Genomic DNA, 487,587 nt, shown 5'->3' with positions numbered 1-487,587 from the left:
ATCGATTTGCAGAATCAACAGTCAAGCACCAAAGACGGCGACTGCTTGCAAGAAACGACATAGGACGTAGTTTGTGGAATGCACAGAAGCTGTCCTTTATCAGATACCTTTCTCATGCAGTAAGCAGTATGTCGAAATAGGCCACTGCAGGAATGATAGGTTAAGAGAGCATTTTAAAAGAAGTGAATGTTGGCTGAGCTAGCATTTTAACATAGTAAATACCATCGCAAGTAGCGGAACTAGACAGGACAACAGTGTTCGTCTGTTCCTTTCTGTTGTCCTGTCTAGTTGCACTACATACGATGGCGTTTATTACAGACCATTGTAATCTTGTAAACAAATGCAACGATGGACGGCTGGCGTTACAGTGTAGAGAATGTGAGTGAGAACCTTTCTTTCAGAACACAAAGGTTTTATCAGTTAATATAGTTGAACTAACGAGGTTGATAACAGAAGCTGCAAAAATTGTAAAACTGGGTACAAATTTTGTTAGCACTCCGCGACTGTCCTCGATTAAAGCATTGACTTTCTTGAGCATGGAGTAGTTCACGAGGTGATTAGTGTGCCGTATATTTTGCTAAAATAAAACTGAAGAAGACATATCTCTCTGCATGGCACCTTGGTGAAGCTTGAGCACACCACCCCATTGTTTATAAGTGCCTCATGTGCAATAAACCATTTTGTTGAAAGTTAGTGCACACATTGTCCCTCCCTTTTCGGCCTTGTGTTGCTTATGGGCGTTTACCAAGTTTTTACCAAGTGAGTTGAGGCCACTGATCAGTACAGACAGGAAATAAGATACGGTGGAAATTTCAACCACAAATACACACAAGCAAAGTACAAAACATAGTGAACAGTAGAAAACTTGTAACAGCCAAACGAAAGTACAATTGAACAGTTGATATTGCCCACACAATGCACTTAAAGTTAGGTATGTTTCAGAATCCCGGGTAAGAAAAATCAACGAGTTCCTCCACAACGGTGTGTATCACAATGGTGTCGTGGTTTCGGCAATACTCAGAATTTTATTTTCATCCTGCACCAAATGGCACAATGAAGTCAGTCAAGCATTTGTGTGCAACAACTTACCCTATGTCTTTCAGAAATTATGACAAATCGGAACTTTTTAGAACCATATTTTGACGCTATCTGCAACGCCGGAATGATTATATATACCACCTACACAATGCATTATAAGTGGCACACGCAGTGCCTTTAACAACTTTCACGCATCCGAGGGCGAACTTGTGAAGCATTTGTGCATTTTCAAAACTTTAAGTACCGATGATAAGTGTGGTCTGCGTTGGCATGTGGTACCTGTCGGTGGAGGTACACGCACTTTCACTGTCACACGCTTCGCAACACGGATCGTTATTCATTGTAGTACTTGCGCGAAAACAAACGGGGACGAAGAAAGGAGACACACGGTGTCTTCGTCCCCGTTTGTTTTCGCGCAAGTACTACAATGAATTCGTTCCAACTAGGCCGGCTAGCAGTTTTGCTACGGATCGTTAGCATGCATGACATTATCTTTGAACAGTTGAGTTATATGCACTGAAAGGTGGCTTAATTTCGCTCCCATTATGTTGTTCCGAGGTGATCTAGCGTAAATGCGGCTCAACCATAGCATCAAAGTCAGCGATGTTTTTGCGAACGCGATGGGGCGCCAATGGTTTTCTTTTATCCTTCCATGGAAAACCCTCTCGCGCGGCGAGCAAAACATACACTTACTTCTGTTGAGTTTCTAGAAGGCCACAGTGATGTCCTCGAACTTCCACAGGAAACAAGGGCCGGGCAACGAGAAGACAATGTGTCGCTGTAGTAGCCGGATTCCGCAAACGCGAAACTATAGCGAAACTGGCGAAACCAAATGCGTGAATAGGAAGCGTACCCCCTAGCGGTGTTTGCAACAAACAGCAAAAATGAGAAAACAAACGAATAAAAAAACACTATGAATTTAGTAAAAACGTAAAAGGAATGCCTGACTACTATTACGTGTAAAAATGAAATAGGTAGCGTCTTGATTCACGCGTAAGTAACAGATTTCTCGAAGTAGTTTCAGTTACGGATCTCTAAGGCAATGCTTCTGATCACTGTTTGGAATGCTTTTATTACTGCAACCGACAGATTCTATTTTCGAAGGCAATTATGTATCATTTCCGGCACGTTTTCTACATGTCACATTTAAAACGACATCTCGATCTCAAGTGAGAACTTTTTGCTATGGCGAAATAATTTTTCTCGTGTTCTTGTCGGGATAAATCTCAAAGGCTATGCTTTTGCAATGCAAACGCGAAACCGGACGAGGTGAATGTACTTGCAAAGAAAGTTGTCGATGCACGTGGCCGCAGCGTTACCTTTTTTTTTGTATCAAGGTACTACAATTTATGTCAACAAACAACGATCCATCTTCGGCGATCGAATGATCGCGGGCAATGAAATAGAGATCAAGTGCGTCTATTTTGCGTCCTAAAAGCAATTTTATTTCGCCACTTCGTACGGCGTTAAACCAATCAAAATTTAACATCAAGGATATGCAGCGACCGAAACTGTTTAATTTGCGCTAACATCCCTACATGCTCTAGAAAAAAACATTTCGTAAACTTTTAGAAAAAGCTTCTTGTACAAAACGTTTTCTCAACGTTTCCTACAAAACTTCTATTGGAAAATGTCTAGTCAACATCGCACGGTATACCAAGACATGTATATACCTTCCTAGTGGTTTCAAGAAGTTTCTTCGACGTTTTGTGTTTCGTGGGTTATGACTCTGTTACATGGATAACACGCATATTTACGGTTGTCTCAGAGTATGCTACATAAAAGTGTACTTTTTTTGCACTGTTACAATATGAAACTGGCAACAAATTGAGTGCGAATGACGTTCTCTCTCTATATATATCCGACGGAGTGAAGGAGGCTTGCCAATCCCTCCTCCCCCCCCCCCCCCCCCCCACACACACACACACGTGAACAAGTTGCTTCGCCAGTGAATAGCTATGTTGCAACTCGTTATCAGGAGCTAGAGAAAACAATAGTTGTTGAAATGAAATTTAAACCCTTTTATTTGCAATGCTGCTTATTCGAATGTGAATTTCGGCTAACTTAGCATGTTTTGAAAAATGTGGTAATGTTTTGCTGCATGTGTGCACTAAGGACTGCCGTGGTCATGAATTGAATCACTGTGCTCATATACCTTCTCCGGCACCACACTCTGCTGGGCAGTGAAGGACTTCACTTTTCCAAGTACATCAGCGCTTCTTTTGGGTGAAATTATTGTCGCTTCCCCTACAAGGGTTATTTCTACCTTCTCCTCTTCTTTTTCCTGAGGTAGACTAAGTGGCGCATGTCTCAACGTGAGTCACAGGTGACATAGTCCTGAAAACGCAAAGCGCTGCCTGTACCCAGTCTTTCAGACAATTTCTGATCAATATGACGTGGGAGGCATTGGATGATGTCACAAAATATGTTCATAGAACTGAAATGCGCTCTGCACTAATTTAGTTAAATTGAAACGCGTTAGCATTGGGTTGAATGGCGTTTCAGCGGGGGATTCAAAAAAGGTTCGTACAGAAGAGCTTGGGTGTGGGCTAGTTGGAACATACTGCAGAAAAATATTTTAGCGCTGCAAAGTTGCGGACAAGAAGAAACATTGACAACACAGACGCGCTTCGTCTGTGTTGTCAATGTTTCTTCTTGTCCTCAACTTTGCAGCGCTAAAATATTTTTCTGCGGAAGGTTCGTACAACTGAATAGTTCGTTTAACTGACGTTCGTTCAAGTGGTATTTTGCTGCATAGTTTTAATGAAGGGAAGGGAAAATGAGAGGGACCCATGAGCTGAAAGCACGGACCGACATCTGGCGTGCTCTCGCGCCAAACGTGTGGGCACTCTGAGGCAAGCGCTCCAGCTGATCCCCTACCGCGGGTTGGCGCTCGTGTCGCGAGCGCGTGCGCGGCATAGCACTCAACGCGCGCCGGTATTCGACATGCTGAACTCGAGCGGGGCGTGCGCCAGCTGCGCGCTGGAGTTCCCACGCTCCATCCGGACATCAGCGACGCTGGCTATCGCTCTGCTGCTTGTGTTGGGCACTGTGGGCAACGTGCTCGTTCCAGTGGTGGTGTGCAAGAGCAAAGACCTTCGGAACTCGACCAACCTGTTTTTGGTCAACCTGAGCGTGTCCGACCTCCTCGTGCTTCTAGTGTGCATGCCTACCGCCTTGGTCGAGCTACACTCGCCGCCGGAGGTCTGGCTGCTTGGAGATGGAATGTGTGAGTGCACCATTGTTTGTTGACTGCTGCAGCCCGTGAGTTGCGTTACCGATTTGTGAAGCTAGGAGATTGCCAATACTTGTTCTCTCGCGCGCGGACCCCTTTTGCCTTAGCTTGCATTACGGCGAGCTTGCAAACTTCTCTCTGCGCAGGAATATTTCCAGGAATCCAGGGAGCATCTTCTGATGCCTGATACGGAAATATTTAGAACAGCTACATGACTACCATATTTCGTTTACATTAACTAGTACCGTAATAACTTAAAAGACAAACGATTTATTGCTACCACTAAAGCTCAAGCTCAAGCTTAGCTGCAAATTTCATCTCTCGTTGCAGAAACTGTAAAACAATTTGAAAATACATCTGAGACATTGTTATGAAGAAGATACGCAAATTGTAAAGTGACAAAACGCGAGAGCACAGCGTGGTGCATTAAAAAATTTCGAGAAAACTGAGACATCACATAGTATACAGGGTAGAATTTCTGATAAAAATCCGCAACCGAGGCATGTCACCATTGTGCATGTTCAAATTTGAGTCCCTGAAGCAGGCGTTGTTTTTGCATCGGTAAAACACAGCTTAACACAGCACCGTGCTGTGTTAGGACGAAGGGAAGCCGTACTCCCTAACTTCCTTGACACAATGGGAACAAGGACGCGTGCCACTTTGAAAGCCATTGTTTAGACAGACTGGGTGCGCATAACGGAATGCGTTGGGACGACCCGCGCCTTCGATATGGCTGTAATTCAACCATCTGGGGCCACCATTTGTCTGTGCTTTGGAAAATTGACGATGGCAGGAAAGATGTTGTGAAAGCGTGAATGGATGGGTGGTAATTAGGAGCGTCCCTTTTGAAACAGGGCAGTGGCTTGCGGGCCACTTAACACTGCTGTCACTGTATTCGGTTAGATGCGAAAAATAGACTAACCCTGACCTGGCAAACCGGGTGACGGCATCAGTGATGGTTATTATTGCATTCTTTTTGTGACAATGGCGGCTAGTTGTGCAACTTCATCTCGCCACAGGCCGTCAGTCGGGTTTTAGTAAGCCATGGTTAAGAATATTAAACGCAGAATAAAAAAGCAGGGACGTGAACAAGCGCGCATCCATGTGTCCTTTGTTTTTTACCACGGAACTGTTTAAGGCAGCCGTAGTTTGTGCGGCCCATCAGGTATGTGCCACAGAAATTGGGTAAATCCCACTACTCACCACTGGTCCACTAAAAAGGAAGAAGGCAACAGTTAGTCCAACACTAGGGAACGGGAAATGAAACGGCCGCTGCGAGAAGACCCCGAAGCGATGGAAGGCCTACGTCAACGACGACCTGCCCGTAGATCTGAGAGGTGCGAACGGTTGGTTTCAGCGCGAGAGTGTCTCTCGTTGGACATCCATGTCTTGTCTGTGAGTGTCTGTGGTTTAACTCGAACCCACCTGCGCTGAGAATCAATGTAGAAACGACCTAGCATTACCTAGCTAAAGCCTAGCAACGACCTACAAGCAACCTAGACACAACCCTCAACACCTAGCTAAGGCCTAGAAACAACCTAGGAGAAACCAGATTAGTCTTCAAAATCGTCCAGTTTCGCTGTGTCAAGCCTTGAGCGGCTTGGTGCAAGCTTAGCCAATTTTTTTCGTCCTTTTGTTGATTCCGCACCAAAAAAAATCGGCAGATCCCGCGTACCGTGGGAATCAATGTTATGCGAAGCATGCGGAGGAAAGGTGACTGTGGCTTAATTTTTTTACATTGAGCGAAACGCTACGAAATGACACTAAAGATATGTGGAAATGATATACGCACACATATATGTTGAATAGTCGCACATGTGCTCTATAACCAGTTGTTTACAGTTGCGCAACGATGCCAAGAGCAACACAGGTCTTAACAACACCAGGCGTGGTAAGGTGATATGTAGTGCTTATACTTGTCCGTTATGATGGAGACCGAACGCACGTTTCAGGCACGTTTCATGAAACCGTGTACATGTGTGGAATGGGTTCGTGAGAGTTCTCAGGTAGATGGCGCCGAGCGGAATGTCCGTGTTATTGTAATTGCTGTGCCAACGCAGACCTTGCCGATTCCGCTGCTTGTCTGTGTGCGTTCTGTGTCTGCCGGCCGGCGAAGTGGGATGCGGCCTACGTTGAAGTTGCGCATCGCCGCGTTCTTATATGTGCCCACGACGTCACACCTTCAGCGAAGCCGCTTGCTGTGGATGACACAGTGGGCTCATCGCTCCAGGTTTTAGAAAGTGCTAACACGCCAGTTTCTGTGAGCAGAGCGTCTTTTTCGAGGTCGTGTATAGACTACGTGCGCGTGCACGGACTACGTTGAGTGCGGCGAGCGTTAGCCTGATTGTTGTAGTTGTGACATCGAATGAAGGTGGTAGCCCAGTCCAAGACAATGTCTAGAGACCTGTTTGCTAGCCGCGTCATGTCGTCGACAGACTGGTTCGATAGAGCCGGCGACATATCAGAACCTGAAGTCACCTTTTGCATTGATGATGTATAGGGCGTCGAGGCTGGTAGCCCTGGAAGGTGCTACGCTGACCAACTTCAGTGGTTGGCGCTTATCGTATCCATAGACCACCTGGGCGTATAGTTATGGCATTTGCTTGCATAAGGGGGAACTATGTCCTCTTACACGAGATATTTTTCTGGCGTATATCGTGCTTGTGGTAGTTCGCATTACCACGGTCACACATTTCAATTCTGTTGAGGGGTGTGCGGTTGTGATGTGCTTCACCCTGACTGGGACGACAATGCCTACCGTGGACGTTGGAAATTCAAGCCGCAGTCACACGAGCTTGCTGTGTTCGTCACGCTCGATGTACCACAAAGTGCTCATGTTTCCATTAACGAGGCCGCCGCTTACGTCGATGCTGGACGTTATCGTGCACGGCTTGCCGATGCTCAGGCAAATTGAGGTCTGCAGGCCACAAATGTCGCCTGCTTTCATCTTCGCCACCATGGTCAGGGCAACCCTGTGTACCTGCGCGTTCTTATAGCCAGTTATGTTGTCTCATGCGGGCAGTGGCGTACCAACTCGTTTGCGAGTGGGGGGGCTGGCATTGCTCACTATGACCGCCGCCGTCTATCTATCTATCTATCTATCTATCTATCTATCTATCTATCTATCTATCTATCTATCTATCTATCTATCTATCTATCTATCTATCTATCTATCTATCTATCTATCTATCTATCTATCTATCTATCTATCTATCTATCTATCTATCTATCTATCTATCTATCTATCTATTTGATTTGAGGCGCTTTTTTATATTTATAGAGCTGATCAAATGACTTGCTTTTCAAAACTCTTTGTTTTAAATGAAGGTTGTGCAGGCTGGGCCGCCCTATACCGCGACAACACAGCAGTCTTTAATAACATTTTGGAAATATTACAGTGATGTTTAAAAAGTACACCCAAATTTAACCTGATCATCTGAGTATACCATCAGCAAACTTGCCAGTCTTAGTTTGGCGTTGTAGATACGATGAGTATGAAGAACCTGCTATTACTCTAGTACCTTAAATTCTTAATAAACAAAACCTGTGGCTGTCAAAGCAAGGTGATTCGCAGAAGTCTTCAGGATAAGCCGAGTGCCAATTTCTTTACTGTTAGAGCCCTCTAATATAAAGTCTTTCTAAAGGAGAAGCTCAAGTTCAGTCGATTAATACTTAAGGAAATCACATTGAGCTGGTTGTGTACAGTTATAAGATTATAAATGACTACTAATGTATATACTAGGTGTCGTTCCTTGCCCTCCTATTTTTCCCAATTTGGGTGGGGGTTGGACGGAAAAGCGGTGAAGTGGCCCTTTACTCCTCCCCTCCGGATCCTCCAAGTTAATAGCCTAGGTAAACAGCGTAAGCTCAACTTTTCTTACGAGAATGGATAACTGGGCTAGTTTGTGGGAACTCATGTTAAGGCAGGTAGCGCAAAGAGACACGGACACAAGCGAAGAATAAGTGCACAGGACAAGCGCCAAGTCAGGTGGCGCTTGTCCTGTGCACTTATTCTTCGCTTGTGTCCGTGTCTCTTTGCGCTACCTGCCTTAACATGAGTTCTCAACTTTTCCTTGAAAAAATGTGCGCGATTATAACGTTAAGCTACCGCGCATTGTTTCCTTTCTTTCGGTCGTTAGCTGTTAATGATTGGTAGTAATTTTCTGGGTCATGCTCACAGCACCTGCTCGTAAAACGACGCAACAAATGACGTGTAAGTGATCCACCACGTAATTACCACGTACGCACGACTGCGTAAAAAATAATTATCATGGACTATTTTCACTACGGCGTATTGTTTGTCATTGGTTCTTGGCTATTCGTCAAAAATGTTCAATGTGCCATAAAATCGCCTCCTTGTTACACGGCGTCACAAGTCTGCGAAAACTCGCGGCGTTAAAATGAAGTGTGCCCAATAAGCAGCACATTACTATGCTGAACAATAACTCATTTATTTCGGAATAGCCAGACAGTGTGTCTTTTAGAACGCAATATAAGAAGGCTGCCCGCCAATCACATTGGCAGCGGCTGCTTATAGCAGCGGGGGAGATGGATTCATATGTGTATAATAGATACTTTCAGTTGTAGTATAACGATGTTGACCTGTTTTTGCGCGTGTACAACTCTCCGTGAACTCATCGCTGCTGATAAAGAGGTAGAGAGAGAAATTATCATTATTAGGAACAGGCACAATCCTTTCCAGGTAGGCAGCCGTCTTAGTCCAGAAAGCCGTGGACGCTGATCATCTCCCTGATGAGGTAGATCAAGTAACGGGGAAACTTGAAAGCTGGTCTTCTCAATGTGCTCGAGTCCACTACCTTGTTACAAGCCGCCACGATCGCTGCAGGCTACCATATGATAAGCCAAGTGAAGCAGGCTAATCGGAGACTTAAGTGGGAATCTATTTTAGCTGTCCTGGCAAGGCACAGCTAAAATACTGGACACTTCGGCACACTGATCAAGTCAGCGCAGCTTGAATATGGAGCAGTGGCGATGCTATTGGTTTTCAAAGAAACTGAATTTCCTGAAAAAGGAGAGCGTTCGATCGGGCTATAAAACGTTTACTGGTTCCGCTCATATTTGCGTCGCGGATTACTTAAATTTCAGGCCAGGCAGAACAAAATAGAATCATCACAGATTGCTGTAATGTTATAGAGCCCCTGCTGAGCGATAGCCTCCTCTGCAAGGCTTGAGCACAAGACGCACAAGCGTGGAATAGGCAGCCCGCACCGCAGGTATACTCTATAGTGCGTGGTCATGACACACGGAGGACAGTCGTCACAGCAGAACCGTAGGACAAATTTTATTACAAAATTACGTTATTGCTGCGTTCAAGTAAAACCTTGCCTGACTTGTTAGTTTCCCAGTCTGCAGCCGACAATAACCACCGTCGAAAGCGGGGGGGGCTCCGCCCCCGCAACATTTCTCAGTGGGAGGGCTAGCGCCCCCCTTGTCCCCCACCCCGCCCCCGGTAGATACGCCTATGCATGCGGGATGACAGCACATTGTCCGCAGCGTCGAGGCAACGTGCGTTATAGCGGTCGACGTCCGCATTGATGTAGTATAGCCGTATGCCGTCAGGGCACTTAGCAGCGGCTTCTTCGCGAGTCACAAAGCGGCCCTCAATCCATCTGACGTCATAACTGGTCAGCATGAGGCCATCGCTCAGCCTCATAAGAAATGAAGAGAACACTGCGTCATTCTGGCGGACCATATGGACGAGTGGAGGGAAGTCGAGCGTTTTCCAGAGGAGTTCTGTTTTCAGCTCCCTCACTAGTTTTTCGATTCGATGTGTATGTTCGCGCTTACTGCGTTGATTGAGACTGTGACTCAGCTGTGGCACATACCCGCACACCATGGTATGTGCCACACGTGACTGAGGGAAAGGGTTTCATGTCGACACCAACATTACGTCTGCATAGGCTGTTTTTCCAAACCAATTTATAGACCTGGCGTGGCTCTGTGGTAGAATACCTGATTGCTACGCAGAATGCTTGGGTTCGATTTCTGCTGGGATCCTAATTTCTATTCTTTCCTTTCGTAGGGTCAATGCTGCCACTGTCGGTTTTTCTTAGCGCCCTGGCATTTAAATTGCGAATGTCTGTTCTCGCCGTTCCTGGGTACATATAAAATCTCAATCACTTGTGGCGCATACCGGTATACCACGACCCGTGGCATACGGGTATGTGCCAGACGTGCCTGGAGGAAAGGGTTTGACGACGTACGCCACAGGATTTGCACGTTATTGATGTCACGACCCGACAGTCATATTCGTCAAATCCTCTTATCCTTCCATGCCAATTTTGGTCTACACTGAGTTAAGGAGGCGATCACGAGAGCACCCACACGTAGGCGGCTAGATAGATAGAGAGGTGGATACGCAGATAGAAACGTTCCAAGTGCCAAAGGTTCGATAAGAAATGGTTCGTATTTAATATTACCATGCGTTACCAAACTTGCCATGGTGGTGAAGTGGTTATGGTGCTCGACTGCTGACCAAAAGATCGCGGGATCAAATCCCGGCCGCGGCGGCCGCATTTAGATGGAGGCGAAATGCTTGAGGCCTGTGTACTTATATTTAGGCGCACGCTACAGAACGACAGATTTTTTTATTATCATTTACGTATACTGCCATCTCGCATAGCAAGATATTGCAGGAGTGAGTACATACCTACACTAAAAATACAATATGAAAAGAGTATATACATTGAAAAAAAGTAACTATATCAGGAAACTATACACAGCTCATGAGTGAACGTAGTTTGGCAATAGCTCAACAAATTCATCATTGCACAACTCCAAACCATTCGGAATGTCAATACTATGAGGAAAAAAGGATAACCTAGAGCAATCAATGGATGATTTCAAAGGAACTATGTTAATGTGGTGACTTGCTTTAGTGAGTCGAGAAGAAGAGTTTGTAAAAGCAATAGGTGCATCGATAAACGTTCCCCTATGAGCAATTTTGTGCAGCAGGACAAGACGGTCACATGTACGTCTGTGGGCCAAATGTTTTAGCTATAATTTGTTAGCATGTAATGTCGCTGAAAAATGGCGATCATAACGATTCCATCTAATGGTTTTTTTCTGAAGAGACGTTGGCATGATGTGGTTAGCATACGACGGATGCGGACTCAAGTAGAGGCTTTATGAGCGATCTTTATACCACTAGTTTACATTTCTGAGTTGCGTCTCGGAGGTTTCTCTTACGATAATCCAGCTTTCTTAGCGCCATATTGGTTATATACTTAACGTGACAGATCAGGGGAGAGAGTAACACCAATATATTTGAACGTGTCAACACTGGCGAGCTGGTGATCCTGACTAAAACATGTAAATTTTAATGGTTGCTTTTTATTTGAGGAAGTCATTGAGGATGTTTTCTTCAAGTTCAGTGACATGTGCCACATTTCACTTCATTCAAAAAAGCGGTTAAAAACTTCATTTAACTCTAACTGATCTTGAGCCACAGGATAATAAGAATATCTGGGGTTTAACGTCCCAAAACCACGATATGATTATGAGTAGAGACCGGATTTTAGGCAAATGCCTATTTTGTTCCTTACGGTCCTATCGCGCCATTTTGATATATGAGCACGAACTAGAGGCTAAGGAGGGCTTTTTTAATGTTTTCATAGTGCCTATAAATGCCTATTTTTGGCGTTCGTGCTTATATGCCGATAAGGGCCTATAAATGCCTATTTTCAAGAACTGGCGCCTATATGAACACTATTTACCTCAAGTTTCGCCTCCCGGCGCACATTGAGCCCTTTATTCATGTTACCGCAAACAATGACGGTTCGGAACTTTATGGGGTTCAACCTAGTCCTCTGTTTCATCCAACTCCCGGAAACAAGCGCTAGCAGCAGTGAAATGGGACGCAGCGGCGAGCATACACCGCTGCGCTGACATGGCACGAAGGGTTGGCGAATGCGAAATTGCGGAAAGCCATCACGGGAGAGTGAAGAACAAAAGAAGAAAAAAAAATGTGCGGTGTACGCGGCTGTTGTTTAGTTTGTAATTTACTTTTTAACCCTTTCCCTACCGAAGACGAGCTGAGCTTGTTCAGAAAGTTTGTACCGCTCCAACCAAAGATGAGCTGGGCTCGTCCACATTCAAAGAAGCGTATGCGGGCAGCAAAATTAAGCTATCCCGATTCATATTGCTGAGTTCTGTTCGTCTTCAACAGATGGCGCAGTTAAAAATTAAAAAAAAAAAACGCGCTCAAAGCATGCCTTTTGGTCGAAAAAGGACTGGATTCTGATAACTGGAATTGGAAAACGGCGTCCTCCTCTGGGCTGCGCGTGCCGGCAGCGGCTTTAAAAAAAATGGAAATAAGAGCTTGTTCGCCAAGGTTTTGTGGAATGAATAACTTCAGTTTTCCTGCGAGTGACGCAGCGACTGCACAGAGCAGCATATTTTTTTCTAAATGATCGGATTAGGACGAACACCGCGTCCGAACGTATCGGCAGTAGACGCCGATAGGTGTAAGCAAACCCACACCGACGCGCCCAAAGCTTTCTTTCAAGGGTCCCTTGTTCCTGCGCATTTTTTAAAAATTTCAGAGACATTTTATGCACCCAAGACGGGAGAGGTTAGGGCACTTTTCGTGGTGTAGGGCAGTGAAGCCAATCCTCTGCATATTAAAAAAAAATATTTTTTGCTTGTATCTTGCGAACAAAGCGCCTTTAAATAGTTTTTCACTTGTTTCAAGACACATAGAATCAAATCGGCGAACAAAAAAGTCCATATTTTTGTATCGTTTTTGGCCAAAAATTCAGTGGCGAAAGGGTTAAAGTGTTCACCGCCAGGGGAGAAACTGGTTCTACGCTATTCGACCTGGCCAATAGAAAGAATCCCCTCCTTCTGCTATTTTAGCGATCTGGATGTCTGCTCCTGCTCTACCCTTCTCAGCCATGCCGAAAAAAAAAGCACAGAGGTGTGTGTTGATTCGTCCGTGGACACTTGACCCACCATGCTACAGAATAAGCGGAGAGACCGTGTTCTGCAAAGCGGGCGTGACAAAGGACCTTAAACAGTAACATTTCTAAATATATGTCGCGCACGTCTTCCTTTGAAATTATTTGCATTTATGTAAGAATTTATTGTGCCTATATTTACGCTGTTGGAGGCCTAAAACGTCGTTTTGTCTGCCTATTTTTGGCGTCTAAAACGCGCTTCTTTAATGCCTAAAAATCTGGCCTTTGATTATGAGAGACGCCGTAGTAGAGGGCTCCGGAAATTTCGACCACCTGAAGTTCTTTAACGTGCACCTAAATCTAAGTACACGGGCCTCAAACATTTTCACCTCCATCGAAAGTGCAGCCGCCGCGGCCGATTAGCCACAGGAGAATAAAGGACGCAGTCATCGGCATACACTCTAAGAAAAAAAAAGCGTATGCGTGACTCTTTTCGGAGAGTTCTGACTTGCCACGTATACGACTCTCTCTAAAAAGTCAAGGTGACTCTCTTGGTGGGTCAGTGTCGGCGCGCTCTAGGAGAGTTCCCTGACCCTCTAGGAAGAGTAGCAGGACTCTTATCCGAAGGATCACGTTACCACTTATAGGAAGTCAGACGACTCTTGCCAGTAACACTCCTAGGGGGTCAAGTGACCCACACCGAAGCGTCAAGCGACTCCACAACTATTTTAAGCTGCTCATTTGACCCTTGCTCTGCTTTTGCGCGACTACTGTTGAAAATAGTGAAGTATTCATTTTAAAGGGCCCCTCACCAGGTTTGACAATTTTGAGCTAACGAGCGCAATGCATGCACTAGGCGTTCACGATCACGTCTGCCAAAATTTGCAACGCTACGCGCCGCGGAAATGGGTCAAATTTAAAGGTGAACGCTGCTTGCCCTTCCTCTCGCGGGCGCGCGCTTTAGAGAATGAGGGGATGACGTACATGAGAAAATGGCCCTACGTAGGTGGTAGTGCTGTGACGTCGCTCCTCTACGTGGACGACTGTGCTCTGACGTCGCCAGCAGTAGCACGTGACACTGTGATAATTATTTGACAGGACATGTGTAGTTTGTGTAATTTGCTGCTTGAATAGATTAATAAAACTTGAGAGAATTAATGAGACACACAAAGGGAATATGTGCGTTCTTTTAATCTTTTTCGTGAATTGTAGCGAGATGCGGGGCTAATGTGTCTCCCTTTCCCATGCGTTCGTGTCCCCGCGGTTAGCGCATCGAGCAGACGCCAGCCCTGGAAACGAAAGTAATGTTCTGGCGCGTTCGAGCACTCATTATGCTCATTTATTCTACCGCGTCCAAGTAAACGTTAATGCGGCACTGGCCCATGATATCGCCACTCTCGTGCCCGTACAAGTGTCTCAACTTTCATGCCCGTCCCGCAGAAACAGGCAGTACACCACAGAGAACGCCGACAAAACGCCCACGGCCGCTACATAAAAAAAAAAAGGTAGCGGCCGTGCAACGCCGCTCGCGTGCTCGGGCTGACTCGGGCACGTCATGCGCACGTGACCATGCATGCGCATGACGTGTTCATGCGTATGTGTCAAGTGAAGAGGGCAGGGAAGGGACTTGGCTTGCTAAGGCTACACGGGGCGAGTGGCAAGGGTTTGAAACTCGCCTCCTCGCATCATGGTTTCGCGCCGCTACAAATTATTGTTTTTCTCAGCTCGTAATGAACTGATTTGAAAAATTCTTGCGGCATAGTGCTCTTTATTCGGCCCGCAACAACTTCCAGCGTCTAACTAAAATTTGCTATGTGGCCTGGTGAGGGGCCCTTTAAGCAAGTCCAATAATACTTGCCGTTCTGCCCACCGACTGCAAAAGAAGAATAGTTCAATTTTAGCATTATTTTAATAAAACTCGTCAAAACAACACACCTTTCGGAGGAAAATAATATAGAAAGCGCGAAAAGATGGTCTGTGATTTCCAATTAAGAAGTTTAGGTATGCCTCATTTACATGCTTGTATGAGTATAGCCAACTAAAATGTGTGACTGATGTGCATAGTGTCATATGTTACAAAAGAAACTGCAGAAATCGGCATCATGTTTCAATCTTTATTACTTATGATTAAGAATAAATCAAAAAGTGGTGACGGCTGGAGGCATCAGACTTGTGACTTGCTAGGCTGTCGCTCCTGTTCAGCGTGAGCACCATAAAAACGGTATCTGAAAAGCAGAAGGTGATATTATGATGAGAAAATGAAATTGCAGTAAAAGTTTGCAAAATTTACACAATAAGTAGTACACACGGACATAATGAAGGCTCACAACAAAACAACAAATGCAAACAGGCATGGTAAGGAACCAAGTGTTTTGCAGTTATCGTGCAAAACACAACTTGCAAATAGTAGCTTTTGTAACACGTCACTTGGCGACAAACTTGCAGCACAAGATCATGTGAGCCTCTTTTAAACAACAAAGGAAATTGGTTTAAGCTCCTTTGCGTGGGTGCCACTCCCCTCTTTTCCTACGTCGTCTTGTCCAATCAAAGGAAATGTAGGACCGACTGCTTCGTTCGGTTGACAGGGCGAACGCTGCTGTTGATTTTTCCATCACGAGCGGTGAGGCGTCAGACCAAGCGACACCTTCGTTTCCCCGAGTGTGACTGTCAACTGGAGTGAAGAGGCGGGAGAAGTGATCCGGGATTCTGGCATTAACCACAACATACACACTGCTTATTTGTATTTAAAACCAACCTTTGTTCAACAAACCGTTACTGTACACACATCTGACACGAGTGTTTCGTTCGAAATAATTTATTTCCCAATGAAAACAAATTTTCTCGTAAAATGCAGCGGGAACATTGTTTCGCAAGAGGACTGGCTATGCACGAATGAAGGCACTTTTTTTTCTGAGAAATCGCTTGAAAATTTGGTTTGAGAATAAGCACGGCTTTGCGCCAGCATATTCCAACACCCAAGCACATCCTCCGGCAGTCAGGGGCACGCCGTGAGCGGTTACTGACCGCATGTTTTACAAACGTAACCCATCCTTAAATATTCAGCAAACACATTCGAGTACGAGCGCCCGAAGGACACCCAGCGCGCGCGGACGCCGTCTACGTCGAGATCAGACATGTCATATGCTAGATTTAGCGCACATAACTCCCACAATCACGTACACTCACTTGATTCTGTTATTGCGTCATCGCAGATGTTGGCAAACCACGAAAACAGCAAACAGAAACGAAGGAAAAAAGTGCACGGTGGCGGCCGCAACAACGCGCGCCGTCGAAACTCTCTAGCTTTTTCGCTTACCGGCGAGGCGTGTCCAACTTAAGTGACTAACGCGTACGTGCTGGAAGCATCCTAGTATATCTGCACCTGAAACTACCGTCATTAAGCCAATAAAAACCATAATATATTGCGTCTAAGCGTTCTGTAGACGGGCTTTTTTTTCACGTTCCCACGCGCGGAAGCACGCCGCACACTCAAGGTTGATGGAAATGTTATGAAGTATACTAAAGCGCATCTCCAAACGTCATCTCGCACCTTTAGCAGTGCAGACACAATGTGCGATCAGCAAAAAATGACCCTTGACAATTGTTTGCATCGCTCATTTTATGGGAGCTTGTACAGCAACGCGCATAACGGTGTCAACCCGTTAACTGACAGCTTTAGTTGGGCATCCGCAACAGCCCCGCGGACGCAGGCTGCTGTTGGAAATAACTTCCGCAGAGATGCTGCAGACGCCCAGCTAAAGCTGTGTAATTAGTACATACGAAAGCAGTACACTCACCGTTAACGGGTGCACGTTGTCCGTGTCCGCAGTTCCATAATCCGCCCTCCAAGCGTGACTTCGAGCACGGAGCCTGGAGTAAACGCCACCGAAGATGCGCATTTTTGTTCGAACACAAAACTGCACGACAGGCAACTGACGCAACCGACGCAACGCATTCCAGGAGAGCGAGCAGACTGAGAGAGGAGGCCGAGGCGCGGCGCCAGCCCGGCTGGCTCCGTCGGCGACCGAGGCGAGCCACCGCGCCAGAACGGCGCCGAACGGCAAACGCGTGATACGTATGGCGTATACGACGGCGCCTTCATCACGGAAGCTAATCGAAACCCGCTTCAGGAGAGTCCCGTGACTCCAGCCGAAATGCTAACTCTCTTTCTCTTCATTTACCTTCGAAAAGGGGTCAAATGGACACCCGAAGAGAGTCACGCGGCCGTGACCCTGTTTTGACTCTTTTTTTTCTTAGAGTGTAGAGTCGTATTTTAACAGAGGTCTCAGCAGTTACGTCAAGGACGTCATTTATGTCGATGACGAAGAGTAATGGACCCATTAGAGATCCCTCTGGTACACCAGTTCTAACACTGACCTGAGATGAGTGAACATGGTTAAATGTAACGAATTCGGTTCTTGAGCTTAGGCAGTCCTGTATCCAGTCTGTGAGTTTAGGGTCTGAATTATTTACCTGAGTTTAATGAGAAGTTTATTATGACATCCTGTGTCAAAAGCTTTACCGTGGAAATGGCATCAAGTTGTCTTCTAACATTAAGTGTGGATGCAATACCATGGGAGGACTCTAGTCGTGGCGTTACCGTTGAAAAGCCGGAACGGAAGCCCCGTTGATTATGCGAGAGAATATTATGTTCTGTGGAGAGAGGTTTAGCGCAAAGCTTACCCTATGAGGCGACCGGGATGGGACGCGACGTTCTCCACTGCCGCAGCGAACAAAGACGCTACGGCCGGGTTCGTCGACACTCCAGCACGGCGCAGAAAAGGCACTCGAGGCAGGATGTCAACAAACAACACGGGTTTATTAACCCAAGATGCAGCACAGTACGACAGTCACGGGCTTGCAGGCCGTAAGGGGAACTCCGCAAGACCGATCGAGTACGCTTGTCAGCGGCGCTACGACTATCACACAAAGGGCAGCAGTCGAGCACACGAACGAGAAGCCGCCTGCTAGAGCAGCGCGTCAACCTCTCGTGCCAGCCTGATAGCATCTGCCGCGGGCAAGCCCGCGAGCCCGCGCCAGACAGAAGCGAGCTTAAGGGGGAAGGGGGTTGTCACTGGCAGCCAATGAGGGCAGGTGTTGGCAGTGACGTAAGCTAGCGTGGTCACGTGGTGGCGCGAGTATGCACCGGGCATGTCCGAACACGTGGCTCTTGCGGGGCAGACCAACGCGCAGCTCGCACCAAGCAAAAAGGCCTGGCGCCGCCGCCGTTGTCGCCACACCGGCCACACTGCCAATTAACGGCGGTGCCCGGCGCTCGAGCCGCGCGGGGCCAACACACGCGCCAGTTGGGGAACGAGGCGCCAACGGGGAGGGCGCGGTCGATTCCCACAGTTTAGAAAAGTACTCGATGATATATTTATGAATGATGTGTTCCAGTAATTTACAAGATGTTGATATTAACAAAAAAGGCCTATAGTTACACATTAGCTATGTATGGGGACAACCCCGGCAGATTTACAGAGTAACAGAGCAGCAGATGATTCAAGAGACCTTGAAAAAATGACGGATAAATACTGAGAAGTCCATTCCGAATAAAGCCTCAAAAACATATTGGGTATGTTATCTGGCCCTATGCTTTTCGTTGTGTCAATTTTGAGCATAAGGTTACATACGCCAGCAGGAGTGATTAGCATGCTAGGAAAAGGTGGTGGCGAAGAGTTAGTGCAAAATGTGGGGGGCGCTCATCATCGCACCGATTTAAATTAGTGGTTAAGTGCTTCAATAATGCTAAGATTACCCGAGCATGGTTTATCAGAAATAAGAAATGAGGACTTGGTGGACTGATGGCTTTTCAGAACTTTGATGGCTTGTCTTTTATGAACGACGACAAAGTATTATGAAATGCGAAGCATTTCTTAGCGAATCTTTGGCACTTTCAGCGTTTCTATCTACGTATTTATCTACCTAGCCGCCTAAGCTAGGGTGCTCTCGTGATCGCCTCCTTAACTTGGTGTAAACCAAAATTGACGTGGGAGTGTAAGAGGATTTGACGAATATGACTGTCGGGTCATGACATGAATAACATGAAAATGTCGTGTACGTCGTCAAACCCTTTCCTCTATAGACACGTGTGGGTCATACCCGTTTACCACGGGCCGCGGTGTACGAGTATGCGCCACAGGTGATTGACAGTTATACCTAACCAGGAACGGCAAGAACAAACATTGGCAATTTATATGCGAGAGCGTTAAGAAAAAAACGTGGCTGATCCCTCTGTCATGGGAATCGGTATAACACGAAAGTGAAACGTGTCTTCACAGACGTAGTTGAGCGTTTGTTGGGCATTCTTTCGCCCCAAGCGCGAAGGAATGAATGCTACAGCATCACGTTGTAATGTTACGCGAAGAACGGCAAGCCGCTCGAAACTTGCAATGCGCTGCTCAAGCCGAAAGGACGCGCGGAACGAACATACACAGGATGAGCGCGAACAATCGTTGTTGTAACTTATTTCTGTGTGAGCAGCACGCTCCTTTCGCAAAAGCGGCCGCTGCAGTGAGCGAGGTGACGTTCGTGCTCTCAACGGAAACTTGCAGGCAGAGCGCAAGACGTACAAACCACCGAGATCACGTGATCTCATCACGAGATAACGAGGGCGCCCGCACGCGCGACCACGCCCTGTGACTTTTAAACGCGGTGACGGTGAACGGGGTGACTTTTAAAGCGCGCTCTACGAGCCCTTCGCGGCATCTCGCTAGTGATAACGAAAACACGCTGTACCGCCGATCTCTGAGTATCGCCACCGGCAAATGGTGTAGATAAATAGCTCGCCGTTAGCGTAGCAGGGAACATGCCGTCTGTGGCGGAGTCGTTTCGCACTGCGAGCTGGCGATCGAGAGGAACTATTTCTATAGTTTTTTCTTTGCCATATGTTAGTCTTTATATTTTGCAACGTCATATATATGACGGAAATGCGTCAGTGGAGCCGTGGTGGAGCCCGGCATAAAACACTTTCGTGTTAAAACCGACATCGGCAGCGTTGACCCAGCGAATGGAAATAATAAAAATTGGGATCCTAGCAGGAATCGAACCCAAGCATTCTGCGTGGTAATCAGGTATTCTTCCACAGAGCCACGCCAGGTATATAAACCGGTTTGGAAAAACAGCCTATGCAGGCGTAATGTCGGTGCAACGTCAGTTGTGGTTGTGGTGCTAGCTATCTAATTTTACAAGAAAGCAATAAACACTACATATGTACTGCTACGATACAGGCGTCATATCAGATTAACGGCTGTGATTCCAGTGCTGGCTCCGCTTTTATAGCAGTCTAATAAACATTACATTTGTATGCCTACGATTCAGCAAGCTATATCGAAGCATTGCTCGACCCCGGAGGAATACATTAACGAAAGTTACGTATAATATTCACATGATTGCACCATAAAGAGCACTAGGTTGCGATAATACTCACGTATGTATATACTCTAACGCGAGGGCTAACGTTACGTCGCACCATAAGTTACCCTTGAAACGCCAGTGTTGTAGACGTGCCTGGTAAGCCCACGATGTGCACACAGGTACTACACTTACAAAAACACGCCAATCCACCTCGTAACGCTTGGCCCAAAGCCACAAAATACAGCATAGAAGTGCTCACTGACTGCTTTGTATGAAACAGATTCTCACAACGCGTGGAATCTGCCGGTTTTTACAATAGAAACTTTTCGCACTTGACATACCAGTTTTTAAACTACTTTTGAGTGTAGTTAACGAGGAAGATTTCATTGGATTGGCAGCATTGGGTTGTTTTCGGAGACGCGTGATACCTAGAGCAGTCAATTGGTTTCAAGTGTACAATCTCACGGGTGTACCAATGATGCTTGGAATTGCACTTTATTCACCTAGTTGGGCTATAATCAGTAATACATTGATTAACAACTGTATAAAAAGGGTTCACTAACTCATCAACGGGGTAATGGCGGGGACTGCTTAAAAACTCATCAAAGAAGGATGCAAGCATCTCGATTGTGGAGTTGTTATCAGCATGCTCAAAGTTCAAAACAGTCCGATGTAAAGGAAGATTAGGTACAGTCACTAATTAAAATCAACTATGACATCCTTGTGGTCCGATATGCCTTCGACAATATCACAATGGTAACCATATGGTCTAAGGTGCTCATTAACAACAACAAGATGTACAGTTGCATTTTCGTGGGTTACAGAAGAGATAATTTGCGTCAGATCAGAAGAGACAGCTATCTCAATGAAGTAATCGCAAGTGGTCTTGTGATGGCCATTGCTGATATCGTCTGCCAGTCTATGGCAGGGGTATTGAAGTTACCAGTGATTAACATTTTGCAACAGTTTAGTTTTTGCTCAGTTATATAATCCATAAGATCAGAGAAGACGCCAGAACCCGTATGAGGGGGATGGTAAACAGCTGCAATAGGCAAAGTGAGAAGACAGGTCCTAATTTTACACCATCCAGATTCACAGTTGGCGACATCAGGAAGTACAGTAAATTCAATATCTTGTTTCACAAAGAGCGCGACTCCGCAACCACGGGGGCCACATCTATCTTTCCTCAGGACGCTGTAACCTGGTGGTAAAGTCTCAGAATCTAAGATATGCTCATTAAGCCAAGTTTCCGTTACGCATATTACAGAAGATGATAGCACGCAACGAGGTCACGAGTCTTGAATTTTGTTAAGCATACAACAAATTTTCTAGCGAAAAATTTGTATCAGGACGGAGTCAAGTCCCATGAGGCTGAGATATTTGCCCGCTTCACTTAGCACATATATATATAGCGTACGTTGTCTATCAGCAGTGAATCATATTGCAGACGACACGTAGTGGCCTTTTTCCTTTCATTAGCTGAAAGTTTCTAAAGGGCGCTGTGTACCCTTGGAACAGTTACATATTGCCATGAGACTTTAGACGTACTAGGGTCCTTTAATAAACCAACGAGTAGCTGGCTCCTGAAAAGCGCGGGGGCTGGCACTCGAGCGGAGAAGAAGAAGCGCGTGGTCTCCTTTCTTTCTAGGGCGAGAGCCGCTCTTGCCCTCGACCCATTACATGCAGCTGGCATTTTCCCCCCTTCCGAAGAAAAAGAAGACATAGCATCGCCTCGATGCTACAATAGAGGCGCGTGGAAAGAAAAGTAAAGGAAATAGAAAACCCAGATGAAGTGAAAGAGCAAAATAAAGAACGTGAGTTCACAAATATAAATGAAAAACGTAAACAAAGACAAGTGAACGATAAAAAAAAACAGCTACGAACGCGCAATGTGCGGTTTCCAGCGCACAACATGAACTACATCTGGGCTCGGTTGTGTTCTGGTCCATGCCTGCGATGTTGTGTCAGGGACCACTTCGTAGTTCACGTTACTCCCGCGGCGTAACACTTTGTACAGAGCAAAATACCGGCTCAGTAACTTTTCACTGAGGCCACGACAGCGAACTGGCGTCCACACCCAAACTTGGTCTCCGGGGTTGTTGGACACTTTGCTGCGGCGGATGTTGTAGCGTCGGGCGTCTGCCTGCTGCTGCTGCAGGCCGATGTGCAGTCTCGCGAGCTGCCGAGCTTCCTCGGCAAGCTACGCGAATTCCCCGGCGTCAGTTACCAACTCGTCCGCGTCTTGACCCGGCAGCATTGAGTCAAGCATCGTCTGGGCTTCACGGCCGTAGAGAAGCCGAAATGGCGTGAATCGCGCGGTCTCTTGCACGGCGGTGTTATACGCAAAGGTCACGTATGGCAAGTTCCGGTCCCATGTTTTGTGCTGGACGTCGATGTACAGTGCGATCATGTCTGCGAGCATCTTCAGTCGTTCGGTAAGTCCGTTGGCCTGCGGATGGTGCGCGGTCGTCTTTCGGTGTCTGGTGTTGCTTAGTTCAAAAACCTCCTCCGTAAGCTGCGCGGTCAATGCTGTCCCTCTGTCTGTTATTACACTGCACGGAGCACCGTGACGCAACACGATGTGGCGCATGAAGAATTGCGCTACCTCGGAAGCCGTGGCTCGTGGGATCGCGTGCGTTTCAGCGTAGCATGTTAAGTAGTCAGTCGTAACGATCACCCATTTGTTGCCGTCAGCAGACAGGGGAAATGGTCCGAGAATGTCCATGCCGTCTTGATCGAAAGGCGTGCAAGGTGCCTCAATTGGTTGAAGTAAGACAGCCGACTTAACAGATGATTTCTTTCGGCGATGGCATTCACGACAGCCTTTAACGTACTGTTTGACGCTCGCCGAAAGTCCAGGCAAATAGTACCTCTCGCTTACTCTGGCAAGTGTTCTTGAGAAGCCTAGGTGGCCAGATGTGGGTTCGTCATGGCAAGCGAAGCAAACGTCGTCGCGCATGTCTCTGGGAACCACTAGGAGGTAAGTACGGTCGTTCGAACGGGCGTTCTTCTTATACAGCACGCCGTCTCGCAGACAGAACGACGTCAACGAGCGGGACAGATGGCGTGGTATGGCTGTGCCGCGGCCCGCTAAATGATCGAGGATCGGTCGAATCTCCGCGTCACCTCCCTGCCGGCTGCTCAATTCCGACGAGCTGATGGTGCCCAGGAAACCGTCATCGTCCTCTGCTCCCTGACTGACCCCTACCGGAAGACATATACTTTCAAAGCTCCAAATTCGCATCCCCGCCAATCATGATTCCCTGAAATCCCTACCCAAGGAAATTCGCGAAACATTCTGTATTCGACCGCTCCCCCTTAACATGCACCCCGACCGAAACCGCGAGCGACGGAAAGCCAGAGCAGCAACTCTCCATAAAGCGTACGGTGAAGAACGGGATGCTATCTGGGTGGACGCTGCATGCGATCAGCACGGAGCCACAGCGGTGGCCTACACACCGAACACCCCTCCATTAATAAAAGAATTACCTCGTGGAACAAAACCAGAAGAAGCGGAAGAGATCGCTATTGCGCTAGCGCTGGACAGTTCCAATGCTACCTACATCCTCAGCGATTCAAAAACTGCATTGCTGAATTATGTTAGGGGCAGAGTTCACCCTAACACATTCCACATGCTGACCCAGAACCCCCCTTCCTCCCGCAGCGCTGAGCTCATCTGGGTGCCCGCGCATTCGGGAAACCCTGGCAATGAGGCCGCCGATTCTTTAGCCCGAGGGTCGAGAAACCGGGCGCAGGTGGATCTCATGGAGGGTTTCTCGAAGGAGCATGCGTGTACCTTTGCTGAGCTCACTGCGAATGCTCGTGCTGAAAGGCAAATATACCCCCCCCCCCCCACTCTTCGCTTACTACTAGGGAACAGCACCTACGGCGGCGTCTGCAAACGCGGACTTTACCTACCCCCCCCCCCCCCCTTCTCTCCCACTACCGACCCATCCCACCTTCCTGCCCTCTGTGCAATGCACCGAGGCCAAACCTAACCCACATTCTCCTGGCCTGTCCGTCTTCTCCTCCCGGCGGGTCGGTGCCACTCAAAGCCTGGGAGGACTGGGAGACCTCGCTACGCTCCATGGGCCCGGCAAGGCAGAAGATCGCCGCCCGCCGGGCTGCCAACGTCATGGACTTATTAGACATGAACGTTTGAGTGTGGTGGGGTCGCGCGGAGACCCAGAGGGCCTCGGAAGTCCTGAATTCTCTTGCAATAAAGTTTTTTCGACTCGACTCGACTGACTGACGACATGAATGGGTGCGCGCGACAGTGTGTCAGCGTCTTCATGCTTACGACCAGACTTACAAACGACGAGCGTAGCGATGTGGGCTTGTTGGTGCATAATGTAAAGGCAGTTTCTTAGCGCTGGTGTAGACGAGGACACAGAGGAAGAGACACTCATCTGTCTCTTCCGCCCATGGGCCGCTCTTCAACGCTGGGGTAACTCGAAAACCATTTATTAAGCAAGCTTTAAAACTGTTATGACAACAAATGAAAATACATAAACGCAAACTTCCCCGAACACTTCCGTGCCGGTGCCGTTAACCTTGGCCCTGGCGGACCGCACGCCGCGCACACACGCACACCTGACCACAGTTCACCGGCAACTCCCCCTTGGTCGCTCGCCGTGCCTGGTTATGAAGCCTGTCTTCGTCCGCGCGCATGCGCAGTGGCCCTCGCTGCTGTGCCTTGTCACTGCCCGTGCGGACGAGGGTGAGGGTTCTTATCCGCGATCCCGACACATTCCCCCTCTCCAAAGAAGGCGTCGCCTCACCGCCTCCCTTGACGACGTCCTCGATGTTGGCGGTGTCCCACGCAGCAGCTCCGGTCTCGGTCTTAGGCTGTGGCTCGAGCAGGGCACCACTGGTCTCGTACTTCGTGCGCTCGACGAAGAGCATTTGTACGCTCACTTCGGTGCGGTACCAGCGCTGAATGTAGTTGTCCGCTTCCTCGGCGGTGCTCACTGTTTGGAAGCCCAAACTGGGTGCGTTGTCGATAGTGCCGTACTTGGCGGACACCGGCTTACCGCGCTTGCTAAACAGCGCCTTCACGTCGACTGCTTCCTTGGCTTTGGCCATCCCACTGCCCCACAGGTTGCGCACGGGCTCCTCGTCCGCTGCTGCGTTGAGCCTCGCATTAGTAGCCGTGCCGGCAGCCCTCGTCGCTGGCGCCGCGGTCCTCTTGCTCGTGTCATTGCCGGCTTCAGCGGCATCCTTCTTTACCTCCACAACAGCTGCAGCCATTTTTGTGGCCATTGTGTCAACGCCGGCATCTTCATCTGGTTCCGACGTATCTGTACCCTCGTTCTTCGTCGAGGCGGCCTGGTCGTCTTCCGCGTCACCGCCCTCCTTGATGATGTTCTCTGGCTCGTAATTCAGCACCATTTCTTGACCGACCGGAGGCGCCGTGTCTTGACCAGAGCCTTGGTCTGATCTGCCGTCCGGGCTCGAGTCGGCAGCTGTGGCAGGTGTCGACGTCGACACACTCGTGGCGACGGCTCGGTCCTGCTCCATCGTCGCGGCCACGCCCGTGTTCAAGCAGGCGTTGTCGTCGGCCTGCGTCACCAAAGCCGCCTCACCCTCGTTGGTGGCGTCTGTGTCGTCCTCGCCTGCATCCATTGCCGGGCCCTGGTCCACTCGTAGCTCCCCAACTGGAGCCTTCGCGTTGGTATTACCGTCGTCGCCAGTCTCGTCCTCTTGCGCCGGTGTACAGTCTCGGCCAACCGGGGCCGTCAGCCATCCGAAGTTCATCGTTGGGACGACCACGCCCTTCGCCGCGCAATAGGCTGCGGATTCGGCGTGTCCCCGCGCCGCGCAGTACACTGCGGAGGCTACGTCGAGGCGCTCCATAGTCTCCAGCAGGTTTTGCAGTGCGGCCTCCATTCTTGCTGCTGGCAGTAGACAGGGCCAAATTCACGCTGGGCGCCAGTTGTGGGGCTCGCCGTCTACTCCAATGAAATGGGCCGCTCTTCAACGCTGGGGTAACTCGAAAACCATTTATTAAGCAAGCTTTAAAACTGTTATGACAACAAATGAAAATACATAAACGCAAACTTCCCCGAACACTTCCGTGCCGGTGCCGTTAACCTTGGCCCCGGCGGACCGCACGCCGCGCACACACGCACACCTGACCACAGATCACCGGCAACTCCCCCTTGGTCGCTCGCCGTGCCTGGTTATGAAGCCTGTCTTCATCCGCGCGCACGCGCAGTGGCCCTCGCTGCTGTGCCTTGTCACTGCCGGTGCGGACGAGGGTGAGGGTTCTTATCCGCGATCCCTAATGTGTCTAGTGTCTATTCCTATGTGTCCTCGTCTACACCAGCGCTAAGAAACTGCCTTTCCATTATAAACGACGGTGACGTCAAATTCCTGTAGCCGGAAGCTCCACTGTGCTAGTCGTCATGAATGGTAGCGCATGTTTGTCAACAAACAGAGGGCATGGTGGCCCGTAACTGCTTTGAAGGGGCGAACATAAAGGTAGGGGCGAAACTTGGTGATCGCCCAAAGGACTGCGAGGCGCTCTTTCTCGGTAGTCGAATAATTCGCCTCGGCACAGAATAGTGAACGGTGGAGTAGGCTATGACTGTTTCCGCGCCATCCTGACACTTAACGAGCACTGCGCCAAGAACAATGTTACTGGCGTCAGTATGCACCTCTGTATCAGCATCGTCGTCGAAATGAGCGAGAACGGGTGCTGATTGCATGCGCTGCCGCAGTTCAGCAAAAGCCGCCTGTTGCTCATTTTCCCAGATAAATGGCGTGTCGTCCCTTGTGAGGCGTGTCAGGCGTTCCGCTATCTGCGAAAATTTGGGAATAAACTTGCGGTAGTAGGCGCACAAACCAAGGAAGCGCCGGACGGCTTTCTTATCGACAGGAGCTAGTAATGCGGCCACAGTAGCAAGCTTGTGTGGATCGGGCCGGACACCTTTGGCTCTTACTACATGCCAAGGAACTTGAGCTCCTCATAACCGACGTGGCACTTCTCTGGCTTCAGTGTGAGGTCTCCCGATCGGATAACTTCTAGCACACTCCGCAGGCGGTGAAGATGTTGATCGAACGTTGCACAAAAGACCACCACATCGTCAAGGTACACTAGACAAGTCTGCCACTTCAGTCCTGTCATCCGCTGGAAAGTTGCCGGCGCTGAACACAAGCCAAAAGGTAGCACTCGAATTTGGGAGAGGCCGTCTGGAGTCACGAAGCCTGTTTTCTCGCGGTCTCGTTCATCTACCTCGATTTGCCAGTAACCCCTGTTCAGATCTAGAGAAGAGAAATAGTGGGCACGGCGAAGTCTGTCTAACGAGTCATCAATACGCTCAAGTGGGCACACGTCCTTTTTAGTGACGTTGTTAAGCTTCCGGTAGTCAACGCAGAAGCGTAGCGTCCTGTCTTTCTTTTTCACAAGGACGACTGGAGATGACCGCGGGCTGTTGGATGGTTCGATGATGCCATCGTCGAGCATCTCGCAGACATGCGTACGTATTGCTTCGCGTTCTTTTGCCGACACGCGGTAAGGGTGCTGGTTAAATGGGCGTTCATCCTCGTACGCGATGATCCTGTGCCGAGTGATGGATGTCTGTCGCACCATTGAGGAACTTGCGAAGCAGGACCTGAATTTTAGCAAGAGCGTGCGCAGAGGAGTTTGGTTATCGGACGACAGTGCAGGATTGATGTCGATGTTAACCAGTGACGTGTCTGCGGTGTCCAGTGCTTCTGACGTGAAACAGTTAGCGCTTGATACTTCGTTGGCAAACGCTATCGAAGTGCAGCGGAAAAGGTGTCGATGCTCGTTGCTAAAGTGGGTAACCAGCAATTGCGATCGGCCACCACGAAGCTGTATGACACATCGAGCTGCGCAAATGCCTTGTTTCAACAGGTGTTTGTTTCGGCCACCGTTTCACCATCGCCCAAACCACAGAATGTGACGTCGACCAGGACACGTGCTCGCGGAGGAAGCGCTACGCCGTCTGCAGAAACACGAAGTACGTCGACACACTGTTCGTCGTCTTGTACGTCGATTGCTCGCTCGGCTGAGAAAGTGACACGCCGCTCTTGCAGATCAATAATAGCGCCATACTCCTGCAGAAAGTAAACTCGAATAATGTCGCGGGAGCATTCGCGTAGAACAAGGCAGCTTGCTACGATTGTATGTCCTTGAATGTGAACCCTAGTAGCGCAGGCGCCCAGTGGAGTAACGACGTGGCCACCAGCTGTCCGAATCTGGGAGTTTGCCACGGCGTGATTACTTTCTTCAGCTGCGTTGCCAGTTTCCTGCTCAATACAGAATAGTCTGCGCCGGTGTCCAACAATGCATTAACCGCGTGACCATATATCGTCACTCGTATGTCGAGTGAAAACTGGTCGTCCCGTGCAGCAGCAGGTGATGTCGGATCGGTATCATTGCATCTTTGTGTCAATCGGAGGTCTTCAGCACTTCAACCGTCAGCGACTCCACCCCCAGAGGTCGCTTCAGTTAGTATTGCCGGCGGGGACTGGGTGACCGTGCTTTAGAATGCCGCTGCGGGGTGATGCGCCTCGGCGACGGGGAGCGCCACTGTCGCCCGGGAGGTGGTGGGGCACGCTGTTGAGAGAGGTAGCCTTCAATGTCGCGGGGTCACTGACCGAACCGGGTGGCGGCGAGTACGTAGAGAAGCCGCGAAGACCAAGGCGGTGGTGTGGGCACTGGCGGCACAAGTGATCAGCTTCACCATAGTGAAAGCAGAGAGGCCGGCGATCGGGTGCGCGCCAAATATCCGAATTCCGAGGAGGCGTGCGCCGTCGTCGATGTAGTCGACTGGCTGCTCCGAACGGCGGGCGACTGGAGCGGCATGGACAGGGACCGGCGACGTGTACCTATCTTCGTAGTACGGTATGGGCTGCGCCGACTGAAGTGACACGGTAGGAGGAGCACGAACGAACAGCGGCGGAGAGGCAGCAGGGCGCTTTAAGACTTCAGCGTAGGTCGTTTCACGGAGCTATTCAGTAGGAGCGGGCGCAGCGCTATCAGGAGGCAATGTATCCCGGAGGGCATGGTGCAGCTCGTCCATAATAACAGCTGCAGTAGTGCTGAGCGTAGGATGAGGCGTTACGACGGCCTTTTGCAACTCTTCACGAAGTATAGATCGGATGAGTTCTCGTAGGCAGTCATTGATGGTTCCAATGGCAGCGAAAATGTCAGCAGCGGACATCCTGCTGACATGCCCGTCGTACAGGTTCGATCGCTGCTGCAGCATTTTTTCCATGGTCACAGCCTCGGACAAGTACTCCGCAACCAATTTTGGAGAGCTCCGCACGAGGCCGGTAAAGAGCTGCTCCTTGACCCCGGGCATCCGATGACGCAACTTCTTGTCCTCCGCCATTCTTAAGAAGGTATGAAGAGGTGCGTCATGTCTTCGACGTATCTGGTCACAGTTTCGTTTGGCAACTGGACGCGGGCCTGAACCGCTCGCTCTTGGCGATCAGCACTGCTGAAGTTCTCCAGCAGCCTACGAAAGAATTCGCGCCACGACGTCAGTTGCTCCTTACGGTTCTGGTACCACGTACGCGCCCCGTCCTCTGGGTAGAAATAGACACGTCCCACTTTTGCCGCGTTGTCCCATTGGTTCAAGGCTGCTACGCGCTCGAATTCGACCATGCAATCTTCGACGTCTTCGAGCGCCGTGCCATGGAACGTCGTCGGGACCCGTGGGCTCTCAAATGTGTACCGGCTCGACATTGCGCTGTTCGTGCCGGTTGGAGTGGTTTGCACAGAAGACCTCGTCATACTTGTCTAAGAGGTGGTAACCGTATCGGTGACTTCCGGAGGCAATCCCCTGATTCGGCGGCTGGCCCGATGCACGGGAGTGTTGACAAGCACTGGGCTTGTAGGACGGCTCCCTGGAGGGGTCTGCAACATCCGTGAGGTATACCCAGCTCCTCTATCAATTTTTCACGAGACTTCAGAGGTACTGGGGTCCTTTAATAAACGAAGGAGTAGCTGGCTCCTGAAAAGCGCGACCGTCGGGGCTGGCACTCGAGCGGAGAAGAAGAAGCGCGTGGCCTCATTTTTTTAGGGCGAGAGCAACTCCTGCTCTCGACCCATACATGCAGGTGGCAATATATTTGTGCTCCTTTTAGATTTCAAATGAAATCGTATTTCGGTCCTACCTGAATGAGAGTCAGACAAGCTTGAACCAAGTGCACATTGTGCCACCGCAAGACCCACTGAAGAGGATAGCATTCGTTGACGGCTTTATAGCAGGCCGAAAGTGAGCAGTTGGTGACGCTGAAGTAGTACACCATGCGCAGATGGGCCACCAAGAGCCGAAGCCGTGCAGGTCGGATGCCTCAGTCCATCGATGATAAGAAGCTTGCATCAAATCGTCCGATCTGGCGGCACCGGGCGATTGCCCGAAGGATGTGGAAACTGGATGATACGCAGAATGAGCGAATTTTGAAGACATCTGGATTCGGTATAAGCGGCAATCTGAAAGACAGTGCAGACAAGCTTGAATCAATTGCACATCGTGCCGCCGCGAGACGCAGTGAAGAGCACAACACTTGTTGACGGCTTTAGAGCAGGCCCAAAGTGAGCAGCTGGTAACTCTGAGGAAGTACACCATGCGCAGATGGGCTACCAAGAGTCCAAGGCGCGCAGCTCGGTTGCCCCAGTCCATCGATGATAAGAAGCTTGTATCAGACCGTCCGATCTAGCGGCACTGGGCAACTGCTCGAAGGATGTGGAAACAGGATTATGCGCAGGAGCGGATTTTTGAAGACATCTGGATTCGGTATAAACGGCAAACAAAGATAGCGGACACCAGCTTCAACCAAGTGAACATCGTGCCGCCGCTAGACCCACTGAAGAGCACAGCATTCGTTGACGGTTTTATAGGAGGCCGAAAGTGAGCAGTTGGTGATGCTGAGGCAGTACGTCATGCTTGCGCGCTCCGTCAGTCGAACGCTCAAAATACACAGGCGACGCTTTCATTGCGCGCCACTTCATTCGGCATTCGCGCTTGCAAAACACGACCATAAAAGAACGTTTGAATGAAGAGCCTACAAAGACTACTTCACTTTCACAGGTTTGATGGAGTAAATCTTAAGCGATTGGCAAGCAGTGGACGCTGCTCCGTCTGAGGAGCCATACTAGAAGTTTGCCGCGATTGTACCCGGTTAAACAAACCTTGCGGAGCTGATCCCGTAGCGCAAAATTTGACACAGGACAAGAGAGGGGGACGAAGACGAGCGCTTGTCCTGTGTCAAATTTTGCGCTACGTGATCAGTTATGCATTACCAACATGCCCAACTTCATACTCTTGCGGAGCTCGGTTTTTCTTGCTTTCTGAAAGAACGAGACAGTTGGTTTAACTTTATGGCTTGCCTTGGTTTGGGCAAGGATCTTCGACTACACGCCGGGAGCCAATGTGTTGCACAGCAAGATGACGCTCGGCGCCGTCGCCGCGAACGCGCAGTGTACGTGGATGCAGCCAGCGCCTCTGGCGGCATGAAAGACTGGCCTTACGCCACTGTTAGTTTCCGAAACGCGCCGCACTACTTTTGCGCTGAAGCTCTTTCGCCTGCATTGATATTGGCTGAGCATGAAGGTAAGCTTCGCTCAACCAGGTGTTTTCTCTCTTTGTAGCTGGAATAGGGCTATCGCTCTAAGAATGGATTGGAGCCCTTGGCGCGTCTCGAAGGCCGATTCAATGCAGGGAGATACAGAAACTTCCTAGAAACCTCCCCCGCCTTAGACGGGCCCTTCTTATGTGGCTTATTTCTCTACCAGCAAGACAACAGCCCCGTTCACATGACAGTGTCGGTGACTCGTTTTCTGGGTAAGCGAGGCATCATGGTTACTGCATCATGGTGGGAGAATACCCACCGCAAGGGGCCAATATGAATAAGAACTTTTAGCTTGTACGTATACTTTTTAACGTTACCGTGTTACCAGATACCGGACTGTGTTTGCCGTGTCACTGGAACGCATTTTTTAAAATGTTTGCATACTGGAACGCATGCAAACATTTACGTATTTACGTAAACGTATACCTTTACGTTTGCGCAAACCACTAAATGATGATGGCAACTGCACTCAAGCTATATGTAATGTAGATAATGTTTAATTACCGCTGCGGCAGAATCATATCAGATATTTTTAACGTGTGCAGCATCCCGGCTTACTCAAAAGGGTGTAGGAATACCGGGTTACCGGACGATGGTGTGAACATCTTGTGACGCTTCGTCACCTTCGTGCAACCACAGTCATGGACAGGTTAATTTTCGCCTAGTGTTTGAGAGAAAAATGATTAAAAAGGCAACTCATTTGTAATTATGCCTCTGCAAGGCATTTACACTGAAGTAGAATGCACGATGCTTCTCCAATAACATTTTTAAATTCGACAAAAGCCACTAAAACGTCGAAAAAGGAAGAAAACAGAGAGGCAGGAACAGAGACAGTGAACACAGCGGTGGCACTGACAACTGACGTTTATTTCGAAAAGACGCCTTCTCCAAAATCCGTACCGCGCATGCACAAAAGCACCCCACTGAATCACATCTCCAATCTTACCTACGCAAATCAGTTCTGTTCAGGAAATCGCACTCTTTCCTGGTCAAAAACACAGAAGCTGCGCTTACACGCTTATCTGGACCAAGCTTCCAAATATGATACGCCTCAATGATTTCCCTTTCACACTGCGTCTTAGCGTTACCTAAAAAAGAAATAGTTTCAAACCGTGGTGTGCACCCGCACAGCCTACAATGTAGCGGAAGGTTTTCACCCGTGCCAGAGGGTAGAAGATTTGCATGCTCCCGCATACGAAAGTTTATACATCGACCAGATTGTCCAATGTATAGCCTATGGCAACTCAAAGGAATGCTAGAAACCACACATGTGGCACATGCGCAGTATTTTTTTACATGTTTGATGTCGCATGCTCTGCTTTGCGTGCCGAGCTGCGCAACTCTCCTACTCTCCGCAACTCTCCGCGGTGCTTTTGCGCATGCGCTGTACGGATTTTGGAGAAGGTGTCTTTTCGAAATAAACGTCACTTGTTAGTGCCACCCCTGTGTTCACAGTCTCTGCTCTTGCCTCTGTTTTCTTCCTTTTTCGACGTTTTAGTGACTTTTGTCGAATTTAGGCATGTACCAACTTGGCCAACAAGCAACAGTTTTGTTCTCAAATAACAATTTTGTGCTTGCCTGGTTCATCTTGGCCCCGCTAGATGGCGCCACCTATCCAGCCTGTCAGGGGCTTTAGGCCTGTCACGTTTACGGCTTCGGTATTCTAAACTAGCAGGAACAGTTGGGCGATTTGGTGCAACTTCATGTCCGGTATTCTAGGTCGCTCTAGCTTCGGTAATCCGACTGAAACAAAGTAATCGCAACTTGCGCAAGAACTTGGGCTTATTTTGACTCGGTGGCTGGAGTCTCCGTAAAGTGGATATCGCGAGAGTCTCCGTAAAGTGGATATCGCGAGTGGCCACGAACGAAGGTGGAATTGCGATATAGGGCCGTAAACGTAAAGCCTATCTGGAGAATAGTTTACGTTCCGTGAAAGCAAGTCTACGTTCCGTAAAGGCCCGCGCATGCGCAGATTCCTTTTGGTATCGGGTAACACGGAAACGTAAAGAAGTATACGTACAAGTTAATAGAGCATTTTAGTTTGGCGTTTTTACGCTCCGCTCACAGGCTAAGCGGAGCGGGGGCGCGAGTGCGCATGCGTCCTCCGCTTAGCCGTAAGCGGGCTAGCGGAGCGAGGCCCACGCTCTGCTTATAGGGAGCCTAAGCGGAGCGCGGACCGCCGCTGCCGTTCCCGCTAGCGGGGGGCGTCGATGTGCGCGCCCGCCCTGACGCGTGCGTCCACTTCCCGCATATTCTGAGATGGCTGCCTCCAGTGCTCAACGTGCTTCCCAACGTGCTTCCCACGTGCACGGTCGCTTCACGCTCGTCTGCGCAGCGGAAGCCGCGAAAGCGCTTGAGATTAGACGAACATTTGTGCTTACTTCGAGTCGCCGAATTAAGGAAAGTGACGCGAACTAGACGAGACGGCACAGATGACGAAAACATCGCTGCCGTGTTGGCGTCCAAACGGATTGCAGTGGATCTGGAATGCTACAGCGCTGACTGTACGTGACTATCTTAAAGTCGACGCTTTATTTTTTTCCCTGAAATGGGCCGGTAACGCATGCGCACGTGTGAATACTGCGGAGCAAGTGAGTAATACATATTTGTGTTACTCTGTAAAAGTGACAAAAATGTTTTTCATTTTTAACGAGGCTGAATCGGGCCAGAGGGCGTTGCAACTGCGAAAGATCCGCTCGGTCGCGAAGAACGGATAACTAAAACCAAAAAGTTGACCACCGCTCCGCTACAGCTCAGCGGGCCAACTCGGAGCGGAGCGGACCGTAAAAACATCAAACTAAAATGCTCTAATATCCCGTTCGGGCGCAATTATTATGATGGACTCTCTAAAACCGTGTCAAATTCACGAAACATAATTCCAAGACACTCGACATCGCATCCCAAGAAAGAAAATGAGGCAATACGTTCTTTTGCGCAACTTTCAGTAGTTATTGTTAATTAGTGTGTAATTAAGTATCTAATTATTCTGCAATCGGTAAGCTTCAATGCTTGCATTAAAAGAATCAAATATTCGCTTAAAATGCATACCCAGTTTGATTTTTGGTCGTATTCGTTTCGAGCAAAGAAAAATAATGCTCTTGACGTTGGTCCTGGAAGGCAGCACGTCGAACGACCGTCGAGCATGGTAGTGTCTCCAGCAAAGTGATACTCTGCAGCAATACACAGCACAATCAAGTTCAATAAGCGCTAGTTCTCCAATCAGGAAAGCTGTGTAAAAGTGCACATTACGTTTTAAGCCATTTGGAGAAATACGAGGTGCGCTATGCGCCTCCGTAGTTGATGAGTACAATTGTACGTACCGCCACTGAAACGGGTACCACGCAAAATGTCCGGAGTGCCCTAAAGCGGTCACTCTCTCGTCGAGCGCTTCACAAAGTCGATGAACGACTGTGAAGGCCAAGTGGAATCGTCTGGCGCATACCGACCTCGCTGTCCGCCTGCCTGTAGTGTCTGTAATCTGCATCTAGAGTCTGACGGAATCCTGTCTGGTCGGGGACGAAGATAGCGAAATAAAACGAAAACGCCCACCAAGGCCCAAAAATTCCGAAAAGACGTTTCGGCTCCCGCACGGGAGCCGAAATGGCATAGTATGCATTTCTTAAGTGAAACTTAAGAAGAGGATACTACGCCGTTTGCTGTCATTGTGAAGAAAGCTCCAATGCGGCATCCGAAATTTACTTTAAATGCCTTTTACCTTGGTCAGCGTTTTTCCTTTATTTCAATCTGTATCTAGCCGAACGTGAATGTTCTGTTGGCAACTGAGATAGTTTATAAACATGGAATCTTAACAAACAAGCTCGTAGCATCGGCGTCTCGTTGATCTAATCAATCAGACCCATTGCTCATTTGCGGAAACACTGAGATGGTTTCAGAAGTTTTATTTTAACCCGTGTGAACGCCAGTACGACACTCAGTTCGTCGTATCATCCCTCAGCAGCAAGCGGCAACCGTCCATCGCAACCATAGCACATATGCTCCCGCCATTTCCGAGTTTCGACCTCCACACTACTGACGCCAACAATATTGGACATGAATGGACTAAGTGGATAGAAAGGTTCGAGAGCTTTCTTCTCGAATGCGATATTACGGCGGATTGACGCAAGAAAGCGCCTATCCTGCATTACATCGGTGAAAGAGTCTACGACATGTTTCGTTCGCTTCCCGACAGCACTATGCTAGGTGCAACGATGACAAGCACGACCCAGACCACGTGGACGCCGGAGTACGATGCCGCGCGAGCGAAACTGAGTGCATATTTTTGCTCTGCGAGGGAACTCGATATTTACGATCTACGAGTTCCGTCAAGCTCAGCAAAACGCCGATGAGTCACTGCACGCCCTCTACGCCCGTCTCCGGCAACTTTCTCGCCCCTGTAACTTGGACAACGTCGACGCTGAGGTGCGAAAGCAAATAATCCTCACCACAACATTTTCTCGTCTCCGAAAGTATGCCATGCTTCACTGCCTCACTTTGCCAGACTTGCTTAAACGAGGAAGATTGCTCGAGCATGTTGAACGGGACGTGTCCGAAATGGAAAAGCACACCGATAGAAACAGAGTGGTGCTCGCAGTACGCAAGGATGGACAGCAGAGCCATCACCAAAGAGACGGACGAAAGATGCCACGAAAAGCCTATGAACCTCAACGATCTCGTGTCTCATCAGCAGATTGTCGCAGCAGCGGCGGTAGTGGCCTCATCAATGCGGACGATCAAGTTATCCTGCATGGCGCAAGACATCCAAAGCATGTGAGAAGCTTGGTCACTTTGCGAGAATCTGCCGCTTAACGAGGAGAATGGTACAAGCATTGGACTATGATAATAGTCCAAACAGGAACTCACAGGCAGTGTACAGTAAGAAGATTTCAAGCACTAAAGAACACTCTGCCTCCTTTGAGTCGGGTTCAAGCAGCGTCAAGTATCCTTTTGTTGCCATCATCATCATCATCATCATCATCATCAGCCTGTCTACGCCCACTGTAGGGCAAAGGCCTCTCCCATGTTCCGCCAATCAACCCGGTCCTGTGCTTTCTGTTGCCACGTTATACCTGCAAACTTCTTAATCTCATCTACCCACCTAATTTTCTGTCTTCCCCTCACGCGTTTGCCCTCTCTTGGAATCCAGTCAGTTACCCTTAATGACCACCGGTTATCCTGCCGACGTGCTACGTGGCCGGCCCATATCCATTTCTTCTTCTTAATTTCAACTATGATATCCTTAACCCCCGTTTGTTCCCTGACCCACTCTGCTCTCTTCCTGTCTCTTAAGGTTACACCTATCATTTTCCTTTCCATCGCTCGCTGCGTCGTCCTCAATTTTAGTTGAACCCTCTTTGTAAGTCTCCAGGTTTCTGCTCCGTAGGTAAGTACCGGTAAGATGCAGCTGTTATATACCTTCCTCTTGAGAGATAGTGGTAGACTACCATTCATGATTTGATAATGCTTGCCGAATGAGCCCCATCCCATCCTTATTCTTCTAGTTATTTCACTCTCATGGTTCGGCTCCGCGGTTACTAGCTGTCCTAAGTAGACGTACTCCTTTACAACTTCCAGCGTCTCGCCACCTATCGCGAAGCGCTGTTCTCTGCCAAGATTGTTCCACATTACTTTAGTTTTATGCATATTAATTTTCAGACCTACTCTTCTACTTTCTGTATCCAGTTCAGTAATCATGAGCTGTAATTCGTCTCCCGCGTTACTCATCAATGCAATGTCATCAGCGAAGCGCAGGTTACTGAGATACTCTCCATTAACTCTTATCCCTAGTTCTTCCCAATCTAGGGCCCTGAAAACCTCCTGTAAACACGCGGTGAATAGCATTGGAGAGATCGTGTCTCCCTGTCGTACGCCCTTCTTTATTGGGATTCTGTCGCTTTCTTTATGAAGGACTATAGTGGCTGTGGATGCGCTGTAGATTTCTTCCATTATGTTTATATAGGCTTCGTCGATGCCCTGATTCCGCAGTGATTGCATGACTGCTGATGTCTCCACCGAATCAAATGCCTTCTCGTAATCTATGAAGGCTATGTATAGGGGTTGGTTGTATTCCGCGCATTTCTCTATCACCTGATTGATAGTATGAATATGGTCTATTGTTGAGAAGCCTGTACGAAATCCTGCCTGGTCCCTTGGTTGATTAAACTCTAATGTCGTATTAATTCTGTTAGCAATTACTTTTGTGAATAGCTTGTAGACAACGGACAGTAAGCTGATGGGCCTGTAATTTTTCAGGTCCTTGACGTCCCCTTTCTTATGGATCAAGATGATGTTGGCATTCTTCCAAGATTCTGGTATCCTCCCTGTCGAGAGACACTTCGTATACAGGGTGGCCAGTTTCTCTAACATAATCTCTCCACCGTCTTTCAACAGGTCTGATGTTACCTGATCCTCACCAGCGGCTTTGCCTCTTTGCATTCCCTTTAGGGCTTTCTTTACTTCTCCTGTTAATACTGGTGGGATGTCAGTTTGTTGCCATAACTTCCCTTTAAGCAGGCTCGTCTTCGAAAGCTGTCATTACTGTCACTTTCATAATCAATACAGGTGCAACCGCGTCCACTGATGGCGAAAACGTCTTTAAGAGCTACCGCCTAAATGTGAATCTCCAGACAACATCCGTCAGAGTGTTTCCGTACAAAGCAACATCTCCCCTTGAACTTCTTGGCAAAATTGCTGGCACGATGAGATGCAAAGGCAACTGCACTGAAGAAAATATTTTTGTCATTACTGGAAGCTCTGCAATACTCTTCAGCTTCACAGCAGCATGCAACTTGGGGCTTGTCTAGATAACATATTAAAGGGGTACTGACACCTTTTTTCGAAGGCGATTTTACTCTCCCATACAAATCTCCTGTATGCAGAGGCGGCTCTGAGCAAGTGTGAAGCTCAGCAGGTGCTGATAAGATATTTTAATTTGATATTAAAGTCAATTTTTCCATGGCGCACCTACTAACATCGACACTAGCTTGACGTCAGGCTACAGTACAAATTCTGGTGACTTCACGCAGCAGTCTGGCTAGTTGTGATGACGTTAGCTACCAAAACTTCCATGATGGCCGCTTGTGCGTCATCAAAACTTCCAAAATGGCCGCTTGTGCGTCACCAACGGAGCCACCGTGTGGAGCGGCCGAGGAACCGTCACTATATATTGTGCGAGCACGTGACGCGAAGCTCATACCGTGTTGTGACGTCAGGGTACAGTAGGAACCGAAACTAGCTTTTAAAAACGTACTGTAATTACTTTTTCTGGACGCACTCGCGCGTAGCACTACCTTTTCTAGGCTCTTGAGGGCTTGACCTTTCGTTTGACGCAAAAAAAGCAACTGAAAACATTCGTGTCAGTAGCCCTTTAAGTTCATGAGCGCCTTGATGACAAGTCAATCGTGGAAGCATTCCCCAAATTGCTTAGTGGAGTTCGAAACGTAAAGAACCAACACATCCACCTTTTCGTGTACGAAACGGTCCCACCTGTTACACAGCCACACAGGCGTATTCGTTTGGCCTACGTGACGCCACAGAAAAGTAACTTGAACGCCTCCCGTCAGAAGATACATTTTAACTCAGCCAGCGGACGTCCACCGTAAGTGTACGATGTGCTAATTGTATCTAAACCACATAAGCCTGATGAAATCAGAGTCTGTATTGACATGCGTGTCGTGAACACTGCTATTAAGCGTGAACGACATTTGTGCCCGACAGTGGATGACATCGTTGTTGGCTTAAATGGAGCAGCAATATTCTCAAATCTTGACTTGAGTAATGGATATCATCAGCTAGAACTTGACACTCCATCAGGGTAGCGCACAACATTCTCAACACATGTTGACTTGTTTCGCTACAAACGCCTAAACTTTGGCATCAGCAGTACAGCTGAAAATTTCCAAAGCACCATTAGTCAAGTACACAATGACATCCCTAATGCCCTGAATGTTAGTGATCATATTCTTGTCAAACAAAATAGGAGCACGACACTTGCCTGGTTTTGCAGGGATTCCACGAAACCGAATTGACATTTAACGAAAATAAGTGTCACTTTCCTCAGCGTGAACTAAAACTTCTTTGGACTTATTTTTTGAGCTGATAGCTTTCGTCCTGACCCCCCCAAAATAGCAGCCTTCCTAGAAATTAAAAATTGGGGGACCCTTAAGCTTCGCCTTTAAGAGTTGAACGCGATAGCGAAATCCGGCCCCTAGTGCGCACTTCAACCACTAAGTGCATACTTATTAATGGGTACTGTTACACACACACGCACACAGACACGCGTGCGCGCGATGTATCTAAGTAATCGTACAGGTTTTCGATCTAAAGCACTTCCCTGTACAAGAGTCGAGACATATTTCTCACAATGCCTCACAGATGGCAGCACATTATCTAGCGTTTGCTGTTTGCTTGATCAACGCCTCGCTTAGAAAGCAGGCGTTGGCTTGATATGTTTTCCGCTAGATGGACATAGTTGTCAATTTTAAGAGCTGTTTGAAAGTTCGTGAGTGTTTGTAGCGGCGATGGCTGCACTATCCCGGCCTTTTTCGTCGCGCAAAAAACGTAGTTTGATGGCCTCGCCAATGCGCCTACAAATCGCCGAATGGGCTCATTTTCTTCGTGACACCTGCCGAACAAAATGCGTTAAGGAGACTCCTTCATCTACATGGCATTTATGTAGTGTTGTTTTCCGAATCAGCTGCAAGTAACATCGTGGCGGTAATAAAGAAAAAAAAGTGACATCGTGGCTTTGTGGTAGGACATCTGCTTGCCACGCAAACGGCCCGGGTTCGATCCGCAATAGTACCGAAGATTTTTATTGATTTGAATCTTTCTTGATTTTTAGTTCACGGACGATTTTTCGCTCACAAGCGTCGGTAGCGATGCCGACACCGACACCGTAATTTCTGCGACACGAGCTCTCTAACGCTGTCGCGTTAAAACACCGGAGTCGCCACAAGTGAAGAGTCTGCTAGGAAGGATCCACTATTCAGGCAGACTTCTTGCGGACCTCACACAGCCTCTACATGAACTGACATTGAAGATTGTTGCACGGGAGTAGACAACAGACTGCTCTGGAAAGACTAAAGCAAGGGTAGAGACCTCCACCCTCACGTACTATGACCCATCTAAGAATTGGTGGCAGATGCATGTTCACATGGACTGGGTGTTATCTTTGCGCAGCGGGACGGTGAACACATTGTAGTTATAGCTTAGCAAGTAGAGCGCTCACCTGCGCTGAAAGCCGCTATTCCCAAATAGGGCGCGAGATGCTCGCGGCCGTATGGGCAATGGAACACTTCCGCCTTTGTGGGGTGAACGTTCTTTGTAGTGAGCATATTGGGAAACCCAAGATCATCACCGTCTGCCCGCATTGAGCGCCGCGCTCTACGCACCCGACAGTAGAAGATTGAGGTACAGCACACTGCAGGACATAAGAAAGTATAATATGGAGAGAATTGAGCGTGCTCTAAAGAACGGAAGAAGCCTCAAAGCTATGAAGACAAAACTGTGCATAGGCAAAAATCAGATGTATGCATTATGGGACATGGAAGGCAATGTCACAAACAATATGGATAGAATACTGGAGGTAGCGGAAGAGTTCTACAGAGATCTGTACAGCAGCCGAGGCATTCAGGATGATAAAGTAAGAAGGAGTAATAGCGCAGAGGAATCTGACATCCCACCAGTATTGACAGGAGAAGTAAAGAAAGCCCTAAAGGGAATGCAAAGAGGCAAAGCAGCTGGTGAGGATCAGGTAACATCAGACCTGTTGAAAGACGGTGGAGAGATTATGTTAGAGAAACTGGCCACCCTGTATACGAAGTGCCTCTCGACGGGGAGGATGCCAGAATCTTGGAAGAATGCCAACATCATCTTGATCCATAAGAAAGGGGACGTCAAGGACCTGAAAAATTACAGGCCCATAAGCTTACTGTCCGTTGTCTACAAGCTATTTACAAAGGTAATTGCTAACAGAATTAATACGACATTAGAGTTCAATCAACCAAGGGACCAGGCAGGATTTCGTACAGGATTCTCAACAATAGACCATATTCATACTATCAATCAGGTGATAGAGAAATGCGCGGAATACAAGCAACCCCTATACATAGCCCTCATAGGTTACGAGAAGGCATTTGATTCGGTGGAGACATCAGCAGTCATGCAGGCACTGCGGAATCAAGGCATCGACGAAGCCTATATAAACATAATGGAAGAAATCTACAGCGGATCCACAGCCACTATAGTCCTCCATAAAGAAAGCGACAGAATCCCAATAAAGAAGGGTGTACGGCAGGGAGACACGATCTCTCCAATGTTATTCACCGCGTGTTTACAGGAGGTTTTCAGGGCCCTAGATTGGGAAGAGTTAGGGATAAGAGTTAATGGAGAGTATCTCAGTAACCTACGATTCGCTGATGACATTGCATTGATGAGTAACGCGGGAGACGAATTACAGCTCATGATTACTGAACTGGATACGGAAAGTAGAAGAGTAGGTCTGAAAATTAATATGCATAAAACTAAAGTAATGTGGAACAATCTTGGCAGATAACAACGCTTTGCGATAGGTGGCGAGACACTGGAAGTTGTAAAGGAGTACGTCTACTTAGGACAGGTAGTAACCGCGGAGCCGAACCATGAGAGTGAAATAACTAGAAGAATAAGGATGGGTTGGGGCTCATTCGGCAAGCATTATCAAATCATGATTGGTAATCTACCACTATCCCTCAAGAGGAAGGTATATAACAGCTGCATCTTACCGGTACTTACCTACGGAGCAGAAACCTGGAGACTTACAAAGAGGGTTCAACTTAAACTGAGGACGACGCAGCGAGCGATGGAAAGGAAGATGATAGGTGTAACCTTAAGAGACAGGAAGAGAGCAGAGTGGGTCAGGGAACAAACGGGGGTTAAGGACATCATAGTTGAAATCAAGAAGAAATGGATATGGGCCGGGCACGTAGCACGTCGCCAGGAAAACCGGTGGTCATTAAGGGTAACTGACTGGATTCCAAGAGATGGCAAACGCGTGAGGGGGAGACAGAAAATTAGGTGGGTAGATGAGATTAAGAAGTTTGCAGGTATAACGTGGCAGCAGAAAGCACAGGACCGGGTTGATTGGCGGAACATGGGAGAGGCCTTTGCCCTGCAGTGGGCGTAGACAGGCTGATGATGATGATGTTGACACTGCAGGAAGTGCCAACCCTTCCGATTATCATTCCACGCATCCGGTTTCTGAGATTACAGTGCGTTCCCGCATTGACAAGGTACTCAATGAGTATTTCAACTTTATACAACGTCACAACATCCCAAAGTCCTAGATTCAAAAAGTAGCTGACGTAATTAAAGCAGGTCATCAGCTACAGTTACTGATCAATGCCATCCGGCTCCCCGAACCCAACAGCTGTTTCTTGGCTGAACTGAAGCCTTTTGCATCCACGAAGACAGAACTAACGACGATGCCTAAGGGTATTGTTCTTCGAGGAACACGCCTTGTTCTTTCCGCTACACTACAGAAGCAAGCAGTGCTGCTCGTCCACAAAGGGTCATCAATGGATTGCCAAAACAAAACAAATGTTGTAACAAAAGCTGTGGTTTCCTTGCATGGATAATATCATGCACACTGTGATTAAAGGCTGCCTACCATGTCAAGATGTCAAGTATATGTTCCCCAAACAAAGCAAGAATCACTTGCCATCACAAAACCACCCAATGGTCTCTGGGAAGGAGTGTCAATTGACTTTTGTGATCCCTTCCCAGATGAAAGATACGCTACGGTGGGGATAGATGAGTTCTCAAGACACCTAGTGGTACAAGTTGTACATTCTACAAGTGCGAGAAATGCGCTTCCTACCTTGAGAAAGGTGTTTGCCCATTTCGGAATCCCTGGATAGGTAAAGAGTGACAAGGGACTACCGTTTCAAGTCAGAGAGTTTGCTGCATTCTCAAAAGAGCTGGAATTTCGGCACCATCGGATCACACCTTTGTGGCCTCGAGCCAATGGTGAAGTTGAGCGATGCACGAGAACATTGAAAGAGCATGTTCACACAAGTCAGCTCGAAAACACAAACTGGAAAGTAGAGTTTGACACTTTCCCGATGTCGTACAGATCTTCAAAACACCCCACAACAGAAAGATCGCCGTATGAACTGCTGTTCAGAAGACCAATGAGAAATCTCCTGCCTTGCTACACTGATGCTGCTTCAGAAACTGAAGACTTTGCAAAGTTGAAGCCAACTGTGCTTGAGGAAAAGGCATACAAGCAACATGCTGATGCATGAATGCACGCACAAGCACATGATTTCAGTGTCGGCCAAAGATTATTTTGTAAGCAAGGCAGACATGAAAAGTTCACTCCGTACTATGATCCACACCCCCATACAATTATCAGTATTCATGGGTCACAAATCAAGGCATTGAGAGGAAGCAAAGTAATTACGTGCAACTCGAGTTTTTTTCAAAGATGCTTCTGTCATTAAACACGCACCCGCCAAAGTATCATTTGACTGTGATGATATTGTATATCCTCCACCTACCTCAGTGCCAAGCCCTCTACCAGCTGCACGGCCCTAGAGTCTTCCAACACAGCGCTACTCAAAGAGAAACAGAAAGCCTGCTGGTCATATTCCTTATTTCGCGACCTGACCTTGTGACTGTTCAGTGCTACAAGACAATCATGACTATTCATCAGTGAGCTCCTTTGTGTTTATCATTCTTCTTAATAACGTTGTGTGCGCATTCATTTAACCTTTCCTCAAGGAGGGTAATGTAGTGTCTATAACCTGTTTCTAGCCGAACGTGAATGTTCTGGTGGCAACTGAGATAGTTAATAAATACGGAAACGTAACAATCTCGTATCATTGGCGTCTCGCCAATCTAATCAATCAGACCCATCGCTGGTCTGCGAAAACACTAAGCTGCCTTCTCCGGGCGGCGGCCGTCATGCTGCTCGAGGTAACAAAGAAGTGCTAGTATAACAGGAGGCCAAAGCAAAGATGACATATTCAGCGTGAGCAAAACCACAAGCTAGAGAAGCCTGTTTGTTTGTCGGTGAATTTTCATGCTACCCTTGGTTACAGGTCAAGAAAAAAAAATTCGCCGTGAAACGACCCTCTTACAGCCAATGATGTCGATGCGTCAACGTGACGTCGCCGCCGACCGCTGCCTGTAGGCGTAAGCCTACAGGCAGCGCTTAGAGACAAGCTTTTCTGAGTGCGTCCGCGCCAAAAAGTAGTTCCTGAGGACGCCTTCATTATGAACGAAGCTGAAATCTTAGCTGAAGTTTAGCAATGTGCTTGATTGGCCTCGTTGGTGAGCAGTAGATGAAGAATACGACAACGCTTAAGAAGGGACGAGATGAAGACAGCGACACGGCGCTCAACTAACAACCAAGGTTTGTTGCAAAACAACTGCAAAATTTAGGAAGCGGTTATCAGCGCAGAACAACTAAACATAACTGGAAAATTACGAACATATGATAAAGGCCACAGAACAAAGATAATCAGCTCGAACACATTATCAAGAAACTGTCACACTAGTACCCCCTAGATATCTAATTTCCCTGCAGTGAAGGGAAACTGAGGGCACGCTTACACGAGAAACACCATGCTGTTGAATGTGGAAGAATGCGATATCTCGCGTGCGCAGTGCTCGTTATAGCGTCCAAAGACCACGCACTTATTGAGAATCGGCTGACATCCACAGTTTTTACAATGGTCAGCCAAATGGCTGGGAACAGAGCCCTTTAGAGAGCAAGCGTACTCCATTTATGCCTGGGCATGTTTGGCCGATGTAACAGTGCCCACAAGCAAATGATATCTTGTACACAATCGCTGATACACAGTGAACATAGCGCTTAGCGTGTTTCTTAACGCATGCTTGTTTTTTAGGTCCTCCGTTGTTGAGCACAGCCCAGAAATCTCACACCTGTTTTGCCAGCCACCACCTTTAACCTGTGCGACACCTCATGCACGTAGGGGATGACAGCCGTGTGAGGCGTGATAGGTTAGCTGTTACTTGGTCTCTTATTGCACACCCTTATTGGCGTTAAGAGAGTCTCGGTGATAGAAGTTAGCAGGGGCTTAGGAAAGCCTGCGTGTTAAAGACGGTGCACTTGGTGCATAAAACTGCTTTCCACCTGGTGATGGCATGCGCGAATTAAAGCTGCCTTTAGGCAGAAATGAGCGACGCTTCGCTTGACTAAGAAAGCGCGCACGTGAAAGGAAGACTTTCTTGTAGCGTTAGCTACGCTGGTCTAGCCGAGCCAGTTTCGCGTGGCTCCTCAAGAGCCGTGCTGCGCATGCGCGAGGATAAATGATGTCACACAGCTGGCGCGTCGGAGCCGGCACCTCCCGCGCACTCCGCCGCTGCCGCGCGCGACTCGCTGCCGCCGGTCTGCGCTTTCCAGAGGAGTGACGTCGTAGCCGAGGTAGACGTACTGGCGCCGGCGCGCGCGCAGCTATTCGCCTTCGCTGTGCAGTCGCCGTCTGAGACTGCGCTGTAGCCGATTGATAGCGCCTCTGACTGGTGTTTGCCAGTGTGGTTTAGCCATGTAGAAGGAGAGCGCAAATGCTGCTCAACGACGCAGAAGAGCGGAGAAGCTTAACTCACCGGATCCCGAAGTAGTTGTGTGACAGAATAAATATACATGTGCCACATAATATGTATACCATGTCTATACCATATGTATACCATGTGGTGCAGCAGTAAGCATGATAATCAAGCTAATGTTAGAGAATCTGGAAAGCTAAGAACAATCAGCTGAGCCTTTGCTAACGCTACGTTATCCTGGCATAGCCGAGCTAAGCCACTGCAACATTTTTTTTACCCAGGATCGTACCACCAACACATATGGTCAGACTTAAAATGTATTTCGAGGTCAAGGAATCGTACCTTGTTGTCAGAAGTAAACTCAGATGTTTGTTCCCGATGATTCATTTCACGCCGAAATGCGTCAAATACCTCACCAGTGGATCGTCGAGGGTTAGTATGATCAATGCGGTAAAGAACTAAATAGTCGTCCACGTAGAGGAACACCTTAACTGTGCTTGTCTGGGGAAGGTTAGCCGTGATACTTCTGTTATACCGCGAGAGTAAAAGGTGACTTAGTACCGGAGCTAAGCAAGAGACAATGCAGACTCTTTCATGCTGGGTGGAGAGGGTGTCCTTGTGAAGTACGAAAGTCGAGTGTAGGTGAAAGCGTAGCAGCTCCAAAAACCTGCCAACATGAATTCTACATGCATTCTGAAATTTCGTGCACCGAAAACGCTCAATGCACTGGCAATCTTCATCGCACACAAGATCATGACGTAATGACGTAAAGAATAAAACAAGTTCTTTACATCAACAGAGAAGGCGCTTACTCGTTTAGGGCACTCAGTCCGGAGGTAATCACTGACGATGACTGGGCTCTTGATTCAGCAGGGGTCATCGATGGGCAGGACTGCTAGAGACATCGGAAGATAGGATGCCACAGGGCGCTGCCACGTACCGCGCTCAGAGACGATGGCTCTAAAGGGGTTGTCTTCTTTGTGTGTCCCCTCACAGAAAAGAACACTTTCTCGCTTTCAGTCTTCGCCAAAGGAGTTAGTCCTACTTCGCCGCACAGTATTGCTGCTTGGGAGAGGCCTTTGCCCTGCAGTGGGCGTAGACGGGCTGATGATGATGATGATAGTGATGATCGCTGCTTGCGTCCTCAGTCTTGCTCCATTGACGGCGCGGTTTTCCTTGAAGTTCTTTGGAAGGCTTCTGAAGCCTTGCTGTCGTAGACGTACTTTGGCATCAGCACAAACCCTCCTTCCTTATCAGACTGGAGAAGCTTCACATTGTACACTCTAAGGCAAAATTACCCCGAACGAGGAGTAACGGAGCCCAATAGGCTCGCTGATGAACGGTTAGACCGTCGTAGGAGCAAGCGGAGAGGCATGCGTGCCGTGTGCAAACCAGTTAGTCTCCAAAGGGATGAACGGCGCGGGAGATGCAGGCCGTGTGCATGGATACGTTTCGTGTGCAAACCGTTGTCAAGGGTAAACCGTCGTCCTCCTCGCTCGGGTCAGTCTTCGAACTTGTGTTCGAGCTGGCGTGTTGCCGGTTGCGTCGCGCTCGGAGTTCGCCGATCTAGGAACTACGGCTCGCTGCCTTTGATACACACGTATGCGTGGATGAGTGTGTCGTGCTGCTTTTACGTTTCGCCACACCCACGAAGTCTGGAGCTGCTCTCGACACGTCGCGATGCCGCGCTGTATATCTCCGGCGTAGTCACGGCACTGCGTCGCCACCGGCTAAGAATGGCGGCCGAGAAGACAGTTGGCCTATCGGATCCATGACTTCAATCTGAATCGGGGCCCAAGTCGGCGCTGGATTCTTTCACAAGTAAGTGATCGCTCTTTATTCTGCCGTACCTATCGCGTGCGCGAAACTGATCGCGATTATCGGTAACGGACTCGATCGTGTTGTATATCGCGCGCACGAAATGTACCGCGAGGGCCGGCTTGGGCGTGATCTGGCCTGTGCTTTGTGACCGCCTGGATATTGGCCGCCGTTGTCGTCGCCTGTCCGGATGTTCGATTCGCCGTGGTGATAAGCTGCGAGCTCGCGATGTTAGCATTATTAGGAGGCCTCGTCGCTGTTTTGCGACTCGTCCTAAACGCTGTGCGGTAGCAACGAGCTCGATTGTATGCCGCGCGCTTGAAATGCACCGGCATGGGTTGGCGGGTGCTTCAGCTAGCCGACTTTAGCTGCGATTCGGATTATTGGTCGCCATGACCTTCGGCTTCCTCGACGCTCGCTCGCAAGCACTTCGCCGCCGTTCGTGGCGTCGACCGCACTTTCGCTCGCTTGGTGCGCGCTCGAGGAATTTGGTGGAAATTGGACGCCGTTATCGTCGGCTTCCCTTCGCTCGCTCGCAAGCAGCCTGGCACCGTTCGGGGCGTCGGCTTCGCGTTCGCGCGCTGGTCTGCTCGAGTTTCGCTGGCTGCTGCGGCGGCTGACGGGCTGACGCCGCTCGCAAAAAACTCGCCGGCTCGTTGGGGCGCGGTGGTTGGCGGCGCCTCGGCGTGATGGCTGCGGCTGCCGCACTTGAAGTGTTTGTTGCGCTGTGTGGCTTGAAATGCGTCTTTGATGATGTATGACATCACGGTGAAATTATTTACATACCATATTTTAGACGTGTGTTTTTATTTAAGCATTCGACACTATCAACCACCACATTCTTGTTATGCAGCTTGAAGCAATAGGCGTAACTGGTCCTGCACTATTATTATTTAAAAAACTACCTACTCAATAGAAGCCAAGTTGTCAGCCTGTTAGGTCATAAATTTATACCTAAAGTAACAAATATAGGAGCACCTCAAGGTTCTATTCTCGGCCCACTTCTTTTCATTATTTACATAAATGATTTGCCATCTTGCCTTACCAGTTCAGAATGCTTACTGTATGCAGACGACACAACAATTGTTAACACTGATAAATGCCTCCAATCTCTGACACAGAAGCTAAATGATGACCTTTCAGGCTTGGCTGCTTGGTGTATCCATAATAAATTACAAATAAATCCCACTAAAACGAAATTCGTTGTTTTCCACTCTCACCAACGTGAACATAATTATATCCCGCCAATATTTCTAAATCAATTCGCAATTGAAGCAGACGATGAGGCGACCTTCTTGGGAATTAAACTGGACCGTCATTTGAAATTTCATTCACATGTTGCATACCTGCGAAAAGAAAATGGCTTACGGCATATACGTGTTATAATTAAATCCCGCAATATATTTTCCAAAATCACATTACTTTCATTGTACTACGCTTTTATTCATTCTCATATTAATTACTGTATCACATCTTGGGGTAATACCTACAGCAGTCATCTCGTCTCCCTTCAAACTATGCAAAATCACTCTATTAGAATACTTACCCACAGCCATTATCGCAGTGATGCTAAAGCACTCCTGCATGCCAACAACATCCTAAAAATCGAGAACACTTTCAAATATAATCTAGGAATACTAGTTTTCAAGCAAATGAAAAATCAGCTTCCTTTGTTTATAATCCCTCCATCAGGTCTAGAGAATACCAATTTGACAAGGTTTGCACAAAATCGCAATTTTATCTTACCTATAGTTAATACTAACTATGGCAAACAAACAGCCCACTTCACTGGAATCTATCTCTGGAATACTATACCTTCAGGAATAAAAACCTCGGAATGAATCGGCATATTCAAAAAAGATATGAAAACTTTCCTCTCATCCATTCCTTAATCTGGATAGTTTTGGTCACTTGTATTGCTCCCGCTCCCTTTCATGCCTTCTCACAACCTAATGTTAACGCAGCATCGCATCATCATCCTACATCGCTGATATCAGATGTGTCTGTTTAGCTTTCTTTTTCGTACTTTATTTTTTACTATCTTTCACCATGGTAATTATCTGAAAACTGTTTAGGAGAGTTGAATTACCTCTATTTTTTATGTTGTCTAATTTCAATTTTTGTTGCTGCTTTCTGCTAATGATTTTCTTAAGTAGAACTCCTTTTTTCTTTTTTACCTGCGATGTATTTTATTACCTGTTTTCTGTACCACTGTTTGCTGCATCAATTAATTTTTTCTGTATTCACTACTGTAGGAGGTGCCGATTCAGTCTCTGACTATGGGACCTCCTTCTGTACACACAAATTTTGTAATTGATTCGATGACTAAATAAAACGATTTCTGATTCTGATTTCACCTTGCACGTATTTGCCATGTACGTGCGTCTTCATCCCTTCTGTGACGTGTCGCAGAATATTTGCAATATTTTTGTGTTTCGCAGGGGTGAAATTATTTGCGTGCCATGTTTTAGACGTGTTTTAGTTCACCTTGCAGGTATTTGCACAGTGCGTGCGTCTTCACCCTCGCTGTCACGTGACTAAATATTTGCAATATTTTTGTGCTTTGCAGGATGCAGCCGTTGCCCACAACGAGCACAATGCTGTGTGCCCTGGCGCGTACAACGCCTGCCATCTATCGCTTCCGTTGGAGCAGCTTCACAGAAAGGACTGTACGAGATATGACAACGCGGCTGAACCTGTATTGGACTTATTGTAGTGAATTCAATGAAAGGAAGCAGAAACTACATATGTATGGAAAAAATAAAACGTTTCATTGTCTTACTGTTGTCTTTCGTTGTCGCATTGAATGCGAAAGCAGTGACACACGCATGACTAAATATTCTTTTGCGTGTTGTTTCCGCGGCATTTGTTGCTCACCGCGGAAAGAAACACGCGAGAAAAGTATTAAGTCTTGCGGAGAGTAACTGTAGAAAATCATCCCCGGGATAAAAAGTTCATCCGAATGGAGCGTTTGAGTGGACCGACCGTTGGTCCGGCGACGTGCAACTGCGAGGACTAACGGTTGCCCGGTAAGGTGTAAATGTGGGGACCAAATGTTAGTCCATTGAGGTGATCTGTGAGGACTAACAGTTGCCCGGTAAGGTGTAAATGTGAGGACTAAATGTTAGTCCATTGTGGGGACTAACTGTTAGACCCGGTGCCGTTAGTCCTTAAAGGGATTAATGGTTGTGGCAGCCCCATTAGTCCCCAAAAGGACGAACCACACACCCTTTTAACACCCTTTTGCCTTAGAGTGTAGGCAGGCGACGACAGCTTTTGACCGCTGTCGGGCCGTCTTAATGTCTGGTGGAAGACACTCGACTCCTTGCTGGACGAGTCGACCAACTTCGTCATTCTGCTTGCTTAAAATCCGAGCTCTTAACGTAGACAAGCACGTAAAGAAATAACACACGGACAAGCGCCTGTCCGTGTGTCATTTCTTTTCGTCCTTGTCTACGTTAAGCGCTCGCATTTCAAGCAAGCAGAATGAATCACCAACTAGCCCAGGGTGCTATTCTGGACTTCCGCCATTTTCTGTCAAATTTGACGTAGGCGTGACGTGTACACAATGATGACGCAAACGCATGAAATGCTTGCGAAACGTGACGTGAAGGGGACATAAGATGCAAAGAAACGTGCAATTAAATAGTATTTTGTATCTGAAATTGTTAATGTAACATCAAAAAAATAAAATAAAAGTGAAGCGTTTAGTTTTAAAGTTGTGAAGCAGACGATAACGTCTGCAATTTAGCGCCATATTTGGAGATGAGCGACAAAGCATAGTAACTTTTTTAGCCAATAAGCGAACCAGCCAAGCCAGCGTCGACATTGCCGACATTGTTATTTCGCTGGTTGTTTTGTGTAGGTGTTCTGTGGTTATGTGGTTATGTCGGCAGATCGCGAACAGTGGGCCGCGATGTTGCATTTTTTTACCGATCGCCCCTGTATGGGGAGGGTGGTTTGCAACTTACTACCGGAGGTACGATGGGAGCCGTGACAGACGATGACAGAGCGCCTTTACCGCCTGGGCCCCAGCAGCAGGCCGCCGCCGGAGTGGCGGCAGCTCGAGCTCGAGGCGCGGAATGACGGTGCAGTCAGGTAAGCTTGCGTTTCACTCGGGTGGTGTTGAAGTTTCAGCTATGCACATGCTTATTGCAGGAGAACAGGCGGATGGCCGTTCGATTTGGCTACGCACGTTCGGTGGACGACGCCCGCATCGTTACAAGTATGCGCGTCGACCCCGTCTTGGGCTGCGGTGGCCCTTCGTTCCCAGGGCCCGCGGCGTCCAGAAGCGCTATAAGGAGCTGCACAGCATTGCAAGTATTAATAATGCCCCTTCTGTTCCTTCTGTCTTTTTTGTTGCGGTGGCTGTTCCGTGTCTAGTTTATCTTAAGTAATGTGCCAACTAGCCCAACAGGCAGCTGAGTTATTTATAACGTCTCCGATGCGCGAAGTATCTTCCTGAACTGTCGTGATCATTAAGATGGTGCTATATGTTTTGCTGAGGATGCGTAAGGACTACTGTAAGTAAAAGTTACAATCATGTAAATATACATAAGCAGAAGCAATAAGAGTTAAGTTTCAGGACCTCACGTTACGCGCGATCAGTTGAATCTGAAAGATAAAGTCTAGGCGAATCTCAATCCACAGAAGTGATGCACCTCCGAAGGTGTTAACTGTGGAAGGCACTTCCACGTTGCTTACAACATACGGATAAGAAGTGCGTAATGGCCACAGTAAAGAAGAGGAATTGTAGTATTTCATGCAGTTGATGTTACATTGGACTGGCAACACTAAGAAGTGCACAAACTGCATTCAAAGAGATGTCTTTTATGCAGATGTGCTGGTTTCAAAACTGGCTGGTACAATATTAGAGGCATTCTTTGTTGTTGTTGGCAGCAGTGAATGATAAGACAATGATGTAAGCAATGAGACAACTTGACTGCTTTTTATTATTGCAAGGATGATGAATTGACTCACAATGATGAATTAACAGAAGATCAATTGACTCACAATACATTATGAAATATCATGTATTACTCTTGCATGTAAACTTTTATAGTCCACCAGAGAAACCAGGACAGAAAGTAGCTACACAGTGCTGTGCCCACGTTGCCCCTTTCGGTACTGGTTCGTTTTGTGCGTATAAGCGTTTACATAGATTACCAACCACAGCAAGCTTGTGCTCTTGCATGTACGAGTGGCTACTACATGAATAGAGCTTTTGTACACACCTGCCAGACTCGTACAGTCATCACATGGGTTCGCATTGTGAATAAAGTGCCGAAAACAATGCTCTGGAATGGCATTAAATGTTGCATGCACTGCTGCAAAATAACACAGGCTGTTTACAGAGTCACTATGGTCTCAACAAACTAGTCCTCCTACGATATGCGGCAGAAACTGAGCATGCTTTTGCCTAACTGCTTGGTACAATTAGCATGCTCTCAATGAACGAACACAATGAAGCTTTTGTCAGAATACAATTCCTGCAAGAACACAAGTACAGGGGATAGGTATAGGATCGAATACAATGCAAGTGGCTACTTTGTCATGAGAAACAGCAAGAGCTTCTTGTGTTTCACGTTTCTGTGCACATCTCGCAGGAATGTAAACCCCATTACATCGAGTCGTGCCCAGCTGTGAACCACTACAGAGCGTGATCCTGCCTTTGCCTACCCGCCTGGTTCATGTCTACTGCAGCCGTATCGTCGCTATTGTTGTTGTAAAGGTCCGCATATTCTCATTCGAGTTCTTCAGCGCAAGGGATGTCGTCTCGCTCAGGCAGCTGCTGCCAACACCGAGGTTGTGAAGCACGACACAAACTGCGATGATCTTCGACGTGAAGAGTGGGCCATAGTACAGTGTTCTGTACCTCTGCAAGCACCGAAAGTGGGCCTTGAGGGTTCCAGTGCACAGTTATACGACGCACCGCAGTGAAGAGTGGGTGCGGTGGAATCGGGCAGCAGAGGATTCTGCAGGATGTGCTCCAGGGATGGGGTTAAGCAGCCAAGGTTGAAGCGAGTATGCACTATCACCTGTGGAAGACAGTGTTTGAATTAGCATAATATGAGTGTATAGGGGGTATGCACCTGACGTCATCCGCAAGGAGCGCTAGCGTCGTTCCAGGATGCCGCCATTTTGGCGGTCTCGGTGGTTCGATGCGCTCACGGTGGCACTGTGGAACTATCTGTTTTTTTCACTTTTCTTGGTGCACCTGTGGACTGCAATGGATTTAAGCGCATACGCACGTGGGTTAGATAAACCTGCGCGATTTCGCTACCTGGAGAAAGGTCGTCTGTGCGGCGGCGTAGACCCACTCGAAGACGCTGAACTTCAACCCGATGTTGCCCTGCTGCCGCGTGTCGACTTCACCGACATAAAGGACTACCTTGTTCACGAGACAAGTTTTGTGTCGCGTGAGCAACTGAAAGCTTATAAATCCATGCACGGTGACAACTATCTCATCAGCGGATGGGTGCAGCAGCCGGGTGTCAAGGTTCTCCAAGACAGCACGATAGTTGTAGTTGGAAAGGTAAACAGACTTCCCTCGTCCACTTGTAATCGCGTTTATTGTGCCGTGCGAGCGCTCTGCCGATACTGTAAACCCAGTAACGGGATGTAATGGCAGGGAAGAGATCACAGCAATTGTTGCAGTGCTGTTTTCAAATGGTTTTTGCTTCTCAACAACCGCTGCGTGCGGTGCTAATGTGTAGTCGATTTATCGCAGCTTTTTAGTGCAGGCGTCGAAGTTCTGCCGTGCAGCACAGTCGCTGTTGTCAGAAAAGGAAGCCGGCTTCCCCGTTTATTTCTAATCACGTTTGTTCTATCGTGCTAGCGCCGTGTGAAACCCGTAAACACGGTAACGGGACGTCAGGGCAGGAAGGGATTACAGCACTTGCCAGTGGCTGTTTCTAAATGGTTTTCGCATTTCAACAACCGCTGATTGCCTTGCTCGTGTGTAGCTGAGTTATCGCAAGCGTTAAGCGACAGTTCTAGCTAGGGCGACGCGCAGCTTCCAGAAGGATTAAGTATGATCTAACTCCATTCCGCGTTAAACGCGATCGCCAGAATTTAAGAATCCGCGTTGCGTCGATCACTTACGTCGTGCAAATCAGCGTTGACGTTGCTTTATTCAGACATTTCTTAGTGTTCCAACTTTGCAGCTACGATAGCTTTCTAATTTATTTCAAATGTTTAGGTCACATCACTGAGGTTGTCTGTTTGTACTCCCAGGTTCATCATTCACAGTCATTTAATGAAAAGCTCCTTGCTTCTCATCAAAGAAGACGGTGAGGCACAAGCTGCTCTGGTATGAAAAAGAAACCAACCGAGGCAGCATTCTGATCCACGGGCTTCTTTTTTGCGTGGTTGTTACAAACAAACACGGCGCAGTTCACCATTGTCGCAGCTGGCTGACGTGCAACCACGGCACGTACCGTCTCTCCGCACACGCAAATAAATTCGTTCAAAGATTTTCACGTAATAAATACGCACCGCGCACGAGACACTGCTGTGCGTGGGCTAAGCAGAACGCAGCCCGATACTGCCGGTACTGCTACCTGCTACTGCTACTGCGCTCACAAACGGCCGGACCGCCAAAATGGCGTCGCTGCCCGGCGATGCTATCGCCACCTCGCGGATCAAGGTACAGTGCATACCCCCTATACATGAATATGTACTATTCCTTTCTCACTTCTTTTAACTTATTCGAAGACATCGTGTCACTGATATGCACTGCTTTCCTTTTTTTTTACAGCTAGACATATTCACAGAATTGCTTGTCTGGTTAGGTTACATAATTACGGCTTTTGAAATGCTCCAACGAAAAAATGGCTTTATCAACTCAATTCCTTCGTCAGGAGGAATGACAACGAAGCTACTGAACTGCAGCCCTTAACTTCTTTTATAGAGAAGAAGGGGCGAGTGACAGAAGGCGCATCTTCTTTGGTGGTAAGGGTGTTGTGCTTTCTTTTGATTGCATGGGACTGATGTGCGGCTGCAGACGGTCAGCGCACTCAAGGCTTGGTTTCCCTTAGATTTTTTTTGTGCTTAGGCCGTCAATGAAACGTGACAGCAGGTTTCTTTTGCAACCGTTTGAGTTGTTTTTTAGCGCTTTTTATGAACCATGACTGAAATACCTTTGAGTTGTCAGTTGACTTATTTTATTGCTATATAGCTCATGGCTGTGCTTGCTTATTTGTATTTTTTATACAAGTTGTCCTTTCTACACCTAATTGTATTTATGAATGCACAACATCTATGGCAGTTGTATTTGATGTATTCTTTTTTTTAACATAGTCTCAGAGTGTAGCATTTTCTGTATCATCGCATGCTTACTATTTATTATTTCACCACTTTATAATAACGGATCATACAATCTCTTCATGAAAGTTTATTTCATGCTTGACCTTTCATTGCACTAGTAGTCTTTCCCATGACCATAGAAAGACAAGTTGCAATTATACACTGAGAGCAAGTCGGATTATTGTGTGCCGCCTCGGGTCTCAGTATGACTTGTTTTCTCAAATGTGTGCATGAGAGAATTTTCATTCAAGGGAACACGAGTGCCACTAAAGTAGATAGTGTTCAACCAAGGTAGCTGCCAGTAATAACATACGGGGCAGAAATTTGGACAAAGAGACTTGAGTAGTTAAGAACCATGCAGCGTGTAATAAATTTACCATGAATAATGTTTTTGCTACACTAAGACACCACACAAGCATTCTCACTCTTGCATATCAAGCAGCTATTCACCAACCTGGCCACGGCGTCCACTGCCCAGTCCTGGCTCACGGTGGATGTCTTCCACATAAAGGCGTCATGCACGGGCCCCGAGTGCGAGGGCAGTCATCGGCAGGGTTGGTCACATACCTGCAGAGTGTTTGCATTGGAAGGAAGTCGGCAACAGCAATAAAACCAGCTACATGCAGAACAACTGTAACTGTGTGGTCCAACGCACTTATTTCTCTCGAGTTGCTTTCGGAGCGCAGCTTCGACAGCTGTATCCTTCATTTCATATGTGACAGTTACTGCATGTCTGCATATCACTGTTTATGAAATTAGAGCGCAATCAGCACGTTTGATTTCCTTTCATGCATTATTTTTCTTAAAAGCTACCACGATCAAATATGAAGCTCGATAAACTTTTTATGGTGTCACGTCACCCCTGCCAAAACTAAATAGTGACGGAAACTCCGTTTACCGCGACTACTGCGTTCTTTTCTATCACTGCAGTTGGAGCCACGGCAAATGTCGTTAAAATACTGGAGAGTGGCGAAAAGCTGTCTTTCACGTTCCTCATTTGCATTCTACTAACAGCATGCGCGAGATTGAATAAGATGAAATTTGTTCCCACCACCATGACGCTGAGGGCGTAAAAGTTCTTGCGGCAAAAGTAAGCAGCCTTGTTGCCATCGTCCTTTTCATACGGCCCACTTATGCACACGAACGTGTCGTCGACCACCTCAACGCAGCCTTCAAATCTTGAATCTATGTGGACAAAGCCTTCCTTTTGGCAGGGAGGGCGATCCACTCATTGCCGAGGCGCTCGACGATCGCTTCCATGACAGCATGAATCGTGAGACCCACACTGGACTAGCTCGTCGCCACGTCCTCGTTGTTCGAGATCGCGTCGTGGTAACTGCCGGTGGCGAACAAGCGAAGGGCGCAAAGCACTTGTAGCTCAACAAAAACAACAACAACGGTCGGGGCTGTTCTCGTGTCCGTACTCCGCCTCTCCAGGTCCTGGCGAAGCTCCCCGCACAGCCATCGCACAGTGTCCTTCGTCAGCCGGCACCACAGCTGAAATAATTGATCGGTCATCACAAAAGCATCGCGGTGCTCGCGATGCTTCCTGCAGCTCCAGCCACTACACAACAAAGGGCAGCGCCATTTTTCTTCGCTTATCTAGCGTTCTCTTGTGGCGAGAACCGCAAATTCGAACAAGCCAAATTAAACAATAACCTTTTATTTTAACAAGCACGCTTCATGTAACACACTTTATAATATTACTAACCGAAAACGTGCTTGTAAAGTAACTCACGGAATGACATCTACACATACGTATGTGAGGCTGCAGATCGAACAAGCAACTCAATTTACAACAATATGGCGGCCAATTTTGGGCACTTCATCGTTCTCACATTTTAAGCTGCGAATTTCGCAGGATGCAACGTCACGCAACGTCAATTTGACGCTACAAAAAGTGAGATCCTGTGACGCAATGGGCGCCATCAGTGCAATGTCCAATCGTGTTGCAAACATGGCGGCTCTTCGTCAAGCGAGCAGTAGTTTCGATAAACCGCAAGTTCACCGTAGGCACAGCTCAGTACCATATTTCGGTTTCGTTGTTTCACCCAAACCTTTATTTCTACATGACAGAGTACGGCGAAGCGTTGCTTCGGAAAAAATTTACTATTTTTTGGCACGTTACGTCATCGCGGATTCCTGTGTCGTAACGCCATTGCAGCGCCACAATGCGAACGACTTCGCGTGACCAATCAAATCATCAACATGGCGGAATTTGACAACATGGCGGAATTTGACAATTTCCAGAATAGCACCCCCAGTCAGCTATTTCGACAACTTCGTCATCTTTCGCTCGGCCGACGGTGCTTTTTGCGAAGCTAATCAGCTCAACCTTGTGCAGGCCTGGATGCTCGCAGAATTTTGGCCCTTTTGTAGCCCCTTTCTCGTCCCGGCCGGAACAGCGACGTCTCCAAGGATGACGACCTCTTGCCCGGTTGGCGTTTGTTGGCAGCCCTTTTTCGGCAGCCAACAACCCAGCTGAGTTCTTATGGCTGGCGCCATAAGAACTGAGCTGATTGATGGGATAGGCGAAGATCCTGATGAAGAAGCTACTCCCCGGATCCTTTTGGTGCTTGCCCCATGCTTGCTACGAGAAGGCATTTTGCGTAGAAGCGGACCTGTCTCCAAGCATCGGAGGGAAGGATGCAGCACAGTCTGCTTACACGTCCTACAGACGAAGCAATCTCTGCAGTAAAAGGATCGATATCTAGGGGGTACTAGTGTGACAGCTTCTTGATAATGCGCTTGGTTGGTTGTGTGGCTTTTATCTCATGTATGTCCTTTTCTGCTTAAGTTTGAATGTTCTTTGCAGATACCACCTTCCTATATATTGGTTGTTCAGCGCCGTGTCTCTGAATTCATCTCGTCCCGTCTTAAGCGCTGTTTTATTCTTCACCTATTTAGCTCAAATTCTTTATTTACCCTTTAGAATGCAACAGATGAAACAAAACGATTGACGTAAGCATTTGGGCGAGTTGGTAATTCATCATGAAGAAAAATTTTAACAGGGCGAAAAACAAACGAATTGACAAACGGAAGGCGACACGGACTAGCGCTGACCTCCAACTGGTTTTTAATTCAGAAAAGACACATATTAGTAGTGCAAAAAGTGCAAAAATTGCAAAACTGCGCAAAAGAACATGAGACAAGCACCGGCGGCGCGTAAACGCTAACAGGTGACAAAGTTAGAAAGTTAAAAACACTATCTTTCCGCTGCATAAACACTTTTTCCACTACATGTATGCATAGCTCGCCGTACTCACTCATGAGTACACTCACTCACACTCATTTGAAAGGCATGAGCACACTCTAAAAAAAAAAAAAAAGGAGCGAGAATGGAGCAACGGGCTGCGTTCCTCCTTTGGAGCAGTGACTTTCACCTTTGAGGACGCTTTACTCGTCGCGCCCTCTTGCTGCAAGCCCCGACGGAAAAGCTTTTATCCTCAACCACATTGTCTTGCGCGCGCGCGCATGCACACGCCGAGTTACGTCGTGATTCCGTGCTGCAGAGAGCGGCCGCCCTGTCGCGCTCACTCGGCAGCCTCAGACTATCCAGCAATACCCGACTTCGGCCAGTCGCGTGCAATTACTTGTACCTAGGATCGATGTGAGCAGTACATGAGTGACGTTCATTGTTTTTGTTCTATGTGTTGAGTACGTCTGTTGCGCTTGTTTTTTTTCTGATTTTTTTTTATCGCTCGGCGTGTGCGCGATGCGCCGCATACTTTCGTGTGATTCGTGTTGTTGGTATACGTTTGCGCAGGATTTGCTTGTCATAAATACAGTAAGTGCCGCTTCACAAAACAGTCTTGTTTTAATGAACACCTTAGACTGTACGCCAGTAATTTGATTTTTTTTTCGCCGTTAACATACTTCGCAAGCGCACGCGTTTTTAGTTTTGCACAGCACTTATAGCACTTAGCAATACAACAAGCAATATAAAGAAACATAAAAGTTAATTTTACAACATTTTAGTAAACGTGGTGCCATTGGACAGTGCATGCGTGAAAGTGCGATAATTATATATTGTCACGTGGTCGTGACGTGGACGAAGGCAGAAGTCAGCAGGATAAGAACGAGTCTTTTATTTGGCGAACATGTGCCAAGAAACGAGATAGTCACTTTACGAGCGATGCCCAATGAGCACGGATTGCGGCGAATAAAGCGGCGTCCGTCGATCAACTGACTAGCGGTCAAGCGCGTCGGCTTTTATACAGGTGCTATCGAACTTTCCAGCGATATCGCTGGTGGCGGCGTTATCTCTCGACAAAGCTGGAACATTCGCGTGCGGCGCGCAATCTTAACGGAACGTTCTAAAACAATCGCGAAACTTATACATCGCGGCGCGGCCTGCGCCGCGCGTTGCCCACAGTCTTTGTAGGTGAAGCTTCAACTCATGAAAAATAAGACGCGCGGCAATGCCCCCCTCTGAAAAAGCATCGTCCCGATGCTTAAAAACAGAACACGAATACATGCAATACTAAAGAAAACTAATAAAGCGAGCAAACATTAGAGTCCTCAGCTGCGTTAACGAACATAGTACGGTTTAAGGCGAACCACATGGACGACCTCGTGTCGAGCTCGGCGCGTCTGAGAGTTCGTGATGCCATCGGGGACAACCTCGTAGTCAAGTGTGCCAAGACGTCGAAGTACCCTGTACGGTCCAAAGTATCGTGGAAGAAGCTCCTCGCTGAGTCCGCGTCATCGTATTGGCGTGCAGACCCAGACACGGTCGCCGAGCTGGTACTCCACGAAGCGTCGTCGAAGATTGTAGCGACGGATGTCGGTGTGCTGCTGGGTCTTGATGCGCAGGCGGGCGAGCTGTAGAGTTTCTTCGACACGTTGTAAGTAAGCGGCGGCGTCGAGATTTTCTTCGTCGGTGACGTTGGGTAGCATGGCGTCGAGCATCGTCGCCGGGCTCCTTCCGTAGACCAACTTGTACGGCGTCATCTGCTTCGTTTCTTGGACGGCCGTGTTGTAAGCGAAGGTCACGTACGGAAGGACGGCGTCCCACGTCTTGTGCTCAACGTCGACGTACATGGCCAGCATGTAGGCGATGGTCTTATTTAACGCTCGGTGAGGCCATTGGTGTGCGGGTAGTAGGCGGTGGTGCGGCGGTGGCTCGTCTCACTGTACTTGAAGATCGCCTGAGTTAGGTCCGCAGTAAAGGTGGTACCTCTGCCTGTGATGAGGACCTCTGGGGCGCCATGACGCAAAGCGATGTTCTCCGCGAAGAACTTGGCTACCTCGGCGGCACTGCCTTTGGGCAAGGCCGTTATCTCGGCGTAGCGGGTGAGGGAGTCAGTTGCTACGACGATCCACTTGTTGCTGGAAGTCGACGTCGGGAACGGCCCCAGTAGGTCCATCCCGATTCGCTGGAAGGGCCGGTGAGGTGGTTCGATTGGCTGCAGAGGTCCCGCTAGCCTAGTCGGCGGTGTCTTCCGTCGCTGGCAATCTCGGCAAGTCTTAACGTAGTGGGCGACGTGGGCAGCAGGGCGTGTCCAGTTGTATTTTTCCTGTATTCTGGCGAGCGTGCAGGAAACACCGAGGGGTTCAGCCGTCGGGTTGTCGTGTAGGGTCTGGAGGACGTCTGGTCGCAGTGATGAGGGCACGACAAGAAGGTAGTCGGTTCGAAGTGGCGAGAAGTTCTTCTTCAGGAGAACCCCGTTCCGTAAGAAAAAGGACGGCTGTTCTCGCCTGAATACCTTCGGAACAATGGCGGTTTCGCACTCGAGGTACTCCATAAGGCCCCCAGTTCCGCGTCGGCTCGTTGCCTTACGGAGAAGTCGTCGGCACTTATAGTTCCGAGAAGCAGTCATCGTCGTCGTCTCGCGGCGGCGCGTCGAGGGGGGCACGAGACGGCCAGTCGGCGTCAGAGTGTTTTCGTCCGGACGTGTACACGACGGTAATGTCGAATACTTGAAGTCTTAGGCTCCACCGCGCGAGGCGACCTGAAGGGTGCTCAAGTTAGCTAGCCAACATAAGGCGTGATAATCACTGACAAATTTGAAGGGCCTTCCATGGAGGTAGTGGCGAAACTTTGACGTAGCCCAGATGATGGCAAGGCATTCTTTTTCTGTTGTGGAATAGTTGGCTTCTGCCTTGAATAGTGACCGGCTAGCGTAATTGATAACCCTTTCAAGCCCGTCAGCCTTTTGCACAAGGACGGCACCGAGTCCTACGCCGTTTGCGTCGGTGTGTATTTCCGTATCGGCGCAATCGTCGAAATGCGCAAGTATGGGCGGCGTCTGCAGGCGTCGTTTAAGTTGCTGAAATGCTTTCACTTGCGCCGTTTCCCACCTGAATTCCACGTTAGTATCCGTGAGAAGCGTCAGTGGTTCGGCGATCCGTGAAGGTTTTGACGAAACGTCTGTTAGGCGCATAAGCCGAGAAATTGGCGCACGGCCTTCTTGTCGGTGGGTGGCGCGAAGTCGGCGATGGCAGCTGTTTTCCGCTGGTCTGGGCGTACTCCACACTCGCTGATCACATGAACCAGAAACAAGAGCTCGTCGTACGCGAATCGGCATTTTTCTGGATTCAGGGTCAGTCCAGAGGTCTTGATTGCTTGAAGTACTGCCTCAAGCCGCCGGAAATGCTCGTCGAAGGTCGAGGAAAACACGATGACGTCGTCCAAATACACAAGGCACGTCTGCTACTTCAATTCGGCCAGCACTGTGTCCATGACGCGCTGGAACGTCGCAGGTGCCGAGCAAAGGCCGAAAGGCATGACCTTGAACTCAAAGAGGCCGTCGGGTGTTATGAAAGCGGTCTTTTCTCGGTCTCTTTCGTCTACTTCGATATGCCAATAGCCGGTCTTGAGGTCTATCGACGAAAAGTACGTCGCGTTGTGAAGTCGATCCAGGGTGTCGTCTATCCGTGGGAGGGGGTACACGTCCTTCTTCGTGATTTTGTTCAGGCGCCGATAATCAACGCAGAAGCGCAGTGTCCCGTCCTCCTTCTTCACTAACACCACGGCTGACGCCCACGGACTTTTGGACGGCTGGATGATGTCGCGTAGCATCTCGTCGACTTGTTTCTTTATCGCGTCGCGCTCTCGAGTCGAAAGTCTGTAGGGGCTTTGACGGAGGGGCCACGCACTTTCTTCCGTTATAATTCGGTGGTTCGCCACCGGACATTGTCGAATTCGTGATGACGACGAGAACGAGTCCTTGTATCGTTGGAGCAGGGATTTGATCTGTTCTTGCTTGCGCTGGGGAAGACTTGGGTTGACGTGCAAAGCAGGTTCCAGCTCTGGCATTTTCGCAGAAGCTTCGGTTAAATCTGTGAGGGTGAATGCATTGCTGGCTTCCACAATTTCTTTAATGAAGGCGACTGTCATACCCTTGTTCACGTGCTTGTATTCGTAGCCAAAATTCGTGAGCATAATCTTTGTTGTTGCTCCACGAAGTTCGGCTATTCCTCTTGCGACGCAAACGTCTTGATCGACCAGCAGGTGCTGGTTACTGTCGATGACGCCTTCCAAGTCGGTGGCTCTTTCGGTGCAGACGGAAATATGACGCTGGAGAGAGGTGGCATGGTGACCTGCTTGTCCAGCACACTTAAGGCGTGGTTTCTTGGCGTCGTGGGGGGTGGCAGAGCTTCTTCAGAGAATAGCGTTATGGACTCAGAGCTCAGGTCTATTACGGCACCATGTTCACTTACGAAGTCCATCCCAAGTATCACGTCCCAGGAACAATGCTGCAGGATAAGAAAGCTCGCAGGATAAGTTCGGTCAGTGATGGTGACTTTTCCCCAGCCGGCGTTATCAAATGACCTCCAGCGGTGCGGATTTCAGGCCCTTCCCAAGCAGTCTTAACTTTATCAACTTCGCGGCGAATGACCCACTGACGACGGAATAGTCGGCCCCAGTGTCGACGAGAGCGGTAACGTTGTGTCCGTCGAATAGTACGTCGAGGTCGCTAGTCCTTCGTCTTGCGTTGCGGTTACGTCGCGGCGTCGGGTCAAGGCTACGTCGGTTTGTACCGCTGCTTCCGCGTTGCGTCGTCAGGTCTTCTTCCGGTCGCAAAGTTTCGTCTTCAGGACGTCGTTCGGCGTGCGGCAGGGGCTCGGGACTTCGTCGCGGCGTCGTCGTCGACGGCGAAGGATCTTGAGCATTTGGCCATCCAGCAACCGCACCTCCATCGGTTGCTGCCCTTAGTTTTCCCGGTTGGGGTTAGGCGACTGGCCCCGGCAGGGGCTGTTGTGCTGCTGGCGGCGCGGCGAGCTGTAGCGGCGGGGCGACGGTGATCGGGAAGGCTGCCGCGGCGTCCACTCAGCTCTTGTGAGGTAGTCGGCGATGTCGCGTGGTCTCTCATCCTGCTGTGGGCACGGCGCGTCGACGGCGAAACCACGTAGCCCCATCTGTCGGTACTGGCAGCGGCGGTACGTGTGGCTGGCTTCCCCGCAGTGGTAGCAGAGGGGGCGGTTGTCTGGGGCGCGCCAAACGTTGGTTTTTCTCGGCGCGTAGTGCTGGCGAGCAGGCTGATGGTAGGGCGTTGGTGGTGGTGGCGGCGGCGTTTGGCGGCGGAACTGTGGCGGGATGTCGGGCGACGGTACTGCGGTGGTCCAGCGTCTCGACGAGGGCGGGCAGAAGGAGCGGTACGGCGGGCTGCAGCTGCGTAGCTCATGGCTTGAGACTGCGGTGGGGCTGGTTCAGGGATTCCCAGCGAGTGCTGAATTTCTTCTCTGACGATGTCTTCAATCGAGGTCACGTAAGGCTGTGGTGAGGGTAACAGCTTGCGCAGTTCCTCCCGCACGATCGCTCGTATAATTTCGCGCAGATCGTCGGAGCCGAGGGAATGAGCAGCTGGACAGTCATGAATCGATAGCCGATTGTACTGGCGGTTTGGCATTTCAAGCGTTTTTTTCGATGGTGGTCGCTTCTGCCACGAATTCCTGGATGGCCTTGGGTGGGTTTCTCGACCAGAGAATAGCTCCTGCTTGACTCCCCTCATGAGGAGGCGAACTTTCTTCTCTTCGGACATGTTAGGGTCAGCGTGGTGGAACAGTCGGCTCATCTCTCCCGCGCACAGCACCACGTTCTCGTTTGGAAGCTGCACACGGGTTTCCAGCAGAGCTTCGGCACTCTCCTTGCGGACGACGCTCGTGAATGTGGCAAGGAATCTTGTGTGAAAAATGTCCCACGTCGTGAGGCTTCGCTCTTGGTTCTCGAACCAAGTTCGGGCAGAGTCCTCCAAGGCGAAGTAGACGTTTCGTAACTTGTCTTCATCGGTCCATTCGTTAGAAACGGCGACGCGGTCGTATTTCTCCAGCCAACTTTCCGGGTCTTCAGCCGATGATCCGTGAAAGGTCGGTGGTTCCTTTGGGCGCTTTAGCAGCATGGGCGCAGGCGGCATGGTTGCTGTCATTGTCGCTGTTGTGGTGGTCATGGAAGGGGGTCTTCCTGGTCTTGTCGGGTAAAGGCTCGTATTCTGTAGGTAGTCCTTGTTTCCTGCGGCTTTCTCGCTGCTTGGGGTAGGCGTCGATGTCTTTGTTGCGGCCCGGACTGGGCTTACGGCCTGATGGGGGCGACCGGAACATGAGCGAAGCAGCACCTCCACCAGATGTCACGTGGTCGTGACGTGGACGAAGGCAGAAGTCAGCAGGATAAGAACGAGTCTTTTATAGGGCGAACTTGTGCCAAAGAAACGAAATAGTAACTTTACAAGCGATGCACAATGAGCACGGACTGCGGCGAACAAAGCGGCGTCCATCGATCAACTGACAAGCGGTCAAGCGCGTCGGCTTTTATACAGGCGCTATCGAACTTTCCAGCGATATCGCTGGTGGCGGCGTTATCTCTCGACAAAGCTGGAACATTCGCGTGCGGCGCGCAATCTTAATGAAATGTTCTAAAACAATCGCGAAGCTTCTTAAACACCGCGGCAAGCTCACTTTACAGAAAGTATGGGACTGCCTTCTCAAAACCTTCACGAGGGTCGGATTTCCTGCCTAGCTGATCACAGACAACGCGACGTACTTCACCAGCAAGGTGTTCACGGATTCCTGTGACGCCCTGGGAATTCTTCACAAGCGCACGTCTGTGTATCACCCGCAAGCCAACATCACGGAAAGGGTAAACCGAAATCTTAAATGTATGCTTGGCGCGCATATGGAGCGTCACAAAGACTGGGATCTGAAACTGGCAGAAATAGCGTTCGCAACTAGGACGACAGTGAATCGCTCAACAGGTTTCACTCCTGCTCAACTTAACCTTGGCAAAGAATTGAGCTTTGCGCAGGACAGTGCTTTCACATGTGCAACCACTTGTCCGGGACCTTATTCAAAGTTTGCTGTGACGACTGTCCTCCGTGTGTCATGACCACGCACTGTAGGCTACCTGCGGTGCAGGCTGCCTGTTCCACGCTTGTGCGTCTTGCGCTCAAGGATTGCAGAGGAGGCTATCGCTCAGCAGAGGCTCAATAACATTACAGCAATCTGTCACATGATTTTACTTTATCCGGCCTCGCCTGAAATTTATGTAATCCGCAACGCAAATATGGGCGGGAACCCGTACACGTTTTATAGCCCGTCAAACGCTCTCCTTTTTCAGGAAATTCAGTTTCCTTGAAAACGAATAGCATCGCCACTGCTCCATATTCAAGCTGCTGTGAACTGATGAGTGTGCAGAAGTGTCCAGTATTTTAGTTGCGCCTAGCCAGGACCGCTAAAATATATTCCCACTTCAGTCTCCGATTAGCCTGCTCCACTTAGCTTATCATATGGTAGCCTCCAGCGATCGTGGTGGCTTGCCACAAGGCAGTGGACACGAGTACATTGAGAAGCCCAGCTTTCAAGTTTGCCCCCTTACTTGATCTATCTCACCAGAGAGATGATAAGCGTCCACGGTTTCCTCGACTAAGAAGGCTGCCTACCTGCATATGATTGTGTCTGTTCCTAATAATGTTGATTTCTCTCTCTACCTCTTTGTCAGCAACGATGAGTCCACAGAGAGTTGTACACTCGCAAAAACAGTTCAGCGTCGTTATACTACAACTGAAAGTATCATCATACACATATGAATCCATCTCTCCCGTTGCTATAAGCAGCCGCTGCCAATGTGATTGGCGGGCAGCCTTCTTAATTACGTTCAGAAAGAGACACTGTCTGGCTATTCCGAAAACAAAAGTCACCAACTTGATCTGGGGGCCTTCGGCTCCCCAGATTCGAGTTCCTCAGGACTCCAATAAAGTTCTTGTCATGTCATGTCATATTGTTCAGCGCAGTAATGTGCTTGTTATTGTGCACACTTCATTTTAACGCCTCGAGTTTTCGCAGACTTGCGACGGGACGTCGCGTAACAATTGGAGGCGATTTTATGGCACATTGAAAATTTTTGACGAATAGCGAAGAACCAATGACAAACAATACGTTGTATTAAGAATATCTCATTATTATTATTATTATTTTACGCAGTCATGCATACGTGGTAATTACGCGGTGGATCACGTACGCGTCATTTGTTGCGTCGCTTTACGAGGAGGTGCTGTGAGCATGATCCAGAAAATTTCGACCAATCATACCTACACGGAACTACCTATACCTTACGTATATTTTTACCTATAACTACCTATATGGAAGGAAACAATGCGGGGTAGTTTAACGTTTTTAATCGCCCAGATTTTTTCAAGGAATGTAACTTAATAACCAATTATATCGGGCAAGTTAGTATGGATCCATCTTGGTAGGCAGCGCGCAACTCTTACAAGACACGAAAGACGAGCGAGGACACGAAAGACACAAGCGCTTAACTTCAACTAAGCGTGTGTTGCAAAACGTCAGAATATATAGCGTGAGGGGGGGGGGGAGCGTGTCTTTCGTGTCCTCGCTCGTCTTTCGTATCTTGTAAGAGTTGTGCGCTTCCTACCAAGATCTTTTCAAGGAAGATTTGAGCTTACAGTTTACGCAGGCTATTTACTTCGAGGAATCGGAGGGGAGGAGTAAAGGGCCACTTCACAGCTTTTCCGTCCACCCCCCACCCAAGCTGGGAAAAGTAGGAGGGCAAGGAACGACACCTAGTACATAAATTCATAGTCATTTATAATCTTATAACTATACACAACCAGCTCAACGTGGTTTCCTTAAGTAATAATCGACTGAACTGGGTCTTCTTCTTAAGAAAGACTTTATAGTACAGGGCTCTACCAGTAAAGAAATTGGCACTCGGCTTATCCTGAAGACTTCTGCGAAGTACCTTGCTTTGTCAGCCACATGTTTTGTTTAATAAGTGAGAACCTAAGGTACCAGAGTCATAGTAGGTTCTTCATACTCATCGTATCTACAACGCCAAACTAAGACTGGGAAGTTTGCTGATGGGATAGATGATCAAGTTAAATTTGGGGGTACTTTTTTAAACTTCACGGTAACATTTCCAAAATATTATTAAACACTGCCCTGTTGTCGCGGTATAGGGCGGCCCAGCCTGCACAATCTGTTTGTGCAGATTCTTCCTTGATTTAATACAAACAGTTTTGAAAAGCAAGTCATCTATGTCTCAATGTACATAGAGACATAGTCATCTATGTATATAAGGCGGTTTTATGGCACATTGAAAATTTTTGACGAATAGCGAAGAACCAATGACAAAGATATATATATATATATATATATATATATATATATATATATATATATATATATATATATATATATATATATATTGTAAGGAAGCAAGAGCGGCGCGCAGGCACTGGCGCGAGCAAGGCTAGCAGGCAGAAGAACGAGGGGCAGAATAGAACAGCCGGCCTGCAGCAAGGGTGCTGGCTCTGTCTTTGCTATATATATATATATATATATATATATATATATATATATATATATATATATATATATATATATATATATATATATATATATATATATATATAGGTCTTCCTGGATTCGGTAGAATTATAGATGCTCAAGTGAAGTGGACGAACGAACGAAAAACGATGCTTTATTGCCAACGTTGCGGCCGGGGACCGGCCTTCGTCAGGGCACACATGCATATGACTGTAATGCGTACGTCTTAAATAAGGACATGGTAGGGGGCGCCCCCATTGTGCATATTCACTGCTAACAAATTTTTACACAGAGGCATTCACTGTTAACAGACAGATATTCAGACATGCGCAGTATTTTGTATGGTGATAGCATAAATAGCGGAGTAGCAGTACATATTGAAAATGTGACAAAGCAAACCCAAACATAAAATAGCGATAGTATGTAGGGTGGTTGAAATATCACCACACTTGTGACACAATGAAAAAATAAAAAATAAAAATAAAATCTATACAATGTTGATAAGTCACATTTGTTTGCAACGAAATGTACAAGGTCGATTCAAATAGGTCGCGAAGCTTCGGGCGAAAAACGGTTCGGTACCTATTGCCAACGACACCAGCAAGGGGAGTTCTGGGTGCTGCGATTGAAGCGCGACAATAATTGGAGGGAACAAACACTAATAGCGAAAAACCAAATTTTATTCAAACGTAAAGCAATCTTTACGATTTATAAATTATATTTACTTCCCGAACAATATTATGTAGGGGCAATGTGCCAAGAATGTACGACAGTGTTTAATTCTCACGAAAAACCTTTTTCTTAGCGCCCCCTGAAGAGAGGCGCACGTCATTGTCATTCAGTGCAGCCCTTGCGGTACATGGAAAGGCGCGCTCGTAAGTTCGTCAGCGGAGACACGCCCCCTCAGGTGTTCTGGTGTTTCGCACTTGCATGCGTTCTGTGAATTATTGTGGTGAGAATTTGATTTTGGTGTGCGCGAAGTTCTGAGGTGCGTTTCATCGTCGGTGAACGTGTTGGCTACGGTGTTCAACGGACAACGGCACGAGGCGGCTAACATTTCACGCCGAGCGCTTTCCTCGGTACTCGCGGAAACGATGTGGTGTTCCAAGGATGCAATAGTATCACGCGTACGCCTGGCGAGCCCTCGCTTCTAGATAAGACACCGGGGCAACGGTTCGGAGTGGTGTGCTTGCTGGATTTTCATGGATCAGTATTCCTGCTGCCCGGTTTCCTTCGTGAACACGCAGTGCCTACTATATTTCCTGTTATCGCTGAGCAGATCGCTATGTTATTTGTCGCGCTGCAATCACTACATTTCGCATGCCTTGATACGTTACACGTAAGGTTAATTTATAGGAACAAAAGGCAAAACATAGTGCACGTAGTGTACGCACTTTTTGTACTTGTTATGACATTTATTGCTCATTGTGTATAGGGTGTGGCAAAATTGCGTTATTGTGACCATTGAATAAAACTGAAGTATCATTATTTTGGCGTGACCAGTCGTCATTTCTTCTCGTTAGAACTGAAGGACACATGCAATGCGCTCTTTAAGTCTCCTGCGCATGTGCGAAGCAAATAAGCAACGCTGCAAACATGAGAGGTACGCTGTTGCCTACTTTATGGCACGCCGTGGAAGATGACACAAACGCAGAATAAAAGCTCAGAGAATAAAGTTTCCTGGTAAAACCAAGGCGAATTGCACGACGGTACACTTAACACCGCTGTTTAGTGAAGGGTCGATATTAGTTTAGCTAGCGTTGGGCGTTGGCTTCAAGCGTATTCGCCAAGGGCTTGCGGCTCGCCGTAGCGCGAGTCCTTAGCGATCAGGGGCCTAAGAAAATAATTTTGAGGTCAAATTTCGCGCTAGTGCCAACAAAATGACGTCACTTTTTTTACCGGATATTGCGTCACCTCCGCTTTATTTTTTGTTCCACCGGTAGTGTTCCCTCCTCACACAGATGGCGCTAAGCCTCATGAGCAGCTGATGAGCCGCCATTTTCTGAACGTATGGGCTTCTATGGAAGCTTCGCTACCATTTACATTTACCTTGAAATGTACTCGAGCAAAATACCAGCGTCGACGTCACAATATGATAGCGAGTTTACATGCGCATTCTGGTCACCTGAATGATTGGGCTGATGTCACCGAAGATTCGATCACGGAAGCAAACAACCGTGCACGCGCACTACGATGATTAATTTATCTCTTTTACTGGCAAAAATGTTAACCTGCCCGGATTCTCGTTGATCCCAGATACTATGGCATTAAACTTATGAATCAAAAAAGATTCGCGAACCTCCCTTTCGTAGTGCGATTTAAACCCGGATTCGAGTATTGTGGCGGTTAGGTTGTCAAAAGAGTGCCCTGGCGTAGCGACGTGCTTGGACAGGGGAAGGCTTGGCAGGCCCAAGACATGCGACTTATGATTATTAAAGCGCAATCGGAAAGGGGTCTCCGTTTGGCCAATGTATTGAATGTTACACGTTGAGCATTCTAGCAAGTAAATTACATTGCTCGTGTCGCAGTCGAAATTGCCTTTTATTCTTAAAGTAAAGTTTGATGCAGCGCTCTTAACTATTTGCGATGTCGTCATTTGGGGGCACACCTTGGAACGTGTCTTGTTACACGGATGACATCCCACATGGACAGGCGTTGTTACTTTAGATGATCGTCGAGGTTTCTCGATCGTCGATAGACTGCTCGTGGAGGCTCCGGAAAGACGTCTTTGAGACGATTACTCTGCATTAGTATGTTATAGTGCTTTTTAAGAATGACGTTAACATTTGGAATCGACGCGGAATGTGTCAAAACTACATTGGTGTGTTTTCGTTGCACAGTTTGTTCACCCGGTTTTAGAAGCGCCCTGCGGTCCATCGCATCGGCGCGCATGATCGCGTCATTCACTATCTGAGGCGGATATTTTTGTTCAGTTAGGACATCGCGAAGCCTATCGCAGTTTTTAGCAAAGTCCGCATTTTCAGAGCACAGCCTCTTGAAGCGAAGTGCTTGACTGTAGGGTACACTAGTCTCACAATGTTTAACATGGCTGCTTTTAAAATGAAGATATCGGTGAACGTCGGTTGGTTTCCTGTATACCTTCGTAGCTATTCTCTCTCTCTCTCTCTCTATATATATATATATATATATATGTGGCGTATATATATATATAGTGGCGTACCAACTCGCGAACGAGTTGGTACGCCACTGGAGGTTGGGGACTTGGTGTTGAAGCGGACACACCCGCTCATGGACGCCTCGAAAGGTTTTGCGGCTTCCTTGTCTAACAGGTGGGACGGGCCGCATAGAATCACGCAGAAATCCAGGCTCTCGTACATGTTGAAAGATTGCTTAACTAACCAAGCGTGTGGCCCTATTCATGTCTCAGATCTGAAACCATTTTATGCGCGACAAGACGCAATAGCTGGGTATCGAGATATGCCATGCCAGAGCTCGGCCACCCAGTCAACGACACCACAAAGCAAGTGGTACAACCTGCATCCTCGGTGACGGACAAGAGGGGTTTGGGAAAATGACTCATTCACTGCACCTTTAGTTGTATTTTTTTCCACCGTTTTCCACGAATTTTATAGGGAGGAGGAAGCATTCGTAGCTCTTCCCAAAGAACTCCGATGTTCCGTTCGCCTTGTTCTGCGTTGAATGCACATACTTTTGTTGGTGGCCAGAAGAAAATGTTCCTAGTTTTTTTTGTTGTCCTCTCTACGCTTTAGGGTCCCTGCAGCCGGACCTTCCGGAACATCCTCCGGTCCCCACCACGTCATTTTGAGGGGGGGGGGGGTCGTGTGGGAACCACGCCCACCGGTTATAGCCAGATAACGCCACGTGCTGCGCAGAGGCGGTGCGCGTGGCCCAGCTGCGCGGCTTAAAAGGGGCAGCCTGCGCGCTGCCCAGGGGAGAGGTACCTTGGCTGCCAAGAGGGACGGATACTGCCATCCACGCTGGCCGATTGCTGCTGCCGATATCATGGTCGCCGCCTCGCCGTCTCGTGTCCCGGGACTGACCCCGCCGTATGCAGCGTAGAGTTAAATAAATTATTGTTGTTTGTTGTGAGCTGAAGCCTCCGTCGTCCTTGCTTTAACTACGGACGGGACGCAGCAAGCACAGTACCCACAAGAGCTAGCAGTTGAACGAATGCATGGCTTATCGCCATACTTATGCTCAACGCATAAATAAAATGGCCAGTTTGGCGTTAACATCTGTTCACAAACTACTCAACAAAGTCGATGCGACGAAGGCGACAGAATCTGACCTGCTGCACACTAACTATAAAAAATAAAGAAATCAGAAAGGGAAATTTTTTCTGTGGCCGCTGTCGAAAGATGGCGCTACTTCAAAATGTCATCGGAATGGTATGAACGGTTGTTGATATGGTCGTTTTAGCATGAACTTAATCAACTCTGTAATTACATCGTTCATTATTATGTGGCTTTAGATTAACTGGTGCGCTTAACTAAGCCGTAGCTACAATTTAATAATGTCTGCGTATATTCTGATGCAGCCATGAAATGGCAAAGAGTTCAAGAAAAATGACCCCGTCGCTTGTGCCAGCATGGTCCGCCGTAATTCAGTGACTATATAAGGGCTTGAGCTTCATAGAGGGCTATGCATAAATGCGTCTGTACGTACGCATCTGTAGTGAATTATATGTTATAGGCTTCCCAAGCATCACTTAGTGGCGCTGCTGCTCTTGACAGGCAGCGCCATCTCTGGCAGAAAAATAGAAACTGGGAACATGAAACAGCCTTCTCCGTTCTCGACGCCGCGCCGCCGCTCGCTTCCGCGCACGTGCAGAGCTCTCTCGGTACATTCGCGTCGCCTCACAATCTACCGCCTGCAGCGCGGCTTCAACAAGATCTCCGAGCTGGACAGGGACTTCCGAAAAGCTAACTTGATAATAGGAGAAACGCTCGTCAATCACGTTTAAGGTGAAGAGCAGACGATCGACGACAACGACGCCCGACTCACCGCGAAATGCATTTTGAAAGATACCTCGATGAATGACTCATGCTGCTACGTTGAAGACACGTAATGGTCCATATGAACTGCGAAGTGAAGCCGTGCACCAGTGGCGTACCAATTCGTTCGCGAGTGGGGGGGGGGGGGGGGGGTCTGGCGTTGCTCACTCTGTTAATATATATATATATATATATATATATATATATCTATATATATATATATGATTTGCGGTGATTTTTTATATTCATTGAGCTGATCAGATGACTTGCTTTTCAAAACTGGTTGTTTTAAATGAAGGAAGCGTCCGCCCAATACCGCGACAACACAGCAGTTTTTATTCACATTTTGGAAATATTACCGTGAAGTTTAAAAAGTACAACCAAATTTAACCTGGCCATCTGAGCATTAAATCAGCAAACTTCCCAGTCTTAGTTTGGCGTTGTAGATACGATGAGTATGAAGAACCTGCTATGACTCTCTCTTATTCTCTCTTATTAATTCTCTCTTATTAATCAAAAATGTGGCTGACAAAGCATGGTACTTCGCAGAAGTCTTCAGGATAAGCCGAGTGCCAATTTCTTTACTGTTAGAGCCCTCTAATATAAAGTCTTTCTTAAGAAGACCAAGTTCAGTCGATTAATACTTAAGCATACCACATCAGCTGGTTGTGTATAGTTATAAGATTATAAATGACTACAAATTTATATACTAGGTGTCGTTCCTTGCCTTCGTACTTTTCCCAGCTTGGGTGGGGGGCGGACGGAAAAGCGGTGAAGCGGCCCTTTACTCCTCCCCTCCGGTTCCTCCAACTAAATAGCCTACGTAAACTGTGTAAGCTCAAATTTTCCTTGAACAAATGTGGGCCATTATAACGTTAAACTACCACGCATTGTTTCCTTCCGTATAGGTCGTGAGCTGTTAGTGATTGGTCGGAATTTTCTGGGTCATGTTCACAGCACCTGCTCATCAAACGACGCAACAAATGACGCGTAAGTGATCCACTGCGTACAAAAATAATAATACTGAACTATTTTCAATATGGCATATTGTTTCTCACTAGTTCTTCGCTATTCGTCCAAAATGTTCAATGTGCCATAAGATCGGCTCCTTGTTACGCGACGTCACAAGTCTGAGAAAACTCGCGGCGTTAAAATGAAGTGTGCACAATAAGCAGCACATTACTGTACTGAAAAATAACTCATTTTTTTTCGGAATAGCCAGACAGTGTCTCTTTCTGAACGTAATTTAAGAACGCTTCCCGCCAATCACATTGGCAGCGGTTGCTTATAGCAGCGAGCTAGATGGATTTATATGTGCATAATAGATACTTTCAGTTGTAGTATAACAATGTTGAGCTGTTTTTGCTAGTGTACAGCTGTCTGTGAGCTCATGGTTGCTGACAAAGAGGTTGAGAAAGAAATAAACATTAGGAACAGACACAATCCTTTGCAGGGAGGCAGCCTTCCTAGTCCAGAAAACCGTGGACGCTGATTATCCCCCTGGTGAGGTACATCAAGTAACGGGGCAAACTTGAAAACTGGTCTTCTCAATGCGTTCGAGTCCACTGCCTTGTGACAAGCCACCACGATCACTGCAGGCTACCATATTGCCGCGCGTCTTATTTTCATGAGTTGAAGCTTCACCCACAAAGACTGTGGGCAACGCGCTGTGCAGGCCGCGCCGCGATGTTTAAGAATCTTCGCGTTTGTTTTAGAACGTTCCATTAAGATTGCGCGCCGCACGCGAATGTTCCAGCTTTGTCGAGAGATAACGCCACCACCAGCGATATCGCTGGAAAGTTCGATAGCGCCTGTATAAAGCCGACGCGCTTGACCGCTAGTCAGTTGATCGACGGTCGACGCTCTGTTCGCCGCTATCAGTGCATACCGTGTGTGTTGCTGTAAATTAACTTTCCGTTTCTCGGGCACAATTTCGGCCAAATAAAGTGTTTCATCTGGGACACCTCGCCTGCGGTCTTCGTCGACGTCACAACCACGTGACATCTGGTGGAGTAGCTGCTTCTTTCATCTACCGGACGCCCCCGCCAAGCCGTGAACCCAGCCCAAGTCGCGAGGAAGACATCGACGGCAACCCTGAGCAGCGAGCAAGCCGAAGACAACAATGTCTACGGCCAGAGTACGGGCCTTTACCTGAAAAGACCCGGCGAACCAAGACCCCGACCTCGACCGCAGCGACGATGACAGCCTCTGTGCCGTCTGCACCTATCCTGTTCCGGCAACCCAAGGAGTCGCCGAACTTCCGCGGTTCAGCACTTTAAGACCCGGAAAGCTGGCTCGAAGCGTACGACCGAGTCGCCGTTTTCAATGCGCGGACCAGCGAAGACAAGCTTCGAGATGTGTACTTCGCCTTGCAAGACGCCGCTCGCACCTGGTTCGAGAAGCAAGAGCGAACCCTGAAAACGTGGTACACATTTTGTACCAGGTTCCTCGCTACATTCACGAGCGTCATCCGCAAGGAGAGGGCCGAAGCATTGCTTGAAACCCGTTCACAGCTACCAACCGAAAATATAGTACGCTTCACAGAAGAGATGACCAGACTCTTCCGCCACGCCGACCCCGAAGTGCCGGAAGACAAGAAAGTTCGCTTCCTCATGCGAGGAGTAAAGCAGGAGCTGTTCGCGGGTCTGATGCGGAACCCACCGAGTATTGTCCAGGAATTCATCTCCGAAGCGACGACGATTGAAAGGACGCTGGAGATGCGCACCCGACAATTCAATCGCCGCTCGACGCCAGCGTATGCAGACGTTCAACCACTCTGCTCCGACGACCTGCGTGAAACGATTCGAGCGGTCGTGCGGGAGGAACTGCGCGAGGTTTTACCCCTGCCACAGCCTTAAGTGGACTCAGTCAAGGAAATTTTTCGCGAAAAAGTTCAGCAAGCGTTAGGAATTGCCGAACCACCGCAGCCTCATCCGGAGGTCATGACCTACGCTGCTGCAGTCCGCGGTCCCGTGCCCGCTCCGCGACAACGTCGAGACAGCGCATCGCCACAGTTCGGCCGCCAGACGCCGCCGCCGCCACCACCACCGACGCCCGACCATCCACCTATCGCCCAGCGCTATGCCCCGCGCAACGCGCCATGGAAGACCGATGTTTGGCGAGCCCCTGACAACCGCCCGCTCTGCTACCACTGCGGGGAGGCCGGCCACACGTACCGCCGCTGGCACTACCGACAGATGGGGCTACGCGGATTCGCCGTCAACGCGCCGTGCCCACAGCCAGGCCAACGGCCTCGCGACATCGACGACTACCTCACCGGAACGCAGTGGCAAGAACAACGACCGTCCAGCTCGCCGTCGCCCGGCCACTACATGTCACCGCACCGCCGGCAGTACACTGGCCCACACCGGGGCCGGCCGCCTAACCCGTATCCGGGAAACTAAGGGCAGCAACCGATGGAGGTGCGGTTGCTGTACGACGATATGCCGAAGATCCTCCGCGGCCGCCGACGACGACAACGCGACGAGACATGCAGAACACGACGCGAGGCAGACGAAGCCCTGCCGACGAAACCTCGCGGACGAAGAAGGCCTGACGGCGCAACGGGAAAGCAATAGAACAAACCGACGTAGCCGTGACCCAACGCCACGACCTAACTGCAAAGCCAGACGACGAACTAGCGACCTCGACGTTCTCATCGACGGCCACAACGTCACCGCCCTCGTCGACACTGGGGCCGACTATTCCGCTGTCAGTGGGCCATTCGCCACCAAGCCGAAGATAGTAAAGACCACTTGGAGTGGACCCGAAATCCGGACAGCTGGAGGGCACCTGATAACGCCGATTGGTGTCTGCACGGCGAGAGTCACCATCAATAACCGGACTTATCCTGCGAGATTTGTAATCCTACAAAACTGCTCCAGGGACGTGATACTTGGAATGGACTTCCTAAGTGACCAAGGCGCCGTCATCGACATGAGGTCTGAGTCGATAACACCAACCTCAGACAAAGCGCTCCCACCCCACGTGACGCCAGGGAACCTTGCTTTGAATGTGATAGAACAGAAGGTGACCGTTCCACCGCGCTCCAGCGTCATTATTTCCGTCGGCACTGAAAAACCTGCGAAACTTGAAAGCGTCATCGAGGGCGACCAGCACCTACTCCTGAACCGTCAAATTTGTGTCGCAAGAGGTATAGCCGAGCTGCCTGACGGCAAAGCAAAGGTAGTGCTGACAAACTTCAACCACGAATATAAGCACCTCAACATTGGCACGACGGTCGCCTACATCGACGAATGTGTGGCCGCCAGCAATGCTTTCGCCCTTTTCAATGCTGCCGAGCCTGCTTCGACGAATCGAGGTCCCGAACCAGATTTCGACGTCAACCCGAGCCTTCCGAAGGTCAAGCAAGACCAGCTCAAAACTCTGCTCCTGCAATAAAAGACTGCTTTTCATCGTCGTCCAGGCTTCGGCAGACACCGGTCGCAAGACATCGCATCATTAGAGAAGAAAGTACCAGGCCACTTCGTAGAGCCCGTACAGAGTTTCGACGCGAGAACGTGAGGCCATAAAGAAACAAGTCGACGAAATGCTACGCGACGACATCATCCAGCCTTCAAAGAGTCCGTGGGCGTCACCCGTGGTGTTAGTGAAGAAGAAGGACGGGACACTGCGCTTCTGCGTTGATTATCGGCGCCTGAACAAAGTCACGAAGAAGGACGTGTACGCCCTCCCACGGATAGACGACGCCCTGGATCGACTTCACAACGCGACGTACTTTCCGTCGATGGACCTCAAGACCAGCTATTGGCAGATCGAAGTAGACGAAAGAGACCGAGAAAAGACCGCTTTTATAACACCCGACGGCCTCTTTGAGTTCAAGGTCATGCCTTTCGGTCTTTGCTCGGCATCTGCGACGTTCCAACGCGTCACGGACACCGTGCTGCCGGATTGAAGTGGCAGGCGTGCCTTGTGTATTTGGACGACGTCGTCGTGCTTTCCTCGACCTTTGACGAGCATCTCCGGCGGCTTGAGGCAGTACAAGCAATCAAGACCTCTGGACTGACCCTGAAGCCAGAAAAGTGCCGATTCGCGTACGACAAGCTCTTGTTTCCGGGTCATGTGATCAGCAAGTCTGGAGTGCGCCCAGACCCACGGAAAACAGCTGCGATCGCCGACTTCGCGCCACCCACCGACAAGAAGGCCGTGCGCCGATTTCTCGGCTTATGCGCCTATTACAGACGCTTCGTCAAAATCTTTTCACGGATCCCCGAACCACTGACGATTCTCACGAAGGCTGTCGTGGAATTCAGGTGGGAAACGGCGCAAGTGCAAGCATTTCAGCAACTTAAACGACGCCTGCAGACGCCGCCCATACTTGCGCATTTCGACGATTGCGCCGATACGGAAATACACACCGACGCAAGCAGCGTAGGACTCGGCGCCGTCCTTGTGCAAAAGACTGACGGTCTTGAAAGGGTTATCAGTTATGCTAGCCGGTCACTATCCAAGGCAGAAGCCAACTATTACACAATAGAAAAGGAATGCCTTGCCATAATCTGGGCTACGTCAAAGTTTCGCCCCTACCTCTATGGTAGGCCCTTCAAAGTTGTCAATGAGCATCACGCCTTATGTTGGCTAGCTAACTTGAAGGACCCTTCAGGTCATCTCGCACTATGGAGTGTGAGGCTTCAAGAATTCAACATTACCGTCGTGTACAAGTCCGGACGAAAACACTCTGACGCCGACTGCCTGTCTCGTGCCCCAGTCGACGCGCCGCCGCAAGACGACGACGATGACTGCTTCCTCGGAACTATAAGTGCCGACGATTTCGCCGAAAGGCAACGAGCCGACGCGGAAATGGGAGGCCTTATGGAGTACCTCGAGTGCAAGACCGCCATTGTTCCGAAGGTATTCAAGCGAGGACTGCCATCGTTTTTCTTACGGAACGGCGTTCTCCTGAAGAAGAACTTCTCGCCACTTCGAACCGACTACCTTCTTGTCGTGCCCTCATCATTGCGACCAGAAGTCCTCCAGGCCCTACACGACGACCCGACGGCTGGACACCTCGTGTTTCCCGCACGATCGCCAGAATACAGGAAAAATACTACTGGCCACGTCTTGTTGCCGACGTCGCCCACTACGTTAAGACTTGCCGAGATTGCCAGCGACAGAAGACACCGCCGACTAGGCCAGCGGTACTTCTGCAGCCAATCGAACCACCTCACCGGCCTTTCCAGCAAATCGGGATGGACGTACTGGGGCCGTTCCCGATGTCGACTTCCGGCAACAAGTGCATCGTCGTAGCAACAAACTACCTCATCCGCTACGCAGAGACAAAGGCCTTGCCCAAAGGCAGTGCCACCGAGGTAGCCAAGTTCTTCGTGGAGAACATTGTCTTGCGTCATGGCTTCCCAGATGTCTTCATCACAGACAGAGGTACCGCCTTTACTGAGGACCTAACTCAGGCGATCTTCAAATACAGCGATACGAGCCACCGCCGCACCACGGCCTACCACCCGCAGACCGATGACCTCACCGAGCGTCTAAGTAAGACCATCGCCGACATGCTGGCCATGTACGTCGACTTTTAGCACAAGACGTGGACGCCGTCCTTCCGTACGTGACCGTCGCTTACAACACGGCCGTCCAAGGACCGACGCAGATGACTCCGTACAAGTTGGTCTACGGATAGTTTTCTTTAGTATTGCATGTATTCATGTTCTGTTTTTAAGCATCGGGACGATGCTTTTTTTTTCATAGGGGGGCATTGCGGCGCATCTTATTTTTCATGAGTTGGAGCTTCACCCACAAAGACTGTGGGCAACGCGCTGCGCAGGCCGCGCCGCGATGCATAAGAAGCTTCGCGATTGTTTTAGAACGTTCCGTTAAGATTGCGCGCCGCACGCGAATGTTCCAGCTTTGTCGAGAGATAACGCCGCCACCAGCGATATCGTTGGAAAGTTCGATAGCACCTGTATAAAAGCCGACGCGCTTGACCGCTAGTCAGTTGATCGACGGTCGACGCTCTGTTCGCCGCTCTCAGTGCATATCGTGCGTATTGCTGTAAATTAACTTTCCGTTTCGCGGCCACAAGTTCGGCCAAATAAAGAGTTTCATCTTGGACACCTCGCCTGCGGTCTTCGTCGACGTCACGACCACGTGACAATGTGATAAGCCAAGTGAGGCAGACTAATCGGAGAATAAAGTGGGAATCTATTTTAGCTGTCCTGGCTAGGCACAATTAAAATACTGGAAATTTCTGCACACTCATCAGCTTAGAGCAGCGTGAATATGGAGCAGTGGCGATGCTATTCGTTTTCAAAGAAACTGAATTTCCTGAAAAAATAAAGCGTTTGATCGGGCTATAAAGCGTCTACTGGTTCCCGGCCATATTTGCGTAGCGGAGTACCTAAATTTCAGGCCAGGCAGAACAAAATAAAATCTTGACAGATTGCTGTAATATTACAGAGCCCCTGCTGAGCGATAGGCTCCTCTGCCATGCTCGAGCGCAAGACGCACAAGCGTGGAATAGGCAGCCCGCACCGCAGGTAGCCTACAGTGCGTGCTCATGACAGACACAGGACAGTCGTCACAGCAGAATCGTAGGAAAATTTTATTACAAAATTACGTTATTGCTGCATTCAAGTAAAACTTCACCTGACGTGTTAGTTTCCCAGTCTGCAGCCGACAATAAGCAGTGTCGAAACTGAGGGTGCTCCGCCGCCCACAACGTTTCTCAGTGGGGAAGCTAGCCCCCCCCCCTGGTAGATACGCCTATGCCGTGCACGCTATCGATGTTGTGCGTTGTGGAGTATGAAGGATATGATTATTGTATTGATATGGCATGCTTGCAGTAGCAGCCGTGTACTTTCGTGAACAAACGTTTGCGGCGTGCGAAAAAAAGAAATTATACGGCCGTGGCGCTAGAAAAGCATGAGAAAGTTACAGTCAAGTCATCCGTGCGGCTGGAGCATTATCCGCCGATTTAGACGCGAGGCAGCTAGCTGAGCTTCAACCACTGCGAGGAAAGTTGAGCTGCGCGCCTCATTTTTAAGGCTCTCGCGTCATGCTTGCACTCTCTTTTTATGAGAATATCGACTTTGCAGGCGTATAAAACCTGCTGCACGAACACGTCCGTTGCGGCGTGATAGAGCAGCCTTCCCGAAGCCTAAACTGCCGGCGCCGAACTTTTGATAATGTGCCGAGTTCAGTTGAATTCATCCAACCGCGCAATGCTAACCGCGGTATAACGCCAGTGTGAACGTTCGACAAAGACGGGTAGGTCTCACGTACACGGGGAATCAAAACACAAAGTTGTTGCAGCTACAACCGTAACTGGACTTTCATAATGCGAAAAGACAGCGAGTAATCATTACTGTAGTCGTTGCGTGCATGCGCCGCGTTACGTACTGATACAGGTAGTCGAAACGAACGAAAGCGGTGAACTGAGACAGCCAAAACAGAAGGCGAGATAGTGCTATCAACAAGGACATACTTGATTCTCCTTACTGCGGTGATCCACGCTTGCCGCCTTTATTTCTCGTGCGACATGCCCGCGAACCGCTTCAGTTTCACATGTGAATCGCGTGCCTTGGTGTTGTCTGCACTGTTGTGGCAGCCCACGACACAGCAATAATTCGGACCTCGCTTCCGCGGGGTCGCTTCCGCCAACGCGGTAATGCAGCTCTGCACAGCAAGCCTCTCGGTTCAGCGTACCAAGCTGCCGGCACGGCTCCCCAGTTGCCTGCACCTACTGAGGAACGCGCGCGACGCGCGCGCGAGCGTGTTCCCGCTGCCGACAAACAGGCTGAGTCGGCCGCGCATGCCCCAAATTGCACCAGAGCTTCTCTCCAGAGCCGCAGCGCGGCGCTGTCGTCGCGCCGCAAACTTGAGCTTGGGTTCCCTATAGGTTGTATGCATATGAATGAATTGTGTATTTGTGTACTGAATTCAGTGCGTGTCTGTACTATGTGTCTACCTAGTGAACGTGTGTGTATTAATAAAACCTGTACGAACCTTGCGGTGTCCTTGAGTAATCTATGAATGGACCCAACTGGCCGTAAATGCCATAATGTAGTATCAACGTACGCCACATCAGTCAGAAGCACCTTTTTTTAATATCGTTTAATCCCTCTAGATAGCGCCAGCTACCACCTAATTCACGGCTGTGGCGCTCTCACAGCTCTACCTACTTATATCAGAGAACACCCGAGAAAATTACATTTCGAGAAAATATTGGACACAGCTCGATGCGTTGAAAGCATGTTTAGTCTGCGATAACCTTGCAGTGCACAAAAAACGAAGTTCAGAGCGCAGGCAAGGAACTGTCCTCCGAGCTTCAGCTGCCACTCTCAGAGGCTATGCTTTTTAATATCACGATCCTGTGGTATTAATCAGGGTGTCGGAACCGAATGTTTTTCGTTTCGGTTTTAGTTTCGTTCCATCGCAAAAAGTTCCGTTCCGTTTCTGTTCCGAAACGAAAAAAAAAAACGTTCCGTAACGGTTCGTAACGTTTTTTTTTCTTTTGTATGAAAAAAAAGTATGAAAAAGGTAAGGCAATCGTAAAAAAACATTGGATTCGTGATGTAGTCACTTGCCCTCCTCTTAAGAAAGTGGGACAAGGGTAAAACACGTTCTTCAGAGGAGCGGAAGTAACTGTACCACGTATTCCTACCAACTAGCCCACACCAGTATTCATTTCAAAGTCATAGTATTTATTTCCTCACAAGACAAGTACGAATTTTTTCAGTTGGCTTAATGCTTTGTGTCAAGGGATTGAGCACGATCTCAGAAACAGCACGTCATTGAGTGTACTGTCTGATGTGCGAGACCGCTGTTCTGCTAAAACGATTGCCAGGCCTGCGTGAAACACGCAGCACAGTCACAGCAAAAGCTAGAAGAGCGGACTTTGTAGAGCCCGTTGTTATCTCTTGGGGCAACTAATACAAGTAAACATGCAAGGTGCCCACTACGCCATAAATTGTCGCAATTTTTCTCAAGTAGCGAAGTTCCCACTATGCCATTTTTCGACATTCTTCGGAGAATCGCGGTATCCGCTACACATCTGTAAGGCATTATCTGCACTTTGTGCTGTGGCTGATACTGAAGAATTATGGCTGAGCACTTTGCAGTGGGTGGGAAGGAGTGTTGCGGAATGGGCGCCTCCATTCCATTCCAATTCCATTCCGGGGAATTAGAATTTGCCGCCATTCCATCCCTTTCAATTCCTCGGAATGAAAAAAACTTAGCCCATTCGCACTCTGGGAATGGCCTGGCAGTTCGATTCAATTCCTGTAATTCCTCTATGTAGGAAAGGCATCTTGATAGTTTTATCGAGTTAAGAATGAACGCCCCATAAAGCTGAAGTCATCAGATGCATTAAGAACTGCAAACGTACGCAAAACACTTTACCAAGGTCGAGGGATAGTAGCTTGGTGACATATCTCGTGCAGTACAACCACCCTACTAGTTGCCATAGGGGCAGTTCTCCCGCTACCTATAGTATTTGCGCGGTCAACATGTTTGAACGAATGGTGGTGTTTAAGCTTAAATCTGTTAATGCTAACATGACGAAATAGCGTATTTTTATGCTGACAAAAGCGCCTTTGCATCGAATACGGAACACTGGGCCGCACTGCCCGTCAGCACACACGCTTGTCAAGCGCGCCTCGCAAGCACGGATGGGGTGATGAGAACTTTCTGTGTTCGCCTGTGCGCAGGTATGCAATGTCTTCCTTGTCGCAAAGGTTATTTACGTGTGTCAGGTACTAAACGGCTCGTGAGATAAAGATCAGGCTGTGCATAGAGTATTCGCCACTTTCGTGTGGGGATATCAATGAGAACCAACGCGCAGAGGTAATTTGTTTCTCCCTTTGGTATCTGCTGGGATAATGCATTTGTTTATACACTAACTTACGCCTCTGTAGTAGGCGCGTTGCTTATAAATGTACCGTGCTTGTAATCAGCCAAGCCATTTTAAGAATACTGCTCTAGTGTTAATTTGCGAGGCTCTGACTTACTAACGTACGAAGTTTGAAAAACAGCACGTAGACAAAAACGTCCTTTATTTTTGGAAAAAGACGTAATTCCATTCCAATTCCATTCTTCCGAGCGTTGACCCCATTCCATTCCGGGGTCGCGAAAATGTGGAATGATTCCGGAGTCATTCTAATTCAAGAGTGGCAACTCCGCAACACTGGTGGGAAGCATTAAACCACACACTCTTTGTGCTATTAGCATTGTGTGATGACTGGTTTTTATTTTACTCTTCTGCAATGCTATATTACATATGTTAACGCGATTCGTTGCCCGACATGACGCCTGTATAGAGTATTTTTGCGATGGAGGTTGTGGTAGCCTCGATGCTCACCGGAGCCGAAGACTACCGCGGGTTCAGGCTTAGCGAGCCACAGGGCCGCGTCTACCGCCGCCTGCTTACGTTTAGCGCACCGCTCCGCACGCGCTCAGCTAGCAAAGGCGTTAAGCGCCGCGCAGCATAAACACAGTGTTCGAGCTAACATACACACACAAACACTTTATTTGCCTTCTGCGGCACCCCAACACCCACACAGTACACGTCCGCTCCCGGGCACGGGGAAGCAAAGGGCTTCCCACGCGGACGATACACCAACTGGGGTTCCGCGAAGCACGTCGCAGCTCGCAATGGCGAACTTTGACACGCCGCTCGGGAAAAAGGTCCCTCGCGGCTATGCTGCGCACTCTCGCGATGACCACTGGGCCTGGTCGTGAGGGTTAGGGCAATCTCCGTACGTGTGGGCCTCCGGCAAGTGCGACTCGGCGTGGTACGACCGCGCGCGAGCACTAGGCACCGCTCTTTGGCTTCACGTACGAACCGGAGCTAATACTGAGGTAAACACGCCTGCAAGGATGCCGAGGCACCCAGGCAGGCTACAGTCCAGCGATTCCCAAAGGGGACGTTGGACCGGAAGGAAAATACGTGCTTACCCAGCGGCGTCCGAGGAGAGAGAGAGTTCGTCCCGGCCTGCCCGCGCGTCAGTCGCCGAATTTCGCGGCTCTCCGACCGCGCGCAGCGCCACCACGAGTGTCGGCGCGTAGCGCAAAATGGCGCCACTTGCCGTCGCGAGAGAACGGGAGAGGGAAAGGATTCGAAATGCCCGCGCAGTGGCTTCGGGCGCGCCTCGGATCCCCACACCCTCCTCTCCTTAAATCACCCTATACCGGTCTGCAAAGGCAGCCGGTCGTCGCCCATGCATGCAAAGGCGTTATGCAATGAGCAACAGCTAACCTCAGCCCAGGCCCACAACTGCTGCTAATTACTCTACAAATAAAAAATGAAAAAAAAAGAAATAATAACACAATACACTTGAAATACACTATACTATACAATATGATGCTACGGAAGGGGGTAAAAGAAATTAAGGCGAGTGTTCGTGATGCTCACACGGGAGAGCGTCCACGGCGCGGAGGGGAGGCGGAGCGTAATGTTGGTGGCCAGAGTGCGAGGCAAGAGGCCTGTTTGCTGTCCGCATGCCCGGAACGGGCTCACCTTCGGCTCGTCGATCTAGTCGACGACAGACCCGCGAGTCCGACGAACGCCGCTGCGGTGGTGGTTCGGAGGTCCCGAATTCCAGGCTGGATGACCAAAGACCTCGCTGGGACAGCCGGTCCTTCTGCTGTAATCCTGCCGCCAAACCAAATTGGCTGCAAGGCGTCCTCGCGTCGGCAGAGAGCCGGGCACAGCTGCCATGTCAGCTAGCCTCGCGCAGCAGCCGTGAGGCAAACGGCAGCAAGGCTTCTCGGCGACGGCCGAGACAAGGACACAGCCGGGCGGTCCGCCTGACGTCAGTAAGTTCCCGAACACCTCCAGGGTCCACGGCGATAGGGTGAAGGTGGTTTCATATGGTGTCGTCACCACGCCGCACACTTCCAGGGCACGCACAGATCCACCACGCACGTACACACACACACACACACGCACACACAGCTCCGAAGACGGGCTTCTCCCAACGCGCCACACGATGGAAGGCGCGTAGCGTCCTTCGCACCTCTCCCCCCCGCATAAGCACCAGTATGCACGACCCCTTCCGCAGGCGAAAGAAAAAAAAAACACAGCGAAAAGCAAACAAAACAAAATGACACTCCATACGCGGAAAATACGAGAAAAAAAAACACGTCAAGTAAACATCAACACTCCCACAAACAAAAATAGCAGCAAACTGGGCGAGGGCCGACTTCTTTGCGAGCACTGGCTGTAAAGAAGCTAGCCTACTGAGGTTAGACATTAAGGTGAGGGCCTTCGGTTGCGGAAATAAGTCCGCCGTCCGGCGCGAAATCACTAAGGTGACCGCTTCCTCAGATTATACCGGTGCGTGGTCCGAATGCGGTCCGCCGTCCCGGGTGTGCTCCGTCGCTTGCGCGCAGTGCCACTGGGCGTTGGCGCGAGCTCGTCAGACCTCGACGCAAAGGCTTTCAGGTCTGCGATGTGGGCACGGCTGAGTTTTCCCGAAAGGGGATCTTTCAGCAAGTACGCGAGCGGAGTCCAAGCTTTCTCCACTCGGTACGGACCAAGCCACTTAGGAGCGAGCGAGGCTGAGAACCCCTTGCTCGCGTCGCTAAGAGCGTGGTTGCGCTTCAGGACAAGATCACCTACCTTAAATGAAAGATGGCGATGTTTCCGGTCATACTGGGCCTTCTGCGCCGCCCTGGCCGATGCCAAACTCTGCCTTGCTCTACTGAGAGCTCGACAAAGCCTGTCCCGAAGCTTTGATGCGTAAGCAGAACAGTCTGCTGGTGCTTCCTCGTCTCCGAGCTGGCATTGCATGACACCGGTCACCGGATTTGCCAACTCCCTTCCGAAGTTGAGGAAAGCAGGAGAGAAACCAGTAGAGCGACTCTCGGAGGTTCGGATTGCGAACGCGAGCTCACTCAAATGGTCTGCCCAGTCTTTTTGACTTTCGGCAAAGGCCGCCAACATCGGTTTGAGCGTACGATTGGTTCGCTCCATCAAATTGGACTGGGGATGGTAGGGCGAAGTGGTGCAGTGATTAATTCCTAGGGAACGGCACGTATCACCAAACACCCGAGCGGTGAAATACGACGCGTTGTCAGTAATCAGTCTTTCCGGAAAGCCGAACCGACAAAACACTTCCTGCAGCCTCTCAAGCACCGCTCGCGCTGTCACCCTCCGAAGCGGAAACAATTCCACCCACTTCGAAAAATGATCCACGACTACCATCAGATGTATGAACCCCTGCTTGCTTCTGGGGAACGGCCCCATTAGATCGCAGGTGGCTACTTGCCACGGACGCTCACTGACAATCGGTTTCATCAGGCCGGGCGGCTTGCCACCCCTTGATTTCACCGCTTGACAGACATGGCAGGAACGGCAATAGCGGAAAATGTCACGCTTCATGCCAAGCCAGGTCACAGTCTTGCTCAGTTTTGCAAAAACTTTGGAGCCACTCAGGTGACCGGCCATGGGTTCGTCGTGAGAGGATCGCAACAGTGCGGCTCTCAGACTTTTGGGCATAACCACCTTAAACGGGTCCACGGACTCCTCATCGGTGGCTATGTATTTCAGCAGGAGCCCGTCATGGTCCAGCAAGTATGCATCCGCGGGGGACCTAGCGACACACGCCGGTTCCCGTCCCCCTGCGCCCGCCGCACTACCAGCAGCGTCACGGCGCTCCGTCTCCCTGAGACCGTCGCTCAACTCGCGACAAAACGGATCATCTTGCTGGGCCTTCAGTAGCTCTTGCCTGCTGAAAGCGATTCCCATTCTCCCAAAGGAGAGCCTGGTATCGTTCCCACTCAGGACTGCAGCCATCGCTGCCGCTTGCGTCGGCGTCATGGGTTCGCTTCGGAGTTGCTCACCCTCTCGCCCGCTTCGCGGCGCGCTGCTTGCCTGGCTCGCGGAAAGGGTTCGCTCGTCGGCGCACTCACCCTTCTCTCCGCTCGGCGGCTCGGCCACCGTTTCGCCCCCGACGCTTGCTTGCGCAAAGGCACCGCTAGCGGTTGTCGCACCAGAATCCAGGCTCCCGGTAGACACTGGGGCACGAGATAGCGCGTCAGCTACCACGTTAGTGCTCCCCTTCCGATACTGCACTGAAAAGTCATAATGCTGTATTAGGAGAGCCCAGCGCGCCAGCCTGCCCGCAGGCTCACGGAGCCGCATCAGCCAGCTTAGCGCGCTGTGATCTGTTTGCACCACGAACTTCGTCCCATCCAGGTAGACGTCAAACTTACGCAGTGCAAACACGATGGCGAGACACTCTTTCTCAGTCACGGAATAATTCTTCTCCGCGGGTATCAGCGAGCGGCTGGCAAAGGCCAGCGGCTGCAACACGCCATCGTATTCCTGTAGGAGAACTGCTCCCAATCCCAGATCACTCGCGTCAGTCTGGACAACAAACGGTCTGGTCAGGTCGGGGAGCTTGAGCTGCGCTGTCTCCGCAATGGCGCTAGACAGATGGCAAAACGCCTCTTGCTGCTCAGGTCCCCATCGCCACACCGCAGACTTACCCAAGAGCTTGGTCAAGGGCGCCTGCACTCGGGCACAGGACGGAATGAACGACCGGTAAAAGTTGGCCATTCCAAGAAAGCGGCGCAGGCCGCGTACGTCCTTGGGCGCGGGGAAATCGAGGATTGCTCGAAGTTTCTCCCGGTCTGGCTCAATGGAGCCTTCGCCCAGCGTAAACCCAAGTAACTGAACTCGAGTCTGCGCTAATTGGGCTTTCGCGGGATTTAACGTCATCCCGGCAGCCCTCACCCTCTCGAGCACATCGGCAACATGGGCCAAGTGCTCTTCGAAGGTTCGTGAATAAATCACGATGTCGTCGAGGTAGCATATGCAGTATGACCACTTTGCTTCCCCGAGGACGCGGTCCATGAGTCTCTGAAAAGTCGCAGGAGCATTGCAAAGACCAAAGGGCATACGAGTAAACTCAAACAACCCTCTGTGGGAGGTGAACGCGGTCTTGCACCGGTCACGCTCATCCATCCGGACCTGTAGGTAACCTTTGGAGGCATCTAACGTGGTGAAGTACCGCGCAGTGCCGAGGTTTCCTACGATGGAGCTAATCGTGGGGAGCGGATAGGCATCCTTACGAGTCACTCCGTTCAGACGGCGGTAGTCTACGCACAGGCGATGACTGCCGTCTTTCTTAGGCACCAACACAATTGGAGACGCCCAGGCGCTGGACGAACGGCGAACAATGCCAGCTGAAAGCATATCGTCCAGCAAGCCGTCGATAACCTGCCTCTTGGCCAGGCTGACGGGCCTCGGGTTACACTTCAAAGGAAGCGCGTCGCCAGTTTCGATCGCGTGGCTCACCAACTCAGTACAGCCCGGCTGATCGGTGAAGAGCTCGTCGTACTCGCGTAACAGTGCCGACAAACGAGCCTTCTGTGTATCATCCAAATGAGTCGCACAGGCGGTCAAAGGATGCGGAGCCTCTGCGTGTCGTGCCGCTCGATCCCGATGGGGATTTTGAGCCGACGAGCGCATAGCGCAGGGGCCTGCCCCCGAACTTTGCACGCGACACGGTTCCGACGCCTCTACTGCACAGGCAGTTGCATACGCCGGCGGGCTGATGAACGGCTTGAGCTGGGAAAAAGGTCCGTCGCGATAGCCGCCATTCGCAATGTCCACAACGATACCGGTTTTTAGGAGAAAGTCCCGACCGAGAATCACAGGAACACTGAGCCCTGGAAGATGAACGAAACGCGTGCGTCTCCTTCGATCTCCCCATGTGACAGTCAACCTTGCGGCGCCAGCCGACTGGGCCACGCCTTTCGCGAGGGTGAATGTCGTTCGGCTGTCCCGCAAGCGCACCGAGTGCTTCCGCAAGTGGGACAAAACCTGTTCGCCAAACAACGAAGCGCTCGCGCCCGTGTCTAGCAACGCCGAAAATTCGCGGCCGGCAATAATGACCGAAATAAACGGCGCGTGCGCAACAGCAAGACTGCTTGCCCGGTACGCGGAGGGGAGAAGCAAGGGTTCGGCCGCTCGTGCCTTCACGAACGACCCGCGCCCCCGTTTCCCTGCCTCACAGGAGGCCTAGATACGGGACACTCCCTCGCTATGTGCCCTCGCTCGCGGCAGCGGAAGCAGCGCATTCCGTCTCGGGAAAGGGAAGATGCGCCGTCGCGGCCCCTCTCCCGAGGAGGAGCAGCCTCTAGCGGCAGGGGTCGGTTCGCCTGTTGATCAAAGGATCTGTTATGACGAGTGTCACCCTCATCGATGCGCTGGGTCGGATAGCGTCCCTGCTCGCGCGCGTCGAGTTGCGGTGCAGCACAGGCTGCTGCGCGCCTCGCGTACGCGTAGGGATCTAGAGCGCGATCGCTCAGCTCCCAACTGTGCCCGCTTCTAGCGGGAGCCGCAAAGGCAGCTCCGGCGGGCTGTTGCCGTTGGGGAGAGGGAACGGCCCCTCCCCACGCGCAGCGCGGTTCAAGGGCCACGCTGGCTGGCGGTGGCGGGCGATAGGCGCGCGCGGCGAGAATGTCGCCTTGAATGCGCTTCGCCTCGGTGGCCAATTCCTCTAAATCTCGGAAGCGGCTGCCGCGCAGGTACGCCGAAAAGGTCGGATGCGCCTGCCTGATCACCCGTTCGACGCGTTCCTCGTTCGAAGCTCTGGGCTCAGCGATAGAGAAAAGGTCTTCCATCGCGCGTACGTACTCCTGAAGCGACTCATCAGGAGCTTGTGTGCGGAGCTCAAGCTCGCGCCGCATCCTACTCTCGTAGTCAGCGGGTAAGAATTCGCGCAGGAAGGCCGCGCGGAACTCATCGAGGGTTGCTGCTCGGTGGCCTGAAAGCCGATACCACCTCGCCGCCGTGTCAGTCAGTGCCGCTGGGACGACGCGTCCGAGCACCTCCTGATCGTCCAGACCCGTGGCTCTCTGGTAACGTGTGAGGGAGTCCAGGTAATCTCTTGCACTTTGCAGATCACCGTACCCGCTGTAGGTCGGAACGGCCAACATGACAGTGGGATGAGTGCGTTTCGGAACAGCCGAAAGCGTTTGGACTGCCCCTGTGAGCGCCTGTATCATTTGGGCGGCATTTTGCAGCAGCGTCTGTGCACCCGCTTCAAAGGAAGCTGTCGGTGTGTTAACGGCGCGTTCGAGCGTTGGGGAACTGTCTCCGAGCTCGATAAGCGGCGCGGTTTCAAAAGGGATACCGGCCGTAGCACCGTTCTCGGGGAGCGCCTGGTGCGCATGCTGCTCGAAGGGGGCACTGGCCCTGTTCTCGAGCAAAGCGGTATCTGCTAAAAACGACGGCGGACAAAACTCACGCCTAGCAGACATAACGCGGGTAACACGGCGAGCCTGATTCGCAAAGGCGTGCTGACTCGGCTAAGTCTAATCAAAGGCTTAATGAGCCTTTGATACCGCGTTGGGCGCCAGTGTGGTAGCCTCGATGCTCACCGGAGCCGAAGACTACCGCGGGTTCAGGCTTAGCGAGCCACAGGGCCGCGTCTACCGTCGCCTGCTTACGTTTAGCGCACCGCTCCGCACGCGCTCAGCTAGCAAAGGCGTTGAGCGCCGCGCAGCATAAACACAGTGTTCGAGCTAACATACGCACACAAACACTTTATTTGCCTTCTGCGGCACCCCAACACCCACACAGTACACGTCCGCTCCCGGGCACGGGGAAGCAAAGGGCTTCCCACGCGGACGATACACCAACTGGGGTTCCGCGAAGCACGTCGCAGCTCGCAATGGCGAACTTTGACACGCCGCTCGGGAAAAAGGTCCCTCGCGGCTATGCTGCGCACTCTCGCGATGACCACTGGGCCTGGTCGCGAGGGTTAAGGCAATCTCCGTACGTGTGGGCCTCCGACAAGTGCGACTCGGCGTGGTACGACCGCGCGCAAGCACTAGGCACCGCTCTTTGGCTTCACGTACGAACCGGAGCTAACACTGAGGTAAACACGCCTGCAAGGATGCCGAGGCACCCAGGCAGGCTACAGTCCAGCGATTCCCAAAGGGGACGTTGGACCGGAAGGAAAATACGTGCTTACCCAGCGGCGTCCGAGGACAGAGAGCGTTCGTCCCGGCCTGCCCGCGCGTCAGTCGCCGAATTTCGCGGCTCTCCGACCGCGCGCAGCGCCACCACGAGTGTCGGCGCGTAGCGCAAAATGGCGCCACTTGCCGTCGCGGGAGAACGGGAGAGGGAAAGGATTCGAAATGCCCGCGCAGTGGCTTCGGGCGCGCCTCGGATCCCCACAAGGTATAAGCAGCAGCGTGACAGTGTGGTGGAAGACGCGACTGCCACGCAGAGGGCGTGGATCCTAGAAATTTGTTTCTCATTTAATTTTTTCTTATATCACCCGATGGCGGTCACGTACACCGGCGGCGGCGGACAACTATGGCGCCAAAATCGGCTGTTGTGATCTAATAACAGCTTTCGCTGTAACAAACTTCAGCGCCGACAATGCCCTCTCCACTTTGGCCTGCTTGACAGATGCGCAAAAGTCCACTTGCGTTAATATAAACATCTCTGGTTGCCACTGTTTTCGTTTTTCGCACAATTTCAACATATATTTGCTCTGGAATTCCTGTCTGAGGTACGCGCTAATACTATACCCTGAGATATGCTTACACTGCATGAGCTCAGTTGTTCCGGATTGCAAAATTTTCTCGTGAACCGAAAAACGATTGAAAAAATTTCGGTTTCACTCCGGAACGAAATCATAAATAAAGTTTCGGTTACGTTTTTGTTTCGGTCAAAAATATCGTGTTTTTCCTTTTTCGTTTTCGGTTTTCGTTCCGTTCCGACACTCTGGTATTAATAGCAATACAAAGGAGGCCTGAAGTTTGTGGGAATCGAGCGCGCCCTCCCCTTTGGCGCCTCGTTCCCCAGCTAGCGCGTGTGTTGGCCCCGCGCGGCTCGAGCGCCGGGGACCGCCGTTAATCGGCAGCGCCAGGCCTCTTTGTCTGGTGCGAGCCATGCGTCGGCTTCCCGGCGGGCGGGCACGCGTCCGGGCATGCCTCGACATGCTCACATGCTCACGCCACCAAGCTAGCTTACGTCACTGCGCAACGCCTGTCCTCATTGGCCGCCAGTGACAACCCCCTTCCCCCTTGAGCTCACTTCTGTCTGGCGCGGGCTTGCCCGCGTCAGATGCAGTGAGATGCTCTCAGGCCTTGACGAGAGGTTGACGCGCTGCTCTAGCAGGCGGCTTCTCGTTCGTGTGCTCGACTGCTGCCCTTTGTGTGATAGTCGTGGCGCCGTAGGCAAGCGTACTTGCTCGGTCTTGCGGAGTTCCCTATACGGCCTGCAAGCCCGTGACTGGCGTACTGTGCTGCATCTTGGGTTAATAAACACGTGTTGTTTGTTGACCTCCTGCCTCGAGTGCATTTTCTGCGCCGTGCCGGAGAATCGACGAACCCGGCCGTAGCGTCTTTGTTCGCTGCGGCAGTGGAGAACGTCGCGTCCCTTGCCGGTCGCCTCGTAGGGTAAGCGTCTCGCAAACCTATCTCCACATAACTAGCGCCCAACTTGGTTTCGGCATGGCAGCGGAGCAGTCCCTCTCGAGGCGCTCGTTCCTGCTCGATCCCGTGGCGACGGACTTGATCTCGTTCGATGCGGACGACGCCGGCAGCACGAGGTAAGCTCGCCTTAGCGGCCCTCGGCTTTCGGCCACCGGGAGAGATCCCGTCTTGGGGCCTCCTTTGGTGATGACCGCTCGAATGTGGACTACAGTCCTAGCCTACCAGTTTCGGGTTTTCTCAGCTGGTCGAGATACACGTGGAGCACGTGCTTTCGGGCCCCTCCAATGCGTCGTCTCCGCTCGCTGGCCTTCCTTTGTTAGCAGCGCAGCTGTGACCAAACCGCCGCACCGGAGCGTCCCTACTTAGGCCACATGGTGCTGGCATTCACACGCTCGCTGCCCCATCGTTGTCACGAGCGTGAAGGGTTGACGGCGTCGTCCGCGAGCCAGCTCGCATAGGCGACACCGTCGCCGCGTTTTCCGACGATCATTTTCCTCATGCGCGCTTGGGCGACGCTTTCGGCAAATGCGAGCCATCGTGCTCCGTTGTCGATTTGTTTGCCCGTCGCGTGAGGCATCATGCATCTGTCGGTGCGGAAACCCTACTATTCGCTGTGCCGTTTATTGACCCCTTGGGCCTGGCGTGCATGGCGGAGAACAGGCGCACGACCCTACAACGGCGGCGCCTGCCTTGGAGCAACTAGCGCTGCACAGAACTGCGGCGCGGCTCCGGGTAAAGCATTGCCTTCCATCTCGCGAGGAGCACAGTTGTTTCGTGCGGTGCTTCGCGGTTGGTTGTGCGTTGGGAGAAGCGCGCGCGCCGACAGCGCTTTGTGCATCTCCCTGGTCTTTCGCTGCCCGTGATTCTCGGTCGCGTCTTTCTCGCGCGCACGGGTGTCGTGAATGACTTCCCAAGCGGTGGCTACGGGGTCGTCCCTTTCGGCGCCCTACAACCACTTGCAACCCTCGTAGTGGCTACCGCTGCCTTTTAAGTTCGGGACGCCACTCGAGATTTCGCTCGCCGGAAGCTTGTCTGCTATGTCAATGGAGTGCCATTGGTGGAGGAAACGGACCCCATGGTGCTCGTCTGGCTTAAGCGCTTGCGCGAGCCCTCGGGCCGCCTCGCGCGCTGGGCGTTGACTTTGCAGCGGTACAACTTCGTTGTGCGCTACCGGAAAGGGAGTTTAAACGTCGCGGCTCACGCCTTGTCGCGTGCCCCCGTTTCGGTGTGACACTTGTGTCCGCCTCTCCCGAGAGCAATCGCACCGAGTAGACTCCGGGGCCTCTGGCTCCAATGGGTCGAAAAGAGCGAACCCCGACGGCGAATTGACTTTTGAGTCGATCGCCTCGGGTGAGCACGTCACTTCAGCCGGTATTCTGTTAAGCAGAGAAGAGACACCAAAGGCACAGCAGTGCGATCCGTTTTGGGCTCCAAGAGCCGTGCTCCCAAGGAGCGGGCGCGTGTTGACAGTCTGGTATTGCTGTCGGCGCCGTGTGCCGTTTACGCAGTCTGGTATTGCTGCGGGCACGTTGGATTCGCATCTGTTTGTCGCCGGCGGAGTTCTCCTGCGCTCCTCATCCTACCGAAAGAAGCTCCCAAGGAGTATTTCAAGGTGGGGGTACCCCGCAGTCTCGGGAAAGCCACCCTCGGCTATTTCCAGGACTCGCGGTTGGCCGGACATGCGAGTGGCCGTAAGACTTTCTAAAAGTAGTGCCGCTCTGCTACCTGGCCAGGCATAAACGTGACGCTCTTCACTCCTCGTGTGACAATGCGTGCAGTCTCGTGCGGGCAAGCCGCCCGCGCTCATGCAGCCGCCCTCAAACCCTTTCGTTGCCCGCATCAGCGACTTGGGAGGGGGGGAGGCGGTCACACAGCCGCAGGAAAACCGTAAGGCTGGCCCCAAGTCACGCCACCGGTAGAACCTGTGGAAACGCACTTAAGCAACCTTTCTCCCACTAATAGGTAGCTGGACTTTCTTCCATACCATGACAGTGAATGGAGAATAAGCGCTAAGGTGCGGCGGCACACGTATGGTCGTGGTAGAAGGCCCTCTTGGCCGAAAATACCCTCTGACGTGTTGTCCAAGCCATAACCTGGCAAGCGCCCCATTTTGTTGGGCAGCACTGTCAGGCAGGCACCCCTTTTTGGCAAGCCGGCTATGCCGGGGACATTTCTGTCCGCTCCTGCGTCGCCCGGTCGTCTCCCTGCGCTTGGCTCTACCTTGCCGCCAGCCTCTTCCTGACCAGCTGGCCTGCTGTTCCCTGGTCCTTCCTGCTGTGGTCTCGTTCCTGCCTTCTGGCCTGCAGCCACCACCACCCTGCCTAACCCACCTGGCAGCTTCAGCAGCCGCTCCCGGCGGCTGGTCCGTCCACTCAAGCTGTGGCCCAGGCCCAAGCGTGGTCGCTCCGGCTTCCGTTCCTGGCTGCCTGCTGTTCCGGCCTACCGTTCCTGTGAGGCCCCCGTCCCAGCGACTTTCGGCGGTTGGCTGCCGCACGCAACTGGCAGCCACGCCTCGTACGTTCCCGGCTGCCAACTTCTCCAGTCCGGTGAGCTTCAAGCGGGCTGGCTGCCCGCCCTTGTGCAGTCTTGCCCCCGTTCCTCCTGGGCTGTGGACCTTCTTCCCGGCGCTGGGCTCTCCCCGGTGGTGGAACTTCTGGTGGAACTTTTGGTGGAACGTTTGGTGCGACCATGGCCGACTTTTGGACTTGTACCTTTGGGAAGACGACACGCCCCTGTTGGGCTTTGCCCCGTTGGCCAGCCCCCTTGCGGCTGAGCTGACCTTGCCACTTGGCCTCGGACAGCCTCTTTCACAGGCTGGCCTCGGTCTTTAGGAGGGGGGAATGTGGGAATCGAGCGCGCCCTCCCCTTTGGCGCCTCGTTCCCCAGCTAGCGCGTGTGTTGGCCCCGCGCGGCTCGAGCGCCGGGGACCGCCGTTAATCGGCAGCGCCAGGCCTCTTTGTCTGGTGCGAGCCATGTGTCGGCTTCCCGGCGGGCGGGCACGCGTCCGGGCATGCCTCGACATGCTCACATGCTCACGCCACCAAGCTAGCTTACGTCACTGCGCAACGCCTGTCCTCATTGGCCGCCAGTGACAACCCCCTTCCCCCTTGAGCTCGCTTCTGTCTGGCGCGGGCTTGCCCGCGTCAGATGCAGTGAGATGCTCTCAGGCCTTGACGAGAGGTTGACGCGCTGCTCTAGCAGGCGGCTTCTCGTTCGTGTGCTCGACTGCTGCCCTTTTTGTGATAGTCGGGGTGCCGTAGGCAAGCGTACTTGCTCGGTCTTGCGGAGTTCCCTATACGGCCTGCAAGCCCGTGACTGTCGTACTGTGCTGCATCTTGGGTTAATAAACACGTGTTGTTTGTTGACCTCCTGCCTCGAGTGCCTTTTCTGCGCCGTGCCGGAGAATCGACGAACCCGGCCGTAGCGTCTTTGTTCGCTGCGGCAGTGGAGAACGTCGCGTCCCTTGCCGGTCGCCTCGTAGGGTAAGCGTCTCGCAAACCTATCTGCACAAGTTTTCCTCGCTGAGCAGAACAATGGCCTCAATATACGCGTGATTTAATTCAGTAGGTGACGCGCAGGTGCAAGTTTCAACGCCACTTTTTCGGCAGCAAGACATAAAACCGACGTCAAATGACGTCACGGCCGCCATGTTTGAAACAATTTTTTTAGTTTACATGTTAGCCGCATTAGCCGTTTTTAACGGTATTGGCGCTGTCGTCGCGGTTGTCGCTTTTGGCGGGCTGCTTATGTTTATGTCTTTGTTGTGGTTGCCGTGTATTCTGTCCACGCTCCATGCTGCGTTATGAACACAGTGTTCATAGCCAAGTTACACTGACTGTACGGTCCTAGAATAGTACTGGCTGCATGTACCTCGAGGAACTGTGTACGTATGTTTACCGTGTGTCTGACGGCGGTTTTCGTTTTGTTTGTGTCAGTGACGCGGCGGGTAAACTTGAGCTGTTACCTTGGCGCATTGTTTTGACATGCCTTTTCATTGTGCATTTAGGGACTAGACATTCTGATGACATTCGTTTCTCTTGCCTCATCCACTCTCTGGATATAACAGAGAGAGCGGGACACGCAGAAAGTATTGGACTCATTCCAGCGCTTGAAGTCTTGAAACGTGGTTCGCAGGAGTGGGTTTCGCGTGTTCTTTAGGTTTTCTTGATTGTACTCCTGTCTGCAACGTCCTTGTGCAACGAAGTGCAGGGCCTGTGCCTTCGCTTTGCCTCACAGCATGCGCATATATAGGCTCCGTTCTCTACTCGATATATTCGACATATTGGCCGCCCGCTATAGTTTATGCTAGTCTTGATGTCTTATTACGCGTTGGGTCATCTCTAGATAATGGGCTGTAGTGTGTTTGCCCGTTTAAGTTATGAGTTTAAGGCGTCTGATTAGCTTGCTTGTGTACGACGCCGTCGGAACTTCACTGTAACGGTGGTAGTCCTGTAGTTTTGAATTCGATTGCTCACACGTTTATGAAACTTAAGTGATTGCTCGAAAGATGTGTGTCGATTCCGGCGGTGGCGGTCGCATTTCGATGGAGGCGAAATGCTGCAAGCTCGTGTACTGTGCGATGTCAGTAACCCAAGGTAGTCGACATTTCCGGAGCCCTCCACTATGACGTGCCTCGTGGTTTTGGCACGTAAATCCTCAGAAATTTTTCATTAAAGGAGCACTGACACAAAAGTTTGAAGGCGAGAAAACCCGTGGGATGGATTTGTGTAGACAAATACGCATCACCTACAAAATATTGATACCATACAGCCGCCGCAGCGTGGCTGCATGAAAGACGAGGAAGACGACGTCGCTTCTCTGGTTGTTGCTGGACTGACGCCATCTTGTCCACCCTGCGCTGCTTTAACGATTTAATAAATAGTTACTAAGCTACCCGTAACATTATTGTTGGAGGTGGACGATTCCCGTACCTCCATGGAGACGCGCAGCGGTCGCAACACCGGTGAGCCCTCACCGACTTCGCCTGCCGGAGCTTCATCACCGCCGACCCCTTCCGCCCCAGCTACAACCTACGTCACGTTCTCGCGCACCCCCCCCCGAGATCCCGGCACTTTCTCCGGAGATGGTTCTACCGACGTTGACGCCTGGCTGCACCGGTACGAGCGCGTCAGTGCTATGCACCGCTGGGATCGCACACTCACGCTCGCTAACGTTCTTTTTTACCTCGACGGCACTCCGCGGACATGGTTTGAAACCCACGAAGACGAAATAACGAGCTGGGATCTCTTCAAAGAGAAGATCCGCGACCTTTTCGGCGATTCCTCTGGTCGTCAGCTCGCTGCAAAGAAGGCTCTCGCCACATGCCCCTAGACATCTACGAAATCGTACGTTTCCAACATTCTTGACGTCTTGCCTCTTTGTAGGAAGGCCGACCAGCGCATGTCGGAGGACGAGAAAGTTAACCACGTCCTAAAAGGTATTGCCGACGACGCCTTCAATCTGCTGGTTTTTAACAACGTCGTGAGCATCGACACGATCCTTAAAGAATGCCGCCGTCTCGAACAGGCTAAAGCCCGCCGCGTACCTCAAAGCATCACACGCGCCTTCCGAACACAGCGCCTACTTCGTCTTGTGATGACGTCTTCCGCCAGACCCCTCCATGTGACAACCTCACCCGCATCATTCGTCGAGAAGTCGAGGCAGCGCAACCGGTAGTCACTCCATTCCCAACGGCTGAGCCTTCACCGACCACGCTTTCCTTGATCCAGGCTGTCGTCCGTCAAGAATTATCGAACGTCGGTCTACATCCTGTTCCACCTGTATACTCTGCTGAGCCTTTTTATCGTCGGCCGTCCGCTCCTCGACTTGCTTCCAACTATTCTCGACAACGAAACCTGTCCGAATGGCGTACCTTTGACGACAAGCATATATGTTTTAACTGCCGACGCGTCGGTCATATCGCTCGCCATTGCCGCAACCACTGGGCTCCACCGGCACACTATGGGTCTCCAAACCAGTCCAGTTCTGTCACCCAGTCGTCCTCAACACTTGCATCTTCTACGCCGACCACATTCTCTGCTCCTGCCGCACCTCTGATCAGACCTCGCTACGATCGCTCACCATCCCCTGCTCGCCGTCAATCTCGCTCGCCCCAACAATCTCGCCGTGCTGCCTCTCCGACCTATTCGCAGCGCCTCCGACCGGAAAACTAGGCAGTGCAGCTTCTGGAGGTGGAGCTCCATCGACGACCTCAGCAAGAAATCCTCGTTTGACGTTAACGACCAACCGGAATCTTTTAGACGTTACTGTGGACGATGTTCCTGTAAGCGCGTTAATAAATTCTGGGGCGCATGTGTCCATTATGAGTGCAGCTCTTCGCCGCCGACTTAAGAAGGTTGTCACGCACGCCCTAAACCGAGCCGTACGAGTCGCCGACGGGGGAACTGCAGCTATCCTTGGCATGTGCTCTGCCCGAGTTACTATTGAAGATAGAAGCGCTGTCGTTCTTTTTGCCGTTATCGAACATTGCCCTCATGAACTCATTCTCGGTATGGATTTCCTAGCCACTCACTCTGCCCTCATAGACTGTTCAGCCGGCTCTCTTCACCTTGATTTGCCTCTCCTTTCCGATCCGACCGACCCACCTCAAAGTCGTCTCAGCTGCATGGATTTCATACGCCTCCCACCTAATTCCGTTATACACGTCGACTTATCCTCCACGCCACCTGTACCTGACGGCGATTACATGGTTGCACCGATTCCTGCCGTGATGCTTACGCGTGGCGTCGCTGTTCCGCACACGATTCTGACAATTACTGGAAACCGCACCTGCCTTCCTCTTGTCAATTTCGCGCTGACTGCACAAGTTCTTCCACAGGGTACCTCCCTCGCCCAAACTACCGCTCTTCAGGACCACCATGTCGAGCCCTTCAGAGTGGACGATTGCTGCAGCTCAGCCCAAGGTTCAACTTCATCACCATCCTCGGGCGTCGACACTGAACGGATGGTTTCATCGGACCTCACGTCTGATCAAGCTGCAGCTCTTTGTCACGTTCTGGAGCGCTATCGCGATATTTTTTATTTTGCCAGTACATCCTTAAGCCAAACGACCGTCGTTACGCATCGCATCAATACTGGCGATGCGAATCCGATTCACAGGCGTCCATATCGTGTTTCCGCGTCGGAGCGTTCAGCAATACAACAGGAAGTCGAGAAGATGCTCGCGAAAGACATTATCGAACCCTCGTGCAGCCCCTGGGCTTCTCCCGTCGTCCTTGTCAAAAAGAAGGATGGAACATGGCGCTTTTGTGTAGATTATCGGCACCTCAACAAGATTACCAAAAAAGATGTTTACCCTTTGCCCCGCATCGACGACGCCCTAGACTGCCTGTATGGTGCTACTTATTTTTCAACTATCTACCTTCGGTCTGGCTACTGGCAGATAGCCGTCGATGACATGGACCGCGAGAAGACCGCATTTGTCACTACTGATGGTCTTTATCAGCTCAAGGTGATGCCCTTCGGTCTCTGTAATGCACCGGCCACCTTCGAAAGAATGATGGACTCATTGCTCCAAGGGTTCAAATGGTCCACCTGCTTGTGTTATCTGGACGACGTTATTGTTTTATCGCCCACATTCGACTCACATCTCAGTCGTTTAGAGGCAATTCTTGACGTTTTCTGTAGAGGCGGACTTCAACTGAACTCCTCCAAGTGCCACTTTGCTCGTCGTCAAATCACCGTGCTTGGCCATCTCGCCGATGCCACAGGCGTGCGCCCAGATCCAGAGAAAATTCGCGCCGTTATAAACTTTCCTGTTCCGAAGTCCCCAAAGGATGTTCGCAGCTTTGTGGGGCTGTGCTCCTATTTCCGGCGCTTTGTTAAGGACTTTGCGACCATTGCACGCCCCCTCACAGACCTCTAGAAGAAAGACGCCCCGTTTTACTGGGGCCCTGATCAAGCCTCATCTTTTTCCCAACTTACGACCCTGCTTACCACGCCACCAGTCTTGGCCCACTTCGACCCATCAGCTTCAACCGAGGTCCGCACTGACGCCAGTGGGCATGGCATAGGAGCAATGTTATTGCAACACCAACGTGGACACGACCGTGTTATAGCCTGTGCAAGCCGACTGCTTTCTCCCGCCGAGCGCAACTATTCAATCTCGGAGCGCGAGTGCCTCGCTCTTGTGTGGGCAGTCGCCAAGTTTCGTCCATACTTATACGGGCGCCCATTCCGTGTCGTCACCGACCATCACGCGCTCTGCTGGCTAGCCTCACTCAAGGATCCCACAGGACGACTTGCTCGCTGGGCTCTACGCCTGCAAGAATACACGTTCTCTGTAACGTATAAAACAGGGCGATTGCATCAGGATGCGGATTGTTTATCCCGCTACCCTGTGGAGGAAGCGACCGATACTGACACCATCGCAGACGCTTTTTCTGTGTCGCAGCTGCTCAATATTGGCGAAGAGCAACGCAAGGATTCTTCTTTACAAGCCATTATTGACCAACATGAGTCAACGCCTCGCGACGCGCCTCTACGAATGAATCTCGTCAAAGACGGGATCCTACACCGCCGCAACCTCGATCCACTCGGCTCCGACTTACTCCTCGTCATACCAGCCCACCTGCGTTCGTCTGTCCTTCACCAACTTCATGACGCTCCCTTGGCGGGCCACTTGGGCGTTTCTCGCACATACGACCGTGTACGTCGTCGTTTTTTTTTGGCCTGGACTTGCCCGTTCTGTTCGACGCTATGTCGCCGCTTGTGAGCCCTGCCAGCGCCGCAAAAGGCCGTCTGCCCTTCCAGCTGGATGCCTTTAGCCGATCGAGGTTCCCGCTGAACCTTTTTTTCGAGTTGGTCTCGACCTGCTTGGTCCTTTCCCACTCTCTAGCTCCGGAAATAAATGGATTGCTGTCGCCACAGACTACGCCACGCGGTACGCTATCACACGAGCGCTTCCGACGAGTTGCGCTACCGACGTTGCGGACTTTCTGTTGTACGACATAATTTTAGTGCACGGAGCCCCTCGCCAACTTCTCACTGACCGTGGCCGCACCTTTCTCTCAGCTGTAGTTGACGAAATCCTGCGGTCTTGCAATACCAAGCACAAGTTTACGACTTCGTACCATCCACAGACGAACGGCCTCACGGAGCGCCTCAACAGGACCATAACCGACATGCTCGCGGAATACGTTGCGGCTGATCTCCGGGACTGGGACATTCATTTGCCATATGTGACGTTCGCCTACAATTACTCGCGTCACGACACTGCCGGCTATTCACCATTCTATCTCCTATACGGACGAGAACCCGCACTACCATTGGACACCTTGCTGCCCTCCGCCACCAAATATGCCGCCGAAGCCATCGCCCGCGCCGACCACGCGCGCCAACTCGCCCGTAATCGCCTCGAGGCTTCGCAGGAGCACCAAAGACAGCTCTATGATTGTCGCCATAGAGACGTGTACTTTTCTCCGCGTTCTCTTGTGCTCCTCTGATCTCCCACTCGGCGTGTGGGGCTTTCTGAGAAACTCCTGTCACGGTACACTGGACCATACCGTGTCGTTCGCCAAATCACTGACGTTACGTATGAGATCGTCCCAGCCGATTCAAGAACGTCATCATCAGCTACGAGCGACGTCGTTCACGTGTCTAGGCTCAAGCCTTATTACCCTCCCTCGACCACATCTGTGTAGATTAAGCACCGAGACGGTGCTTCTACCGCCGGGGGGTTATGATACCATACAGCCGCCGCAGCGTGGCTGCATGAAAGACGAGGAAGACGACGTCGCTTCTTTGGTTGTTGCTGGACTGACGCCATCTTGTCCACCCATCGCTGCTTTAACGATTTAATAAATAGTTACTAAGCTACCCGTAACAATATCAACGGATAATATAGCCTAGAACATATTTAAAATCACGTTTAAAGTGCGTGTCGCGCCACTCCACGCGAAACGTGCCTTTGGTGTTCTTGTAAACAACCAAACGCCACCTGCCTCACGAGTTTTTGTTGGCTGCCAGGTTTGTTGCGGGCGCCCTTTCCCACTTTCTCCTAGCAGACCTTTTCAACGGAAAGAAAGGCGAGACTTTCACGGGAGTACGAAAGCTGTTGTCCTCGCCTCGGAAGTGCATCTTGGGGGGGGGTGGTCACGCATATTTACAAAGCCTCAGAGGGCATTGTAGCAGCACCCAGAAAGCCTTCGTCGAAGAGTTGGCCACCCGGTGCTCATGTGCACGCGGTTTTGCGTGCTCACGTAGCCAGCTATGTTTACATAGCCACCACTCTGGGTCCTGCCTCCATCGGCGCTCTCTGAAACCGAAAGTGCAACTGGGCGCATAAAAAAGTCTCCAAATAATTAACGGTCGCGCGCTCGAGCAAACAAGCTTTCCAGCCGTGATAAGTGGGTCGTTAAGTACTTATCGCAACAGAAAAAAACAAGATGTAAAATTTTGGTGTCAGTGCTCCTTTAAGTAATTGTTTATTGTGACGAAAAAGGCGAGGCGAGGTCGTTCACTTCGGAAGAGAGCCATATACGAGAAGGTAGCGTTTTGGGTTTGTTCGCAGGGCCTGCGCAGCAGCCTGAGGCATCATGTTCCAGAACACGTCATTGTGACTTTTGGAAGGTGGTTTCTACCTTGGACGCTTATGACAAAAGAGGACCTACTGAGGAATGCCACTCAGTTCTAATATGAAAGCGGGTATAATTTTTATACTCCATTTCACAGGGCTTAGAAGTCGTGAGCAACAAACAGTTGCAATATCGAACTTGCTCAGCGTCTGAAAGAGCATTGTAACTTTGTTATATGAGTACTACCATATCCTGGATGCCCTCTGCCATCTTTTTGAAAGGGAAATGTGCAAGTGCATGGCAGGGGGCCTCATCTGACTCATGTATGGAAGAACTAAATTGGAAGATGTCGTGCTTGCAAAAACACCATGTGAAATGTTGTTTCTTGTTACAAATTTCACCTGTAGCATGCTTTACACAAGGACAACATTATTCAGTTTAGCATAGACATACTGTATCGCAGTTTCTTAAATGGTTAAAGCAGTGATTGTGACGGGCAGCATGAATGCTATATCAGATTACACTCTGCGCACATACAAATTAACAAAGAAGGGAATATGCCAGATTGTCCGCAGGCAGGACACGTTTGCCATAGCTTATCATTACCACCATAGTATTATTTTCTGGAAAGCGTATTTTGGGATATGCACATCTGTCTGCTTCCAGTTTGCCTAATTTCGATTTTCGCAGTTTATCATTTTCTCATTTGGCGCACTTTGCATGAAAACTTTGATTAGTTCTTGTATGGTTAGATACAATGTGACAGTAATTCAGACCTTCTCCTTTTACATTTTGGAATGCTACTGTTGGACATGCTTGAAGTTTATAGTGCACAAGAAACATGCCTACAACAGTTCTTTCAAACCTTCCGACCCAACTATAAGCAAAACATGATTTACAACACATGTGTGCAGCATGGAGAAAAGTTTTGTCATATTGCAAGCTATACTATGAGATAGAGAAGGATATTGTGTAGAGGTAATACCTAAATCATCTATCAGTTCTGCCTCAATAATTTCATAGGTCAGATTGCTGATGCTTTTGTTAAGAATGATAAAGGCTAAGTAAACAGGAATATGTGAGACAATGCAGCACAAAGCTCACTTGCACAACGAAACACCAGCCAGTTAGTTGACTGTGCAGAGTCAGCTGTCTATAACATGCATTGGACACTATGCTAGTGTATGCAGAAGGTCTCCAACTGATTGCTTCCAATAACTCTAGAATGCCACGGCAGTAGCTGCATTAAGGGTTGGTTGATGCACGCTGTAATAAGTAAAAGCAATGAAAGCATTGCGGAACCGAATTAGCTTTATCGAGTCTACAATTTTTAGCAAGTACAGCAGTTGACTGACCTACAAAATTATTGATGTGGGATTTATCTATTTGGGTGATACCTGTGTGTAAATACAGTCTCTGTCTCCCAACAAGCTTTCGTACCTATGATTTCACATAAATTCCAGATCACGTAAGCTGCGCATGCGTGATCTAGAATTTCTATTGGATGTATTTTGTGTGCACTCTTAAATATAAGCTTCTTAACTGCCACCAGCGTGTTTCATGTTTTCTGCTTGTCCTTGTCTTGTGTGCTTTGTGGTTCAGTGACTGTGTATGTGCTTTACTAACGAGAGCTAACTTGCATAATGCAGGCATAGGACGTCGCTTATTTCAGAAATATGTAATCTGCTATCATTAAACTGTGCAGGGTGAAGGTGGGCAGTGCTCCATGAAATCTTGCTCATCTGTGAGCGCCAGCACCTGCAGTGACTGAGTTGCATCGATCATAGAGGGAATTGCCACAAGTAGCATCGTCGAATTGAGCGCAGACTGCCATATGCACTGACTATGCACGCCGAATTTTGTTGTGGGCATCTTGTCTACTGACATCTCGCAAAAGCTCTGTAGCATCCTTGGATGCCTTAAACAGCAGCAAGTGAGCATCATAGCGGAGTAAAATCCAGCGTGTGAACATAAAGAAGCACATCCATGCACTGCACACCATCAGACCTTGGTCTTATGGAAACTAGCAAGCATTCGCAAAGAGCTGCACCTGCAGGGAGTGACTGTCATTGCAACGTGAACTGATACCTTAACGTCAGCTGGTGTTTTTGCAAGACATTTGTGATTTGTCGCTGCAGAAAGGATGCCATATTAATTCAAGTGACCACAACATAACCAGTTCATTTCTGTCAGTGCTTCCCTCATTCTACTTCAAGACCTTTGAGAATTGATGGTTATGACCTTGAGGTTTGGGTAAACGCCCACCTCACTGGGCCAAGTCAGTGTTTTTCTCCTTTTGCACATTTCTCGTGTCGTATTTTTACTTGTGCATTGTGAATTGTTCCCTATTTTACTTAATATGTCCCACCGATCTGTTAGTACAGTGAATGTTCTTACTGGCCGTGGCAGTCGCGCTTTTGATGGAGGTGAAAATGCTGGAGGCCACTGTACTGTGTGACGTCGATGCACCTCTGATGTTTGAAATTTCCGGAGCCCTTCATTACGGAATGCCTTATAATCATCGGGATTTTGGCACGTAACGCCCCAGAAATTAATATAGTATGAATGTTCTTACTGGTCTCTCTGGGTTCAGTGAACTTTTGGAGCAGCTGCCAACCTTGTAGCGAAGGCTACGTCACATGCAGAGGACCAGGAGGAGAGGTTCACGTCGCCGCGAAGAAGCTGGGTTAACGGTGACATGATGGATGCAAAATTGCGAACAAAGCGCCGGAAATAGGAGCATAGACCTACAAAACTTCGAAGTTCCTTCATGGTCGTGGGCTTAGGGAATTCCGCGACTGCACGAAGTTTTGCAGGGTCAGGTAATACGCCCTGTTTGGACACGATGTGGCCTAAGATGACGAGCTCCCGGGCAGCGAAGCGGCATTTCTTGAGGTTAAGCTGAAGGCCAGCGTTGGTCAGACAAGTCAAAACGTGCCTGAGGCGACGGAGGTGTGTAGGGAAATCATGGGAGAAAACCACGACATCGTCGAGGTAACACAGGCACATAGACCACTTTAGACCACGTAGTGTATTATCCATAAGTCGTTCAAACGTAGCAGGCGCGTTACAAAGTCCAAAGGGCATGACGTTAAACTCGTATAGGCCATCAGGTGTAATAAACGCAGTCTTCTGGCGATCGGCTGCCGCCATAGGAACTTGCCAATAGCCAGACCGCAAGTCCAGTGACGAGAAGAATTCTGCTCCGTGAAGGGTGTCAATGGCGTCGTCAATGCGCGGCAAAGGATAGACGTCCTTGCGGGTTATTTTATTCAAACGACGGTAGTCCACGCAAAACCGGATAGATCCATCTTTCTTACGCACCAGTACGACAGGAGACGCCCAGGGACTGTGCGATGGTCGAATAACGTCTCTACGAAGCATGTCTTCGACTTGGTTGTTAATGACGCGGCGCTCTTCAGCGGAGACGCGGTATGGTCTTTGACGGAGCGGCTGGTGTAAACCGGTGTCGACGTAATGTTGTACTTGCGACGTGCGGCCCAGTTGAGGTTGCGACACATCGAAAGAATTCCGGAACTCGTGCAGAAGAGCAAGTAGGTCAGCGTGTTCGGCAGGGGTGAGGGTATCGGCGATGGCACTGGAAGATATATCACTGGATGACTCCCCGAGTGCCGACAGGGCATTTGGTGGGTCGCAGCAGTCATCCGGGACGTCAACCAAAGACGAAGAGTCGAGATCTTCCACGCGGCCGAGACATTCGCCTGCAAGCAGCGTGACAGGTGCAGAGAGCGGATTCAAGACGAATATATTGCTGCTGCCGGCGGCGATGTCAATCGTTGCGAAAGGTAGCGGCAGAGCTCTACGACTCGTGAAGACATCGGACGGCGTGAAAAAGACTGTAGCGTCGGTGTGGGCGTTGCAGGAAACAGTGACCAGTGCGAAAGTGCCAGGCGGAATGTCGGTATCCTCACGAACGAGCAGCTTGGGCGGCTGATGAAGAGCGTCAAGTAATGGGGCGTCACACAATGGGGAAAACTCAACTTCGGCGCGTGCGCAGTCGATGACGGCATTATGGCGGGATAGGAAGTCCCACCCGAGGATGACGTCATGCGAACAGGCAGAAAGGACAATGAACTCAATGATGTACAGATTGCCTTCAATGACCACTCTTGCAGTGCAGGCTGCGAGAGGCGTCACTTGCTGCGCGCTTGCGGTGTGGAGCGACAGTCCCGAAAGCGGCGTCGTTACCTTTCGTAATACACGGCAGAGATCAGCGGCTATGACAGAAACGGCGGCGCCGGTGTCCACAAGGGCAAAAGTACGAACACCTTCAACAGTTATGGCGACCACGTTATTTGGGGAGGAGTGAGGGCTTGGACAGTTCGGAGATGGCGCAGTTCTTGCCTCTTGAACTGCGGCGTTTAGTTTTCCTGGTCGGAGGGTCCGGGCCGGCGACGCATGGGGGACGGCGATCGCCGCCGAGGAGATGGTGAGCGCTGCGGCTGGAAGTCAGGGCGGTGAGTAGGGGCATCGCGCGGTGATGGGCCAGGAACGTATTGGAGGAAGGGCTGGCTTCCGGCTTGCGACGAGCGGGCACGGTCGCCGAAAGTTTGGGGGCGACGGCGGCAATAGCGGGCGACGTGTCCAGGAGTGTAGCAGGCGTAGCAAATCGGTCGATTATCAGGCGTCCTCCATGGATTGGCGATTGTCGGTGCTGCCCAAGTGGAAGGATAGACAGGCGGTTGCGTGGGCTGCGAGTGCGTAGTGTAAGGTGGTTGCGGGAGCCCTACGCAGAACGTCAGCATACGTGAGGGGCGCGGCTACAGGCTGCACGGCTTGCGCATAGGCGACAGGAGCGGCCACAGGCTCCGATGCACGCGCGTAGTGAACAGGGCTGGATGGAGGCGGCTCGCGGCGCGCAAGGGGAACAGCGTGGGCAACCTCCTCCGAAATAACAGTGCGGAGCGGGGTGGGCAGACGGGTGGTAGGCTCGTGAGTAAAAGGCATTAAGGAAAGTTGGCGGGCAACTTCCTCGCGGACGAAGTCTCGAACCTGCTGAAGCAACGTCGAATGGTCAGGCATGGTGTCGAGACTGCACAGCGACTCGCCACCCCGTGGAGGCTGCCGAGTCAGAGCGCGCTGCTTCTTCAACTCGTCGTAGCTCTGACACAAGCTGACGACTTCTGAAACTGTGCCCGGATTCCTAGCCAAGAGCATTTGGAATGCGCCATCGTCAATGCCCTTCAGGATTTGTTTGATCCTGTCAGCTTCGGGCATGGTGTCGTTGACACGTCGACAAAGGTCGACGACGTCCTCAATATAGCTTGTGAAGCTTTCTCCAGTCTGCTGTGAGCGGACGCGCAAGCGTTGCTCTGCGCGCTGCTTGCGGACAGCTGGTCGACCGAATACTTCAGAGCAGGACGTCTTGAAGACGGTCCATGTGGGGATGTTCTGTTTGTGGTTGTTGTACCACAATTCGGCGACGCCAGTCAGATAAAATATGACGTAGCCTAGCTTGTCGGGGTCATCCCACTTATTATGCGCGCTCACCAGTTCGTAGTGGTCAAGCCAGTCTTCCACGTCGGTCTCATCTGCACCACTGAAGACCTTTGGGTCCCGGAGCCGAGGAAGCCCGGTGCAGGTGACGGACAGGGACGAAGGCGCCGGTGGGTTTGCGTGGTCAGTCATGATCGGCGGTAGCGTCCGGCTACGCAGCTCCAGGGTGTAGCGACGGGGATGAACAGCACCCTCCACCAAATGTGAAGAGGTTTATTGGTCGTTGAAAGACGTAATGGTCGTCAGCGGCAAGCAAGCGAGAAGAAGCGTCCAGAGGCACAGCGGCGATCCGAAACACGAGCCGAGCGAGCCGAGCGTTGGCGATGCTGCTGGATGGAGGCGCATCTTCTTCTTCACAGATCATAGAAATAATTTTAGTCGCGCTCTGTAGCTTCTTAGTCAACCCATCAAATATAAAGTATTTCTTTTAAGCGGTACGGATCATTTATAAAAATTCTGTGACAGTTGCACTCGTGTCGGTATTGCACATGAACTCCACGTCTAGATGGATGGAAATACTTTTCAGAAGCTAAAATTATATTCATGTGACTAATTAACAAAAATTCAATAATTAACTTGTTTAATTATTCCGTTCAGGGCAGTCTTTTATATTAGAAACTTGTAGTGCGTCTCAATTTATGGCATACGTTTTTTTAGAAATCGCGAAAGTTGCACGTAGTTAGATTTTAATCATCGAATTTTAAGGGTGAAATCGAAACATTGCGCCCGGCGCACAGGAAACGTTCTGTTGCATAAAACCGGAACTACACGTGACATGGAAGTGACAAAATTTTACTCAAGGCGTGCTGGATTAGAATGTGGTCAGGAAAATCGGCACACATTCTGAGATACTCTAGTGGGCAGCTTATTTTTGGGTGGGATGTGTGATGTTAATCTGCTTCTCTTTAAACTATAAACAGGCGCAAAAATTATTTGGCTCGTCTGTGAGAAGTGCCACAGTGGCTGCCCGAATTTTATGTTTCACAGACAAAGAAAAGGTTGATATTACGTTTTTCTGGCACACAGCTCAAAATAAACAAATAAGCACCAACTGCTGCTTGCAAAGGTGAGGTGATCCGCTGGCGCAAATGTAATGATTTGCCGCTTTTTATGAAAAGATACGGCCAAGATATGCCTTCATTAAAATTTCGTCACTTCCTTGTCAGTGGTAGTTTCGGTCTGATGCAAAAAAAAATGTTGCATTTCCTGCATGCTGGATGCGATGAGTTTCAGTATTACCCTTACAATTTGATTGTGAGCATTGGAAATTATGTGCAACTTTCGTGATTTCTAAAAAAAGGGTATGCCATATATTGTCATACATCAAAACTTTCTAATATTAACAACTACCCTCAAGTCAATTGTTAATTAGTCACAGAAATGTCATTTTAGCTGTGGCAAAGTATTTCAGCCTTGACGTAGAGTTAGTGTGCAAAAACAATGGGAGCCTTATTGTCATAGGATTTTTATTAACAAATCTATATTGCCTAAAAACACGGTGTCTTTTGCAATATAGGCTCTTGCTGTATTGTTTGTGTGCTACCTAGTCATTTCTATTTACAATATCTGCGACTGCTTCGTGAGCCGTAGCATGCATTTTCACTCATTTGTTTAAGATTTTTAAATGTGCTACTTATTTTAACGTTGCTACCCAATACAACAGCTTTCACATGACGTTTCTGTAGGAGTACTTCACGAGACGTTCGTGCCATATTCTAGGTAATTCGTCATCGTTCTTCATTTATGTGCATTTTCTCAAGCTTCGTTTTCCTTCACTATTGTGGCAGTGTATATATCTCGCCAAGCCATGTTTTAGTGCTGCATTTTAATGCTAATGCCTTACAGTCCTCCCTTCTGTTTCATAACAGTTTTAAATGCGAAGCATTTCTTAGCGAACTTCTGCGACTTTGAGCGTATCTATCTATCTATCTATCTATCTATCTATCTATCTATCTATCTATCTATCTATCTATCTATCTATCTATCTATCTATCTATCTATCTATCTATCTATCTATCTATCTATCTATCTATCTATCTATCTAGCCGCCTACGACTTTGTGCTCTCCTGGCCGCATCGTTAATCGGATGTATACCAAAATTGGTATGGGATAACATGATCGTATTACGAACATAAATGACAGGTCATAACATGAAAATCATGACATGTAGTCATGAACAGCACGAATTACATTCCACGGCCTTGGGGCTCTCGCGGTCGTTCCGTTAATTTAATAAATACCAAAATTGGTATGGCGTGACAAGAGTTCATGACGAACATAATGACAGGTCCTAACGTGCAAATAATGACACGCATGTCATGTGCAGCATGATTTACATGACATGGTCTCGGGCCGCTCGCGGCCAATTAAATGAATGGATATATACGAAAACTGGTACGACGAGACATTTCTGTATGACGAACATTACTGACACGTGGTAACATGAAAATTATGACATGCATGTCATGTACGATATGATTTACATGCCACGCTCATGGCGCACTCGCGGCCGTTTCGCTAGATTGATATACACCAAAATTGGTATTGCGCGATGTGACTGTATGAACATGAATAACAAGTGGTAACATGAGAACCATGACATGCATGTCATGTATGTCATGATTTACATGCCACGCTCATGGTGAATTCGCGGCCGTTTCGCTTGCTTGATATACATCGAAATTGGTATTGCGCGCCCCGACTGTACGACGAACGTCACTGAGAGGTGGTAACATGAAAATCATGGCATGCAAGTCATGTACGACATGACTTGCTCATGGTGCACTCGCGGCCGTTTCGCTAGATTGATATACACCAAAATTGGCATTGCGCGCTGTTACTGCATGAAGAACATAACTGTTGGTAACATGAAAACCGTGACATGCATGTCATGTATGTCATGCTTTACATGCCATGCTCACGGTGCATTCGCGGCCGTATCGCTAGCTTGATATACACCGAAATTGGTATTGCGCGACGCGACTGTATGACGAACGTAAATGAGAGGTGGTAACATGAAAATCATGACATGCAAGTCATGTACGACATGAACTGCTCATGGTGCGCTCTCGGCCGTTTCGCTAGATTGATATGCACCAAAATTGGTATTGCGCGATGTAACTGTATGAACATGAATAACAGTTGGTAACATGAAAACCATGACAGGCATGTCGTGTATGTCATGCTTTACATTCCACGCTCATGGTGCATTCGCGGCAGTTTCGCTAGCATGATATATACCAAAATTGGTATTGCGCGACGCGACTGCATGACGAACGTAAACGAAAGGTGGTAACATGAAAATAATGGCATGCAAGTCATGTACGACATGATTTGCTCATGGTGCATTCGTGGCCGTTTCGCTGGCTTGATATACACCAAAATTGGTATTGCGCGACGCGACTGTATGACAATGCCAGGTGGCATCTTGAAAATCATGATATGCGTATCATTTACGGCATGATTTACATGCCACACTCATTGTCCGATCGCGGATGTTTCGCTAGACTGATATACACCAAACTTTCTATTGCGAAATGCGACTGTATGACGAATATAAGTGACAGGTGGTAATATGAAAACCATGATATGCATGTCATATATGGCCTGATTTACATGCAATACTCATGGTGCACTCACGGCCATTTCGCTCGTTTGATATACACCAAAATTGGTATTGCGCGATGTGACAGTATGACGAACATAAATGACAGCTCCTAACATGCGAATCATGTTATGCATGTCATGTATGGTATGATTTACATGACACTGTCATGGTGCGCCTCCGGCCGTTTTGTTAACTGGATATATATTACAACTATTATGGCATAACACGAGTGCGTGATGAACATGAATGACAGGTCATGCATTGTACATACCAGAATATACGTCTCATTAGCATGGCATATACCAGATTGTGGGTCCATACGTGCATGGCAAACATGCGACATATGGTGAACTAGATGGCATGGCATGAATGATTTCATTTGGCTCAAAGTGAAACAAGGCGATGTATGCAGCTCTTTGCTGGCTGCTTTGCATTACATCGATTCCCACAGTGCGTGGGATCTGCCGGATTTTTTTTTATCAACAATGTCAATATTGGTGGCAAGCTGTCGTGCTGCTGTGCTATGCAACTTTCTTGCTGCAGAAGGTTTCACTCAACATTTTTTGTAATTTCATTTTGTTATATAATTTGTTCACCATGTAGAGTCGAACTCAATATGACTTGCAACACTGGTGTGCGTGGCCTTCCAAGCTCGAAGATTGCGCAGAGCTTCAACTTTTCCTCATTTGCACAACTGAATGATATATTCTTATTTGTGATCATCTCCATGTGATAGAACGCGTTTACTTGTGCTAACAAGGGCTAGAGGAAGCCATAAGTGATCTCCAAGCTCGTGAGGCCACGTGCTCCCGTGTTGCAAGTAATACTGAGAGCGACTGTACATGATTGTTTATGTACTGACTCGCTGAAGCTAAATATGTATACTTGTATACCAGATGCTACTCTTTCTATGTATTTGTTGGGCCACGTCAGTACAGAGAGACACTTTTGTTCAGTGTTGTACTCGTGTTCAGTATTCACTTGTGCATCTTCTTCTTTAGCATCAAGTTTTCTCAACATGGCTGTTATTACAAGTATTTTGTGAATCAAGATAGCCTTGTTCTGAAGAACCACTAAGAACCAGTTTTGTTTTGTAAATTTTCGTTACAATTACGACTATTGTAAATCAGTGGTCACCCTCATTGAAAACAAGCCAACTTATGTTAGCAAATGTGTGCGTGTATATCATGTAATGTTGTCTATTTGTAGGGTAAATGTTGTTTGCAGGCAGCTATCAGCCACCATTTGCTGAAAAGCATTAAATGCTACTGTCTACTACCTTTTACATGTGATAGCGCTTATGAAGAATAAACTGAGTACGAATACCTCCTACGGTTTTTGTACCTGTAACTTTACACAAATACTGCAGATTAGTAAATGATGCGCCCACTGAGTTCTGAGAGCTTACATTAGCAGCTCATGCAAGTATATATAGATTGCATTATTTGCAAATGTGAGCTTTGAGAACTCTGGGCACATCATTTACTAATTGAAATTCCAGGGTAAGGCCATGTACAGTAGCTAGCGCATCTCCACAGTACGTCACATATTCATGGGGGCGACGTAAATCTGACCTTACTGCCAAGTACAGGATGTTGATAGCATGTTACAAATGTCCAGGTGCGACATGTGGTCAACGTTTTTTCAACGTGATTCGGGCGGCCGATTGTTGGTTGTGGCAACGTTGATTCTTAGTAATATTGATAAAAAAGATCGTCTGATGGATATGTCTAAGGTTCCGCCAAGAACATCTTTTGGATGTTGATGTGATATATGTGGTTTACTGGGAGGTGCCAAGTGGATCCCTGAAGCTCTCCGTGAACCCGCCTCCGGACCCGCCCGGACCGCCGCGGCACGTGATTTCTCGCGCACGGTTATGGGCAAGTTCGTTGACGTTGGAAACTGTTGGATGAACCCGTGAGCCCACATGGGCCAGGAACCAGGTAATTGTGTGAAAGCCTCCTACACCCCTCGAAGATAAAATAGCGGCAGCCTCTCTTGAGACCACACCCGACGCGAAGGCCCGGAGGGCAGCCCTAGAGTCGGTGAATATCTCAGGACGCCAAGGGTCCCTCATCGCTAGAGCTATCGCTACCTGCTCTGCTATGGAGGCAGACACCTTCCTAACGGAAGCTGAGTTGCATCGTGGTTTCAGCACATAATTCTCCAAAAACAATGAATATAATAAATTTCTATGAATTCAACACTACTTTAACTGGTGGAGCGGACCTATAATAAATTCGCCCTGGATGAAAAATTATCCTAACATCTAGTTTCTCCCTGCAGAGGCAATCGGCTAAGTTGTGTCCAAAGAGACGAGTAATGGCTCGGAGTAGGACAAAATTTGTTTCAGCTTGCAGCTGATCGCAGACAAATGGGCTGGGAAAATTCCAACCTTTCTTGGTAAAAAACCCACTTGACAGCACGGCAAGTGCCCAGAAATCAATAGGTATGGTCTAATCATTCTGTCCGTTCCCACATTTTAAGTAACCACATGCTTAATTCACAGCACAGATACATTACAAACACTTCATGGTCACAACAATACTGTTGCAAATATCAGTACATTGCTTATAAACACATGGACAACAAATTGTACAACCAAGTCATGAGCTCCTTGGATTGCTGATCCTTTTTGCTTAGAACAATTATAACACAGCAGCATATGAGCACACAAACAAGTCTTGAACTGCTAAGTCAACTTTTGCAGCAGACTTCCAAGTCTTTGCCTTGCTTAATTCTCTGTTGTTTAATTCCAAATACCTGAGAATTCTAATATGTACAAACATTTGCAGAAACAATTTGGGACAGTGAGCACTGCAAAATGGGCCATTAGTTACCTCCATCGCAATACAAAGCAGTTCCTGTGACATCCCTCTCAAGTGTGCTACAGCACCTATTTGAACAGATAATGCTTTTTCCAGTTTTCTGACAAAATTGAAAGCTGCTTCTGTGGGCACTGTTAAATTACCTAGAGTCTTGTCCTGCGCCTCCACTGCTTCGAACATCATGGAGATTTGGTTTGGTGAAGACAAATCTTGGCTTATGTATTTCAAGAGATCCTTGCTCTGTGAGCATGGTGCTTTTTTCAGAAATGCTTGTACTAGGTATCTGACACGTAACAAACTATGTTTGATTCAAGTTCAAGTTCTTCAGTGCCTTCAGTGTCTGAAAGATTCGAGCTGAAGGTATCCGCCACAATAGGACTTTCTTGATCGAGTATTAGTTTCTTTAGCTCAGAAGAACAGCCTTATCTGCTTTGCAGTTGCTGCCATCTGAAAACTTGAAGAGCTTGCCGACAATGATATGCCTGAGACCGGCAGTGAACTGAAATGTGTTTGGAGTCTCGTTACAGCCGTGCTGCTGCCGAATGATCCCAAACAAGTTCTCCAAGGCATCCTGATTCAGACGACGAGTGGGCAAAAATTTGAAGTTATAGGATTCCTGCAGATCTGCCCACAACATACAAACCGCTTTAATCATCACCTGCCAGCCCTGAATGGTTCTTGGTTGTCTAGGTGCTTTGAATTTCTAAGATTTAATCCATGCAATGCAAGAATTCAAAAATTCAATGTGCCCTGTAGAAGTATTAATTGCATACCTCATTTTTCAGAACTGTTCAATGAATCAAACAACTGATATATTTTCTTAACAAACTCAGCCGTGCTTGTGGCTTCTGGTGGTAGAACATTAAATGCTATGAATGTTTTTATTGCTAGAGACACTGTTGCTGAGCACCTGATAGGCCCACTTTCATGTTACCAAATACACTTTCATATATGTGCCCTCAGTGAGTTTGGGTAGGTATTTTAGTTTCAGGTGATGTGTTGATTCACACAAAGTCTTAATATGCCCTCAGGAAGCAACCTTATCACCAACAGAAATATTATGCTTCCTCAGATTATTCCTCATATATTTCAACAGGTAGGGGACGTCAAATATGGAGGAAATCTTCTATTTATCAGTAATAAAGAAAGGCCTGTCAGCGCTCACACCCAGTGTCCTTGCAATAACGCAATTGCTGCTACCGTGGCCAGAAACCAATGCTTTGACGAAGAGGTCACATGCCTTTAGCTCAATAATTAGCTTTTTCAGTAGCATTAAAAGAGGCCCTGCGCGAACTGTCCCCTCTCCTGTCAAAAAGGCTACTGGCTATATCCATTTCCTCGCTATCCCATAGACCAACAAAAGTGCTGCAGTGTTCGCTGTGCCATTTGTTCTTTCTCTGGTATTATCAACATATCCATGTATGATGTCTTCCCGAGGCTCATACTGCAGATTTATTTTTAATGAAATTTTGTCAAAAATCAGGCAGAAAGCTCTGTCTTGAATTTCCCATTTTTTTTGCCTTTTCTTTGAATAACTCGAGTATCCAAGCAGAACTCCTGTTTTTATATTTACGGCCGGCAGCCACGTCCTTCAGGATTTTACTGTGGGGAGGCTTATGGCGAATTCCGCTGGGAGACCCGGAGCGGCCGCCGAAATCCTGGAGCGAGCACTCGGATTGTACCAAGCCAAATCTGCCAGTGGAACACGTGAATGCTCCGCGTGAGGTCGCTCCGGAAGTTGTTTATGCATACGTCACGTAAATTGGCTCCATGAACTATTTCTGCTTCCGCTCTGTGCATTTCCATGGGTCGCCGCAGCAAAGCGCGCATTTCGACCCCGCAGTGGCGTAATGCAGGCGTGCCATTTTCTTGTGTTGCGCTGACAAATATGGACGAGCGCATGGAAATCTCTTCTTCGATGTAGGCGATAATCTTCGGGCGTGCGCACAGTGAGTCAGGGAACATTTCTGTAAACATCATTTCGTAGAGCACGTACGGTTTGTCGTAATCGATGCTGCTACTACTGTCATAACTCGTGCTCTCGCTATCGTTCAGAGCAAGAAGCAAACCAGAAGCTCGCCCAGGAGAGTCAAACAACGCCATTTTAGGAATGTAAACAAGTGCACAGGGTGATCAGACCCCGCTTTAAACACGCTGAAGACAACCGAGTTGCCCGACTGTACTGCAAATGACGTCACCGCGTTGCCGGAGTTCCGGCGAAATCCATCTCTGCAAGACGGAGCAACTCGGAACGCTCGGTCGCGGAGTGGGTTGCTCCGAATCTGCCAGTGGAAAACGCGAACTTGCTCCGAATTGACCAGCGGAACGCAGATTCTCGAACGCGGAGCAAAAAAACTTGCTCTGGCTCGGCCAGTGGAATTCGCCATTAGTACTAGGGGTGTGCTAATACTCGAGGTTCGATTTCGAATCGAATACTACCTAATCGGATAATTCGATTCGACTTTCGGATATCTAGTCTTCCAACTGTCGAATAATTCGACAGGACGAATATCTAAAACGCGATAAAGGCCAATGGTGCAACGTGGTGAAGGTGGGGTGGCTAAAACTAACGCTAACGTCGTTACAATAGGCCTTTCGTTAAAACTTTCACCGATTTCCTGGTTCGAAAATGAGCGCATGTTTACTTTAGAGGAGATTATGCTATTTCAGCGCGTAAAAAAATGAAAGACAAGAAAAGTGGCAAGTCCTTCTCAACTTCGCTTCCGGACTTCTTGCATAGTTCGGTCGCATATGCCACAAGGGCGGTAAAACATCCCGGCTTTGGCTCGCGAAACCCTTGATGATTGGTTTCAGATGCGAAAATTTGTTCATGCTGCGCAGTCGCCACTGCCGCACTGACCACTCGTTCAGAAACTCCGTTCTATCAGAAACTCCCATCGTTTCGGCGCGCAATCAAAACGCTGCTGTGAACGGGCGCCAGAAGATTTTCAGGCCCAGAGCACCCATAGCGATGGAGCACAATACGTGACCATTGTCAGATGAACCGTATTGCATGGCCATAGTAAAAAAAAAGCTATCTACCATACTACCCTCTGTTACCCGCTAGGAGGTAAAAATGACGCTGCTGACTAGAATGGCGGCTCTTCCATCTACATAGTTGCACGCCCATAAAAGCTGGAAAAAGAAAAAAAAAAGACTCCCGAACAAGCGCGCAGGCTGTCACCACGCCATAGCTTACTTGATTTTTTTTGTCTTGCCGTAACTGGCGGTGCATGCTTCGGTAATATTCGATATTTGATTCGATATTCGATATTTCGGCCACTATTCGGCACTATTCGATTCAATTTGAGATGAAATTTCACTATTCGCACACACCTACTTAGTACCTTTGACAGATATTTATATGCCTCCGGGCTTGTAAAGTAAAGACTGAGGGAAAGCTGTCTAAGTTGCATAGGACATCGTCTCCCATGTTCTTTCAGTGGTTGCAGTGCATTTGCACTCTTAGAATTTCCAAAAGACGTCCTTCTTTAGGTACCTGCCTGCTTGAAGAAGAAGCTGCGCATGAGATTCAATTGGTCTCTTGGGCTTTTAAGTCGTGCAACAATTCGATCGAGGTGCGAGTTCTCGTCGCAGTAGCGCTGTAGCCTGTTCATAGAACGTGGAGTGAGCACCTTCCCGGTCCTGATCCTGGCTCTAGGGGTTCCTGGAAAATCAAAAAGCCTCATAACTAATGTTAAGTCTAATCAGAGGCTTTAAAACTTACACTTTGGTTAAATGGTTTGCTAAGTTTGGTACACTAGAAACACATACATTTGTATTTTAATGAAACGTATTACCCGGAATTTCGTGTGCACCCTTACAAAAATTTGGAAGCTATGCACAAATTGAAATACCAGGTCAGGCTAGTGTAAAATGCTAATTTGGTGTTTTTTGCATGTTATGACAAGAAAACAAACACAGGCAAAATGGTATTTTTTGTCACACAGCCACGTATATTACTGGCCGAAAGTAGGCACACCACCCCGTGGCAGATAGTAAAACGTTAAAGCAAAAGTGCATTTATTTAATGAAAACATCCATTTAATGTAATGAACTGTATCAATAACCAGTTGCAGTGCCAATATTTATGGGCTGGGGATGTGTGTGGGAATATTTCCTTTTTGTTTTATAGAACGAAGGCACACTTACTGGAATTACTATGTAATCTTGCATTAATCTTGCTTTAATTAGAGGAAGGAAACCTACTCTGTGTAGTTGGTGCTGTTGGCAATGGCTCCTGTGCCCCCTGGGATGCTTGCTCATGTGTTAGTGAAAAGATATTGACGGGCACTGGAAAAGAATGCTGTATATCACTGTAAAAATTTAAGCAGGAGCAATGTCATCGTGCTTTATTTTGGAAGGCTCCCAATTACTGGTCTCACGCCTTGATGCCGACAGCTCTGGAGAGAAGTCGGGGAAATCTTGGTATTCTGAAAGTACACATCATTACATTAATTCTATATTCACTTTAAAAAAACACATCAGATGAAATACACACTTACAATCAAGCAAACAGTGAAAACTTACCATCTATGGAAGCAGCGAAACGAAGCTTCGGCACTTGTAACATGAGAAATATTATTCGCGAAACCACTGCCGTTACAGGGTGGAAAGTACAAAATACTCCTCAGGCAAAATTCGTTACAAAATTTAGATATTATAGTAATCGTGACACCAAGAAAAAAAGTAAGAATTTCTGAACAATCTCGACGGTCCCAACACACACACCCCTACACTCTTGCGAGATGGGTCGCAGATCTCAATATCGGGGAGGTATGAGACCCCTAGAGACCCCATTAACTTTAAGCTCCGTTGACTTTAAGCACTGCTGATATTAATCTAAATGTTTAACACAATGTAGTCATTCATAAAGAACCCCAAAGTACTTAAACGTTCTCTTTCCCCTAATGCGATTACCGCGACGTTCAATTATCACCGCTGTTCGCGCCCGTCGCGGATATAAAATCTTTTTTAAAAACTTGTGCTCGCTTATTAGAACGGTAAGGAACTGCGCGATTGACGGAACACAAGAAGAAATAGTACACAGGACAAGCGCAGGACGGCTTCGCTTGGTCCTGTGTACTGCTTCTTCTTGTGTTCCGTCAATCGCGCAGTTCCTTACCGTTCTAATGTCATACGAACTAGCCCCCACGCACTTTACTCGCTTATTAGAAGAAACGCTGCACGCATAGCCATATTGCAAATCACGCGCTATATACAATCCTTTTAAGTATACAGTACACCGAAATCACAAACCAGACGTGTCGCGTGTGCAAGTTGCACGGCAATGCAAGTTGACACAGAACCATATGTGGTTTATGTATTCGTCATTATAGCAATATATTAGTTGATGTAAAAACTATATAAAAAAACGATGACGGACCATTGAACAAAAGCATAACTGACGCGCCGGTTTACCTGTTTGCGGTGCGGAATCAACAGATCGACTCCATGAAAGCGTCAAACATACCCCTCGATCGCTGCGGCATTCCTAAATTCGCCGGTAAACTGAGTGAGCTACTATTGCTGTAAAGATTAAACATCTGCGAAATGAAACGAAAGATGCTTCCGCATTTACGTTGCCGCCGAACAATTTGAACGCCAATGGCCACAGAAAATGTCGATACAAATTGTATTTTGGTCCAGTTAGTCATCCCTGAAGTCTTAAAACGTTGACACTTCAATTAAAAAGCAGCTATACCAAATTGAGTCTAAATATAATTAACTGTCTAGCTGTCCAAAGCAAAAGGACATGTTTGAATAATGCATTGGATTGCGCAAACAATTTCTTAAGGTGGGAAATTTGGATGGTTTAGCGCCCCTTGCAAGGAAAATGCAAACTAAGATAGCCGACCACTAAAGAGGAGTCAGTAGCTCCACTCTGCGTGCATATCGATGGAACTCGCCACGGTCGATTTTTCGCCCTCTGCGGCGATCGCTAAAACTTGAAACTTTCCGGGGCCTGCTTATATGTTGTTGAACATCTATCTATCGAAACTATGCTCTGCTGCGGCCGGGATTGTGTTGCTGCAACAGAATAGAACACGGCAAGGGCCTGATTTTTCGGTCCGGGCCCGCTTTATGAAGCCCGAGCCCAGCCCGGGCCCGTGGTTCCAAGCCCGGGCCAGGCACGGGCGTTCATTAGTAAACTTATCAGGGCGCGCGTGTTCATGACCGGGCCCGGCCCGGGTCCGCTAGAGGATATTAGTTGTTGATGATGATTATTAACGATGCCTTGGGCTTTGTTAAAGGGACAAGTTATGTCCCTTTAATTCCGTCACTGCCCAAGCAAAAAATTTATATAACGCTTTGAAGGTGGTTTAAAGCTTACACACGCCTTACATCAGCAATTCGACCAGAAGGATGCCACATATAATTCGGTCTACACCTCTATAGGCGCAAAGAAGGGCGAGCATCAAATATCTTTGTTTACTTACAAAATCTACCGTGTATGTCAACCTCAAATAAAATACCGAAATCTTTATTCCTCCCACGGGAACGACCGTGATCTTGCTTCAATAAGGTACGCATTTGGGCTGGTTGGTTCATGATTAACTGTAGAAACAGCGCTAAAAGACGGGCGATCGAGGAAAGGGGGGGGGGGTGTTTGTTTGTGTCCTTTCCTCGATCGTCCCGTCTTTTAGCGCTGTTTCTACAGTTGATCTTGCTTGTTCGCGTGTGCTCGAAGGCCCGATTTTGGCCTTTTAATGAGCGGGCCCGAGTACGGCCCGGCCCGCAGCCTCAAGCCCGGGCCCGGTCCAGGTCCGTGGCTTCAAGCTCGGGTTCGGCCCAGGTCCGCACTTTGAAACCCGAGCCCAACCCGGGCCCGCCGGAAAACGCTTCGGACGGCCCGGGCCCGTGCAGTGCTGTATTACAGAATGAACATTTCGGACGCACATGTCGGGGCCTATTGACCCGTAAACGCCGTGGATAACGTCACTACGCCGGGTGATGCTTCAAGAAATAAAGACAGCAAGCCTAACGTAGTCTCCGGGTGAGAGCTCCTTTGCAGTATCCGTCTCTTTTTAAGTGAACGCCGTCTCGCTGGCCGAGCGAGGCGTACGAGTTCCGTCGTTCCTTTTCGCGAGGTTTCATCACCACAGGTTTGTCTGCTTGATTTATTGTCATATCGTTTGATATTAGTTCAGCGGGACCGTTTTGTGTGATTACCAGTACAGTAACTCTTTATCAGTCGAGAATCAATGCACTCGCTAGGTCTAATTGTATTGCTCGCTCCACTAGCCTGGTGTAAGCCATCTTGAGTTTGACGGGGAGGAACGGTTTCTCCATTGCAAAAGGGAGGAGAAATCCACCATTTGAAGACGAACATTGGGGACATCGCCGTTTCTCCCTTAAAGAAGAGAGGGTCAGTGCATTTTTTTAAGAGTGTAGGCGTGAGTATGAATGTGAATGAGCAGCTTGGAGTGTGCGCATATAGCACTACGAATGTGAGGGAGTAGATTGGTGTGCGGAGAACGTATGAGTATGAAAGTGAGCACGTTAGGGTGTGAGTACACGGGAGTATAAACGTAAGTGCGCACCTAAGGGAGTGAGTACACATGAGTATGAACGTGAGTGAGTAGCTTAAGTTGCGAGTCAGGGTCCATATGCAGGAATTTTTTTTCGGGGGGGGGGGGGCACTTACTGAAAGGCTTGACTATTTGAGAAAAACGCCTATTTTCATTATTTATATTCGATAAAACACCATGTGTCATCAAAATTCGGGGGGGGGGCACGCCCCCACCACCCCCCCCCTGGCTACGGGCCTGGTGCGAGTATATATGAGTATGAACCTGAGTGAGTGCGTAAGGGTGTTAGTACACGTGAATATGAACGTGAGTGAGTAGCTTGGAGTGTAAGTACACGTGAGTATGAAAGTGATTGAGTGCGAAGCCTGACAAAGTGACCTGCAACTTTACTGCTGACGGTGAATCTCTGGCTTTCCTGAACCGCTTGCTTCTGGTTTTGCGCATTGCCGGCTGTCCTATTTTCCTTTCTTGGTAGGTGCACTTTATCGTTCACTGCGGTGCGTTACAAAGCACGAACGCCGGTGGTACAGGAAAGAGAACAGCGGCCGTGCATTTGCAGCTGCGGACGCGAAATGATCCGCCCGCTTGCGGCACCCCGAGTGCAGCGTCGAAGAAACGGTGGGCGATCTTTTTGGTGTCAGCGTGCGCCTGGTGATGAACGTCAAGAAGGAGGCAAAGAAAAACGATGAAAATGTTTCAACGCCCTCCCGAAAGCGCCCGCAGAGCAACACCGCTGTGGAGCGCAGAAGTAAGGAGCGCGGTGTTTAGCAATATATTTAAGGTTCGACAAAACAAGAAACACTTGTTGTGCTGCACTCGGGGGGCACGTTTAAGTCACCTCCATACACATTTGTTAATTAGTGAAACTGAAACATGCGACCCCGGTGTTTGTTACGCGGTTAATCTCGACGGTTCATAATGTCTTTCTCAATTATTGGTTACGCCTCTCCAGAAATCTTAACTGGTGTTTGCCGCCAAGGTGTTCCCTTCTTCATTTTGAGTGGTCGAGTGGTGCTTGCCTAATTTCTGTGGCGCATATGTTTGTGTCCGCGGACGAGTTGTTCACTTTCAGTGGGCCAATGGTGAGTTGCCCCATTTCTGTGGCGCATATGTTTGTGTCCGCGGACGAGTTGTTCACTTTCAGTGGGCTAATGGTGAGTTGCCCAATTTCTGTGGCGCATATGTTTGTGTCCGCGGACGAGTTGTTCACTTTCAGTGGGCCAATGGTGAGTTGCCCCATTTCTGTGGCGCATATGTTTGTGTCCGCGGACGAGTTGTTCACTTTCAGTGGGCTAATGGTGAGTTGCCCAATTTCTGTGGCGCATATGTTTGTGTCCGCGGACGAGTTGTTCACTTTCAGTGGGCCAATGGTGAGTTGCCCAATTTCTGTGGCGCATATGTTTGTGTCCGCGGACGAGTTGTTCACTTTCAGTGGGCCAATGGTGAGTTGCCCAATTTCTGTGGCGCATATGTTTGTGTCCGCGGACGAGTTGTTCACTTTCAGTGGGCCAATGGTGAGTTGCCCAATTTCTGTGGCGCATCCGCGCTAGGAGCGTTTGCGTACACAGGATGGAGGAGTTTAGCTTTCGCCTAGCCATCTTAGCTGTAACAACCACGCGGAATCTCATTTGGGAGATCTCGACGTGACGCGTAAGCGTATAATGTTAATGTCGGTCGCGGCCTTCTCCGAAACGCAGCTTTCAGGCGGCATCGGCATGGCGTCTTTCTTTTTTGCGGCATTCGTCAGCGTCTGGAACGGTGAAGGCGTGCTTCGTGCATACTGACGCATGCGGTGATCATCTCAAAGAGGCGGTGGGCATCAGCACGTTATAAGTGGGCGAGCAACTGTAGCCCAAGGATAACAGCATCGGTAGGCCCTGTTACTCCGCCCCGCAGTGGCGTCTGTGGAAACAGGCGTTTGGTGTGTAGCGACACCACGGACCCGAGCTAACGGGGGGCTTCGACCCCTCCCACGCCTAGCCGTGCGTGGCTGTGCCGTGTCCGGGGAAAAGGGGATCCTGGGGGTTGAGCCGACGCCGGGTGTTTGGACCTTTAAGGCCCACCGGAAGAGGCAACACACCCCTTTGGCCCCGGCTTCACGTAGACGGCACCCCTGGGCTGACCCACCCAGGGGAAATCGGCGGTCGCCTTTTCCTATCCCCCTCTCCAATCTTTCACTTTCCTTCTTCTTCCTCGCTGTCCTGTCTTCTAATCTCTTCGTTTACTTCACCATTTTCGTAGGCGGCTCGGGTTAACCATGTATATGTGTCCTCTCTTGGACATAATATATTAGGTTATAGCGGCATTGTACGGCTGGCGCCTGCAGCCTTATATGTTAAGTGCTGCAGCGTCCCCTAGTTGGACTCCATGGTGGGTGGCCGCCACTGCTGCCGAAATACAAATACTTACTATGGAAACACCTGCATTTCCACGTCTACTCGATCGTTACCCTCAAAAGAGGGTACGCCCCGACGAACTAACCTCCTTTTGCCGACCTCGAACAACCTATCCGAAATTCCACGTCATACACAGTGAAAATTCAGAGAAGCAGCCAGATCCATTTCCCCGTTTGTCGTAGCAAAGTCATTGACTGAAGTCTTTGGACCGGGCTATAAGGTGACCAAAATGGCCAGTGGAGACCTTCTGCTGGAGCTGCCCGAAAGACAACAATATGAAAAACTTGGCAGCCTTGTCACATTCGGCAACACTCCAATATCTGTCTCCCAACATCGATCAATGAACAGCTCACGTGGAGTCGTGTCAGAAACAGACCTCCTTGAATTGTCCGAAGAAGAACTGTTAGAAGGATGGAAAGATCAAAACGTGACCAGTGTAAAACGTATCACCATCAGACGTGATAACAAAGAAATTCCCACCAAACATCTAGTACTAACTTTTGCATCAAGCACTCTACCACAAGCCATTGAAACTGGGTACATCAAACTAGCCGTCCGTCCGTACATACCAAATCCAAGGCGATGTTTCAAATGCCAGCGATTCGGCCACGGTTCGCAGAACTGCCGTGGTCAGCAAACATGCGCAAGATGTGGAGGACAAGGCCACCCCTCTGACAACTGCACGAGCACACTTCACTGCGTCAATTGTGACGGCGACCATGCAGCCTACTCGCGGTCCTGTCCGAACTGGAAAAAAGAAAAGGACATTATCACTCTCAAAGTCAAAGAAAACATCTCATTTAAGGAAGCCCGTAAAACGTGCTCGCCTTTTCACACTACACCCTACGCTGATGCGGCGCGCCGGGGGGCAACGTCGCACCGGCCTCCGCCACTCCTTCGGCCTGCGCAGGGCGCGCCGTTGGCTGTGGCGCCTGCCCCCAAGGCGGCAGTAGCTCCGACTACTCCGCCAACTCGCGAACAGGGACCGGCGACCTCAGGGTCGTCGGATCCCAAGGCCTCGTCCCACCAGGCGAGGCCCGCAACCCGAACTGCCAGCTCGCGCGTGCGGGCATCCAGTGCCTCGCAAGAGGCAATGAAGACGACGTCGGCACCCCTGGTGCCGAAAGACCGGCGTAGCTCCCTGGAGCGCGCCAAGAAAATAAAAAAACCGATAACGGGGCCGAACGACGGCCCTGCTACTTAAGTTCTAAACTTCCCGCCTAAACATGAGCCACTTCATTTTCGTACACACAGCACTATCTTACTTCCAATATGGAAACACAATCATACAATGGAACGTCAGAGGACTCCTTAGAAATCTCGACGATATCCAAGAACTATTACACAAACATACACCAAAGTGCTGTGTGTACAAGAAACACATTTAAAATCAAAACACACCAACTTTCTACGCAGTCACATTATTTTCAGAAAGGACCGGGATGACGCCGTGGCATCATCCGGTGGTGTAGCTGTTATAGTTAATCAGGGAGTAGCGTGCACACATTTACCACTCCAAACATCCCTGGAGGCAGTGGCTGTTCGAGCGGTCCTGTTGAACAAACTCGTCACCATTTGCTCTCTCTACATACCTCCACACTACCACCTTCAAAAACATGAATTTCAGTCTTTGATAAATGAACTTCCGGAACCTTATCTGGTACTTGGCGACTTTAATGCACATAGTGGCTTATGGGGTGACTCTCGCTGCGACGCGCGAGGTCGTCTCATTGAACAGTTCCTTTTCTCTTCCGGAGCGTGTCTCTTCAATCAAAAAGAACCAACATATTATAGCCTCGCCAACAATACCTATTCGTCCATAGATCTCAGCATTACATCCCCATCGCTTCTACCCTTACTCAACTGGAAAGTTATTAATAATCCTTACGGAAGTGACCACTTCCCGATAGTTCTGAGTGCACCAATAACTAATGAATGTCTTCCACAGGTTCCCAAATGGAACCTGACAAAGCCGATTGGGAACAGTTTTGTTAAAATGACTTCCTTGAGCTGGACCGACATGAGTGCTTTAAGTATAGATGAAGCTGTAGAATACTTTACTGCTTTTTTGATTGATGCTGCAATTAAGTATATCCCACAAACCATCTGGACTGCCCGCAAAAGACGTGTGCCGTGGTGGAACACTGAGTGCAGAAATGCGCGCAAAAAACAAAATAAAGCATGGAGGCTGCTTCGGGACTCTCCCACAGCCGAGAATCTAGACAGTTTCAAGAACATAAAGTCCCAAGGCAGGAGGAACGCGCCGACAGGCAAGAAGGGAAAGTTGGCAGAAGTTTTTATCGGGCTTTAATTCATATACACAGGAGGCCAAAGTCTGGAACATGGTTAGCAGGGTAGCAGGCCGACAAGCACATTCACTTCCTCTAGTAAACACACAGGCGACAGCTTGGAAGATCAGGCGAACGTCCTAGGTGCACACTTCGAACAGGTGTCGAGCTCGTCACACTACCCGGAAGCTTTTCAACGACACAAAACAAAAATCGAAAAACAGAAACTAGAGCGCAAATCCACAAAACACGAGGAAGCATACAATGAACCCTTCGGCTTAGCTGAGCTACAGGCATCGCTGAATTCATGCAATAAATCCGCCCCAGGTTCCGACCGTGTTTGTATATGAAATGTTGAAAAACCTGCCTTCTGAAACCCAAAAAGCCCTCCTTTCCCTGTACAATGCTGTTTGGTTTTCCGGCGAGATCCCCTCGGCCTGGAAAGAAGCCATCATAATACCGATTCTGAAGCAGGGTAAGGACCCTCCTCAGTTTCCAGTTACAGGCCAATAGCCCTAACAAGTTGTCTGTGCAAGGTTTTTGAAAAAATGATAAATCGGCGACTCCGACATTTCCTCGAAGCCAGCAACTCACTTGACCCATACCAGTGCGGTTTTCGAGAGGGTAGATCTACCTATGACCATCTTGTACGTATCGAGGCCCAAATTTGCGACGCATTTGTCCACAAGCAATTCTTCCTTTCGTGTTCCTCGATATGGAAAAGGCTTACGACACCACATGGCGCTTTGGAATATTAAGAGACCTATCCCACTTAGGTGTACGAGGTAGGATGCTGACTATAATTGAAAGCTACCTGTCCAATCGAACATTCCGTGTTAGAGTAGGCAACGTCTTGTCCCGAACATTTGTCCAAGAAACAGGAGTGCCGCAAGGTGGCGTACTGAGTTGCACACTTTTATTATCAAAATGAACTCCTTGCGTCTGTGCATCCCACGTAACATGTTTTATTGCACATATGTCGATGACGTGCAAATCGGATTTAAATCTTGCAATCTTACAATGTGCGAGCGGCAGGTTCAACTTGGTTTGAACAAGGTAACTAAATGGGGCAGACGAGAACGGGTTCAGCCTCAACCCGCAAAAAAAGCACTTGCGTCTTATTCTCAAGAAAGAGAGGCCTCCATCCTGACCCGGACATTGACCTGCACGGCGAGCGGCTACCTGTCAAAACGGAGCATAAATTCCTTGGTGTAATTTTAGACGCAAAACTTACCTTCATACACACATAAAGTATATAAAGAACAAGTGCATAAAAACCATGAACATCTAAAGGTATTGTCACGCACTACGTGGGGTAGTGACAAGAAGTGCCTGTTGAATCTCTATAAAAGCCTCATACGCACGCGTCTAGATTATGGGGCGATAATTTACAGTCTGCGACACCAAGCGCGTTGAAGATGCTCGACCCGGTCCACCACTCGGGCATTCGTCTTTCTACGGGTGCTTTTCGCACCAGCCCCGTGGAAAGCCTCTACGTCGAATCAAACGAGTGGTCGCTGCCACCTGCAGCGATCTTACATGTTTCTTGTTATATTATCTCAAAGTGAACGCAGACAAAGAACACCCGTCACACTCCACAATAAATGACTTGTCCAGCTCTGTCCTCTTTTACAACCGTCCTTCGGTGAGACTGCCCTACTCACTGCTCGTGAGGAGCCTAGCTGCGGAAACGTGTGTGCCGCTTCTTCAACACTCTTTGATGGCTCCTGCCGCTCATCTCCCGCCGTGGCAGTGGCAGCTCATAGAATGTGATGTATCCTTCGTGGAAGTTACGAAACACGCCCCTATAGCACATATCCGTACATACTTCCTCGAACTACAGCACAAATACAGTTGCCCAGAATTCTTTACCGATTGCCTCAAAGTCCAATACCTCTGTCTCTTACGCAGCTGTTGGTCCATCTTTTTCTGATGCCGGCGTTCTGCACCCGAATATGAGCATCTTCACAGCAGAAGCATATGCCATACTGGCGGCCGTCAAACACATAAAACAAGTAAAACTTCAAAGCGCAGTAATATTCACCGATTCCCTAAGCGTGGTAACAGCCCTGAAAACTCCGAAAAAACATAAAAACCCTGTCCTCGTCTCCCTATACTCACTCCGATGCACAGTCTGCGCACTCAAACAGCGCGTCGTAGTGTGCTGGGTACCAGGGCACCGCGAGATCCAAGGCAACGTGTTGGCGGACCAGCTGGCAGCCTCCGCCCATGAAAATGCTGCCGCCAATACACTCATTTCCGTTCCTCCACTTGACTTAAAACCTTTCATTAAAAGCAAGCTCAGGGCTTATTGGCAGAACACATGGGACACACACACACAAAACAAACTACATGTTATCAAGCCACATCTGGGTAATTGGCCGCCAGTGTCGAAATCACGCCACAGAGAAGTAATACTTACAAGGCTAAGAACAGGACACACACACAGTACACACTCACACCTTCTGTCCGGTGGTGAACCACCCATGTGCGAAAAATGTGGTGAACCACTCACCGTACTTCACATTTTAATTCAATGTACAGAATTAGACACACTACGAAGAAAACATTTTACATTACCCTACCGACAACAATTACCATTACACCCAGCTATGTTCATCGGTAGGGAACCTGTTTTTAAACATGACTCATTATTCGCGTTTTTAAAAGATATACATAGTTTTCACGTCATCTATCCAGGCACCCGTAGCACAACCTCTGAATAGAGGTAGTGCCTGCGGCAGCTACACTAGAAAAGCACCTACCTCGCGGCCCTTGGACACAAGGGCCGTCGACGAGGTATTCGTGCTGATGCCATCTGTACATAGTTTTATTGTCACGACCTCTTGACATTGATCCTGACTGCACACACTTCACGCCACTGTCATGATTTTAATACCTCTATCTTTTACCCGCCTTTAGCGCGAGGAATTTTAAGGCCCCTATACAGCCATTCAACACAATCATTGTTCACATCCTTTACAAATCGTAACTCAAGAATCAATGTCACTACATTCATCACTGTTCATGGCGCTCTTTGGCCAAGCATGGCCCTTGCGCCATTAAACTCCACATATCATCATCATCATCTGTTACTCCGGCTGGTTCAAGTGTTTAGCTGTGAGCTATCCAGGAGCAGCATGCAGCATCGCCACAAGAGGTCCTGGGGGGTGCGCAATGAAAATTGGTTTTCGACTCATCACCTTTCTTGAATATATACGTTTTTGTTCTCAGCGTTTCGTATCCGTGATGTAATCAGAAAGAAAGAAGGGTACTCCCGATTAAGGTATCATTAGACGCCGCTTGTACCTGACAAATGTCGTGCAAGTGGGTATTGTATAGCAGGTGGCGATAAGGTGTTTTTTTTACCATAAACGCAGGCCGCCTGATCCCGTTCCTGGAGCTCGTGGTGGCGCACGTGTCTATCCTGACCATACTGGCCATCAGCTTCGAGCGCTACTACGCCATCTGCCAGCCACTCAAAGCTGGCTACACGTGCACGAAGACACGCGCGCTCGGCATCATCACCGCCTTATGGCTTCTGTCTACGTTGGTCACCAGTCCGATGCTGTTGGTGTCCCAGTACGGCTGGGTGGAGTACTATGACGGAAGTACGGTGCCTTCGTGCGGCACCTCGTTCGGGCGACCTTGGCGGCGTCTGTACATTGTGGCCACAATGGCACTGCTCTTTGCATTACCCTTCTTCGTGCTTGTTATCGTGTACGCGAGCATAGCGTGCCAGCTTGTGCGGCAACGCGCCATCGGTAGCACTCCGGTTCCCGAAGAGGCGCACCTGCAGGCTCGCCGCCAGCTGGTATTCATGCTGGTCGCCGTCGTGGTCAGCTTCTTCGTCTGCTTGCTACCCTACCGGATGCTCATCCTCTGGATCATCGTCTCTCCCGCACCAGTCGAAGCGCAGGTAAAAAGCTTTTGTCGCTTCGCAATAAGGGGCGCTGCAACGCTACATGAAAAGGCGAGTCAAATGTGAGCCAAATAATATTGCATGCAGCAAGGAATTTCATCTACAAAACCAAGAAAATGTTTGCTTTACCCTCGCCAAACTGCGCTCCCAGCGGGACGGACACGGTAGTGACGTGGCCAGGGAATGGAATACCGTTAACAATCACCATCAGTATTGTCATACGAACCCTTACCAACCTAACGCCCTTTCCCAAGAGGTTCACACTAAAAAAAAAGAAGCCTATTCTTCGTCGAGCGAAGACCCAATGGGTGGCGCAGGCGCGGATGGCTACGGACGCGCATGCCTGGTTGCGTCTTAATGTCAGAAAGAGAGTATTCTTTGGCATTGTTGGTAGTAAATAATTGAATGATTCTTCTGGCCATATTGATGTAAACTAAACGGAGATGCATGTTAAACTGCGTAAGAGTGCATAGCGACGTGCAGTAACTCCTACTTGTACAAATGGACAACGAATCTATCTATCTATCTATCTATCTATCTATCTATCTATCTATCTATCTATCTATCTATCTATCTATCTATCTATCTATCTATCTATCTATCTATCTATCTATCTATCTATCTATCTATCTATCTATCTATCTATCTATCTACGTCCTGGCATTCTCGTGGTCGTCTGCTTAACTTGGCATATACAAAAATTGGCATAGGAGGACGTGAATGTATGAGGAACACGATTCGCAGGTCATGAAATGACTAACACGACTTCCGTGTCTCGTACGTTATGAAACACTTTCCACCAATGACATGTGGCACATACCCGCATACCGCTGCCCATGGCATGCGGGTATGCGCCACAGGTGTTTCACAGCTATTATCAACCCATCTTTTGGAAATCTTCACGCAATAGCGTGAAGGAACCTGTGTCGCAGAAAATGCGATGCCTGTGTCGGTGGCGTTCTCGAGAGGTGGAAAAACCCAACAGAAGCAAAGCATAAACATCACTAAAAAGTGATTTTTTTTAGCGCAAAACGACGCCACAAGACAGAAGACAGGACAAAGTGCTACTCTCAAGTTGATAGTGGCGCTTTGTTCTGTCGTCTGTCTGTTTTGCGCTAGAAAATCACTATGGATTTGCACAAACTAGCCCGCCAACGCATTGTGTTGGACATGAAAAATCACGGCTCGAGCCGGGTTAAAACCAAGACATTCTTCATGGTGGTCAAGTATTCTGCGACCGAGCCACGCCAGAGCTTAAAACTGCTTCGGAAAAATGCCTTATACATTCGTCATGCTGAGACAACGCCAATTTTTCCGGGTTGGGCGTCCGCTTTTACAACAATGTAATGAATATTCCATATGTATGCCTATGACTTCGAAAGCTATAGTCCATTGTTGCTGGAATTTGACGACGACCGCTACTTATGATATGCACGCAATCACGCAGTAGCTTGCAGCTCGTTGCGATAAAACTGCTCTAACGTGAGTGCCTACGTTACGTCGGACCGTGCACACTAAACATTTTTACACCCTCAAGGGTGTAAAAAGGGTGCTAATGACATTAACACCCTTTTTTCCATTGCACAACACCCTTTTTTCTTTGTATACACCCTAAGAGAAGGGTGTGCACGGAAAAAGGGTGTTAATGTCTTTCATAAGGGTGTTAATGGAAGAAGTGAAGGGTGCACATTGAACACTAAGCTGCATCCATGCATGCATATTAAAATCGCGCGCATTGCGCAATGCGTCTGTTGTTGTACTGCCTTTTCTAAGGTTACGATGTCAGTGACATTACGGAAACAAGGAAATGGTCGAGCCATTGGCACAATGTTCATTCTCGTGGTATTTTTTTTCACATACGGTCCCTACGTGGGAGCGGCCCGCTGCGTGTTGAGACACGCCCTGCAGGACCTCAATAAAGTTTCCATACCATACCATAGACAAATTAAGTATCATTGCTTCACAAAATACTACACGACTCGAGAAAATGTACAAGAAAATCAGCAAACACTTTTTTGCACAGGCTAGAGGTGTGCCCTACCGTTTCAATTTTCCACTATACATATCAACCGCATGAACATTTATACTGACATACATAAATATGCATACATTACACGCTGATGCATAAAGTTTCGAGACCCACTTTTTTACGCGCGTGCAGTGGAAAATGTATCTGTGATATGAATTTTTCATCCACAAACATTAGAGTAAGCCGAGGCCTCACTGAGGTTCATTAAACAAGATGGGACACAATGACACTTGCCTTGTGGTACTAATTAGCCAGCTAATGTAAACATTACGGAAGCTAACACTTCGACACCCGAATTCGTACCACTCATCCATATAAGGGAAACCTGCAGGGAAATCTTTATCGGTTCCATATAACCATGGCAAAAACTGACCGCACAATTTCTCCACGTTAATGATTTCCGCACAGCAGCACTTGGAAAAGGTAAGCAAAGGCTCGGAAGGAAATCAATGTCACGTTAAGGGGACACACATGAGTAACAATAATATTAGCACCTCGCTACCGAACGAGGGAGATGAGAACATAGGCGTGCTCAGATTTCTCCATCAGGGGGGGGGGGGGGGGCAAGTCTCACTGCAGCACCCCCCCCCCTTGCACTTTGTCGAGTCCGAAAGGAACAGAACAAGCTCAACCATAGATGAACGATGGATGCAAAAATGAAAATGAAGCGAGGGCGTGCTTCTCCCGACGGCCACCGGGGGTAAAGGTAGCAGGTAAATTGTGCTTCGTATTCACCATCGAAGGTCCTCGGTTGACATTATTGTCGAAGAGCATGCGCAGCCATAACCCTGCGCATTAAAGATGACGTGAGAGGCTCGACAGAATAAATGTATGGGGCAGAATTGACGCCACCATACAGATTACTGAAGAAAGCGGCCGCCCCCCCCCCCCACCCCTCACCTTTGCATGAGAGAGTTCCTTGGACACCACGAACTCCATGCATGTATACATATCGCCTCACATGCTGCGCCGATTTAGCGCAGCGCGTGCATGACCGCGCATGCTCGTAAAACTTACGGCATGACAATAAGTGCAAGTCATATGCTGTAAACCCAATGATGGTTGAATGCACGGCACGGTGCATGCACTGCCAACTCCCATCCCACTGCTCAAGGGTGAGAAAACACGAAGACTACGGCAACTGCAGGAGGGAGCGAGAACGATGCACGCTATGACATCATACTTGAAGTGTAAGGTACACACACAGAGCGCCACTTTCAACAATGTTTACTTCGAAAACAGCACAGTTTATATGCCCATCACGCGCTGTCACAAGCGTGTGCGTACTGTCCGTCGTCGTTAGCGCGCCTTACACTTCAAATATGCTAAACCAACACGCCCACTCTGCCATTCTTACAAACTATGCCATCGCCTCCCAGATAGCGCACCTTCCATCTCGGAAGCCAAGGCGGTGCGCCTTCTCCTTTGCTCCTAGCGCTCCTGGCGATGAAAACAGTCGGCAGTCATGTGATAGCGCGTAGAATCACGTGGGGTGCCCTTAGCCTGGAAGCCAGGGGAAGCCGCGCCGTGCTTCGTTCTCGCTTGGCTGTGGGTGTGCGTCGTCGTGCGGTATAGTTTGGTTTTTGTTCGCGTACAGCGATGTGTTAACTTATATGTTGTGCAGCTGTGATTGATATTCGCGTGGTGTGATCTAAGATGTCGCCCCTACGTTGTGCGTTAGCCATGCGACTTCTCAGGGAAAGTGGCTGTACGCTGTCGAAAATGGATATGTCGAGATTCAGCCGTGCCATTGTGACGCCATTGTTGGCGGTGTGGGATCTTATCATCACAAACGTTCCAGGCGAGTACCTGTTTTCTCTTTTATGTTGTTGCGGTTATCGTTTGTGTCTTGCGTGAGATGTCATTGTATGTACGGAGCGGTTCACTGCTAAATGAAACAGGGAAGCTTGGCGGCCACTGCCGCCTGCGACGAATTTCGCGCAGGCGCAGCACCCGTTCTGAACTCTTTCGTCCTTTCGTTGTTTGCTGTCGCGCCGGCCGCGCTTCCAATCCGCGCCGTGTTCTCTGCCTTCGTGAAGCGAATTGTTTCAGCGTCGAAAGTGCGCCGTCCGTGGTGTCGGGCAGCTGCTGTTATGCGCTTCATGTTACATTTGGCTGTGGACCGCTGCGCACAGCCATTTTGTCACTATACCTAAAAGCGCGTGCGTAATACTCGGATGCAAGTGAATGTCTGCCTGAGCTCGTAGAATGCGGCGGGACACCTACCTAGGTTACATAATTCAGCAGGGTCGAGAGTTGGGCTACTTGGGGACTCATAACGCCCGTAAAACTTAAGTAAACGAAACATTCGCTGCCGCTGCTTGTTCGTGTTTTCTCTGCATTGTGCTGTTTCGGGTGTCGCTTCCCCCCCCCCCCCCCCACACGTGCGTGTGGGGGGGGGGGGGGAGATCTTTGACACGTGCAGTTTCACGTTTTCCAACCGGTTGATCCTCCCCTTTCGGCCTCTATCGCCCGCGGCGCAACTTATTTTGACGGCCCATGTACTCAGCGTTATGGACGGTTTGCAGTCAAAGCAAACGAATTCGTGGAACGAACAATCACGTGCAAAACTGGAATAGAAATCACGTTTGTGTTTAGCACGCATCTCCTAAGGTTGCAATTTACAAACAATCGTTGTAATGCCAACCGCAAGCAATTTTTGTTCTTGTCTAACCCCATTTGAGGTCAGAACTGCCATGTCGGCCTTCAGATAGGTAGTGAAAAGAGGAAGGGGGGGGGGGCACATAATACTGCCCCGCGGGCTTCAGTTTGCCGACCCTCTGTTGTAGAATATTCTTCGTACCAGCTCCTCTCCTATCAGAGCGCAGGTGCCGCGTTTACGTAAGATGTCACTAACACGTAATCGTTCTAAGCCTGCTAAAATTAAAACGTAATTGCGACGAATCGCCCCTGTCGTAGTGGCTGGCCATATGCCTACCGGTTGGCGCATGCCGCGATCACGATTTGTCGCGGAAAGATTAACCGCGTCCCTCAACTCGCGATAGGGCCGACGCCACGCAAAAGGTCTTTCGTCCTTTGGGAAAGCGAAAGGCCTTGCGAGGGCCAGCTGTTTTAGTTTCCGCGACGGACGCGCACTTCGCGGTTCATCACAAGGAACGAAGGTGGCAGCAAATGGCGGCCAGGCGCGTTTGGCTCGTCACCTATTTAAGCCGCGCAGCACGCATACAACAGTGCTGTGGCAGATGGCTTCACTTTCTTATGGTTATAGGGCTGTGCCGTGCTGGCAAGTTCCTAGATGGCCGTAACCGCGTTTTTCGTGCTTTCCGGTGTTTATCTGTAACGACGTTGCCGCATGCATTCGCGCTGAAGTCAGACTTATTGATATACCTTTCGCTTTCCCAAAGGACGAAAGACTTATTGCGTGGCGTCGGTCATATCATGAGTTGAGGGACGCGGTTAATATTTCCGCGAGAAATCGTGATCGCGGCATGCGCCAACCGGTAGGCATATGGCCAGCCACTACGACAGGGGCGATTCTTCGCAATTACGTTTAAACCATAGCAGGCTTAGAACGATTACGTGTTAGTGATATCTTACTTGAAAGACATGAATGCGTAGCACTCAAGTCTTCATTTCTTCGAATTTGTCCGAATATTCCAAAAAGCGTGATCTCACATTTTTTAGCCCAATATGCTAATAATTATTATATTATCGAAATACTCGATTCGTATTCGAAATTCTGAATACATGCACACACCTATGTACTACCGATGAAGTACACAACTATAATTGTTATTAAAGGAAAGTAGTTGTTCGAGGGCTAGTTTCTTTGTTAGACAGAGCTTATTATTGTCTGTTGGTTTCATTTGTTGCGTATATGACACTTATTAGAGCACAATATTTCGTCTAGGTGGATCACAGAGCTAGTAGGTGCTCCATATATTAACAATATATAATAGCATTAATAGCATCATTACACTTTGTTAGCTCTTACTTATTTTGCTACCTTTCTTGTATTTTCAGTGTCAAATAGTGTAAATTGTCTTTGCATACCATAATGCCACTCCTATTATTTTGTGCACATTCTATCCTTGTTTGGCGCTATTTCTGCTCATGATTTTATTTTCTTATGTATTCTATAACAAGAGGTCCCATTGCAGTGTTCGCACTAAGGGACCTCTTTCTGTATACTTCTCCCCATATGTAACCCCCCATTCAAGTACGTTCAATAAACTGAAACTGAAACAATTTTTGCGAGCTCGTAAACAGAAGCAGCTGTAGAAAAGGTTCACCACTGTGTGCGCCTTCTTTTTTTAATTCACAGGGAGACCACTAGCGCCCATAGCGTCAGCTTTGTTCCCTTTTCCGTTTGTTCCCTGCGCAACTAATTATGCATGCCATAACACTGGCACTAAATTTTCGGCAGTGTGCAGGACATTGATGAACAATACACTCAAGCGAACGGGTATGGGGAAGTAGGTGTGTATTCACGTTGTATTAGTGCTCGAACACACAAGGACACAATAAATAGCGGGAACGTGTTTACGATTGTGTTTGCGCTGTAGTACAAGGTGCATATGCAGTACACACTCGCAACGCATTTTATTTTTCAATGCAGGGTGACATTCTTGCAATCCCTTGTGCACCATCTACTGACAGCGGTATTTCAGAGGTGCCATATGTTGCATCAACTAGACCGTGGTGTTCCATTGGTTCCAAGTGCACCTACTTGCAGTTTTGCGGATTTCCCCTACCTCGAGGTCAAACATGAACATTTTCTGTTAAGGACAATGAAACGGCTTGCTGTATGAAAGCGCCCGTTTCAGTTCTGTTATTTTTAGTACAACGGGTGATTTTCGGCATCTGTTTGCTTGAATTATATTTTTAGTGTTGGTATAATGCAAAGGTCTGTTGTTAGTTTTCGAGCACGGTAAGAATGTTTTAGATTTTTTGACTATTCAAGACATCTTAATAAGGAATTCATTATTTTAATTTAACAAATCATTTTCAAGTATCAGGCACCCTCATTGGCAGGTTCGATCACGTTATGTTTGTTGTCAAAGTGCACATAACGCGCAAATTTTGTTGTACGTAAAAAAAGTTTGATCATTACCCATGCCTGTTCTTCCCCAATTTTTCATACCTTTCTGTATCACAGCATACAATAAATATTTTAGATTGTTTTGAAAATCAAGTGTTATGTTTTGAGACCAGTTTGACTAGATGTGGAAGCCATATTAAGCATTGCTTTGTACATATGCTCGTACATGATGTTGTATATACATATTTATATGTGTGTACTACTACTGATCTCATTTCATGATTCTTAATATGCAGCATAAGTGGGTGATGACCGAATTTGAAGCTTCAGATGAACACACGAGGCTTACGCATGGATCACTGCAGATTTCACTAATTCGGGGTGTCTTTCAAATCAAGCCCACCTTATGCGAACACGACCTTTGCCAAACCAATATGAAGACGCGTTTGTGCAAATTCGGTAGTACACCCCGAATTATTGACATCCGCAGGAACACATGCATGACGCCCTTTGTGACCACCTAAAGATTCTGTTTCGGCCATTACACATGACGCGAAATGAATGGTGTATATTCTTCCAACACCCATACAAAAGGGTGTTAATACGAGCTAACACCCTAACACCCCATAAAATTTTTGCTGAACACCCTTTCTTTAGGGTGTTAAATAAACACCCTAATTGAAGGGTGTAGTCAATAACACCCTAAGGGTGTCCGTCTGGCGACAAACCGATTTACACCCTTAAGGGTGCAAAAATGTTTAGTGTGTGCGCTACAGCTTACACGCCTGTGTAGTAGACGTGCCTAGCAAGCCCACGATATGGTTACAGCTCATATCAACCGACGTCTTCAGTAGCCGCCGATACTTGACCACTTCGAGGAACACGCACAAAGCGAAAAACACATTGGCGTATCGCGGCGGTGCAGTGTTAGTAAAAACAATGGACGGTCGAAAAAGGGTGATCGCTAACGCTAGTCGGTCGCTGTCAGTGGGCGAAGGAAATTATTCGACGACAGAAAAAAGTGTCTTGCCATCATTGGGGATACATCAATTTCACCCTACCTACACGGCAGCTCCTTCAGGGTCGTGAGCGAACACCACGCTGGGTAGCAAACCTATAACACCCTTCAGGTAGTCTAGCATGATAGAGCCTCATACTGCAGGCAGTTGATATCACAATCGTTTACAAGTCCGGACGAAAGCACTCTGTTGTCGACTGCTTGTCGCGCACACCTGTTGACCGCCGCCGCATGACGATCTGGACGAAGACAACTTCGGGCCCATAAATGCCGACGACTTCGCCGAACAGCGATATGAACCGGAATTGAAACTGTTGGCACATTACTTGTTGTCGGCATATGTCGGCACCGTAAGAGAATACTCATTGACGCCAATTTTTTAGCCTTCTCATTCCTGTTCATACTCACGCCGACTCACACTCATAGGCACTCACTCACGTTCATATTCACGCCTACTAAAGCTTATAGGCACTCACTCACTTTCGTACTCACGCCCACTCACACTCGGAGACATTCACGTTCATACTCAAGATTATTCACACTCATAGGCACTCACTCACGTCCATACTCACGCCTACTAAAACTTATAGGCACCCACTTTCGTACTCATGCCCACTCACACTCTTAGACACTCATGCACGTTCATACACTCGCCTTCTCACACTCATAGGCACTCACTCACGTTCATACTCACGCCTACTAAAACTTAAAGGAGCTCATTCACTTTCGTACTCACGCCCACTCACACTAATAGACACTCATTCACGTTCATACTCACGCCTACTCACACTCTTCGGCACTCACTCACGTTCCTACTCACGTGTACTCACACTCATACACAATCACTCACGTTCATAGTCACGCCTACACACACTCATAGGCACTCAATCACGTTCATACTGTCGCCTACTCACACTCATAGACACTCGCGTTCATATTGTCGCCTACTCACACTCATAGAAACTTACTCGCGCTCATACTCACGCTTACTCACACTCATAGACACTCACTCACGTTCATACTCACGGGTACTTACACTCATAGGCACTCACTCACGTTCATACTCACTGGTACTCACACTCATAGGCACTCAGTCACTTTCGTACTCACGCCTACTCACACTCATAGCCACTCACGTTCATACTCACGCCTACTAACACTCATAGGCACTCACTCACGTTCATTCTCACGCCTACTCACACTCATAGGCACTCGTTCACGTTCATACTCAGGCCTACTCACACTCATACACTGTAATGAGAACGTGTGGCTCTAAAGGTATCAATGGTTGAGAGCGCGGACGGTCGCACCAATCGACGAGGCGGCTTGCAGGTTTAGAACGAATGACACTTCATAAAAACATTGAGGAGATACAAGAACACAAGAACAAGCAAAGCACACAAAGCAACAAAAAGAATGAACTAACAAAGGTTAATTATGAGTGAAGCGTCTTAGCGACAGTCAGTCGACACAGGCTCACCCGTCGGGGAGCCGAACGCGCAGGGCTATGCGAGGAGACGAGCGTCACGGGAATCCTTGAAGAGGTCAGCGATGGTTCGTGAAGGCTGACGAGGAACGTGGCGTCTTGACCAAGCGAAGCGTCGGAGATCGTCAGCGGCCGCGTGAAGAGCGTAGCTTCAACTCGTGGACCGCGTCCCAGAGCGTCGACACTCGGGCCTGGTCACCCGACTACATCGAACGCCCATCACCGTATGCCTTCTCTTTCCGTCCTCTTTTTCTTGACCTCCCAAGGTAGTAGCAATGGCGCATACTTCCGCGAGGACCGGCGCTGTCGTCGTCGTCTTTCTTTTTTATCACCTCACACAGAGCATTGGGGATCTTCTACGCGCACACCACACAAGCCCCCATTGAAGTCTTTTGTTCATCCAGGAAAATGAACAGAAGGCGATACAAGCGCGCGTCACATTAGGGCACAATACACTCCACACAATAACCCAATCATTTCACCACATAACTTCAACCCCCACGTCTAAATACGGCTCACATAGTCTGCCTCGACATATTCGCTACCCTTTATATATTGAACAGTAAACATGAATTCTTCCTAAAAAGACAGGGCGTGCAAACAAGGACAAAAGAAAGAAGTCAGGACACCACAAACGCCGACCAAGCAAATAGCAATTAAAGAAGCCAAAGAGGCAAGATTGTTCAGATAAGTAGGAGAACACGGAAAAGGGCTCAGAGTACTAGAAATGAAGCTTAGAATGACAGAATTCTTGCAGCGATTAGCTCCACCTGAGTACTCTGGAATTCACATATTTAACTTTCTGCAAGTACTCAAGTGGCTGGTGATCCGTCTGCACTATAAAATGTTTCCCGTAGAGGTGTATAAGAAACCTTTGTATTTCCCACACCAAAGCTAAGCATTCTCTTTCAGTAGTGGAATAACGCGCCTCTCGCGGGAGAAGATGCGTGCTGGCATATGCTACGGGGCGCAAAGTACCGTGATACTCTTGCATCAAACTGCCCCTATACTTATATCAGATGCATCAGACCTGAATACGAATGTCTTGGGAAAATCTGGCGCTCTCATTATTGGACTCGCGGCGAGAGCACGACGGAAACCTTCAAACGCTGCATCTCTCTCGTGTGTCCATTCAACTTTCTTGCTTTCTGGTGGCTCGGACCGACGGCTCAGCTACCTGCGCATACATTGGAATAAAGTCTCTGTAGTAGCCGGCTAGTCCTAGAAATGACCTTATCTCCTTCTTTGTCTCTGGACGCCTCGCAGAAAGTAGTTTGTCCACTGTTGTTTGCAGCGGACGTATGTGTCCTTCACCAACACAGTGTGCAAGAAAAACGACACCATGGAGACCAATCTCGCATTTTGGCGCCTTTACCGTAAAACCAGCTTGCTTGATTCTTTCTAAAAGCTGTCCGAGAGTTGCTACATGTTCATCCCACGTATCGGTTGCGACAAGTATATCGTCTATATAGTGCTGCACCCCGTTTAAGTCACGTGGCAGTATCCTCATCAGGCGTGTAAATACCGCCGATGCCGTTTGGATGCAAAACGGCATAAACTTGAACTGATAGAGTCCAGACTGTGTAGCAAAAGCAGTTTTCGCCTTGGATTCCAGAGATAAGGGTACCTGCGAGTATCCTTTTGACATATCCAACTTGAAAAAGAATTTCTGGTTTCCAGCCTCGGCGAAAACGACATCGGTCCGTAGAATGGGCTCAGCGTCGGATTCAAGTATGCTGTTGATCTTGCGAAAATCAATGCAGACCCTGAGCGAGTTGTATGGCTTTTTAACAACCACTAATGATGGACTGTATAGCGAGGTCGAGCTTTCAAATATTCCCAGCTTCAGCATCTCTTACACTTCCTTTTCGACATCTTTAAGTGCAAACGACACCAAACGAAAATAGAGGGAAGGCTAGAAATTCTGGGCGAAGCCCCACTCAGGCTTGCTAACCTTGAGAAGTTTGCCAATGAAACCGAAACCTCAATAGCAACTGTTAGTCAAAAAGTTGATGAGTTAGTCACTAAATCGTGCACCGACAGGGATGCCCTCCTCAAGCGACTTGATGATCTCGAAAACCGCTCTCGGCGGAATAATCTTATTATCAGAGGGATAAAAGAAGACATGAATGAAACTGAAGATGTTTTACGTGAGAAGGTTAACGTCGACGTTTTTGATAAGTTGCTAAATCTTAAAATTAACTCAGTTGAACGAATTCATCGCTTGGGAGCAAAACAGGGGGGTAAAGATAGGCCCGTTATCCTGAGAGTTTCAGATTTCAGAGATAAGACTAGCATCTTACGAAACTGCTTTAAGCTGCGGGGTAAGGAGGTCAGCATTAACGAAGATTTTTCAAAGCGAGTTGTTGAGATCCGCAGAAGGCTGTGGGAGTCTAGTGCTGAGGAGCGAAAAACGGGGGCCAAGGTTAAGCTTGTCTTTGACAAAATGAAAATAAATGATGTGGTGTACGGTTGGAACGGGGATACTAATATGAGGTACATATCTAAGACACCTCCCGAAGCACCTGACAGGCGTCGTGATGGCGACTGACGGCATCAGAGTAGTCTTAACCAGTTAAAGATAATAAATATAAATGTAAGAAGTATTATGAATAAATTGGCGGATCTTGAGGCTTTGGTACTAGAACACGATCCCGACTTTATAGTAATGACCGAAACATGGCTGAAAAAAGATATACTGGATGCCGAAGTTACTCCTCCCGGATACAAAATCGTAAGAAGAGACCGTGAAACAAGAGGAGGAGGTGTGGCCGTTTTAATTAAAGATAATATATTAGTTAGTGTTCTTCCGCATGCTATTGATGCCGAAGCTCTGTGGATTAAAACCACGCTCAGTAATCGCACAGTATACATTGGCGCTATGTATAGACCTCCGAACGCCCCAGTGAATGCACTTGATAACTTAAGAAGCTTTATGGACTCCCACCTGAAGCATGATGATAATATTATCCTAATAGGAGATTTTAACCTCCCTGGAATTAATTGGTCGACGCTCACTTCAGAGGGAAGCGAAGTCATTAAAGGTGATCAGCTGCTAGAGCTCGCTTTCTGCTACGATCTGACTCAGGTCGTCTCATCTTGTACGCGTGTGGGTCCAACCGCTTCCTCAGTGCTTGATTTGATGTTCTTATCTGGATCACTGCTCCCGTTTCTTGGCATGTGTGAAATTGAGGACGGTCTTTGTGATCATAAAATGGTTTTAATGTCTTTAGATCTGTATGTCGATGCCATGCACAAGGATGAAAAACTTATGATGCCAAATTTTAGGGCTGCAAATGACTTAGCTATACTAGAACACCTGGAGCAGTCATATTATTCATTTCTGGAAATGTACCGAACATCTCGCTCAACAGAAGAACTGTGGCAGTTTTTTCATTCTACGATAATGTTTTGCGTCCAACAATTCATTCCCAGGCGTCGTAAAACTGTAAGAAAACGAAACCCTTGGATTACGCGCGATATAATACACGCTAAAAGACAGCTTAAACGCAAGCGAAAGGCATGCACTGTGAATCCAAGCATTGAAAGAAAGAATAATGTCCAGGTTCTAAGTAAAAACCTCCGGCGGAGTGTGAAGACTTCTAAAAATAAGTTTTATAACTCAACGTTGAAACAATTTCTCAAAGAATCCCCAGACAAATTTTGGAGGTATGTGAATCCTTCGACCAGACCGAGTAGTATGTCTATTCATAAAGGTAGCAAGGATCAGGCAGAGACGTTTAATTCCTTCTTCTCGTCAGTTTTTACAATCGATGATGGTATTGTACCCAACATCAGCGACTCTTTAAATATGGTTCCTATCCAGGATATAAGCATCACTGAAGAGGGCGTTCTAAACCTGTTGCTTCATATAAATGCTAAAAAAAGCCCTGGCCCTGACAATATCCCCAATGAATTTCTTTATAGATATGCCGAATGGTCATCGAAGTTTTTAACATTAATTTTTCAATCATCCCTTACTAGTGGCTCTTTTCCCAGTGCTTGGAAACTTGCAAAAATCGTGCCCATACACAAAGGCGGTTCCACATCTCACGTTAGCAATTACCGACCTATATCGCTTACAAGCACCTGTTCAAAAATATTAGAGCACATTGTATCGAAGCACTTGCTAACCTATCTCGATGAACATAATCTAATTGTTTCCTGTCAACATGGCTTTAGGAAAGGGTTATCCACCGTTACTCAGCTTATTGAGCTTGTACACGACCTTTCGAACACAATTAATACCCGCGGTCAAACTGACATAATATTCTTAGACTTCGCAAAGGCTTTCGATAAGGTGTCGCACAATAAGCTCTTACTTAAAATTGATTATACCTTTAAAAATTCTGCCCTTACCCGATGGTTCAGTTCCTATCTTGCACGCAGAGAACAATTTGTCCAATTAGGGCATCACCAATCTAGTTTATCTCCTGTGGTATCTGGGGTGCCCCAGGGTAGTGTCTTGGGGCCCCTCTTGTTCCTGGTGTTTATAAACGATCTGCCACAAAATATTACTGCCCAAATAAGAATGTTTGCTGACGATTGCATACTATACAAAAATGTAAAATCACCGAGCGACCAGGCTGAACTTAATCTTAACTTAGAGAGAATTAAAAATTGGTGCGATAAGTGGCAAATGCAGCTTAACCCAACAAAAACTGTTTTTATGTCCATTTCTAGAAAAAAGAACATTCTTAGGTATCCGTACAGTATTAACGGTCACGAACTTGCTCAGGCTCATCAATACAGATACCTAGGTCTCATATTTACACCCGATTTGCGTTGGAATCTTCATGTTGAGGAACTTTGTTCCAAAGCTAACAAGGTGCTATGGGGCCTGAGACGCAACCTCCACTGTGCCTCTCCCGAAATTAAAACTTTAGCCTATAAAACCTTGCTAAGACCCATAATCGAATATGCTAAAGTAGTTTGGGATCCCTGTACCCAAACTAACTATTTGAAACTCGACAAAGTACAGCGTCTTAGTTCTAGGTTTATATTTAATAAATACCGCCGTTTCCATTCACCTACCGAATTATGTAAACTTGCAGAGCTCTCACCTCTACAAAAACGAACCGAATATGAAAGGCTGAAATTCATCTTCTTAATAATTCATAATCACGTTAAAATAAGCTACGACAGGTACTTTGAAATAAAAACGCAAGAAACATCAAGACACAGACACAGTATGTACATACCGCCCCCCAAAGTTCATAATGACTGTTTCAGGTACAGCTTCTTTCCTAGGGCGATTCAGCAGTGGAATTCGTTGCCAGATTCGGTTGTGAAAATTAAATCACTTACTGACTTTTTAGAAGAAATAAAACCTATAGTGTACTTTGATGCCATGCGTTAAGATTGTGATTACATGTATGAATTACGTGCTTTGTAACTAGGTTATGATATTCATTATGTGTTTCATATTATTTATTATGTGTTTTGTTATGTATTATATTTTGCGCAAAATTGATATGTGTTTCGGCAGTGATGCTCTCTTTCCTTATTTTTCACTGACGAACTTCTCTGTTTAAATCTACCTGCCTAGCAATTATGATAGATTTGTTGTATGTATATGTGCTGCGAAATGATATGTGTTCCAGTAGTGAAGGTTCCATTTCTTATGTTTCTCTTATGCACATTTCTGTTTAATATGATCCCATTCCACTCCTGTAATAGCCCGCTAAAAGGGCTGACAGTATCAATAAATGAAATGAAATGAAATGAAACGGAAGAGGGTACTGGGACACTTGGATTGGTGCCGTAGAAGTTAACTTCAGATGACACTCAACAAGGTTTCTTTTCCCGGGAATGTTGGAAAAAATATCGCTATATTTTTCAATGAGGGCTTTGATATCCTGCCGTTGAGACGATGAAAGGGACTTGGCGAGCTTAATTTCGTCCACGGCATTAGACGGCTGGACATTCAAGCCGGGTATCTCAAGCTCACAGTCATCTTCAACTGTGTTGAAAGTGCAGTTAACGTCACTTTTCCTCTCTGTGGTGCGTTCGTAATACATCTTCAGCATGTTTATATGAAACACCTTGACCTTATTGCCTAGGTCTAGTAAAAAACCTACTTCGTTCTTTTTCCAAACCACGAAAAAAGGCCCTTTCCACTCAAGAAGCAGCTTGTTCTGTGTCGTTGGCAAGAGGAGAAGCGCTTTATCTCCCACTTTCAGGTCCTGCTTCTTCGCCCTCTTGTCATATTAACCGCGCTGGTACTCCTTAGAAGTGACCAACTTCTCTTGAGGCAACCGTACAGTCTCTTCAAGTCTGTCCCGCAGGTCAATGACGTACTGATACATTGTTTTCACGTCACCACGTAAAAGTCTTCGCTAGTCCATAGCTCCTTCAGTATTGATAGCGGACCCCGTACGTATAGCCCTATATAAGCTGAAATAGTGGAAAGCCCAAGCTTGCCTGGGGTACTTCCCCGTATGCGAAAAGAAGGGGGGCTAAGTATCACTCCTAAGATTTTGATTTCTCGTGGCAGAGCTTGCGAAGCATTTGTTTCAGAGTGCCGTTGAAGCGTTCCACCAGTCCATTGCACATAGGAAGACAAGCAGTTGTCATCATATTGGCTGAGAGAAGCTTGGTGACTTGATGCATGAAATCCGATGTGAAGTAGAAGCCCTTGTCTGTTGGAACTTCCTTTGGAATCCCAATCCGAGAAAATATTTCGAGAAGACCTTCTGCGACTGTGCGGGCATCGACTTTTGGTATCGCCATAGCATCGAAGTCAACTACCACCAAAGTATATCGGTCTCGCTTAGTTGATGGAGGCGTAAGAGGGGCCCTATTATGTCGATGCCGACTCTTTCGAATGGGGTGTCGATTACTGGCATTTGGCCTAGCTTTGCTTTGCCAAATTTTCCTTTCGGCGTTGTTCTTTGGCAAGTGTCACAGGATCGCACGAAACGTTTCACATCCGCATGCATCCCCGGCCAGAAAGCTTCTCGTTGATCTGTAGTACGCTTCACTCCTTGATGTCCAGCCATGGGACTATCATGGGCGCCACTGAGGACATGATCTCGCATAGGTTGTGGAAGAACTACCTGGTTCAACGTTTTACTTGTAGGAAGCTCACATCGTTTGTGCAGGACTCCCCGCTTTACCAGGAATGTCTCTTGACAGCTGCTCCTGGTCACTCGAGACTTTTGAACTCGCTCGAAGCACACCCGAAGGGTCGGATCGTCGTTTTGAGCCACGCGCAAGTTTTCCTTAGTGACAGACAACTTTGCAACGGGGGCCTTCGCATGGGGATTAGACTCCTTCTCGTTCAACGCAACGACTCTAACAGGGTTCTCTTCTTTTGATACTCTCCAGGTTGCAGTTAACTCTCCTTCACTCTTGCTACTCCATTCATGGTGCTACTGCATTCACGCTTACGCACAAGGTGCCTTGCCTCTGGATGACGCAAGCCTCAGCCAAGGCCGCTAAATAAAAAAGAGGTGCAGTCTGCCGAACACTCTTTTGCGCCGGTGACAGCGCTATTTCTTGCTCCCGCCGCCGCAGCGCTGCACAACGGTAAAGAAAACCCGCTCGCACAGGCGGCCAGCCGGCTGCGTGCATTCGTTTTAGTGGTCATTACGGTCGCCTCACGTTGACCTGTGATTGCATTTCGGTTATTTATGTGCAAGACACGCCAGATGACGTATCAGTATGGTTTCCTTTGCGGTTATTGCTACTATACGCGAGAAGGGCATGCTCCTATGAAGACACACCTATAAGCGTGCTATACAGCGCCGCTGCCAAAAGATACCCAATGGACCACACTTATCCATTGGATGTCCGATTTAGAGCCGAACATCCACGTCCGGGAAATAACATCCGTCGTACAAACGGAGGACGTACATTTTCGGATGTAAAGAGACGTCCGCACTCTAAAATACGGTGGAAGTCCAGTGGATGTTTGATTGCGGATTTACCAGCAGCGAGCGTCCCGCGGATGTCCTCCCACGGACAATAATTGGTTTACGCTTTTGTCGGCGCTATAAGCACGTACGTGGAGCTAAATGCTATGATCACGATGATTTCAGTAATATGTAAAACATCAGCAAAAGTCGTTTGCCACTGCCACTGTAAGTCATACAGTGGCAGTGGCAAACGCAGTATGACTTGCAGTATGACTTACAGTGACTGCCACTGTAAGTCATACTGCAAAACCACCTGCTGGCGTAGTGCTCAAGAAAAGATAAAATCTTCTAACCACCTATTTTTAATTGTTTTTCGAAAACCGGAACAAAACGGCTAAAGAAAACCTCTACTCGCTGAACCGGTGTTTTGGTCAGTCTTGTCGCCGTACGTTATTGTGGCGTTTCGGTTTCGCGTTGCCCGTTCACCTCCAATCGTCATGGCCATCAACAGTGAGAACCGACGGAACAATCGTCGAGTCGACGGAACAGCAGCTGGGCTTTCTCGCGCGCCTTTCGAGACGCTACAAGTGTCGCACCACATCAACTGTGCGCATTGGGAACACGGTGAGCGAATTTTTATTCTGTGCATGTGGTTAGAGGGCCATTTTTTGCGCGGGGAGTGCTGACGCCGTTAACAAAACTGCGGTTAGGCCTACCGTCACAACTCGCGTACTGCAAGTCAAAGTTTTGTTCTGGCTTCCTACGCACGTCGCGACCACCTGATGGGCGTGCTTGCGAGAAGACAAGCAAGGAGACTAAGAAATTGATTAAAGTTTTTGCGAATTGTTGTAAACACAACTGTCTTTGTTCCGAGGATTCCTTGTTAAGCGTACCGAAGCATCATGGTCAAGCGGTCAGGACAGCTCAGAAAGCTTAAATCTCATACGTGAGCTCTGAATAAGAGGACTGCCGCGAATACCTAGCACCCGTAGACAACGATGACGGAGAACATTGTACAGATGTCGCTTGAGAACTGCTCACGTTAGTGCGTACAGTAGTGACAGTGATGAAGAGCGCGAAAGCGAACTCCCATAGTAAGTGCAAACGCATGCAGTCGCCGAGGTGTTCCTTCCATAGACATGGGTGTCACTTCCACGCAACAGCATTGTCATAAACCAGTAGAACAAAGGTAGTTGTATAAAATGAGTAAGGAAGAATAGGCATACCAGCGTGGTGTATTAACAAGGTAGTAACAAGGCACAGATAACGAACAACAATAGGATAAGTAGAGGCAAAGAGCGCTGATTTGCTGGTGCCTATCCCGACCTTTTAATGCCTATGCGCTGTTAATACCTTCGTAATGGATCCTTACCAACTCGCCCAATCTTCATGCGTGGATCCGATTTTACTGCACAAGTGTCCTTCGACTATTAAAATTAGCTGTCTAGATCACGACTCGTCCCTTGAGGTGGTCATTCAAATAGGCTATATTGTCCGATGTCTTGATGATTATCCACAAAGTAAGCGTGCACTGTTTTGTTTTCCCGTACCTCACACGTTTATAATCACTGTGCACCTTTATGTTTCTGCAGAACAAGTGGAGGCCATTGTCATTACCATTGGGTTGCAAATGATTGGAGCCATGATCAAGGGACTGTAGGTGCATCTGAGAAAAGTTCCTGCTTCGTTGTGTATGCCTGCGCGACTGAAGCTTGTGCAAATTTGGGAACCTTCTGTGGACTGTGCAACAACAAGGCATGTTCTGTAGACTGAAGGCAGCTACCTTATGGTATTTTTTTTTAATTTTTGGAGATATTTTCCCATTCCTATTGATAGCTTGCATGTGGTTTCATGGATTCTGGTTCTTAACATGCTGTATTCCAACACGATCGCTTTGATGACATCTAGGTAGCATAATTAGGTCACGGTTAACCGGTTTCGATGTGATCACAATGCCGCTGGATTGTTCTGGGCTCTGTGCATGCATAAGAAAGAACCTGATGCGGTGTACTGATAACATTAACGTGACATGGCAATTACAGTGAGGTCACTGCAAGCCATGCGTTGCTTCTTTTTATTGTGCCTCTGTACAAAATATGTGCGTGAAAACCACAGCATTAAGTACGAGATATTTTTGGCCTAAATTTCTGTTTGTCCTATATGTGTATCTATTTGTTGACCCCCTGTTAGCATGAAGATGCCAGTGCATGGTTCATACACAGTGTAGAGTGCAAGCAGTTTTGTAACTTTTATTTGTCATCTGCATTGCATCACGTAGCACTATCTTGACGTCACTGCGAAGCCGCACTTTTGTGAGACCAGTATTCAGCCCTCTTGTAAAATACCCTGCAAGAGCCTGTTAATATACATAATTTTACGTCACGAAGGATTCTGTTATCTTCTACATAATATATGTTGCTGTTATTGCATAGCCATACTTTTGTGAGACCACAGTGTTATGCGTATAATTTAGTGCGAGATACCTTCACCACGTCTTATTTTTTTCGTGTTTGTGTTTTAGTCACATATACCGGGTGTGCCAGCTATCTTTAGCCGAGGGTTAAAAAATACAATATTAGAGGCAGGTGAGTGAAATCAGTTGCAAATTGCTGACAGCCACCTTGTGCACCAGACAGTTTTCTGTTACGTAATTGATTAATTTATTAATTAGGATTATTTAATTAAGTTGCTAATATTGGCTTTTGGCAAGAAATGCAACTTGCAAAGTTCGAGAGCGTCTTCAGAAACCCCCATTGCATAATTTGCGATGAAGAAAGTCTCACGTGTACAATTTTTTCCAAGCTGCAAAAAGAACCACGTAGTTAAGCCACAGCTGAGAGCAGCATCGCGTGGTTCTTTTTGCAGCTTGGAAAAAATCGTATATGTAAGACTTTCTTTATCGCAAATAATGCAATGGGGGTTTCTGAAGACACTCTCGAACTTTGCAAGTCGCATTTCTTGCCTAGTCAATATTTAGCTATTTAATTCATTAATCCTAATTAACAAATTAATCAATTACGGAACAGAAAATTGTCTGTGGTGCGCAAGGCGGCTGTCGACAATTCGCAACTGAGTTCACTCGCCTGCCTCTAATATTGCATTTTTCAACCCTTGGCTAAAGATAGCTGGGACACCCGGTATATTTGCTGCACCAAGAACATTTTCCTGCTACAGGAAAGGTGTGCCTTAGCGAAGTATCCCAATCAGTTTTCTACATAGTGTATACATTGCTGTATGTTGCATGCCGTTGTTCTACTTTATATAGATTAACTTTTCTGTGCAGTCCTTGCTCTGGATATGCCTACAGATAATGTGTCATTGCTATCAGTCTATATTCATGACATCCAATGAAAGAGCCCATCTGTTTTTTGCATAATATGGATTACTGTTTATTGTTGGAAACATGCCATTTCATGTCTGTACAAAATGCGTGTGTATTCCTTGTGCCTGATATTTGTTCACTTCTATTCTGTTCCTTTAGGTTGCAGTATTGTAGTTCAGGTGTAAGCATAGTCAATTTATTCTAGTAATTTCATTTTCTTTCAGAAAAACATGTTAACATCACCGCTTTAGGTGGACAAGTAAAACAAGTTAAGGGCAGATTGCTTAGTAAAGGAACAGTACACTTTATCTTGTGTTAAGTGACTTCAAGGTGCATTTATTATTTCTCTTCTGTGCCACTTTACTGATGCTGAAATTAACATGTACACTTTATCTTGTTATTTTCAATTCTTGTGGGTCCTTATCGGCTTTTAGTTAATGTGTTCATATGCTAGGGTCTGCTGTGCCAGGTGTTTTTATGCATACAAGTGATGTGTTTGCAGCATGCTTTTTAATAAAAATTCTGTTGATCTGCTTTATGTGCAAGTCTATGCCTCAATCAGGTCGTCACAAAAAGCTGCACAAGTCTTATTAAAAGGCTTATATGCATTATTTCTGATGACTGTGTACCAATGCAGTCAACATTAAAGATGTTGAACTTGCTGGGGATGCTATGAGTGTTGTTGAATGGGCTGCTGCTGTGGATCTTGTGCCCTGTGCTAATATGTTGTCACTCATCGAACTGTTACCAGTGAGACTGTCCTATATTTGCCTTGGGGTACTTATTAGTGAACGCAACAGCACAGTAAAGCAAGTGAAGAATGGTGCATATAATTGGTGCTCTGATTCTTGAATAGAGCACAACCTCTAAAGCATGGAAAAAGTTGAAGTATGACAAGCGATACACCAACAAAACACAACTTATACTTCTCCATTTTCAATGCTTCAGAAGCTGTACTCCTAACAACCTATGCACCATGCTTTACTTTCTTTATGTGCCCTCAAAGCAACTAATATGTGCCCTCAAAGCAACTAAAAGACCTTCTTACTGGTAAAGTTTCCATGGGTGACAACATATTACCTCAAGAAACAACATCCTCAGCAAGAGCCTATTCAACATATTTAATTTAGGTTACATTGGTGTGCACTCATCATAAATGTATGAGAACTGCTTCCATGTGCACCAAATTAGCCAAAATATGCATGATAAAGGCACTGTGTATTAACTAGAATAGTCATAACTGTTAATTTAGATATTAGGCTTGTTAATGTGGAACTGAATGACGCATGTAAGTGTTTTATTAACCCGTATGTGCCCAGTGTCCTACATATAGGACGCTTCTTTGATGCACTCCCCAGTACATCGCTATTTCTTTAGCTGATGAGTAGCGCCACCTACAGCACATCAAGGAGGCCTCAATGAGGCCTGCTTGATGTGCGGTAGGCGGCGCTAGTCATCAGCTAAAGAAATAGCGATGTTAGAGTGCATCAAAGAAGCGTCCTATATGTAGGACACTGGGCACATGCGGGTTAATTAAGGCTTCCAAAATTCCGGATTTATCACGGATGTCCGCATTTAAAATACGACAGGTGTCCCGCGGACGTTCCTGTCCAAATTATTGAGTCCGGCGGACGTCTGAATATCCGTGAGAGACGTGTCCAGGACGTCCAGTTTAACGCCTTTTTGTTTGCGCGGGACGGTCCGTCAGATATCCGCTGTACGTCATTGGGATGTGTACGGATGTCCACTGGACTCACGAACATCCGGCACTGAACATCCATCGGATGTACTGGGGATTGTTTGTGGTCCATTGGGTAGATGGATGAATGCAAAACTTTATTGAACAATCGCTCTTTTTTTCTTCTACTGGGAACAAAAGTGGTCCACTGCTGTTCGTTGATGTCCTCAGTCGTTTGAATGCTCTAGCGTTTGTTATCTGCGTGGACGACTTCCTCATTGCGGGGGATTTTTTATAGATGCGTGATTACTTTCGGCTCTTCATAATAAACTAGCGTGACATGGAATATCTCCGACGTATATACTTGCTAAATCTGGTGTATATCTGCTTCGCATTGCACTAATAACTGCCATTTTTAAATGACACCTGATTCAAATATGAGTTGTTACCATTGAACTACATTACTGAAACACAGTAAATGCAAACGTCTTGCCTATATATTGTACCAAAATGGCAAGTTGGGCGAGTTGGCGCATACTCACGTCCTGAAGAAACAGCGCAGATGAAAAACGAAAAGAAGAAATGGCGGAAAGACACAAAGCGCTGCACACCGAACAGGAGGTTCATTGGGTTTTATCTTTCGCGTTTTAACGCGGTCATCCACGGCAGGGCTGTGTACGCGGCCGTCCATTCCAGAGAATCCTTCCGCGTTCGGCGTCATTCCACTCACCACGCTTTCTGTTTCAGCAACTTCTGCACGCAAGAGATTGACAACTTCGTTTCTTGAGCTTTGGCACTCGTCTACAGGGGCGTAGCCACGTTAGGGCACACCGGGCCCGTGCCACCCCCCCCCCCGAAATTTTTTTTGCCATAGCACACAGAGCAGAAAATGACACTCGACCACATCTGCCTGCTCGTCCCCACTACAGATCAAGGAGGTGCCCCCCCCCCCCCCCACGAAAAAAATTTCTGCCTACGCCCCTGCTCGTCTAGTTAATATTGTTTGATGTTCGATATGGAAGGAGTAGGCAAAACACGAACAAGTGGCCTACCTTTCAATGAGGACGCGGCTAGCAGCTGGAAAAGATGACATTATGGATGGCACGGCTGTCGGTCGCAGCACCTTGCGCTCTACCTTGAAGTCGTACTGCTTGAAGTGAACGAAGTGAATGTGCGACTTCTTCGCAGTTACCGATCCCCACCACGGCGACAGGTCTTGGGCATCGCAGTTATGGTGAAATGTCCAATCACATGAAGCACTCACTGATAGAGCCAACGCAACAAAAAACCTGCACATTTTCTACCTCGTAAGCAAGCGTACGGCTGCTCATTTCCAGCACGAGCGTTTGCTTGCGCTCACCCGAGCCAACGCCCCGAGCGTTCGCTTACTAGCGGCCGCTGTTTACCGATGTGCAGCGCCCCCGCGGTAGCGTCTCAAAACTCTGCATGTCACGCGTTCCCCCATTGAAAACGCACCCATTCGGCAGGCCGCACCTTTTTGTTTTATTTAACGGCCGTGCCTCAGCTATCTCGCGAGTTAATTGTACCCTGTCACGGAATAAAAAATTGGCCGCGTATCTGCGTGCTTCGCTGCAAATGTCGTCTAAAGACGATAGAAGAGGCGCTGCGTGAGATATGGACGCCATCTGGCAATACGTCGGGAAACATGAGTGCTGTGTTGCCGGCTGGTAGTGCCGACGCAGCAGCAGGCGAAGACCGGTGCTGACCAACACGACCGGCGGCGACGCCAGCCAGCCCGAACACGCGGTTTGGCGCGAAGCGCTGAAGCTGAAGAAACGTCCGCACTCAACGAGTACTCTCCACACACTCTTTTATTTACACGTCGCCTGGGTAAAACTGGAATGCCAGAGCGGCGCCCCTTGGCATTCGTGCAGTGCAATACAGAACCGAAACCGAAACACAACAATGAGCTCGTGCAGAGGGCACGGAGGAAGGCAAGTTTCAGCGCAGTCGCATTTTCAGCGCAGCTTAAGAAACTAGGGTCTTTAGAATTACGTATGTATGCATTTTCTATTACAGGAACACAGCACCTAATACTTGCCTAGTGATGGTGCGCCTCAGATATGCGTAATGTTTGTTTTTTGATCGACAATGTACAGAAGTATGAAACTAGTGAGCCGTTCAAAATGGCTGGCCCTTGGGCAAGTGGTTCAACTTTGGCCGAGTGGCTGAATCGAGTGACGTGCCGACAAACAGAAAGACAACAGAAAGACAGACCAAAATTTCTCCGTTTAAGTATGCCAAGAAGGACTATCGTCTTTAAAAAACTTACACCATCTCCCGCTAGAGGAGACCATGAGGCGATGCGAAGCCGGAGCACTTGCACGATCGCGTTCCGTTGGCGTTCGTTGGGCATGCTACCGACCTCGGGCATGCTACCGACCTCGCGTCGTGGAACGCGAAGAGGAACACTACGCGCGTCGTTCTTCCCTCTAGCCTGGCTATTAATTCTCACAGGGCGAGCGGGGAACGCGGTCGACAGGCGCGCGACAGAGAAGCAGCGTAGGAGAGGAGAGAGAGGGGGAGGGGACACGCATGCGCTGGCGCTCATCGCGGCGCTGCGCAGGAGAGAATTTCGGCATGTCGAGCCCGCATTTTAGAGGAGTCAACCGAAGCAAGCGCTGGACAACGCGCGCAGCACTCTACCGGCTTGAAGGAGAGGAGACTAGAAGAGGAGAGTAGCGCATGCGCCGCGAGAGCAGAAGCGAGAACGCGGGAGAAGCGCAAGCAGCTGCTTGGAGAGAAGTGGAGAGAGTAACGCGCAGCTGTTGGCGAGAGGGAAGGAGGAGAGTTGCGCATGCGTAGTGTGAGTGCGGACAAGCAGGCCGCGGGACATACCCCCGAGCAAGAGATGCTTCGCATCTAAAACGGAGGTTAGTTCAAACTCGCGAATTTGGCCTTAGATTGCCGTCAGTGTGGTTGCGATCCGCAGTTTGAACTAACCTCCGTTTTATTCCATCACAGGGTACAATTAACTCGCGAGATAGCTGAGGCTTGGGTAAGCCAGCCGTCTGTACACCTACACGATAAGGATTTATCATTCCTTAGCGTAGCTTCATAAGACCGCGTAAATACCTGACGTCGCAAGTGGAATAGAAAAGAGTGGATGGAGATGTGCATTTCATTGTTTTTCTAAGTGATTGGAGTACTGTGTCTTGTTATTTTCTTGTTTTCCGTTTTTCGTTTTTTAGTGTCTTTGCTTTCCGACGCATGTGGTATTCTGCGCAGCAGTACGAAATGGTTTCTTGATAGTCTATAAAGAATTTTCATGTCATGAGCCTGATGCTTGAGATCGTTGTGATTAGTGATGTCTATATTCTTGCGTGTTCCGAAATAAACGTGGTTTGAAGTTAGCGCTCGCTTGTGCTGTCTACGCCTCCACCTTTTGTGTGCGTGTTTTATGCGCTACCCAGTCGAAGTTTGTAAATGCTGCATTTAACGGCAGCATTATTGCTTTCGCTTACTTGGTTTTTCATTGGTGTTAAGGTGCTGTAGCGCTAAACAAGACACGTGTCGCTCGCCTTGCTTCGCACTGCACCACGTTTACAAAATACCACTTCACATAATGGTCATGGCTTTTGTACTGCAGGTTATCTTCGTGATATAAAGCGCAGCGCGTGCAGAAGTTCGGCGCGCAGAGCCGCCGTACAGGCTTCTGCTTTCGCATTAGGCACACGCCATGCATAAACATGCGCCGCCGGTATGTCAGGGACAATTTTCTACCCCCCTCTCCCCCCGAAAGTGCATTGCGCTTGCGCACTGCTGGACCACTCTAGTATTGAATGATTGGGTTTGCTAGGCCATCATAGTGAAAATCCAGCGCACAGTCACGACGTAGACGAGGAAGAAGCACACCACCACAGTGCTGATCGGTATTGTGCCACATTGTGGTTTCTGTGCTCCACACCAGCGGCCCCGTTAATCCTTGGATTATGCCGCTTTTGAGACATGGCGATTTGACGCTGCAATATGGACGTCTGCGTTACGCCAAAAAATGTGTATCCGCTACACTGAATGGGTGCACTTCGTATAAAATTATTCGTATTAAGGGGAAAGTTATAGGCCTAATCAAACGGGAAAAGTTACCTGTAATGCCATATGACGCTCCCTCCTAGTCCTTTTCCTTCGTCCATGTACAAGCCCAATCAGTAAAATAAGACACACAGGTGAGATCATGAGACATATTGGAACTTTAGCGCACACACACGAGGACACACAAGAAAGAACACACGGACCAGCGCAGTTCTTTCTTGTGTGTCCTCGTGTGTGTGCGCTAAAGTTCCAATATGCAGCAAAACCAACTAGCCCGCCTTTCCGTATTATTAGAGATCATGAGAAATACACCATCTCAACATTATGCACAAGCATGAAAACGTGCACAAGCAGAAAAATGTGCGTATCTTCGGTTGCGCGCGCGCGGAGGCCCGGAGTCTCCGTGCTGGAAGTGACGCTTGGAGGGGGCCATATTCATGGGGCTGCAGACACTGGCAACGTGCGCCTGTTCATAGACAGTTTTAGTTGAGCGTCTGCAACAGCTCTGCGGATGCAGCCTGCCACTGCGGATGGTTGGCAGCCTGCGTCCGCCGAGCTGTTGCAGACGCCCATTTATAATAATCTCTGTGGTTTAACGTACCAAAACCACGATATGATTATGAGAGATGCCGTAGTGGAGGGCTCCGCAAATTTCGACCGCCTGGGGTTCTTTAACGTGCACGTAAGTCTCAGTACACGACCCTCAAACATTTTCGCCTCCATCGAAAATGCAGCCGCCGCGGCCGGGATTCCATCACGCGACGTTCGGGTCAGCAGTCGAGCGCCATAACCCCTAGACCACCGTGGCGGGGCCAGATGCCCAACTAAAACTCTCAGTCAACGAGTTGAGACCGTTATGCGCGTCTTTGTGCAGGCTCCGTTGTATCAGCCATGCAATAAATGATCAAGGGCGATTGTTTACTGCCTGCAGATCGTGTCTGCAGTGCTGAAGGCACTGTCGCTTTGAGATGCGGTTTGGTGTAAGCCCTAATAACATTTGCAGCGATATTTAAGGTGCAGCGTGCGTCCATTCGCGGAATCGTGGAAAAAAAAAATCGGCAGATCCCACGCAGTGTCGGAATCGATGTAATAAGAAGCAGCCAGCAAAGAGCTGTATACATCGTCTTGTTTGTCATTGAGGCTAATGCACTCATTCATGTCGTGACATCTAGTTCGCTATATACCGCGAGATTGTCACACATGCATGCGTGTAAAATCTGGTATATGCTATGCTAATGAAACATATACTCTGCTACATATATAGGATGCGTGACCTGCTATTTATGTTCGTCGCGCACTCCTGTCATGCCATACCAATTTAAGTATATATCCAGTTAACAAAATGGCCGCGAGTGCACCATGAGCGTGGCGTCAAAATCATACCCTACATGACATGCATTTCATGATTTTCGTGTTACCACCTGTTACTTATGTTCGTCACACAGTCACGTCGCTCAATACCGATTTCGGTGCATATCGAGCCAGCGAAACGGTCGCCAGTGCACCATGAGCATGGCACGTAAGTCATGCTCTACATGACATGCGTGTCATGATTTTCATGTTAACTCCTGTTATTTGTGTTCGTCACACAGTCACGTCACGCGATACCAATTTTGGTGTATGTGTCAAGCTAGCGAAAGGGCCGCCAGCGCACCATGAGCGTGGCACGCAAGTCATGCTGTACATGACATGCTTGTCATGATTTGCACGTTAGGACCTGTCACTTACGCTCGTCATACACCCTTGTCACGTCATACCAATTTTGGTATATATTTTCAAACTAACGAAACGGCCGCAAGAGCACCAAAACAGTGGCACGTAAATCATGTCGTTTATGACATGGATATCATGAATTTCATGTTTTGACCTGTCATTTAGGTTCGTCATAAGGTCATGTTACGCCTTACCAATTTTGGCGTACATCCTATCAACAAAACGGCCAGGACAGCACAAAGTCGTAGGCGGCTAGATAGAAAGATAGATACGCTCAAAGTCGCAGAATTTCGCTAAGAAATGCTTCGCATTTAAAAGTCATTGCACGTGGAGAATACATCGGTGTACTAAATAAATATAGTGGCTTTCCTTTATTACAGACGACAGTTTGAGGCGCACATTCAGTACGGCCCTTCCAGCACGTATGCGGCATTCGGTTAAATTGGACACGCCTCGTCAGGAAGGTCAAGAGCTCTAGATAACGCAATAGACAGTCATAGTTTACCGAGCTTAGCGGCACAGCGGAATCGAAATGCGCAAGCGCAGTACGCTAAACATCGTGTAGCGTTTACCGTAGGTACGCTATTTTTCAGATTTAGCGTTACCGTGCTTGCATGGTTAACGTATTGTGCGCAAATCATGGCGGCGATTTCAAACGCCCGTTTTGAGCTGAATTTAGCGTTAATGTGGACGCATCCACTTCTTTTGTAGCAAACGACTGTGCAAAATGGCTTCGCTTGCCTTGGGGTAGATTTGAAGACCGAGTATTACGGATAACTCAGTATAGTTTTTTAGATCGCTTCCCATTTCGAACGTGCATGGTCTAACAAGAAGACTGATGTAAAAAAATCTACAACAAGGAGTGGTTCATATTTATTTACTTTTATTGTTACTGAAAAAGTAGTAATATTGCTGCGTGCGGGGATACAGGCGAGCATTCCCAGTTTTTTTTCTCTTTTAACTTTTTTTTAACGCAGCTTGGGCACGTAAACGCTATCCCGCTATATTAAAACACACTGTCTGCAATGAACGTTTGCGACACGGTAACGCCACCGCCGTGCACGCTTTTACCATCGTTTCTGGTTTCCGGGGTTTGCCTGCATCTGCGGTGACGTTTTGCGCTATGATAGAACAGAATGAGCGTACGTGGCTCTATGGGTGCTATGATTCTACATCATATGATATATCTGGTCTACACGCACGCGTTCGGTGTGGTTCGTGCGCTCGCATGTGTTTATCTGACTCTTTATGTACGGATTACATTTGTAAAACACGCGGTAAATAACCGCTCACGACGTGCCTATGACTGCCGATGGGTGCGCTTGGGTGGCCGATATGCCGTGCAAAGCCTGGGAACAATTGGGAGCAATTTGTCATTTTTCACAAGTGCTTTCACTCCTGCATAGCCTGTCACTATGGAAAACGAGGTTGCCGGCTTCTTTTTCCTTAAAATTTGTTTTCGTTGAGAAATTGTTGAAAGCATAACACTCCCGCCATACGTGTACATAGTTACGGTGCGTTGCATAAAGAGCGATTTAAAAATCAAAGCACGCACTTTTTATATTCACACCCATCGGGGCTCTGGCGAAGACTGCCTAGTTTGCTGGGTGCTCAAAACACAACCTGTATACTAGCTAGCGTTGCAATTTTCTTTAGACTGTGCAACACTTCGTGTGTGTAGGGGATGGACTGAAGCGCTGGACTGTCATTATTGCTAGGTCATGCATAGTATCGGGCAATTGTTAGTTTTGTAAAGAAACTTATTTAGTTAATAATTGATGGGAAGCTTTAAAACTTCATTTGGTGAAATTTTAGGCGTGGTCGGCTTTTGAAATTGTAGTGTCTAGTCAAGCATTCGGTGTTGCATCAGAAGAAAGCACTACACCTGGTTTTCCCGTAGTTAGTTCCTGAAATAAACTCAGTTCAGATAGTAAGTTGCGCTTATTGGTTTCTGTGTGCACGAGGAGGGGTCATAGTTAACTTTGGACTTAGTAAGTGACACAGGCCGTTTCGCGAATTTAGATCTGTTTGTAATACTGCTGTATTGGATTCAGCCTAAACTTTCTTATGCGGAACATGTGATGATACAGAAAGACATGTAGAACGAGCACTACTATCAGTCACTTTTGAAGCAATTTGTAAGGCCACGTAGCGATGAAAGAACATGAGTGGGCAACCAAGGGAAAATATCTTGTTCGAAACAAGCAAACAGGACAACTTTTCAAATTCCTTTAGAAAATTTTGTTGAATATACAGTCATTTTCAAATCTTTTACATCCGATGTGCAAAACTGTTAGCCCTGCTACCGGTGTCACGCAGTTACTTAATGATCGCGATCAGGCCTGATCTGGATCCAATTTCTTTATCAATGTGGCTGTTTTACTCTAACTGCAAAAGGGAGCCAATCACTACTGAGAAATTTGACCCCAAATCGCAAGCCCGCACAGGGCACCGTATGACATGCTGGATCACTGAGAAGCTTCTGCAATGATACTTCGGACACTATAATATACTCCAACACTGAGGTGCACTGAACTATGAGGTTTAGCCCAATGGCACGATGCAATCATGGCGGCGCTGCACATGGCCTGAAGTCCTCCATGTATTGCGGCTTAAACCTTACTTTGTGTGCTCATGGACTATGAGGCGTCATTTCTAACTTGCTTCCAAAATTTATTTGATTGCATGCATTAACACTTTCGTGTTCTGTTTGCAGCATTGGGACGATGCTTTTACAAAGGGGATACTAACTCGTGTACTTGCTTTTCGTTTTAGATGTGACCGGGTTTCACTTACTAAAACTGTTGAACATGTTTTCACTCTTCCAAAGCCACACCTTCGTGTATCGGAACATTCTTGAACGGTTTCCATCACTGTAACAATTTCCCTACCAAAGACGAGCTGGGCTCGTCGACACGGTTTGTACCGCTCCCATCGAAAACGAGCTGGGCTTGTCCACGCTGAAAGAAGCGTCTGGGGCGCTGCAGTTAAGCTACTCTGAATAATTTTGCCGAGTTCTCTGTGGCTTGAACAGATAGTGCAGTGAAAAAATTTAAAAATGCGCTCAAAGCATGCATTTCATCGAGAAAGGACTGGATTCTGGCAACCGGAATTAGAAAATGGCGCCCTCTTTCGTGCGGAAGCGGCGCGCGGGCTGGCAACAACTCTGTTCAGAAAAAAAAGCAAACAGATGTTGGCCGAGGTTTCGTGAAATGAAGAATTTCAATTCTCCTGTGAGTGTGGCGGCGACTACACAGAACAGCAATAGCAAGCTCATATCCCAACTTGTATCTCGCGAGCAAGTCGAGATGCACCGTTTAGCACTTCTGCGATGTGCTGCAGCGGTGCTAAACACAAAAGTGTTCTTTGTGGTGCGTGTGTGCTCTGAAATGTGCCGTGCATGTACGCTGCCAGTGGAGTTGTCTTATGTATCAGCCATCTCAATACAGAAGCTGCATCAAACTTGAATTTGGTGTTTCGCTCGCGTATGGTTTGTTTCTCGTTCTTTCTGCACTTTTGAACATTCTGCTTTCATACAGCGCTGCATTAGATATGCCCGAGAATGCTGGAGTCATGAATGGCAACTTCAGGTAGCCATAATTTCTATTATGTGGAAATAATGCGAACAGAAAATTTCAGATGAGACAAGTCGTGATGCGAGCCTAGAGCACTGCACGGGCCGGATTTTACGGCCCGGGCCCGGCCCGGGCCCGCTTTATGAAGCCCGAGCCCAGCCCGGGTCCGTGGTTCCAAACGCGGGCTCGGCCCGGGCCCGGGCGTACATGACCTAAAGTCACTGTAACGGGAAAAGTACCGCGTTCCTTTTCTCTTCGCCGCCGCACCCTTTCGGCGGCTTCGCCACATAAATGGTCCAGCTCGCTCGCCTCGCTAGTGTCTCCCGGCCGCAGACGCACGGCGCTTTGGAGGGCGATTGTTTTTATAGGTTCAGGAAAGCGTACAGGAACCTTACGACATCCCGTATCGTTTTGAGACTTCATCGAAAGCCTATCGAGGCATCGAAGAATGCCCAGGTCAGGCCCTCTTTGCCATTCCCAGCGGGAAAAAGGATGCCAAACGCTGTGTGGCTGCACAGAATTAGGCGGGAAAAATATGTTCCCACGACTGATACCCGCATTGTGAGGTAAGCGCTTCATTGAGAATTCGCGAATGTTTCGGGGAATGTTGGCGCCTACCCTGCACTAGTGCAGCTTGTTTCGCCTGGTTGTCGCAGGAGGTTCATGCACAATAACATTTTATTATGTTTGGCGTAAAATTGACGCCTTTGGGCTAACATATAATGATCAGCGCGCCATGAAAACTGACTGCTACAGATTGGTTCTGCCTGACGTGACTGTATGACGAACACAAATAACAGATGGTAGCATGAACAAAATGGCTGATGCTGTCGCGGCCGGTTCGCTTGCTTGATATGCCCCGAAATCGGTATTGCGTGACGTGACTGTATGACGAACATAAATACTGGGCGGTAACATGAAAATATTGGTACGCATGTCATGTAAGGCATGATTTACATGCCATGCTCATGATGCACTCATGGCCGGTTCGCTTGTTTGATATGCACCAAAATCGGTATTGCATGACGTGACTGTATGACCAACATATATACCGTGCGGTAACATGAAAATAATGGTACGCATGTCATGTAAAGCATGATTTACATGCCATGGTCATGATGCTCTCGCGGCCGGTTTGCTTGCTTGATATGCACCAAAATCGGTATTGCGTGACGTGACTGTAATGCGAACGTTAATAACAGGTGGTAACATGAAAATAATGGCACGCATGTCATGTATGGCATGATTTACATGCCATGCCCATGATGCTCTCGCGGCCGGTTCGCTTGTTTGTTATGCACCAAAATCGGTATTGCGTGACGCGACTGTATGACCAACATAAATACCGTCATGATTTTCACGTTACCACTTGTCATTCGTGTTCGCCATACAGTCACCTCACGCTATACCAATTTGGGTGCATTTCAAGCTAGCGAGCCACCCGCCATCGCGGCATGAGCGTGGCAAGTAAGTCACGCCGTACATGACATGGAAGTCATGATTTTCATGTTACCACCTATCACTAACGTTAGTCATACAGAAATAGCTCGTCATAAAAATTTTGGTATATATGCATTTCATTAAACGACCGCGAGCGCTCCGAAACCATGTCATGTAATTCATGTTTTACATGGCATGTCTGTCATGATTTGCACGTGATAACCAGTCAGTTATGTTCGTCATACACTTTTGTCACGCCATACTAATTTTGTTGTGTGTCAAGCTATCGAAGCGGGCGCGAGCGCACCATGAGCGTGGCATGTAAATCATGCCGTACATGGCATACATGTAATTATTTTCATCTTATCACCTTAATTTAAATTTGTCATACAGTCATGTTATGTCATACCAAATTTGGTGTACTTCCCATTAACGAAGCGGCCAGGACAGCACAAAGTCGGGGGCAGATAGATAGATAGATAGATAGATAGATAGATAGATAGATAGATAGATAGATAGATAGATAGATAGATAGATAGATAGATACGTACATAGTAACAGAAATTCGCTAAGAAATGCTTCGCATTTAATAAATGCAGACAGCCGAGCGCGTAAATGCCGCGCAGTTCGCATTTCTTTATCGCGTTAGTACGCGTGCGTGCGCATGCAGGCAAGTGAAAATTGCCGCTATTTCTTTCCTAATCAGTCAGAGAACAACGGTATGCTTCATTCGGGGCTGCAAAAGCGCACGCAATGCGTAAAACATGCGTTACTCCACGTGAAATCAACACCGCACCGCGACAGCTTCGGCGGCGCTGGAGCAAATATGGCGGCGCGCACGACGGTCGCGGTACTTTTCCCGTTCCAGTGACTTTACGGCAAAAGGCCCACGCGGGAGCCGGCGCTTTGGACACTCCCCCTATTCAAGGTCACTCTAACGGGACCACGAATCAGCCAGGGGTATCGCCGCCCTCGCGCGCTGCTGCGCCCTAGAGATCCTCCTCCTCAAATACTTCTTGGCAGTGTCTGCAGCGACCGGGTGGACGCAGACAGTAGGTGGGGTAAAACGTTACGTGCACCCATATAGCCGCTTAAAACCGGCTTGGCTTGGCTTGAAGTGTATGAATAGGCGGCGGCAGAGTAGCGTTCAGGCCGCTGTTTATTTCTGCGTGGTGGGTGTTCGCAGAGAAGGCACTACTGTGTTGGTTTTGAGCGTGAACCCGTGAACTGTGTGCATTAGCGTCGCGAGAACCACCTCTGGCCGTGGTGTTACCGTGGGGACGCGGTCGCGTTGTGTAGAGTGTAGTAGAAAGTGATTCATGTGCAAGTCGTTGCCGCTTTTGTTTCTGCGATGTCCCCGTGTTCAGTGGACCGCCGCCAAATCTATAAGCAACGATAACGAGCTGTACGAGCATGAGATAAAGGCCATGTGTTACATGAATTGGGAATGTCTGTTTGACGCACAGCTTGTACTGTGGCGTACATATATGTGTGGTAAGTGCGTGCTTTGCGGATCGATCGCTTACAGTTGGAAAGTCAATTGGGCGAAGTGTACTTGAACCATCACTTTTATTTAAGTTCCGTCTTGCGTAACTGTGCGAGACAGATACGGAATGCACAATTAGTTGGAAGTGACGGGATATACAATGCGTTCACCTGACATATTGTCCGTGTAGCTTATGCTGTCACCGATGATGACGAAGAAATGTTTTCTAAGCAGCGTGTGTTTAAATAGGTGCATACAAATGAGTACGCGCGTGTGTGTGTGCAAAATGGAAATGCAGCACTGTCATTAGGACCGTCCCCTGCTTCAATTGTGGCGATGCGGCGGACAGCACTGCCACCAACTTCAGCCTTCGGAATGAGGATATAACAATTTACCCTGTAAAAAAACATTTTGTGGCGAGCGATTGGCAAGGCAGTAAGCTTCTGGTTCTGATCCAGTGGTACTTCATATTTTGCACCTTCACTAGCCCTTGTTGCCTTCATTACCGCAATGGCAAACCCAAATCATGACCTTTGAGGGATAATAGGACGAATCTGTCCCACTTCTTCAGTAAAAGCTTGCTCCGCGGCTGCGTGTCGCCATTAGGGATTTTGTGCTGCCGTGGGTCAGAAGCATTTAGAAAACCAGGAAAAAATATTTCACATGTTTACAACACGTGGTATCGGTGGTGCGTAGAATTTAAATTCGTTTTGTTTTGTAGAAATTTTTTTTTAAATTTTCGTTCCATTGCATGCAAGATAACTGAAGTTTAGATTTATGGAATGTTTCTCCTTTTCTGAATTTTGAGAGAACATGTTACAGCACCGAACTATGGATTTTTTATGAAAATTGGAGCAGTAAATTGGTCAATAATAATGTCGAAGCGTACTTTAACGAAAAATGAAGCAGTTCTTTGCTAATCCTAACTACATAACAGGTACGCATAAATGTGTTTTCAAGATTGAGGGGCACTATTACATCATGAGACAACACCTTATAACGGAGAAGACCCTGAAATTCTTTTTTGTCCTTTTTGACCCCTTCGGTACCAGTGGGAATGAAAGTAAAAACTGTGGCTAAGACGTTCCTGATATTGAGGGCCAAAGAACAGAATGTTGAGATCGATGCTCTAGACAGTGAGGAAGCGACAGAGAACACCGAGTTTACAATATCTAGGAGAACAGCTAATACCTCATACTTAGTTGAATGGATTTCATGAATGCATTTACAGGTATCAGTGCATTCAGTGGCACCCCAATTATGTGGTTTGCCTTGATTCGCAGCTGCAATTTGATATATGGGCAGAAATTAAAAAAAACTGAGGTACTTGTCCTTATCTACAACAACAGAAGAGACAGGAAGGAGCTAAAATGGTGAGTGTATGTGAAGAGCTAGGTCAGACAGAGCCGCTGGCACAGCACGACTGGCGCTGGTGCACATTGTGTACCACCACAAGAAATGAGTTGCGCCAGAATTTTTCTTTTTGCGCAGTTTCTGAAGTGCCCCTATGTACTACTTGCTTCAAGTCGGTGTCGGTGCCGTTGGTTGGGAGCGAAAAATCATCATCTTCTCCGTGACCGAAAAATCGCGAAAGCTGCAAATAAAATAAATAATCAAAAACTTCGGCCCGAGTGAGAATCTAACTCAGGCCGTCTGCGTGGGAAGCAGGTGTTCTACCACAAAGCCACGGTGTTGCTTTTTTCTTTCTTTTACGGTATTTGAGCATCGAAACAGTTACGTAAAAATACACTGCATAAATGTCATGTAGTGGGAGGGGTCTCTTAGCGCATCTAATATTGCGTGGCAGAAGCGTAGAATTGTGTCAGGCGTCAAAAAATGTGAATTGCGCAACAAGTCAATGTTTTAAAAGCTTGCCCATTACAAAGCGTTCAGACAGAGTTGGTGTTCAAAGCCAACCACCCATTATAAAAGGCACACACATTACTGCGCGTATTCCGCTAAGACCATGTGTGGGTGCATCACAACTTCGGAAAAGTTTCACGCGCATAGTTGCTCCTGGTTTAAAGCATTCGACCCATTTACATAGGCCGCACACCTTAGTGCACACAGCCTGTTACATCATGGGTCAATGGGACACATACGTCCCACTTTTTTCTCGTAAACTAATGGTTATATTTTGATGAAAAGGGCTTCATACCATTTCTAAGCACGTTATTTAGATATTCCGCAGGCATATTTTTTGTTATCATGTGAAAAATATAGATGAAACCTCAAAAGGTTAAGAAGCATCAATCTGCATTTGTTTGTTGTACACTAGGCGTTGTGTATCGCATCCTGCTTTCCTGTGACAAACAATATATCAGACAGATGGGCCGTTTCTTTAATGATAGATTAAGGGAACATTGTAACGGCAAAAAAAATTGGCAGGGTGGATGGCTAGCCATTCATTGCAAATTCTGCAGCTGAGCACAGCTCTTCAACGCATGTACAGTAATCAAGAGAACATGTGACAAGCTTATGAGAGAGATTTTTGAGGCTGAGGCTATCTCATCCCTGGGTTCCTTGTGTATCAGCATTCCATCACTTCTCCTAAGTGATAAAGAGCTGTCGTTTCTAAGAATTTAATTTTTTTTTTTGCACATGTCATGATGCGACACTTTTCCTCGGGCGATATATGTAAGTGAGTGAGGAAATAAACATTATGTTGAAATTTAGCGCATGTGTTTTGTCCTCTTCTTGTGTACCTGTTCATTCAGCGTTATTTTTTCTTGCGAGTGATTCAGGACACATGCATGGCTTTACATTCACTAACACCTACTTTATTTTAGCAATGTTCACAACAGTTATCTACATTAATTATGGCAGGTGGTTTAAATCGTCTGCATTAGTTATTTCACAAATGACAACACCACTATTAGCAAATGAGTGAACGTTCGGTGATAGCAAGGAAGGGAAGTTGTTAGTACAAATGATGAACAAACTGCGCTCAGCTCAGTACTGAACCTTGCAGTATACCCGAACTGATGCTTGAAAGTGGTGAGTAATGGCCATTTGTGGTTACAAAGTGAGTGCAATAGGAAGCATCCAATCCACATGACGATGTTAGTGCCAAGGTCCAGATGACTTAGTTTTAAAGTAAATGTTTATGACGGGCCTTATGAAATGCGTTAGCAAATTCTAAACAATTCAATGTGTGAATGATAATTGCATTGAGAGTATGATGTAATTTATGAGTAAAGATTATAAAAATTAAGCTGAGTTTCACTTTGAAGCGCATTTTTAAACCCATACTATGCATAGTGTAGTGTGCAGTATTGGCCAATGTAGACGTATTCATTGACTGCTGAAAAATCTTTGTCAGAGTATTACAACAGTATAATGGTATTTTGTTCATAAATTTCAGAACCACGATATTAGCGTTGTGTTTCAGCAAATAAATTAGTTTTGTGACAACAGCCACATCAACAATCACTGGAGTCGTGACTACATAACCATTCGGACAAGTAGGATATAGGTAATCATGGCAGGAGACAGAAATTTTTCACAAATGTGTCATGATGAGAGGTGCAGTGTATTCTTCATTAGGTACATGGATACCAGTGGTTTTTCCAGAATTATATATTCATCACTCAGGGCTTGATCATAGTCCAAAGTTTTTCAACATAAGACATTAAGGAAACTTACATCTGGAGCTCTTTAATTACATTACGTATGTGCTGAATGCACGCTTATAAGCTGTTGACAAGTGTTTTGTGGAGTGATACAGGCATTTTTTATAGTTAGCCACTTCAGATCAGCAATGTACCTAGGAGCATCAGAATTTGAGACAATGAAGCAAGAGTGAACGTACTTTTTCATTAGTTCTTCGAACCTCTGTGGCAAACATCAGTGCCGTATCATGGGGTGGCACTGCAAACCCTTGCACCCCTGAATTTTTTTTACCACATTGTCCAGCCACAACTTCAGATCAAGGAGACCCCACCCCTGAAAAAACTTCTGCCTGTGCCCCTGCCAAGCATGTCTCAATTCTGCTGGAGCAAAAATTTGAAAAATCAGGGTAGAAAAATGCAGTTAGTTTGGCTATATATGGCTGTAAGGTTGACATTTTTATAAATATGGGCAGTTTTTTAAGTTTGTCTACTCTGGAGGTTGAAATAATTGAGAAGCAGCCCAAGGCTCTGGCCTTGGGCTGCTCCTCTTTCACATATATATTAAAGACTTCCTCTTAACGTGTCGTCCAATATATGCCTTCTTGCAGATGATCGTGTTTTACACAAACCAATTACGAAATTGAAGACTGCTCTACTCTCCAGCAACACCTCCTTTTAATCCAGGCATGGTGCAGCAAATCGGGCAGGTCCTTCAGTGTGAATAAGTGCTCAAACGTACCTGTCTTTTCATCGCCATCGTAGTTATGTAGTGCCTTCCTACTTAATTAGGAACTACATTTTAGCTCAGTGGAAGGCATCTAAATATCTAGGAGTACATGTATTTAGTGAGTTGTCCTGGCAAAATCTTATTAATGAGTTCACAAATTCCTGCAAATGTTTACATGGCAATCTATGCCGAAACTTGTCTTCAGCATTCCCCGCAGTCAGATGAACTGCATATAAACCTTAATTCAACCTTAAAGGGGTCATAAAGCACCCCTTGGGCTTGTTGAAAAAGCACATCCTTCGGAAAGCTGACACGGCTATGAACTGCTCTGCCAAATATTACAGTCGTGGGCGCCGCGTAAAGGCCACAAGCGGAGCGCGAAGTTGCCGTTTCCCCAGGCACCCTCTTTTCAAACAGAGGCCGGTTCTCACTCTCGTCGGTGGGCGGGGCGTCTGTCCGTTTACGTCGCAAGAGATATAGCATGCTTATTGGCCGATAGCCGACGTAAATCGAGAGCGGCGTTCGGATCAGATGCGCTTCTTGCCGCGGGGTGCCGCCACTTGCCGGCGCCGCACTCCTCAGTACACGGTAGCCGCACTCGCGCAAGCAAATCACAGTGGGAGAGCTATCGCGTTTCATGACGCGCGCTGACGTAACTTCTTTCCCCCATGCCATCCCTCCCTGTCTAGCTTCCAGTGCGCTCGTCGGCACGAGAAAAGAGAGAAAGCGCTGGAGCGTGCGCCAAACCCCCGTAACTCCGCTGATTCTTGACGGATTTGAGAAATTTTTGCGGCAATCGATTCGGGAGGCAGTACACTCCGATACTGAGTTCATTAGATTATTACTTGGAAAAGTGGTTCATGACCCCTTTAAGTAGAGTATGCTTTTGCTATGTATGACAACCATAAATTAACATAAATCATTCTCTAGAATCAGTCCCAAACAAATGTGCCAGATTCAATCTTCTCGACTGTGCTCCTACAATTGAAGCGCTTCTGTTCGAAAACCTAGGTTGAGCCTTTTCTCACAGGCCTCTCACTGCAAAAGTGCTCGACAAATTTTGTCTTCAGATTTCTTATTCTCTGCACCAGGAATCTAGCTCATCATTTCAGCACATCGTTTCTCTCACCACATGAATCAAACTGCTGCGTATCTGCCATGTGCCCATTCTTCTACTTATCAATGCTTATTAGTTATTTTTACATAGTGCCCGACAATGTCATGCCCTCTCTGACAGTGCCCTAATCGCCAATATATTGTTTCTCATTTCTACGCTATTTTTGAAAATCATCTGTAAAGTTGCAAAATCTTACCGGCCAATTTTTCTGTCTGCCCAACTCTCATGCAATGTCCCATGTCAGAACCTTTGCGATATCATGACTAAATAGGTGAATAAATGAATGAAAATGCAGATATGCAGTCTCACTTATTATAGGTAGGTATATATAATTTCCAACCGTTTGTCGCGGTACGATGTCAGCATGGTCAAGGCTGGGTGTATACATGCAACATTAGACGACACACGTGCCGTTTGTGTTACTGTGTGCGTGATAATGAAAAAACTCAGTACTAGTCTTTTTACCTTATGACTGAAAAAAGAAAGCAAAGATGGAGTATCATTCCAGGTTATTTTTGGAAGACTAAAATCACCCAGATATATGCGTTATGAAAGAAATCACATGTGAACAAGGTTTAATAATATCATACAGCTAATTGAAGAATATAGGTGTTTTGGAGGGTGAGCAGTAAAACATGATATATGATAAAATTTGTTATGATTAAGACATACAGATGGCTAGGCAGCCTCCAGATCCTTATTGCTTGAATAGGTAATAAAAAAATCACAGCATATCCTCGGAGTGAATGATGATGAGTGGGCGAAGCTGCGGAGGTTCATCGGTAAACCGTGAATCTTCCGTGAATTCTGCCCAGTACATCATCACCGACGTGAGATCGGGCGCGTTTATACTAAAGGTTCGATGAGTTATGACGACTTGCAGCTCACTTTAATTTTACATGTACGCTGTGAATTTTCATTGTTTAGAAAACCATTGCTTTAGAAAACATCTGGCGTCTTCCGTTAAGCAGCTGGCGTCTTTTCGTTTTGCTTTAGAAACATCTGGCGTTCTTTCGTTTTGCTTTTAGAAAACATCTGGCGTCTTTCGTTGGTTTATTTCATCGATCAACGGCGTTTTGAACAAAATTTTTTATTGTTTAATCACGCACAGGAGAAATCTCACCAGGCACTACCTTGGAGGTAAACAATGGCTGCTAATGGGAATGAGAGACAGAAGAAGTCGGCTTTTAGCTAACACTTACACTTCTACTTCTACTAACGTTTCCTACTGGAACATGCGAATGGCTGCTAATGGGGAATGAGAGACAGAAGAATTCGGCTTTTAGTTAACGCGCACGCTGCGAATTTTTTATTGTTCAACAACGCACAGGAAAAATCTCCCACCGGACCACCTTGGAGGTCAAGATCTGGTACTAGCGTTACGACTGGTTACGCACTACTACGACTACGAGGGACGAACGGGTGCCGCCTTAAAGGGGTACTACACAAAATTTCGCGGCCGAGATAGCCTGCTGGATCGATTCCCGTGTACGTGCGTGTACCATCTGCAAAAATATCGACAGCAAATAAAGCTTGGAAGGTATTTTATATGAATTTTGAAGTTCGAGAGCGCGATCCAGCATTATAGGCCGCACCTAGTGCGTTGACACCCTCGGAGGTGACCCGAGGTGACCCCCCTACTTCCCCTACGTAACCGTGCAGCCGGTACAAGTTGTGCTGACGTCGTAGCCGCCATTTCTGTTTTGACGCGCTTCCCGACGAATCGTTCCTCGCCAGCGGGTCAAACCTGAAGTGATTCGCCACGTCGAAAATTCCTTCCATCCCCGCTGCAAGAAAATCGTCGCCATCAGACGACAATGAGCCCGACGACGACAGACCGCGCGGAAATGCGTCACTGTTCTGTGTGCTCACGTGACCGAGCGTTTCACTCGCTAGGTGGTGATAGTTGCACCCGGTGGCTTGTCGTTTTCGGAGCTCTGTCAAACCGAAACTGAGGCTGTGTCGGTAATGAGGAGCTTGTAATTAATTATCTGTCGCGCGCTGCAGCAAACGATGTGCCGTGTTTTGACTAACAGGCCCCCAGGGCAAAAAAAAACCCAGGGCGAAAATTTTTGTGTCAGGACTCCTTTAAGGAGCTTCGCCCCTAAAATGTAGTGTCATTTGAAATTCAGTAGCGCTGATAGTTGGGCTAGTTGCTATCTTCGTGCATTCTTCGTCAGTGTTTCGTGTCCTTTGATTGTGCCATTTCATAATCATTTGAAATTGGTAAAACGGCACTACCTAGCAAGAAAGATAAAACTGCACAGCAACATTGTATACTTGTTGTAGTGACATGTGCAGGTAAGCACATTACGCATGATTATTTTCAGAAAACATGTGTCAATGGCAGACAATAAGAAATGGTATTGTTACAGACACACTTAATCCTGACATTGGAGAATGTAAAACTAAAACTCGAAGAAATGAAGAAAATGAACCAATTCCCCTCTTGCTTCCTGTGCCGAAGGATATGGTGGAATGGAGCATGCACACTGTTAAGAACTGTTAAAGAAACAGCAGTTGGGAACAAGGCAGATGGTCTGCTCAGGTTGATGTTACTCTGCCAGCCAATCACAGCAAAGAAAATTTATATCAAGCAACCTTTTTAAAATGGTCTCGATGGTCATTTCAACATCAGTTAAAGGATTAGGCTTTGTCATGTTCCACTCTAACATACAAATGAAACACATTTATATGTATTGTAGTGGTGAAGGAGCAAGGCATTTACCAGTGGGACACTCTCTTAAGCAAAGCGCGAGCAATGTTTGCGAGCTGTTGACACGTACCGGGCCTCTTGGACTGTTTTTTCCGCTGTGCCAGCTTTCTGTCTGCTACAGACGTTGTCAAATAAACCCCCTTTCAAAGTGGTGCTTAAATCTGGAACTTCAAAGCCAGAAGCTGCCCCCCACCATCACTATTGATGAGACCATCGAACAAGGCACCGCCCAGCCAAGCACGTCCCAATCTCCACTGGTCACCATGCGCCAACGCAATCCCCCTTCTTCAGCGGCACCGATGATCAAGATGTAGAAGATTGGCTGGTGTTGTTTGAAAAGGTGAGCGCCGCCAACAAGACGACCTCCCGAAACTGGAGTACGTCTAATTTTATCTGAAAGACGTCGCCAGCCTGTGGTTCCACAACCACAATTCCGAATTATCCACGTGGGCTGCTTTCAAACCTACGTTTGCAGCAGTTTTTGGTCGTCCTGTAGTACGCAAGCTTCGCGCCGAACAGTGCTCGCACTTCGCACCAAGCGAGTGTCCCACTAGTGAATGCCTTGCGCATCTATTTCTTGTACTTCAGGCATTCCAGGATAAGGCGCATGCCCGTAAGGAAGATGCGAACATATCTGAGCCTTAATCCTGCTGAAAAAACTCCAACTGGCTCTAGGTGGTTCCAGCTGGAACCAGTTGAACAGTGTTAAGGAACAATTCCACGCTAGATCAGCTGGAACCAGTTACCTCTTGTCCTAGCTGAAATCAGTTACCAGCTTGTTCCTGCCAGACCTTGTTGGCTTCTGGTCCCAATTAACTCGTACCAGTGCCAACAAATAGAGAAGTAACAATGACGCAGCCCGCACAGTCTAATATTTTCACAGGCATACATATGAATGAGTCCGTTTGAGGACACATACAATGCTGTTGTGGAGGCATGCAGTCTGCGTATATGCCAGCAGAACTGAAAATTTTGTCTTGCAACCAAACCTAAGCAAGTATTGTTTATGACAGTGTTCTAATTTTTAACCATATGGCAAAGAACCTCTGGTGAAAGAAGTATATGGACAGACTACAAGCCTTAAATTTTATTTCTTCTTGTCATGTAACTTAGCTTGTGTTACAATCGGCGTGTGCTCTCGGACACCTCCTGCATGAACTAATTCCTTTCCTGTAGTTGAGCCGTATCAATTCCGCATTTAATACTGCTGGGTGAGATTAGACTTGGATGCAGCTGCTTGTGCACAAACAAAAAGGTTTCAGCTAGATAAGCTAGCACGATTGAAAGTTGGGCAAGTTGGTTCGGATTCATGTTTGAAAACAGACCTTCAGCAGGCGTGTTGAAGGTCTGTCTTGAAATGACAAGACATGCAGTGTGAAACACACCAAGTCTTTCGTGCCTTGTGCAGTAGGCGCGATGGTCTACATTGAGTGTTGGCTGGGTCTCTGAAACGTTCCGCCGTATTTTAAGAAAATTAGGTACGGATTGCTTTCGATTCGAAGGCTTTGTGGTCTGGCTGGCAACTGTGTGTAACGAATGCGTGAATAAAACGTTGTTGCTCCGTTCCCGCCGTCCGGAACTAATTACTGCGTTCCTGATGCAATAATAATAGGAAAGACGGGATCACGGGGATCACCGCTGAGTAAGGTACGCCAAGAACCTACGAGGATCGTGGCAGCGGCACATGTCACCCGCTGTCAAAAATGGCGGCACGCGCATTCACCTCGCCTCCACCGCAGTTCGACGGTTCCACGCTGCTGCGGAAACTTGGACAAACTACACGGAAAGGCTGGAAGCGTACTTCGACACCAGCGGCATATCAGATGAGTCTCGGAAACGCTCCATTCTCATCACATGTCTGACTCCCGAGTTGTACGGCTGCTTGAGGAGCCTGCTGGCGCCAAAGAAACCGCGCGACGAGCCGTACGACGCCATTATCGCCCTGCTCACCCAGCACTTGAGTCCGGCGCCTTCGGAAATCTATGAAACGTTTCGATTTCAAACTAGGGTGCAGAATGCAGGCGAAAAAGTGTCGGAGTACTTAGCGGAGTTGCAGAAGATCGCGGACAACTGTGGATTCGGTTCGGCTCTAGAGCGCAACCTCAGGGACATATTTGTGATCGGCCTGCACGAAAAGATCGTCCAACGTCTACTTCTTGCGAAGCCCAAGTCGCTGACATTGCAAGAGGCCCCGGATGTGGCTACATCAGCGGAACTCGCAATCCTGAATGCGCACCGACTGCCTAGTGCAAACGCGTCGGTACCTGGCCCAGCAGAAGTCAACGCCATGCACGTGAAGAAGGGTCGCTCAGAACAAACCTGGGAAGTCCGAAAACCACGACCAGGTATTCGCTGCGGCGCCTGCTCACACGAACCTCCAAACTGTCCACACAAATACTCGACATGTTTCAAGTGCCAAAAACGAGTAGACTTGGCAGCGAGCTGTTTGGGAGGCAAGAAACTGGGAAAACCTAATTTCAGGCGAACGCGGTGACTGTATACGACGAAGTGAAGTGACTGAACAAGTCATCGACATATTCACAATCACTAGCACAGCGACAACCAGTGTAGTGAAGCCAGTTTACAGAACACTCAGCTGGGGCGGCGAACTCCTCAGTATGCAAATTGACACTGGGTGTCCTGTTAGCATAATTTCGGAGGACACATACCGCACTCATGCGAACCAGTGGCCCAAGTTGGAAAAAACTGGAAGAGAACTTCGCTGCTACCTGGGACAGCTGCCTGTCTGTGGAGTACTGAACATGACAGTTGAGCACCAAGGTCGACAAATGGCAGCAGAACTGTTCGATGCGAAATGTTCGGGACCAGCACTTTGTGGCCGTGATGTGATTCTGGGACTGGGTCTCATGCACGACATTCAGGTGGGAGCAGTCCTAGGCTCGACCGAAGATACCTCTGCAACTACAATGAAGCTCAAGGCGGACTTCAAAGATTTGTTCCAGCCAGGTACAGGTCTGATGAGAGGGCCACCAGTCAACATTGCCCTTAAGAAGGATGCTAACCCCAGATTCCTGAAAGCTCACTCACTCCCATATGCACTCCGCAATAAGGTTGCGGCAGAACTGGAACGCATGTGCCAACAAGGGATTTTGACCTCCATCAGCCACAGCAAGTGGGCAACACCTATTGTCCCAGTTGTGAAGCCAGACGGAACTCTGAGAATCTGTGGAGACTTCAAGGTCTCAGTCAACCCTGCATGTGACATTGACCAATATCCTGTTCCCAAGGTTGAAGACATCTTTGCATCACTGAAAGGAGGCTACTGGTTCTCCAAATTGGATCTTCGTGAAGCATACTGTCACATACCGTTGAGTGAGGAGGCGAAGAAAGTTGCAGTGTTGAATAGCCACAAAGGCCTATTTGCATACAACAGGCTTCCATACGGCATCGCCTCAGCTCTGGCAATCTTTCAAAGAAGGATGGAAGCTCTCCTGCAAGGCATCCCAGGCACTCGGGTCTTTTTGGACGATGTGCTTATTTCAGAGCCTGAAGATAGCTATGGAAGGACGGTGAGAAAAGTACTACAGGTCTTCCGTGAAAATGGAATTCAACTGCGGGAGGACAAGTGCGTCTTTGGTGCAAGGGAGGCGACCTACCTTGGACATCGTATTGACCGGGAGGGCTTGCATCGATCAGAAAGAAAAATAGAAGCCATCATGCAAGCTCCTGCACCTCAGAATGTCCAGGAACTTGGGTCGTTCCTAGGGTTGATCACCTACTACCGCAGTTTCCTTCCAAACATGTCAACTCTTCTGGCACCACTGTACCAACTTCTTCAGCAAAATGCAACGTGGAGGTTGACAGCGTTGGAAAAAGAGGCCTTTAGCAATGAAAAGAGTGCCTGAAAAACTCAGACCTGCTAGTCCATTTTGACCCCACAAAAGAACTGGTACTCGAATGTGATGCGTCCCCACAAAGCATCGGTGCAGTGCTATCACAGGTCATCAATGGCACCGAAAGACCTATTGCATTTCGGTCTCGCCCACAAACTAAGCCCGAGAAAAACTACTCTCATTTGCAGAAGGAGGCACTGGCACTCATCTTTTGTGTTGTTAAGTTTCGTGACTACTTGCCGTGTCGGGAGTTCACCCTGAAAACTGACCACGAGCCCTTGGTAGGTTTGTGCAAGGAAAACCGCCCAATTCCAAGCACTGCTGCTGCACGCATTCAATGATGGGCAGTGACTCTGGGTGCGTACAAATACGTCATTCGGTATAAGCCCGGCTCCCGGAACCAGAATGCTGATTCCCTCAGTCGCCTTCCGTTGCCAGCAAGCAAATTGGAATAGGAAATGCAGGACCCTGAACAGCAAGTGTGTGCACAAAAAAAAAGCGTGCAGGCGAGAAGCGACGTCTCTCCGACCTGTACAGAGAATGTCGTCCGCCACTAGTGCCGGCTTCCCAGGGGAGAGCAATCCCGTACTATTAGCGCCCCCACCAAAAAAGCGGCAGCAACTGTCAGCTTTTTTTTCACAGCTGCGCCCATACAAGTCCCCACGACGTGACAGGCCGCACTCCGTGAGTGCGTTCCATGAAGCGGCCGTGGTCAGGCGATGGCACCAATGCCACCGGCAGAGAAGCCCGTTGCATGGCCAGCGACCACCAAGCCATGGACTCAATGTCCGTGGTGCGAAGCAACACCGACATTGGAACACATTACACATCAGTGCACACAACGTCCGGAGGCTGCCATCTCGCCTCTGTTGAACAACCATTCCCTGAATTGGTCATGGGAGGCGCGGCTCACGGAACTGGAAATGGGAAGCCAACTGGCGACCGTTGACCAGGCCCGGCGAGCCGCTGTAGCCAGTGGGGTCCTGGAAGAGGGGCACCAACCACCCTAACCATTCCAAGCCCTGATTTGAATAAATAAATGTTTCTTCTCTCTCGAGGGCCAATGACTTAACAAAAGACTCCGGAAAACGGTGGCAGAACTCGATAAACAAATCGAGGAACACTGTCGCGTCCTCAACCAACAACAGTGGGTGGAGCTTTGTAACTCCCTCGACGGGAAACTCCACCACTCCCGCTCGTTGAAAATTGTCAAACATCTCCTGGACAACACCAATACCCGTTCACAACAACAGGACAAGCTCACCAAACTCCTATTCACAGAAACCAAGGCACACGGCCAGGACCACGTAACAAGAACCTTATGCCAAAAGTACATCCCTTCTGGTACCGCAAGGACTCACGGTCCGTATGCGGGGTCCTCGAACGCGACCCTCAATGAGGACTTCAGCGTTGCCGAGATACACGCTGCTCTGCACAAGCTGAACAGCCGTTCGGCCCCGGTTTGGACGGTGTCACCAACAAAACCCTAAGAAACCTAGACGACCCTTTGGTGGAACAGCTGACTGCGTACATCAATGACTGCTGGCACCAAGGATCCATTCCCTAATCATGGAAAACGGCCAAGGTAATCCTCATTCCAAAACCCGGCAAGCCGTCCAGCCTGGCCAATCTCCGTCCCATTTCGTTAACAGCGGGAGTAGGCAAAGTTATGGAGCACGCCCTCCTTAACCGTATAAACTCTTACCTTGAAGATACTACCGCCTACCACCACTCGATCATCGGCTTCAGGGCGCACCTCTCAACCCACGATGCCGTTCTTCTACTCAAACACCAAATCTTCGATGGCAAATCCCGACGCACGAAGGCGATCTTGGGACTCGACCTCGAGTGCGCCTTCGATAACGTCGCGCACTCCACCATCCTCGAACATATATCACTACTCAGCCTTGGCGAGCGCACCTATAACTAGGTTCGAAACTTTCTATCCAACAGAAGGGCGTTCCTCTCGGCAGGGGTCATTCAGTTGGAAGAACTCGCTCTTGGTGCCGCGGGCACCCCGCAAGGTTCCGTCATCTCCCCAATGTTGTTTAATCTAGTCATGGTCGGTTTAGCACAGGAACTCCAGAAGATCGACGGTATTGAACACACCACTTATGCCGACGACATTACGATTTGGGCCGCGAAGGGCAGCGACGGCGAAATCGAAACCGCTCTGCAAAACGCGATCGATACCGTCGAAACTTATCTCCGAGGCACGGGACTCCGATGCTCGCCCAGCAAATCGGAGCTTCTCTTATATCGCCCAACGCTCCACGGACGCCCACCGCTACGCTTTACGCACAAACGCTGCTACGAAGAAATCCAGCTTCACACAGGGAACGGTGGCACCATACCCGTGGTTTCCACCATCCGGGTCCTTGGCATCACCATCGAAGCCAACGGTGCGAACTCAACGGCTATCTCCAAGATCCTCCGACAGACGGCCAACACGTCGCGGCTGTTAAAGCGGGTGACAAACCGAAGGCAGGGCATGAAGGAAGAAAGCCTCATCCGCCTCGTTCACTCGTTCGTTACATCACGTACGTCGCCGCCTTCCATACCTGGTAAAAAGCAGAAAAAACTAAGCTGGACATCATCATTCGCGGAGCCTACAAGCTTGCCCTCGGAGTACCAAACAACACCAGCACAGAACTTCTTTTCCAATTAGGACTCCATAACACCCTCGACGAATTAATCGAAGCGCAGCGTCAGGCTCATCTGGAGCGCCTCACCCTCACAGAAACGGGTCGGCACATGACTAAACTCGGCATCACCTACCACCGCCAGCACGGAGACAAACACCCAATCCCAGGACGTATCCGGGCTTGGCTACATGCCGACCCCATCCCCAAAAACATGCACCCTGAATACAACAAGGAACGGCGGAAGGCACGGGCCGCCTCCCTCATCAAAGCTTACGGCGACACCACAGGCGTCACCTTTGTCGATGCAGCTGAATATCAAGACGGGCACCGCTTCGCAGCGGCTACCACCCAAGGCGGCTCGCTCAGACACGCTGCCAGCATCGTAACCCAGAACGCTGAGACTGCTGAAGAGGTGGCCATCGCCCTGGCCGCCCTCGACCCAGACTGCGACACCATCGTGAGCGACTCCCGCACGGCAATCAACAACTATATAAAAGGCCGCATCTCACAGCAGGCATTACGCATCCTACACCACGCCCCTCACTCAGCAGATAACCAAATCACGCTCGTATGGATACCAGCTCATGCCGGCGACGTTCATCCGCACCTCACCAACCTTAACGAGGTCGCACACTCCGTAGCACGAGGCCTGGTCAACCGTGCCGGAGACAGCGCAGGTGTACCCGTGGAACGTGATCGCCTCACCAGCTACAACGACATCACCAAAGTATTTTACCTTGAAAGAAGAACCTTCCCCACCCCTCATCACAAGCTAAACAGAGCGCAGGCAACCACCCTCCGCCTGTTACAGACAAACACATACCCGTCACTACATAGATACCACAAGATATACCCAGACATTTATCCTAACCACACCTGTAAGGTACGCAAGACCCAGGTTGCCTAGCTCCCGCATATGCTGTGGGAGTGTAAACACCAGTACCCGTCCGTTAACACCGAGACCCTCTCGTCGAGATGGCATACCGCCCTGCGCAGCTCCCACTTTGACGACCAGTTTTGGGCGACCCAGCAGGCCCGCGAGGCGGCGGAGAGGCAAGACCTCGACGTCCCCACGTGGGAGGCCTAGGCCCAGCCAAACAAATTGCTGGTCTCAATAAAAGTTTATTCCCCTCCCCCTCTCGAGTACACATCGATTATGCTGGTCCAATTGAGGACAAAATGATCCTGGTTGTGGTGGATAGCTACTCTGGGTGGATTGAAGCTGTACCCACACAGACAGCAACATCAGCAGCAACCATTGAAATCTTGCGAGACATTTTTGCACGGTTTGGCTTGCCCACCTGCCTCGTGTCGGATAACGGCACATCATTCTGCAGTGCAGAATTCAGGGAATTCGTGATCCAAGTGGCATACGCCATTTCCGTACTGCACCGTTCCACCCGCAATCAAACGGGCTGGCCGAAAGGGCTCTAAGAGCAGTAAAGGATGGCCTAAAGAGGCAAACAGGTGGTACGTTAGTTGCACGACTGAACCGTTGGCCTCACACCCATAGGCGCACACCATCAGGTAACGGAGACAAAGCCCCTGCGGAAATGCTTCTCACCTTCAGACCAAGAGGACGCCTCGACCTGCTACTGCACAAGGCAGACTATCTCGTGCCGACTACGGACAAGAACACAAAAAGGAAATGGTCACCTGGAGAGGCAGTTCTTGCTTGAAATTTTGGCAAGGGACCAAGGTGGATCAGCGGCACCATCGAGATTCAAGGCAACCGAATGGCAAGCATCTTGATAGCTATGGGCACCATAACCCGGCACTTTGATCAGATGCGGAAAAGACACTCGGAAAAACCAAGGGAGTAAGAGATGTGGTGGGACACCGGCGACATGCAAGCTGGCTCAGCATCTTCACTGCAAGCCTTACCTCGGCGACCAGTTCGTGCGCGGCAACCTGCAACCCGTTTGGACTTGTGAGAACTGCGTGCTTGTGTGTGTGGTGTGAAGTGGTGATGTTCAAAACCAAGTGTGGGGGGGGGGGCTGTTGGCTGAACTATGTTTGTGGTCTGGCAACTGTGTGTAACGAATCTGTGAATAAAACGTTGTTGCTCTGTTCCCGCTGTCCGGGGCTAATTAAGAGCTCGATCCTTGATCGGCAGGTCTTTCACACATTTAGCCATACACTGCAAGGACTGCAACGAAAGCGGGTGCAGGCCTGTGTTTGAAATAACCACAGTGGTGTACAGGCATCTTGGGAAAACTCGGAGGGAAATTACTGAGGTCTTTCACATCAGCCGGGAGGGTTCGAGGTGCATAAACCATCCCTCTATCACTTTGCATGATACTGAGATAGGGTACTTACAAAGACACGTGCCAGCAGATGATGTGGTGCTTTAAGCAACTGTCTCTTATCGGTCGTCATGGCGAGGGTTACCGGGATTTCATTATAAGTGCGCATTCTAAAAAAATTACACCATCTCCCGCTAAGGGGACCATGAGGCGATGCGAAGCCGGAGCACTTGCACGATCGCGTTCCGTTGGCGTTCGTTGGGCATGTTACCGACCTCGTGTCGTGGAACGCGAAGAGGGACGCTACGCTCGTCGTGTCTTCCATCTAGCCTGGCCGTTAATTCTCACAGGGCGAGCGGGGAACGCGGTTGACAGGCGGGCGAGAGGGGGGCAGCGTAGGAGAGGAGAGAGAAGGGGAGGGAACGCGCATGCGCTCGAGCTCATCGCGGCGTCGTGCAGGAGAGAATTTCGGCATGTCTAGCCCGCGTTTCAGAGGAAGAGTGGAAAGGGGGACGGGAGAGGGGAAGTGGAGAGGGGGAAGGGAAGAGGGAAAGTGGAGAGGGAACGTAGAGAGGGGAAGGGGAGAGGGTGAGTGGAGAGGGGAATGGTGAGGGGGAATGGAGAGGTGGTATGTGGAGAGGGTATGCGCATGCGCAGTGAGAGTGGTCACGCCGCACACCACCACCACCACCACCACCGGATTGAGCTCGACCTTAAGATACTTCGCATCTAATAAAATTCACTTGTTCGTAGCATGTCGTCCTGTGTTTATACCTTTCTTTGCGCCTGTCTGCGTTTTTCAAGCATTGATCAGCTAGTATGTACGTTCGGGCTCCAGGCCACTTGGTTTAATTCTTAAAATGTTGGTGCACGAAAGAACAATAACACAGGAGAAAGGAACACGGCACAAATTATCTGCTCAGAGTTCATTTAAACAACAAACATATATATGTGGCTTGATGAACACGTGTTAAAAATCGTGACAGGACAAGGATTGTTTCAGTGATGCGCTTCCAGGTAGTCTAACTCTGCGGCAAGTTACGTGACCAAGGGTTTCGTGACACACGAATCACCCGCTTGAATCTGTTCTAAAATGAGCTACCAACTCGCCCAGCAGTCCATCCTTTTCGTTTAATTCATTTCCAGACCGACTGGTTCTAGGTCGTTACCGGTTGAAGATTAAATGTTTCATTTCAAGACCAGCTGGTTACAGCTGGCATTATTTCTTGGACAGCTTGTTCCACTATAAGGACAAATGGTTTCAGCTGATTCCATTTACAGACCAACTGGTTTCAGCTGGTTCCATTTTCAGGTTGGAGTGTTTCGTGCTGGAAAGCAACACGAACCAACGGGTAACCTGTTGGCTTCCCCTTGGTCTCAGATAGTTCCCGCTAAAACCACCATGGAATATTACCACCTGAAAAGAAGAGAAATTATGAAGCAAAGGTCGATAGACAAAGAAAGGAACAATGGGAAAAGATAAAAGAGGGAAAGGAACAAAGAACTAAAAAGGCATGCAATGAAAAAGAGAGGGGAAAGAGGAAAAATATAGAAAAAGAAAGAAAGAAGTACGCCCACGCCGAGCTTTGCTTGCCCCAATTTTGAAGGACTCTACATCTGTTTTTCTTGTGCGTACAATACTTTTTTTCACTGTGATGTTGATTTCGTGGCCAATTGGGCGTTGAAAAAAAGATAGCTCTCATAAGGTTAAAATGCGCATAGTTGCAATGAATTTGCAACGCAGTCTACATCCACACAGGTATGTTATATGTCGTGCTTACTGGATTGCTTGTACTGCTATCACTTTAAGTTTATTGACATGAAGATCCACACAGGTATGTTATATGTCGTGCTTAGTGGATTGCTTAAGTTTATTGACATGAAGGGGAAGTAAAAATATGTGTGTTTTCTGGCTTTTTAATGTGCAAGCCTTACAAGGCTCACGTGAAGGCTGTACTGAAGAAATGGTGCCAGAAAATGTGGTACAATATTAAAAAAATCGAAGACTGGCAAACGTATCATGTCCTGAAACAGCACTGCTACCACCAGAGCCGTGGCTGAGAACACAAGGTACCCAACCTAATGGTGAGAGTGTGGGTGAGACATGATGTGCCGCTCGCCCCTTGTGTCTCATTCACTTGTTATGTGCAAAAATTGGCACGGTAGGGTATGAATGACTGATTGAATGTGAACTTTTACAGCCTCTGCCAAATTACATTCGTGGGCTGTTGGATTCCTTTGGTTCCGTGTTAGACTAACAAACATCATGGCTTTCACATACATTTCTTGGCCAGAACACGTGAATGAACCTTTGTGTATCTGGAAAGACCCTGAATTATAGTGATAGAATCGAGCACCCTTTCACGATTTCAGTAGGATATGTATGCTTCAGTTGGGTTTGAAAATTGCAGCAACTGAAATACGGTGTCGCCTGGTGGTGAAGCCTTGATTTCTCCTGAGCTTTGAGGTACCTAAATTGCGGTATGTTGCCTGCTGCTGCTCAGATCATCATAACTCGGGTTTAAAATTACAGTCGGTATATAAAAATGCATCCCCACTTTATTATTTGCTTATTACGCAGTAAAAGGAGTTGATACTGAGAAGTGGGGGCTTCCTTCACGGCAATAGAGAACCTGCATTTAACTGTGGTGCATGCATGCGGCGCCTCTCAGGTGTTTCACACATGTGCTTTGTTGTGGCGGAATATGGCGCAGATACATTCAATGGCTGTTGGTCCCTGTTTGAAACATGTGTTGCGTATAAGACTCTATTGGCAACAATTTTGACACAGTGTTCTATCACTATTTCCATGTTGCTAGCACGATTTCGCTGCGACAAAAAAAGCAGACACCTTAAAAATTGGTGGTCAGTCCTTTTAGGGTATAGCTAAGGATTCCTATAAATTTTCAAAGCAGAAATACAGGATCTAGAAGAGATAATGAGAACTGTTCAAAAAGGGTAAATGATTATTGTATAGCTGGTAATGGTAAAGTCGTTTTCCCAAAGTAAGGTGGCTAGCTGAATGACATAAGCTCTCACGTTTTTGCTTTGATATTCCAGCAGGGATGAAATAAATCATTCTATTGTGCAAGTTTTCTGTTCATTTCGGTGCTCTTCACATTTCGAAGGATTAGTAAACTGCTAAAAAAATTCAGTTTTAGAAGTAATGGCTATTGAATCAAATACAATAGTGTGCAATTCGGTCTCTGAAATCGTTGAATATTTCAATATCTGCGCACCCCGAGAATACTTACAGTGTCGGAATTTCCCTGATGTGTACAATTCTCCATGTCCGCCTTACATGTTTCCTACAGGAAGCTTCTGTGCCATGAACATAAAATATTTGAACAGAGCCTTCATAGGATTAAGCTTTTTACTTGCACTACATGTGTTCTGTCTACCGTGAAATCCCGAACAAGTGCCCCCTCCTCCTACGGTGAAGGAAAATCTAACAAGATGTGGAAGGAGGGGGCTCTTGCTTGGTCATGGATAAATATTCAAGGTGGCAATGGAAGAGCCACTAAGAATAAAGAATGCACACCCGTGCTTCTAATGTAATGCTTTATTGAATGTGCATGCATTTCCTGTTTTTATTGATTCTCGTTGGGTGTATAAAAACAGTGATGAAACAGTGAAAATAGTCAGAGGGGAGAAGAGGGTGCATATTTAAAATCCCCCGAAAAAGGGAGGGGGCGCTTGCTCGGGATTTTACGGTAAAGCATTTGTATGGTTCAGATATATTCATGTTCCACAAGCATAGTTCCGTAGCCTGGTCATTAACCCTGTAATGCCCAGAGGCACTTATGCCTTACACAAAAATTATGAGAAAACACTCACCATTTTTACTCTTCTCCTAAAGTTCATTTAAAGATAAATGAGTGAAATTTTATTCGAGGCTAACTTAATTAGTTTTGATTAAAAATAATTAATCATTTTGGATAAATGTGTTACTCAGTGTACTAGCTGCGTTATAACATCATAGATATGCAATAACTGTTCTTCCATGAATCTTTGAGAGCAAGGGCGGATTATCCAGGGTTCAAAAGGTTGAAATGAACCAGGCCTTCCGGGTCTAGGGGGCCCTTCGAGGGCTGGACAAAATGTCGGACTTCATGGCATGGGTCGAAAAAGTTTAAGCCTCCTTCTGATATCCCCTGACTGAAACAGAGATTCTATATTTCGATAATGACTGCTTCAAAAAGCTGTTCATTGCATAAGTTGCATAATCATGAAGTCAGCTAACAGTTCTTCAGTCTTAGGCAAAATCGTTCCACTAGCTCAAAGCCATGCGTTGCGTTATTAGAGATAGGGCAGAGGCGACTGTAGTAAATGAACCTTGTGAAAAATTCGGCAGATCCCACGCCTCGTGGGAATCGATGTCATGCAAAGCAGCCGGCGAGTAATTGTCTATGTTGCATTTTTTTGCTTGAGCCAAGCGTTACGAGGTTGATTGACATTAAGTGCAGTAGTTCTGTGCACAGCATGGGCTTACCAGGAACGTCCGCTACACTGGCATATACCGGTGACTACACTGGGTAACTTATGGTTTGACATAATCTCAAGGTCAACACTCATGTTAGAGCACAGACATCGGTATTATCAAAATGAAGTACGCTTTATGCGACAATGTGAATATCACACGTAACTTTCATTAGCGTATTACCACGGGGTCGAGCAATGCTTGAATGTAGCTTGCTGAATCATAGGAATACGAATGTAATGTTTACCCAGTGGCGTATCAACTCGTTCGCGAGTGGGGGCCGGGGCTGGCGTGGCTCACTCTGTCCGCCGTGTATATATGTATATATATGATTTGAGGTGATTTCTTATATTCATAGAGCTGATCAGATGACTTGCTTTTCAAAACTGTTTGTTTTAGATCAAGGAATTATGCACAAACAGATTGTGCAGGCTGGGCCGCCCTATACCGCGACAACACAGCAGTGTTTAATAACATTTTGGAAATATTACCGTGAAGCTTAAAAAGTACACCCAAATTTAACCTGATCATCTGAACATTGCACAACCAAACTTGCCAGCCTTAGTTTGGTGTTGTAGATATGATGAGTATGAAGAACCTGCTATACGACTCTAGTACCTTAAGTTCTCACTTATTAAACAAAACATGTGGCTGACAAAGCAAGGTACTTCGCAGAAGTCTTCAGGATGAGCCGAGTGCCAATTTCTTTACTGTTAGAGCCCTCTAATATAAAGTCTTTCTTAAGAAGAAGACCAAGTTCAGTCTATTCGCAATGTCCATAGACTGTCGCGCCACCGAGCGGAATTCAGGAGCGTCCTCTCGAGGAGGGTTAGTAGACGACAAAATGGCGGCACTATGCAGTCGCTCCCTTGTTCGGCTGTGCTAGCCTCAGTGTTAACGCGTTGGCAAGAAAGGAACACTACGACTTTGCATGTTCCCTGCATCAGTGAACAAACCGGGCCCTCCGTGACACGAGAAATCTGATTCGTTCTTGCGAGACGCGAAATTTTCGTGAAAATACGTGGGAACTTGCGCTTTCAATGCTAGCCCACAGTGTACACATACTATCAGCTTCGCGAGGCTTTCTATAGCCACGTAGGTAAGTTAAATGTTATCGTCTGGCATATTCAGTTGAAGCTCACCCTGTTTTATTTGCATATATAATTGGTCAGTGTTTCTTGTAGTGCATGAGTCCCATAACACTGTACGCGGGAGGGAGGTCGCGCGGGCTCGCAATGTGCTCATGTATAACTGAGCGATCTCAAGTTGGCGATACATTAAAATAGGGCCTCTATCCTTTGTCAGCAAAGCGCTGTTACGAATCGTGCGAGCGACGTTTCAATCATTCGAGGACGCGCTCGACGCCTTTCGTGCAGCGAACGCTTTCCATCCACGCCGTCCTTCGCCAGTGTGTTGGGTTTCATAGCCACCGCTGCGCCGCTTGTTTTTGTACGTTTGTTGATAGGTGGCAGCACACTGCAAGCGATTTGCTTGTTGACCGGTCTGAGAGCAAAACGTTCTCCGCGCCCAGACGTCTGTCTAATTGTAAACGTGGTGACGCGGAGTGGTCGAAATCGTTCGGCGGAGGAAATTCTTCAGATTTCTTTCAGCAGTGATGTTGAAAGAAACCATCTTGACGACGAGGATTTTTCACTGGACGTAGAAGACTGTGAAAGCACCGAGAGTGACAGCGACGATGAACCACCAGCTGCTAACTCACGAGGAGTGAGTTGCACTTCACGTCCCCTCGTGCGTTAATGTTCTTTCACGCTCGTAAGTCACTTTGATTGTATTTAATGTATAATATCCTTGAGCGAGATCAAAATAAAAGCATAGTTCCTCTTGTGCATTGCATGTATCACAAGTATATTGTGGATATTATGGAGCGACGCATGCCGCCAACACTCTCGAGCTCGACCAAAGAAGCGAAATGGTTAGAGCGATGGAACGTGCAGTCACGGCCACAATCCACGCCTCTCGGCGAACTTCTTCGACGTTGCGAAAAGCATACGTGTGTATTCTTTTCGATATTCATGTTTCGATCGTGCTGATCGAACCTGCAACATGCGAGTGAAGTACACACGGCTAGAATCTCAGCGTGGTTGTGACACAAGCGCTACTGAAGTAGGCCGCCAGCGAGTAGCGCCAGCAGCGATGGCGCTACTCGCTGGCGGCCTACTACTGCGGCAAATCCGTTAGGCAGGCTCGGTAAGTACTACCTCGGAGTGCATTTCAGCTCATACGTAAATTCTAGTTCATACAGGTTTATGTAGCACGCACAGGATTTCGCAAAGCATCGTTATGCACGGTAACGGAGCTGAAATATAACCTTTCACTTCGCAGCAAATAATTAGGTGGCGAATACTTAGCACTTTCCATGGTTTGGGAAAGTATTTTAGTCTCATATCCATTTCAGCGCAGCTCATGACTTCATCCGGTGAAAGTGACACGGTCCGTACGTCCGCACGTCCTATCTGTTCCTATGCTAACGAACGGGTTGACCCTCCTCCTGGCGCCATATTGAAAAGCACGGCGCGCCACCTATAGTTCGTGGGCATTGCGAATTAATACTAATGCAAACCACACTGAGCAGGTTGTGTATAGTTATAAGATTATAAATGACTACGAACTTATATACTAGGTGTCGTTCCTTGCCCTCCTACTTTTCCCAGCTTGGGTGGGGGGTGGACGGAAAAGCGGTGAAGTGGCCCTTTACTTACAGTGGTTTACTCCCCCCCTCCGGTTCCTCCCAAGTAAATAACCTTCGTAAACTGTGTAATCTCAAATTTTCCTTGAAAAAATGTGGGCGATTATAACGTTAAACTACCACGCATTTTTTCCTTCCATATAGGTTGTTATGATTGGTCGAAATTTTCTGGGTCATGCTCACAGCACCTGCTCTTAAAACTACATAACAAATGACGCATAAGTGACCCACAGCGTAATTACCACGTACGCATGACTGCGTAAAAAATAATAATAATGAACTATCTTCAATACGGCGCATTGTTTATCATTGGTTCTTCGGTAGTCAAAAAATTTCAATGTGCCATAAAATCGCCTCCTTGTTACGCGACGTCACAAGTCTGCGAAAACTCGCGGCGTTAAAATGAAGTGTTCACAATAAGCAGCACATTACTGTGCTGAACAATAACTCTTCGTCTCGCCGTCTCTTCTACTCTTCGTCTAATAACTCTTCGTCTAATATACACATATGAATCCATGGGTGAGATGGATTCATATGTGTATATTAGATACTTTCAGTTGTAGTAAGGTGTTGTGCTGTTTTTTCACGTGTACAACTCTCGGTGAACTCATCGTTGCTGACGAAGAGGCAGAGAGAGAAATAAACGTTATTAGGAAACAGACATAATCTTTTGCATGTAGGCAGCCTTCTTAGTCCAGAAAACCGTGGACGCTGGTGAGGTAGATCAAGTAACGGGGCAAACTTGAAAGCTGGGCTTCTCAATGTGCTCGAGTCCACTGCCTTGTTACAAGCCGCCACGATCGCTGCAGGCTACCATATGATAAGCCAAGTGAAGCAGGCTAATCAGAGACTAAAGTGGGAATCTATTTTAGCTGTCCTGGCTAGGCACAACTACAATACTGGACACTTCTGCACACTCATCAACTCACAGCTAGCATGAATATGGAGCAGTGGCGATGCTATTCGTTTTCAAAAAAAGAAACTGAATTTCCTGAAAAAGAAGAGCATTTGATTGGGCTATAATACGTTCACTTGTTCCCGCCCATATTTGCGTCGCGGATTACTTAAATTTCAGGCCAGGCAGAACAAAATAAAATCGTGACAGATTGCTGTAATGTTATTGAGCCCCTGCTGAGCGATAGCCTCCTCTGCAACGCTCGAGCGCAAGACGCACAAGCGTGGAATAGGCAGCCCGCACCGCAGGTAGCCTACAGTGCGTCATAGTCGTTACAGCAGTCATCACAGCAGAATCGTACGACAAATTTTATTACAAAATTACGTCATTGTTGCGTTCAAGTAAAAACTCTGCCTGACTTGTTAGTTTCCCAGCCTGCAGCCGACAATAACCACTGCCAACAGTGGGGGTCAGTGGGAGGGCTAGCGCCCCCTTTGCCCCCCCCCCCCGGTAGATATGCCTATGTGTTTACCTTAGACTGCTATATAAATGGAGCCAACATTGGAACCACGATTGACTTAACTCACCCACACCAATTGACGTTAGACAAGAAACAGCAAACATCCTACACCTAATACTAACAGTCCTGAGAACCGTTCATCCATCACTTGTCTCCCAGAAATTAGTGACCATAAAATCATACAGGCTCTATTCTCATTCAGTGCTGCTCCAAAGCACACATCTGCGAAAACAAGACGCCTTTACGACGGGGAACTAGGATGCAATAACTGAACACCTTAATACCTCTCCTTCTGTGTTTCACACTCGCACAATACATGAAAACTGGTCAGTATTCAAAAACAAATTAAGTGTGCTCTCTAACATGTTCATTCTGAGGTGCTTATTTATTTATTTATTTATTTAATACTGCCAACTTGTTTTACAAGCCATAGGCAGGAGTGGATTGTACAAAAGAAAATGTTGAGCAATCTGTGAGAACAATTCGAAACAAATCTGTGAAATGAGACTAAAAACAGTGTTGAACAATCTTTACAGTATGTGAAACAGAGGAAGCAATAGAATCCAGTAAAAAATCCAGAAACAATAGAATCTAGTAAATAGAATCCACCTTCATACTAATCACAATAAGCCATGGTTTTCCGTACATTTAAAACGGCTAGAAAATAAAAGAAACGACTGTTCCGTTCGGCCAAACACAGTGGCACCCAGACTGGTTGGGACCAGTGTTGCGGAATGGGTGCCTCCATTCCAATCCCATTCTGGTTAATTAATACTTACCACAATTCCATTCCTTTCAATTCCTAAGAATGAAAAAACTTAGCCCATTCCCACTCCGGGAATGGCCGGGCAGCTCAATTCCATTCCTGTAATTCCTCAACTTAGGAAAGCCATCTGGATAGTTTTATCTAGTTAAGAATTAACACCCCTTAAAACTTATGCCATCAGATGCATTAAGAACTGCAAAAGTACGCAAAACACGTTACCATGGTCGCGGGGTAGTAGCTTGGTGACATATCTCGTGCAGTACAACCACCCTACTAATTTCCATAGGGGCAGTTCTCCCGCTACCTATAGTATTTCCATGGTCAGCATGTTTGAACGAATAGTGATGTTTTAAGATTGTTTAAGCTTAAATGTGTTAATGCTAAAATGACGACATAGCGTATTTTTATGCTGACAAAAGTAGTGTTCAAGAAGACTAAGCAGCTTTGCCACACGTCTGGAGCGGTCGTGAATATGGAGAAACCTAAGATTTGGTTAATGGGGAGCAAAACCCTCTAGATCTGCTGGTATTAGTTGGAACAGTGCACCGCTCGGGCACCTTGTGCTTTTTCATCGAATACAGAATACTGGGCCGCACTGCTCGTCAGCACTCATGCTTGTCAAGAGCGCCTTGCAAGCATGGATGGGGTGAGGAGAACTCTCTGTGTTCGCCTCTGCGTAGGTATGCAATGCCTTCCTTGTCGCAAAGGTTATCTACGTGTGTCAGGCCTCTCCAAACTGCTCGTGAGATAAAAATCAGGCTGAGTTCTATTTTCTGAAAAAGACGTAATGCCATTCCCATTCCATTCAGTGCAAAAGGCGCTTAATTGCATTCCCATTCCATTCATCCAAGCGTTGTCCCCATTCCATTCTGGGGTCGCGAAAACGTGGAATAATTCCGGCGTCATTCCGATTCCGGAGGGGCAGCTCTGCAACACTGGCTGATTTCAGTTTATCTTATTGCTCTCACATTGAAGTTACTAATGTCAGTCCTTGCCATTGCCGGGTAGATATAAACTGTCAGACACCTGCGGCGCATATCCGCATACCGAGGCCTTTGGTGTTGCCACACGTGTCTGGAGGAAAGGGTTTGACAACGTACGCGACAGAATATTCATGTTATTCATGTCACGACCAGACAGTCATATTCCTCAAACTCTCTTACCCTCCCATACCGATTTTGGTCCACACCAAGCTAAAGAGGTGATCGCGAGAACGCGCAGACATAGGTAGCTAGATAGATACGTAGATAGAAACGCTCTTGGTGCCTGCAATTCTCAAATGCTTCACATATAAAAAGTATCATTCCTTTCTGGCTGGCACATTTCCCGATGGGCTTGAACAGTTCATTTCATTTGTGAGCAATGAATGCTATTCTTTTGAGGCAGACATGCTGAAACTTCTAATTCGTGAAAAGTCTGAAGGTGCATTCCCAGATGTTCATATTGCTCTTAAATTTTTTGTCCTTGTCACGAATTGTCCAGGCGAATTGGTCACCAATTGCAGAGGTCACGAATTGCACAGGCGAACGATCATTCAGCAGGCTGACTTTGGTCGCAAACAGGCTTCGCTCAACAATGACTGACAGCCACCTCAGCAATTTATCGCTGCTGAACGTGGGGACGGAGATACTTAGGAGGGTGAATGTAGAAGATCTCCTCAACAAACTGTTCCAGCAAAAGGCACAAGAACACTTGTAGAAACCCACATACTTTTCTTTCTTTTCTGAAAAGATTAACAAAAAGAGAAAACTTGGACGCCCAAGGGCGTCCACAGAACTTTTTCTAGGGGGGTGCATCACAGAGGGTGGGGGAGGAGGAGGGGGGCATACAGCATAGGTAGCTTTTGTTTCATTGCCGTGACATGACCGGCAAGATTAGTCCATAGCAGTATGTAACGTGCAAAGTTGGCTGGCAATCCTGAATGATGTTTCACGCGGAGATGCGGGACTGGAGCGTGCTAATCAAGCTGTGTAGCTTACTGCTACAACATACAAACTTATTATCCAAAATTCCAAGGGGGGGCAGCTGCCTCCCCTTGCACCCCCCTCCGGACGCGCCATTTCAAGGTTTAATTTTTACAAAACGCATAGCCTATTTTCTACACTGTGTTGAAGTAAAAAGAAATTTGTGAATATGTAAATTTTTATTTTACTGCACATGCAGAGAATGCACGTAAATTATGAATGTGTTTCTTTCTTTGATAAAATGGATATTGGTTGCAAAATTGTAAATGTATGACCTGTTTAAAACTGAACAATCTGTACATAAATGAAAGCATGTATGACTGTTAATTCAAGTGTGTTCTGAAAACATTTTTGTGAAAGCTCACTGTCAATCTAATTTTTGCAGGCGCCACCTTTTATAAATGATGTAGGTCCCCTCATGATGACAACATTTGAATAATAAACCTTTTAAATTATGGTTTTGCTCAATCAGCATGATACAACATATCACCGTTTGTATCAAAACGCTGACTTAGCAGTGCTTAAATCTGTGTTGCTGGATGAAATCACAAAATAGCCAGATGAATGGTAGCGTATTTACTGTAAGGATGTGCGAACACTCTCTTAGAAAGGCCCACCTATGTACTTTGACAGTGCTCACGCACAGGCAACCAAAGCGTGCGCTGTCAAATTGGTGAAGCAGATAGAGGAAGCCATTTTTCGTGGTTGCACTTCCTGATTTTTGAGGGAAGATGCCTTTTGAAACAAGGGTAAACAGCACTAAAACTTAAGATGAAGGGAAAAGACACATACGACACTTATAGTGCACTTCTAAGTGTCGTATGTGTTTCCTCCTTTCATGTTAACTTCTGGCACAGTTTACCCTTCTTTAAGTATGAATCAACAAGCCCAATAATTCTTAATGCTGTCCATGCACGAAGCCAGGATATTTTTTTCTTGTGGGGGAGGGGGGGGGCACTTGGTGGAGGCCATGCAGAACACTTCCTTAATTATCAGCAAAATATGGAGTACCACTGGAGTCTATCACAGGTATTTGCACCTATTTTAAGGGGCCATGCAACAATTCTGAATTATTTCTGCAATGAACCAGAAGCTTACCGCCTTGCCAATCGCTTGCCATAAAATGTTTTTTTTACAGGGTAAATTGTTATAGGCTCATTCCAAAGGCTCAAGTTCGTGGCGGTGCTGTCCGCCGCATCGCCACGAATGAAGCAGGGGACGGCGCGTGTATAATGAAGGCACACACACGAGTCCTAGTGACAGCGCTGCATTTCCATTTTGCACACACACGCGCGCGCGTACTAAGTATGCTTTACCACAATACTCTGCGCGCGCTTTGCTGTATGACACGGCTGTGTTGCGGCAAGGCTGAATTTTAAACGTTTAGCGTTCGGCAATTTAAAAAGTACCAGTACTCCCAGCAATAAATGTTCCAATTTACTGCAATTTACTTCCTTGTTCATTTGTATGCACCTATTATATTAAACACACGCTGCTCAGAAAACCGATTGTGATCATCGGTGACAGCATAAGCTACACGGACAATATAAGTCGGGTGAACGCATTGTATATCCCGTCGCTTCCAACTTGTGCATACCATATCTGTCTCGCACAGCTACGCAAGACGGAACTTAAATAAAAGTGATGGTTCAAGTACACTTCGCCCAATTGACTTTCCAACTGTAACCGATCGATCCGCAAACCACGCACTTACCACACATACACGTACGCCACAGTACAAGCTGTGCGTCAAACAGACATTCCCAAATGACGTAACACATGGCCTTTATCTTACGCTCGTACAGCTCGTTATTGCTTATAGATTTGGCGGCGGTCCACTGAACACGGGGACATCGCAGAAACAAAAGCGGCAACGACTTACACATGAATCACAACGCACACTCGCACACTATTCACGGGCATCACGGGTTCACGCTCAAAACAAACACCAGTAGTGCCTTCTCTGCGAACACTTACCACTCACCATGCAGAAATAAACGGCGGCCTGAACGCTACTCTGCCGCCACCTATTTAAACACTTCAAGCCAAGTCAAGCCGGTTTTAAGCGGCTATATGGGTGCACCTAACGCTTTACCCCACCTACTGTCTGCGTCATGGAGGAAGGAATACTAAGGAGAGGCCCTGACGTCACATTCGTGAAGCCACCACATCGCGAACACCCGCATCGCCTCCTAGCGAAGGAGGAGCGAAACATTTCGCGATTTCCGTTGCGGCGTTTGCAAGCGCATGCGCGCATCGCGAAACTTTGCAGCTTTTTTTGCTTGTTTGTTTTTCGCCATGCAAGCGGTGTAGTCGATTCACGCATGCTGCTCTCTCTGTGTGTTCTTTAGGAAAGCTACGCAATGCCCAGATCGCGTGCACTGCGGACAGTACCGGTTGTCACTTTTCATGTGTACGTATACGCTCGCTTCATTGCTGATCACTAGGGCATGGTGTTTGCGTGCGAAGCTCTCGGATGTGCGCTCTGTTGCGTGTTACTCGTTCTGTAAACTCAGAACTCGTGGCGTCTGACGCGCCGTACTTAACATGCGCTGAAGGCATCGTACGTTTTAGAGTCTGTGTCGTTCAACGAAAGGGCAATAAACTTTTGTTGTTATTATCGGACTACGTGCTTGTGTTGTGTGCGCACTGGAATTACAAACTTTACGTGCACGATCGCGTATACAATACAGCGGTGTCCTCTTTTCGACGTGAAGTTACGTCAACTATAGGTTGGCGTTGCGCCGAATAGCTACTGCGCTCACTGCATATACACGAGCAGAACCGCTAATCGGGCAATAGATCGAGAAATCGGGCTACGAGAAAGAAAAAGAAAGATCTAACGCCCAGCACAACGCGTAAGTCACTGCTAGGTGAGTTCGCATACGGTGATGGAGGGGCTGAATGTTTTTGATTGCGGCACGTGCCGGTACTTTCTGTACTGTTGAATAAAAACGCTCCACGAAGAATTTCAGCACGCAGCGCTCGGGCCTGGCACGCACGAACAGCTTGGTAAACGTCTGCTTGCAACGTTTTACTACGTGCGAACCGCACAATGCGCGCTAAGTTTACGCCGGGACTACAAATCTGCGCAGAAGCGAACCACCGCGGAGAGCACGCCGCGGGGCGTCTGCTGTTTTGTTTGCCCCATACCGGTTTGTTTGCCCCATAAATCTGACGTCACTTCCGCCACACTTTTCGCAATGCATTGGTATACGATAGGGCCTCTCCTTAGTTTTTCCTTCCTCCATGGTCTGCGTCCACCCGTTCGCAGCAACGGCGGCCATACTTCTTTCTCCGTGGAGCGAGGTGGACGCTTTTACGACGCTTGGGTCACGGTGTTAGAATAGTTTAGGTGGAGCGACGGCGCGTTGGAATGAGGAGAAATCGAAGACCTCTTTCCCTTTCTTGCCGAAAGGAGGCGCGCGCGAGACGGTGGCCGCCTGGATATACCCAGCGCAAACTTGGCGCTTCTAACATTCGATGTTTTAGCGATATCGCAAGGCCCTGTGAGGATTGTGGGGTATTGTAATATCGTACACATAAGTTAAATATAAAGACTTAGTAGTGTTTTATGCATGATGGCTCGCCATGCGGCGTGAAACTCAAACGTCTTCGGCCTCGGCAACACTGCGGCCTAGGCGATCGTGCCCTTATTTTAACGCGATAGCGTTAGAGAGCTCGTGTCGCAGAAATTCCGGTGTCGGTGTCGGCACCGTTGGTTGTGAGCGAAAAATCGTCCGTGAGCGAAAAATCGAGAAAGAAGCAATTAAAATAAAGAAAAAAATCTACGGTCCCATTGAGGATCGAACCTGGGCCGTTCGCGTGGCAAGCTGGTGTCCTACCGCAAAGCCACGATGTTACTTGCAGTTGCCTTAGAAAAAAACACTACATAAATGTCATGTAGTGAAGGAGTCTCCTTAACGCATTTTGTTCGGCAGGTGTCGCGACAAAAACGAACCCACTCGGCGATTTGTAGGCGCATTGGCGAGACCATCAAACTACGTCGAAAAAGGCCGGGATAGTGCAGCCATCGCCGCTAAAAACACACACGAACTTTCAAACAGCTCTAAAAATGGACAACTATGTCCATCTAGCGGAAAACATGTCAAGCCAACGTTGGCTTTCTAGAGAAGGCGTTGATCAAGCAAACAGCAAACGCTAGATAATGTACTGCCATCTGTGATGCATTGTGAGAAATATGTCTCGACTCTTTATGGCCTCCGAGATGGCGAGCGCGCGGCGTGTATCTTGGAGGCTATGCAATTCTTGTTTTAGATCGATTACCTCTACCATTTGCGCGCACGCGCACATGTGTGTCTGTGTGCGTGTGTGTGTAACAATACAGATTAATAAGTATGCACTTAGTGGTTGAAGTGCGCACTAGGGGCCGCATTTCGCTATCGCGTTCAACTCTTAAAGGCGAAGGTAAAGGTCCTCCAATTTTTGTCTACTAAAGTAAATCTGCAGTTTCGTGACGCGTGTTGAACTCGGCCTTCATTTGCCCTCGAAATATTAATTGATGTACTTGTGATCAGCATCATATAAAGAGCAGGTATCATGCGTAAGGGGCATTTCGCATATGAGATCAAGTGACCCTAGAGAATCTTTTACTACGAACCGCTTATTTGCAAATTCCGTAAACATTTGCGAGATGACGAATGATTTAATGTAATGACGTATAACTCTATTTAGGTCTTTCGGGGCGTGCACACGTGACGCGCCGCTCCCACGTCGAAAAATACAGGATTGAAAGAGAATGCAACAAAGTGGGCGACAGCTTGTGACCGATGGCTACGAAGCCGTTCTTTGATATATTCAAAATAAATAGACTGCAAGATATATACGTTATGGTGCGCCAAAAATTTTATCACAGCATGGGCACGATCTACGAATTTTACATATTTTTGCCTGAAAAAGCTGCTTTAGCTCCAGTATTGTATGGTGCGGCTAAACGATACTAAAGAATGTAGAATGATACGCCAAAAAATTTTTCAAGTACGTCCTGGTTGAATTTAGCTGTTAGCACATATTTAAAGCCACACTGTTCTAACAAATACCTTGAAAGCTGAATTGTAGAAAGTATTGTTACTCGCATACCTTCAGCAGTTGAGACAGGAAGTTGTGAGGATTTACTTTACCTAGATTCACATCTTTCTTCCAGTTGTTCAGCCATTGCAATGTTGATTCTAGGATGCTGAAATCTTTGCTTCCTTCCTTCCTTCCCTGGGGTGCTTGCGGTTGAAGGCATCGAACAGGTTATTCATCCTTACCATAAAATCAACTGCCCCCTTTACATTGCATAAGCCAAGCGTTCCCTTCTGCGAGTAAAATTCTAAACGGTTTGCCACACTGAGGCTAAACAGCTGCATTGCAAGGTTCACGCGCATTTTTTCGGTGTTGCTTGGGTTTACATGTGAGAAAGAAAGTTTGGGCTGGCGAACGTATCGACTGGCGTTTCGACTGGCGAATAACGTATGTGCACGAATGGGGCCTCGTTGTGTTAGTTTTAACGGGTCAGAGAGTGACGTCACGGAAAATGGTGTCACTCTCAATTCCTGTCATTCCCGAAAGAAGAAACTGGAAAGCAAATGGTTAGGACGCTTAAAAGGAAACGAGCACGACCATTTCACGTTTGTGCACCCAGAGCAGGGCACAAAGTTCTACTTCTGCTACTGCAACAAACAGCATGTCTGTGACGAATAACCAGAGACCCAATCAGAATGGCACATAGTGAGTTATGATGGATTGGTCGTTAAATGGACGTTAACGTAGCTATTACGACGCGCCAGCCAGCATGTGTAAACGTTGCAAAGGCGGCTGCTTGAATCCATCCGATATGGTGCATGCACGACGACAACCCTTGAGAGGAATTTCTAACCTACCACTGTCACATGTGTTGCTTTCTTCTGACAACCATCATTTACTGAAACGTCAAGCCCCGCCCCCCCCCCCCCACCCACTCTCGCCGCCGCTTTCTTTTGCAGGGAATACCTTTTCTTTTTGACTAACCCAGTTCGGGTCCGCCACGGTGGATGAGTGGCTAAGGTGCTCGGCTACTGACCCACTGATTATTACCCCAGTTCGTCACGGCGGCCTGACCCAGTTTGCCACGGTGGCCTTATTTGTGCACGAGCTAAAATATTTTTGAGATTTGTGTTCACCTGTAAACTCAATATCGCTGTTCGCAGAATATATTAATTTTCCTACCTGTTTCCATCTGTTGGCTACAGCCACTGAATTTTCTTGATGTTGTGCATTTACTTTCAAATCAGAGTGATATGTGTGGTCGCCCTGATAGAAAACCAACGGCCAGCAGTTGAAGAGTTGTCGCAAATGCAGCTTTGTAAGCGATGCGGCCTCTGTTGAAGCGGCTTACCTGAAGCCTCGATACACCCAGCGCAGCCTGTCGGAAAAAATTCGAAGCGTGTCTCCGTGTTCGGCGGGGAGGCTGCGCGGCGGAGGTGGAGCGTCGGTACACCTAACCTATTCTAACACCGTGGCTTGCGCTAAGATCGCTACCTCGCGGTGTGTTAAGGCATTGACAAAATTGAATTTCCATTGAAAACGCACCAAATGAGACGAACGTGTAACGCGTTGCAGGTGTTAATCGCGGAGGCCACAGTAATGGCGAATTACTTTACCTCACCGCTGCCAGAGGGCAACACCACCCCGCCGGCCGCGAGAGTAGTAGATATAAAAGGCGCGTTTGTAAAGCCTCTGGAGTCTGTGACCGTGGCGCGGTGGATAGCGTGCCCGGCATCTGTTGTTGCGGACCGAGCGTTCGTGAGTTCGATGGCCGTTGATGGAACCTTTTTCTTTGCCATCTGATTGTGTAATTTTTTTCGACGTCATTTCCGTGAGGGAAATACGTCACTGAAGTCTTGGTGGACCCCGGCATGAAACACTTTCGTGTTAAAAAAAGGAGGTGGGGCAGCTACGCACCAATGATGCGCAGACTGAGGAGCTGTTGGCGTTCCCCTCCTCCTTCTCAACCGCACTTCCCTTTCCCGCCTCTTGCTATACTATAGTATATATGGCTATGCTATGTCGGTATCGTGTAACTTTAGTTGTGAATATTAATCGGTATCGATTGGTTATCGGTCGGTATGGATTGGCCCGATCAAGTCCAATATGGCCAAGTAATGCTCGTCTGGTTTCGTCGAGGTCGTAATCGGCATCGTTAGTTATTGATCAGTAGTGATTGGTTATCGATTGGCTGTCGATCGGTATTAAACGTGTATCCAAGCTCAAACGAGCATAGCCAAGCGTGTCGCGATATTTTCTGTGAATTATTGCGTATTGATTGGCCTTCGAGCCGTATTGATTGGCTACCGATTGGCTATCGACCGGTATGAAACGTGTATCCAAGCTGAAACGAGCATAGTCACGCATGTCACGCTATTTTCTATGAAGTATTGAGTATTGATTGGCTTTCGAACAGTATTGATGGTCTATCGAATGGCCGTCGATAAGTACGAGGTCTGTTAGAAAAGTATCCGACCTTTGGCCGAATAAAAAAACTAGCATAACCTCCTGGAGCGTTGGAAACCTCATCACTGTCAAAGTAGTCTCCTTGGGACTGCACACACTTCTCCCAGCGGTGTTGCCATTGTTGAAAGCATTCCGAGAAGGCCTCTTTCGGAATGGAGTTTAACTAAGCCGTCGCTGCAGCCATAACGTCCTCTCTTGTCTGATATCGTGCTGCTTTCAATGGCCTCTTAATTTTGGGAAACAGCCAGAAGACGCAGGGGCCATATCAGGAGATCAAGGAGCCTGTTGAACTATAGAAGTCTGGTTTTTCGCCAAAAAAGTCTGAATCAAGTGCGAAGAACGTGCACGAGCACTGTCGTGAGGGACGCGCCAATTTTCTGTTGACCACAACTCCGGTCTCTTGCGCCGCATAGCATCACGTAGGCGACGGAGGACATCCCTGTAGTTCTATTTGGTGATTGTTTGACCCTGTGGTGCGTATGTGGTATATCATGAGTATACTCATGGTGTACCACACCACGGGAGTCAAAGAAAGCAGTCAGCATCACTTTAACATTGCTGCGCACGTGGCGGGCCTTTTTTGGTCTTGCTGACGTGGAATGCTTCTACTGTGACGACTGGGATTTGGTTTCCTGGTCGTGCCCGTACACCCAAGACTCGTCACCAGTGATTATGGTGTTCATGAAGTCGGGGTCACTGTTAGTGGAATCCAGCATGTCGTGTGAGACTTCAACACGAAGTTGCTTTCGCTCCACCGTGAGCAGCTTCGGCATGAATTTCGCCGAAACACTTTTTTAAGGTGGAAGTCTTTGGTCATAATGGAATGTGCAGAAAAAGTGCTGATGCCCACCTCTTCAGGAATTTCTCGGATAGTTGCACGACGGTCCCGCATCACCAGAGCATTCACTACGGAAATGATCTGGTCATTTCGGCATGTTGATGGCCGACACGAGCGTGGCTCGCTCTCTACCAATGTGCGGCCATTTTTAAACCGGTTGTACCACTCCTTAATCTGTGTGCTGCTCATAGCATCGTCAGCGAAAGCCGTCTGAATCTTCCGAATGCTTTCGACTTGGCGGTCGCCAAGTGTTTGGCAAAATTTGATTCAGTAGTGCTGGTTCAGTCGCTCCGTCATTTTCCTTGCAATGGAAAAACCGACGAGAGCACTGCGCACTACCTCACTCAAACGCTGCGTCCCAGCGACTGACGCTATCGGCAAGCGGGAAAAAATTCGCGCATGCTCACGAAGGTTCAAGGTGGGCTTGTGCAAGCGCGCTTTCTTCATATCCATCAGGTGTTTGAAAAAAAAAGGTTGGATACTTTTCTAACAGACCTCGTATTAAGCGTGTATCTAAGCTCAAGCGAGCATGGGTACGCATTTTGCGGCATCTCCTAAATCGTCGGCCAACAAAGCAGTTAAAGCAATTTTGTGCTTTTTAAGGACTACGGGCCTTTGTGAATGCTTGTGACTATTGTACAGTGCCACCGCCACATATGTGTCAGCGCATTTATTGATCATTTCCTTTCTTTTTTTCTCTCGCTCCCCCCCTCTCTCTGCCATAATTACACTCCCCTTCCCTTTCCCCCGGCGTAGGGTAGCCAACCGGACTGCTGTGTGGTGAACCTCCCTGCCTCCTCCCTTTTGTATTCCTTCCTTCCATAAATTATTGTCTATTGATTGGTTATCGATGAATATTGATTGGCTATCGATTAGATATCAATAGGTATTAAACGTCTAACGAAGCTCAAGCGAGCATAGCCATGCGTTTCCCGCGCTTTTGGCGTGGCGACACGGGTATCTATAGGTTGTCATGGCGACGAGGAGTGACGTCATCCCTCGGCGAGGTTTGTTTCAGTCTAGGGATCACACCTTAAACCCGGCTTTGTACGAATCTTGTTTGTACAAGTACTTTAGTGATGTTTCACATCAGCCCCTTAGAGGGGCCCTGTAATGTTTTTCGGCTGCCTTGTATAGACCTTTTCAAATATTTAAGCCAGGGGGGCGCCATATGGGAATGCGCGTCGTCTAACATGCAAGTTTGCCAAAGTCACCATCATGGGCTGTGCCTACTCGAACGGGCGCGTTATCCGTCCGATTATTCATTTGCTTAGACTGTTTTGTTTAACATCGTCGCTGTGACCATTCCGTCGTTGGCTGAACCGTACAGCGGCACGCATTGGCACTTGCGATGGAAGAAAGCACGAGCTCCGCGTCTATAGGCTCCCCAAGCATCGCTTAGTGGCGCTGCTGCTCTTGACAGGCAGCGCCATCTCTGGCATAAAAATACAAAGTGGGTGTCAGCAACGCGCGTTTTCCCTTCTCTTCAATGCGCTGCTGCTTGCTTCCGTGCACGTGCAGAGCTCTCGCGGTGCACTTGCGGCGTCTCACAATGTACCTCTTGTAGTGTGGCTTCAAAAGGATCTTCAAGCTTGACTGGCCCTTCCAAAAGGCGAACTTGATAAAAGGAGAAAGGCTCGTCCATCACGTTTACGGTGCAGAGCAGACGATCGACGACAACGACGCCCGACTCAAAGCGAAATGCATTTCCCAAGTCGCGATTACACAGTTAGGACGTATACATCGAGGAGTCTCATTCTTTCAGGTTAAAGGTGCGTAATTGTCCACGTGCACTGCGAAATGAAGCCGTGCACGCTATCGATGTTCTGCGGTGCGGACTACAAATCATATGATTGTTCTTTTGATATGGCATGCTTGCAGTAGCAGCCGTGCACTTTCGTGAACAAACGTTTTCGGCGTGCGAAAAAAAGAAATTATACGCCCATGGCACTGTTTCCTGAGAAGGTTACAGTCAAGTCCTCCGTGCCGCTGGAGAATCACCCGCCGACAAAGAGGCGAGGCAGCTAGCTGAGCTTTAATCACTGTGAAGCAAGAGGAACTGCTCGCCTCGTTTTTTCGGCTCTCGCATCATGCTTGCACTGTCTTTTTACGAGGGTATCGACTTGACAGGCGTATAAAACCTGCTGCGCGAACGCGGCTAGAGAATCGCACAAAGTCAGAAGGTGGTTACTTCAAGGTTGCAATTGCAAAGCAAGTATTGAGTGCCAGTTATATTTAGCGGCTTAAATATCACCCTGATGAAGTGACAAAAACAAAGCAAACCTGCAGAACGATGTGAAAGCTTGCTGAAAATGCACAGACGTCCGTTCCGGCGTGATAAAGCAGCCTTCCCGACGCGTGAATTGCAGGCGCCGAACTTCTGACAATGTGCCGAGTTCAATTGAATTCAACCAACTGTGGAACGCTTGGTATAACGCGAGTGTGAACGTTCAACAACGACGGGTGAACGTCTCACGAACACGGGGAATCAAAACACAATGTTGTTTCACCTACAACCGTAACTGGACTTTTGGAATGCGAGAAGACAACGAGTAATCATTACTGTAGTCGCTGCGTGCATGCGCCGAGTTACGTACTGATTCATGAAGTCGAAACGAATGAAAGCGATGAACTCAGACAGCCAAAATAAAAGGCGAGACAGCGCTGTCAGCTATCCATGCTTGCCGCCTTTATTTCTCGAGCGACATGCCCGAGAACCGATACAGTTTCACACGTGAATCGCGTGCCTTGGTGTCGTCTGCACTGTTGTGGCAGGCCACGACACTCCCCGCAGGGGCGACTGCGCAAGCAGGCGTTTGGTGTGTAGCGACACCACGGACCCGAGCTAACCGGGGGGTTTAGACCCCCTCCCACGCCTAGCCGTGCGTGGCTTTGCCGTGTCCGGGGAAAAGGGGATCCTGGAGGTTGAGCCGACGCCGGGTGATTGGACCTTTAAGGCCCCCCGGCAGAGGCAACACACCCCTTTGGCCCCAGCTTCACGTAGACGGCACCCCTGGGCTGACCCACCCAGGGGAAATCGGCAGTCGCCTTTTCCTGTCTCTCTCTCCCCCACGTCTTCGTCTGTCTCTCTCACTTTTAATCTTTCCTGTCCTCTCCCCTCTTCCATTTACTTCCGTTTTTTCTTGGCGGCGAGGGTTAACCTTGTGTATGTGCCCTCTCTTGGGCACATTATATTTGGTTATAGCAGCTGTGTACAGCTGGCGTTGGCATGCTTTATATTAATATAAGTGCTGTCGCGTCCCCATGTTGGGCTCCATGGTGGGCGGCTGACATGGCTGCCGAAATTATGCACAATCTATGGCCTCATTCTCCTTTCCACGATTGAATGATCGCCCTGTCACAAAGAGAGGGCGCACCGAAGACACTTAGAATGCCTTGCTGAAACCAAAAGAAATTTTTCCACGCTTCCACGTCATCCACTGCCAAACACTCGAAAAGAATGCTAGAACAATCTCTGCCTTTGTTGTGTCCAAATGTCTCACCGAAACTCTCGGCCACGGTTACCAGGCAACTAGAATGGCTAGCGGAGACCTTCTCCTTGAAATACAAAGTAAACTCCAATATGAAAAATTGTCCAAACTTGTTTAATTGGAAACCACACCTGTCTCAGTCACCCCGCATCGCTTTCTGAACAGCTCGCGAGGTGTGGTGTCAGACAAAGATTTGCTAGACCTGACAGAAAGTGAACTCCTCGAGGGCTGGAGCGACCAGCATGTGATCAATGTGCAGAGAATTAAAATCAGGCGTGACGATAAAGAAATCCAGACAAAACACCTCATTCTCACATTTGCCACAAGCACACTACCAGAACATGTCGAAACCGGATACTTGAAACTAAAGGTCAGACCCTACATCCCCAACCCGCGACGCTGCTTCAAGTGCCAGCGTTTCGGTCACGGCTCTCAGAGTTGCCGTGGCCGTCAAACCTGCGCCAAGTGCCGTTCACACGAACACCCTGCTGACAACTGCGTCGAATCTCCACACTGCGCAAACTGCGACGGTGGGCACCCCGCCTACTCTCGTGCATGTCCTTCGTGGAAAAAAGAAAAAGAAGTAATCACGCTCAAGATCACAGAAAACATCTCCTTTAGGGAGGCTCGAAAACGCCTTTCTTTTGCGCAGGGATCTTCATTCGCGGACGTGGCACGCAAGGGGGCAGTTCCACAAAGGTTCGTGGCGGCACTCGTACCACGCAAAGTGGACGGGCGGCAGCGCCATCCGCCCCCTCAGCGGAAGCAGCCCGTGCTGCTCCGCAACCAAAGGGCATGCAGGCCTCCGGATCTTCAGGCCCAGGGCCTTCTGCTCAGGCAGAAAGCCCCAAAACTCTGACACCTGTGCGCGTTAGCCGCGAGCGGGCATCCAGCGCCTCTGCCGAGGCGATGGACACAACGGCAAGTCCAACGGCGTCTCAAGCGCCGAAGGAACGGCGCAGCTCGTTGGAGCGCGCCAAAAAAGAAAAAGCCCGCATCACAGGGCCTGGAAAGGGCTCTGTGACATAAGGCAATAGTTCTTCCAGTACACACAGCACTAATTTACACTCAAAATGGATACACAAATTATACAGTGAAACGTGAGAGGTCTTCTAAGAAACCTCGACGATATCCAAGAGTTGCTACATGAACATTCACCAAAAGTGCTGTGTGTAGAAGAAACACACTTAAAATCCAAGAACACGAATTTTCTACGCCAATATGTCATATTCTGAAAGAACCGGGATGATGCTGTGGCGTCGTCTGGTGGCGTAGCTGTTATAGTTAATCAAGGAATTGCATGTACCCACTTACCACTCCAAACGTCCCTTGAGGCAGTAGCTGTCCGAGCCGTTCTCTTCAACAATCTGATCACAATCTGCTCACTTTATGTACCCCCGCACTACCAGCTCCAAAAACATGAATTCGAGTCCTTAATAGATCAACTTCCAGAACCATATCTGGTCCTTGGAGACCTAAATGCACACAACAGTCTATGGGGAGATTCTCGCTGTGATGCGCGAGGTCGTCTGATTGAACAGTTCCTTTTCTCTTCTGGCGCATGTCTCTTGAATAAAAAACAACCAACATATTATAGTCTTGCAAACAGAACCTTCTCGTCCATAGATATCAGCATAACATTTCCATCACTTCTGCCCCTAGTCAAATGGAAAGTTATCAATAATGCTTACGGAAGTCACCACTTTCCAATACTTCTGAACACACCAATTACAAATGAATGTCCCCCTCAGATTCCAAAATGGCAGGCTGAGGAAGCCGATTGGGAACAGTTTCGGAAAGTTGCACTGTTACGTTGGACGGACATCTCTGCCTTAAGCATAGACGCAGCTGTATAATACTTTACAGCATTTCTTATTGATGCTGCAACCAAATGTATTCCACAAACAAGTGGTCACTCTGGAAAACGACGAGTTCCATGGTGGAACAATGAGTGCATAAATGCGCGTAAGAATCAAAACAAAGCATGGAAGTTGCTTCGCGACTATCCGACAGCTGAGAATCTTACGAATTTACGGTTAGTAGGGTAGCAGGGCGGCAGGCATATTCACTCCCTCTTGTAAACACTCAATGCGACAGCTTGGAGGACCAGGCAAACTCCCTCGGCGCACACTTCGAACAGGTGTCGAGCTCGTCGCACTACACCGAAGCTTTCCAAAGATACAAAACGCGAATCGAAAAGCAGAAACTAGAGCGAAAATCCACAAAACACGAAGCATACAATGAACCTTTCTGTATAGCTGAGCTACAAGCATCGCTTAATTGCTGGAATAATTCTGCCCCAGGCTCCGACCGTGTTGTATATGTGCATAACCAAGTGCATAACCAGTGTTATTCTGTCTCATATTTTTCAACAGTCATTGTCATGCAGCACCCTGCCTCATGAATGGAAGTTGGGTAAGATTGTTCCAGTCCCCAAGAAAGGCCCCTCGAGCTACCGCCCGATCTCTCTAACCAGTGTTTGCTCGAAAATCATGGAACATGTCATCTATACTCATACCGTCAATTTTCTCAATTCTGTGAACTTTTTTAATCCAAGTCAACATGGGTTTCAAAAATTTTTTTCCTGCGAAACCCAACTTGCACTATTTCTCCACGATATTCATGTTAGCCTCGATCAAAACATACCGTAGACGCCCTTTTCATCGATTTCGAAAAAGCTTTCGACAAAGTACCACATAAACGCTTGCTATTAAAACTTTCGCGACTTAACCTACATCCCCCTGTTTACGATTGGATTAAGGACTTCCTTACTAACCGGCAGCAGTTTGTGCATGCAAATAATTCATCATCGACTTCATCTCCTGTCTTATCCGGAGTGCCACAAGGCACTGTATTGGGTCCACTCCTTTTCCTCATTTACATCAACGACCTGCCTAGTAATATTTCTTCAAAAATACGCCTGTTCGCCGACGACTGCGTCATTTATCGCCCGATCATTAGCGTCACCGATAACCTAGCGCTCCAAAACGACTTACTAAAATTAGACAAATGGTGCAGTGATTGGTTAATGCTGGCGAATACTAACAAAACGTCCTTGGTTTCATTTAACAGACCGCACGACTACCCGGCGTTCAAATATTCCCTTAACGGCAGCCTCATCTCCTCAGAACCTAATGCTAAGTACCTTGGTATTACTCTCTGTGACGACCTCACTTGTACCACTCATATAACCAATAATACTAATGCCGCTAACCGTGCTTTAGGCTATCTTAAGCGAAATCTAACACATGCATCTCGTCTGGTGAAACTACTAGCTTACAAAACACTAATCATCCGACCCAAATTAGAGTATGCTTGTTCCGTCTGTGATCCCCCTGAACGCTTTCTAACCGATCTAATAGAATCAATACAAAACCGCGCAGTTAGAGTTATTTATTCTGATTACTCTTACACTACTAGTGTAACTAACCTAAAGAAAAAAGCAGGCGTGCCTAGTCTTCAGATGCGCCGCAAAATTACAAGGCTTTCACTCTATCATAAGTTTTTTCATGTTTTGCGTAACTGTTCTCCCATCAATCCAGCTCATCGCATCTCTCAACGCATCAGCCATGATAAAGCCGTATGCCCTCACCGTGCCCGCACCGCCACGCATCTGCAATCATTTTTTGTCAAGACTGCCATCGACTGGAACAATCTTCCCGCAGACATCGTCCTTCACGTCAATCATGCCGATTCCAAGAACTCCGTTGAGTCACACTTTGTAAATATGAACTAACTTGTTTGTTTCTGCCACCCCTCATGTAAAACCCTGTGTACATGGTCCTTGAGTTATTTTCAATAAATAAATAAATAAATATGAAATGTTGAAACACCTGCCATCTGAAACCGAAAAAGCCCTCCTTTCGCTGTATAATGCGGTTTGGTTTTCCGGAGAGATCCCCTCGGCCTGGAAAGAAGCCATTATTATTCCTATTTTAAAACAGGGCAAGGACCCATCCTCAGCTTCAAATTACAGGCCTATAGCCCTAACAAGCTGTCTATGCAAGGTTTTTGAAGAGATGATAAACAGGCGACTCCTACACTTCCTTGAAACAAACTGCCTACTTGACCCATACCAATGCGGGTTTCGAGAAGGGAGATCCACGACTGACCACATGCTACGCATCGAGACACAAATTCGTGACGCTTTCGTCCATAAGCAATTCTTTCTGTCTGTGTTCCTCGATATGGAGAAGGCCTATGATACCACATGGCGCTTTGGCATACTTCGAGACATCTCACATCTAGGTGTACGGGGCAGGATGTTCACCATAATCGATAGTTACTTGTCCAATCGGACATTCCGTGTTCGAGTGGGTACTGTTTTGTCTGAAATATTTGTCCAAGAAACAGGAGTTCCGCAGGGTGGTGTATTGAGCTGTACACTTTTTATCATCAAAATGAATTCCTTGCACCAGTCCATCCCACGTAACATGTTTTATTGCACATATGTCGATGACGTACAAATCGGCTTTACATCTTGCAATCTCGCAATATGCGAGCGGCAGGTTCAACTTGGTTTGAACAAGGTAACTAAATGGGCAGACGAGAACGGGTTCAGCCTTAACCCGCAAAAAAGCACTTGCGTATTATTCTCAAGAAAGAGAGGCCTCCAACCCGATCCGGACATTCACCTCCACGGCCAGCGAATACCTGTGAAAACGGAGCAGAAATTCCTAGGTGTAATTCTAGACACGAAACTAACGTTCATATCACACATAAAGTATATAAAAAACAAGTGCATAAAAACAATGAATGTTCTGAAAGTGTTGTCACGCACTACTTGGTGTAGTGACACAAAGTGTCTGATGAATTTATACAGAAGCCTCATACGCACGCGCCTAGATTACGGGGCGATAACCTATCAGTCTGCGACACCAAGCGCCTTGAAGATGCTTGACCCTGTCCATCATCTAGGCATTCGACTTTCTACAGGTGCTTTTCGTACAAGCCCCGTGGAAAGCCTTTATGTCGAATCGAACGAGTGGTCGTTACACCTCCAGAGATCCTATCTCTCTTTTGTATATTTCCTCAAGGTGAACGCGAATGGAGAAAACCCCTTACACTCTACTATCAATGATCTGTCCAGTTCAATCCTGTTTGAAAACCGTCCTGCCATGAGAAAGCCCTACGCACTTCGTGTGAGGGGCCTAGCTGAAGAAATGGGTGTGCCACTTCTTGAACACCGTCTGCTGGCTCCCGCTGTATATCCCCCGCCGTGGCAGTGGAAACTCATAGATTGCGATGTATCCTTCGTGGAAGTTACTAAGCACGCGCCTGCTGCACATATCCGTACACACTTCCTCGAACTCCAGCACAAATACACTTTTCCAGAATTCTTTACCGATGCCTCTAAGTCTCACACTTCTGTGTCCTACGCCGCGGTTGGTCCATCCTTTTCGGATGCCGGCGTTCTGCAACCTAACACAAGCATTTTCACAGCAGAGGCATATGCAATATTGGTGGCCGTTAAACACATTAAACAATTAAAAATAGACAATGCAGTTATATATACAGATTCCCTTAGTGTTGTAAAAGCTTTAAAAAGTTTAAAAAAACATAGAAATCCTGTCCTTGTTTCTCTTTACTCACTCATATGCACTATCTGCACGTTCGGACAGCATGTTGTTGTATGCTGGGTGCCAGGGCATCGCGAGATCGAAGGGAACGTGCTGGCGGACCGGCTGGCGGCATCCGTTCACGGAAACGCTGCCGATACACCCATGACTGTCCCTGCACTGGGCCTGAAGCCCTTCCTAAAACTAAAGCTTAGGGCTCATTGGCAGCACTTATGGAATAAGGAAAAGCAAAATAAATTACATCTTATCAAACCGCACCTTGGTAATTGGCCTCCAATATCCAAGACACGTTGTACACAAGTAACACTCTGCAGCCTCCGAATAGGACACACACATAGTACACATACATACCTTTTGTCCGGAGGCGATCCACCGTTGTGTGACCACTGTGGCGACCCCCTCACTGTACTCCACATCTTACTGCAATGCAGGGAACTAGACGCTCTCAGGAAAAAGCATTTCTCATCAATATACCTTCAGTTCCCACTCCATCCTGTTATGTTCATTGGCAAAGAACCTCTCTTTAAGTATCAGTCCCTCTGTGAATATCTAAAGGATGTAAATTTCAATGTCATTTTTCCAGGCGCTCCGTAGCGCGGTCTCATCATTGAGGCTGCTGCTGTGGTAATTCTTTCAAAGCAAGCACCTGCCTCCCGGCCTTTGGGCTCAAAGGCCTTGAGGAGGCATTCGTGCTGTTTTCCCGCCCCTGACTTGTAAATACCATACTCACTCGTCATTCTTCCCACAGCCATAGATCACACCAGTTGTCATTGCCATAATTTTATACGCTATACACCCCTTTTACGCTTCTTTATAGCGCGTGATTTTAGGCCTCTATACAGCCATAATACACACCCTGTCATCGAAATCATTGGTCATTGCCAACACCACACAGAAGACATGGCGCTCTTTGGCCACCCATGGCCCTTGCGCCATAAAACCCCACTAATCAATCAATCAATCAATCAATCAATCAATCAATCAATCAATCAATCAATCAATCAATCAATCAATCAATCAATCAATCAATCAATCAATCAATCAATCAATCAATCAGGCCACGACACTGCAATACTTCGGACCTCGCTTGCGCTTCCGCGGGGTCGCTTCTGCCAACGTGGAAATGCAGCTTCGCACTGCAAGCCTCTCGGTTCAGCGTGCGAAGCTGTCGGCACGGCGCCCCAGTTCCCCGCACCGACTCGACAGCGGGAACACGCGCGCGCGCGCGTGTGTTCCCGCTGCCGACAAACAGGCTGAGCCGGCCGCGCATGCACCCAGTTGCACTACAGCTTCTCTCCAGAGCCGCAGCGCGGCACTGTCGTCGCGCCGCAAACTTGAGCTTGGGTTCCCTATGAACGACGGTGCGTCGTCGTCGGCACCAGCAGCAGCAAGCGTGCCAGGTCGATCAGGGCGTGGACTGTTAATAACCGATAAGCCGAGTGTTCTTGCAGCTGTCTTCCACTTTCCTTTAATGGCGTACTAAGAAATCAAGTCTACAGATTATCCATCAGTTTCACACCTCCACACATACTCGCTGGCGGCGCGCTATTTTGTCACGTGTAAACATAGCACAATCCTTCTTCTTCACAGGTACCTTGACCTACATTAACCCCGAGGATGTCTAAGACTAGGTGGAGGACCCGTGCGAGTGCTCAGAAATATGGCAACTGAACATTCAGAAGCAAAGCGGCTAGCCCGCCTAGTTGGAACGAATTCATTGTAGTACTTGCGCGAAAATAAACGGGGACGAAGAAAGGAGTACTTTTGCGCTTGTCCGTGTGTACTCCTTTCTTCGTCCCTGTGTGTTTTCGCGCAAGTGCTACAATGAACTAAACATTATCTATATGCGTGGAGTCTTCGCCAGGTGTGCAACTACGAGGCACTGGAGTCGCACAACTACGTGCAGTCGGGCTGGTTGGGTCAATTGCTGGCAGTGGTGTAGCCAGGGGTTGGAGGCACACCAGCCCTGTTCCACCTCCCCCCCCCCCCGAATTTTTTTTTGCCATGGCGTACAGAGCACAAAATGGCACTCAATCACATCTGCCTGCCCGACCCCCACTTCCGAACAAGGAGGTGCCCCCCCGAAAAATATTTCTGGCTACGCCCCTTGTTGCTGGCGCACGAAATGAACGAAGAAGTCGTGTTGGTGAAGGGGGATGTGATACCGTCGCAAGCCGTGTGCAGTAGGCCCCAAGGCCCCATCGCACGTTGGTTTCCGCAAGGCCCTACGGTGAAGTACGGTGCGCGAGCTGCACATGCGTATCCGGATAAGGCACAGTTTGTCGCCATGTCGGCGCTGTGTTATGGAAGCTTTGAAGTACAAATCCGCAACATTATCGTGAGTTACTGTGTGAGTCATCGGCGGCACGCGTACCTTTCTTTCGTATCCCGGATGCAGCATGGCTACATTACTCTCGTCGGTTTTCTTGCCGCCAATGAAATCCCGGGAAGAGAGGCGTGACGATGGCGACACCCGGAAGTTCTAATGATAATCAAAAACGGTAAGCGGACCAGCGCTGCGCTGGGCAGAGCTACCGTAGTACGTAGTTCTTCCGCTAGGCGAGTATCGTGCCACACTTGCAACCGGTGGATTCTCCCAGGCACTTTTCTGCGCGTACAATTTTTTTTTCTCGTGAAACCAGCTTCACGCGCTCGGCGTTTTTTGTAATGACCGCTTTGACTGAACTGTGTGCGGATGCGAATTTTGTTTAAGGGTGGTAAGAACAGCAAAGGTGACGAGTAAGAAACTCGGAGCGAAAGTCTGGGTTGCTTTGCACCTGTTCTTTCAAAGCACGGGCTGTTTTCATTCGACAATCTCCTTGTTCGTTTGAGCAAAATTGAGGCAGAAATTTCTCAACGGCCCTTCCCATCCTTAAGTCTCCTGTTAAAATTCGCTGAACCCAAGTCCAAGCTAGACCAGATTTTTCCAACTCTTGAATGGTCCGTCGTCAGTCGTCAAGCACAAATGCACATTTATTTGTATTTACGTCTTTTCGCGAAGTTGGTGGACGTCCAGAACGAGGTTTGTCATGAATCGACATTTTCCCTCCTTTTTTTTGTACATATATAGCCTATAAAGTGGACGGTGTGATGGCCGCCGCGGTAGCTCAGTTGGTAGAGCATTGGACGCGTTACTCGAAGGTCGCAGGTTTGGTCCCTGCCCGCGGCAAGTTATCTTTTCGTCCACTTTTCTTTCTTCACATTTACCTTACATTTACTACTAATAACATCCCCTATACTTTCCTTGGCATTATTGTCTGTTAGTGCTCATTATTATTGTGTATAACAAAAAAAACGAGCCCTTGAAATTAACACTTCTTTCCTTCATTCATAGCGAGGGTCTCGTTCTGGCAGACTTGATGCTTTCAGGTAGTATGCGAGGGATTATTGGTCAGCTGCCAGCTCGTAATAAGTTCACGTGCTACGTGACGCCAACAAGGCAGAAAAAATTCGGCAGATCCCACGTACCGTGGGAGTCGATGTTATGCGAAGCATGTGGCGGGAAGGTGACTGTGGCCTGATTTTTTTACTGAGCCACACGTCACAAGATGACGCTAAATATTTGTATAAATTTTATACCCACACATATACGTTGAAGAGCCGCATATGTGTTATATATACCAGTTGTTTACGGTTGTGTAACGCTGCCCACGGCAACGTAGGTATTACCAGCACCACAAGCGGTAAGTTGATATGTAGTGCTTATACTTGTCCCTTATGATGGAGAACGCACGTACGTTTCACGAACCCGTGTGCATGTGTGGAAGGGGCTCCTAACAGTTCTTGAACAAGGTCATCATCACCGTGATCAGTGAGCACCAGCAGCTGGTCATGACTTGTTATCGGATGCGGTCGCGATCGCAGTGGCGAGGAGTCCATGTGTAGTGAAATATGAGGTATAGTACAGCTGTTAGAAATCGTGGATGCCTCGGTCATTTCGTCGACAAATTGTCTGTCTATAGAGCCGGCGACATGTAAGAACCTGAAGCCACTCTTCGCGTTGGTGAGGTATAGGTCGTCGAGGCTGATAGGTCTGGATACTGCTACGTAGACCAACATCAGTGGATAGCACTTGTATTCGTAGACTAGCTGGGCGTATGTGGCCCACGTTGCCTAGTCTACAAAGCGGCTGTCAACCAATCTGGCATCATCGATCGGTCTGCATGAGGCCATCACCCAGCCTCGTAAGAAATGAAGAGGACACTGCGTCATTCTGGCGGACGAAGTGCACTTTACGGTACGGTGATGTGGATATCATATGTAACTTTCGTTAATGTATTCCTCCGGGGTCGAGCAATGCTTGAATATAGCTTGCTGAACCATAGGAATACAAATGTAATGTTTATTAGACTGATATAAAAGCGGAGCCCACACTGGAACCACAGACGTTAATTTGATATGACGCCTGTATCGTAGGACTACACATCGTAGGTGTATCATGTAATGCTCAACGCTTTCTTGTAAAATTAGATATCAAGCACCACAACCACAATTGACGTTGCACCGATATTACGCCTGCGTAGGCTGTTTTTCCGAACCAGTTTATAGATCTGGCGTGGCTCAGTGGTAGAATACCTGATTGCCACGCAGAATGCTTGGGTTCGATTCCTGCTGAGATCCTAATTTTAATTCTTTCCATTTGGCAAGTCAACGTTGCCGATGTTGGTTTTTCTTAACGCTCTCGCATTTAAGTTACCAATGTCTGTTCTCGCCGTTCCTGGGTAGATATAAACTGTCAATCACCTGTGGCGCATACTCGTACACCGCGGCCCGTGGCAAATGGGTATGTGCCACGCGTGTCTAGTGAAAAGGGTTTGACGACGTACGCGACAGGGTTTTCACATTATTCATGTCATGACCCGACAATCCTATTTGTCAAATGCTCTTACCCTTCCATGCCAATTTTGGTCTACACTGGGTTAAAGAGGCGGCCATGAGAGCACCCAGACGTAGGCGGCTAGATAGATAGATAGATACGTAGATAGAAACGCTCAAAGTGCCAAAGGTTCGCTAAGAAATGCTTCGCATTTAAAAGAGTGTTCCACACTCGCCGTCATGGCTACTGGCGGCGCTGACTGACGCTCCCACGTTTAAATGTACACATATACCCCATAAAGTGGACGGGGGGATGGCCGCCGCGGTAGCTCAGTTGGTAGAGCATCGGACACGTTATTCGAAGGTCGCAGGTTCTGTCCCTGCCCGCGGCAAGCTATCTTTTCGTCCACTTTTCTTTCTTCACAATTACCTTACATTTATTACTAAAAACATCCCCTATACTTTCCTTGGCATTATTGTCTGTTAGTTCTCATTAATATATATATATATATATATATATATATATATATATATATATATGTATATATATATATATATATATATATATATATATATTGTTAAGGTGTTTAATAGACAGCACTGAACGACAATGAGTAATGGCGAACTCCCTGGCACGAACTCCCTGCGCGAGCGGCGTTCTTTTTCAAGCAACCAAAGAGGACGACCCACTAGAAGGGCGCTGTAGAGGGTAACCCATTACCATGTCCCAAGGCTTCTCTACAATATATATATATATATATATATATATATATATATATATATATATAGAGAGAGAGAGAGAGAGAGAGAGAGAGAGAGATATTGTAGAGATGTAGATATATATATATATATATATATATATATATATATATATATATATATAGAGAGAGAGAGAGAGAGAGAGAGAGATAGAGATAAAAGTCCCACAGAAAAATAATTCAGAAAAATGCTTCCGAAGCGCTGAATCGAACCAGCAACCTCTCTCTCCGCAGCGCGTGGCGCTAATCACTACGCCACAAAGCGCATATCGTTCAGATAGCTAACGGCGACCGTTATATACACACCCTTTACCGCGGCAGGACTCGAAGACGGCAGGTGCTTATAAGCGTTTCTTCATTACGAGCGAGATGACGCGAGGAGCGCAACGGGCGCATTTAAAAGTCGTCGGCCAGCTCGCTCGCTTCTTCTAATATTTGCGCATGGAGAACCTTGCCATTCCGCTGTCTGCTCGCGTGGTAGTTGCTGCCGGGGGGCAGATGTTTTTGCAGCGTAGCAGCGCGTCCATCACGGGCCGCTTTTCTTGCTATCGCATTCATTGCTTCGTCCTTTCGGCGAAACTGTGACTTTTTTTTTCAATTCGTCAATTTGATTTTGAATTTGGATGCCATGCACGCACAACTGGGAGACCATTATAATTTGGTTTTCTCGCGGAGACGACGTGCATGGGTTGTTCTACTGATCGCGCTCGCTTGCTGTCGATATGGGCTTCGAGGGAGAAGCCGAAAGTTCTTGCTCTGATAGGAAATGATTTAAAATCACCCTTCTGCGGTTTTTTGGAGAGCTTCTTTCTGTTCATGTAACACGAGCCAAAATCATCGCATCGATGTGTTTTGACATTCGCACGGAATTTCTGCTCTCACGGGTAAAGCGAGTGCTAGTTTCTTTGACACGAACGCCAAAATACTATTCTGAAATATCTTTCTCCGGCGCTCCTGTAATTGGGGTAGATTAGTTACTGTTGGCGCCACTTGATCGTACTGACACTGCGCAAGCGTTTTGTTCAGTTTGGAGACCACCACGCAAGTCTACTTTCACGTCAAGATAACACATGGATGGACAATATATTATCCACGGAGACATTTCAAGATGCGACGCTGTAAGTACCTGCGTTGCACATGCGCGCAGAGGAATAAGACAAAAAATTCAGACGCAGGCGGACATGACGCATGCTAAACTATATCAGATGCAAATGTAAAGAATGTTATCATGTGGCAAAAAAAAAAACGTCTGCATGATGAAACGCTGCATAAAGCTCCTTTTAAATGAGCATGCCCCATTTACACGGCTTTCGAAAGAAACTAATATTTTAACGATCTTGTTATAACCATTTTTCAAAGTTTTCTACAGCACAGGGGCGCGAAAGTGGCCCGACATCACGCGCCTCCATTGATTTCTACGGCGCGCCCGCGGGAGCGCCGGCGAAAAATGGTGCCGTGCGCAGCGCGCGGCGGCGGCGGGTGAGGAGAATCAAGGAGGAAACGCGCGCGCGGAGGAGAGTGTCGTTACTTTCCTAGATCAAGGGGCTTTAGGTGTGCCGTGCCCGATGTTGTCTTTTTTTTTCTTCTTCTACATCACGATGTGGGTACAGAAAAGGGTCACCTTGTCGTGCGCGTCTCGAGGGCAGTTTTCAAATTGAAAGAACATTAGGAGCGTTGCTTCTGCAATTGTCGACAATGGAGAATCAGACGCTCTTAGATATTTCTTTTTCTTTTAAACTGCGGCGCGTGGAGTGACCCCCTGCGTCTCCTTCCACACGGTGGCGTCTGTTGTGAAGTGCGCCCGGTGTTCTTTGTTTTTTTCCCTTCCACATCACGAGTGGTTACAGAGAAGGACCACTTTGTCGTGCGCGTCTCAAGGGCAGTATTCGAATTGAAAGAAAATTAGGAGCGCTACGTCTGCAAGTGTCGACAATGTAGAATCAGACGCTCTTAAATATTTTTTTTTCTTTTAAACTGTGGCACGTGGAGTGACCCCCCTGTGTGTCCAGCCACACGGGGGCGTCTGATGCAAGGTGTGCCAGCGACTCTAGGTGTGCCCGGTGTTCTTTGTTTTTTTTTTCTTTCCACATCACCATGGGTACAGAAAATGGCCACTTTGTCGTGCGCGTCTCAAGGGCAGTTTTCAAATTCAAAGAAAATTAGGAGCTTTGCGTGATAGAAAAATTGGCCGCGTATCTGCGTGCTTCGCTGCAAATGTCGTCTAAAGACGATAGAAGAGGCGCTGCGTGAGATATGGACGCCATCTGGCAATACGTCGGGAAACACGAGTGCTGTGTTGCGGGCTGGTAGTCCCGGCGCAGCGGCAGGCGAAGACCGGCGGTGACCAACGCGACTGGTGCACGGGACGCCGGCCAGCCCGAACACGCTGTTTGGCGCGATGCGCCGGAGGAGAAGAAACGTCCGCATTGAACGAGTACTCCCCACAAACTCTCTTACTTACACGTCGCCTGGGTAAAACAGGAATGCCAGAGCGGCGCCCCCTGTCATTCGTACAATGCAATACTGAACCGAAACCGAAACACAACATGAGCTTGTGCAGAGGGCACGGAGGAAGACAAGTTTCAGCGCAGTCGCATTTTCAGCGCACCTTAAGAAACTAGGGTTGTAACACTGTAGGGCGAGTAGGGCCAGAAGGACCATCACGACGAAAACCTGCCTCCTCAGTCGTATTCGCCTGGAACGTTGGTGTGGCTTCGCGTTCCCTCCTCCGCTCCTGGCCTTTCCACAAAGCTACTGCCTAAGTACGAAGGCCCCTACCGCGTCCTACGTCAAGCATCCCCAGTCAACTATATGATTGAGCCTGTTCAATCATCTACGGACCACCGTCGTCGCGGCCGCGAGACTGTTCACGTCGATCGACTGAAGCCGCATTATGACCCACCAGTTGTACCTGTTCCTTAGGTCGCCAGGATGGCTCCTTTTCCGCGGGGGAGTGATTTGTAACATGGTAGGGCGCAGACAAGAACGCCTGCGAAAGAAGAAGACGAAGACGGTTGTTGTTGGCGCTCGCGCTTGCTCGGCTTGGACCGCTGATCGCTTCAGCTGTGGCAATCTTTTAATAAACGCGTTACTGTCTCAACGTTAAACGCATACCATCAAGGTCTTTAAAATTGCGTATCTATGTATTTTCTGTTAAAGGAACACACCGCCTAATACTTACCTAGTGACGTTGCGCCTCAGATATGCGTAATGTTTGCTTTTTGATCAACAATGTACACAAGTATGAACCTAGTCAGCCGTTCACGATGGCTGGCCCTTGGGCAAGTGGTTCAACTTTGGCCGAGTGGCTGAATCGAGGGACGTGCCGACAAACAGAAAGACAGACAGAAGGACAGACAGAAAGACAGACCAAAATTTCTGCGTTTAAGTTCCCCAAGAGAGACTATCGTCTTTAAAACACGCTCACGCTCTTCCGAGATTTGCTTACAACCAGCGGTACATGGTGTATATAAATAGCTCGCCGTTATTTCGCGGCGCATACATGACGTGTGGTTGAGTTGTCTAACACAGTGCGCTTGGGAGCGCGGGGTTGCTGGTTCGAATCCGCGGTCCGGTACTTCAGAATTTTTTTATTCTGCTTTATTTTTCTTTGTGTCTTTTTTATATATACACATACATATACATATGCAAGGCATGACGGCGACGGCAAAAATCAGCCGAGAGTGTCCATATAATTGCTGTCGCAATAAAATCACGCTATATCCACGAAGTGAATGATGATTGAGGACCTGGCTCGGAGAAGATCGGGAAAACCCGTGAATCTTCTGTAGAAGTCATCTACCATCATATGAAGACGTGACAAACGTTGTTATATATATATATATATATATATATATATATATATATATATATATATATATATATATATATATATATATATATATATATATATATATAATGTTTTATTAATTTACAACTTTGATGAACTTTATGCACAAATTAATTTACAATTATATACACATTAATGAAGTATATATACAAGAAATATCTAAGAGCGTCGGATTCTCCATTGTCGTCACTTGCAGACGCAACGCTCCTAATATTCTTTCAATTTGAAAACTTCCCTCGAGATGCGCACGACAAAGTGGCCATAAAAATAGCTGTCCGACGCTCGCCTGGTTGTCGACCACGTTCCCCGCTCGCCCTGTGAGAATTAACGGCCAGTCTAGAGGGAAGACACGACGCGCGTGGCGTTCCTTTTCGCGTTCCACGACGCTTTGAATGGGTGGATGCAGGTTACGGCGCGGGACTTCGCCCCAGCCTAAAGGGGTACTGACAGTATTTCGCGGCCGAGATAGCCCGCGGGATCGATTCCGGTGAACATGCGTATATCTGCAAATACCGACAGCGAATATAGCTTGGAAGTTATTTTAAATGAATTTTGAAGTTTGCGTGAGCGATCGACATCCTCGCGCTACTGACACCCTCAAAGGGGACGACCCTTAGGGACCCCTGCTTCCCTCACCTGACCGCGCTGCAACAAGTTATGATGACGTCATAGCCGCCATGTTTTTTTTTTTTTTGCCGCGTTTGCTCTGGTTTGCTCCAGCAGCCTACTTCTCGGCGGCTGCTCGCGAACCGTACGCTGCCACTGTACGTACGCGAAAATGCACGACACAGCGACGAGCGACGCGACGTAGATCGTTTTCGCGCAAGCGGTCGCTTGGATGGGCAAACCCCATTCGCGCCATGGCCACGGCTTCGGCGAGCGATCTCCACTGTTGCTGGCATGAGGGCGTTTACTCGAACCAAAAGTGGCCCGTCGTCTGCGGTATGCAATGTAAAATCATCATTGTTTTGCAGCATTTTTTTTCGATCCCATCACTGCTGCTACGTGCCGCCAAGCCGCGTCACAGACGGCGCGGGACTTGTAGTTCCCGTCCCTGAGTTCAAGTCCCGTCGTAACGCACGTTCGCGTTCAACAACGTCAACGTTGCATTCGTCGCCGTTGGCCAGATGAACGTTGTTGTTGATGCGCGTCGATAAGAAAGTGGCGGCGATCAGCAATACGCCACTGATGCATCTTGTTCCGGTGTGTTCCTATTGGCTGCTTGAGCACAGCACTTCCGGGCGACGAGCGACGGATTCCAAATCTGAAAAACCGAGCGATCGCGCGAAATCGACCATGCGACACGTTGCGCGAACGGCTCGTTTCGTCGCTCATAGCATCGCTCGTCGCTGTCGCGTGCATTTTCGCACATATGGGGTTTGGCCTTTCCACTATGTGGTGATAGTTGCACCCGGAGGCTAGTCGTTTTTGACACCTAAACTGGCACTGGTCGGTAATGAGGAGCCTGTAATTAATTTTCTGTCGCACGCTGCAGCAAACGATGTGCCGTGTTGCTAACAGGCCCCCAACAAAAAATTGCAGCAAAAAAACGCGAGGCCAAAATTTTCGTGTCAGCACCCCTTTAAGAACCTGGCGAGCCAGCTCCTAAAATCAGCCGAGAGTGTCCATATAATTGCTATCGCAATAATAAATGCGTTTCACACTTATAAAAAAAATATAGCTTGTCAAGATAACAACACACAATGAACACTTACAAAAGCTGTTGAGATTTCTATTCAAAACATCCAGTATAATGTTATTTCACTTATATAAAGATAAATAAATGTATATCACAATGATGTTAATAATGACTCGCCTGGCTCACTTTGCAAGTCCTGAGCAGTACAAAAAAGCTCACAACACACAATGAACTCTTGCAACAGCGGTTGAGATTTCTACAGTATAAGCTTGGTGAAGTTCACCAAACATATTCAAAACAATCAGCTTAATGTTATTCCTCTTATATAAAGATAAATAAATGTATAGGAGGTATGCACTTGACGTCATCTGCGAGGAGCGCTAGCGGCGGGGTCGCCATTTTGCAGGTCCGAGCACTCGCCGCACGCGCAAGACACTCGCAGCACGTGCTTGAGGGTTTTTTTTTTTAATGTAGTTCGGAAGGGAAACGTAGGAAGCCATCAGAAGAGCGCGAAGCATTGTGCTAGAGAGGCTGGAAAGCTATGGGAGCATAGATTTCGCCTTCGCCGCAGGTCTGCATGGCCGTGCCAGACCCGGTGGCGGTAGCGACATCGCGAGATGAAAGCATGACTGATGCCGAGTGACAAGTTTGGTCGGCTCAGTTAGCGCCCCTCTTCAGCATGCGCTGGACCTTATTTCTTTGTAACGCACGCGCTCATGCTGATTGAACTGATCGTTTGAGCGGTTACCTGCGTAGATGCGGTGCTGGCGTTCTGCGCAATTGAGAGGACATTTCGATGTCACCACTGTGCACACACCGTGTTATATGTATGTACATCTGTTTTTGTGCGGCTTCTAACACGACTATTACTGCGGTACAGTTTGAGCTTTCATTTGCAAGTCATGGAAAGATCACATAGTGGCGTAAAACCATTTTTCCCTCGCCTCATCCAAGCCGCATCAAAAGTGCGGCGGCTTCTGTATAGCCCCCGGCGATGCCTCGGTGGCGAGCGCCGCGGTGCAAAAGAGGAGCCGGTCACGCCCGTCTCTGAAATTACGCTCTCTCGTGCGATTGGGACGACCGGTGAGAAACCTGCCGGCACGCAATCTTGGAGGCCATGCTCCACGCGCCGCAGTTTTCAAGAAGAAAAAAATGATACATAAGTGTGTTGGGTTGTGCGCAGTCGACACTTGCAGCGCGCTGCTCAAACACAAAGAAGTAACAACTGTGACAGTTGTTAGTTCGCACTCGTCCTGTCTATACCAGTGCATTCTTTTCAAGCGTCCTTCTGTGTGTTGAAGTAGCGTGCTACATGTGTCGAGCTGTGACAGTTGTTCGCGCTCGTCTTGCCTGTGGACACGCCGACGACTTTCCGGTTTTCCGTCACCAGGCCGCATCACCGCAGCGTCTGCAGTACACCGCCCTGTCTGAGGCAGATCTGTGAGCACATACCTGGAAAAATAAACGCAGCAACCAAAGGAGGCGCGGTTGCTGTTCGTCGCAATACCGAAGAGCTTCTGCCGGCGACGACGCTGCGACGAAATCTTCAGAACACACCGCCGGCCCAACGGAGCCCTCTCGACAAAACCTCGTCGCTGAAAGAAAGGTTGACGGCGCGACGTAGCATCAGCGGAAGTGCCCGGCGCAGTCGTGCTCGGACGCCTCGACCTAACCGTAACGCTAGATGACGGACTACCGACCTCGACGTGCTTATCGACGGCGACACCTTCGTTGTTCCAGTTGACACCGGCACCAACCACGCCGTCAGCAGTGCACTTTTCACTGCTAAGAAGACCGCCAGGGAAGGCCTCGTAATCCGCACAGCTGGAGGCCACTCAATAACGTCGGCTGGATTTTGATAATAATAATTGTTGGGATTTTACGTCCCAAAACCATGAGATTTCTGCGTACCAGTGGCATCGCGGTCAACAAAACGAAGAAAAGGACGACAAAAGATAGACTGGCACGAGCTGTTCATACCGATAGCGCTGCTCGCATATCCAGTCGTAAATACATATATACAAATTCCTTCAAGTCCGTGTCTTCCGAGTCTGTGTCTTTCCCGTAACAATATGTTTATGGAGGACGCCGTAGTGGAGGGCTCCGGAAATTTCGACCACCTGGAGTTCTTTAACGTGCACCTAAATCTAAGTACACGGGCCTCAAGCATTTTCTCCTCTCACGAAAATGCGGCCGCCGCGGCCGGAATTCGATTCCGCGACCTTCGGGTCAGCAGTCGAGCACCATAACCACTAGACCACCTTGGCGCGTTAACGCCGGCTGGAATCGGCACAGCAAGAGTCACGGTTAATAACCAGGCTCATTCTACGAGCTTCGTAATCCTGGAGCAGTCCTCGAGGGATGTCATCCTTGGCATGGACATCTTAGAACTCCACGGCTCAGTGATCGACTTAAGAACCAAGTCGATAACGCTATCAAAGGACAAAGCGACTCCGTTGGATACAGACCTACGTGACCGTTCCTCGAGCCTGCTGGAGGATCAAGTGACGTTTCCGCCACGCTCCTGAACACCTGAACAAGGCCACGACGATAGCGCATCTAGAAGCAATTGTTGCCGTCAGCAATGCCTTCGCCTTCTCGGATGCTACCGAAGCCGCAACGGGAACTCGAAACTCTGAACCAACATTGGACATCAACCCAAGCCTCCCACTTGGAAATACGAGCAGATGATCCGAAGTTTTCTCCAACAGTGCAGGGACTGTTTTTCATCGCTGTGAAGGGTTCGGCAAACGCCACATGTGAAGCACCATATGTGAGCTACGTCAGAGTCCTTATCGAGTTTTGACGCGAGACCGAGAAGCTAGAAAACAAAAAGTCCACGAGATGCTGCCGGACGACATCATCGAACTATACAAGAGTCCGTGGGCGTCGCCTGTTGTAATAATGAAGAACAAGGGTGGATCGCTGCGGTTATGCGTCGATTATCGTCGTTTGAGCAAAGTCACGAAAAAGGACGTGTACCCCCTCCCTCGGAAAACCGCCTTCATCTTGCCAGACGGCCTGTTCGAATTCAGGGTCATGTTTCGACTCTGCTCGGTACCTGCGACCTTCCAACGTGTGATGGACACAGACTCACACAGTGCTGGCAGGCTTGAAGTGTCTATTTGGATGACGTCGTCGTCTTCGCATCAAGCTTTGACGAAAACCTCCGGTGCCTTTGAACAGTGCTTCAAGCAATCGATATTCCGGGCTTACACTGAAGCCGCAAAAGTGCCGCTTTGCATCCGAAGAACTGCTCTTCCTAGGACACGTCATCAGCAGGGTTGGTGTGCGCCCCAGCAGGTACGGCTTTTAAGGCTTTTACGGAGAACCTAACGCAAGCGATCATGAAATACAGCCAGACAAGTCACCGACAGGCAACTGCGTACCACCCGCAGACGAACGGCCTCACCGAGCGGCTAAAGAAAACCCCCGCCAAATGCTGGCAAGCTTCGACGACGCCGAACACAAGAAATGGGGCGCCATCCTTCCGTACATAAACGTCGCTTAAAAGTTCGGCAGTGCACGAAGCAAAGCACATGACGCCATTCAAGCTAGTTTACGGAAGAAGCCCCTCGTGGACGCTTGACGCTATGCATGCTGCCGACCGTCAGCTGCCGACCCGACAGCTCGCTCACCTACGCACGAACATTCAGCAGACGACCGACAGCCGCCACTACAATCTTCAACGACGCTTTGGAATACCAGCCCGGTGACCGTGTCTGGGTCTAGACAACCACACGCCGACGTGAACTCAGCGAAATATGTGGGAGATACTTTGGCCTATACAATGTGCCTCGACATCTCGGCGCTCTGGACTACAAGATCATGCCGAGCGGCATTACGAACTCTTAGTGGCGCCGCACATGACCTCAAGTCGTCCGTGTCGCGCGCCTTAAACCGTTTTATATGCGTTGGCGAACCATGATCACTCTACTTTTTGCTTTCTTTATTATTGTTCTTTCCTTGTGTGTGTATATTTTTTCCCCTTCCATGTTCTGTCCTAAGCATCCACATGGTGCTTTTTCAGAGGGGGCAATGCCACGCGCGCTTCGTTTTGTATATTTATATAACCGGTTCGTTCACGTAGAACGCCTTGCGTAAACCGTCCCCAAATGTCTCGGAACCTTCCAGATTATTCTAGAATCATGTGATAAGCTTGAGTGCGCAACACTAACAGTAGAGTTTATTCTGCAACAAACCCGGCCTCCAACGATAACGCTGGAGCCTTCGATGCCCCAGGTATAAAATGCCGACGCACATTTCTGCTGATGAGATTACTCGACGGCCGACGACTGTTCTCGCCGCTAACGGTGTACAACGTGCATGCTTGTACTTTGACTTCTCACTTGGCGGGCAAAAGTTCAGCCAAATAAAGAGTTACGTATTTCCCAGTCTTGCTGCAGTCTTCGTCACTGTCACAACACGTGACAGTATGATTCCTGGTGCTTTTAACGCCCACAGTAGCCTGTGGTGCCATTCTCTCTGCCATGCACGAGGTCGCCTAATTGAACACATTCTTTTTTCCTCCGGCGCATGTCTCTTTAACGCGAAAGAGCCCACATATACTAACCTTGCAAAAGAAATCATACTCCACTTTAGATCTTAGTATCTCATCGCGAACGCGTTTACCTAATTTTAAGTAGAACATTCTTCAAAGCCCACATGAGAGTGACCACTTCTCAGTAATCCTCAGTACACCAAGCCACAGTGAACTTCCTCTGCAGGTCCGTCGGTGGAAGGTTAAATCAGCCGATAGGAACGGTGCCGAACTCTTACTCACATGACGTGGGCTGAGTTGTCTGCTCTAACCATAGATGGTACCGTTAACTATTTGACGGCTCTTCTGATTGATGCCGCTTCTAAATATACTCCCTAAGCGAGCACCACAGGCTTGAAACGGCGTGTTTGCTGTTTGAATGATGAATGTAGGAAAGTGCGTAAAAAACAAAAGAATGCATTGAGGCTACTCTGTGATTCTCTGACAGCGGAAAATCTAAGGAATTTTAAGAATATAAAATCCCAAGGAAGGAGCACACGCCGGCAGGCTCGAAGAGAGCTGGCACAAGTCTTCGTCTGGTGTCAAGTCTTACATAGACGAGGGTAAAGTCTGCAACAGGGCGAATAAGGCACAAGGGCGGGAAACTGTCACAGATAATTCTTTTATTATTGGAGGGGTGTTCGGTGTGTAGGCCACCGCTGTGACTCTGTGCTGATCACATGCAGCATCCACCCAGATAGCATCCCGTACACTGATAGCGGCGAACAGAGCGTCGGCCATCGATAAAACTGATCATTGCTGGGACGCGCCGTCTTTTATACATTATGCATCGAACTTTCTAGCCTTATCACTGGTGGTTGAGCAAGCTCTGGAATAATCTGGACTATTCGCGTCATGTGCGCAATATTGACAAAATGATATACTACAATCTGGAATGTTCCTAGACAGTCTGGCGCGGCCCGCGAAAGACAGCGAACACACGTGCAACGGACCAGTTACACAAACATAGCAAAAGAAGCGCGCATGGCAACATATTCTCAGTTAAGGCAGTACAGTCATTAAACAAACGTGCACACTCGGCTGGTATCAATTAGAGCTCACAGTATAACTCCGATGGTGATAACACAACGGGAACTAAACAAACAGATCACCAGCTAAAAATGCAATCTCATGCATAACAACCTATTCAAGAACAGTTAAAGTCCTGAATATTCAACTACGTATGCAGTCCACAATTCTTGGACGTAACTTGAATGCTGCTCTTCCAGGAAACACTCACTCAAACTCCAGCGCTGATCGTAGTAGTTCCCTCTGTCGTCGGTCCCGAATGTTTCTCTTCCAGGAAACACTCGCGTAACTTGTCACTGCTCACACGGCGTCGTCATACGATTCTTCCAGATCCACGACCGACTGACCGCACAGCACCATAAACACGTCTTCTTTGGCTGACGGAGCTACACTCAGCATAACTTCACCATCTCCGGACCGACTGACTGACTGGGCTGGTCTCGTCGGCGCACGCTTTTATCTCCTATCCACTGGGTTCCAGAAGCGTTGGGAGTATTCTTCGGCGTGCAGCACAACCAACGCTAAGGAAGGGGCGAGATTCTTCAAGATGGTTCCACTCCCGGCGGCGTCGCTCGGCGTCGCATCGGGTTTTCTTTCGAGATATTTACGGACTTTGCCGGGCGTTTGATCGTAGAGTGTCGGTTGGGGTGAGGAGGTGTGCGGCGCGCCGGCGTCTTTTAATACATGTCCTTTTTTTTGTGTGGCGCGCTTGTTGAGCAAATGGCTGGCGCCGTGCTTTCCCACTGGCGTCTGAAAGCGGCCGCGCGGGCGCCTTATTGAAGGGACCGGCAGCTGATTTTTCTCGACCCATTTTTTTACGACGCGACAGAAAGCTCACCCTTCGCATTGTTTGTAGCTGTAGTAGCTAATCTCAAATGCACGTAGTTATTTTACAAGCAGTATTTTTCGATCAGACAGGCTCTAAACACGGACGTAGCTTTCCTTGAGCAACGCTGAGAATTGATAGCGATGCCGCCAACCCTTTTCGCGATTTGTGAAAGCTATCGTTCTGCTTTCGCAGGAATTCCTGTAACTATGCTTAACAACCTTTATTTAGAGCTTTTCAACCATCTCTGAAATTAACAAGCTGTTACATTGTTTTCATGTGGCATTATACACCTTCCCTGTATTTGTACCGCGTTGTGTGCGCATAATCCTAAAACGTTTGTGCGCATGCGTCCAAGGTTGCCTGCGCCTCTGTCAGGTGGCTTGTCCCGGCGTCGTTACTCTCTCGATGCACGAGCCAAGCCAAGTCATCGAAAACGTTACTACGCATATGCGCGGCTGCGCCGAGTAGCAGCGCGCGTCATTTCTGAGACGAAGTGTAGGTAGCGAAACTATGTCGCTCCAAAATCTTAGCGACCTGGAAACTGCGTGCACGGTTGCATGAGCACGCTGAAAAGTTGCTGAACACGCGCTGACGAGCATGGGATCATTACGTCACGCGAAGGCAGCGTCACTTTAATGCATACTACTAACGCAGACCTATATGTACATTATTAAGGAGTAATACTTTTTAATATAAAGAAACGAACAATATTTGAATACTAACAAAAAATCGTCGACCGCGTACAGCAATCAAAGGTCACGTGGCCGGGTTCATCGGATCATTTGTGTTTTTGCCGCCAGAGGTGCCACAACTCCTTTTTCGGGACTTTCAATTAAGAAATAAAAATACAAACCCATCTCTCACGAAAAAAACAGGGTTGGTTTGAGTCAATGCGACGGACAATCTTTACATCAGTGGAGTCAACTCATTTCATATTCTAGGCAGTTGTCTGTCCCTTTGACACGCTCTTTGTGACAGAAACACATTCACTTCCTTTGGCAAACACACCGGGCGGCACCTTGGAAGACCAAGGGAACTTTCTGGGAGCACACTTTTGAACTTGTGTCCAGCTCGTCGCACTACACTGAAAATTTCCAACTGTATAAAGCAATAATAGAAGGACAGAAACTGGAGCGGGAAGGTGCAAAATACGAGGCACACAATGAACCTTTCTGTTTAGCTGAGTTGCAGGCATGACTGAACAGCTGCAACAAATTTGTCCCTTGTTCCGATCGTGTAGTGCACGAAATGTTGGAACACCTACCTCCCGAAACACAAAAAGCCCTACTTTCGCTGTACACGCCATATGGCTTTCCAGCAAAAACTCGTTAAAGCCAATAGCCCTAACAAGTTGTCTCTGCAAAGTATTCTGAAAGATGATAAATACGAGGCTGCTGCATGTACTGGAAACAATAAGGTTATTTATTGGACGGCACTTGGAGCAGTGCAATGCCGACAGTCAGACGGAGAACGGACTCTTAGCACGAGCAGCGGTTTTTCAGAAAAGAGCCGAATTGGACGACCCACTGGACGGTAATGAAGAGGACGACCCACTACAGCGTTCCTAGGCTTCGCTACAATTACCCGGATACGAAAAGGGAGCCGCCCGGCGACCTAACAGCTTGTCATTTTGAGCGGGTCATGGTTGGTCTTGAGGCTCTCCACGTCGACAATGTCGAGCCCCCGACGGCGCATGTCCAAAGATGGTTCAACTGGTTTGATCAAGTGGTTTACCTGGAAATAGGAGCACACTCAGATGAATCCGGCTTGTATGGAAGGATTGTGTCCATTGTGTATGACTGGTGCCAGCGGTATAATAAGAAGGGTGAAAACCTGTAATGCTCTGAGGGGCGGTATTGTAGGCGCATGTGACGAAGCGCAGAATGACGTCCCAAATTGTGTGGTCGCTGGCGACACATTGAGAGCATGTCGCTGAGCATACGGTTTCGGGTGGTAAGCGGTAGTTTTGCGGTGACCAACGTGGAACTCTTTGAGAATTACTCCGGCGACTTCCGACAAGAAGACACAGCCTCGATCGCTGAGCAGCTCCTGGGGTGGACCGTGACGCAGTATGAATAGCTGGAACAGGAAGGAGGCAACATCGCGCGCGGTAGTCGCTGGAAGCGCGTGAGATGGTCAACCACGACGACGTGCCAGCGGTTACCAACCGATGTCCGAGGAGGTGTCCCGTACAAAGCAATGTCAACGCGCCCAAATGGCTGGATAAGGCAAGATAAAGTTTGCAGACCTGCTGGCGACACGTGCAGTGAAGATTTCGAGCACTGACAATCGAGGCAGGAGCGAACGAACTTCAGTACATCTCTCGCTAAAAGTACCATTGTCGAATGCGGTGATGAGTTTGGTATACTCAACAGTGTTCACGCACCATATAAGAGTGGAACGAGATGCATATTTCGGAACGCAGACTACGGGGTACGACTATTAACCACCCGTGGCCGTCGGCGTTGTAATTGCGTCGGCGAAGTAGGTCGCGCATGGCGAAATGACGGGCTTGACAACGCAACGCGCGAGTCACTGGTGTTGCCGTCGGATCAGTAAGTCTATCACCGAGGTGATCCATTGATTCTGCACTGTTCGGTAGCTATAGGCGATGCGCAACGCGCCGACGACGCCATCTGCCGCCATGGCTCGGAAGCGCTCGCGGGGCCCGGCGAGCAGTGTCCCGCGAGTGCACGGATGGATGTGTTTTTCATCGTGATTTAACGATTCTGGCGGGCCTCAGCGATGTCGAAAAATACCTGCTGCGTTGTCGGCTGCTCAAACACACACAAAAAATCGCTAAGAACGCACATCTACAGGTTTCCGGTGCTATTTCAAGAGCGAAAGCGACGGCGGCGGTGGATTGCGGCTGTACGACGTAGAAGCTAAGCAATCGCGCTTTGTTTTGCGGCAGTGTTACAACGATTCATCATCATCATCATCAGCCTGTCAACGATTACCGTGTTTTTATTTCTTCTTTTTTGTCGCTACGTTTTCAGCGAACGCTACTACGTTTACACTTGGTCGCCTCGCCTGCATTGTAGACACTACAATTCACATGAGGTTGTTATTACTGATAAGACGCGATATCTTAGCTCACTTGAAAAACGAATCGCGCGAAGCGCAATGCGAGAGAATGTAGGGCAGGTGACGGCTCCTTTAAAAAAGCGCCGTGGAATCACACGTGTGCTGTACGAAATCGGCTGCATTCTACCTATTGATGGCACTGGAATGCGATCATCGGTGCAGAATGTTCGCTGTGCGCTTCTGCACCGATGATGACAAGCTTATCGTTTATTTTTTCACAAGTTTATCGTGCTGGTTTCAAAGTTTTACCAACGCTGACCCTTCACGTGGCCAACCCTGTGAAATCTATACGCCGGTGCGACAGCGCTCCCTCAAAATCTACGATATCAGCACATGGCACGTAAACGAAGCTACTGTGTCGAGAAAAAACATTGGTTCACGCGTCAACGCATGCAGGCGTTAGTGATGGGGACGTTATAAAGAAAGCGGTGTACTTACGATGAGCTCCACTTCGTAGGAGAAGCTTGTTGTCGATTGTCTGTGACAAACACTTGTCGCGTATGGGGACATTGTCGTCCCACACAGCTGTGACATCGGACACATGTCCACTATTATAAAGTGCGGCTCCTTTGCTCACACTGTTGCAAAAGTAATTATCTGGGACGCGCACAACCGGCGAATCGCACGCGTGCAAATGAGGCGTCTGCTACGCGACCCGCGAGCGGTTCCAACGGCCGCCGCTACGCGGCTTTCAGTGGCGCCCTTATAGGCGCTGCGCATCGCGGATAGCGTGAAGGCCGATGAAAGGTGAGGCACCGGTCAGTTGGCTGTGTCATCGGGCAAGGGAGAGCGCGAGATGGCGTCAGCGTCACCATGCTGGCGTCCACTGCGGTACAGCACGCGGATGTCGTAGTCCTGCAGGCGAAGTGCCCAGTGACTGAGGCGGCCTGAGGGGTCCTTCCATGACGACAGCCAGGATAGTGCAGGATGGTCAGCAACGACATCAAATGGGCGACCATACATGAAAGGTCGCCCATTTGATGGACCTAAGGACCTAAATGATCACCAGGCATTCTTTTCCTGTGATGGTGTCATTGGTCTCGGCTTTAGTAAGCGTACAACTTGCATATTGCACGACATATTCAGGGTACCCTGGTACCTCTGTAGGGTCGTAGTGGCGTAGTATGGGAGGAGACGTCAATGCAGATTGGCACTTCTTTAGATTCAGTTGTTGGCAAGCGTTGCTCAAACTTGTCAAAACATGCCTGAGGCCTTGAAGATGCATGGAGAGGTCCGCAGCGAAAACGACGACGTCGTGGAGTTGAGTCGTCGGTTGTCCCCACGGAACCATACACTTAAAAAAAAAAGGTTGTAGTACTTACTAACTTCGCTTTACTAAGTACTTGTCATATATGTTACTACCGTGTCAGTAAGTGCGGTTAGTAACGGGGAGGTTAGTAACCGTTACTACCCTCGCCATTACAAACGCACTTAGTAGCGGTTACTACCCTTCTCGTTGCTAACTAGTAAAATAGGTAGTAACACTTACTACCAAAAAGTTAGTAACCGTGATCCTTTCGCCTCACGAGTCTCTTGTTTTTATAACGGTCAAATTCGCGAGCATCAACATTGCGATATATCATGAGGTAATTTTGCACAGTATGTCATGAATCAGAACAGCACACATACACAACACCAAGGCTACGCGACACGTATAATTCAAAAGTGTTTCCAGGAGTATATATAGCCCTACCTCTGGGGTACGCAGCTGGTGCCAGTGTGCAGCTAGGCTTTAGGATAAATAGTTTAAGTTTTGCGCCTATATTTATATAGCGTACAATTTTATTAGGTGCGCGATGTAACGTAGCGTAGAACTTTTAATCAAGCATATTAAGGAAATAATATGTTATTTGTCTATTTCGCGTAATATGGACTCAACATGGCCTAATATACAAGAACCAAAATGGGGTACTCAGCTTACTAATATCGCCTCAATGAACTTGAATGGATCCCCGTGCTAGTGAATAGGTTGTAAAAAGCTGGTAATAATAACTTCTAAGATTCGTTTAACAAGTTCGTTTAGCAGGTACATGGCAAAAAATTAGTAACAGTACGCAAGAGGTAGTAACCGTTGTAACTTTTAAAGGGACCCTGAAACGGTTTTGACGATTTTGTAGGAACACATTGAGCTGGTAGAGCAAGTGCTAAGGATCATTTACAGACCGATTTAAGCTCTGTGCGTAAACTGTGTAATTTACTACAAGGCTTTGAAGCTGCGAATCGCCACCGATCACAGCGGCTCAGCCAAACACGTTTTCAAACCGCCCACTTCCAGTGCGCGTCGTATTGGAAGCGCGACGTCACGCAGGCGGCTGATCTGATTGGATATGTCCAGTACACGTCACTGAACCTCCTGTGGGCAGCGGGCGTCGTCTGCCTGTGTTAGAACGTACTCCGTGTTGACGTGAGCTGAGCGACAGTGTTTATCTCGAGGTTTCTTTTCTTGGACATAATTAATTTTCCTAGCCGTGTTGTGTACCACATATCTAGCAATTTCTAGCAATTGGTGACTTGTAAAGCTGCGAAATCGTGCAATGTTCGTGAGGCATCTGGCGAGCGGAATCCCTTCAGCTCGTCGCTGCAATGAGCGTCGCGCTCTACGCGTTCAACGCCACGATCCACGTTCTTGTGGCTGTACCTTCACCCCTGAAGACACAACCACATTGCCCGAGTTTACGCTTATCAGTGATCGTTCTCGAATTATTTTTGTTTTTGCGCATGCTTTTGCAGATTGTTGCCGTACAGGAGAATAAAGTAAGATCTGCTTAGAGTTACTGTATATGCTACCTTACCTAAACGTAGCATATACAGTAACTCTAGATCTGCTGGTAGTGGGGCGGCACCTGTCGGAGCAGATATCAACCACTCCGCGAGCTTCGTCTTTGTTGGGCCTACGAGATTGCGCGCAACCCGTCGGCGCACAATATCTGAGGCCATGACTGGGCGAAGCTCAAACCGTCGAGTGCGCTCATGAGAGCGCTGCGATCGCCGGCGATGTCAGGGTGTCTGTGAGTTGAGGGTGCAAGGCAGTGGTGAGGAGGAGGGTATAGATATAAATTCCGTAGCGGCCTTGGTAGACAGTGCGTCGCTTAATTTCTGGTGCGAATGATCTGGGGATGCCCCTGCCTAAACGCTGACAAAACTTCAAAAAACCGTTTCAGGGTCCCTTTAAGTTTCTGCTATCGTAGGTAGTAAAAAGGTTGCAAAAAGTTAGTAATGGCCCAAGAAAGCTAGTAACAGCTGCTGTTACTAACTATTTGCTCGTGGTTACAAGCTTTTTCCTAACTTTTTTTAAGAGTGTACAGAACCGTCCTTCTTCGCACCATGAACGACAGGAGACGCCCAGCGGCTGTTTGACTGTCAATTAATGTCGCGTCGATGCATATTGTCGACTTTCTCATTAATTACACGACGTTGTGCGTGAGATACGAGATATGGGTGTTGTCACTGCGGCGCTTGGGAGCCAGTGTCGAGGCGATGTTTAAAAGTGGAAGTGCGGCTCAGAGAAATGTACGCGACATCGAAAGAAGACCGAAATTCTTCTGAGGGGCACACAAGCTTGGAGCGCTGGACCGGCGTAAGGTTATCCGCAATGGCGGAACCAAACACATGGGTGATGAATCAGACTTGGAAACAGCACTAATAGTACTGGAATTGGGACAGTGTGTCTCAGCGGTGGCGTCCATAACTTGTGCGTCTTCGAGAGCTTCCAGTCTGCCGAGACATTCCCCTCGCAGCAACTAACATTGTATGGGGATTTGTTGCTAACAAAAATAGCGCTGCTGCCGTGAGTGATTTGCACGGTCGCAAAAGGCGCCAGCGAGACTGTCCTAGTGCAAACGCGGTCAGATGGCGAAATGAGTGCAACGGTGTCGCAGAGACCATCGCAGTAGACTGACACAGCCGTGGACGAGATCGGAGGCGCTTTGGTATAGTCTTTGACAAGTGTCTTGTTCGCCAAGCCGATGGTCTGTCTGCCAGCGTCAAATCTGAGACCGGCGGGAGTTCTAATTCGGCTGGTGCGCAATGAATAACGGCGTTGTGGCGGGAAAGAAAATCCCATCCCGGAATCACGTCGTGAGGGCATGCAGAAATTGTGAAAAATTCGACGGTGTACAGAGCGCCCTGAATGACAACCCAGGGACAGCCTAGGAAGTGACGTCGTCACGTTTCGTAGTAAACGGCCAAGCTTTGCGTCCATCACGGATACGGCAGCTAGAGTGTCTACAAGGGCAGATGCGCGAACACCGTCCACAAACGCGTCTATTACGTTTGATGGGCTTCGCTGAGGGCTTTCACAGTTCGATGGCGTCGCAGCCCTTGCCTCGTGGATCGCGTCGACTAGTTTTCCTGGTGTCATGCGACCGGACATGCCCGCATCGGTGATATTGAGTGACGCCCTGGAAATGGTGAACGGCGGGTAGATGGAGCTGAGCGTAACGTCGGTGATATAGGCGGAGGTACGTCGTAATATGGGTGACTGGACTGGCTGGAGACGGGTGATGCGGCTAGAAGTGGCTGCACGCGATTGCAATAACGTGTGACGTGACCGGCGTAACCGCACGCAAAGCACATGGGCGGTTGTCAGAAGTGCGCCATCTCTTCGCTGGGACAGATCTTACCCATGTCGCAGGGCGCGATGGATGTGGTGGCTGCTAATATGACTGCATGGTGGGCTGCAGTCGGGGCCTAGGGATGACGTCGGCGTAGGTAGGCGGCACACCGCTTCGAAGGACTGATGTATGCGTTCGGCGTATCTATGTGGGGCACGTGCAGGAATTGCTTGAGGCGGCCTGGCTACAACTTGAGCGTAACTCAGTGGTGCCAGTGCCGGAGGGTGCGGGTGGTATTCAGCTATGACGTCCGCGAATTTCTGCTGAATCGCTTGGTGGATGGGAGGTAGAAGAGTGGGCTGTTGAAAGGGCTGCGGATAAGCAATAGCCAGCCGAGAGAACTGGTGTGCGATTTCCTCGAGCACGAATGTCTTCACTTCTGCGAACAACGCGGAGCGGTCAGAAATGGCCGACAAGCCAGCGAGATCTGCGTCGCGTGATCTAGGGCGATGGGTAAATGACCGCTCCCGGCGGAGCTCCTCGTAGCTTTGGCAGAGGGACGTCTTGTACATTGTAGCACAGCGTTATTACCTCTGCCACAGTACGAGGGTTTTTGTCGAGTGGCATATTGAAGGCATCGTCGTCGATGCATTTCATAACAGTTCAGAGCTTATCAGACTCCGACATGATCGCTTTGACTTTCTTGAAGAAGTAGAAGATGTCTTGTACATAATTTGTGAGATTCACCGGCCTGCTGAGCTCGTTCGCGTTAACGCTGTTCTGCTTGCAGCTTACGAACGGCAGGGCGGCCAAACACGTCGATAATGGCGGTCTTGAAATAGGACCACGTAGGAAAATCTGATTCGTGGTTGTTGTAGCACAGGCGTGCCACGTCCGCAAGGTAGAGGACAAGGTTGCTTATTTTTCCTGCCTCGTCTCATTTATTTGGGTACGCTCACGTGCTCGTAAATCTCGAGCCAGACCTCCACGTCGGTGCCATCCGCGCTTGTGTCAGGTATGTCGCGGTAACGAGGGACACCGGGACATGCGGTCGGTGCAAGAGAATGCGTTTGCTGGGCGGCGTCTTGGGGCATTGCAGATGGCAGTGTACGAAATTGAAGTTCCAAGGGCATCGATGTTGTTTTCAGGGCACATCACTCTCCACCAATTAGTAAAGACGTTTATTGCACGGCACTAGGAGCAGCGCCATGGCGATAGTGAAGCTGGAGCATGGACTCTCAGCACGAGTGGTGGTTTTTCAGGAAAGAGAGGACGGCCCACTAGAAGGCGTTCCAAGGCATTGCTACAAGACAGACAAACTGCTGGACTCATATCAGTCGAGAGATCGAGAGGTTCGATCCACAACTGACCACTGAATAAGCATTGAGGCACGAATTCTCGAAGAATTTGTCCATAGGAAGTTCTTTCTGTCGGTAATACTTGACACGGGAAAGGCCTGCGATACAACTTTGGAGGTTTCGAATACTGAGAGAGCTCTCACACTTAGTTGTGCGAGGTAGAATGTTGACTGTAATTGCAACTTACTAGTCCAATCGCTCATTCTGTGTCTTGGTGGGAATGTTTTATAACGACTACTTTTTCCAGAAAACTGTAGTACCACAGGGCGGTGTCCTGAGTTGTACACATATTCTTATTAAAATGAATTCCTTGTGTCCGTGCAAACCGCGTAACATGGTCGATTCCACGTATGTTGATGATGTAGAGATAGGTTTTAAGTCTTGTAATATTGCAATGTGTGAGCAGCAGGTTCAGCTTGATTTGAACAATGTGTCCAAATGAGCAGACGAGAATGGGTTCAGCCTCAATCCACAAAAAAGATCGTTGATCCCTCCGTCATAACAATCCGAATAACACAAAAGTAAAGCGTGCCCTTACAGAAATAACTGAATGTTTACAGAAGTAAGTAAATCGATATAAGAGAGTTTGCACAATGTATATTGATGTCTGGCAGCTATAGCGCCGTTTACCGTGTACTTAGCTTTAGGTGCACGTTAAACAACTCCAGGTGGTCAAAATTTCCGGAGCCCTCCACTATGGCGTCGCTCATAATCACATCGTGGTTTTGGGACGTTAAACCACAGATAATAATATTATTATTGCACCGTTTAACGTGCATGCACCCACTTTGATGATTGGTGGCACATCTCCATCCCGACTACTAACGTCCACGTTAAATGATTAAACAAACCCTTGTGGTAGCTCTAGTAGTTAACGGTGAAAGCGTAATCAGAGAACGAGGTGTGATAGCCAGAAGAGCGTCGCATATTGGACGCAGAACTTGCTCGCCATCCCACGGCATGTTAAAATGTGATTGAACACCACGGCCGGACTAGAGGGAAAGGCGAAGCGTGTTGTGCCGCCCCGGTAGCCCGGCCGCGATTTTTCGCGGGGCGAGCGCGTCAGCGGGGAACGCGGTTTTACAGCCAGGTGAGGTAGGCGCGCGTCGCAGAGCTATTTTTGGTTTGGATTCGCGTGATGCTATGAGCGAGGCAGACGCTTTTACGACGCTTGGTCTAAGATCGCCACCTCGCGGTGTGTTAAGGCATTGACAAAATTGAACTTCCATTGAAAACGCGTCGAATGGAACGGACGTGTAACGCGTTGCAGGTGCTAATCGCGGAGGCCACAGTAATGACGAATTACTTTACCAGAGGGCAACACCACCCCGCCGACCGGGAGAGTGGTAGATATAGACGAATTCCACCGGACATACGTCACGGAAATGCGGTGGCGCTGTCGTCGGGCGTTTAGTTTCGCGCGGTAGGCAAAAGCCGCCCTGCCTACCGCAGTTGCTGCTGTGTTTTCGCTGGTGCGTGCGCTGTTTTTCGTCGTGCAAAGAAGAAAAAAACGGCGTATCGACGAGCAGAATTATTTGCGCAGGAGGGCAGGAGAAGAATGGAATAAGTTTTTTTTTCATTAGCTCTTTACGAAGACCGTCGCTAGAAATTAGCGGCAGCTGTAAAACACGAGAAATTGTCTCCGACGCCGGCTCATCGGTTATGTTTTGGGGCGGCATACCCAGCAGAAAGGATTAGCCTGGTCAAGCAGTTGTCATTGTAATGTGCAGCACCGCATTTCTTGGCATGCGCCTTGTGTGGAGGCATAGCGAGCACGTTTACGTTGTGGGCAGCTGCTGCGCCAGTTGTCACGTGATCATAGATGGCGGTAGCGCGCTTCAAGCTGGGCCGGCTGGGCGGAGCCTACACACCGTGACGTCGCTAAAAAGGCCTTAAATATATCGACGGCGCCCTCGCGCGCTGCTGTGGCCTAGAGATTCTCCTCCTCAAATACTTCTTTCTCCGTGCAGCGAGGCGGACGCTTTTACGACGCTTGGACTAAGATCTCTACCTTGCGGTGTGTTAAGGCATTGACAAAATTGAACTTCTATTGAAAACGCGCCGAATGAGACGGACGTGTAACGCGTTGCAGGTGTTAATCGCGGAGGCCACAGTAATGACGAATTACTTTACCGCTGCCAGAGCGCAACACCGCCCCGCCGGCCGGGAGAGTAGTAGATATAAAAGGCGCGTTTGTAAAGCCTCTACTGTCTGTGACCGTGGCGCGGTGGATAGCGTGCCCGGCATCTGTTGTTGCGGACCGAGCGGTCGTGGGTTCGATGTCCGTTGACGGAGCTTTTTTTCGTTGCCATCTGATCGTGTATATTTTTTCGACGTCATTTCCGCGACGGAAATACGTCACTGAGGTCTTGGTGGACCCCGGCATTAAACGCTTTCGTGTTAAATCGCACATGCGGCTTACCAGGGGCGTAGCCAGGGGGGGGGGAGGTTTAAACCGGCCCCCTTCTTGAAGTAAGGACAAAATAAGTAACATTTAAGCTCGCATGTTGGGCTGTTGCTCAAACAAATCCCAGCACTCTTTCCGTAAAATGGCGCATCCAACTCAGATTGGTGGGCTCCGACTGTATTTCTTTCAACGACTTCAACTAAAAATACTCCTCCAAAAGACAATAAGGAATGCTCGAAATTTTAATGCTCTTGTACATTCACGTACAAGAGCATTAAAAGCTCTTGTACGTGAATTTGTACATGATGTTAAGCTTTGCTGGTTCCTCATTTGCTGTCTGAGAATATTGTGGTATTTTGTATTTTCGCTTTAGTTTGGCTTTACCATTCTACACTGCCCACAGGAGGAAATTAAATCCCAATCATTTAAAGGCTGCCGGTGCGCCAATCTTGCTCCTGCAGAATTTCTGCTATACAGCGGCAACCAAACTTATGGAGATTATTGCAACACGTGGCAAGCCGTGGCTTCGTAGTATGGAATTTAAATGTGCGGTGTTACGAACCACGATATGTCCATAAGATGCGCCGTAGTGAGGGACTGTGGACTATTTTGACAACCCGAGGCGTGTATACATTTCGCCCTCATCGAAATAGGATTTGATCCCGCGACCTCGTGTATCACAGCGGAACACCATATCCGATATGCCACAACCGTGGGCGACTGTTTCATCGTTGGCTGCACCGAGAAGAGCGCTGCGTCCTTACCAGCGCGAATTAGCTCGTTGTGAAAATATTCGCACTTTAGGTGCGCCAGCACTGTGGAACACCGTGCACCGCACCTGACCAAGAAAAGATTAGGCAGCCTCGCACTCGTGTCTTTATTTTTCTCTTTCTTTTTATCTTATCTCTTTTTTTTCGTTCTTTTTCGTCTGTTTATTTCTACTTCTTTATCTCTCTCCATTTCTCGCTTCCTCTTTCTCTCTCTATCTCTTTCTCGCTTTTTCTTTGCCTGTCTCGGTACTCGTTCTCGCGCCCATCAGAGCTATTGCAGTGCGACAAGGAAGGTGGGTTTGCCGTCCTGCCTGAACAGCTCTTCAAAGAAACGCGAAATTAGCTATAGAGAAGAATTTTAAACCGTTTCTCAGGTCACTCGCCAAGGCGAAATCAAGAGCAATAGCGCTCCTGTCGGACATGGAACTGGAAAGCCTCTCCAAAGCTGTGAAGTCTTGCAAGGGTGACGTTCTTGGCGTGTTCTTTTCGGCCAAAACCCACAAGGCCATGTGTACTCTGCGAGCCATTGTCACGGAAAAGGGATGTTGGCAGCATATCGTCAGCTCTTACCTGCACCGGCACCTAAACCTATTGGCACCGGTTGACCCGTTCAAACTGAAGTGTTCGGACATTTTAGTGCAAGAGTTGTCGTTAGGCATGCTTGGAGCTAATTACGGAATATCAGTCGATGTAGGGGGAATGTTTTATTCTATCCCGCACGATGAACTGTTTTTAGCTGTTCGGGAAAGCATTGACTCTTTCGGGGTCGTGACGTTTGAAACTAATGCTTTATAATCTAGAAAATTTCTTAGAGCTTCTACATTGGTACTTGTGCGCGACCATGGCGAAATTTGAAAATGTGACCTTTGTCCAAAAGAAGGGCATATGCAGTGGTTCCTGTGCGGCTCGGGTGCTCTGTGAAATATTTTTAGCAAAACTTGAACGGCAACTTCAAGCCGAGCTTGTGGCACAACCTGTAGTTAAAGTCTACAGATATGTTGACGACTTTCTAGTAATTTTGAACATAATGCATAACTTACCACCCACATCTGTTGCCAACGAAATTTTAGATTGTGTCAAACAATGCGCAAGTTCATTATCATTCTCTCATGAACAACCAGCCAATGATGCTTTGCAGTTTTTAGATGTTACCTTGGTTTTTAATCGAGTTGACCATGTTTTCTGGAAATTTTCGCCACGGTCTAAGAAACGTCTGTCACCATATGATTCATCACACAGTAAGCTCGTAAAAAGAGCAATTGCTATTTCCTGCCTTAGTTCATCTTTGAAGAAATCTTGTCTGCATAACATAGAGCATAGCTTCTGCAAGCAAGTGAATCACCTGCTCAGCTTGGGTTACCCGGACAATCTGCTAGTTGCGGTGGGTGGCACGTTGTTACAGAAGTTAAAGAGAAGTGCTGCCAACACCCAGGATAAAAGGAAAACAGAAAAAAATTGTTCTCATGCCGTATGTGCATTCTGGCTTGCACATTCTGAAGAAGATTGGTCGCAAGCACGAGGTTGACGTTGTGCTCACAGCCCCTTGCAAACTGGCCAAGCTGCGCTGCATGGTTAAAAATCATGGGAAGGGAAAGGTGAACAAGAAAGGCTGCACAAAAAGCATGTCATGCTATTCGTCCCCTATACCGGGGAGGTCGTGTACAGAATTCCGTTGAGCTTGTGGGGATCGAGCGCGCCCTCCCTTTTGGCACCTCGTTCCCCAGCTAGCGCGTGTGTTGGCCCCGCGCTGCTCGAGCGCCGGGAACCTCCGTTAATCGACAGTATGGCGGCCACGGCGGCAGCGCCAGGTCTGTTTGTCTGGTGCGAGCCAAGCGTCGGCTTCCCGGCGCGCGGGCATGCGTCCGCACATGTCTCGACATGCTCACGCCACCCCGCTAGCCTACGTCACTGCGCTGCGCCTGTCCTCATTGGCCACCAGTGACAACCCCCTTCCCTCTTGAGCTCGCTTCTGTCTGGCGCTGGCTTGCCCGCGTCAGATGCTCTCAGGCCAGCACGAGAGGTTGACGCGCTGCTCTAGCACCTAGGCGGCTTCTCGTTCGTGTGCTCGACTGCTGCCCTTTGTGTGATAGTCGTAGCGCCGCTGGCAAGCGTACTCGATCGGTCTTGCGGAGTTCCCCTTACGGCCTGCAAGCCCGTGACTGTCGTACTGTGCTGCATCTTGGGTTAATAAACCCGTGTTGTTTGTTGACATCCTGCCTCGAGTGCCTATTCTGCGCCGTGCTGGATTGTCGACGAACCAGGCCGTAGCGTCTTTGTTCGCTGCGGCAGTGGAGAACGTCGCGTCCCTTGCCTGTCGCCTCGTAGGGTAAGCTTTGTGCTAAACCTATCTCCACATAACTGGCGCCCAGCGTGGTTGTGGCATGGCATCAGAGCAGTCCACCTCGAGGCGCTCGTTCCTGCTTGATCCCGTGGCGACGGACTTGATCTCGTTCGATGCAGACGAAGCCGACAGCACGAGTTACGGTCGCCTCTGGCGGCCCTCTGCTTTTGGTCACCGGGAGAGACCCCACCATAAGGGGCCCCTTCTTTGCGGCCCCTTATGGTGATGCTAACCGCTCGAATGGGGACTACAGTCCTAGCCAAGCCAGTTGCGGGCTCTATCAGCTGTTCGAGACGCACGCGGAGCACGCGCTTACGAGGCGCTCCAATGCGTCGTCTCCTCTCGCTGGCCTTTCCTTGTGAGCAGCGCATTTGACGGCCAAAACCGCCGCACCCGAGCCTTCCTACCTAGTCCACTTAGGTGTCGGCATGCACGCTCTCACTGACCCATCTCGGTCAGGAGCGCAAAGGCTTGACAACGTTGTGCGCAAGCCAGCTGGCTTGGCCGACAACGTCGCCGCGTTTCCCGACGCTTGCATGCCTCAGACACACGTAGGCGGCACTTTCGACAGACGTGAGCCACCGTGCTCCGCGGTCGATCCGCTTGCCTATCGTGTGAGGCCTCATGCGTCCGTCGGAGCGGAAACAGCCCTACACTACGGCCGCGCCTGCGTCGGAGTAATCGCCGCTGCACGCAACTGCGGCAAAGCTCCTAAACGTCCTGTTGGAAGCGGCGCGCTCGCAGCCTTGTGCTTTAAAGGGAGACCTCGAGTCCCCTCAGCCAAGCGCACCGAGTAGCCCAAGGGTACCTCTGCCTGAGTACAGCGGTTATTCGGACCGCATGAGTGTCACAGAGTACCTCGAGGCGCTGCACCGCTATCAGCGGGCGATGGGGCTGAGCGACAGCGTTATGCTCGGTAGTGTATAGACCCTTTTCATAAATACGCCACCTGACGGTGGGCTTTTCGTCAGTTTCGCTTCGCAAAGGAGCGTGGGATAGCCCGCGCCATCGTGAGGGCATGGAAAGCGAGCCGTCAAATGCGTGAGTGCTATGATGTTTGTGTTGGCGGCTAGTTCTCCGTGTCATCCGCTGAAATCTCACCGTTTGCATGCTTGAACGAGCTCTTAGTACTCTCCGTTGGTCTTTCTGAGGTGCTTCCGATGCACAATGAGCAACATTTTGTACCCTTCAACGGGTTGGACGAGCAGTTTGGCTCGACTGCCGCGGTTGCGGGACCGTGACCACAGCCAACTCGCGTGCGCGCCCGGACCGGAAAAAAAAAGGCTCGCCGAAGCTACAAACTTCTCGCCGAAAGCTACAAACTTCTCACCGAAGGAAAGGAAGGACGTCACTGTCGCGGAACTATGCGATCGCCGCTACCGGTGAAAATCCTGTCCTACGCAAGCCACACCACGCAACTATTTTCCGGACGCCACGCGTTGGGTATATTTGTATGCAGTGGCGCAGCCAGGGAGGGGGGGGGGGCACACCGGGCCCGTGCCCCCCTCCGAAAGTTTTTTTTTTTTTTTGCCATAGCACACAGAGCACAAAATGACACTCTACCACATCTGCCTGCCCGGCCCTCACTTCAGATCAAGTTGCCCCCCCCCCCCCCCCGAAAAAAATTTCTGCCTACGGCCCTGCTTGTATGTACTAAATGAACGGTACGCAACTTCATTTTTTTATTTTTATGGCTGGCCTTACGAACCCTCGCAGTATTTCTGCACAAACAATCTATCGCAATGCACCGCATGCAGACACTCGGGAGAAGACTATTCATTCGTAAAAGCAAGGCTACACATGGCGCTGTGAAATAAGCACGTCCGTTTCTGTAGCGCGTTAGAAAACGGCGCCCTTCCGCACGTTCGTTTGACATCACGTACGGAGAGAGAGCACGTGCGTTTGTTGTTCAAGTTATATCGTGTACCTTATCGCTGTTCTCGTCGCGATATCCTCGATGGTGGCACATGGGAACGCAGCACTTCTGCAGCATTGCAGCACGCCGTCTCTACGAAAAACGTTGATGGCAGTTCACGATTCGGCGGTGCTGAGATGTCACGCACTGGCACATTGCCGAAGCCTGCGTCGTCTGCTGCGGTGCCCTCACAATGGCGGCAGACTGTAGTTTGCGTGCGCGGCGCTAGGGGCGCCCTTTTTCGAAAAGGGTCTATTGCCTGTATCGCTGACAGCCCAAGCAGCGCGGTGGTACCGACTTGTCGGCCACCAAGCTCGTTAGATGAAGGAGTTTAGGGCGCTCTTCCGTAGCGAATTCCTTCCTCCCGATTACGAGCGTCGCATGCGTCGCGAGCTAGAGCTCCGAACACAACATCCCGGCGAATCTCTTCTACAGTACGTCCGGGCTTTCCAGGAGCTCTACCTCCTTGCCGACCCTACGGCATCAGACGCTGAGAATGTAGAGCGAGCCATTCGCCAGGCTCATCCAACCTTCGCCGCGTACCTTCGGAGCACCCGTTATCGTAACCTAAACGTGCTGGCCTCCGATGCGAAGCGTATTCAGGGCGACATACTGGCGGCGAGAGCCTACCGCCCGCCGCCACCGCCGTCCGCTTCTCTCGAGCCTCGTTGTGCGTGGGCTGGTGGTGACTCATGACACCGTAATGTCCCTAATTGCGAGGCGGCCTCGGCCGCGAGAGAGCAACGAGACGCGCCCGACGTGTCGGACTGCGCTCTCGACCCGTACTCGTACGCCTGGGCGTGCCCCTTTGCACTGCAAGGCGAACGAGGACGGAACTACGGTACACTCTAACGGAACCCCCGTGCCCCAATGCACGAGGGGAGATCCGATCGCGGAGCACCCCCCCCACTCGCTGCGGCTAGCGAACGGAGGCCTCCTAGCTCTCAAGGGTCGCCAAAATCCCTCACTGATAAGGCAAAAGGCGTCGTCTGCTACCGTTGTCATGAGCGCGGCCACACCGCGCGATCATGCAACGCACCCCACCCATCGCAAGGGCCTGCTCGCCCGTCGGGAAACGGGGTGAGGCGTCGGTGAGCTCCCCCTCGCTGGCGGCTACAGCAGTACAAGAGCATGGGTGTGTAACCCAACCTCTGGCACCGATGGTGTGTCGCGCTGGACATGACTTTCCACTCACGCCGGCGCCGTTCATCGCCCTTACGATCGCTGGTCAAGAGTTTGCGGCGTTGCTCGATAGCGGGGCTTCGATCTTGCTGTTCGGCGAAGAGGCTATGGCTCATTTGAACGACCGCTCTGTCTGCATTTGAGCATTAGACACTGCCTTCCACCCCGCCAGCGGTACTGCCACCTCGTGCGGCGCTGCGCGGTTGGTTGTGCGCTGGGTGAATCGCGCGCGCCGACAGCGCTTCGTGCATCTCCCGGGTCTTTCCGTGCCCGTGATTCTTGGTCGCGACTTTCTCGCGCGCACGGGTATCGTGATAGACGTCGCGAGCGGAGGCTACAGGGACGGCCCTTTCGGCGCCCTACGGCCATTCGCTACACCTCCCGTGGTCTCGGCTGCCCGTAAGTCGCCGGACGCCACGAGAGAGCAGAGAGAAGGGGAGACAAAACGTGGCCCCTTCGGCCCGTGTCTCTCACTCCGACGCCAAGACTGGCCCTTTGGCCGGCGCGGCGGAAAACGGTCCGTGCCTACCGCTTTCTCTCGAGCATAGCGCTACCGTGGTGGACGATCGAGGTCTCGGCTACGCCGGTGACCACCACGGTAAGCAGCAGCTGGGATCGCTCGCTGCCGCCTTTGCCGGACAGCTTGTCGACACATGAGAAGGAACGCCTGTCGTCGCTGCTGACTCGTTTCAGTGACATGTTTACTGAACGCCCGGGTTGCACCTCTCTTGTGAGGCACCGAATCGACACAGGCGACACACAACCGTGGAAATGCAATCCTCGCCCTGTCAGTGTGGCCAAGAGGAAAGAAATTGACCAGGCATTGGATGAGTTGATTGAGACCGGAGTTGTCCAACGCTCAAACAGTCCCTGGGGTTCACTAGTGGTAATGGTCCCCAAAAGAGACGGCTCTTATCGGCTCTGTGTGGACTACCGCCGGCTGATGCTTATCCTATGCCTAACGTTGACTCGATCGTGGCTGCTCTAGGCGGTGCCTGCTACTTCAGCACCTTGGATGCTAGCCGCGGTTACTTGCAGGTTCAGATGGAGCCGGCTGACGCGGAGAAAACTGCGTTCACCCCTCACAGAGGTCTGTACGAGTTTACCCGCATGCCGTTTGGCTGTTCTGGAGCTGCAGCTACGTTCCAGAGACTAATTGACTGCATCCTCGGGGACGCTAAATGGCATTTCGCCATGGCGTACCTGGATGACGTCGTCATCTTCTCTCGAACGTTCGAAGAGCACCTCCGCCACTTGGAGGATGTCCTCGAGAGGTTGCGTGCCGCCGGGTTGACCTTGAACCCGAAGAAAGCTCAAATAGCTGAGACTCGAATTTCGCTATTGGGCTTTACCATCGAGAGTGGTCGCGTTCTGCCGTGCGAGGAGAAGGTACGAGCCATTGTGGAGTACCCGACGCCGGCGAACAGTCATGGCCTGAGGCGCTGTTTGGCCATGGTGAACTACTACCGACAGTACATCCCAACCTGCGCGGACCTCCAAGCGCCCTTGACCGCACTGTTGAAAAAGTCGGCACGATGGAGCTGGGGGCCGGAGCAAGAGTGAGCCTTGAGGGCGCTCTGCGAAGCTCTAGTGACCACAGCCGATCTGAAGCTGCCCGACCTCAACAGGGAGTTCGTTGTCCAAGCGCACGCGAGCGACCTGGGCCTCCGGGCGGTACTGCTTCAAGAGCACGACGGCGTCCTCCGGCCACTCGCCTTTGCGAGCCGGTAACTTAACGCCGCCGAGCGCAACTACAGCGTGACTGAATGGGAATGTCTCGCTATAGTCTTTGCTCTCCGGAAGTTCGACTGCTACGTCGACGGCGTGCCATTCGTGGTGAAGACGGACACTCACCTGTCTCAAGCGCTTGCGCGAGCCCTCGGGCCGCCTCGCGCGCTGGGTGTTGACCTTGCAGCGGTACAACTTTGTTTTGCGCTACCGGAAAGGAAGTTCGAACGTAGTGGCTGACGCCTTGTCGCGTGCCCCCGTTTCGGCGTCTGTCACTTGTGTCGACCACTCCCAAGAGCAGTCGCACCAAGTAGACTCAGGGGCCCCTGGCTCCAATGGGTCGAAAGTCGCGAACCCCGACGGCGCAGTGATTTTCGAGTCGACCGCCTCGGGTGAGGATGCATACCTGGTAGACCCTGTCACGTCCGCCGGTATCGTCTTCAGGAGAGAGGACCTACTCAAGGCACAGCAGAACGATCCGTTTTGTCAGCAAATTGTTGACGGGCTCAAAGAGCTGAGCTCCCAAGAGGAGCGTGGCGGTCAAGCCGCCGGGTGCAAACAGAAAGCTGGTATTGCTCATTTCAAAATATTAACAGCGCAAGAATAAAAGGAAGGGACGAGACAACAAAGGTAAAGAGCGCTGACTTCCAACTAGTCTTTAATTCGATAAGAAGTGCATATATACATAGCAAGGGAGAGGGCGCTAGACAAGAAAAGAAAGAAAGAAAGGATGTACAGGTGCTGCCATCATTGCCTCATCATCTCCAATACAGCGCGCATATCACCACGTGTGCCCTAAAACCCAGCCAGGTAATCAATTTCTTGATTTAGAAGCGCAATAGAGGGAGCACTAACCCACTTATCTCCTAGCTTATGTATGAAATCTGCTTCAATAACTTCGCGAGTTAGCTGATCCCTATGCCTCGCCATCACGCCATCACTTTGCTCTGATTGAAACCGGGTGTGCACCCGCAGTCACGGCAATGAATGCCGATGTGACCCTGGACCGTATTGAAGACGTTATTGTGGTGTTCGCGCAAGCGGTAACCTGGCAAGCGCCCCTTTGTTGGGCGGCACTGTCAGGCAGGCACCCCTTTTTGGCAAGCCGGCTATGCCGCGGGCACTACTGTCCCCTCCCGCGTCGCCCGGTCGTCCCCCTGCGCCTGGCTCAACCGTGCCGCCAACCTGCTGCTGAATATGTGGCCCGCTTTCCTTGGTCCTTCCTGCGGGGGCCTAGTTCCTGCCTTCTGGCCTGCAGCCACCACCACCCTGCCTTACCCAACCTGGCAGCCGCCCTCGGCGGCTAGTCCGCCCACTCAAGCTTTGGCCGAGGCCCGAGCGTGGTCGCTCTGGCTTCCGTTCCTGGCTGCCTGCTGTTCCTGTGTGGCCCCCGTCTCAGCGACTTCCGGCGGTTGGCTGCCGCTCGCATCTGGCAGCCACGCCTCGTGCGTTGCCGTCTGCCAACCTCTCCAGTCCGTGAACTTCAAGCGGGCTGGCTGCCCAACCTGGTGCAGCCTTCCCGGTTCCTCCTGGGCTGCGGACCTTCTCCCGGCAGTGGGCTCGCCGGTGGTGGAACTTTTGGTGGGACGTTTGGTGTGACCATGGCGGATTTATGGACTTGTACAGACGCCCATTTTTTTTTAACCTGAACGCGCGAGCGTCGACCGGCGAGTTGATAAGCGCCGCACAACGGAGCGCAGCGACAAAATGAACAAGAATACGCGCATGCGCGCTATGAGCAGTCCTGTGCAGCTGTCGTCCGCTAGGCTTTTACGGGAACCGGACACAACGCCCACTTCTTTTGAGCACCGCTATCGTAATTCTTTTTTTGCTTTTACGCGTATGAACGATGCCATCAAGTTACAAAGAAAAGGCCAAGTGGTCGTGCTTCAGGTGGATGGGATGTGATTACACCAGCTAATTATACTACGTGCGTATCAGAATTTTTACAGCGCAGCTGTTAAGCTTTTCGTTATGCCGTGCAGAGTCCACAAGAAACTCTCACCAGCGCCGGGCGCGCGCTCTGGCTCTTTTCCGCCTCTTCTTTTTGGTCTTAACCTTCGTGCTTAGTCAAGCAAATTAAGCCAAGCTGGGTTAAGATCAAACTAATTAAAGCATGTCATGCATAATCACGCTAATTAGCCAGGCTAATTAAGATCTTGTTAATTGGTACCCTGTTAATTACAACCTTATTACTTAGTCTTGTTAATTAAATTAGAATCACGCTAATTAAGACCTTTCTAATGAGAACCGCGTTAGTGGAGAACTTCTGAATTAAGATCATGGTAATTTATGCATTGCTAGTTATCACCATGTTAATTAAGGTCTTTCTAATAAGCTAGGTCGGCCGCAAGCTCCGCTGTCATTCCAGCCGCGCACCACTAGCGCAAGCTGCCGACATTTTTTTGTCCGTTATCGCCTCTTGTTTTCTTTTCTAAACGCCGCTGAAAAAAGATTATGAAGTGGCACGTGGTACCCCCTTCTTTTCTGTATTTGCAGAAAGATGTGAATCGCTAAGCGAAATATTCCGATCAGATGTCGTTGCTATTGCTCTTCGCTGTTATAACGCCTTTCATCCGCCTTCTCGGGAATGCGCTTCGCGTAGAATCAAAGATGCCGCCTCGGCTGCCAGAGGAAAATAGAGTAAAGCGGGCGTGGTGTCCGGTTATCGTAAAAGCCTAGCAGGCGACAGCTGCCCAGGATTGCTCATGGCGCGCATGCGCGTATTCTCGTTCATTTCGTCGCTGCGCTCCGTTGTGCGGCGCTTATCAACTCGCCGGTCGACGCTCGCGCGTTCACGTTAAAAAAATGGGCGTCTGTACCTTTGGGAAGACGACTCCATCCTTTTGGGCATTGCCATGTTGGCCAGCCGCCTTGCGGCTGAGCTGACCTTGCCACTTGGCCTCAGACGGCCTCTTTCACAGGCTGGCCTCGGTCTTTAGGAGGGGGGAATGTGGGAATCGATCGCGCACTCCCCTTTGGCACCTCGTTCCCCAGCTAGTGCGTGTGCTGGATTCGCGCTGCTCGAGCGCCGGGAACCGCCGTTAATCGGCTATATGGCGGCCACGACGGCAGCGCCAGGCCTCTTTGTCTGGTGCGAGCCATGTGTCGGTTTCCCGGCGCGCGGGCATGCGTCCGCACCCCGCTAGCCTAGGTCACTGCGCTGCGCCTGTCCTCATTGGCCACCAGTGACAACCCTCTTCCCCCTTGAGCTCGCTTCTGTCTGGCGCTGGCTTGCCCGGGTCAGATGTTCTCAGGCCAGCACGAGAGGTTGACGCGCTGCTCTAGCAGGCGGCTTCTCGTTCGTGTGCTCGACTGCTGCCCTTTGTGTGATAGTCGTAGCGCCGCTGGCAAGCGTACTCGATCGGTCGAACGGCCTGCAAGCCCGTGACTGTTCTACTGTGCTGCATCTTGGGTCAATAAACCCGTGTTGTTTGTTGAAATCTGTTGTTGTTAGTGGGGTTTTGTGGCGCAAGGGCCATGGGTGGCCAAAGAGCGCCATGTCTTCTGTGTGGTGTTGGCAATGACCAATGATTTCGATGACAGGGTGTATTATGGCTGTATAGAGGCCTAAAATCACGCGCTATAAAGGAGCGTAAAAGGAGTGTATAGGGTATAAAATTATGGCAGTGACAAGTGATGTGATCTATGGGCGTGGGATGAATGACGAGTGAGTATGGTATTTACAAGTGAGAGGCGGGAAAACAGCACGAATGCCTCCTCAAGGCCTTTGAGCCCAAAGGCCGGGAGGCAGGTGCTTCCTTTGAAAGAATTACCACAGCAGCAGCCTCAATGATGAGACCGCGCTACGGAGCGCCTGGAAAAATAACATTGAAATTTACATCCTTTAGATATTCACAGAGGGACTGATACTTAAAAAGAGGTTCTTTGCCAATGAACATATCGGGATGGAGTGGGAACTGAAGGTATATTGATGAGAAATGCTTTTTCCTGAGAGCGTCTAGTTCCCTGCATTGCAGTAGGATGTGGAGTACAGTGAGCGGGTGACCACAGTGGTCACACAACGGTGGGTCGCCTCCGGACAAAAGGTATGTATGTGTACTATGTGTGTGTCCTATTCGGAGTCTGCAGAGTGTTACTTGTGTACGACGTGTCTTTGATATCGGCGGCCAATTACCAAGGTATGGTTTTATAAGATGTAATTTATTTTGCTTTTCCTTATTCCATAAGTGCTGCCAATGAGCCCTAAGCTTTAGTTTTAGGAAGGGCTTCAGGTCCAGTGCATGGACAGTCATGGGGGTATCGGCAGCGTTTCCGTGAACAGATGCCGCGAGCCGGTCCGCCAACACGTTCCCTTCGATCTCGCGATGCCCTGGCACCCAGCATACAACAACATGCTGTCCGAACGTGCAGATAGTGCATATGAGTGAGTAAAGAGAAACAAGGACAGGATTTCTATGTTTTTTCAAACTTTTTAAAGCTTTTACAACACTTAGGGAATCTGTATATATAACTGCATTGTCTATTTTTAATTGTTTAATGTGTTAACGGCCACCAATATTGCATATGCCTCTGCTGTGAAAATGCTTGTGTTAGGATGCAGAACGCCGGCATCCGTAAACGATGGACCGATCGCGGCGTAGGACACAAAAGTGTGAGACTTAGAAGCATCGGTAAAGAATTCTGGAAAAGTGTATTTGTGCTGGAGTTCGAGGAAGTGTGTACGGATATGTGCAGCAGGCACGTGCTTAGTAACTTCTACGAAGGATACATCGCAATCTATTAGTTTCCACTGCCACGGCGGGGGATATGCGGCGGGAGCCAGCAGACGGTGTCCAAGAAGTGGCACACCCATTTCTTCAGCTAGGCCCCTCACACGAAGTGCGTAGGGCTTTCTCATGGCAGGACGGTTTTCAAACAGGATTGAACTGGACAGATCATTGATAGTAGAGTGTAAGGGGTTTTCTCCATTCGCGTTCACCTTGAGGAAATATACAAAAGAGAGGTAGGATCTCTGGAGGTGTAACGACCACTCGTTCGATTCGACATAAAGGCTTTCCACGGGGCTTGTACGAAAAGCACCTGTAGAAAGTCGAATGCCTAGATGATGGACAGGGTCAAGCATCTTCAAGGCGCTTGGTGTCGCAGACTGATAGGTTATCGCCCCGTAATCTAGGCGCGTGCGTATGAGGCTTCTGTATAAATTCATCAGACACTTTGTGTCACTACACCAAGTAGTGCGTGACAACACTTTCAGAACATTCATTGTTTTTATGCACTTGTTTTTTATATACTTTATGTGTGATATGAACGTTAGTTTCGTGTCTAGAATTACACCTAGGAATTTCTGCTCCGTTTTCACAGGTATTCGCTGGCCGTGGAGGTGAATGTCCGGATCGGGTTGGAGGCCTCTCTTTCTTGAGAATAATACGCAAGTGCTTTTTTGCGGGTTAAGGCTGAACCCGTTCTCGTCTGCCCATTTAGTTACCTTGTTCAAACCAAGTTGAACCTGCCGCTCGCATATTGCGAGATTGCAAGATGTAAAGCCGATTTGTACGTCATCGACATATGTGCAATAAAACATGTTACGTGGGATGGACTGGTGCAAGGAATTCATTTTGATAATAAAAAGTGTACAACTCAATACACCACCCTGCGGAACTCCTGTTTCTTGGACAAATATTCGAGACAAAACAGTGCCCACGCGAACACGGAATGTTCGATTTGACATGTAACTATCGATTATGGTGAACATCCTACCCCGTACACCTAAATGTGAGATGTCTCGAAGTATGCGAAAGCGCCATGTGGTATCATAGGCCTTCTGCATATCGAGGAACACAGACAGAAAGAATTGTTTATGGACGAAAGCGTCACGGATTTGTGCCTCGATACGTAGCAGGTGGTCCGTTGTTGATATACCTTCTCGAAACCCGCATTGGTATGGGTCAAGTAGACAGTTTATTTCAAGGAAGTGTAGGTGTCGCCTGTTTATCATCTTTTCGAAAACCTTGCATAGACAGCTTGTTAGGGCTATCGGCCTGTAATTGGAAACTGAGGATGGGTCCTTGCCCTGCTTTAAAATGGGAATAATAATGGCTTCTTTCCAGGCCGAGGGGATCTCGCCAGCAAACCAAACAGCATTATACAGCGAAAGGAGGGCTTTATCGGTTTCAGATGGCAGGTGTTTTAACATTTCATATACGACACGGTCGGAGCCTGGGGCGGAATTATTGCAGCAATTAAGCGATGCTTGTAGCTCAGCTATACAAAAAGGTTCATTGTATGCTTCGTGTTTTGTGGATTTTCGCTCTAGTCTCTGTTTTTCGATTCGTGTTTTGTATCGTTGGAAAGCTTCGGTATAGTGCGACGAGCTCGACACCTGTTCGAAGTGTGCGCCGAGGGAGTTTACCTGGTCCTCCAAGCTGTCGCATTGTGTGTTTACAAGAGGGAGTGAATATGCCTGCCGCCCTGCTACCCTACTAACCATGCTCCAGACTTTAGCTTCCTGCGTATATGAATTAATGCCCGATAAAAACTTCTGCCAACGTTCCCTTCTTGCCTGTCGGCGCGTTCTCCAACCTTCTGACTTTATGTTCTTAAAATTTGTAAGATTCTCAGCTGTCGGATAGTCGCGAAGCAACTTCCATTCTTTGTTTTGTTTCTTGCGCGCATTTCCGCACTCTTTGTTCCACCATGGAACTCGTCGTTTTCCAGAGTGACCACTTGTTTGTGGAATACATTTGGTTGCAGCATCAATCAGAAATGCTGTAAAGTATTCTACAGCTGCGTCTATGCTTAAGGCAGCCATGTCCGTCCAACTTAACAGTGTAACTTTCCGAAACTGTTCCCAATCTGCTTTCTCACTCAGCCATTTTGGAACCTGAGGGGGACATTCATTTGTAATTGGTATGTTCAGAAGTATTGGAAAGTGGTCACTTCCGTAAGGATTATTGATAACTTTCCATTTGACTAGGGGCAGAAGTGATGGAGATGCTATGCTGAGATCTATGGACGAGAATGTTCTGTTTGCGAGGCTATAGTATGTTGGTTGTTTTTTATTTAAGAGACATGCGCCAGAAGAGAAAAGGAACTGTTCGATCAGACGACCTCGCGCATCGCAGCGAGAGTCTCCCCACAGACTGTTGTGTGCATTCAAGTCTCCAAGGACCAGATATGGTTCTGGAAGTTGATCTATTAAGGACTCAAATTCATGTTTCTGGAGCTGGTAGTGCGGGGGTACATAAAGTGAGCAGATTGTGATCAGGTTGTTGAAGAGAACGGCTCGGACAGCTACTGCCTCAAGGGACGTTTGGAGTGGTAAGTGGGTACATGCAATTCCTTGATTAACTATAACAGCTACGCCACCAGACGACGCCACAGCATCATCCCGGTTCTTTCGGAATATGACATATTGGCGTAGAAAATTCGTGTTCTTGGATTTTAAGTGTGTTTCTTGTACACACAGCACTTTTGGTGAATGTTCATGTAGCAACTCTTGGATATCGTCGAGGTTTCTTAGAAGACCTCTCACGTTCCACTGTATAATTTGTGTATCCATTTTGAGTGTAAATTAGTGCTGTGTGTACTGGAAGAACTATTGCCTTATGTCACAGAGCCCTTTCCAGGCCCTGTGACGCGGGCTTTTTCTTTTTTGGCGCGCTCCAACGAGCTGCGCCGTTCCTTCGGCGCTTGAGACGCCGTTGGACTTGCCATTGTGTCCATCGCCTCGGCAGAGGCGCTGGATGCCCGCTCGCGGCTAACGCGCACGGGTGTCAGAGTTTTAGGGCTTTCTGCCTGAGCAGAAGGCCCTGGGCCTGCAGATCCGGAGGCCTGCATGCCCTTTGGTTGCGGAGCAGCAGAGGCTGCTTCCGCTGAGGGGGCGGATGGCGCTGCCGCCCGTCCACTTTGCGTGGTACGCGCGGTCGCCACGAACCTTTGCGGCACTGCCCCCTTGCGTGCCACGTCCGCGAATGAAGGTCCCTGCGCAAAAGAAAGGCGTTTTCGCGCCTCCCTAAAGGAGATGTTTTCTGTAACCTTGAGTGTGATTACTTCTTTTTCTTTTTTCCACGAAGGACATGCACGAGAGTAGGCGGGGTGCCCACCGTCGCAGTTTGCGCAGTGTGGAGATTCAACACAGTTGTCAGCAGGGTGTTCATGTGAACTGCACTTGGCGCAGGTTTGACGGCCACGGCAACTCTGAGAGCCGTGACCGAAACGCTGGCACTTGAAGCAGCGTCGCGGGTTGGGGATGTAGGGTCTGACCTTTAGTTTCAAGTATCCTGTTTCGACATGTTGTGGCAGTGTGCTTGTGGCAAATGTGAGAATGAGGTGTTTTGTCTGGATTTCTTTATCTTCACGCCTGATTTTAATTCTCTGCACATTGATCACATGCTGGTCGCTCCATCCCTCGAGGAGTTCATTTTCTGTCAGGTCGATCAAGTCTTGGTCTGACACCACACCTCGCGAGCTGTTCAGAAAGCGATGCGGGGTGACTGAGACAGGTGTGGTTCCCAACGAAACAAGTTTGGACAGTTTTTCATATTGCATTTTACTTTGTACTTCAAGGAGAAGGTCTCCGCTAGCCATTCTAGTTGCCTGGTAACCGTGGCCGAGAGTTTCGGTGAGGCATTTGGACACAACAACGGGAGAGATTGTTCTGGCATTCTTTTCGAGTGTTTGGCAGTGGATGACGTGGAAGCGTGGAAAAATTTCTTTTGGTTTAAGCAAGGCATTCAAGGTGTCTTCGGTGCGCCCTCTCTTTGTGACAGGGCGATCATTCAATCGTGGAAAGGAGAATGAGGCCATAGATTGTGTATAATTTCGGCAGCCATGTCAGCCGCCCACCATGGAGCCCAACATGGGGACGCAACAGCACTTATATTGATATAAGGCATGCCAACGCCAGCTGTACACAGCTACTATAACCAAATATAATGTGCCCAAGAGAGGGCACATACACAAGGTTAACCCTCGCCGCCAAGAAAAAACGGAAGTAAATGGAAGAGAGAAGAGGACAGAAAAGATGCAAAGTGAGAGAGAAAGACGAAGATGTGAGGGGAGAGAGAGACAGGAAAAGGCGACTGCCGATTTCCCCTGGGTGGGTCAGCCCAGGGGTGCCGTCTACGTGAAGCCGAGGCCAAAGGGATGTGTTGCCTCTGCCGGGGGGCCTTAAAGGTCCAATCACCCGGCGTCGGCTCAATCCCCAGGATCCCCTTTTCCCCGGACACGGCAAAGCCACGCACGGCTAGGCGTGGGAGGAGGTCGAAACCCCCCCGTTAGCTCGGGTCCGTGGTGTCGCTACACACCAAACGCCTGCTTGCGCAGACGCCCTTGCGGGGGTTTGTTGAAATCCTGCCTCGAGTGCCTTTTGTGCGCCGTGCTGAAGAGCCGACGAACCTGGCCGTAACGTCTTTGTTCGCTGCGGCAGGGGAGAACGTCGCGTCCCTTCCCGGTCGCCTCGTAGGGTAAGCTTTGTGCTAAACCTATCTCCACAAGCTGCGGAAAAGTGTACAACGGCCAGACAGGCCGATATCTAAATGGCAGACTCAGAGAACATGCATAGTCATTGAAGGTTCTCGCAGGTGGCACGCACCCGTATCTGCACTGCAAAGATTGCGGGTGCAATCCGCAGTTTGCGAGCAGTAATGTTCTTTGTAAATCAAAACACGGACTGGCCGGGAGATCACGGAATCTGGACAGAATAAAGCAAACTCAACCACGTGCATCAGTGTTGCCTCGGTAACGTTGAATGATAGGGAAACAGGCTTTCTAAATAGTTAAAGCACGGATCATATCAGTTCGGATAAGTAACCTTCCTGTTGCCCAGCTATCACATCTTTCACAACCATCTTGCAGTGACAGAGCCCTACTAACTGCGTGTTAGATGTTTCCTGAAGAAAGCCAATCCTCGTGTGATGACTCCCGCTGTACAACTCACGCAGTGGTAGCGGCAGCTTATAGATTGTGATGTAATCTTTCATGAGTGTTACGTGCCTGTCGCACATGTCCGTATATATTTTCTCGAAGTGCAGCAGAAGTACTCTTCCCATGAAATTTATGCATACACATCCAAGTTTCATGTTGGCGCTTATGCCTTTTGCGCTTATAAGATAGAGAAATACAAATAGGCTAGATGTTATCAAACCGTATCTCGGTAATTGGCCGCAGGTATCAAAGAGACGGTAGCAAATTAATAAGTAACACTAACAGTAAAAGCACTTTGCATTACCACACCGGCAGCAAATGCCGCTCCATCATTGAATATTCATAGGTATAGAGAACCTCTTCGTAAATATGAAGCATTGCTCGCATTTTTGAAGGATGTGGACAGTTTTCACGTTATATTTTCAGGCAATCCTTAGCACGGCCATTCAAGGGAGTTGCTGCGTTTGTAGTGGTATTAAATGAAAGCACCTGCCTCCCGTCCTTTGCGCTCAAAGGACGGCTTGAGGACGCATTCATGCGATGTCCGTGTTCTCGTATTTTAAGGGCGAAGCTCCTCTTAGTCTAACCTTGTCACGCGTCCGGCGTAAGGCGTAACCGGCAGTATCTCCCGAACAGTATCTCCCATCACCGATCCTTTGCAAACGTCCCACTACGACCCATCACCGATCCATCACTTCACCGACCATAAAGCCGTTATAATGAAGGGGGAACGGAAGTCACGTCTAGCTACCACTTACGATTAGTAAAATTTCTTGTATAAATATGTACAGCGTTTGTCACGTCTTTGATGATGCACTGGGCTATCGCTTTGATTACTGCTGGGCGAAACCACTGAAGATTTCATGGTGTAACCATGATTACTTCAGGAGCTTCGCCCAAGCTCTTCATCATTCACCCGTAGATATGCTGTGAATTTTTTGCATTGTGATCACTTGTGATACGTTCAACGCCAATAGACCACTACACATGTAACTGTCATAATTATATACTATATATATCTTTCGCGCTTCTATATATCGATTGACTTTAGGCCATTTTACAGCTATATTACATATCGTCGTCATAACGCCCTGGTCAGGGCTAACATCATAATATTGGGCATGACGCTCTTTGGCCACACGTGGCCCTGGCGCCAATAAAAGCATACATAATCATCACCACCATCAGTACCTTTGAATGGCATGCTATCATCCTTCTTACCGCGGTGCTCGGAATGTATCGCTGTGTGGCCTGCTACCGATAACTCTTCAACACTTCCTTTCCGTTCGCAGGTGAGCCTGGAGCTTTTCTACAGCCTGCTGTACCTGTGCCGTGTGATGCTGTACATGAACTCGGCAGTGAATCCCATCCTCTACAATGCGATGTCTTCTAAATTTCGCGATGCTTTCTTCCGTCTCCTGGGTTTTCGTCGGCCTAGGCTAACGCTTCACTGCACCACAAACACTTCACAGGCCTTCCAGAGCAGCTTTAGCAATTGGGCGGTGCAGCGACCGGTCCTTTCGGGCTGAATTCGGAACTCTGCAGCAGCAGCAGCAGCAGCAGCAGCAGCATTGGCCTCTTACAGCAGAGATTGATTATTTGATTTAGGAAGGCATCTTATTCCAAACGTCAAAGCGCCAGCGTTTTCATCCAGTATTAGTTTTTGCTGTTAGTGTCTCCAATAAAACTTCATTTGGGTCTAGGGTACATATTCCTGACGTTAACATTGCAGCGCAAACACACAAGAAGCTCCACGAAGAAAAGACACGACACAAGCGCTGGCTATCAACGGCTTTATTCCTTCATTCATATGTCATTGCACAATTAAGCCCAAGGCAACCTTACTGTACATGCACACTCAACAATGGCTGCAAACGAAACGTGTAACAAGGATGATAGTGTATTAGATACGGGAAGACAGATACGCACTATATGAAGGGACGTCGATCCTAAGCAGAAGTGAGAATGAGCATGCGCGGCCGGTTAGAAGCTTACCACATGGGGAAAAGAGCTCAACTATGTATCAGTGATACTTAGACGCTGCACCCATTTGAATATGATTCCATGCCTTCGCGTGTCTAATACACAACCATCCTTGTTACACATTTTGTTTAGAGCTGTTGGTGAATGCGCATGTGTGGTAAGATTGCCTTGGGCTTATGTGTGCATTGATTCATGAAGGAAAATTACACCATCTCCCACTCAAGGGAAACATGAGGGGATGCGAAGCACCATTGGGGGCGCACACAAAGTTTCCGTTACGTTCACTCGGCGTTTCCGTTAGTATATGAGGTTTGTATTTAGTGTTTGTGTTATCATTACGTTGTGTTTGTGCGTTGCTTTCCGTTAGCGCCGAGTGAACGAGTGGCGCCGACGTTGAGGTTACAACTCATCTGAACAGAAGCGAAGCGAGAATGACGGAAGCCGACCGAGCGCACGCTCGTATACACGTTTTCAAATTATCACGCCAGGGGGGCGCCATACTGAAATGCGCGCCGCCTAACGTGCAAGATTGGCGAAATCGCCATCTTGGGCTGCGCGTACTCGAACCGGCGCGCTACCCATTGCTGTGAGATCTCTGCTAATATCTTCAAAGACAATGCCCTTGGTTTACGCTTCACGTCTGAATTGCCTAAAAATGGTGTCATTCAGTATTTAGACCTGTGTTTGTTTGCTGAGCCGGAGCATCTATTCTGGTGCTTTTCGCCGCGCTCAAAAAAATTGCTCCTTAGTTATTGTTCGGGGCATTCCAAGATAGTTAAGAACGGCATTGCCTACAATTCACTAAACTCGGCACTGACAAAGTCGTGCCATCATAAAATTGAAGTCAGCTTTAAGGAACAATTGGCTAGGCTAAAGAATGCTGGCTTTCCTGTCTCAACCCTATCGTCCATTTCGCTGAGGTTGCTAAAATCATTAAAACTGTCCGCCTCTCAAACAGGTGAGCGCACCAACGCCACCAAAAAGCCAAAGAATGTTGCCGTGATCTCATATGTCCATGGGCTTTAGCATAGGCTCAAAAAGATTGCCAAGGGCTACGACGTAAATGTTGTTTTTTCTGCTCGTGGTAAGGTTGGAAAAGCATGTGCCGCGATAGACAGGAAGAAGAATGGCCAGTCACGCAGAAATTTGTGCTCTGTTAATCATCGCAACTGTTTTCTATCATGCGCATGTGGTGTAGTGTATGACATCCCGCTAACTTGGGGGAAAGAAATATATTGGACTGACGGGTGCTCGCCTTAACGAGAGACTACGCCAGCACAATAACACTTTAAAAGGCACGCCTACTTCACATTTATCTGCTCATTGTCGTTCTTGTGCTTGGAAACCGTTGTTTAATCGCACGCATGTCATCTTCAGGCACGTTGACCAAAGGTCTCGTGAAATCATAGAAGCTTTTCATATCAAGTACAACAATGATGTTTGCATCTCCACCCCATCTATCTATCTGCATGATTGCGAATTTAGCCTGCTTGAAAGAAGTGACAATTATCTGTAATGCGATGATGCGCGCGCAGTCGGTTTACGTGTATTTGTTCCTTTCTGCTCAATAAACCCAACAGTTGTTAGTCAGCGCCTGTCCTGTGTAGTTCTCCTTCTCGTGTCTTCGTCTTTTGCGCTGTCAAACAATGAAGTTCATCTTGACAGTATGCAGGCTACATATGCTTGATTAACGGACACCTTGCAGCTTCACACGCTTGTATTTTTAGATGCGAAACATGTTTTGCTCGGGGCTGTGTCCGGTGGTGGTGGTGGCGTCCGCACGCCAATGCGCATGCGCCTCTCCTCTGCCTCTCTCTCTCTCTCCTCTCCTACGCTCCCCCCTCTCGCGCGCCTCATTCTCTCCTGCGCAACGCGGCGATGACCGCCAGCGCATGCGCGTCCCCTCCCCCTCTCTCTCTCTCCTCTCCTACGCTCTCCCCCTCTCGCGTGACTCATTCACACCTGCGACGAGTAGGCAGCAGCGACGCCTCTGGAGTCTTGACGTGGCACGAGCTGCCGATGGCCGCCTCTGCTTCTGTGGTTCTAGACGCGCGGCGCTCGTGCTCTCCTCCTCCCCCCCCCCCTCGCTGAAGAATCCTACGACGACACCAATGGCATGGACTGCAGAGAGGCAGACGTACATGATCTTGCGACTTTGCGGCAGTCGAATATACCTCGGACGCCGGCAGTTCCACGCAGCGGGAGCTGGATGGAGACTGGAAGACAGTGCTGATTTTACGCCAGAGGAAGGCACAGGCTCGAGAACGCAAGAAAAAAAAATTACATCATCTCCCGCTAAAGCGAACCACCTCCCCGCTGCTTCGCATTCACACATGGTTCCCTTTAGCGGGAGATGGTGCAATTTTTTGTCACCTACGTTGTTCTTCATCAAGCACATATAATAAAGATTTCTTTACCCTTCGCAATTAATTTCTGCTCTGCCCAAGTGTCAATACCCAATTTAGCGTTATCTTTGCGCCTTCGTGTTCGGGCAGACTCGTAAAAATTTCAACTGATCTGATTCTACAGAAAAAACAGTTCTGCAACAATTAAACATGTTCTATAGAATGCAGCACTGTTCCTCTTCCAACAAAGTGAGGTGGTGTGGTTTCAACATGTAGGCATGATAATTTTACAGCTATAGCTTACATTTACAATTATTGAGAGGGTTTGCAAGGAATGAATGGTTGCGCGCAAACTATAGACCATTATTTCATTGTAAGTATGAACCAACTCGCCCAGCAGCAAGTTTTATTGAACCATATTTACAGTGTTCTTGTGACCAGATGTAGCCGTGATGACTGCAAGGTCCTTGAGCATCTTTCCCCACTTCGCTGCTGTCGTCTTCGTTGAATCAGCAGAGTAAACTACTCTGTTCCTTTGCAACACATCCGCCCAGGTTGAGTGCACGCACATGGTTGTTGTTAAGGCAGAACAGACGTAGAAGTCGGAAACGGCTTCAGTCTCACGATGTGCAGAATAACATAAGATGCTGTATGGAATGCCACAGTTTCCTTATACAGCACAGACGTCGGTGCCCTCCTCAGCAGGTATTCCAAGGGGTCACAAACTGCGAATGAATGCCAAACCTTCAGTACACAGGGCACTCGTGCACTAAGTACAGGCTGCCTGCGCTTCCAAAATAAAAAGGCAGGACAAACATTTTAAAATATGGCCGCTGGGCCCATTAGAATCTGTCACGCTAGGCACATCGACAAATGCAGGGTGAATATGACTTATGCATCCTAAAATATTAAAACTTTGCATAAAGTATACCTATGTCAAGAAACGCTGTTAAGAAGAAAACAAACGCACATCAGTCCCGGTTAAACGACAACACGTGCTGCCAGTTAAAAAAAACGACTTTAAAACAGTGTTTCCGTCGATAGTGGAAAAAAGACAAACGAATGCTTTCGTCAACCTGCGTTACAGTCTAATTTGAACGCTCAACCACAGGTATAACATACGTACTCCTTAACGCGACACCGTAGCAGCTGCAAGCAGTCTCTTCCGCATTTGCAAAATAAAAGAAGTAGAACCACTACCAGTGTCGCGCTAAAGGTCACAGAAAATGAAATGACAAAAATAACAATTGCACAGGCCCCTCTAATCATGAACTATGCTAGTACTCCGCTGCAAGAGCAAGTTTATCTTCCACAAGTTATTCTTGCACACAATATACTATGGCGACTTCAAAAAGCACATCTGTGTAATGTGATCTTACGTAAAAATGACTCACCCGCATTATCCGTGCTGCAGCTGCATCTGTGATCAGAAGGCTCTCAGCAGCACGAAGGTAAACAAAGCGACAAATCGTCCGTTCGATGGGCCCAGCTTTTCGCTATCACTCAAGTAGTTCGTCAGTCACCATAGCGAAAGGTGGGTCACGAGCAATGCACACGCAGACATTACCGTAATTATAAACCTCCATTAACAGACGCACGCGGAATAAAAGAAACTAAGCACATGGAAACTGTCAGCAGCAGACAAATCGGAGTCGGCTGTTCTTTCAGCAGCTAGCGTGCGACTGTTGCCAGATTTGAAGCGGGGGTTTCGCTTCAAGGCTCACGGAAGCTGCACTACCGAATTAAAGACGTGTATTTTGCCGTAACGTCGATTGATAGGGAAGATTAACTAAGAAAAACACATAAATATTGTGCAGAAACAGCCATTTCCTAACCACATTTAGGAATATTCTCGTTATGAGATGCCTTTCTCAGCCCTCGCCTTTCACTCGAGTCAAAGCAAAGCGTCGCTTGGACAAGGAAAGGCGGAAGAGTTGAAGAAACGCAGCGGCGCCTTGAGTGAAGGCAGGCGCTTCGCCTGGACTTGGCTAAGTCGAGGAGAAGTGTTGAGTGAAGGTGCGTTTAAGAATACGGGGGTGAGTCTTTTTATGCCTAGATGACCCCGTATGTGCTTGCGTTGGCGGGAATGCCTTCCGCTCTACTAAAGGACCACCAGTTGGCACACAGCGCATTCCGTTTTAGCGTTACCCTTGAGATGCACGCTAACGCTAATGTAGGTGTTTTCCAGTATACTAAAACTCCCTATTGTGACGTGGTAGTGACAATGATGAAAGCGGCAGACAACTGGTAGAGACGAAATTCTTTATTGGGCTTACTTTGGCCCCGAAAACTAACTTAAAATATCTGCTAACCGAAGCACTGATACACTGATACTGTACACTAATAGTGACGATCACGGTTGCCGGCCGCCGGTAATTCTGAACGTCTTTTATATTTGAGTGAACGACCCATCCAGCGTTATCACTGATGCTTGCGTATGTTCCCGAATAAACTAGACTAGTCGCCTCCCTTGTGTAATCTTAACAGAACTGTCTGAAACAATCGCGAAGCTTCCCAAACATTGCGGCACAGCTTGAGCAGAGTGGTACTTGCGGGCGAAACCCGATTTGGTTGGTAACACCTTCACTGGTATTCCTGCAGAGCTTTCGCCGACCGGCCCTTAGGCATCCCACTTGGGGACGTCGAGGCCTTGCCTCACCGCCGCCTTGCGGGCCTTCTAGACGGCCCAAAGTTGGTCGCCGAGGCTGGGGCTCCGCAAGGCAGCAGCCCATTGCGGCGGAAGGGTTCCGGAGGTAGCACCCTGCAGGGTTTTTGTTACAGTCCCAGAGCATGCGAGTTAATGTGGGGACCTCAGTATGGCAGACCTTGCGCATATTTGTCGGGTAGGTATTCGGGTAGAGTCTGTTATACTGTGCGGGTTTGGGGTGCGAGCGCGTCTGCAGTTGTCTGAGGGCCGCTGCCTGCGTCCTATTCAGCTTGTCGCTGGGCGGAGGGAAGGTTCGGCGGGCCAGGTAGAGCCTTGGTAATTACGTTGTAGCTCGTCAAAAGGTCTTTGGTGCTGTCCCGTAGACGACAATCGCCGGTGCGGTTCGCGGCACACGCTCTGGCGTGTGCCGTCTCGTTAATGTTGCGTTGGGTTTCTGATACCTCTCCCATGTGAGACGGGAACCGCAGGATTCTGGTTCGGAATTCTACCACCCGTTGGACTTGGCTATTGCGGAGGACTAGGACCGCTCGTCACGAAAAAAATAAGAAAGAGCGCGTGGCAATACCCCCCCCCTCTCATAAATAGCATAGCCTCGGTGCTGATAACAGACTATGCAAGTAAAAATAGATACAGAGGATATTTACAAAACAAGTTCGGAGTGGAGTTTGACAGCTCATCAGCGCGCTAAGTAAGCTTGAAGGCGTACTACGTGAGCGACTTCGAGTCGCGCGCGGCGCCGCTTGCAGTTTGCAATGGCCTCAAGTATAGCCTCGTAGTTCAGTGCGCCGACACGTCGAACTACTTTTCTCGCCCGAAGTGTCGTCGAAGAAGCTTCTCGCTCAGTCCGCGTCGGCGTATCGGCGTCCACACTCACACGCATTCACAATCACACACAGTCACCGCGTTGGTATTCCAGGTGGCGCCATCAAAGATTGTAGAGACAGCTGTCTATCGTGTGCTGGTTTTTGGTTCGCAGGCGGGTGAGCTGCCGAGCTTCTTCGGCGCGTTTCAGAAAAGCGGCAACGAGATTTTCTTCTTCGGTGTCAGTTGTCAGCATGGCATCGAGCGCCCTTGCAGAGCTGTTTGCGAAAACCAGCATGAACGGTGTCACGTGCGTTTGGTGGTGATCGGAAGGGGCCGAGCAGGTCGGACGCGTTGCGATTGGCTCCCGTGTTTTCTTATTTTCTTGGTGCTTTCTGAGGCCGTGTTCAACCGAAATTGTGCCGCATCGGACTTCTAGGGTCCCCAGTGCTCTGTGGACTCCGATTTGCACCGGTGGGTGGATTATTTCCAAACGTATAAGTGTATTTTGTGCCGACCACACCGGGTGTGCAGCTAGCCCTAACGCCGCCCTTAGGACTAGCCGCGCCGCTATCTACGCGGCTCACAGACATCGCCTCTCTGACAGAAAATGTATTTTTCTCGCCAAATTACGAGATAGAATGCGAAGTAGTAGGGACCTTGGTTGACGCTGAGGAGATCAACAGGGATTCCGGGTGGATTGCGGTGTCTGGAAGACGATCGGAAATATAGACAGTCGGCGGAGATTTTTCACGCCGAAACGCGGCGTTTAAGTCCAGAGTTCAAGCGCCTACACCGCGCCGTCGCGTCTTCGGGGATATCAAGAAAAACATTATAAGGGGCAGGAGAAAGAGTACCAGGCAAGGAGAAAGTCGTACCTAATCTGGGCCGACAGGGTTTGTAGCAGCGACGGCGAGCAACCCATGAAATGCGACCCACCCCAGAGCCTGCTACACACTAAACAACAATAACCAGAAACGGGAGTAAACTGCTTGTCCTCTAGCGCACTACCTTTTCTGGTTTTTTTTTACATGTACCAGTCATGGTAAAAATTTACTGTCACGCTAACCGAGTTTTTGAACACAGAAACGGTAGTAATTATTTACGCCGCTGAGGTTTTCAGCGAGTATAGTAAGAGTAATATTTTGCTGCCTTTACAATGTTCTTCCAGTGATTTCTGAGAGTTATTTCTCGGTCGACAGTTTCTTTTCGCTGATGTAGTACACTCTTAGCAAACGACCGCTTAAAACAACGCATATAAGGCGGAAAGTAGGTCAAATTTTCGACGCTTATAAGTGGCTCTTTAAGCGGCCTACTTATACGGCTCTTTTGTGCGGCCCCTGGCTAAGCGGCTCTTTCTTATGCGGCCTAAGTTTATGCGGCTCTTCCATATGCGAGGCCACCTCGTTGCCAGAAGGCCGTTTAAAAGTGACCGCTTAAAGTAACGCATACCATCGATTTGGTTAAGCGGTATTTCAGGTCAAATCTGTCCGGCTTATATACGGCTCAATATGCGGTCGAAATATATGTGGCACTTTTCGCAAATTTTTAGAAAAAAAAAAGGAATTCTTCTACATTGTAGTTGATCGTGCAGTGTTCCTCTTTTTTTTTTCTTTTGTTCTTTTCAGCCTTCCAACTCATGAATATGCATTTACACATCACAAGAACACTGCACAGAGAGTCACAAACCATGTATCAACACACACACACCACCACGGGGATTTGAACCCAGGCCAACCGCGTGACAAGCAGACACTGTAACCACTACGCCACCGCACCACACGATCTGGGTGGACTTCCGCGGCTTTATATATGCACTTCACGTTATCTTGGACGATTTTACCATCGGCTATAACGCTATAATTTTGCATATATGAGAGGCATCGTTCGAGCGAACCCTCGCGGGCAGTCATAGTCAGTTTGTGTGTGGAATTATGTTTCTCGCCCGACTGCTTGCGTATCCCGCACGGAGACACAGGTGAACAATGAACGATGCGTTTCCGAGTGCATTTCCATTTGCCGGCATCATACAGCAGCCGAACGTGCCCTGATGTACAACCAGCCGCCAAAGAAAAGTTTTCTGCGATGTTTGACGCAGTATACAGGCGGTGGAAGTCAGCTGATCTCATCTCCACTCGGCGAAGTACAGTCTCCCACGTCCTTCGCGAGCATCGCGTTGATGTCGGTGCGTTTATACGGACAGTATTGTGTAGAGGTTCATCTCAGGGAATCGGATTAAAACACAATCGCTTATTCGCATGGGTTTGGTGTAGTGCAGCGCGTACGGAGCGACGGACCAGCTTTCAGAACGGGCGCGCTCATTTCTCTCCCGAGTATAGTATAGACGATAAAGAAACGTCGTTGTTGAGTCGAAAGAACAACGAGCCTTCGCAGAAAAAGAATGCAGTCTCCCGAGCTCGAGGCTGACGGCGCCGACGAGCGATGCCGTGTAATTGTCATGCTGGGGAGGACCGCGGGTCTGAGGTTGGTCGTTCTCGTGGTTCGTTCGTTGTTGACAGTTGGAAGTGATGCTCCCCTTGGCTTCCACAAACGATGAAACGTAGTGCATGACTGGCGCGCAAAGAGCACGCATGAAAGCGCTTGCATCACCCGTTAGAACATATGTTTCCTGCCAAGCGTCGCATCAAAAGAAGCTAGCAATGCTTGGAATCGAATGAAGTCACAATATGATCCAGCTTTCAAGGATAAATCCATGATATTTCTTCAAAAGTCAGAAGTGGCCTGAAGGATTCAGAAGGATCATGTGAGCAATTATACTGAATAATGCAAAGATTAATTTGAAACATTGTAATATTTTATGGGCGCTGTTAAATCTAAATAACAACCCCAAATTAAATATGCAATTGTTTTGCACCTTGAAGGTGCATGAACGTTAAGCGCTACAACATGCCTCAGTTGACCGCATATCAGTGCCGAAGAGCGATCTTGTGGGGGCCCTGTGTTGGGGAACATGGCAGGTTGAAGGTTGTTTTCGTATTCCACCCGTTGTCGACGAGTGAAAGTGATTCTTTCCTTGGCTACGAGATGTGATCGGAGGAACAAGGGCCAGTATTACTTCACTCCACGTCATCCAGTCGAGTATGCTTTGAGCTTAACGACGCTTTAATGTATAAACTAGCAAAATGCTGAAAGTGGCTGAACTCGGGCAGTAATCTTGACTTCTAGGAATAAATATTCACCTGTCTTAAAAATGTGCTGTCAGTAGCATCCTGCTTGATTCGGATCATGGGACACGACATGTAAACGTATAATACTAAATAGTAGATATAGAGGAACAATGCTTATACTCAATAAATGTCGTAATTGCAAATAACAGCTGCAAATAAAAAGCATGCTTTCACACTAATAGCACACCCATAAATGTTGAGCTTTACGTGTCCCAGTCAACCTCCCTCATGTTCGATACCAGGGGCATAGCCAGAAATTTTTTTCGGGGGGGGGGGGGGGGGAGTCAACCATGCTTTATGTATGTTTGTGCACGCGTTTGCATGTCTGTGCGTATATATACGCAAGCAAAATTAATTTCAACCCCCCTGGCAGTTCTTTGTAGTCATGAATTACCAACCTGCCCAGCGATCTATTCTTCGATATTATCCTTTACATGCAGCCCGCTTCCATGGCAGTTACCACGGCACACCATCTGTCAGACATCGTGCCACATGAAGGGTATTCGCATAAGTACTAGATTTGTCCTTCACTAAATGTTGAGACTTGAAATGTATTTGTTCTTTTTCTGGCATCACTTCAAAACATGACCTTTCCCTTGCAGTGTTGAGACATATATTTGCAGTGAGTTAGGCATTGTGTCCAAATCCATCACTGTGCCAGACTGGCACTTATTTTGTGTGCATGGGTCCCTTATTTCCATTCTGTGCTCCAAGCCCTTCCCTTCACCCATTACTGTAGAACAGTGGCATTTAGGTGTTTCATCTGGCAACGCTAATTGTTGTTACATTTTGTGCCATTTCTTTCGAGCACCCATGCCATTATTTAGTGCATTAAGTGAATAAAGGAACATGTTATGCTGCTGCACAGCTGCACACTGAGCAGAACAATGAGATGCAGAGCCATGAGAGAAAATAGAAAATATAGAGAACATTTTCACGGTACAACGCAAACAAAAGACAGTGAAAAGTTCTACAAGAGTAGGACAGCTTGTTGACACAAAAAATGGCAGGCGCAAACATGTCTAACAAGGCTGAAACTTGGGCTAGTTGGTTGTCCTTCATGATGAACCAGCAGCACAACCACACACAGACAGAGGAAAGGTACACGAAACACAGCACTCTGTTGTGTGCCTTCTTTCCTATGTCCGTGTGTGGTTGCACTGCCGGTTCATCATGAAGGACAAACATGATGTCTTCGGCGAAATCCCAAAGACCCACTAGGCATTGATGTTCATTGATGTCGCCATTGTCTTTCTCACCTGCAGAGCACACACGTCAATATATATACAATAGGGTGCATCGTAAGGGTTTTTCACCTATATGCTCTGTTGTTGGAGTAATAGGGCATTGTGTGAACAAAATAATGAATGTAAAAATGAAATCACCCTAATATATATGCCATATTCCTTATTGCTCAATTCTCAACCTCCACGTGTTCCACTTCAGCACCTGTGCACATAATGGCCCCCCAAAGGATCTCGGCAGTAGTTTCCCTGAAATGGTTTTGAAAGCTGCTAATGGATCAGATTAAGCTAACTGGATCTCATGAACGTATCCTTTCAAAACAAATAAGGGGGCAGTCCACTTGTTATTTTCTAGCAAGCTGCCTTAGCAATTTGGCCTTGAACGTGTGCACTTTCCTTGCAGTTGTGTCCCAAACAGCAGTGAGTGGCCTGTCGGTTATCAGTAAAAATTTTCTTTATGATCAGTCTTACAAGTTCAGTAATGCAGCACTGTAATGGATGTATCATTCTGACATATAGTTTATGCATTCAAAACTCTTCAGTTGAAATTCCTAACCAGTTTCTCTATCAGTAATGACCACAATTGCTATGCAACTCTCGGTACCATCATCTGCGTGCATGGATTGATGCATTCTGCAATGCTTTAATCATGCATCTTATCACTGGCCCTGTGATCTCACAAGTCACCTGTGTCCTTCTCTAGACAGTAACAGCTATAAATATGTTGCATAACTTAACTAGTTTTGTTTCCAAACAGCATGACTTACCTCTATTTGCACAGTCAGTAAGCCTGAACACACAGTGCATACTTTTGTAGTTTGACATATTTTATTTTCAATTACAAACAAAACTGTGCAACAATGTATATACGAATACAGCGTTTGTAAACTAATAAGTGAATCTTACACTTTTACAGAAACAAGGGAAAAAAAAACTGCGAAAGAGGTGATCAAATAATTGAACAGAACGATTGTTGTTTTCTACGCTTCAGGGGTTTCAGGCCTTCTCATCTGACGAGAATTAATTGATAATGACCTAGCTTGAGTTTCAGCACGCCTATACATAGAAAATCTCTACTTTCTTGCAGAGTGCAGGTCAATAAATACATGGAAAATTGCACCACATAAATGGCAGGTGCGTAAGATAACACAGAATTGACTAGAGTAACAAAGAAGTATTGCAGGTAAGTGGGCCTTGCTCGACGCCATATATGTAGCCTTGGAAACAGACGAAGGGCTTGAGGTGTGCTTCCTGCTTGTTTCTGGCACTTAATTTGCAATATATTAGTAGAATACACAGTGAAAAAAATTCTGTTCTATATCATGAGCTGTGTAGTGCACGTAGGTACTATGATTTATCACAAATGTATGACTAAACTAGATACCCTCTATATTAGTAGACCTGAAGTTTGAGGACGCAGCTTTTCTGTAATAGTAGCTAATAAAATTTCAAAACATGGGTATCAGCTGTGCATGAACGACAAGTGATATGTTAATATAATGCCCTAATAAATAGTACTTTTCAAAGTACATGCATCAGAAATAATACGATGACTGTGTATGTTATACTCCGAGGAAACCTACAAAATGAACAATGAATATGTATATATGAACACACACACACACACACACACACACACACACACACACACACACACACACACACACACACACACACACACACACACACACACACACACACACACACACACACAGTTATTATTGCACATGATGTCTGCCACAGATTCCAGTGCTAGTGTACCTGCTACTCAGGTATCCTCAAAAGAAAGAGCATTGAAAAGTGCATGAACATAAAACAAACTTAAATGTCTCTAAAGCTTGTGAAAATTCAGCTAGCCAGCAGCCTTATCTACCCAGCCTAACAATGTAACAAAAAACACAGAAACTAAATAAAACTGCACAAAAAAGGACATAAGTTAGGCGTTGTCCTTGAGCTTGTCGAGAATCTTTAGCAGTTTACTGCTTGCCCAGCAACGTGGAAAACTCTCTTCCTTGTGCAGCAAACTTTGAATTAGTCCCAATGTTTGGGCGAAAGCAGACGGGTAGGTAACATCCTCTATGTAATGTATGGTCAAACACAAGAAAAGTGTCTTTTCAAGCATGCAGTCATCTTTCAGGGTAACACGCTCGTCCTCAGCACAAAAAATAAGCTTTGTTGCCGAGCTCCAAACAATCATGGGGCCTTGCAACCCATGGACATCTGCAAGATACTGGAAAAAAGTAATAAAAACTAATATATGTTTTATGTTCTGCACAGCACATCTTCATACAAAAAGCTAACAGTTCAGAGGTAGTGGATGGATGAATGCCAGCACTAAAATATTGCAAGCTTTAGATGCAAAACCGCGCATAAATTTAGATTTTTATGGGCGTGGTTTATGCCACAGTAAATAAATCAGTTTCAGCCACCCCGATACGCAGCTATAGGTGCCACGGCTTGAAATTTTGCTATGCATTCAAAGCAGCCACAGGTACTACGTCAGATCTCACAAGTGTATAAGCAAACGTTTCTTTGTGTTTCGCACGCAATGTTCATATCATATATCTGTTCCATGAAAATGGGTAAAAACAGCAGCCAAACGAGTGTGCTGAGACCATAAGTTACGGAAAGCAGAGCCTTGGCTTGCTTCAATAGTAGGCTGAAATGGAGGCCTGAAGCCACCTCTCAATTATGACATATCACAGGTGGTGACAGATGGCATGTGTGTTGGGCATGTCCTTTTGCACTAAACTTGAGTGCTGTAGTGTCACGCTCACAGGGCAAACCTGGAAAAATCTGGTTTCTGTTTCTGTTGGGAAATGGAAGTACCACAGGACAATCAAAAAGGCCCGAATGGATTGCCTACATTGACTTACATGATTGCTTATGTGTGTACGCCTTTGTGCATACAGATGTACTTGAACTATCTTAAACAAAGGAATTGACTGTGCCCTATTGCAGAAAAGGAACTCTGCTACAAAAAGGTGGACGTAGCGCCAGAGTCCACATTGAAAAACTAAAGACCATGTCCACACTAGGATACATAGCAGTTCCCACTCATCATGTAAGGTGGCTACGCATGTAAGGTGGCTACGCATAGGCTAGTATCAATATTCTTTGCAGCACCAAGGAAACAAACTTCAATCTGCATGGATGTTTTAATACCTAAATTTGACATATAATCTTTCGTTGAGTGAATGATACAAATTACATTCAAAGTCAATGTCACAGTACTTTAACAGACTCAAAGGGCCCACTTTGTGTACAGAGATGCATGCAGTGAATGGTGCTGTTGTATATAGACTAATATACAACTTTGCAGGTCCTTTCGGCTGTCAATGCACACGTCTGAGAGTCGTGCCACCACCTGCTTATTGAATATTGTCTTTCTTTCATTGAAATTAAAGCTCTTTGGCAGAAAAAAAATATTGTATTCAAAAGTATTTTGTGTTTGCATATAGCATGATTGGGCATAAAATTACCCTGAATATCTCCTTTCAACGTGGTCTTGACAAACATGTATTTGTCGTCTGGTCAGACATATAGCGTTTTTTTAAATTTCATATGCTGCGCCGAAAATTGCTGCATAATTGTGACAAAATTGCCGTGCGAAAGAAAATTCTTCAATGGAATGGGCTAGCTATAGACTTACATTGTAATTTATCAACTCTCCACCAGAAACAAATATCTAAGTTATATCTGTTACAGTACCTTAACGCAGATAAATAGTTACATTGTTTACGAACGTTTTACGACAGTCATGCACGTACAATACTGATTCCGTTTTTGAGCAATATATGAGAGATAGATCCGCTTCAGGTGCACAATTGTAGATGCTGCTTGATATTATACTTGATTCGCGAACCACATAATAGTGAGCAACAGTGTTTCGCTTTCTGACAATTTGCGACCTTCATGCATTTCGAAGAAAATGTCCGAGCAAGAGGCGGTACCGATGCGCCTTTCACAGATCTATAGAGACTCGTTAGGAGCGGTGCTTTGTTTCTAACAGCACAACACAAAATTAGGAGCATCGAAATAAACTCACCCAGTCGTGCATGGTTCACGGGGCAGTGCCCGCAGTAGGAGCACCAGGCAACTTGATGTGGCACGCCTGGTTCCCCTGGCTGGCGGCTGTACGCGAGCAATCCAATCTGATGCACTCACACTCACATCGCACTCACACGTGCCATCATAACTGCACGCTCTTCTCTGAATGCCTTTGACGTCGGTCGAGGTGTACATCCCACGCAGCAGGGCCTGATCCGCACTGCCGAAACGTTGAAGCACGCCAAGACGATCGCGGGACCGAATTCTGAACGGAAACAGAGACCACGCAAGGAGCGGGCGCAAAAGAGACAGACACCGCTCGACGCGCATGGGAGAGAGAACTGTAGGGGGAATAAGTCAGCAGCGTGAACAGGGAGAGAACGCGATCAAAGGTGAAAACTTCCTTCGCACGTTGAGTTTGTAGACGTCGCGGGCGTTGTTTGCGTGACAATACTGCGTGTTCACGAGTAAACAGAAACAAAGGCACGTCTACAATACGAACTTGTATACTTTAAACAAAAACGTTGCGAGGCGAACGAGGCAGCAGAGGCGACTGACGTAACTCGGCACGGCCGCTGTATTTGCTGTATTTCCAACGCACGTGCTTCGCACGAAATAAGATACGATCGGCGAAGATCAGGGAGGCGCTGGCTTTATCTCGAGTTCACCGGCCGAATTCGGCGCCAACACAGGAAACACTACACGACGTCAACGTGGACTTCGAGCCTTGAGCACGCACGCTCGGCGCTGTTGATATATAAGTTTCTCTCTCGCTTCTCGCCGCGGCGCCGATCTCAATTTCCCGCATGAAACAACGGGCCCTGTATAAGCGTTGCGTCCGCTCGAGACCTAATTTCGCGTCAATAAACACCGGGCCCCATATAAGCGTTGCGTCCGCTCGCGGCCGCATATAGCGGGCCCAGCACGTCACCGCAGAATTTGTCACGCTTAATGGCGGTTGAAGGGCCGCTTATATGGAGTACCTTGTGGTGGAATAAAAATGGGCCGTTTATGTGCCGGACGTTATACGGGACTTGAATAAGAGTGTAGTATTTGTTTACTCCCCTAACTCAGTTTTCGCCGCTATTTCTGGTGGTTAAAAAAAAAGGAGCGCGATTGCACCATGATCTATCGAAATTCGAATTTAATCAACGTAGAAAACACAGTATCCATGACATATATAGAGATAAGCACATACACAAACACATACACACACACACACACACACAACCAATGCAGAATAAAACACTTCAACCGACTGCTCCGCTGCACAACCGCACGCCGGCCACCCGGTATATATAGGCACCGCATCTTGACCCGCCATGTAGTGCCAGTGAGGTACTTATGTTTAGCTTCCTTGAACAACAAATATTCACAGCGCACGCGTAAACTTTTAAGGTCGGTAGCAAGTCGCCGTGAGTGACACCGACCTGTTAGTACAAAGCTGCCTTATCTCACCATTTTGATTATCGAATTATTGGCTGGCACTCCGTGTTGGCCGCACCCGCGTTAGCAGTGCTCACGCACAAACCCGCACAATACACCTAAGCACACACAAACCACGGCCACTCAACAATTTTTCCATTACGCAGCGGCGCACAAACACAGTGGCAGCACAAATCCAGGAACGCCGGCGAAGTAGAGCGGCGCCGCGCCTGTACCGGCTCCTTACCGACGGCGTCGATAGGCCTTTTCAAGGAGCACGGCTATCCGATGAAAGACAGCTGGCGATCTCCTGAGCAATTTTCGTCGTCGTTATGTTAGACACAAATTAAAAATAATAGGTGACTGCTATTCGCGGTGTCTTACGAAGCGATGCACTTTACAATGAACGAGACGGCTCGCAGACCCGGTTTTCACCGTGCTCGTACTCCCAGTGCACCGGCGGCGGCACGTTGGTTCCGTCTGCCTCGTATCGGGGCTCGCCTTCACGCTAGATGTTTCACAGCGGCGGCCGCATGGAGCGAAATACATAGTTTGGAATGTACACAGTTCGGACTGTTCTGTCAAACAAAATCTATGCGACGCTTGTTTCACCTGCTCCGGCGACGCACGCACACCGGCCGCTGGCCGGCTCGGTGCCGACGACGTAGCGGAGCCTTTTTCTGGTCGCTTCGAAGTTGTAGCCGGTCACCCTCCAGGAAGCAACCACGGACGATCACACGAGCTTGACTTTGTTGCCGCTGGGAGTGTTCTTCGTAGCTCTTCGCGATTCGGCACGGAAGCGAGGTATCCGCGCCGTCCAGGCTCGGCGCCTTGCGCTCGTACCCGCACGGCCGCTCGATGATAGAAGAAGCACCTTAGATCCAGCCCGCTGTGCTGCAGCCGGACGCCGGCGCGAGTTGACCTTGCCATCACTGCAACCAAACATATGCAGCGCAAGCTTCTTACACACGCCTGTCTCCAGGGCCAACGATATGCGAAAAGCTGCAGTAGGGCTTTCCAGCAGATTTTTTTTTTCGAGCAAGTCCTTTCGTTCACAGGCTGCTTTTCCCGCTCGTTGTGCTTCTGCAGCTGCAGCTCCAGTGAAAGTGCCTGAAGCGCGACAAAGCCATACCCAAGGAGGTTAAAATAAAATTTGCTGGAGTGGAGGAGGCGCCCCTCAGGTGAAGCCGCGCGCCGCCATATTGCCATAGACAGAAGGCGCGCCTTCCGCAACGCATAGTTGTTCCAGATGTTCTCTGGCGTTGTGGCGTCCGGACGTTGTTGGGTACATCGTGCGCTGCGTGCGGCTATATAAATCGAGCGAAAAGGTACCTTGGGGTGAAGTTTCAGTTGTAAGCAGAACATTTCGAGCTCATGCTGACATCTCGCAATCTGTCTCTAATTTCACATCTGACGGTCATTCTTTTTTCCTAACTGGTTTCTTAAGGAGCCAAATGTTCGAAGCACGTCAGGGCAGGCTGTTTGAGAGGCACTTCTCGCCGAATTGTTGCGACTGGACTAGGCTGCGACCCGGTAGTTGTTGGGCTTGACACATTTGTAAACCACTTGCAAATCTTAGTAATGCACATTCTAGTGGTTGTTGATACAACTGGTGCGGAGCCCAAATAGGAAGAGGACGCACCGTTTGCTATTCGTTGAAATTATATATATATAGGCGACTCCCTAGGTTTCGTTATCGGTTGCCCTGTTGTGTTATAAAAGGGTAGCTCGCAACTACGAGGTTAAGTAACGTCATTTGGGCTACACACAAGGACTTGTTTTTTCTTACATTCGTGCCTTTTCTTTTGTTATTTGTATTTGTTTTATGCAGTGCAGCGAGTAAAACCAGTCGGTCTAAACTGTGCAATGTTCGTTCCAGCTGCAAATACAGCGACCTAACCGAAGCCCCGCGGTACTCCGGCCGTTATATGTGTTCAAATTGAAGAAAAGTTGTTGAAGATGTGACAGTTGCATCACCTACACGGCAGCGTTACAAAGAAACGCTTCATGTTTTCTAAGGGAGATAAACAGTTCAAGATGAAAATTCTGCAGCAGAAAAATTGCAGGCTGACCAAAAAGAGCGAGGTTCGATTCCCAAGCGATAATAACCGCGAGGTCAAAGATCAAAAGCTCATGTCTGAGTAGGACAGGGGGGGGGGGGTGTTCACTGCGGTCTTCCCCCATACATACAGCAACCCATCCACAGGGCCCGAAAAGACCAGAAAGGCACGTATCCATCCGAGCTGCGGGCGTTTGCGTTAGCGCTGCACTTCTTTTCTTCATCAGCTTATGAGTATGTACATTCGAAGTTTATTCGAGCACTGTAGCAGAGCGCACTATAGGAGAACGGTATACAGAATTCCATCAAAGGAAATGCTGCCTTCATAAATGAGTGACTGTCTCGAAAAAACTAGCCCAACGCAGCACAAAAAATTACACCATCTCCCGCTAAAGGGGACCATGAGGCGATGCGAAGCCGGAGCACTTGCACGATCGCGTTCCGTTGGCGTTCGTTGGGCATGCTACCGACCTCGCGTCGTGGAACGCGAAGAGGGACGCTACGCGCGTCGTATCTTCCATCTAGCCTGGCCGTTAATTCTCACAGGGCGAGCAGGGAACGCGGTCGACAGGCGGGCGAGAGGGGGGCAGCGTAGGAGAGGAGGGAGAAGGGGAGGGGACGCGCATGCGCTCGAGCTCATCGCGGCGTTGCGCAGGAGAGAATTTCGGCATGTCTAGCCCGCGTTTCAGAGGAAGAGTGGAAAGGGGGAGAGGGGTATGGAAGAGGGGGAGGGGGAGGGAAAGTGGAGAGGGAAAGTGGGGAGGGGAGTGGAGAGGAAGAGTGGAGAGGAAGAGTGGAGAGGGGAAGGGGAGAGGGTGAGTGGAGAGGGGGTGTGTGGAGAGGGTATGCGCATGCGCAGTAAGGGTGGTCACGCCGCACACCACCACCACCACCATCACCACCACCGGATTAAGCTCCGCCTTAAGATACTTCGCATCGAAAAACTTTACTGTACTTTGATTGTTGATGACAAATGAGGAAACGTGTTGAGATTGTGGGCGACTAAGTGGTTAGATATGTGGACTTTGGGAGTGGAATGCATGATGACAGACTGCATGTGTATATTCTCGCTGGCTTAAGCTTACGACAAAGGATGCCACTTGGGCGTTTTTAATTGATTCATTGACAGGATAAGAGAGAGCCGATCCAACGAAGTAGTATCGGAAAGCTATATATTAGGGGTGTGCGAATATTCGAAAGTTTCGACTATTCGTCGAATATTACATACGAAATATTCGTATTCGATTCGAAAATCGTGTATCCGAAAAGTTTCGAATAATCGATAACTTCGAATATTCGAAAAATTCGAATATGCGATTCGATTATCATGCATACAATAACTCGTCTTCCACATTTCTGCTGCGTTCGTATAGCTAAAAACGTTGCAGAGAGGAGCGATAAACATCGTAAGTACACGGAGGCACGATCTCTGCCTGCGACGAGCGCCCCAATACGTATGATTTATTGCTGGTGCATCTCCGACGTGCAGCGCTGTTGGCGATCATGTAACCGCACATTTTCAATATTATGCGGCCGTAACGTGCCGCACTACCACTCGTTCACTATGCGGGACCACTTCTGAAGGAAGACAGTGACCCATGTGACTGGTGGCGGACTGTAGGCACCTTCAGATACCCCAGTCTGGCAAAGCTTTGCCCCATGTACCTCCCTATACCAGCCACTTCTGTTCCAAGCAATCGTGCCTTTTCAGTGGCAGGGGGGTAGGGGGGTGTCTGTTAAAAGGGAGCGCCTGCTGCCTGATCATGTGGAGCAACTCATATTTCTTCATGATAACATCCAGTCATTACTTACATTGTGCCGTGATATTTGCTTGCGTTGTGATGTGCATTGTGCTAGCCTGGACATTGTGTTCTGGAGATAGCAGTGTATGTTTTGTTGCCAGTCAGGCTGTTAATGTTTTTTTTTTCAAATAGTTACATGTTAAATAAAATATTGTTACTGTGGAGGCATTTTTCCTTTGATATTCGATATTCGATTCTATATTCGAAGGTGGATATTCGTATTCGATTCGTGTTCGAAAACTTTGGTATTCGCACAGCCCTACTATATATCTATTGAAATAGTGTCGACTGCAAGCTGAATGCCCATATTTGAAGCACGTCCATGCAAAGCCAAAACTATTGGTTTTGGAGGTTATGAGCTTGTCTTTTACTACGTCCTTTTACTACGTTCCTCAGAGGTGGTGGTAAAACCATGTGCCACTTTTACTCCAACATGAGAAAGTAATTTTAGAAGCGAGGGAGTTTTCAGAGGTAATGAGCCGCAAGAACCCCAATCTCGGCTAACTTTTGCTTACAGTGTAGGGACGCGGAGGTATTGCGATTGAGAAAGGAAAACGCAGAGCTTAAGAATACGGTTAGTAAGATTGCCAACGAAATGGCGAAGATTAAGAGAATGCCAAGTACAATGTGCAACAACACCAAACGCGAAACAACCGATACGCCGGTGGCGGCCCCCGCAGAGGAAGGGCCCATGACACTGAAACGCAGGGCGCTAGTGAGTAAGCTTAAGAACGCGGCATCTCAGGTAGAAGAGATTAAACGAAAGCTTGTTACATGAACGGAGAACATCAAGATGCTGGCAGACAGTCTAGCTAGCCTCCCAGAGAGCGTTAGGTAGTTGCATACCGCGGTCAGCCAGCGAGTCGAGGAGCTAGGGGCAGTGCACGATCGCATCGTAGCGCTCGAAAATTACGTCAAACTTGATACGTCCGGGCCCCAAGGAGCGTCGCCAAGGAATGTGAAAATGGCTGCGCCCGCACCCGTTGATAGACCAGGCAGAGGGACAGAATCTTTGAGCCACACTGACCTCACAGAGCGCAGATGAAAGCAGACACATCCTGCGGAGAGCTAAAGCGGTTATGAACTGCTCAGCCAAATATTGGAGTCGTGCGCGCCGCGTAAAGGCTACAAGCGGAGCGCGAAGTTGCTGTTTTCTCAGGCGCCCTCTTTTCAAACTGAGTCCGGTTCTCACTCTCGTCGGTGGGCGTGGCGCCTCTCAGTTGACGTCGCGTATCTGTTTCTCCGCGTCGCAAAAGACATAGCATCATCATCGGCCGATAGCCGACATAAATCGAGAGCGGCGTTAGGATCAGATGCGCTTCATGGCACGGGGTGCCGCCACTTGCCGGCGCCGCACTCTTCAGTCTGCTAACTTTACACGGTTGATTTGGCTGCACCGGCGGCACCAGTTCAACGGGTGCAGCACCGTCCTCCTCGTTTGCTGGTGCCGCGCGCGCCCTCTGCACCGGTTCCCTCGTTTTGTCAAGGTGCAAGCATAGTTCTGCACGAGTTCTCTGCCGGCCTGCACTCGCTCAAGAGGAGGTGCAAGGAAGTGCACCATGCCGTGCGCCCCCTTCCTCCTCCCGAGCTTAGAACAGACGACGCTGCGTGTTGTTGTTCAGGGCGTGCAAAAGCAAGTTGAACGGCTGACTCCGACGGGCAATCTTAGCCACGTCGTTTCGGCAGCTGTTAAGGCGGATCTTTTTACATCTCTCGTGAGCAGAAAAATTCACCGTACTTGACGGCAATACGAATGGTACACAAAAAAAAGTAATAAAGATGTGGCGCGACTCGCGAGCTGCGCTCTCAGTTCGCCTTTGCGAAATCGTGAAGCTGAGGCTATAGGAAGTCTTCTAGAAAAACTTTTTAGTTTAAAAATGTATTCATCATGCGAGCGTGCGCATATGCATGTGTCTTAATGGTCTACAAGAATTGCACATTCGTTCTCTAGTCTTGCGTGAAAAAAAGTGGCGACATCATTAAAATTCTTTCAGCACAAGTTTGCGAGCATACACTTTCCTGGATAACTGGACTGAACTTTCGCGTTAAGCCGTGTTAGCTACGGTCAAAGGAACCCAGATATTTTTGTTTTTTCTTGTTGTATGGCCTCGCACGCACTTTCATAGAAGGTCGAAACCAGCGAAATTTTCCATTTAACCAGTAAAACGTCTCTCTAGATAGTCTGAACAGTCTCTTGAAATCATACTGATAGAACCTGCCGACGACGTTCTCGTACCGGGGAACAGGAGTTACATCTTCACGTACCAACATGCAGGCGACCAAAACGCATACACCGTCAAAATCATCCTCGGAGTCGTTGTGAGGGTCGCCGTTGTCGGAATCGTCGTCGCTGCAGAGTCGAGCAGTTCCATACGGCAGCTACGAAGAGTGCCGCCGCGGCTGTGTTTTTGGTAAACAACACCAGCGATACACGCCGCGTTGACTGTTCGACCAACACGGCCTGCACCTGCATCTCCGTTTTGGTGGCAGCCGCCGCGTGGTATTATCAGTAGTGTCGCGGCTGCACCGGTGCTGCGCGCTCACAGCACCGCTTCGCACCGCCACGGCACTTTCCAGAACTAGTGCAGACAGTGCAAGCCAAATCGAAGAGACGTGACCTCTCCCTGTTTGCAAACAGTGTGAAGTCACTGGCAGTGCCCCCCCCCCCCCCCCGCCTCCAAGTCCCGCCTTCGGTGCAAGCGCTGGTTGGCAAGAAAGTTCCGCCGGCGGGATCTTTGCATAGCAGCGCTGCGTGTGTCTGCGTTACTTCGATAGATGTTTTTGCAAATTGTTATTTTCTGAACTCACAGCCGTTAAAAGGAATAGTCACTGCCTATAATGAATGATTCTGCTAGGTCAACATATGATTTGCTAGTCGTAAATGACAGCCATAAAAACCCCCGCACCTCCCCGAAGGGGATCGTAAGGAAATTAGAATGCATTTGGGTGCACCCGAGGAGTGTGCGATTAAATAATGAAGAGAGGCGAGGGTGTGCACGTAGAGGCGTAATGCTCGAGTTGCATTGTGTTACACTTCGTCCTGGAAGTGGTATCGTTGCCGCGAGAAATTCGACTTCACCGACTTCCATCGCTATCAAGACACCAAAGCGCGCGCTCCCTGCATGATATATGTATGTCCGAGCGCGGAGAGGAGGAGCGCCCGAGCTCTCTCTCCGCCGAGTGAGCTCCGCAATGCGAGCGCCCTCACCGGGTACACTCCTCCTCTCCCTTACGTTCCGCTGCTCCGCGATGCGAGCGCCATCACACGCCGGCGCGTTCCTCCTCTCCCTTACCCTCCGCCGCTCACCTCCTGCTCCGGTTGCTAGGCACGGCGCAGCTGTTGCTAGGGGCGAGGAGGAGCGCGCGCGGAGAGATCTGGGCGCACGCCGGCCAGGGACGCAGGACAACCCTAGTCTTAAGCGGGGGACAGACGGTCCGATTTTCCATGCGATCCGACGGCCGACGCGGCGGTGGGGGAGAGGGAATGGTGGCTGTACGATGCTATGAAAGGTCACCATTCCGGTTTCCCCTCCGCCGTGTCGGACGTCGAATAGCATGAAAAATCGTACCGTCTGTCTCGCCCTTAAGAAATGCATTCGCATGTAAAAAATCGTATGCTCTTCGAAAGCGAACGTTGTACATGTTCACGACGACAATGGATGTGAACGTACTCAATTTCCGTCGCGAAATCTGCACTGCAGTTTTAAACGATGTACAGCATTGGCGGCTACTGTGCGCGAGGTCACGGATTAGATTCTCAAGCACGGCGCAAGATTCTGATCGGAGATGAATGAAAAAAAAAAAACGAAGGAAACACTCATTGGCGTGCGTTCGGTTGAGGTTAACAAATCCCCGTGAAAATTAAAGTGAAGTTTTCTCTTACGGCGTTGCTCATAATCCACTGAGCAGTTTTGAGATGTTAAACACAATATTTTAATTCTAAATATTCTCTTGCGCGGTTACTTCGCTGTAGCTGATGCCTACAACGTGTTTCCATACTTATTCCTCTCCTTTAGACTTCTTACACAAACTCGGAATGTCACTTCATAAATATCGAGCCGTAATGATAAGCTAACTAGAATATGACAAACAAGAATCTCCAATGCTTCCATTAAGACGTACATCTCCAATAAAAGGCGATACGCGTATCGTTCTGGGTATTCGCCGTGGTAAACCGTACATGCATGTTCGGCAATGCTAAAACACGCTGGTAGCTCATGCGTATAGTCTCACCGTTCAGCCCGAACATCATGCACGTTTATTATTTTTTTTGCGCACGCAGCACAAACACTGAGATGTACGCACTCGCAGATCATCGCGCCAAATAAAATGTCCAATCCTGATGTTCCGTCGACAACCGGTCACTGCAAATGGCCCTGTTAGACACAACGCGCGCCAATGTTTTCGCAAACAAGATACATCGTTATTCACACACCACACACAAAATTGTCAGTTTCAACGTCCGCAAAGGTGAACCGGCATTGTCGCTGCCTTTCAACGCAAACTACACGCCACAGTAAACACGGCACATTTTCAAAGACGATGCCGTTGTTCCTCGCACAGACCACCATGCACGTGGGTTCACTTCTCCAAGTTAAACAGCCACCAGCGTGGCAAATTTTTCGTCACGCAGTCCACGACACATTTATATGTTCTTTGACACATACCACAAATAATCTTGGAACCGAAAGATGAAGGAAAAGGTTCAAAAGAAAAAAAAAACGTGCGCCAAACACCGTGCCACTGTACCACACTGAGCCGGCAGCGGGAGTGTTTTGCCCACCACCGCCGTTGCACGTGCGCCGAAAGGTCACGTGGCCTGACGTCACGGGGCGTGAGTGACGTAGGCCGGTAGAGGCCTATTGCCGCGCTAGAGCGACTGCGTTTCATGACGCGCGCTGACGTAACTTCTTTCCTCCGTGCCATCCCTCCCTGTGTATCTTCCAGTGCGCTAGACATGTGCGCCGGACCCAAAATCACCGGCGGCGGCGCGGGAGCGGCGCGGGGTTCATCGGACCGGCGGCGGCGCGGCGCGCGGGAAGGGGGGGGGGGGGGAGAGGATTGGAGGGCGAAGCAGTGAATGCGATAAGACGCGCCGTAATGATACATGAACGAGGGCTAGTAGCTCCTTTTGCTTCGATCTCACTTAACTCTACAAAACGCTGGTGTATGGCAATAGGGCCGCTCCCGGGAGAGAAGCGGTTTTCGGTCAGTTTGTCGTATGAGTGGTCCGAGCGCGAAGCAGTGAGATCACAGCGCTCACAACGCTCACAGCGCGTAGAAGGTGTACGAGCCGTTCGCTGGGGGATGTCTGCCGAAATAGCGCGCGTGCCAGCGCTCTTGACCGCGCCCATATAGTCAAAGTTCACAGTTGCTGCTCGAGTTACGCAGTCCCTCTCCCCAGACATCTCTTCCAGCTCCTTCGCCCAGCTAATGACGGGCGGGGCGTTTCCTTCTGCTTGAGAAACAATCGACGGCAGGCCTCGCACGTGGGTTAGTGTTATTTCCTGTGACGGAGATGGCCAGCTTGTTTCATTTCTGCTTTCGCCATGTTCCTTGCCAACGCTCGCGGGTAGAACATACAATGCGCGGAGCGATGTTATCGATTTACAGTTTATAGGGAACATCACAGCGATGGTGAAAACCTGTCCTGAGTGTCCATACAGTTGCTACCGCAATAAAAAATATACAAAAAACCGTCGAAGCGCGCTCGCCTTTTTCCTGGAAAGCAGCATCGTCTCCGCTGTAATGAGTGCGTCCGTTGGATGAATCATATAATCCGGCGCCTTCTCCATTGGCTTCGTTCTCGCCTTCAATACCCTTCTTACAGGGGACATCTCCTCGCCACTTATTTCTTCGTAAAGCACGCGTACAATGTCAGCACTAAGCGTTGAACCTATCATGATTTCGCGCTTGTCGGCTACAGTCTGTTATCACTGCATGCGCGGTCGCAAACGCACAAAATGGAGAGAAATCATTTAGTCGCGCACGATAGTCTTGCGAGAGAAGCAAGAGCGGGGGGGCGGCTGCATAGCAAAGCAGTATGGGAGACAGTTCACAACTGTTATTTCTCGTATATGGACCAGTCGAGAGTATGTACCCTGACGATGTCACGTGAATCACTGTTCTGGCATCACGAAGTGCACCAAAAGACAAGAAACGCCAAGAGAGAATAACGCGCTCGTTGTTTTTGTTTTTTGTTGTATTTTCAGAGGCTGTTGGGGGCCCTTTATAAAAACAGGGCGTGCAGACACGGACACAGGAGAGTAGTCAAGACAGCAGAAACGCCGCTAACAACTGAAAAATCACACAGCGGTGGAACCGGCGATAGACACAAATATTAGATGCGAAGTATCTTAAAGGGGTCATGAACCACTTTTCCAAGTAATGATCTAATGGCCTCAGTATCGGAGTGTACTGCCTCCCGAATCGATTGCCGCAAAAATTTCTCGAATCCGTCAAGAATCAGCGGAGTTACGGGGGTTTGGCGCACGCTCCCAGCGCTTTCTCTCTTTTCTCGTGCCGGCGAGCGCACTGGAAGCTAGACAGGGAGGAATGGCATGGGGGAAAGAAGTTACGCCAGCGCGCGTCATGAAACGCGATCGCTCTCCCGCTGTGATTCGCTTGCGCGAGTGCGGCTACCGTGTACTGAGGAGTGCGGCGCCGGCAGGTGACGGCACCCCGCGGCAAGAAGCGCATCTGATCCGAACGCCGCTCTCGATTTACGTCGGCTATCGGCCAATAAGCATGCTATGTCTCTTGCTACGTACAGCGGACAGACGCCCCGCCCACCGACGAGAGTGAGAACCGGCCTCTGTTTGAAAAGAGGGTGCCTGGGGAAACGGCAACTTCGCGCACCGCTTGTGGCCATTACGCGGCGCGCACGACTGTAATATTTGGCAGAGCAGTTCATAGCCGTGTCAGCTTTCCGCAGGATGTGTTTTTTCAATCAGCCCAAGGGGTGCTTCATGACCCCTTTAAGGCGGAGCTCAATCCGGTGGTGGTGGTGGTGGTGCGCGGCGTGACCACCCTTACTGCGCATGCGCATACGCTCTCCACACACCTCCTCTCCACTCACCCTCTCCCCTTCCCCTCTCCACTTCCCCTCTCCGCTTTCCATTTCCACTCTCTCCACTTTCCCTCTCCCCTCCCCCTTTCCACTCTTCCTCTGGAACGCGGGCTAGACATGCCGAAATTCTCTCCTGCGCAACGCCGCGATGAGCTCGAGCGCATGCGCGTCCCCCCCCTTCTCTCTCCTCTCCTACGCTGCCCCCCTCTCGCCCGCCTGTCGACCGCGTTCCCCGCTCGCCCTGTGAGAATTAACGGCCAGGCTAGATGGAAGATACGACGCGCGTAGCGTCCCTCTTCGCGTTCCACGACGCGAGGTCGGTAGCATGCTCAACGAACGCCAGCGGAACGCGATCGTGCAAGTGCTCCGGCTTCGCATCGCCTCATGGTCCCCTTTAGCGGGAGATGTTGTAATTTTTTTTATCTGCGCATTCCCACGTAAGAGGCTATACCTATCAATCAAGTGTGAGTAGTGGTCTACGTGAGAGATAGCTGTTCACTCTCTCGATTTTTCTCTTATGTCCGTGTTTCCACGTCACGTCTTCTTAACATGAATACCTACCAACTAGCTCAGCTATATTCTTAGTTTGCCATTCTCTTTACTTTTGTATTTATTTATCGATTTACTTGAGTAAAAAAGAAAGAAAAAAGTGTACTAACGCACCGAGATATATATATTACTTATCTATTTTATTTATTTATGCACAGTGTACTAGGTCGAAGACTTCAAGAATATGCTAACCAGCGAGTTGGGTCGTCGCCCTTTAAGGCTGGAGGACGCGACAGCGTTAAGGTCAGGCGATACTCGTGATAATTCTGGAGAAGAAAAAGATACTACAACTTCTGGGGAGCTATTCTCGATGCGTTCTTCCAAGAGAGATGTCGCCAGCCCATTTCGGAAGAGCGCATTCAGTAATTCGAAAAAGCGGTGAGCCGTGATGTCACCTAGCTCGCTCTTGACCACGTCGCCGCACAGAACCTGCCAGCACATTCCTAGCGTAAAAATAGAGTGGACGAAATGCACAGAAACAGGAACTTTTGAAGTCTGAATGTGCATATGGATGTGTCCCAGATGTTTGAGAACGATGCAGGGAATGCATACCGACCTTACAGCTGCGTTAGACGAGCGGCCGCATTAAACCTAAATCGATGGCTGAAATGATCAAAAGACATGTGCACCCATAGTCGGATCTCTGAGGGCTGCGTTCGTTGCATTGAAGCACATTCCGTCCCTATCATTTGTGTCGAGACTGTTTGAAAGCTTCCTGATGTCATGATGGCACTGCAGAACAAGAACTGGAAACAGGGGCCGCGCTTCTCGCCGAGCTCCCGCTATTCAGCGGCCGTTGTAATGGGCAGTTCATTACATGGACACATCGAGAGGAGCTCCTCCGGCGAAGTGCTGTATTTTATTTCCGGATTCCCCATTCGAATTATAAGAAAACACTAACGGCGGCGCGCCTCAATTATTGCGCGGCGGCGGCGGCGGCGTGGTCTAAGCCTGTTTCACATGCAGCGATTTTGCTCCAAAGCGGAGCGGCTGCCGTCGCGGGAGCGCAAAAACAGGTTTTAAGAGCGACCAGTGGACGCTCGTAACGCCAGCGATCGAGATCGCCGGAGTTGGAAAAATTCGCTCGCGGCAGAGCGTCTGCCCAAGGTCACCCAATGGGAGAGCAGTGACGTGAGGAGCACGTGATTGCAGGGGCGGAGTCGAGGAGCGGGCGCATGCTCCAGGAGGAACTCGGTTTCCTAGCAGACGACATTCGCTGTAACGAGCTGGCAGTGTAGAAACGCCGTTCTTTTCCTTTTGTTGTTCTTTACTGCGCTTCCATCAAAGCAGACAAATCGTTTGCACGTGTCATTTTGTCCTTTTGTATCTTTATCGAATCGTGGCACCAACACAGGTCCGTACAGGGGGACCCTACGGCACTGCGCACTTGTTGGTCGCAGGACATGTTTCAGTTTGTTTTTTTTACTACTCTGGCCCAGCATGTTCGAGTAATTTACTGTTTTCTTTTTTTTTTCAATGGTCACGTACCCCGAAGACGACAAATGCGAGCCCCCCAGACGACGACATTGTAGGTTTGCAATGGTTGCCGGCCCAGACGGCGCACCAACGCCTTGTGGCATTCGAGAGCAAAAGCCACCGAAAGCACTGTGAAAGCTTAAAATCACAAAAACCAATTCTTTCTTTTGCTTTTGCATGGCCAAGTGTATGGGCGTGCAAGAAGACTTGCGTGGTAAAAAAAGAAAGCTGGAACAGAAATAAACGTGACTACTGAAGTTGTTTAATTGGACTCTGATACACTGCACATTTTCCTCATTCAAGGTTTAGGCGCGTGAAAATCGAGCACCGAAGTAGAAGGCTGGTGAAACTCGCAACCCAAGTGCACCAAAACAAGCGAACTCGGGGAAAGAAAACCCGCGGGTAAAGGGGTATTCAGACGGAGGAGAAATGCTCGGGGGGTAAAGGCGGAGCCTAGTGACGTCAGCTCGCGAGGAGAAGTCTCCACAAATGCCCCCCACTCACACGGACGAGGCAAACGGAGGGGGAGACCAGTGTTACTAGACTACTCTGGTGGCTTGCACCACCCGTTTGACGAGCTGCTGACGACGAGCTGCAAACGACCATCCAGCTGCAGACTGGACACCCACTGCCGCTCTCTGCAGGAGCAAGTGCAACAATGTGGCCAAAGAGACCGAAATTCCGCCACATCCCCCACCGCAGGGGGATCGTTTATCCTTTCGGGGAAAACGTCCCCGTCTCCTCCGAGGAGGCGCGGGGGGGTCACGCCCACTCGCTAATCCGTGACGTCGCGGTCACGTGATACGCAATCCCCCCGTCTCCCCCGAGCATTCCTACCCCGTCTGAATACCCCTTAACGGGCGCTTTCCACAACCATGACTGCGCATCGCAGAGGCGCGCGCCGCGCGAGAGCGGTGCATGTGAAACGAAGCCGCGTCCGAGCATCCTGTCACCGCTAAATCGCCGCGGGCCCCGCCGCTCAGTCGCTTGCATGTGAAACAGCGTGACCAAAAACAGGCCGCGGCGGCGCACACCTCTACAGTGCGCTCGTCGGGACGAGAAAAGAGAGAAAGCGCTGAGAGTGTGCGCCAAACCCCCGTAATTCCGCTCGTTCTGGACGGATTCGAAAAATTTTTGCGGCAATCGATTCGCGAGGCACTAAACTCCGATACTGACGTCATTAGATCATTACTTGCAAACAGTGTTGGCGGTAACGCGTTACAAGTAACGGCGTTACCGGTAACGCGTTACTTTTTTCGGTAACTTAGTAACGTACTCGTTACAATTTAGAAACTGTAACGGGTAACGTGCTTACGTTAACATTTTTCGGTAACGTGTGGTGTCACGTTACTCGTTACTTTTTCATCCTGGGGGTGCCGTCTTCTCAGAGCTCGCCCCGACAAATTCTTTTGTCGCAGCGTCGACTGTATGCCTGCCAAGCCAAGAAAGCGCGGGTGGAATAGCTTTTTTTTTTGTGGAAATTGCGGGGACCAATTTCTTAAGACGCGCCGACTCCTTGTGTGGAAGTTTGGGCCATCGCCACACAAAGCTTGATGAAAGCCGCATAATTCGCCATGAGAAACTGTACGGACATGCTTTTCGTGGAAGCGGATGTAGCAGATGGATTGTTGGCACCTGCGCCTTTTCGTGCCCAAAAGACAGGCCGTCCGAAGAGAAAGCGCAAGGGCTGGTTTACTCCATACCACGCGCTGATCGTGAAATTTTTTACGAGGGGGAAACGAAGAACTCCCCCGAGAGGCTGCGACAACATAAAAACGATGTCCGCAAGTTCGCGTGACAAAGGAGTACACTCCCTGAGCATAGCATGGTAAACGACCACCGCATCGGATTCGACAACTCCCGTGTCGTCGACTTAAGCGGCTTTGTGTGGAATCATGGCCCATCCAAGCGACAGCCGGTAACGTCAACCGGTCTACAGGTGCGCTGCCGATCGAGAGTCTGCCTTATTGTGGAGAATCGGCGTGACACCCGGCTGGAAGAAAAGCCTGAAAAAGAATGCGAGCGGGACGCGAAACGTAGAACTTTTTCTTGTAACGCAAAAAATTTTTTTTTTACTCACTACCTTAATACCGCTGTACACGGCAGCCATTACCGCAGTTAGTGTACTAATTGTGGTTATTGCAAACGGATGATTCCACGGATTGCACGGATCCGAAAATAAATATTTTAGATTTCATTCAGTTTTTATATTTTATGCATGTGCCATGCCAGTAGCCCGAAAAGGAACTTAACTTTCTTATTAACTGCATAATTTACGAGGGAAAAAAATATCAAACATATTCAATCCAGAGGAACCAATTTCATTACCTGTCGTTCTCGAAAGTTCACGACGTTGTAAAACACAAATATTATCGTTACAAAGAAGATATTTTGTGTATTAAATGTATGCGCAACAAAGAGTAAAGTAACATTGTTTGAAACTTGTAGAGCTAAGGAAACTGTTTTTGAAAAATGTCTTAATATGCGACATTTTATAGTAGCTACAAAGTTGATAAGGCTTATCAACTTTGCTTTAAAAATAAATTTTTATTTTTCTATCTGCAAATGCTGCAAAGTTTTTGGTTATTGAACTCCTGAGCGAGTGAGGCTGATCTTGAACACCCTCACATAAACGTTCGCAATTTTAGCGGTAGTTATACAGGTTAAAGTGAACAAAAAATGTTTATGCACAGATATTTTTTTTTTTACGTGACTAGCCCATTTAAGCATTTCTTTACTACTACAAAATTCGCGCGTTTATTTTGCTAGCAGAAGCACACCATCAGAATTATTGTAAATTTCTTGAGATTTCATTGATGTTTTCTTTGCGAATAGCGTTGATGATTGAATCTCATATTCTGTATAATGTCACATTGTGAAAAAATGGCTTCACCTATCTATCTATCAGGGTCAGAAGCCATCACACGTAACTCTAAAGGCAACTTTAAGCCACTATACCATTGCTAAGGTCCGGTACATTTGTGCAAGTAATACTCGTTAAATCAGCATTTTGGGTATATTCGTTTTTTGGGTTAGAAGTTGTTCGTGAAACATAAATTTCAGATTTAAATTATTGTTATTGTGAGTTCGTGCAGCAAAGACACATCGATTAAAATTTATGATTGCGGAGTAACGGCAGAGGTAACGTCCGTTACTTTTTTTCGGTAACGGTAACGCGTTACATTTTTTTGTAGGTAACGTAGGGCGGTAACGCGTTCCTTTTTTTATAGTGTAACGAGTAACGTATTTAGTCACTTTTTTTCAGCAACGCCTACAGCACTGCTTGCAAAAGTGGTTCATGACCCCTTTAAGCGACTGTCGCACAAACAAATGCACTAGACTGATGCCACCCTAATCAAGTGGACGAAAAAGGTTGTCCCTTCTCATGGGTTCCCACGAAGAGCACCAAGTGAAACAAGCAAATCTCCAAGGAAATGCTTGAAGGAAGGAAAGAAGAAACAAGGGAGAATTAAGGCAGGGAGGTTAACCATACACATGCCCGGTTGGCTACCCTACGGTGGGGGAAAGCGGAGTGTAAGGATGAGATCTTGAGAGAGGAAAGGAAAGATGGAAACGAGCCGTAAATGCCCTGACGCGTATGTAGCGATGGCACTCTACAAAAGCCAAAGGAGTTCACATAGGCCGTATTCCTTAAAAAACGCAAAAGCGCTTTAGCTCCCTTGTGAGCCGTCGAGCGATGGGGAAAATGTGCACACGAGAACAGTGCAATACCTGCAGAACACGGAGAAGCTCTGATGCAACAAATATGTTGCATGCTTTTGCTCTCGCGGAAATGGAAAGGTCTCGTCCGTGGCAAGTTGACACCTTTCGACGGATAGCGGTTATCGGGGACGTCCAATGTGGGCCGCGAGTACAATAGTTCTCGTGACGCACACAAAGATACCGCATAGGAGTCTCGTTCCAATGGATATTTGAGAACAACGAGAGAGTCTAAGACCACATGCCCAGCAGAATCCTGCTGCTTCTATCAAAATTTATACTGGCACCACAGATTCCACAGAAACGTTAAGTAGTGTTTACTGCTTCTTGAACACTGGATTTATCGATGCACAAGAAGGCAATGTCGTCGGCATAATCCAGAGTTTCAATTTGTTCAGCTGCATATCTGTATCCTCTAAAGCTAGAATTAAGAAGCATACTGAAACATAGTGGTTCCAAGTATATTGCAAGGAGCAAAGGCGAGAGCGGACATCCCTGACGTACAAATAGATTTAACTCTATTATATTCGAAAGTGTGCGACTTACAATTAGCCTTGTAGTGCACTTTTATAAAAGAGTGACAGGCCATTGTTACCCAACTGCAGATGACGTAGGAGCCGGAACAGGAAGGCATGCGGTACCTTATCAAATGATTTAGCGATGTCTATTTGTAGAAGGGCTACTTGGTCCATACTTCCTTCGATGCATTCAAGGACTGACCGTGCTCTATCGATATTTGTTTTATAGAGTGGCCTCGAAGTCCACATGTTTGGTGGTCACGAGCATAACATTGCCTTTTATTGTATAGTTTAGCAGAGGGGTGGGAAAGGGAAGTGAGCGTGAGGAGCAGAGACGTGGTGGTGAGGGGGAGAGAGTAAATCATAGCATAGAAAGAATGAGAAAGACAAAAATAGAGACAAATAAATGCAGAAAGAGAAAAAGATTATCAAAGAAAGAGAGAGAAAAAATTCAGAGAGAAACGAGTAGAAAGAAGGAGGAAGCAAGCGAGAAATAGAGAGAGAGAGAAAGAGATGAAAGGGGAAGAAAGATAAAAAGGGCAAGAAATAGAGTGAAATCGAGTGAGATAAAGAGAGAGAAAGAAAAGAATACCAGCCCAGTATATTGGCCCAATATTGTTTATACGTTCGCAAACCATAGCCCAATGAAGGCGCAGCCAAGCCACTGCAAAAGCAACGTTGCAAACGAATGTTGCAAAGCCCAGCCAGCCTATGAGGATGACAACAATGGTCAAAATAGCCAGCCAAAATACAATACCGGTAGCGCCATCGTAGGAGGACTGCAACAAAGGCCCATCGTAGCCAGCCAACAAACAATATTGTCACCGTCATCGTATAAGAAAGGAAACAGATGCCCATCATTTCCAACCAGCATAGAATATTGGCACGGCCCTCCTGTAAGGACGGCAACAATGGAAATCATTCCCAGCCAACATACAATATTGGCGGCGCCGTTGTATAAAGACGGTAAAAATGGCCCATCGTTATCACTCAACAAAGAATATTGGCACTTCCATTCTATAAGGAAGGCAACAATGGCCTACAAAGGGTCTTAAATAATACTAGGTTGGCATTCAGTGTGGAAGAAAACATATGCTTAATAGTCAGACAATTTTGAGCTGAGTTTTGAGAGCTGCTGGAAATACTTCTATGAGACAGAAAACGCAAGCACAATGAAATCGAACCTTCCAAGGCTTGTTAAAGGTTACGTTAGGTTGTGTGATACAGCCAGCGTATATATTGTAATTGTATAAAAAAGGCATTGCCGTTAGACTGATTGAAGCTGTATATAGCGTTGACGAGATAATTGAGTGGAATAGAATTCTAGTTTTCTTCGCAATGGGTCTTTACGGTGGCGCGGCTTCCGTGCACGCGCATTGAAATTATCCTGACAGCTTTATTAGCTGGGAGCACTTGAAACATTTCGTGTGACTTTCGCCGCACCACGTATTTTCGCGTTTGCTTCACGACTCCTTGGATTGCAGTACTGTAGCTTTTTTGTGTGCGCGCTACAGCAACGTGCTCTCTAAGACTGCGATATCGCCAGCGGAATCCCCAAGTGAGTGATCAGTTAAGTTTCCGGTCGTAACACCTCACGCAACCAGACGTGTTCACTTCAAATAAATGCTCTCGGTGATCGGGAGGCCGGAAAAACAGCGCGACTCCATGTTTTGCTAAGGGATTTTGCGTTTCTCTCTTCGCAGCAGAGGGGTAGCGGGGTGGTGGCTGGTCATAAAACACTTGTGACTTGACGGCTGCTCTGCACACGATGGTTCAACGTGCGTTCCGTGTTTTCAATACCTTTGAAAACGAGGAGGAGGGGGGGGAGCATTGTTGATAGCGGGAGACGACGGGACCTTCGAAGACGGACGCGTAGTGGCGCACCGACGGGGGGGGGGAGGGGTTTCGGGGGTTGTAACCCCCCCCCCCTGAGGCCGACCAACCCCCCTCCCCCGTAACTGCCCCGCTGTCCTTCTCACCGGGAGTCCAAGGTTCATATCCAGAAGTGTCCTGAGGTCGACTTTTCCTGACTGGCTCTAGAAATGTGTTGTATTCCCTGATCTACTCCTAAATTGAAAAAAAAAACGCAAACCGCGTGCGCTATGGCTCTGCGTTCCTAAATTTCCAGGGAAGCAGCTTTCCAATAATAATATCTGGGGTTTAACGTCCCAAAACCACGATATGATTATGAGGGACGCCGTAGTGAAGCGCTCCTGAAATTTTGAACCCCTGGGATTCTTTAACGTGCACCTAAATCTAAGTACACGGGCCTCAATCATATTTTCGCCTCCATCGAAAATGCAGCTGCCGCGGCCGGGATTCGATCCCGCGACCTTCGGGTCAGCAGTCCAGCGCCATACCATCACTAGACCACCGTAGCGGGGCGCAGCTTTCCAAGAAAAAATATGCTTTCACGGGTTGTCAGTCTGGCCCCTTTTTTTATTTTCTTGCCCCTTTGATTACTACAATAGAGCATATGCCACGGCAAATATAAGAATGGAACACATCGAGGGACGAGCTCTCATTTCACTCCAGCCGCAACCAAAAATATTTCTCGGATACGTCTAAACGACTGTTTTTCGATTGTCAAGAGATCCTACGTCATAATTTTTCTCTCTCATATAAATTTCATTGAACGAGAATTCAATTCGCCCTTGAAACATAAGACTCTCGGCCGTGTTTGGATGTTCCCGTAGCCTGAAAATAAAACTCCGCAAAAACACCTACACAGGTCGATATCTTCGGTTTTCTTCAGACCCCCCAAAAATGCGGAATATATTAGTCTTAGACATTAATACGAAGAGCCGGAACATACTGCAGCGCACAACGTGAAAAAACAAAAGAAAAAGAGATGATATATTCAAGAAACTCACCAAGAACAGCTACGGAAAGTCATTTACACAAAGCAGTCCACTTCCAAAAACACGACGCAAGCTGATAAATCCAGCAACACCCCCCCCCCACCCCTCTTTCCCAATAAACACCACCACAGAAATGCATCAGTCTCTACTATCCGAGTAGTGAACGAAACCATCGCTCCCAATGACCGGCCGCCGAAAGAGAAAATTCAAGACACCAGCTGAACCGAGAACCTGAAAGAAAGACGGGAACCAATTTTGCAAGAGATCGCAACTCATAGCCGAAGATTCCGAGGACGCGGACCGCCGAATCAATTTTCCTGAAACAACAGTTTTCGCAGTTGAAACCAACTACCGGAAATGAATCCTGACATATGTTAACGACCCAAACAACGTGAACCGCGCTCAGTGCAACCTGCCCCTTGTGTACAGCACACAAAAAAAAGAGAGAAAAAAAGAGAGAGAGAGGCATCTGCGTACCCACTTCGACGCGTCCGTCTAAAAAGCTCCCCACCCCCTTCACTGTTCAACTCATGCCTTCCGGTCAAGCCCTTGCACTGCTCTGTTCTTTTGCCGACAAGCACCGCCGCCGCCTGAAGCACCCTTCCATACCCGCCGAACAAGAAAAGAAGCCCTTTTCATGTGTTTCCCTTCCTCAAACTCCGAAGAGGGAACCGTGTGGTTTCTGAAACGTCGGGAGAATGCTCACTCAAATCTTAAAGATAAGAAGGCGTCGGCGGCATCTGATCCATCCGCCAAGCTTCGACGCACGTGTTTTCTATTTTCTTCGGGGCTGCTGGTGAATGGTACCGTCTGTCGCTTAATGGCTGCAACGGAGTTGTCGCGCATTTTTTTTCTGAACCTCGTTGACAGCGGACGAACGAGACGTGTTAGTGCGGCGAGAAGAAAGGCCACCTCGCAAGCGGCTCGTTCATCAAAGCGACCGCGAACCCACGGAGGCTGTTTCTGAGCAAGCCTTGGAGCAACTAGTGTGTGCGTCGCCAGCCATTGTCGCAGCATCGCACGCACACAGTGACTCTAAGCATGCCCACAGCCGGTCTGGAGGCGCGCGCCGGCCGTGGCATGCCGTGCGGAGTCTGGCCGTCACAAAGATGGGAGGAGCAAGAAGCCGTGGCAGAAGGAGTAAATGTTTTTAACGACGTCTGCTAAGAAAAAAAGAACCTTGGGAAAGTGCGGAAGGTCTGTTGGGGCGGCACGTTTCCTTTTCTTTTTCTCAGTAAACGTCTCTCGCCCTCTCTTTTTACCACTTCTTTTTTGCATCTACATCGGACGGAAACTACAAAATTTGATGTGCACACATGCGTGCACGTTCAGTTTGCTTGCTAGAACTTGTTTCTGTGTTTGCTGCGTGAATCTGAAGCCCTCTCTCGAAGCGCCAGTCGAACGAGGCTATGGTCGAACACATCCTCACCTACTACCCAAAAAGGATTTCGTGTTCATATTCAAGCGACGCAGCAACAACACCGGAATGCCCGATTACGTCCATAGAGGAACCGGTAACTCAGCAGATATCGCCGTCTCATGCGTCCATTGACCAGTCAATTTTTACTAAGGATGGTTCAGCCGCCGAACCTATATGCGCCGGAGTGACCTGGGAATCTACGCTGGAAAGTCAGTAAGTGCGGCTCTAATGCAGTTTATCCGTGAGCTGAGAATTGTACTGTACGTGTGCTGCATTGAACTGTACATGCTATTTATAATCAATACTATGTAGTTTATAAGTAATATTTATGGTGCGCTTTGATATTTATTGTTTGGTGAGATTCCAGCTGCAGCGTTTTTTAAGAGTTAAAGTTGCCATGCATGCGGGCTTGTTCGTATGGCATTTTCTTATTACACTGGTAGTGCAAATACACGGGACACAAGAAACGCACACGAAAACACACACACGGCGCTGGGTGTCTTCATGTGCCTTTCTTGCGTCCCGTTTGTATGCGCTACCTACCATAGTAATAAAGTTTTAACATCATTGCGCGACCGTCAGCCAGCCGACATGTCGGTTCAATTTGTAGTTTATTTTCTACGTGCACTGCTCCACTGAACGGTTTTTTGGCCTTGTCAAGTTATTTCAAGACCTTTCTGTAAAACGCTGAATAATCATCATCATAATTCATGTCATTATTATTATTATTATTATTATTATTATTTGGTATTTTATTTGTTGTCGCATTACTCCAGCTGAAGCAAGGAAATGTCATATTATGCAATGTGCTCCCCCACCCCCGCACTCATGTAATCTTGTCAGAAGTTCAACCCCCCCCCCCCTGAGAGAAATCCTGAGTGCGCTAATGCGCGTTTCGGTCTCTTATAGGCGGCGGCTATCCTTTGTTAGTTAGCCGTTGGGGCGGTAGTGAAGGCCTAAGGGACTATACACGCGCTATCCGCACACCCGCTCCGCACGTGGCGGGACACCTGCCGCCCGCAAACGGAGGAGGAAAAACCGGTACCCCGTGAGCGATGATTGGCGTCGTTCCGGATTTGCCTCCTCCGTTTGCGGGCGGCAGGTTTCCCGCCACGTGCGGGGCGGGTGTGCGGATAGCGCGTGTATAGTCCCTAACCGCACACCCGCCCCGCACGTGGCGGGATACCTGCCGCCCGAAAACGGAAAGCGAAAGAGCGGAACGACGCCAAATCGTCGCCCACGCGGTGCCCGCATGAGTGGCTCTATTGCGTCCGCGATGCGCAGCGCCTATAGGGGCGCCACTGAAAGCCGCGTAGCGGCGGCCGTCTGAACCGCTGGTGGGTCGCGTAGCAGACGCTTCGTTTGCGCGCGTGCGATTTGCCGCTTGTGCGCGTCCCAGATAATTACTTTTGCGGCGATAGTGTGCGCAAAGGAGCCGCACTTTATAATAGTGGACATGTGTCCGATGTCAAAGCTGTGTGGGACGACAATGTACGTCACCATACGCGCCAAGTGTTTGCCACAAACAAGCGTCAACAAGCTTCCCTACGAAGTGGAGCTCATCGTAAGTACACCGCCTTCGTTATAACGTCGCGATCAATAATGCTTGGATGCGCTGACGCGTGAACCAACGTTTTTTCTCGACACAGTAGCTTCGTTTACGTGCCATGTGTTTATATAGTAGATTTTGAGGGAGTGCTGTCGCACCGTCGTATAGATTTCACAGGTGTGGCTACGCGAAGGGTCAGCGTTGGTAAAACTTTGAAACCAGCACGATAAACTTGTGAAAAAATAAACGATACACTTGTCATCATCGGTGCAGAAGCGCACAGCGAACATTCTGCACCGATGATCGCATTCCAGTGCCATCAATAGGTAGAATGCAGACGATTTCGTCCAGCACACGGGTGATTCCACGGCGCTTTTGTAAAAGAGGCGTCACCTTCCCCACATTCTCTGGCATTGCGCTTCGCGCCATTCGTTTTTCAAGAGAGCCTAGGGATCGCGTCTTCATGCTAATAACAACCTCATGTGCATTGTAGCGTCTACAATGCAGGCGAGGCGACCAAGTGTAAACGTAGTAGCGTTCGCTGAATACGTAGCGACATAAATGGAGAAATAAAAACACGGTAATCGTTCTAACACTGCCGTAAACAAAGCGCGATTGCTTACTTTCTACGTCGTACAGCCGCAATCCACCACCGCCGTCGCTCTCGCTTATGAAATAGCACCGGAAACCTGTAGAAGTGCGTTCCTGCGATTTTTTGTGTGTGTTTGAGCAGCCGACAGCGCGGCAGTTATTTTTCGACATCGCTAAGGCCCGACAGAGTCGTTAAATCACGACGAAAACACATCCATCCGTGCACTCGCGTAGACGCTCGCGGGAACACTGCTCGCCGGGACCCGTCAGCGCTTCCGAGCCGTGGCGGCAGATGGCGTCGTCGGCGCTTTGCGCATCGCCTATTGCGCATTCTTGTTGGACGATGTGACGAGAGCTGAGGCTGGCAATCGTTCCGCGGAGCTACAGTTTTCGAGGTTGGCAACCATTAGCAACAGCAGACGACGCTGGCATGTTCTTGAACGGCACTGACTACGGTGACGGGGCTCGTCAGCGTAGTACCGTCGTAAAAGTGACGGGGCCCGTCACCGTAGTGTAAATTGTAATAGTGACGGGGCCCGTCATAGTAGCGATGTACAGCGGTGAGCACTCTTAGGGTGAACACGCGAGCGCATGGCCGAAGGCTCTGTCGGCGCCGCGTAACGGTCATCGGTGGAAACATTGCGCATGCGCATCATGCGTTCTACGAAATACTTTTTCCACCGCGCGCACGCAAGCGTATCCCCGACAAGCATATCTATGACGCAGTGCGCGTGGTAGAAAGAGTGTATCGCAAAGCACATGCTGCGCATGTGCAATGTTTCCAACGATGGCTGTTACGCGGCGCTGATAGTGCCGTCGGCCACGCGCTCGCGCGTTCACCCTAACAGTGCTCACCGCTGTACATATAGTGACGGGCCCCGTCATTGTAATTCCGTGACTACAATGACGGGGCCCGTCAGCGCAGCGCCGTTAGAGTGTACTAGAACAGGGGAGTGCCCGGAACGAGCTTCGAAAAGTGAAGCCCAAACAGGGTCAATCCGCTTGCAGTGCTGCGATCGGTAGTCGGCAATGTGTCGTCGTTTAAGAGATACGCGCGGCTCCGCTGAAATGGTGCAGGGGTAGAATGCCCGCTTCCCACTCAAAAGGCCCGGGTATGAATCGCAGCTGCAGATGGTGAGTTTTTATTCTTAGCATCACCTTTTGTAGCTGTATTGGTTTTCCTTTGTTTCTTAAAACTAGCTTAAGTAGCTACGTGTTGGTTCAAAAAGTAACGCAAAATGTGAAGTAAAATAGAAAAAATTTGAGAGCGAGCGCAGTTATTTGTCAACGCCACCGCGCAGGATTGAACAAAAACGTAAAGTATGGCCTCCAAGATTTTCGCGAAGACGAGACTCGAAACAAGATTTCACATTTTACGTTACTTTTTGTAGCAATACGTAGCAACAGAAGCTAGTTTTAAGAAAGAAAGTAAAAAACCAACACAGCTATAAAGGGTGGCACTAAGAATAAAAACCCAGCATCTATAACTGCGATTCGAACCCGGGCCATTTGAGTGGGAAGCGGGCATTCTACCCCTGCACCACTTTGCCGGAGCCGCGCGCAACTCTTAAACGACGACACATTGCAGACTACCGTTCGCAGCGCTGCAGCTGGATTGACCCTGTTTGGGCTTCACTTTCTGTACGTTGGTGCTGCGGCCGTTCCGAGCACTCCCCTGTTCTAGTACACTCTAGCGCCGTCGTAAAAGCGACGAAGCCAGTCACCTTATTGTAATATTGTAATCGTAAGAGTGAGGGGGCCCGTCATAATAGCGACGTACTTATCCGCGATGCGCAGCGCCTATAGGGGCGCCACTGAAAGCCGCGTAGCGGCGGCCGTTGGAACCGCATGCGGGTCGCGTAGCGGACGCCTCCTTTCACTGCAAGCATGACGGAAGTGCGCGCGTGCGATTTGCCGCTTGTGCGCGTCCCTGATAATTACTTTTGCGGCGATAGTGTGCGCAAAGGAGCCGCACTTTATAATAGTGGACATGTGTCCGATGTAACAGCTGTGTGGGACGACAATGTCACTATACGCGCCAAGTGTTTGCCACAGACAAGCGTCAACAAGCTTCCTTACGAAGTGGAGCTCATCGTAAGTACACCGCTTTCTTTGCAACGTCCCGATCACTAATGCCTGCATGCGTTGACGCATGAACCAACGTTTTTTCTCGACACAGTAGCTTCGTTTACGTGCCATGTGTTTATATAGTAGATTTTGAGGGAGCGCTGTCGCACCGGCGCATGGATTTCACGGGTGCGGCCACGCGAAGGGTCAGCGTTGGTAAAACTTTGAAACCAGCACGATAAACTTGCTAAAAAATATCTCGGCAGCTTGCGCTAGTGGCGCGGGACTGAGTCACTGCGGAGCTGGTGGTCACCTAGCTTGTCATAGCAGCTTGGCTACGTATTTGCTGGGTGTCTTCAGAGAAGAACGTCGGTGCATGTCCGTCGACCCCTTGTAATTTCGCTGAAAAAAATATATTTTGTTGTCTTCACGAATACGTTTAGCTCTTCGACAGCAATTTGTTCGGGAACAAAATTTTCGTCAGAATGAGATGCATCCAGAGACTCTACGGCGATCTGTTTGAAGCGGTTGAAACAGTTCTGGCACAAAATGTCGGTTTCTCTGATGGATGAGGCTTCTTCTGGCGTGCGCCTTCAGGAGGAGAGGCGTCTTAGCCGCGCCAGACAGACTGGCGCCGGCGCGCGCGCAGACTCCGCCACTGTCGCGCGCGGCTCGCCGCTGCTGGTCTGCACGTTCGGGAGGAGTGGCGTCTAGCCTCGCCAGACACACTGGCGCCGGCGCGCGCGCAGCTCTTCGCCTTCTGACACTGCGCTGAAGCCGCTCGATAGCGCCTCTGACTGGCGTTTGCAGGTGGGTAACGCCATGGAGAAGGAGGGCGCAAATGCTGCTCAACGGTGCAGAAGGGCCGAGAAGCTTATCTCATAGGATCCCGAAGTAGTTGCCTGGCAATTAGCGATTCAGCGTACGAAGAATGAACAGAAGGAGCTAATAATCCTAGATAATCTGGAAAGCTAAGAATAATCAGCTGAACCTTTGCTAACGCTACGTATATCCTGACATAGCCGAGCTAAGCCACTGCAAATTTCTTTGTGATGTGCGTAAAATGTAGTAATAATCTACTCTTCAGAACCAACTGTTCCTGTTCTTTTCTGTCAATCCATCAATCCACAGAACATATTCACGACCTAAAAATAATGATAATGGAAATTATTGCTCCATGCTCGCTCAATGTTGTGGTTACTCAGTTTACGTCAATTTGGCTACTTTTCGTGCTTCATAACTTCTACGTCACAAAAATAATGCAACATGTTTTTACAGATTAAGTTAGAACACGTGCTTGGCTTTAATTCTGAAATGTTTAAAGAAAATCGAAGATGGTGTTTTTTTTAATCATCTTCGAAATATCGCATTTTTAGAGACTTGTCCTCAGTTGAACATTTCTAGTTGACGTTTGAAGTCACTCTCAGCAATTTCGTTCAACGAATTTGTTAACCTAATATATCGCAATGTTCTCAAAACTTTTGGGAAGTCTGGCCTTTATGCAAGCGGAGAAAAAAAATCTTAAATTCGAGCATTATTGAACATTGTGCTGTAGAGAAGCATTGGTACTTTGCGACTTTGCGATTTTTTTTTTAAATAAGAGCATCAAAACTGCGAAGTAATAACGTTTTGTCGACGCAAACTATCGATAGTATGTGGATACAATTTGTCAGACCTACAGCTACAATAGTTTTTTGTAGCATCTCATCGAAATCCCATTTTCGCGAAATTCGAAAGAGGCGGTTGCGGCTCAATGGAGGCTTTTAAATGTTTTTAAAGAAGGCGAATTTTTTTTTTCTCGAGCGTTCGCTGAAGACGTAGCGACATAAATGGAGAAATAAAAACACGGTAATCGTTCTAACACTGCCTAAACAAAGCGCGATTGCTTACCTTTTGCGTCGGACAGCCGCAATCCACCGTCGCCGTCGCTCTCGCTCATGAAATAGCACCGGAAACTTGTAAAAGAGCGTTCCTGGCGAGTTTGTGTATGTGTTTGAGCAGCCGACAACGCAGCAGTTATTTTTCGACATCGCTGAAGCCCGAGAGAGTCGTTAAATCACGTTGAAAAACACATCCATCCGTGCACTCGCGTAGACGCTCGCTGAAACACTGTTCGCCGGGCCCCGCAAGCGCTTCCGAGCCATGGCGACAGATGGCTTGGTCGGCGCTTTGCGCATCGCCTATAGTTACGGGCAACTACGGTGACGGGGCCCGTCACCGTAGTTCGTGAAAGTGAGGGGCCCCTTTACCGTAGACTTATGGTCGTTTTAGACGCCCTCGGCCGTGTGGCGATCGTGGCGTGGTTGGTTGGCGCGCTCTCCAAGGAATGGTGAGGCTGCAGGTCGTCATTTCGATTCTTCCCGTTTTTTTTCCTCATGTTTTTTCTTTATTTTTCAGGTTATGCGTCAACGTGAACGTTACTGCTCTGAAGGAGCCGTAACTTTTTCGTTCAAGTCTGCGGCGGTTAGACAGCCCTAGCGTTCGGATGATGCGTTGTTCCTGTGCGACCTCGGTTCTAATCGCGCTGAACAAAAAAAAATGTTTCCATTTTTTTCTTTTTTCGGTATTGTTTCAAATAGTGTTACTTCTTTTTAAAAGATAATCGCGTTGGACAACACTCTACAATGGAGCGACGGGAGGAGCCGCTTGGCAGCGAGCAAAACATTCGACCCGTCGTCTGGTGCCTTTTAAAGGGGTGGTGCCATCAAATTTCGAGGCTATAACAAGCCTGTTGTGGGTTTCCTCTGTATGCAAGGACATTCCACACGAAGGGTCGGACACAGCAAACGTTTAGAATATATTTTAATTCACTTCCATAGTGTACCTAAATGCTCATTCTCCCGATCGAAACCCATCGCTAGCGCGCCAACAGTGACGTAGATCTGTAGGATGGACAACGAAAGTTGTAGTGACGTCACACCAAATCTGCTGTAGTAACGTGAGTGACCTCCGGACCTCCGCCACTTCCGCAACGTATGTGCCGGCTGTAATGAACTAGAATACATTCTAGTTCACTGTAGTACCGGCAAAGCAGCGGTTGCTACATCACTCCCCGAGTTTCGATCGCTTCCTGGCTATGTGCGTCACAGCCTTGTGTGGTCACGTGACCACGCCTCCTACACTTCTACGTCACTGCCCAACCTCGGCGCCCAGAAACCGAAACCGAAAGTTGTCCAAATCAAAAAGGCGATATTAAGTTATTTAGCGGAATACATGAATCTTGGTGCGTGCATCATGCTTCCTGGAGCTATAGGAAACGCTTACAGCAAAGAATGCGCAAGCCACAAATTTGGTGGCACCACCCCTTTAAGTTGCAAGTGCGTGCCGATGCGGCCGTGGGCTTGGGAAAACAACAAGGTGTGGCCGAGTCGATGAAACCAATATGCAAGAATGAACGTGCATCTTGCATGGCTTGTTCGCCTTGCCAGGAACTGGACGATTTTGAAACGGAAAAAGGCACACACACAGGGTGAAGCGCGTACTAACAACTGTTTATTTTTGTGCCCCACACTTCGTTATATCTGACACGGGAAAAACAACAAGAAATGAAAGTAAGCCAAACGAAAAAAACACGTTGTGCAAAGTGAAAGCGTCATCGTCGACGTCAACCACATGCACGGTATCGTATCTACGTTGATAAGCCTGTTTTCAAGAAATCTATTTCTTTTTCAGATAGGACGATAGAAGGTGCGCTAACGCAACCTTCACTTGTGGGAAGAAAATAGGCCTCTATTCTCTTTCTGTTTGATCGGCTGCTCGCTTCAGCACTTCTGTGCACGAAAAAGATGGCTTACATTTGCACACAGCGCAGTGCGTGGCCAGGTTTTTGGAATGTGTTATCAGTGAACATGCGTAGTTATGTTCTTTAAGCCGAAAACCAGTTGGAGGTGTTATCAAATTCCTAGACATTGAAATTAGTTTGAGCAAGCATCACACCTGTTAGAAATATTTTCCGAGGGGAGAGAAGGAGCTGCTTTGGTTTGACTTAGGCCACTCGAAACTTGTCAAAAGAGGTGTGGCCTTGCAATGCATTCAGCAAGCCATAAAAAAGTCGTGTAGGCAGGCTGTTCAAGATAGCATCTCCAGACAAGTTGCATTTGTATTTTATTGTATTTTATTTCAAACAAAACCAAGGTATTCAGCTGAATAAACTTTGCGATGGGTTCAGTGATGTCATGCATGAAAGGGTTTGCCTTCTTGCATAGCTGCTTAAATCTATGATGAAATGAAAGTCGATATGGTGCAACAGATGACGGTATATTTAGCCACACGTGCTATCATACTAATTGCAACATTAATTGCATTAATCCAGGCATTGATTCGTTTATTGCGTCTGCACAACTTTTGCATCCTCTAATGAAAGACGATAATGCTTGCATTGTACAAGGTTGTTTATTAGCAATATGCACAGGATATTATAGAATAGGGTAGCAAGGAAACATTCAGGCCATTCTTGGGTTTCAGTACAGACCCACAGATATTTCCTAGGTACACCTTAAAAAAATGAACAATACGTTCCGTGGAAACGTGATACTGTCATCATGTTCAACAGCAAGCTAGTCACTACACAAGTAGAATGAGAACAGCCCTTCTGCACTAAAAAACAATGTAAGAAGCCCGTTGTTGTAAAGGCAGAGCAGCTGAGCCAATGTGCTGAATGTGAATTGATTATGCATTCACATATAGTATACAAATCCACACATCATCAGTAATACTTTGTTCCGTCTCACATTTTTTACTATTGTAGAGATACAGCCAAAAGTAGGTTTGAATCACCTCCGAAATTGTTCAATTTGGATGGGTGTGATCACGCACACATACACTCACGGACGTACATACATAGTGATTATACTACCTTCACACCTCCTCATTTCCTGAAAATAAAATACCAGCTACGCCCCTGGAACGAGGTTTTCATTAATGTGGCCTGCAAATCAGAGCCATTGTAACTCATTGCACTGAAAGCAACCTTGAGTGGGTCTTAATTCTTCATTCAGGATGGCAATGTGGATACCATAATCGTACGTATGAGTCAACATGTTGTATGTGATCTGCTTCACGACTTATTTGCCCATGCATAGTTTATAGCAGCGCCAGGGTGTCGCACCGAAACGCAACCAAAAACTGCACCCAAACTATAATTATCAGTGAGACTGAACCCAAATCAGTTTTCTCGGAACACACCCGAACCCAAATTAATAAATATCTGTTATCAGTTGAGAGCAGTGTGTTTAAATGTAGGACATCAAACCAAATCAGTATCAGAAGTGAACACATAACCGAAATTATGTTCTTGGTAGAGTGTGTGAAACCACATCGTAATTTGCAATACCAGTTATTGGTTCGCAACAAAGCGGTTCAATGCAGGTGTAAGCAACAGCATACGTTACCGCTTACATGGAGAGGTTGAGTGTAGCAACTCTGGTGCAGTGCTGTTGTTGCGTAGACAACTGGCTTCCAGAAAAATGGACAGAGGGGGAGACTAATGGCAAACTATGGTGGCTCGGCATGCCTGTCAGGCACGCCGAGCCACCACGATCGACGAGGGCTGTCTTCCGAGAAGCTGCTCAAGTACACAGTGTTGTTGAGACTTTTGACCCCGTTCCGGAATGGCTTGCACTTTTGGACGTTTGTGTGTGTCCGCCTGACTTTTGAAATGCCCCCTTCTGTTTGGAACAATGGGGGTGTTGCGGATATTAAGGTAATTCTATTGTGACGAACGATGTTGTGCGCAGTTGACAATAATTGTAGGTAATATTTCCATGCGTGAGAGAAAAAAAAAGTGCCTGGATAGTCGAGTGGTTAGTAGGATCGCCTTCTGACCGAGGGTTCGCGGGTTCGAAGATTTTTTTTTTGCCAAGAATTACCTTTCCTCTTTTTTTTTATGTCGGTTTCTCTTTCTCTCTCATCCATCAGGGTTATTACAGGCCATGTTGGAGAAATTGGCCCACGTATTCTGAGGACGAAAATAAAGAGGATGTAGAGAGCGCGTGCCGGTCCATGATGATGACCATTTCTGTTTGCGACAGACAAATTACGGCGAGTGTTAACAACTTCGCTGCCAAAAGTAACTAAATGCGGTACTCGTTATGCTAACAAAATAGGAACGAGTCACCGCCCTCCGTTACCTACAAAAAAGGTAACGCGTTAACGTTACCGTTAGAGACAAAAAGTAAAGCATGTTAGTTGTGCCGTTAATCCATTTTCAGAAATATTAACCCGTTCGCCTTCGCTGCAGGAACACGGAATAACAATTCAATAAGGCTTATATTTATATTTCACATAAAACATCTAGCCCGAACAACGATTTTAGCTTAAATAGGGGTATAAGGAGAATACCTGGCGCATGGGTGCCGAACTTTAGAAATATTATAATGTCGTAAAGTTAACTGTACAGTTGCATGTGATGGCTTATAACTTTGTGACTTTGTGATTTCTCAAAGTGACATTAAACAGAAAATGAGCTTTCATCATCAACGGTAATATCGCTGATCTTCTAATAAATTTAGAATAATTCTGACGGCGTGCTTCTACGAACGTGCGCAGATTTTGTAGCAATAAAGAAATGTTTAAATTGCACTGTTCAGGAGAAAATCTGTGCAGAAGAAATAATTCTTTCTCCTTTAAATTATATAATTGCCCCGAAAACTGCGACTGTTTATGCGAGGGCGTTCAAGGTCAGCCTCTTAGGAATTCAGCAACCAGAAACGTATACCCACAGTTGCAGGCAGTTAGAAGCAAATATTATTTTGAAAAAAAAAAGACTTACAAAATGCGCTATAATATTGCGGAGACAATTTGCTGACGACTTGTAGAATTTGATCAACAGCTATATTCCAAAGCGCTTATAGTGAATACTTTCGAACGTACGGTAAATAGGCGCTCAATGACCGCATGGGATGGCACTCCTAACTGTCAACGCCCGGCAGGCAGTCCAAACGAAAGAATGTCTCTGGGAATGTGGCGCCTACGAGACCAACAAGTTTAGGATAATTGGAATAAAAAGTCACTAGTAGCGTGACACGTTATGTTACCGAAAAATGTTAACGTAAGTACGTGACCCGTTACACTTTCGAAGGGATGACGGCTACGTTAACAAATTAAAAAAAAAGTAAGGCGTTACATTAGTAACACGTTACCGCCTACACTCCTATCGAAGCCATTGTATGCGTGTACCTTTCCCAAACCCTTTCGCCACTATATATATCACAACGGTGCAATCAATAAGGGTTATTCCACCACCAGCTCGCGTGTCGTCTGTACTTGTGGCTGTCGCAGCAGGTTACTGCACTCCGCAAACCATTACGTATTTTGAATTGAAGAAATAAAACATGACATCGTGTCATTCTGTTCACAACTTCGAGTCTACTGGAACAATAGCTACGGTTATTATTCGCTTTCATCAAAAACGTCTCCATAAAAAAATTTCAGCTTCGACTTACGCGATAGCTCAATTGGACCCCGTCTGCATGACCTTCTGATTCGCTAGCTTCTCATTCAGCTTCGACTTCAAGAGTGGAACGCGATAGCTCAATGGGACCCCGTCTGCATAACCTTCTCATTCGCTAGCTTCTCATTCAGCTTCGACTTCAAGAGTGGAACGCGATAGCTCAATCGGACCCTGTCTGCATAACCCTCTCATTCGCTAGCTTCTCATTCAGCTTCGACTTCAAGAGTGGAACGCGATAGCTCAATCGGACCCCGTCTGCATAACCCTCTTATTCGCTAGCTTCTCATTCAGCTTCGACTTCAAGAGTGGAACGCGATAGCACAATCGGACCCCGTCTGCATAACCCTCTCATTCGCTAGCTTCTCATTCAGCTTCGACTTCAAGAGTGGAACGCGATAGCTCAATCGGACCCCGTCTGCATAACCCTCTCATTCGCTAGCTTCTCATTCAGCTTCGACTTCAAGAGTGGAACGCGATAGCTCAATCGGACCCCGTCTGCATAACCCTCTCATTCGCTAGCTTCTCATTCAGCTTCGACTTCAAGAGTGGAACGCGATAGCTCAATCGGACCCCGTCTGCATAACCTTCTCATTCGCTAGCTTCTCATTCAGCTTCGACTTCAAGAGTGGAACGCGATAGCTCAATCGGACCCCGTCTGCATAACCCTCTCATTCGCTAGCTTCTCATTCAGCTTCGACTTCAAGAGTGGAACGCGATAGCTCAATCGGACCCCGTCTGCATAACCCTCTCATTCGCTAGCTTCTCATTCAGCTTCGACTTCAAGAGCGGAACGCGATAGCTCAATCGGACCCCGTCTGCATAACCCTCTCATTCGCTAGCTTCTCATTCAGCTTCGACTTCAAGAGTGGAACGCGATAGCCCAATCGGACCCCGTCTGCATAACCCTCTCATTCGCTAGCTTCTCATTCAGCTTCGACTTCAAGAGTGGAACGCGATAGCTCAATCGGACCCCGTCTGCATAACCCTCTCATTCGCTAGCTTCTCATTCAGCTTCGACTTCAAGAGTGGAACGCGATAGCTCAATCGGACCCCGTCTGCATAACCCTCTCATTCGCTAGCTTCTCATTCAGCTTCGACTTCAAGAGTGGAACGCGATAGCTCAATCGGACCCCGTCTGCATAACCTTCTCATTCGCTAGCTTCTCCTTCAGCTTCGACTTCAAGAGTGGAACGCGATAGCTCAATCGGACCCCGTCTGCATAACCCTCTCATTCGCTAGCTTCTCATTCAGCTTCGACTTCAAGAGTGGAACGCGATAGCTCAATCGGACCCCGTCTGCATAACCCTCTCATTCGCTAGCTTCTCATTCAGCTTCGACTTCAAGAGTGGAACGCGATAGCTCAATCGGACCCCGTCTGCATAACCCTCTCATTCGCTAGCTTCTCATTCAGCTTCGACTTCAAGAGTGGAACGCGATAGCTCAATCGGACCCCGTCTGCATAACCCTCTCATTCGCTAGCTTCTCATTCAGCTTCGACTTCAAGAGTGGAACGCGATAGCTCAATCGGACCCCGTCTGCATAACCCTCTCATTCGCTAGCTTCTCATTCAGCTTCGACTTCAAGAGTGGAACGCGATAGCTCAATCGGACCCCGTCTGCATAACCCTCTCATTCGCTAGCTTCTCATTCAGCTTCGACTTCAAGAGTGGAACGCGATAGCTCAATCGGACCCCGTCTGCATAACCCTCTCATTCGCTAGCTTCTCATTCAGCTTCGACTTCAAGAGTGGAACGCGATAGCTCAATCGGACCCCGTCTGCATAACCCTCTCATTCGCTAGCTTCTCATTCAGCTTCGACTTCAAGAGTGGAACGCGATAGCTCAATCGGACCCCGTCTGCATAACCCTCTCATTCGCTAGCTTCTCATTCAGCTTCGACTTCAAGAGTGGAACGCGATAGCTCAATCGGACCCCGTCTGCATAACCTTCTCATTCGCTAGCTTCTCCTTCAGCTTCGACTTCAAGAGCGGAACGCGATAGCTCAATCGGACCCCGTCTGCATAACCTTCTCATTCGCTAGCTTCTCATTCAGCTTCGACTTCAAGAGTGGAACGCGATAGCTCAATCGGACCCCGTCTGCATAACCTTCTCATTCGCTAGCTTCTCATTCGCTTCTCATTAGAGGCTTCGGTGGGCACCTCGAGCAAGGAAAGCGACGTATGTACGCGTAACATTGGCCTCTTTAAAGGGACACTAAAGGGAAATAACAATTTATGTCAGAGTGAAAGCCCAATGTATGACAACTTCTAAAATGGCAATATTATCAACAGCAGTGCCCTACTTACCGAGAAATTAAGCTAAATGTATCACATGATGAGCGCCACGAGTGGGACATTTTCGAAGTGATCCCGATGACGTAGGGAAGTCGGCCTACAATAAATCACAAGTAATCAAACTAGCAGCAGTAAAAAAAGAACATTCCGAGCATCAAAAGACGTAATAAAATGCTATTTGTTCGTTTCCGCTTGATTCATGGAAAACAAAACCTCCGTGGCGTTGCCATGGGGAACGGCGTGCGTGGTTCAAAGGTTCCGTTTTCGCCGAGCTGTGCCTCGCCCGTCTCAGTGGTAGTTTCGGGATCGCGTACTGCCGTGCGTGTTTTGCGCGCTCGTGAAAGTCGCTCTCACAGGAAGTTCGACAAAATGCCGTATGCGTGTGATATTGCCGGATGCCCGAATGGTGCACAACGCCAGCGCTGCAGCAAGGAAACCGGTGTGTCTTTTCACTGGGTGCCGCGGAATGAACCCTTACGCTCGAAGTGGCTTAGTGTCATGCCATTGCGCCAGTGTGCTAAACAGTCAAAACCTCTGCGTGTGTGCTCGCTGCACTTTCGTACTGAGGATTACGAGACCAACCGCAACTTGGTGACGGCTTTCAATCTGCCCATCTGAGCAAGTCTTTGCCGCAGCGCCGTTGTTGCTACTGTGGGTCCCGCTACTTCCGCTCGGCTGCTACTAGTGTCGGCGGCCGCGCAGTAAAAGCGGGCAACGTTGGGCACGGCAGCAGTGACGTATGAGAGTCGTATTTTCAGGCGGGAGATTTGAAGCGCGCTAACGCAATGCGGACCACTAAAAACTAGGGGTGTGCGAATATTCGAAAGTTTCGAATATTCGTCGAATATTACAGTCGAAATATTCGTATTCGATTCGAAAATCGTGTTTTCGGAAAGTTTCGAATATTCAATAACTTCGAATATTCGAAAAATTCGAATATGCGATTCGATTATCATGCATAAAATAACTCGTCTTCCACATTTCTGCTGCGTTCGTATCGCTAAAAACGTTGCCGAGAGGAGCGATAAACATCCTAAGTACACGGAGGCACGATATCTGCCTGCGGCGAGCGCCCCAATACGTATGATTTATTGCTGGTGCATCTCCGACGTGCAGCGCTGTTGGCGATCATGTAACCATACATTTTCAATATTATGCGACCGTAACGTGCCGCACTACCACTCGTTCACTATGCGAGACCACTTCTGAAGAAAGATAGTGACCCATGTGACTGGTGGCGGACTGTAGGCACCTTCAGATACCCCAGTCTGGCAAAGCTTTGCCCCATGTACCCCCCTATACCAGCCACTTCTGTTCTAAGCGAGCGTGCCTTTTCAGTGGCAGGGGGGGGGGGGGAGTTGTCCCTGTTACAAGGGAGCGCCTGCTGCCTGATCATGTGGAGCAACTCATATTTCTTCACGATAACATCTTGTCATTACTTTCATTGTGCCGTGATATTTGCTTGCATTGTGATGTGCATTGTGCTAGCCTGCACATTGTGTTCTGGAGATAGCAGTGTATGTTGTGTTGCCAGTTAGGCTGTTAATGTGTTTTTTTTTTCAAATAGCTACATGTTGAATAAAATATTGTTACTGTGGAGGCATTTTTCCTTTGATATTCGATATTCGATTCGATATTCGAAGGTGGATATTCGTATTCGATTCGTATTCGAAAAATTTGATATTCGCACACCCCTACTAAAAACGTGATTTTATTTCAAAATAAGCACTTCCTTGGCACAAAAGCAGCGCTACGAGATTCTGGACCGCTATTTCAACAATCAACGTCGACTTAATATTTGCCTTTAGTGTCCCTTTAAACTCTGATTGAATGCCTAGTGCAAGCCAAGTTGCGAAATGCCCTCAATGCAATAATCATCATAATGCGAACTAGAGAAATACCCACTACGTGTCGGTAAGAGAATAGGAGCACCGACGCAGCTGTAGGCTTTGTTGATGCTGTTGCTAATGATTACTTGTGCCCGAGCGCTTTGTTATGGGTGGGCCTCTCAACCAGCCTCTCGTTGCGTAAATCACTTGGTGTGAGGCGTGGTGCTATTCTGCACTTCTTCCACGCGGCGTTACATTTGGCAACACGACTCCTCGCAAACTTGGGTAGGTTTTCTCTTTTTTTCCCGGAATGGTTTCTAGCACTGGCGTGCCTCTGTGGTTGAACAACTGCTTGGCACGCAGACGGCCTGGTTTCGTTTCTGGCTCGGATCCATGATTTTTTTTATTTCCACTCATCGCCATTATAAGAGATTTCTTAGCGAACAAATGCACTTTGACCGTTGCTATCTATCTATCTATCTATCTATCTATCTATCTATCTATCTATCTATCTATCTATCTATCTATCTATCTATCTATCTATCTATCTATCTATCTATCTATCTATCTATCTATCTATCTATCTATCTATCTATCTATCTATCTATCAGACTACGTCTGGGCGCTGTTATGGTCGTCTTCTAAACTTCGTATATAAAAAAATTCGCATAGGTGAAGATGACTGTCTCAGTAACATGATTCGCAGGTCATGACATAAATAACGTGACTTGCCTGTCGCGTACGTCATAAAAAGTGTCAGTTTCGCCGCAAGGGCGAAGCAATGAATGTGATAGCAAGAAACTGTAATGCTATACGAAGTGAGGCTTGCCAATGGATACTCTCAGTTTGAACAGCGCTCCTGTTGCAAAGACGGCCGAAGCAACGAAGGAAACTAGCGTGCTTCAAGTGTCGAGCTGCGACACTTTATAGTTCGCGCTCATCTTCTGTTTGTTCGTTTAGCGGCGTCCCTTGAGCTCGAGTGACTTTCGTACGCGCCGCAACATCAGCGAGGACATCACGGTAAAAGCTCGAAACATCCCTCCTCCCCACACCACGAGATAACCGCGTTAGCAGACAGCGGAAGGGTAAGGTTCTCCCTGCGCAAGTATTAGAAGAAGCGAGCGAGCTGGCCGACGACTTTTAAATGCGCCCGTTGCGCTCCTCGCGCCATCTCGCTGGTAATGAAGAAACGCTTATAAACGCCTGTAGTCTTAGAGTACTGCCAGCGGTAAAGGCTGTGTATATAACGCTCGCCGTTAGCTACCTGAAGGCAGAGCTATATATACTCTTCGGGAGAGTTTGGTGATCCTTTCATCTCGCCGCTCTCCGCGCCCCGCCCCAGCGCAGCCCTCTTCTCGTGACGTAAACCCTCTCTGCTCGCCGGCGGCGGCGGGCGGCAGTGGCGGCAGCGCGGTGCGGAGCCGCGACTGCGAGTCGCCGGCGCGCCGCATTCACACGATTGCTGAGGAGCGCGCGTAGGTTGCGAAGCTCTTGTGCGAAGCCGCGTATGGTCTCGCGCGCGTATTCATAGCGACTGCTCCTCGCATTCATGCGTTAATTTGTTGCGTGCGATGGGCCGTTGTTGCGCGGTTAGCTGCTCAAACTACAGCACGCAAGCTTTCCGCCTTTTTTAGGCTTCCCAAGGAAAAGAAGCGAGCGACGACGCCTTTGGATTAGAAACATCAGATGCAGCAAGTGGACCCCGACCGACCGCTCCGTGCCATGCCAGATACGTACTTGAGTATTTCGCTTGAATATTGCTGGTATTGTAAACAGCATACCATTAACACAAACTTATTATTCCTTGTGCAATGGGGCCCTTTCAGGTGCACAAACTCTAAAAATAATTTTGTCACGCTGAAAAAAGGAGAAGAAGAATGTTTTTATTTTCATTGAAATGATTTACAAAAATTGCTGCGAGAACATTCGGATCCGTAGCTGATATGGCTAGTTAAGGATCCGTTACAGACATTGCATATTGTGGTTTATTTAGCGAGTACAATGTTTATATATAAGATTCAATCACAAATCACATTTTAAAATACGATCATGCAAAAAAAAATAAAATATGGTTCGCGTTTCGAATGCTTAGGCAGTTTGAAATTTTGCAGCGATCACGCTATAAGTGTCAAGCCTGATGTGTTGCGTTTAGTAATTTATCGCGCGTTCTGAGCACGGGCTTGGGATGTTACCGTGGTGTTGTGATGGGAAGACTTATTTAGATATCGCGGGTTAGTGCCGCCGCGCGTCAGCTGTGGCGGTTATGTGGCATGTGTTGCACGTTATGTGGCCTGCGTTTCTTTGACTGTCAGCCTACGGTGTCATTTACACCCGTGTTACCGCTTGTGCAAATGCCACCAGTTTCACGCTTAATTCGCGCATGTAAATTAATCCGCGCCTCTGTGCTAAGCGAATGTGCCTTGCGCTTTTTAGTCATGCACGAATAGTGCACGATGTCTGTGCTCGTGCCGGAAGCTCTTCTAATATAACAAGGGGCCCTCACAGGCTCGATGAAATTTCGTGATCTGGAATTCTAGAGCGTGAAGGAGTTGAGCATAAAAATGATTTTCTAAAGTAAATCAACAAGATGTCCGCTATGACTGGCTAGCAGAAAGAAGTATTGTTTTCATTCAACACTCGCCTTCTAGGGGCCCTGCACCTGTTCTGGCAAAAACCTTACATGCCTCAGCAAACACGAAAATTGACCGCCAGAGTTCCGCGTCGGCGGCGTCAACACGAGGGCTGTGAAAAATTATCACGTAATGACGTCACCGTATAGGACCAAAGCTTCTGACGTCATGATGACGTCGAATAACGCGACTTCACGCGATGACGTCATCACATAATTTCGCAAATTTGCACTGCCTTCGTGATCGGCCCACCGATCACGGAGGCTTTGCAAAGCGCCGATGTCATGTGATGGCGTTACCAGATGAGGTAACGTCAGCTGACGTCAACAGGAAGTCATTGTGACGTCACAAATTCTTGATATCTATGACGGCCTAGTGAATTCTTCACATGATTTTTACTGCCTCCAAGATCGGAGGCGTTGCAAGCTTTCTGCTCGTCCCCAGGTCTTGCATTGCCTCCGTGATCGGCGGGCGATCACGGAGGCTGTGCAAAGCGCCGATATCATGTGATGACAATATCAGATGACGTAACGCAATCAGACGTCAGCATGACGTCGCTTACACTTCACAGATTTGAGCTTCTATGACGTCCTGGTGACGTCGTCCCATGAGTTTTACTGCCTCCAAGATCGGAGGTGTTGCAAGCTTTCTGCACGTCACCGGGTCTTGCATTGCCTCCGTGATTGGTGGGCGATCGCAGAGGCTGTGCAAAGCGTCGATGACATGTGATGACAATATGAGATGACGTAACGTAATCCGACGTCAGCATGAGGTCATAGACAAGTAACAAATTTGACCTATCTACGACGTCGTGGTGACGTCATCACAAGATTTTTTGCCTCATTCGTGTTGGCCCGAAGCATCGGGACTCCAACCAATTCGCGCGTTTTATGAGCCATCTAGGGCGTTCGCCCTAAAAACAATGCTTTAATGACCATGGCATTCAATAGCGCGAATTCTGCTTGCATGAACACACCCATACTGTTGAAAGCGCGAGCATGGGGGATCCGATTTCTGACTGTAGTGACCTTGCGCACTCGCTGGTACTCCGCTCCCGAAGCAAATAAAGAAATAAATATTATATATATAGTACTCTTGTGGCATACTTTTCTTCTTCTTCTGGCACGACGCACTTGGGACATAAACTAGTAGTGGGTAGTCTGCTGTGGAGAAGGAAGAGGTAGTTGGAACAATGGCGGAGATACAATAATAAACCGCGCTGTGTTTTCGGAACCGCGTTTCAGTGTGCTATATTTATTGGTTAAATATAGCACACTGAAACGTATTTGCTTACGTGTATTGACAGGTACACTAGGTGGCCTGAAGCAGCTCCAATGCCTGACATCACGGCAGAAACAGTTGCTCGTACCTTTCTTGCTACCTGGATTAGCCGTTTCGGTGTACCATCAACGGTGACTACCGATCGAGGCAGACAGTTTGAGTCAGCGCTTTTCACCTCTGTCACATCTCTACTGGGTTGTGCGCGTATTCGCACAACTGCGTATCATCCAGCATCAAATGGCTTAATGGAGAGACTCCACCGTCATCTAAAAGCAGCACTCGCCTCGCAGCCTCACGCCGAAGATTGGGTATCACACCTCCCTATCGTGCTTCTCGGCCTGCGTTCAACACTTCGGCCAGAACTTGCCTGCTCTGTAGCCGAGATGGTTTATGGCTGCACACTCCGTTTGCCTGGTGACCTCGTCAGCCCCGTTACTACGCAGAGTGTTTCGGATCCATCTTCTTTCGTCCAGCGTCTGCGGGTCTTCATGCAAAACTTGCGCCCATCACCAACTTCAGCTCATACTAAGAACGACGTTTTTCTGCCGGCAAACCTACAGACATCTTCACACGTTTTTGTTCGTGTCGATGCGTCTCGCCGTGCTCTTCAGCCTCGCTATGACGGTCCTTTCCCAGTCATCAAGCGTTCTGAACATCATTTTACAATCCTGCGTAATGGGCATGAAGACACAGTCAGCATTGAAAGGATCAAGCCGGCACCCATTCTGACAAGCTCAGTCTGACCATTTTTTTTTCTTCAAGTGCCCACGGCCACTTGTCTGCAGGGGGGGCCTATCTGTGGCATACTTTTCTTCTTCTTCTGGCACGACGCACTTGGGACATAAACTAGTAGTGGGTAGTCTGCTGTGGAGAAGGAAGAGGTAGTTGGAACAATGGCGGAGATACAATAATAAACCGCGCTGTGTTTTCGGAACCGCGTTTCAGTGTGCTATACTCTCAACAGTTCAACTCCAACTTCGGAGCGAGCATCATCGCAGGGTCGAAAAACTTCTCACGAAATCACTGTGCAGAGAAGCGCCAGCCGAACCGTACTAAACATTCTTCAGCGTCAGAAACATCACTAAGCGTCGTTATTATTGAACCTAAGCTTCAAAAAAAAAATTAACGAAGAAAACGAACCAAAATAGACGCAAACCCACAGGTCTTCATATCACGATAAGTCACCGGTGACTACGATACTCCCTCATACGAATTCTGAGCGCAGCTTTGTTTTGAGGCAACGCCAACTGTGTTTGAAGTTCTGGCTATCCGCATTGGGAACATTGGTTACATAATGCCACAGACACTGCCAGTATCCGAGTGCTATATGCACACTGCTCTGTGCATTGCAGGCGTCACGAACCAAGCGAGACGCTGACATCGACGTCCCCATCACGACAAGCGAAACAGTTGCAGCGCATCCGCCAGCCCTGCATGCACACGAGCTCCGACCGAAGGGCGAGCGCGCGTGACGGAGGAAGAAAGCGATGTTAGAGGCCAGTGGCTCGCGATATTGACAGACTCCGCAATCGCTGTCTTTCGTCCTCGTTCGCTCTATCGGTTACGTCGACGACGCCAACGGCGACGCCGATCGACGCAGGAACGGGCGCCTAAGAGCTGCGCTCTAATAGCACAGCGCGTTGCGTAGAACGTCGTGGACTCGAATCGGCGTACAGAACTATAGAAGTAAGTTTCTCGATGATTTGGACGCATATAATTCTCTCCATATTCTTCATTAAACTTGTATAACAATGTGCTTGCACAATTTCGCTTTGGCAATTTGTTTAGCAGCGCTAGATTACACGAATGAACAGCGCGTACATAACCTCAGCCGTGCGCCTGTCGCGCGGAAAGACTATATATGGCGGATGGCGCCGGAGCGGAGGCGTGGCGGTGACGTGAACGGCGTCATCACCGCGCCGGGACGTCACTGCCCGCCCATTCGCCAGACTCTGCCCATATACGGCTCTACCATAGGGATCCGCATTTGGTGGCGTAATTGTTAGCGCCACGAGCTGCGGAGCGAGAGGTCGCGGGCTCGATTCCGCGCTTTGAAAGCATTTTTCTAAATTGTTTTTTCTTTGGGCCTTTTATATATATACACATACTTATACATATAGGGTGCATGACGGCGGCGACGGCAACGGCAAAAACCAGCCGAGACTGCCCATATATTTGCTATCGCAGTAAACCCCTCTACACCACTGACGTGTGACACATACTCACATACCACTGCCCGTAATACGAGGGTATGCGCCACAGGTGATTCACAGTCTACTGCTTGCCAGACTTTTGAAATCTTTACACGAAAGCTTGAAGGACCCCATGTCGCAGAAAATGTGGTTCCGGCTTCGGCGGCGCTGTCGATGGGCGAAAATTCCCGACTGAATCAAAGAATAAAAACATGGCTGGTCCGTCCGTCATAGGAACCGGTATAATACGAAAGTGAAACGCCTCTTTGCAGAGGTAGTTGACCGCTTATTGTGCATTGTTTCGCCCCAATGGCGCAGCAATGAATGCGATATCAACAAATTGGAATGTCACGAGAAGAACGGCAAGCAGTTCTAAGCTTTCAGTGTGCTCCTCAAGCCCAAAGGACGCACGAAAAGGACACACAGATTAGCACCAACGAACAACTGTCACAGTTGTTAATTTGTGTTTGAACAGCGCACACCTTTAGCAAACGCGGCCGCTGCAGTGAGCGAAGTGACCTTCGTGCAGCCTGTAACTTCAACGTAAACTTGCTGTGAAAGCACAAGACATACAAACCGACCCCATCACGAGATAAGCACGCTCACGGGCGACCATGCCCTGTAGGGCAAAGTACAGGTGGGGACGCGCACGCATCGCAACGAGCGGGGCGACTACCTTTAAAGCGCACTCTTCGCGCCCTTTGTGCCATCTCACTGGTGATAACGAAAACAAGTGCCTACGAGCTCTGCGTACCGCCAGGGGTAAATGGTGTGCGTATATATAAATATATATATATATCCTCAGACCCGAGTAAATTTGTGGAAACACAGGTGCAATCAAAACACATTTTTGGAATGCACACACATACTGTATTAAACGAAAAAAAATTGCGTCTGAACGGCAAACAGTTTTTGCACACTAGTGTGTGCCTTATAATGTACACTGGGTCTCAATGAACGGGAAACGAAGAACACTCGTCGAGAACGAAATTTTGTATTTGATCGCGAAAAGCACTCTTATTTGTTGTGAAACTGCTAGGGGGAGACTAGCGCAGGTGTGATGCAAAGAAAGATGTTTCACGTGATGCACCGGAACTTTGTTCGCTGAGAACACCCTGGGTTTCGGCACTTCGAGGAGGCTCCCTAGTTCCAAATGTCTGGCATGTGGCTTGCTTGCGCTGTTTTTTTGGGCTCAGGAGCCAGGGACGCAACCTTGGCTTTCAGCAGCTTCCTTGGTGACTAATTGTCAAATTCTCATCGTAGCATAATTGCAGGTCCCAGGTGTCATTTCTGGTTATTGCCCCCTAAACACGTTTCTTTATCAGATTCCTAGGCGAAACAAGCGCCAAAACCTAATGCCATAGAGTAACCAACCGCATGAGATTGGCAAACATACGCAGGAAAAAGCACCTATTAGACCGAGTGTGCATTTGAAGAAAACAGCTTGTGATAACAAAAATACTTGCCCTTAGGGTTACATAACGCGCGGAAATTATTCGCAAACCCTTCCTAAGTAGATTTAAACAACAATTAAAAAATATGACTCCATGATTATTTAGCAATTTGTGAATTACTTGGACGCCGTGATTATAACGTCGAAGACGAGAATGACGCCATGTTTCAAAGCGCCAAAACGTGGCTTCCACTGTAATACGCTTCCTGTATTGCCGAACAGATGGCACCACATGATAGAGAATGCGATTGCACCAAAAATGTTGGCTGTAATAGTGGCGCGAATTTCGAAAAGCGGGAAAGGACAAATGTGCATTTTAATGCACGCGGGATCTGAAGAGGATATATATATATATATATATATATATATATATATATATATATATATATATATATATATATATATATGCATACATATATAGAAGAGCGTACGCAAAGCGCTGCGGAGCGAGGGGTCGTTGGTTCGATTCCCGGCGACGGAACTTTTTCTGATATTTATAAAGACGGTAGTCTTTCTTGGGGAACTTAAACGCAGAAATTTTGGTCTGTTTGTCTGTCTGTCACCCGATTCAGCCGCCCGGCGAAAGTTGAACCACTTAACGAACGCCCAGCCATCTTGAACTGGTGGATAGGTTCATACTTGTGTACATTGTCGATCAAAAAGCAAACATTACGCGTATCTGAGGCGCAACATCACTAGGTAAGTTTTAGGTGGTGTGTTCCTTTAATAGAAAATGCATAGGTACGTAATAAGAAAGGCCCTAGTTTCTTAAGCTGCGCTGAAAATGCGGCGCTATGCACGCCCACGGAAGCCCTCTGCCACGGAGGAAGGAAAGAACTTGCCTTGTTCCGTGCCCTTTGCACAAGCTCATTGTTGTGTCTAGGTTTCGGTTCAGTATTGCCCTGTACGAATGCCAGGGGGCGCCACTCTGGCATTCCTGTTTGCGAGCGTCTAAAAAGCGTACAGAATCCTTTTGTGTTTGTCAGCTAGGTACCTAGGGAGAGAATCTCTAGGGATTTTCGATGGTGGCGCCGTCACTTCTTAGCGGAGCCGTCGGAGCTTTTTGGAAAGCCGCTTCCCCGACCGGTGTCGGCTGTGTTCCACGTGTGCACGGGATCGCGCGTTCGTCTCTCGTCTCTGTACCGACGATGATGACCGCGAGTCGTGCAGCTTTCGTTTCAACAGCGTAGTCCGTGAACCGGTGTCCCGTAGCGACTTTGTCGTGACCGCCTTTGCTTGATTGACGGACGTCGAGGGCGAAGCAGAGCGAAGATGCTGCAATGCGCTGCTTTGCCACAACAAGTAAGTAGCGATCTCTGTTACTTCGAGTTTTGCTCCGCTAGTCTCTGTCGCGAGTAATAGCCACAAGTGACGGCGTACCGGTTACATATCAAAGTGTGATAGTATAGCTATGTTGCCGTTCTTACGTTGTGGGTTCGGAGCGTGATAAACATTTCGAACTGCGGCACAAGAGACTCATCCACGATCGCTGCGCGAGCAGGAAATAATTTGCTGCGAAAGAACCGATCGTGTGTTTTCATGCACTACAGTCGCTACAGTTGTACATGGTTAACTTGCACCAACTCGTCCAATGTTCGACTTTGCGTAAGTGATAACTGCTACTGATATCTCACCAACTAGTAGTAAGGGCACTCACTTGTCGTTAATCCTAGGCAAGTTCTTAGATTCTTTGTACTGCGGTAATGAATAATCCTGTTTGGCGACTGGGGCGTTTGAAAACCTGGTACTTATAAACAAGAAACAGCTAAAGAAGCGACTTAGCATTTTATTCTAACGGTGCGCAGGGCGATGTTTCGTTAACTTCGCGATTACTTGTACTAGTTGTATGTACTGAAACATGTCTTACAGTCTGAATCACACTTGTCTGGAGTGCCCGAGCGGTTCATTCGGCCGCCGTCTTTTGCAAAGGTACGTAGAGAGTGACGCCGCACAGATACCACGGTCATACGGCAAGATGCAAACATTCGAATTTAACAGAGAGTTGGAAAAACACGAATGTTTTACTAACACAAAAAAGGAAGACATGAAAGAAACTAAACTAGACATGTCAGCCTCCTCATTGTACAAAATATTCACGAAGGTAATTTCGAATAGGATAAGAGCCAAGTACACTTGACTTTGAAGGGACCCTGAAACTGTTTTTGAAATTTTGTAAGCATTTAGGCTACATCATCATCAAATCATTCGCACCATGAATTAAGTCACGCACTCCGTATCCAGGCAGCTGCAAGCAATTATAGTGACACACTCCTCAACCCTGCTTTGCCTCCTCAACTTGTCAAAACAGCCAACCGTTGCTGGCGACTGCAGCGCACTCGACAGGTCAAGCTCCATTGAGCGTGCGCCGTCAGGCAACAGAGACTAAGTGTGTGGAGTGGTTGAGATCTGCTCTGCCACATGCTGCCACACTACCAGCTGTTCTTATTCTATTCTCTTGCATGGCAGCAATCTCCAAAAGCATGCAGACAAACAAACAAAAAGTATTTGAGAGCGATCGCCGATCAGCCTCAACTCGGGAAAAGTGGTTGTGTCTTCAGGGGTGAAGCTAGAGCCGCAGACACGTGGATCCTGCAGGCGTTGGGTGGATAACAAACAAAATGTGTTGCTGGGCTAGTTGGTTCATAATCTTCAAAATTGGATAGCGCGAAATCGAACAGGACTAAGAAGGAGCACAGATGCACAGGACCTGTTTGATTTCGCGCTATCCAATTTTGAAGGTTGAGTGGATTCTCGAAGGTAATTCCGAATAGGATAAGAGCCAAGTACACTTGACTTTGAAGGGACCCTGAAACTGTTAAATAGAGTCACCAGTTGCTATATTTGTGGCACACAACTCAGCTAGGGCATCAATGGTGTCAGAGAAAAAAAACTTCGCGATAAACACTGTCTACACGTAGCCCATGTCAACACAGAATGCTCGCTGCCAACCGAAAGTTCCGTGACTATACTGTTGCAAGTTACAGCTGTTGTAATGCTTATGTTACAGTTGTTCCAGGACCAGCAGCAGTAACACATGTTGCATTATAGACTGCTGAGTCTAATCTCCATAAGCAGCATTTTCATTCCGTATGTTTAGGTGGCAAACTTCTTTTAGCAACTTCACCGTTGTGTTCCTAGTAGAGATATTCCAAGATATCAGCTGACAGTCACACAACAAATATGAAGCTGTACGCTGTCATAATTACCTTACACGCATACCACAGTGACTTGGAAATGTTTGCCTTTGTAAACTTTTCCAAATATATTTTTTTAGATACAAGCAGTTTATTACCAGCATGAGAATAAGTGTTAATAGTGACTCCATTCCGTTCAGGTGGTTGAGTTTCATGAGCAGGTGACTTGACGAGGGAGCTTCTGCCGAATTTTGTTTACTAAAGGACAGCTGCCGGCAGGGCACCCGTTTCATAGTCCCCCTCAGGAATGAAAAAATCCTCACCACTATTTGAATGTTTGTTTATTTCTTGCAATGTTTAAAATACCACTAGCGTAAGCAGCCAGAACCACCTAAAAAGAATAAAGCAAGAGAGGTGAATGACGATAGCGCTCGTTGTGTGCCCTGCAAACTTGTCATTGACGTCGACTATGCTCATAGAACAGGTGAATTATCAGTGAGCCTGAGCGGCCACTAAATGCATGATACTGATAATGAGGTCACAAGTTGTCGCCGATTCGGGCATTTCCACTTACTTTGAAACCATATTAAAATGTGTTTAAGACTACGTTCACCAGTAATACATGGTTTGAGGTGCCTATGTATGCGGGAGAATGGAACACAAAAGATTTTGGCTTTGAAGTTGCGTTGTCAGGGGACCTTTAAGTGGCACAATCAATCAATGCACAGGCCTTGTTGAGAAAACAAATGTATTTGCTCGCTTCAGCATTCTGCACATTACAAAAGGGGCTGGCTGTAAAAATCTGCAGCCCCACCACTGCGGGGCATCCGTTGTTCTCCAGTGAAACCCTATTACACTACTACGTATGGCCATTGTCACTGAAAGCCACGTGCATAAAAATGAATGTTAAATATTTGCTAAAAACTGCGCACAACAAGCTGCTGCCCAACATCAACATGCACTATGTGCCCAAGCATGATGCTTTTGTCAAATTTGACGCAAAACATGATTTTAATTTATGACCTTGAGAAATAGTTGGAATGCTTATTGATTATGGACTGAAATGTTGCTAATCTTGAAGTTATTTGTTCTTGGACACCTTGCACACTTGGTTCAGTGAATATGCTTGGTCAATATGAATGTTTTAGAGTCTGGTCATGCAGTCTGAATAATGGCTTTAAATAGAGAAACCAAAGCAAATTTTCACATTGTACTTTTTATTGGCATTTCAGGAGCAACACAGTAGGATGACTAAAGGACGTAACACTTCTGGACGGGAATTTTATGTTGAAGAATTGTTTTGAAATGTACAATAAGGAAGATATTGGCATTCTCCTTGCACCATCATCTGCGAGCTGCAAAGGTGAACACACTTTCATGTTAACAGGGCCACGTGCATGCACTGGTACAAAGTTGTTCAGTTGTGCTAGATAGAACAAAACACAATCTTAAGTCTTCATGCACCAACCACAGAAAATGAAGGCCGAACATCAGCTCCACAAGTAAAAGCAGGTTTCTAGCAGCCTCATATCAACAGTCACTCTGTTTAACTCGATCATAATTGCTTATTCCTCTGCTGTATAGACCGTTTTCGTAGCGCCCTTCACGCGAACTACTCCAAGCCACCATGTTTAGGGCGCCGCAGCAGATGACACTGTCTGCGACTAGGTTGACTACCTACTGCGATTGCCGGTGTGCGATGTTTCGTCAGCATGGCAGTCAGCCTGCACGTTGTGAATTGTGCTGGAAACGTGTTGCTAGAGATGGTTGGAAGGTGCTGTTTTCCGTTGTGTCACCAATTAGGCTACCGCGACGAGAACGGAAGGGTATGTGCAACAGAGCTATATAAACAAACACATGTGTCACATATCTATGCACAGTGCATGTGTCAATGTCATTATGGTCGTAGAAGTGCTAGGCCGTGCAGGTATGCTGTGGATTTTTATGTAAAATGCTCGTCCCTGCGATGGATGACCTAGAATTCCGACATTGCCAGCTTTGCAGGAAAATGGGAAGTACGTTGCTGGCAGCGCAGTTCAGCGCCACGAAGCGTGCGGAATGAAACTCGCAGTCTGTTGATGTAGCCGGTGGAGTCGGGACATGATAGCGCAAGCAGCAATGACGCCAAGCCACCGACATAGTAAGTACATACAGTGTATTTTGCTAAATAGAAGGCCGCTGCTGGCAGCCAAGTTGTTGTGGTACCTCGGCGGACCTGACTACACTCAGTTTCACACATCAAGTGCACTGCTGTTGAAGCTGTGCAAGTTGTTCGGTCAGCAAAATGTATAAATCCGCGTGTCCGCTTTCTTTGGTTTTAGCGGTTGTGAATGCTCGTGTGAGCCGAGCACGAGCCTGCGCGTGAGGCATCGCGACCGGCTACAAATGAAATACTGAAACAACGAAACGTCAGGTGATGTGAAACAGCACATTAAAAGCCGCATATCGGAGTTTGTTTATTTCTAATTAAGGTACAAATCATGTATTACTCACCCTGAAAAAGAAATCACAGTCTGGCGGTAAAGACATTGAACCATTTGTTAGCGCAAACGCATTTTTGTTTTTCGAAGTATCGGTAGCCTCTACAGCGTTGCACTTGTTGTATGCGAAACAGAGTACGCGAAAGTGCTCGGCACTGGCCGCTTGAGGCTTCCAGTCTCACGCGTCCACCTCGTTTTGCAGGCCGGCCACCGTTCTGTTCTTCATAGGCGATGCTGCTACAGTTACATGAACGTAACTTTCCATCAGCAGCTTTCATCTCTGACGAGCGATATTCCTCGTTACCGGCTACTGAAGTCCGAGTTGGAGGGGTTATGCGTCCACCCGGTCGACGGGTCACTCATTACAATGTCGAAGTCAGTTGCACTAGCTTTTCAAAGCAAGGCACGGGCGGATTCATTCGCAGAGATTTCGGAGGTGGTGAGATGCAGCGATGCAGCCGTCTAGCACCACACACGGGCACATTACATGGGCGCACATACGGATAGTCACACTAGGCCACCCTAGTCACACCCCCTTGCCCTAAACATGGCGAATTCTATCCCAGAACTCTCTGCAAAATCGAAACTGACAAAAAGCTTACCGTCAGGTGGCGTATTTATGAAAAAGGTCTATATGTGTGCATTTACTTGCTAGGCAATCATCGTCTAAACAAACTTTAATAATTTGGTGACTTAGCACTATCAAAAAAGAAAGAACTGGGAGAGGAACAAGCAAGAGCAGCACTCTCCTAGCTTGTCCCCCTGCTAGTTCCTTTTTTTTAACAGCGAAGTTCTTTAAAAATGCCCTGCAACACTTTTCCAGCATGGTCAGAAAACACTGCTGATCGGTAGTCGAGGCTCCTAAGAACACACAAACCAAACATTCGAGCGCAGCACGCGGCCTGGAATTTACCATTAATTCTCAAAGTTAACTAGAAATCGTTCCTTCTTCTTTCTACAAATTATGCCATATACCCAAATTCATGGCTGTCAGCTGACTTGAGCATCATCAGCTGCATAGTGACCGGGGCCGCCACGAGCCCGTGCATACACTCACGATGCATTTGAAAGGGAAAAGAAAAGAATCAAAAGTGCTCAAAGTCATGACGTGTAGATGATGTAACTTCTTTCCCCTGTGTCATCCCTCCCCTGCTTAGCTTCCAGTGCGCATGTCGGGACGAGAGAAGAGAGAAAGCAATTACAGCGTGGGACAAACCTCTAACTCCGCTCGTACTTACGGATTAAAATATTTTTGCGGCGGTCGATTCGTGAGGCTATAAACTCCTTTAATGAAGCTATTCGATGGTTACTTGCAAAAGAAGTTCCGCCGTGAGGTGTTTGGTACATATCCACAAAAAGTGGATATGTACCAAGCAGCCCCTAGCATAGCATAGCTTTGCATAGTATAGTATAGTAAGGGGTGGGAAAGGAAGTGAGGGTGAGGAGTGATGGTTAGGAGGAGCGGAGAGCGTAAAGCATAGCATAATAGTCTTGTATAGTATTGGAGGCGAGGAGTTACGGAGTCGCCCTCTATCGGATGCACCTGACTTGCGTGCTAGGTAGGATAATGCCAGTGCACTCCTCATAGATTTGGCTGTCGGCGCTCCATGAAAACATTGTATGCACCTTCAGCAAGATTCTTTTTTTTTCTAACAAGTTCTTCGATATTTTGTGATCATTATTAATCAAGTGGCATCGCATTCTACATTTATCTGTCTCCTTAGTGAACAATTTCCCGCTGGTTCTTTTTTTTAATCTAGTACACTCACTATTTGGGGACAAACATGCCCATATGTTGTGCCTTTTTTTTAAACATGATTCTTACCGCTCCCTTTCCATTCCAATGAACATGCCAGTATCTGTAGCATCAAAAAGTGCATTAACCAAAGCTTACCGCGGATTTCACGACTGTGAGTAGGAGAAGCGGTCTACGAGGCGGAACCATGTGGCATATCATGCAATGCGAAGGCGAAATAAATATCACAACAATGTTTGCTGGACTAGTTCTCCAAACGACGGCAGTAGATGAGGACCCGCATGTGCTAGAAATCGCAGTGAAAAAAAGAGAGGCTATTGCAGAAAGTAGTCGCAGAGGAGGGGGAAAACAAGTTGTACAGGCCGAAATGAAGAAATTTAGTGCGCAGAATTCTTTGGTGAGTTCTCGAGCAATTTTGGTGGCAAAGTCGTGTATTATAACGCAAAAGGTGTGGCAGCTTTCCGACAAGAATACATGCGGCAGCGTAGAAAACAAATAAGGTTGGGATGGGGCGGGCAACTTGAATTTAGAAGTGAATCAACCTATAATATTGGGGTCGATATGTAGGTAGGCAACACATGGGCCAGCTTGTGGGAGAAAGGCATCATTAGTAACCCAGCGTGCATGGACACCGAACATCGCAGCCCTAAGCCGAAGCAGAAATCATCCTCGCAGAAATGCTGGCTGCATGTGCGCATCGTAGCCATAGGCAGGGCTGAGCAATATCGCGATACAAGAGTATCGCGATAGTATTTCAGAGATACTTTTGAGTATCTGTATTTCTGTATCGAGATACTTTTTAAAAATGTATTTGTATCTCAGTAGTGAAATACATTTAAGATGTATCGTTTGTATCGCGATACTATGCAGGACACGAGCATCTCGTTACATTTTTTTTGCGGGAAATGAGTTTAGGCGTGTTTCCAAGGGGAGAATGATGGTTTTTTTTGGGTGTCAAGACAAGCAAAGGCGCGCCGCCGGTCGCCGACTGAAAGGGTGGCGATGGTTTCTCCTCATGCACACAATTGCCCATGTGGTAAAGCACGCGACGCCACAGACGCCAGAATCGCGAGGCAGTGTTGTCGGCCTCTGCCGGCGAAAGTCACTGTCTCTAAAGGCCAGTGCAGCACGCCTAATTTTTTTTCGGATGGCAAGCGATTACTTCGTGACCCCCCACGCTGATACCGCCTTGGACTAGAGGCTTTGCAATGCTTCGCGTGCGTTCAGTTCTCAAAGCGGCGGCACTTCGAAACGCAGTTCCCGTTGTCGCGGCGGAAGTGACTAGGAGATGGCTATCTTTGTGGCGCTTTCAGCCACCCCTCCAGCGTGTCGGGGTGCGTTCCTAATTGATCACATGCGTGAAACGGTCTTTTGTGGTACCAGGCTCCCCCACCGCCGGAGGCGACTTCGCCTGTTGCGGCTTTCTGAAATGGGTGCTGGTAGCGTCGGTGCTGGTGACAGCTTTATCGAAGAGTTTCCCCTTTCGGCCCAGGCGACGAGTGCTTGCTGTAGTTAGTGATGGGGCGCTCTGAGCAGCTGTCCCTGTTTCCACGCCTGTTTAGAGAGATGGCAGGGGCGACTTGGGAGGGCTTAAACCCTCTCACCCCGAAACAATGTGATTTTAGGAAGCCAATGTTTGAATTGTGCAGTTTTGACGTATTGGGTTCCATTGCGCGTAGGTAATTATGGCCGGCCTATATGGGCAGCGGAATCCTCAGCCGTCTGGCCCGGCGTCGACCGGGCAAGACGGCTGATTCCGAAGGTGGGGACCGACTTCGGCTTCTGAACGGTTAGAACAACCCACGTGAGGGCGGAAGTGTTTCGGTACCTGGATGACCCGAGACGAGATATCGCCACGCTGCAGGGCTACCCGGCTTTGAAGGCGGTGTTTATTCACTATAACACGAGTTTGTGCTCCTATGCAGCGGTATAGAGAGACTTTTTTTTTCTTCTTTAGCAAGTCTTGTGCTGACGCCGAACCGACACTGTATAGAAGACAGCCTATTTGAGATACTCACACAGCAACCTTCTCAGCAACGCAGATCTTATGTGCAAAATAAATGTATACTTTTTTCAATTCACTGGTGTTCATTAGTGATTAGAGTGATTTGCTTAAACTGTGCTGTTTCTAGCATAGCTCATTTTGTCGTCACCAAGTATGTCGATTTCGGTGTCTAATTCTCGTTACTTTTGCTGTGAAATAGTACTTTTTATTGCATTTGATACGTGTAATTATGTCATTATTACTAATCATGTACTTTGTAACCCCCCTCCTGTTTAATGTGTTAATGGCACTGAGGGTACTGTAATAAATAAATAAGTGAACTGAAAGTATTAACGCGCTACAACTTTACTTATATTATTATGCTGCACTTATAAATGTCTTTGCAGGTTATGAGCATCCTTGAAATGAAAAAAAGTACTCCAGTATCTGTATTGCTGTATCTGTATTCCGGAATACTATTTTCATCTTATTGCGAAAGTATCTCCGAAATATCCCGTTACGTTAAAGGCAAATGTATCGCAGTATCTTTATTTTAGGGTTCCAGTCCATGTATTTCGATATCTGTATTTCGGAATACTTTTCCGAGTATCTCTGCCCAGCCCTGGCCATAGGTCAGCAAATAAATCTGTGCTCACTCGGGCTCACTCAAGAAATACATTTTGCTTGAGGGCTTACTTGGACTCTCCTAAATTTTCCTCAATCACACTCACTCGGACTCGAGACTCGCTAAACTTTTTCTCAGCCGGACTCACTCGGACTCAGACTCGCGGCTTGACTTGAGCTTGAGTGAGTCGACTCATGAGTCTGTTAGCGTAAAATTAGTTTTTTTTATTATAGTCTCAGTGTTCTTTAACGCCAATATCTCTCATAATCGGTGTTTTACTATATGTCTTTTGATCCTGTACCTTCATATACGAGTTATCAGTGATTTCAATCCAGTAAGGACATTTTTATGAAATATGCGAATAACACGAGATATTTTTATCAAGAATTTGCAGGGGGTGTTCATGGCAACCCCCCCCCCTTCCTCCTTCCCCAAACTCACGCCTCTGATCAATAAATATTGAGGAGGCGCACGAATGCTAGTACGCTAATATGTGTGAATAAACTTGAGTATAAATGTAAGCCGACATATGGCTGATGAGAAATGTTGAAGTTAAGTAGATAGACAAGTAGATAGGCCGACAATAAAAGATGGAGCTCACTCAGACTCGCCAACCTTTTCCTCGACCAAACTCACTCGGACTCAGACTCACTAAAATTTTCCTCAGCTGGACTCACTCGGACATAAACTTGCCAAAATACGAGGGCGTTCTGTCAAATAAGGTTCCCAAGGAGCTGCAGTCGCAAACACACAGCTGCGTGGGATTCGGCGCTCTGTCATGCAGTTTGGTTTCCCTCTCGTAGTCTCCACTTCCGGCGAGCTGTCTGCGACTCAGGCTTGGCAGCCATTAGATGTGGAGCTACCACTCACTTCCGTCAAGTGCGAATTACGCTCTGCGATTTGTTTTTTGTGTCGAAAAACACTGCGCCGGTGGACATTCATTCCCAGTTGTCTACGGAAAAGTGTATGAGCATTCAACATGTGTGCAAATGGTGCAGAAAATTCAAAGACGAACGTACCGACATCCATGACGAACAGCGTTCTGGACGGCCATCGGTTTCGGACTAAACAATTGCGAAAGTGGAAGAAACAATGCTGAAAGATCGAAGGGTGACGGTTCGGGAGCTCTGCGAGACGATCCCCGATGTCAGCAAGACCTGCATTGACAAAATTTTGACAGACCATTTAGGGTATGCCAAGGTTTCTGCAAGGTAGGTCCAGGGAATGCTTACAGAAAACCACAAATGGAGACGTGTTGAAGCAGCCTGCGAGTGTCTTCAGGCCTACGAAACCGATGGCGAGAAATTCTTGGACTTCATTGTCACTGAGGTCGTGTAGTGGACCTGGGTCCACTACACGACACCAGTGGAAACATCCAGAGTCGCCGAAGCCGCGAAAGTTCAAACAGACTGTCTGCCGGCAAAGTGATGGCGAGTGTTTCTTGGGATAGGAGGGATTATTGTGTGCGAATTCATGCCCGCTGGTACAACAATCAATGCGGACCGCTACTGTGAGACGCTGGAGAACTTTCGCCGCGCGATTCAAAACAAGAGGAGAGGCGTACTCACGAGGGGAGTGCGTTTCCATCAGGACAACGCTCGTCCGCACATTGCCTGTGTAACGATTGATCTCATCAACAAATGTGGATGGGATACTGTCACGCACCCGCCCTACAGCCCAGACTTAGCCCCATGTGACTATCATCTTTTCTCAGAATTGAAGAAACACCTGGATGTGATTCATTTCAGAACCGAAGAGGAGCCGAAAAGAAGGGGTTTTAAGCTATCATAGTAGAGTTCTACGATGTAGGCATAAATAAGATGGTACACCGGATACAAAAATGCATTGATCGCCACGGTGATTATGTCTTAAAACAGGGGAAAGTCTAAGCTTTCCAAACATGCATCATTTAATGCCACTAAGCATGTTTTTTATTGTGAAAAATTACTGCGAACCTTACTTTACGGACAGCCCTTGTATTACTCAGCCGGACTCTCCGAGTGAGTTTGCCGACCTATGGCAATGTGAGAACACGTACCATTTTTAAGTTTCACAATCCAACCTTCACTCAGCTTTTTACCCTGTGGACATGTGTGAAAGCTGGCACTGGGCTCCGTTGCGCACATCTTGCACTGTGGCACCGAGTACTGGCCTATCATATAAGAACCCTTCAAAGTCAGGGACTATGTATTGCTTCTTAACACCTATAGCGCACAGAAAGGACAGGAACACAGAGGTACAACGCAGACACAGTGCTATGTCTGCTAGCGCTGTGTCCGCGCCATAACTCTGTGTTCCTGTCCTTTCTGTGCGCTATAGGTGTTAAGATGGAATACCAACATGCCCAAGCTCATGTTTTCATTTGCTGTGCTTTCAAGTGTTGTCAAGTGCTCATCCGAAACGGGAGAACTCCTCATTTAATCAAAATTAGAGCACAGGTGGTATTCTAAAATTTTGTTTTCAGCACATGTAGGTGCTCCCTAAGCAGACAATGCTGCTGCTGATCCTGCCTATCTGTCACGCTGACGGTGGCGCCAGCTTTTCAAGTGGTGGGCTTCGTGCCCAATAGTATGGGAAAGGGAAGGGAAACAGAAGTGAGTGTGAGGAGGAGGGGAGATGGGGAAGCATAGCATATTCCTTAATAGTACATTATAGCAAGGGGTGGAAAGGGAAAAGAGGGTGAGGAGGGGGGGAACGCCACTAGCTTTGTTTCCTCATTCTTCGTGCTATAGTGCGTAGCTGCCCCCAGTTTTTTTTTCTCTTCACTAACTCCCACATTCAAGGACCTACTTTATACTTAACTTTTGACTTAAGTGTGTAACCGGCCCTTAACACCTTTTAAGAACGAGCCTTGCACTTAAGTGCAGCATTTGTTGGCACTCACTTGAGCACCGTAATTGTAAGGTGGCACCGTCCTTTTAGATATTTATCGCTCTCACTTTTTTTTTACAGGCTCACCACCTAAAGCATGACAAGCTGACGAGCTGCGGAACATCCGTGTGCTCGATCGGCGCCGCATTCTCCCAAGAAAAGTTCACCTTTGCTGAAGATCCAAGCGTAAGAAACTGAAGCAGGAGACGGCTTCAAGGCATGATCTGTGCGAGTCACGTTTATGGGAGCTGCAAAAAAGAATAAAAAGTGTATCCCCAGTGTTTATGTACTTTTATTATACTATAACAGTATATTTATGAACAAACCATCTGAAACATGGTGGATCGGTAGCACTGCAGAAAGCCGATGAATGCTTGTCAAAACATGGAAATGCACAAAGCAGCATACGATCTTACCACTCGTGTGGCCGCTGCATCTTTCCTTTGCCCCAAGGAAGCATGCAGCACAGTGAAGCGGACTTACGAGCTGACGTCCAAGGACACGGCAGATGCTCAACATAAATTTTCTCACTTAAAACAAAAATCACTATAATTAAACTTCCCGAAACGAATTTCCTTTGTATACAGTTCCAAACAAGTGCAAGCACCCAATTTTAATTTGACTGCATCACCAAACTGCATGTGCCTGAACACGAGTCATTTATTTATTTATTTAACTTACTCTCAATGCCAGTGTTACAGAGGAGAGTTGTTAATACATGTACATTACACAATGTTATGCAAGGCAGCATGAAAAGATTAATGGTCTCGGTTATTGGTGACAAAGGCGAGGAAGTGGTTCTATTCAGATGCTGTCTTTGGCAGAATTGAATTGAGAAAAAAAAAAGGTTTGTCTGGCAATTTGGCACTTGGACTTTGATGTGGTCTATTCGCATCTGTGTATATATGGGTGGCTCGACAGCCCCACTTATACATTTTTCTATGTTTGCACTCTTTATTCTTCGAAACTTCTCGGTCATCGACCTCCATACTTTTTTTTTGACACACTTACTGGCAACTATCCTGGCATATGGTGTTATCGTATTGTGTTGATATACTTTGTAGAATTTTTAAAAAATTGTCCGAATGGACGCAGACTCGCCGTTTTGCTTCACCACAAAGCATATCGCGAGAGAATAGCGGACGACAATGGGAGGAAACAAGAAAGCACCATTCCAGGCGCGTAGCCAAGGGGGGGGGGTTTAACCCCCCCCCCCGAAATTTTTCAGTTTTGCTTGCGTGTATATACACGCACACATACAAACGCACGCACGAACATACACAAAGTATGGTTGAACCCCCCCCGAAAAAAATTTCTGGCTACGCCCCTGCACCATTCCTTTTCTAGCAACCACTACGGCAACGTTCACATCCCTCCTAAGGACAGAGAAAAAATTTTTTTGCAATGATTCTGTCATGAAAGAGGTCGAATATTGCACTAAAAACCTTGCCCACAATTTTTTAGAACATAATCTTGAGAAGTAGGAGTGCAATGTCGGGGACGTTTGGCATGGAATGACCCCATCAAAGAGACGCGCCACAGTGGTGTGGTTATGGTGCTCGACTGCTGACCCAAAGGGCGCGGGATCGAATCCCGGCCACGGGGGCCGCATTTAACTTATAAAGGATGAGCGATAGAACTTAATGATACTCTGAAACGATAGACGATTCTGTACAAATGCTGTGTTGCCAGTTCCATGTGACTGCAGGTTGTCTAAATCGTCTGTATACTTTAAATATTGCAACCTATGCACACTGCTCTGAAGCCCATATTTCTGCCCACCTTTTCTTGGACAGCAATTTCACTCGTACAAACAATCTTTGTTTCCACGTTGTGTCAATTTGTGACCATGCGGAAGAAAGAATGCGTTATAGATGTAAAAATTCGGACAGAAAATTGCGCTAGATCGTCGGAATCGATCGAGAACTGAGGACATGCATGTGTAGAACGGGAACAGAAAACATGCGTCGTGTTGTTCTGTAAAGTCCGTGTATGCGCAGCTCACGTTCTTCCACATTAAAGACGCGGGCCTTGGTCGCTATAGTTAACGCGATATCAAAGCAACAAGCGTCATTCCCAAATGCAAGGACAGCGGTAGCCGTAGAAGCACTACATATTCGCCTTACCACGCAGGCCGCGCAAGTTTTTGCAGGATGCAGTGGCGTTTTGCTTACCTTCTGACGATCAGTAGGCAAAGTGTCGCGTATCAAATATTGATGCTTGATGATCCGGATGGTGCTAGGTATGATCACCACGTATAAATCCATATAGATTTCACAATATCACGTAGAACAGCGCAGAAGTTTGGAAGTTTAAATCACGCGTTGGAGCCAGAAAAGTGAACGGGAAGTCGCCATGACACTTGCTGCACGAAACAGGTGGCGCTTTGTGCTTTCCGTGTTTTTCGTGGGCTCCGGAATGACAGCGTCAGATAAGTTTCTTTTTTTGCATGATTCGAGCTTGTTTTTTTAGTTATATGAGTACATAAGCCACTAGATTGAAGCTTAATAGGGCTTACAATTTTGTACTGTTTCCTGTGTGACAGTCGCCTGGGTCTTTTTTTTTTTTTGTTCGGTCTCCACGTGGCTGAAAGGCACACATGTGCTTTGAAGTATAGCATACTTGCGGAGTTTTGTGATACCATTTGGCTTTAAGTGTATCTAATCCGCCGTGTGAACGATCTAGCCATGGTCAAAAAGACCGTAAAGTGTACAGGGTGCGGAATGGGATGGAAAATAGAGGTTTGTACGGATGAGAAGACAGAGGGAGCTGACGCCAAGTGTAATCAATACGAGTTAGAGGCGAAAATGGAAATAATGATGGCTGCCCAGAATGAGCTCATGGTAAGAATCGCCGAGCTGGAGAACGCGTTGGCGACAGAGCGGGGAAAAACGATGGCTATGGGGGAAAGGCTTAAGTCAGCCGAGGAGGGGTTAGCAAAGGTAGTCATGGCGAACAAGGAAGCAGGCGACAGCGGGAACAGAGGGGCATCGACCCCCACAGTGGTAGACGCGAAGGGGGAAACGGGTTTGGAAAAGACAAGTGCAAGGGTCACAGGACCCAGCTTCCGCGAAGTAGTTTTCGGAAGGGGAGGGGACAAAGCAGCAGTGACACGCGCTAATAACCGAGGCAGTGGCCAGGTGCGGGACGGTCCAGGAGAAGAGTCGGAGCACGTGATAATCGCCGGGGACTCGAATTTAGTTAGATGCGAAGAAGCAGTCAAGGAAAGGGTGAGAGGCGACAAACGAGTTTTAATAGGGAAGTTCCCGGGACATAGGCTGGGATCAGTGATGAGACAAGCTAGCGCAAAGCGCGCCACTAAGGCTAATGGACGTAACCTCGTGATAATCGCGGGAGGTCTAAACGACGTCTTGAATGAAGAATCAGCCGAACTAGCGCCAACATTGGCGAAAGGGGTCGATGACATGCGCGCCATTTCCCCTCAGGTGCAGGTAGTGGTATGCACAATACCGGAAGTACCAGTGAGGAATATCAACTTGCAAAGAGCGGTTGTCGACGCAAACAAAGAGATATGGCGAATTAGTCGAGAGAAGGGCTTCGAGGTAGTGGATATAAACAGGGAGGTGCACAGGTGGGGTGGTTTCCAAAGAGACAGAATTCACTTCGATAAGAGGCTTGGTCATGAGGTGGGTTGGCGACTTGCAGGTCGCGCAGTAGCTTTTTTGGGGGGCACGCGGGCCCTTCGGTGCCCAGGGTAGCTTGTAATGAGGAAAACAACCAGGGGGACTCTTTGACAGGCAGTATAGCGAAAAACCAGAGAAAAGGTAAAATAAGGGAGAAGGCGCGTGTTGCAATTAGTTATATAAACATGCAGGGTGGCAGAAAAAAGGCAAAATGGTTAGAGATTGTGGAGCAGTTAAGCAAGGAACAGATAGGTGTTTATGCGGTTACAGAAACACACCTTAGAGACTTGGAAGAGCCACCACATATTGACAATTATATTTGGGAAGGATGTAACAGGATCACATCAGAAAGGAGAGGTGGGGGTGTTGGAATGCTGATCCATAGCAGAACAAAATTGGATAGAGTGAAACAAACGTGTTCAGAGCACATGTGGATTTCGGGCACAGTAGGTGGAAAGAAAATGTGGCTAGGTGTAGCTTACTTGTGGACGGGGAATAACTGCAGAGAAAAAAATCTGGAGATAGTGAAATGCATAAGCACCGATATTAAAGAATTTGGTCCTGATGCCGAAATAATCCTTCTGGGGGACATGAACGCTCACATTCATGACCTTGACGGATATTCAGACACCAATGGCAAGTTATTGCTAGATCTCTGCGAGTAACATAGTCTTGAGATAGTTAACGTGGGGCCTAAGTGTGAGGGGCAGATCACGTGGGAAGTCGGAAACCGGCAATCGAGCATTGATTATTGTCTCATGACAGAAGGAATATATGACAAACTTAGAGAGATGAGAATAGACGAGGAAGGCATTAACAGCTTGGGTAGTGATCATAAACGCATAATATTACAAATGGGATATAAAACTGATAATAAGAACATAGAATCAAAGTTTGGCAGCTTGTATTTAAATGACAAACAAATAACAAATATAGCCGCAAGAGTCGAGGAAAAAGTAGACGACCTACCAGGTAAAGACTGGAAGTATAGTGAGCTGCTACATATAATCACAAAAGGAATGAAAAAAGAGAAGAAAACTATTTGTTGGAAAGGAAAGAGAAAGCCAAAAAGTTGGTGGAACAAAGAAATCCGGGAGGCGATCGAGAAGCGACGTGAGGCATCACGGGAGTACAGACAAGCAAAAAAGGAGAAGCGGCCACAGGACGAAGTCAACAAAATATGGGAAATATATTTAGAGCAAAAATCCATTGTGCAGAAATTAGTCAGGGCAAAAATTAAATGTGAAAGTGAACGCTGGATGACATAGATTCGCGAAAAGAAGAAGGCCGCGCCTAGGATATTTTGGAGCCACCTAAAAGCGCTGGGTAGGAAGTCTGTCACAATGCAACAACATATGGTAGATGAAGGAGGAAATCAATTGGAAGGGTATGAAGCGGTAGGTTACATCCGAAAGATAACAGCCGATTCGTTTAAAAAGGTCGCCCAGGGGATTCCCCCGGTGAGTAAAAGTGCGCAAAGGAGTGCAACCGACGAAGATGTAGTACTAGAGAATTTCAATTGGAAGAAAGCCGAAGGAAAAATTCCTAGGCGCACTACACCGGGCTTAGATGGGGTTCCCGTCAGCCTCATTAACGAACTCGGACATAACTCTAAAGAAGCACTGCTGAAAGCCGTAGAAAATTGCTTACAGGAGAGGGAAATACCAGACAGTTGGCGAAAAAGTAGAATGAACTTAATCTATAAAGGCAGGGGAGAAAAGGATAACATTCGCTCGTATAGACCGCTAACCAGTACATCGGTGCTATACAGGTTGGCGATGCAGGCAGTAAAATTAAAAATAGAAGCGTGGGTAGAACAAAATGATATTTTGGGAGAACTTCAGAATGGATTTCGAATCGACAGGCGGTTAGACGATAATCTGTTTGTTCCTACCCAGTGTATAGAAATATCGAAAATAGAAAACAGGCCCTTATGCGTAGCTTATCTAGATATTACCGGGGCGTATGACAACGTTAATCAGGAAATTTTGTGGGATATACTGAAAGAAGTGGGCATAGGTGACGACTGTATACAGCTTTTGAGGGAAATATACCGAGAAAATACAGTTTGTATAGAATGGGAAGGAATAAGTAGCAAGGACAGCGTTGAAATCAGCAAGGGGCTGAGACAGGGATGTCCTTTGTCCCCGCTGTTATTCATGCTGTACATGGTGAGGATGGAAAAAGCGCTAGAAGGTAGCAACATTGGATTTAATTTGTCACACAAACAGGTCGGCACGATGGTTGAGCAGAAGCTTCCAGGTCTATTTTATGCTGATGATATTGTCTTATTTGCGGACAGTCAAGATGATATACAGCGACTGGCAGATATATGCGGAAGGGAATGTGAGGCTTTAGGACTAGGATTTAGTGCAACAAAATGTGGATTGATGGTATTCAATGATCACGAAGACCATGCGGTCTTTATATAGGGCCAAAAAATACCGAGGGTAAGCGAGTACACGTACCTCGGAGTATGGGTAAATGAGGGGGATAGATATATGGAGGTACAAGAGAAAGCATCGGTAGCAAAGGGAAAGAGGAATGCTGCCATTATGAAGCACAGAGCTTTATGGGGGTACAATAGGTACGAGGTGTTTTGAGGGCTGTGGAAGGGTGTGATGGTCCCGGGGCTTACATTTGGGAACTCAGTGGTGTGCATGAAGTCAGAGGTACAATCAGGAATGGATGTAAATCAAAGGACGGTGGGCCGCCTCGCGTTGGGCGCTCACGGGAAGACGACAAATGAGGCTGTAAAGGGTGATATGGGATGGACAGGCTTTGAAGTGCGGGAAGCTCAGAGCAAAATGAGATTCGAAGAGAGGCTGAGGAAAATGAAGAAGAGTAGATGGGCAGAGAAGGTTTTCAGGTATTTGTATAGAAAAAGCGTTGACACGCAGTGGAGAAAAAGAACTAGGAGGCTCACCAGTAAATATACGGCTAGCAGTGCGGGCGATATGGCAACAAGGAGCATTAAGCGGAAGGTCAGAGAGGCGGAGAGGACTTATTGGATGGCAGCGATGGAAAAGAAGCCGGCTCTGAGTAACTACCGAAAGGGAAAAAAACGAAATAAGGAGGGAAAGGTTTTATGATAATTCAAGGGGAAGCGCTTTACTGTTTGAAGCAAGGTCGGGCTGCCTTAGAACGCGTAGTTATAAAGCGAGATTCAGTAACGAAGAACAATGTACATGCTGCGGAGGAACTAAGGAAACGATGGAACATGTACTGATTGAATGTGGCGATATTCACCCAGGTATACGTGTGGGCACGAGCCTACATGAAGCCTTGGGTTTTAGGGACAACAATGGAAAGCTGCACACGTCCGCGATAGAAATAAGTAAGAGACGGTTAGAGTATTGGTGGCAGAAAAGTAGAGATAAAGAACAAAAATAAATAATGGGGGGAAAAATAGGGTCATTCTGCCTTAAGAGGCAGATAGATAGACCGTGAATTTATATTTTTTGGTATAATAACATAGACTTAAGCAATGTAGATAAGGTATTAGGCCAACATGAAACAAGGAAGCTTTTTTCTTTTTTTTTTCCAGCCTGGTGGCAGACATGTCACCGCCCCGTTATAAAGGGGACGCTCATAGCATCCATCCATCCAGTCAGAAACCGAAACCGAAATCACCTTCAATCGAGCCGTCATTTGCGGGCGCCAATCATAAATGCATAACATAAAAAACTTTTTCTCCATGGGAAGAATTTATTACTGTGTAACATACTTCTGGGCTATTTGGCTGAGCTAAAGGTGTGGAACAAAGATCTTAGTCTCGAGCTTTTCCACTCTCGCTGAGGCTTCTTAACATTTTGATCTGCAGAAACCAGCCGTAGATAAAAAAAAAATTAAAAAAAAATCGATTAGTGACGTCATGCTGACTGACCAGTAGTGGGGTTCGGCGCGAAGTTCAAAAAGTCGATTTTGAACCTTTCCTTTTCATTAATTAACTTGTGATTGCGAAAACAAAGATAAAAGGTCCCACTCATTAAGAAAATCGATTTTGCCACTTGTGAAAGATTATGACAATTAAAACATTACATGCTACTATGTTTCAGAAATAGCCCTAGCTTCCTGTGCCAAGTCTCTAAATCACAAAGATTGGCTCTCAATGTATTATGGAGAAAAACACAATGAAGAAAAAAGGATGAGCGGCTGTCTCCATGGTGAAGCCCTCCATCGACATCTTCCTTTATTAGAACACAGTGAATAGATCCTAATGATGACAGCACCACTCCTAGTCTTCTACACAGTGGTCAACACAAGATGTTGCTGTTGAGTGAGCACTTACTTGGTACGTTAAATGACATTTGAAATCGGGATCATGGCGAAATCCAGTCTGGCTAGGAGGGTACATTTGAAATAAAAAAGAGAGGCAGACCAGTCCAAACAAAATGTTCATGATGTTTCATCTTCCAAATAAAACAAACCACTTATGATGTATTCATCGTGAACAAGGCTTCCATGCTGGAAGTCCAAACGTCATAAACATTCTGTTGAGACTGGTCGGCGCCCCCTTTTTGTTTCGTAGTTAAATAAAATTTTAAGCTAATAATTGCACAGTCTGAAGAGTGAAATTAATTCATTTGAGACGATCAAGATTTCAGTTATAAAGACACTGCTTTATTTTTGTACAGTAAACATAGTTCATACAATTTGACTAAAACAGTTTGAAAGAACAACACCCAGCCTCAAAGGAGTCTTACACAAGAGGAAGGAATGGAATGCACACACACACTGGGTGTCTGTGCTTGTACAATTCCTTCTTCCATACGCACCCTTCAAGGCTGGGTGTCCTCGTTCTCTTGAACTATGTACCAACAGTCCCAGCATCAGTCTCTTCAATAAAGTAACCATTCTGTTTACCAAAAAACATAATGATGGGAAAACACACTCCTACATAGAAGAATGTTATTCGAAAGCCGAAGAACAAAAGAAAGCATGGCAAGATCGCTACCACTATGATTATACAGTGACAAAATAATGTTACTGAAATCATTTCCATCAAAGAAAGACTAGTGTATTCAACATAAGCTTGGAAACGTTTTTCTGAAAAAAAAAAGTTTTTCTGCAAGTATGATGACTGCTTACCGGTCTCCTAAAGTAGAATGCACAGTACTACTTTAAATCATTTACAGGTTTTAAAAACACATAGGGTGGACCCGTACGGCTCTTGTCCCCTCTGCATACTTTTAGTTCCCTTTAAAGGGCCCCTGACACTAAAATCAAAACCTCGAGATGTTTGTGTTGTTTGATTGTCCTGCACGCGTGGGCACTTCTGGCCAATTATTAGTGGCAAAAGTTACCTCCAAGATATTTTAATTTGGTTTTAAAGTAAGTGTGAGTGCTCATCCGAGTTGGCAGCACTTCGCGACATCTCCACTAATATGACGTAGATGAAGGCCCCATGTGACATTTCACAAGAGAAGCCAGTACTGTTGATGTCGCAAACGATGGACAGGCCGCACACAATACCACAACTGGCACCCGACGAGGGCTATTGTTTCTCGTCCCTCTCCCTCAGTTGTTGGGCTATTCACAGGGTGGTTTTGTCTGCTTAAGGCAGATTGCTTTTCATTTTCCTGAGGGGACTACTTTCTCCATGGGGTCGTTCCCCTCCACAGGGGTTACGACTGAACTTGCAGCACGGGCACCTGCACAAATAAAGGTTGTATTTTGCACACTATAGTACAGCTGAGAACCCTATTGCATTCATTCTCATAAATGTGAATCACAAAAACTGTTCATTAGTTTAAAGGGACACTAAAGAAAAACAATGCATCAGTTTAGATCGATAAATTGCGCTCTGAGAACTCTAATGTCATTAATTTCGCCATCATAGGTTTATTAATAGAGGAGAAAATCAAGTTCAAAGTTTCATTTTTTAAATTTCATGCCAAAATCTCCCCACGTGACGTCACTGTTTTTATAGTGTATTTATCGTATTTTGGCACCATTGACTCAACAAAATTACCCCAAACTTGGTATGTTAAGTCTATGGCACCCTCAGAGGACAATGTACTTCATTTTTACCGATTAGGATCTACGTAGTCCCTAGTAGGCGCCGTCATGGCAAATGGTGCGGAAACTTCAAGGTGGCGTCGCCACCCACATTTTGTTTTTGCGTGTTTTCTCACAGCAAGCGTGGTGCTTTTGGTATTGCGAAAGAGTAGTTTACTAATATGAGAAAAATCGTTTTGCTCTTTAGTGTCCCTTTAACTCTAGGCTGAGAAGCTAACAGGGTTTGTACAGGTTTCGATAGCCCAATTCCTAGGGACTTTAAAATCACTACTGAAAGTTTCTCAAGGATATAAAGCAGCATCCCAAGTAGAAGCTTTTTGCAATAACAATGTTTCCAAATGAATATCGTTAGCTTTACAGATTAAGAATACAAAATTGGTGTCTGGCTCACAAACAGCACTTTATTAAAGCTTTGGCTGCATAAGGACAGTGGACATTGCTTGAGCTAGAATAATTTTAATATCTGGGGTTTAACGTCCCAAAACCACGCTATGATTATGAGAGACGCCGTAGTGGAGGGCTCCGGAAATTTCGACCACCTGGGGTTCTTTAACGTGCACCTAAATCTAAGTACACGGACCTCAAACATTTTCGCCTCCATCGAAAATGCAGCCGCCGCGGCCGGGATTCGATCCCGCGACCTTCGGGTCAGCAGTCGAGCGCCATAACCACTAGACCACCGTGGCGGGGCTGTTTGAGCTAGAAGATACATAGTTTCACTTTGTGTGCTACTTGCTTGACAGAGTTAGATATAGAGGAGAAAAAAAATAGCACAAGTGCTGGAGGTGAAGTCAAGTCACCAGGAAGAAAGTTGAGAGGAAGTACACCAGGTGAGGAAATTAAATGAATGGTAGAAGATGAAAGGTGGTGAAGGCAGGTTAAACACAGGGCGGGAGTCATAACAGGAGTACGGCATGTGCCCTCGGAGTTGGCCTGATGAACGTTTACCTATACATAGCAGCTGCCATAGTAAATATTAGACACCATATGCAAAGAAATTGAAGCATGTTCCGAGAAAGAAAACAATTCCAGGAATTTGAAGGGCCGTGAAAATGTGCTTTTCAATTTCAACTGTTTTCAAGGGCTTCAAGCACCTGTACACACTCTGATGCAACCACAAGCAGGTTTCAGATGATATTCTTAGAGGACTACATAAATATAGTTTTCGTACCAATCTAGATAATGGTGTTCCCACAGTCTGCAAAAAGACAAAGTGGTAAAGTTTATTGGTGCTGTTACGCTGACTGTATGTCAATAAAGAGAGCTAGGGCACTGTACAAGCCAAAGTTCAACCACAGGCCCATACACAATAAAGAATTTTCACTCCCCCCTACTTTGCACTTGGGTGGGCCTCTATTGCAACTGTGAGAGGCATGTCAAAATAATAATGCCCGTAGAAGAAATGCATTATCAGTGCATCCACATTGTACGAAATAACTCGTAAAAAACAGTACAAAAACAATGGATGAACACAAAGAGACAACTCGTTTGTCCGTTTGTGCACTGTTTTTTATGATACAGGATAACCAACTAACCAGAATTACCACCCTTTCGAAGTGCCAAATAACTCATGCCCCTTCACATGGCAGATATGCATGCTTTATCAGTGCAGGGCAAGTAATGCAGGAATTTGGCACAAATTCTCATGTGGCGTAACTGCCAGGACCGCCCGTATCATGACTCCATTGCCGATGGGGGCTTCTCAAAGACCAAGAGTTGTTGACATGTATGACAAAACGATACGAGAATATTAAGAAAATGGTTTTGCAGAAAAAGTACCCGCGCACGTATGGAGGATGAATCGTGTGCCATTTGGAGCCGCATCAAGCCCGTTTATTCTTAGTGCCACTCTTCATCATCACTTTGAGCACACCACGGGACAACATGAAGAGATGACCAGCGGTTTAAAACACCAGTTTTATGTCGACGACATTGTGGCCGAAGCAGACACAGCGGAAGCAGCTTTGCTGGTCTGCAATAATGCACCTAATGTTATCAATGAAACAGAAATGCATCTGCGTAAATGGACGACAAATTCCACAAGTCCAACATCTCAGTGAAGAAGAGAAGGGTGATTCCACGTAAGATTGAACAAACGATGGCTGGCTGACCTCACAAATTTATTTGAAAATTTTATATATTATTGCCTGACGAGTGGAAAGAAGAGATCCGCAATTTGTTTTGCCGCCAAAAATTTTTTCGAAACACAAGAAATCAATAATGACGAAGAGGTGGAGTGGAGCGCTCATCCGCTCTGCTGTTTTGGCCAACTTTCGTTATGAACTGCGCAAAATATATTAAAGTTAGGTAGCTGAAATTTATTTACCTAAATATATGCATGTTTTTGCTTCTGCTCAGGTATTTTTAGTTTTTATGTGTAGTGCAGATGTTTTTATAAAAAACCTCAAAAATGGTCCAATCGGCAAAATTTTCTTTACTTTGAAGGTCTTTATCTCAAAAAAGCCTTGTAGCAGAGCGACAAAAATTCTGCATTACGTTCTTCGCATGCTTATCTACCAAACTGCCAAATCTTGTATTTATGTAACTTTTCGGTAAAGAGATATGATCGGGCTAACTTCAAGAAAACACCGAACAATGAAAATTTCTGACGACAATTAAAAAAAAAAACCATTTTTTTAAATTCTTAAACTTTGTCCACTTATTCTCCTCCACATCAGCTTTCACAATCATTAAAAACATGTTGCATAATGTCGTTGCACTAATAGTTACGGCCCCTCCAATGAGACCCTTTGGCAAGGATGGACAATTCCGACTTCTTGCCCAGCAAGTGTAAAAAAATGCAGGCAGGATTGAATTTCTTTTTATTAAAAGGTCAGCAGGTACCTAGAAAGGTGTTGCCGGCACTGAATACGTTAATTTTGAAATTATTTGGTCACTGCAGGGGCCACGAGCGCGGGGCTACCGAGCAGGCGCGCGCGCACCCGAGATGCTCGTTGTAAGAGACGGCGCAGTGAGAGCTCGTTCTCGCGCCCTCAGACCGATTGAGTTCGAAACAGCAACACCTCTCGGGTGACTTGAACGCACGTGCACTGGAGCTTCGCTATTCTATCCGCCCTCTGTTCGCATCTCAGCTAGGCGCTGATAACACGGTGGAGATGGAAGCAAGATGAAAACTCTATAAGGGAGCTATATGAGCGCTCGCTTCACGCACGCTGCTGCCACAGAAACTGCGCTGCGCCAGTTGCGATCAGTGGAAAGCATGAACGTGGCGCTCCAGTGGCAAAGCAAAATATGAATTGTCAAAGGAAAGAAAAGCAAAACTATCGGTAACCGGATGCGCTTGTCTATATTAGATGTCGGCAGCAGACGGCGTGAACTGGCCGCGCGTTCGGTGCGCTGTTCACACTTCATTCGGCGCGGATAGTTCTTGTGCTTTGCTCTTACTCTACTCCTCCTGTGCGTCTCATGACGAGAAAGTATAGCTCTGAAGAGTTTATTGTGGAGACTACCTTTCGAAGCACAAGAAGCTTAAAGGAGTACTGACACGAATTAAAAAAAAAATCGGATTGTTGCTCTAAATAAAAATACTGGTGTCGAGAAACCTAAAACGACTATTGTCGTGACTGGGGATGTATCCTATATATTTTAATTAGCGCCACCTTAAAAAGACACCTTCGGTTTCGATATCGAGGGGGTGGCTTCTCAGTGTCGTTTCATAGCAGTGTGACGTCACGGAGATACAGAAATTCGCGACGTACTAGCGGGAAATCCGTCATCTGCTCGTGGTCCAATAGACAACGATGAGTGAATTGTCGTCCAGTGACCCTGACAGTGATTTCTACGATTTAGGCTGCATGCAGGACGCAGAACTGGCGAACTCGGAGGAACTGTCTTGACTTCTCGGGATAATGTCCTTGCAGTGTGGTTGGCTTGCATATGCTCAGCGACGAAAACTTCAAAGTCAAATTAAAATATTTTATACGTGTTCTCCGACTCCAGTGTGTGGACAGCGTGGACACTGCATACCAACGAAGCAAAAAATGTCCCTTTTGCGATGTCTCAAAATCGTGTCAGTACTCCTTTAATTATTGCAAAGAAGCCAAAATTTGGCAGAGTTACCGACCTAGACATGAATGCTTTGAAGGAACGTTTAACGCCCGAAAGATCAGTGACTGTCAGTGAGACGGACTACTTGTGCTACGCGTGCTTTTGCTACCACTGCAATGAAAGATCTTCACGGAACGCACAGTTTAAGGTGGCGGTTCCACTACCACCATCTTGCCAATAGTTCGAAAAACGACAACAGACGACGCCACTCATCCACGTTTGCAGAAAGCGAGAAAATTGCGCGCGCAAGTATGGTCAGCGTCGCCTCGCGCGTGTTTTATATGTTATATGTCGCGCTAGGTGACGGAAATCGGCCGACAAAAAGCAAGGAGCACAAACGCGTACGGCGTCTTTCACCTACAATCGGGGCCAACTGTTGGCGTCGTTTCAACGACATGACGATAAGTGCCCCAGTTTGTAAGGACAAACGCTCGCTTCCTATTGCAGCCCTTGAGAAAGGACAGCGCAGCGTCTAAATACGATCGCTTGAGAACAAAAGAAAAAAAAAACACGCACACACACGCACACTGGTGCGTACAACAGCGTGCACTCACACACGCACACACACACGCTCTCACCCACACGCACGCGCTACGCTCTCACTAACGCACTCACTCACATATATAATGTGCCTCAGTGAAATAGTATTGAACAAAACATCAATCAAACGCTTCGCAGCGTTTCAGTGGAATTGCACGGCCGCTACTGAAACAATCATTTTGGTTCATTTTAGCGACTGTGCCAGTGACTTTTATAGCATCGCGCGAGCGCATGTCTTTTGTGTGTGTGTGTGGGGGGGGGGGGGGGGGGGGGGGGGGCGTGCTTTTGCTTATTACAATTGCAGGAGGAAAAAATGGACAGACAGATTTCAGCAAATTATAATTCGAGAGTTATCTGCGAAATTTCATCCTCTCAAACTGCAATAAACGGTTACCAAAATAAAGTACATCTTGATGATCAGTTGAACACATGACTACCACTAATTACCGGAGTTAGAACCTCCTAGAACACATGCTTCTGCCAGCGAGACGTCTGACAATGAATGCGTTTGCGTGAGGAAGAAGACAATAATTTTTCCATGTGAGGCATGATTTTTTTTCTCTTGGGAACAGTAATAAACCAAGATGGTTTGTGCGTTGGAGGGCGACACACCCCGTTATTTCCGTCTCTTTGTTCTTATTTGTAACCTTTCGCGACGCTGTGCAGGCGCGTTCGTGGTCGTCTCGCACGAGCGTTTACAACGATGAAAGCCAGGCGCAAGACGCGCGTAGTCACACATACTGCTGACAACTTCTTGTATAGCTTCCACAGCGTTGCATATATTGTATGAAACTGAGTATAGGTACATCGGCCAGCGTAGGCGTGCACACGAGGGGGCTGGGCGCCCCCCCCCCCTTGGGAGGGAGAGAATACAATATTTATTGGTAGAAATAAATCGCTATTGGGGGTGGGCCTCCTAGTCCGGAAGACCATTGGCTCTTGCCGCCGCCCTGGCACGACGGTCGACCAGGGCTTGTTGCTGCACTGGGTCAGAGCTGGACAGGGTCGCCTTGGGGGCTTACATGACCGGTCATGTAGGCTTTTACAGAATCCAGTTTTTATTTATGCTTGTTCTATAAAAGCATGAATACACTTATTTGTTGTGGAAAGCTGTGGTTTTCCTTTATTTTGACTTACAGGCACCATCGACAAGTTTTCCATTTAGGTTGCCGCAAAAGTTTTTCAACAAAATGTTCGTCAGTAGCATATGTATCGGCACTATTTTGTTCATGTGGCCACTCTCACGTGCGTCTAAGTCAGGTTATTCTTCGATGACCAGACATTGCACTGTCCGCCTTGTACTTTGCTACGAACAAGTTGTTATCCGATCATTAGTAGTAGTTCTGGCTACGCAGCAAGCCGCTTTACGACAAAGTAGCAGTGCGCAACAGCGTTATCCCCCCACTAGGTAGAGTAGTCCTCCTCAGTCGAACTGTTTCCTGACACCGTAGCGCTCATTAGTGGCAAAGACAGTGATCGTCTTATCCGAAGTGAGTGCGTCTTTTCACAAAGCACAATATAACTTTTCCAGGGTCCCGTACATTGAATATTCTGCCACGTTGACTAGAACGTTCTTCATCTTCAACAAAGTCTCGCTTCTGTCGCATCGTTGCAACTAGGATGTAATTACCTGATTGGGTACAAATTACCACTACTGGTCAGTGGAAGTTGTCGGCACAGTGCTCGACAGGCATACTTTGAAAATGCCGGCAATGACAAGCTTTCATACGTTCACCATCGTGTCCCCTTTGAAGCGGCGCTACATACGTATCATTCACACGGCATGTCAGCGTCCTTCCTTTCACAATTTCGAACCTCACAGGCACAAAAACACTCAAAGGAACGCGCAAAACACGAGCAGCTGAACCACAAAGAGATGCACATTACTAAAGACGTGCCGGGGAACACTGGTTCTAAGAACGCGTGACGAACGCGCAATCTTCCTGCATACCGAAACCATTTGCCGCTTGATGAGACCGCCCCACCTGCTGACGTGGGGCGAGTGGAAAGGGTTTATCACTAAGCCCTCCTCCTTTTACGGTTGGTGCTTGTTACGCGCGGCGACTAGACTTAGCTAGTGAAGCAAACTATGAGGCCTGGAGATATAATTCATGCCTGTTCTACCCGTTTTATTATGTTTAATTGCGCCACTTTTGGCGAACGCTTGAACTCGCATAAAGCAACTTGATGTTTCATTTCATAGATGGAGCTACCACCAGAAAACGCCTGTGAGACTTATGATTCATTGAAAATATTTTGTTTGAAGCACTGAGTGGTCAAGTTAGTGAGCACAAGTAGATAAAAGACACAATATGCATCTACTAATGTGCAATACTCGTTGGCAATTAGCGTCTAAAAGAAAAAAAAAGCCAGTTTCTACGGGACTGGTCAGCAGGAAAATTACGTAAATTCACTGCTGTCTTGCAGGTTCCCTAATAAAGATAAAGGAATTTTTTCTTCATAGAATCATAGGAGGGGCCTTGCTTCTTCATTATGCAGACGTTCACAGTATCAGCTTGTATAGTTTTGTCGCTTCATCGGTAATGCGTGACCAAGTACAGCCATAAACTGCCGCATTGACACAATAATAATTCATCAAGTTTTCGTCAGAACACAAAGCAACTTCGCATGGAAAATAAGTGTAATGTAGTCTACGCAGCCACAAAATATTATTGTTCTGCTTTGAAAAGTAAAAAAGATATTCTCACAAAAACTTTTAATATTTTGCCCATTTTCATTGGAGCGTAAATAAATTACTGATTATTTTATGGCTAATATCTCTTAGTAGAAACCTTAAATAGGACTTCTTCTAAAGGCACGGTAAATTTGGTCTTGTTATGTTGAACAGTTTCGCCGTACTGGCAGTACAACGGAGGCTTGTACAACGAAAATGCCTTTTGTTGCTCACACTATTTTCATTGCTATTAGGTAACGCTTCCGAACAGGCATTAACATCAGGTGTCATTAGAAAGCGGAGATCATAAGCTTTCTGAATTATTACAATTAATATTTATTTGTCAAGCGCAGCGAGCACAGTGCGTCCGCAAACAATGCGTAAAATGCGGAGGGGGGTTCGCCGGAGTGGGACCGCCACCTTAACGATGACATTCTTATGCCCCCTGAAAATGAAATCGACGCAATTAACCAGATCACTGCGACTACCGGTGCACGTGCATTCAAGTCACCCGAGAGGTGTTGCTGTTTCGAAATCAATCGGCCTGAGGACGCGAAAACGAGCTCTCACTGCGCTGTCTCTTACAACGAGCATCTCGGGTGCGCGCGCGCCTGGTCGATAGCCCCGCGCTCGTGGCCGCTGCAGTGACCAAATATTTTCAAAATTAATGTCTTCAGTGCCGGCGACACCTTTTTAGGTACCTGCTGGCCTTTTAATAAAAAGAAATTCAATCCTTTTTCAAAATTGGCTAGCGCGAAAATCGACAAGGACTAAGAAGGAACACTGATGTACAGGACAGGCGCTAGTGTTCATCAGTGTTCCTTCTTAGTCCTTGTCGATTTTCGCGCTAGCCAATTTTGAAGATTATGAACCAAGTAGCCCAACAACGTATACTATTAAAAATTCAATCCTGCCTGCATTTTATACACTTGCTGGGCAAGAAGTCGGAATTGCCCATCCTTGCCAAAGGGTCTCATTGGAGGGGCCGTAACTATTAGTGCAACGACATTATGCAACATGTTTTTAATGATTGCGAAAGCTGATGTGGAGGAGAACAAGTGGACAAAGTTTAAGAAATTTAAAAAATGGTTTTTTTTTTAATTGTCGTCAGAAGTTTTCATTGTTCGGTGTTTTCTTGACGTTAGCCCGATCATATCTCTTTACTGAAAAGCTATATAAATACAAGATTTGGCAGTTTGGTAGATAAGCATGCGAAGAACGTAATGCAGAATTTTTGTCGCTCTGCTACAAGGCTTTTTTGAGATAAAGACCTTCAAAGTAAAAAAAATTTTGCCGATTGGGCCATTTTTGAGGTTTTTTATAAAAACATCTACACTACACATAAAAACTAAAAATACCTGAGCAGAAGCAAAAACATGCATATATTTAGGTAAATAAATTTCAGCTACCTAACTTTAATATATTTTGTGCAATTCATAACGAAAGTTGGCCAAAACGGCAGAGCGGATGAGCGCTCCACTCCACCTCTTCGTCATTATTGATTTCCTGTGGTTCGAAAAAATTTTTGGCGGCAAAACAAATTGCGGATCTCTTCTTTCCACTCATCAGGCAATAATATATAAAATTTTCAAATAAATTTGAGAGGTCGACCAGCCATCGTTTGTTCGATCTTACGTGGAATCACCCAGAAGGCATTAATAAAGATATTCGTTTAACAGTTCCTAAGAACAAGAAATTACTGGGAGTTCTTTAGTACCCTGAAGATGACGTGTAAAGGCTTGACACCTCCAATATTATGCAGCTCGTAGCATCCATGAAGACAACGAAGAGGAATGCTTTAAAGGCAGAAGCTGAGATGTACGACCCATATGGCTTTCTGTCTCCATTCACAGAGCTTCAAAGGAACTAAAAAGTATTTGTGAGTCAGTCCGAGATGAACGCATACTTCAGTACTTCAGGCAGAATGGAATTAAATGGAAGTTTATAGCAGATTGCGCCCCACGGTGGGGCGGTTTCTGGGAACGGCTGATACGTACAGTAAAGACAGCACTACAACAGGCCTGGAAGACAGCCTTGCTGAACTATGTTGAATTAGAGACCGTGTTGACAGAAGTTTAATCAATAGTACACTCTTGTCTGTTGACAGTAATACCAAGTCAGCTGAAGGAGCCACGGCTTACACCGGCTCATTGTCTGATTGGTCGAAGGTCAGTCTCCATTCCTGACGACGAGATCACGGAGACGAAGCCTAGTTTGACCAAAGATGAACTACAAAGACGTTGGAGGCAAAGAAAAGCATACCTTGATGCCTTATGGAAGAGATGGCACAAGGAATATATTTTACAGCTACAATCAGCTCACCACATCAATGGCACTGCGTGTAGTAAAAGTAGGAGACGTACTTATCATGAACGAGAAATCTCCAAGGCTCTTTGGGTACTGGCCGTAATCGAAGAGACATTTATGGGTCGTGACGATCATATTTGTCTGTGTCTCCTGAGAAAGTCAGACGGAAGGAAAGCACGAAAAGCTGTGCAACACCAAAGGGGCTATGCCTCTGGCTATGCCAGTGGTACAAATGAACACTTTCTAGACTAATTATACCTGTCTGCTTTGGTTCACTTTTTCCTGAATTTTTTTTTACTGAAGGCACAATTAGCTGAGGGCTTTTCCAAATGCCAGAGAGTTGAACATTTTTACAAAGACCTTAAGAGGAAGACTGGACAAGGATTCAAAGCAGCCTCCAAACACTGCCATCGCATTGCGACTGCAATGATATCTCAATCATGAAGTATTGAACAGAAGAGGAAATTCCTGCATTTCCGCAATGATTCACTCACCCTATATCATTCCAGCTGACTTTTATGAAATGGAAAATTAAAGGCAATCATCAGTACCATACAGTGACTCATAGCAGTTTATTTGATCCCAGGGTCACTGACCCATGGAACAGGATTCAACGTGCCTGTCTGAACACTGCTAACGCACTGTAGCTGTAGCATGACAGCACATAGCTGCAATGGTCCCTCAATGACGAAGTATTGGACAGAAAAGAAAGTTCCTGCATGTTTACAATGATTCGCTCACCCTACAATATTTCAGGTAACTTTCCTGATTGCCAAGAAATGGTTCGTGACATTCAAATTCATCACACGCCCATGGGACAACTTAAAAATAGTTCTGTGACTAGAGGCAGAGACATATAAGTAATGTGTAGCTTCCTAAGGAAATGAAATTCAGTTAAAACTCGATCGAACAAAACACAATTTTATGGAGTTCCTGATCTCACAAAGTATTTTGTGATTTCCCAGCAAATACCCATAGGGCTGAAATTAATGAATTAGCTCGGCCACAAAACCCGATTTAACAAAGTTTTCTTGGAAATAACTGCGTAAAAAGTGGTGATTTCCATTTAATTTTGCAGAGACGGGTTTTTCTTCGAGCGTGCACTCTAACGCTTTAGCCCTATAGCATTAGTTTGATGAGGCTGGACGCTCCACTGTGCCCATGCATGGAGGATTGGGCTCAGCCGTCAGTAGCGTTCTTACGTACTGGATGATGCTACAGGCGGCGGTGGCTGGTTTCGTGGCGCTAATAGTCTCCTTGCAACTTTCTGCCTTGGCCTGCTTGCACAATCACTTCGTTCGTTCTCCACGTATATGTTCACCCATCATTGCTTCACGTAATGGTCTTTCTGGCTTGCATCACCTGGACAAAGGCGACAAGGGAGCCTCATGTCAGAGCCACCCTCAGGCCGGCCTCACGGACTTTTCACCTGGGCAGCAACTAGATTAATCGTGAGAGCAATGGCCTAGTAACTTGTTGTTATATGTTATAATTTTAGATTTCAAAGAGCCAAAAAATCCCCTTCTCGATTTTACGAACTTCCTGATTTAATAAAATAATTCAAGTGTCCTCATCACTTCGTTAGATCGAGTTTTAACTGAATACCGTAAAATCCGGAGCAAGCACCACTCCCACGGTGAAAGATAATCGGACTAGATTTGGAGGGGGGCCCTTGCTCGGTCACGGATCAAAATTCAATATGGAGGTGGAAGAGCCACACGTGCTTCCAATGAAATGCGTTTTTGAATAGGCATGCATTCGCTGTCTTTATTAGCCCTTGTCAAGCGAATAAAAACACTGAATGAAGCAGTGTAAAAGGGCGGGAGGCAGAGGGGGGTTTGATTAGAAAACCAGCGCAAAACCACAGGACACACAGGAAGGGGACGCACACAGCGCTGAACTCTCAACAAATTTATTGTGAAAAACCAAATGCATCGCCTATAAATACACATGAGCCACTCGCATAGTAGTGCGTCACTGGACATAGCGCAGATAAGCCGCGAATAGCACAACCAAGACCGATCACATCAAACGCCTCCGTAGATACTCCATTTCCTTGGGCAATAATGCGATTGACGGGGTGCTGACACAGTTTTCACCCAACTGCGCAATCTTATACGCTTCAACAACTTCACGTGTTAGGCGGTCCCTGTGCTTGCTGACAACAATACATTTCTCAAAATGCATGCATGCATTTGGTTTTTCACAATAAATTTGTTGAGAGTTCAGCGCTGTGTGCGTCCCCTTCCTGTGTGTCCTGTGGTTTTGCGCTGGTTTTCTAATCATGTTCAACCAACAAGCCCAGCTCTCCGCACTTTTGGCAGAGGGGGGCATTTGCTCGGTCCCATTTGCAGATATTTCAAATATGCAGAAAAAAGGAGGGGGCGCTTGCTCGGGCTTTTACTGTAGGTAGGCAGAAGAAATTTTTCAACATCAAGTGTGGATGGTGAAGGTACAACTTAATTACATTCTCAATATACCTTGGTTGTGCTTTGAGCCAAGTGTCGATAACACCATGTGCAGGATAGTACCTTCGGACTATTATGAAAGGATGGTGCATTATGGACAGTACCGCTACTGCACCAGAGTGGCAGCTGCACCCTTGCATGTTGCTGTAATCCTATATTCGGGGAACACAGAAAGCATGTTTGCCATGTTATTGTAGCATATAGCAGATATTGTAGCATATAGCAGACAGAAGAGCAGTCTAGCCTACATGTTCATTCAATAAGCAAGTTTGACTGGTGAGAGTGACAAGCAATGTTACACAAGTGTCTTCCAGGAAGCGTAAGGCTGCTGGACCTTTTGCAAAGTTGGTTGCTTGAGCTAACCTCATTCTTGCTGTTCATGCCTTAAATAAAGATGCATATATCATGCTGTATATAGTCATACCTTTTTCATTTACATTTGTTTTTTATTGCAACTACTTTAAATGTATCACTCTCACAATCCTTATAACCATTACATGATGCGTAATCTTACTGAAGGGCAGCTAAGCAGGCACATGAGATACGCTGTACAAAAGAAGAGTGAACGCTTCTCGTCTTTCATTTTATATTTTCCGTCAGTACGCTTACAACTCAGCTTACAATTAGTAGAAGGCTTTTCACAAACACACCAAATGCGAGCGCACTAAACACGTTGAAGTGCTGTCTGGTGAACTGTGGCACTTGTATCAAACTAGCGAACGAAGAGCACCTGCTTCCTCTTGCAAGCAGCTGCAATCCCTTGGAAACATGGAGCGTGATGACACTTCATAATGTAAGCAAATTCGACATTCAAACCTGAACACTTGCGAAATTGCCATAAAATGAGAGCCATGTGTTCTTTCACATGGCAATCAGGCTTCTTTTATGCGTGAAGAAACTGTTCCTATTAGTTGATGAGATAATAATAGTAGCAGTTATCAATTACGCGAAGCCGAACATTGGAAGAGTTCGTGCAAGTTAACTATGTCGAACTGTAGCGGCTGTAGTGCATGAAAACACACGATCGGTTCTTTCGCAGAAAGCTTTTTTCTGCTGGCGCAGCGATCGTGGATGAGCCTCTTGTGCCGCAGTTCGAAATGTTTATCACGCTCCGTATCCACAACGTAAGAACGGCAACATAGCTATATGATCACGCTCTCCGATATGTAAATGTAACAGGTACGCCGACATTTCAGACTAGCGAAGCAGAACTCGAAATAACAGAGATCGCTACTTACTTGTTGTGGCAAGGCAGCGCATTGCAGCACCTTCGCTCTGTTTCGCCCTCGACGTCCGTCAATCAAGCAAAGGCAGTACTACACGTTCTCTGAGGCAGTCACGACGAAGTCGCTACGGGACACCCGTTCACGGACTACGTTGTCAAATGGTTGTCAAGACGAAAGCTGCATGTGCTGCATGACTCGCGGTCATCGTCGTCGGCGCAGAGACAAGTCAGACAAGCGACGAACGCGCACAGCCGACACCGACACCGGTCGGGCGAGGCGTTCCAGAAAGCTCCGCCAAGATGTGACGGCGCCACCATCGAAAATCCCTAGAGATTCTCTCCCTAGGTACCTAGCTGTCGAACACAAAAGGATTTTGTACGCTTTCTAGACGCTCGCTTCCTGTTTTACCCAGGCGACGTGCAAAGAAAAGAGCGTGTGGAGAGTGCTGGTTGAGTGCGGACGTTGCTTCTCCTTCGGCGCTTCGCGCCAAACCGCGTGTTCGGGCTGGCCGGCATCCCCACCAGTCGTGTTGGTCACCGCCTGTCTTCGCCTGCTGCTGCGCCAGGACTACCAGCCCGCAACACAGCACTCATGTTTCCCGACGTATTGCCGGATGGCGTCCATATCTCACGCAGCGCCTCCTCTATCGTCTTTAGACGACATTTGCAGCGAAGCACGCAGATACGCGGCCAATTTTTTTCTTTGTCATCTGTTAGTGTATATTTTAGAACGTCATATCCGTGGCAGAAATACGTCAATGAAGTTTTGGTGGACCTCGGCATAAAACACTTTCGTGTTAAAAATCACAGTAGAGCCGGAATCGAACCCAGGCATTCTGCATGGTTGTCAAGTATTCTACCACTGAGCCACGCCAGTACTTCAAACTGCTTCAGAAAAAGACCCTATGCAATCTTCATGTCGGAACAACGCCAACTGCGGCTGCAGTGCTGACTATCCGCTTTTCTAACAATGTAATAAATATTACATATGTAATTACTCAACTAGTTATACTCAAGTGTTGCTAGAATACACCGACTACCGCTACTTACGATACGCACATCATCGCATCGTAGAATGCAGTTCGTTGCAGGAAAACCAACGTCTCTGCTCTAACCTGAGTGCCGACGTAACGTCGGACCATGAGCTACTCTTTGGGTGCCAGTGTAGTCGACGTGCCTGGCAAGCCCACGATATGGGCATAACTACTCAATTTACACAAAGATGTCGGTCCACCTTGTGATGCTTAGCTGAAAGTGAAAAATCCGGCATTGGCTGCTAATCGGTGGCTGCTTCGCAAGCAATTGCCAATGCGAAGGAGCTGCCGGATTTTTTTCGCTCACGGACAACGTGATTTTTCACTGACAACCAAGGATGCCGAGGCTGGCACCGGATTGTCTTCGAAATGAACCGGTAAAGTTCACCGCCTTCACCCTGCGGAGACTGTTCAAGCTGAAAGGGTTTATCATTGGATTCATCACGCAGCTATGTATGTTAAAGTGTTTCTGAACCATGTGTTACGCCTTTGTGTGTCGCTTTAGGCCTCGCGAGCTCGAGCGGCCTCGCCCTAAAGTTGCCGTTTGCGAGCTGCTTGACGCCCGGACTCCGCTTGACGGGCCACGCATGCTCCATTTGAGCAGCATGCACCTTTTTGCCGGGATGGCCTGGTTGCGGTATGCGCGTGGCATTTTGTGCACGACATTAAGGAGCCATTTGAGTGGCATGCGTCGTTTTGTCGCATTCTATGTTTCGCGACACTTTAGTGAGTGAGTAGTGAGCTTTACGAAATTTCTGTGGAATATGTGTTTTTGCCCGCGGACAACGTGTTCATGTTAGTGCAATAGAAGTGACTAGTGGGGCTTGTCCAATTTCTGTGGCACATACCTGTGCTACAGGTATTCTGCCTCCGGACAGCTCGGCATACAGAGCTTCGCTGTAAGAGATTGCACTATTTGTTTTATTTATGTCTATGCAAAGACGTGGCCTTCGGTCATATCAATGATACTTTTATTGAAACTTGGCCTAGAGTTACTCTATATGCTACCTTTAGGTAGCAGAGTTGCGCATCGGTCTTCCAAACGCCGCTAGCAACCATGCCTTTAGGAGGCGCTGACGCTCGGGCCCATTTTTGTATATCTCGACGCCGCCGCTGCAGCGAACTGAATTAACACTAGTCATCGATATTCAATGTTTATCGCCGGTCTTCGACACGCCAGGCATGTCAATCGGTGACACGGCAAGCATGTCGCCTGCAAAAACGGAGTGCGACTTTCCTGCATGGCTGTGGTTGCTAACCAGACCTATGCACGACTCTGCTATCTAAAGACAGCATATACAGTAACTATAACTTGGCCCAAACGAGAGCGCCCCTACATGAAAGTGGAAGGGTGCCAATGGCGGCTTCTAGTAGCTCGAGATAACAGAGATGCCAGGACATCCTGCTAGAAGGCGGTTGATTTTTGCGCCTTCGATTCCTGGAACATCCGCCCCTTGGCCCGCCGTCGCACCTTCGACGGCACGCGCCAGCGAGCGAGAGCGAGACACAAGGGCGCAGCCGTTGTAATCGCCTGCCGCGCATGTGCCATGGACTCTCGGCTCAAAACCTCTTGAAAAAAAAAGCTCTCCAATGAGTCATGAATACGCGGCAGATTCAATGGCTGAACTACTAGTGTGGTGGCGACGTCTGGTGGCGAAGGCGTCAAGTATTTGAGCCTTAGCTCGGGATCAGGCCTCCGGAGGCGTTGTGCCAGGCAGCTAAAGTGGGAGTGCCGACGCTGCATCGTCTCTCGGTGGCTGGCCTTTCGGGTGCCCTCCTCCGATATGAAGATGCCTGCGGACTGTTTTTCGCCCGAGCTATTCACAAAGATGGCCAAGAAGATAGCCCAGCTGACGAAGGTAATGTGAAATTGCTAGCGTATTGTACCACCATTCCCGTATAAAATACAGAGGGTGAGGTGCACTCACATCTAATCACTAATCGCCGCAAAAACCCAAGGCATTTCCGGGAAGAAATCACGCATTCAGCAATAACTACAAATTTTCTTCATGTACCGCAACTTGTCTAAAGAGAGCTACAGAAAAGTTTATTGTTGGTATTTATACAAAGGAACAGCCAGCGCTACTTATTTGCCGTAATTTGCCACATTACCATTTACACCTTTTGAAGACAAATGCAACTCAGCTGTCCCTAAGCGAGGTTCGGGCAGCTTGTGATGAAATCATTTTCTCCTTGACAGAAGGCGCTCAAGATCTGAAAGAAATTTTTACGGGCCCTTCTGAGAGGATTGAGCACAGCGAGCCTTTACTCACGCCGTCGGTGCTTCAAAACAAAGAGGCCCGTTGCACGCCTTTTTTTACTCGCCTCAAAATGTCCTAGCTTATGCAACTAGCGCAGCTCTAAATACGCCTGTGTGCTGCATGCGACAATGCGCAAAAGAGCAGCGCAGGTTGCTGCGGTGGTTTTCTTGTTTTAATGCCATGATATGACCCGACTTCGTAACCGTGACATTGTCTTTAATTAAGCAGCTATGAAAGTCACCTAGCCGAATTTCAGCCATGTTCATTATCACTAAGCAATAATTTATTACTAAATTATCACTTAATTATTGAGCAGGTCAGACGTCTCCGTACAGCGGATCTGCATGCGGGAATGGTCAAGTCGCTTGAGCATGCTCGTATCAAATGTAGTTCTCCTAGGTAACACTTTACGATACGTGGCCTGTGCTGTGGTTCCAAGGAGGCGCAGACGTTCCTATTCATTCGCGTTTGTGGTTGTTGAAATAGCGATCCGACCGACCCTGGGAGGCCCGCCTGCGGGGCTATTTCTGTTCTGCCAACAGGGCCGGTGCGCAGAGACGAGCGAAGCGGGGGAGGGGGGGGGGGGTGGAAAATAGTATGGAAAACATTAATCGGCAAAGCGTTGGTGTAAACTAGTTGGCACTTATGCAAACTTCTAAGCGCCAAGCAGACGATGATGTCTATTTATTTCTTGTTTATGTATCTATCAAACGGGTCGAATAAGCTATCGCTTTTTGTCATCGTAGGCTGAGAAAAAGTATCACGTACGTTTTCTCCTTATTATTGAGATCAGCTGTTTGTTAAGCCACGCCTCCTAAGTCTTGTCTTCGAGAACTTGAGAATGGATCTTGGAATAAGCAAGAAAATAGTCACGAGTATATTGCTGCTGAAGCGTCAGGACGCAGATGTAATGCGAACGTGTGCGTCGGTTCAGAACTTGCGAGGCGGAATTCGAGGCGGAAAGAATCAGCTTCAACGGGTGCGTCCATGACATTCTATTCATCTTTTCTTGAGGCGCTCCCGTTGCTGTGCAAATCAATATATCATGATCGGTCTTCGCTGTTCCTATTGGCTAACAGCCCCGTAGCATTCACAGTGCTGCAACAAGCTTGTGAGATAGTCTATAAGCACTTGTATGTAAAATAAATAAAAACTAAGCTAGTGTAGTACACGTTTATAAAACGTTAAAACGAAAGCCTTATTGTACTTTGGCGCACTTTTTGACACTATTAAGATGAGTATATGAAAAACCAGCAGGTCCTACGCACTGTGGGAATCGATGCAACGCGAAGCAGCGAGCAAAGAGCTGGATACATCGGCATGTTTGTTTTTGAGGCAGATGAAGTCGCTCATGTCATGCCATCTAGTTCACTATATATCGCATGTTTATCATGCATGTGCACTCTGGTATATACGACGCTTATTCAAAAAGTAAAGGCCGTTTGGTCTCCAAAAAATAATATTCGTTAGTAAAAGTTTTTTTTGGCTGGTTTAGTTTAGCACAAGACTACTTGACTTTTCTACATAATCATCGTTAGATTCTAAGCACTTTTCATACCGCTGCACCAGTTTCTTTAGTCCCTCTGCACAGAAGTTCGCCGCCTGGGAATTCTTCGCTGTTTGAGTTAATCGGTAAGCATTTTTAGTACCCACGTTGCACACACTGATATCTGGGTTTTTCAGTTACAATCGTGCAAATTGTTGTGGGGCTGACAAGAGGAAATTCATCCGACAGACGACTAACTGTCAGTCGTCGATCTAATCGCAATGCCCGGTCCACTTGTTGAACGGTTTCATTGGTCTGGATTCTGACTCTTGCACTCCGCCCTTAGTCGTGCACACTCTCAAAACTGAAACTCCTGCAGTCAGAGGTAAAGAGCTGTGTCACTCCCGCAGATCTCATTACACTCTCTCTACAGGGAGGCGCTTTACTCTCTTTTGCCAGGAGGAGTGAAAAGGCCTTTCACTCCTCCTGGCGAAACAGAGTAAAGTGCCTGTTCCACTGCTGCATCCCACGAGAGAATAAAAGGTTGTTTCAGTCTCTTGCCATATAAGAGCTTGTTTCAGGGCTTGTTTTAGTCTTGCGCCTCTCCAAATATAGGGAGCTGTAAAGAAAAGTTCCTGCAGTCTAATATCTTTGGCAGTAACTCAATCGATGAAGCGGCGGCGATACATTCCTCGTCAACTTATCGCGACGAAAACCGCTGATATGCACAAATGATCCGCGATCAGAAGGGAGCGTTAAAATAGCGTACGCAAAGCTTTGCGTTGGCTTTTCGCGCAACTGCGCATGCGTCGTACGCTAACCGCCTGCGGGCTCCCGTTAAGTGACGGAAATAGCGGGCCGCAAACGCTAACGTCAACTAGCGTACGCTATTCGAAAGCTCCCTATAAATGCACGCGATTATGCTCACACGTACGCACACTCTGAGTCAGGTCCTTGTTATAAACGGACTAGAGGCGGCGCGCCGCAGCGTACGCAATAAAATGCTGTGGACAGAAAGCCCGACAAAAAAGAAAAAAAGGGGGGCGGACTATTACGTTTTTTCAAATTCTTTATTTTTTCCAAATACATTTGGAATGGGTTCAGGGCTAAAAGCTGTGGTCTGCAGCTTGACAGAGGCCCGGAAACCAAAAACACAAGGCAGGGCTTGACATCGAGGCACACGTGGCACCCGTCCCTGGTGCACATACTAAATCATGAACGTGTCAATCATGAACATGTCAAACATCGTTGAAGTAATATGTCATCAGAAAAGCTAACTGTGAAATTTGTGAATAGCGAACAAAACGTTGAGAGCATTGTTTTTACATAGAAAACAGCAACGTTACAGTAATAAATATAGAAGTAAAGGTGATGCCGAAATGTAGCTTAATTATACAAAAGAAAAGAAAAACATATTGAAAAGAGAAAAATAACCACAGTTTACATCTATATAAACACATGCGCATGCATACATATGCACATATACGCATCTGTACAAATTTAGATGCACATGTACAATACATAGGGAAACAAATATTCACTGCATGAAACACACATGCAGGCACATAAATGCGCACATACACATCTGTACAAACATAGATACACATGTACAATACATAGGAAAAAAATATTCACTGCATGAAACAGCAACATGAAGCACAAATGAAGACTGAGCGAGTTAGCTACTAAATTTATGCCGAACATAATGTATATATTTCATTAGGAATTGTTTTTGCTTGTTGCTTAATGATGAAGTACTCATATTGATGATTTTAAAATTATTGACGTAGTGAAGTTAACATGGCTTTCCCTATATCTTTGTATCGATTAAGAATTGATGGCAGGTTGTGTTTCAATGACTGCAATTTATAAAAAGTACGGAAACCTGGTATTAACCATAAGTCAGTGGAGCGTGTGCGAGGACTACTGTACTGCTGAAGCAATGCAATTGAGGTGATAAAATGCTTGATAGCGGGCAAAGACAGATAAAATGAACGCATAATACGAAATGCGTACATCTGATTTCTTTTCATATTGTTGTACGACTCGAAATAATGTTCTGTGGAAGACAAGTAATCAATATTGGCGATGTTGCGAACGGCTTTCTTTTGTAATAAGTAAATTCTCGCAATGTCTCGTTGTGTAGTAGTCAGCCATACCAAACTACAATAATTCATATGCGATGCGAAAAGTGCATGATAAATTTGTATTTTCACTTGCAGTGGAAGAATAGTGCGACAACGCGACATAGCTCCTGTGCTCATTGAAGCTTTTTGCACAAATTGTCACTGTGAGTGTCCCATGAGAGATTCGAGTTAAATGTAACGCCAATAATTTTATATTCATTAAAACTTTAATCATGTGTTCTGGAAAATTCGATAGCGACTCCATAAAAGCCGACGCGCTTGACCGCTAGTCAGTTGATCGACGGTCGACGCTCTGTTCGCTGCTATCAGTGCATTGCTGTAGTTTGTCTTTCAGTTTCCCGGCCACAAGTTCGGCCAAATAAAGAGTTTCATTTCTGACGTGCTGACTGCTGCCTTCGACGACGTCACAACCACGTGACATCTGGTGGAGGTGCTGCTTCCTTGGTGTTCCAAACACCTACGAAGAGCCGGGAACCAAGCCCACGGCGTGAAGAAGACGTCGAAGACCTCGTGCAACAGCGAGCTAGCCGCAGGCTACAAGGCTTGCAACCCGAATACGATCTCCTAAAGGACACAAGAGCCACGGCGAGGAATACAACGGGCACGATCACAGCCGTAGCGTCCCCTGCAGCTGTCGTGATGCAGCCGCCCAGAGAGCCGCCGATCTTCCATGGATCACCAAGTGACGACCCCGAAACCTGGCTCGAGACGTTCGAAAGGGTCTCAACCTTCAACAACTGGGTTTCCGAGGACAAGCTGCGCCACGTGTACCTTTACCTTGAAGACGCAGGAAGGACCTGGTTCGAGAATCGGAAGTCCACTCTTCGAACTTGGGACGCCTTTCGCAGCGCTTTCCTGGAGATGTTTGCAAGCGTCGTCAGAAAAGAAAGGGCCGTAGCCTTGCTAGTGACACGGGTCCAACTTCCAAATGAAAGCGTTGCCATCTTTGGAGAGGAAATGACCAGACTGTTCCGCCACGCTGACCCAGCCATGCCTGAGGACAAGAAAGTCAGGTTGCTCATGCGAGGGGTAAAGCAAGAGATCTTTGCTGGTCTGATGCGGAACCCACCTTCGACAGTCCAAGAATTCGTCTCAGAAGCGACGACGATCGAGAAGACGCTGGAAATGCGAACCCGCCTGTACAATCACCGTTCGATTGAAGACAGCCCAGCTGTTCGTGCCCTCACCTCCGACGACCTGCGCGAAACGATCCGAGCGATCGTTCGAGTGGAACTGCGCAAGCTGTTACCCTCACCACAGCCTCAAGTGGACTCGATGGCAGAGCTCGTTCGATCAGGAATTCAACAGTCATTGGGTGTTCCTCAGCCAGCGCCGCCTCAGCCGCAAGCCATGAGCTACGCTGCAGCAGCCCGACGCTACGTTCTCCCACTGCGCCCACGTCAAGACACCGCATCGCCACAGTTCGGCCGCCAGACGCCGCCGCCGCCACCACCACCGACGCCCTACCATCCTCCTGTCACCCAGCGCTATGCCCCGCGCTACGCGCCAAGGAAGACAGACGTTTGGCGCGCCCCAGACAACCGCCCGCTCTGCTACCACTGCGGGGAAGCCAGCCACACCTACCGCCGCTGCCAGTACCGACAGATGGGGCTACGCGGATTCGCCGTCAACGCGCCGCGCCCGCAGCCAGGCGAACGGCCTCGCGACATTGACGACTATCTCACCGGAATACAGTGGCAAGATCGACGACCTTCCCGCTCGCCGTCGCCCGGCCGCTGCATGTCACCGCACCGCCAGCAGTACACTGGCCCAAACCGGGGCCGGTCGCCTAGCCCGTATCCGGAAAACTAAGGGCAGCAACCGATGGAGGTGCGGTTGCTGAACGACGAAATGCTGAAGATCCTCCGCCGTCGACGACGACGCCACGACGAAGTTCCGAGCCCCCGCCGCACGCCGAACGACGTCCTGAAGACGAAACTTTGCGATCGGAAGCAGACCTGACGACGCAACGCGGAAGCAGTGGTGCAAACCGACGTAGCCGTGACCCGACGCCGCGACGTAACCGCAACGCAAGACGGCGGACTAGCGATCTCGACGTTCTGATCGACGACCACGACGTCACCGCCCTCGTCGATACTGGAGCCGACTATTCCGTCATCAGTGGGCCGTTCGCAGCAAAGTTGAACAAAGTTAGGACTGCTTGGGGAGGCCCTGAGATCCGGACCGCTGGAGGCCATCTGATAACGCCGATTGGTGTCTGCACGGCGAGAGTCACCATCAATAACCGGACTTATCCTGCGAGCTTTGTACTGCTTCAAAACTGCTCCAGGGATGTGATACTTGGAATGGACTTCCTAATTGACCACGGCGCCGTCATCGACCTGAGGTCTGAGTCGATAACACTAACCTCAGACAAAGCGCTGCCGCCCCAAGCGACACCAGGGAATCATGAATTGAATGTGATAGAAGAGCAGGTGACCGTTCCACCGCGCTCCACGTCATTATTTCCGTCGGCACCGAAAAACCTGCAAACCTTGAAGGCGTCAGCGAGGGCGATCAGCACCTACTCCTGAACCGTGAAATTTGCGTCGCACGAGGTATAGCCGAGCTGCGTGACGGTAGCAAAGGTAGTGCTGGCAAACTTCAGCCACGAATGTAGGCATCTCAACATTGGTACGACGGTTGCCTACATCGACGAATGTGTAGCCGCCAGCGTTGCTTTCGCCATTTTCGATGCTGCCGAAGCTGCTTCGACGAATAGAGGCCCCGGAACGGATTTTGACGTCAACTTGAGCCTTCCGAAGGTCAAGCAAGACCAGCTCAAAACCCTGCTCCTGCAATACAAAGACTGTTAAATGCGAAGCATTTCTTAGCGAACCTCTGGCACTTTGAGCGTTTCTATCTACGTATCTATCTATCTCTCTATCTATCTATAGACGCCTACGTCTGGGTGCTCTCATGATCGCCCCCTTAACTTGGTGTAGACCAAAATTTGCATGGGAGGGTAAGAGTATTTGACGAATATGATTGCCGGTTCAGGACATGAATAACATTAAAATCCTGTCGCGTACGTCGTCAAACCCTTTCCACTAGACACGTGTGGCACATACCCGTTTACCACGGGCCGCGGGGTACGGGTATGCGCCAGAGGTGATTGACAGTTTATATCTACCCAGGAACAGCGAGGACAGACATTGGTAACTTAAATGCTAGATCGTTAAGGAAAACCAACATCGGCAGCGTTGACTCAACGAATGGAAAGAATGAAAATTAGGATCCAAGCCGGAATCGAACCCAAGCATTCTGCGTGGCAATCAGATATTCTACCACTGAGCCACGCCAGGTCTATAAACTGGTTTGGAAAAACAGCATACGCAGGCGTTATATCGGTGCAACGTCAATTGTGGTTTTGGTGCTGGCTGTCTAATTTTAAAAGAACGCAATAAACACCACATGATAATCCTACGATGTGTACTCCTACGATGCAGGTGTCATATCAGATTAACGTCTATAGTTCCAGTGTTGGCTCCGCTTTTAGAGCAGTCTAATAAAGATTACATTTGTATTCCTACGATTGAGCAAGATATATCGAAGCTTTCCTCGACCCCAGAGGAATGCATTAACGAAAGTTACATATGATATCCACATCACCGCACCGTAAAGTGCACTTCATCCGCCAGAACGACGCAGTCTCCTCTTCATTTCTTACGAGGCTGGGCGATGGCCTCATGCTGACCGAGGATGATGCCAGATTGATTGACAGCCGCTTTGTGGATTAGGCTACGTAGGCCACATACGCCCAGGTAGCCTACGAATACGACAAAAACGAGCCACTGATGTTGGTCTGCGTAGCATTATCCAGGCCTACCAGCCTCGACGGCCTATACCTCACCAACGCGAAGGGCGGCTTCAGGTTCCGACATGTCGCCGGCTCTGTCTACAGACAATTTGTCGACGAGATGACCGAGGCATCCACGAATTCCAACAGCTCTACTATACCACATACTTCACTACACATGAACCCCTCGTCACCACGATCACGACCGGATACTATAACAAGTCATGACCAGCTGCTGGTGCTCACTGATCACGGTGATGACGCCCTTGTTCAAGAACTGTCAAGAACTTCTTCCACACAAGCACACGGGTTCGTGAAACATGCGTGTGTTCTCGGGACACGTATAAGCACTACATATCACCTTAACGCTTCTGGTGTTGGTAATATACCCACGTTGCCATTGGCAGCGTTACCCAACCGTAAACAACTGGTTATATAACACATATGCGGCTCTTCAGCATATATATGTGTGCGTATAAAATTTGTACAAATCTTTAGTATCATTTTGTAACGTGTGGCTCACTAAAAAAAGTTAGGCCAGTCACCTACCCGCCGCATGCTTCGCATAACATCGACTCCCACGGTGCGTGGGATCTGCCGAATTTTTTCTCCTCGTCATCGTGGGTCCGGCAAACGCCCCTTGTTAAGCACCGCATTATAACAGAAGAAAATTCTCGACCACTCCGTCAGAGCCCCTACAGAGTTTCGACTCGATAGCGCGACGCGATAAAGAAACAAGTCGACGAGATGCTACGCGACAACATCATCCAGCCGTCCAAGAGTCCGTGGGCGTCACCCGTGGTGCTAGTGAAGAAGAAGGACGGGACACTGCGCTTCTGTGTTGATTATCGGCGCCTGAACAAAATCACGAAGAAGGACGTGTACCCTCTCTCACGGATAGACGACACCCTGGATCGACTTCAGAACGCGGCGTAATTTTCGTCGATGGACCAGTGGTGGGCCTCGCGCCCAATCCAGGAAAAATACTACTGGCCACGCCTTGCTGCCGACGTCGCCCACTACGTGAAGACTTGCCGAGATTGCCAGCGACGGAAGACACCGCCGGCTAGGCCAGCTGGACTTCTGCAGCAAATCGAACCACCTCACCGGCCGTTCCAGCAAATCGGGATGGACCTACTAGGGCCGTTCCCGACGTCCACTTCCGGCAACAAATGGATCGTCGTAGCAACTGACTACCTCCCCCGCTACGCCGAGACAAAGGCCTTGCCCAAAGGCAGTGCCGTTGAGGTAGCCAAGTTCTTCGTGGAGAACATCGGCTTGCGCCATGGCGCCCCGGAGGTCCTCATCACCGACAGAGGTACCGCCTTTACTGCGGACCTAACTAAGGTGATCTTCAAATACAGCAAGACGAGCCACCGCCGCACCACCGCCTACCACCCGCAGACCAATGGCCTCACCGAGCGTCTAAAAAAGACCATCGCCGACATGCTGGCCATGTACGTCGACGTTGAGCACAAGACGTGGGACGCCGTCCCTCCGTACGTGACCTTCGCTTACATCACGGCCGTCCAAGAAACAACGCAGATGACGCCGTACAAGTTGGTCTACCGAAGGAGCCCGGCGACGACGCTCGACGCCTTGCTACCGAACGTCACCGATGAAGAAAACCTCGACGCCGCCGCTTACTTACAACCTGCTGAAAAAACTCAACAGCTCGCCCGCCTGCGCATCAAGACCCAGCAGTACACCGACAGCCGTCGCTACAATCTTCGACGACGCTTCGTGGAATACCAGCCCGGCGACCGTGTTTGGGTTTGGACGCCGATACGCCGACGTGGGCTTAGTGAAAAACTCCTTCGGTGATACTTCGGGCCATACAAGGTTCTTCAACGTCTCGGTGGTGTTGAGTACGAGGTCATCCCGGACGGCATTACGAACTCCCAGCGACGCCGCGCACGACCTGAAGTCGTCCATGTCGTGCGCCTTAAGCCGTTTTTTGCGTGTTAGCGAACCTGGGGACTCTTTTTCCTTTGTTACTGTAATTTATTTATGTTTGCACTTGTTTTTTTTCTCTTCTTTGTTCTTCCACAAGCATCGGGACGATGCTTTTTCAGAGGGGGGCAATGCCACGCCCACTTCTTGTTTTATTTTTATGTACTCGGGTTTGACCAGCAAGGACGGTTATCAACGCTCGACGCTGCACGAGAAGCAGTGTTCGAGAAGCTTCGCGATTGTAGTAGATCGTTTTGTTAAGATTGCGCGCCGCACGCGAATGTTCCACCTTTGTCGAGAGATACCGCCGCCACCAGCGATATCGCTGGAAAGTTCGATAGCGCCTGTATAAAAGCCGACGCGCTTGACCGCTAGTCAGTTGATCGACGGTTGACGCTCTGTTCGCCGCTATCAGTGCATTGCTGTAGTTTGTCTTTCAGTTTCCCGGCCACAAGTTCGGCCAAATAGTTTCATTTCTGACGTGCTGACTGCCACCTTCGACGACGTCGCGACCACGTGACAATATATATATATATATATATAAACGCGACTTCCTTCAAGCGGCCGCAAAACGGGAGGGCTGTTACGTGCGCCCCCGAGAGAGAAACACAATAACGCAACCTTGTGACGCATGCGCGAGCGAAAAAAAAAAAGAAAACTTGGACCATCTCCCCGAAGGGAACCCTGATGCGATGAGAAGCAGCAGCGGTGCGCACGGCGTTGACCCGTTTGACATGGGCGTTTAATCGAGTAAACGTTTGTTTGAAACGCAGACACGGGAGGCGGGTTGAGTTTCGTGTAAGTTTCATTAAAGCGTCTGGCAAGACTTCGTAGTCGTTGTTTTCTCAGAGTCGAGACACGGGCGCTGGACCGGAGCAGGCACGCGTTTCGCCTTGACTACCACGGGTGAAGCGAGAAAAAAGTGACACGTTCAGAGGTGTTGCGAGCAGGCGGAGCAGCCGGCAGCTGCGGGCGCTACGGCGAGCATGCTGCGGGTGAGGGAGAGGGGGACGTCAGCGCGCACCTGCGAGGGAAGCGTGACGTCAACGCAAAGCTGTGGGGTGACCTACTTGGCAACGCTCCAACAACTACGGCGAGGGGAATGCGTTCCGGCGCATTCGTACGGACGCACGTAACGTACAGCGTTACACACGTGAGTCAAAGCGCTGCTTCGCATCTAAAACGGACACACACACGTCTCCCGCCATCGCCCGTCGCTGCCTTCGCCATTTTATTCCGTTGCCCGTTCATCGAAGTTTCCTAATTGCTCAGCTGTGCCGGCAGTTCGCGCCCATGTCCCGTGTGTGCGCGACTGTGATCTCGACGCTGGACGTGAACGGCATTTAGCGACGGCTCTGCAACATCCCGTACTGTGAGCGTGCTCGTGTTGGTTTCGTGATGGTCTGGAGAGTCAAGCGAGCTTGCACCTTTGTGTATGCGTGTTCGGCCAGCACTCGGAAATGTGAACGGTAAGTGGTGCTTCTGTGCTCTCAGTTTCGCGTCTCAGTTTCGCGTCACTCACGTGTGCAGTGCTGCACAGTGTGTCGCGTGGAGAGTGCAATAAAAAGCGGAATAGAAAAGCATTACGCGCACATACGTGTGATGCCTGATGCGCGCTTAAATAACTTTTCTGAAGGCACTGGCTTTGCACGGCCAGTCTATCGAAGAGGGAGTACGCCTCAATAAAGACAACACGTGCTATGTAATTTCTTTGCTTGCCATAAAGCGTGAATGCGGCAGCGTGCTTTCAGAAAATATACACAAGCGAGAGGCCGCGGTTATCACTCCGTCATGTTTTCATTTGATTCAGTTGTAGTTGTCAGCCTCTGTTGTACGATGGTTGCGGTGCTCGGCTGCCGACCCGAAAGTCGCAACTTCAATCTCGGTCGCAGCGGTAGCATTTCGATGGAGGCGAAACGCTAAACGCCTGTGTACACTGCGATGTCAGTGCACGTTAAAGAAAAACAGGTGGGCGAAACTTCCGGAATCCTTTGTCGCGGCTTTCACGTTTTCATAATTCATTTTCATATTTCATTTTAGTTAAAACACCCCCCTCCATCAGAATTTCGCCCTCCCCCCTCCCACCATGGCTACGGGCGCGGCGTACGCTATTCCAAAACTCCCTAATATTAGTAAGTGGGAATATTTTTCTGTAACAATTTTGCATTGCGCACTTTGTCTCTAAGACAAAAAAAAACAGCATACCATAGGGTAATTACGTCATCAGGTTGGACTAGAGCGAATAAATTATGCTGCAGAAATATAATTATGGCCATATCATGGGACAGTTGTCTGCTAAGTGACAGAGTGTATGGTGAAGCACATGCATTTTACGATATTGTCACTTAATTAGTGACAATTTTGTGACATAATTAGTGACATCTTAAACTTTCCTGGATTTAATGTGAATATTCTCATCCAGTTGAAGATGTGTGAGCTGTGCCAGGCTTATTCAGTGACATCTGTGCAAGTCAGCTCAATGCAATCCAGAGGGACAATCATTAAAAAAATGTGACTCGTATTATAAAGATTATTATGAAGACTATTATAAGACTATTATGAAGCTTTGAAGGATAGCTAAACAGCCAATAAACATTATCACAGTTAAAAAAAACTGATATTCAGCGAGAACAGAACACCTTTCGTGATTTCTTCTGGTTTACTTCTGTAAGTCATATGTAAGCTTTCTACCTTGATGCTTCTTGATGAATCTAGCTAATGTGTTTAGCGCAGCACCAGAAGCAGTAGACAATGGAACGCAGGTGCAGGTCACCAGATGACTCTATCGCAAATTCTCATAGGATGTGCTGTTGTTCGCCTACTCCATACTGTATCATGCTCTTTCATTAGCACGATAGACGGCAAACAACCTAATTTATCATAAACTCAAATGCTGTGTTTTTCACGAAATGGCAGGTGTGGAGTGAGCTTGAAACTGCAAGTGTTTGCTTTCTGGTCTCACAGAGGAAGTGAAATTTTGGTTGGCTGTATTGTGAAGGTTATGAATGTTTGTGCAGTTGGCAACACTACACTACTGAACTTGATGTGTATATTTGTAAATGCTGCAAGACTTAAAATGAAGGAAAGAAAGAAAGAAATAGATGGGAAGACAAACAGGTTAGCCAGTTGTTAAACTGGCTGGCCATGCTGTGCAAAGGAAGAGGGTACGAGGAATAAAGGATAATACAAAAGGAACTTTCAAGAAAAAGAACAAAACAGCAAAGAAGAGTATGATGGCTCGTAAAGTCTGTCTCTAAGCTCACTTTGGCGCAAGAAGCACAGCAACACTTTCAATGCTAACATCAAACGGGAGCAGCAATGAAACAGCTCTGCAATCTGTTTTCCCAAAGTAAAAGAAAAACGCTTTATCTACAATGCCAGTTTTGTATTATTTACTCAGTTAGTTCTTGGTGTTCGAGTGCATTCGGATAATAAATTAGAGTTAAAAGATTGTTTCATGCATGGACGTCAAACTGAATTTATGCCAGTTATCTGAATGAGGTATTGGTGTGCTTTACAGCTGTCTATGCAGCATGAAATAGTCACTGTACAAAATCTGTACAATTTTTTTTTTACTTTGCAGAAGGTCTTCAAGATGGCACTTGCAACGGTATGCAGCTGTGGACACCAGCAGCTTGATAAGAACTCTTGAAGCTCACCTGGATGCTTCTCAGAACCTGGGTTGGCAGCAGCAATCTCGTTAGGAGTGTGTGAGCAAATAGAATTCATTTCTGAATGGTTCACTGCATACCAGTGTATAATGAAGCAAGTCAATGATACATTGGAAACATTCAGAGGACCGCTTTTTCAGTCCAATTTCATAGTAGCTCTTATCTCATTCATCCGATACAGTATGCAGAATCTGCACCTGCACTCTGTCACACCTAAAACACTATATTGAATATACAGTGAAGTGTCTCGATAAAAGACACCTGTAGCATGAAATTGGCTGTATTGTGAGGGATTCATAGTGTTGCTGGCGAAATGGTCAGTATTTATAGAGTGGCAGTCCTAAGAAGACAAAGACAAGAAAGTGCACAAAACGAGCGCTTACTCACAACTAAAAGCTTTATTGCTTCAGTAGAAATATATACCTAAACTTGAACCTCGCCTATTACCCGCCAACTAACTCGCTTTTCCGTTTTGCTTCAAACGGTCAGTATTGTGATGCATTACCTTCACAATGAAATGGCAAGTACATTCAAGCTCACCAGCGCATTGTTACGGTGTTTAACTTTATTTCTGTGTTCGGTAATTGCAAAACCGTTCACAAATTTGGGACACAGACGTTAGTCCTGTTGTGACCAAAGGTCGGCAAAAAAACGTGGAGCTCACTCAAACTCACTCACCAAACATCTTGCCCTTAGGGCTCACTCGGACTCAGACTCGCCAAACTTTTCCCCAACCGGACTCACTCGGGCTCACTATAACTTTTCTCAGCCGGACTCACTCGGACTCAGACTCACCGAAATATAGTTCACTCGGATTCAGAGTCACAGCTCAATTTGAGCCTGAATGAGTCGACCCATGAGTCCGCTAGCCTATTAATAGCTTTTTTACAATAGTGTCAATGCTTTTTAACACCAATATCTCGCATAATCGGTGCACTTTTTAGCACCTTTTGATCTCGTACTTCCAAACACGAGTTATCAGAGTTTGCAATTCAAAAGGACCTTTTTATTGAAAGAGATTACTCACATGGGATATTTTTATCAATAACCGCCCGTGAAAAATTTTGCGGGGGGGGGGGGAGGTCAAGGCATCTCCCCCCCTCTTCCTCCGTAAATCACGCCTGTGATTAATAAATATAAAGCTGACGTATGAACGGTAGCGCGTTGAAGTTGGTGGGAATATACATGAGTATAAACGTGAGCGATATGAATGCTGAAGTTGACTATATAGGACCCTAAGTCGGCAACTAATGTGGAGCTCACTCCAACTCACTTATGCAATGTATTTTGCCCTAAGGCCTCACCCGGACTCAGACTCGCCAAATTTTTCCCCAATCAGACTCCCTCAGGCTCAGACTCACCATAATTTTTCTGAACCGTACTCACTCGGATTCAAAATCACAAAAACTTTACTCAGCAGGACTCCCTCAGGCTCACGTGTTGATATGAGTCTAAGTGAGTCGACTCATGAGTGAGTTTGCCGACCTATGGTTGCGACTGCTTGAAATGAGGCTTTAGCCCTGCACTATGAAATTTGGGTGCAAGTTTTAATTCCCAGTGGCAGATATTTTTGGCTATCGTGCTTATTCAAAACCTTGTCTCAAGAAAGTCAGTTTGAAAGGTAATGCACTGCCTCCAACTTCTGATTTCTATCTTGAAATCACAAGGTTGAACCAGCTTGTTGCAAGTTTCTTAGACTTTCCAAATAAGTAAATGTGCTGAACAGAGGTGAACAGTACGTAGGATGGGCTGCGTGCACCTCGTGATTTAAGTTATCGCTGTTAGGAAAATTGTTACATTCATTTACACTTCATAGTTATAATAATTGCTTGTCTAGTTTGTGTTGGCTAGGTGACATTTAAGGTAATAGCAAGCAGTAAGCAGCATAAAAATTTTGAGTGCGCACGTATTTGATCGTTGGGAGAAGCAGAATGGTGCAGTGCTTATAGGCAGGTGCTATGTACACCGCTGGTTTAGTCCAAAGTGCCGTGAAGAAAGATAATGTCTAGATGCTGCTTTGGGATAAGCAGAGTTTTATATTTAAATGCAAATTAAAAAATCGAGGCTGACCACTGTGGCGTGCCTTATAAGTACTATATATTTATAATTTTTCCTGTCTAGCCTAGCATTTTAAATAACTTATTTGGGAGAACTTGCAGTAAGCGTTGAAGATAAATGAATTATTTTTCTTATAAGAGTTGCCTCCACGAAACAACAACACTACACACTAGACATTGTACCTTGTTCTTTTGCTACGTGTATAAAAACATTGCAGCAAAACATGGACAAGCAAATGAGCGCCGTATTTCTGTATCATAATGCTGGGTCTTTCTAGATATTACAAGAATGAAAGCGTGTTGCACACTCATTGCACATCTCACAAGAAAATACTTCGCAGCTTCTTAATTTTGTATTTTTGTGTTTTTTTATAAAAGTCTGCAGTTAGAGAAGTCAAGTTGGTATTTTGTATGGATGCAGAAAGCTTAATGGACTTCTTTGCTTGATATCTTTTTGAGGAAGACTTAGCACTGTTGGCAAAGCAGCAACAGTCCTGACCCACCTGTTTGTCTACAAGACGGTCGCTTCTGTGAACACACCTGTGCTTTACAGTATACTATACTGATGACCTTGTTCATCTCTCAGTATTTGGATTGTCAGCACTTGGGCTGCTTAACTGTGTTATGCACGGTGCTGAGTCCAAACTTTCCAATTACAGTGTGCATTTGAAAATTTTGCATGGCTTGAAAAGATGCTGAATGTAAACTCATTTTATTTACTAAGCATGATTCTTGACTGTTTTACAGCCGTTATTTATTCCCTGTTCTATTTTTATTCAACCTCATGGCATGTCCAGTCCTTGGCTCTAATGTGCCAAGCCACCACCAGTATTGATAGGCAATTTTTAATTCAAAGGATGTTATTGCCTAATGCCATGGTAACTTTCCTGTCACAGTATTCGGATTCATTTTCAATGTGGTACTTTTGCATGAGACATAAATTGAGTCATTAAGGGCACGAGGAACCACTTTTCCGGTCACATTTGACGGCACTAGCTGTCATGTAAATATTATAAGCATTGGTCTACTACTTATGCATAATAATACGGGTGAATAGGGTTGTGAAGTAATGCCATGTTCCCAAGCTTAACTGTACAAATTTACATTATTTCTTAAAAATATGTGAATAAAGGCGACTGTGTTTACAAACCTTGGCACGTGGATTTATGGTTGACACCACAAGTCTTCATACAAAACAGTGAACTGCACAATCACGTGTAACATGTTTTCATGCCTGCGGGCAAGCTAATGCAGTATATAAGAAAAATGGTACACCAACATGCCTAAGTGTTGCAAGCCTTTATTACTTATCGAGTTTCCTTCATGTGTAAGCAGACACCAAGTTCTCTGTGCATCAGGTGCATAGGCAGAAATTTTTTTCGGGAGGGGGGCACCTACTTGATTTGAAGTGGGGACCTGGCAGGCAGATGTGGTCGATTGTCATTTTAGGCTCTGTATCCCATAGCAAAAAAATTTCACGGAGGGGGACGGGCCCGGTGTGCCCCCTGGCTACGCCACGGCTGTGCATGCCATCTCTTTCGATTGTACTTGCATACTGGCATTGCGAAGTGTATGTGTCGTGCTTTGTGATGAATTTTAGAAGCGAAGCATGTCTTGCTCGGGTCTATGTCCCGCGGCGCCGGCGTCCGCACTCACACTACGCATGCACAACTCTCCTCCATCCGTCTCTCCAACAGCTGTGCATTACTCTCTCCCCTTATCTCCTACCACCTGCTTGCGCTTATCCTTCGTTCTTGCTTCTGCTCTCGCGGCGCATGCGCTACTCTCCTCCTCTAGTCTCCTCTCCTTCAAGTGTGAATATAAAGCGGGTAGAGCGCTGCGCGCGTGAAGTTCAGCGCTTGCTTCGGTTCACACCGCTTGACTCCGTTCCACCTGCTTTTGCTTCTCCTGCGTTCTCGCTTCTGCTCTCGCGGCGCATGCGCTACTCTCCTCCTCTAGTCTACTCTCCTTCACGTGTGAATATAAAGCGGGTAGAGCGCTGCGCGCGTTCAGTTCAGCGCTTGCTTCAGTTCACTCCGCTTGACGCCGTTGATGCTTCCGATGAAGTGTCATGATCCGATTAAGTGTGATGCGGGCTCGACATACCGAAATTCTCTCCTGCGCAACGCCGCGATGAGCGCCAGCGCATGCGCGTCCCCTCCCCCTCTCTCTCCTCTACTACGCTGCCCCCCTCTCGCGCGCCTGTCGACCGCGTTCCGCGCTCGCCCTGTGAGAATTAACGGCCAGGCTAGAGGGAAGACACGACGCGCGTAGCGTTCCTCTTCGCGTTCCACGACGCGAGGTCGGTAGCATGCCCAACGAACGCCAACGGAACGCGATCATGCAAGTTCGCATCGTCTCATGGTCCCGTTTAGTGGGAGATGGTGTAATTTTTTGAACTATACTTTCATAATATTCTCCTGCTTTGAATTAGTGCTCAAGTTGCATTGTGTATGTTGTTTCATCTGTTCAATAATTAGCATAGGTTCTGCGGTGGATGAAAATCTATATTTTTACATTGACACTGAGGATGTCATAGTCTTTATTCCAATAAAGTACTACAAGCAGCATTTATTGTATCATTTGAAGTTTCAACAATTTGTAATGCATTTAAACAAAAAGTCCTGTTACATGTAAAAGAAATCGTTCAGGCTCTGACATATAGGTCAGTGGTTCTCCCCATGGATGTTTCGGGGACCCCTTGTGGACTGGTGGAAGTGATGAGAGACCCCTTGCAGCGAGAGATAAGGGGGGAAAGGGCTTATAAATTAGCACAACATGCAGCGTGACATAGGTGCCTTGTGTTTCTCCGTGGCAAAGAACGGTCAAACTGAAGTGTCACGCCAATTCGATCTCAAAAGCTTGCCAAAAAGTTGTGCGGTCTGCCGCCGCATTTCAGTTGTTTCTTGCTACGCTTTCTCTTCAAATATGCAAGCCTGCAAAAGCACATGTCGTAGAAAATTACAGTAAAGGCTTTACAGCCATCTCATGGAGAAGGGAAAGCATAAGTCAGCTACGCCGCAACGCAAAATCGTTATGCGGTGAAACATACCATAAACTCGGAAGGGGCCGCTGTCATTGGACATATTGTTCCTTCAAAAAAGGCGTATTTTGTTTTTTGTTCAAAGATTCGTTTCGCGGACCCCTAAAATGGCTTCGCTGACCGCCCCTTGAGAACCACTGCATGCTACAGACAGTGCTGGGCAGTATCGAAGATACATGTATCTTAGCTACTATCTTAGATACTCTTTGGGTATCTTGTATCTGTATCGCGATACGTCTCACAAGACGTGTATCAGTATCTGTATTTCTGATACATTGAAGAATGTATCGTGTATCTAAAGATACAAGATACTGCGATCGCATCACCACCATGCGAAACAATAAGCGTTGGATGAATGCCGCTTCTCAAGCGGATACTGCTGCCACTAAGTCACCAGAATAAAGCTGAAGGCCATGACATTATTTTATCTTTCCACCAGAGTTTTCCAGCGAGGATAGGTGATGAGCTGTGGGCGTCCCTATTGGTGGAGCAGTCACGTGGTGGTGCTCGCGTCATCTCGATAGACAAGCGCGCGAACGTACGCCCAGCCGACCTTTCGTTTTATCGCTTTTTCCTTTCAGTTGCGACAGTGCCGTGACACTTGGCAATTAGCAACTGACCTGTGCGCGTACTCCAATGCGCGCGGTGTCTTTTGCACACATTCTGATGCCGCTGTAGTGCATTATCGAAGTTTTTCTTGCGTGGTGCTTCGTTACGAAGTCTGAAGAATGCGAGCATGGGGGATTGCTTTGCGTCTAGTGGCTTTCACACATCGGCGATTTGAAATATCTCGTGGATGTAAGTTTGACTTACATGCACTAAGATTAACTTATATGCAAATAATATTCCAACAGCTCTATAACCACCGGCACCGATGCTGGATCTAATAGAACAAGCATTCACATAACAACCGATATCTTGGCGTACGTCTCTTTTTCTTTTATTCAAAGAGTTTTTAAAATCATAATTTGATTGTTAGCACAAGTTCTTTCTTAGCTGTCTTTCTTTTTCATCCCATACATTACATATGATTCTATAAAGTTTTTTGCTGGTCTGCTTACTGCAATATGCTTTAAGGTACTGCCAAGGTAAGCTCTCTAATTTATTCTCGCTTTTAGCGTCATTTCTGCTATTGTTTACATACTTATAGTCCAGTAGAATTTTCTCTTATGTAAAAGCGATGTTGAGAGCAAATATAGAATGAACCGGGCGCGTCTGGCGTATACAGTAACAAAAATTCTGCTTAGTACTAAGTAAAATCGCGAAATTGAGTTTCCATTGTAATACCAGAGTCCTTCAATACTTCTCCTGGTCATGAAGCTCCCGCGAAAGTTTGATATAGGGACAGGAGCAGCCGCTAGGGGCGCCCTCGCCCGTGCGTGGGTAAGGTATGCGTGGGCATCGGAGTGGACATCGACGTGGACATCGTGGACATCGACGGCATGCGTGGACATCGACGGCGCCCGTCGGAACTGCAAAACGTGATTGAAAGTACCCGCGAACGTTTAGTACATCTTCAGAGTGATGTTACCCTCACGGAAATTCGGGGACTGTCTAATACAGAGCAATTTAGCGTCGAATGAGGCCTTAAAGCTAGAAATTCGATGGCAACAAACGCATGCTTCTTCCGCTGCGCGCGTTATACTACTGCTATAAGCACAGGATTTTTTTTTCTGAAGAATCTAGGGGAACTTTGTGGATGATACGGAGTCCTTCAAGGACTCTGGCGGATCTTCGCGCGTCGCGAAAACGCAGTGGTTGCAACTTTTTGTCGTGCATATCAAATCTTTCAGGCTATACGTGGTTGTATACGAATATATCGCAATATAGCCTCCTATTTAAAGAACCAAGAGCCAGTTTGAATGAATTAGTTCTTTGAAAATTAACGATGATCGAGGGATAGTTCACAGGGCTTTCCCCAGGTTTTCGTGTTTTATTTCGCGTTCATTTATCACTATGGTGCCGTGCCGCGTTTAAACTTCGCTTGCTCATGCAGTAATGTGTAGTTTTCCCAATCCTTCTTTACTGTTTTTACTGTCAAGGCGAAAGCCTTACATGCCTCATCAAACGCGAAAATTGATCGTCGGTGTCCTACGTCGGCGGCGTCAACACGTAACGCAAAAAATGATCATCTCTCCTGAGTACGTATTTATTGCGCTCTTCAGTTGTGACTTCCGCTAAATTATTTTTCTTCATTTCCGGCATCCGTAAGCGTCTCGGTCTTCATTAGGCGTTCATACATATACAATTAGCACGTCAGAACCAGGCTTATTACGCACGACGGTTAGGAACTGTGTATTGATCCATCAGATTCAAACCCTATTAGATTACCAGCACTCAAAACCAAATGTTTTTATTTAGTACAGAAGTTTGTCCTAATACACATGCACAACACATATCTTGTGTGTATATTAAGCGTTTTAAAGAAATCATTCGCTCGCATGACGAAGGTGCGCCTCTTGCGCTGTCATCCTAGCAAACTTCAGCTGGTAGCGCTGAAGTCGCTGTTCCAAGCAACGAACGTGTGCTTCCAATTTTTGAAGCTGCGAGGAACTGCATATAGCTCCGTCTGTTTGGCACGCCACCTCTACGTTTTTGGTGACCTCAGTGCCTGTATAAAAGAAAACGGCGAACGTTGCACTCCTCGAACTCATGTTTTACGGGCATGCAACGAGTAAGTGTGCGTCAAGGCGGTCGATATGCTCACCTTCATTAGCTGTGTTTTTCTCCGCAGTAGCTGTGTCAGAGGGGCTCGTGCACAGTGTCGGTGCAGCCTCAACGGTATCCACATCTGATGATGGTTCCCGACGACGCTTAGAACGCGTTTGCTGTCTAGGCAGGCGAGCTCTGGACGTTTTCGCGCTTGACAAGTACGCCGGGAGGCCACGAAAATCCTCAGCAGCTTCGGAACGTCGCGCTGCGACGTCACGACAACACCTCCGATTATCCACTGGTCCATGCAAATGATGTCACTCTCGTCAAAGTGCTTTTCACAAACGCGTACATGTGGGGAATCGAGTGTGAAACCACCAGTTCCTTGTCGCTGTATGGCGCGCTTCCACTTTTCCCGCCGTTCGGTGTCTCGAGGAAGCGAGAACATCGGCACTTTCTCGTCGTTTCCCTTGTATCCGGATCGACATCCGAGTACGCAGCAGGTACGCGGCATCCTTCCCGACCTTCAGACACAACACACTAGCCACATGAAAAACCATAGGGCCGAAAAGGACGCGCTAACACGCCACAATATTTCGCAGTGACACCGGCAGCGACCTCTGCTGCCGTCAGCGCGATGCCAACAGAATGGACGCAGCGCCGCCCCGCGGCCTCCGCTTGCATGGCACAAAGCTCCCTCATAGAGTTACGGGGCAGCTTCATGACCAGGAGAATATTGAAGGACTCTGGTAATACCACATATTTTTAGGAGCCATTTTAAATATGTTACCAAAGGTATTCTAGAGTCCCAACGAGCCGTTTTACGCTATTTTCCATAGCTATTCTCATAGCTATTGGGGGTTACCCGCAGCAGTGGTCTAGTGGTTATGGTACTTGACTGCTGACCCGAAGGTCGCGGCGGCCGCATTCCGATGGAGGGAAAATGCTAGAGGCCCGTGTGCTTATATTTATGTTTTAGAACCCCAGGTGGTCAAAATTTTGGCACGTCAAAATTTTGTATACATACTTATTACAAATGTATAATCATATCGTGGTTTTGGGACGTCAAACGCAACAACTATTATTAGCTCTTGGGGGTGCCGCCTGTATCGTGTTTCTATGCTTATTCGGTGTGCTTGATACGCAACCGCTTTCCCATTTTACTTAGATATATTTATCTTCCTTGTTTAGGCTTCCCTAAATTATATTACTGTTACTAATCACCAGGTAATCGGAGGTATAAATGGCATTAGTCTGAATAGCGGCGGTGTCCTGTGGTGCTTCGTGCCACTGTACAATATGTCTGTATCGTTTCTGGGGGGCACATGTTCTTGGTGACGTACACCTGTCCGGTGATCCGTTGTTGCGAAAACTGTAATACGTTTACGGGAAAGGTGGAACTCCACAGTAGTATTTGCACCATCGTGCGGAGGCTTCCTATTGAAGTTCTTATGATTACATAGCAACCCGCTAGCTGATCGGCAAGCAGAGCAGCGACTCCCACCAATTATCAAAGCGACAAGCAAAAACCTCTATAATCGAAGCGTATAAAGAGCTGTCATGCTAAGCAGCTAAAGCAACGCCAACTAGTTGTTTTGGAATGAAACTAATATACCTTGAGCAAGAAGTAGAAAACTTTTGAGATGCTAATACACATTCATTCATATAAAAAAATTGGTCGCATTTAATACATTTTCAAGCGAACATTTTCGTGCATAGGCATTTAGTGCTACATTAAATAGATATATAATAAGAAATTTGCGAATGTATCGAAGTATCTTAAGATACAATTGGAATGTATCATATGGGATACAATCATTTTTGTAGTATCTTGTATCCGTATCTCAAATACTTCTAGCTTAAGTATCTTGTATCGTATCGCGATACAATTTCAAAGTATCTTTGCCCAGCCCTGGCTACAGATAATGCTTTTGTTCTACCAGATGGGTTGAACCGATGATTCATGCAATACATCTTGAAGATAAGCGACAGGCAGTAAACGGAAACAGATCAACAGTGATCGAACATGGATGGGTTGATCATTCATCAATGGTCGCATAATTTGTATAATAGATTTGGACATCAACTACAGGTACACGAGGCTGTAGGAGTGCACATGGCACCCACTTTTTTCATTTTTCATTTATCTGCCGGACTCGTGTTCGTGCTATGTGTAATCCTGAATCACGAAAAAGTCAAGTTGTGTCCTGCTGTGACAAAAAGTTCCTACCAATTATAATGAAACCTATTTTCTGAAGAACAGTTGTTTTACTGAGGCATGCAATAATGCCATTTTTTAAATAGGTACTGCACAATCTCATCAGGAGTAGTGCCAACTACACGCGGACGTTCGCAATACAGAGGTGCAACAGTATTATCTTTTCTATTTTAAGGGAGACGTGTCACTCGCGAATTAGTGGACATCGTGCTTAACCTTGATGGACGCCTTCGACATCCATTTTAACGGCGGCGTCATATGGAATAGTAGATGTTATTTACTAAAAGGGTAGCTAGTCTGCGAGTATAAAAGCAATTAAATACTATGACTAATTCAGAAGCACTGTATGTCGTGCCTCAGCGCGCGTAAGTGCTCATTGCGCAAAGATTCGTCTAACTGCTCAGAGGTGCCGTTGACCCTGCGTGCAGCTTGCAACGGTACCTACACGCGCAATAAATGCACATGCTTGTATAGGTGCACGCTAAAATGCCCTTGGAACTCTGACGTCGACGTATGTAAAAAAAATATGCCACAGATGATGGTGTTCGAACAGCTGAGAACGCACTGCAGCCACTTGCAGCTCGCGGCAAAAATAACCAAAACTGCTCAACAGCACACGCTCGTAGAATACACATACGTCTACCTAAAGGTACTTGTCACGCTGCTATCAGCAAATTCTTGGTCGAGCGAGACATCCACGATGTATGGAGAACACACAAAAAATACACGTTTAGCATTTGTCTTGCGGCACGACAAACGACGAACGGAAGTCGGAGCTGAAGGTGCTAACGGTGGCCTTCGTGAGTCCATGGCACCGCGTTAACTATTTACCAATCTAATGCACGCGCAAACACACGCCGATGATGCAAGAAAACAAGTAGGAAGCTCCGCCCTCTCGTTGTAAAGCACTTTGTAAGTATATCAGGCTGTGAAACGTCAACGAAGCATGCCGTGGCTCTGAGGCGTAGTGGTTAAAGTGTCTGCTTTCGATGCTTGTGGTCATGAGTTCGATTCCTGTGTCGTGTGCGATTTGTATGTGTTGTCATATGTGCGTGTTTACATTGATGACCATTTTCTAATTGTCTTTAGAGATAAGTATTGCAGAAATTATTCAGTGAAACGCTGTTCAAGTGCAAAATTTCTTTTTTCTTTTCGCAGCCGCTTTAGGGCCGCCTATTGACATGACACCACGCGTAAGCGCTGCAGGCCGTACCTAGCCAGGAAAAATATGAACTAAAATCCTGCAAAAGCCACGTCAAGGCTTTCTCTCGGAGCCACTTACGGAGTCGCATAATGAATTGACCAGCAGCGGCCGCAATCTGAACGGATTTGCTGCCTGCAGGCGTAGATTCCAGTGAGTATATGACTAACAGTGTAGCGAAACACTCACTAACATCACACCTGCATTCACATCTCTCTCTAAGAGAGCGGGAAGGGTCTGTTTCAATGTATGCGTTTTGGTTGCGAGCGCTCTACGTGTTTTGGTTGCGTGGATGTGTGCGCGTATGAATGTGCCATTTTCTGTGCTCGATTATTTTATTTCAAAGCTGTTTCAACGTGATAACTTTACTCCCTCGGAGGAGTGCTTTCACTCTATCGCAGACGGAGTACTGTACTCCATGAGGACGCGTTGGATCACTCCCTGTCTAGAGGGAGTTGTTTCACGCCGGAAAAAGGAGTGCTGTTGCGACCGGCCTTTGGAGGCACCAGAGACTCCGGAGGAAGAGGCTGGAGGAAGGCAAACTTAACAGAGGTTTTATTTACATGGGCGAGCAGTTTGTTTCTACGTGACGATTTCGTCCTACAGGACGAGGATTTCGTGCCGAATGAGCCCGCGGGGGCTCGTTTTAAAGGGTTTTAAAGATGGGGGAATTTCTGCAAGTTGGGACGGCCCAATCGCGTCCCACACAACACTAATGAGGGTGCCATCCACATTCGCCCAGGTCAGCGTCGTCCACTGGGGCGTGGCCACCGCACTCTGCTGCTGTTGCACCAAAGGGTGCAACATGTGGTCCCCGCCATGTGAAGGCCGTAGGGTGATGGGTCCCACGCTCGGACAGCCGGCCGCAACAAAAGGTCTGCAGCTCCGAAGCACCTCGTCGATCAATTAGTGGGGCTGGTTGTCATCCGCGCGGACGCCGCTATGTCGTCAAGGTAGATTTGGCGACAGGAAACCATTACGGTCGTCTCGCTGAACTCGGATGGGCCGGACTGCACGGCGCCTCACGTCCCATCTCGGGAGGACAATTCAGGCGCTTAAACCATTGTCAAGGCAAGCAGCGCTTCGGCGCCGGGTTCGAAGAACAGGTGACGCCGCTTCCTTTTCAGCGCAGATGCCGATCGTAACAGTGCCCAACGGGACAAGCCAAAACTCTCGCAAAGGGCGTCGGGGCACTCCCTTTGTTCTAAGAGTGCACATTTGTGCGTCCATTTGTGAAGTCTCGACACGATTTTATGACCTTTTATTGACTCATATCACTTCATGTCCATAAACTATGCACAATTTAGCAAACATTTGAGAAGCTGATGATCCTTTTGCAAGCAAGAACTGAATTACAGCTCGCACTTGACAACCGGAGCGAGCAACGATCTGTGCAGACATTGTCGTTTGCTTTCCCCGGCAAGCAGGCGACTACTGAGTCAGAAAAATAACTTCAGTACCTTCGCGAAGAATTAAGAGATAGCGCTGCATAATTCAATCTTAATTATAAGGTGTAAATATTTAAATATTAGCAAACGGTCCTTACTTTTTGAATAGCTCTCATACCATAATAAAGAACCGTACATATATATATATATATATATATATATATATATATATATATATATATATATATATATATATATATATATATATATATATATATATATATATATATATATATATATACATACACACACACGATGGATAACCTGTCATTTATGTTCGTCACGCACTCATGTCATGCCATATCAGTTTTGGTATATATCCAGTTAAAAAACGGCCGGAAGCGCACGAGGACAGTGTCATGTAATCATGCCGTACATGACAGGCATATCATCATTTGCATGTGAGGACTTGTCATTTATGTTTGTCATGCAGTCGCGTCGCGTAATACCAGTTTTGGTGTATGTCAAGCCAGCGAAACGGCCGAGAGCCCATCATGAGCGTGGCATGTAAGTCATGCCATACAGCACATGCAGGACACGATTTTCATGTTACCACCTGTGCTATTGTCACGGCGCGGAATACCAATTTTGGTGCATGTCAAGCTAGCGAAATGGCCACGAGCGCACAATGAACGTGTTATGTAAATCATGCCCTGCATGACATGCATGTCATGATTTTCATGTTACCCCCTGTCATTTATGTTCGCCTTGCAGTCACGTCGCTCAATATCAATTTTGGTGTATATAAAGCTAGCGAAACAGCCACGAGCGCACCATGAGCCTGGCATGTAAGTCATGTTATACATGACATGCATGTCATGATTTTCATGTTACAACCTGCCATTTATGTTCGTCATAGAGCCATGCCACGCCGTAACAATTTTTGTGTACATCAAGCTAGCAAACCGGCCGTGAGCGCACTATGAGCTTGTCATGTAAATCATGCTGTACATGAAATGCATGTCATTATTTTCATGTTACAACCTGTCATTTATGTTCGTCATACAGTCACGTCATGCAGTACCAATTTTGTTATATATCAAGCTAGTGAAACGGCCGCAAGCGCACCATGAGCGTGGCATGTTAGTCATGCTGTACATAACATGCATGTCATGATTTGGGCGTTAAGACCTCTCACTTATGTTCGTGACACTCCTGTCAAGCCATATCAATTTTGTAATATGTCAAGTTAACGAAACGGCCGCAAGATCACCAAGACTGTGGCATGTGTATGATGCCGTTCATGACATGCATATCATGATTTTCATCCCATTACCTGTCATTTATGTTAGTCATACAGTCATGTTATGCCATATCAATTTTGGTATACGTCCCATTAACGGAACGGCTAGGCGAGCGCAAAGTCGTAGTCGGCTAGATAGATAAATTGATACGCTCAAAGTCGCAGAAGTTCGCTAAGAAATGCATCGAATTTAAAATTGGGGCAAGTGTCTACAAAGTGTGGAATTAGGCTTTCGCCTTCAAGTTTTGCAAAAGTGCTTAATTTTCATTTCGAAACGTTAGCAATACATAGAAGGTTTGACAAACAGAGGCAAAGAGCGCTGACTTCAAACTAGTTTTATTTTTTACTTCCAAATAGTTCCAGTTAGTCCTTTTTTACTTCTTCACATCCTACTAAGTCACATCGTGCTGGCCGTCTGTTGTGCACGCTCTCTGGCGTACTGCATCCGAACCAAGGTTCTACCTGATTATGTAAAATGCTTGTTTGGCGGCTTCGCACCGTCCGTCAGCCATGGCATCAGGATGTGTAAAACTTTGCGTTCGGAGTGGCTACGCCAAGCACGCTTTTATCGCGAAGCAGTGTACCTACAGCTTAGAAGCAGCAATCAAGATGCACCCTCAGCCAACAGGAAATGGCGTGAACTGTCGGCCCTGGTGGATAGGACTACTGAGTTCTTGAGGCGGATAACCCTGGCGAAATGGCGTTCCTTCGCGATGTAGAAGCCTCCGACTGTAAGCAACAAGGTGCACACATTTGGCGACGTCGTACCGGCATTCTGAACCTGGGACCCAAGTTGGCTGTGGAGCCTTCGAACACGCCACATGAACTTCTCACAATGGTCAGGCAAGTTGCCCGTCAGACCCCTGAGGCCGAGTGGGACAGATGTGTCGTAGAAAGTATTTTGTCTCGATGTGAGCCTTCAAACCGAAAAATGCCAGCAAAAAAGGTCGTAACTTACTTGAAAAATCGTGCTCTTTCAGTTTTGCCCGCCGATAAAGCGGGCCGTTTTGCCGTTATCTTACGCCTAAGCACCTCTTTAATGCCAATGCCTTCGAGGCGGTGCATTCTGTCGGTGCGTCGCTGTCCGAGAGACGTGCTGCGCATGCGCAAGAAGCAGTGACGTTGCACGGCGCAAAGCTGGCGCACCGCCCTTATGAAAATGTGAGACGAGTTCAAAAAGAAAGTCTAATGACTTCTGACATTTCAGTCATTTGACGCTCTAATGTGTCCCTTTAGAATTTTGTAATGTATTTGAAATGCCATTCAAAAACATATTGGCCGATCATTCTGATGCGTAATAACATGTGATAGTCTGATGCGGATTAACATGTGATTGTCCGATGCGTATTAACATGTGATAGTCTAGTGAGCATGAAACGACCTTTGACATCAACACTCATTTGATTCTCTAATGTATTTCTTCAGAATTGTTTTAATGTACTCATAATGTCATTCAAAAACATATTGACCACCGTCATTCTAATGTGTCCTTATGAGTGACTTTCTTGTGAGTATGAAACATCCTGTTTGCAATGACCCTCGGCCAAGCTTGTGCTTCGTGGCCAATGACATTAATAACATTCCTGAAACAGAACTATTACAGTGCATGATAAGATTTATGATATGTCCGGATGATAGTACGGAATCACATATTAGTTGTGCCTGACAATGTGTTTGCTGGTTGATACACATGCAGCCAAGCATCATACAAAAGTGCATGTATGCACCTTCTACGACACTTGTGCTGTACAAAGGCATTTCTCAACAAAAGAAAATGGATAAAAACATTTGTTGACTGGGAAACATGCAGAGGTTAAATGAAAGAAAAATATGGTGTACACCTGTCATATCTTCGTTTCGTTTAATCTGTCTACTTAACATTGATGACAGATTGCTTTTGATGCGCAGGGTCCTTGTAGGGAATCCATGTATGTGTATCCATGCATGTGTATCCTGCACGAAAGATCGCAGTAAATATATAAGAGTTGCAAAGAAAACTTTATCCAACACATTGTGCACCTTAGAACACTTAGATGTGCTGCCAAGGCCCCGTGCAGGTAGTTGACAAAAAGTACTTTTGTGAAGTTAGAGTTAGTCAAAATTGCATCTTATATCGCATTTCCAATAGAAACTTTCAGCAAATCCTGTAAGAAAACAGGAAAACAACACAGAAGGTCAAGTCCAGCATCAAGTATACATTAATGGAGTTACGTCTAGGGTCTTGTTTCTTTGATCTTAGAATTCCCTCAAAAAAGTTGCAATAGGTTCATGAGCAGGCGCAACATGTCGAAGCTTTTTGTAAAGATTGAAACAAATGCCTACCATAAAATATAAGCTCGACCAGGCTCACAGGTAGAACGCTCCCATCTTCGTCTGCAAGCTGTCGTCTGCTTCAGTTCCACGAACAGGTGAGATCACCGGGTACATATGTTAAGGATACCAGAAAACATTCATGAGTTGGCGCACCACACAGACCTTACAGCTCACACACAATACATACAATGTATTCAGGCAAGTCTATGTTTATATACCAGCAAGGGCCTTGAATGATGGACTCAGATTGCGCTATAAGAACAAGTATAACCTGAGCAACGGCTCATGGCAGACAACTGTAATGGTGCCATTGCAAGCCGAACTTTCAGAAACTTATGTACTTAGTAAACACTATGTGGTTGGAGAACGCAGATTACGATATAGGTCATTTAAATGACAAAAATTACATCAGCTCTGCTACACAATATAAAATGCATAAATTGATAAAATAAGAGTATGTGTGGCCCATGTGCACACTCCATAATGCCGAGCTTTACATATTGTATTATATGATGAATTTGAGCCGTTTAGGAAAGTAATTCTAGTCGTGTTAAAGCCAATCAATGCCTGGAATATCGGTTTGAATTTGTAGTGCTGCAAGCCATAAAAAAAAACCGTTAACCACTTTTGTCAGCCTTCTCTAAACTTCTGCACACATAGTTACATATGAGAATTTAGATTTGTTTCCCATAATAATTACTTCATAAAATTAAAGTAGCACTCTCACAATGAATGCTACGTCTTAGTCGCACAACCTGCAAATAAGAGCGCTTTTTCAGTTTCATGCTGCCTTAAGAAAAGCTCACAAAAGAAACATGAACTTTAGATAAGCACATAATTGAGGTGTGCTTTTGCCACCCCAGCACAGTGGATAAAAAGCTCTTGGAACAGTGCTGCTTAACCATTACAACAACTTCTGTTAATATAAACCAGTATGCTTCAGGAAACAATATAACGACAAGAAAAATATTTCACATCATTTTTCTCAAACAAAAATATAGCAACAAAGGGCACCTTGCCAAACGCAACTGGCATATTTGTCTAGAATTGATAATTATATACATCTTGTGCTCTTTCAAATTACTGTACACATGGTGTTAGTACCAGAATATAACGTAATTCACTGACTTGTATTATCTTCAAGTGGGTTCACCCAACGCAAGTTCGTTTCTCGTAGCAACGACCTTGCACAGTCAGATTAAAATCCTAACCATAGTGCAACTAACTTCTAACAAAAACAAGCGCGGTGCAGTAGTCGCGGAGAAAGCCACAAACACACGCCACTGAAGAGCACCGCGCGCGCATGTGCAGCCGCAGCGTGTTTTTATATCTTCCTCCCCGCGTACTACATGCCAATTATTACTGAGTTTCCTGAAAAGTTACTTCATTTGTACCTGCATCATGAGAAGGCTAGGCGATGAACGTTATGTTTAAAGCAGTTCTATTTCCGAAGTGATAAGCCATCGTACAAGTAGCTTCAGGCGATGATCTCGTGCAGTATACAGCTGTAGTCGATTTCAATAACTTTCGACGACGCTAAGAAGTTTATTTACAGAATCACAACTCGGATACAAAAAATCTTGCAAATTATTCTTCCTTCGGTTTACGATCGCTTCTGAGCGGCGGAATGCCAAGAGCGGGCCACTTTCTCTCTCTCCTCGGTCGCGACCCGTCCCCTCTCCGGGAAAGAGCCATGCTCTCAGTCCTTCCCTCCTACCTCACCTCCCCCCTCCGGTCCCCTACGCCCAAAAGGGCGAGTGTTGCCCTCCCTGCGACACATACATCGCGCAGGCGTCCCCAAGGTCAACCAGTTCCCGAGTAGAGAAGCAGCAGCGGGAAGCGGGCGGGCCGAGCGACAGGCATTCTTGGAATCGAAAAACAGCCAAGGAAGAAGAGCGCCATGACAAGAAACGCTTGCGTTAGAGAAGTACAGAAGCGAGCGGAGTATCGCGCAAAGCAACGCGCCTTCATCCACCCGTTGCAGTTGTAGGTAGTGAACGCACATGGTGAGTGCTTCATACAACCGTATAAAGTGCACAGAAAGCATTGAGCATAGCGTAAAACATACCTGTCTATCATCCTTCCTCTGGCCATCATCCCCGCAGAGTGAACACACCGCCCAGACGATCACACTCGGTTCCTGCGTAAAAGACGTCATGTAATGAAGTAACCTAGCTGTGTAATGGGCCTTTTTCACGGGAGCCTTCTGCGCATGCGCACCGGAAGTGCTACGACGGCGCTACTAGCGGCTAGCGCCCGAAGTATTTTTGGTGACATCCGCCACCGCGAACGGACGTGCGGGCTCTCCGGCTGTCCGTGTTGGCTGTTGCCGTACGTGTAGAGTACGTAGCTCATTTGTTTTTTTATTTTCTTCGCGATGCTGCAGCGATGTGCTGCCGTAGGCTGCAGCAATAAAAGCGGAAAGCCTGCAAACGTGCGATTTTTTAGATTTCCTGCCGCGACGCGTCAGGTGACGAGACGCAAGAAATGGGTACAAGCAATCCACCGCGTCAACGCCGACGGATCACCTTGGATCAATGGCATCATTCAGTCGTATATTTTCAAAATGGGTACTGAAATTGCAGGAGGTGCTGACTGAAATAACTAGCTTCCCCACACTTGCTGAAGTGCAACAGCAAATGCCACCTCATTTTAGACGGTACCCGAACACACGCATATTACTTGACACGGCAGAAATCCGCATACAAAAGAAGAACTTTTTCTCATTACAAGTTTGCAAATACGATGAAATGTCTCGTTGGCGCTACACCGGACTGTTATGTAAGCTTTGTGTCACCATTATATGGGGGAGGAACAAGTGACAGAGCTATTGTCCAACTTTCTGCAGTGCTAGATTTATTTGAATCTGGAGATGGCATTATGGTTGACAAGGGGTTCAAGGTAGACCACCTTCTGCCACTCGTTGTTTCTTGCTTGTAGCACCCCGCTTTCATGGAGCACGACGAGGTCGAGGCCGGTAGGTTGGCGCTGTGTCGTACACTCGATGCGGCGGACATACCGTTCCTCTTTAAACATCCAGCCTTTTATTAGCTGGCGATGCGACTCGCCGAAATGATTGTCTATCACGTCGCTCGTCACCTGCGGCACGGACGACAAATCGCTGATCCACTGACCTCCGGAGTCGCGAAGTTTCTTCATGTGTTCCGCCGAAAACATGATCCGAATGATGCGCGGAAGCACGCAAAATGTTTACGGAAGTCAAGAAGCTCTACCGCTTAGTGGCAAAAGTATTCCAGAAGGCAGACGCGTGAGACACAGTGAGCTAAGCGAAGACGATACAAGGCGCCGCCGCGCCGATCACGAGAGAAAGAACCATTGCCCGATGGGCTCCCTAAGCCACCAGTCGAGCTTTCGCCTCTCGCCGCTAGAGGCGCTCGTTCAACGTGAAAAAGGTCCATTCAGAAATATTCTGGAACTTACCAAAATCAGGCATCCACTGTGCACTCTTCAGCTTTACAGTCCACAATGTACCGTGCACTCGGCGACAGTCTTGTCAAAAGGCTGCTGTACGTCCGCACTCGCCTTCAGTCACAAGACTAGGACCTAGATCGTCTTGGAAGGTACACTTGACATTGAATCAAGTAACCAACGTGCATAATCGATAAACGTGGTAACGAAGCATTGCAGAACACAGCATGGCACACACACACACAAACCGCGCGCATCGTGCACCCGTCAAACAACTAAAGCGCCCCCAAGGACAACTTTTCTTGGCAATGAAGGGAAGGCTATGGGGGCGGAGCTACTGCACATGTACTGCTCCGCGAAATAGTCCGGTTCGGCGCGCGTTTCGAATTTAGTTTTGGTTTGTGAACCTTCCGTACCTCATGTGACGGCCATTTCATTGTTCGAGCGGCCGTCTCAGGCTTATACAGCCATTTGCTAGTGAAATTCGTCAGAAGCTCCCTAGGCGAGTCGTCGGGAAAGGTGGAGGGTGACGAGCGCTCACTTGAAGACGAAGGCGCTATTTTGACTGTGAGGTGCACGTAAAAGGTGCGACGTTTTCACAAGTGCAAAAACGCGAAATGACGCTGCATAAATCAAAACAAATATAAATATCTCCTTGGTGCGCGCTGACCCTCTCTTCAAACAGCGCTCCGTAGAAAATAAAGCAATGTTGTGGTTTTTATTTGTCACTGTACATAAAAAAAAAGTGTATTTATGGCTTTTTTTAACCCGTGTGTGCATGTTGGGAATGTGTTATGGCTGTTCGATTTTGTTATACAACTATACATTTTGATTTGTCAAAAGAAACGCTTTTTTGTTTCAAGTTACTGCCCTCTCCCGTGGATAGAAAGAGGTAGGGATTATGATAGGAGGAGGGAATGGGTAGGGTGTGATAGGCGACACCCAACGTTGCACACAGAGGAGGTGAATGGGACAAGGAAGGAGTGAAGGGAGAGAGGAGTTGACGCCGTGGAGAACGGAAGAGAGTCGCGTGGAGACGACATTACGAGGAGGCGGGGCGGGAGAAGGATGTACGCGACGTTGGGCCAAATCGAACTTTGGTTGTCGGCTGCTTCTGACCAGCGTTGCAACAGCGAGGAGAGATAGAGACAGTAGTTTGAGGTTGGGAAAAACGCTTGTCCGCGTATCTTTGCAACCAACAACATTCTGTTTTGGACATATATGTAAGTGCACCATGCATAAGAACAGTCCCTAATTTTTATCACAACAATAACGAACTTTTTTTCTGTACGTCACCCATTGTCCACAGTTCCAATTCTTCTCCGCCCCCCAAAATCCTTCGCGACGCCGTGCGGGTAATCCCCACTCTCCTCCGTTAATTTCTACTGGACAAATAGGCAACACGGGCCCCTGAGCGAGTGTTCGCAGTGTCACTTGATCATATCTGTTCATATTTGCATATGTGATCGACTCATGCCTTTTAAAAATAAGGAAATGCTTACTTCTATTATACGGCAGGTAATACAATGAACATTGCTGCGGTCGTCAGCAATTCTTCGATCGCCGGTGCATGGGCGATATATGTAAAATATTTACGCATTCTACTGAAACACGATATTTGTGTACATTGCCACACAAATTGTTTATTGCTTGTACTCTCTGAAAGACGAACTTGTCTATTGTGATAAACTGATTTTACGGTGGCGATTAAGGCTATTTAACTTCTTTGTTGTGATGCGCGTTTTGACATTAGGAACGGCAACTGAAAGTCTGAACACTTCATTCACCAGAAATTAAAGTGCACATGGTCATTTGACTCTCCGATGTACACTTAATGTTAAACGACATTAGGCTTTGCATGTCTAATGTCTGTCTAGTGACTCATTAGGAGCGCACCTAGTCGACACTAGACCCTCAAGACTCATTTTCATAAGGGCGGAGCCGCCGCTGCCGCGCGCCTCGGTGGTCTGCGCATTCCAGAGGAGTGACGTCATAGCCACAGCAGACGCACTGGCACCGGCGGGCGTCCAGCTGTGCGCCTCCATTGCGCAGTGGCTGTCTGACGCTGCGCCGGAGCCGCTTGATAGCGCCTCTCATTTTGCGCGCATGCGCAGACGTATCAGCGGGGGTATAGATATAGCGGGAAGGAGCCAGTGTGGTATAGCCATGGAGGAGGAGAGCGCAAATGCTGCTAAGCGGCGCAGAAAAGCTGGAAGCTTGACAACCAGGAAAGCTAAGAATAAGCAGCTGAACCGCAGCTAACGCTACGTATATCCTGGCATAGTCGAGCTAAGCTACTGCAAATTTTTTTCTGCGAACACCCACAAAATTGACGGCCCGTTACTGGTCATTGTAACTTAACGTGGCACCTGCTAGAAGTCGGTCACCTTGTTTTTACAAGCAAAACTAAACCTGCTAACCACCGACGATCCTTTTTTGGTGAAAAATTCCCAGACAGTCATGGAGTTTTTAAAAACTAGTGATAGATGGTTGCCAGCATCATCAATTGACATTAAAGACCTATAATACTCGGTAGCACATGACAAACTCGTTAATGCATTAAGCTGGGCTAGTTGGTATTGATTGTGTTTCCATATTGCTAGCGAACACGCACAAAGGACGACATAGAAAGAGACAGGACAACCGCTAGATTTCAACTGATTGTTTAATTGACATGAAGGGGACAATACATTTCTTTGCGCACACGCAGGTGCCACGTCACAGACAAAGATTTTCACAAAAAGAAAAAGAAAAGAATTTCTCCGCCGCCTATCGATACCGCCAGTTCGCACGTGGTTTCTTCTTACACAGATAGTCCAGTTCTCTTTTCGACAACGCGATGGACGGAGTGCTGACACATGTGTCACCCGCCTTGTGAATTTCGACAGCCTCTACTATTTCCCTCTTTCTCTGTTCCCCGCCAACGTACATCACAGAAGGGGCGTCATATGCTGGGGTACAACCGTCGCACTTCTTGCAGTGCATCGCCAATAAACCACCCCCTGCAAGCGATCGAACAGCCGTGTGATGCTCCCTGAGCCTTTCATTGACGCATCTGCCCGTCTGGCCAATATACACCTTGCCGCAAGCAAGTGGAAGTGTGTAGACGACTCCTGTCTTAAGCTGTTAACTTTGATTGGTGTTTCTTAGCACACCGCGGCTTCTCAGGTTCCGTCACAGCGCAACAGAGCCCAGCCAGCTTGTGAGGAGCCGTGAAAAGGACACCAAGACCGCAATTTCGAGCCACTTTTTTGAGCCGGTGGAAAACGCCTTGAATGTACGGGATTGAAACCCGTAGCATGCGTTTGTCCGAGTCCACCTTGGCCGCATTCCCTTTAAAGCTAGCTTTTAGCTCCCTCAAGAGCGCTTCAGCAACCGAGATCACGGTTTGACGAGGGCAGTCCTTATGAAGAAGTGTAAGTTGTCCACTCAAACTTGCCTGTACATTGTGCGGTCAGGACTTCTGCAGGGCTGCACGCAGGCTGTTCGTCACAATTCCCCGCTTAACCAGCTTCGAATGGGCCGATGTGTAATTAAGGATCTCTTTTTTGAACGTGGCTTGTATATCCAGCATATGCGCACGCCCGTAAAGCAGATAGATAATTCTAAAAACTGAATAGTGCCATTGGCAGGCATTTCATGAGTGAAATGCAGCCCTCCGTACACGCCTTAACAATATCTAAAATGCTAAAAACAGAGCTTTCGCTATTCCGTAAGTTGTCAAGATTAAGAATTAAAAGAAAGTCATCTACGTATCTAAAACACCGGACCACACTTTTATCAAGTCGCTCAGCAATACGCTTATCACACTGTCTTAATAAATTTCACTAAGAACGGGGGCTAAACAAGACCCTATGCAGATTCCATTACTTTGGATAAGACATTCTTCTCGGAAGCGCATAACGGTTGCCGTAAGATAAAAAGAAAGTAGTTCTAAAAAGTTATCAATTGACATGCCACAGGCATTTTGAAAATCAACAGCACCCCCGTTTTCAACGTGATCACGAACTGCCTCTAAAAGACGGTCTTGTGGAATACTATAAAATAAATCTTCTACATCAATGGAAAATGCGAGAAGAATGCTTTATCCAAAGTAATGGAATCTGCATAGGGTCTTATTTAGCCTCCGTTCTTAGTTAAATTTATTTAGCACAGTGTGATAAGCGTATTGCTGAGCGACTTGATAAAAGTGTGGTCCGGTGTTTTAGATACGTAGATGACTTTCTTTTAATTCTTAATCTTGACAACTTACGGAATAGCGAAAGCTCTGTTTTTAGCATTTTAGATATTGTTAAGGCGTGTACGGAGGGCTGCATTTCACTCATGAAATGCCTGCCAATGGCACTATTCAGTTTTTAGAATTATCTATCTGCTTTACGGGCGTGCGCATATGCTGATGTACAGGCCACGTTCCAAAAAAGAGATCCTTAATTACGCATCGGCCCATTCCGAAGCTGGTTAAGGGGGGAATTGTGACGAACAGCCTGCGTGCAGCCCTGCAGAAGTCCTGTCCGCACAATGTACAGGCAAGTTTGAGTGGACAACTTGCACGTCTTCATAAGGCGGACTACCCTCGCAAAACATGATCTCGGTTGCTGAAGCGCTCTTGAGGGAGCTAAAAGCTAGCTTTAAAGGGAAGGCGGCCAAGGTGGACTCGGACAAACGCATGCTACGGGTTTCAATCCCGTACATTCCGGCGTATCCCACCGGCTCAAAAAAGTGGCGCGAAATTGCGGTCTTGGTGTCCTGTTCACGGCTCCTCACAAGCTGGCTGGGTTCTGTTCCGCTGTGACGGAACCTGAGAAGCCGCGGTGTGCTAAGAAACACCAATCAAAGTTCACAGCTTGTAAGATAGGAGTCGTCTACACACTTCCACTTGCTTGTGGCAAGGTGTATATTGGCCAGACGGGCAGATGCGTCAATGAAAGGCTCAGGGAGCATCGCACGGCTGTTCGATCGCTTGCAGGGGGTGGTTTATTGGCGATGCACTGCAACAAGTGCGACGGTTGTACCCCAGCATATGACGCCGCTTCTGTGATGTAGTACGTTGGCGGGGAACAGAGAAAGAGAGAAATAGTAGAGGCTGTCGAAATTGACAAGGCGGGTGACACATGTGTCAGCACTCCATCCATCGCGTTGTCGAAAAGAGAACTGGACTATCTGTGTAAGAAGAAACCGCGTGCGAACTGGCGGTATCGATAGGCGGCGGAGAATTTCTTTTCTTTAGGTGAATAATCTTTGTCTGTGACGTGGCACCTGCGTGTGCGCAAAGAAATGTATTGTGCCCTTCACGTCGATTAAAAAATCAGTTGAAGTCTAGCGATTGTCCTGTCTCTTGCTATGACAAACTGCTTATATACGTATACGCACCCTTTTCATCGAAATAAAACTAGTTGGAAGTCAGCGCTCTCTGTTTGTCTCGTCCCTTTCCAAACCTTCTATGCGCTATTAACATTTCGAAATGATTGCACGCCAACTTGCCTAAGCATCAACTCTTTCCAGCTGCTCAATTTTTTTTACCACCTCCGCCTAAGGTTTGTCCATCGGAGCGGACGACAGAAGTCGCCAATACTACCGAACATACCAGTTGAATTGCAAATCAGTTCTGCGGAATCCCGCAAGGTGGCGGAAGGGTTAAGAAAGGGAAAGTAGACAACCACCCGTTTTGTAGCACCTTGTGGCTTCGTGCTACAAAACGGGTGGTTGTCTACTTTCCCTTTCGTCTCCATACCAGTTGAATGTTAGTGCTGTCAGCGCCCTAGCAGAGGCAGGCCATGATGAGTGGCATCGGAGAGAGCTGTGAAATAACATGAGGAAGAACAACACGCGAGCCATGGCTTGAGCGCGTCTCTGTGATGTGTGCAATGACACACCCACTAGGCACACCTTTACTAAGCCAGAACTGTGGAACAGCCATGACTTCAGTATTGGAACCTAGGCCGTGGCGATCGCGCGAACTAAATGTACGACCGATTAGACCACTCGGCTGTGGTGGAAGCGTGCCGACCCAGACCGAAATGTACCAACGTCAAAACTTAAGGCATGAGTCCCCCCCCCCCCCCCCCCCCCCCCGTAAAAAGATCCTGGCTCCGCCTCTGGTTTGCTTCTGATATCATTTGTTGCAATTAACTGCGTCGTGTGGGCTGTGTCGCTGGCCTAGCGCTGATTGCATTCCGAAATATCAGTGAAGGCAAAAATTTTTTTCTTTTGTGTTTTATAGCCGAGTTGTGCATTGGGCGTCTTGACAATGCACGAAACACAGAGGGCCGCTCAAGATAGGAATAATTTAAATGTACCGATCACATTGTTTGATTCCTTATCTTACTTGCTATTATTAACAGAGTGGTGTACTTGTGCTGCGTTACTAGCTCAGTCAAGGTCACCTTGAGATAGAGCAACGATTGCAAGAAAAACTGCAATAACAACGCAGGTGTTTACGCTTTTTGTTTGTCCGCATAGCGTAGACCAGAAACCGCGCCTGGCTATGACGTCACTGCGCGTTGCCTAACAACCATTTGGCACTACTCTGCCTCGCTTTGCATAGGAAGAGAACCATATGATTGTGTTGCTATGGGCGAGTGAACATGAAAAAGACAGAAATAGGAAGAATGAGAGAGAAACACAAAGAAAGAGAGACAACGAATGACATCGAGAGAAAGAGAGAAAGGAAGAAAGCATAACATAGCCTTGTATAGCATGGGGGTGGGAGAGAGAAGTGAAGGTGAGGCGGAGAGGAGGTAACAACAAAGCTGGTGACATGAAGTTCGGAAGAATTCAAGTATGAAGGCACTTATACTATATCGGCGCGCTGCGGGCCACTTTTTTTTGCGATCAAGAATGGTTGTCGATAGCCGATTTAACCACTAGGATACCGCTTCCAAGTTTAAGTACATTCAGCATTATGGTGGAACGACAGTCTGGGACAGGGATTGAGTTGTGCGGATCGCAGTCAACTGGGTCTAGCATCGTCGTCGAATTGTTACATGTTTTTTTAAAAGACTTGCCGTGGAAACACGGGCGCAATAAAGAAGTCAAGACAACACAAACGACACCTAACAATTGAAAAGGCGCACAGCAGCGGAAGAGAAGGTAGGCACAAAAAGCTTGACTGCGCATGCCAAGGCCAGAGGTGATACCTATGAATGGGTTCAGGCATTTGATTTCTTCTTTATGGAAGTCAATCAATCACGCATGCGCTACCACTACTGTCTGTATGACAGGCCATTAGACGAGTTTCTTTATCAGTGTGCCCGTATAGAACTGCGCATTCATCCAATTACGCCGTGCATCTCGACAATGTAAAGATAGATTAGACGATGGGCCTCCGGTTGGCGATCTCTAATCTCTGGTCAGCACAGCAGCCCGTCTGTGAGATGAATGGATCATAAGAGATCGCTAAGCGGAGGATCGCCGCGGTGGTGCGCCACTCGAAGGTCGCGGGCTCAAGCATTTCACTGGAGGCGAAATGTTCGAGGCCCGTGTACCTCAATTTAGGTAGACGTTAAAGAACACCATATGGTAAAATTTTACGGAGCACTCGACTTATTTATGTTTCAGCTTTGTTGTGTTTCATCGATTAGAGATTCTATTTCCTTTAGTTTCGTTTCATGTATAAAACAGCGTGTTTTGTTTGGTTGTTTTGTTGTTTCGTAATTTTCATATGTCGTAACGCGCTCCCCTCTGTAATGGTTCGGCGACTCAGGCTAACAAAAATAACTTAATAAATATTCAGGAAACGCTCACACGTTCGACGTCATCGACTGGCCACGTGGCTTCTAGCCTGGATTCTCTGACCAGTGACGAAGCAGAAAAGCTGCGCCGCGGCTCTTCGGCGGCCACGGCTAACGCGCATTTGCGCGGTTAATTTTCATCCGACGGTTGGCCGATGCTTTCCGTTTTCTTGCAAGCTTTTCTTTTTGCAGCGAAGCTGTGTATGGCTAGGCGAAACGAAAATCCGTCTGTCGTCGTGTTGCTAGACACTACTCCATTGATGTCGTATGTCGTACCCAAGCACGCGCGCCATTGGCTCGGTCGTCAGTGACGTCGTTCATTCCGTTGCAGCCGTGCCGCCGAGCTCCGTGCGCAGCAGTTTAAACTTAAAACTTCAACACGGGCAGGCCATGGATCGTAGGAACTCCCGAACAGCAGACAACTTTCGAAGAAGAGCGGCGACAGCAGAATCGTGAGAGAACTCGTGTTCGCTGGGTCGATGCTGCAGTCCGGGCACAAGTGCGGACCAGGGTGGCCAAGAGCAAGCAGCAACTGCGTACCGAGGATCCAGCAGCCTGCCAAGTATACATATTGGTTCTGTAATGTCGTAATGAAATATAATAAGTTCTCTGGCAGCACATAAGTGCCATAATACCACGAATTTTTAATATCTCGAATGGGGCCCGCGTCATTCTTGGGAGCATTATCGGCAATTGAAGTCAACAGGTTTTATCATTTGCTGGAGCTAAATCGCAAGGCGGAACGCGAGCGCCAATGGCTGTTGGATGCTGGACGACGCAGAGCTAACTGGAGAGATCGAACGCAAGCGACAACGGCGGGCCGAGTAGGTGCAGGCAGAGCCGCGTCAACGAGGCAACGCGTTCGCCGGGGCCAAGTTTCTCCTGCGGCACTTTGGCTATGTCGGGATTAACCCACTGCCACGGAGAAAGAAGTATTTGAGGAGGAGAACCTGCGCGGCCGCCGCAGTGCGCCAGGCGGCGCAATAGCGTCACGGAGAAAATGCGGTTTTCGCTGCAGCACGACAGATGATGCTTCCGGCGTGTTGCGATCGTTTACATGCTCTTTTATGGACGCGACGCATAAAAATCGCGATACCGCCTCGTACATTGTAAAGTTTCTCATATTTTTGTCTGTAACATCACTTGGCAGATATGACAGATATTTAAGCCGCAGTTGCTAATAGATACTGGCCTTACAGCGCTTGAAACGAGCAGCTAGTTGTTCAGAAGCGTGAAAAGATGGGCCGCTTGTGCCTTCTGCTCTCGTCCTGCCGGACAAGAGAAGAACGCACATTCAAGCAAACACCATCGCCGCACTTACAACCAATTTATTGACTCATCCACGCATACCTATACACCTCATCCCGGGCACGCGCGTGCGCTACAACATGAAGCCTATCATCCACCCACTAATCAGCTACACCCGGTAAGAAACAGCCACTCTTTTTCTGTGATATGCACAGAAGGTTCGCTAATACAAACGTGTCCAGTCTTTTTCATATGGTACGCCTCAAGCAATTCGCGTTCAGTCTTTGATTTTCCCCTGCCTAGAATGCAGGTCTGGCAAAATAAAGGCTCGCAACCGTTACAATCCTTCACATGCACCGCTAAGTTGCTCCCTGTGCCCGATCGTACACAGTAGGCATGCTCTTTGAGGCGTTCATTTATGCACTGCCCAGTCTAGTCGATATAAACGTGCCCACAAGTCTTGTGGGCACGTTTATATTAAAGATGAACGTGAACTGCTTGAGGCGTACCATATCAAAAAGACTGGACACGTTTGTATTAGCGAACCTTTCGTGCATATCACAGAAAATGTGGCTGTTTCTTTCCGGATGTGGCTGATTAGCGGGTGGATGGTAGCCTTCATGTTGCGTGCGCGGGATGAGGTGTATAAGTATGCGTGGATGCGTCAATAAATTGGTTGTATGTGCTTGAATGTTCCTTCTTCTCTCGTCCTTGTTTTTGAGTTTCGCTGGTTTTCCTCGCACCTGCTAGTTGGTGGTAGTGGTTTGAAGAGGAAAAGGCGCCTAATTTCTGCAGCCCGGTCGGGAGCACGGCGCAGCGCCTGCTGGATAGGGAGGTGGGATGACAGTGGATAGGAGAGAGAAGGTTAGAGGTGTGGTGGCGCAGAGGTCATCAGTACAAACAGCAGTAGGCCGGCAGCAAGGATAGGGGTGGCAAGGGCCCCAGTCTCAGTGGTAGGCCGCGATTCCCGTCTCCTCGAGGAAATCCGCCAGGCTCCGGAGCGCTGGTAGATGGGGACGGGTTGGGAAGAGCAGGTGCTCCAGGGTGGTGGCAGGAAGGCCCTGTCTCCGGTAGGCTGTGGTGACTGTGGAGCGTTCCTTTGCCAATCCGGGGCAGGTACAAAGGAGCTGCTCGAGGGTCTCAGGGTCGGCGCTGCGGCTGCGGGCTGGGGAGGCGCAGCGACCCTTCAGGTAACACAGAGGTCCACACACAGCCGGTCCGCAGTCGCAGCAGGGAGGCTCGTTCCCTCCTGGTGAGGCCCGTCTCTGGGAGAAGCTTTGGTCCCCGCCCGTTGGCCACCCTCCGGTCCGTGTGGACTGTGACGAGGAGCTTCTTGAGGCGGGCCTGCGAGTAGTCCCTGGCCGCCATGGCCTGGGTGATGGGGATGCCTGGCTGGTGTGCTGCCTTGGCCAGTCTGTCCGCCTCCTCGTCGCCAGGCTATGCCGACGTGAGAGGGCAGCCAGTGGAAGGAGACGGATGCCCCGGATGCCGCGAGGGCCCGAAACTTGGTTGCCAGGATGTTTCCAGTGAGCCCGGCGCGGCGATGGTTGGCCAGCGTCTGCAGTGCCGCCTTGCTGTCGCAGAGCACAGCAATCGGCATGGCGGGGATGTCCTCGGCCAGCAGGTCCGCCGCCAGGTGAAGTCCCGCCAGCTCCGCAGCCGTGGAGCTCGCCGGGAAGGGCAGCCGGCACTGCCTGCTGATGGCCTTGGACGGGATCACGCACACCGCCGCTGCAGTCCCGTCTGGCATGACGGATGCGGCCACTGAGCAGACGGCGTCTGTCGCATGCATGGGCACCTCGCCCCTCGCTTGCACGTTGTGCGCGTGCTTGCGTAGGTGACCTTGGGAAGGAAAGTTTCCAGTTCGCGCGAGCAAGCTGTCACCAATTGCTTCGCGATTTGCAGGCTTTCTGTATCTTTAGCGTGCTCAGTGCCTTCAGCGTTTTGCCGGCGGCGCTGCCTTCTCGGTCCTTGAGCGTGCTTTTCACGCCGCAACAAAGGCACGGAGAAAGAAGTATTGCTCCGTGAACAAAGGAGAGCGCTTTGCAGATTTCCACCAGTGCTCCTTTAAGATGGGGCGGAAACGTGTCGTGCCGAACTGAAACAGTGGTTATGCGTCCTGCAAGGAGAGGGTAATTAGTAATTACCTTCAATGTTAATGACCCGGTGAAGTTGGAAGCGTGGGCTCGTGCCATATCAAGGAAAGATCGAGAGCTCACGCCTCGTGACTGCGTTTGCAAGAAGCACTTCTCGGAGAGTAAGTCCCATCACTCGCTGAAAAAACTCACAGGGTACCTTATGCATTAGACTAACACGACTTCAAGGCGAAAGCCATCCTCTTCTTGTTTCTTCAATCGATGTGTCTGTCCTGCCCCACCTCCATGAAAAAGCTTTCCGCACCTAACGTGCTTTTGCGCTGCCTCCGGAATCGGACCACCGATAACGGAGGCAATGCAAAGCGACGATGTCATATGATAATGTCACATCATGTGACGTCGTAATGACGTCACAAATTTTGGCAATATGCTATGTCATGATAATGTCATCACGTGATGATGAATTTTCGCAGCGCTGATGTTGACGCCGCCGAAGGGTCAATTTTTGCGTTTGATGAGGAATCAAAGAATTTCGCCTTAAATATTATGCCTAGCCTATCGAGTTCACGTTATCAAAAATTAGATCTTGCGTTCGACGAGATATCTCACTCAGGTAATTTTCCTATGTCTGACACAATTTTTTTCCGTTAATTTACCGGAAAATATGGAGCCGGTGAGAACGCACAAGAAACACACCCACTTGGATGTAAAAAGCGCGAAGGGCCAATCGGCGCCGAATGGCCTTGAACTGGCGAGCTTCGTCGGAGAGAGCGATGCTCGCGTTTTTCCTTCTCTGCTAGCGGAGTCCCACGAGAGAGGGCGCATCAGTGCTGTGCCCGATTCCGTGGCTTAAGTAGGACGCCGGAGCGAACGCAGTTTCGCTTCCTTAAGAATTCTTGCCCCGCGCACGTTTCAGCTTCGCTGGTTTACCATCTGCTTGGGCGGTAATTTTCTATTGTTAGTGTTTTTTTGCAATTCGCTCATGCAGACACATTATAGTTATGGTAGGTAGTCGCTGTACTGCTGTATGGTGCCGCAGAAGCTCTGATACTGGCGAAGGCATCGATTTCTGCAGGTTCCCCGGCGTTGAGAAGAAGATTTTTTTTGCTGATGCGTGTATAGTTGTTATTTTTGGTCCGTGATTGCATTCTGATGCTTTCTGGCCACTGTCATTGTAGTGGTTTTATGTACGTGCACATGCACTAATCCTAAACGTGTTGGAACGCTTACGCTTCTCTCGACTTCCGCTCTAACGTGATTTCTTTGCAAACTCCCCCACCTGCTTGTTGTCGTCAGCTTGAGCGCAGCGTGCTGTAATACATAAAAACCTGGGAGTGTTAAGGCGTGCTCGTCGAAAGCGAGTGACGAAATTCGAAGGTGTCAATTTCACTGTAGTAGCTAATGCTGATGTGTTACGGATGTTTTGTAATACAAGTCAGCTATTGTGATCGCTTACTGACGGTGCAAACAGGCGAGACACGCTTTCCTGTTTGTTTTGTCGCTGAAGACGAAGGCAAGATGATGACGAGCTCCCGATAATGAAGCTTAGAATAACAGAGAGCTCAGCTAGTTGGTAAGTATTCATGAAGAAACGCGCCTGACGATTGAGGCATGGCATATCGAGAATAGTGGTAGCGCATGTGTGAGCCAACCGTTGATTAACTTGCATAAAGATGAAATCAAATGCCTTAAAAGTTATCTTACACATAGACTCCCACGTGTGCCGGATTGATAGGTTCGCCTATTGCATGGTCATGCCCAGATAAGTTTTCGTGCCTTCTTTCTTTTCCGCGGTTGTGCGTATCTTCAGTTGTTAGTCGGCGTTCGTGGTGTCCTGACTTCTTTCTTGTGTCCGTGTTTGCACGCCCTGTCTTTTTACAATGAATACCTCCCTATAATGGTTTCAACATGATAATCTTATTTCTTGCATTGAAAGAGCATTGCTGGTTTGCTGTCAATAAAGAATATTGCTCTCTGTACTCACCCATGAATTGTTTGTGCTGGTGCCAGTACATGTCCTTCGGTTTAATTTAAACCCAGTGAACACCAGTACCAGGCGCTGAGCCGTGCTGCTGGGCGTGTAAACGCGATTGAAACAAGCAGGCGAAAGTTTACGAGGCACATGTATCCCTACTCGAGCCCCGTCCTCTTTCGCAGCGTCGGTGCGTTTGCACGGAATACTTAAAAAAAGAAATGGAAACCAAATTTAGAATAAAAAAGAAAGCACTACAAAGCGGTTTTTGCATCCGCTTTCTGTTCGCGCAGTGCCATCCCTTGGGTTGCTTGGGTTTACAGTTTCCCTTCTCGAAAGTGCTTCTTCATTCTATGGCCCAGTTTTTCAATATGAATACTCGCTCAGCTCTAGCTAATTCAGCTAGACTAGCTCAGCTCTCTGTTATTCTAAGAATGTTTCCATGTAGCAGCAATAGCGGATGACACTTGATCACGATCGAAATTGCATGGGACGTTCATACAAATAGCCTTATTGCAACCGACGTGCCATTTTTCGCTGATTGCCTGAACTTTGCGGGTTGATTCTGTCATGGGATACTCAGTATTAGGTTTAACTTTCTGCTTTACGAATTACGTACGTGCTCCAGCATATTGATGAAAACTAACCAGCAGACTACACATCCGGTATTACACGTACGCGTGAAACACTTGGTCGTTTTGTAGCGCAATGTCAGTTGTAGATTTTCTGTTGACAGCACTAGGCCGGCAAGTTTCTCTCCGACCGAGTTGTTGACAAGACTGTTTGAAATGCAAGAAGAAACACTATAGCTTCGCAGCAGAAAGCGCCGACCACGTATTGCCACAGAATAAAAAATCAGTTAAGAGAAGGGCAACTGTAGCATTGGCAGTGGTACGAAAAATAAGCAGCGGTGGCACATCTAAACTATTCATGGCAACCAAGAGTTGGCAAAGAGGAAGCTGAAAGGAATTTTGCTGCTTTTTTTACAGTGAGGCTCCATACCTGTCGTTGCCCTATCGAAAATTCTCATATGACACATATGCCTCGTATCCAATAATCTCGTATGAACACACATGAATCATATGCGTTCTCGTATGAACATACGAGACTATTGGATATGTGTCAAACGTGTGATATGAGATTTTTCGATAGGGTGGTGGGAAGATTTCGTGGCGTAAACATTGTTACGTTGTGTTTTTGTTTCGCACAACGTGCAGGTTCTTTTAGTTTCTTTGGAATGTCCGAGGCGTCATCTCATGACACTCCCCAAAAGAACGAGACCGCTTGCAACACATATTTAATAACAACACTAAAACCAGCACACGTAACACTAACCAAGACAGAAGATTACAGTACTCAAACATCCAACACTACAGCTACTGCAACAAAGTAGCTGACTGGGCCAGTTGGTTGTGGATACTTGAAATAAACAGCGCAAAAAACGGGCGGCCACGGAAAGGAAACGCACAGAAGAAGCGCTGACTTCCAACTGAATTTTTATTGACAAGAAAGCATCTTATAAATGCTTGCGGGAAAGTTAAAACCAGAAAAAGAACAGAACAAAGAAAATCGCCCGCATCTTCCGACGGGGGGAACTCGAATAAATGCGTCGCAGAGTGGTGGGGGTATCGCGTGAATGTTGCGTAATTGGGTATGGTTTGGGAATGCTTAATTGTTACACGATGCGCACACCAAGTACGACTTGAACGGCTCCAGCGTGCACGAAGTTCCGGGTCCGCAGCTCGCTTCAAGCGCTTGCGTTCAGCGTCGTATGCTCGTCTCTTCGCAGCCTTGTCTTCTGCGTTGCTTGCTGTTGTTGACGCCGACGGTGGTGATGGTGGGGGTGGGGTAGCGTTGCCTTCAACGAGTGGTGGGACGGTGATTGAAGCTACTGTTGCTTCCATCGCATCTACTCGAGTCAAGCAAAGCGTCAAGTCAAGCGAAAGCCAAGTAAAGACGCCCTTGACTGAATTCCGAATGCGCGCACTGCCGCTTATATACACACCGTCCGCGTTCGAGGGAGAGGAGGGAGGGGGAGGAGGAAGGAAGGGGGGGAGGGAGGGAGGAGGAGAGGCTTGCTGCCGGCACGAGACGAGCCGAGCATGCGCAGTGGGGGTATGGACGGCGCCGCCGACGCCGCAGGTGCGACTAACAAATGTTCCGCATTTAAAATGCAATGATAGAAACCAGGCAAAATACTCACAGTCACAGCTGCCGGCTGCGCCCACCCCCGCATTCTAAAAACCCAGCTCTCTGTCAGATAGCAAAACCGATGGCTTGCTAACGCAACCGTTCTTGCTAACGATGGCTTGCTAACGCAAGCGTTCGTTGAGAAAGCCCATCAAGCCCTTGCTTCCGTCTTTCGCGCGTGCGACGGCATCAACCTGGCTAAAGTAAGATCCAGAGCCAAAATTTCTGCTCTCCTCTAGATATGACAGCGCTGTCGCGAAAAATTGGGAAAAGTGATAGCCTGGCCCTACACCTTTTTTTTTGGCCAAGACGCACAAAGATGGCTTACCTTTCAGGACTATCTTATCAGAAAACAATTCTTGGCAGAACGAACTTGGGTGGTTTCTACAAGACAAAGCTCAAGCTTTTCCCAGTAGATGACCCATTGAAAATCAGAAATTCTGGAGAAGTTGTTGAATTTCTAAAGCAGCAGTCGGGCACCAGGTTGAAGGCTCTACTACTCCCTTCCCCACAGAGACTTGCTCAAGTGCATGGAAGAGTGCATTGATAATTTTGGTGTGCTGGCATTTCAGAACACCGTTGCCTCTAAAGATAGACCTTCTGTCATTGTACATTACGTCTTTTGTGGAATGGAACGGAAAAACATACATACAGAAAGAAGGTGTCTCTATCGGGTCTTCCATTGCTCCTTTTCTGAGCAGCCTGCTGTTAGCGAAATTAGACAGGGCATTGAAGGACCGGCTTAGGACGTTATCCGTCAAAAAAAGCTTTCATATATGTGGATGATTATCTGATAATCATGCAATGTGATTAACATATCTTTCATTCTCAGGTTATGCAAGTTTTAGAAACTTTTCGCGAGTGCCTTTTTCCGCTCGTGGCGACTTTCCACCCGATAAGAACAGCATCCGCTTCCTGGATTTCCGAATGTCATTATCTGAGGACCACACGTGCTGGCGAGACGAGCCCCAGCCACAGAAGCCTATCCTTCCGTTCTCGTCGGCTCACAGTAAATTAGTGAAGAGAGCCATCGTAGAGTCGTGCTTCTCGAACGCTTTGTTGAGGTCTTGCCAACACGTCTCGGAAGCTAGTCCCCTGGCACAGTCGAAACGCCTTGAGGGATCAAGGTATCCACGTCCTTTCCTCATTTCTGTAGCTGAGTCAATGCGCAGAAAAATGAAACGTAGGGGCACTGACGGCGGCACAGAACAAAGTGCTGTTCAAAAGCGGGAGAGAGTGGCAGTCATCCCGTACATGCACTCTGTGTCCCATCGCATAAACAAAATAGGGCAACGCATTAATGTGCAAGTTGTTTTCAGTGCGCCCGACAAGTTGTTCCAGTTGGCGAGCAGGACCTGTCCCGTGAAGAGACGAGCAAGACAATGTGTTGTCAAACACAGAACACATTTCGTCGACTGTGTGCAAGGAGTGGTGTACCGGATGCCCTTGTCTTGCTGGGCGTGCTACGCGGGCCAGACGGGCAGATGCCTGAACGAGCTCTTACATGAGCACGCCAATAACGTACGCAACGAAAATGATGGCTTCTTGGCACTGCACGTCAGCACATGTGGGTGCACGCCGCAGTTTCAAGGGGTACTGTTGTGGATAGGAACAAGGATGAGCAAGCACGAGTAATCAGTGAGGCTGCGCAGATGACCCAAGAAAAGAACGCTCGCGTTAGCAAGCCATCGGTTCTGCTATCTGACAGAGAGCTGGGTTTTTTAGAATGCGGGGGTGGGCGCAGCCGGCAGCTGTGACTGTTAGTATATTGCCCGGTTTCTATCATCGCATTTTTTCTGTTCTTGTTTTCTGGTTTTAGCTTTCCCGCAAGCACTTATAAGATGTTTTCTTGTCAATAAAAATTCAGTTGAACGTCAGCGCTTGTCCTGTGTGTTTCCTTTCCGTGGCATTCCGCTTTTTGCGCTGTTTCTTTCAAGCTACAGCAAGGTCACTGAGAAAGGCATAAGCAACATGCTTCGTTCCTTAACACTCAGGTCCTAACGAACCGTTGGTCGCGGAGAGAAAGCGACGACCCGGCGATGATCTCACCAACGCCGAGGACGAGGATGCCGTGGCGCGAAGCACGTTAAGTCGATGAGGTTGCCGTTCGAGTTGAGCAGCGCGATGGTCTGCTGTATCGGCAGCCTTCCTAGACCGCCGGTTGACGTTGAAGTCGAACCGCTGGCTCCGAGGATGGTGTAAAACCGCAGTAAGGCTGTGTGCCCTTAGGATGCCGAAGTGTTTACGTTTTCAGGGGAGAGGGCAGTGCCTCTTTCGCTCGCCGGCGGTGGCCGCTGAGCTTTTCTTCTTGTGTTGAGTGCTCAGGGAGCGGTTTTGCACCAAGGGGCGAACCACGAGGTCGCAGAATGCCGAGAGGGGTCGGATTTCGGAGCGGAGACCAGTGCCGTACACCTCCCGCTGTGTTTGGAGTGCATTGCGGGCAGTTGTGTTGGCTGCGATGGCGCCACGCGGGCAGTTGCGCCAGTTGCGCGCCGCCTACCCCCTGGTGGGCCACGGTCGCCGCGGTCTTGTTTTTGAACTCCGGGAAGGCGACATTTCCGGTCAGGAGACAGACCACGCTGCGTGGATCTGAAGCGCAGGCGGCGCTGTTTGATGACTTTGGTCGGCGACGGGAACACGCGACAGAGGCGAAACCCCAGTAGCCTAGTTTGCGCCAAGTTGGAAGCTACGGTTCTTTTGCTGGCCCGCAATGCCGCTGAAGCGCGAAATGTAGCGTGAAATGTGTGAGCAGTAAATTCCGCACATGTGGCGTCGGCTCCTGACACCGTGTGTGACCACGTGTCGATGAGAAAGAAGGAAAGCCGTTGTTCTTCGTAATATCTTGGTTTTCCGTGTAGGCCATGCCCGGTGGGCTGGGGCCTAGATTACTTACGCTCTGGTTGGCCACCGTGGTCAAGGAAGGGATAAAGGGATGCCGCCGCCCTTTTTCTCTGTTTGTTGCAGTAGATATTAACCTGCACGTGAGTGGAACGTCAGTGTGGGCAGTAATCAGTGTTGCTCATAGATCGGTGAGGCTCCGTACAATATACGTAAAGCTAGCCTGGGCTGTATTCAGAGCGCTGATAGATCAGTGAGGCTAGTGGCAATCGCAAGTTAAGAAAGTCTGGGCTCTAACTCTGTTAAGAAGTAGAATAGTGAGACTGTATATTTGTACTGTTTTAATCTTTGTATCCTTATAAGCTGAGCTGTATGCATCATTTCGCGTTATCATAAACGACTTCATCCATCTGACTTCCGCTGCTGCCTGCGTCTGAGTTCATCATTGCTCAAGATTTCCGTGATCAACTACGAATAACCATCGAAAACTTTACTGATGGGTTCGGGCCGGACAGCCACATCCGAGCTCGAGCCCGGAGCCCGACTGCTCACACCTATCCACGGGCACAGGAACGTTGGCCCGGGAGCAGCACACGAGCGACCCACAGCCAAGAACAGTAGGTAGCCATGAGTACCCTCAGGTCACCGATCGAGAGAAGTAGAAGCCTTGGCTCGGGTCCGAAACCCGACGGCGGAAACACGTGGCCCATCTACTCTCACACCTTCCGCTGCCACACCTCCGTACTCTTCACTTCGTTTCCCTCTCTCTCCGCGTACTTCGGAACGATCGCTGTGGCTCTCTCATTGGCGTTTCATTTATTTATTCTTTTTGCTCTTTGAGGCCCGTGCAGGTTCTTTTTTTTCGTTGTCTTTGATCTTGTTCCATGGCGTGCACTTTAAACTCCGCGCACTTCACCACAAACACAAAACGCCAGGCCCCTAAACCACCAACAGACGCTCGCACTAGCGTGCTTCCTGCTAGCTAGCATATGCGCGCGCTCCTTGCTTTTTCACCTCGGACGCTGAGGAAAGGCATTCGGAGAAGTGGACAGACGAGCCGACGAACGCGTACGCTGTAGACTCGTGCACAACTGCAGCACCAAAAGTAAATTTCGACTTCTGGGTGGTTTAGGGGTCCTTTAACAATTGAAGGCAAACAGCATACCATTCTTTGCAATGAGGCATACAGCATAGAGCTCAGTATTTGTTTGAAGAAAGAAAACCACAACACAAGCATCAAAACCGCCTGATGAAATACACGGTGCCTGTAATCAACGGGAACACCCTCCCACGCGTTCCCGATAAAGGTTAGGTTGCAGCTGCTTTGCGCTTCACACGAGGGCTTCGAGTGACGTCAAACGGCCCTTCCTTCCCCCTGCGTGGGTTGTCCGTTGCCATATACAAAGGCAGATCCGTCTAGAAACTCATTCAGTTCATTCTAAGGCTGCCATGGGCAGACCAGGGAAATTTAAGGGGCCCTGCGACACAAATTAAGCATGTCGTTTTCAATGCTTGTTCTAGTACAGTGGAACGCGCCGACATCGTTGCGCAAGTGGCATCGCCGACAACGAATCCGTTATAATTTTATTTCACTGGATAAACTACCTTGATTTCGGACTACAGCGACACACATCGGCTGTTTTTGTTATGGGAAGTGAGCTTTCGTCATGTGGCAGTGACGACAAAGGCCGTGCGTTTAGATTGGCTTGAGGCGACAAGTACCATGTAATATTCATATGGTGGTAGCTAGGCCTGTAACGGAGCCCTAAAAAAATAAAACCCCTTTTTATGCTTTCTCACAAGCAAATCGCTTCTGTTTCTCACTGATGTATTTTTAAAAATTTGCAGTGGCTTAGCTCGGCTATGCCAGGATATACGTAGCGTTAGCAAAGGTTCAGCCGATTATTCTGAGCTTTCCAAATTTCCGCAGCACGTTTAGCTTTCCGCAGCACGTTTAGCGTTCCTCTGTTCATTCTTCTTACGCTAAAGCGCTAATTGCCAGGCAAAAGTCGGGATCCGATAACATAAGCTTCTCGGCTCTTCTGCACCGTTGAGCAGCATTTGCGCTCTCTTTCTCCATGGCGTTACCCACCTGCAAACGCCAGTCAGAGACGCTATCAAGCGGCACCAGCGCACTGTCAGACGGCGACTGCACAGCGAAGGCGAATACACCATCTCCCGCTAAAGGGGACCACGAGTAGATGCGAAGCCGGAGCACTTGCACGATCGCGTTCCGTTGGCGTTCGTTGGGCATGCTACCGGGCTCGCGTCCTGTAACGCGAAGAGCGACGCTACGCGCGTCGTATCTTCCATCTAGCCTGGACGTTAATTCTCACAGGGCGAGCGGGGAACGCGGTCGACAGGCGGGCGAGAGGGGGCAGCGTAGGAGTGGAGAGAGAAGGGGAGGGGACGCGCATGCGCTCGAGCTCATCACGGCGTTGCGCAGGAGATAATTTCGGCATGTCTAGCCCGCGTTTCAGAGGAAACGCGGGCTAACATGCCGAATGCGCGGAGCAGCAGCGGCGAGTCACGCGCGCATGCGCAGCACTGCTCATGATGACCCCCGCGAAACCTGCTTTGGCTAGGCAAGTGTAGCTAACGCTACAAAACAAGAGACGCGACGCAAGGTGCGCTGTGGAACTGGTGGGAATTGTAATCAAACGATACTCTTCCGCGTTTTGCTTTTTGCGGCATTGTACATTGTACGATATTGGCCACACAGGCAGCTGTGAAACACGCAACGCTGAGCTCGGCACAATGCTGTCAACGAAGAAAGAAAAATTATAAACGCTTACCAACCGGTAGCGGTAGCGTTTCGTCCAGGCCGTCGGAGCCATTCTCGCGTTGCGCCGGGCTCAGCGACGCACTTTCAAATTAAAATAGCGTGTCCGGATACGGCAATACATGCAGGGCATTGCTACGTCGCAAGATCTGGCGCTCAAGGTTTGTTAGATCATTCAGACTCATTGTGTGCACTACACGACAAACCATGGGACCGTCTGCTAGGCGACGCACGGGGTTCGGCGTAGCCATGGTTACGACACCGTCAAAAAGAGCGGTGGCCAGGCACTATGTGAAGGCCGCCAGGAGGCGAGACTTCTGGTATGTCTTTATAAGAGGCGTGCGGTGATTGGAAACGGCCTTTGACGTCAGTGCGAGAGTGAAATGTGAAAGGAAACGTTGCTTGTCACCGTCTGCTCGAGTTTTGAACTTTGAAGACTAATAACATCAGTTCTGGTGCACAAATTTTCGTAATTATTTTTGAGTTCGTCTCGGCATTCATTACTACACGCATTCCAGGGCTAATTAAGACAGTCGAGAAAGCGTCGCAGGGCCCCTTTAAGGACACCAAAAGAACCGCATGAAAAAATTGGGGGACCCTTAAGCTTCGCCTTTAAGAGTTGAACGCGATAGCGAAATCCGGCCCCTAGTGCGCACTTCAACCACTAAGTGCATACTTATTAATGTGTATTGTTACACACACACACGCACGCACGCGCGCGAATTTTACAGGCTTTCGATCTAAAGCAAGAGTCGCATGGCCTCCAAGATATACGCCGCGCGCCGGCCCTCTCGGATGCCATGAAAAGTCGAGATATATTTCTCACAATGCCTCACAGATGGCAGCACATTATCTAGCGTTTGCTGCGTTGGCTTGATATGTTTTCCTCTAGATGGACATAGTTGTCCATTTTTAGAGCTGTTTGAAAGTTCGTGTGTGTACTTAGCGGCGATGGCTGCACTATCCCGGCTTTTTTCGACGTAGTTTGATGGCCTCGCGATTGCGCCTACCGTATGGGCTCGTTTTCGTCGTGACACCTGCCGAACAAAATGCGTCGACACTCCTTTCACTACATGACATTTATGTAGTGTTTTTGTCCGAAGCAGCTGCAAGCAACATCGTGGCTTTGTGGTAAGACACCTGCTTGCCACGCGAACGGCCCGGGTTCGATCCTCATTGGGACCGAAGATTTTATCGTTTATTTTATTTGCTACTTTCTCGATTTTTCGCTCACGGATGATTTTTCGCTCACAACCAACGGTGCCGACGCCGACAGCGGAATTTCTGCGACACGAGCTCTCTAACGCTACCGCGTTAATACAATGCGAAAGGAGCAAATTTGCTTGGCTGAAAATGGTTGCGCAACCAATCACAGTCTAGCACTGCGACCAAAAAGGGATTATCACTACTGTAGCGAAGCCTTGGATATCTGCAGTGGGTCGTCCTCTCCAGCATCTTCTAGCGGGTCGCTCCCTTCAGCTTATTTTGGAGAGAATGCAGCTCGTGCAGAGAGTCGGTCCCCGCCTGCTTGTCGCTGTCGTGCATCGTCGCCGAGTGCCCCCCAATAAACGTCCTTAAAATTTGGTGGAAAGTGCTGTGCTCTTTAAACAACTACGCACCGCATACGATGCCCTTGGCGGTTCGATACCGCGCCGTGCCATCTACCATGCCTCAACATGCTGCCCAGCAAACGCTTCCTCCTGCGCCGACGGCATGACCCGGTGTCCCCCACATCCACGACCCTCCTGTCCTCACCGCCACGGATGGCACCGACATAGAGGACTGGCTCGTGATTTACTAGCGTGCGAGCGTACCCAATAAATTGGACGGGGCAGGCAAACTGAGAAACCTGGTTTTCTTCCTCCCGGGTGTGTCAAGCCTATTTCCCTACGTGCTCCGCTTTCAAGACCACCATCATCGGCGTGTTCGGCCGCCCTGCCGTTCGTAAGCTGCAAGCCCAACAGCGTTTACGTGAACGAGCTCAGCAGTCCAGCGAGTCTTTCACCAGTTACATTGAAGACGTCCTAGACTTGTGCAAGAAAGCCAACGCGACCGTGTCGAGTCTCACAAGATCCGGAACGTTATGAAAGGCATCGACGACGATGCCTTCACCATGCTGCTCGCCAAGAACCCTCGCACTGTGGCAGAGGTCATCACACTGTGCCAAAGCTACAAGGAGCTGCGTTAGCAGCGGTTGATGAAGCGTCGAACTTCATCACGCGACGCCGATCTCGGTGGTTTGTCGGCCGTTTCAGACCACTCCGTCCTGCTCGCGAAAATCAAATCATTCGTGCGCGAGGAAGTTGCCCGCAAGTTCTCTCTTCTGGCCTTCGCTCACCCGCAGTATGTTGAACAGCCGTCGACTACACTGCTGCCTCCCCTACGCCGGGCTCTTGAGAAGGAAATCGCGAAGGTCATGCCGGAATACCACCAGCCCCCTCCGGTGCCTGCGCCGCTCCGATTCGCGCAAGTTGTAACTAGGTCACCCCCGGCGATCCCTGTAGTTCCCCCTCTTACGCCGGAGCCGTCGCCGGGCCTCAGGCCTTCGAAGCGATTGTGCCGGCTGCGTACGCGGACGTCATCTATACGCCCCGACTGCAGCCCACCATGCAGTCATATAAGCAGCCGCCCCGTCCCTCGCGTCCTGCGACATGGATGGTATTTGGTTGCTCGGTTGCTGACAACCTTACGTCGGTCGAACGTTCCCAACTTCTATGCCTGTTGCAAGGGTTTTCTTCTTCGTTCCATTTCGCACGAACTTCTCTCGGCCGCGCGTGTGCTGTCACGCATCGCATCGACAGTGGCGCCCAACCACCACTGCGGCAACGTTCATATCGCGTATCTCCAGCAAAGCTTCGTGCAATTAACGAGCAAGTCGAAGTTGTGCTTCGCCGCGACGTTATTCGATCCTCAAACAGCCCGTGGGCGTCTCCTGTCGTTCTCGTTGCGAAGAAGGACGGCTCTGTGCGGTTCTGTGTGCACTACCGACGACTCAATAAGATGACCCGTAAGGACGTTTATCCCCTACCTCGAATAGACGACGCCATTGACAGCTTGCAAGGAGCAGAATTCTCTTCTTTGAAGAATAGACTGTTGGGCGAGTTGGTAATGCACGATCATTGAAAATAGCGGGAGGAAACGTAGGACGAGACGAAGAAGGCTATACCACAAGCGCTTGCGCTGTAGCATTCTTTGTCTCGTCCTACGTTTCCTCCCGCTATTTTCATTCACCATGAATTCTTTTCATCGCTTGATTTCCACTCAGGGTACTGGCAAGTCCCCATCGGTGTGGACACTCAACCGAAGACAGCGTTTGTCACGCCCGACGGCTTGTACGAATTTAACCTCATGCCGTTTGGGCTCTGTAATGCGCCCGCGACCTTTGAGTGCATTATGGATACCTTTCTGCGCAACTTGAAGTGGCACTCGTGCCTGTGCTAGATCGACGACGTCGTCGTTTTCGCCCCGAACTTGTCCACGCATCTTCAACGCCTGCGGCATGATTTGAAGCGTTTGAGCGACGCCGGGCTACAACTGAATCTAAAAAAAGTGCCGATTTGCAGCACCGCAGCTGGCAATACTAGGCTACGTCGTGTCCCAGGACGGAATTCTTTGCGATCCAGCCAAGATTCGGGCCGCGACAAAGTTCCCCAAACCTAAGTCCGTCAGAGAACTGCGCAGTTTCGCAGGACTATGCTCCTACTTTCGGCGCTTCATCCGAGACTTCGCGACTATCATATCGCCGCTGACGAAGCTACTTGGCAGCAACGGGCCCCTCAATTTGTGGTCGTCAGAGTGCGACGACTCTTTCGCAACGCTCCATCGTTTGTTGACGTCTCCTCCCATACTACGCCACTACGACCCTACGGCCCCAACAGAGGTACACACTGACGCCAGCGGTGTTGGCCTCGGCGCTGTCCTTGCACAGCGCGAACCAGGGTTCCCGGAATATGTCGTGGCATATGCAAGTCGTACGCTTACTAAAGCCGAGACGAATTACACCATCACGGAGAAAGAATGTCTGGCAATCATCTGGGCTCTTACGAAGTTCCGACCTTATTTGTATGGTGGCCCATTTGATGTCGTCACCGACCATCATGCGCTGTGCTGGTTGTCGTCATTGAAGGATCCCTCAGGCCGTCTCCTCTGTTGGGCACTTCGCCTGCAAGACTACGGCATCCGCGCACTCTACCGCAACGGACGCCAGAATGCTGATGCCGACGCCCTGTCGCGCTCTCCCTTGCCTGAATGCCCTCACCTCAGTGTCTCACCTTGTCGTTATTTCCATCGACATTCATACCATCGCTGCCGAACAGCGGAAGGATCAATGGATTACCTCAGTGATTGACTTGCTGACTGATCCATCGGCAACACCATCCACTCGCGCGCTGCGTCGTCAAGCCCACCGTTTCGCCGTCCTCCACCGACGCAATTACAACGGCGACGGCTGCCAGTGGCTACTAGTAATACCCCGCAGTGTGAGTTTTCACATATGCGAGTCGTTACACTCTGATCCGAAGTGTGCGCACTCTGGGGTATCGAAAACTTACGACCGCATTCGCCAAAGGTACTTTTGGCGAGGGATGTAGCACTACGTGCCGAAGTTCGTTCGCTCCTGCATCGATTGTCAGCGCCGCAAAACTTCAGCGCACCTGTTGACGGCAGGTCTGTAACCTCTACCCCGCCCTGACCGGCCGTTTGGGCTCGTTGGCATGGATTTTTACGCGCCACTTTCTCTGACGTCCGCTGGTAATCGCTGGGCCATTGTCGCTGTAGACGACCTCACGCGATACGCCGAAACTGCCGCTCTCCCAGCGGCTACAGCGCGTGATGTGGCCTCCTTCTTGCTCCACCGATTCATGCTGCGTCACGGTCCACCTCAGGAGCTGCTCAGTGATCGCGGCCGTGTCTTCTTGTCGGAAGTCGACGAAGCCATTCTCAAAGAGTGCAACGTTGTTCACCGCAAAACTACTGCTTACCACCAGGAGACGAATGACCTCACCAAACTCTTCAACCATACGCTCGGCGACATGCTCTCCATCTACGTCGCCACCGATCACACCAATTGGGATGCCATTCGGCCCTTTGTCAGCTACGCCTACAATAGCGCCCCTCAGAGCACTACTGGTTTCCCCCCCTTTTTCTTATTGTAGGGCAGGCATCGGCCGCACACAATCAGCACAATCCTTCTCTACAAGTCAGATCGATCTGAGTGTGTGCCCATTTCTGCCACAGCCAGACTTGCTGAAGTGTCGCGAACTTGCCAAGACCTTAGTACACATGACCAAGAGCGGCAGAGCAGCATTCGCGGTGACACAACCACTTTGGGCCCACGTTCATCCCTGGAGCGCTCTTATGGCTCTCGATCCTTACCACTACAACTGGCATCTCTTCAAAACTACTGCTCAAATACGCAGGCCCCTCCCGTGTCGTCGAACGCACATCCCCTCTGAACAATCTGATCGAACCCATCGAACCATCTTCCGACATGCACCGTCGAGGGTGCGACATTGAACAAGATTTTGAACAAAATTTAAGAAATCATGAAGATGAGTTAAATATGTTTTATAATTATTTTCTTCACTTGTATTTCTTGGTTTTTGCATTTAATCACGACAAATTGCTCTATCCAGCAATTCTATTGCTTGGTGTTGACTTACACGGGTAAATTTTACATTAAGATTAACATTGTCAAAATTACCGAAATTCGTTAATCAAAAATTCGGCAGATCCCACGCCTTGTGGGAATCAGTTTCATGCGCAGTCATCAAGTGCTTTTATGCTTTTGTTTAGGGCTTTGAGCCAAGCATTACGAGGCGGATCGACGTGTTTTCTTAAGTGTAGTAGTTGTCTGCACATCGTGGGCTTTCCAGGCACGTCGACAACACTGGCATATAAAGGGTGACTTATGGTGTGACGTAACGTCAGCACTCATGTTAGAGCCCATATGTCAGTATCACCCAAACGAAGTGCACTTTACGCTGTAGTGCTGTGAATATCATACGTAACATTCGTTAGCGTATTCCTGCGGGACCGAGCAGCACTTCAATAGAGCTTGCTAAATCATAGGAACACAATTTTAGTGTTTATAAGACTGCTATAAAAGCGGAGCGAACACTGGAACAACGATTGATGTTAACCCGACATGATGCCTCGATCGTAGGAGTACATGTGTAGTGTTAATTGTTTTCATACAAGATTAGATAGTCAGCACCACAACTAAAATTGACGTTGGAATGACATTACGCCTGCATAGGATGGTTTTCCAAAGCAGTTCCTAGATCTGGCGCTGCTCTGTGGGAGTATAGGTGACTGCCGCGCAGAATAATTGGGTTCGATTCCTGCTGGAATCCTCATTCTTATTATTTGCATTCCTCGGGTCATCGCCTGATGTCGGTTTTTCTTAATGCTCTCGCATTTCACCTATAGCGCATACCCGTACTACGCGGCCCGTGGGAAACGGGTACGTGTCACACGTGTCTGGAGGAAAGGGTCTGACAATGTACGCGGCAGGATTTTCACGTTATTCATGTCGTGACCCGACAGTCATATTCGTGAAATTCTGTTACCCTCCCACGCCAATTTTGATCCACCCCAACATAAGGAGGCGATCACGAGAGCACCCAAACGTAGGAGGCTAGATAGATAGATAGATAGATAGATAGATAGATAGATAGATAGATAGATAGATAGATAGATAGATAGATAGATAGATAGATAGATAGATAGATAGATAGATAGATAGATACGCTCATAGTACCCAAGGTTCGCTAAAAAAAGCTTCACATTTAAAAATCATTAACCAAAGTAGGATATGTACTAATTGTTAAATATGAAACATATTTATTATCAACGTTTACATAGTCTTTATACTATTTAATTTTGCTTGGTTTCATTTTCAAAACACCAATTTAATTATTGGGAACACTCAATTTTGAAATTATATAGGATGTTTCTATTCGATCAATTACAGTAAATTCAGTACCTTTGTCATACTCATTTAATATAAATTTTGTTTTTTGTTTAATTTCATGTATACTTTTGACATATAAAAATAAATAATAACTATTTTTTAATTGTTTTTTTAATTCAACACAAAATTCATTCATATTTTCTAATTGATTGATAACCTTTTCATTTTTTGCATTATTAATGAATTAATAATATTTTTGGAATATCAATATTATAAGGAAGTTGTGCTTTTATTATTTCACAATCTATATTATTCAACTTAAAAAATATTAGCAAGTTTTGATGTAGGCATATGTCGTTATTTTTAGTTTGTAAATTTACATTTTGTGCTTAAATACGACAAACTAAACCAAAATTATTTAAAAAATAAACTACATTACTTTTAATATTTTCAATTTGATGAATACTTAATATTCCTTCACTTTCTTTGTTGAGAAACAAATATTTTATTGATACTCATAAAAAATAAGAAAATTTATCACCATTTTTATTTACTTGAATTAAAAGTAAAGTAAATAGAAATATAGGAAATGTAACAAATATACTTACTAATATTCCGATTTCTGCCATTAAACTTAAAATAGGAACAATAAATGCAAAACAAAATGAAATAATTGTAACATCAATAATAAGGTCAATACTACCAATAAGATTGCTTAAAACAAACTTAATTTTGATTGCTCTTTTAGTAATTGGCTTTGCAATATCATGAGAACATGTCTTTTTCTTGCTCACTCATAATTATTTACCACCTTTATTTTCATCACTATTAAGTCATTTATTGATATTTTTACTACTATTTTCAAAAGCTGACCTATGGTCTTTTACTTAATTTGGTGTAATCGTCTCTTTCACACCAGCTGAAGTAATACCACTGTTATAGCGTAGCAGAAGGATTAAAACGCTGGCCAGCGTCTGCTAGTGATCGGCACTTCGTGACGTCACTGTTGCTGGGGCATATAAGCTCGAACGGATTCACGCGGCAATAAACGCTCTGGTGTTCTGGACCTGTGTGCTGCGTCCAAGTTACTACATTGGCTGACGAGGATGGGATGCGTCTGCTCGGGCCTGCCGAGCGTCGACTAGCCACCGGGAGCCGGCACGTATGGGATGCGTTCCTGCGACGTGAAAGCTGTTGGAGATCATGTCTGGACATTGCACCGGCCGTCTACCCAACGCAGCAGGCGTCTGCAGGTGACGCGTAAGGCGTTTTCGCAAGTGGCAAATGGTGCGGGCCTGACAACGCAGCAACGGACGCTGAAACGTCGAGAAGGCTACAATACGATAAGTGCCTTTTGACTCTCATTTAGCTACAGCCATGTCGAGGTTGGGCAAGATAGAGGAGTTTGACGCCAAGGTTGAGACGTTCGATTCGTACTTGGAGCGTTTCGAGCACTTTGTCAGTGCGAATGACATAGCTCAAGAGAAGAAACTCTCAGTATTTTTGACAGTGATCGGGGCGGAAGCGTATGAAGTACTCAAGAATTTGGTTGTACCATCACTTCCTGGGGAGAAGACTTTTGATGAAGTCAAGGTTCTATTGAAAAACCATTACAGCCCCCCGATATCAATTATAGCTGAGAGGTGCAGGTTTAACCGCAGGGTTCAGCTTGAGCACGAAAGTGTAGAAGACTTTATCATTGAGATAAAGCATTTGGCTCGGAAATGTGATTTTGGGTCCTTTCTTAAAGACGCTATGCGTGACAGGCTTGTGGCAGGAATCCGCAGCGAAGACATTCAAAGGGCTCTATTCACAGAAGAAAACCTGGGCTTTGAAAGTGCTTGCAAAATTGCTCTTGCGCGAGAGCTAGCAGCCAAGCAAACAGCAATACTGCAAGCAGGAGGGACAAACTCGGCTGTAATTGCCCTCAAATATGAAGTGAACCCGGCTACTCAAAAGAAAAGATCAATGCAGCAGAATGAGAACAAAAAGACCAAGTGTTGTTGTTGTGGTAAGGCGCATGACTTCAACAACTGCTGGTACAAGAACTATAAATGCAACCGGTGCTCTCAAGTAGGTCATCTGCAGAAAATGTGCCCAAGAAAGGCTCTACACAAAAGAACGCATATCGTGTCGGAATCATCCAGTGAAGATGAGCACACGATGTACGCGTGCCACGATTCATCTGGCAAGAAGAAGGGCTACATAGTTACCATGACCATAGAAGGAAACAGCGTTCCTATGCAAGTCGACACTGGTGCCGCGGTGTCTGTAGTCCCTGAACAGGTGTATCGGTCGACTTTTCCGCACGTTAAATGTGAACCTACCACGGTTGTGCTGAAAACTTATACTGGTGAAAAGATTAATGTTTTGGGGGAGTGTCATGTATAGGTGCAGTATGATGACCAGCAAGCTGTTTTACCGGCTGTTATTGTGCGTGAAGCTGAGCGAAAGTTACCAGCTCTTCTAGGTAGGACATGGCTCGAGAAATTTCAGCTTGATTGGCAGTCGTTGTTCTCTTTAAGTATAGATGATAGAGTTGCTTCGCTACGAGAGAAGTACGCGGGGGTCTTTTCACCAACATTAGGCGCTATCAAAAACTATGAAGCGCAGATTGTCCTAAAACAAGGAGCTTCTCCTGTGTTTTGTAGAGCCCGGCCTGTGCCTTTTGCACTGCGTGAAGCAGTTGAAAAGCAGCTGGATGAACTGGAGAAAGACGGCGTGGTTACACGAGTGAGTCACAGTGACTGGGCTACTCCTTTGGTGGTAGTTCCAAAGAAAGAAGGTGATAAGCTACGGCTTTGTGGTGATTTTAAAGTCACTGTTAACCCTGTTCTTAAGATGGACCATTATCCATTGCCGCAACCAGAGGAGTTGTTCACGTCAGTTTGTGAGGGAAAGGTATTTTGCGTGCTTGACTTGTCGTCAGCTTACCAACAAGTCGTGTTAAGCGAGGATTCAAGGCGAATCCTCACAGTTAACACTCACAAGGGGCTTTATCAATTTAATCGGCTTCCGTATGGTATTGCCAGTGCTCCAGCGCTGTTTCAGGCGCTCATGGATAAGGTGCTTATGGGAATAAAAAACGTGGGTTGCTACATCGACGATGTTATCATTGCAGGCAAAGACGTGAATGAGTGCTATAAAACATTAGACATAGTCTTGAAACGCCTGAGCGAGCACAATATTACTCTCAAGACGGAGAAATGCAAATTCTTTGAAAGCTCAGTGCGCTATCTGGGCCACCAGCTCAGCTCAGAAGGCATTTATCCTACTGAGGGGAAGGTTAAGGCCATAAAAGATGCTCCCCCGCCAAAAAACGTGACAGAACTCAAAGCATATTTAGGCTTGCTGAACTTTTACGGGAAGTTTATGAAAAACTTAGCAATGGTGGCAGAACCGTTGCACAAGTTGCTAAGAAAAGAGCAAAAGTGGATCTGGTCTAAAGAGTGTGATAACGCTTTTGAAGCCACTAAACTACTGCTTATCAATAGTCGAGCGCTTACATACTTTGACGTTCGGAAACCACTGGCGCTTCAGTGTGATGCTTCCGCGTACGGTGTTGGAGCCGTTATTTTTCATGTAATGCCAGACGGGCAAGAACGGCCAATTGCTTTTGCCTCACGAACTCTGACCCCAGCGGAGCGAAATTATGCTCAGTGTGAAAGGGAAGCGCTCGCGCTGATTTTTGGGCTTAAGAAATTTCACAAGTTTCTTTTTGGTCGCCAGTTTGTACTCTACACCGACCATCAGCCACTTCTTGGTATTCTTGGCCAAGACAAACCGACCCCCTCCCTAGCTGCGGCTAGACTACAAAGGTGGTCGTTAATACTGGCAGCTCATCAGTACACCTTAAAGTATCGAAAGGGCAGCGAAACCGAAGTAGCTGATGCGCTGTCAAGACTTCCTTTGAGCTGCGACTCAAAAGGAGATGAAGCCGAGTGTTTATCTGTTTTTGAGTGTACGCCACTTACGGCGCAGGATGTGGCTAGAGCGACAGCTAGAGATGCTATACTGTGCACTGTTCGAGGGTACACCCTCTCGGGATGGCCTGCGGACGTACCAGAACATCTGCAACCGTATTACATACGGCGTTTTGAGCTCTCGATTGAGCAAGAATGTGTGACCTGGGGGTCACGAGTAATTGTACCGGAGCAGTTGAGAATGTCGGTACTAGCCTTATTGCATGAGGATCATCCTGGCACCAGCAGAATGAAAATGCTGGCACGCAGTTTCGTCTGGTGGCCGGGACTAGACAAGTGTATTGAAGAATATGTCCGACAGTGCAGGGTGTGCCAGCGTGTACGCACAGCGGTTGAATTGGCTCCCCTACAGCCCTGGCCATATCCTGCGAAGTGTTGGCAAAGACTTCATGTAGACTTTGCATCAAAGGGCCAACACAACTTTCTGGTTTTGGTCGATGCCTATTCTAAGTGGATTGAAGTTTGGGTGATGTCTTCAATGACGGTATCGCAAACAATACACAGGCTGCGCAGTGTTTTTTCGGCGTACGGCTTCCCGGAAGAAATTGTTAGTGATAATGGGCCACAGTTTACTTCACAAGAGTTTGCCGACTTTATGGCAAAGAATAATATAAAACACACAAGGACACCGCCCTACCACGCAAGTTCTAATGGGGCTGCCGAACGCCTAGTACAAACGACTAAACAAGTGTTACTGAAACAGGTGCTTGCTCAATCTGAAACCAGGGAAAAAGAATCGCTGCAGGAGGGAATAGATAGTTTTCTTATGTCATACCGCAATACACCGCATACGCTTACAGGTAAGACGCCAGCCGAGCTCTTCCTGAAGCGGCAGCCTAGAGTGAAGTTAACCTTCCTGAAACCGGACTTTGTGAGTGATATGGTGAGCAAACAAGTCCGCGTTAAAGTAAGATCGGACACCAAAAGAGGTGGTGAACGTGTGTTTGTAGGGGGAGAGAGAGTGTGGGTGAAGTGTGTGCGCGGCGAGATTTCTTCCTGGGAAGAGGGCATAGTGACGCAAGTGGTTAGCCCCGTGACCTATCTTGTGCGTGTGGCTGAACAAGTGCGATTCGTTCACGTTGACCATTTGCGCCCATCATTCGCTGGCCCAGAAGCAGGTATGCGGTTGCCTGCTCCTGCTACTGATCCACCGCCAATTGACCCTTTGATCGAGACACCCTTTATGCCTACAACACCACCACCACCAGAGATGGCGACAAAGCCGTTTGTTGAGCCACAGATGCCTCGACCAGTTGGTTCACCACCATCACTGTCTTCGAGCACCGCTGCAACAACTTCGAGGGTTCCCAGCCCGACTCTCCAGCCCCTTTTGCCACATCACTCGCCGCCAAGTGGTCCTCATCTGGATACCACAGCTGCAGATGCATCTCCCGTGCCTTTGAGGCGAAGTGCTCGGGAGCGTCGTCAGCCGAACTGGTTTAAGCATTCTGACTATGAGTGATGTGTATTTTCTTATTTCTTTTGGATTAAGTGGGGAGGATTGTTATAGCGTAGCAGAAGGATTAAAACGCTGGCCAGCGTCTGCTAGTGATCGGCACTTCGTGACGTCACTGTTGCTGGGGCATATAAGCTCGAACGGATTCACGCGGCAATAAACGCTCTGGTGTTCTGGACCTGTGTGCTGCGTCCAAGTTACTACAACCACGAATTACACACCAGTTGTTTTAGAAACACCAGAGTATGCTCTAAATGGGGCTTTAATACCTAATGATGTACCTATTGCCTAAAAGTTTTGTTCCACTAAGAAAAGCACCAGTACTTGCTTTTAATCCCATTACATTACCAATACCGTCAGCTAAACCGGTATTTCAGCCAAAATAGTTCTTAATAATTGCGGTGCTTTAATAACTGTTATTTTAAATCCAAATGTACCAATTAACATAAATATTGGTCTTGCATTTTTAGTAGGAACGATATTTGAAATTTCTGACAATGCTGAAATTGAATTTAAATATATCGTGTATGCAGCAAAAGTTATAGCAAAAGATACAAAACGATTCTTTCTTAAATCTTTTGAATTTCTAAATTTTCCACCTTAATCTTGAAGCATTCATATAGCAAATAATGTACCAATTATTAAAAATAATACTTGCTCCGCGAGTCTTACAAATAAAAATTCTGATATTTACAATAAAATGTTAACCATAAATCCTACTGCACAAAGACATTGAAAATAGCCAGAATTTGCACAAAACTAAACCCTCAAATATCTGGTACTTCTGTAAAACCATGTAAACCATCTGTATAAGAACTGTTAAATGTAAATAAACCAATAATGTTAAATCAGTTCCACCACTTATACTAATGATTGTTTTTATTGAATCTATTAAAGATATAAGTAAATAAAACGAAATCGGTATACCAACTGCAAGTGGAATTACTAAAAGTAAACTTCTAAAAGTTGAATTTATTTTCGGTGAGATATTTTTTGCCCAAAAGAGTTTAAAAAATAATTTTTAAAATTATCACTTTTATGAAATATTCCAAGTTGATTATTAAAGTGGGTGAAAATGCCATTTTTACCTAAATCAGTGAAATTACCATATGCATCCATCATATATAAATGTTGGAAAATTGCATTAACACTATGAAAAATTATTTTACTATCATTCAAACTAGTAAAGGTTCCGTTGGCGAAATTACCATTTATATACAATTTTTTATTAAATTTATCTTTTTTGTGAACTAATCAAGCCCCTGCGCTACCACGAAGTATCAATAAATTATCATTTACTCTAGTAATTTCTCCTTTTTGCCTAAATCTTTTCAATTACCAATTGCATCAGATTTAAAATTTTTCATATTATTAGTAATACATTTTAGATTTGAATTAGTATTTAAAACTATATTTGTACTTGGCATAGTTTTTGACACAAAAGCACCAATGGTTAACATACTTAGTAACTTTTGCATAATTGTTCTCCTTTAATATTTTTCATAAGCATGATAACCAAAAGTAAAAAAAAACTCAAACGAAAGAAAATAGGTGTAGTAATAGCAGCAAGAACTGCACCAATTTTCAACTGAATTATATTGGAAACAAATTTATCCAAAAGAATGCTCACATGTACTTGTAAAACTCCCCCAATACCATATGACTTCAAAGTTAAAAATTATTCTTCAACTGCTCCGATTAAAATTAAACCTAATATCGTAGTTATTAAACAGCTTACAAATAATATAAAACTTCATTTCTGCAACCTATTATGTTTATTCCAAAACATTTTCATAATGTCAATCCTTTTTTCTGTACATTTAAATAAACTCCATATTTGGGATTTTAGCGAATATGAATACAAAACCATTCATATTCTTAAATTCAATGCTTTTTAAATGTTCAAACACTATAATTATTATACATTGTTAGATATCGTTTACAAACGGTACTTTCATTTAAAAGTTTTTAAAACGAAACCTTTTTCAATTTTCACAATTACTTCTAGTGAAAATGTTTTATTAAACTTTTCACCTAAAATTTTCATATAAAATTTTCATTCTTGATTGTCAGTTTTTAGTCATAAAGTTTCACTAATTATTTTATTTAAATCTCACGTTTGAAAGACTAGCATAGTATTTTGTTCAATAAAATAAGCACTACACATATCGGTAAATCCATTTTCCCTTAATCAATTTTGATATGTTAATAAAAGCTCTTGCTCTTTATTTGCTACTGCAATATTTTCACCACCTAGTTTTTATTTTAGATCTTCATTAATATTCAATAATAAATTCCCGTCTTCAATAAAGTGATAATTACAAATATGTTTATAAAAAATATTGCCATCGAGCATAGTTTTCATACTTCAACTTGCTCTTCTTCAACAATTGTTGAAATTTATTATGACACCTCTAATCTTTTCAAGAACTTTCATCAGATTTATTACTATTGATTTTTATTTAAAATTTGTAAAATCATATTTATTTTTTATTTATGTTATTATCAAAACTATTAAATTTTAAACCTAATTTGCCATAAGGTGCTAAACTTAAAGCGTCATTTGATTTGTTGAACTGTTCTGAATAAACAAATCTAGCACTCATTTCTTTTTCTTCACCATTTTTACCACCAGCAGCTTTTGTAAGTAGCAGTTTAGTCTAAGTTCAACTCGAGCCAATATCGAGGTTTTTTTAATAAAAACATCTACACTACACATAAAAACTAAAAATACCTGCGAAGAAGCAAAAGCATGCACATATTTAGTTAAAGAAATTTCAGCTACCTAACTTTAATATATTTTGTGTAATTCATAACGAAAGTTGGCCAAAACAGCAGTGCGGATGAGCGCTGCACTGCACCTCTCCGTCATTATTGATTTCCTGCGCTTCGAAAAAAATTTTGGCGGTAAAACAAATTGCGGATCTCTTCTTTCCACTCATCAGGCAATAATATATAAAATTTTGAAATAAATTGAAGAGGTCGACCAGCCATCGTTCGATCTTACGTGGAATCAATATATTTCCTCTTGCAATATTTGATTGATTCTTGCACAGCATCAAGTATAAATACTCATATCCTAGCACTGATCAAGGAAGAGAAAATAATGCACATCACATGTTTGTAAAGTAGAATCACCCAATAAAATGCACAAATATAAATAAATTGGCGCTTGTAAAATGAATAAACAAAATAAGGTACAGTAAACACTCGGTGATACGATCACGGCTCGTACGAATTTCGGGGTGATACGAGTTTTTATGTAGACCCATTAATCTGGAATGAAGTGGAGTACGGCTGTTGCGAACCCATTTTCACGCCGCGACGTTTGATACGAACTTACGCTACCGCACAGGTACAAACAGGTGCTGCCCGCGGTGTCGCAGAAGACGCGGCCACCGCGCGGGCCCGGCAACCCAAGCGTGGGCTAGCGCGGGCATGCGCGCCGCGCCGCCGGTTGACTATCAGCGGCACGTCGTAGCCTCCGAGATTGTGCGTACGAATCTCGGAGGCCTTAACGCGCCTTCGTGCGCGTTTGCGCTTAGATTAGAGATATAAAGTAATTGAAAAGGAAATGGGGTTGCTTTATAGACAGCACCATATTTGACGTCTGCATCCCAGGTCAGTGGGCATGGGCTGAATATTGCTTTTGCGAGTGCTTCATACCGCTTGAGTTACGTGGGAGAAAAGCTGGTGGAGATACAAAATTTCAAAAAACTATTTCTCAAGTTACAAAAATAATACCCTTTTGTAACTTTGTCTATATTCACCTAATACATAGAGCTTTCAAATGAAGTATCGTGCATATTTTTAGTCCGACCAACAAGGCAAGTTTTTTCACGATGAATACAGAACTTTTCTCAAAAAAAGTGAAATTCACAATTTTTTTTCAGACGATTTGCTACACCTTCAGCGACTAAATTATTTTTCTTTTGTAGTATGTCGAACAGGCTTCCAGTATATAATTAATTTCTACTCTTTGAGTTTGCCTTGTTCCTGGAAAAAAATATCAAACTTTGCAACTTTATTCAATTTTGCTCGTGCGAAAAGCCCTCGAAGAATCGATATACATAAATAAGTCATTATTTTTACAGTTACATCACTTCATTAGCTTGCCGGAAATCCCATTTTATTGAGTGCATCCTATAAACGCCCTTTGAAAAAAATTGTTGTTTGATGCCCTTTAGCTCAGTCGGCGCAAAACTACAGACTCCCACAAACAGGCGGGAAAATTTTTGACAACAGAAATAAACGAGCAGAACGAGTTTTGAACTTCAAGAAAAGCGTGGAAATTTTTTCAGCCATATTTGTGATGGTCGGAAAAACGCTGGGTGATTTGGCATAGAATGACCCATTTATATATATATGTATATATATATATTGCAGTCAGTGATTGGGAACAAATGCATCACACAGAAGGCTTAGTTGTGTCCAATATGAATGTTCTCAAGCTTGCAAGAAATGTTCTCCGTTACCATTTAATGGTGATGACACCATACTGGACACCCTTGATGGAAGACCGTTTGTAGCAGGTTTCAGCTTTGTACTTGACTCTTCACTGCAGGTAATGCCCTGACTCATTTTATCGTGGATAAAAGACATGTTAGATTGGATAATAATTAACTTTCGCCTTCTCCAGTTAATTACTTAGCTGCCATGTTTTTTTAAATAGTTTAATCTACTTTTCTTGAAGCAGTGCGCCTTCATGTCACATTTTTTTAGGGAAAGACCGACAGTCTCTGCGTATCTTAATACTTTTTCAATTAACGATAGTTTTCGGTGCCCCCTCAAAGTCGTGTAACTGGGGCTCCATTGACGTGTTTTGCAAGAGAGCCACTTCAAGGCATGAAATAGAAAGAGCAATGTGACAAGTTTCTAGTCCAAGCAGTTTCATGAACTCTCGAGTCCTTTACTGTACAGGCTTTCTTTTTTTTTCACCTTCCTTTCTACTTAAATTCAGGCACGCAACGATCGGACTGCGCATATCAAGAGCCCCTCCTGTGACCCATAATCGCACACTAATTCGGCCGTGGAGCCTGTCTGGACTTATGTTGGGACTGCTGGCAGTCAGTTTTTGTTTTAATCTTCATCTGGTGCACAGTTCACTTTTATCATACCACCCCATTTCTTTTGAGTGTATCTGTGTTCTCTAGACATTTAGCCTGTTTTGTGATACGTTGGGATGTACTCTTATGGTTTACAGCATTGCTTTGCTCATATAAACTTTTGTAACGCTACACTGTTGCTTTCGACTCACTTCATTGTCTTGTCATTTCGCCAGTATTGAAACACTCTTACGATTGTATGTGTAGTAATCTTTCAGGGCATTGCATTGTACTCATTGTGTGTAACAAAACATTCCAATAGCCTGAGAAGAGTATTGCGCATTTGATGTGTCATCAGATGTGCTATGTGCTATATACCTAAAAGGAACAATGTGAGGTATGCAGTCTGCTCTGCATAGGAGGCAGTACAATACAACTGCTCTTTTATGCCGAGACACCTACACCTACTTCCAAAATTATAAATACTAAGAATAACAGATATCTGAGCTAGTTGGTAAGTATTCATTCTAAAAAGACAGGGCGTGCAAACACGGACACAAGAAAGAAATCAGGACACCACAAACGCCGACTAACTACTGAAGAGACGCACAACGGCTGAAAAGAAAAATTCGGCAGATCCCACGTACCGTGGGAGTCGATGTTATGCGAAGCATGCGGCGGGTAGGTGACTGGCGTAACTTTTTTCAGTGAGCGACACGTTACAAAATGATACTAAAGATTTGTACAAATTATTTACGCACACATATATATGCTGAAGAGCCGCATATGTGTTATATAACCAGTTGTTTACGGTTGGGCAACGCTGCCAATGGCAACGTGGGTATTACCAACACCAGAAGCGTTAAGGTGATATGTAGTGCGTATACGTGTCCCGAGAACACACGCACGTTTCACGAACCCGTGTGCATGTGTGGAAGAAGTTCTTGACAGTTCTTGAACAAGGGCGTCATCACCGTGATCAGTGAGCACCAGCAGCTGGTCATGACTTGTTATAGTATCCGGTCGTGATCGTGGTGATGAGGGGTATAGTAGAGCTGTTGGAATTCGTGGATGCCTCGGTCATTTCGTCGACAAATTGTCTGTCGACAGAGCCGGCGACATGTCGGAACCTGAAGCCACCCTTCGCGTTGGTGAGGTATAGGCCGTCCAGGCTGGTAGGCCTGGATAATGCTACGCAGACCAACATCAGTGGCTGGTTTTTGTCGTATTCGTAGGCTACCTGGGCGTATGTGGCCTACGTAGCCTAATCCACAAAGCGGCTGTCAATCAATCTGGCATCATCCTCGGTCAGCATGAGGCCATCGCCCAGCCTCGTAAGAAATGAAGAGGAGACTGCGTCGTTCTGGCGGACGAAGTGCACTTTACGGTGCGGTGATGTGGATATCATATGTAACTTTCGTTAATGTATTCCTCTGGGGTCGAGGAGTGCTTCAATATATCTTGCTCAATCATAGGAATACAAATGTAATCTTTATTAGACTGCTCTAAAAGTGGAGCCAACACTGGAACTATAGACGTTAATCTGATATGACGCCTGCATCGTAGGAGTACACATCGTAGGATTATCATGTAGTGTTTATTGCGTTCTTTTAAAATTAGACAGCCAGCACCACAACCACAATTGACGTTGCACCGATATAACGCCTGCGTATGCTGTTTTTCCAAACCAGTTTATAGACCTGGCGTGGCTCAATGGTAGAATATCTGATTGCCACGCAGAATGCTTAGGTTCGATTCCGGCTGGGATCCTAATTTTCATTATTTCCATTCGTTGAGTCAACGCTGCCGATGTTGGTTTTCCTTAACGATCTAGCATTTTAGTTACCAATGTCTGTCCTCGCTGTTCCTGGGTAGATATAAACTGTCAATCACCTGTGGCGCATACCCGTACCCCGCGGCCAGTGGTAAACAGGTATGTGCCACACGTGTCTAGTGGAAAGGGTTTGACGACGTACGCGACAGGATTTTAATGTTATTCATGTCCTGAACCGGCAATCATATTCGTCAAATACTCTTATCCTCCCATGCAAATTTTGGTCTACACCAAGTTAAGGAGGCGATCATGAGAGCACCCAGACGTAGGCGGCTAGATAGATAGATAGATAGATAGATAGATAGATAGATACGTAGATAGAAACACTCAAAGTGCCAGAGGTTCTCTAAGAAATGCTTCGCATTTAAAAGAAGGCACGAAAACTTATCTGCGCATGCCCGTGCAACAGGCGAACCTATCAATCCGGCATGCGTGGCGGTCTACGTGGAAGATAACTGTTAAGGCATTTGATTTCATCTTTATGCAAGTTAATCGACGGTTGCCTCACGCATGCGCTACCACTATTCTCGATATGCCATGCTTCAATCATCAGGCGCGTTTCTTCATTTCTATGACGGTACAACACTGCGCATACATCGAACTTTGGCGTGCACTTATAATCTCGACAATGTAAAGATAGATTAGAAGGTGAGCCTCCTTTTAGCGATCTCTTATGTTCCAACAATCTCTGATTAATGCATCGGCCCGTTTGTCCTACGTAGAAGCGGCCACAGCTGAAAGGGACCTTATACACCACACTCGTACGGCAATCAGTGAATTTGTGGGTGTGTTTTACGAAACAAATATCGGTCCGCTTCTTGTCTTTTAGTTGTTAGTCGGCGTTTGTGGTGTCCTGACTTCTTTCTTGTGTCCGTGTTTGCACGCCCTGTCTTTTTAGAATGTATAAATACTAAAATTTGTAAAATAGTGATTTGCAACGGTTACTTTCAGGTTACAACAGTACATATAGCGAGCACTCAAGTGAGCGAAAAGTATTGTGGCCTACAGTCTGTCGAGCGTTCATTTTTGAGAGCCATAATTAGTACACCTCACAAGCCGCTAGACATCATGTGGATGCAAGTTTAAAGAATGAACATATTTTAATATGTACTGATGGGCTAGTTAGTGAGCCATGATTTTCGAATAGGCAGCGCACAAAAGGCCATCAAATACGCACACATAAAAGACTGAAACACAAGCGCTGTCAGCGCTTCTGTTTGCGTCTTTTATGTGTGCGTATTTGTTGCCCTTTTGTGCGCTGCCTATTCGAAAAACTTCTTTTAAATGTACAGAACATCCAGCCTTGATATCCATACAGCGTACTGAAAGCGCGATCCGGGTGCATTTTAGATGACCTATAGTACGTCTGTGAAACGTTATATGGAGAAATGTAGGTATCCAGAAGATGTACTGAATATCCCGAGACTAGCATTCTATGGATATCTAATAGACATTCATGGTTTACTGGGAAGTGGCTTGGGAGCTCTTTAGGCAACGTCGCTTTTGGTGCATTAGAGCCTGTAGGGTTGAGGTCGCTTCATGCATGCACGCGCACTTAATAAACACAGCAAATGGGATCTCCAGGTACAGAGCAGATAAACAAAAAAAGTAATAGTGATGCTTATTTTTTGCCACAGTAACAAGTCGAAAGCGACGACAGAGAAGCATTAGTTTTGTCACGAAACAAACTAATGTGAAAAGCGTTTCCCAGGTGGTGAATGTTGGGATAAGATCAAGCACCGACAAAACTACTTGCTATCTTTTACATGTAGCTGCGGTAGCATGCGTAGGGTAATGTGGCAATTAGAAATACTACAGGCGACCAAAACCTGTGAAGGCAGCAAATACGACGCCGTTGGAAAGAGAGGTATAGCTTTCTATTGGTAGAGGCGGTGATTATTCGCCCTGAAACAGTTGTCATTATGCATAAAGAACATTTTCCTGCGTGCTAGGTCCGATATAACGCCCTACTGGTTTAATGAATAAGTTACCTTGAGGGGTAATCTGCGACTGGGCAGCCGTGCACGTGCTCATCAAGCGCATTAACCATGCGGGCACAAAAGGAACTTATCCTGCAATTTCCTCATGTGTACATTGCGAACTTCCACTGCCTTCATTAGGTCTCCTTGGAATCTCGGTTAGAGGTTACTAGAAAATCTATGGGTTACAATATCGAGGTTACATGCCGGCGGTAGTGAGAAGTAACCGATAAACATGTCCCTTCGCATAGTATTTCGACAGTGTAACCCTTATCCTCAGACAAAATAATGAAAACGTAAAATAGACGAGCGATGTAACCCCTATTTATAAGTTACTCGAGATTATAGGTATACTTTTAGGTTACTGACTTCAGAGCGTAACGAAACATCAGTATGCAATTACCGACGAAAAATAACAAATATTCACGCATAAGCAAAACGAATCTACCTGTCGTTGTCGGGGAACCTGCAGAAATCAATGCCTTCGCCGGTATCAGAACTCCTGTGGCATCATACAGCAGCACAGCGACTACCTACCAGAAATGCGATGTGGCTGCATGAGCGAATTACCAAAAATCTTTGCAAGAAATTGGCAACCAGTTGACCTGGAGAACCATCGGATGATTACTGACCGCGCATCTGTGCGTCAGCTGCGGCCGCCCAGGAGCAGCCGCGCAGTTTGTGTGCTTCGTCACTGGTCTATGGCATGCGGCAGGTTGATGAACGTCTGCTGAACATTACTGTATCGCAATCGCTAAGCAGGAAATTTAGTGCTCATAAGAACTGCATAGAACATAGATCATTAGAACGTAGAATTTGAATATTACCTTTCAGTTATGTAAGAAACAGCATAGTTGCCTTTTTTTTTTCCTTCAAGTATTCCGCTTATTATTATAGCGGAAAATTTTGCCTTCACGGGGACAGTCTCTTGGAGTGGAGGTGCTATGTTTTTCTTTAGCCGATTTTTCCACCCCCTTCGGCGATGGCTGGAACTTGAGACTTTCCGGGCCCTGGTCTACTCACCAACGACGGCCGTATGCCGCGGACGCGCGGGTTCCGCCTTGGCGATCAGTGGCGCCACCGCCTCTTATTGGAAGGCATTACTGCGGGGACTACGGCAGCGCGCGCCCTCAGCACGCTAGCCAGTATATGACAGGCACTATAACGCAACGGCGACCAACACGGACGCCACCAAAGGTGGTCTAGTTCTTGGCGGGGCTGTCAGACTTTGAGGAACGGGTATTGGTCAGAGTCAAGAGACGTTTTCGTTTACAATTTGATTACTGCAATAGAACTCCGCTGATACGTTCTTGAAGGGACCGTATGAAATAAACGTAAGAGCCGGGAAATGTAGGAGCCGACAACCAGGAAAAACGAAAAAAATATTTAGTGGTACAGAATTTTATTTCAATGCTTACAGTGGAAAAAGGCGTGCGTTGCCTAGAATGTTTACTCATGCCCGAGCAGCACGAAAAGCTTTTCGAGCACATGCCGTGTCAAATACTTTGAACAAATCCACCAGATGTTCACCGGATGCGTAGTAGTGATGCAGAACTATCGGTGGTACTATCGATACTATCGATAGCTGAGTCACTATCGAACTATCGATCGCAAAAAATACTGTCGATAGTGCTATCGATAGTAAAGTCGATGATACTATCGATAGCATAATAAAATCAACAGGTCGAACTCATTGCAGAATAAACTAGGTTTCCGCGCGTTTGGTACATAGTGAAGCAGGAGAAGTAGGCTGAAGGGCAAGAAACTTAACATGATTGTGTTGTTCACCAGAGTGCTTTACCCACACATGATCAGAAAGTGAAACTGTTCAGCTGTAGCGGAAAGGAAGCTGTTACAGTGGTAGAACTGCGCGGCTTCTAATGTATATTGCATTTTATGATTTCAAAATAAAAAAATATCAAGAATTAGGTTTGTTAATTGGAAGGTTGTAACTTGTTCCTTTTGGATATGAATTTATTGATGGATATATTCCGCCATTTTCACTGCGGAAATAATTTATTTCTCTCGCGACAAATGGCTCATAAATTAAGCGAAGCTGCTAGTAGGCTATCACAAATTCACACCACTGTCGATAGTATTGTCACGTGGTTGTGACGGTGAAGAATGCGGCAGCAAGACTTTGAGATATACGGGGCTCTTTATTTTGGCAAACTTGTGCCCAGAAAATGAAAACTCAAAATACAAGCGATACATGCTGCGCACTGATAGAGGCGAGAACAGTCGTCGGCCGTCGAGTAATCTGATCATCGGTGGAACGAGTCGTCTTTAATACACCAGTCATCGAGCCTTCCAGAGTTGTCGCTGTGCTTGCGTAAGCTCTCGAATAAACTTGACTATGCGCGTCCGGCGCGTAATCCCGACAGAATGATCTCAGGCAATCGTGAAGCTTCTCAAACATTACGGCACGGTCTGCGTCAAACTTTGCTAAAAGTATTTGTGGGTAAACCCGAATACATCAAAACAAAGCACTAAACACACGTGGAAGCAATATTTCTAGTAATATTAACGATGTTACTAGCGATTGTACTATCGATAGTTTGTCGACAGAAGTACTATCGATAGCTAAAAAAAAAGACTATCGATGCTATCGATAGTCCGTTTACCGATCGTTCTGCATCACTAATGCGTAGGTGTGTCCAAGCGATAATGTAGCACTGTTGGCACAGTCGGACACCCGTGGCTCTTCGCAGACGGTGGAACGCCTCGCGAAAGCACCCCGAAAGCGATCGTCGAAGAAAATGTCTCCTCCACCAACTCCTAAACTTCGTTACAGGTGCACGCATTGGCGCATTCAGCCACGATGTAGCGCGGAGCTGAGAACGGTGTGATCCACAGAAATGTCATCAAGCGTATGCGATTCTTTTGGCACCAAAAGTTGTAGGCGTGAAAAAACTAAGCACATGCAACACGGCCAGCGCGACGAGTCTGAGCGCGAACCACGTTAACTGCTCCGACAAATATTGATGATGAGTAGACGCCAATGCGACGGCGGAAACAAGCGTCCGTCTTGAAGGACAACTTAGCAATGTGCATGTTTGGACTACTTGGTAATCAATTTACGCTACTTTAGCGTAAACAAAGAAATTGCAATACACACAAGCGCTGGCTGAAAAAAAAACTCACATTTTTCTGTCAGACTGCTCGCAGAAATCCGTCGCAGATTTTCTGCAAAACAAGCTCAAATTGTTAAATTTGATGACCCGTTTCACCGAAAAACTTGGAGGAAGTGCTAGATTATTTAAAGCAGAATCACAGGACAAAAATGTCAGCTTTTACAGTTAGCGCTTGTATGTGTCGCAATTTTTCATCCCTTGCCTGTGAAGTTTGCAAGGTAAGTGTAACTGGTAGCGAAGCTTCCATAGAAGCCCATACGTTCAGAGAATGGCTGCTCATCAGCTGCTCATGGGGCTTAGCGCCATCTGTGTAAGAGAGAACACTTCCGGCGAAACAAACAATAAAGCGGATGTGACGCAATATCCGGTAAAAAAATGACGTCGTTTTGTTGGCACTAGCGCGAAATTTTTTAGGCTAAGGAATCGCTAAGGACTCGCGCTACGGCGAGACGGCAAGCCCTTGGCGAGTGCGCTTGAAGCCAACGCTACCTAAACTAATATCGATCCGTGACTACACAGCGGTGTTTAAGCGTACCACCTTTGAATTCGCCTTGGTTTTACTAGGAAACCTTATTCTTGGAGCTTTTATTCTGCGTACGTGTCATCTTCCACAGCGTGAATAAAGTAGGCAGCAGCGTACCTGTCATGTTTCAGCGGTGCTTATTTGCTTCGCACATGCACAGGGGACTTGAAGAGCGCATTGCATGTGTGCTTCAGTTCTAACGAGAAGAAATGATGTCTGGTCACGCCAAAATAATGATACTTCAGTTTTATTCAATGTTCACAATAATGCAATTTTATCTCACCCTACACATTGAGCAACAAACGTTGTAGTAAGTACAGAAAGTGCCTACACTACGTGCACTATGCTTTGCCTTATGTTCCAATAAATTAACCTTGTGTGTAACGTATCCGGACATGCGAATTGTAGCGCGACAGATAACTCAGCAATCTGCTCACCGATAGCAGGAAATATAGTAGGCACCGCGTGTTCACGAAAGAAACCGAGCAGCAGGAATACTGATCCATGAAAATCCAGCGAGCACACTAAACCGAACCGCTGCCGCCCGGTGTCTTATCTAGAAGAGAGGGGTCTCCAGGCATACGCATGTTCCTATTGCATCCTTGGAACACCACATCGTTCCCGCGAGTACTGAGGAAAGCATACGGCGTGAAATGTTAGCCGTGTCGTGCCGTTGCCCGTTGAGCCAACACGTTCACCAACGATGAAACGCACCTCCCAACTTCGCGCACACCAAAATCAAATTCTCAGCGCAATAATTCACAGCGAGTATGCAAGTGCGAAACCCCAGAGCACGGTAGGGAGCGTGTCGTTGCAGACGACAAACTAACGTAGTGGGTTCAATGCACCGCAAGGGCTGCACTGAATAACAATGACGTGCGCCTCTCTTCAGGGGGCGCTAAGAAAAATGTTTTTCGTAATAATTAAACACTCATACATTCTTGGCACACTGCACCTATATAATATTGTTCGCGAAAGAAATGTAATATGTAAAACACAAAGATTGCTTCGCCCTTGAATGAAACTTGGTTTTTCGCTATTAGTGTTTGTTCCCTCCAAACATAGTCGCGCTTCAATCGCAGCACACATAACTCCACTTGCTGGTGTCGTTGGCAATAGGTTCTGAACCGCTTTTCGCCCGAGGCTTCGCGACCTATTTGGATCGACCTTGAAATTTGCGCTAAAGTAGCATTACTCTTGAAGGCCTTACTTTCGCCAGAGCTAAAAACAAGTTTAAAAAAACTAAATACGTCATGCACGCCATCTTTGCAATGCGAATCTCGAAGGCTATGCTTTTGTTCGCGGCAAGCAAAAGTACGTTATGCGGGTCGCTTGCGCCACTCGTGGGGCTATAATCTTAGGGTCAAGCCAAGCCAAGCTGCGTGAAAAGTTAACATATGGCCGCTCTCTTGCTAGGTCGCTCGGCCGGCTCGGAGCGCGATTCGCGACGTATACAATACGGGAACAGTTCCTCACATAGAGTTTCATACAATAACCTAGAGAGGAAACTGGCGCTGCGATCGTTCAATCACCATGGGAATGATGGGAAGTACACGCTTCGTATTGGATTTCGTTAGCTAGCGAACTGTCTACGGATCTTTTTCTACAGTTTCAGTTTCGTTCTTTGAGAGGCGTAGGCAGTGGGGTGCGTTGCAAAGCACTCAAGCAGTGCCTTTGTTGCTCAAAGAGGCTGAAGACCGCTAGGTTTCTTGGTTTGCTGCCACGTTGCAGCTTTGCAGGTTCTATTTGACAGTTTTAGCAAATCGACTGCAAACCGACGGCGAAGCTAAGTAGACGCACCGTCAAGCTCCTCTGACTCGACTTCACAACAAAACGAGAGATGCCATGGGGGCAGGCCACTTGAACAGACGCATCTGGCATCGCCGCAGATGATACCTTAAGTGTTTCTCACTCAATACGCTGCTTTCATTTCCATAAATAGATAATGCGCACTTTCGAGAGCAAGACAAGCGCGCTTGATTTCTGGCTACGCCCCTGGTGTGTGTGTTTGTTTTAATGTGTAGTAAATGTCCTGCGTGCTGTGCATCATGGCAGGCCCACTGGAAGATAAAGTATGCGAAAGCTTTGCTGTAAAGTATTCACGTAGTACAAAGTTTTCAACAAGAGGAACTCCATCAGCCCAGCAGATTGTGAGACCAATCATTATACACAGCACCAGAGCTGAAAATGAAATATAGGCTTAGGATTGCAATAACATTTATGTTTCTTTGTTCTAGCGATCATCCACCGTCGTTTTTTCTTATCCGCCGCGGTGGTCTAGTGGTGATGGTGCTCGACTGCTGACCCGAGAGTCGCGGGACCGAATCCCAGCCGCGGCGGCCGCATTTTCGATGCAGGCAAAAATGCTTGAGGCCCGTGTGCTTAGATTTAGGCGCACGTTAAAGAACCCTAACTGTCTGAAATTGCCGGAGCCCTCCACAACGCCGTATCTCATAATCATAAAGTGGGCGCACAACTCCAACAAATATATTGCCGTCTCTTTCCCGCAGGTTGTGTACACGCTCAACAACCGTGCAGAGGACCAGGAGGCGCTGATGTTGGCCATGAAGCAGCTGCACGAGGAAGACGTAAAGCGCGTCACACGAGACGCCAACGACAAGATGGCACGGTACCAGAACCAGGTATGTGCGCCTCATGGCGCTGAAGGAGGAGGCCGGGGTACTGACACAAAGATTCGCGGGCGAGATAGCCTGTGAGATCGATTCCCGTGAAATATCATCTGCAAAATATTGTCACGGGCGGAGAAAATGGCAGAGAATGACGACGACGAAGTGCTGAGCGGTACGCGCTTGGACTGCGGCAGCGTTGTACGCTTTTGCTATCGAATATACCCTGCGTATGTAGTTTCTTTCCCGTAACATCTTTGGTGGAGGTGCGAATGTGGCTTGCGATATGTTGCAATATGCAACAGCGAATACGGCTTGCAAGGTATGTTATATGAACGTTGAAGTTCGCGTGCGCGATCCAGCGCTATACGCCGCACCTTGCGGCGTTGACACCCTTGAAAGTGACTCAACAGTGACCCTCCTACTTCCCCGACGTTACCACGCTGCGGCCGCTACAACAAGTAATGATGACGTCATTTACGCCATTTCTCTTTTGTCGCGCTAGCGCCAGCAGACCACTTTTCGGTGGCTGCTCGCGAGTCCGTGGCCACGGCGCAAGCGTTGAAATTTTTGTTTGGCGACACTGCTTTCCCGTTTCCTGTTCGAAAGGACTCCTTCATGCGTACCGCGCGGAAGTGCGTCACAGTTCTGTGTGCTGACGTGGTCGAGCGTTGAACACGATAGGTGGTGATAGTTACACACGGCGGCTTGTCGTTTTACAGCGAAAGCTGTTATGAGATCACAACAAGGGCCGTTTTTGGCGCCGTAGTTGTCCGCCGCTGCCGGTGTCCGTAACCACTATCGCTCGAAATAAGAAAAAAAAAACGAAATAAGGAAACATTTCCAGGATGGAACGTGGTTCGAACCTGGGCCCTCTGCGTGGGAGCCCAGTGTTCTACCACAGAGCCATGCCGGTGTTTGAAACTGCGCTGCAAAAAGACCCTATACAGGCTTCATGTCGCGAAGGTACCACATTAACACATGTAATGTAGCGTGGTAGAAGGGTACAATAACAACCAAGCGTCACACAACGCGAATTTTGTAACCAAGCGTCACACAATGCGAATTGCGCAACGAGTGGGTTGTTGAATGCTTCCAACCCATTACAGAGGGCTCTCCCATAATACTTCATCGTCATCAGCCACGGCATCAACAAAGCGCACATAATGCCTTAAAGGTGTTTAGCGGGTACTACGATTCTCCGCAGAATGAAGAAAAATGAAATAGTGGCTGCTTCCCTACTTCAAAAAATTATGATCATCTATAGCATAGTGGGCACCTCGCAAGTGCACTTCTATTGGTTGCCAAGAAAGCCCATAAGACTCCCATGATCAATTTCCTCAGGGTCTCAATAAAGGTAATTCGCTCTCTCGCTCTCTCTTTCTCACGCTAACGTGTTTTATAAAGCGTGGCGGGAGAGTTCAATAATGACCGGGCGTCACACAATGCGAATTACGTAGTGGGTCTTTTAAAGCTTCCAACCCATTAGGAAGGGCTCAGTCATAATACTTCATCTTCATCAACCGTCGCACCAAGTAAGTGCACATGATGCCTTACAGATGGCAGCTCGCTTCTCCACAGAATGACGAGTAATGTCGTGGTGTGTAGCCACAAGAGAGTTTATAAAGCGCTCTAGAAACGCCGCTCTCCCAGCTTTCGCTGTGACTGTGCTGCGCTTTCCGCGCAGGCCTGGCGTTTTTCGGAGCTCTCTCAAACCGAAACAGAGAGTGGTCGGTAATCAGGAGCCCATAATTAATTTCCGGACGCGCGCTGCAGCAAACAATGTGCCGTGTTACTACTAACAGGCCCCCAGCAAAACATTGCAGCAAAAGAACGCGAGGCCAAAACTTGTGTATCTGTACCAGTTTAAAGGACAGCAACTAGCCCGTAGTAAAACTGCGCTGCTCGAAGATGGGGGAGGGAAGCTTCTTTTTGCGGAGATACAGCGCTACCTAGATGAAATTGAACATTTAGAACCATTTAAAGTATTAGGGTGTTTTTCATTTTGTATAGAACACGCGTCCTCACACACCTTGAAATGGGCACTTTGCTTATGGAAATATATCTTTACGATGGTGTCAGTTGCTTACCCGAAAGGTACGGGTTCGACACAGGCAGCATTGGTCGAATTTCGAAGAAGGGAGCCAGGAAGTTAGATGGGCCGATGCTGTTGAGAAGTTTACGACGTGCACAGGACCGGGTTAAAGGACCTTTCTCAATCAATCCAAGAGCGGCCCGCACTATTATGATACAGAAGAACTTGAGTCTGGCCTAGGTGCTCACTGACGTCGAGCTAATCGGGAACGAAAGAACGCGTCACCGCTTCTTCACCATCGGATTACATATCCGAACGCATCTGCATGTATCGCTACACGTGAAATGTGAACGGGATAACGCGGATGGCGTACGTTTTACGAGCGGATGTATATAGTATATGTTAATTGAGCGGCATACGCGTTACCGCGTGCCGATACGGTCAAGAAGTAACATATATCTAGGTGTGTCGAGATAAGATCGAAAGCGAGGTTCCGGTCACCATTCCCGATTTGGATGAAATTCACTGCAGAGACAGATGTTTGGCTGAGAACAATGGCTGGAAAGTTAGTTTTGTGAAAAAAAAACAGAGCTTTGTTCGCCTTACGAGCGGATGTATATCGTATGTGTCAGTTGAGCGGCATACGCGTTACCGCGTGCGGGTACATATGTGGGTGTGTACAGATAAGATCGAAAGCCAGGTACCGGTCACCATTCCCGATTTGGATGAAATTCACTGCAGAGACAGATGTTTGGCTGAGAACAATGGCTGGAAAGTTAGTTTTGTGAAAAAAAAAACAGAGCTTTGTTCGCCTTACGAGCGGATGTATATCGTATGTGTCAGTTGAGCGGCATACGCGTTACCGCGTGCGGGTACATATGTGGGTGTGTACAGATAAGATCGAAAGCCAGGTACCGGTCACCATTCCCGATTTTAATGAAATTCACTGCAGAGACAGATGTTTGGCTGAGAACAATGGCTGGAAAGTTAGTTTTGTGAAAAAAAAAACAGAGCTTTGTTCGCCTTACGAGCGGATGTATATCGTATGTGTCAGTTGAGCGGCATACGCGTTACCGCGTGCGGGTACATATGTGGGTGTGTACAGATAAGATCGAAAGCCAGGTACCGGTCACCATTCCCGATTTTAATGAAATTCACTGCAGAGACAGATGTTTGGCTGAGAACAATGGCTGGAAAGTTAGTTTTGTGAAAAAAAAAACAGAGCTTTGTTCGCCTTACGAGCGGATGTATATCGTATGTGTCAGTTGAGCGGCATACGCGTTACCGCGTGCGGGTACATATGTGGGTGTGTACAGATAAGATCGAAAGCCAGGTACCGGTCACCATTCCCGATTTTAATGAAATTCACTGCAGAGACAGATGTTTGGCTGAGAACAATGGCTGGAAAGTTAGTTTTGTGAAAAAAAAAACAGAGCTTTGTTCGCCTTACGAGCGGATGTATATCGTATGTGTCAGTTGAGCGGCATACGCGTTACCGCGTGCGGGTACATATGTGGGTGTGTACAGATAAGATCGAAAGCCAGGTACCGGTCACCATTCCCGATTTTAATGAAATTCACTGCAGAGACAGATGTTTGGCTGAGAACAATGGCTGGAAAGTTAGTTTTGTGAAAAAAAAAACAGAGCTTTGTTCGCCTTACGAGCGGATGTATATCGTATGTGTCAGTTGAGCGGCATACGCGTTACCGCGTGCGGGTACATATGTGGGTGTGTACAGATAAGATCGAAAGCCAGGTACCGGTCACCATTCCCGATTTTAATGAAATTCACTGCAGAGACAGATGTTTGGCTGAGAACAATGGCTGGAAAGTTAGTTTTGTGAAAAAAAAAACAGAGCTTTGTTCGCCTTACGAGCGGATGTATATCGTATGTGTCAGTTGAGCGGCATACGCGTTACCGCGTGCGGGTACATATGTGGGTGTGTACAGATAAGATCGAAAGCCAGGTACCGGTCACCATTCCCGATTTTAATGAAATTCACTGCAGAGACAGATGTTTGGCTGAGAACAATGGCTGGAAAGTTAGTTTGTGAAAAAAAAAACAGAGCTTTGTTCGCCTTACGAGCGGATGTATATCGTATGTGTCAGTTGAGCGGCATACGCGTTACCGCGTGCGGGTACATATGTGGGTGTGTACAGATAAGATCGAAAGCCAGGTACCGGTCACCATTCCCGATTTTAATGAAATTCACTGCAGAGACAGATGTTTGGCTGAGAACAATGGCTGGAAAGTTTTGTGAAAAAAAAAACAGAGCTTTGTTCGCCTTACGAGCGGATGTATATCGTATGTGTCAGTTGAGCGGCATACGCGTTACCGCGTGCGGGTACATATGTGGGTGTGTACAGATAAGATCGAAAGCCAGGTACCGGTCACCATTCCCGATTTTAATGAAATTCACTGCAGAGACAGATGTTTGGCTGAGAACAATGGCTGGAAAGTTAGTTTTGTGAAAAAAAAAACAGAGCTTTGTTCGCCTTACGAGCGGATGTATATCGTATGTGTCAGTTGAGCGGCATACGCGTTACCGCGTGCGGGTACATATGTGGGTGTGTACAGATAAGATCGAAAGCCAGGTACCGGTCACCATTCCCGATTTTAATGAAATTCACTGCAGAGACAGATGTTTGGCTGAGAACAATGGCTGGAAAGTTAGTTTTGTGAAAAAAAAAACAGAGCTTTGTTCGCCTTACGAGCGGATGTATATCGTATGTGTCAGTTGAGCGGCATACGCGTTACCGCGTGCGGGTACATATGTGGGTGTGTACAGATAAGATCGAAAGCCAGGTACCGGTCACCATTCCCGATTTTAATGAAATTCACTGCAGAGACAGATGTTTGGCTGAGAACAATGGCTGGAAAGTTAGTTTTGTGAAAAAAAAAACAGAGCTTTGTTCGCCTTACGAGCGGATGTATATCGTATGTGTCAGTTGAGCGGCATACGCGTTACCGCGTGCGGGTACATATGTGGGTGTGTACAGATAAGATCGAAAGCCAGGTACCGGTCACCATTCCCGATTTTAATGAAATTCACTGCAGAGACAGATGTTTGGCTGAGAACAATGGCTGGAAAGTTAGTTTTGTGAAAAAAAAAACAGAGCTTTGTTCGCCTTACGAGCGGATGTATATCGTATGTGTCAGTTGAGCGGCATACGCGTTACCGCGTGCGGGTACATATGTGGGTGTGTACAGATAAGATCGAAAGCCAGGTACCGGTCACCATTCCCGATTTTAATGAAATTCACTGCAGAGACAGATGTTTGGCTGAGAACAATGGCTGGAAAGTTAGTTTTGTGAAAAAAAAAACAGAGCTTTGTTCGCCTTACGAGCGGATGTATATCGTATGTGTCAGTTGAGCGGCATACGCGTTACCGCGTGCGGGTACATATGTGGGTGTGTACAGATAAGATCGAAAGCCAGGTACCGGTCACCATTCCCGATTTTAATGAAATTCACTGCAGAGACAGATGTTTGGCTGAGAACAATGGCTGGAAAGTTAGTTTTGTGAAAAAAAAAACAGAGCTTTGTTCGCCTTACGAGCGGATGTATATCGTATGTGTCAGTTGAGCGGCATACGCGTTACCGCGTGCGGGTACATATGTGGGTGTGTACAGATAAGATCGAAAGCCAGGTACCGGTCACCATTCCCGATTTTAATGAAATTCACTGCAGAGACAGATGTTTGGCTGAGAACAATGGCTGGAAAGTTAGTTTTGTGAAAAAAAAAACAGAGCTTTGTTCGCCTTACGAGCGGATGTATATCGTATGTGTCAGTTGAGCGGCATACGCGTTACCGCGTGCGGGTACATATGTGGGTGTGTACAGATAAGATCGAAAGCCAGGTACCGGTCACCATTCCCGATTTTAATGAAATTCACTGCAGAGACAGATGTTTGGCTGAGAACAATGGCTGGAAAGTTAGTTTTGTGAAAAAAAAAACAGAGCTTTGTTCGCCTTACGAGCGGATGTATATCGTATGTGTCAGTTGAGCGGCATACGCGTTACCGCGTGCGGGTACATATGTGGGTGTGTACAGATAAGATCGAAAGCCAGGTACCGGTCACCATTCCCGATTTTAATGAAATTCACTGCAGAGACAGATGTTTGGCTGAGAACAATGGCTGGAAAGTTAGTTTTGTGAAAAAAAAAACAGAGCTTTGTTCGCCTTACGAGCGGATGTATATCGTATGTGTCAGTTGAGCGGCATACGCGTTACCGCGTGCGGGTACATATGTGGGTGTGTACAGATAAGATCGAAAGCCAGGTACCGGTCACCATTCCCGATTTTAATGAAATTCACTGCAGAGACAGATGTTTGGCTGAGAACAATGGCTGGAAAGTTAGTTTTGTGAAAAAAAAAACAGAGCTTTGTTCGCCTTACGAGCGGATGTATATCGTATGTGTCAGTTGAGCGGCATACGCGTTACCGCGTGCGGGTACATATGTGGGTGTGTACAGATAAGATCGAAAGCCAGGTACCGGTCACCATTCCCGATTTTAATGAAATTCACTGCAGAGACAGATGTTTGGCTGAGAACAATGGCTGGAAAGTTAGTTTTGTGAAAAAAAAACAGAGCTTTGTTCGCCTTACGAGCGGATGTATATCGTATGTGTCAGTTGAGCGGCATACGCGTTACCGCGTGCGGGTACATATGTGGGTGTGTACAGATAAGATCGAAAGCCAGGTACCGGTCACCATTCCCGATTTTAATGAAATTCACTGCAGAGACAGATGTTTGGCTGAGAACAATGGCTGGAAAGTTAGTTTTGTGAAAAAAAAAACAGAGCTTTGTTCGCCTTACGAGCGGATGTATATCGTATGTGTCAGTTGAGCGGCATACGCGTTACCGCGTGCGGGTACATATGTGGGTGTGTACAGATAAGATCGAAAGCCAGGTACCGGTCACCATTCCCGATTTTAATGAAATTCACTGCAGAGACAGATGTTTGGCTGAGAACAATGGCTGGAAAGTTAGTTTTGTGAAAAAAAAAACAGAGCTTTGTTCGCCTTACGAGCGGATGTATATCGTATGTGTCAGTTGAGCGGCATACGCGTTACCGCGTGCGGGTACATATGTGGGTGTGTACAGATAAGATCGAAAGCCAGGTACCGGTCACCATTCCCGATTTTAATGAAATTCACTGCAGAGACAGATGTTTGGCTGAGAACAATGGCTGGAAAGTTAGTTTTGTGAAAAAAAAAACAGAGCTTTGTTCGCCTTACGAGCGGATGTATATCGTATGTGTCAGTTGAGCGGCATACGCGTTACCGCGTGCGGGTACATATGTGGGTGTGTACAGATAAGATCGAAAGCCAGGTACCGGTCACCATTCCCGATTTTAATGAAATTCACTGCAGAGACAGATGTTTGGCTGAGAACAATGGCTGGAAAGTTAGTTTTGTGAAAAAAAAAACAGAGCTTTGTTCGCCTTACGAGCGGATGTATATCGTATGTGTCAGTTGAGCGGCATACGCGTTACCGCGTGCGGGTACATATGTGGGTGTGTACAGATAAGATCGAAAGCCAGGTACCGGTCACCATTCCCGATTTTAATGAAATTCACTGCAGAGACAGATGTTTGGCTGAGAACAATGGCTGGAAAGTTAGTTTTGTGAAAAAAAAAACAGAGCTTTGTTCGCCTTACGAGCGGATGTATATCGTATGTGTCAGTTGAGCGGCATACGCGTTACCGCGTGCGGGTACATATGTGGGTGTGTACAGATAAGATCGAAAGCCAGGTACCGGTCACCATTCCCGATTTTAATGAAATTCACTGCAGAGACAGATGTTTGGCTGAGAACAATGGCTGGAAAGTTAGTTTTGTGAAAAAAAAAACAGAGCTTTGTTCGCCTTACGAGCGGATGTATATCGTATGTGTCAGTTGAGCGGCATACGCGTTACCGCGTGCGGGTACATATGTGGGTGTGTACAGATAAGATCGAAAGCCAGGTACCGGTCACCATTCCCGATTTTAATGAAATTCACTGCAGAGACAGATGTTTGGCTGAGAACAATGGCTGGAAAGTTAGTTTTGTGAAAAAAAAAACAGAGCTTTGTTCGCCTTACGAGCGGATGTATATCGTATGTGTCAGTTGAGCGGCATACGCGTTACCGCGTGCGGGTACATATGTGGGTGTGTACAGATAAGATCGAAAGCCAGGTACCGGTCACCATTCCCGATTTTAATGAAATTCACTGCAGAGACAGATGTTTGGCTGAGAACAATGGCTGGAAAGTTAGTTTTGTGAAAAAAAAAACAGAGCTTTGTTCGCCTTACGAGCGGATGTATATCGTATGTGTCAGTTGAGCGGCATACGCGTTACCGCGTGCGGGTACATATGTGGGTGTGTACAGATAAGATCGAAAGCCAGGTACCGGTCACCATTCCCGATTTTAATGAAATTCACTGCAGAGACAGATGTTTGGCTGAGAACAATGGCTGGAAAGTTAGTTTTGTGAAAAAAAAAACAGAGCTTTGTTCGCCTTACGAGCGGATGTATATCGTATGTGTCAGTTGAGCGGCATACGCGTTACCGCGTGCGGGTACATATGTGGGTGTGTACAGATAAGATCGAAAGCCAGGTACCGGTCACCATTCCCGATTTTAATGAAATTCACTGCAGAGACAGATGTTTGGCTGAGAACAATGGCTGGAAAGTTAGTTTTGTGAAAAAAAAAACAGAGCTTTGTTCGCCTTACGAGCGGATGTATATCGTATGTGTCAGTTGAGCGGCATACGCGTTACCGCGTGCGGGTACATATGTGGGTGTGTACAGATAAGATCGAAAGCCAGGTACCGGTCACCATTCCCGATTTTAATGAAATTCACTGCAGAGACAGATGTTTGGCTGAGAACAATGGCTGGAAAGTTAGTTTTGTGAAAAAAAAAACAGAGCTTTGTTCGCCTTACGAGCGGATGTATATCGTATGTGTCAGTTGAGCGGCATACGCGTTACCGCGTGCGGGTACATATGTGGGTGTGTACAGATAAGATCGAAAGCCAGGTACCGGTCACCATTCCCGATTTTAATGAAATTCACTGCAGAGACAGATGTTTGGCTGAGAACAATGGCTGGAAAGTTAGTTTTGTGAAAAAAAAAACAGAGCTTTGTTCGCCTTACGAGCGGATGTATATCGTATGTGTCAGTTGAGCGGCATACGCGTTACCGCGTGCGGGTACATATGTGGGTGTGTACAGATAAGATCGAAAGCCAGGTACCGGTCACCATTCCCGATTTTAATGAAATTCACTGCAGAGACAGATGTTTGGCTGAGAACAATGGCTGGAAAGTTAGTTTTGTGAAAAAAAAAACAGAGCTTTGTTCGCCTTACGAGCGGATGTATATCGTATGTGTCAGTTGAGCGGCATACGCGTTACCGCGTGCGGGTACATATGTGGGTGTGTACAGATAAGATCGAAAGCCAGGTACCGGTCACCATTCCCGATTTTAATGAAATTCACTGCAGAGACAGATGTTTGGCTGAGAACAATGGCTGGAAGTTAGTTTGTGAAAAAAAAAACAGAGCTTTGTTCGCCTTACGAGCGGATGTATATCGTATGTGTCAGTTGAGCGGCATACGCGTTACCGCGTGCGGGTACATATGTGGGTGTGTACAGATAAGATCGAAAGCCAGGTACCGGTCACCATTCCCGATTTTAATGAAATTCACTGCAGAGACAGATGTTTGGCTGAGAACAATGGCTGGGAAGTTAGTTTGTGAAAAAAAAAACAGAGCTTTGTTCGCCTTACGAGCGGATGTATATCGTATGTGTCAGTTGAGCGGCATACGCGTTACCGCGTGCGGGTACATATGTGGGTGTGTACAGATAAGATCGAAAGCCAGGTACCGGTCACCATTCCCGATTTTAATGAAATTCACTGCAGAGACAGATGTTTGGCTGAGAACAATGGCTGGAAGTTAGTTTGTGAAAAAAAAAACAGAGCTTTGTTCGCCTTACGAGCGGATGTATATCGTATGTGTCAGTTGAGCGGCATACGCGTTACCGCGTGCGGGTACATATGTGGGTGTGTACAGATAAGATCGAAAGCCAGGTACCGGTCACCATTCCCGATTTTAATGAAATTCACTGCAGAGACAGATGTTTGGCTGAGAACAATGGCTGGAAAGTTAGTTTTGTGAAAAAAAAAACAGAGCTTTGTTCGCCTTACGAGCGGATGTATATCGTATGTGTCAGTTGAGCGGCATACGCGTTACCGCGTGCGGGTACATATGTGGGTGTGTACAGATAAGATCGAAAGCCAGGTACCGGTCACCATTCCCGATTTTAATGAAATTCACTGCAGAGACAGATGTTTGGCTGAGAACAATGGCTGGAAGTTAGTTTGTGAAAAAAAAAACAGAGCTTTGTTCGCCTTACGAGCGGATGTATATCGTATGTGTCAGTTGAGCGGCATACGCGTTACCGCGTGCGGGTACATATGTGGGTGTGTACAGATAAGATCGAAAGCCAGGTACCGGTCACCATTCCCGATTTTAATGAAATTCACTGCAGAGACAGATGTTTGGCTGAGAACAATGGCTGGAAGTTAGTTTGTGAAAAAAAAAACAGAGCTTTGTTCGCCTTACGAGCGGATGTATATCGTATGTGTCAGTTGAGCGGCATACGCGTTACCGCGTGCGGGTACATATGTGGGTGTGTACAGATAAGATCGAAAGCCAGGTACCGGTCACCATTCCCGATTTTGATGAAATTCACTGCAGAGACAGATGTTTGGCTGAGAACAATGGCTGGAAGTTAGTTTGTGAAAAAAAAAACAGAGCTTTGTTCGCCTTACGAGCGGATGTATATCGTATGTGTCAGTTGAGCGGCATACGCGTTACCGCGTGCGGGTACATATGTGGGTGTGTACAGATAAGATCGAAAGCCAGGTACCGGTCACCATTCCCGATTTTAATGAAATTCACTGCAGAGACAGATGTTTGGCTGAGAACAATGGCTGGAAAGTTAGTTTTGTGAAAAAAAAACAGAGCTTTGTTCGCCTTACGAGCGGATGTATATCGTATGTGTCAGTTGAGCGGCATACGCGTTACCGCGTGCGGGTACATATGTGGGTGTGTACAGATAAGATCGAAAGCCAGGTACCGGTCACCATTCCCGATTTTAATGAAATTCACTGCAGAGACAGATGTTTGGCTGAGAACAATGGCTGGGAAGTTTTGTGAAAAAAAAAACAACGCTTTGTTCGCCTTACGAGCGGATGTATATCGCATGTGTCAGTTGAGCGGCATACGCGTTACCGCGTGCGGGTACATATGTGGGTGTGTACAGATAAGATCGAAAGCCAGGTACCGGTCACCATTCCCGATTTTAATGAAATTCACTGCAGAGACAGATGTTTGGCTGAGAACAATGGCTGGGAAGTTTTGTGAAAAAAAAACAAAGCTTTGTTCGCCTTACGAGCGGATGTATATCGCATGTGTCAGTTGAGCGGCATACGCGTTACCGCGTGCGGGTACATATGTGGGTGTGTACAGATAAGATCGAAAGCCAGGTACCGGTCACCATTCCCGATTTTAATGAAATTCACTGCAGAGACAGATGTTTGGCTGAGAACAATGGCTGGGAAGTTTTGTGAAAAAAAAACAAAGCTTTGTTCGCCTTACGAGCGGATGTATATCGCATGTGTCAGTTGAGCGGCATACGCGTTACCGCGTGCGGGTACATATGTGGGTGTGTACAGATAAGATCGAAAGCCAGGTACCGGTCACCATTCCCGATTTTAATGAAATTCACTGCAGAGACAGATGTTTGGCTGAGAACAATGGCTGGGAAGTTTTGTGAAAAAAAAACAACGCTTTGTTCGCCTTACGAGCGGATGTATATCGTATGTGTCAGTTGAGCGGCATACGCGTTACCGCGTGCGGGTACATATGTGGGTGTGTACAGATAAGATCGAAAGCCAGGTACCGGTCACCGTTCCCGATTTTAATGAAATTCACTGAAGACACAGGTATTAGGGTCAGAACAACGGCCGCGAAGTTAGTTTTGCGAAAAAAAGTTTGTTCGCCTTAGGAGCTGATGTATATCGTATGTGTTAGTTGTGTGGCGTGTTACTTGTCAAGCGAAATTTTGTTCCGTTAAAAAAATATAATACATTTTTGTGGCAAAAAACAGGTTTCAGACAACAGCCAATTTCGCGATTTCTGAAATTTGAGCGCAACTGGGAAAAAAACTGTGCACTTTCAGGTCACAATATTTATTCCCATCAAAGAACAAGAGAAATGCAATCCTATGACTATATCATTTCTCTTACCAGTCTAAGGGCTCTTGAGGGAAGAAAATCACAAACTTGGCAAACCGCACAAAACACCTGTATTTCAGGAAATTAATATTGTGAGGATAATAAAATTCAGCTAATAATAAATTGGATATTTGTGCTCACTTTTAAAATAATTTTCGTGGTTCTATCGCGCTTCCTCTTACTTCAGAATTGTAACGAAACGTAAGTGCTTTTCAAAAGCGCCGATGTTTGCAAATAGTTTTCTCAAAAAGGTATTCTTAATTTTTTTTTTTGAAAATCCATCGATTGAAGTCACAGACATCATCTACCATTCTGCGTGAAGAAACGTTGTATGATTTTGGTTGCTAATAAGTTGTAACGTGTGACATGTGACCAAGTCAGCCTGGCGGCCGCGCCATTCGTTATGTGCTGAAGATTGCATAGTTCGCATTGTTCAAAACAATTTTACGCGTCATATACCCGTGCGCCGGTCCCGAAATCGCCGGCGGCGGCGCGCCTGTGTTTGCACCTCCGGCGACGGCGCGTGAACGGCGCGCCGTACACTGAACAAATTTAACCAGAAAACGGAGTAAACTGCTTGTCCGCTAGCGCATTTTTTTTTTACTGCATACCAGTCGAGGTAAAAATTTACTCTCATGATAACTGAGATTTTGAACGTAGAAGTGGTCGTAATTATTTACCCCGCTGAGGTTTTCAGCGAGTATAGTCAGAGAAATTTTTTACTGCCATTACAAAGGTTTTCCGGTGATTTCTGAGAGTTATTTGTCGGTCGACAGTTTATTGTGGCGGATGTAGTAGCATCTATTTACTCCCCTAACTCATTTTTCGCGGCCATTTACGGTGGTTAAAAAAATTGAGGGGTGTGAGTGCACCATGATCCATCGAAATTCGAATTTAATCAACATAGAGAACACAGTTTCCATGACATGTACAGAGGTACGCACATACCCAAACACACACACACACAACCAATGCAGAATACAACACCACATCAACCGACTGCTCGCGCTGCACAACCAACAGCGGCCACCCGGTATATATAGGCACCGCATCTTGACCTGCCATGTAGTGCCGGTAGGAGACTTATGTTTTGCGTGCTTGAACAATAAAGATTCACAGCGCACACTTAAACTTTTAAGGTTGGCGGCAAGTCGCCATGAGTCACAACGACCTTTTATAGTAAAGCCGCCTTAGCTCACCTTTTTGATTATCCAATTATTCGCTGGTACTCCGTCGTGTTGGCTGCACCCACGTTAGCAGTGCGTGATGCACAGACCCGCAATACCTAAGCACACACAAACCATGGCCATTCAACAGTTTTTTTATTGTGCAGCGGTGCACAAACACAGTAGCAGCTCATATCCAGGAACGCCGGCGAAGAAGAGCGGCGCCGCGCTTGTACCGGCTTCTTACCGACGCGGCGCTAGGCCTTTTCTAGGAGCACGGCTATGCGATCAACGACAGCTGGCGACCACAGAATGTATCTCCTGTGCAATTTTCGTCGTCGTTATTTAGACAAAAATTAAAGATAGGTGTCCGCTATTCGCGGTGTCTTACGGAATGACGCACTTACAACGAACGAGACGGCTCGCAGGCCCGGTTTTCACCGTGCTCGTACTCGCAGTGCACCGGCGGCCGCACGTTGGTTCCATCTGCCTCTTATCGGGGCTCGCCTTCGCGCTAGATGTTTCACAGCGGCGGCCGCATGGAGCGAAATACACAGTTCGGACTGTTCTGCGAAACAAAATGTATACGATGCTTGTTTCACCTGCTCGGGCGACGCACCAACACCGGCCGCTGGCCGACTCGGTGCCGACGACGTAGCGAAGCCTTTTTCTTATCGCTTCGAAGTTGTAGCCGGTCACTCTCCAGGAAGCAACCACGGACGATCACACCAGCTTGATTTTGTTGCCGCTGGGAGTGTTCTTCGTAGCTCTTCCCTTCTCCCCAGTGCAGGGTAGCAAACCGGACGTTCGTCTGGTTAACCTTCCTGCCTTTCCTCTTGTCTTTCTCTCTCTCTCTTTCGCGATTCGGCACGGAAGCGAGGTATCCGCGGTGTCCATGGGCACGGAGGCTTGCGCTCGTACTCGTACGGCTGCTCGATGATAGAAGAAGCGCCCGAGATCCAGCCTGCTGTACGCAGTCGTACACCGGCGCGAATTGAACTTGCCATCACCACAAGCAGACATATACAGCGCAAGATTCTTACACTCGCCTGCCTCCAGGGCCACTAGACAACTTACGCCAACTATATCCGAAAATCTGCAATACGGCTTTCTAGCAGGTTTTTTTTTTCTTCGAGCAAGCCCTTTCGTTTACAGACTGCTTTTCTCGCTCGTTGTGATTTTCTGCAGCTGCAGTTCCAGTGAAAGTGCGTAGGCTGAGGGTCAACAATGAGGCGCGACAATGCCATACTAGCTTAAAAAAAAAACAAAAAAAGAACATTCGTGGTGTAAGCATACCTTCACTGGAACTGGAAAGGGCGCTCATCGGCGGACAAAAGGCGCCGAAGCAGGGGGAGCGGGGGGATCTTGAGGTCACATGGTAATACTCTCAAACGGTGGTTAAAAATCACGTTACAGAAAACTCCCCACGTAGTAAAATTGGATTGTGACACCCTTTTACTACGTTCCTCAGGGGCCGGGGTAAAACCATGTCACGTAGCACTTTTACTCCGACATGAGGTCATAATTTTAGGAGCGAAGGAGTTTTCAGAGGTAATCAGAGGCAACCCCAATCTCGGCTAACTTTTGCTTACAGTGCGGGGTTCATCGGATCAGCGGCGCCGTGGCGCGGGAGGCGGAGGGGGAGGGGCGGCGTAGAACGGAACATGACGGCGGACGCTGAAAACCTGTCCAGAGTGTGCATAAAATTGCTATCGCAATCAAAAGATATAGAAAAACCGTGGATGCGAGCTCGCCTTTTTTCTGGAGAGCTGCCTTGGCTCCACTGAAAGAGTTCGTCCGTTGGACGAATCAAACAATCCGGCGCCTTTTCCATTGGTTTCGTTCTCGCCTTCACTACCCTAATTACAGGCGATATCTCCTCGCCACTTATTCCTTTGTAAAGCACGCATACAATGCCAGCACTAAGCGTTGAGCCTATCAAGATAGCGCACTTGTCGGCTACACCCTGTTATTTCCGCTTGCGCAGTCGGAAACGCACAAAATGGAGAGAAACCAGTTGGTCGCGCAAGGTGGTCATGCGAGACAAGGAGCAACGGGTGGGCGACTGCATGGCAAAGCAGGGTGGCAGACAATTTGCAAGTGACATTTCTCGTATATGAACGAATCGAGAGTATGTACCCAAACGATGTCACGTGACTCACCGTTCTGACGTCACTAAGTGCACCAAAAAGACGAGAAACGCCAAGAGAGTTCGCGCTCGTTCTTTAACAGCGAAGCTATTATATCTCGGCGTAAAGTATCTGATCGTGCTCGAAAGCTATCAGCATCACGAACGGTAATTTGCCAAAGAATTTTGGCAAATCCCAATGCGGCGTGGCCTGTAATAACCCTGATGTGTGATAGAACGAGTACATAGATCGAGAGAGGGAAGGCAAGAAACAAGTAGAAGAACAAACAGAGAGGCAGAAAGAAAGATATGAAGAAAAACTCTTCCCGAGGCCGGATTCGAAGCCGCGTACCCTCGATCCGAAGGCGAGCGTCCTACCACTCGGCTATTTAGGGGCGCTAGCAGAACACAGCATAGCCTTGTATAGTATAGAGTAGCAAGGGGGTCGGAAAAGGAAGTGAATACGAGGAGGAAAGATGTGATGGTGAGGAGGAGGGAAAGGAGAACGGGAGAGAGTGAAGCGCAGCACAGAAAAAATGACAAAGAGAGAAATTTAGTGAAAGAAGGAAAAAGAGAGACAGAGAGAACACCAACGAAAGAGCTAAAAGGAGAGAGACAAAAAGGATAGAAAGAATGAGGAGGCAAGCCTCTCGTCGTCTAGCAACCAGATACCGCACCACCAGGCCAAGCCGCGCACGTGCAGTAGCTAAGCCAAGCCTACGAAGATATCGCGCGCAACCTGCGGTCTATAATGTATAGCCTGGCTGCACCCGATCGTGTCTAGAGAGTCATCTGGCGTCCGAAGAGAGTGCATACTCCAAGAAGGAAGCCGCATATCTCGAAGCTAGCCGGTCAACGGGGAGTACGAGCGGTGACGGGCTCGTGCTTCGCTGTGCCAAGCTTCGCGTGACTTAATTCACACTGCCCGCATTTTTTGTATTTTCAGAGGCCATTTTGGGGCCCTTTAAAAAGACAGGGCTTGCAAACACGGACGCAAGAGAGTAGTCAAGAGACCACAAGCGCCGCGCTAACAAGTGAAAAATCATACAGTGGTGGAAAGGAAGGTAGACACAATCTGTGCATTCCAAGGCAAGAGGCGATACCTAACAGTCAGGTGCGCGTGGCGGTCTGAGTGAGAAATAACTGTCCCCTCATTTGACTTCTCTCTTGTGTCCGCGTTTGCACGTCCGGTCCTTTAAAGACGATAGCCTTTCTTGGGATACTTGAACGCAGAAATTTTGGTCTGTCTGTCTGTATGTCTGTCTCTCTGTCTGTCTGTCTGTCACATGATTGAGCCACTCGGCCAAAGTTTAAGAGGGGCTTGAAGCACCCCTTGGGCTTGTTGAAAAACACATCCTGCGGAAAGCTGACACGGCTATGAAGTGCTCAGCCAAATATTGCAGTCGTGCGCGCCGCGCAAATGCTACAAGTGGATCGCGAAGTTGCTGTTTCTCAGGCACTCTCGTTTCAAACAGAGGCCGGTTCTCACTCTCGTCGGTAGGCGGGGCGTCTGCCAGTTGACGTCGCGTATCTGTTTCTCCGTGTCGCAAAGGATATAGCATTCTCATCGGCCGATAGCCGACATCATCGAGAGCGGCGTTTGGATCAGATGCGCTTCATGCCACGGGGTGCCGCCACTTGCCGGCGCCGCACTCCTCAGTCTGCTAACATTACACGGTAGCCGCACTCGCGCATGCGAATCACAGCCGGAGGGTGATTCCGTTTTATGACGCGCGCTGACGTAACTTCTTTCCCCCGTGCCATCCCTCCCTGTGTAGCTTCCAGTGCGCTCGTCGGCACGCGAAAAGAGACAAAGCGCTGAGAGCGTACGCCAAAGCCCCGTAACTCCACTCATTCTTGACGGATTCGAGAAATTTTTGTGGCAATCGATTCGGGAGGCAGTAAACTCCGATACTGATGCCATTAGATTATTACGTGGAAAAGTAGTTCATGACCCCTTTAAGTACTTGCTGAACGCCCAGCCATCTTGAACTGGTAGCTGCGTTCATACATGTGACCATTGTCGATCAAAAAGCAAATATTACGCATATCTGAGGCGCAACATCAATACGTAAGTATCAGGTGGTGCATTCATGTAGTAGAAAATACATAGATACGTAATTATACAGACCCTAGTGTTTCTTAGGTTGCGCTGAAAATGCGACGCTATGCACGGAAAAGCCCTCTGCCAGTGTTTCTTAGGCTGTGCTGAAAATGCGACGCTATGCATAAAAAAAAAAACATTACACCATCTACCGCTAAAGGGGACCATGAGGCGATGCGAAGCCGGAGCACTTGCACGATCGCGTTCCGTTGGCGTTCGCTGGGCATGCTACCGACCTCGCGTCGTGGAACGCGAAGAGGAACACTACTTGCGTCGTGTCTTCCCTCTAGCCTGGCCGTTAACTCTCACAGGGTGTGCGGGGAACGCGGTCGACAGGCGCGCGAGAGACAGGCAGCGTAGGAGAGGAGAGAGAGGGGGAGGGGACGCGCATGCGCTGGCCCTCATCGCGGCGTTGCGCAGGAGAGAATTTCGGCATGTCGAACCCGCATTTCAGAGGAGCCAACCGAAGCAAGCGCTGGACTGAACGCGCGCAGCGCTCTACCACTTGGAGAGGAGACTAGAGGAGGAGAGTAGTGGATGCTAAGTGAGAGCAGAAGCGAGAACGCAGGCGAAGCGCAAGCAGGTGCTGGTAGAGAAGTGGAGAGAGTAAAGCCCCAACCACTGGCACGGGTGTGCACGCGTATGCACGCGCCTAGGCGTCAAATGCGCCTCTCGGCGTCGGTCGCGGAGGGCTGTACGCGTCCATACGCCTCGAGGCGCGCGGAGTCAAGACGACTTTGATATTTTCGCCTACGTCACCACGCGTACGGCGCGCCAACCAATCAGAGGCCGGCATGGGCCGGCGGCGCCAACCAGTCATAGGCCGCGATACCTCTGAGTGCTATGCCTAATGGCCACCGCTTCGAAGGCACCTCCGAGTGCAGGGCAAGCACGGAAACTACGGTCGCAAACGCTCCTGAGTGACCGCGTCGTCATCCAGTACGTCGACGACACGGCGAACGACCGCGAGTGCTACCAGTGGGACGCAGTTTCGTGCCGAGTTCGAGCGACGCCGACAAATCCAGCGAATGCTTCCCGGATGCCCTTGCCCCGGTTTTGAGTGCGATCGTCGACCCAGTGAAAACATCGTACCTACTACTGCGGCATGTCGCTGCTCCTTTGCTCTGATCTGTGTGTATCTGCGCTCGGAACGGGTGTAAACATGCTTCGGAGGTTTGAAGTCCTCAGCGTGAGCCCTCGCCTACCGCGAAGTCAATTCAGAGCGGTCTTGAGTGCGATTGTCGACCGAGTGTAAACATCGTACCAACTACTGCAGCATGTCGCTGCTCCTGTGCTCTGATCTGTGTGTATATGCGCTCGGACCGGGTGTAAACATGCTTCCGAGGTTTGAAGTTCTCAGCGTGAGCCCTCGCCTACCGCGAAGTCAATTCAGAGCGGTGTCGTCTGCATTCAGCGTAGGCCTCTACCGTCGAGTTCGTGTGAACCAGCTCATGTGAGGAAGTTTGGTTGAAGGAAATTGATGGTAGTTGTTTCCGTCGAAACATAGACACTATATATGACGCCAGAGACTTCGCGTGGCGCTTACGCAGGAGTTTTTAACCGCAGTATGTTTGTTTTCAACATCGCCATTCGCCTCATCATTGCCAAAAGCGAACATCGCACTTGCCAACGCATTTCGGTGATGTGACAACGTACATGAGGAGGATTTGCGGATTTTACGACGCTGAAACATTGGTTGACTTCGGCGCAAATCGTTTGCGTGTGTTGCCAAGCTAACAACAAGCGTGCGCTTGTTGGTAGCAGTGTGACGTGTTTTCGTGCCGGGTACCAGCGACGCCCACACATTAAGCTGTCAGCGGTCTCATTTACATTCATGTATAAAATAGACGCTCGAACGTGCGCTAGTGTGGTGATCCAAAAAGAAAGTTGCATGATTAAGTGCTGCTTGTGTTGCCTGCTATTTCACTTCTTGACTCTTGGTCTGCTTCTCTGCCGTGCAACTACACCTTAGCACATGCCCAGTTGCACATGCCTTGTTTTGCAGGTTGTCTATTCTGACACACATTCTCCCTTGTCTTTTCTGATACTCATAGACGGGAGAATGTGAACAGTGGCGCTTCTCCATCGTTTTACAGTTTACTTAGATATAACACATGTTTTGTTTACAGCTGGACAGCTAACTTGCTAAAAAGCTTGTAAGTGACAAGCACCTCCATTGAAATCTGAGGTGCACAATGACACATACTCCCTTGTCATTTCTGATACTCATAGACGGGAGAATGTGAACAGTGGCGCTTCTCTATCGTTTTACAGTTTACTTAAATATAACACATGTTTTGTTTACAGCTGGACAGCTAATTTGCTAAAAAGCTTGTAAGTGACAAGCACCTCCATTGAAATCTGAGGTGCACACTGACACGATAGTAAGAAGAGAAGAGCATGACATCACACGTATGTGCAGAAGGAATGAAAGTGCAATATTACTGTGCTGCTCTTTGTTTAGAAGGAATTCAAACGGTGCCTCACTGGAACCTCAGACACTTGTGAGTGAAATAAATATTTGATTGTTTCAAATGCCAAATCCTTGGATGTATTGCATGAACTATTTCATTTCTGTTCTGTTCTTTGTATATGCACAACTTAGACTATGCATGCACTTAAGCATAATTGAAATATGAAGACATTCATTCAGTTTATCTATGTTAGACAACTTGCCAAAGACTTATACAGTGCTCTGGTGCAATCCTATGAGCGATATCTGTTGTATCATGAAGTTTCAGGCACGATTTATTATGTTAGAGGGTATTTTGACTACTGATGACGTGCAAAGGCCTTCTACGCAGTGCTTGGTTCCAATCTTATGACTGATATCTTTCACATCATGAAGTTTCAGGCACGATTTATTATATTAGAGGGTATTTTGACTACTGAAGACGTCCAAAGGCCTTCTACACAGTGCTTGGTTCCAATCTTATGACCGATATCTGTCACATCATGAAGTTTCAGGCACGATTTATTATATTAGAGGGTATTTTGACTACTGAAGACGTCCAAAGGCCTTCTACAAGTGCTTGGTTCCAATCTTATGACCGATATCTGTCGCATCGTGAAGTTTCAGGCACGATTTATGATATTAGAGGGTATTTTGACTACTGACGACGTCCAAAGGCCTTCTACACAGTGCTTGGTTCCAATCTTATTACCGATATCTGTCGCATCATGAAGTTTCAGGCACGATTTATTCTATTAGAGGGTATTTTGACTACTGAAGACGTCCAAAGGCCTTCTACACAGTGCTTGGTTCCAATCTTATGACCGATATCTGTCGCATCGTGAAGTTTCAGGCACGATTTATTATATTAGAGGGTATTTTGACTACTGACGACGTCCAAAGGCCTTCTACACAGTGCTTGGTTGCTATCTTATTACCGATATCTGTCGCATCATGAAGTGCCAGGTGTGGTCTGATGCACTAGAGGATATTTAGACTACACACAACGTGCAAAAACAAGTGCTCGGTTCCAATCTTATGACCGATATCTGTCGCATCATGAAATGTCAGGTGTGGTTTGTTGCGTTAGAGGATATTTAGACTGCAGACAACGTCCAAAAGCCTTCTACACAGTGCACAGCTGCAATCACAATCTTAACATAACCCATTTTTTTGTGCACACTAACATGTTCAAATACAGTTTTTTCTGATATTTACGAACACTGGAATGATGTACCTGGTTCCGTTCGTGAAATGAATGTATCTGATTTTTGGAGGCACTTGTATGATATTAGTGTTCTATTTCTCTAATTTTTTACCCAGTTGCACTCAACAGGTGGCGATATCTGGTTTTGTTGAAGCAGGTATTGCGATATTACTGTATACATACTTTCCTTTTGTATTCATGTACACCACTCCTGCCGTAGCCTTGCATTGGGCTGCAATATTTGAAAATAAATAAATAAATAGACTGTTTAATTATGAACTCGATGCGTATTTTGTGGTGAACAGTGCATATTCATTTATTAGAAAACAAGGAAGTCAGGCCATACTTGCAGTGCTACAGTTTACCTGCATTTTGTTGCTAGACGGGACATAAGTAACTGTGAGATTCCAGTAATGTTGCTTTCTTGTTTCAATGCTACTGAAAAAAAATTTGAGTTAGTATGTATGCTTGCTCCAGGATTCGAACTTCTCAACGTTGGCCCATGTAATAAACTGTAACTCATATTAGGCAGCTAGAATATTAGTCACGGTGACACCCGTGGTACGCGGGAAAGCCGTGTTTTTGTTAATGTGAAAAGTATTAGTCGTTATGCGGCGAATTTTTAGGGCACCTCGTTTGGACTTTGCAGCAAACGTCTTTTTCTTTTTTTTTCGTAACTAAAGTACGTGCCAAGAAACGACGTCAAGCCCACCGACCGTGCGGGCGACGCCGCTCCCGTCCGCTTCTTGGAGCAGAACCATTTTCATGAACAGGATGATTATATTCGTGTTGGGCACTAATAGCATGTCCGTGAACAGGCGTCAACAAGGCGATCGCACAAGCGTTGGCGATCTCGCAAACATCGTTGGCTGTGTCCCGTGATGCAGACGTGAACTTAGCAGCGCACGTTCTAGGCTGTACATGGACAGTTTTAAACGAAAAGATCAAGCAATCCTGTGCCTCTGCCGAAAGCGAGCGTCGGCGCGGTCGACGCTTGTCAGTGGTTGCGCGCCCTTTTCCTCCACGGGGCGCGCCGCGACGCATTTGACGCGTAGGCGCGTGGAACGCGTGCCGGCGCTTGCCAGTGGTTGGTACTTAACGCGCAGCTGTTGGAGAGAGGAAGGAAGAGAGTCGCGCATGCGTAGTGTGAGTGCGGACTACTACGCCGCCTGTGGATTACCTCGCCGCGTTAAATACCTCCGAGCAAGAGATACTTCGCAACTAACAAGCCCTCTGCCGAGGATATGATGCTGCCACCTGGCAGTGGCCCTGGGGTCTGCACAAGCTCCTGTTTCCCGACGCCAACGGCTGATGGCGTCCATATCTCATGCAGCACCTCTTCTATTTTATCAATGTCAGCCGGATGCGGCTGATTCGACATAGAGGAGGCGCTGTCTGAGGCAAGGCAAAAGGCAAATGGCAAAAGACTATCGTCTTTCGACGACATTTGCAGCAAAGCACGCAGATAGGCGGCCAATTTTTAAACAAGAATACTTAGCAACTAGCTCAACTATCTGTTTCTTTTTCTCCATGGTTGAAGCTCATTATATCCCTCTCACTTTTGTCGAGAGTTGTGAAAGCTTCGTGACGCCAAAATGACGTTGCAGAAGAAAACCGAAACAGAGCTGCTGCTCGTCGAGCTCTGGCCAATCAGCGTCGGCTGAAATGGACACTCCGTTACATAGACACATCGAGGAGTGCTCCCCCGGTGATGTGATATACTTTATGTCCCGATTGCCCGTTCGCTTTACAAGAAAAGACTAATGGCGGCGCGCCGCAATTATTGCGCGGCGGCGGCGTCCGCGTCGTCACTCCCGTGACTTGGAGTGAGCAAAAACAGGTGGCGGCGCTGCGCGGCGCGGTGGCGCACAGGTGTAACGCGTCATAATCACAAAGCAGCAGCTCGACAAGGAGAAATGCGCAGCCAGGTTGCGTGGTGGAGTAAGCTTTGTCTTGCGATCAGGCGCTTGAAAAACCCGCAGGACCGTCGCTCGAGGCTGCGGGCGCTCACATTACATGAGTGTCGCTTCCACTGTGGGCGAGCTCCGCTGCGCGTGAAAACTACGCTCACAGGGCGAATGAGATAAGCAATTCATCACTGTGAAAATAATAATATTTGCTGTTTTACATTCCAAACCCACGATATGATTATGAGACACGCCGTAGTCGAGATAGAGTGCATTAGAACAGGGGAGTGCTCGGAGCGGCCGCAGCACCAATGTACAGAAAGTGAAGTCCAAACAGGGTCAATCCGCCTGTGGCACTGCGATCGGTAGTCTGCAATGTGTCGTCATTTAAGAGTCCCGCGCGGTTCCGCCAAAGTGGTGCAGGGGTAGAATGCCCGCTTCCCACTCAAAAGGCGCGGGTTCGAATCGCAGCTGTAAATCGTGGGTTTTTATTCTTGGGGTAACCTTTTATAGCTGTATTAGTTTTCCTTTGTTTCTTAAAACTAGCTTCTGTTGCTACGTATTGCTGCAAAAAGTAACGTAAAATGTGAAATCTCGTTTAGAGCCTCGTATTCGTAAAAGTCTTGGAGGCCATACTTTACGTTTTTGTTAAATCCCGTGCGGTGGCGCTGCAAATAACTACGCTCACTCTCAAATTTCTTTTTTACTTCATATTTCGCGCTACTTTTCGAAGCAACACGTAGCAACTGAAGCTAGTTTTAAGAAACAAAAGAAAACCATTACAGCTATAAAGGTGACGATAAGAATAAAAACTCACCATCTGCAGCTGCTATTCGAACCAGGGTCTTTTTAGTGGGAAGTGGACATTCTACCCCTCCACCACTTCGGCGGAGCCGCGCGAAACTGCTGTCACTGAAAAACATCTAATGGACTCGCTGATTCTTTGAGAAATCGTTGGAATGCCACTGGAGCCAACGTTTTGACAAGTGGACTTTTCTTCTTCAAGGCAATGCTGCTGCCCCGACGAAGACAAATCAGCTTGCCGAAGCATTTCCCCCAGCGGCATTCGATGTGAATGAGTCAAGTACGACGCGGCCTGCTCTGGGTTCAATGTTTGCTGAGTGTGTGCATATTTCTGTTCTGAATTAAAGCTGCTTTTGCAGACTGACACTTTCACACCACGTGTATGTCTGTTTTTTCGTACGAAACATGAGATTAAAAAAAGGATTTAAATTTTACTTGGGCTGATCGAGTTTTGTCTTTTGAGAAATCGGTCAGCTCTAGTTTGTCCACTTGGCAACACACGAGCAAAATAAAAAAAAATGGTAAACTAAGTTTAACGAATGGACGCGTCGACCGAGCGGACCTGCAAGATAGCACGAACATATTCCGCTTGCATGCGAAGTGGGAAAAAGGAGGGCTTCAGCGGCACCCATCCTCCTCTCGGTTTCGCGCCCTTTCCCTCTATTTGCTGACTTCATCAGTGACGCCATGAAAGAAATGTTTTGTCTCTAGTAGGATAGCCGCCAGTGGTGTGAAGTATAGGGAGTCTCCGGCCACTGCGTCAGTCTCGCGTTTGGTGTGCTTTGTTCCGTTGCAGCACTATAGTTGTTTCGTAATCGAAGAAAGGATTCATGGGAAGGTCCTTGTCGATTAAAGGCTACACCGACGCGCATAAATATATCTGGGACATGATGCCTGATACGGCGTCGCTTTACAGTCGTAAGTGAAACAACTGGCAAAACACGCAATTCGGTAAGCGGAACAAATCGCTCGTTTCGGTTACACATGTTTAGTTCCACTTAACTAAGCAAAAACTCAAAGAAAAGACAGCTACTGTTCCGGATAAAACTCGCGAATCGACCCGGATCCACAAAAAAAAACCCGCGCCTCTTATGGTTAATATATCTTGAAGAGTGTTTTATCTGGAACCTATGTGGAACAAGATTAAGAATGTAGCAATCGCTTGCCAGACAAAACGCCAAACATTCGAAATGGGCGTTCTGGAGTGTTTCGATGGCGCACTTAAAGATTGGGCCCGCGTAATAATTATTCGTCCTTCGCCTCAATATAGCAGCGACTGGTGTCACACGTCATGTTCACATACAGGTTGATGGTGCTCAGGGTTGATGAAGTGCAAGGCAAAAAAATGTGCGAGTTGGATATCTAAACTGCGAGACCAGCATGGCTGCACCGTTGGAACAATGCTTCATGAAGGCACAGTCTGACAGCAGTAAGAAGTTTCTGCAATTAACCTCAACTTGTTTTTGTAGTGAAATCAAGCAATGAAATTATTGCAAAAAAAAAAGCTTCAAACTATACAGCATGATGAGTTAGCAAGTACACAAGAAAACTAAAACGACAGCTGCTGCGGTATTCTGGGGCAAGCGTTTCATTTTGCGAAACTCGATACTGCATGCATGCGTTTTTGTAACCGCGCGCGGGGTTTGGCAGGCCTGCAAAAATGCTTTCCGCACGTCGCAGATGCGTCCAATGGAAATAAAACTTGTGGAGGCGAAACCATCATATCTCCTAAAGCAATCGCCCGTGAACAACGCAACCTAATAATGCCAAAACGACGACGTGATTACGAGGCACACTGTGGAATAATTTGGCATTGCTTGAGGTGCCGCTGCAGCTAAACACAGGGATATTCTCGATTTCCACCCGGGCCGTCGGAATGCTGCTACTGTGGTCAGGAATCACCCCCGATGTTAGCAGCGCGACACAACAGCACAATCTTATCCTCCCTTTCGAAGTGTGCCTGCACAATGGAGCGCGGGCAGCGTTGGCATTTACACTAAAAAAAATGTATAGCTTTTTGTCCTTTTACTAGGAACATTGTCGATGCTATTTTCGCCGTTCGTCTGAAGGTTGACACAAGCAAAAAGCGAACGCCAACAGTAGAACAATGTACGTAGCGAGCGAGCGTTATGTAGGCGCGCCACGGCGGGCGTCGCAGAGTCCGTGCCGTGACGTCATCCAGGCCTACCGCCAGGCGCCGCCACCGCAACTTGTCGGGGCTGCGTATATCCGAAACATATCCCCTAGGATGGCTGGGACCCATACTGCGCCGCTATTGGCTGGAGATGGTCACGTGACCTACGCGCGCTTCCGGTATTTTTTTTGTTTATGTTTGTTTTCAAGCAACACGGCACATGGCGGCGCCCATGTTCGCGTTTGTTTTGCGCTGAAGTGGTGCCTGCCGCCCGTAGAGATGACGCCGAAATGTTTGAGCCTTTCGCTGACAAGCGCTCATACGCGGTTCGTTTTACGATGGACGCAGTGGTGATCAACATTAATCCGGGAGGGAGCGTGTACACGACGTCGCCCCCTTTGGCGTGCTTTATAACGCGATCGTGTGTTATTTCTCGTGGGGTTTGTCCCTCATTTGCCACTGGATACCTAAGCATGTGGGTATTGATGACAATGAAGACGCCGATCACCTAGCTTCAAGTTGTGCCCACATCGAATGTGACTGCCAAGAAATTTCATGCCTGTTTGACAACGCTCGTCTGTTGATCCGCTGACATCTTCTGAAGCAGCACCCTGACCAGCGTGTAGCAAGCGGATTGTTCCCCGTATTCGTGGTCGTGGATTGCCTCGTCGTGACAGAGCCCTCTTATATAAGCTAGAAGTTGGCTCTGTATCATTGCGTGGGATATTATTCCGTCAAGAACCTGTAGACAGTCCGTCATGTGGGTCATGTGAGACACTAGAGCACAGTTTTTAGTGTCCCGCATTCGTTATGCAGCGAGCACTGCTTATTTGTGTTTATGTCTGTGTTATTTGTTTTTTTTTCTTCTTTCTTTCCCCCCTATCTTCATTTCCTCTGCTCCCCCTGCCTGTTCAAGGAGCAGGCAGGCGTTGTGCCCCTTTAGGTGGCAGTTGTCAGCCTGTACCCTCTCTGATTCCTCTGTGTCTTCGTGTTTTCTATGTATTAAAACCTAATAATAATAGTAATAATGATAATGATAACAATTGACACGACGCAAGAAACCCTATAACTTAATTTTGCTCACGTATGAGTGCATTCTTATTCAGCTATGGTGAAAAAAAAAGAGAAAGAAAAGACAGGAGGCACTTTGTGGATATTTGTTCATTCTTCACAACACGGCTCGATGCCGTTAAAATTAAATTTAGCACAATATAAATGTAAAAAAAAACGTGTTTCGGGAATTGCGTTTTCTAAATGATAAACTTCCAAGCTTCTGGTAAATGTACCTCATTTTGAAAAAGGCAGGAAGCGAAGCATACTCTTTTATGTGAACTAACGTAATGTTAATGGGTGCTCTGCTGCATTGAACTACTATTTCAACATGTAATGGGACATGTTATGTACATGTCAGCATGCAATGCATCCATCACAGTGAATCGGACATGCAGCACCAAGTAGTAATGTCAATTGATTGCCCATCAGGGCCCAAATATCGAAACCAAAAGAGGACATACATTGAAATGAAGGACGGTTAACAAACTTAACGACACGATCAGAAAAAAAAAACTGAGCACGAACAGAAGAAAGCAGAAGTCGATTCAAAAAATGATGTACTTGGAGAATATACCTATATTTTGCAAACTCTCAACGTGGTACATAATAGTAGGAACATGTTTACTGTAAGAACTATGCAAAGACAAAATATACAGCACCCCTAAAACTACCCCCTGCCCTCCAGTAATTATTCCAGTAAATGGATGCACATACCACTTGGATATGCAGTACAGAAATAACGACAGATGTAGTGAAATTGGAGCACAGACTCTTCTTTATTGATGTTATGTTCAAGGTTCATTAATGACATCAAAATAGCGCGCAAAATCCCATCCCATCCTTAAAAAGTGTTTGTTTTCCCTTTGTACTTGTCTAACAGAACAGTGCACTGTTTATTCTGATGTATACATCATTACCTGCCCAACAGCACATATATTTCTTAACGAGAAACCAAATGCCAGCTGGAACCTCTTCAACTTGTAAACCATGCTGCTATTTTCCTGTATATTATCATTTTACACTGACCAACTTTCCATTCAATTGTATATTGTGCCTAGTTTTTTATCAGGCTTGCTTATCTCATCAGTAAGTAGACTGCTAGTACAATACATTGTTTGCTAAGGCTCAATACTTCGTTAAAGATTTGCTGTTTTATTAGCAAAAGTATAATATATAGCAGGTTCTAGATGCAAGCAAAGTTATATGTGAAAGTGCTTCAGTGAACTATTAGCGACTCTTCATTCTAAAAAGACAGGGCGCGCAAACACGGACACAAGAAAGAAGTCAGGACACCACAAACGCCGTTTGTGCTTTGTGGTGTCATGACTTCTTTCTTGTGTCCGTGTTTGCACGCCCTGTCTTTTTAGAATGAATACGTGCCAACTAGCTCAGCTCTCTGTTATTCTAAAATACCGACTCTTGTTACAAAATAGGTGTCTGTTTTCAAAGTAGGTTACAAGTTAGATGGACGGTATAGTACTTTTGCTGGGAAAAATCGTGACCAATTTTGAATGAAATGGACAAGGATGGTTAACAGGTCAAGTAAGCTCCTAATTTATTAAATTATAAGACAGTTGGCATTATTTGGCACTAGTGTATTTAATAGACATATATATGAAAGGGGATTTGAAACAGGGCCGTAACTAAGGAGAAGTTGAGGGGGTTCTGACACCCCCCAAAATTTTTTCGTCCTTTAACTTTTCGTATGACACTAAAATACTTCCATGCCTTCACAGCGACCACCAGTTGCCAAAGTTAGCCGTTCTACAGACAAACACCCTCCGAAAAAAATTCTGGGGTACGGTCCTGGTTTGAAATATGCATTACTCATGTTACGCTTCCTAAAAGGCCCTTGTGTTTTTATTATGGATAACAAGGCGCTTTATAATTGTCATGACATGACAGGCGTGAAATACAGATTAAGAATGCTTCCAGATTTGATGCTTTTATGTTACTTATAATGAATTGGATGACATTATTTCAGGAGGAGACAAATCAGCATGAGCACTACAATAAGAGAGAAATAATAAAGGATAAATAAGAAAGGATGAAGTTTGTTCGTATTCATGTTAAAAGGCAGAACGTGCAAACACGGGCACGAGAGAGAAATCAAGACACCACAAACGCCGACTAACAACTGAAAGGACACACAGCGGCGGAAAAGAAAGCAGACACAAAAACTTGCCTGCGCATGCCCAGGCAAGAGGTGATACCTATCGATAACTGTTCAGGATTTTTATTTCTGCTTTATGCAAGTTAATGATGCATGCATCGATCTTGACATTGTCGAGAGTGTAAATGCACGACGAAATTCGATGAATGCGCAGTTTTCTACAGGCACAGGAATGAAGCAACACGTCTAATAGTTGAGGCATGGCATGTAAATAATAATGGTAGTGCATGCATGAGCCAGCCATCAGTTAATGCGCATAAAGAAATTAAATGCCTGAACGGTTATCTCTCACGTGTACCACTACGTGTGCGGACTGATAGGTATCACATCTTGCCTGGGCATGCGCAGATAAAATTCGTGTCTACTTTCTTTTCAGCCACTGTGCGCCTTTTCAGTTGTTAGTCGGTGACTGCAATGTCTTCTCTCGTGTGTCTATGTTTGCATGTCACGTCTTTTAACTATGAGCACTACCTTGTGGTAGAGGTTCTAATCTGCACATCTTCAGTTCGGTTCAAGCACTTTGTTATATCTGCATTGGTTCATTGCCAAAATACTGTTAAAGTCCTTTTTTCTCAAAAACCTTGCCATATGGAAGCATCTCTTATGAAACATTTGCAGGGAATTACAAGGAATCCATGACTTTCTACCTTTCTTAGGAGCCTTTACTATGTGAAATGTAAAGCATTATGCTTAGCATATTTTAATAAAGGAACAAAGCTCTCATAAGCCTAATTTGTATTTGTACTGCTAGATTCACATACAGAATGAATTTACTCAAGGAATCTTGTAACTAAGTTGTCCCATGTCTCATTCTAGATTGGACCACAGACACTACTTACTTTTCAGTGACTCTAAGGTCAGATAGTGTATTTTCAATTGCAGACCCATGTACTGTGTCCTTTCGTAAACTCTGTGCTCTTATTACAAAAGTATATCTCCTGTGGTTGCTAAATAGCTATGACATTTTCATGGGTGGGACCAGTCCATCTGGTAGTTAGTATCCTGGCTGTGAATAATGGTGGGTGTTGGGGAAGCAACATAAATTAAATGAGTCACAAAACAAATTAGACTTTGAAGAAATTTATTTGCTGTAAGCGCACGACAACTGCATTTATTCTAGTAGAGTGGAAAGTGTTGTGTTTGATCTCATCATTTATTGCAATAGTGGGAACAATGTCAGAAAATACTCGGGGGCCTTGGGGTCACATCACGGTATGTTCTGCAATATGGTGTTGAATGGAATTTCCAGTGCAGTCTTCTGGCTCTCTGCTGAAAGTAAAAATAGGAGCAAGACAAGGGCAATTTAAAAAAAATGTGTACAGCAGACTGCAGGGTCTTTCTATATTTTCCCAGTACCAAAAACTTTGTAAGGTCTTCCTCTTGAAACGTTTTTACACAAAAGCAAAATTATTTTTTCATGTCATTGCTGGAAGTAAGTCCTGTACCTACTGGTCCAAAAGAAACATGTTTATTTCCGAACTATTTTTATTCATAAGTAAACCCGCCCAAGCAAAGTGGCATGTGTCCTAACTTGCAGTTTCAAAAATTTCTTGAGGCAATGCTCACAGCAGGCATTACACTAGTGTTAAAAATAAATGCCAGACTATTTGTCGCTTAATCCAACTGTAAACACCTGTAAAATTACTTCTTCATGTTTTTATGTGTTCACTGTTACTGTGCAATATTTTCATACTCAACTAGTACACTACAATCACAAAGCAGCAGGTTAGAACCAACCGTGTAATGAGCTCAGAGTTGACAGCAAGAAGTGGACTATGAGTATTCAAGTGACGTCAACTACATCTAAGACCTTGAGAGCTCTCTATCAGTGCTGATTTCTGTTGGCCTGACAAAATGTTGAAGAGTGGTAAAAAAATTATCATGAAAAAAAATCACACAAGCACAAGTAGACTAAAGATATCAAGCCAAAAGGAAAACTGGTGAATGCAGAAAAAAATGCCAGGCCTGCATGGAACACGTGGTATTGTCACAGCATAAGCTGGAGAAGTGGCCTTCTATAGAGACCATAGTAAACTCTCACAAGGTGCCTACTGCAAGTACACTTACAAGGTACCGCCTACACCAATCGCCATCATTTAGCACAGTAACAAACTACCCACTATGCATCTGTAAGGTGCTCGCATAGCTGCACACTTTGTTGATGCTGTGACTGATGATAAGGATGAAGAATTATGGCTCAGCCCTTTTGCAATGAGTGGGAAGCTGTCTTGTGCAATTCTACTTTTGCGCCAAGCAATGTTGCATCTGTAAATGTGATTCCTCACCTAACATGATGCCCGGAAAGATTATTTTTGTGAAGAAGATTCAAGCACTTGCATGGCTACACGGCAGGATGCATGTCTATCATGTGGATTCCGGGTTTGATTCCAGCTCACACCCTGGGCCTTTTTTCTTACTAAGGATGACAGCTGCGATGGACCCTGGCGGCAGTGACAAACAATTTTGCCACTAAAACCGGCTGTTGTTGTGAGCTCATAACAGCTTACACTACAAAAGTATCTTTCTTTTGTGTTTAGTTATGACACAGCCGGAAATCATATGGCCCTACCAATGAAGAACAGCGCTGTGTGATACGAGTGTTCACATGTAGATCGAATGGTCGTACATCATTGAAGAAATGACTGGTAGTTTGGCTGTGCTTACCACACAATTTTGCGCAAGCACATTTTCTTGGACAAATTATTCATTTGCTTGCACCAAGTTAGGCACTGGGGCCATTGTTTTAATCATGTACTTGTGAGCAGCAATATGCCTCACAGTGCACGCTATGACCAACCCTCATGTACGTGTTGAAATTGATAACTTCCTCATGACAAAGACAGTTTTTAAGGGGCTTGCTGGATGATGTGGATAATCTGATGAGGCTCGACAGAATCAGAGCTGGCTGCTGTCTGTGCAATCGTGCACAATACAGGCACTGAACACTTTTTCCATGGCCCCCGATGGGCGCACGGCAATTTCAGTTCATCTCAGCTGGATACTGCATCCTCTCTTCAATTGGGACGCACTCTTTAAATTATAAAGTAGATGCAAGTTCTAACTTTTTGAAAACCTTGGGTGCGGAGCACTGCTTGGATGTTCCCTCGAGTCTCCCACCATCTTGAATCATGCCCTCTCAGCCCTCTCTCGATAGTCAAGAATACCACGGCTAGGCGGCACTTCTGCCTCACAAAAAGTATCGCAGAATTTCCCTTAGTGGTCGCACATGGCGCTCGATCTGCAATTTGTTTATGCGGTAACTTTGCGACTGGTTGTGCACAAGCTGTCTCTCCCACACTTTCTTGTTTCTCATGCTTTCACACTGAGCATGTACTATCCCAAGTCACTTGTATGTTGCGTTTCACTTCCTTTGCACTGTTCTGAACAGTACCGCTCGTGCTTTCCCTTACTGCTTGTGGCACTTGTGCAAGAGAGGCTTCCTTTTACCCTTGCTGTGCATCCGTTCTAACCTCGAGCTGCACTGCTTGTCTGCTGTGCCTAATGTTAAATCATCAATTAAAATGACACCAAGACTGTATACTGAACAAAAATAACCAGACCTTTGCAACATTGAGCTGAAGGTACACAACAAACATGAGCAAAAAAAAAAAAGATATGTCACATTGCTTAAAAATGTGCATGCATGTGAGACAGAAGCATTTATTAATGAAAGAGCTTGCATAGGCCAACTTATGCTAACACAAAGCGCCCCAGAAATGATGTTAAGCAGTGCTTGCAGTGACGTTAAGCAGTGAATTTGTAGGAGTACTGACACAAAAATTTTACATCTCGTTTTTTTTCTGTTGCAATATGTAGCTGAGTCACTTATCACGCCTGAAAACCTCATTTGCTTGAGCACATGATGGTTAATTATTTGGAGACAATTTTATAGCAACCAGTTGCGATTTCACCTTAAGAGAGCGCCGAGTAAGGCGAGACCCAGAGTGGTTTTTTATGCAAACATTGCTGCCTGTGTGAGCACACAAAACTGCATGCATACGAGCGCTAGTTTTGTGCGGATTGCTGACATTTCCACGGTTTTAGCACACCTGCTGCAGAGTACATGTTAAACCTTGCCATTTGAGAGGACCTCTTGCTGGGTGTGTCCCTGTCGGCACTTTTGAGTTGTTTTCTCTCGTTTTTTTTTAACGAATCAATGAAGACTATTGCTTGTAAAGGCTTTTTGTGTGTGTCATTTAAGCATTTCAGTTTATCTGTATAGTGCTACTGTGGGAATCCACGATGTTAGCACACCTGCCGCAAGTGCACAGTGATGAGGTGGAACCTGCTACATCTTGCTACATTTCAGCAGAATTCGCATCATTTTCATTAAGTGTAAGTGAAGACATTTTCGTGGTTTTCCGGCGAAAAAAAAAGATGGCAGTCACTTGAAATACATTTTACCGTTGTAATACATACTTAAGCTAGCATTGTATTGCACCAAAGTGAAATTTTTGCAGTTTTTCAGAGAGAGAGCAAAAGAAAGATGATGGTTGCTTGAAATACATACTTAAGTTACATTTCTGATCTTTAGTTCTCATTGTAGTAGACAGGCGACAGCTGTGTAGCAGAAAAAACCTCTTAAGGACAACAACTGCACACTTGGTAGAAAATTGTAATTGGATTTAGATGGTGGTAATCCACGCAGAAACTCCACATGTCATCTTTCTTTTTAGCAAGTATGACGGGCGATGCCCAAGGGCTTGATGAGGATTCCATAATGCCTTTGGCCAGCATTTCGTTCACTTCTTCTTGAATGACCTTGCTCTGCGGCAGATACACGATATTGTCAGCGGTGAATGGGAACAGCATCACCAGTGTTTATGCGGTGCTTTACAAGTGAAGTCAGGCCGAGTGGTTGATTGTTGATGTCAAATATGTCGTAGTAGGATGCCAAAAGGCGGCATAGGGCGGCTGATTGCTCAGGTTTGAGGTCTGGGGCGATCAAGGGGCGTAATGCCATGTCGAGGCATCTGGCATCCGGTGGGCGACAAGGAAGATCTGAGCACACGTTGGCTGCAAAAGTGGTGACGTGATCATCTGATAAGGATCGGAGTGTGGTGATTGAGATTCCTTGAGGTAGCACTTGCTTCACGAAGCTGAAACTGATAACGGTGACATATATCCGGTTAGCAGCTACGATTACGACAGAGTGTGGCACCGTGATGTCGTGCGCTAGAAGGACATCAGGAATAGGCGTGACGACGTAGTCACCGCCAAGCACAGGTGAAGTTGTTGCCAATTCAATGAATGTTGGGACTTTAGGCGGTATGTGGTTGAAGACTGTGGTACAAGGGTTGTGGAGTTTGGGGCGAGTATCTGGCTAAAGAGGAAGATCCAAGCAAACAGTACCAGCAGAACAGTTGATCATGACAGAATGCATCGATAGAAAGTTCAACCCTAAGATGAGGTCGTGAGAGCAATTGTTGAGCACCGTAAATAGACGGGATCGTGACGGCCGGCAATGCTTATTTAACCTGTACACATTCCAGTGACGGCAACAGTTTCACCATTGTTGACGTGTGCGGCTTTAGTTATAGCAGGCATGAGTACTTTTTTGAGTCGGCGACAGAGAGAGCACTCATTATGAACACCTGAGCTCCAGTATCGACTAATGCCGTCAAAGAAATACTGACAACATGCGCTTCTATTAGGTTCTTGTTCGTAGGGAATGTCAACGGAGGATTGGGATCAGTCGAAAATGATGCAGCACTACCTCCAGGAGCTGCATGATCTCGTTTTCCGTCCGAGATGATACTTAGTTGGTCAGCATAGAATAGCGGCGTGGTTGAGGTGACGGTGAACGAGCAATAGGGCGGCTGTTAGTCAAAGCAAAGTATACGTACGGCTGGGCGAACACCAACGAGGGTCTGCATATGTATAAATTGAGTTAATGGTGATGAGCAAGTAAATCGCAGCAATAATGTTCATACCTACCCGTCATTTGTGCTACAACTTTGCCCATTGTGACAACCTTGAGCAGCAAAGACATGCACACAGTGCTTGCCGCCATCTTATGCAACCTGGAAGGTTGTATGAGAGCTTGTTGTACTGACCCAGACCGCAATACTGGGAAGGGGGAGGTGGAAGCGGAAGTTGCTATGTATGACGAGGAAGCAGTGTAGAAATTTGGGCTAGTTGGTGAGCGTTAATCTTGGTTGAATTGACTGTTGGGGCAGGACACTAAGAAGGAAGTGAGACAAAGAAGCACAGACTTACAAGTTTTTGTGTGACTCCAGTCTTTTATGTGAGGACTGATTGTATTAACTACAGTAAGAAGTATGCACATGTGATTAGAACATGGCGTTCGAGTTCGGTAATTTAAAAAAAATTGATTTCGATTGCTATTTCTTCTGACTTCTAACGGATTTATGCAGGTCACTGAAGTTTTAATATCATACAATGAACAGAATTTCTAACCAATGTCAGCCCACTGAAGTGGGCGGCGGGATTTTGCTGGGATAGCACGATGAAATACAACCCTTGTATATCGGTGCCACTTCTTCGGCGAAAGTGCAAGTTAAGAAAACCTGTCTAAATAAAATGCGAAGCCTTTCATTCTAGCAAATTTCATGTTGCTCATTGTTTCAATTTACAATATACCAATTATTTATTAACTGCAAAAGAACCAAAAGCCTAACGAGTCTGGCCATAAAGTGCGACAGCGTGTACTTCTCCACGTAACTCGAATGCCTAGGCTGCATTGAAAGCACAGGCGTCATCACAAGGCTGGTTCTTTCTGATAGTAAACAGTATATGAGTGGAAAATTTATGCAACTTGAAGAATCAGGGAAAGCCATACTGATTAGCAAATGAGATGTGTATCACGAGGAAATGTCGGGTAGCCTGCATGATGTCATGGATATATAGAAATCTAGGGCTGTCAGCAGAAAGTTGAGACCGTGTGGGTTAATTTCACCTTTTGGGACATCATAGACAAGTATACATGCATGTGTGCATATATTTAGTTTGTTAAACATGGTAAACTACTCGTGTTTAGCGACTTAAAATGTGTGTTCGAAAATGCGTGACTGGCAACTGCTCCAAAAGGCTGCTTTCCTGCTCGAAAGTGAGGTTTTAGCTGCTCCAGAAGCTGCGCCAAATTGGTTACAATTGATCACATCCCTAAGTACACATTAGACCACGCCATTTGAAAGGACCTCGTGCTGGTCACGTCCCTGTTGGTAATTTCATTTTTAGTGACACGCAATAAAAGTGAATTATATGATACTGCAGATCCTGCCCAATCTTTTTGAAATTTTAGTCGCCAGCCTACTGATGGTTGACATAGATAGTAGGAATAGATAAACGGAACTAGGAGCAGATCAGAAACAATGCTTTCTAACAGTACAGAAGTGGCAAATCTGGGCCTTTCATCCAATGAAGGTCAGCGAATATCAGCACAAAACATGTTCATTCGCAGTAGTACCCATATTTCAAAGGATCTGCCTGCCGAGGTGTTTCAATGCCGAATTAGTTGTTTTTTCTTGAGTGCATTTAATTGTTCACGTTAATAGTTTTCGCGGCCTTCCTTACACTTGTCATGCAGTTTTTAATATGCAATAATTCTTTTCTGTTTGTTTTAAGTAGCTGTGTTTTTTTACTCCTTACTTGTCATACGCGAGGACATTAAGATGCTGTGTATGTGAATTTTTCAGATACAATCTTGTACAGTTTGCTGTGATTTCTCCTCTCATATCTTTTTTTTCTTGTTTCTGATCAACTAGGTGTGTAATAGCACTCTTTGCTTGCTTTTTGATAAACTAGCTATGCCATTTAACATTTACTCTGTTGTGTGCAGTGCCGAGTGCTGTCACATGCAGCAGTAAGGTTCCGTACACAACAATTTCTCGTAAGTATTCTCATGTTGTTTCATTTATTCTTGCATTGTTTTATATTCACTCCTGCCCAAGACCGGCAGTACGTACGAGATAACTAAGAAAACAAACAAACAAATAAATCAATAAATAAATCAGATTTTCAGGTTCAAGTCTGTGCTTACCAAGCTGTATCGTATGACTAGTGCTACCTCCAAGGCAAGACTGATGTTCAAGAACATTTTCTTGGGGGAGTTTATGCTTGCTGAACAACACGATACCATGCAGAAAATCACTAGGAGAAAGATTAAGACTAACTCTAAGCTGCAGACAGACCATAAAGAAAGCTACATCGGGTGGACCATGCATTTGCATCAACCAGACGAGGGAACACACTATTTAAGAAAAGGGTAAGAGCACGTGTGTTTCTGTGAATGGCTTTCTGGTGCAATTTTATGGCATCTCTGCAAGGTGTTAGAACACACAGTTTGTTCCAAAATTTAACACCTCTTCACATATTGTGGTGTTCTAATGCTGCTTCAAGTAAAAGATCTTCAGCCTTGTCGTCTAACATAGTATTTTAAATAGGGTTCCGGAAGTGTCATTTCAATGTGGTCATGACATTATGTCTTGGATAATATGCACTGCGAAGTACTCTTCTCTCATAGTCATTTCTTTCAAAACATGTCACAGTCTAGGAAAGCTTCCTGCAGTTAATACTTGTTTGTGGGCTAGTTGGTTTTCAAGCACAGCGAAATGATAAACGGCGCGAAATGGCACAGAAAGAAGGAGACAGACATGTGCACTGACTCACAAATGATTTCATTTTCAAAATAAATGCGCATACTTGTATCTAGCGAACGCCAAGGCTCCAACCGCTACTATGCGTTTCATAAGCAGTGTACTATATACAGCGCGAAAGCTGGAAGGCGGTGCATCGCGTCATAAGAAAAAGATGACAAAGGACTCTTGGGTGAACGCGCGGTATAGCAAGAAGCAGCATCCCGTCACAAAGGGACTGCAACTTTGAAACAAATTCACATGTAGCTTACGCGCGGAACAGAAGACCGCAGTGTAAATACCACAGGTGAGACAACTACTTACCTTAAGACAGCTAACATCCGAAGGCGTAAGTGCCGCGTCTTCCACGCCGGCCGACAGCGGACATAGGCGCCGCCGTCCCAAAAGCCCAAACATTTCAGCGTCATCTCTACGGCGGGCACGGCTTCAGCGCGGCAGCACAAAACAAACGCGAACATGGGCGCCGCCATGCTGCTTGAAAACAAACAAAAATAAAAAAATATCAGAAGCGCGCGTAGGTCACGTGACCATTTCCAGCCAATAGCGGCGCAGTACGGGTCCCAGGCATCCTAGGGGATATGTTTCGCATATACGCGTCGGGGCTAACAGACACGTAGCAGATTGCTGGAAACAACCTTACGCACATAAACTTAAAATTTTGAATGATCAAATATAGGTATACAGAGTGCCCGCCGTATTGTTTTTCCCCGAAATTCCGCAAAAAGGACGTCGGCGCACGCCGGGCACAAATTATGAGGTTTCCGCCGAAATGTAGTAGGGTGTAGCAGGTTTGCCCTCTTGTCGCAGTTTGGCGCAATGGGCGTAGCTATCACATCTCTGGCTTGTAATCGGCGAGCACCAATGTTGCAGTTAGACATGTCTGGAGAATGTCCGCTGCTCGTCTAGGAGCGCTTCTTTAGATCATTTTTATTTCTATGTAACCTGCTGCGTAGAAATTCGTATAATATAGGTCGTTTGATGTGAGCTTTATATTTCTTGTGCGAGCTTTATTTTGACTCGGGACTGATAAGACACTATATTTTAATTAAAAACAACAGCAAATGTAACGGTAACATGAAGGCACGTTCCAGTGCTGTAACTGTAACGACAACGCGTTCCTTTCGCATTACAGGAACTTGTAACGGGAACTCGTTTCTAATTTGGGAAGGAACCAGGAACGAGCTTAGAGGAACGTGTGCAGCAGTGGGCGAAATTACGAATGAGTTGCCTTTTTAACGTTTTCATTGCGATCACGGTGCAAAAAAATGCTTTAAGTGAGCGAATGCCAAGACTACCCGCTGCGCGACTAGGTTCTGCTTCGCAAGCAGCCCGAGAGATGGCGCTACCAACTTCGACCCGGCTGAGCCGTATATGGGGAGAGTCTGGCGAATGGGCGGGGAGGTGACGCCACGGCTCGGCGATGACGCCGATCACGTCACCGCCACGCCTCCGCTCCGCCGCCGTCCGCCATATATATAGTCTTTCCGGGCGACGGGCGCACGGCTGAGGTTATGTACGCGCTGTTTATTCGTGAAATCTAGCGCTGCTAAACAAATGGCGAAAGCGAAAGTGTGCAAGCACATTCTTATACAAGTTTAATGAAGAATTTGGAGAGAATTATATGTGTCCAAACCATCGAGAAACTGACTTATAGAGTGTGCACGCCGATTCGAATCCACGACATTGTACGCAACGCGCTGTGCTTTTGGAGCGCAGCCCTTAGGCGCCCGTTCCTTCGTTGATCGGCGTCGCCGTTGGTGCCATTGGTGCCATCGGCGTAACCAATAGAGCGAACGAGGACGAAAGACAATGAATGTGGAGTCGGTCGATATCACGAACCACTGGCCTCTAACATCACTTTCTTCCTGCGTCACGCGTGCTCGCCCTTCGGTCGGAGCTCGTGCGCATGTAGGCTGGCGAATGCGCTGCGACTGTCTCACTTGTCGTAACCAGGATGTTGATGTCAGCGTTTCGCTTGGTTCGTGACGCCTGCAATGCACAGAGTGGTGTGCGTATAGCACTCGAGCCCACTGGCAGTTTCTGTGGCAATATGTAAGGAATGTTCCAATGCGGATAGCCAGAACTTCAAACACAGTTGGCTTTGCCTCAACACAAAGCTGTGCTCAGAATTCGCATGATGGAGTATCGTAATCATCGGTGACTTATCGTGCTATGAAGACCTGTGGGTTTGCGTGTATTTTGATTTGTCTTCCTGATTAATTCTTTTTGAAGCTTAGGTTCAATAATAGCGAGGCTTAGTAATGTTTCTGACGGTGAAGGTGTTTAGTACGGTTCGGCTGGCGCTCCTCTGTAGTGATCTCGTGAGAAGTTCTTCGACCCTGCGATGATGCTCGCTCCGAAGTTGGAGTTGAACTGCTGAGTGTACTACATATATAACATTAATTTCTTTATTTGCTTCGGGAGCGGAGTACCGGCGAGTACACAAGATCGCTAGAGCCAGAACTCGGATCTACCATGCTCGCGCTTTCAACAGTATGGGGGTGTTCATGCAAGCAGAATTCGCGCTGTTGAATGTCATGGTCATTAAAACACTGCTATTAGGGCAAACACCTTAGGTGCCTCATGAAGCGCGCGAATTGGCTGGAGTCCCGAGGCTTCGGCGCCAACACGAGTGAGGCAGAAAAATTATGTGATGTTACACCATTTGATATTGTCATTACATGACATCGGCGCTTTGCACAGCCTCTGTGATCGGCCCACCAATCACGGAGGCAATGCAAGACCCGGGGACGTGCAGAAAGCTTGCAACGACTCAGATTTTGGAGGCAGTAAAAATGTTGTGATGACGTAACTAGGACGTCATAGAAGCTGAAATTTGTGACGTGTCAATGACGTCATGCTGACGTCAGATTACGTTACGTCATTTGATATTGTCATCACATGATATCGGCGCATTGCACAGCCTCCGTGATCGCCCGCCGACCACGGAGGCAATGCAAGACCTGGGGACGAGCAGAGCGCTTGCAACGCCTCCTATCTTGGAGGCAGTAAAAATCATGTGATGACTTCACAGGACGTCATAAAAAGCTAGAATTTGTGACGTCACAATGACTTTATGTTGACGTCAACTTACATTACGTCATCTCATAACGTCATCACATGACATCGGCGCTTTGCACAGGCTCCGTGATCGGTGGGTCTATCACGCAGGCAGTGCAAAGCGGCGAAGTCATGTGATGACGTCATCACGTGAAGTAACGTTATTCGACGTCATATTGACGTCACAAGCGTTGGTCGTATACAGTGACGTCATTACGTGATTTTTCACATCCCTCGTGTTGACGCCGCCGACGCGGGACGCCGACGCCGCGGACGCCAACGGCCAATTTTCACGTTTGCTGAGGCATCTAAGGTTTTCGCCAGAGGAGGTGCAGGGCCCCTAGAAAGCGAGTGTTACATAAAAACAATACTTTGTTCTGCTAGTCTGTGATAGCGGACATCCTGTTGGTTTACATTAGGAAATCATTTTTCTGCTGAACTTCTTCACGCTGTATACTTCCTAATCACGAAAATTCATCGAGCACATGAGGCCCCGCCACGGTGGTCTAGTGGTTATGGCGCTCGACTGCTGACCCGAAGGTCGCGAGATCGAATCCCGGCCGCGGCGGCTGCATTTTCGATGGAGGCGAAGATGTTTGAGGCCCGTGTACTTAGATTTAGGTGCACGTTAAAGAACCCCAGGTGGTCGAAATTTCCGGAGCCCTCCACTACGGCGTCTCTCATAATCATATCGTGGTTTTCGGACGTTAAACCCCAGATATTATTATATTATCGAGCACATGATGGCCCCTTGCTATAGTAGAAGAGCTTCTTGCACGAGCACAGACATCGTGCACTATACGCGCATGACTAAATAGCGCAAGGCACATTCGCTTAGCACAGAGGCGCGGATCAATTTACATGCGCGAATCGCGCGTGAAACTGGTAGCATGTACACAAGCGGCACCGCAGTGGTAAATGACACCATAGGCTGACAGTCACAGAAACGCAGACCACATAACGTACAACGCATGCCAGATAACCGCCGCAGCTGACGCGCGACGGCACTAACCTGCGATATCGAAATAAATATTCCCCTCACAACATCACGGTAGCATCCCAAGCCCGTGCTCAGAACACGCGATAAATTACGTAAACGCAACACATCAAGCTTGACACTTATTGTGTGATCGCTGCAAAATTTCAATCTGCCCAAGTGTTCGAAACGCGAACCTTGAAACTCCTGTTCTGAGCGTGACAAAATGATTTTTAAAGTTTGCACGCCTGAAAGGGCCCCATTGCAGAATGAATAATAAGTTTGTGCTAATGATACGCTGTTCTACAATACCAGCATTATTCAAGCGAAATACTCAAGTACGTATCTCTCATAACACGGAGCAGTTGGTCGGGGTCCATTTGCTGCGTCTGATGTCTCTAATCCAAAGGCGTCGCCGCTTCTTTTCCTTGGGAAGCCTAAATTGGCGGAAACTCTGCGTGCTGCTGTTCGAGCACCCAACAGCCGGCGCCTCGCAGTCGTGGCTCTGCAAGACTCCTCGCGGCGCTGCCGCCCGCCGCCGCCGGCAAGTAGAGAGGGTTCATTTCACAAGAAGAGGGCGGTGCTAGTGGCGCTGGGGCGGTGCGCGGAGAGAGGCGAGATGAATAAATCGCCAAACTCTCCCGAAGGGTATACATAGCGCTGCGACCCGGTAAAGCCCCTGAAACTTCGTAAAGTAGCGACATACGTGCATTAGAGTTACTGAATATGCATATGCAGTAACTCTAAGGTGCATAAAAGCGCCCCTCCTCTCTTTCCTCCCCCCTCCGTCATCTCCGAGGCTGACGCTGCGTCGGCATTGGCCAACTGCCGCCACGTGGGACCGCGCGCAGCGTTCGTTTGTTTACAGTTACATATCGACTGGCATCATTGCTCGTGATGCGCGGACTCGCTGGTGCGCAGCGCATGTGTTTTATAGACACGCACTTGTCATTCCGTGCGTCTTGTGTTGTGAAATATTTATCACAAAAGATGGACGTCGCTGTTGGTTGCCATGGGCGGCTGCTGCGCCTTCAGATGTCGGAACGTAAAATGTGAAATCTCGTTTCGAGTCTCGTCACTGACCTCCATTAAATAGGCTGGACGGCGCATGCCCGCTCTGCGAGGCGGGTGCTTGTGAAGCCACCGGAAGGTCCCCTGTTTGTCCCGGAAGCTGGCGTCTTCTGTCCATCTCAGTCGCGCAATTCAAGTATTCTCGGGTGGCAGCTGTTGTTATGATCGTTTTTATTTTTTATTTTTTTCAAACTCTGCGGTTACGCCTCACTTTAGACGCCGACGAACGCTACACGAAAGATGACGAACGCCGTGCCGACGCCGTCCGAATACGGCGGAGCGCGGCAACGCAAAAATGCGTAAAAAGTAATGCAACATTGAGGTACTTAGCGTGAAATGTCTTTCCTGGCGACTTTTCCGGTCTATTCGTACAGTTTACTGCGCTACAGGCAGGTATTTCTTTAAAAAAGAAGAGAAAAACTCTCTTCCGGGACAAAAACAGCGGCTTCCGGTGGCTTCACGCCCGCGTGCTCGATGCGCCATCCAGACCCTCCTAGTGGAGATCAGTGAGTCTCGCATTCACGAAAATCTCGGAGGCCATACTTTACGTTTTTGTTCAATCCCGGGCGGTGGCGCTGCAAATAGCTGCGCTCTACACTCTTAGAACAAAGGGCGTCGGGGCACTCCTTTTGTGAGAGTTTTGGCTTGTCCCGCTGGGCACTCCCTTTTCCGGGGTCAAACAACTCCCTCTAAACAGGGAGTGATTCAACGCCTCCTCATGGAGTACAGTACTCCGTCTGCGATAGAGTGAAAGCACTCCTCCGAGGGAGTAAAGCTATCACGTTGAAACAGCTTTGAAATAAAATTAATCGAGCACAGAAAATGGCACATCCATACGCGCACACATTCACGCAACCAAAGCACGTAGAGCGCTCGCAACCGAAACGCATACATTAGGGGATTTTAGTCTGCCAGGCACACCGCTATACGCAAAATGCTTTGCATGTACCAGAATACCGGGTGTGAACTGCGCATACGCACGCCCGGTAAACACGGCCGCGCCGCCGAAAGCCATTGCCGCCCACCCCGGATCTATCAAGTGGCCGTTGCGCGCTCTGTCGCTCGTTATCTCCGAACTGCTGCTTTTATTTGCTTTAGGTTCACGACCTTAAGCTTCGACAGCAAGGTATTCGTGTCGATTCGGCAC

The 487,587-nt window shown here is 47.7% G+C and overlaps 2 protein-coding genes and 1 long non-coding RNA gene across 4 annotated transcripts in view; 2 read left to right on the top strand and 1 right to left on the bottom strand.

Moving 5' to 3' along the window:
• The first annotated feature begins 3,984 nt into the window (after window positions 1–3,984).
• On the top strand, window positions 3,985–262,203 carry LOC119383626 (QRFP-like peptide receptor). The gene is made up of 3 exons (XM_049413154.1): window positions 3,985–4,267; window positions 133,112–133,650; window positions 261,946–262,203. Exons 1-3 carry the CDS (start codon window positions 3,985–3,987, stop codon window positions 262,180–262,182), a joined length of 1,059 nt encoding a protein of 352 aa, XP_049269111.1. The 3' UTR covers window positions 262,183–262,203.
• Window positions 262,204–361,782: 99,579 nt separating this feature from the next.
• Window positions 361,783–487,587, top strand: part of LOC119379464 (protein FAM184A) — a 628,470-nt gene continuing 502,665 nt past the window's right edge. Inside the window, exons 1-2 of the mRNA XM_049411992.1 lie at window positions 361,783–361,855; window positions 443,151–443,282. Of these exons, the coding sequence (XP_049267949.1) occupies window positions 361,787–361,855; window positions 443,151–443,282 (201 nt within the window). The 5' untranslated portion in view covers window positions 361,783–361,786. The remainder of the gene's footprint in view (window positions 361,856–443,150; window positions 443,283–487,587) is intronic.
• LOC125756931 (uncharacterized) lies at window positions 390,977–395,590 on the bottom strand. Of its 2 annotated transcripts, XR_007414886.1 has the most exons (4): window positions 394,930–395,590; window positions 393,557–393,628; window positions 391,498–391,562; window positions 390,977–391,128 (listed from the first exon to the last, which is right to left on the bottom strand). It is a non-coding gene; the product is annotated as an uncharacterized LOC125756931 (long non-coding RNA). The 2 variants fall into 2 exon arrangements; XR_007414885.1 differs by lacking the exon at window positions 390,977–391,128 and having other exon boundaries at window positions 391,375–391,562.

The sequence above is a fragment of the Rhipicephalus sanguineus genome, chromosome 1, assembly GCF_013339695.2.
Source record: "Rhipicephalus sanguineus isolate Rsan-2018 chromosome 1, BIME_Rsan_1.4, whole genome shotgun sequence".
NCBI lineage: Eukaryota > Metazoa > Arthropoda > Arachnida > Ixodida > Ixodidae > Rhipicephalus > Rhipicephalus sanguineus.
This window is presented reverse-complemented; position numbering and strand designations above follow the sequence as displayed.

Coding starts and splice junctions, on each gene's coding strand:
- LOC119383626 (XM_049413154.1), top strand. CDS start 3,985: ATGCTGAACTCGAGCGGGGCGTGCGCCAGCTGCGCGCTGGAGTTCCCA. Junction 4,268..133,111: donor GCTGCTTGGAGATGGAATGT/GTGAGTGCACCA, acceptor CCATAAACGCAG/GCCGCCTGATCCCGTTCCTG. Junction 133,651..261,945: donor CCGCACCAGTCGAAGCGCAG/GTAAAAAGCTTT, acceptor TTCCGTTCGCAG/GTGAGCCTGGAGCTTTTCTA.